Source organism: Misgurnus anguillicaudatus, chromosome 23 (genome assembly GCF_027580225.2).
Source record: "Misgurnus anguillicaudatus chromosome 23, ASM2758022v2, whole genome shotgun sequence".
Classification (NCBI taxonomy): Eukaryota; Metazoa; Chordata; class Actinopteri; order Cypriniformes; family Cobitidae; genus Misgurnus; species Misgurnus anguillicaudatus.
Window position 1 is genome coordinate 18039929 of NC_073359.2, and position 576716 is coordinate 18616644.

Sequence of the window (576716 nt, forward strand, 5' to 3'; positions counted from 1 at the left end):
GTTAAGATCTCTTCTGAAACTCTAAAATAGACATTTTGGGTACTTTTTCTTAGGACAAATATATATATAAGACTATGCTTTCCTTTTAACAACTCGGATTTAAGATATTTCCCACTTGTAACCAATAAAAATGACTGAATTAGGTCAAATTAAAAGTATTTGGTAACATTAACGTTTCAACCAGCTTATGCTAGGGATGATTTAGTGGCATCAAAACATTTAAAGTCTTTAGTAATATAAAAGATTTTTTCTGTCTAAAATCTGGTATTGCTTTCTATGTCTGTATTTTGTATACAGTTTAACAGGCTCAGCGTGCCTCCGATATATTAATATTGTTACTGTTGAACATATCAGTATTTAAATAATTTTTTTTCCTTAGCACGCTGACTTATAATGGCCCTAGTTGGACACTGGGTGTCGCTCAGGAGCAAAAAATGTCTCGTTTCCCTGTCTGTCTCCCCCACCCCCCTTTAACATCTACTGTCTGTGTGTGTATCGCCTAGAAAGTAAGTCTGTGTTTCCAGCTGACTGCTCGCTCGCTCTCTCTCAGTGTGTGTGTATGTGTGTGTTGTCATTATTATTATCCAGTCTGCTCCCAGCTCAGAATGGCCAGATTCACTCAGACTGAGACAAGAACGGAACAGCACCCACAGCCGCCCCATCCCGCATACTCCAGCCTGCTTTTCACTGGACCCGGGGCAGCAGCGACCCAACATCCACTCGTCCTTATCCCGCACCAGCACCAGTACGCTCAGTTCCCATTTCCTAAACCCATGAACGGGTCAGAATCCATCTCCATTCATCCGGAGAACGGCACCATGAAAGACCAAGATGCCATAAAACTCTTTATCGGGCAAATACCGCGAAACCTTGAAGAAAAAGACCTAAAGCCCCTATTTGAACAGTTTGGGAAAATCCACGAATTGACAGTACTCAAGGACCGCTACACCGGCATGCACAAAGGTAAACGCGTGAACTCATATCAGTGATTCTGATAGGAGCGCTGTGATTTTTTTTAATACTACAATAATTTCAGTGACACGTTAATATTATACGTGATGAATATAAGATTCTTTTGCACGAATTTATCCATGAATGGCGTATGCTTTATTTTGCGTAATATTTATATGCATGATGTTATATTTGTGTGGTCCACTGTCACGACACAAACACACACTGCTGAAATTTGGATGTTAGACCCACTATTACATTTAACTTACTTAACATCATAGTTTTGCACCTCAGTATTGCCTATGCATATTTATTTCATGTATTTAATTGTGGTTAATTTGTCGTGCTGTCTCAAAAACTGGGGCTCACCGGAAAAATCTTTTCTTCTTTATTTCCCCTGTCAAATGTTGCAAACGCCAACTAACGCGCGACACTGCAAAGGGTTTTAGTATGAGATCAAATTTGCACCAAACGCACGTTTGGTTGTGCGTCATTAAGTAAACTACTACGACCAGCGCGCTCTACATTGTGACGTGACGCTCCACTTTACGATTGATTGACATGGCAGACGTCATAAATCCCACGCAAACAAATAGACAATGACTAAAATTAAACCTCCATTTCGGTGTAATATGTCGACGTGGGCGACGTGTAAGTTGTTTTCCTCGAGCGATGTGTTTCTGAAACAAAATTTTCACATTTGTCTTAGTTAGTGTCAGTTGCTATTAAGCTTCATATCGGCGGCGTGTTTATAATTATGCTAATATGGCTGTATTTGCTCAAGCGCTCATCCACGATATTTACCCCCCTTGAGTAACACAGTTAGGGTTTAACTGTGGTAAACACGTCGACGTGATGATAATGTAGGCGATAGTGAGGTGAGTACATTTCACTGTATGGGAAAACTAACCTGGGCCTTAGCCAGTATTTTAGTCAATATATGACAATTGTTTACGTTTTGTGAAGTATTAGTTTTAGTGAGGATATAGAAACGTAAATTCTTACCACAAGTCGACCGTTCTGTCTATAAAAAAGGCGCCAATTCTGAGGAGAAATTGTACACCTGCACGAGCCCTTCAATCGAGCAGTCCTTGGGGATCAATGGGCGTCGTAGTGACATGGAAATTATTAAATTATTTGTGGTCTTAGCTTGTGTAACAAGTAATACAAGACAAAAACACAAGGGAGCATCCATTCTGAGTTGACAGTAAAGCTGGTATAGTATCTTGTCCAGTAGCCGAATTGGTTTAAAATATTAAGTTGGCATTTAAGGACTAGCATAACCTGGTGTTGGGCTAGGTCATATGGCTGATTTGAATCATTTTCTTCTAAATAATATAAAATAAGCAATTGTTTATGAAGCATTGTCTAATTTAAGTACTTAAAAATGTTAATGTTTGTTTAATAACGCTACAGATTTAATTTGATTTATTATGGGCTAATCAATGAAAAATTATATTTTCCCAGTCACATTCTGTATTTGATTGTGACATTATTCTGGCTATACATTGTTGTTAAATGGCAGATTTCTACATCATAGGCCCAGATTTGTTTGTACTTGAAACTACCTGATTTCACCCATGATGTAGTTGCCAGTGGGTGAAAAAACGGATATTGGTTTTTAAAGAACCATACCGAGTTATTTGTCCCCAGGATGGATGGTTTTTGTCATTTTATGGATTATTCTATAAGGGGATGTGAATATAAGTACAAGTCAGCATATCCTCATGCAATCTTGTGAGTAGGCTCAAAATGGAATGCATTGGTGATGTAGACCACCGGGGTTGTTGAAACGTTTGGCCTAAATGTGACAAAATGTGGCCTAATTGTTTAAGCAACAGATGCAAAAGTGAATGTTCGTCTCAATGCCGGTACTCATTCTGCATTGCACTTAAAGCCATGTATTTGCATATATGAAATATATAAAAGAATCCACAGAAGTAAATCCGATTTAAGTGGTTTAGCACAGCTGACACATTTGTGTTTTAAGAGGTTCTTCTTTCTTAAGAAATAATAAGTAGGCCTATAGAATGTGAGTTTGGGGAGGGAGGGGGTAAATGGGCAATAGGTGCGTACATTTTTCAGAGCTAAGTCAACCTGCTAATCCACTCAGGAAAACATAGCATTAGTTTGCTAAGCGTGGTAATAAAGCATGGCTGTAATGACTGGGGATTAGCGACTGTAGTTATTGTCTGAGGTTTCGGTCCCTCAGATCGGTTAGTTTGTCCCTTTACAGTGCCTGCTTTTTCGCAATTAAAGCACGCTGTACTTGTCTTACCCTGCGGTGTTCAATGTGAAAAAAACTATTGTGAGAGAGCTGTTCCTTGGGCCTAACAATTGCCGTCTCTTGATTTGTATTACCATGTGAACATTACGCCTTCAGGCTTCTCACCTGTATTCACTTGAGCTTGGCATTTTAATGTAGCAATTTAATGAAGTTGTGTGTGTGTGTGTGTCACTATATTCATATATAGTAAGGTGCTATTGACCGTTGTTATAGTAACGTGTTCATGTATTACACCTGCAGTTTGTCGATGCTGGAGCCGGCAAAGCTTTATGCCATATTTATAATCTTACATGCCGTGTGTAGACTAATAACAGATGAATAGACTATTGTTGCTTTGTTTTGAAAGCACCTTACTCCCATTTTACAGGTGAAGTTCAGGGATAAGCTAGTGTTCACCTTAATTTACAACGCAATGAACATTTGAACACTACAGACACACAGTTTCCCTATACGAAGCCTGATACGGAATATCCGACTGTTGTTAATGCAGACGCTTCGCCATCTGCTATTATGAGGTGTCAATAAGTAATAGCTGTCAAGGGGACAATTGTGCTAATGCATTTATGAGTGAAGGAGAAATAAGCTGAAAATCTCAGAAATAATCGTTGAAAATATAAAAAGGGTTTTAATATTTAGCAGTCCTCATGTGGACGGATTTAACTGCAGGGAGACTGCAAAGTCTAAAAGCCTGCTTGTGCAAAGCATATTTCTTAGACACAGAAATAGAAGATATTATTTTGAGATGGAAAAAGTAAGACATTTAAGATACATGTTAAAATACATCTGTTTAAACGAGAACGCTCAAGAGTGAAAATGTAAAAATATATTATCGGATGTGCCTTTTGTTTACACTGTGACTGCGTTTTTGGGGCTTAAAAACGCAAAAAAGTGAAACCACCCTCCAGAGTGGAAATCTTAAAAACGATCTACCGTTGCGTTACCGTCTAAATGGTGGCTCTCGTCACGTACGCGACGCGTTTACGTCACAGGCATACGCCAGTTCAGGAAAATAACAACAAACATGTCGGATTATTTCCATATGTCGGACTTTTAAGTTGCCAAACAAGTCTTTCCAGCAGTTGTACGAAATACTCACAGCTAGAATTTCTGATCAGAGAAGGTGCATTAATTACCTCCATTAAATTGTTGATGCGCCAATTCGTCGGAGTTAAACCAGACGGCTTTGGACGAGAACTGGGAGAACAAGAGGGTTGTACGCAGACGCGTGGACTTGGTGGTGTTGTGTGTCAGTGCTTCACATTGCCATATAACTACCTGGAGTGCATACTACATCGAATATCGCACACTTTTGCGTCACCATATGCACGCAGATTTCGCCCTCAAAATGCTTGTATAAACGCGGAATTAAAAGTAATAACACAATGCCATGCACGCGTTTTCTTTTCAGATCGTTTCTGTGTAAACGTAGCCTACGATTATTAAAGATATACCGTATTTTCCTGTCTATAAGCCAAATTTTTTTCATAACTTGGCTGGTGCTGCGTCTTATAGTCAGGTGCACCTTGTAAGTCAGTATGAATTCATTTTGACATTTATGAGGCAACATTACCGTCTACAGCCGCGAGACTCCGCCATATGCTGCTTCTGTACTTATGTAATTCAATGGATTCTGTAATGTGGAATGACTAGTATGCGAACTTCACGCTAGTTGGCTTGTTCGGTTAATTTAGCCTATTTAACCTTCCAGGTAAGTTCTGTATGCTACGGTTTATCGTTTAAAGGTGCAGTGTGTAATTTTTAGAAGGATCTCTTGACAGAAATGCAAAATAATATGCAAAACTATATTATCAGTGGTGTATAAAGACCTTTCATAATGAACCGTTATGTGTTTATTGCCTTAGAATGAGACCTTTTTATCTACATACTGAGGGTCTCCTTACATGGAAGTCGCCATTTTGTGCCGCCATGTTTCTATAAAAACTAGGGCTGTCAAAACATTAATTGCATCCAAAGTAAAAGTTTGTGTTTACATAACATATGTGTGTGTACTATTATTTATATATAAAAACACACACAATCATGTATATTTAAGATTTTTTTATATTTATATATAAAATATTTATATTTCTATATAATATAAATTATATAAATGTATATTCAGTATATAAATGCAAATATTTATTAAACATATACATGAATGTGTGTGTATTTATGTATACGTTATATTTACACACAGTACACACACACATGTTATGTAAACACAAACTTTTATTTTGCATGCGATTAATCGCGATTAATCTTTTGACAGCCCTAATAAAAACCCTAATGGACAAACTTGTTTTACTAAGTTGTCTCAGATGACATGTTTATCCAGTGGCGTCTACCGTAGCTTCTCTATGTGATTAAAAAACGAGGGGTAAGCAGTGGACTAAGCCATTGGTTGCAATTCACCAGCTCCTCACCACTTGATGCCGCTAAAATTTACACACTGCACCTTTAAATAACTGATAATATTACTTTAACGTACAGACATCTATTCAGCCTGCTGTTCTGTCTGCTATTGTTTAGTTGAATAACTCGCCTTTCCAGATTAAATGTCTGTTCTTTGGCTTGGATTTTGTGAAATAATTTTCTAAATAAACACAATGTATAGGCACTGTGACTTACATATGTTATTTCGTCTTAATGACGCATTTTTGAATAATGCGGCTTATACTCGGGTGCGGCTTATAGTCCGGAAAGTACGGTAGCTTATGAAGTGGTTAAGTGTTTTTGGCTTTGGGAATCAAGTATAGCTTCTTTATGGCTTAAAAGTAGTCTGACAGTCTAAACACCCAAATGTGTGTAAATACTCTGGTACACAACAAGGCTGCTTCATAAAAAATGCAATGCTTCAGCCTCTCTCAGGCAGGAACCGTTGATGTGAATGTCAAAATGAAACTTCCCCTTCTCCACCGGTGAGGTTTGCTTTTAACTCTCTTTTTATATGAACTGGCCACTTAGCTCCCCTTTACCTGTCTTTAGATGAACTTTCCTCCATACGGAGGATGCTATTTCTTTCTTTAAATGGAAAATATGTGTTTTTAAGGCTATTTCCATTCATCAGCAGATGGCACTTACTGTACAGTATAAAGTAGACATCCCTCTGTGGAAAGAGGTTCAATGACCCTGCGTAACCCCTCGTTTTATGTGGGCCGAGCATAAAACACAAAAAGAAAGTTATTGATGCGCTATTCTGAGATACAGCAAATCTCTCCCTAGTGACTGTCTTTATGGAAGATAATAACCCAATCTTGGTAATGTTATTTGGTAATAGAAACCCCACTAAATTCCCTGTACATAATGCTGTGTGTTTTGGTTTTAAAACATTACTCGCGTCACTGTGACATCAGAACAGCAACAGTGAGTGCGTTTACATGCACAGAAAAAGCAGATAACTCTCAAAAATATGCTTATTATAGAAAACTGTTTTCATGCGTTGACATGCAAATCAATAAACCGGCTATGCAGACAACTGCGTTTACATGGGAATGGAGATTTCTCGCAGGCAGTGACGTCACTGCCTATAGTACATAATAGTCGTTCAAAAAGCCGACGGCATATCTGTCTTAAGCTATACTGCTGTATCTCTCTCATGTCTGCAGAACCTGTAAATGTAACATGAGCTTCTATTTTCGCAGTTTCTCTGCCAACTGCTTTAGTCGAGTGACGCATTTTATGCATTACTTTGCGCTTACTTCCGCGTGAAGATAAACTTCATCTGGCATGCGCACATGGATAAAACCGCGAAAAAGAGCAGGTTAAGGTGTTTACATGCCACGCGACATCAGGGTAATGAGCAAAAAACTACCTCTGCCGGTCGGTTTTTGCTTACACCGTTTATTGGCTTTCCCTGATAAAAGAAAACCATTTTACGCGTTTACATGACCCCACACTTTATCCGTTTATTAAGCATAGTCGGTGCACACCGAGGTCGAAGTGCTGCAAACTAAGTGCTCTTCCAGCATACAATATAGTTCTCATTTTTTATCTGCTTAAAAATCGTCACGTTTTATTTTGTGCCACTACACTTACTCGTGTAACTACTCATGTAACTCTTTAAATAGGGAAAACATGGAAGTGTTTGGTGGCCTTTAAATTCATCTCAGTTTGGAGCCATAGGAATGAATGGGGCTAGGCTAAATGCTAACACATTCACAACACGCTGTATAAAGATTAAGTGCACACATTGAACAAATATTGGTATGTATTAATTTGTCTGAGGTAAGAACATAGTAAAATATTGAAAAACGGTGGTGTTTTCCTTTAATTTTTTACATTTATAACAACTCCTTACTAGTCAAGAAAGTTGAAATTAATTGTAAATGGAATTTTGCAAGCAATTTTTAACAGTGTAATTTTAACATTTTGAAGATCACTTCACTATAACGTAAAGTTTACATTTTACTTTACATTTATGTTCTGCTCTCTAAAATTTTACGGATTCATATAGTAGGAGATTTGTAAGCTTTATGCAGTAACGCAATAATAAATGAACTGTAAAGGCGAACCATGACAGAAAAATATTAATATACTGTATATGATGCACAAGAATGGACATTTTAGAAATTAGGCTGTTGAAGTATTGTGATTTTTTTCAAGACGTTCATTGGTGAAAGGGAAAATAAATGAACGTTTGGCATGGTTGACTAATAAGCAGCAAAAGGAGTTTTCCGTTGCGCTTGATGAGAACGGCTCGGAAATATGTAAATGCCTCATTGGAATTTGTGCCGAAAAGCCTTTTCCCCGGTTTCCTTTGATCTTGGGATGGAGGGCATGGCCATTATGTCAGTCAGAGAGCTGTGACAAATGCCACGCACACACACACACACACACACACACACACACACACACACACACACACACACACACACACACACACACACACACACACACACACACAGGGCTGTAGTGGGCAGGGAAAAATGACAGCAAAGCAGAGGGCTAAGCACAATAAATGAACACACTGAGAGAGATTGAGTGTTTGTCAGAACCTCTGAAAACAAATGGTGCCTTTAATCCCGAGGCATCGGTAGAAGTGATGAGCCCTTCTGACAGGATAGGAGAGGCAGATCCAACCCAGTAGACGAGAGAAAGCGGAAAACAATAGGATTTAATATAAAGGGGGAGGTATGGAGGAGCAGATGTTAGACAGTATCACATCATGTTAAAAGTGAGATGACTCCGCATATAAACAAGATCTCATTGGTATTTAAAGGTACTTGAAGTGGTAGGAACGTTCTAGCTAGTGGTGATACAATCATATGTAGATGTGTTGCTTTAGTGCTTTAGATTCTTGTATTTAAAATCTGTTTGGTTTTTACAGTTTAAATAAAGAAGAGGTCATGTACAGTATGTAGTAGTTTTGTTATTGTAGATTTAGTTGCAGTCAGATTATGAAATAATTATGCTTAGAACATTGTGTACCACAAAGAGGCTGGCAACAGAAAACGTATATGTTTAAATTGGGACAGGGCTCTTGGTGGTCCCAAGCAGCTTTAAAATTGGATAAATAAAACCGTATCTTAGTGTTCCTGTAGCTCAAATGGTGGAGCATTAAAGGAGACTTTCACAAGACTTTTTAAAGATGTAAAATAAATCTTTGGTGTCCCCAGAGTACCCCCAAATGTGTGAAGTTCTAGATCAAAATGTTACACGGATAATTTATTATCACATATACATTTGCCACTTTGTAGGTGTGAGCAAAAATGTGCTGTTTTGGGGTGTGCCCATTAAAATGCACATGAGCTGATCTCTACACTAAATGGCATTGCCGTGTTTGGAATAGTGCAGATTTAGGGGAGGTATTATCCCCTTCTGACATCACAAGGGGAGCCAAATTTTAATGAGCTATTTTTTTCACATGCTTGCAGAGAATAGTTTACCAAAACTAAGTTACTAGGTTGTTATTTTTCGTGTTTTCTATGTTAATAGAACCACTGGGGACCCAGTTATAGCATTTAAACATGGAAAAAGGCAGATTATCATGGAATGTCCTCTTTAACATCACATGCGTTCTGTGATATTACATGACTGTTGTGATTAAACAGACGCTGTGTCCAAAACTAGGGCTCTGTTGAAAAAAACGATTCACCAATTCTGAATCAATTTTCATATTAATTTCTAAAGATTGATCCGTAATTCAGAGGATCGATTTAATAATTAATAACTTAAACTTGCCACGTCATTGAATTCACGCATGCATGGAAGGACATTAAAACAACGAACATGGCTCTCAGTAACGTTAAGCAAGCGGTTGTTTTGAAAACTGTAATTCAGGTAACAGCTGAAAAAAATGCTTTTTTCAAAAACACTTATCTAAAGATCGGATTGGATCGAATCGAATCGAATAATGATAATCGATTCAAAATCTTGAGAATCGGAATAAAATCGATTCTTGAAATTTGAATCGAAACCCAGCACTATCCAAAACCGCCTACTTCGATACTATATAATGATGAAAAGCAGTAGCCAAGGCGAGTAGTTTGTCCAAATTCATAGTATTCGAAAAACAGTAGGCGGAAAGTACCCGGATGACCTACTACTGTACTTCAGGTATGATCCCAAAGTGTTTATTCGATAAACGCTTTATTATCCCGTGTTTATAAAAAAATCCCAAAAGGGTAACGCGGCTCTATTCGAATGCAAATACATAATAAACATCTGTTCCTTGTGGTTAAATAGAGGTTGTTCAATGTCATTCTAGTTAACGACTTGTTGTTATGACGACGTATGTCACGTGATGTATCAATGTGGCGGATGTAGTACGTCCATATTCATACTATCCATATTCATACTATATAGTAGATGTGCGTGGGGCAAAAACTAACGCGGGGTTAGTTAGTTGTAACACGGACTGTTTACATTGTTGCACAAGGTTGAGCGTTTTGTTTTTCCGTTATTTTTTTCACACTGCCAAAAGACTATCTTCCGCAAATAATTGGAAATGTATAATGTTTTCCCAGAGAGTTCTTGATGAACGAGTTTTTGATGTCATGTAAGTAAATTTTTTCATTATGGGTTTTTTTCGGTTTCTAAGTTGGTTGTGTAAGATAGCAAATCCAATGCTATGTCATATTAATCAGCGTCTTGTTGACTAAAACATAGTATAGTTTTGAAAATATGTCTGCAGCTCTTAGCAACTTTTTTGGTGGGCTTGAAAATATTTTGACCCAGCGGGTTAATTGTAATGCTGTGTTACAACTACCCCCACAGCAGTAACGATATGAAAACCGCTAACGTTAGCGTAATTCTTGCCGTTGTTTTAAATAGGCTACACAAATGATCGCTGGCTGCCAACAAAATAAATGTGCCTGTCTTTTTAAAAATTTTTGTTCATATATTTAACCCTGGAGAACCCACAGGTCAAATTTGGCCAATGTTAATTGATGCTTAATTGAGAAGGGTTCTTGGGTTCTCCAGGGTTAATATTGATTAAGGTCACGTCAAAGATTGAAATCATAATGAAATGAATGGCTAAAATCAGAATTTGATGCTCATTATCTCTGAATTTGATTTTGAAACTGTAGTATGGTTATTACAGACTAGGTCACATATGACAAAAATGTTTTATAATTGTGCTGCTTTTTTTCACATATTTAGACATTTGTATCCATTTATAATTGAACTATTGAAAAGGGCTGGATGAATGAATACAGTGTGGATTCCTGTCTATTATAGACAGATATATAAACAATATCTACTTCAAGTATATAGACAAAATAGTATTCAAATATTTGCCTGCAAAATTAATTTTTAGCAAGTGTTACAATTAACCCCACCTATAGGGTAAGTTATAATGTTTGCACTTCTGTCACGTTTGGTGTAACTGTCCAAGAATGATAAGTACTAGAAACAAACTGTAAATGTTCATTTGTAGCAGAGATGTGCGTTTAAAAATATAATTAATCAAACTCAAATATTTTTTTAATGATTGAGCCAAAACCAAAAAGTGTTAGGTTGTGCCCCGCTCTCACCTACCTACTGTTTTAACGGTTGTTGAGTACTTCATCGAATTCAGTACCTACCGTCACAGTATGCGATTTTAGATCCACATTCTGTGACATCAAATGTTCTGTGACATCACATGTAACAAAACAAGCATTCTGTGACATCAAATGTTCTGTGACATCAAATGTACTGTGACATCACATGTAACAAAACAAGCATTCTGTGCCATCAAACCAATTCTCTACCAAGGGTCTGGAAATCTTTGGCATTATTCTTGTACACCGAAACCCTGTACCAGACCACAGAGCGTAGCACAGGGGTTATTAAAGATAATACTCTTTGTAAGGGGTAAGGTTGCTGTTTTTATTTTAGCATTGACAAGTCATGCTGTGACACGAGCGTAGCTGAAAGGTGATCCGGGAGAAGACGTTATTAGTGAGTTTGTGGGACCCGTCGGGGATGTGCGGAGAGGCCTGCTTCTCAGCACAGCTATTAATAGAAATCTGTGGTATTTCCGAAAATAGGTTAAGCTGCCAGTGCTGGCATCACAACTCGCCTGCCAGCCCCTCTAAAGACGGGGAGAAAAAGAGACAGATGTAGCCCACTGAGAAAGCTTCTTTTTTTCAAGGGAGTCTTTGTTCCACTGTACTGGACTGCGTGCAACATAAGTCTGGTGTTGTCTGAGTAAGGACTTCCCGGCGTGCTGCAAGACATCTGTAACAATGTCACGTCTCAGTACTTTAAATTCAAAACGTAACAACTGATCTGTATAACTTGTTGTGCTGTATGATGACAAACAAGTTTTTGCATATGGATTAGGGATAGCTTTTTTGGTATGCATAGAAGGATATCTCTCAAATTCATTCTCACATTAATTAAGAATTTTACATTGTTTAAACCGTAACTGTAGTGTCAGTGAAAATTGATTTGGTGTAGTTATTTTGTTTAGTATCACACTGTACACACACACACTGTACACACACACATACACACACACACAAGCAACAAAGTCACGTACATAGTCTAATCTTTTCTAGCTGCGTCGCCACAAAAGTAACTTTTAAAGTAATTAAATCATTGTGAATGCAACCCAATAATTATACTACCATGATCATTCATCCTTACGAGCTTAAATTACACAATATTTTGTGATTCATGTTAAGGACCTACATCCATATAACTTTGCTCCAGTACATCCCGAGGTTTGGGACATTTAGAGGTGGCGGCCTTAATTAAGGTTTACAGGTTATGCTAGCGCAGCGCATACATTACAAGGCTCATTAGAAAGTCATTAGGTGAGGGCAGGGACAATGCTGTTGTCTGGACAGTAACTGAGAGAGAGCTTTAGAGAAATTCAACCCACTTTTCTTTGTTAAACAGTCAACACTGTAAGCCCTATGTGTTTACACTGACAGCGGTTTTATCACTGGAAGTTGCAAGGTCACTTTGTTGTTGGTCACTAGTAGGCGGTCCAGCCAATGGATGCCTTTAAATGATTGGTTGGAATGTAGAGCTGGGTATCGTTTCAGATGTTCCTGATCGATTCGATTCCGATTCTCGATTCAATTTTCGATTCTGGTTCTCGGGTAGGTTTTTATACTCGATTCTCGATTCAACTCAATGAATATAGATTTAATACAAATACTATATTAATAAAAAAGAACAGTGAACAGGAGTTTACAAGTGGATAATTAGATTAAAGTTAATCTTACGTTAAATGTTTGTAGAAATAAATATGAAAGAAAAAAATCAATTCTGCTCTTTGAGAATCGATTTTTATTAGACCACGTTTTAAAAAACGTTTAATCGGAAAATCGATTTTTTGCCCTGCCCTATAGGAATGTCTTATCACAAATGAGATGATGAGAAAGTTAGACAAGAAATACATTATTCACCATCAAAATGAACATAATTCGAATCGCAGTGCATAATTCATCTTATATGATGAAAAACATGTCATTATCATCACTTCTCTAGTTTGTCAAGTCGCTGGACTCGACCACCACATCTATGTGCCACTAGACTTTGTTTATCATGTTATGTGCGAATGATTCAATGAATAATCAGCCAAAGTCCGCATATTCATGCGGGGGCCGGATTTTTTCAAATACGTCACACTTTCGCCGCATAAATTCCGTGCGCAAAATATGCGGGCTTGCATGATTTCATATTCCCCACATTTTCGTAGCAAAAAGTAATATCTTAGCAGAAATTGAAAAATTTTGCATTTACTTCACACAAGCTCAGCCATGTCCCCTGTTGCCATGGGAGCATTATGAAGTGATGTAATTACGCGACCGCAGTTTTTGCAAGTTCCCGCAGTTTTTGGTTTTTGCAAGTTCCCGCAGTTTTTGCAAGTACCCGCAGTTTTTGTTTTTTGCAAGTACACGCAGTTTTTGTTTTTTGCAAGTTCCCACAGTTTTTGCAAGTACCCGCAGTTTTTGTTTTTTGCAAGTTCCCGCAGTTTTTGCAAGTTCCCGCAGTTCCCGCAGTTTTTGCATGTTCCAGCAGTTTTTGCAAGTTCCCGCAGTTTTTGCAAGTTCCCGCAGTTTTTGCATGTTCCCGGAGTTTTTGCATGTTGGCGCGGTTTTTGGATGTTGACGCTGTTTTTGCATGTTGGCGCAGTTTTTGCAAGTTGCCGCAGTTTTTGCAAGTTGCCGCAGTTTTTGCAAGTTGCCGCAGTTTTTGCAAGTTGCCGCAGTTTTTGCAAGTTGCCGCAGTTTTTGCAAGTTGCCGCAGTTTTTGCAAGTTGCCGCAGTTTTTGCAAGTTGCCGCAGTTTTGCAAGTTGCCGCAGTTTTTGCAAGTTGCCGCAATTTCATCGCATAAAATTGCATACATTTCCAGCATATTCCATCGCATTTTTTAAGAAAACCTGCCGCAAGATCAAGGATTTTTACCCGCAACAATCAAAATTTTGCATTTACTTCACACAAGCTCAGCCATGTCCCCTGTTGCCATGGGAGCATTATGAAGTGATGTAATTACGCGACCGCAGTTTTTGCAAGTTCCCGCAGTTTTTGTTTTTTGCAAGTTCCCACAGTTTTTGCAAGTACCCGCAGTTTTTGTTTTTTGCAAGTTCCCGCAGTTTTTGCAAGTTCCCGCAGTTTTTGCAAGTACCCGCAGTTTTTGCAAGTTCCCGCAGTTTTTGCAAGTTCCCGCAGTTTTTGCAAGTACCCGCAGTTTTTGCAAGTTCCCGCAGTTTTTGCAAGTTCCAGCAGCTTTTGCAAGTTCCCGCAGTTTTTGCAAGTTCCCGCAGTTTTTGCAAGTTGCCGCAATTTCATCGCATAAAATTGCATACATTTCCAGCATATTCCATCGCATTTTTTAAGAAAACCTGCCGCAAGATCAAGGATTTTTACCCGCAACAATCAAAATTTTGCATTTACTTCACACAAGCTCAGCCATGTCCCCTGTTGCCATGGGAGCATTATGAAGTGATGTAATTACGCGACCGCAGTTTTTGCAAGTTCCCGCAGTTTTTGATTTTTGCAAGTTCCCGCAGTTTTTGCAAGTACCCACAGTTTTTGTTTTTTGCAAGTTCCCACAGTTTTTGCAAGTACCCGCAGTTTTTGTTTTTTGCAAGTTCCCGCAGTTTTTGCAAGTTGCCGCAGTTTTTGCAAGTTGCCGCAGTTTTTGCAAGTTGCCGCAGTTTTTGCAAGTTGCCGCAGTTTTTGCAAGTTGCCGCAGTTTTGCAAGTTGCCGCAGTTTTTGCAAGTTCCCGCAGTTTTTGCAAGTTCCAGCAGCTTTTGCAAGTTCCCGCAGTTTTTGCAAGTTCCCGCAGTTTTTGCAAGTTCCCGCAGTTTTTGCAAGTTCCCGCAGTTTTTGCAAGTTCCCGCAGTTTTTGCAAGTTCCCGCAGTTTTTGCATGTTCCCGCAGTTTTTGCATGTTCCCGCAGTTTTTGCAAGTTCCCGCAGTTTTTGCAAGTTCCCGCAGTTTTTGCAAGTTCCCGCAGTTTTTGCAAGTTCCCGCAGTTTTTGCAAGTTCCCGCAGTTTTTGTTTTTTGCAAGTTCCCGCAGTTTTTGCAAGTTCCCGCAGTTTTTGCAAGTTCCCGCAGTTTTTGCAAGTTCCCGCAGTTTTTGCAAGTTCCCGCAGTTTTTGCAAGTTCCCGCAGTTTTAGCAATTTCCCACAGTTTTTGCAAGTTCCCAAAATTTTTTGCAAGTTCCCGCAGTTTTTGAAAGTTCCTGCACTTTTTGCAAGTTCCCGCAGTTTTTGCAAGTTCCCGCAGTTTTTGCAAGTTCCCGCAATTTTATCGCATAAAATTGCATACAATTCCAGCATATTCCATCGCATTTTTTAAGAAAACCTGCCGCAAGATCAAGGATTTTTACCCGCAACAATCACAAAAAAACGGAATTTTTCTGGAAGGACTGAAAAACGATTTATGAATAGGGCTGCACGATATCGACGAAAAATGCTGTATGTGTTAACTTGCTTTAAGATGCGATAAATTATATGCAATACAAAAATGCTTCAAGTTTGTAAAATCTATTTTAAATTATGAATATTATATAACAAACATGGATTTCACATTTTTCTGATCATCTCCCACACATCAAAACACACAAGCACTCATTTTCTTTTTGCTAAAACTTTGGCTATACATAACCTATTATTAAAATTAGTATTAAAGTATTAAAATTGTTTAATGCAAACTATTGTGGTATTTCTAGAACTTTGATATATTGTACAGCCCAACACTGTCGAGTAAAAATTGTCAAAAAATGGTCCCTAGCTGTCACTGAGGTGGTACCCTTTAAAAGGGTCCACAATTTAGGTACAGAAATGTATACATTTGGTACTAATATGTTCATTTGAGGTACTAATTTGCACTTTTTAGTACCAATACAGTATATACATCTGAGGTACTAATACGAACTTGTTAGGTACAAAAATGTACTTTCGAAAGGGTACCACACCAGTGACAGATAGGAACCATTTATTGCCCTTTTTTTTGACAGTGCACTAAAAATGGTTTCTAGTGTGAACATGGCTTTAGACAAGCACTCTCAAAATTCTTCTGTGGTTCTGGTGTATGCTATATAAATTCATGAGCTTTTGTGTTCTAGCTAACCGCACAACAGTTAAAAGTCCTTTGTTCTCAAAGCTAAACTTAAACGTGTGGGGGGAAAAGTTCAAGGTGTAAATGACAGGAAAGCTTGCAAAGTGCTCAGGCGAGAACGAGGAGAATTAGGGCACGGGAGCAGATTTAGCGGCAGGGCCTTCGCACTTAACAGGCACCTTACAGTTCATGGCTTGCACACAATTATAAGGGGGCGCTGGGGGGGCAGAAGCAATGGTGTGAAGGCTTAGCACTACTAGTTAAAAAAAACAGCAAATAGGGACTGTCAAGAGTGGAGGGGGGTTGGCACATTCAACTCAGTTTGCTTAATTACAATACTGCGCCGACTCTCTACAGTACCAGAACGTGAAGCTTTACGTCGTTCCTTAGACCCGCAGGCCTCATGGGTCTCTGTCGATATGATTGCTTATTAGCAGAGGGGTTAAATGTCATTTCTTAACTGGAATAGAGAACAGTAATTTTGCTGGCCATAGCTACATTTAGAGTTTTGAATTTTTATTCTTTTGTGATTCGCGCAAAACCTTTTCCTAGCCTGAGTTAAGAATTTTCCAAAAAGCATCTTGTGTGTTTTATTGGAAGGAAGGAATATGACCTTCTGTATAAGGGAGTTATGGCCTTGTAACAAATTAGCTAGCATTTAATTAGTCTCTCATCCTCTTTAAAAGCCAGTTGCACTGGCGTTATGTCTGATCCCTATTTAGATGACGGACTTTGTACACTGAAAAACTAAGCGGAAGAAGAAGAACCCCAGTTTAAGAATAATGTTAAAGAAATGTGTTTTCATTTTTATTAAAACCTTTAAAAGCCTTTTTCTTTCAGTCATGGAAGTTAAAATAGCAGGCTTTTAATTGCTGTAAATGTATTGATATCCTACATAATCATTGTAACCTCATAAAATAATTTGCAAATATGCAAGAAAAGGTTTGTACTCTATCTCTTTGTCATTTTTGTTTGTATTTTTAAAGAATTTACAAACGTGCAGAGAGCCGAAGCGTTTCAGCACTCGGACAGCACCATGGGATTTTTAAAAAGCATTATTTAAAATGTTTCCAATCTCACCATATCCACAGGTACAGAGTCATCATATCCAATAAATCCGTGGGGTAGCATTTAAAAAACATTTAAAAATAGATGCATTAGTTTAATGCAAAGCATTTATTTACTTACCAGGCTACAGGTGAAGCAGCTCTTTACCCCTTCTAACGCCTCATACTCGGTCCTCATTCATCTATGTGATAAGCAAACCCGCGTTTTCGTCCCGTTTATAGGCGCATATTACTAACGCACTCTTTAAATCACAAAAAACATATTGTGCCATTGACTTTAAACTTTAGACCAGGTTTTAGTTGGTCAATGGCGTAGTATATTTTAGTTGCCTCAAAATAGCAACACGCCAACTATACGCCTGAACACACCTTTTTTTCAGCCCATGGGCGCAACATTGGACGCAAATGCATTTGCTATTTAAACAGCGTGGCGTTAAATGTGAAAATGATCATTGCGCCGGGTTTAAACTAGCAAAAGACACTTGCGTCACACATTGCGCCACATTGTGCCAGTTGTATGATAGAGCCCACAGTCTGTAAGTTAACTCCTGTTAGCATTGCATTGCTAGCGAATCTTTCAAACATGGTAAGGAGTGTAACATTTCCGTCTGACGTTAGAGGTATTCAGGCCAACGTACAGATTAGCTGGCCAATCAGGGACACAGGACTTTTCAGATCAATGAGTTTTGTACAAAATCATTGCGTTTGAAGAAGGCATGGATATCTGGAGCTACAAAAATGTACGATATGTGGAAAATAATGTGTTTTTTAACCATAAATAGGGCCCTATAATTTCCGCGATCACGGAATCGCGGACGGAATCGCGGAATTGGCTAATTAACACGGAATCTAGTATTAACGCGGAATTTTGCGGAATTTTACATATTTTGAATAAAATTATGTTTTTGTGTGGGAGACGAACGTATGTCTGGGGGAAATGCAGACCGGGGGAAGTAAATCTGGGCGACACGCACCCTCCCGTTGTTTCAGACCCCCTCCCGTTGTTTCAGACCCCCTCCAAACACTGAAACCATGGCGAAGCGGCTCTCCACGACTCTGCTTTCGTCAGCGAAAAAATTAAGAAATTTGACGCTAAGCACTTTATTCCGAGCAGGTCTCACATGACTTTTATGTGACCGGAGAACTGTTATTTTGGAAGTTTTGTCAACACTGTTCACGGTGAGCGCAAATATACATGCACTCTCTCATCCACGTCTGTCTCACTGTACCTCTCTCACGTGCACGCGCTCACGCATCTGTCCGAAGTGCGAACACAAATCCTCATGTATTAGTTCAGTTTTATGCATTTTAAGCGAGCTGAGGCAAAGTAACTATCCCTCGCATTTAAAATATAATCATCTGGATCATGGCGCCGCTCTCTGTCTCTCTTTCCCTCTCACATGCAAAGAGCTGCGTGCTCATGCTGTCCTAAGTCAGATCACTATCCTGTGTATGTTTGTAAAGTTATATGCATTTCAAGCGATTGTGTATAAAATATGGATCGCGTTCCGCTGGATTGATGTGTTTAAGGCACTTCTGAAGGCACCACTGCTTTGACACCTTGTTGTAGCCTCCTGCAACAACACTAAAGACAATGCATTGAATTGAGTTGTGTGTGCGCGTGCGTGTGTATGTGCGTGTGTAAATGCATCTTTTATAGTCATTAAGTAATCCTGTTATCCAGTTTTTCCCCAAATCATTTACATTTTAATCATTAACATTAAAGGCACACTCTTTTTATGACTAAAATAAAAGTAAAGGGTAAAAAATATAATTGCCAAAAATTAAAACGGATAAAACGGAATTTGCAAAAATTAAAACGGAGAAAACGGAATTTGGGAAAAAATAAAACGGAATTTGGGAAAAAATAAAACGGATTTTATAGGGCCCTACATAAACCATGCAAACGCATTTTTTTTATACCAAATACAAATACATTGCTGTTTTTAGCAATGAAATAGGTGCACTTTAAATGAGACACATAGAAAATATAATTATGTTCCCAGACCTTTGTTTCATACTCGCATTAAAATGTTTTATCACAAACCAATGAACTACCTTAAGAAAATAAGAATGAAATTATCTTCAATTTCAAACTACAACGCATAGCTTTTTAACTGTGCAGCTACCTTTGTTAATTATTAAATCCTGTTTGATCAAACAATAGAGATTGTTATCAAACAATGCGGTAGATCATTTTCATAGTCTGTCCTCTGGGTGATGTGTCAGCAGTTTCCCTGCGTGATCTTTTAATGTCGAGTTTCAAATAATTTCATCATGCAGCCCAAAATTTCAAGGCTGGTATGCAACAGCGTGCCAGTAATACGTGTTTGGATTCCAATTATGAAGTTTGTGTTGCCCATGAGCTTCACTCGCATATTACAATATGCCTTCTAGAGTGTAGAAACCCTTTAAAATTGAAATTGTTTATTTCTCTCTATCTATTTTATTGTTCCTTTTCTCTCTTTCTCACAATTCTTTCGCTAATACTATTATCATCTGATTTATTCTTTGCAATCCTTTGCGAATGCATTCTGAATGCATCTAATTTGTTGTCTGAGTAACTGCAAGGTCAGATGGTTGGCACAGATCAATGTATTGGCGGGTGGAATTGATACATAACAAAACTGTAATGTTTGCAAATGTGGGCGTTTTTTAATGTAGCTAGCTAGCCATATGAATGGGTGTATATGTGGATGCATTTATATTCTGTTTAAGCTTATTTTTTTTGCATCATTTCTGGCAGTGTGTCATGGGTAGCCACGGCTTATTTCGGCTGGCTAGAATCTGGGTGCTCCGGATAGGAATGGACAGATTAGCTCACACATACACACAGACATGTGCACAAACAGGGAATGGCACACAAGCTCATCCAGTATAAAGTGGACCGGACAGACTTCCCCATGTTAGAAAATAAACTGTCTGCATTTACCTTGTCCACGGGGACACCTTAAGGTACCTCTGGCCCTGTCATCGTAAGAGATGCGGAGTGCTTTGTGCTGGCTTGTTTTTTCTGAGCTGGCGAGTGGCGATGGTTGTTGAGTACAGTATTGTGGTGTGTGGATGTGAAACATGAATTCAGTGAAGACTAGCAAACCTAGTACTCACGGTGTAGTACAAAGTCACTTTCTCGAACATTCATTCTTACTGTCCATTGGTGGTGAAAGACAGCTTTAGTCAAATGGTAAAATCCATTGCAAGCTTTAGAAAAGAACTCTCCTGTAAGCACTTGAATTTACCATATTATGAAAATATTTATTATCTACTAATTCTAAGTCATTTTTATGGAATAGCAGAGTGCTGTTTTCTCATTGTTTATAATGTGCTGTCATATACAATGAAAGCGGATGGGGACCATGTGCTGTCAAGGTCCAAAAACCTCTATAAAACCTTCATAGATGTAGTACAAATGATTGATTTGTTCCAGCTCCTATGTAGTTATATGGCAGCTTTGTGTGAGGAACAGATTGAAATGTGTTACTTTTCAATGAAAACCTATAGCCTTGAAAATACGGCCGTGGTCAAAATGAAAATAACAGCCTGGTATTTTCCTATAAACTAAAAAAAATGATACAAAAGAAATGTAGTGATATAGGTTTGAAAGACATGATGGTAAGCGTTTTCATTTTAAAGGAATACTCACCCCCATTTCATACAAGATGTTTATGTCTGTCTTTGTTCAGTCAAGAAGAAATTTTTTGAGGAAAATATTCCAGGATTTTTCTCAATTTAATCCAGTTGTTAAGTCTGACAACACGCGCCGCTTCCAGGTCCAACCGCTCAAAGATGTCATAGAGAAATAACAATACATATACACTGCAATACACTTGTATCATAATGAAAAACTTTCAAAAACACCCGATCCTAATTTTTATCTCCATAACAAAATCCGAGTTGACCAGACATGGATTTATGGACATGTATTTTTTATGAATTATTAATATATTGCTGTATTTGATTCTGGGAGCCTGAGATTGCAGTTTACATGTGAGTTTATAACATTTTCACTTAAATGTGTGCTATGAATAAGTAGTGCTCATAAATGGCTGTTTAAATGTGGTCACGACTCAACAAGCAAATAACGTGAGCCTGGTGACTGCAGTGTACACTGAGTTTATACAATTTTCGCTTAAAGCTCACGTAACACACGCTGTTTCTGCATTTCTGATGTTAATCTGGAAAACCTATAGAGTAGTATTACATCCTTTATATCTCCGAAGAGTCTTTAGTTTAATTAAATTTATAAAAGAAAGATTAGCTTTACCGAATCTTTCAGATAACGTACGAAAAAATAAAGGAGGAGTTACGAGCTGTGGGAGGAGCGAGTCACGAGTCATGCAACACTTTATACAACAATGTTTAACTTATGATTCACTACATGTTTCCTACATGTCACCTATTTCCAACATAAGACAGAAGTTTTATATACCGCATGCAACTCATGACCCGGTTGAGAAATCCAGTGCATCAAACACACACGCAAAACTCTGTGCTACCCTGGATAATAAACTATATCCATTGTTTCCATAAGGCTGACTTTCTTCTTCTTCATATGCAAAAACACTTTTTCTTTCGTGCCATTGTTGAGTTTTGAAATTAAACAAAGCTTGTCACGTGATGTGATGTTTGTAAGTTCTAGCATATCCCGCTGATCGAACGGTGGGCGGGGTTTTCCGGGGGAAGTGCCCATATAAATAAGTGATACGTATAGAAACCCCTGAAACGTCAGCTGGACCCGTAATCGAAATAACTTTCCGAAACTTGTACGAACCCTGGCATTCGGCACAGAAATACTCTGTAACACGCCCAACTGCTTTTTTGACACTTTGCGTACGTTTAGCATGAGGAAACACCTCTATAACTGTGTTAATAAGTCAAAATGCTTGAAATACCATTGAACCACCCCTTTAAATGTGTGATATGAATAAATAGTGCTCATAATCGGCTGTTTAAATAATATCCTCTATTGAAATGAGTGTAGGTTTGGACCCGGAAACAGTACACTGCAAAAAATGACTTTCTTACTTAGTATTTTTGTCTTGTTTTCAGTAGAAATATCTAAAAATTCTTAAATTAAGATGCTTTTTCTTGATGAGCAAAATGACCTCAGTAAATAAGTCTAGTTTTAAGACAAATAATATACAATTTAATTGAAATTGTTCTTAAAACAAGCAAAATTATCTGCCAATGGGGTAAGAAAAAAAAATTGTGAAATAAGATTTCTTTTTTCTTAAACACTTAATTCAAGTAAAAATTTCTCACCCCATTGGCAGATATTTTTGTTTGTTTTAAGCACAAATTCACTTAAATTTTATATTTTTTGTATAAAACTAGTATTATTTTCTTAGGTCATTTTGCTCATCAAGAAAATACATCTTGATTTAAGAATTTTTAGATATTTCTACTGAAAACAAGAAAAAAATATTAATTGAGAAAGTAATTTTTTACAGTGTATTCCTTATGATCATTTCTGTAGATAAGACACTTATGCCTCTGTTGGGATCGTTTAGAGCCCTTTGAGGCTGCGTTGAAACTGCAATTTTAAAATGCATTGAAACTGTAAACTGTTGAGGTCCAATAAAGTCTATTAAAATTAAATATAAAAAAACGTAATTTCTTCTCACACTGCAAAAATGACTTTCTTACTTAGTATTTTTGTCTTGTTTTCAGTAGAAATATCTAAAAATTCTTAAATTAAGATGCTTTTTCTTGATGAGCAAAATGACCTCAGTAAATAAGTCTAGTTTTAAGACAAATAATATACAATTTAAGTGAAATTGTCCTTAAAACAAGCAAAATTATCTGCCAATGGGGTGAGAAAAAAAATAGTGAAATAAGATTTATTTTTTCTTAAACACTTAATTCAAGTAAAATTTTCTCACTCCATTGGCAGATATTTTTGCTTGTTTTAAGCACAAATTCACTTAAATTGTATATTTTTTGTCTAAAAACTAGTATTATTTTCTTAGGTCATTTTGCTCATCAAGAAAATACATCTGGATTAAAGAATTTTTAGATATTTCTACTGAAAACAAGACAAAAATACTAAGTACGAAAGTCATTTTTTGCAGTGCAACTAATCAAAGAAAGACATAAACACTATTCGGACGGGATTAGTTTTCCAAAGACGTTTGAGTTTCCACACATCTCCCATGACGTCTGTGTTTTTTTTTTTGTACCGATTCGGACGGGATTAAAATTCTCAAGCTATTCCAGAGATGGGAGTGTCTGTTTCATGCGTTTGGGCGTTGCAGAAGATCACGTGCTCTGGATACGCGTGTTTGTAATGTTTGATATTTTGCTTTAAATGTAAAATTATTACAGAACATGTCATTTATTTATTTAACTTTAACAAATCAAAAGAATTTTGTCTTATCTTTATTAATTAACATTACCATTCCAAAGTTAAACAAAATAAGGTTGAGTTTACCTTATACTGATATTACAGTGGCCAGTCTTGTGTTTTGATTCAGCTCGTCTTGATTTATTTATTTTATTTTGCTGAATGTAAAAAACATCCATATCTGAACGAATGGGACTCAGGAAGTACAATATGCGCGTTAGTAAGACCTTGCGGCAGATCACGTTGGCCAAAACACAAAAAGAAACACGTTTTCAAAAATATCGCAGACATTTGCATCCGGACGGGATTAAATTTCTCAGAGGACCTTTGAGTTCGGCGAAAAACAGTAGGTAAATTCCTCTGGAATTTTTACAGATGTTGTCAGAGAAAAACACAGACATGGGCGATTCGGACAGGATTAAAAACACAGAAGCACGATTTTTTCAGAGGACCCCCTGTAAAACTAATCCCATCTGAATAGGGTTATAAACATCTTGCATGACATAGGGTTAAGTAAATTAACAAGTTTTTCTTTTATAAAAAGTGGAGTATTCCTTTAAAGGGAGCTGTCCTTTTAAGGAAAAACAACAATAACAATAGAGAGTTGTACTACTCTGGTCCTTGTGGACATTTGCTATAGTAGAACTGCTTTTATTGTGCTCTCCCTCAAATGAATTGCTTCTTGTATTACTGTGTACTCCTTAGTAAGCTCTTTGGGTAAAAGCATCTGCTAAATGTCTTGCACAGTTTTTGTCCTGATCATCTAGCCAGAAGTTGTTACAGAAAACAGTTCGGTTGCTTCAAAATGACATTGGCCACCCGCAGACCGAATTGAAAACCACTGTCTGTCCAAGTCATTAAAACTCTCCTTTCCTCTTTGTCACGCAGGCTGCGCGTTCCTCACCTACTGCGCCCGTGAGTCGGCCATCAAAGCCCAGAACGCCCTCCACGAACAGAAGACGCTGCCGGGGGTAAGTCCGCTGCTAGCCTTTCGCCTCGACTCTCGAGGAGGCCACCGCGCCAGTCAAACCTAAAGCTGTATGTTTTAGAAGCCTTTGGAGCAGAAATCAGTCGATAACCCAGCCTTTTAAGATCAGGCTTTGAGCCGTTTCATGGTACTTCTCCCCGGGGGTGTTCGCGAGCATTGATCCGATGCTTTCAGTGCAAGGCTCGGGGATGCAGCGATAGCAAATGTCAATTCATTTGTTCTCTCAATTTTTTCAAAACTGCTCCATTTACGCAAAAAGCCGGTGAGTCATTGTTGCCCAGTTGCACAAAAGTGTTCTGAACGCACAAAAATAAACATAGCGGGGTGCAGGGGAGAGTGTTTCCGTTGAGGGTTGTGTAGTCGAAAGCGGCAGTCGATATCGAGGTCGTTTCAAGTAGCAAAAAAGCCTGAATGTACACCCCGTGGCCTTACACGGCCACATTAAAATGGTGACCCTGTCTGTGAAATCCAGGCTGAAGTCTCATAATCTAATTAGGAGATTAGGAACATTAAAGTTTGATTTAATTCTTTGCCTTAATCAGTCAATATTAAAGATATTAAGGTTATATTTTCACAAAATGTTCTTTTATGTGCAAATAAGTGACAGGCAGGGTCACAAATGGCATGACAGCAAAACATCAATTGACTTGCACCCAGACCAACCTTTAAATGATGCAGACTTCAGGGACATCAAATGCACATTGTTTTGCTGTAAAGATGCAAATTTGGCTCTGGCAACGTTGCAAAATCCTTTTGTTTTTATACCATGTTTTTTTACAATTGAAATAATGAGCTGTGGCATTGTGAGGATGCCTTGAAATGTGTCTCTGTTTTTCTTTCTTTTATCCAAATCATTTGACATTTAAAATTTTTAGATTGTTGTTAGTTCGTAATTGTGCTAACAATTTAGTGTTGGGAGTAACAAATCAAAAGTGTCCTCCCTACTGACATAACTATGTTTAGTGTGATCGTAGATTATGTCTTTAAAAGTAGCTTTTCCAATAATGCGCTACTTTAAAATTATGCCTCATTATAACGTACATGCCGTTTTACTGCCAAGCGAACTGTGGTAGTAATCACACAAGGTCTTCTAAATTGTTTTTCTTAGTGAATTGGCTTTATTTAAATAGTGTTGATTGTCTAGGTAGTATTTGAATGTTAGTTGCTGGAAGCATGTAGTGACGCTAGCCACAACTGTACCTAGTTTTTGTTAAATTTCTGTCAACTTGAATTATTAAAGGGATAGTTCACCCCAAAATAAAAAATCTGCCATAATTTACTCACTCTCATGTTGTTACAAACCTGTATAAATGTATTTGTTCTGATGAACACAAAGGAAGATATTTTGAGCAATGTTTGTAACCGTTTTGGGGCACCATTCACTTACTTAGTTTTCTTTTTCTTACTATGTAAGTCAATGGTGCTCCATTGAGGTCAGATTTGTCTTAGTGAAGTGACTTTATTTAAATAGTGTTAAATGTCTACGTATAATTTGAATGTTGGCTAGCTGTTGGAAGCCTGTAGTGAAGCTAGCAACAACGGTAGCTTGACTGTAGTTTCTGTCAACTTGACTTAAAGGGATAGTTCACCCAAAAATAAAAATTCTGTCATAATTTACTTATCCCTAAGTTGTTACAAACCTATATACATTTCTTTGTTCTGATGACCACAAAGGAAAATATTTTAAGCAATGTTTGTAACTGTTTTGGAGCACCATTGACTTACATGGTTATCTTTTTCTTACTATGTAAGTCAATGGTGCTCCTTGGAGGTCAGATTCATCTTAGTGAATTTACTTTTTTTTAAAATAGTGTTTAATGTCTGAGTAATAATTTGAATGTTGGCTAGCTGTGGAAGCCTTTAGTGAAAATAGCAACAACAACAACTTAACTGTTTCTGTTCAGGTTCTGTCAATTTGACTTAAAGGGATAGTCCACCCAAAAATGAAAAATCTGTCATCATTTACTCACTCTCATGTTGTTACAAACCTGTATACGTTTATTTGTTCTGATGAACACAAAGGAAGATATTTTAAGAAATGTTTAACCGTTTTGGAGCACCATTCACTTACATGGTTATCTTTTTCTTACTATGGAATTCAATGGTGATCCATGGAGGTCAGATTTATTTTTTCATTTATTGACTTTATTTAAATAGTGTTAAATGTCTAGGTATAATTTGAATGTTGGCTAGCTGATGGAAGCCTGTAGTGAAGCTAGCAACAACGGTAGCTTGACTGTTATTTCTGTTTAGTTTCTGTCAACTTGACTTATTAAAGGGATAATTCACCCAAAAATAAAAAATCTGCCATAATTTACTTACTCTCATGTTGTTACAAACCTGTATACATTTATTTGTTCTGATGAACACAAAGGAAGATATTTTGAGCAATGTTTGTAACCGTTTTGGAGCACCATTGACTCACATCGTTTTTTTTTCTTACTATGGAAGTCAATGGTGCTCCATGGAGGTCAGATTTGTCTTAGTGAATTAACTTTATTTAAATAGTTTTAAATGTCTAGGTACTGTTTGATATGTTGGCTAGCTGTTGGATGCCTGTAGTGAAGCTAGCAACAACGGTAGCTTGACTGTTGTGTCTGTTCAGTTTCTGTCAACTTGACTTAAAGGGGTAGTTCACCCAAAAATGAAAATTCTGTCATCATTTACTCATCCCTAAGTTGTTACAAACCTGTATACATTTCTTTGTTCTGATGACCACAAAGGAAGATATTTTAAACTAAGCAATGTTTGTAACCGTTTTGGAGCACCATTGACTTCCATAGTTTTCTTTTTCTTACTATGGAAGTCAATGGTGCCCCAAAAATTCTCCTTTGTGGTCAGCAGAACAAAGACAAATTTTTTACAGGTTTGGAACAACTCGAGGGGGAGTAAATGATGACAGATTTTTATATTTGGGTGAACTATCCCTTTAACTTTATGACTTGTAAAAAAGCTCCTGACTGAAAATATTTACATAAAATTTTAAATGAAAGGCTGATGACAGACAGGATGCAGTGTTCAATTTAGCTCCACATTGAATTCAGGCCAACTGTGTTAAACACCCACCAACACACCCCATTTTACCCTCATGAGAGCATTTGCGAAAGAATAAAGGGGTTACTGTGAGTCTGACATGTGTCATCCAGCTCTGTTGAGAATACATCCCAACCACCTATTTTCACTGCCGGGTGAGAAAAAAACGCACTCGGTACATGTGCAACGTCTTTGCATCACCTTCGCTTGCCGGTGTTGTCGTCCCCTGAGACAGCTGTGAATAAGGTAGTAGGTGTTGTTGAAGAGTTTGGCAACTAGAGGCGAATGTTTATATATGGATGTGTTTTGCTCTCCTTTCTCTGTGTACTTCTGTTGAAGTTATCTAGCTTGCAGTGAGACTGGGCCACATTGTCCACCCTTAAATCTCTCTCCAACAACCTCTGCTGATGGTAAGTAGATATGCCAGTTGTCTGTTTGCTAGCTAAATCCTGCTTGATATACAGATTGCCAGAGGCTACAGAGTAATTCATGTAAACTAGGATTCCCCCAGAGAGGAACCTATAAGTTATTTATGCTTGCGTTTTGTCCTTAACTCCCGAATGACGGTCACTGTTTCCAGAATGTAAACAAAATGCGAACCTGCCGTGTGCTTCTATTCAAGCCTGTCGGACTAGGAAGTCTCTGTTATGTGGCTGTCTGCTTTGATGCCATAGAATTGTATATTGCTTAATGTCTATGAGAATTAAATTGGTGGTTTGGATCAATTAAATGGTTTGGTTATTTTTATATCAGTATTATTGAGCATAAGTCTGTCTATCACTATAGCCTACATTCCATATTGATTTTCATTTGAGTTTGTCTTCGTGAGCTAGACATAGGGCCTGTTAAGTTAACACAGTAACCATTTTAGTTTTTTATTATTTTATTTTGTATTTATTGTTTTTATAATTTATTTATAATGTATTGATTATTTTATTTATTATTATTATTATTATTATTATTATCATTATTATTATTATTGTTTTTATAATTTATTTATAATTTACTGATTATTTCATATATTTTATTTATTTATGAATTTTATTATTATTATTATTATTATTATTATTATTATTTTATTTTGTATTTATTGTTTTTATAATTTATTTATAATTTATTGATTATTTAATATATTTTGTATTTATTATTATTATTATTATTATTAGTATTTATTTATTTATTATTATTATAATTATTACTATTACTATTATTATTATTATTTTTTTTTATCTCATTTATAATTTAACAATAGTTCTAAATTAAAAATAGTCCTTCTTACCCTTTATTACTTTTTTTATGTGTAGAAATCCCAATAATACAGTGAATACAATAACCCACCCACATCTTATCAAATCTTGTTATTACTATCTAAAAATATCGTAGGGCCTTTTGCCGAGCTAGCTGGACATCGCCAATGCAAGTAAATATAGCTAATCGAAATCTAGCCGGCGTGAAAAATCAATCAATCGACCTGCAGTTGATATTCTCAATGTTATTCCAGCTGGGATTTGGCAAAACATGCTGCAAAGAATCCCTATAACACTGGGCGCATACTAGTGCTATTATAAAAGTGGCCCTGTTTGTTGATGGACACCCTTAGGCAGAGGAGGAGCGTGAGGAGAAAGCTAGGCGAGGGCGCAGAAGGCGTTCTGACAGCTGTCCGCCTCGATTGCACGCATCCCCATCAGTGACCTCTCAGGAACATCAGCTCCGCAAATGTGCGAGATGTGGCGATAACATCAGCATGTATACATGGCAACTTGTCATGATCATCTAGGGCTTACGGCGGTGAGTCGTGCGCGTTTGTGCGTAGGGTAATGTTGATTATGTTTGTGTGTGCTTTCAGAGCAGGGACATTTTGCAGTGGATTATTTTTGTTTACAGTGGTGCATTTCTGTTTACAGGGTTTCCATGGGTCCTTGAATAGTTGTATGCGAATGTTGATTTATAGCAAAATGCTTTTTTGCATAGTTGTGTTTGACACATGATGATGTCTCGGGTTACGTATGTAGCTGTTGTTCCCTGAGAAGGGAACGAGACGCTGCGTCTCCCTATCCATACTTCCTGCGTCCCTATAATGTGTCTTTGACAGTATTTCAGATAGCAATATACTTACTGGCTCACACGTCACCCTGTCCTTGCAGTTAAGCCTCACCATTGGTTGAATTTGATATACACATTCAGACGCACCTACCCCCTGGAGGCATCCCCAAAGTGTCACCGCAGTGACGCAACGCGAGTTCCCTCGAAAGGGAACTGTAACAATGTATCCTTAAAGGTAACACGATGTAACCTTGCTCTCACTTGAAAGGTCTCCCCACATTTAGTCCTTGAATTTGAGGGTATTGGACCTGGAAAGTCCTTGAAAGGTCCTTGAATTTGAAGTTAACTAAGGTTTGGGAACCCTGTGTCACCTAAAAGTATACATTTTACATATCAAAACACCTGATTCAAGATCTAAAATGTGTGTCAGATAAGGGAGAATCATCTAAATGTGATGTGAACTATTGTTATATTAAGATTATATAAAAAAAAACATAACATCACAATTCAATATGAATTAGCTTCGTTCAAAAACAACAAGATTTATCTTCCTTGATTTTGGATTGGTCCCCATTTGACAACCACCCTCTGCATTTCCAAGTAATTGAATTGTGGTCACTCAGTACATTGATGTAAAGTGGTGACAAGCATAGACCAAGTACATCACATTTATTCGAGCACTCTTTTTAATATATTTATATAAAGCTTGCACCTCGTTTTCCAAGCGGCTGGTGAAAAAGATGATTCATAACTGCAAATTGAATTTCCGCAGCGAGCTGTTTTTAGAATCGCTTTTAATTTATCGATTTAGGTTGCAAACAAGGTTACAGTGAAAATGTTAAATATATTAAAAGATCTAGATGGACAAATATGTGAATATATTCATGGTATCCCCGCAAGGCGTCAGGAGACAAGAAAGAAATTAAACACACAAGAGAGACACTAAGCTGCGTTAAGTAGTGACCAAAATACAGCCTCTTCTGCACTTGCTGTCATTCATGGTAAACAACTAAAATTGTCTGCTTTCAACGTAAATGATTGACAAGTATTACGTCAGATTTTGTGCATATGTACAGTATGTCCTGCTAACATAACATCGATCTATATTAAGACAAAGAAAGCTGGTGCTCGTGTCGACACAACAACACACCCCTCCCTTGACTTTCGGTCTAATCTAACTCAAAAGATGGCAGCCTGTGCATATTTTGCCAGCTACACCTGCGAGAAAACAGACTGTTTGTAGGCACGCTCTTTCACACTCACAGATGTGTAGATGCAGGAAGGCCTGCCGCGCCGAGAAAATGAGACGGGCTTGCCACGTTTCCGTGTGCGTGCTCTCATGCTGTCCGCAGGGCTCCACGCACCCCTGCTGGAATTGCAAATTCACCTGTTTCCTCTGAGCCGGCTCTGCCCCGCTGCAGATCCGGTGTAATTTAAGGTGTCTGTTTTACGCTCCGATCCCATGCTTGTTATCACATCCGTCTCTGGCAAACACGCGAACTGGCCAATTTTCATTTCACTCCTCCTGCTGGGGAAAAAAAACAGTATCTTTACAACAAACTTTCATTTCCTACCTGGTAAAGCACAAACACAATGTGGGTTGATTGCTAACTTCTCAAAGCTAACAACGCTCCATATTTAGCTTTTGACAGGGATGAAAATGTAGGAGGTGTCACATTCAGTGTGAACGCTGGGTGATAAAGCTGTATGTTTTTCTCAGAATAAGGGTGACGGATTAAATCAGATCAAGTTAATAAAGCCAAACAGGCACGACTACTATAAATATATTTTGGTTGAAGCAGTTTGTTAACTTAACTCCTATTGGAACAAAATGACCTGATCTGGTCGCAAAAACCTTTGATTTTGCTTCAGATTTTAGGGTAAACTTTAGCACCAAATCCCATAATGCATCGCGTTAAAATAATGAGAAGTATTGACGCAAAGGTTCTGTCTAATTAAAAATGGATTATTTTCGCCCACCAATTTGGTCACTTGTGAGGATTTGTGACTGGTCCAATGCTATAATTCACGATCACAGCTGTTAAACCAGGGGTCTCCAACCTTTTTGTGAGCAAGGGCCACCACAATGGATGAAACAATCTGGAGGGCTACTTTTTTGATATAGTCTACTCAAAACATTTTTGTTTTACTTTTTTTATTTGATTTTACTTGTGATATGTTTTATCTTTGTTTAAAATGTTAACATACATAAAAGAAGCCAAGCTAGTATAAAAGATAGGTAATAAATAAATATTTAATTGAGACTATTAATAGAATGTGCTTTGGTGGGCACCTCACAGACTCTGTGCGGGCAACCTGGCACCATGTTGGAGACCACTTTGTTAAACACTAACATAAAAACATCCGTTTAAACAATCATATTAGAAATTATCATGACTGAGATGCTTTTTGCCTTATAATAAAAAAGGTCAACACCTAAACAAAAAGGACAACAGCAATTGCAAAATTGTCATTTTCTGAATATGACTGAATATGACTTTTTTTTTCAATATTTTACTATGTTCTTACCTCAGCTTAGATGAATTAATAAATACCAATCTTTTTTCAATGCATGCCCTTTTAATCTTTGTACAGCACTTCTTGACTGTGTTAGCATTTAGCCTAGCCCCACTCATTCCCACGGCTCCAAACAAAAGTTTTATTTTGTGCCACCATACTTACTCGTGTAACTACTCATGTAACAGTCTTTAAATAGGGAAAACTTGGAAGTGGCTTCTAAATTCATCTCTGTTTGGAGCCATAGGAATGAATGGGGCTAGGCTAAATGCTAAAACATTCACAGTGCACTGTACAAAGATTAAGTGCACGCATTGTAAAAAGATACGTATGTATTAACTTGTCTAAGTTGAGGGAGGAACATAGTAAAATATTGCAAAATGGTGGTGTTTTCCTTTAATTATGAAAAAAGCATCAAAATAGGTAAAACCTTTTTTTAAGGCAAACAGTCTATTAGCATATTTTTGATAAATCTATGATAAACATTATAAAAATATAAACAAATAAAAATTCATTTTCTCTCTCTCTCACAAACACGGTGATTCATTGACTTGACAATGAAGTGAAGCAGTGGATTGTGGAGCGCTCTCTCGCAGGGTGGATATTTGTGGCCGGGCTCGTGGTAATGCAGTTACATGACCGGCACTCCGTGATGAATAGAAATTCTCCAGTGCCGTCATATGAGATATCCAAGCGAAGCTGCATATGAGCCTGTGCTTCTCACTTCATGAAGTTTTATAGCATCACTGTTATGGCTTTCCACCGGCATGCTGTGATGCAGACGTATGACTGCAGCGCTACAAAATGTGTGTGTTAATACATGCGCGCACGTGTGTGTTTGTGTGGAGGGGGTTTAATGGCACAGGATGTAATGTACATAGTAAAAATCCATTGCACTGTAGTGTCCCCGTGGGAATTCAATCCTTTTACAAACCTTGGAGCAAGTTCTAGAGGAACACCTAAAATATAAATACAACAGCTAGATAAAGTTCATTCGTTCGCTTGTTCTTTCGTTTGTTTGTTCTTTAATTCGTTCCATGTTCTTTAGTTTGTTCTTTAGTTTGTTCTTTTGTTCGTTCTTTTGTTTGTTCTTTAGTTTGTTCTTTTGTTCGCTTTAGTTCGTTCTTTAGTTTGTTCTTGAGTTTGTTCTTTCATTCGTATGTTCTTTTGTTCGTTTTTTCGCTCGTTCTTTTGTTTGTTCTTTAGTTTGTTCTTTCGTTCGTTCGTTTGTTCTTTCATTCTTTCTTTCGCTTGTTCTTTCTTTCGCTCGTTCTTTCACTCGTTCTTTCGCTTATTTCATTTGTTCTTTTGTTTGTTCATTCTTTTGTTCTTTCTTTCGCTCGTTATTTCGTTTGTTCTTTTGTTTGTTCTTTTGTTCGTTCTTTTGTTCATTCTTTAGTTTGTTATTTCGTTCATTCTTTTGTTTGTTCTTTAGTTTTTTCTTTTGCTCGTTCTTTCGCTCGTTCTTTGGTTTGTTTGTTTTTTCGTTCGTTCTTTCGTTCGTTCTTTTGTTCATTCTTTTGTTCGTTGTTTTGTTCGTTCTTTAGTTTGTTATTTCGTTCATTCTTTTGTTTGTTCTTTAGTTTGTTCTTTGGCTCGTTCTTTCGCTCGTTCTTTGGTTTGTTTGTTCTTTCGTTTGTTCTTTCGTTCGTTCGTTCTTTTGTTTGTTTGTTTTTTCGTTTATTCTTTCATTCGTTCTTTAGTTTGTTATTTCGTTCATTCTTTTGTTTGTTCTTTAGTTTGTTCTTTTGTTCGTTAGTTTGTTCTTTTGTTAGTTTTTTTTGTTCTTTTGTTTGTTCTTTAGTTCATTTGTTCGTTCTTTCGTTGCATGATGCTGCCGTAGTATTTTGGACATATTACCTTTAATTTTGCTATGTTTATTATATGCTTATAAGTAACTTGGTGTACCAAAAAAGGCATGACCTATTGATTTCGGTGTCAATATAGACATATCTGATACAATCACTATATCATGGCAGTAACATCATGTTTTGTAAGTACCATTGTACTGTACTGTACATTGTATTGTACCATTTTGCTGTACCATTGTACTTTTTGGTTTGAGATTTTGTTTTTCCACGCTTGCCTTCTCCTCTTTTGCTTTTGCTACTAGATTAGCCAGATGTTTAGCCAAACGTCACTGTCACATGAGCCATTAGCACATTTTAAAGGTGTTTAGTGAAAGGCTCGCTTTGCACTTTTTTACCTTCCTTCTAACAGCACCAACCATAACATAAAATTAACTTATTTTATTAAGGAAAATCAACTTCATATCTTGTATATGTTTCAGATTGAAACTATGTAAAGTCTCGGCCTCTATTTCACTTTTTTTTCCAAACAAATTTATGGTTTGGATTGAAATGGGGTCTGCTTCCTGTATGAGCCATAAATGCTTCTTTTGAAACCTGGGACTGTTGCCAGTCCCTGCCTTGCGTTACAAATACGGTCTTCATAGATACAGAAAGCAAAATAATCCTCCATGCCAGGATATTAGTTAGGCACTGTTCTGGCACACCGTTTTTTATGGGTTGGTAGAAAAAGAATGAAATATTAATGCTTGATATTTTGGTATTTTTGGTAAGGCTATTTTAGGTTGTGGCTGGTCGGGGAGCAGTAGTCTAAGGGAATGAGTCATGTGACAGTGTGATCTGGGTTAGCTGTGTGTGTGTATGTGTGTGTGTATACACAAACCAGAGTAATAGGTGGGTCTCATGGGTTTTGTCTAGATGGGTCTGGCTTCAGCACAACGGCAACGAGGGCTGAATGAAGACCCACATCTTTCGCCTGCCAATCTGTCTTCCTGTCCCCTTGCTGGTGTGAGTGCAGGTGTGGGCTCGGTCTCGGTGTGCAAGGGTGGGGAGGAACGGGCTGAGATGAATAAGGGCCAGACGTTTTTGGAGGGTGCAGCCAAGACACTAAAATAGAACTGTTGGATAGAAACGGGGTCATTTTTGGGGTAGTTATTGGTGTATGGCATGTGATTGTGAAAGTGTGTCAAATTGGTAGCGGTATGTAAATTTGCATGAATTTCAGTGAGTGGAACTGCTTTATATTAAATCTGAAAGTGACAAAAAAACGAAGTAATGTTTTTAAATTGAGAATCAGAACTCTCTGTTCTGGAACTATCTAGGATGATTCATATTGTGAAGCTGCCTATGCCAGACTTATGATTCATTTGTTATGAATATTGTTACCTTTTGGTTTGCATCTGTCGAGTTGCAAATAAAAAGAGATAAGAAATTAACAAAATTAAGGAATGTTACATTTTCACCTTCAGCAAAGCTTTATCATGATATAAAACCAAATGTAAATCGTGCCATTATTGTTTTGGCAATAGTGTTAGTCCATATATTAGTCCATAGATTTTCGGGTCTGGCGCTGCCACTTTTAGCACCTTGATTGCTCTTGTCTTATCTTGCTTAGGGCACCAAGTGAACCAGAATTGCCACCTGTGTGGTATCCACTAACAAAACATTGTTGCATGACACCCCTGACACTGCTCAACCCTACTTTGGGAAAAGCTACTATTTTAAAGGCCATCGAATAACACGGCAAATCATAATTGCTTCCGACACATGCCCCATTCTGAACATATTTGAAGAGCGAATGAAACACACAGGACGTTGTGGAGTTGGAAAGCTGGGTTCGAGTGAGCCTGATAAAGAATGACAAACAAAAAGAAGCAAGGTTCTCGGAGGGAATAGATACAGCAAAGACAGATAACGCAATAAGGAGCGGGAGATTAGCGCTAGCTTGGAGGGAACTAGCGAGAGGGAGTGTGTAGAATTCAGAAAGCTGGAGAAAGAGGACATAAGGTCGTGTCGACAGCTTGAAGTCATACTTTCAGTGGAGTGCGAGAGTCGTGGTTCACGCTAAGAACTCTCTCTCCCACCGCGGGCGCAGATGAACCCCTCTCTCTCTCTTTCTTATTATATATCTATCCATCCCTCCCTCCCAACCTCATTTAAAAGGCAGATCTGCCCTGGACACAGAAGGTAGGGCACCACATTTGTCAGCAGATACAAGGCCCCCACCCTGTTCGCTGTTGGTTGTGTCGTTACGTTTGATTGACAGGAGCCATAAGAGGGGATTGTCCGTGACCCACCCTCCATCGCGGTTAGAGTAGACTGGCAAGGCTTCCAGCAAGTGCAGAGAGCATGTGGGGCAGTGACCCTGAACTCGGGACCCTGAAATACGGTGAAAATGCGTCACGACCTCTCAGGTGGGAGAATGGTTTTCATCGGATACCAAGTAGACACTACAGTACACTGATCCGATGTTTCATGGGAAAAGGTTGTTGTTGAAAAGTAATGACGCATGATAAAATATCTTCATCATTAGCAGATGCCGGTTGATTAATATAATGTGAGAATTGCAGACTGCACGATGGTTGTTTGGATTGATAATACAAAGTCCCTGTTCCCTAGAGAAGGTGGTTCTTGTCGATCATGGATACACCATATGGTGTGCGAAACGCGTGACCACACATTTCAACATAGGAACATCAACATATTTTTGTAGTAATGGCGAATATAGGATGTAGTTAGATGTGGGCGCTGTCCAGTGCTGAAATTGTTATTGAATCAGTGTCGTGTTTGCCTAACTTTGTGTTATCGATCAGATGCTAGTTAGACACTGCACTACTAATTCAAAAGCTCAAAGATGAGCTAAGCTTGATTATGATCAACAAAATTCTTGAACATGCATAGTGAACAAAATGTGCAGCATTACTCAAGGATGTGGTCGCTGTCCGGTGCTGAACCTTGTTATTAAATCAAGACTACAGGTATTAATCACATAACAAAATAGGCAGCACTTGGGTGATTCTCACGAAAACTTGGTTTTAAAAATGTCAAGCATGAAAATGTAAAAATTGCTTAAATTTACTTTTTTTCCCACCAGACATTGAAAAACAAAGTCATGTTTGGGAACATTAATTTAAAAACTTTTACTTATCATTTAACACTTTTTGTAACATAATTTAAAAAGTTAGTCCTAAAAAATCTCATTACCGCAACAGTCAGAAAACATCGACACTGACATATTTTCAAAATGACATGACAAACCTGAAAGAACATAAATTGGAGATTCTGCACATGCATTTAAAATCAAAGTATTATGCTTCTATTAATTAAATTAACATTTAATAAGCATCTGTTGCGGTAATGATAATCAAAATGTAATGTAAGCATTCTGACAAGACAATATTTCAAATTAACTGTAAAAAAATGATCTTACCTGGTAGCCATCTTGAAGTAACTGGTCAATGTGCTTGGTCACTCAAAATCAAACTTTATTAAAATTCTGTATGTGTGCTTAAACTGTTCTCAAAAAGTGTTGCGGAGGGTGAGAACATCAGGCATGGACACATAATTTTCCTAATTTTTCTTCATTATTATTATACATGAATATTCAGTAAATATTTTTTCTGTCGTCTAAAGTAGTCTAGCAAAACATCCATTTTTTTTTTCTTAATATTTTTGTGTTAATTTGATTAAATTACAACATAACGCATGTTCAAACACAGCCGGACACATTGCGGTAATGAGAATTTCAGCAGAAAATTAGATAAAATTTACAATTATAAATTCTTATGTTGAAATCACACATTGTGCAAGGTAGAACACAGTATTGTGTTAATTCTGATGCTTTTTAATGTTACTATATTACACATTTTAAAGTTAAAATCATTAGTGACGTGGTGTTTCAATGGTTTCGTGAGAATCACCCACTTAGATATTTACGGACATGGTCAATGTCCAGAGCTGGAATGAATGATTAAATCAAGGAATATTTGTGTTTAACTTGGCAGCATTCATGATATGAATTGAGAAATGTAGAGACACTGAAGTTGCTAAAGTTTTAGCAAAATGTTTTTCTCTATAGAAATCAGTTATTATGAATCATTTAGCATTGATGTTGAATCGTACAACCAATCAGAGACAGGGACCATTCTAGGCCCTACGCACTATTGGGACCCCCAAATATTATTTTTATTAGTACCAACATGGATGTGGTAGAGGGCCCAGCCTATATTCTTTCATTAGGTCCCAATGCTAGTGGCGTCCCTTCCAATCATGGTCAGCGACAACAAATAATTATTTTAAAGGACCCCTATCATTTTAGTGCAACCACTTTGAGTTTTTCAAGCACATACTGTACGATGTTTTTCAAGGAACACCGATGTAATTTGTTCACCTTGATGCTGGCGGGGGAGGGAAGCCTCACTGTCCCTAGATCTCCTTTTCGGCGCCTATCTGCGGATGCCTCACAGCCAGGGCAATCCGCCCACGGCGTGTCGCCAAGGCAATTTGGAGCCAAAGCGCCCCGCGTGACGAGCCGATCAGCATCTTTGAACGCCGCTCTCCATGTTGTCCACTTTCATTAAGGCTACGCAAGAAAAAAGTCAGACCGCAAAACCCGAAACGACGGTAATGGCGTGGCGGTCGAACGCGCCCTCTTTTTCTCTTTGTCTGATAAAAACTTCACAGCTAACCGCAGCTCCCAGTCATAAACTGTGCAGAGCGGCGTGCCACGGCGACCAATCCATTACCGAGTGCTATGATGAAAACCAAAAAGCCTCCCAGGGCTAATCATTAAGATGTCAGTGTGGTACTATACAGCACACTCTGGGCACAACTGAATATTGCAGAAAAAGAAAAAGCAAGCAATCACGCTGCACGGGTGCCTCTGGATAGCACACAAAGTTGCGGTGATGCATGCTTTTCATATAATAGTCCACTGAACGGGGTCAATATATACATTTTGAGCCGTAAAAGGGACCAATAAAGCACAGACACGCCCTTCTGAAGCAGTACTTCATTGTGTATCGCCCCTGTGGGCATGCAAGTGCATGCACAAACACCGATTTGTTTTTTAGTGTGCATGCATCCCGTGCATTTCTGTGTGTTCTTCTTTTGAGTCGTGTGTGCATGTGTTTGCGAGCCGAATTGAGTTGTAGCTCGTCGTCACCTCTCGCCTCCGGGGCTGGCTGACCAGTCACCATGGCAACAGTGGAAAGCTACATACCAGGCCGATGCACAATCCATTAGGTGAGGAAAGAGGGGGGAGACGAGACAACACATTTATTTACAGGGTTTATTTACCCTATTTTTTCTTATTTATAATTTATGATTGATCCGTGTCACTGGTGGGCAGAAAGCACTCTTCCACAAGGATATGCTATCCTTTGTATACTTCGATTAGAAAGAAGAAGGTAGTTCATGCAGCAGCGACCCGCCACCAACCTGAGGGGTCTTCTGGTGGCTCCACCTTTTGCTGGTATCAGTGCTGAAGTCTCTTTTTATCTTTCTTAGTCTGTGGCATTAATAGCTGCCTTACCAGATGCATATAAAGTACCATAGTAATACATTTATGCATTTGGCAGATGCTTTTATCCATTGCATTCAATCTGTACATTTTATTTATCAGTATGTATGTTCTCTGGGTTCGAACCCATGCCTTTTACTTTGCTTATGCAATGCTCTGACCATTAAGCCACATATATGGTATACCTTGTATACTAAGCTACCAGGTTACAGGTCACAGATTGCACGAGCCCTATAGTCCACACTTCATACAGCGTTGTCTAAGACCCGCCCAGCATCTAATAATCACATTCATAGTATGTAGGCGGATACACGGTAGTGGCTCCTGAGGGTCCGCTTCCTCCAACGCTTTTATTTTTGGGTTCTCCGTAGAGAGGCATCATAGACTTTAATTTCACCTTTTGCCAGCTCCCGTGGTCATCCATCCCGGGACCAGCCATGCTTCAGTGCAACTCCATCACGCCATTAGGAAGAGCAACAGCCTAGCCCAGGGTTTGTCCAAGTCGCCTGGCGCCTTCCCAGGATTCAGTTATGGAAAAATGGCAGGGAGATAGTGGAAACTCATATGCATGCCAGAGCGTGTTTTGTAACCAAATATTCTGATATAATTCTTGTATAATGTCAAGCGAACAAGTTGAATTAACTGGCAATATACTGTAGTCGCTGATAGCTATTTTGGGAATGTCATTATACATTGCTTAAAATGTGAGATTCAAATTTGAAACGAGAAATTTGATTTTGAGAAGTTTAATAGTTATATAGGATATTTTTAAAGGTTCTGGACTGTTTTATCAAATCAAAAGATTTGTAATATTGACCATGCAACCTCCCTTGTACAAAAGGTCAGATTTCCTTGCAACCACCGAAGCGTACAAGATGCTCTCTGGAACATTATCGGATCATGCTGGGAAAACATGGATCATAAGGTTTTGCAAAAGAAATCCGAGTTCATGCTGTCATGAAAGCCATAAGGGCACATTTATAATATTGAGGAGATCTTAAATGCACATTAATGTTTCATTTTCAGTTCAATTGTTCACTCAAAATGCTATGATGATAATATAATTGCTAATGAAAATAAATGTATGTAAATGAGAAAAATGCAAACGAGAAGTAGACTCCCACTTTTGAACCCCACTTTGCATATTTCTTGTTACCTTCTGTAAGTAGATTAACTACCGCATGAATGTTTTAAAATCCCATTCCTTGCATATTCTCTCTCTCTCTTTTGATTGGTGTTTGCTTTTTATTGCCCTTATATCACGGAAAAATATTGCCGTTCAACTCGCAGTGGACTTTCAGGAAATTAGGAAAACAGAAAACAGTCTCATTTATTTCGTACTGTGTCACAGCGGTCCTGACAACACGGCTTCCGAATATAAAGCCCCAGACTGCCGTATAATTACAGATGAATGGAGTTTTGCCATGATGCGCTATCCCTCTTGTTTTCCCCTTCGAAAGAATATATGGAGAGAGGCTGCCGGGAGCGCCGAGTTTGTTAGTGCTGTCTGTATCACGCTGGAGATGTCCCTCATTATAATGTGATAGCAGCCAGATTGCATCACATCAGGGAAAACAACACAAGGTGTGCAGCATATGAAACGCTTTATGACTTTGGCGAAACAATGGTATGAAGCGGGATAATATATTTGCATGGTATTTTAACTTTGTTGAGTGCGGGGCTCATTTACTGACGGTGGTAATTGCGCTTGCGATGGTGTTTTTGATTTATTATCCATCATTATTCAACTAATGAACAAGCAAACAAACAAAAACACAATCAACATGAATAAAAATCAGTGATAAATTAAAGAGTATTTAAAGATATGGTTAAAGCGTCAGTGAAGTCTTAGGATATGAGTAACTGCTTGTGATCAGTTTTGCAATATAAAAATAATAATTCTGTCATCATGTGCTCCCTCTTCTAGCTGTATAGTAGATTTATTGCAAAATGGTTAAGGCCCTGATATACTTCAGACGAAGTAGAGGAACGAATTTCCCTTGAGGGCATAAAGAACTTTTGAATGGCTGTGTGCTGGTATACTTGATATCTAGAGGCGGGGTTTAGATTGAGTATATAAATAGTCACTGTGCATGTATATCTAAAAACAGTGAATAGTGTTACTGTTTACCGTTTCACATGACGAAACATTCCACACGGTCAATCTATGGCAAACAAAAGGTCTAAAGTTTTCAAATTTTGTTAATATCGGTATTTGTTTTACTAATGTAGTCGCTTCTGAAACTCATTCATTATTTGTATAATGTTGCATAGCTGGACATCCTACTTCCTGTCACCAATGATCACCACCAAGCTTAAAATGAATGAAAACGTGTTCATGCAGCATAATAAGTTAAAATTCTGTCTTTATGCATAGTATTATGCATTTTTATTTATTTTAGTGCTGGACAAAGATTAATCTAGATTAATCGCATACAAAATAAAAGTGATTTTTTGCATAGATTACAAGCTCTGCGTAATTATTATGGGTATATATGAAGAGTTTGGTTCCAAAACGCGATAAACGCCATTTTTGAAAAAAATGAGTTACTGCCAAAATCAGTATTATATCAGGTCAGTAGTTAAAAGTAAATAATTAATTTTACGCAAAATCCAATACGTGATATTCTGTCATCTTTTCTCCCTTTTTTCCCAAAATGCGACAAACGCCACTCCTCCTTTTTTACAGAACGCAATAAATCCATTTCTGATATTACAGCGGACCATTCACGCAATGTAAACAAACATGGTGGCGCGCTGAGTGCACGGAATCCTAATTTTCCTCATCTACTTTGTACTTCGTGATCAACAAACAAAACAAAATAATACTTTAATAGCATTGCCAAACCTGTGATGGTTTTCTGTGACGGGAAAGAAACGTACGCCATCAACATCTAATAATTTCCGCGAGAGGCACTCGGTTGCTTGTTCTCCAGACAGCATCAAGCTTCTCATGCTAAAACATTGTGTTCTTAATATAACAAAGTAAGTGTTTTGGTTAATGCCATTAATGTTTATTTTTTAATCATTGTATACCACTAGTCAACTAAATAAATATAAAATGGTAAAGATGAATGCACATTTATACATTGATTTAATAGATTTATAGCATTTTGAAATAAAAAACTGTCATGAATTTATTGCATTTTGTGGAAAAAAGAATTCGTTTTTATAATAAATCTTTGAAAATCAAGTTATGGATTAGAATTTTTTATGTTTTTATAACCTAAAGATGCTATGTGAAAGTTTGTAACAGAAAAAAGTGGTTTTCATCTAATCACTTTCTTGGTATTGAAAACACGTTTTTACCGAAATTTGTCAAAATGGATTTATTGCGTTTTGGAACCAAACTCTTCATATAAATGTGTTTATTTAAGAAACATTTATGTGTGTGTGTGTGTGTGTGTGTATATATTTATATTTATATTTATATTTATATTTATATTTATATTTATATTTATATTTATATTTATATTTATATTTATATTTATATTTATATTTATATTTATATATTTATATTTATATAATATATATATTTATATTTATATATTTATATTTATATAATATTTATATTTATATTTTTATATATATATATATATATATATATATATATATATATATATATATATATATATATATATATATATATATATATATATATATATATATATATATATATATATATATATATATATATATATATATATATATAAAAATTGAAATGTTTATATGTATGTGTGTGTTTTTAAATATACATACTAATTACACACAGCACGCACACATATATTATGCAAAAATCACTTTTGTTTTGTATGAGATTAATCTAGATTAATCTTTGCCCAGCTTGCCCAGCTCTTTTCAAAACTTTGGTTACCATTCACTTTCATTACACGAAAATGTCCTTTTATGGGCTACGGAATGAAGTTCTATTGGTTTGGAGACCAAAAAAATGATGACACTGGCTGTTTTTCAATTCGAAGAACGCAAAGAACTGACTTGCGTTATCGTGGAGATCAGTTTGCCAGGCAACCTTGGAAGAACGAACTCAGAAGGTCACAAGAACACAGAACGCACTTGTGAGAATTGAGATGTGTGCGACCATTGTTATGCCGCAATGACTTCTGGGGCGTAAAGTGATTTCAGCGCGCAAGTCTGCACTCGATACATCCTCGATATCAAGAACACATCCGAGTATTTTCATGCGTCCTCTATACTTGCGTTCTTGAAAATTGGAATTGAACTTCGACGGTTAATGATGTCAGAGCGAAAACACAAGGACGCAAGATCGCTGAAGAATCCATATTGAGAAACAGCCTAAATGTTCCTATTGGTGCGATCTGTCCCATTTAAACTTTCAACGTACAAGTGAATTCATTACTGGCTTTTGTTTAACTCTTTCACCGCCATTGACGAGTTAATTCGTCAATTAAGAGAAAACGCTTCCCTGCAACTGACAAGTTTTTCCGGCAGTCCATATTTCCGCTATTATCCACCAAGTTGCATTCTTACCCAACTTATAAAACTTATAAGTATTTCCTTACGGCAAACAGTTCAATTGTTGTGTATGTGTTGAGGATCGCTCTGAATTTGATCTCTACTAAAAGTCCTTCACAAAAATGAAATTATCTCAGCTTTTTGCTCAAAACTTATATTTGACCACATTTGAGAGGTGATAAGGGAACAAATGAAGGTAGGATGAAATGTTTATTTTTTGTTTGAAAGCCGAGGGTCTGTTCTTTCTTTTGATATACACTGTAAAAAAATCTGTAGAAATTACAGTATTACTCGGTATTAATGGCAACTAGCTGCCAGTAACTTACTGTAGATTTTACATTTATGTTATTTACTGGCAACAGTTTGTTCAAAGACTCTATCTTCTACAGTAAGTTACTGGCAACCAGCTGCATAATTACAACAATTTTTTTAAATATTTAAAGAAGAACATTTTCTGGAACGCATTAAACGTTTGTGAAAATAATAAAAATCTTGGCGCTGGTAACTTTTTAAAAAATGCTGGCAGGGAAAGAGTTAAAGGCATCACACTGCTACTCAACAGTTTGAATGTCATGCAGTAGTCATATATTAGGAGATTACATCATTAAAAACAAACAAAAACCCTTAAAAATCTGCGAGAACGCACGTAAAAACCGACTATAAATTATTCATTACGGGAAGTTACAGAAGAATAAATGAAGCAGTCTGCCGTCATTTGCACTATGAGACTAATTGGCTACATTCAAGCCCCTTTGGTCCTGGGGATGAGTTTAATTAAGTTCAGGTATCGAATTAAGATCATGGCACAGATTTAAATGGCTTAGCTTGGGCTAAAAATAGCCAAGTGCTCCATGACTCTCTCCATGCGGTACTTTAAGTAAGGGCGGAGTTGGAAAGACATTTTCTAGTGAAAGAGCTGCAAGTGTTGTGCTGTGACGACCAAAAACCATACTATTGATTATGATGATATTTAATATGACACTTTTTATTATAAAAAAATCCATTGTTTGCATTTTTTCCACTTTGGGCTAAATTTACCATTGCATGAAAGATAATTTTTTGGGCTTTTTAACCATTAATGATAGTTTTTTTCTTCCCGGCATACATCAAGTAATAAAAAACAACCATATTTTAATTTAGCAGAGTATTAAATTAAATAAATGACATGGATGGCAGACATAAGACCTAATAAAAATGCTTGCATCAGTTCCCAATGCGTCTCTGTCGATATGGATCTTGTATATTTAGTTATAGCCAGCAAAAAATATTCACAGACTACCAAAGCAAACAGAAAAACTTCTCATATGCCGGTTTTCGATAATAGCATTCAATAAAATTAAGTTGATATAATGTTCAAGAATTTGCATTAGCAGATTTTAATTAACTCGAGTGCCAAAAATCCATTTTTAAGGAAAGTTCATGCCCAGTTTCCTTCCATATTTGATTTACAGGAGTAAGCCTGACCCGGCTCAATCAATAAGCAAGAGTGTGATAAGTCTGAGAAATATCCTTACTGAAATAAAAGCAATGCGTTATAGAGTTTTATGAAGGCCACCACCCACAGGATTGGCACGTCAGTAGTGAGTAGTCAGCAGTCAATACTGCTGGGAGGGAGCGGCTGCATCAAGACCACAAATCCTGCGATGCTTTTAGCCACTTGCACCCACGCATTCCCATACGTCCAGGCTGTATATTTAGCTGGTGTAGCTTGCCTGTGTTTTATCTCACCGTGAAAAAAGTGCAGGAGGGCTTAGAGAGGTTTGCCTTTGTTTTCCTTCTGGACTTTTTTTGGATGCGTGCGTAGGCGTTTTTGTTTTTCGAGCAGCACCTTAAGGCAGAGAGGATTACGGGAGCCGATAATAAGGTCTTAACAAGTTGTTGTTTGTGATGGACCAATTTAGTACACTTTTTTACATGGCTTGTTGAAATGCTTGATTCTGATTGGCCAGTTGCGGTAGGCTTGTAATTCCCAAATAACAACCGCTCAAAACTAATAACACACTGTAACCTGGATGCCGGATGAAATCATTTTGACAGGTACGGTTTAATATTACACAAAATTAAATAGAAATATGTCTTTTTAATAACATCTACCTGTATGACATTATATTTACAAATGATTAAACCAAATACTGTGTCTTATTTCGAAAGGTTTTCCTTGCTAAGGGTCTGCATTCTTTAAAGGTGAGAAAATAAAATATTTAAAATCAAAATTTAATGTTTACTACTTATGTAGCAGTGTAATAAGCAAGATAATGTATAGGCAACCTGTTGTTATCGCTAAATAAGCCCCTTCAATGCGATACCAGACCTGATCACACTGTCTTGGCTTATTTCTGCAATAACAATCGGCTGCCTGTACATTATTTCTTACATAAAAAAGTTTGCCATTTTTACAATCTATTTCCATTAAAATCACAAATTAGAACCCCGTAAATTAAAGTTAACTGTGGTGGACGATGTATAGACATTTTACATAGGATTTATGCTTTTGGCATCCAAAGTGACTTTTACAGTACACTACAAATCTTATTTTTAGTTTGTGTGGTCCCAATCCTCAACCCTTGGGACCATGACTTTTTGCGCTGGTTGAGCCAATAGACAATAGTGTCGTGTGTCGACGATCGTCAGACATATCGTCAATAGCAGGCTTTCATGACGATAGTTACTGATGGTTATTGTTATTATCATCATAGTTTCACATTAATATGCGCATTGCGTGCTTTTCCTCACATGAGGGGGTTTGTGGGCTTCACTTTTCCCGAGAGAGCTTATTGTGATACTATTGTGTAACATCGATCTCACAAGCTGACGATAGGACGATCTCAAAATGGGGCATATCGCCCAACACTAGTGAACTCATGTATGTAGTTGTTAATGCTAATCATTTGTATATTTACATTTCAATTTATTTATTAAAGGGCACCTATTTCCTTGCTAAAAACAATGTTGTTTTGTGTATTTGGTATAATACAATGTGTTCGCGTGGTTTATGGTTTAATAAACACATTTTCTACATACCGTACATTTTTGTAGCTCCAGATTTCCCTCTCTTCCTGAAACTTGATTGGCCAGCTGATCTGTACATTGTGATTGGCTTGAAATGTGATGCTCCTTACCATCTTTGAAAGATTTGGTTGCTAACATGAGTCAACTTACAGGCAAGAGGAATTATGATAATGTCGGTCTAGTCTATATCACCAATCCCAGGAAGTAAACTGTTGCCTACAATCCGTGTTTGTTAAAGTCGACTATTACTATTGGAGACGATAACTCGCGTCATAGTTTACTTTGGGGTTTGTACAGATAATTTACTCACCACCATGTCATCCAAAATGTTGATGTCTTTTTTCAGTCGAGAAGAAATTATGTTTTTTGAGGAAAACATTCCAGGATTTTTCCTCATTTTAATGGACTTTAATGGACCCCAACACTTAACAGTTTTAATGCAGTTTAAAATTGCAGTTTCAACGATTGTAATTTTTGACAAGAAAAATAAAAATATGCACTTTTAAACCACAACTTCTCATCTATCTCCAGTCCTGTGACTCCCCAGTGCGACCTCACGCAATACGTCATCACGTCAAGAGGTCACGGATGCATGTGTGAAAATACGCCCCAGTGTTTACAAGTGTGGAGAAAGAGGACCATTCTGACGTTGTTGTATGTGGAATGATACTAATTAATGTCCTTGTGTCAGTTTATTGCTTAAAATGGTCCGCAAATGTGCATTTCATATATGTAACATGTGACCTTTCCACGGCATTACGCATTTGCGTGGGGTCGCGCTGGCGCGTCACGGGACCGGGGATAGACGGGAAGTTGTGGTTTAAAAGTGCATATTTTTTGTTTTTCTTTTCAAAAATGACTAACGTTTCGCTAGATAAGACCCTTATGCCTCGTTTGGGATTGTTTAGAGTTCTTTAAAACTGCAATTTTAAACTGCATTAAAACTGTTAAGTGTTGGGGTCCATTAAAGTCCATTAAAATGAGAAAAATTCTGGAATGTTTTCCTCAAAAAACACAATTTCTTCTCGGCTGAACAAAGAAAGACATCAACATTTTGGATGACATGGTGCTGAGTGGATATCTGTTTTTTTTTTAGAAAATGGACTAATCCTTTAAGGTATACGTTGGAATATTATTAATGGGTTTATATAGCTCAATTGGTTAGCAGCGGAAAGGTCACAGGTTCAAACCCAGATACTGATTTTAAAATGTATAGACTGAATGCACTGCAAGTCTCTTTGGATAAAAGCGTCTGCCAAATGCATGATTGTAAATGTAAAGACTATCAGTATACAGGCACTAAAATGCCATCTTGTGATGCCATAAACGTGCTTTCTGTGGTCTCAAAGCTGCCTTTGAAAACCAAATAAACCCAAAAATGTGAGTATGATTTTGTTAGATTTCAAATCAGATGTTAGTATGGAAGATTAGAGCTTGCACATATTGTCTAATTGTCACATTGTTAATTTCCACGTCTCCCGGCTGCCATTGCCGCTCTTCAAGGTGCTGAAACTGGCTCAGTCATTTGGACCTTGCCTTTTACACTTGCATAATTGCGCTCGCCAAAGAGACTGTCAAGAGCAGAGAATTGTTCTCGTGTTAAATCGTGTCGTTTTGAATTGGCCTTGCTCCGTGCGTGTTGGATTGAATTCGTTTCGCTCGAAAAATCTGTCCGTGGGCTACCGACAGTCATCCTACCTGCCATTATGGCGCCTAGTCAACCGCTTTGGCAGTTTAGACGTGTAAATGCATTTCTCTTTAACAAATTTGAGTTTCAGAAGAAATACAAATAATTGCTTTCCTATTCTGTTGCTTTTCAGTCGGCTGAATGGAAACCAAGGTTCACCCCTGCGTGTTATATCAACGCCAAAAACATTCTCCTTCCCTGATTGTTCCCCACCTCAGTGCATCACAATGCAATTAACAACCGATGCAAACGCAAGCAAATCATTCTGTCTGCTTACCTGAACACACATCCTCAAGGCTATTTAATGACTGCTATGCTAATCTGTTCATCCATATGACAAAAATACTTTCAAGATTTACTCGCTCGACTGCCCACACTTTCTTTAATGCTGTGGCTCTTTTGAACCTTTCCTCGCCCCCCTTAATCTAAATATTTTCTCAGCCCCATCAAAAGCCTTTTTGCTTTATCTCTTCAGTGGCGATGCTTTTTTTCTCAAGGGATTTGAAGCGTTGGGGTGCCTAAAGCAACCTTACAGCCAATTTACTACCCATACACAGCCTTTATGACCCAACTAGTCTAGTCTGTATTGATGTATTTTAAATATGTGACCCTGGACCAATAAGTGGCACGGGTATTTTGGTAGCAATAGCTAACAATACATTGTATGGGTCAAAATTATAACATTTTTATGACAAAAATCATTAGGATATTAAGTAAAGATCATGTTCTATAAAGAAATTGTGTAAATTTCCTACCGTAAATAAATAAAAAACGTATTTATCGCTAGTACTATGTGTTGCTAAGGACTTCATTTGGGCAACTTTAAAGGTGATTTTCTAAAAATTTGTTTTTTTTGCACCCTCAGATTCCAGATTTTTAAATAGTTGTAACTTTTATTTACTCAGCTTTTTTGTTATGTAAATCTGAAATAAAAAAAATTACCCTTAAGCTGCCTTTCCACTGCACACGACAAACGACGGCCGATAAGCCGGAAGTCATTAATTTCCTCTCGGAAAGAGGTTGCGTGAGGTGCCGACCATCTGCGGATGCGTAAATATCGGATCCGTTTTGAGCATTGGATCCGTTAAAAAATTTGAACTTGTGCGACTTCACCGCATGCGATATGCCGACCGGAAGTGATGTATTTCATTATATTGCAATCACAAACTGTGTGTGAGGTGAAAATGATTCATCCTTTTGGTTTAACTTAATTAGTAACATTTGAATCCTTAAAAACACTTTTGATTACTGATAATAAATACATTATTAATTTAATTTGTGTACGACGTTATTATTTTAATCTTGTCTTTATATGTTCTCTCAAAAAAATATTTGCAGTCTTTGTCATATATGCATAGCTGTTTATTGTTTCATTCGTTTGCGTTCATTTATTTATTCCATCTTGGTAAACATATTAGAATGAAGCCTCTTGTGCTGGAATGAGCTTCTTTCCCATATACGATTAAACTGGAACTTCATTACGACTGCCACTAGGGGGAGAACTCCGACTGTCGTTTCCGTATGTCGTGTCCATGGAAAGGCGGCTTTATTACTGTTTATGTGGTTCAGGGTCACATATAGAACATTCACATTGTAGTTTTTCCTGGTGAGCCACTGTTTTCTGTATTTGGGAATGTGCGTAACATAACAGTGAAGATTTGTTGCTTATTGGCTGTTCTTTCATAGCTTAGGCGATTCAAGTTGAGTAATCTTATTTGAGTTTCATTTAAGGATCAACTTTGTATCAAATCTTAATCCAAAAAATGAGTGTAGATACAGACGCGAGTCACCCATACAGTAAAAGTAAATAATTTATTGTAAAAAAATATTTTTGCCAAATGAACATATTTTTAAGGCTGTCACAATGATTAAATAATCGTCTCATCGCGATTGTTTGATATCATCGCATTGATTTCAGATCACCGCAATGATTGGATATCTCTCTATAAAACACAAGGGGGAGCTGCAGTGCCTGTATAAACAAGACCATATCAGATTACTTTTAAATATGTTATATGTGTTTTAATATTTACTTCCAGGTAGACCTTGCAAAAGGTTTAATTTATATAATTATTTCATGAACAAACAAAAAAATGTATGCGAATTTAATGTCAAAGAAACAAAACAGACAATTAATCGTCATAACCGTCAAAGCCCTTAAAACAGGCAATTAATCGTAATAATCACCATAAGTTTTCTTATCACAATGTGCGACATGGATTGTTTAAACTCTGGTACAATAGGCACGTATACTGTACGATGATGACACGGAAGCTTCGGCGGTTGTGTCATATGTTAGCGCAACGTCAACAGCATGCGCTCATGGTAAACAAATACCAGAATGCAGATCATAGCAGCAAACACACTGTGCGGTGATCATGCTGAATTTCTGACACTGTCAGAAAACTATCGTAAGCCATCTTTGGACGCAAGACCGGGAAAACGGCCGTCTTTGAACCTCTCTCACTGTACGAAATAGGACCACCGATGAAGAGCCACGATCACAAAAAATCGCGACGATTGTTTCACGATGGCAATCTTTCATCCGGACAGCCAATAATCGTGCAGTGTATCCCGGGCTTAATGTGTTAAAAACTTTAAAAAAATTAACACATCTTTTCTAAGAGTGTAGACACAAGTCACCCATACATATTTTAAGGGCTGTCACAATGATTAAATAATCGTCTCATCGCGATTGTTTGACCTCATCGCGATGATTTTAGATCACAGCAATGATTGCACATCTCTCTAAAAAACACAAGGGGGAGCTGCAGCGCCTGTATAAACGAGACCGTATCAGATTACTTTTAAATATGTGTTATGTGTGTATTAATATTTACTGCCAGGTAAACCTTGCAAAAGATTTAATTTATATAATCACAACAATGTGTGAAAATTATTTCATGAACAAACAAAAAAAAGGATAAGAATTAAATGTCAAAGAAACAAAACAAAACAAAAATCGTCATAACCGTCAAAGCCCTAAAACAGGCAATTATTCGTAATAATCATCATAAGTCAGTAGTGCTGGGTTTCGATTCAAATTTCAAGAATTGGTTCGATTCTTAAGATCTTGAATCGATTATCATTATTCGATTCGATCCGATCTGATCCGATCTTCGAGATTTATATAAGTGTTTTTGAAAAAAGCATGAATTACAGTTTTTTTTTAAAACAACCGCTTGCTTGCTTAACGTTACTGACCGCCATGTTCGTTGTTTTCACACATGCGTGAATTCAATGACGCGGCAAGTTTAAGTTATTAATTATTAAATCGATCCTCTGAGTTACGGATCGATCTTTAGATATTAATATGAAAATCGATTCAGAATTGGTGAATCGATTTTTTTCAACACAGCCCTATAAGTCACTAAGCAGTTAACCGTCAGCAAAATTTCATAATCGTGACAGCCCTACATATTTTTATGCTACTTTAACTTAAAAAATTAAATGAAATAAGTTGAATTGACATGCAAAACCAAATTGTTTTAACTTCATGCTGCATGTTTTTTTTTTACAGTGTGGAGAAACATGGATAGCGTAGCTTAGATAATGTGGCATTGGTGGAGATATTTGCTTTTGCATTTAGCTTCAATTTTCATTAAAAAAGTTGTCTCGCATTCCAGCAGATTCATGCGTCAAACCAGCTCAGCGATCTCAATCTAGGATGCATTGCAAGATCATGTACCCCAAACCTAAACAAGATATTTTAATTTAAAAGTCCTGTTCACTTTAGCCTTTGTTCTCAGTTTGTGCGTCATTTTAATGGGGCCTCATTATAAACTATCTGCGTAAATGGAGCAGATGAAAAAGATATGATGCGTTCTCGGGCTTAAGATAGGAAATAACTGCTTTAGTTTCCAATTAAGCGCTTGCTTCGTAATTAGCCGAAAGGCTCCTTCGACCCCTTTTGCTTCAACCTCTGCTTTACATTCACTCCCCCCATGCACACACGCTCATGTCCACCCCAGATTTCCCAACGTGCCGCACAGCAAGAGAAATTAGATCACTAGCCCATGCATTCATGCAGAAAGCTCTCGATTTCTGGTTTAATGCAGGCAGCCAGTGAAGCTCATGCCATGGCATTGTCTTTAAATGCAGTGGATGTTCTCTAGGATCAATCATACATGCCATCTCTGATAGCTAGGGTCTTCTGAGAATCCACTATCGTTAGACATTCGTATCTTGAAACCTGAAATAAGTTACAGCTGCAATCCGTAACTTTTGGTTATAAAGAAAAATGAGTTATTGAGCAAATATATAAACTCAAATTGTCATATTACAATACAGAGTTTCTTAATAGGAAGCTTATAATAATGTATATAAGTATAGCATTTTAGCTGTATTTGAATTTAACCCACATAAAGAAAATTACTCATACTATTTTGTGCTTCAAGCATAGTTGCCACTAGAGAGACAAAAGTTACAGATTGCAGCTTTAGGTTTTTCTTTCTTCCTTCAGCGTTTTTTTCCCCATAATTACCCAGGACTTTACTAACCAGGGGCCCACAACAATATGTCAAAGCATCTACTCAGGCAAGAGAGTGGTCATTTTGAATCTCCTTTCATCTGCGGCACCATCATCAGCCTTGATATTGAAGCCAAGAGTGGTTTCTGTTTCCAAGAGTCTTCTTTCATTTTGTGGAGAAGAAAGACCATTAATATTGTCTTGCCTTGCCATACATCTAATAGACCGATAATACAGGCATGGCCCCCAGATGAAAAGAGAGCACATTACTTTCTGTCAGAGAGATGAGACATGAGGGTAAGCACAGAGTCTTGATGCATTTCGTGTTTGGCTGCAAGATACACCATCTCACAGGCCGATACGTCTGCGATAGCTTGACTTTGCATATGTTCGTAAATACGATCGTCACAATACACGGTTATTCTTTGAAAAAGGATGACTTTGCCAGTGGTGATCAATTGCTTTGTGCTGTTTAGTAGCTATAGAATAGATAACAGGGTTGACGTTAACAGGGTTGACATGTTTAAAGCTTAATTTGATGTTGCAAACCTTGCACTCTTGCAAAGAAAATTAAGTTGAACCAACAAATCTTTTTTACAGTGCCGGGTTGACATTTTCAGGTCATTCACTATTGACAAACTTTCAATTCAGATTTATTACAAATGTATTATTATACTTCTCACAACTGGGTGATTCTCGCAAAATTAGACTTATGAGGTGTCATGAAACATTTTTATAATAAAAGTAAATGCTATCAAAATAAGAAGCATACAGTTACAAACATCTCCATGTACTATTTTGGACATGATTTTAAATGACATCATACAAACCAATTTTGTTGTTTTTTCCACTTTTAAAGGGAAAATTGTCATTACTGCAACGTGTCCATGACCGGATTTGGGTTCTTTGACGTGGAAATATTTATAATTAAAAAATCTAAAAAATAAAAGCTTCAGTGCATGTTATACTATAAACATTTACAGTAAAGAAACATGTGGTGTTTGGTATTTATTGGTAAATTTAGAGACAATAGTAAGGAATATAAATGTGTCCAAGACCAATTTTCTCATCCTCCACAACAATTTTCAATCATTGTTTAAGCCCTCAAGAAACTAACATTTTCAAAAAAATAAAAATAAATTGTTGGAAGGGACATAATTGACTGTAACACTCAAGATGGCTACCAGGTAAGCAGCTCTTATTTTTTCTCTCCGGATAAAAGTTGAAATTTTGTTTGTCATAGTACCTACTGTAGACAACTTTTTAGTTCTCATTACCGAAACATGAGTTTGTAAATGCATATATTTAATGTAATTTCATGTTGCGGTAAGGATAATTTTTTAAAATGATAATCAGATAAAAGTTAAAATTTGGTTTGTCATTTGTCATAGTACCTACTGTAGACAACTTTTTAGCTCTCATTACCGAAACATGAGTTTGTAAATGCATATGTTTAATGTCATTTCATGTTGCGGTAAGGATAATTTTTTGTAATGATAATCAGATAAAAGTTAAAATTTTGTTTGTCATAGTACTTAGACAACATTTTAGTTCTCATTACCGAAACATGAGTTTGTAAATGCATATGTTTAATGTAATTTCATGTTGCGGTAAGGATCATTTTTTATAATGATAATCAGATAAAAGTTAAAATTTGGTTTGTCATTTGTCATAGTACCTACTGTAGACAACTTTTTAGCTCTCATTACCGAAACATGAGTTTGTAAATGCATATGTTTAATGTCATTTCATGTTGCGGTAAGGATCATTTTTTGTAATGATAATCAGATAAAAGTTAAAATTTTGTTTGTCATAGTACTTGGACAACATTTTAGTTCTCATTACCGAAACATGAGTTTGTAAATGCATATGTTTAATGTAATTTCATGTTGCGGTAAGGATCATTTTTTATAATGATAATCAGATAAAAGTTAAAATTTGGTTTGTCATTTGTCATAGTACCTACTGTAGACAACTTTTTAGCTCTCATTACCGAAACATGAGTTTGTAAATGCATATGTTTAATGTCATTTCATGTTGCGGTAAGGATAATTTTTTATAATGATAATCAGATAAAAGTTGAAATTTTGTTTGTCATAGTACCTAGACAACTTTTTAGTTCTCATTACCGAAACATGAGTTTCTGAATGCATATATTTAATGCAATGGTAAATAGGATACAAAATACACAAAACATAAGATAAAGGGTTTAAAATACATAAAATGTGCAAAACATTTGTTTTAAAAATACGTGTAGTATATCATTAGTAAAAATTGGCATTGTTTAATTGATTTTTTACATGCATGTATATAAGGGACAGAAATGGAAGCGGTTTTGTAGAATGACTGTACAAATAAAACCGAGCTTTCCTCTGCCCGTGTCTTATAATGAAAGATGACAGCGACAGAGTTCATTGTCCTCAGAAGTCTCATGAGGAATTTCAATGGAAAAGGGAATGAGATTGAACATTATAGGCCTCAATAAAAATCCACTTTTTGCTCTTTCTTTTTCATTTCTGTCTGTTTTAGTAAGTCTTCAAGTATTAATGACAAAGGATCCCTCTGATCGCAGCGCTCAGCCTGGCCAGAATGACTGACAGCTTCGGCAGAATTAAAGAGACGGCTGCACTGTTCAGTCTGTTACTTCTCACCCCTGCTCATGGTTTATTCATTTGTGATGTCATAATGCAAAATTCATGTCGTGTAATAATGGACTGGCAGCTTGTAGGTTGGATGAGTTCAGGATTAATTGGTAGGGGGTTAGAGTGTAATTTATAGGTCAGGGTGGGGTTATTGTGTAATTTGGGAAAAAAGTTGCGGTAGGTAGGTGCGAAAGAAATTATATCTTACTCATGGCTTTAATGGAGAGGAAGGACTTTTGACAGTGTTAAACTTAATCACACAATCAGGTTGTACAGTAGTGGTCAAAAGTGATTGTCCAATTCATTTTTTCTTAAAGGTGCAGTGTGTAATTTTTAGAAGGATCTCTTGACATAAATGCAAAATATTATACAAAACTATATGATCAGGGGTGTATAAAGATCTTTCATAATGGCCAGTTATGTTTTTATTACCTTAGAATGAGATGTTTTTATATACATACACCAAGGGTCCCCTTACATGGAAGTTGCCATTTTGTGCCGGCATGTTTCTGCAGGAGCCCTTAACGGACAAACTTTTTTTACTAAGTTGTCTCCGATGATGACATGTTTGTCTGTTGGTGGCTAACGTAGCTCCTCTATGCATTTCAAAAGCGAGGGGTGACAGTGGACTTAGCCATTGGTTGCAATGCGCAACCTCACCACTAGATGCTGCAAAAATGTACATACGCATATAAAGACATAGCACAGGTAAACTAAAATTATTTGTCCATTTTAAATATCTTTAGTGTTTTGTCCATTTTGTACCATACACTACATATTTTGATGGTTTAATATGACCAGAGGGGGCATTAAGAGCAAATATTGTACAGATTGTATCCCCACAAACATTACTTTTGGCCACTACTGTATAACAGAATAACAGATACTGTATTTTGATCAATAATCTGATATTAGGTGTGAGCAATCGGACCAGTTTATATAACACAGTATAAGGGAAGCATAACGATTAATCGCGATTAATCTATAGCAGAATTAAAGTTTTTGTTTACATCATATATGTGTGTGATTACTGTGTATAATCACTTAGTGATAGATAAATGCACACACATGCATGTATATATTTAAGAAATATTTACATGTGTATATACATTTGTATATTTATGTATAATTTATATTATATATAAATACTTAAAGGCGGAGTCCATGATGTTTGAAAGCCAATGTTGATATTTGAAATCACCTAAACAAACACGCCCCTACCCCAACAGAATCTGGACCTTCTGTTGATAGACCCGCCCCACACATACGCAACCCGGCATTTGATTTGATTTGATTGGTTATAAGTGTGTTTTGGTAGTCGGCCCGTCTCCTTTTCCAACTCGTTTTTCAAACATCGTGGACTCCGCCTTTAATTTATAAATATATATATATTTTCTTAAAATGAATCATGCATGTGTGTAGATTTTTATATATATATATATATATATATATATATATATATATATATATATATATATATATATATAAACATATATATATATAAACATATATATATATATATATATATATATATATATATATATATATATATATATATATATATATATATATACATAATTATTATACACCGTTCACACACATATATGATGTAAACAAAAACTTTTATTCTGCTATAGATTAATCGCGATTAATCGTTATGCATCCCTACACAGTATGAGTATTTGTATTTTATTTTTATGGTATTTATGGCAGTATAGTTATTTTTGGCTGGAAAGCTATGGAACCTGAAAATGCATGCTGGATTCAAACCTAAACCTAAATCACCCCGATGAGCGCCATGTCTCATTGAGCATGTGTACATATATCATTAGGCCATGACATATATAACATGAATATAGATTAGTCTTTTTATAGCAATGTTTTTGCTTTAAGTAAAGTGCTGCATATATTTGACCTGTAACTTTCGTGTGGCCATCGCATGACCTTTTTTTATACAACAGCTTTTTAAACTCTGTGTGCTCTTTGACCATACGGATAAGGAGGTAGATTCTTACCCTCTTTAGTGGCTTAACATTGATAGGCTTTAAGTTGCAGACTTATCCGCTGCTTAGCTTGATGGAAAACCAGAAAGGAGACAAAAGATTCGGAAAGAGTTCGACGTGCAGAAAAAAATCTAATTTATTTGTTGAATTGACACAAAATTACTTTTACTCTTAAACAGCGACGGCACTCTCAAACGTTGAACAAAAGACCCAGTTCAGCTCGCGAGAAATAAAAACACGGCTTCAATCAGCAAGGTTAAGCCGCGATTCCATTCCGGTTCTGTGTCGGGCACAAAGGGCTTGGGCTTATTGTCGGAGACCTGCCTATCAGAACATGGTTGCGATAAAGAGTGACGGCACCGCACCACGCAATAAACAAAACAGCGGACGAAAGTGTACAAAAATGCAGAGAAGTCTCTGCACGCACATTTTTTTGCCATCTCCCCCTGCATTCGATGCGACTCAAGGTTTTATTTCCCCGGTGGAAATATTGGACTGTCAGAAGCAGATCAATTGCCAGTGTCCTGGGCACTTCATAGTTCCTCTAATTATAATCTTCTGCAGCTGGTGCAGGGCCTGTTGTAGCTGTGGGGCAGCCATTGTAATAGAGGCATCATTTGGCGATAGATTGTCCGGGAAGCTTCTTGGCACCCCCTGCATGGAGATTCATTGAAGCAGCAGACGTAGGGAGCAGGCAGGCCTTATCTACCCACTGCATGTGTCTGCGTACTCTCCAGGGAAGTCTGTTAGCGATCAAGCCCAGCATTGGCTGCCCACATTCAGACCCTTGGTAAGCTTCCACGACACTAGAGAACCAAAAGTCCACATTCATTTAAGTAGAGCTCTCGCTACATGCTTAAACATTGCTGGGTTGTTTCACACGGTTGGGTAAAATATGGACAAATTCAGCCGTTGGGTTTCAATTAATCTATGCTGGGTTGCTTCTACACAAGAGTTTGGGTTGTTTCAATGCATGGTTGGGTCAAATATGGACATTTTCTAGGTTGATTCAAACCAATAGTTTGTATTTTTTGTATTAATCGGACTATAAGTCAAAAAGACTTTTGTAGAGGAAAAACATGGTCGCACTGGACTATACGTCGCGCTTATTTAGAAAATTATTTCACAAAATCTGAAGGAAAGACATTTAATCTGAAAAGGCAAGTTATTCAACTAAACAATAGCACAGAACAGCATGCTGAATAGGTGTCCGTACATGTTAAAGTAACATATACACAATAGCATACAGAAGATACCTTGGAGGCGGAATAGGCATAAATTAACACGACAACCCAAATCAAGTTCAAAATGGTCCCGAAGTCATTACACATCACTGAATTCACTGAAATACATGAATACAGGAGCAGCATAAAGTGGACTCTCGCAGCTGTAGATGGTAATGGTTTCCTTGGTTCATATGAAATAATTTTGACGTATAAGTCGCACCTGACTAGAAGTACCAGGACCCGCCAAACTATGAAAAAAGTGTGACTTAGTCTGGAAAATACGGTAACCTAACCATGGGTTGAAACAACCCAGCGTTTTATTCTTTGAGTGCAAGCATAACGTTTTTGTCATCTTTTGGGGCTGGTTAATAAAACCATGTGGATTCAGATCGGCTTGCTTTTGTTCACCGAGTATTAAAGACCCACACTCTGATTCCCAACAAACACACAACACAGATATTCTGGTAATGCTATATGTTGTTACGTCATGGTTAAACTTTGTAATTAGGTTATCCATGAACATGATTCCCATTTGATTGATTTCCATTAGGTCCCTTAATATGACACCTCTTTCACAGCATCATCAAGCTATACTTTTGTTGAGCAGGGGTGCGCTCCGTCCCTGGGATCCTGCAGGGATCCTGGCCAAACTTGCCCATTGGCCTACTGTACTAATCATCCCCATATATAATTGGCTATATCACTCAGCTAGTGTGTGGTGGGCGTTCTGGCACAATATGGCTGCCGTCGCATCATCCAGGTGGATGCATTGGTGGTGGTTGAGGAGATTCCCCCATTCATATGTAAAGCGCTTTGAGGTCTGCAGAAAAGCGCTATATACATGTAACGAATTATAATTATTGTTATTTGCTTTGCCATTTCTAAAAAGAGAAATGACTGCAGTGACGCGTCTGACATGTTATCCTCAGACATGTCTGTGAAGTTTTTTTACACTTACAGCATGCATCTCCATCAGACTGTAAACGAAGCTCGGGTGCACAAAAAAAAAATGGGGCGCACCAGATAACACGTCAGTCGTGTCACTCCAGTCACGTGACTTTAGGCTTGTGCATGCGTTTCATAACAGAACCGGAAAAGAAGACAATTCTGAAAGTCATATTTTTTGTTATTTTTGAACCAAAATGTATTTTCGGTGCTTCAACACATTCTATCTGACCCACTGATGTCACATGGACTACTTTGATGATGTTTTTATTACCTTTCTTGACATGGACACTATACCATATGTAGGTTTTCAATGAAGGGTCAACAAGCTCTCGGACTAAATATAAAACATCTTAAACTGAGTTTCGAAGATGAACAGAGGTCTTACGAGTTTGGAATGACATGAGGGTGAGTCATTAATGACATTATTTCCATTATTGGGTGAACTATCCATTTAATACCTCAAATGTTTATGTACTGCCCCAGTAACAGCTTGGGACCATTTTGACAGTTAGGGCGCACCCACACTATCCAAACCAAACCGCGCTCGCGCGTTTGACCCCCAAAGCCTGGTTTGTTTGACTAGTGTGATCGCTCTGTTCCACGCCCGGGCACGGATTGGTTAATCGCGCCGCAGCCGGGTTGCAGAGGTGGGCCGGAGCGCGGTTCACTTGGGCTCAGGCGCGGAAGGCTGTGGTGTGAGCGCAATCGCGCCTGAGCGCGATTCAAAAGGTGAAGAGGTTAGTTGCGCGACCACTCACCTTCATCTGCCTTCGTACAAACCTTTTGATGCGCGCAGCGGGGTTATGTGAACGTATGAGCTGCGCACGTGACAGATCAACTAAACAATATGATGACATGTGAGAGGGCTGTCTGTAATCACGCACCAAACGACGAATAAAAAACACAGACTTATCATTACGGTGGGTTCCAGTGTTAAGAGAAAGCTTTACTTCCTGCTTTTTTCAAAACAATCGCAACTTAATGACGAAAGCGCGCCCGGACTCGGATCGATAAAAAGTACAGTGTGAGTGCGTGCACCTGGGGGAGTAGGGAGGGGTGACAATCGCGCTGAGGCATGGTTTGGTTTGGATAATGTGAGTGCGCCCTTACAGTACATATTGTGCCTTTACAGAAATAAAACGGCAAAAAAGAAAATGCTGTTATTAACTTGCCCTGATGTTTTTTTTTTTTAAACTTTTTTGCAGTATATAATGAGTTTATTATAGTAGAACTTCCAGGCTGTACTTTCCATACAAAATGAATGGTGACCATGGCTGTCAAGCAGTACATTGAATGTTGATGAATAGATATATTTTACACACAAGCTATCATCTGACTATCATCTAGTGGACTCTGAATATAGTGCATGCATAAAAAGGACTGCTTTTATATGCATTTTTTCCCCTTGGTATCTTGACAGCCCCAGTCCCCATCCACTTTATTCATTATGTTTAACACAACACTCAGACATTCTGCTAAACATCTCATTCATTATATTACACAACAAAAACATCACTGGGGATTGAAACAACATGGGGGAGAGTAAATAATGACCCTTATGTTATATTAGTAGTGCATAAGGTCATGGGCTCAATCCCAGTAAACATACATACTGCTAAAATGTATACCTTGTAAGTTGCTTTTTAGCAAAAGGCTCTGCCGAATGCATAAATGTACAAGTATACGTTTTCGGTCGAAATGTTCTTATGTTTATGTGCTAGCAAAGGGTCTTTCACTGCATTTCCTATGACCTTCCAGGTTAGGTAAAGGTTTTATTAATGGACCCCATCTGAACTAAACAAAAGGATAGCGGAGATGTTGATGGAGGAAGGAGAGTACAGAGAGATGCCTGACAGTTGGAGCATAGATACTTCAAATTAAACCAAGTTATATAAGCAGATGTTGGCGGAGCGCTGTGGGCTATGGCTGGAGATGAGTAAGAATTCCTGTCACTGGATTGAAGGGGGGAGGGAGAGAGAAAGAGAGAGCGCCTAAGGGGTTTGGAGATACACGGAGGGGGTGCGGCTGTCAGGCTGCCAGGGGTGGCTGAGAGAGGAGAAAAAGATGGTGAATGTCAGAAGAGAAAGTGAGTGAATTACTTAAAGAAATTCAGCGAGCAAGAAAGGGAGGATAAGAAAGATAAAGAAAAATAATGATGCTGGAGAGACTCCAGCGGTTGCCTTTCGCACGTGTGCATGTTGCATGTGTGTTGCCGCTGCGCCGCTGGGTGAAGGTGTACTCGCTTTTTCAGTTGGGGTTCTTAATCAGCTTGCGAATGAGTGTACTGGGATCCCAGTCTTGAATTTAAAGATGCTGCCCTCATTACTTATTAAGGCTTTTGTAAGCTTCTTTCTACTTTATAATTGTCGTTTTGGTTTGTTTATGTTTTAGTCTTACTGCTGAGATGTTACCTTCAGCTTGATTCGACTTCAATTAGCGTTAGCCTCATTTGAACCGAGAGCGGCGTTGATTGCTCAGTTTTTCAAGGTTCCAGCGGTATTTTTCCCTTTCATTATCTCTATGGGGATTGCCAAAATTTCTTCAGTAATGATTTGCAAGCCTAATAAACTAGGTCCAAGATGGACCAGAAATGTTTATATATTACAGAATTGTACATCTGTAATGGTATCAAAATTATGTCAGATAATTACTAATAAGCATTTGTTTTTTTGCTGAATATTCAAATTTGTGAGAAATGTAATTATGAGGGTTAGGGTTAGGTAAGGGTTAGGGTTAGGTTTGATTCAGTCATTGACTTTGGAGGAATGGAAACCAAGACAACCAACCGTACCCATGCCCTCTTCTTTACATTCTCCCAGGAAGTTGCCATTGCCCCCGACCCTTTTTCTTGCCACGCACTTCCTCTCTCTCCTGCTCGTTCGCATCCGATTTTCACTCCCCCACCCTCCGCCTCCAGTCGTAGTCTTGGTAACGCATCTTTTCATTCCATTTCCATTTCATTCCACTGAAAGGGTAATGCCTGGATTTCACGGCGGAGCTGCGATGTGACAGGTGTGTCATGCTTCTACACATCACTCTCCAGACTTGTTGACCTCTGTCTCCAAGATTAGTCCGGCTCACGGATTCCGGGTTCCCACCACGGAGCGACAAGATTGCCTGGCTCTGATAGGATATGATTCTCCGGTGTGCCACGCTGGTTCGCTAACACTTGTCTGTTCACACATTTCCCATGTGTATTCCTTATAGAGATGAGTTGTCTTTGGAGTGGGATGGGGCAGATGGTTTCTTATTGGCCCTTACAAAGAAGTACTGTGGTATCAGATGGTGATACATTGATAATGGTAGGTTGATTACCATATTTGGTGTCCATTTAAGGTTCATATTCATATACAGGGGTCAGTTGTGGCCTAATAGTTATAGAGTCGGGCTTGTAACACAAAGGTCACCGGTTCGAATCTCACCGGGTGTGTTCATGACTTGCAGTGCGTGTGTTCACTACTCACTAGAATGTGTTACGTAAGGAATAATTGACGACGGGCCATTGAAATATAAGAAAATAATCTACACCCAAGATGGTAATGCGGCACAACGCAAATAATTCAAAGGACCGGAGTCAATCATTCCGCTTATAAGACAGTTACCAAAAACATTGTTCTGGTGCCTATTTTTAAGACATTTGGCAAGTTAGGTGTGCAGTTTACAGAAAAATAATCAACACCCATTGAACATTTCTCAGCCAATCGGAATAAAGCATTTAACAGCCCCAGGGTATAAGTAAGGGATAATGTATAGGCAACCGGTTGTTATCGCAGAAATAAGCCCAGACAGTGTGATCATCTTGTATCACACTGAAGGGGGTTATTTCCTTCTTATAACACGACTATTTACCTCATAAGTTAGGTTTTTAGATAAGACGTTCAAATGTAACAAACACACTATTTGATTTGATCATTTTTAAATATAATTTCATATATGTTATTAACTCTTTCCCTGCCAGGGTTTTTTTTAAAAAAAAGTTGCCAGCAAGCACCAGCATTTTTTATGATTTTCACAAAAGTTTAATGCCTTCCAGAAAAGTTTATTCTTTAAATATATAAACATACACTATATGAAATGAAATACCTTCTGCTTTAAATAATACAATGTTCATTCTGTCTTCTCAAATATGGGTTGGTTTCTTCAAAAAATTTGAACAAAAAGCTAAGATAATTGGATTTTTAAAAAAGGACTTTTATTATAGATAATATTCAGAACGATGCTCAAAACATACACTGAGGCTGTATCCGAAACGAATGAGATGATACTTACAGTTAAAACAGTAGGTACTGTATAGTATAAATCCTGGTAGTATGAATGAGATTCGGATGTACTACATCCGCCATGTTGCTACATCACATGACGTACGTCGTCATCACGTCATGTCATTCCAGCCCCAATTCAGCTTACGCGTCGTCGTCTTCGTTGGATAACTCCTCTCCCGGGGCATCATGGGATAGTGAAGTGTCCATCGTATGCACGCTACAAAATCTAACCGGAATTCGTAGGTCATCCGGGTACTTTTTGCATACTGTTTTTTGAATACTATGTATTCGGACATACTAATCGCCTCGCCTACTGCTTTTCACGTACTATATAGTATGGAAGTAGGCGGTTTTGGACGCAGCATGAGTTTTTACTGTTTTTGGATCAGAGGTACTTTAGTGTTTCATAAGTTGGGTAAGAGCAACACCTAGTGGCTAATAGCAGAAATATGGATTGCCATAAAAACTCGTCATTGGTAGGGAAGCGTTTTTTCTTGATTGTCAATTGTGCGGAAAGAGTTTCATATAATATTAAAAAAATTATATTGAATTGTTGTGTAATATTAAAATGTGCCTGTCAAAATTATTTGCAGCATCCGGATTACCATGTGTTATTAGTTTTAAGCAGTTGTTATCTGAGTATAACAAACCTTGGAATGTCGCGACTGACCAATCATATTCAAGCATTCCAACGAGTTGTATAACAAATGCAGAGGTCAGATTTACAGCAGCTATAACACTCTGTAGCCCCAGACTGGTTGCCCACTGATGTTAAGTAGGGCTGAGTCTGGTTAGTACTTGAATGGGAGACCTCCTGATAAAAAATAGATTACTGCTAGTAAAGGTGTTTTCACCCTGTGTTCTGTGTAGGTCCTAACACCCCAGTATATTGATGGGGATGCTATATATATCTATATATCTATGAGACGTTAAACCGATGTCCTGACCCTCTGTGGTCATTAAAAAGAGAAGGGGTGTGCCCCGGCATCCTGGCCAAACTTGCCCATTGGCCTACTAATCATCCTCTCATATACAATTTGGCTATATCACTTTGTCTCCTCTCGACTAATAAGCTGGTGTGTGGTGGGTGTTCTGGCCCAATATGGCTGCCGATGCTTTCACATCCGCTTTAATTGCCACAGAAAAGCGCTATATAAAAATTTAACAAATTTAGCGTATGGGCTACCATACTTGACTTCAAAGGTTGCATTGAAAATCTTGGTAGAAAATCAAATTTAAATGAGTAAATAGAAAGAATTTTAAAAATGTACATTTAAAATGGAGAAACTATATTTCTTGATCAAAAATCAAATAAGCACATTGATGATACAGAAGGTCAGATTTCTTTGCCTCCATACAGATGACTTTATGTCTGTGTTTGTCTATGCCATCGGAATTGATGTCAATGAAGTACAAGACATACATACCAGATATTAAATTCAAGTTTTTTTATATAACTTTTTACTTTTTTTACTAAAGACCTCTTTTCATCACGCCACTGTTGAATTTCTGCATTGTACTCCTATGTATTTCAAAGCCTACCATATTACCAAGACTATAAGAACATAACCTTGCGCAGTTCATGTTTTTCAAATCAAAGTACAAATAGTACACGACATGAAACCCAATGGGAAAATTGATTTCAGGTGTCAGGATGTGTCATCTCACATTCACCACAACGCCCCCCAGCCCTTCCCCGAACCTCGAACCTTTTGCTCTGGAAGGTGTAATCGCTCAACCTTAGTGTTTGTAATGTCGCCATCTGGTCTCTAGGAAGACGGCAGCTCCAACAGAAAAATGTATTGCATATATCCGGTCTGATTACTGAATCAGCCGTATCTCCCGCTTTTCCTCCCCACCTCTCTCGCTCATCCTTTATGTCCGATTCAAGCGTAGAGAACATTGGCGGTTGATGAAAGGCATAGGAAAAGAGCCTCGGCAGAAGAAATCTTGCATGCTTCCGTTAAGCTGGAAGGATGTGATGGAAGGTTCTTGCCAGAGTCAAGCCGACAGGATTGCGTGTGTGTGCAGCTATATGACTTGAATACTGTAGATATTTTATTGAAATCGATTTTTACCTGTTTATGTAGCTCGATCGGTAGAGCATTTACTTAGGTTCGATTCCCAGAGAGCACACATACAGTACTGATAAAATGTATAGATTGAATGCATCTGGCAAATGCATAAACACTAATTTCATTTACGCCAAACAGGACAGTAGTGGAAAATTTAGGATTTTTAGGTAATTTATGGGCAAGTTTTTTAAAAGTAGGGTGGCACCAGATGTTCACACTAGGGGCTTAGTAACTACTAGTTAGTTTGTAACTTAACCCCGTGCTTAATAAGATTGAATGCTTTTCTCAAGGCAAGATGCAGAAAGTAGGTCATGGGGTTTCTGTAATGTCGCATAATTGCAACATTTATCTTCACAGATCAAATAAGCAGCCGTCGAATTTGTAAACAAATGTAGCGCCTATTCAATTCGTTACGGTTGATGTTTCAAACTTATTTTTGCCTTACGATAACATCTCAAATATTATCATAAATATTTAATAATGCGCAAGTTGTAATTTAATGCCTGTTTATGCCACGACTTCTCGCGCACAGCTGATGCAACCTGCCCTGGGTGTTTCCTTTTTTTGCATGTAAAGTGAGAGACAGTTTTCACAAACACACACACACCGCAAGAACCTCGACAAAATGCCAATCGCATCTAAATTTAACCGCATCGCACTTACGTCAGCCTGTACGCATATACTGTTTTAACAGGCGACGCCTTGAGGAGTTATAACCTCCGAACTGAAATAACAATTTCCTTTTATATCTGCCAGGCTTGATGTTCCATGTCCTCCTTTCCTTCTCATTTACTGTAACCCATCTTGTCATTTATTTTCCTAACAAATTGCCGCATGTCCCCCAGAGGCACTTTCGGTAAACACTTCGAGGCGTAGTCGGATCGGCCGCCACAGTGATGCCACTTCATATGTTGCCATGTGTGAAGGTATTCGCTTTCAAAGCCCCACTTCAACCCTACACCTATCCAGAAGTCTCTCTGTTGCCCGAGAGGTAGGAAATACTATGCGCTTCAGAAACACCTTTATATTCAAATCCAGCACATCATGCTTGTCTGGTATCTCACAGTGTCAGCTATCATTGCACCCTGCTATCTCCGCTCCATACTTTATTAAATTGGCCCTTGAAGTAAAACAAACAAAACAATTTTATTTTACATTTCTCGAAGCACACCGAGCACCATAAATATCTCCATTTCTTATTACACGAACTAACAGCCACATTGCGAATATAAATGTATGTAACAAAATGAAAAGCGATGCTTTGTAGTTTGTGGCGGTCAGATGAAGATAAGGAAAGGTCTGAAATGTTTCAATAGGGAGATTTTAGTCTGGCTGGTGTGTTTACCTGTCAAATAATGGAAACAAAACAAAACAAAAATGCTTACGGAATAAGGCATTAAAGGTGCAGTGTGTAATTTTTAGAAGGATCTCTTGACAGAAATGCAATATTATATACAAAATTACATTATCATGTGTGTATAAAGACCTTCTTATAATGAATCATTATGTTTTATTACCTTAGAATGAGATGTTTTTATCTACATGTACAAGGTTCCCCTTACGTGGAAGTCGACATTTTGTGCCACCACGTTTCTACAGAAGCCCTTAACGGATAAATTTTTTTTGTCTCTGATGATGACATGTTTTTCCGGTTGCGGCTACTCTAGCTTCTCTATGCATTTCAAAAGCGAGGGGTGAGCAGTGGGCTGAGCCGTTGGTTGCAATTCGTAACCTCACCATTAGATGCCGCTAAAATGTACACAATGCGCCTTTAATGGAAAACACCACCATTTTTCTATATTTTACTATGTTCTTACCTCAACTTAGACAAATTAATACATACATATCTTTATTCAGTGCGTACACTTAATCTTTGTACAGCGCGTCGTGAATATGTTAGCATTTAGCCTAGCCCCATTCATTCCTTAGGATCCAAACAGGACCGCCACGTTTTATTTTGTGCCACCATACTTACTACTCATGTAACAAATGTCTTTAAATGGGGTAAACATGGATGTGTTTGGTGGCTTCTAAATTAATCCCTGTTTGGATCCTAAGAAATGAATGGGGCTAGGCTAAATGCTAACACTTTAACGACCCGCTGTACAAAGATTAAGTGCACGCATTGAAAAAATAAAGGTATGTCTTAATTCACCTAAGTTAAGGTAAGAATATAGTAAAATAATGAAAAATAGTGGTGTTTTCCTTTAAGGTTGAAAGCTTATGTTGCCTTTTGAATTTAAGATGGTAAGTAATGCGATATACAGTAGTATGTACGGTAGACTGTAATCAAATCTTTTGAATGGCCTAACAGTATTTTAGATACCAGAATGTTCTTTATATTTATGTTGTATTTTTTCTACGCTTAGTTAGTTTTTTACAAAATGAAGACTTTTAAGCTCTTAAATTCACAAAGAGTGGAGCTGCAATGTTGTAACGGACACCTTTTGTTTATTTACTCTGTCTTTGCCTTTTAAACACACTCCACATCATGCGGTATTTGTATTTATATAGCTCTTTACATTTTCATGAATAATGAATGACTTATAAAAGTAAACATGCATTTAGAAGCGCCAGTGGGTGGAGGTTTTCTGTATATAATGCATTGCATGGAAACCTTTCTGTATACGCAGTCATACGGTTTAGCGTCTCGATGAATTACTGTCATTATAAAGAGTTTCTCGTAAACAGCCACGCTAACCTCGTTTCGGATCGCCGCGTCACACGGCAGCCAAAATGATCTCCAGCTGATACACCTCCACCCCTCTAATGCCAAACAGATAACAGAGCCGAGGCGAGAAATTTGCGATTTGAGCAAAAAAGAACAGCGGGCGTCAAATCAAATAAATAATTTAGCCCCCACGACTCCTGCTCTTATCTGCGCGACGTGCCCCACCTCCTCGTGACAAATTTGATCGGGCGGGATACATAAGAGTTGCAGCTGATAAGGGTGGCAGAATGGACTGATGCAGAATGTGGATGAGAAACAGGATTACGCCTGCAGGTGTCTTGTATTAAACTGTGCACGTGGACCCTGGGAATGGCCAAAGTCTAATCTTGGCGTGTACACATCTTTAACACGGTGTAATCGCCACACCCCACCCGTGCCTGGTTGAAATGCCTCGATAACAGCGCCTGGAGAGAGGAACAGCTTTGTTTTTTGGCTCCTCTTTTTAGTGCTTATAGCAAAGAGATCACAAATGTATACTTTTATACTGTTTAGCAGATTGGGAACTTGCATATTACATAAAAAAACTAAAATAAATACGTTTTGGTGGTTTTCTTCAGCTTCAGGTGCCAAATCTTTAAATAAAACACAAATTTTAAATTTAAGTGCCAACTCAATACATGAATTACTGTATATTGTAATGTGTAGAATTGTTCACATGTTGTAAATGGACAGTTTTTGTTTATTAATGTCTTGGAAACCTGTTTCATATAGACCTATAAGATATGAGATAAGAAGAGAGATTTTCTGTTGTCAATCTGTCTTAAACAAAAAGGAAATGGAGAGCAATTACACTACGAAGTGTCTAATGCCAGGCTTGCCAACCTGCTGTTAGGGCCCGTGGGTCCGACCCTGTGGAGACGGCCATTGTACGGGGCCTTCGAACGGCACCCTCGAGAAGCACGGGAGGGGCCCAAATGACTACAGCGCATTGTGCTCGCTGAGAAAAACTGACAACTATATAATTAGGCGCCGAATGCCGCCCTGCCTCCCTACCAACATTCTTCTTCTGCCGCCATTCATTTCACCTCTTTTGTCTTTCTCGCCTGCGCTCTTTTCCGGCAGAGTGTGTGCTAATTAAGCATTGCTATTAGACAGCATGTAATTGGCTTGAGAAATAATGACAAGCAAGTTTATTTACAAGGCAATTAGAATAAAGGGAGCCTTTGAACTGATAATAATCATTTATGACCAGCAATGAGAGACAGAGAAGACATGGGAGAGGGGAGAGGATGTGCAAATCTGCTGAATTAACACTGTAAAAAATTCTTTACTGCCTTTTTTGTTCAATCAACTCAGATTTACAAGTTATTTATCTTACTATTATTTATCTTGACTAGAGACGAGTTGTCATAAAGTATAAAATATAGTTGAAATAAGTCAACTTCATTTTATACGTTTTAGCAACTCGTCTCTTGTCGAGATAAATAATAGTAAGGTAAAATAATTTTTACAGTTTATGAAATATCTTAATATTTTCATTTAAAATGCTTAAGCTTATGCATATGATTGGTTTGTCTTATTTTAAATAATTTTAACTCATTCCCCACCAGCCTTTTTTTAAAAAGTTGCCTGCCAGCATTTTTTTGTGATTTTCACAAAAGTTTCACAAAATGCACTGCAAAAAATTATGTGTTAATCCTTCACACATTGTGTGTGTCATGCCATCCAAGGCATTATTTCATGTTAAAATAAATGAAAGGGACAACACAAGTTGTGTTAAAAACAGTGATGGGAGTAACGCGTTACAATTAATTCTGTTACTGTAATTCCACTACTTTTAGTGGTAATGAGCATGTAACAAAGTATTTTTTTTTAAATCAAGTAACGCAGTTACAATTAGTGAAATTTAAATGAGTTGGTTACTTGTGTTACTCGTTTATCACAAAATAGAGTAACGCGAGTAACCAACTCATTTAAATTTCACTAATTGTAACTGCGTTACTTGATTTAAAAAAAATACTTTGTTACATGCTCATTACCACTAAAAGTAGTGGAATTACAGTAACAGAATTAATTGTAACGCGTTACTCCCATCACTGTTTTTAACACAACTTGTGTTGTCCCTTTCATTTATTTAAATGGCATGACACACACAATGTGTAAAAAATTAACACATAATTTTTTGCAGTGTGCCTTCCAGGAAAATTCAATAAATATGTAAACATACAAATATATCAAATGAGAGAACAGACCCTCTGTTTTTTAAACAAACAAAATGGGGAAAAATATTTCATCCTATCTTCATTTGTTCTTTTTTTATGACCTCTTAAATATTTCCTCAAAAACACCAAATTTTGAGCAAAATAACTGCATTTTTTTTAAAGGAATTTTGTTAGAGATAAAATTCAGAACAATTATCAAAACATACACAGTTTAAAATGAATTAAATCAGTTTTTGTTTCAGTTTTTTATAAATTGGCTAAAAGCGCAAAAACTCGGCAGGAAAGCGTCATTGGCAGGGAAATGTTTTCTCTTAATTGATGAGATAACTCGTCAATGGCGTGGAAAAAGTTAAGTCGTTAGTTACCTGATTACCTTAACATTTTTAGTTAATTCAACTTAAAAATATGTTAATATTTTTAAAGCTCACATAACAGATGCTGTTACTGCATTTCTGATGTTAATCTGGAGTACCTATAGAGTAGTATATCATCCTTTATATCTCAGAGTCTTTAGTTTAATCATATTTATAAAAGAAAGATTAACTTTACCGAATCTTTCCAATAACGTTCGAAAAATGAAGAAGGAGGAGTTACTACCGCGGGAGGAGCGAGTACGAGTCATGCAACACCATACAACACTGTTTAATTATGATTCACTTCATGTTCGTGTCATTTAAATAATGTGCACGCGCCTATTTCCAACATAAGACAGAAGTCTTACTTACCGCATGCAACTTATGACCCAGTTGGGACTTTACCTCGGATAATAAACTATATCCATTGTTTCCATAAGGCTGGTTTTCTTCTCTTTACATCCAAAAACATACTTCTTCTTTCATGCCATTGTTGAGTTTTGAAATTAAACAAGGCTTGTCGCGTGATGTGATGTTTGCAAGTTCTAGTGTCTCCCGCTGATTGACGACTGGGTGGGATTTTCCGGGGGAAGTGCCCATAATAAGAAGTGATGCGTATAGAAACCCCTGAAACGTCAGCTGGACCCGAAACTTGTACGAACCCTGGTGAAGTGCATTCGGCACAGAAATACTCTGTAACACACCCAACTGCTTTTTTGACATTTTGCCTACATTTAGCATGAGGAAACAACTCTATAACTGTGTTTATAAGTCAGAATGCATGAAATATCATTTGAACCCCCCCTTTAAGTTAATTTTAATGAAATAAATTTTCATCCAAAAAGGAATATTCTGTCAGTTTTGTGTTTACAGAATAAAAAAAACATTTCTGGTGATGTGCCTTTAAAGAAAACAACATTTTTTTGGCTATAGAAATCTAAATAAACTGGTTGACCCAACTGATTGACCAGTTAGTTTTCAAATGACTAGTTGACCACCATGTCCCATCCACAGTAATGGAAAACCGAGAGAGTTGTGTAAATGTATACTTATCAAGACTAATCATATTTGTTTAATTTTTATGCAAACCTTATAGTCCCCGCTGACTTCCCCATCCTACGTGTTTTATTGCATCATATATTTGCACTCCAGGAAACAGCATTCCAGATGAGCTGTCTTTGTTTAATAGAAAGATTGAGATGCATCAGCATAGACAAGAAGGCTTTGTCATCATTTCCCTTGTTATATTAGTACTTTCAATGTCAGTTTGTCAGCTGGGACACGACGAGCCGCCACGTGGACTATAATGGGGAAACTGGAAGAGGCCGGCAGTTTATTCATGCCTCTATCCTTCAACCTGGCCAGACTCAGGGCGGGAATTTGGAGGAATGCTTGTGCTTTTGGCCACTTCTGCCCTTCCCTTCTCCAAGCGACAGATGGAACGGGCGTATTAAGGCGCCCCAGGGCGACCCCGGGTGCCTGCTGGTAGTCCAGGTTCAGCGGGAGCAGGTGGGCATCTGCTCTCTGTCCCTAATCGGGCCCAGACACATGATTCTTAAGCTGTGCGCTTGGCCTGCCCAGATTGGCTCAGGCATTTCGGCCACTTCCTTTAGACCCTCCCAATCTCCAGGGGCTTTGGTGACTTTGACCCACACCCAGATTGGTCTTGTCAACGGAGACACAGGCCGAAAGGTGGCTCCCCTTACTCGGTAAGGGAAGAGGTCAGGTTTGGGTGAAATGCTGCATGGCGAGACGTCCTCGCCCACTAACCAGACAGATAATAGATTTAGCTAGCTTTTGCCATGCAGAGACAATGTAGTCAAATGGTTTTAAATGTCAAGCTGAGCAGCTATACAGTGAAAATTAAGTTATGAGGGCACTATGGGAGCGTGTAAGCATATTTGTGCGGGTGTATGTGTACATGAATGCCGTAAATCTAATTTTCTTTTATAAACATTGGAGCATGGGCAACTCCATACCCCAGAACATATTAAAAAAGTAGAAAGAAATCAGCCTCCCATAGATGCATCCCAACTTTTATAAAGACCTTAATTCAAATTTTCTAGGTATAGAGGTAAACCACCTCGGACAGCAGCTGGCATGTTAAGGCAGTGATAGCAATTCAAAGGCTCTGCCTTTAAATATTGAGCAGTCTTGGCGCTGAAAAGCAAAGCCTCTGTAAATGTGATTGGCAGAGGTGTTTTCAAAGCCGGGCTAATTCCATTAAGCTATTGATCTCCCATTGCTTCTCACTGCTGCCCAGCCGATGTGACTCCTGCAAGAGCACCACGATGAGACCCAACCACCAGACCCTATTGGTCATCTCATGACAGATATTAAGTTTACAGTAATCTCAGGGAGTGATGCCCATGTGAAATTGGTAAACACCAGAAGCTTTGGCAGATTTAGACAGACCGAGAGATAGACAAATAGACGCACAGACAGACAGTCGGATTTGACAAATCCAATACATAAACAGATAGACAGACAGACAGACAGACAGGTATATGGATATCACAAAGACAAAAATATTTATCAAAAACAACAGACAAAAAACATTCAAACAGAGAAATCCTTTATAGACAGACAGACAGACAGACAGGTAGATACATGCATATACAACGGACAGACAGACAGGCATGCAGGGAGATACATAGGTCCTATAGATAGATACTACAGACAAACAGACCAGTAGATGCATAGATTCTAGATACTACAGACAGACAGATAGATAGTATACATAGACAGGAAGACAGACAGACAGACAGACAGGTAGATAGACAGACACTAAAGTCAGACAGGCGGACAGATATTAAAGACAGACAGACAGCCAGGTAGATACACAGACACTAAAGTCAGACAGGCGGACAGATATTAACTCTTTCCCCGCCAGCGTTTTAAAAAAAAAGTTGCCAGCCAACGCCAGCATTTTTCATGATTTTCACAAAAGTTTAATGCCTTTCAGAAAATGTTCTTCTTTAAATATATAAACAAACAATATATCAGATGAAAGAACAGACCCTCTGCTTTCAAACAAAAAAAACCCGTTTCATCCTACCTTCATTAGTTCTCTTGTAATCACCTCTCAAACATGGGTAGGTTTCTTCAAAAACACCCAATTTTGAGCAAAAAGTTGAGATAATTCCATTTTTGTGAAGGACTTTTGATAGAGATCCCATTCAGAGCGATCTTTAAAACAGACACGGAGTTCTTTCTCTTTCACGTGAGGCGCTACTTCCGGGTTGTATAAGTTGCAGAAGTGTGCCACCTGGTGGATAATAGCGGTATTGCGGAAAGACTGAAAATCTCGTCATTGGCGGGGAAGCGTTTTCTCTTAATTGACGAGATATCCCGTCAATGGCGGCGAAAGAGTTAAAGACAGACAGACAAAAAGGTAGATAGACACTATAGACAGACAGACGAATGAACAGACAGACAGGCAGAGAGATAGTATACATAGACAAACAGACAGGTTAATAGACAGACAGACAGATAGATATTAAAGCCAGACAGAAATACAGACAGACAAACGGGTAGATGGATAGAGAGACAGACAGACAGACAGACAGACAGACAGGCAGACAGACAGACACTAAAGACAGACAGACAGATGGATAGACAGACAAATACTACAGACAGATAGACAAACAGGTAGATAGACAGACAGACAGGTAAATAAACAGACGGATAGATATTAAAGCCAGACAGAAAGCCAGACAGACAGAGAAACGGGTAGGTAGGTAGACAGACAGACAGACAGACACTAAAAACAGACAGACAGACAGATACTACAGACAGAAAGTCAAACAGGTAGATAGACAAACAGATAAGCAGAGAGATATTAAAGCCAGACAGACAGACAAACGGGTAGATGGACAGACAGACAGACACTAAAGACAGACAGACAGATAGATATTGAAAACAGACAGACAAACAGTTACACACTTAAGTGACAGACAGACATACACTATAGACAGACAGACAGACAGACAGACAGACAGACAGACAGACAGACAGAAGCTAAAGACAGACATAGATATATTAAAGCCAGCCAGACAAACTGGTAGACAGACAGACAGAAAGACAGACAGATAGACAAACAGGTAAATAGACAGACAGACAGACACTAAAGACAGACAGGCAGATAGATATTAAAGACAGACAGACAAACAGACACTATAGACAGACAGATAGATAGACGGATGGACAGACAGACAGACAGACAGACAGACAGACAGACAGACAGACAGATAGATAGATAGATAGATAAGCAGAGAGATATTAAAGCCAGACAGACAGACAAACGGGTAGATGGACAGACAGACAGACAGACACTAAAGACAGACAGACAGATAGATATTGAAAACAGACAGACAAACAGTTACACACTTAAGTGACAGACAGACATACACTATAGATAGACAGACAGACAGACAGACAGACAGACAGACAGACAGACAGACGCTAAAGACAGACATAGATATATTAAAGCCAGCCAGACAAACGGGTAGACAGACAGACAGAAAGACAGACAGACAGACAAACAGGTAAATAGACAGACAGACAGACACTAAAGACAGACAGGCAGATAGATATTAAAGACAGACAGACAAACAGACACTATAGACAGACAGATAGATAGATGGATAGATAGATAGATAGATAGATAGATAGACAGACAGACAGACAGACAGACAGACAGACAGACAGACAGACAGACAGACAGACAGACAGACAGACAGACAGACACTACAGACGGACAGAAAGACAAACAGGTAGATAGACATACAGGCAGACAGACAGACAGATATTAAAGACAGACAGACAGACAAACAGGTAGATAGACAGATATATATTAATGACAGGCAGACAAACAGTTAGACACTATAGACAGACAGACAGACCGACAGATAGATAGACATTATAGACATACAGACGGATGGACAGACCGACAGATAGACACTATAGACATACAGATAGATGGACGGATGTACAGACAGACAGATAGACACTATAGACAGACAGACAGACCGACAGATAGATAGACATTATAGACATACAGACGGATGGACAGACCGACAGATAGACACTATAGACATACAGATAGATGGACGGATGTACAGACAGACAGATAGACACTATAGACAGACAGACAGACCGACAGATAGATAGACATTATAGACATACAGACGGATGGACAAACCGACAGATAGACACTATAGACATACAGATAGATGGACGGATGTACAGACAGACAGATAGACACTGGGATGCACCGATACCACTTTTTCCATCTCCGATCCGATTCCGATACCCGAATTCTGAGTATCGGCCGATTCCGATACCTGCCGATCCGATACTACTATATTTTTCTTGAGCAATTTAAATTATACACAGACACACACACAGACACACGCACACAGACACACAGACACACAGACACACACACACACACACACACACACACACACACACACACACACACACACACACACACACACACACACACACACACACAGACATACACTATATAAATGTCTAAATCTAGCATAATATAATTATATTATATATAATTATACTTTTAAATTAAAAACCAATTTAAAATGATTTACAAGTTACAAGAACATTAGTAATTATTAACCATGGCAGTGTTTAGGAGAAAATAAAATAGGCACGTTTGATCAAATAAGTATGCTAAATATATTTTCCTTAATTGCGCAAAAAGTCACACAGTAAAAAAGCTTTAGTGTGCAGATGATTATTTTGGGAATTATGCACTTAACCGGACCTTTTATGCACATTTCGGGTGCAGAATTGATGCGCCTAAATCATATTGAGTGCGCATTCTGCGCAATACTTTGCAGCATTGATGCTCTAGAAGCGTCCTCACACTCGCATGGGAATCCTCGCTCCGCAATGGAAAGCTAAGTTCATAACTATTAAAACACAAAAAGATTTGATGCATCGTGTGCTCAGCACATACTGAATTGCATCCATCCATCCATCAACTAACTGAGACTTTATAAAATCAGATCTTTAAAACAGCCTACAGTTATTGAGGGTTCGTGTGTTGAATGACGCGTTTCATCCGTCCGCTTCACCTGTGAATCCTCAGCACATAGTGAATTGCATCCATCCAACAGCTTACTGAGACTTTATGAAATCAGATCTTTAATAAAGCCTAACGTTACAGTTATTGTGTGTGTGCCTGTGTTGAATGACGCGTTTTTATCCGTCCGCTTCTCATCAGTGGATTAACTCAGTTTGCAAGTAAGTTATAGTTTTTCTGTGAACATGAATATTTTTAAATGTGCGTTTGTTCCTTCACATGAAGCTATTGAGTGTAAGATTACTTTGATTATAGTGCATAAAAACGTTTATGGTGCTTTTATAATACTTTGACGTTTTAATCGCTTGTCAGTGACAACCATGGGTAATGCGCAGTATCGGAATTGGATCGGTCCTGTTAGTCCGATATCCGATCCAGCAAAAAATGCCGGATCGGCCCCGATACCGATCCAGAATATCGGATCGGTGCATCCCTACACTATAGACAGACAGACAGACAGATAGATAGACAGACAGACACTATAGATTCATAGATTGTAAAGATAGATAATATATGATGAATAGATGGATAGATAGAATAGAAAGTGGAATGATTACAGGTTGTGTTGAAATGTAGGTTAATACTAATGTTACACATGACTGCACTGATATATTACATGCACGTGTACACACATTTTCCCCAAGCCATCATCATTTGTGGCTCTGGCATTTTATCCTGATTGCACTGTACATCAGTAGTAGTGAGTACATGACCCTCTGTTCTCACGGGGAGACTCCATTACATAAAAAACAAATTAATAATACGCAAGAAAAGACAGAAAAAGCTTGTCTCGCGCTCTCCGCCTCTGATTCGCGTCATTTCTTGGTGATTATTATTTTAGATAGGCCCGTGTTTTACTTTATTACATTCAGACCTAAAAAGAGTATTCAGTTTAGCGTGTCTTTGTTCCTTAGGCATGATTGACGTGTACAGAAATCTCAACGGTAAAGGAACAGCATCAAAAAACTGTTTTCAAACACCTTTCTCTCTTAACACGTCTCCTGTTTGCCATTAGAGGATTGATGATTTTAAGGGAAATTAATCTGCAAATGGCTTTCTCGTAGTTGTCTTTGCACATTAGGCTTAGATAGATGTTTTAACCAAAAAATGACACATTTACATTTTCGAATTTGGCAGATGCTTTTATACAAGTGCGTCCAAGCTATACATTTTTTTATTAGTACCTGTACAAGTGTCTGTAAGGCATTCATTTCTACCTCATTTCCCACAAAATTTCTTTAGATATTCTACATAGAGGGTACGTGCCCTGCCATCCATCGAGATCTTCGGATCCCTCAGACTGCCGAAGCAAGCAATGGGTCGCTACTCTTAAACGGGAGCCCGACTCGTCAGCAGTTTAATGGCTGATGGATGATACAGAAGTGTAAGGATGGTTGTGGGACGTGCCAGCTCCGAGTGACAAGCAATTACTCACTTCATGTAATGAAACCTTAACACCAATCATCGGGGCCTTTACACCGCGCTAATGCCTCATGTAAAATTATACATTCTCTCCCATCAACCACCGCATCCCGCGGGTGTAGGTTTAGACGGTTGCTAAATAACATCATTTGTAATAGGCTGCGACGGCAACGATAAAACCAAGAGTGTACGGCGACCGCACTGAAAGTTGACCGTCAGTCCTCTGCGTCAGTCATTAACGTCCGCTTATTATCAAAATATTTGCGTAAGTCTTAGGCAGAGCTAATAAGCGGCAGAATCGGGCCCGTGTCAAGCACACGCTTTCACTTGGCTTACGCGTTGCCGTGGAAACAGAGACTAATTACCGTTGGTGTACGTGCCCTCTTTTGATGTTGCTCAGCCCGGCCGGCGTCGAGGCTCTGAACTCTGCGGGGCGAGATTGCGAGCCCGGGTTCGGGCTGCTCGTGCAATACACTGCAATTACAGCACGCTCCACCCGTTTACGCAAATCACTGTAATTATTCTCGCTTTGGATGTGCTTATTTCCAACAGGTGCTATTTGAATACAAAGCTCCTCACGACCTAGAGGATATAAGGCTTGGATGTGGAGTTATTTGGTATGCTGGCTTTTTTCTACTTAAATGCGTCAGGAATGCAGCCAGATTTCGAGAAATACACATAGGTGCTGTATTAACTCCACCATAGTCGATTCTAATTTTTGCCAACGTGTTGAGTTTAAGGGGGTTGTATTGAAAATGCAACTGTATATACCAAAATGCTACCTCGGAGTTGCCTGAATAGGCTTATTGATAACAAAAATTAGGATGGGGAAGGATGAAACGTATCATTTTTATCTCTTTCTCTCTCTCTCTCTCTGATTTCTGTTCGGCTTAGGCAGCTTTTTATTGCCTCTCACGTCTTGATGTGAATGCATGGAAAACCAGGGATTTTTGCTGTTGTGTAATGGATGGAAGCTTTCAACATACGTGAAGATACCAAATCCCCTGACAGTACACTTTTCAGTAGAGAAGGAGCTTGTCAGGAAAGATTTTGTGGCGTACTGTAAGCGCACATTAAAGGTGCACACGGTGTATTGCACCATATGGAACATGCAAACTGTCAAAGCTGACGGCTTGTTAGTATCGCTGTTAGATTTGTCAGATTATAATTTTGTGTATGCACCATTTTTATTAAAAATTAAAAAGCTTTTCTACAAGAAGAAAAAACTTTTGCTTATATTAATATTAAAAATATAAATATAAAAAATATAACTCAATGGAAACTATATATTAGTTTTAGCTAAGATATAGTGATATACTGAAAAAAGTGTACAAAACTGTACCTTTTCTGTCACTGGGGTGGTACACTCAAAGGTAATTTAATTTTTATTTTTATTGATACAACATTATATTTATTGGGAACAATATTATACCCGAAGGACATAATGTGGTAATTTTAGGGGTACAAAACTAGGGATGCTCCGATCAGTCGGCCGATGATGCTTGCTACAGTATGCTTCTCAATGAATTATGGTGAAATGCCGCTACATCCAAAAGCCAGAGGGCGCTCTTGTGCAGAAACGCAATATGCACTGCAGACACACGCAGCTTAAGGAAATGTCTTAAGGATATATTTATATTGCTGTTCTTCAAACCTTTTCAGGTATTTTCATGATAATAAAGAATATCTATAATGATTATGTTTGACGAGTGTTGCTTTTTCAAATGCATGTTATACACGACCCAAACTAACAGTGATTTCAGATCGATAAGCAATTACTGATCAAAAGCCGTAGTACATGAAATAGCTGTGAATGATATTGGCGGATGCGATTCAGAATAGGTATCGGCCACGTATTATTAGTGTAAATCTGCACCCCTATACAAAACCGTTAACTGTACCTTTAAAGGGTCGTGTACTCCAAAGCATTTAAACGCAGCTGAAAACGCCACTGTAGGTGCTTGCCAAGATTTTTTCAGCTTAGCACTTTGGCTGCTATGAATCTTCTGCTTTGTTTATCATTCGTTGAACGATGCACCGGTTGGTTGTTGTGATATTTGTCCCGCCCTTCCTCCACTGTGATTGGACGGTTGAGTGAGAAGTGACACTGACGAACTGAGCGTTTCACCCAAAGTTAAACATTTTTCAACTCTAGGCATTTAATGCTTACGCGCTGAAAAATGCGGAAAACGTCTTACGGTACATTCACACGGGGTAAAAGCCTTAACCTTGACGGAAGGCTTGTCTGAAGCATGGCCAACAGCCAATCACAGTGGCCGCAACACATGCTCCGGTCTTGCATAAACGTAATTGGCTGGCTTGCATTAGGTTATTTGCATAAGGCGATCTGATTGTCTGACACACGTGTTGGCGCTTGAAAAGTTGAGAAATGTTAAACTTCTGCCGTGAGCGATGTTGACAGATACACAATTCAGTTCGGCAACGCATGACTTTACCCATTAAAAGGACACGAGATCCCCATGTGAACGTATCGTTTGTGTACACTCCCCCTTTAAGGTACACAATGGATCCTTAAAGGTCACGTTCTTCCTGATCCCATTTTTTAAACTTTAGTTAGTGTGTAATGTTGCTATAATAGCATAAATAATACCTGTAAAATGATAAAGCTCAAAGTTCACTGCCAAGCGATATAGTTTCTTTAATAGAATTCTCCTTTCAAAGCCTACAGCGAACGGCCGGTTTGTACTACAGCCCTCTACTTCCTGCATTAATGATGTCAGTAGAACAGTTTTTTGACTAAACTCCGCCCACATGAATACGTCAGTCGCTAGCTAAGCTAACGGCAAGCTAAGCTGCTATCGAATCACAACACACTAAACAAGCTACACTGAAAAAAATGATTCATTGAATTTAATCAATTTTTTTAAGGTAAGTGGTTGCAATCAATTTATTTAAGCTACATTTAAACAAAAAAGATTAGTAAAGTAAAATAAAATATAAAACTTTTGTTTAAATGTAGCTTAAATAAATTGATTGCAACCACTTACCTTAAAAAAATTGATTAAATTCAATGAATCATTTTTTTCAGTGTACACAGTCAGAACTCTTACATATTTCTGAAGGAGGGACTTCATAGAACAAGGAAGACATCAGCCCGTTTTGAGGACAGTGAAAACAGTGCTATACAGATAAGTAAATTGTGTAAAAAAAATGCTTTTTTATACTTAAAACATGAACACGTTATATTGCGCATTGTAAACACAATCAAAGCTTCAAAAACACAGAAAGAACAGGACCTTTAAGGTACAACAATGTAGGTAAATAAAGGAACCTTTTTTCCTGACCGTGTACCTGTGACGATAATTTAGTTGCGTTTGCATTAAGAGTAAATCTGATGAAGTTCGGCAGTTCAGAAAACAACAAAAGGTCATTCTGTGATTTCGTGTTCACTGGATACATCTTACATGAGGAAATCAACTTAGTTCATGTCTGAATAAATCAATCAGTAGGCTGATAAGCGTATTGACAGTCAAGATTTTCCTTGAATCACACATCTCTGAGGTCCAGGGTAAAAACTGAATGACAAACCACCGTCCCGTTTCTTCATCACTTGGCACGATCAGTCCGACATGGATGTCGCTTTCAAATTTAATGCTGTTTGTTTTAGATTCTTGACTCATTTCCCTATATAAAATGTATGATGACTTTCTCTGGCTTTCATAAAGTATTCATAAATGTCATTACTAATATCTTTCATAGATCATTTAAATTGATCCTTCTGCCCGCTGTTAACCTCTCTCTACACTCGGATCTGTCAGATGTAGGAGATAAAGAGATGTTTGGAAAAGTGTGTGCCAGGCTGTAAGCTTCACGTGCATCTGTATCTCTATTTTTAGTGTGTGCATATGTGCACGTGCAGGGGGGTTGAGCTTTGAGCGTTTGCGTGCATGGACTATGCCACATCTGTAGGCATCATGGGAGTATTCAATCCCTCTGCCTATCTGAACAGCTGCTAATCACTCTATTTTAAAAAAAATTCTTTTTATCTATTTTGGTTTATTTAAAATCCTTTTTCCTTCCTGCATATATATATATGTAACGTATGCACATTTCACTACAGTAATTCAGACAAAATTGGCCTTTGGAAATTTACCGAATTAACTGTCAGATGGATTTAATGTGACAAGTACTTTTTAAAAAAAAATGATTCGTTAATGAACCTTTCGGGCGGATTGGCTAATGAATCATTCGAGCTTGAATAACTCTGAAAAAGAATTGACTCAGAAGAACGATTCATTTGCAACATCTGCCATCATCACCAAGGCATAAAATGTATAATTGAATAAAACAGACATTTTTTACAAATCTAAGTACTGTAGGTATGGCAACAAGGCAGTCTAGCATCACTAGTATGCGCCTCAGGTAATAACATCCATTTACATTTTACTTTCCAGGTCCATTGCGAACCCTTACTACAGTAGAGCGCTAATCAAATTTTTATTGAACACGGTCCTACCATCTGATGCAATTACGTTGACATTTAAAAGAGGTGTTAAATTTAACTGCTAAAGTTCAAGATGCAAAAGCTTGATTAAGACTGATTGAAATAACACTAATTACAGGTGAACTTTATGGCCCTGATTTTTTTGCCCGCTCTTGTGGACAATGGGCCGTTTTTGAACCCTGTCTTTAAAAAGAACGAGGCCATTGTCTTTCCTGCTAGCCAGAGACAAAAGTGAGGATGCGGATGGAGAGAACGAGACCGCAGGAGGAGCTGATGCGATTGCAAGGCCAGTGATTGAAGTGGAGACCCAAATTATCTCACGAGTGATTGGGCCTTGTTGTGCACTCGGAGCTCTCCTGTCTATGATTAAAATGTCAGAGGTGTGTGTGTGTAAGTGTGAATCCCTATTTGTGCAAGAAGTGGGTCCCTGTTTTCTGAGCGAAGAGTGAATTTTAATGTACTAGAACGGATGATAGCTGCTGTGAGGTTGGGGCTGATAGGAACCCTAAAAAACAGGAAGGGTCCTTTTTATTTTCTCCTACTCACAGTCACCCAAATCATAATCCCCAACATAAGCTTTTCCGGCATTTGTCGCTTCATATCTTGAGGCGTCACATCCCCCACCTGCTCTTTTGCGTCAGCCCCCCTCAAACATCTAACGCTCTGAGCTCGTCTTCTGACGTCCGTGTGCGTGCAGCTGAAATTATCTCATGTTTCGATACCCCCCAGTCTTATTTTCTCACCCTATACCCCACCTCCCAAGGTTTACTTCCTGCACCTTTTGGAAAAAAGGAAAACGCTTGTTTATTTATCATTCCAGCACACTCTCGCTTCAGGCCCGGCACATTGCGGCTCGGTGGAGTTGTAAAGTGCTGTTGGTTAAGCTCTTTTTTTTCTTTAGAAAGCTTGTTGCTATTGACACTCCCTTGAATTTCCCAGTTTTAAGCCTTAGTGGCTTGCAGCAGGTTTGGGAGCTGTCCGGTGCTGAAATTTAAACATTATAGATGCATTGCGCCCCTACTGGCACTAAATGGAATTGCAATCATGTTTTATGTTTTTTTTTATGACATACAGCATCTCATAGTTTAAAAGTTTGGCAGGAGCATATTTACAATCAAAATTTGTCAAAAATTGCAACATAAAAAAAAAACATTTAAATATGAGTTCTCCTGAACGTTGCAGAAATGGTAGACGTTGGAATTTTTAATTTAGTTCACACAACAGTAAACCATAGATAAAGTACTTTAAATGAATCCCAACATGGCCTAATGAAAGTTTATAGAGTGTGAGAGGTTTGCTCTGATATTAACACACTGGAGTTTTCTAGCTTACTGGGTAGACACTTTATAAAGCTCAGCGTAACTGCACTGCAGCCCACTAAATATGCATTTTCAGGTACATTACTGAGGCTCAGCGAGGTGTAGGAATATGGGTCATGAAACTTCATAGAGTTTCGGAAGTCTGTGAGATGAACATATCCTAACTTCTCAGGAAAGTCAAAGCTAAGAAAGTCAACGCATATGCGCTTGTGTACTTACCTGTGTAGCTGCAGTAAGATTTAATCATAAAAAAATCTGCTTGTGTGTATTAAATAATCATCCCAAAATAATTATTTATTTTAAAATATGTTACCTTGCCTTTGAAATCCCAGCTGAAGTCAGTATTTAGTGATGAACAGTTTTCTACATAAAGTCATCCTACATAATGTAAAGAACAGTAAAAATAAAACCTTGATATCTTTAATATTAACTCACTAAGGTCATGTCAAAGATTGAAATCAGTGAGTGAAATCAAACTTTGATGCTCCCAATTTAATATTTAAATTATGAGACTTTAACCTGGATTTCACAGGCAGGGTCACATATTAGCTTATATAGAAGTTTCCCTTTTTTATGTGACTTTTAAATGCAAAATAATTTTTTAAACTTGTGAACTGTGCTGGAAACAGAGAGAGTAGAAGTGTTTCTAATTTTGCCCAATTAGATGAAAACTATTGCATTATAGTTACATAAAGGGTCAATTTAACCCTATACTGACTAGTGACTAATTATTTAGTTGCCCTGTTGGGGGGCTAATGACTCGAGACCTTGAAGTTGTGTTTAATTGAAGTTGTGTTTAAGCAAAGCGATGCAGATAGGGCATCCCTCTTACCGTGAGTTCAAACCAGCCGCGTTTGAGGCGTCACATTCGCGTCTACCGTGTCCAGTTTGGCGCTTAAACATTTTGAGTTTACTCGCTTCATTTGCGTGTGAAATTCTAGTCACCGAGATATTCGTGTGGAAATTCGCCTCATGGGAGGGGCTTCTGCGACTCTGCTCGCTTCCTGTAATCATGTAACTACTAGAGCAAGCTCCTGCTTGGATAACGCGGTGCATTTTTCCGCCTAAGATCAAATTTTTCAACTCGCGGCAACACGCAATTCGTGCCATTCACACGAACTAGACGCGCAAATGAGGCGGAATCGCGTCACCCTAAATGCCTCATTTGTGCCGCAAGACCACCAGATGCGCGTCAACGCTTGACGCCTCTACCACGGCTGGTCTGAACACAGCATTATAATGTATATGTGATGCTGAACCACAAAACCAGCATAATGGTGCGTTCACACCAGACGCAAAAGAGGCGGCAAGCGCAAGTGATTTACATGTTAATGCAAAGACGCAAATGGGCATCCTGCGGCACGGTAAGCGTGAATGCCCGAGTTGAAAAATCTAAACTTTGGCGGATTTACGCGCTATGTTAAACAATCAGGAGCTTGCTCTAGCAGTGACGTGATTACATAAAGCGAGCGGAGGCAGAAAAACAAATGACTTTTATATGTGAATGAATTGAGTAAACTCAAAATGTTCAAGCGTCCAACTATGTGCGAATAGCACGTTTTTGCCGCCTCTTCCGCGTCTTGTGTGAACGCACAGTAGGGGTCAATTTTTTACAATTCAGATATATACATTATGTGAAAGCTGAATAAATAAGATGGGACATTATTTGGCCGAGAGACAACTATTTAAAAATCTGGAAACCGAGGGTGCAAAAAATATTGAGAAAATCGCCTTTAAGTTGTACAAATGAAGTTCTAAGTAACACATATTACTAATGCAAATTTTTTACAAATGCAAATACATAAATAATGTTAGGAGATTAATGTTTTAAATTTACATTCTTGTATCTAAAAAGCCCTCTTGCTCATGTGATATTACTGTATTTGGTTATACTGTAAATTTAAAAATAAATTGTACGGGGAAAGTGTATTAAAGGGATAGTTCCCCCCAAAATAAATATTCTGTCATCATTACCTCACCCTAATTTTGTTCTAAACCTGTATGATTTATCTTATAATTCTGTTGCACACAAAATAAGATATTTTGAATATTGATAGTGACCACAGAGTTGACTGTCCCCATTGACTTCCATAGTAGGATAAACGAATACTATAGATGTCAATGGGTACCATCTGGGTGCTTACTCATACATACTACAATGCTGTTTCGCACAACAAAGGTGCATCTCAGCCTGTGAGGAGAGGACAAGTGGGCAGTGGTGTGTGTCTGGATAGGCTTGGGTTAATGAATGGAGCAGGAGCTGTTTGATTGGATCCCTCCATACTTGATTCACACCTGCAACCTTGCCATCAACAGTTTTGTTATTTCCACTTTACCTACTGCACCACATCAGCCTCGATGTAAACACATGCAAATCATTTCCTTGAAATGTTCACTTGATTACTTCACAAAACAAAAGCCCTGCGCTCAAACTCAACTACAGTAACTTTTTTACAAGCCCGAGGTGCCAAGAATATTTTAACACTTCTGACATTCTTTGAATGCGATATCATACATCAAACGCTCCTTCACACTGTCTATATTTTATAAAAGCGCCCCATTGTATTACCCGGCCCGCTACAATCTCCTCTCAGTTTCCATAACATTAAGCAGGGGCGAGGGGTATGAAAATCATCTCTGGCGCGCATTATTTTCTGCACTGGTGGTGGGAGCGAGAGAGATTGAACACCGAGACGCAAGCTGTGTGTTTTCTCCGCCTGGCGTGCCAAGTGTAGGTTGCCTTGGATGAGGACGTAGGGAACTGGCGGCGTGCTGAAAGTATAGAAGGCTTTGAGAAAGAAACACAGCTTGACTCGGTCTAATGCAGATGGCCTCGCTGGTTCAAATGCGAGGAGGTGGGCGGAGCAGTGGTGGGCGGGTGGTTCAAATGGGGAGGGGGCGTGTCAATGAATATTTATGAGTTTAAAACGCATTTAGACCAAGTGGCAGAGGTCCGGAGAATGAGGCGGAGGGTTAGCACTAAGTTAAACACTTAGTTGTTGTCTTTGAAAGTTATATACTCAAGCTGTCTAATTCTATATGATGATCCATTTGGAGTATATACATCAAACAGTTATCTGTTCCAGGGCTTACTTTGTTTCACGCTTAGATCTTTGTAATCAACAGAGGCATTATATTTGGCACCTGTTAAAGATATGCGATGTCACAGCCAGCATTAGCGATGAGAATTTATAATACTGTTTTTTCACTTTGATTTCTTGCCAAAGATATGAAAATGCTTTGAACTTATTTGGATTGTATCACTTATTTATTTTCTCTCTTTCTCTCTCTCTCTTACATGTTTTCAAAATCGTGTTCTCCAACGCAGGTAAGACATTTTTTCATAAAATTTTGATTGTAGTTTTTGCCTTAGATGCACAAATGATTTTTGCTACGCACGTCCAACATATTGTGTTCTGAATGTACCTGGGATTAGCATAGACTCATTTTCTATGGACACTTTCCCTTCCAGTATATCTTTTGCCATGGTTATTTGGTTAAAAGTTATTATTTAGGGATGTTTAGAGCTAAAGCTACTGTGGTAAATGGACACGAACATCTAAAAGTAGCTCTGTTGCCCACTTGAGGTATGTTAGCCACAAAAAATCTGGGTTATTTTCAACCCAGCATTGGGTCAAAAAGGACTGAACCCCACCTGTTGTTTCAAACCAAAATGCTGGGTTGTTTTAGCTCATTGTTGGGTCAAATATAAATTTTGGGTTGAAAATAACCCAGCATTATTTTTATTTTATTTAATTTTTGATTGCAGTAACGCATGCTTAGTTTAAACATGCGCAGTGTGTTGCTGCATTTATATCTCTACGCTTGCATGCTTGTGCAAATGTTGTTGCACAACTTTGCATAAAAAATAATTTCCAAACGTACATAAAGTCCATTTATTAATCATTTTCAGTTTTGTATTCTTAACATAACGTGAAAAAGTCAATGTAACTTGTGTACTCCAGATTGCGTAATGCGTACCCAGGATTGCTTTTATGACAAGAAAAATGCAGTCGTAAGCCATAACCTCAAGAAGTCAAGTAATAATACTAAGGGGGCGTGCACACCAAAGCTTTAAAAGCGTCTGGAAATGTCTGGAGGAGGCCGAATTCCAGCTGTTTTTTTAGCTGAGCACCAGCTTTCTTCAGCTGAGCGCTTTGGTAGATGTGATACTTCTGCTTTGTTTATCTGTCATTGTACGATGCTGTGGTAATGTCCCGCCCCTCCTTCACTGTGATTGGACGGCCCTTTGAACTGACATTGACGAGCGGAGCTTTTCACCCAAAGTAAGGGGGCGTGCACACCAAAGCTTTTACGCCTGCGGCTGGCGCATGTTTTCAATTTTTCCAATGGAAGCTCTGTGTTTTCAAAAAGTCAAGCAGCTAGCGGTTTTCTTCTACGCTGAAAACCGTCGTTCAGCGTTTTTTTCACACTCAGAACTGAGCGCTAAGAGTTAAAAAATATTCAACTTTGGGTGGAAAGCTCCGCTCGTAAATGTCAGTTCTCACACGGTCATCCAATCCCAGTGAAGGAGGGGCGGGACATTACCACATCAACCAGCTGAAGTATCAGAGCTACCAAAGCGCTCAGCTGAAGAAAGCTGGCACTCAGCTCAAAAACAGCTGGCATTTGGGGTCCTCCAGGCGTTTTCAGCCGTGTGTAAAAGTTTTGGCGTGCACAACCCCTTAAATCTTTTTCAACTGAGCGCGGATAAAACGCTGAGTGCTGGTTTTCAGCTCTGAAGAAAACCGCTAGCTGCTAGCTTTTTTTAAAACGTTGAGCTTCCATTGGAGACAATTGAAAACATATGCCAGCCACAGGCTTAAAACCTTGGTATGCATGCCCCCTAATGATGCAAGTCTTTGTGACCTTTCGAATAGACGTTTGGTGGCGCCAAAATTATACAGTTTAACTAATTTTAATGTCCTATTGATTACCAATACGTTAAGTGTTTTAAATCTGAACTCCGAAGGTGATGATGTGTGAATGAAACGTTTTGGTTCGCTAAGTTAAAGCTTGGCTTAACTCTCTTAACTTTTTCTAAATTTGGACTTGTGGCCCACAGGCAATTAGTAAAATCAGTACGAATGACAGTAAAGCTTTAGTGTACCTTAATCTATGTCACTATCGATGCTTAGGGCTGTCTCTCCAATCTTTTTTCCAACTCTTTCTCTTACACACCAATACACAAACACATTGGATCTACACACTCTGTCCCCTGCTGAACAATCAATATACTTGCACATTTGCAGTTTCCCTCTCTCTCTCTCTCTCTCTCTCTCTCTCTCTCTCTGTGTGTGTGTGTGTCTTTCTCGCCCTTCTCTCTTTATGTCCAGACACTTTAATAAAGGGCTCTCGGAGGGCTCTGGCCCAAACTACTGGCTGCATGCTTCTATTAATAAATGCCATTAAGCATCCGGCCCATAGGGGACTATTCATTGCAGAGATGAACTACCTTAAAGTACAGCACAGTGCACAGGCTCATTTCTACAGCTTCCCCATTACAGCAGCAGGCTCCCGTCTGCAGCGGCCTCCCGGCGGCCTCGCTCCCGCCCCAGATGAGCCCAACAAACTCGCGGCAGAATTTGGTGGGCCGAGCGGTCGATAGCCAAACAAGAAAAATGATTGCAGCTATGATGAGCAAAAGAGAGAGCTGTCCGTTTCATTTTACAATACTGATTCTGAATCCTCGCAAATTGTCACCATCCAAATCTGCATTTATTGTAAAACAAATAGCATAATCTGGGGAGGGGGATGCTGGGGGTGTCAAAGTCGTATTTAAGTATATTATACAGTAGTAGAGTGCTTTTTTTCTGGAAAACGAACCCATGACCTTTGTGTTGCTGTGCGTTCGACATTACATTAAAAGTGTTCATTTCCATCAGCCAATCAGCATTGTCAGGACTTCATCTATAATCACATGGCATTTATAACTAAGAGTTTGTAGAACTGGGAGCTTGTGGCAACGTCTAATGTGCCAGCCATAAAAATAAATGGGAATGTTAACAGATAGCGTTCTCTAAATATTTGCCTATACTCCATATTAATCTGCTTTATGGTAGAAATGGCGTGACAAGACTGTGTCGTGTTTTTTTTCCCAGTGACTGCGATTACAATTACAAACCTGCTGCTATTAATGGGCTCTCATTCGCAATATGTTGGTCGGCCAATTTAGCATGATGCACGATGGGAAAAGCGGAGCTATTGCTTTAGCCTTTCCATCATCTCCTCCTTCCTCTCTCTGCCATTTTTTCTTTCTCCCTTTTTAATTACCTTTCCGTCTCATCTACAGAAATATCTCATCGGCTCACTGCTGGAAAACATGAAATGAATAGTTAATCCAAAAATATTGTCTTGGGCTATTGAAGGGGTTTACAAACTGTGGGTCGGGACCCACTTACGGGTCGCACAGGGGGTTAAGGTGGGTCATGCGAAGTCACTGCTGGACAACAATGACAGTGCTTGAATATCTTCCATACACTGTCAGAAAAAAGGTACAAACTGTACCTTCTTTGTCACTGGGGTGGGACCCTAATGCTGCGTTCACACCAGCCGTGGTAGAGGCGTCAAACGCGAGCAATTTCAATGTTAAGTCAATGTGAAGACACGCGTCTGGGGGTCTCGCGCTACGAATGAGGCATTTAGCGCAGCGCAGCAGACGCGATTACACCTCATTTGCATGTGTAGTTTGCGCAAATGGCGCGAATTGAGGAATTTGAAAAAAAATTTACGCGCTGCGTTAACCAATCAGGAGCTTGCTCTAGTAGTGACGTGATTACAGGAAGCGAGCAGAGTCGCAGAAGCCCCTTCCATGACGCGGATTTCCGCGTCAATGTCTCAAATGACTAGAATTTCACGCGCGGCTTTCACGTGCGAATGAAGCGAGTAAACTCAAAATGTTCAAGCGGCAAACTAGACGCGGTACACGTGAATTTGACGCCTCAAACGCGACTGGTGTGAACTCACAGTAAGGTTTCGTTTTGTACCTTTACAGGTATGCAAAACATAAAACAACGTTGCACCTTTTTGGGTACATTACTGTACCTTAAAGGGATAGTTCACCAAAAAATGAAAATTTTACTCACTTGATACAAACCTGTATAAATGTCTTTGTTCTGATGAACGCATATTTTGAGTAATGTTTGTAACCAAACCGACCATAAGCACCATTCACTTCCATAGTATTCTCTTTTCCTATTATGGAAATGAATGGGGCTTATGAACGGTTCCTCAAAATTCCTAAAAATGCCTTCTTTTGTATTCATCAGAACAAAGAAATTCATACAGGTTTGTTTCAACATGAGAATAAGTAAATAATGACAGAAATTTCATTTTTGGGTGAGCTATCCCTTTAAGGATCTATTGTGTACTTTTAAAGGTACAGTTAACTGTTTTGTACCCTTAAATTTAACTGGTACAAAAATGTACCTTTGACGCGACAGAAAAGGAAATTGTATGGTTGCATGTACTTGTACGTTCTCTCCTCTCCATATTTTCATTGCAGTGCTTAACCTACAATGGCAATTAATAATAAGTAGGTCTGCAAAGCTCCAACTGAGATAAAAAATACATTAAAAGCATGGCATTCGTTTGGTATGTGCGCTGTATTCTGAGAATCTAAATCTGTCCTATGGTTTTAAAAGGAATATAGCTATAAAATAGCTGTAATTCAAGAAAAAATTGTAGGGTACTGGTTCGAAATTACAGTACATGTGGGTGTCTACGAATTGACTTCTGGTATGAATGGTTTTTCTTTATTGACAATCAAAAAGTAAGATATTCGTTATTTATTCTGTGCATTCTTTGTTTTTGTTGATGCATGAATTCGCAAAACAAAACAAAAAATCGGAAACACCTTCTCTTGCCTCAGTGTCTGTCAAAATATCGTGCAGAGCGACTCGAGTTTGAAGTTCCAGATGAACAACCTCATTATCATCACCCGAGCGCGCCGTTATTCCGTATGAAACAAAGATAAAGAGGAAGAGAACAACAGAGCGCTAGGAGAAATATGAAAAAAAATTGTGCGGCAGAGGTGCGAAGGGAGCCAAGAAATAAGCATGAAAGAAAAGATATGGGGAATAAGAGGGAAACATGAACAAATTAGGAGGGGGAGGAGAGCGTCATGTGCATCTCGGAGGAGATGAAGAGAAGGAATATGAAGTATACACGAGTTGGAGTCAGAGAGATGAAGGCTCAGCTGGGTCCGTCTTGCTTTTGTTGTGGGTTTCAAATGGCGGTGGAAACTTCATGGGGGTCTTCCAAAATGTTCTTGTCTTTTGCTGTTAGCAAACCGTTAGGGTCGAATTCACAAACAAGTGGTTCTCGAATGTGGAAATCATTAAACAACATTGTGTTTGCTTTGCAAAATCTTATGTAACATCTTCAGTTTAGTATTGCTTCGATACATTGCATTGTTAAAGGACTTTTAGAAGGATCTCTTGACAGAAATGCAATATAATACACATAAATTTATTATCAGTGGTGTATAAAGACCTTACATAATAAACTGTATTGTTTTTATTACTTTAACATCTCCCCTTACAGAAGTCAACGTCTTGTATTTACAGTAGTCCTTAATGGACAAACTTCTCTATAGATCACGTTTTGTTATTACTTTGTCTCAGATGATGACATGACGTGTATGTCCTGTAACTGTGGACTGAGTCATTGGTTGCAATTTACAGTCTCATCACTAGATGTGACTAAAAGTCCCATATTGCACCTTTAAAGGGACACTCCACTTTTTAAAAAAATAGGCTCATATTCCAGCTCACATAGAGTTAAACAATTGAGTTTTACCGTTTTGGAATCCATTCAGCTGATCTGGTAATGCCACTTTTAGCATAGCTTAGCATAATCCATTGAATTTGATTAGACCATTAGCATCGCGCTCAAAGAGTTTTGATATTTTTCCTATTTAAAACTTGACTCTTCTGTAGTTACATCATGTACTAAGACCGACAGAAAATTAAAAGTTGTGATTTTCTAGGCCGATTATGGGTAGGAACTATACTCTCATTCTGCCGTAATAATCAAGGACTTTGCTGCCGTAACATGGTTGCAGCGGGCGCAATGATATTCGCAGTGCCCGAAAATAGTATCCTGCTATTAAGAGTTACAAAGGGGACTACAGTATTTTCGGGCACTGCGTAATATAATTTTGTTGGTTTTAATACACGATGTTACTACAAAAGAGTCAAGTTTTAAATAGGAAAAATATCAAAACTCTGGTTATTTTTGAGCGCGATGCTAATGGTCTAATCAGATTCAATGGATTGTGCTAAGCTATGCTAAAAGTGCTAGCGCCAGACCCTGAGATCAGCTAAATGGATTCCAAAACCGTAAAAATCAAATGTTTAACTCTTGAGGAGCTGGAAAATGAGCCCTTTTTTTTTTTAAATGAAGTGTCCCTATAAGCCTGCCATAGCTACATGTACATTCATGAACGTTTTCTAGCAATCATGGCAGCGGTTATTCAGTCATGCTTAAAATAAACAGGGAGCACTGACTGAGTAAACAAAGAGGAAACAAAGCTATCAGCGATCACAGTTTATACTTTACAATTCACATCGCAGTTAAAATCTCCAGAAAAGTTACGAAAAAATATGACGGATCAGATCTGGCGTCTTTTTTTACTCGCACATCGCTTCTCCTTTTATCTTTCCATCATCGGTTCATCTTGCGGAACTTGCATTGATGATTAACAGTCGAGTGGAAAGGAGGACAAAGGGGGGAAAGCTGGCAAGACCAAAGGGATTGCTGGTTCCATTAAGACTTTCGGCACAGCATTGCTCAGTCACCGGCCCTCTGAGCAATGACTTTCATTCTGGCCGAGACAGCTGTGTCCACATAGGGTTCATTTGGTACAGATATTTTAATCCATCACTCCTACGTGACCCCCTTAAACATCCGCCCAACTGCGCAAACCTGCAGCCTCTCACAGAAAATATATTGAGAGTCATGATGTTTAAGAAATGGCGGGTATGCCCGTTTTTTTTTTTTCAAAATCGTAACCTGCGTTTTTACTTAAAGTGACGTGTAGTTTTAAATCAACTTTAGGATTGTGAAATAAAATTCAAAATAATATTTTGAGGAGAGATAGGGTCGGGAACCGAGAAACAGTTCTTATTCAGCTCTATTAAAAATAGACGGTTTCATCGGACACACGTGCGCTGACGCTAGGGCTGGGCGATTAATCGAAAAATAACCGAAACCGAAATTCAGAACCTCTAACCGACATTATTTTATCATGTCGGTTATTTCGGTTTTTAATCCTGTTAATACTTTCCCTTTAAAAACAAACTGCTGCGTGTGATGTTGCGTAACTCCGCCCCGTCCTGTCAGTGGCACAGCGAAACATGGAGGAGAACTCAAACACTGTTTAACTGAGCAGCAGGATCATCTAGTGCCCAAAAGAAGCACAGTACTTTTTTTTAAGAAGTACTCGCGAATGTGCAGGCACCTGTGACAAAAATACGGAATGCGCGATCGGGTTTTTACCGCACACGCGCTCAGTTTAAATTTACCGATGGGTCTCTAAGCAGCCCGGGTAATGTCAGCACATCTCACTCACTCAAAACCGCGAAAAGACGCGCCCGCGTGAGTTTAATTAGACACTTCAGAGATGACGGAGAGAGAGAACGGGAGAACTTCTAGTCTACATTAACACCAAAAGCATTACAGATGAGAATAAATGGCTTAGACATCAATGCCCAGTTAAGAAAAAATGGATTGAATACAAGAAACGTGTAAAGGATACAGTCCAAGTATGTATTTTGCCCTACTCATCTCATTACAATATGCTATCTGGATACAACTTATTATGTATGTATCTGATGTCTATAATTAGTCATGGGGGTTGTATGATTCTTTGGTTCATAACTTCCCATTCTGAAAGTTTCATAAATTGTACATAATGACATGCAACATCTGCATAGAGTTAAGTCTATTTAATATTTTTCAGTAATGCAGTTATTTTGGGAAAAATGTGAATAATTGCATTGCAGGCTGATTTAAGGTGTGCCCTAAACTTTCCAACCTTGTCAGGGAACTATGAGGCAAAAAAATAATCGTTTATTAATCGTAACCGATGTCAAATGTTAGATTAACCGAGGTTTTGATTTTAGGTCAAATCGCCCAGCCCTAGCTGACGCGATACGCGTCTGGATCCGAACTTTCTTCCGGTTTTGTTTTTTAATGGTCTGACTAGTTGCTAAACTGATCTCTTGAACAAATGCCTCGTTGAAAATAACAAATGTTTTGGTTTCCTAGGTCAGTGGTTCCCAAAGTTTTTCAGCATTTGGCTCCCCTTGTGTACGGTGCATTCCTTCGCAGCCCCCCAAAGAAATTTTGTGACAAAAACTGTTCTAAAACTCAACATTTTAATTAAAAAAAACCCATTACATTATACAAAAAAGTAGTGCTTTTGGTTAGTAGCTTTATTTTTTTAGGTTTAATTACATTAATGTATTTAATAAAATGGGGCCATAAAACTGGGGCCCCCCGGCACCATCTCGCGGCCCCCACTTTGAAAACCACTGTCCTAGGTAATCTATGTGTTGTTTTTTTGCTTGTTATATAAATAAACTACGTTTAAAGGACGTTGTTGTTATTTATTCTTAGCGGAGTTTACCGGAAGTTACGTGTGGACCACGACAGCCGCTTGTTTATGTTGTTACTGCTGAAACCGTCTATAAAGCAAATAAAAATTGCAATTCTGTGGCTAGTTGCAAGGATCTTTAGACATGCAGTGTAACCAGTGCATGGTCCGGACCTCTTATCCAAAATCTTTGTATTGTTAAAGGTCCATTGTGTAGATTTTTTGTTGAGACTATGAATTGCAACCTTTCGTAGCGTATAGAGAAGCTACGGTAGCCGACACATGACAAACATATCAGTTTCTTAGACAATGTAGTGACAAAACATGCTCTATAGAGCAGTTTGTCTGTTTAGGGTTGTCGCAAAATTATGACTTCATTCTAAGGCAATAAAAACAATATAGTTCATTATGTAAGGTCTTTACACGCCACTTATAATATAGCTATGCATTATATTGCATTTCTGTCAAGAGATTACACAATGCAACTTTATTTAGCAGTCGTCAACACTTAAGTCATTAAATTCCTGTACAAGTTCCTGAATTTCTAAAAAATTAAATGGTGGGTTCTCACTGCAATAAACTAATATGGTTGCAACTTCGAGATCTCAGAAACGTTGTGCGTAGATGATGGCGTTCCAGCTCATCTCTTTCTCTCTTGTTACTTGTCTCTCTTTCCTCTCGGGAGAGCAGCAGTGGGCCAGCATGTAACGCTATAAAAGCTCCTGCCAAAACATGCCTTTGAAGCCGAGTTCAGAGATGCTAGCAGAAGCAGCATGCACATGCTAGCTGACGTAAGTCGGCCCACCTCCCCCAACCCCTGCGTTCGACAAACAGACAGGCTGCCCTCACAAAGGCTGTCAGAGATGTGAGATTTCTCTCTCCGCTCAGAGGAGGCTAGCGAGGGATTTTCTGAATCTCTTTGTTTTGATGATGTTTTTGCAGCAAGACTCTCGCCTGAATACTATTGATGTTTCCCCTCGCGGAGAACGCGACGACCTATTTAAGGCGTCTGGCCTCTATGTAGTTGATTTTTTTTGTGTGTTTAATGAAGACAATAGGTACTTGTGGCACAGTTTTTGTACTGTCACATTTTATTTATGTCGACATAATGGGCAACAATAGAAATAATGCACATTGACTAGCAATTACAAAGAGAAGTGATGTCGCTTGTACAATTTGTCTAGTAATCGTAAATAAAATCTTTCAGTAATATTTCATACATCAATGCATTTGAATGTTTTATTTTTGTTTATATAGTATTACCTGTAAATACTACTAGTATACACTCACCTAAAGGATTATTAGGAACACCTGCTAATAATAATAATAATAATTTGGACAAAAAAACACCAATCGGGTCACGCCCGCTTTTCGCTCACCGAGGTTGCAAATCGGGCTTAACTCATTCCCCCCATTTTTTACAGTTGTCCGCCACCATTTTTTTTATTTTTACAAAAGTTTGGCTGTTTCTCAATTCCAAGAATTCAAAGAACCGACTTGCGTTCTCGTGAATATCGGTCTTGCCAGGCGACCTTGGAAGAACAAACTCAGATGTTCGCGCGAACACAGATTGCACTTGTGAGAATTGAGATGTGTACGATCTTCTTGTTGGTCACCTGACCCCCGGGTTGGTTTTGCAGCAATGACTTCTGGGGCCTAAAGCGATTTCAGCGCGCAAGTCTGCACTCGATGCATCTTCGTTATCAAGAACACATCCGGGTATTATGCGTCCTCTGTACTTGCGTTCTTGAGAATTCAAATTGAACTTCGACGGTTAATAATGACGTAGAGCAAGAACATGAGGACGCAAAATCGCTAAGGAACGCATATTGAGAAACAGCCTTTTACAAAATGCCTTCTAGGAAAATGTTCTTGTAAAAATATATAAACATACAAATATATCAAATAAAAGAACAGACCCTCTGCTTTTAACTCTTTCCCCGCCAGTGTTTTTTAAAAAAGTTGCCAGCCAGCGCCAGCGTTTTTCATGATTTTCACAAAAGTTTAATGCCTTCCAGAAAATGTTCTTCTTCAAATATATAAACATACAATATACAAATGAAAGAACAGACCCTCTACTTTCAAAAAAAAAAAAAAAAACGTTTCATCCTACCTTCAGTAGATCGTTTGTAATCAGCTTTTTAATATGGGTAGGTTTCTGCAAAAACAACACATTTTTAGCAAAAATCTTAGATAATTCAATTTTTGTGACGGTCTTTTCATAGAGATCCCATTCAGCGCGATCTTTAAAACAGACACGGACATGCAGCAGCTTGCCATAGGGCAATACTTCCGGGTTTAAAAAGTTGCGGAAGGGCGCCACCTAGTGGATAATAGCGGTATTGCGGAAAGACGGAAATACTCGTCATTGGCGGGGAAGCGTTTTCTCTTGATTGACGAGATATCTCGTCAATGGCAGGGAAAGAGTTAAACAAACATTATAAAACGGCTCGTTCTGGTTCTTCATGATTGGTTGAAACGCGTTCTAAGCCGTGATAAAATACCCCGGTAAACCCACGGTTCAGGCCGCATCACAAGTATCACTGCGCCACAGTTGCTGCGTACTGATTTATGAATATAAACACCACAGTCTTTAATCATTTTTTAATTTTTCTACATTTGCACATTTATGGCGATATCCAGATAAATGTCAATAAATAAAACATTTCGTCAATAAAGAGAAAACATTCTTTGAGGTTTTTTTGTCTTATTGATATTTCCGCTATTATCCACTAGAGGGCAATCTTACCCAACTTAAACACTGAGGCATTCACTCGACACAACAGCGTTGTGGTGGATTTAGCGTGACGTGTGTTTTGATCAGGCTCTGAATCTGATCTCTTACAAAGTTCTTCACAAAAATGGAATTATCTCCGCATTTAGCTGAAAATTTGAGAGGTGATAACTGATAAGACAACAAATGAAGGTAGGATGAAACGTTTTTTGATGTTGTTGGAAAGCGGATGGACTGTTCTTTCATTTGATATTTTATTTTTATTTAAAGAAGACACTTTTTCTGTAAGGCATTCAACTAAAACTGGGTGGCAACTTAAAAAAAAACGCTTACGGGGAAAGAGTTAATCATGCTTCCAAGCATATTTGATCATCACTTCAACAGTTGCACGATATAAATGTTAAAGTATAAATTAGATGAATGTTGATTTATAAAAATAAACTCCACAGTCTTTAATCATATTTTCATTGTGTCTTTGCTGCGTCTGTGTTGTTTGTGAACTGCGCTCTGTTGCAGCCACACTTGATTCTGAGGAACTACTTTGTTTGGCGGAAGAGTACTATTTGTACTTATATAATTACAACTTATTTGTGTTTTATTTTATAAAATCCCGCTAACGTTATGCATATGAAGTAACCGTTTTATAAACGCAATAAACCCCTCGAAGCGTTGGGCCACCAGTGCATTCTATAACAGCCAAGGGGGTTCAGGCACTCCGCTTCGCGTCGTGCCTAACAACGCCCCTTAGCTGTTATAAAATGCACTGGTAACCCACTGCTTCTTGGGGTTTATTGCTTTAATAAACAAACAAAGAAAACGGGAAAAAAGTATTTCATCCTATCTATATTTTTTCTTTGCTTATAAACTCTTAAATATGAGCATTTTTCTTCAAAAATATTTTTTTTAGCAAAAAGCTGAAATAATTGCATTTTTGTGAAGGGATTTTGTTATAGTTCAGATTCAGAACGATTATCAAAACATACACGAGTGTAAAATTAATAAATAATTTTTTGCTTCTCTTTTTTTATAAATTGTGCACAATTTAGAGGATAATCACGGTATTACTTAAAATTTATCAGGAACATGTTTTTTTCATGCAAATGTTTTTTCTCAATTGACGAGATAACTTGTCAATGACGGGGAAAGAGTTAAAATCTTCAAGTGTGGTCGGCCTAAAGTAACCTGCAGTATTCCCTTTCAAACTGAGATGGCAAAGTTGAAAAGTTGAATTTTTTAAGATTAAAACGTAAAGATCCCAATTTTAATATTGTTGCTTTTATAGTGAGATGATTAAAAAAAATTTTGCTCATCGTTTTATTAGAAAACTTATTGCTCAGCTCTCAAAGATATATCTTGTTTTTGCTGATGCACAGTGTGTGGAACAATTACCTTATATTTGTTGTATTAGGTTTTTTGTATCAGAGTATTAGAAGCGTGGAGTTTGTTTAGCTAATCAGACAAATTAGGGCCATAATGAAGCTGCAAGAAATCCCCGTTGAGAAGTCTGTAAGCAGGTGAACAAATCCCTATGGGAAAGCCATGATTGAGCCAGAATCTCACCATGACTGATGCCCAAACTGATCAAGGTTATTATGTGAATCTGTGTTGTGTTGATTCACTGCTTTTCAAAGGAAGTTGACATTGGCGGCTGAGCAGATTGGATGGCTTTTATTTGTCTCAAAGCAAAGCTTTAATCAGAGAACCAGGTTCTTTGAAGGCCATGCTGGCTCTGTGTGTAGTGTATAGCGTGTATAGCGGCTCTGGAGTTGTCATTTGCTGCGATGGACTGTCATGCTGTGACACTAATATTGATTACTTATCATCGTCTATAGAGAAAAAAATGAGGCCTTGAATGAAGGCAAAAAAGATTGAAGAGATTTGTATTTTCAAAGTGAACTGTTTTTAATTATTTGCATTTTAATGAATTTGTAAGCACTTGCATATTTTGTAGGAAATAATTTGATCTTTGCTCCTCTGTTTATGCACGCCTAACTGTTGGCAGGTTTATAAGTCATGCCGAAATTACATCAGAATCTTTTAACAGGGATTTGCAAGTACTGTAATAATTGAAAGACTTTGTTTCTTATGAACAGGTACAAAGTACACCTTTGTACCTAAAGAGGTCTTAATACCTCAAGGGTACATATTGGTACCGCAAAAGTACATATTGGTACCAAAAGTTTACATATCTGTACTTATGGTACATATTAGGACCTTTTTAAAGGGTACTGCCTCAGTAACAGCTGGGGTACATTATTATGAAGAGTTTGGTTCCAAAACGTGATAAACAGCTTTTTTTTTAACGAGTTACCGCCAAAATCAGTATTGTATCTGGTCAGTATTTAAAAGTAAATTCTTAACTTTACGCAAAATACAATTTCTGCCATGTTATTCTGTCATCTTTTCTCCCTTTTTCCCAAAATGCAATAGACGCCAGTCCTCCTTTTCTGCAGAATACAATAAATCCGCTCAACAAATCACAGCGCACCATTTCACGCATTGTAATGTAAACAACAATTGTGGCACGTTGAATACACGGAATCCTAGGCTGCGTCCGAAACCGCATAATGTAGAGTAGGTATTGAATAAGATGAAGTACCTACTTACTTGCCATTAAAACAGTAGGTACTGTATAGTATGAATCCTAGTAGTATGAATGAGATTCGGACGTACTACATCCGCCATGTTGCTACATCACATGAAATACGTCGTCATCATGTCATGTCATTCCAGCGCGAAAACAGCCACACGCCTCTTCTTCTTCGTTGGATAACTCATCTCCCGGGGCATCATGTGATAGTGAAGTGTCCATCGTATGCACACTGCAAAATCTAACCGGAAGTAGTAGGTCATCCTGGTACATTTCGCATACCGTTTTTCGAATACTATGTATTCGGACATACTACTCGCATTGCCTACTGCTTTTCGCGTACTATATAGTATGAAGTAGGGGGTTTCGGAAGCAGCACTAGTTTTCCTCATCTACTTTGTACTTCGTGATCAACAAACAAACAAAAACAAAATAATACTTTTATGGCATTGCTTAACTTGGTGGTTTTCTGTGACGGGAAAGAAACGTAAGCCATCAACATCTAATAATTTACGTGAGAGGCACTCGGGAGACGGAAAAATGCCAGTTGCTTGTTCTCCCAACAGCATCAGGCTGCTCTCATGCTAACACAATGACCCCAGGGGATCTTATGAAAAACTTGCACACGAAGCCAATGAAAATCGAGCAGGACCAAAAACATTTTACAGCTGATCGCTGTCAAAAAAGTTCAGCGATGACATCCCAAGAATGACAATGTTCTTAATATGACAAAGTAAGTGTTTTGATTAATGCCATTTTTATGTTTATTTTTTTAATCAGTGTATACCACTAATCAACTAAATTGATATAACTTGGATTTATTGCATTTTGTGCAATCCATTTTTATAATAAATCTTTGAAAATCAAATTATGGTTTTGAATTTGTTTAAGTTTTTATAACCTAAAGATGCTATGGGAAAGTTTTTAACAGAAAATAGTGGTTTTCATCTTGTCACTTTCTTCGTAAAGATAACACGTTTTTACCAAAGATTTATTGCATTTTTGAACGAAACTCTTCATAATTTGTAATTTTTTTTCTGACAGTGCTGTTACTTATAATATATTACTTGATTAATTTAAATTCAATCTCAATACTGATCATTCAAAATGATCAAAGTCTAAAATCATGGGTTGTTTAGCCCCCCCAAAATGAATAAAATTCAACCTTTGCTTTAAATTAACTTCAATTGTACGTATTTGACTGAACTATGATGGGTTGAAACAACTCAGTATAGGTTAAATGATTCTCAACTGTTGGGTTTGTCCATATTTTACCCAAACTACAGTGCAGAATATGGTAAAATTTCTATTTCCCAGCAGGCATATGACCAACATTCAATGTTGAAATATGGTTGAAATAATGTCAGTTTTTGTTTCAAGGTTGAAACTACATTGATACAATAGGTAATGCTAAACGGTTGCAAAGTGTCGGGGGTAACTCATTACAAGTAACGTGCATTACGTAATAATATTACTTTTCTGAAGTTATGAGTAAAGTAACGCATTACTTTATAAATGTACACATTAATATTTAAGTTACTTTTTTAAAAAGTAATGCGAGTTACTTTTCAGTTAATTACTTTCTTTTTAAATTAAATTAATGTACTGAATTAAACTGAACATATTAGCGTAGAATTACACACTCTGTGCGCCTGAGCGGGAAAAGTTTGAGTCAGAAATGGAGATGGCAGGCCAGAGCTTGACATTTTTGCGATCATAAAAAACACCCTGCAAGGCCTGAAAGAGATCAGGCCTCAGCCAAGTAAGAAAAAGTAACGCAAAAGTAACTTATCGCAACATAAGCATTACTTTTCATTAAAAGTAACGCAGTTTGGGGAGTAACATAATATTGTAATGCATTACTTTTAAAAGTAACTTTCCCCAACACTGCGGTTGCAAAAGGTTAATAAAATGCTTTAAAATCAACGTTGAATTTTGGTTGCAATCATGTCAGTTGTTTGTTCAACGTTGATTTCATTTGCAAAACTTAAAGGTAATTCAATGTTGATTCAACCTTGTCCTTGCCGTCGATTTAACGGTGAATCAACGTTGAAATGCCTGGTGGGTTATTATTTGAAAACGTGTATTTACAGATTCCAGGAATATGAAATGCGTATTTGTTGGTAACACTAAACTTTTTTTTCCCAAAAATACAAACGTTTCTGCACATCGAATCGATTTGGCATTAATGTACGTCATACTAGCTCAAGCACACACAGACTGACTGTCCATATGAACTTAAGCCCTAGTGACATCATGCATTTCATTACAATGATTTAGATCAGCCAGAGGTCCAGGGCGAGACATGATTTAGCACGACCCAATAAAAGCTGATAGACTAGCAGGCTGTGGGCCATTGTGTTGGAGGTCAAAGTGCACTTCATTAATGCAATAAGTGGGAGACCTGCTCAAGCTATAGAGCTTGTGTCACCTTCCTCGGCGTTCTCACTACATTCTGTTTCATTCATCATAAAATTTGTTTTCAAAAAAGAGGACTTATGTTGAAAAGTAGTTTTCGTTTTGTTGCACTGTAAACAAGTCAAGTGACACACATATTATCCATATATTTAAATGACTTTTCTTGCAATAAAGTCTTTATATCTTGCACAGTTTCAACTGAATTCATTTTCTTTTAAGGTTGTTTACGGTGGAAAACAAGACACGGGCAGTCGATAAGAATCTAATATTTGCAGTGCAGCGCTCAATTTTTTTAATAAGAAAAACAAAACGTTCGGCAACTTAAATCCGTCGATGACGAAAAGTGTCAACAAAATGGCACAGTTTAAAGGACAAGCCAATTACCAGTCCACTACCCCGATGCCGCCTTCAGCCACTTCTTTGAACAAACTGGCACGCCAAGTCAAAATCCATCTTATTGTACCGGGGGAGGGAAAACTTGGAGGAACAATAGACAAATGCCAGCCAGCAGCAAAACAACAATTCGGAAGCCGCATTGAAACGTCTGAGGGGAACTTATAGCATGTGGGAGTGAGGATTATCAGAAAAGGGCAGGCAAACGAAAGGGGGGGGGGGTAGATAATGCAGAGAGAGCAGCTGTTAAGACCAGAAAGAAAGAGGCATGAGGAAAGCAGAGGGGTGCAAGGGATATTAGTTTTCTGCTGGGGGCCGAGGACCTGAGGAAAGTGATTTTGTCCTTGTAGTTGCAATTGCAGGCCAACGGCTATCTCTCTCTCTCTCTCTCTCTCTCTCTCTCTCTCTTGAAAGTAATAAACAGGACGTTTTGTCATTCACATTCAGGAGTGACAGTGTCCAAGTTTGGTGCTGAGAATGAGCTTGGTGAAATGCGGTATACGGTTTGGCACTGTCGATGTAAGGCCGCAGTTGATCAATTTTTGTTGATCTGGTGACTGTATAACAAGTAGATGAAATGGATGAAATGTAGTCATTGTCATTGTTTATAATTAATATAAAAATTCCCTTAAAGATGAAGTATTTCATTTTTTTAATGTTTAAATACTTTCTCATATTGGTGTTCCTTAGCTAGGGCTGTCACAGTTATGAAATTTGGCTGACGGTTAATTGTCTTATAACTTATGGCGATCATTACGATTAATTGTCTGTTTTGTTGACATTTAATTCTCATACATTTTTGTTTGTTTGTTCATGAAATAATTTGTACACATTGTTGTGATTATTTAACCTCTCGACGCACACTAGCTAAATCTTTTGCAAATTTTACCTGGCAGTAAATATTATTACACATAACACATATTTTAAAGTAATCTGATGTGGTCTCGTTTATACAGGCACTGAGCTCCCCCTTGTGTTTTTTAGAGAGATGTGGAATCATTGCGGTGATCTGAAATGATCGCGATGAGATCAAACAATCGCGATGAGATGATTATTTAATCATTGAGACAACCCTATCCTGAGCCACCCAACACAGAAGCACTTTCTTAACCAATCGTGTGAGTTTGGGGCGGGACTATCAGCAGACATCAAAAAAATGAAATGTTGGATTTACTTAAAAATATTTTGTCAACAGGTTCCACATAATTTGTTAAGTAAACTTAACGAACAATTATTAAGTTCATTTAACAAAAGAAGATTAAGTAAACTTTACCAACAACAGTTGAGTTGATTGTACAAAAATTTGAATAATGCCATTTTATAAACTCCACCCCTTTTATCTAATAACTCCTTAACACTGAATCAATCAATCAATCATAGTGCAGCTGCTTAATACAACTAATCATATAAGCCTCTTAATTATAACTTATCAAGTACATCACAAATATATTTGAAATGAAATGTTACATTTCAAACCATTAATTTGTTTGTTTTTGTTATAATAATGTATCAGAACAAGTTAATTCACTCATAGTTGGCCACAGGTACCCATCTAATGGTGCTACACTTCTGCAAGAGGGTGCCAGAACAACAACAATTACCCATAATACACTGCAACATCATTAGCCAATGAGATGCCAGTCTGTATTGGTTTTATTAATCTGTTAATTTTACACAACAATGTTATGTTGGCTGAACAAATAATTTTTAAGTAAAGCTGACAAGACACACCTTTTTGTTGAATAAACTCAATTAAATTAAGTTCACGTTGTTAAATTAATTTTTTTAAGTAATCACAATATAAAAAGATTAAGTAAAACTGACAAAGGCGAAAGTTCAGCGCAAAAACTACTCAATTTATAGTCATTCATAAGCTATGTATTTTTTCAGGAGCACTGATATGTTGACCTTGTGAAACCGTAAAGGTTGTGCATAGTCCAGGTTGATGCAGAAATCTTTTCTGTTTAAAAGGGCACCATGAATAACCAAGCGTCGTATAAAGCACCTTCACAGCAGCCCACCATTAGGCTTTTTCATAATAAAAATCCTTTCACTAAGTCCTTTATGTGGTTCGGTACACACTTGCACATGTGGGAGGAAGGGATATCATTATGAAAGAGACAGGAAAGAAAAGGCTTTGCTGACTGGTAAGCAAAAATACATTTTTGGTGTATAAACGATAATTTGGGAATTTAACAAAACACAAAATCCCAGTTTTGTGCAATGGATTTTACAGATTGTAACTGTCTTATTTCAGGTGTAGGATATTTTTGGATACAGGTTCAAAGGATAGATCACCCAAAAATGACAAATTTTGTCATGACTTACCCTTTTTAAACAATAGAATTAAAGGGACACTCCACTTTTTTTTAAATGGGCTCGTTTTCCAGCTCCCCTGGAGTTGAGCATTTGATTTTTGCTGTTTTGGAGTCCATTCAGTTGATCTCCGGGTCTGGCGGTACCACTTTTGGCATGGCTTGGCACAATCCATTGAATCTGGTTGGACCATTGGCATCGCGCTCAAAAATAACCAAAGAGTTTTGAACATTTTCCTATTTTAAACTCGACTCTTCTGTAGTTACATTGTGTACTGAGACAGAGGTAAAATTATAAATTGCAGTTTTCTAGGCCGATATGGCTAGGAACTATACTCTCATTCTGGCGTAATAATCAAGGAATTTGCTGCCGTACCATAGGTGCAGCAGGCGCAATGATAATACGCAGCACCCGAAAACAGTCCCCTTGGTAACTTTCAATAGCAGGGAACCATTTTCGGGCAGTGCGCAACATCATTGCGCCCGCTGCAGTCATGGTATGGCAGAAAAGAACTTGGTTATTACGCCGGAATGAGAGTAAAGTTCCAAGTCATATCTGCATAGAAAATCACAACTTTTAATTTTCAGTCGGTCTTAGTACACGATGTGACTACAGAAGAGACAAGTTTTAAATAGGAAAAATATTGAAACTCTTTTGGTTATTTTTTAGCGCAATGCTAATGGTCTAATCAGATTCAATGGATTATGCTAAAGCTATGCTAAAAGTCGTACCACCAGACCAGGTGATCGGCTGAATGGACTCCAAAATGGCAAAAATCAAATGTTTAACACTATGGGAGCTGGAAAATGAGCCTATTTTAAAAAAAAGTGGAGTGTCCCTTTAAACAATAAAAAGTCAGTCTCAACTAAGCTATGGCATTTTCAGGATGCATCAGGAGAGCATCACAACCGAGGAGCCACGGGAGTGGGCAGTCCTTACCCAGTCTACCAGTTCCTCTTGGTTTTAATGAGCTCATTAATATTCACAGGAGCCATTTTCCCCTCCTCTTTAGCACCTAATTACCAGCTTTGCACAGCTGTAGTTCATGTATTATTCAGCGTTAATTGCAACTTCGATAGCCATTAATAAAGACTTGTGTTCTTGCTTTGGAGGAGATGACGCACTTAATTTTTTGCAGGAGTTTGTGCGTGTTGTGCCTCTGGTGCCGTGGATGATGACAGTGATTATTATTTTGGGTGAATGTGCAATGCAGCAGTGCTCAACAGCTGTGTCGGGAGGGCGGAGTGCGTGCGCGCAGGCGTGTGTGCGGGTCCTCTATTAAAAGCGATATTGAAATATTTGTTTGCACGCCTCAATGGCATTTAATCTCCTGTTGTTCATCAGTTTCCACTTGATTTATTTCTTCACCTTTGCTTATTTATTGAATTTAATTACACACAAAGCCTAGGACGCCGGCTGCTTGTTTGTGCGAGTTTCGCGTGTGTGCGTAAAAATGTGTGAAGAGTTTTAGTTTGTTCTCTTCTCCACCACCATGCACGAAAAAAATTAATTGCAGAAAGGAATTTAACGTTTTCGGTTCCTTAACTGTTCAAATAACAAAACAATTAATTGATTAAATATTTGGAAATAAGAATTGCAAATTTAATAATAATATGAATAGTATTATCTATTATTTAATCTAATAATAATATTGTTAGGATAACTTTAATAGTTCTTTTCACATTTGCATAAGAATGCAACCAAAAGTAATGAAATGGTTAACTGGTTTCATAATATTCTCAAACAAAAGGAACTGAATCACATTCTGGTGAATCCTGACCCACAGACTTAGTATAGTAAACTGATATACAGCTCTCGCTTGGTGGCAGTCAGGCTGCGAGCGGTGCCAAGCGACTCGGGGTCTGTGGCAGCCGGTGTCGTCTGGATAAAATATCACCCTGATAATTGTGCAGTAATCGTCCCGTGTGCTCCTCCATAAAGATGAGACCCAGATGCCGAGGGAAGATGGCCCTGTGTTTTTAGGACTGGTAGGACCGATGGGTGAACCAAAAGAGCAAGGTCATGAGTTCACAAGTGATTTATAGATTGTATGGATGTGTTCGAGATGTGTCTGTGGGTGACTAATTTTAGGGCAAGAGCTTCCCGCAGGCATTTTTTTGTGAGAATGTGTGTGCGCCTGTGTGTGAAAGTGTGAATAATGTTGTCTTAATATTAAGGTTGGGAAAAGTAGTGATATATAATTTATATTTAATAGTGTTGTATAAAAGGATGTTCTGAAATGGCTCAAATTATGATTTTTTCCTTAGTCATGAAACATTATTCTCAAAATCAGTCTTTGCTTTTATACTCATGACAAAAAAGTGTATTGATTATACAATTAAAAAACATAATAATCAATTTAGATTATAATAACTGTGATATACTTGACGTTGCTTTTGCTGCAAAATCCTCATAAATGAGCAAAAAGCTGAGATAATTAAAATTTTTGTGAAGGATTTTTGATAGAGATCAGATTCCGAGCGATCCTCAAAACATACACAGACATTCCTCAAAACATACACGGACATACAGGTGATACGGGTTTTTTAAGTTGCAACCTGGTGGATAATAGCGTTATTACGGATTGCCGGAAATACTTGTCATTGGCAGGAAGGTCTCGTCAATGGCAGGGAAAGAGTTAATATATTAAAATGTTAACTATGTTGCTTAATTTGACATTGCCAGCAAAAACATTGCAATTTTTTACTATCTTGCATAATTTGATGTTTGCAGTAAAATTATTGTAAATATATCACAATTATTACTATAATGCTGAATTTGACGTTACAGATAAAATCAATGTTAATATATCAAAATGTTAACTCTGTTGCTTAATTTGACATTGCCAGCAAAAACATTGCAAAAATGTTTACTATGTGGCATAATTTGATGTTTGGAGTAAAACTATTTTAAATACATCACAATATTTACTATAAAGCTGAATTTGACACATTATGGCGTTGCCGATAAAATCATTATTAATATATCACATAGTTAACTATGTTGCTTAATTTGCTGTTTGCAGTAAAATCGTCGCAAATATATAACAATATTTACTATGTTCCAGAATTTGACGTTACTGATATGATCATTGTTAATATATGTTGCTTAAATTGATATTGCCAGCAAAAGCATTGCTATTTTTTTACTATGTTGCATAATTTGATGTTTGCAGTAAAATCAAATATATCACAATATTTACTATAATGCTTGAATTTGACAAATTCACCAAAATCATTGCAAATATATCATAATGTTCACTATGCTGCGTAAATTCACATTTTAGATAAAATCATAATTTGATGTTTGCAGTAAAATCATCCCAAATGTATCCCAATATTTTCTATGTTGCAGAATTTGACGTTACTGATAGAATCATTGGTAATATATCAAAATGTTAACTATGTTGCTTAATTTGACATTGCCAGCAAAAACATTGCAAAAAATGTTTACTATGTTACATAATTTGATGTTTGCAGTAAAATAATCGTAAATATATCACAATATTTACTATAATGCTGAATTTGATACATTCACCAAAATCATTGCAAATATATCAAAATGTTCACTATGTTGCGTAATTTCACATTGCAGATAAAATCATCTTTAATATATCACATAGTTAACTATGTTGCATAATTTGGCATAGCCAATAAAAACATTGCAATTATCACAATGTTCACTATGTTGCTTAATTTGATGTTTGCAGTAAAATTAGCACAAATGTATCACAATATTTACTATATTCCAGAATTTGACGTTACTGATAAAATCATTGTTAATGTATTAAAAATGTTAACTATGTTACTTAATTTGACATTGCCAGCAAAAACGTGTTTACTATGTTGCATAATTTGATGTTTGCAGTAAAATCATTGCAAATATATAACAATATTTACTATGTTCCAGAATTTGATGTTACTGATATAATCATTGTTCATATATGTTGCTTAATTTGACATTGCCAGCAAAAACATTGCAATTTTTTACTATGTTGCATAATTTGATGTTTGCAGTAAAATAATCGTAAATATATCACATGGTTACTGTTAACTGAATTTGACACATTGCTGCGTGATTTAACATTGCAGATAAAATCATCTTTAATATAGCACATAGTTAACTATTGCATAATCTGGCGTTGCCAATAAAAACATCGCAATTATTGTTCACTATGTTGCATTTGATGTTTGCAGTAAAATAATCGCAAATATATCACACAGATGTGTCATCTTCGTGCTATGCCACAGAAAGCACCAATCAAAACTTCACATGGCCAGCAATGAGCAAGTGAAGTGGTTTAACAAACCAAAATAATCCATAATTTATCGGCTTTCATTTATCGGCCAAGTTTTGCTATCAGACCGATAACCAATAATATTAAAAATAAGCAGTTATCGGCGGATAACGATATGTCGGCCGATATATCGTGCATCCCTATCACAATATTTACTATAATGCTGAATTTGATACATTCACCAAAATCATTGCAAATCTATCAAAATGTTCACTATGTTGCGTAATTTCACATTGCAGATAAAATCATCTTTAATATATCACATAGTTAACTATGTTGCATAATTTGGCATAGCCAATAAAAACATTGCAATTATCACAATGTTCACTATGTTGCTTAATTTGATGTTTGCAGTAAAATTAGCACAAATGTATCACAATATTTACTATATTCCAGATTTTGACGTTACTGATAAAATCATTGTTAATGTATTAAAAATGTTAACTATGTTACTTAATTTGACATTGCCAGCAAAAACGTGTTTACTATGTTGCATAATTTGATGTTTGCAGTAAAATCATTGCAAATATATCACAATATTTACTATGTTCCAGAATTTGATGTTACTGATATAATCATTGTTCATATATGTTGCTTAATTTGACATTGCCAGCAAAAACATTGCAATTTTTTTACTATGTTGCATAATTTGATGTTTGCAGTAAAATGATCGCAAATATATCACATAGTTACTGTTAACTGAATTTGACACATTGCTGCGTGATTTAACATTGCAGATAAAATCATCTTTAATATAGCACATAGTTAACTATTGCATAATTGGGGTTGCCAATAAAAACATCGCAATTATTGTTCACTATGTTGCATTTGATGTTTGCAGTAAAATAATCGCAAATATATCACACAGATGTGTCATCTTCGTGCTATGCCACAGAAAGCACCAATCAAAACTTCACATGGCCAGCAATGAGCAAGTGAAGTGGTTTAACAAACCAAAACAATCCATAATTTATCGGCTTTCATTTATCGGCCAAGTTTTGCTATCAGACCGATAACCAATAATATTAAAAATAAGCAGTTATCGGCCGATAACGATATGTCGGCCGATATATCGTGCATCCCTATCACAATATTTACTATAATGCTGAATTTGATACATTCACCAAAATCATTGCAAATCTATCAAAATGTTCACTATGTTGCGTAATTTCACATTGTAGATAAAATTATCTTTAATATATCACATAGTTAACTATGTTGCATAATTTGGCATAGCCAATAAAAACATTGCAATTATCACAATGTTCACTATGTTGCTTAATTTGATGTTTGCAATAAAATTAGCACAAATGTATCACAATATTTACTATATTCCAGAATTTGACGTTACTGATAAAATCATTGTTAATGTAATAAAAATGTTAACTATGTTACTTAATTTGACATTGCCAGCAAAAACGTGTTAACTATGTTGCATAATTTGATGTTTGCAGTAAAATCATTGCAAATATATATTACAATATTTACTATGTTCCAGAATTTGATGTTACTGATATAATCATTGTTCATATATGCTGCTTAATTTGACATTGTCTGCAAAAACATTGCAATTTTTTTACTATGTTGCATAATTTGATGTTTGCAGTAAAATGATCGTAAATATATCACATAGTTAACTGTTAACTGAATTGGACACATTGCTGCGTGATTTTACATTGCAGATAAAATCATCTTTAATATAGCACATAGTTAACTATTGCATAATTTGACGTTGCCAATAAAAACATCGCAATTATTGTTCACTATGTTGCATTTGATGTTTGCAGTAAAATAATCGCAAATATATCACATAGTTGACTGGGTGGCATAATTTGACGTTGCTGGTAAAATCATTGTAAATATATCACAATATTTAGTCTTTTGCTTAATTTGACAGCACGACCAAAATCATTACACATATTTCTTTCTTAGACTATGTGTTGTGTATGTATATGTGTGTTTGTGTGTGTGTGTGTGTGTGTGTGTGTGTGTGTGTGTGTGTGTGTGTGTGTGTGTGTGTGTGTGTGTGTGTGTGTGTGTGTGTGTGTGTGTTGAGTCAAAGATAGAAAGACAGTGACCCTAAGCCAGAGGGAAAGTGCTCGGTGCCAGAGGCCTGCTAGTACACTTCAGCATCACCACTGACCCTCTCTGTCACTTCAACTTATGAGCTGAAGGCCGAGGATCTCCTGCAGATACACACACACGTGCCCTGCTTGCTCCAGGGTGAGTCAGTAGCAGGGCTATGAGTCACTTATAAGGGTCTATGAATCATGGGGGTTTCAACAAAGCTCTGGTCCGTAAGAAGCCTGTATTCGCTATCTAGACTTAGAATCTAGCTGAGATTCAGAGAAACTGCAACGTATAGTTGTAGTAACGTGTCGGCAAACACTTTGGGAATGGGACGAACCACTGCACTACAGATTAGTCATTGGGGGTCATTCAAAAATATACAATGTATTCGCAAAACTAGCATACTTATCATTGGCAGCTGGTGCTTTTCAAAGTTATCAGTGCAATAAAAAATGTGTGCTTTATTTGGTGTCTACTGCAGAATGATGAAATTCTAGGGTAATTCGCTCTACCCCACAGCCTTATCACGATCGCCATTGATAATTACCTGCATTGTCACCAGAGCCCAAAGCGGCCGTGAAATCTTAACACGCTTTTATGGAGAGCCAATTCTGCCATATTCATAAATAAATAAATACATAAATAAATATACAAGGAAATGTAAAAAAACAAAAATACAGAAATAAATAAAGAAATATATATACATGGAAATGTAAAAAAGCAAAAATAAATGAGTATTTATACCTGTATTTCTTTATTTATGTATAATTGTATTTTTTCACACTATTATTTATTTATTTATTCATTTATTTATACATTTATTTATTTTTACTTTTATTTATTTTCACATTTATTTATGTATAAATGTATTTATGTCTACACGTATTTATTTATACATTTATATATTTCTATATATATTTATTTCCACATTTATTTATTTATACATTTATTTATTTCTTCTTTTATTCGTCTGTATGCTAATGAGGGGGGCGTGTTTCACCTCAGACTTAGCAATCGATCTCTGAGTGCCAGTGCTGAAGCTTTGAGGCCACAGTGACACCTAGTGGTGTGACAAAGCGAATGAAGTTGCACATGGAGTGAATGACTTGGAGATGTGCAATATCCAAAACCTTATTTCAAGTTTTAAATCATTTTGTGTCACCATAAGTGTGTATATATAGGGTCACTATACATAGCATACGCACTGTACCCAGTAAATCGCCATCCGGTCATGATTTCTAAAATGTCTTGGCACACATCATTATCAAAATGCACGTTATCAACAGATCTGATGACAGACCCTTGGAAGTGGACACTTTAATATGGAAACGCGTGAAATTATGCACTATTAATAACATTTAATGCCCTGGATGGGGGCTGATCAGAGTTTGAGGCTCGCCCACCAGCAGCACAGAACGCGGAGAAACCAGCACACGCAAGAATATTGATCAATGCCTCGTTTGAAACGCGGCTGCAAACACTTTACATTGGCGTTTGCTAATTTTGCAATGCACAACATGTGACAATTTGAATGCTTAATGCGCCTCTTAATCACAAGTAATCAAGTGGAATCAGCTGAGCGGGGTTATATCTAACAAAGGGTGATCGTGCAAACACAGCGAGACACGCATAACGGCATGCAGGTGATCCAAATCATGGCGAGGTGACGCGTGACTGAGCTGCTTAGAAAAGCAGACGATAGACCGAAAAGTAATGATTATTATAAGATCCCATGGTACTGTTGCTGCGCAGAAGCATCATGTCCTTTCAAACCCTCGTCAGATTTTGAGTTTACTGATTTTTTTTAATGAAACGTCCAAAAGACAACGTTGACAGCAACAGAAACAAACCTTTCTATTGCGGTTATATTTCTCCATATAAATAGATTTTTAAACTTTATGGAGTGGTTTCCCGGACAGGGATTAGCTTAATCCAGGACTTGGCCTTAGTTTAATTAGGAAATATAACTAGTTTTAACAAGCATGCCTTACTAAAAACATTACTTGTGTGCATTTTGAGGCTAAACAAAGTGCACTGATGTATTGTAAGACATGTCAGTGCAAGTTGTTTTCAGTTTGGACAGCTCTTAGTCTAGGACTTGTCTAATCCCTGTCCGGGAAACCGCCCCTATATGCATCACCATATATAGCTTATGTCAAGACATAGCCTACAGAAAGCTGTCTCGTGGCATATAATATAATGCATAGCCTATTTTTACAAGGCTACTGCATAGGAAATTGCCCTTCAACACTGCTGAAAAAAACATTAAAACCATTACAGAAATTCCTAATGGTTTCCAATAAAAACAAAATCATGTTTAAAAGTCATTTTATTCATCTGAATCTGCAAATATGAATTTTGTTGTTGGTGTAGTTGTCTTCTTATGGCCACCACCATCCATCCATTCTGGCTCATGATGTACTTAAAATATGATGACAGCATCTAAAGAGGTAAAAAAACAAGTTATTAAATTTTTAAAAAATGCTGCATTTTAGCCCATGTACACTTTTTTTTTGTTAATGCACATCAGGGCAAGATCCGTGTTCTTTAATGGTCTGACTTGAAACATTGCATAGCCATCTGATGAAGGAAGAAAGCTGTTGTGTTTACAAAGATGACAATGAGGTTCAATCAAGATCATCTACGGTGCATTCAGAAATTATTCAGACCCCTTTCACTTTTTATTTTTATGTTGTTGCGTGATACTGTAATTGTTTAGACATTAATAATAATTCAGTAAAAACTGAATTTTAGAAACTTTTGCTAATGTATGAAAAAAGAAAAACTGAAATATCATATTTACATTATACATATTCAGACCCTTTGCAACAACATCTGCAATTTAGCTCCGTTGCCTCCATTTTTTCTTGATGGTTGCTGAGATGTTTCTACACATTAAAGGGTCATGATGAACACGAAGATTTTTTGAGGAATGTCTGTAACCAAACTGAACAGGAGCACCATTGACTTACATAGTAGGATAAAAGAATACTATGGAAGTGAATGGTGCTTCTGATCGTTTGGTTACAAATGAATCCAATACTGAATGCTTAAGTGATATCGACCTTATATTTTCAACACCCCCAAATGAGATGCATAACAAAACAAAAAATATTGACTGGTTGCTTTATGTGTAGATCTAACAGTCTCTGGTGCAGTCCCTTAACAATGAAAGCTTAGATGAATGCCAGAAGTACCGTAGCCTTCAAGGCAGCTTCTGCAGTGAAGCAGTTCGAGCTCACCGTTGGTCAGATGAGTAGCGCAGATATGGTGAGATAGAAATGAGACTGTTTTTGAAATCAGCTTGAAATGTTTCGAGCATTTAAGTGATGTGTTTCCGTGTTTTCACATGTCCGTGGCACAACTTTCTTTTTCGTGCCAGTTTCACGTATTGGGGTTAGATTTGTGGTTTTCGTCAGATTTTTAAACTGTTTTCCCGCGAGGATAAAGTTGGTTTATACGTTTATTTGTCAGAAATTTAAACTGTTCTTGCTTGGGGTTAGAGTTGGGTTAGGGTGAGGATGTCATTTTATGAAACAGAAAGTTGTTCTAACCCCAATCCCAAGCGACAAAAGAAAAGAAAAGAAAATAGAAAATAGAAAAAACAATTGAATAACCAATTCGTGAAACTGGCACGAAAAAGAAAGTCGTGCCACGGGCACATGAAAACACGTCACTTAAATGCTCGAAACATTCTCATTCCTATCTTACCATATCTGCGCTACTCATCTTACCAACGGTGAGCTCGAACTGCTTCACTGCAGAAGCTGCCTTGAAGGCTCCGCTGAGGGCTTAAACCAGTAACGAGCATTTTGATCGGTCGTTTTTGTGAACCAATCATATTCTTTCTGCCCTCAGAACATGTTTTGAGTAAAGGAAAACTACTACGTGCACTTCTCAACCTCTGGACTGTCTGTGTGGGACTTCAAACTCGCCCAAACCAGCAAGGCATCTTGTTAGCAGACATCCCTACCTGATCAAAAACTTGATTAGGAGATGTTCTAATCCTATTTTTAATATAAGTTTTACAAACTTACCACTGGTGATCTGGCAAAACAAAGACTTATGAAACATCATCTTCCCAAATCTCCTCTTCAGGCTCATCTTAGCGACCATTGCATTTGATAAAGTTCAGAAAAAGAAAAACATATTTCATTAGTACAGAAACATAAATGTAATGTTTTGGTTAGAAGAAAACTGTGGCCAAAGTACAACTTTTAAAGAAATTAAGAATGTTTCCATTTTTGTCATGACACTATTACTTCATTACCTTTTAAGGGGGAATGATTTGGGCATCTGGAAAGACACACGACTTTATCACACTGTGCATTTTATCACACTTCTTCAAATTGCATGGTGATCTGCCTACAATTTAAAACACATAATAAAATAAAAAACAAGTCATAGCTCCTTTAAAAAAGAAAAAATAAATTGTGAAATACAAGACACTGCATCTTAATTATTAGGATTTGTAGAATTTGATTCGATTACAAAACAAATATTAAATGCATTGTAAGGTTTTATGGGAGGTGCTTCACAAAAAGAAATGGTAAATTACTGATTTTTATTACTAAATGGTAGCTTGGTGGTGCATTACAAGGGTGGGTGGTAGCTCATGGACATAGCAATAATTAAAAAAATTATGATTAAAGCCATAATACATAAAGATAGGAAAAAATAAATGCTGTTATGTACACCACCACAAAGACCCATTTTTTTCTGTCAACATGAAGCCTCTTTAAAACTTGCATCAACATCCACTATGAACTATGAATTAATGGCGTTCTAAGCGAATCTGCGAGACATTATTTTTTGTTGATGTTTGAATTGTTTTCAAACAGCCGGAGCGTAGCTAACTCCTCCCCCTCCCTTTCGTGCTTTCATGAACGCGCCCAACCCCTACCCCCAAATCCTTTTTGTCGTTTATTGGCTGGAACACTTTGTTTTGTTTTGTGGTGTAGGTTTGGCCACTGTGTTTATATTGCAGTTTGTGGAGCCTGGGCTGTCTACAGAGATCGCTTTTTTTACAGTTTGATCAGCAGACAGGCAGCAAGCAGATAGTGAGGAGATGTTTGCTGTGTGGTACAAAAAAAATGTATGGTCTAAAACGCGTGAATTCGCTTAGAGCACCTTTAACTTTTGTCTCTGTATACTGAAAACAAAGGGTTTGAAATATGTAGGCCTACCAACCCAGTCTCACGGCAAGTCGTGTTATAGTAACGAAAATTTTGATTAATTTATTCGTGTTTGATGACACAAATTTCCGCTGTTTTTCGTGTCTCTGGAGACGAATGTCTTTTTTGTCCTTCCCAGCACGAATTTCTGTCAATGGCTGTTCGTGTCTGTGTCACGACTTTCTTTATCGTGTCATTTTATATTTTGTTTTCTCATCGTTGTTTTCTATTTTTTGACCATTGTCGCTTGAGGTTTGGGTTAGAATCACTTTCTGCGACTTCCTAACCCAAACCCCAGCTCTAACCCTAACTCCAGGCGAGAATAGTTTTAAAAGTGGACGAAAAACATGTAGAAAGCGACAATGATTTAAAAATAGGAAACAACGATGAGAAAACAAAATATAAAATGACACGATAAAGAAAGTCGTGCCACAGACACGAACAGCCATTGATAGAAATTTGTGCTGGGAAGGACGAAAAAGACATTCGTCTCCAGAGACACGAAAAACAGCGGAAATTCGTGTCATCAAACACAAATAAATTAATCAAAATTTTTCGTTACTATAACACGACTTCCCGTGAGACTGTGTTGGGCCTACATACTATAATAGGAATAGTGGCATACAAAAGAAATTAATTGCTGTGCTGAAGTACTGAAGTAACCATTGTATCCTAAATTATTTTCCTAATGACAATGATAAACCAGTCCTGAGAAACAAGTAGCAGGTGTTTTTATAAAGGCACTCTCACTTCTCACCTGTGAAGTTTCTTGTGTTTGTGTGTCATTCTGTTTCTGACCTGACAACCCTTGCTGTCTGTTTCTTGTTCAATCCTGACAATATATAAAATTAGTAAAATTAGTGCAATATTGGAAATGAATTCTATAAATGACCTTTATCAGAACATGAATGCATACACTTGCATACTGCATTTAAGTAATTACTGGAAAATAGCAGAGTTAACACAACATTACCTGATCCAGATGTAGTGGCTGTTGATGCATGAAAATCTCAGCATTGACAAGATCACCATCACTTTTCTAAATTGAAGGTTTCTGATAATGAAAACATTACAAAAGAGTTATAAAATATACAGAAAACAAGAGCACATTTGTCTACAAATATTTTCGATTTCTATTAAAACGTGCTAATTATTCAACAAGAGAAGTGAGCAGAATTACACCATTACAGTTCATTTCAATTCGAATAGAACATGCCAACTTACACGACTTCACCTTTTCATACAAAGGAGTTAACTCTGCTGAAGGATCCAGCTAAGACCAGCATAAGCTGGTGAACTGGTTTTAGCTGGTCTCCCAGCTTGGTTTTAGTTGGTATTGCTGGTGTCGCAAGCTGGTCTAGCTGTGTTTTGGTCCCATTTTAAGCTGGTCTAGCTGGACTTAGCTGGTCAGATGGAAGACCAGCTGACCCACCAGCTTAAACACTTTTCCAGGCTAGGAGGACCATCTTAAACCAGCTCCTGCACCTTAAACCAGCTAAAACCAGCCACCAGCCCATGCTGGTCTTTGCTGGATTCCCCAGTAGGGAAGTGTTTCATACCGCTTTAAATCATGGATACAGCGCGAGGGACCGCAGGTTCGAGCATAAACGTAATGTAACATGTGATTAACCGATTGCCATGGAAACACTAAGGTCACGTCGACTATCTAGTAGTCCCTTTAAACTTTATAACTGCATTTATACACATTACCCCGTCGTGAAAACCTCCGCATGATTAATGTCGGATTCGACCCCCATTGTATAACGTCATCAATAAGTTTAGATTAATGTCATTAACACGAATTGCTAAATGTATCCGTTATTGCGAATTCGTGAGCCATAAAACACCAACATCTCATCTAAGTTTTAACACTTAATCAGTAACATGAATTTGAGAGCAAGCAGCATTAACTGACCGCACTCATCGAGCTGCTCCTCCTTACAAAAGGCTGATAGGTGTCTGTGGCGCCTGTAAGACCCTCGGATATACAGTATACACTGACTGAACTACGATATTAACACTTTTTCCACCGAAGTAGCCCAAAAAGCACTTACATTTATAACTAGTTGCTTTTCTAAAGTAAAAACAACCAAGTGGTTAAGTTGATAACAACAGATATCATATCACTTGATTAATATTCATATTAACGAAGTCCAATTTCGGGGGCATCCCGTGGACTAGCAAATTAACCACTATAACGGATACATTCCCAACTAACAAAAAAAAACGAATTGGCATCGTGCTTTTTGTCATAACACTTTGTGAATAAAATAACATTATGCGTTTTAAACATTGACCTATTGACTTTATATTTCCTTACCTCTTCTTTCTCCGAAGCTTCCTCGTGTGATACGCAAGATCTCGCAGACAGCCATCAGAACCATAGATATCATATAGAAGACTAGATGCCCTATTGGCCGCTGGGGACTGAGAAATACGGCGGCCATCTTAAACCGGTCGTACTCCTAGTTTCGTTGCATGGCAGCAGATAAGATGCCAGCTAGCACTGTGGAGCACTGTTCTAATCGGCAGACCATTGCAAAAAGAGCCCGGAGGATTATTTTCACAAGTACTTTTTAACATTGCGGTACCATTGGTTGTATTTTGTGAATAGAATATTACCAGAAAATTGAGAAAGAGCCAGGATTATTGATTTTACTGTACTGAAATCGTAGCCATCATCTGCCAAGGGAAATTCCCTTCTCAATATTTAAAAACACATCATTAGTCATCATAGAAAAATATTAAAGGACTATAGGCTTCCTTGTCACTTACTATACCTGAAAATTTTGCCCAATCTTTACCTGAATAAATCTTCCTAACAAAATTTCAAAAATAATATTTCTATCAAAATCTAATCGGTTTCCCTTCAACTTCTGCTTTTCTCAATTAAAGCAACACCAAAGAGGTTTTTTACCTTAAAAAATAAATAAAATATTTACCAAAAAATACTGCCACTATTAGTCTTAGCTCTTTGTATTTAATGTTCCAAACATGTAGTCAGACTTTTATATGTATACATTAACTAACAATGTAAAACATTCTTTGCTGCCTTAAATTTTAGATGAAATTGCAACACACTTTTCACAGTAAAAAGTGTTCACCCGTTGTTTATCTACAGCAAAAATACAGTCATTAACTGTGCACAATTTAAAAAATATATAATGTTTGGTCATATTATGTTCATTTGAAAATTTAATATTTTGACTATTGTGGGTGTTGCATTCATGCACATTTGCACAGAATAATAAATGAAAAAAGTCAAAAAGAAGGTTATTGCTGTTGTCTAGAGATCTCAATGCTTCAAATAGTATTAAAAAATCTAGAATTGTGTTGAACATTTTATGAGAGGTTTTAATTATACACGAAATTTTCTATGTGCCATATTTGGTGAAATTGGTTGCAGTGACTTTGTTTTGGAAGAATATGTTATTTCCAGATAATATCATTTTTGACAATAACATATAACAATCGCCAATGCAGCCTCCAAGCAACACGTGGTGTTATTGAATGAATCAGAATTCAAATGAATCGGGTGAATTGATCGAACTTACTCATTGAGACAGCGACTTACCGCCACCTTGTGGCTATTTTAGTTTGATATTAAACATATAATTTCAGTGATTCCATCATTTCTATTTTTTAAATGATATTATAATTAAAGCATTAATCTCATGTTTTTATATGCTATAATTGCACTCCCTGCTAAAAAAGCAACATACACCATCACAGAAATTCTATTGGATTTATTGGTTTTAATGGAAATTTGATTGGTTGTATTGGAAACTATTAAAGTCTCTATGGGTCTCTGTTTGTCTGTACTGGTATGTGTTGGGTTCTATTGGTGGGGCCATTAAATCCTGGAATATGTCCCAAAACACACTACAAAAAGGAATTTCGTGATGGTTTTTATGGTAAAAGCTAATGGTGGGTATTTTAATGGAAACCATTAGGAATTTCTGTAATGGTTTTATTGCTTTTTTCAGCAGGGTTGAAGGGCAATTTCCTATGCAGTAGCCTTGTAAAAATAGGCTATGCATTATATTATATGCCACGAGACAGCTTTCTGTAGGCTTATGTCTTGACATAAGCTATATATTGTGATGCATATAAAGTTTAAAAATCTATTTATATGGAGAAATATAACCGCAATAGAAAGGTTTGTTTCTGTTGCTGTCAACGTTGTCTTTTGGACGTTTCATTAAAAAAAATCAGTAAACTCAAAATCTGACGAGGGTTTGAAAGGACATGATGCTTCTGCGCAGCAACAGTACCATGGGATCTTATAATAATCATTACTTCATTTTCAGTCTATCGTCTGCTTTTCTAAGCAGCTCAGTCACGCGTCACCTCGCCATGATTTGGATCACCTGCATGCCGTTATGCGTGTCTCGCTGTGTTTGCACGATCACCCTTTGTTAGATATAACCCCGCTCAGCTGATTCCACTTGATTACTTGTGATTAAGAGGCGCATTAAGCATTCAAATTGTCACATGTTGTGCGTTGCAAAATTAGCAAACGCCAATGTAAAGTGTTTGCAGCCGCGTTTCAAACGAGGCATTGATCAATATTCTTGCGTGTGCTGGTTTCTCCGCGTTCTGTGCTGCTGGTGGGCGAGCCTCAAACTCTGATCAGCCCCCATCCAGGGCATTAAATGTTATTAATAGTGCATAATTTCACGCGTTTCCATATTAAAGTGTACATTTCCAAGGGTGTGTCATCAGATCTGTTGATAACGTGCATTTTGATAATGATGTGTGCCAAGACATTTTAGAAATCATGACCGGATGGCGATTTACTGGGTACAGTGCGTATGCTATGTATAGTGACCCTATATATACACACTTATGGTGACACAAAATGATTTAAAACTTGAAATAAGGTTTTGGATATTGCACATCTCCAAGTCATTCACTCCATGTGCAACTTCATTCGCTTTGTCACACCACTAGGTGTCACTGTGGCCTCAAAGCTTCAGCACTGGCACTCAGAGATCGATTGCTAAGTCTGAGGTGAAACACGCCCACCTCATTAGCATACAGACGAATAAAAGAAGAAATAAATAAATGTATAAATAAATAAATGTGGAAATAAATATATATAGAAATATATAAATGTATAAATAAATACGTGTAGACATAAATACATTTATACATAAATAAATGTGAAAATAAATAAAAGTAAAAATAAATAAATGTATAAATAAATGAATAAATAAATAAATAATAGTGTGAAAAAATACAATTATACATAAATAAAGAAATACAGGTATAAATACTCATTTATTTTTGCTTTTTTACATTTCCATGTATATATATTTCTTTATTTATTTCTGTATTTTTGTTTTTTTACATTTCCTTGTATATTTATTTATGTATTTATTTATTTATGAATATGGCAGAATTGGCTCTCCATAGCTTTAGCCGTCAGCAAATGAGATTCTTAGTGCAATCGGGTATGGCAAGTCTGTTTTTATAGCTAAAGTCATGTAGCAATAAAAAGGCATGTCAAAAGAGACCCACATATACACACAGGCAGCAGTGGCAGGAGAAACATTGACACGCAGTCGGAACAAGTTTGACGAAGCAAATAACTCCCATTCAGGGGCTTTCAAGCCTGTCCTCCATTCCACTAAAGCCGGCAGGCTGTGTGCAGAAATCTCCCCATCTCTTTCCTTTTCTTAGAGCCTTGCGCTGTGCCGATGGCATATCTCCAGCACGCTACAACGTGACGAGCCGGTTGAATAGTGGTCTGATAGATAGAGGGCCACATGCTGGGAGCCAAACTCACGGACCCTCCCCTGCCCACCCCTTAACGTGCCGGCCCACCTGCCTGTGTTGTAGTTTCTGATTTAGTTCGCTTTTGTCTTATTAGTTGTCATTACTACTTATTACTGAAATTAATTTAGTATTGTTTTAGTTTTACTCTTTCAGTAATTATTTTGCTTTAAAGGGGCCATTTCACAAGACTTTTTTTAAGATCTCAAATAAATCTTTGGTGTCCCCAGAGTACATATGTAAAGTTTAAGCTCAAAATACCATATAGATCATTTATAATAGCATGTTTAAATTGCCACTTTATAGATGTGAGCAAAAATGTGCCATTTTAGGGTGTGTCCTTTAAAATGCAAATAAGTTGATCTTTGCACTAAATGGCAGTGCCGTGGTTGGCTAGTGCAGGTTAAGGGGCGTTATTATTCCCCTCTGACATCACAAGGGGAGCCAAATTTAAATGATCTATTTTTCACATGCTTGCAGAGAATGGTTTACCAAAATGAAGTTACTGGTTTGATCTTTTTCAAATTTTCTAGGTTGATAGAAGCACTGGGGACCCGCTTATAGCACTTAAACATGGAAAGTGTCAGATTTTAATGATTAAAGTATGATTTAAATATTTTACCGCTGTTTTTGTTCTAACTGTTATCATTTAGATTAAATGATTAATTAGTCATCTAGTGCTATCGATACCTATGGGGTTAGCTACTAGAAGGTTTCATAATGCAGTAGTGGCCAAAAGTGATGTCCAAAGGGGACAATTTGTACAGTATTGCTATAAATGTCCTCTCAGAATAAATCAAACCATGCAAATATGAGGTGTATGAGACAAAAAGGAAACTTAAAGGAAAACACCACCTTTTTTCAATATTTTACTATGTTTTTATCTCAACTGAGATGAATTAATACATACCTATTTTTTTCAATGCATGCACTTAAATCTTTGTACAGCCCCTCTGTGTTAGAATTTAGCCTAGCCCCATTCATTCCTATGGTTCCAAACAGGGATGAATTTAGAAGCCACCAAACACTTGCATGTTTTTCCTATTTAACCTCTCGACGGGCACTAGCTCGGGCGGGATGACGTCAGTCTTTTAATGCTGCTAACAATATCTATATAGCCTATTGTCTACAAACACTAATAATATTAACATTACATTGTTTAAAAGGTCTACGGGTTTAGCAACAGTGTATGGTCTCTGTTTTGAGATACAGATGCGCTAGCATCATAAATGTAGTATTTTGTTACAGAAGTCCAGATGACAACATGCAAAATATAAACGGGACTTCTTACCTTTGTGTTGATATAACGATCGCGAGTCGAATCCAGTCTGTTCCAGATGTGTGAATAACTCATGAAAACCGTCTTATACAGTAGAATACATCCAATGATCATTTTTGTCCACAAATGCGTATAATCTGTGAAATATAGATATATTGTCTGTTGTTTACATCAGATTTCACATGAACGTCTTTGTAATAGAATATAATATACAACTATTTACGTTATAACATAACAACGTGTATATGAGATTACACTCGCATTCAAACCCGCGTTCAAACTTTTTTTTAAAAAGTAGGCGGGAGTATAATACATAATATCCAAACAGCACTGTCAAATATTGTGACGTCATCTTTCTCGCTTTTTCCTCCAATGACTTCATGGAAAATAGACAGAACGTGTAGCCAATTAGGTAACGAATCCAACGATCTTTGTGTGACGTTTTATTTCCTGGTGTGGAAACGGCATTTTATACGCTAACATAAGGATAAATAATAATAAGAACGAACGTGTATGCATGTAAACAAAAGACTTTTATTTTGGTGCTGACTGGCACTTAAAAAAGGCACTAGTCTTACAAAAAAAAAAACACATTTTTGGGCCTATTGACCTCAAACGTTAAATATAACTTCTTCAGACTTGTGGCTTTGGCATTATTGCATTTCTAGGTTTCAAACACATATTTATTGTTAAGATTTTTAGTATTAAAAAAGATGTTATGCAAAACAATGTTTATTACAATGTACTTCAGCCTCTCTAACTTTTTAAATTTTTATCTTAAAGGAATAGTCTACTAATTTTCAATATTAAAATATGTTATTACCTTAACTAAGAATTGTTGATACATCCCTCTATCATCTGTGTGCGTGCACGTAAGCGCTGGAGCGCGCTGCGAAGCTTTGATAGCATTTAGCTTAGCCCCATTCATTCAATGGTACCATTCAGAGATAAAGTTGGAGGTGACCAAACACATCAACGTTTTTCCTATTTGGGACGAGTGGTTGTGCGAGCAAGTTTGGTGGTACAGGATAGAGCGTGGCGCTTTTCTGAGCGGATTTGGAGGAGGAGCTATATTTTGTGGCGTGGTAGCACTTTTGGGAGTACTTCGACTCGCCTGAAAAGTCCGCTCCCCTTCTCACTCTCATAATGGGAGAGGGAGGGTGTTACTGCGCCGAGTCGAAGTACTCCCAAAGGTGCTGTTGCGCCATAGAATATAGTTCCTCTTTTGGGTCCGCTTAGAGAAGCGCTACATTTTGTTTTGTACCACCAAACTTGCGCGTATAACTACTCGTCTTAAATAGGAAAAACGTTGATGTGTTTGGTCACTTCTAACTTTATCTCTAAATGGTACTATTGAATGAATGGGGCTAAGCTAAATGCTATCGAAGCGTCGCGGCGCGCTCCGGCGCTTGCGTGCGCGCACGCAGATGATGGAGGGATGTATCAACAATTCATAGTTAAGGTAATAACATATTTTAATATTGAAAATGAGTAGACTATTACTTTAAAATAATTTTAGTAAAAACAACCCTTTTAGTCTTTTCATGGTTTGGGCCAGAGTGGGGGTGCTTTTCAAGAGGTTAAAGACTGTTACATAATTTGTTACATGATATATGGTGGCACAAAATAAAACTTTTGTTTGGAGCCATATGAATGAATGGGGCTAGGCTAAATGCTAACACATTCAAGATGCGCTGTACAAAGATTAAAAGTGCAAAAAAAGTGAAAAAAGTTGAGGTAAAACATAAAAAAATATTTAAAAACGGTGGTGTTTTCCTTTTATATTTAAGGTGTTTGTTGAACAAATTAATCTAGGTTTTATTGTAATTTACAGTACAAAATGCATAGATAAACCAAGATTTCACAGGTAAAGTATACATTTGCTACAATTAATAGTTAATATTTATTGAACCTCTTTTGTTGTAATATTTTGTACTCACTGTATCTATAAACTTTGCACATGTGTTGTATGTAAATTTTTGCAAAGGCTCCTGAGCTTCTTCTCAAAGCTGAGCTCCAATTTATACTTCAAATACACCAATGTATTTTTTTTAAACAATTGTCAAAGTTGGACATCACTTTTGGCCACTACTGGATGTTTCTCAAAATCTTAGTGATAATCAACATTATTTTATGGTTTTTTTATTAGTTTTAAAGTCATGTAGGTGTATTTTTACTTCAGTTTAGATTATTCCGGTCCATTTCAGTTCTTTTTATTTAGTTTTTGTTAACACTTATATCACAATTTTATGTCTTCTTAGTACAGTGAGTTTGCTTGTGCACGCGATTGTTCCTTTAAAAGGACTTTAGCCAGTTCCTTGTGCGTTTGTTTGTGCACGCGTACGTAATAGCCACGCGTGACTGCTGGAGCCCTGCGGTGTATAAGGTCCATGCAGTGCTATTAGATTGCACAGCGGGTACTGATTTACACTGCCTGTCAAGGATGGGGCGTTTTTGTAGTACCGTCTTTTCTCAGAATAACCTGGTCCCCTCTTGGAAAAAGACATTAAGACAAAGGCCTTGATAGAGGGATGTGGAGAAGAAAGAGAACAGGAATGAAGGGGTGAGAACAGGGTCTTGAATCTCATTTGATTTACACTCCGAGAAAAGCCAAGGGGGAATTAGGAAATTAGCTTGTAGAGAAAGCCTCAGTGAGTGGCACGAGGAGACTTAGCAGTGTTGCGCCTGACTTAAGAGTTCGTGATTTTTTGTGGTAAGTGCGATGAAGCCTTTCTACTTTGCTGAGAAACGGGGGAGATTAACTTTCTCTGCCCTTGCTTTTTGGATAATAAAGTGCTGATACTAGCAAGCACGCTGCAGCGCGTTCCTTCCCTCATCCACAGAACCGCTATGTAGTTAGCGTCGGTTTCCCGCCAAAAATCACTGACAGAATTCTCCACCTCAGAAGTTTGTAGATGCGAGAATAAGATATTCTACTGACTAAGAGGTATTTTAAAAAGTCAATAAAAAATGTAAAAGCTTCCTTGTTCTCTCATTGGGTTTATTGCTGGGGACTCAGCTGGCCCGGTCTGCGTTTCATTGCTGCGCTAAATGTGATTAATTCATGCAGTCGTTACACCGCTCTGGTTAGCAGTCAGAAGAAAAGTACAGAAGTCTGCTTGTCACAGATTAAATGCGCTATAAACAGCAAAGTAAGTGAGAAGAGGAATTTAGTACCTTTTCATCATCCCATAGGATATAAAGAAACAAAACAAATGAAATTTCTTTAATATCACAATTGGTTCTCCTAGGTAGGGGCGAGATTAGTTGAAGAGCTAATGGAGACTTTAGCTTCAGTTACGATTGAGATGTACTTTTTGCAATTGCGTATTTTGTAAGAATACCAAAGAACGCGCCAAATTTCCTGACTCGTGTGTTTGTGTATGTGCGTGCCCATCGTTTGTATTGTTTGACGGAAGGACAAAGAAAACACTCGCGTCTGGAGATACTGACACACATACGCAAGTAAATAAGGATTTAGTCATGTTTGGTGCACTCGGATGAAACAATAAGGAATGGAGAGACTGAATCGTAGATTATGTATCGATTGATTGCAGGAGGCCTGAGTTATGCATATGGATGTCTCTGCTCATTCACTTCAATGGCGCGGGGGTGTGGCGATCTCATCTCATTACAGATAACCAGGTAACAAGAGAGAGACGGTACTTCTCCTCCTCATACAGTTTACACCGAATGACAATATCTGTTTTCAATCATCACTTACATCATTTATAAGCAGACATTCCAACCATTATGTAGACATTTATCTTTTGTTTCTATGACAAGTATTCGTTAAGTTACAGTTAATTTTTCTGGGCCTTAAAAAGAATGTGTTGCATTACTCTCAGTGAGGGCTCAGAAAGCTCTCAGATTTTATCACGGATTGAAAAAAAATCAGGAACATAAACACTGTTTTTCTAATGTACCTAATTCACTTTACTGCCATTTTTTGTTAACACACTAGCTTGAGTCTGCTTCGATAGCTCATGTATTTCATCTCGTACTCAGCCCCCTGCATTGCTGCTACCAGCCTGCCAACAAAGAGCAAACAACCCCACACCAGAGTCGAATAGGTGTGCCGGCATTATTATCCATTACCACCTGAGTTTATCGTGGGTTTGCCTTTTCTGTCCATTCCTGGCTCTTTGTTCTTTTATGCATTTGTAGATAAATAACCAGGTCTCATATTAGTCCTGACCTTTTTGTTCTCTTGCAGATGTGCACGACGCATCCAATAGCACTGTTAAGAGCCGATTGCGTTGTGAATCTTCCTTGCTAACAAATGTCAGGCCCATCGATCGACAGCAGCACGCCAAAATAACACCAAAGCAGACGCTGGGATCCCTCTGCGCTGATAAAAATGAAGAGGGACTGGGTGTAAATGGGTTTGTCAGTGCATGTGCTCGGAGCAATTGAAAACCCAACTCCGCAGTTTCGAGTTTTCATGGATTAATCAATGCTAACTTACTTTATCAAACACACTTATCTTCCGATACAGAAATCCATGCTTATCCCTGACTCGCAGGTTGATGTGAAATTTAATGAAACATTTTACGTTGTCCATGTCTCCGACAGCCCTACCACTCCTTTTCTTTTTAATGTTTGTGTTCACATACATGTTTGCACTGAAGTTAAATCCAGATTAGATGACATATTTGTTTAGTACGCCCATCTCTCTTCATCAATAGTTCATAACCAGTATAGGTGCTTAATGGAGGTTGGATAAGCACTGTTCTATTGGATCCGGGTGAACCAGACAGAAACCAGTAAAAGGGAGTTCACCAGGCATGAAGCCCCAGTCTGGCATCAGCACAGAGGGTCATTTCTAGCTTGACTGACAGACTGAATCCCCCTTTGTCAGGGTGAATTCTGCCATTTCATCTAGCTAAACTGGCAGAATCTCATCTATTTATTATATATTTATATACATATGGAAATGTCTGTATGTATATATTTTAGGGCTGTCACAGACCAATGGCCATGCAAAGCGCTTTTAAGTTTTTGCATTGTGCAAACCTGGTAAGGAGCGTCATATTTCCTGCTGATGTCAGAGGTATTCAGACCAATCACAAACGTACAGATTAGCTGGCCAATCAGGGATAGTTTTGTATAAAATCCGTGCTTTTCAGGAAGACTACAGTAAATGTACAATGTGTAGAAAAAAATGTGTTTTTTAACATAAACCACCCAAACACATTGCAGGGTTTACCATCGAAAAATAGTTAGTTAAGGTGGTAGGGTTGGGCAGACGGGCAGGGCCTGGGGCGTGATAATCAAAGGGGCGGGGCGTACGCGTCATAATGAAAATATTTTTCTTAAAGACACAGTTTTATCATCTGGCTGTCCTCCAGACATGACGGACCACGTCTTTATCTCATTTCGGCCATGTTGCGCACGTGCACGCTCGCGTTGTGAAGTGCGTTCGCGTTATTCTCCGAGATGCACTTGATGGCCTTTTGTGCAGCAATTTTTTTTTGGGACGACCTAGTTAAAGGCGATAGGGTTTCCCAGCTTAGGCGGGTCACCCGAACTGCAAAGTGCTGCGGGAAACTCTGCATTGTATTATACCAAATACACAAAATAACGTCGTTTTTAGCAATAAAATCGGTGCTCTTTAAGACATAACAGATTATATCTGCGTAAATTCTTGTCACAACAGAAATTTTTGAAAATTGTAACGTGCAGATGTTTATTTATTGGGGTTGCACACTTGCGTGAGGAAGATTGCTTTTGAGTCTTGTCGCTCTTAATAACTCTTAACGTATCAGGTCTCGAACTTCATCTCTCTTAATAACTCTTTTAACATCACGCAAGTCCTGGACTGTATTTTCTAATTCCTTCTAATTCCTGTATGTTTTAAAACCAAAACCAAAATGTCAGACGCTCAAAGGGATGGAAACGCATCCTTTTTTAGATTAGATTGGATCAGCATTTTGGACGGTACACTTCTCAGAAAACGTACAAATAAAGATAATTTTAGATGTTCAACGATCATTTAGAGCAGTGGTTTTGAGATGGTGCCATCAATTCTGTGTAGTTAAACCAAAAAAAATAAGGCTACTAACCAAAAGCACTACTTTTTTGTATAATTTAATGTTTTTTTTTTTTATTAAAATGTAAAGTTTTAGAACATTTTTTTGTCACAAATTTTCTTTGGGGGGCCGCATTGGATTGGATTTTCTAGATGAGGGCTTAATGTACTTATTTTTATGAAAACCTCCAACTCATTTAGACATCACAGGTTACAACAGAAATTGCGTTAAAATGCGCTAAAAATAAGTGGCGGTAAAATGAATTTGCATTAATTTTGACAGCCCTAATATATTTAAAGTTTTTTTTGTATTTTTAAAAAGTTTTAGTGTATGATCAAATCAAATTTGCATTGAAAGTGTTATTCAGGCAATGCAAACTAGCACTTATAAACTAGTGCGTTTAAATTTTAAAGCTCCCCTCAAACCTTTTTCCAACTTTGGAGGCAAGCAACACCTACAGTAAGCTGATACACCAAGGTGGTTTTTCATCTATCTACCTCCCTTTCTCGCCCTGCCTGAGGTGTCGTCTCAGATGTGCCGACCCATGTCTGATGAACTATTTATATATGCGTTTATTTATGTATTTATTAGATGCAGTTGCTCGTTCCTCCGGGGCAGGCTGCGCTACAGACAGACAGCCCCCTTTGACAAGTCATTTGATTTCGGTGAGGTCATAATAATGTAACCGTTTGAGATGTTAACAACCTCGCAGACGAGGCCCCACTGTGTCTTTGTTGTCTGAAACCATAACTCGCTCATTATGGGATGCGTGAAAGACCTACCAGGAGATTAAGCTCTAAATAAGAGCTGTGAAAGCGCAAAGGTGACGGCAAACAGACCCTTGTTGCATCTGTAAGCAGCCGAGGGATTTGGGACAGCATTCCCCAAAGAGAGAGGGTTCTGCGTACCTCCTCTCAGATCCATAGTGAGCCACATTGAGTGCGTAATTAATCTATTTACTATACGTACCGCTGGCCCGGTCTGATTTTTTCAGTTAGAGGGCATTTACGACCGGGAGCTAACGGGGGCACGAGGTTACAGCTGCTTCGGTTTTCCTCGCTTACTACACCATTAGGGTTGGTCGAATAATGCAAACGCATTTATTTGGTCTGAAAGCATCATGTAGCGCATACTGTAGGTAGTTCCACAGACTCGCCCTCTTACTCATTTCATCTTCACCATGCCGAAATCGTGATGGAGAATGTTAAAAGTGCTGAGTCATTTGTCTGATCGGCTAAGTGAAACACATTTGGAGCAAATGACTCAGGAGAAGAAGTGATTGAAACTGCCCTGGAAATTTCCACGAAATAAGAGCTGAAGTTTCTATAAGCGAGCCCGTGGGCCGAGGCAGATGGAGGCTAGGGTCTAATCCCCTCGCACCCGCCTCCGCTCGGGCACATACATGCAGGAACATTGAAGGGCAAATGTTTGAATCATTTAAAACTCATGGGAACCAAATCTATTCTGGTGGCCAATGGCTTGCTAGAGATGAATGCACGGCTATGACCCAAAGTGCTGCTTAATTAATAGACAAGAGATGGAGAGGATGGAAGGGTAGATGGAGCGACATATAGATGGGAGCGATAAAGATAGATGGAATTGAAGGTACCCATCTTTTATTGTGCCGGGTTTACTGGTACTGAAGGAGCAGTTAATTGGGGTTGAGGGCGATTGGCCCACCTGTCTCCAACCTTTTATGCCCGTAGTAACTTTTATGCATGAGAAGTCAAAGCGTAAAACGATTTTTTTTTTTAAAATCTAATACGATCACCATACATTGTGGGATCTCCTTTACACCCCAGTCCTTGAAGATATGACCCTGTTTCCTAAAGATAGGCTTGGTGGCCAAAGCCTGGGAGGTTTTGATGATATAGTGGTCGCTTATTTAATCAACTGGCAGCCGTTATTTGGTGTTTGTTACCCTCCTTTGACCTGTGGGGACTATTAAATGTCATTCCCCTTTAAGTGAGAAGGAGACACAACTTTACCCAACTTCGTTTCACCTTTAAAGGTCATGTGTTGTCATAGTAACAATTACCCCTCCTTCCACCCCGAACCAACCAACCAATCTGTGTCAGCTTCCTTTTGGTTTTGCACTTGTTTTCACCTCGATCCGTTTTTCGCTCTCTCTCTCATTCTTTCTTGCCCGCTTTCCTTGTCCTGACGGATTACAGGATGTTTTTCTTCAACGTTTGCCCTGACGTTTTTATTAAAAGTACCGGAGGCGGTGCAACAGGCTGTGGACGCATCCACCCTCCCTAGCGTTACCGCAGCCCGTTGATGAGAATTAATGCAGCGGCCGATATGCAGAGAGGTGCAGGAAACGGGAAGATCAGAGCTTGAGCTTTCTAGTCACGACAAGGCAATTTATTAGAATTTGTTTGCTTGGCCCTGAAGTCTTCATTCCCTAACCCCTGACGGAAAGAGAAGCTGGAGGTGAGGAAGGTGCAGGAGAGAAGGAGGGGCTGGCCGTCCACACGAAGACTCAGTCAGCACAACATGACATTTTAGATTCGCATTGTGTCTCAAACAGATAATGTGATACGTTTCCGGCATGCGGTTATTTGTCTGTTTTTTCACAAATGTCATGCAACGTGGCACAAATGCCGTCAAAATATTTGACTATACAGTTACAGTTAAGAGCTGTGTAATACCAGGGCATGAAGTAAATGAAAACAAGCCATATTTCAAGCAGTATTGGGTACAACAAGGTTATACGAAGTTCAGTGTGACTACAGATTCTAGTAAATGTCTAAGAAGCATCACCCTCGTAATACTGAAGGCCGAGGTGTCCTCTAAGGTAAATCCTGTCTCAGACAAAATTGAAAATTCTTTTCAAGTACCTGCTGTCAGGGGTTAAGCATTTGGTTTTGACAGACAGTGTTTTCGGACAAAGACTTTCATATGATGAAAAAATGTATGCATAGATAGTCGTATTAGGACGATAGATATGGTTTAGCCACACCCACATGATCCCATACGACTAAAAAGACAGGCTAACAAAAGCTTTTTTCAAATACACAAAACAAAACGTTATTTTTCACCTCACAATACTGTCTTATCTGCTGTTGAAGCTTTCATTTAAATCATTCTTTCTTTGTATATTCGATCGCCTCGTCCAGCATGCAGAGTCCATTGAAGAATTTACGATGCGTAAGGTAAGACTTCTCCAGTCAATGATCAGGCAAAACGCAACGTTAACCTTTGTTGTTCGCAAATGTGCAGCGCACACGGAGATAATTCACCCAACGCCGCATGTTTGCATTGCTAACACTGCGAATGGAAAGCATAAATGAAAGTTAAAAGTTAAAGGCGAACTGCGACATTAAGTTGGTGTGATGCTGGCAAAGGAAGCGCAATTCGATGTGACAGACATCGAGTCAGCTTCTGTTCTTCAGGGCCTGAGCTCAGCAGGAAAGCATCACTTTGGCCGCGACTTCCCAGCATGCAGTGCGGATGCAGCTTTCCACTTTATCAACTGCAGCAGGAATTTAGATGCCGAGCTACAGTACGCTGAGAGAGTCTGAAAAATTATGATGTGAAAGGAAAGCGCTCCGGAGACCTTTGAAAGGGAAAAGTGTTTTCATATTCCTAATGCATTATTTCACGCTGCAGATAAACAGGAATGGTTTAATATTGAATTAAAAGAGAAATAATGTTAGCATGAAAGCGAGAAAAATGTCTCTTATTAAAAGATATCACTCATATTCACAACAGGGACTTTTTATTGGTGGGGAAAAATGTACTTTGCTGTCCCGTTTGGCCTAATATGTAGCGCAAATTTTCATGACCCAAGAGCTGAAATATGCAGTTTTACATATTCCAGTGATAGGTTGGACATTAATTAATTGATAACAAAATAGTCTAAAGATTTGAAAATGATACGGATATATCTTCAAAGGTCCAGGATTATAAATAAACATAATACTTAATGCAAAATATACATCTGGCTGTAACTTATATAAGCATATATCATGTATTTCTACCGTCTATAAACAGACAATCTTACATTGTAAAAGTCTAAAAATTTAAGTTGAAAAAGCAAAAAAGTAATTTTAAAGTTTTTCAACTTAAATTTTCCACTTAAAGTGATTCATTTATTAAAAAAACAATTGAAGTGCTTTTTAAGTAGATCTTTCAATTTTTACAGTGTATTTTTTTGCTCATTGCGTTTATATTATGTATAAATAATTTTAAACATTTTCTTTTTGGGTTACATTTTGAAGTGTTTCAAGGGACAGCAACATGTGAAAGTGTGTGATTTTAAAGGAAATATTTTACTATGTTCTTACCTCAACTTAGACGAATTAATACATACCTATCTTTTTTCAATTCATGCACTTTTAATCTTTGTACAGCGCCTTGTGAATGTGTTAGCATTTAGCCTAGCCCCGTTCATTCCTATGGCTCCAAACAGTGATGAATTTAGAAGCCACCAAACACTTCCATGTTTTCCCTATTTAAAGACTGTTACATGAGTAGTTACACGAGTAAGTACCTGTATGGTTGCACAAAATAAAACTTTTGTTTGGAGCCATAGGAATGAATGGGGCTAGGCTAAATGCTAACACATTCACGAAGCGCTGTACAAAGATTCAAAGTGCACGCATTCAAAAAAAGTTAGATATGTATTAATAATCTAAGTTGAAGTAAGAACATAGTAAAATATTGAAAAACAGTGTATTTTTCCTTTAAGTTGATCGTACGTGAGAAGAATTACATTTTGTGAAATTTTTACAACATTTTCAGAAAACTATTAGCATTATTTGGGTTTCATGTAATCTATGTGACACAATTTAAATGTAAGATTGTCATTCCAATCCAATTGATGAGCAAATATGATCATTTTAAAATGATCAGCATTGGTCGATAACCACACACCCGTTTGCAGTTAACAGAAGTGACATTATGCTTGTGTAAAAGTTTCATAATTTATTTCGTCAATTGTGTTAAGACCATTGTTCAGTATATCATTTTAGCAATTTTTGCATACTTTTGCCATAATTAAATATTTTGTTGCATATATATCAATTCGCACTGCTCTCTAGGTATCAAGATATAAAAAATCCATAACAGTCGACAGCTAGCGCTAGTTAGCATCTGCCGCAGCTGACAATTCGTGAGCATGATAAGTTTAGCTTTTTGAATCTGCGGCCTGACAACGATTGCGACGTGCGTCAATGCGTCAACGGTAGTGTATGACATACTTGAGTCTATACGAGGTCTACGTGTGTGTTTATGCTTTACAAGTACAGCTCAAACTGGGTGGTAGCTGCCATCTCAAGCACAGAAGTGTGTATGTGTGTGTTCGTGTGGCTGCATGCCGGCTTTACTGTGACGGGGGTCATTTACATATAAATGAAAGTTGCCGATCACACGTGGCTGACCCCATTTATTCTGGCGGACGGACAGGCAGGCTCAGCTAGCGTCAACGCGCTGGCGAATTACTCCAAATTACTGCATTTCCATCTTCGTATCGGCCCTGTCAAACAAGTGCTCATCGTCACCATGTTTTCTCGGTTGTTTTATAGTTTCCTTTTTGTCTATCTATCTCTCTCTATCTACTAGTAGGAATAAGTGTCTTGGGGTCCATATCAAGCATGGTTAGATGTGTTGTGTCCCCTAAACTTGTACGCTTCAAGTCCATCCTCCAAAGTTGTCTTCTGAGAGCATTACTCACCACCAGAACTCACTGTACAGTTTAAGAGTTGAGGAGCGGTGAAACACAAAGACTGTTGAGAAGTTGTTCCCTTACCTTGAGTCAAAACTCAATCAGATTTAAAGGCCTCACATTTACTTTGCTTTTCTGTGCACATCATGTAGCTATAATCTTGGGTCTCCTATAGATCAAGAACCAATCAGGGGCACCATGAAATCAATGGAGAACACAATTATGAGCGAGCATAACCTGACTTTGAGGTTAAATGGACTTGCATGCCCGTGTTATCTCGATGCAGCCTGTCAAATGATGCTAACAGGTTTCCCTGCATGAATAGGTCAAGCGGTCACAGCACGACAGTGTCTTAAGACCTCTTGAACCTCAGGCTAACCTATCTAGTCAGTAATGTCAGTGGTGACATTGGGATTCTATTAGTGGCCTTGAAAGAGGAGCTGGCCCAAAGCCCAGTGGTACAGCCATAATTGATCTGTCATAGAAGATGCCCCAGCAACCTCCCTTGTGGCCTCAGCTGAATCCCCCAAAAGCCTGCTCTTCGTCCCTCCATCTCCACCTGGCGAATGAAGCCAGAAAGTGGCCTGAAGGTCACGCTTAATGACGGAGGTGGAAAATAAAGAGGCCTTAGATGCTGGATACCAACCATAATTGCCAGTGAACAGTGGGGTTATTTGATATTGATTCTCAATGAGGTGGATCCATGATGTCCATACGGTCTGTTTACACCATGACTGCAGGCCGGTCAATACCGGCGTGCAGCACCTGGGAACCCAAGAAGGCTCAGGGGCTCATCTGAATCGGTGAATAGTTATTGGTTTGCTTCGTCCCGTGGCCTCATTTGTATTTTTAGTGAATTATTCTGCTTGTGCAACCTGAACCCACTTAAGCGTGTCACTTAGCATTTGTTGAAGATTCACAGCGCCGCGGCTTCATCAGGTTTCAGCCTGGAAGCAGGCGGCTAAGTGGTCTCTTGTCATGTTTATTTATTTCATTCTTTTCCTTTTTTTTTGTTTTCATTTCATGATGCAAAATTGCGACGGTTGCTGTCCGAGTCGTTTAAACGCTACCAGAGGGCAAAAACAGGTAGAGGTGCCGCCATAATCGTAATCCTGCTTGGATTACTTCCCCGCTTGTCAGCTGCTGTACGTTAAACAATCTTGGCTTGATTCGCAAACATTACGACGGTGCTAAAGCTGCTATGTCTAATAATCTTAACTGGTTACACTTAGTAGCGAGATGCCTAATCCCCGTGACTTCCACTATAGGTGCGCTGTCTTGACCTAACAGCGTGGAAGTACCAACAGCGCAGAATATTAAAATTGGCCCTGGGGACGATTTCAGTTCCTTATTCAATATTTCGGTCTCTTATTCCATCTCTGTCCTGGAGAGACTTTTCCCGGTGTCACTTTAGTATGCATGGAAAATAACTCACAAATCCACGATATACATTATAAATGAGGCATCCGATTCAGCACGCTTGTCAAAGAGCAGAATTTTTATTTTTATGTGCCACCATCTTTCCTCTTAATTCGGACGTGCGCGCACACACATACAGAGTCTCGATGTCAAGGGTATAGTGATGGGGCAAGTGATCATTGTGGAAATATGTTGGACCTTATGGCCTCTGGCCACATGTGTCGTTGATTTGTCTCCCCTGGACCTTATATTGATTTATTTTAAACAAGGTGGAAAAAATACTTGAGAAATGAGATGCCTGAGGTGACCAGAAAGGGAATAAAAAAGGAAGATGGAGGGTGCTGAGGTGAAAAAGATGATGTGGAATAGGAGGGCCAGGGTAGAAGTGATTTTAAAGGTATAGTATAAAAATGTATTAGTTACTCGGGTGTCTCCAAACTCAACTTTCTTTCTTTGGTACAAACTCTGAATTTATTCTGGATTGTTATTTTCAGGGTTCCCACACCTTAGTTAACTTCAAATTCAAGGATTTTCCAGGTCCAATACCCTTAAATTCAAGGACTAAATGAGGGGACCCATTTCAAGTGAGAGCAAGGTTACATCGTGTTACCTTTTAATATACATTGTTACATTTCCCATTAGAGGGAACTCGTGCTGTGTCACTGCAGTGACACTTTGGGGACGCCTCTAGGGGTAAGTGCGTCTGAATGTCTATATCAAATTCAACCAATGGTGAGGCTTAACGGCAAAGACAGAGTGACGCGGGAGCCAGGAAGTATATCGCTATCTGAAATATTGCCAAAGACGGCATTACAGGGATGCAGGAAGTATGGCAAGGGAGACGCAGTGTCTCGTTCCCTTCTCCGGGAACAACAGTTACATACGTAACCCGAGATGTTTTCATGTGTCAAACACAACTATGCAAAAAAGCATTTTGGTATGAATCAACATTCGATACAGAAGATATAAGCATATAAAGCGAACAGTTTAGCACGTGTGCTTAAAAAGTCTATAATTTTTATGATATTATCCTACAATACCAGCCCAGTCTCACGAAATTTTGTTATATATAGTCACATATTTTTTTTATTCTTTTTTCATGCTATTATCACAGATTTTCATGTTTTTTCGTGATCGTATAACGAATTCCTGTTTTCGTGTGATTATCACGTATTGGTTACTCAACTGTTTTGTCCTATTTTCTTTCCATTGTCGCTTTGGTTTAGGGTTAGATTTACATAAAATGACATCCCTAACCAAACCCAACTCTAACCCTAACGCCAGGCGACATATAAAAAAATAAATCTGAAAAAATACTATAAACCAATATATAAAGTGACAAAATGACAACCCTAAACCGAAGCGACAATGGTTTAAAAATAGGAAAAAGCAGTTGAGTAACCAATACCTGATAATCTCACGAAAACGTCTCGGTTACATATGTAACCCTCGTTCCCTGAAGGAAGGGAACGGAGACGTCACGTCGTGACCGACGAATTGGGAACCGCTTCGCGGGTGACCTATCTGCTTCGAGAAACCTTTAAAACGCCAATGAACTTGGCATGCAGATAATTGCATCTGCCGGCGCCGCCCCGCCGCACAGCTATTTAATGAGCGGCAGGTGCAGTTATCAAATCGGCTATTTTTTGCTGAGAAAGCTGGCCAGAAAGAGAAAATTGTCCGGCCGGTATCAGCAGTGGAACAGCAAACTGTGGCGACGGGACGTGACGTCTCCGTTCCCTTCCTTCAGGGAACGAGGGTTACATATGTAACCGAGACGTTCCCTTTCAGTCGGTCACTACGACGTCACGTCGTGACCGACGAATTGGGAATCCCTACCAAAGCGCCACTGAAGCTGACCCTTCCAGTGCCTGCGTAAACCCTCCGACTCTCCTCTTTAAGGGAACGGAAATGGGGTTGAAGCAGAGGCCGGTCAATACTTGTTCCTTAACCCACGATAGTGACTAGGCGAACTGGGAAGCGAACTCGTCAGGCGGGACTAAGATCGCTGCGGAAGAAAAACCCTCTAGGGGTCTACCACTAAGGTGATGGATAAAAAGACACGAGGTCTATAAAAATACACTCTCTTAGCAACACTAGAGAGGCGCGGAACGAACTCCGCTAAGGGAAACGTGGTAAATCATAAACTTTCCACGGAAATACTCACAAAGAAACCACTAGGGGGCGCAATGTGGGCGCTAGCCTCACCCAGATAGTCAAGAATACATCTAGTGAGAGGCTGTCAGCCGATGCTCCGCAACATCGACCGCCAAGCGGTGGAAAAAGACAAAAAACATTTTTTGTAACGTTTTTGCCTTAATGGCCTTCCATACTGGTGCGGTTTTCTGCGCAGCCAAAAAGAAAGGCTCCAAGCCGACACAGGAGCCGTTCCTCGATGTTCTCACTGATCTGATGAGAGAACTCGAGAGGATACCGGCTCAACACGAACACTGTAGAATCTAGTGAACGTATTAGGTGTCGCCCAGCCAGCAGCTCTACAAATATCTGAAAGCGAGGAACCACGAGCCAAAGCCCAAGATGAAGCCACGCTTCTGGTTGAATGGGCTCTCAAACCAAAAGGGCAGGGAACGCCCTGTTTCTCATAAGCCAGGGCGATTGTGTCTACAATCCAGTGAGACATCCTCTGTTTAGTGACAGCTCTCCCTTTCTGCTGACCACCGTAACAGACAAAGAGCTGCTCTGAGGTCCGGAAGCTTTGAGTGCGATTCACATACACACGTAGTGCACGTACAGGACATAACAAAGCCATAGCTGGGTCTGCCTCTTCCAAAGGCAGAGCTTGTAAGTTCACCACTTGATCCCTAAAGGGAGTGGTGGGAACTTTAGGCACGTAGCCCGGCCGGGGTCTCAGTGTAACGCTGGATTCAGCCGGCCCGAACTGAAGGCACGAATCGTCGACCGAGAATGCATGAAGATCCCCTATCCTCTTAATAGAAGCCAGTGCGAGGAGCATCAAAGTTTTCATAGTGAGAAACTTGACACTCACTGTCTGCAGAGGCTCGAACGGGCAGTCTCTGAGAGCGTTCAGCACCATGGACAGGTCCCAAGGAGGAATAGAGGGAGGACGCGAAGGATTGAGCCTCCGTGCACCTCTTAAAAACCTAATGACCAGATCGTGCTGACCCACAGATCTACCGTCTATGGGTACGTGATGCGCGGATATTGCCGCGATATCTACTTTAATAGTAGACGGTGACAGCCTCTTCTCCAAGCGGTGCTGGAGATATGAAAGCACAATATTGATCGGGCATTCTCGGGGGTCCTCTCGTTGAGAAGTACACCAAACAACAAACAGGTTCCATTTCAGCGTATACGCCTGTCTCGTAGACGGCGCTCGCGCTGCAGCGATGGTGTTAGATACCGCCGGGGGTAAATCACCTACAACCTCCGCGCCCCGTCCAGAGACCACACATGGAGGTTCCACAGATCGGGACGGGGGTGCCATAATGTGCCCCCTTCTTGAGACAGAAGGTCCCTCCTCAGGGGAATCCTCCAGGGAGGGGCTGTCGCGAGGAGAGTGAGCTCTGGAAACCAACTCCTGGTGGCCCAATATGGAGCAACTAAAAGAATTTTCTCCTCGTCCTCCCTGACTTTGCACAATGTCTGTGCAATGAGGCGCACTGGGGGAAATGCGTATTTGCGAAGACCTCTCGGCCAGCTGTGCGCTAATGCATCCACGCCGAGTGATCCCTCGTTCAGTGAATAGAATAGGCGACAGTGGGTTGTTTCTGGAGATGCAAACAGATCTATCTGCGCTCTGCCGAAACGTCTCCAAATCAGCTGGACCGATTGAGGGTGGAGTCGCCATTCGCCGGGGCGCGCTGCTCGGGAAAGCGCGTCTGCCGCTACGTTGAGCGACCCCGGGATGTGAATGGCACGAAGAGACCTCAGATTCTTCTGACTCCAAAAGAGGAGATGGCGGGCGAGATGCGACATGTGACGAGAGCGCACTCCGCCTTGGCGATTGATATACGCAACAGTCGCAATGTTGTCTGTGCGAACTAATACATCTTTGCCTCTCAACTCGCTGCTGAAGCGGACGAGCGCAAGATATACAGCCCACAGTTCTCGGCAATTTATGTGCCAATGCAGCTGGGGTGATGTCCATACTCCTGAAGCTGCAAGCTCGCCATACGTGGCTCCCCACCCCGTGTTGGAGGCATCTGTGCATACTATTGCATGTCTGGAGACCTGTCTCAGTGGCACCCCCGCCCTGAGAAACGCTGGGTCTGACCACGGGGTGAAAGTGAGACGGCATTTCGGTGTGATCATGACACGGTGAAAGCCGGTTAACCACGCTCTCCTCGGGACTCGGTCGTGAAGCCAATGCTGAAGCGGTCTCATATGCAGCAAACCGAGCGGTGTTACAGCCGCGGCTGCAGCCATATGCCCCAGTAATTTCTGAAATTGTTTCAGAGGGACCGCAGTCTTGCCCGAAAACGTATTCAAGCAAGCCAGAATCGACTGAACGCGCGCCTCCGTGAGGCGTGCTGTAAGATTGACCGAATCCAATTCCATGCCGAGAAAAGAGATCTTCTGTGTCGGGCACAGTTTGCTCTTCTCTCGGTTGACCTGAAGACCGAGACGGGCGAGGTGTTTGAGCACCCGATCTAGATGAGTGCAAAGCATTTGACGCGACTGTGCTATAATGAGCCAATCGTCGAGATATGCCAAGATGCGAACACCGCTCTCTCTGAGAGGTTTTAAAGCACCCTCTGCCACTTTTGTGAAGACGCGGGGAGAGAGAGAGAGCCCGAACGGTAAGACTTTGTACTGATATGCTTTTCCCTCGAACGCAAAGCGGAGAAACGGCCTGTGCCGGGGAAAGATTGAGACATGAAAGTACGCGTCCTTCAGGTCGATGGCTGCAAACCAATCCTGTGGGCGAATGCATTGAAATATGGTTTTCTGCGTAAGCATTTTGAACGGCATCTTGTGAAGTGCTCGATTCAGAACGCGCAGATCCAGGATCGGTCGCAACCCGCCGCTTTTCTTGGGTACAATAAAGTAAGGGCTGTAAAACCCTGACCTCATCTCGGCTGGAGGAACCGGCTGAATCGCGTCTTTCGCCAATAAGACAGCAATTTCTGCACGTAGTACGTGCGCATCGGCGGGTTTCACTATAGTGAAACGGATGCCCGTAAATTTGGGAGGTCGCCGGGCGAATTGTATCGCATAGCCAAGACGGATCGTGCGTAAAAGCCAGCGCGACGGACTGGGAAGTTGTTGCCAAGCTTCCAGATACCGGGCGAGAGGAATTAACGGCACAATCGTAGTACCCGCGGCGAGCGGAACGGCGGTGCTCGATGACGCGCTCTCTTGGGCTGCGTCGACATGTGTATTGTGAAAATGAGCACTCACCTGACTCCGCTGATGGATGGCTGCGCGGGGAAGACTCTGATGAAGATGTCTCGGTGCGCTTAACACATCCTTTGGCGAGAGAGGAGGGGGAGAACGTAGGGTTATGAGCCCATCCGTCACACCCGACTGCCTCTGATGACCTGGAGGAAGAAGAGGAATTCGCTCTTTTTGTGGTTTTGTGGGTGCCGGCTGAAAAGCCGGCGGAACAGAAATTAAAGAAAACCAAAGATTCCCCACCCGGTCCTCCTCCGGGGGGGGGAGTGGTGCGTTCACCATCTCCCGAAGAGCGATCCCCTCCACCTCCAGGTCGCCCATCTCCGGGCCGCTTAGATTTACGCTTTCCACCAGGCTTAGCGGGCTGAGCGGGCGGGGCGGGCTGCTGACGGCCGGTTCCTCGCTTTTTTGGACGGCCCCGATGAGGAACGGAGGCGGCCGCCGCTGCAGGACGCCCTCGGCGAGGGGCAGACTGAGGTGCCGACGTCGACGGGGCAGGTGCTGGTCTCTTCCGACGCGGCATGATGTTAGCCAGAGCCTCAGTCTGTTTCTGGGTGGCGGAGACCTGTTGTGCGAAGTCTTCCACCGCCTCGCCGAACAGGCCGGCCTGGGACACCGGGGCGTTTAGAAGCCGGGTTTTATCGGCATCCCGCATGTCCGCAAGGCACAGCCAGAGGTGGCGCTCCTGGACCACCAAGGTGGACATAGCACGACCGACGGCCTGTGCGGTGGTCTTGGTCGCACGTAGCGCCAGATCCGTAGCCGCACGCAGGTCTTTAAAGACCGCCGAATCGTGACCTCCCTCGTGCAGGTCCTTCAGAGCCTTAGCCTGATGAACCTGCAACAAAGCCATGGCATGTATGGCAGAGGCCGCCTCCCCACAAGCCCGATATGCAGACTCCGTCAGAGCTGACGAATGCCTGCAGGCCTGTGAGGGAAGAGTAGGACGGTCCTTCCAGTAGGAGACGCCGGCAGGACACAACTGCATCGCTACCGAGCGCTCCACTGTCGGGATACCGGCATACCCTTTAGCGGCCCCCCCATCGAGGGAGGTGAGGGGTGATGGCTGATGCGGACGGTTCCGGGAGGAAAACGGGGTTTTCCACGTCCGAGTCAGCTCATCATGCACCTCGGGAAAGAAAGGTACCGGTGGGGAAGACTGTGAAGCCCGTGCAGCCCCAAAGTACCAATCGTCTAGGCGGGACGGTACGGGAGGGGGAGGAGCTCTCCACTCCAACCCGACCGTCTCCGCAGCCCGAGCGAGCATGGCCGTCATCTCCGGGTCGAGATCGGGAACCGCAACCCTTCCCGAAGGAGGGAGAGGCTCGGGATCCACGTCAGAAAATGACGGCCCCCCCTCCGATGTTACGACAGACACTGAATCCTCGGGAGGTCCGACAGAGGTAGAAAGCGACGCAGAACGCGCGCTCTCCGTCTCCATCGGAACCTCAGATGGTTGCGGATCCGGTAGCTGAGGGCCGCTGGACGAACCAGCTTGCCGATTCAGCACCGTGAGGCGGAGGTCGTCTCTCCGTAGCTTCACAGCCGCCTTCTTGGCGGTGATCAGCAACGGAGGGCGGCGTTCCCGGAGAAACGCCACACGACCCCGCAGATCCGCAAGAGTCAGGCTCTCGCAAGCGGAGCATGTCCCTCCCATGAAAGCTGCTTCAGCATGCTGGAGACCCAGACATGAGAGACAGCGATCATGTCCATCGCGAGGACCCATGTATTTGCCGCATCCAGAAGTCGAACACGGACGAAAAGACATCTTTAAAAAGACGCTTTAACGCCCGTGAGCAGTGAACGGCTGTCTTTAAAAAGACGCAAGTTCAACTGCAGCTCTTTTAGGGGAAATCACTCTTTTAGCTGTGTAGTTGATGAAGCACACAGGGAGGAGAACGCACACACTCAAAAGAGAGTGAAAATAAAGAGGTGGAAAACACTCGCGAGCCTCGCTGTGGTGCCTTCGCCCAACCAACTGACACGCAGAGATCTATTTCGCAGGAGAGCAGCTTCTCGTGAGCAGAGTTTGTCTGCCAGCTTTCGAAGCCAAAAAGCCGACTTGATAACTGCACCTGCCGCCCACCAAATAGCCGTGCGGCGGGGCGGCGCCGGCAGATGCAATTATCTGCATGCCAAGTTCATTGGCGTTTTAAAGGTTTCTCGAAGCAGATAGGTCACCCGCGAAGCGGTTCCCAATTCGTCGGTCACGACGTGACGTCGTAGTGACCGACTGAAAGGGAACAGGAAATTCGTTATACGATCACGAAAAAACGCGAAAATTCGTGATAATAGCACGAAAAAAGAATAAAAAAAATACGTGACTATATTACGTGATAATCACACGAAAACAGGAATTCGTTATACGATCACGAAAAAGCGCGAAAATTCGTGATAATAGCACGAAAAAAGAATAAAAAAAATATGTGACTATATCACGAAACTTTGTGAGACTGGGTAGACAATACACAGGGAATAATATGGATTTTTTCCCCCAGAAAACTTCTTGCATAAAATAGATTCAAGCACTTTCAATGACCTGTATCTATGTATGTATATTTTCAAAAACTTTCCAGGGCCTTGAAACCCCCCCCCAGATTCACAAATTAATTTGCATTTTCAATAAATGAATAAATAGATGCTGTATAGCTCAATGTTAGAGCATTGCATTATCAGCGCAAACCGTTATAGGTCAACGTAGGGAACACACATATTAAAAATATATACATTGTAATGCACTGTCAGTTAATAAAAGGGTCTGCCAAATGCGTAAATGTAAAGATAACATACATTTTAGCATTCCACAAAAGCCACCTGTTCTGAATAGGTCACCTTTATAAGTCTCGGGCCCTGCATTGATTTTTAGGAGGAGGACTTATTTCATGAACCAGGTCTTTGGGACAGGACACAGATGAAGATGAACTAGGAGGCTAAATCACTTTTCTTTGGCCTCTTTTTTGCCTTCTCCCCCCTCCCTTACCCATAATTCTCTGCTGTCATGTTTCCAATGGAGTGCGGCCAGGACGGTGTTTCAGAAAAAGACTTGATACATTATCTGTTGTGTTTGAGATGGTTTTGTGAATAACTAGCAGGTGAACACAAACCAGATAGTGAGTATGTGACTCTCTTTCTGAAATCCAAGATAAACTTATAATCTAATTATAAGAGCAGAAGCATAAAAGTTTGATTTTATATGACCTTATCAGTCGATATTAAAGATATCAAGGTTATATATTCACATTATGTTGAATGAAAACAGAAAATGACTTTCGCCTGATTTTCACCGAATAGGTCACATAGATAAAGCAATACATTATATTCAGCTATACAAATGTGCATGGCGTACGAGGAGCTCCTCATTTATCTCTCTCATTCTGTATCACTTTTCGAAATGACGGCTCAGATGTTGCACTTTCATAGCTTAACGGAGTTCTCAATCATGTTTTAACTTCATCTCGGATGTTTCTCCCGAAATAGAGAATTTATTGTGAAATGCCTAAGTACATTTTAACAATTGAGTGGCAAATCCAAGCACAGATTTTTTCCTGAAATCTGTGACGTGTTGAGATCACTTCAGGTCTTTTTCTCAGGAGAAACATCTGAGGAGCTGGAGACTTTACCGAGATATTAATAAGATATCGCTTGACATTTCAGCACTGACATATTTAAATACGAAGCTCCCTGTTGAATTAATGTCACGGTAAAATAAATGACAATACGCACAGGATGACAGGAAGTGCGCGTCTGTCGGCGAGCTGGGATGGCCGCAGGTGGCGGAAGTGATTATGGAAATGTTTATGGAAGGATCTGGTCTCTCGGTGTGATATGGCTTATACGGGAAAGGAGGTGGGAGATAAGGAGGTAAATCAGCCCCGAGAGAGACCCACAACTCTTTGGTTATGTCTTTGTATGATCCAAGCTGTAATAAATGATGTCACTCCCTGTCAAATTCATTCAAGTAGCTCCATGTTTTCTTTATTACCTGCGGCACAAACTTTTAACAGATGTGACCCTGCCTGTGAAAACCAGATAAAATCATTTTGATTTACTGTTTTCTAACTTTGATGCTCCTAATCAGCATATTAGTATTCCCTCGGATTAAACCTTTGACCTTTGTGTTGCCAACGCAGTGCTCTGCTATTTGAGATATTGGAACTGAATGATGGTTAAGTGCAATAGATTGTGCAGGGTCTGCTGATGAGCAACTTGACAAACACATGTCAACACACGCCACACTGACTCTCACCTCCTCTCTATCAAAAGCAGAAGAGATGGACAGACACTTACATTGTGTTTTCCGCCCATCTGCACCGTGTTCTCACATATTTGGAGTCCTTTGGGGTGAACGGGGGTTTGGAAAAGGCTGGAGTTCATTTGTCTGTCAGCATCAAGGTCACTGTAGGTGAAAGTCTAAGTGTGGGTTTTATCTAACTTGCTTATCCTGGATGTTTAAGGGGACATATCATGAAAATCTGACTTTTTTCATGTTTAAGTGCTATAATTGGGTCCCCAGTACTTCTATCAACCTAAAATGTGAGAAAGATCAACCCAGTAACTTAGTTTTGGTAAACCATTCTCTGCAAGCATGTGAAAAAATGTGTAATTGAAATTTGGCTCTCCTTGTGATGTCAGAAGGGGATAATACAGCCCCTTAAACTGCACAATCCAACCACAGCACTGCCATTTAGTGTAGAGTTCAGCTCATTTGCATTTAAAGGGACACACCAAAAAACTGCAAATTTTTGCTCACACCTATAAAGTGTCACTTTTTACTCTGGGGACACCAGATATTTATTTGACATCTTAAAAAAGTCTTGTGAAATAGCCCCTTTGAGAGACTGAAGGAAATGACATTCTGGGAAAATGTCTCTTTTCACCACCAACAAAAACCTTTTATGAAGCTGATTTAAATCTGTTTTGGCATAAGAAGGAGTTTAGCATCACGTTGTGAGCGTTTGCTGTTAAAAGTGATTAACTGTTCTCAAACTGTATAGTAAGGGCTGTAACGTGTTTATGGGGGCATTACTGTATGCTGTGGTACATTGTGAGATGTTATTTTAGTAATGGGATACATTTGGTGTAGTGGCCACCGTGCAGGTGAACTATTGGTACTATACGTAAATTGCCAAAACACTTTAGTTATCGCAGCCATACCCATGATTTGCTTTTAGGGAGTAGTTACTGTTATTAGTAGGTGGGACATTTACAAGTAGAAAGAATATGATTGGACAGAAATGTGTGTAGTGCATAATGAGTCATCAGCATTTATACACTCTAAAAAATGGTGGGTTATTTTCAACCCAGCGTTGGGTCAAAAAAGGGATGAACCCAGCCAGTTGGGTTGTGATTTAACCTATGCTGGGTTGTTTCAACCCATTGTTGGGTCAAATATAAACATGTTCTGGGTTAATTTACCCCAAAACTCAACCCTTTTTCACAGAAAGTAGTCTTTTGGTTTTGATCTTACTGAAGGAAATGAAAAAAATATTAAATTAATGCATAACATCTGCATATATATACAATGGGTTAAAACAACCCAGCATAAGCTAAATTTCAACCTAATGGATTGAGTTTGTCCCTTTTTGACCCAACACTGAAAATAACTCAGTAAATTTTTGTTGCATATGGTTTATGTAATTAAGTTTGCGATGTTATCATACTTTTAATAAATAACAGGCTAATATTATAATACTTGCCATTATATTAATTATTATCCATAACATATAAACAATCACCCAACTTTCTATATTGGTGCATTGCTAGTTGTTGTAACGGGAGTGTTGTTGTGTTGTTGGAGTCGATTTGGACTGCACCCACAGACAGATGGACTAAGCATGCTGGATCGTCATTGAGCCGCGGCCTCATCTCTACAAACACACACGTACACACTCGCAATGACAGACACCAAGCCACTCTGCCCCTTCTGTAAAACACTCCAGCACACAAAGATCTGTTGTTTCAGTATCGATCGTCAAGGCAACGGCGATCCAGATCACGAAAGAGATAAGCGCGCTGAAACGTGTAAGAAATGGACAGTGGGTTGAAAAAGATTAAAGCAAAGGTGGACTCCGACCACGTCTTATTGCAAGGTCCGGAATTAAATGCTAGTCAATCTGCCAGTGGACGCTAATAGTGCAAGATATATAAGTGTTACTCAATATATATATATATATATATAAAGAAAATAAAAATAAAGGCCCAGTATAACAGACAAGGCTTTAGTCTAGGCACGTTTTAAGCTGTCTTAAATAAAAACAATGGGTCTCATACACTAAGCATGCGTACGCACAAATTTGTTCGTGAAATGTGTGTTCGGACGTTTTACCGAACCAATAAAAACTTTCATACTAAAATTTCTTCGAAATGTTTGCAAAAACGTAATAACAACTTAGACCACACCTGCGCAATAATCATGAACAAGGAAAAAGAACACTATGATATATATCTGTGTTGATATATTTTATTTATACCACGGGTCTGTTGAATGCAGTATTCTGATTGAATTGAAAAATGTTCCGTGGGTATGCATTATTTTTTGATAACTGCACACCTAACTTGTCAAATGTTTTAAAAATAGGCACCAGAGCAATGTTTGTGGTAACCGTGCTATAAGAGGAATAATTGACCGGTCCTTTGAATTATTTGAAAATAATGCACACCCGCAGCATTACCACTTTGGGTTATTATTGAATTATTTTCTTATAATTCAATGGCCCGTCGTCAGTTATTCCTTACATATTTTTTCCTTGTTCATGATTATTGCGTATGTGTGGTCTAAGTTGCTCTTACATTTTTGCATACATTTAAAATAGATTTTATTATGAAAATTTTTGTTGAATCATGATTTGCAAGTTAAAACGTTCGTACACACATTTTACGAATACATTTTTGCTTAAGCATGCTTAGTGAATGACACCCAAAGTGCACTGACATATCTTAAAATATATCAGTGCCATTGTTTTGTCTCCAGATGCACACCAGTAATGTTTTTTTTCCAAGTCACATTTTTAAAAGCTACTTAAGGGGGTCGCACACCGGCCGCGCAGCTCAGCGCCATGCGGAGTCGTGTCTAGGACAACTCGGAGTTATCGTAATCCGGAAGGGCACATTAAATAGCGCGGCTTCGTCAGATAGCGTCTACTTCAAAATGCAAAATATACGTTAGCAGCCAATGTTAATAGTTAATGGTTTGGGACAAATATGATGTTATTTAATGTTAAAATATGTGAGTGGCGCTGTGTGGCGTGACAGGGATTTGAGCAACTTCCTGAGTCAAAGCTGGGCGGCGCCAGTGTGCGTATACTCATAGAAAACAATGTGTTTGATTTTTTTTAGAACGGCGCGGCGCTGAGCTGCGCGTCTGGTGTGCGATCCCCTTTAGACTGCATTTCCTGGATTCCGATTTGCTGCCTGTATCCGATTTTTTTGACGACCCGCTTACATCATCTTTTAACTCTTTCCCCACCAATGACAAGTTAACTCTTCAATTAAGAGAAAACGTTTCCCTGCCAATGACGAGTTTTTCCGGCAATCCATATTTCCGCTATTATACACAAGGTGGCACTCTTACCCAACCTATAAAACCTGGAAGCAACCCTAAAAAACAGTAAGAACTCTGTGAATGTTTCGATCATCATTCTGAATCTGATCTCTATCAAAGTCCTTCACAAAATCAATTATCTCAGCTTTTTGCTCAAATTTGGTATTTTTGAAGAAACCTTCCCATATTTGAGGTGACGTTGGGGTTAGGGGTAGGTTTTGTTATTGTTTTTTATAATAATTGTAAATTTTTGCAAGATTAACTTTGTACAAATTCATACGAATTAGCCAACTCATACGAATTCTTGAGAAATCAGGCTGAATTATATCACCAGAAATAACCGTAGTTGTTTAAAGCAACACTATGTAGTTTCCATGTAAAAATGACTTACAGCTCCCCCATGTGGTTGAAAAGCGCAACAGCTAGGAGGCTGCTCAGGTTGCAGCAACAGTACAATTTGTCCAGTTAAAAGTTGTTCTATCACTGAAATAATTTTAGAGACATTTTTTAAAGGTAAGAAAACTACATAGTGTTGCTTTAATGATCATCATTTTAAATACACCTTATACATTTTCCATCTTAATACATCCCAGATTATCAATGTGAACATAGTCCACTGTACATATCAATACAAATAATGCAAATATGTCTCTTTCTGGTTCACTCACCGCTGGCAGATGTGGCACAAAGTTATTTTGGACCCGGTAGTCTTGTGTTGACAGTTTTATGAGGACACAGGAGTTGATAAGATGCTTGCAGCTTTCTTTGTTTGTTTTCAATGCACTAGGCAGGAAGTCTAGACGCAGCCGAGCGCATTACCATTATTGCATCATCGCTCATAGCAGATAGGATGAATTGCTTTGAGCAAATGCCACTTTTGGCTTCAGGTCTCCGGCTTTACCGCGCTCTCTCTTTCCCTTTCCATCTGTCTATCCTTCCATCTTCTGCCCGTTCCCCACGGGCCTTTTCTGTCCACACCTGACACTTGGTTGACTTGCATCACTGGCTCGCTCTCTCTCTTTCTTCCCATCCCCAGCCTCTTTCTTCTCATTTTGCTGTTGTCATCCCTCGAGATCTGCTGGGTTGAGGGAGGTTATGCGTGGCGTGGGGAGGGTGGCAAAAACAAAAGGCTAAAAATTGCAAGCTGGGTTGGGTTGCTAATAGGTTATCATAGCGCTGAGAAGGCGTTGGCACACTCGAGCTCTGTAACCCATTAAAGAAACGTCAGCTCGGCATGGGTATGCCGGGAATTATGGGTCACTGGCCGGGAAACAGTGCTGGCCACTCATTGGTCAGAGGAGCACCATGTAATCTGTCACAATCGTGTAATGGTGCTGACAGCGCTGGGAGATTCCTCTTCGCTCGGCCACGGCAGGGCAGAGAGAGCGGAGCAGAACGCTGTGAAGTTTCCTAAATGCTGTATTAGCACATACTAAAGAGACCCCGTAGTCGGGAAGCTTTGGTGTGTCCTCATAATTGTTTGCGTGCATTCATCATACTTTAGTTTGTCGGCCTAACATTCATAGTTGTTAACTGGTAATGCGAGATCTAGCTGAGAGAGCAAAGCTTTTTTAATGCTTATGTACTTGCATTACACAAACATTATATAGATGTGTGTGTGTGATGCTAAGTATATTTCAAAACGAGTATACTGTATACATAAATTGTTTTTAAGTATGCATAAGCATGTTTCTACATGCACGTATCATATAGCATCTGTAACATAACATAACGCGTAACATAAACATTTTCTGCTAAAGCAATTGGAAGCCTTTTTTTAAATCCCCTGCTTTTAAGGCTCTCATCAAAAGACTTTGAAGACAGAAGAGCGATTGCCAACATTTCGACATGAAACGGCCCGTTTAATGCGCTCTTCAGATAAATAAGTCCTACAAGACAAGGTTGGGAAAAAAACGAGAATACGAAAAGATCAAAACAAACAACGTGGCGCGTCTCGGTAATTTGTTGACGGATTTTTCCCTACAACTCTTCCAAAGCCTTATGTTTTCCTCCAGAAAGCACAGCGATGGCTGCTTTGAGCTCCGAACGCCTTTGCCGGAGAGATGTCTGGGATAGATGCCCTTCCCCTGATAAAAGACCACGGCAGCTGTGAAGTCAGGGAATCTGTTTTGTGCGCAACCTTTCTTTCTTTATCTCACGTTGACACTCGGGTGACTGGCTTGCTGAGTGTTTGTAGGATTAGATACTTTTTTGTACGGCTTTTATTTGTTCTTTTTGATTTTTTTGCGAGTCGGACCTTTTATCCACCTTCAGTTAAGACGCCGTTATGGCTGGTTTCACTCCGAGAGGCGTGTAGACGTTCAAACAGACGCTGTCATCCTGAAGGTCTTTTGTAGGATCTTGAATGTGTGTGTGTGTGTGTGAAAGGTCAGAAGCTGTATCTTATGGTGAGAACTTAGGAGGTTGAGCAATGTTATAAGAAAAGATTTCATCTGGACCGCTGACCTTTGTGAGATTTTAAGGGATGTTGTTGCGTGCAGTTGGTGTGACGTACGATAAACTGACATTAGTTGGACGTGGAGGTTGCTTTGTCCTTTTTACAGACTGTAACTGTAGGTCTGTAGTAGTAGGGCTGGGTATTGCGTCCAATTTGGTGATTTGATTAGATTCTCTTTTTTATGGTTTCGATTTTGATTCAGTCCGATAGCGTTAGTTATATTTATAAGTTTTGCAGACATGCAATTTTTTTGGTGTCACTATAAGACCTACATATAATGCATAGATCCAATATACTGTTACACAGATGCTTATGTTAATAACAGACTACATTTACGTGAATAGTCGCGGCATTTTGAAATAATTTTGTGTAAATATGACGGATCACACGGTTAAATATGTTGAGATATTTTGCTGGGCACTTCAGACAGATGCAAACAAAACTTCTTAAACAGTGCATGAGTAGCGCATTAAAATCTGTTTTGTGTCTATTTGGATTAATATTAAGGGCCCTATCATACACCCGGCGCAATGCGTGACGCAAGTGTCTTTTGCTAGTTTTACCCTGGCGCAGTTATCATTTTTACGTTTAGCACCACGTTGTTTAAATAGCAATTCCATTTGTGCCCAGTTTTGCTTGTCTCGTTCTGGTCTGAAAACAAGGTGTGTTCAGACGCATTGTTGGCGCGTTGCTATTTTTAGGAAACTAAAATAGACTACCCCATGGAGCAACTAAAACCTGGTCTAAATTCTAAAGTTAGTGGCTCCATGTTGGTTTTTTAACCAGCGCGTTAGTAATATGCGGCTATAAACAGGACACAAACACGTGTTTGCTTATCACACACATGGATGCACATCAGCACACAAATTAGAATTAAAGATTATTAGTCTCTTAGACATAAATGAGGACCGATTATGATGAGACGTTAGAAGGCATAAAGAGCTGCTTCACCTGTAGCCTGGTAAAATGTTAAATTAATTGTTTTGCTTTAAACAAATGCAAATATTGCATATATGTTTAAATGTTTTTTAAATGCTACCCCATGGATTTATTGTATATGATAACTTTTAACCTGTCGATATGATGAGATGAGAACTGTTTTTATGTAATGCCTTTAAAAAAAACTCATGGCGCTGTCCGAGTGCTGAAACGGCTCTTCACATCTTTGTAAATTATTTATGTTTAACAAACAGGAAATAAAGTATTTTTAGAGTACAAACCTTTTCTTGCATATTTGTAAATTATTTTTTGAGATAACACAGATCATGTAGGCTATCCATACATTTACAGCAATTGCCTGCTATTTTTACTAAGGCTTTTAAAAAGCCTGCTATTTTTACTTACATGACTGAGTGAAAAAAACTTTTAAAGGATTTAATAAAAAAAAAACAATTTCGATACAAATGAAAGCAACGCAATTCTTTAACATTAATTTTAAACTTGTGGTCTTCTTCCTCCGTTTAGTTTTTCAGTTTACAAATTCCGCCAGCTAAATCGTTGCAACTGGCTTTTTTAAGCTGAGACTTGGTTTATTGCAAGTTACACCCAAAACACACCCATTACTCATTACGAGAATAGAAACTCTTTTAAACTGTGCACTGGACGCACAAACCATTTTTCCGTCGTTAAATTAGCAAAAGTGGATTCAGAGACGTCCGTTTAGACCGTGCAGTGTGCGCTTCAGACAATGCGTATACATTTTTAAAATATGGCCTTTGAAGGGACACTGGACTTTAAAAAAAAAATTGCCTAATTTTCCATCTCCCCTAGAGTTAAACATTTGATTCTTACCGTTTTGGAATTCATTCAGCTGATCTCTGGGTCTGGCGCTAGCACTTTTAGCATAGCTTAGCACAATCTATTGAATCTAATTAGACCATTAGCATCACGCTAAAAAATAACCTCAAAAATATTCCCCTGCTATTGAAAGTAACCAAGGGGACTATTTTCGGGCAGTGCGTAATATCACTACGCCTGCTGCAGCCATGTTACAGCAGCAAAGTCCTTGATTATTACGCCAGTTTTAGAGTATAGTTCCATATCGGCCTAGAAAATCGCAACTTTTAATTTCCATCGGTCTTTGTACACGGTGTAACTACAGAAGAGTCAAGTTTTAAATAGGAAAAATATCGAAACTCTTATTTTTAAGCGCGATGCTAATGGTCTAATCAGAATCAATGGATTGTGCTAAGCTATCCTAAAAGTGCTAGCGCCAGACCCGGAGATCAGCTGAATGTTTAACTCTAGTGGAGCTGGAAAATTAGCATATTTATAAAAAAAAAAAAAGTGGAGTGTCCCTTTAAATTGGCAAGGCCTAAAACATGTGCAAATGTTCAACTTCGTGACAATGTAGCACAGGCCCATGCATGCAAGTGACTGTTCCAAGCATCGTTCATGTTTTCCCCATGCCATCAGGCTTTTTTTAGGAGCCCTGCATGAAATAAAGCACGCACATTAAGAATTGATTCAGGGATTTCTGAATCAATATTATTTTGTTAAATTAAAGATTGATCAAAATACCCATGGCTAAAATGTAAGTTCATATATTTAAAGTTTAAACTAGGAATGCATGCTATTATCAGCATGTCAATTATACACCGCTAATGGCTTGTAAATTTATTATCAGCCAAATACAGAAAAATACGCCAATCAGCTCACATGTTTGTAAGGAGTGCTTTAGGGATATATTAGTTAGGGACGTGGACTATAGACCCCTTCAAAGTTTGTAAACATTGAATGACTATCGGGTGCGCGCGCAGCAAGGGGTCAAACTGTTCATACCATTTCGGCTTTATAATGTAATCTAACAGAGCTGAAAAATTATGACTTACCTCAAATGAAGTGAGCACTACAAACACAAGCCTCTTTGATATTTGCATTGTTCCAGTCTGCACTTTATTGCTTACAGCTGCAGATGTTGTATTTTTTTGTTTTTGAGATTCTGCATCAATCGCGAAAACTTAACGGAAGACCTGGTGCGATTTTCACAGCCCACGACGTAAGTAGGCATTTTTGACGATACCGAATAATACGCAACTCTATCTGCTGTAATGGCTTTTCTGACCCCAACATGCGCAGTGGAAACTGCCTGTGACGTGAACCGTGAAGGGGTCTATTAGATGATAAACAATTAGCATGTATCCACAATCACATTTTACATAAAGATCATGTTACAGTGTATATTATATGGTTTAACGGCGTGACACATGGTAAGATGGTAAAATACTCTCGGCAGAACATTTGGAAAGACTCTGACGTTGTAGACTGTTTATAAAATGTGGTGTCAGTGGTCGAAGCGACTGCAGGTACATTTGACCTCTGGTATTGTGTGCATTGGCGAAAAGCTAAAAGAGTTTTCGACTTCAGACGCTTGAGATTGACAGGTCGACGCAGTCGATGCTCTTATCAGAGCTTCCACAGAGGTGCTGAGAGCAAAGCACCTCACACACACACACACACACACACACACCTCTCTCCATCCATTTGCTCTCATTTTTCTTTCTTATTCTTTTCCTCTGAGAGGCTCTGGCAAACAAATGAGTCCACCACTAAATCAGAATTTAAAGGAACAGTTCGCCCAACAGTTCGTCATTGACCAATTCTTGGTTAAATTTCTAAAGTAAATGGAAACTGGGGCTTTCAAGCTCCTAAATAACAAAAAAGCACTATAGTTGTATCTTAAAGTGGACATATCATGAAAATCTGACTTTTTCCAATGTTTAAGTGCTATACTTGGGTTCCCAGTGCTTCTATCAACCTAGAAAATGTGAGAAAGATCAACCCAGTAACTTAGTTTTGGTAAACCATATTCTGCAAGCATGTAAAGAAATGGGTATATGAAATTTGGCTCCCCTTGTGATGTCAGAAGGGGATAATACCGCCCCTTCATCTGCACTATTCAACCACAGCACTGCCATTTAGTGCAGAGATCAGCTCATTTGCATTTTAAGGACACACCCAAAAACGGCACATTTTTGCTCACACCTACAACATGGCAATTTTAACATGCTATAATAAATTATCTATACGATATTTTGAGCTAAATCTTCACATACATACTCTGAGGACACCAAAGATTTATTTGACATCTTAAAAAAGTCTTGTGAAATGTCCCCTTTAAAAGCGGCCCTTATTTACCATATTTTACATACACTTTAGTCCTTCGAGTTGTTATTTACCGAAACTCTTCCCCCTCTCTCTTCTGCTCTCATCTCATGTACAGTAGATTTATTAGGCCAGCTGCGGCCGGCGGCTGTCACCGCGCAGCACACTTTCAAATCAATAATTGGAAATATTAATTATCACAGTCGGGATGCTGCAGTCAAAAGGTGTTTATTTCCCTATTAGGAATAACAGGGGACAAGGGGCTTTGATGGCCTGCTAATGCTAAATAATGATCTGGGAATAGGCTGTTATCTCACTGTTAAACTCGAGCCAGATCGACTGCATTCCTAGTTTATAATCAGACAAGCAAATTTTATTTGCATTTTTGTTGCAGTTAATATATTAAGTTTGAAAAATGGTTCCTAGTTATCCCTAAATGCATTGCAAGGCAAAACACATCGCAAACTAGGGTTTACCAGCATTCAGGCCTTAGTGAGAATCTGTTGTGAATGTGTTTACCGTTGCGAAAGAACAGAAAAGACTGATGCAAAACAGCTTTTGAACACACAGCCCAGCAGGTGGGCAAAGCTCTGTTTCCTACGACTTTACAAGCTGTGACTCCAAATACCCTGACTCCAGTCACCTGGAAAAGTTAACCGAACAATGTACTTTAAAATAAATGTATTCTAGGTTAGCTGCCACGGCAAACATGGGATTGTGAGCTGTGTTTTCCCATCCCCTGTTTTATTAATGCGTAAAAACAAAGACCCTGATTCGAAAAAGCACCGCAAAGCATTCATTCAATGCGCGCTGGCTGTTCGTCCCCGTGCAAACCGTGACGGAGCGCCGTAATGCAAATACCAGAATTATTTCGCATTCATCATAGACGAGGGCGACAAGACGCAGTCCCGATTTGCTGGAAGCAGCTTGTTCTGAATTTCTATCTACCCCAGCACAGCGGTGCCTAATCAAACATCGCTACAGGAGAACAGACTGCCTCTCAGGAGAACGCCTGTCTCATATCCCCCACTGTATTTTGTTTACCCTGTTTGATAGCTCCCCCTTTTGAAAGACAGATGCACGGCAAACAACTTGATTATGGAGTATTGTGTGTGTTTAAGGGAAAGAGACAGTGTTGCTATACAGTATCTAATTCTGTCGGAATTCCGCATGCCGGGTCGGAATTTCGGGACCCGAGGGCGTGCCGGAACGCATGCATCATCCCAAACGAGACGTGGCTGACGTGCTCCTGTTGGGACATGGGGATTTGAATTGTTCCGCTGAGTTTAAACAACAGATTGGCAAACGCAGGGACGCCGGCGCTTTCGCCTCGGGCGGGAAACGTACAAGCGCGCGTTCGTACCAGCGTGAGTCCATCAGCATATGTGGGGTGGAGTCACGGTGCTGGAAATGCCACTCAGCCGAGAAGCAATCTTATCTGGCAGTTGCAGGCAGCGGTTTTGCTCTTCTCCTGCACCACATCCCACCCTCTCCCCATTCCCGTCTTTTCTCCAAGTCCTCAGTACAGTCACCGTTGCCTGCATGGGAATCTATCACAATTAGGACACGTGTTGTTTTTGTGCCAGGATTGCAGCGAAAAGCAAACTCGCTCGTTTCATCTCACATAGGGAACGGTTTTGTATAAAGGTACAAAAAGCATTGTAAAGTCTCTGAGGAGAGACACTAAATGAACGGTTTCCCTGACGACAGCACAAGTTTATTAACTGCTGGTCTGTTTTTTGTCCCTGTATTTGTAAAATAAATGCCTAGGGATGCGCAATATACCATTGATATTAGAACATTTTCTGTACTGGATATTCAATAATTGAAATTAGATTGATTTTAGCCATTTAGTACTAATGTATGGACCGTAAAAGTTGAACCCTTCAGGATTTAACCCTTAAAGAGCACTCTTTTGAAAAGCAATGTCCTGTGTTTTGTTGTATGAATGCAATTGTATTGCATATTTTGTTATGTGCTTGTGTTGTGTGTTTAATGCTTCATGCAACATTTTCATTTTTTTTTCTAAGGGACATTCCACTTTTTTGAAAATATGCTCATTTCCCAGCTCCCCTAGAGTTAAACATTTGATTCTTACCGTTTTGGAATCCATTCAGCTGATCTCTGGGTCTGCCGCTAGCACTTTTAGCATAGCTTAGCACAATCCATTGAATTTGATTAGACCATTAGCATCGCGCTAAAACATAAGCAAAGAGTTTCAAATTTTTCCTGTTTAAAACTTGACTCTTCTGTAGTTACATCATGTACTAAGACCGACAACAAATTAAAAGTTGCCATTTTCTAGGCAGATATGGTTAAGACTTAACTCTCGTTTTGGCGTAATAATCAGTGACTTTGCTGATGTAACATGGCTGCAGTAGGCGTAGTGATATTACGCACTGCCCGAAAAATAGTCCCCTTGGTTACTTTCAATGGCAGGGGGATATTTTCGTAATATCACTACGCCTGCTGCAGCCATGTAACATCAGCAAAGTCACTGATTATTACGCCAAAATTAGAATATAGCCCTAACCCCTAGAACTTTTAATTTTCTGTCGGTCTTTGTACATGATGTAACTACAGAAGAGTCAAGTTTTAAATGGGTAAAATATTGAAACTCTTCGGTCATTTTTTAGCGCGATGCTAATGGTCTAATCAGATTCAATGGATTATGCTAAGCTATGCTAAAAGTGGTAGCGTTAGACCCAGAGATCAGCTGAATGGATTCCAAAACGGTAAAAATCAAATGTTTTACTCTAGGGGAGCTAGAAAATGAGCATATTTTCAAAAAAAGTGGAATGTCCCTTTAAGATTATAATGAACTTTATCTATATTATTGTGGTCTATTGTTTTTATAGTTTTATTATTTATTAAAATATATAATATAAAAAAATATTTTTTGTTGTGTTTTTGTGGGTACTTTATTGTTTTTAGACCAAATAAAATGTAATATGGACTATTTATTGCTAAAAGCAATAGCATGAAAGTAATTATATTACATTGGAACTGGATATATAAAATTATATCATATATAATTTGTATAGTAGTGCATATAGTTTTGTCGAAAATGTGCATGTGTGTGTCTAAAGTGTGCTGTAAGAAGTGAGGAAAAATGCAATAAACCGAGTGCCGACGATACTAAATGTACAAGGGAGAAGTACATTGCTCCAAGGAAAACAAATAGACCATTACGCCAGCATTTTATGGCCATGACAGTGACTGGTTAGGGATGAGAATCCATAAACCCTATCCGAAAGTCCAATGCGTTTGAAATACATCTCACTGATGGTGTTTACAGATGTGGGGCAGTTGTGAAAAAAAGGCAAATTGTATCCGCTGCATTTCCTTGTAAAACACACTTTTTTATTACGAGGCATTGCATTTGCTGGGTTGCATGCATATTGCGACGTGTTTAGAAATGCATCTATTCTGTCAGTGGACCACATTTTGCCAGTCTCAGTTTATGTTTTATGTCAAACGATTTGTTTGGGATGGTGTATTTCGCAAATAGCCTCAGTTTGTTTTTTTTATTACGCCCGAGAACTTCTGAGAAATGCTGTTTAGAAAATTGAAACGACTTGCGCAAAACAAAAACATCACATTGCGTTATTTTAAACAGTCAACGGTTGCACTCTGGGCCGTGCTAACTTAAGAGAGCGAGGAGTGTGTGTGCAAGACAACGCAACTGAACTCTAACCTTCAAAAGAATTACATATTTTTTCCTTATACTCAATGTACAAAGACGTAGACCCTGCTAGTTATTATTTACGAGGGATAAATTTATGGAATAATTTCTCAGAGGAAGGTTATTCGTTTCCTCAAGGTGAAAATGGATACGTTTAACACTTAATGAATCTGGCCTGGGCCTCTTCCTCATATATCAGCATGTTATTAAGGCATTTTAAAATCCCATTATGGTGTTTCTCCTTGAACAAGTCATGCTTTTATGGGATTGGCCTGTCTTTAAAACTGACCTTTTCACTTCTCCCCCCGCAATTGGACGGTTAAAGAAAATATGTTGAGGATTGAGAAAAACTGTTGATGCTGGCGCCTCTCAAACATTTTCTTGGCCCTTGAGTTGCAATCTGCATGTGACAAAAGTCACTGCAGCATTCAGAAAGGCTTAATTTCAGGTTACAGATGGCTGGGGAAGCAGCAAAGGGCGCTTTTGCAAATTTGGATAATCTTGTTGCAAATCTCACCGCAGCTCTTGGCCCTTTTTCATTCAAACCGGGCCTGCTGTGTTGCTATTAGCAGGATCGATAGAAAGCTCCCGCTTGGATTACAGTGCTGAGGAATGGATGTTATAAAGTGTAAAATAGGCCTTAAGGACAGAATTTGTCCTTATTTTAAAGAATTAAAGACACAGTTTCCCCAAAAAGTACAATTTTGTAATTTTCTCACGCTCATGTCATTTCAAAACTTGTATGACTTTATTTTGTTGAATGTGAAATGATACAGTTTGAAAGATCTTTCAAGCTGTTGTATTCTACACAGGGAATAGTGGATGGTGACCATGGGGAGTCCACATGCAAAAAAAGAAATGTACCCTACCCGAATCACTTTTTTTCCCAAACCCAAGGTGCATAAATATTTTTTTTCTAGAAAGACCCGACCCGAGACAAACCTGGAAAAATTAGACCCGAGTCGGACCCGACCCAGTAGCAATTCAGCAATCCAGTCAGACAGAAAGAAACCCTGCAAAAATGTGCATTTAACATTGATTGACAGGTCTGGCTCACAAAAAAATTTACCTACCGGCAGCCAAACAATGTCGCAAGCGGAGGAGGGGTTGGAAAAGTTCTCGATGTACACACGTGAGATAGTTTGGGTCTTTTTGGGTTTGTTTGGCAGAAACACATTCATTTTAAATTACTTGAGACCCAATCCTGCAATATTATTATTGACCCGTGTCTTGAAGCACACATAAAACTTTTAGACCCGAACCGGCTTGGGTCTCGGGTCTGACCTCAGGTTTTTGGATCTAAGTGAACCCGTAAAGACCTCTAGGGCCAGATTTACTAAACGGGCAAAATAGCGTGAGAGCGCAATTCCAAAAAGAGTTATAATATTTGCCGGTTATTAAAGGTGACATAGAATGATTGAACGGGGTATTTATCCTTGTTCTGTGATGTGACATTTAGACAAAAAAAAATTAGTTTGGGTCTATAATGCCTTAGAAGCTTCCTAAAAACCTCTCCCGATAGCTCTATTACGGTGGGGGATTTTAAACAACTGGTTTTGCATCTATTTGGCTCCCCCTACTGACTTAACTTTCAATCTCATTACTGATTGGCTGACTTTGCTGCCACTCAAAAAATGTAGCCAATAATTTTAAAGTGGAGGGGCAGTTAGATGCCTGTGATGTCATAAGCATCAGTTTTTCAGATTGGGCCGTTTTCTGGCTGACATTTCTAAAAGAAGAATTTCTATGACACTGAGATGTTTAGCACGTTTAGCACTTTTTGTATGTTTGTGAATGTGGGTAGACTACCATTATTCAACAAAGACAAAGTAAAAATGTTTTTTCATTCTCTGTCCACTTTAACTAAAAAGGCGCAAATGAAATATCACAGGCGCAACAGCTGCTTTCCATAATGACTAACGCAATCTACTTAGGGGCTGGACACAACAAAGCTTTTACGCCCATGGCCGGCGCATGTTTTCAATTGATTTCAATGGAAACTCAGCGTTTTTCAAATAAGCAAGCAGCTAGCGGGTTTTTTCCGCGCTGAAAACCGGCGCTCAGGTTTTTTAGCGCTCAGCGCTGAATGCCGACAGTTCAAAAATGCTCCGCTTGTCAATGTCAGTTCTCACACGACCGTCCAGTTACAATGGAGAAGGGGCGGGACATTACCACAGCAACCAACCAGCTCACAGCTGAAGTATCACAGCTAACAAACACACAACTGGAGAAAGCTGGCACCCAGCTGAAAAAACAGCTGGCTACGGCGTTGTCAAGGCGTTTTCAGACGCGTTTTAAAAGTTTTGGTGTGCACAACCCTTAAGATCAGTGCAAGTTAATTCAGGTTCGCAAAGAAGCAGAGCTGATGAGTTGCACCTGATCTACTAACGCCTGATGCGCTTGAGTTCAGCACCACGGACATCACAGCTAACGAAGCCATAGCACACTAAAACAATAAGTTTACAAAACGTTTTGAAACACCTGGTATTGTGTGACTCCTCTTTTATTTCCTCTAGCAAATAACAAAAAGGGCTTGTCAAACAATATTTTGGAATATGTTCCTCTGGTATTCCAAATAAACTGTTAGATGTTAAACAAATCCTCTGCCTTGTACCACGTCCCTCTCTGATGCCTCTTTTATCAGCTACAATTTCATTCATTTCAAGTTCAAAATTATTTAAGATATGTTTTTTCCGGCTTTAAATAATGGCGCAAAAAACAGTGATATCACATGTGCATTATTTATTCACGTTGCTTAAGTCATTTAAATAATCTCCTCCCATAAATTTTGCATCTGAAAGGGAAATTCCTAGAAATGAGGTCAGTTGCAAAAATAACTAGACCACACCTTTTCAGTGCTAATTATCCACCTCGCTTCTTTAGGAAATCCCGGAAATCTCGTAATTTAACTCTTTCCCCGCCATTGACGAGTTATTTCGTCAATTAAGAGTAAACATTTGCATGAAAAAAAGTGTCCCTGATGAATTTTTATATTAATCTGTATAATCTGTATTACCATGATTATTTTACCCAATTTATAAAACAAAATGAAGCAAAAAATTATTTACTAATTTTAAACTGTGTATGTTTTGATAATTGTTCTGAAAGTTCTTTCACAAAAATGCAATTATTTCAGCTTTTTGCTAAAAAATATTTTTTTAAGAAAAATATCCATATTTAAGAGTTTATAAACGGAGACAAAAATATAGATAGGATAAAAGATTTTTCCCGTTTTGTTTGTTTGTTTGTTTGTTTGTTTATTGTTTGTTTGAAAGCAGGTCTGTTCTTTCATTGACGGGTATTTAGTCAATTAAGAGTAAACGTTTGCATGAAAAAAAATGTTTCCCTGATGAATTTTTATATTAATCTGTAATACCGTGATTAGTTTACCCAAATTATTAAAAAAAAAATGAAGCAAAAAATTATTTACTAATTTTAAACTGTGTATGTTTTGATAATCGTGCTAAAAGTTCCTTCACAAAAATTTGCACAAAAATTTAGCTTTTTGCTAAAAAATATTTTTAAGAAAAATATTCATATTTAAGAGTTTATAAACGGAGACAAAAATATAGATAGGATGAAACATTTTGTTTGTTTGTTTGTTTGTTTGTTTAAAAGCAGAGGGTCTGTTCTTTCATTTGATATTATTTGTATGTTTATATATTTTCAGAAGAAAAATTTCCTGGAAGGCATTTTGTTAAACTTTTGTGAAAATCACAAATAAAAGCTGGCGGGAAATGAGTTAACGACAAAACGATGTGTGATATCCGTAGTCACCATTCACTTTCAGAAACAAGCAGCTTGGTCATTCTGTGATAAATAAATAAGTTTTTGTTCCACATAAGAAAGTTATATAGTTTTAAGGGTTAAAAGTTGATTGAATTTTTGTTACTGGGTAAAATATCTCTTTAAGTTCCTTTTATTGTTTAACCATAAAACTCTTTATTATCAAACTGAATTAATCAGTTTTATGGATATTTACGTTTTACTGACAGTACTAAACAACATAAATCAGTTTGTAGTTTTTTTCATTCTCACCAACATTGTTTTGAAACATGAGATTGCAAATAATGTTTTATATAACAATACTTAAAACACTTTCTGATGTACTTCTCCTAAAAACGAACTTTTCCCACTTACAATATTCTGCTCTGTGTTTTACATTATATATCCAGGTTGGCGTAAATGGAAACACAGACAAAGTCTTTGAACATCCTTTGATGCTGCAGCAAAATCCTTTGAATCCTTGAACGACGGACAGACGAAAAACAAACAAAACGAAATCGGTTTCGCCCGACTCTGTAGAATACAAACAGCAGCTGAGAATACTTCAGACTTTACAGGGATAATCGAAAAAAAATTGCTGCGCGAAACACACAACACAAAAGCTGTGATGACAGAGGCTTCTAATCCAACAAATGCCATTCTTATCAGGCTTTAGTAGATTACTGTGGGCTTCCAGCCACAGAATCCCTCCGTCCCAGACACTTTCCACAGCCTAAGGGCCAGAGATCAATAGAGGTTCATTGATCCTGCTTCCTCTAGTGGTTGCCTTCACTTTAATTGTTGTTGCATTTCACTTGTGCCGTGCCACCACCCATAAACGCCGTAACCAAGCGAGCCGCAAAGCAAATACAAAAACGCTCACTGATCGCACATCACCAATTAACCCCAGGATTTTATCTCGGAGTATGGACAGAAGTACTGTATCTAACCACACCCCGTATCCCTAACACCTCACCCCCAACCCAAGGAAATCACGAAGTGGCTTTGGTGTTTCAATCGGATGTACCATTTTTGTAACTATCAATGTTATATAAAAAAAGTGTGTCTTTAAGCTACAGTATAAGTGTGCTTTTTGGCTATAATGGGATCGATTATAATCTTGATCATAATCAGTATTAAATGTATAGTTAGTTTTGTAGTACTTTGTAGTAAACTTTGCAACAAAAGGCATAACTCGCACAAATCATAGCTTTTTGTATTTTCATTTAATCACATGTATTTTCTCTCTTATTTCTCTTTTCATAGATGACCCGACCCATCCAGGTGAAGCCAGCTGACAGCGAGAGCCGTGGAGGTAGTGTCTTGATCTTTTTTGCTATTATCTTCACCCACTTTTTCATGTATGTTAATGGTGCACAATTAATATTTGACCATTTACTGGATAATCTTTCCTACTTGCTGTATGTGCATGTGATTCGCCTCTCGTATCGGACGCCAATCTCTACCTGTAAGCTATTAAAAATATGAATACCTCGATACATTTCAAATTAATAGTTGCCAGTAGTACAATATAAAGTGAAGCGATGGTAATCGTACAGCACTAATGCATGTGCTCTACATTATTCCTGCTCACCTGCTTTCCTCTCTTCTCAACTCTGTCTGTCTGATGGATGTCCAGATTATTCGTTTTAATTAAGGAGGCCGTGGTGCTAGTGAACAGAAAGGAAGTCGCTTCTGCTGCCTGTCTAACCTTCCTCCCCTTGCCAAATCCATTAACCACATACTGTAAATTAAAAAGTAATTAGCTTAGATATTGGAACGGGAGACCTAGCCCTGAACTCTCCGACTTGATGTCTGGTCAAATTTAGGAGCTTATTGTAAACAAAGGGTGTAGGTGCCATAGGGCCGGAAGTTGGTGAAAGGGAAAGACCGGCGGATGCACAAAGTGCCAACAATCAATTATATTGAAGGACATTCGCCAAGATAATTTACTTAGTGTTCGGTCTGTAGCATGCGGTCTGACAATTAGTGCGAACAGATCTGCACGTATGTTGAGATGCCTACCCACGTCACAAGGGGGTGATGTGGTGGTCAAAGAGGTCTTGACGGTTTAAAGGAATAGTTAAAAAAAACTAAGCCAAACACAATCAAAGTTAAATAATATCCTGGCTTCTCGTAGCCTTGTAATGCAATTGAATGGTAAAATAAAATGATCTGTTTTTATGTAATTTACATTTGTTATGACGCGTACGGTATATAATGTAAGGGGCTGGACACACCAAAACTTTTAAACGCGGCTGAAAACGCCTTGAGGACGCCGAATGCCAGCTGTTTTTCAGCTGAGTGCCAGCTTTCTTCAGCTAAGCACTTTGGTAGCTCTGATACGTCAGCTGTGAGACGGTTGGTTGCTGTGATACTTGTCCCGCCCCACCTACACTGTGATTGGACGGCCGCGTGAGATCTGACATTGACGAGCGGAGCTTTTCTTCCAAAGTTGAACATTTCTCAACTCTCTGCGCCGGTTTTCTGCGCGAAAAAAAACCGCTAGCCGCTGGCTTATTTGAAAAACGCTGAGCTTCCATTGAAAACAATTGAAAACATGCGCCGGCCGCGGGCGTAAAAGCGTTGGTGTGCACGCCCCCTAAGTTAACCATAACAGCTCTAGATAACGATACATTTGTGAGAAAAAATTATTCGTATTTTAAGCATATTTAGCGTTTGTTATGACGTGTACAGTATGTATTGTAAGCCAACCATAACAGCTTTAGATAACGATACATATGTGAGAGAAAATATTTCATATTTTGAGTGTATTTAGCATTCGTTAGCATGCGTACAGTTTGCAGTGTAAGCTAACTATAACAGCTCTAGATAGCAATACATGTGTGAGAGAAAACAATTTGTATTTTGAGTGTATTTAGCATTCATTATTACGCCTACAGCTAACCATAAAAACAATATACAAAAACAAAATACATTTATGAGAAAAAAAATCATATTTCGAGCGTATTTTGTGTTCGTTATGACGTGTACAGTATGCAATGTAAACTACCTCTAACAGCTCTAGATTCAAATATGGCAACACGTTAACAATGTAAAATCACATTGGTTCTTGCTATCTCATTAAAAGTCATTATTTGCTTGGTGAGGAAACATGCATATGAAACATGCGAGAACCAATGCTATTTTAAATTGTTTACGTGCAGCCATATTTGAATCTAGAGCTGTCATAATGATAACCGAATACTAAATATAAATAGTTTTCTCTCACAAATGTATTGTTTTACTTCAGGAGAATTACTTTCATGATGGATGGATGCTCTTTTTAGCTTCAGCTTCTGGATGAGCTATTGAAAAAAATCGCCCACAATTCAATTGCATTACAAGGCTAAGAGAAGTCAGGATATTATTCAGTATAACTCTAAAGGAAGTCGGTGGCATGATGGTAAATGATGGGCCAATTTTCATTTTTGGGTGAACTATTCCTTCAAGCTGACGTTTTCCATGGCTGTCTATGTCAGTGGTTTGTAACTCCAAGCTATTCAGCATTTAAAATTGGTAAATTATCCAAAACATACTTCATTTCATATTGTTTAAGACTTTTTGTGCTGCTTGCCCTTGAAAGTTTAGCGCCACCTGCTTACAGCTGAGAACCACAGGGCTACATAGCTAGGTCTAAAGTGAGGGTATATACCAGACCTCCTCCAAACGTCTTCCAGAAACATCTGCAAAATAAATAAATAAAAGCTCCCAATATGGTCACAGGGCAGAGAAAAGAGTCTTTGAGAAGACCTGCTTCGAGAAGCCCAGAAAACCATCACAAGCGATTTTCAGTAGTTCATATATGTGAGTGCCACATCCAAATGGTCAAACCCGGCAGTAGTCAAGCAGGCCTTTGTAGAGAAGATTGATGCCTCATAAACCCTCATTGATTTTGCCGTTGTAAAGGTGTGTGTTCGCATTGACTATGACACTTAGCTGTCTTTGGACTTCTTTGTGAGTGGCCAGCCTTAGGGCTCCCCAGGCGCCCGTTGGACTTCCTCGGGTCCCTTATTGCCTTTCTCTTGGTGACCATGTTGGAGATGGAGAGTGTGCTTAGGTCAGGCCCAATAGTTGCACATCATTTTAAATGAACAGCTCGGAGTATCACCCCAGGAGCAATCCAGCACCATTGTGACTTTATTGGTTACTGGGGATTTCCTTCGAACCCCAGACCAATCCTAGAGTTTTCTGCTTTGATAGACATGCTATTGCTTTTGGCAGCGGTTACATGCTGCGTAGCGATACGTGTTATAGTTAGGCACGTTCTCCGATCCCTAGAGTGGTTGAAGATTCATGCGTGATAACTTAATTATGTTTCTTTCTGTAATGGCAGGGTGGTGCCCGGATGGACAACGGCTACTCTCGCGGGTACCATTGGGACCCATGGTGGCTTTGATACTAATTACTCTCGTAATCTTGTTAAGTGTATGAAAGGTCACCGTACCTGTTAAAGAAAAACAAAGAAAGAGACCTTCTAAACCTCAGTGAACCTTCTCCACAAGGGCTTCTTCTGTCAGTGGTTATTAAGTCTACGGAGCTAATGTGATTAAATTGTCCCTCTCGATGCTTTTTTTAATCATTTCAATCTGCATGCGGCCGTGGATTAGAAAGAATCTCCTGGATGGGTCACTTGATTGACACGCCGCCTAGGTAAATTAATAATGCGATGGGTTATCGCGAGAAAGACGTGCAAGGTACAGTGCCCGATTGAAAGGTTGCAACCTTGAATTTATGGGGGCGGCTTAAGTGGTTGTTACCATTGTCAACCACATGCAATTATCTGCATGGTAATGCATCTTAGCGTTATCTTTGCTGTAATACGGTGTTTCCTAACCTTTATTTGTCTTACGTTGTGTTCCTATACAGGCCTATCAATTATGCGCAAGCTCATTGACTTCAAACTAGAAATGTAAATGAAATACTGCATAGTATTAAGCAGTTTATACAGTAAGGGTTTGGGAAGAATTTGTTTAAAAACATAGTTTTTTATTGTATAGGTTTAATAAAGCTTAACACTTAACATTAGTTAATGCTATAAAATACACTGTAAAAAATTGCTGTAATTTATGCAGCTGGTTGCCAGTAACTTTATATTTTAGATTTAAATGTATGTTATTTATTGGAAACAGTTTGTTTAAAGTTAAATGAACATTAAACATTAACAAGTCTTTATCTTTACATAATAAAACTGTAAAACAACAGCCTCATGTAAAGCATTCTGGGAACCAGAAATCCTCATCAATCTTTTTCATTTTTTTCCTTCAGATTTTGTTTCCAGAATGCTTTGCATGAGGCTGCAGGGATCGCAAAATTTTTAAATCCCTGGTAGCACTTCGGGCAGGCACTCTTCAGTTTTTATTAATGCAAGTAGCCCGAATAAAAGAGACATTACTTTTAATGTAGAATATTGAGAAAAAAACATCTAGCAAAACACAAATAAGACAAAAAATAAGAAAATTTTTGATACAAATACAAATATTTGCTTCTAACTGAACTGAAATATCTGTAAACTTCATATTCTGAATCTAAAATATTAACTGAAGTCACAGATAAGAAAATGCCACTCGATGAAGGCATGGCACAGGGTTTCCTCACACTGTAAAAAATACTTTGCTGCCTTAAAATTTTTTGTTGAATCAACTCGGATTTACAAGTCATTTCAACTTACTATTATTTATCTTGACTAGAGATGAGTTGTTATAACTACTGGCGAGTTGTTATAACTTATAAAATTAAGTTGACTTTCCTCAACTATATTTTATAAGTTGTGACAACTTATCTCTGTTGACATGACTTGTAAATTTGAGTTGATTTGACAAAAAATTTTAAGGCAGCAAAGTATTTTTTACAGTGCACTTAGTTTTCATCACAGGCCAAATTTTGCCAATTCAAAGTCTACAGGGACACTGACCACAATGTTTGCTCTGCTATTTTATTTGTATTTTTTTGATGCTGTTGTTTTTTAACAAACAATTTTTTTTGAATTTGCATGCAAGCCAACTGTTCCTGCTGATCTACACTGGATATACTCACCATTTAACAGTAGTTTAATGGGTCGCAAAACTCACAGTTGGATTATATAATTTTTTTTTTTAAATTACAGATTGGATCATTTTTACTATCAAAAAATAGAGGCTACTGTCGCTTTAAGAGCGAGTTCTGCATTGAGGCACTAACAGTATACTGTAGCCTTTTTCGTAATTCTCTTCACTGCACATGCAATCTATATCTTGCTCCGGGAGATTTCATTTTTTACGTGAGGATAATAATGAGGAAATTTTGCGCAAATCAGTACTATTTTCTTCCTGTAATGTTACAGTTCGCGGCTTCGCGAAAGTGAAAGTAAAGGCGATAATAGGCGATAATTTAAATAGTCAATTCTTGAATTACATACACCAATTACCCATCCAAATATGTGAGAGAATGCATAAGCACTTAAATATATTTTGTAAGTCAAGATAATGTTCATTTAACTTTGAACAAACTGCTGCCACAACATACATTTAAATCTACAGTAAATTACTGGCAACCAGCTGCCAGTAATACTGTAATTTCTACAGAAATTTTTACAGTGTAAGAAAATAAAAATGTTGATTTCCACATGCTTTTAAATAAGATTACATTGTGACTCTGGACCATGAAACCATTGATGTATGGTTTGTTAGGATAGAATAATATTTAGCTGAGATACAACTATTTGAAGATCTAGGATCTGAGGGTGCAATATTTGAAGAAAGTTGTACAGATGAAGTCCTTGGCAACACATATTACTTATGATAAATACATTTTTATATATTTATGGTATGAAATTTACACCCTACCAATCTGGTAACACTTTACTTGAAGGGGTGTTGATAAGACATGTGTCATGAACATGAAGGAGATTTCATTCACATTTATGACAACTGTCATTTGTTCAATTATGTCATTATTAATGCAAAGAGGACATTGTTTGAATTGTCTTGTTTATGTCAAGTTGTCATAACAAATACATCATAACTTGTCATAAATCTGTCATTAACATGACATAAAAAACTAACAGAACTTGTTCTTCCTCACACAGAGGGTTCTGATATAGAAGAAAAAACTAACAAAACATTAAATGATTTAATTTCATGTAATTAACTTTGCAGCGATATGAACCCAACGCTGTATGGCTTAACCCATCTTTGTACTGTTTTTATTTAATTTTAGGTGATTCGGTCTCCAAATGCAATAAAAGATAATTTTATAAATTTTAATTTTTATTATTATTATTATTATTATTCTTATTAAATGATTGATTTTATTTGTTAAACACATGGAGGAAACTTAAAAAAAAACATTATGAACTAAAGAATATTCATGACGTTGTTATAAAACTATTTGACAGAGTATTAACACTTAATGACATTTTAATGACAAGTTGTACTACTGTAGTTGAGGTCAAGAAAAATATTCATGACGTTGTTATAAAACTATATGACAGAGTATTAACACTTAATGACATTTATAACGACAAATTCAATTTGTATCACTGATAAAAAGTGGTTAGCTATGTTTTCTTGGTAATGTCAAGCTGTCATGACAAGTTGCGATGTGTTGGTTAATGTCAAGTTGTCTCATAAAATCTCCTTCATGTTCATAGCACGTGTCATGTCATGATTATAAATGTGTCATGTCAGTCTTATGAACACCCCTTCAAGTAAAGTGTTACCAAATAGGTTCATGGAACATCATCTTTATGTATTTTGGACATAAAAAATGTATAATTTTGACCCATACAATGTATGTTGGCTCTTGAAACAAATACCTGTGTGACTGGTTTTGTTGGTCACATTTATGCAATTTGTAGACACATTTATCTAAAGTGACCTTCAGTGCTTTTAAGTTATACATTTATTTTTGTCAGTTATAGCATTCCCTGGGATTTGAACCCCTATTTGCTAATTTATAAAGTAACTTAAATTAATAAATTCAAATAAAACTCTTGTTAATTTCTATTTCATAACTAATGTTAGCGAATTGAATTTTATTGTAACATGCTACCAAACAATGCAAAACCCCTGGAACTTGCTGAGGTTCCTCTGTGGTCACATCTATGTATCCCTGGTTGGGAGTCTGGGCAAATATATGTCTATAAATTTCTATGTGGCTGCTTTCGCTTTTTTCATTTGATTGACAACTCCCTCTGTGCCGCACCGGCCATTTTTATATTAGTCCTTACCTCCAGATAACAGCATGTTTGCCTTATTGAACACTTTTATATCCTTGCTCTGTTATGCAGCGTGTGTCATTTAAAGCAGCTTTGGGGGACGGACTGTACGCTCACATACACACACTTTCTCCGGCTCTCCCCTGGTATCTCTGATATGAAACAGATTGATTTTGCTTCACGGGCCGGCCTGATGACTGGCACTGGCTGGATATGAAGGTGGCTGCTATTGCTTTTTGTAAGGCTGTTCAATGCCTCTCGGAGGCTTTCGAGCCCTAACACAGGATAAATCAGCTTTAGTCGCTTTGATCCCCCACCAACAGCAGCCACCTTGTCTTTTTTTCTTTTATTTCATTTCTGTAGCTCAATTCAGAGTGGAAATCATTTCGATGACAAGTTTCGTGTCTTAATTTCTAGAAATAACACGGAGTCAATCGGCGTAGGCTGGTTGGTCCAACTTATGGATTTTTCCAAATAAGGGCATCCGCAGGGACACTAAAATCCTTTGGCTGCCTTACCGTGTGTCTGATATTAAATCCTAAATTGTATCAAATGCAAATGCGTGTTTCAACCAAGGTGGTATATATTACGGGTCAATTTTCCCCTCAGTGCCTTGACTTCCCTCCTAAAAAACAGCTTAAACCAGCCTAGGCTGGTTGGCTGGCCCTAACTGGTTTAAGATGGAAGTAGCAAAACCTACTTCCAGTATTTAGCTGGTTTAGCAGGCTTTAGAGCAGCGTTTCTCAAACTTTTTCTGCCATTCCCCACTTTGGAGGTAGGGAGGGGTTCCGAGCCCCAGCTGTCCCCAATCACCCCCCTACAAAATGGTAATCAAGTAGGCTTTAAGTTTAACTGTTGAAATGTATTTAATCACATCATATTGTAGAACATAACAGCATTAAACACTTTCAATAGAGACAATTAACGTGCAAATATATTATCACTTTGCATGAAATAAGACTTAAAGTAAATAATAATAATAATATTGCAACTTTTTGGTTGATTAGGTCCACTGTCTATCTTGGTTTTCTCTGCTGGTGGTGCCGAATTTCCAGTTTTCTTTTCATTCTGTGTCACAAACGTATCCATTGGTAACTTTTATACCCACTACAGCCTATACCTCCTAATATTAATAGAGATCACAAAAATGACAACATTTCCTCCCGTTTGTCACGCCCCACTTGTAATGTTCTTATTCCCCACCAGTGGGGCCCGCCCCACACTTTGAGAAATGCTGCTTTAGAGTAAGGTGAACGTTTTTTAAAATGAAAAGCAGGGACATTTCCTAGTTTAATATTCAAAATATAATTTAAATCATATTTGTTACTACCTATGAATTAAAAAAACGGGAACCAAACCTTTTTAAATGTTTTTCTTTTCTTTATTGTTGTGGGTTTGGAGGACAGAACGGGACATCTGGTCACCTTATTTTAGAGTAGCTTTGGCTTTAATTGGCTGTAAGATCAGCTGAAAAAGTATTCAAAACCAGCCTGGGAGATGAGGATTTTACAGCATGGTTGCACTGGTTAGGTTTACTTCACTATAGCACTTCTTCATGCTTATGTTATTTCCAGTGGACGAATAAGAATGCATGAATTTGCCTGAATGTGACAGTCAGGGGTAAATGTGGAGTGTGGCAGCAAGTGGGGTGAACACCTATATATTTTCTGCTGAGAAAATAAGATCATCAGAATACGACGTCTTGCATGCACATGCTTACAGACACGTTAGCGCTAGCTAAAAGCAGAAGTAGACGGAATAACCCCGTAAAACGCAGAAAACGACAAGCGTGGCGGAAGTAATTGTAGCTTTTCCTTTGGAAAGGAAGGAAAACTCTAGATTATGCCTTTCAATTACACCTAGGTGGTCCAAATGTAGAAAAAATATATGCTAATCCCCTTCACAGAGGCATGGGCTAAGTCGCATGGAGAACAATACAAACCCAGTTGGATTGGTTTTTAAACGAGTCACCCATACACATGGCTAAAAAATAACGCTCTGCCATAAAATATAATTTAATACAGAGCTTGATGTAGAACTACAGTTGTTAGGGTGCTTAGAATGGGCTATGGTTGGGAAGTTAGCAATGTTTTAAGTGTTTAAAGGGCGTTTTGCAGGTTAAATATTTGATAATAAACATTTAAACTGTTATCCATTGTATTTTATGTTGTTGGGTATCACAAAAGCCGAAAAAGTATGAAAAAGTACAGCGGTTTGCAATGATTCTCTTTTCCCCCACAATGCACTGTATGACGTCACGCTGGGGGAGAATTTACCAAAGCCGCCTTGAGAGCATTGAGAATGACTATAGAAAGACGAGTAAAGTACAGTTCTGATAGCGCAGATTATATAATTACATAGATAGATAGATAGATAGATAGATAGATAGATAGATAGATAGATAGATAGATAGATAGATAGATAGATAGATAGATAGATAGATAGATAGATAGATAGATAGATAGATAGATAGACAGATGGACAGATGGACAGATGGACAGACAGATGGACAGGCTAGTATAGAGAGATAGGCAGACAGCCAGATAGCATAACGTTAGCATATCTTTGTGTAGAAAGTAAACAAACAATTAACATACTCGTGCATGCTGGCTTGAGGGGGTCCATGATCCTGCCTGAAATGGGTGTAACTTTATGCGAACTTCAGCACAAACGGTTTTGGCAGCATGTCTCTAATCCTTGAAGGTGTGTGAAGCACGTCACGTCTGTTCGCGGGGACCAGCGACCCAAACGCACTCACTTTCTTACAGCCAGTAGCGGAATGGCAATCGGGAGAGTCGGGACTTTCCCGGTGGGCCGATCTGATAATAGTTATACATTTCGAGTTAACACCGTCTGGCGGCGTGATGTGCGGCCGGTTCCCGCAGCCCGCTGGTCAAACTGTGCAGCCTCTCTGCTCAACAAAGTATATAAAAGTGCTCAACCTGTTCGGCAGGTCCAAACATGTACAGGATTTATAAAAATATGGTGATCAATGAGCGGTTCCTCCTCAAATGGCATAGCTTGTCGTGATGTAAAAAGCCGCCGAACGCCTGTTTATTACAGTATGTATGCGGTCGGATCCGAGTATGCTGCAGCTGCTGACTGCTGCTGCATATGAAATGATTGTGTGATTGATTCGTTATAATCGCATAAACAATATAACAAAGCATCCTTTTATTTCACAAAACAATATATTTGAGATATTATTTGATAGACTAGTAAGTGTGGATTAAGGATGTTTAAAAATCTCTAGCCTGGTGGTCAGGACATGAATGGATCAAATCAGCAGATTTGCGAAGTTTTATTTATCTCCACATATATCATAAATAATAATTAGCATGGTAACTTTGCAGTATAACACATTATATATTTCCTACGATGTATATATGATTTCCAAATTATATACGTAAGTATTAAACAGCAATAAATGTCTCATCTATCTCTATGGCTCTGGCTGAGTCCTTCTCCACTTCTCCCCAACGTGACGTCATCGCAGAATTGCGTTAAAAAAACCGTTAATACCAAAAACGTAAAAAAAGTGGTCTTTAAGACCATTTTTGAGACATTTTAAAAATTATAAACATATCTTGAGTGATTTATTTACCCATTAATCGACAGTGGTGGTTAACCTACAACACGCGAGCAGGGGAATTTACGGGTTTGAATTGACGCAAACTACAATAATGGAGAGAGTCGTGGCTTGTGTTGTTAGTACATATGTAAGGGCTTTCTCTAATTCAGCGCAATTGATGAAATAAGCTTGTACAACTTTTACGCACTTTCAATATAAAACAAAAATAAAAGGCAGAGAGCAGTCACATTAGTTGTATTAATGAAACTAAAGACAGTGCTAAATACTGTGGGCTAGCGCTAGAAGTCTGGATTGATGTTAAAACATTGTGCTCGGTACATCACAGTAGATCAATAGGTGGAGAGTAGGCAGTCTTTTGTGGCTGCTCGAACGCATAAGACCACATGCGCATCTACACCACACCAACCAATCAAATGCGTTTTCAACTACCTCTAAATGTGGTCGAAAGTGGACAAGCTCAAAACGTTTTACACCCTGTTACACCTGTATTTTGCGTCATCCACTTGTGATCTGATCAACCAAAATGCATTTTGAGGCTGTTTACACTTGGCATTAACATGCGTTTTCGTTGATCGGATCACAAGTGGACGACGTAAATGCCAGGTGTAAACGGTGACCGAAACGTTTTGAGCTCGTCCACTTTTGACCACTTTCACCCACATTCAGAGGTAGTCGAAAACCCTTTCGAACGGATTGCTTTTGTAGTGTAAACGCACATGTGGTTGAATGTGTTTGAACATCCACAGGAGACCACCTTCTCTTCGCCCATTTATCTAATCTGAGATACTGAACACAATGTTTTACGTCTTTTCTGACTTCTGGCGCGAACACATGGTGTACAGCGCTATTTTTAGCCTTTCATTCATAAAACTAAAGCGGCTGATCTCCGCAGTTTCATTTTGCAAGCATATGAAAGTTGCGCGATCTTATTTCATCAATTGCGCTGAAAATTCAGAGAAAGCTCTAACATATTAATGTACAAAACACTGTGCAGCATGTTTACTTACAACACAAGCAGCGGACTCCAACATAATATTAGTTTGCGTGTATATAAACTCATGATTTCTTTAGCTCGTGTTTAAATGACAGCAGAGAGACTCGCCCAGTCTCGACAGACCACCCCCTCACAGTAATCAGGACAGAAGCTGTCGAAAGTGAACCAAAGAGACGGATTTAAATGGCAGGTGTAAACGTGATGTGTCTCTCGACGAAAACACATATTAATACCAAGTGTAAACAGCCCCAACTTAATACCAGATGTAAACAGCCTCTTATAAGGACAGTTCAAACAACAACAACAACTCTGTCAATCCTTTAAAGGAACACGCTGACTTTTGGGACTTTGGCTTATTCACCATATCCCCCAGAGTTAGATAAGTCCATACATACTCTTTTCATCTCCGGGCTTTCAGTAACTCTGTCTGACGCACCCACCGCTAGCCTAGCTTAGCACAAAGACTGGAAGTAAATGGCTCCAGCTAGCATACTGCTCCCAATAAGTGACAAAATACGGCAACATTTTTCTATTTATTTGTTGTGATTTGTATAGTCACAGCGTGTACAAATAACAAGGTCATATGAGACACAGCCATCTTTTAACCTTTTACATACTGGGAAACCATTTACTTCCAGTCTTTGTGCTGGGCTGGGCTAGTGGTGGGTGCGTCAGACAAAGTTACGGGACGCACGGAGATGAAAAGGGTATATATGGACTTATCAAACTCTGGGGGATACGGTGAATAAGGTGAGGTCCCAAAAATTCAGCGTGTTCCTTTAAAGGAGTAGTCCACTTAAAACATGGGGCCCATTGACTTACCATAGTATTTTTTTACTATAAAAAGTCAATGGACCCCACCTTTAAAGTGGACTAATCCTTTAATAATATATCTTTACAAACTTGCAGTAGCGCACAAGTCATATGGACCATTTTAAGGCTCCTTTTATGCTACCTTGCATACTTGTTATAGAATGTATAGTTTCCACATTCACAGTTTTGGGTGTACTGTTCCTTTAAGGTACTGCTGTAGCAACGATTACCATTTCAACATCCACCACACTTTCCTAACAAGCTACCAGTCTCTCAGACAGGGAACGGCAATTGAAGGAACATCTTTCAACCACCGGTTCTCTCGTCATTCTCAGCTTCAACATGCATATAATGGTAAGCGCAGCGGTCGGGAATTCGTTTCAGCCCGTCTGTGCGAGCGGACCACCAAAGGTTACTGTTGAACACAAGAAGTAAAGGTCAGAAATCATGTTTAGTTTTCCTCCAGCTGCGAGGTAATTCCAGCCAGCAGATTGTGTCCCCGTCGAGGCAAAGCAGAGGAGCTTGGCGCAAAAGGGCGAACAGGCACAAGGTTATCCAGCCTGTACTGCTGCCTGATCCCCGTCGCTGTCACCCCTAATAAGAATTGCTCCCTTATCACAGCTACAATCACCTTGAGAAACAAACTCCTCTTCCATTTTGCCTTCGCAAAAGGCAAGAACAGAGGTGGCGGGGTGCTTTCTCATAATGGTTTATCTGGTTGTATCAGGCTTGAAGAGTGAAGATTGGTTGATGAAACTTGTTTTCCTCGATCTAAAGAGTTTGGAAAATAAAAGTCAGGTTGAATAGCTTTTGATGTCGCTGTTACGCTTTCGTTTCTATCTCGGGAACCTTGCCGCAAGCAATTTAAACCTATAGAAATCGTAGCAATGCTGGTGCACCAGCGTATTTAGATTTACTTCACATCAGACACATTATACTACATTCGTCGTATGCACTACGGCTGGATTTTCTGGGCAGCTGTTGTTAAGTGGGCCGGCTGATTGCATGGGTTCTGAAGCGAGCTCTCGAGGTCTTCTGATTGGTCACATGGGTCAGAAAGAGCGAAGCGAAATCACTGCAATCACCATGCGGCCGCCTCTCTCGGTGCTAATGACAGCCCTTCATATGCAGCGGTCTCATTAAAGCCATCATGCCCTCCAGTGCCACACGTACAACACACAATATGCATGTCATATTCAGGACACACGAGGACGTATGTCATCTACAATGATAGATTGTAGATTTAAAACACACAGATTTGTAGACACATTTTACACAATGACAAATTAAAGGGACTTTAGTAGTTATGACGCAAAGGATTTCATACTCTACCATGTTCTGCTAAGCACAAGTTAAGGGCCGTTTACATTATAACGATAACTATAATGATAACTATATTGGCGTCCACATCACCAATGATAACAATACATTTATGCTAATTCGCTCACGCGCACAGCACACTATTAAAGGCAAATCACTTGCCTTTAATATTGCATTTTTCTTGTAATAAAAACTTTTGCAATTGTTTACGTCACTGAATATGTACTGTAAATGTTGTTCCTGTTGCATTCACACAGCGCGTAACCAGCAGATGTCCTCTTATGCGTTTCGCATAAACCGTAAATCTAACGTTAATAGTTTGTGTAATCTCTTACCTTTTGGCGTAGTAGTAGAATAACAAGCATTACGTAGTTAATTTCACAGTTACTTCATCAGCGCTGGACACTTGAGGTAATTTTATGTTAAAGACTTCAGCAATGAGCTTCACTGTCATTTTAAGTGCACGTGCACTTGAAGTTCAAATATATTTGATTGACTGTCAATGGTTTATCGTTCATCAGGTGGAAAAAAATCGCCCAGAAAGTGATCCCAATGAAATAGTTCATTGTATCTTTATCGTTGTAGTTGTGGTGTGAACTCTGCTATTCTCTTTAATATAAAACGATTTTTAAAACTTTTATAGTTATCATTATCGTTATAATGTGAACGGCCCTTTAATCCTTATCAGTCCTTCCAGTAAAACGCGAGAGTTTTTTTGGGATTGTTGTGGGCAAAAATCCTTGATCTTGCGGCACGTTTTCTTTAAAAATGCGATGGAATATGCAGGATATTTATGCAATTTTATGCAACGAAATGGCGGGAACTTGTCAAAATTACGTGAACTTGACGAAATTACGTGAACTTGCAAAAACTGCGTAAACTGGCAAAAACTGTTCTCAGATTTTCATTGATGTTCACGTCGCGTAATTACGTCACTTTCTAACATTCCCATGACAACAAGGGACATGGCTGCGCATGTTTGAAGTAAATGCAACATTTTTCTATATACATGTTTATATATATAACATTTTGTTACGAATATTTTGCGAGTAGAAATCTGCAATTTATCCGGCGAAAGTGTGGCGTATTTAAAAAATTCTGCCCCCGCATAAATATGCAGACTTTGGCTGATTATGCATGAATCATGCAATCGCATAATCGCGTTTTTCTGGAGGGACTGTATAATAAAACATTGTTTTAGTAAATTCCAACACAAACACATTTGCTTATCTACTATAGATCTCATAGGAATTAATTTACGAGTTGGCTAATTTATATGAATTTATACGAAGTATAGTGTACAAAAACATACGATTATTAGAAAAAAACAATGAATGAACAATAATGAAACCCCGGCCCTGACTGCAACATCACAGGAGCGAACGCTAATCGTACAAAAACATTAAAATGTGGTCTTAACGAATTAGCCACCTCGTAAAATATGCATGAATTGCCATGAAGTATTGAATGAATGATATTTTCTTTGTTTCTTTATTATATTTTTTACCTTTACGCTACATTCACACAGGGCATCAGAGTAAACGCTTGTGCTTGTCTGAGGCATGGCCCTGACGCAATCGCCATAGTGACAACAGCCAATCACAGTGGACCACAACACAACCAAAAAGCCGTATTTTGTTTTAACAACTAATAGACGCCGGTTTGGTTGCAATTAGCTATTAATGGTGTAGTTGTAGTGTTAACCATTGCAATGATTAATTTTTCCTCCATTTTTATGCTCCTCTGTTCTCCAATCTTGCATAAATGTAATTGGCTACTGTCTGCGCTAGATTATTGGCATAAGGCATTTGATTGGCTGAAAAAACTTGAGAAATTTTCAACCTCTGCCAAAAGCAGCACCAGTGACGCAGATGGATCCACAATTCAGTTCGGCAATGCATGACGTCACCTATTAAAAGTAAATGAGAAGCGTTAATGCTGATGCCCTGTGTGGATGGAGCTTTACAGTTTTATTTTGATAGTAGTGTAGAGATGACAGAAGACAGGAAAGATAAACAAGCTGGGACTCGAACTTGGGTCAACCAAAGTGCCTATTGTGCAGTATGTCACCATGCAGTCCGCCAAAGCCACTGGCGCCGACTATTTACACATTTTTTACCCTTAAACTTAACCTTTCTGTACATTAACACATTACTTTGTGTATTAATTTAGCTGTGTTCCCCATAGGGATTGCTGGCTGCCCCCCACACCGTAGGTCACTATAGATTTTACTGTCCTTGTGGGGACGTTTGGTACAACGTGGACGCTGCACACACTCGAAAGTCACAAGTATGAGAAATGTTCCTTCTAAAACACAATATAATACAGTAATGCAGACACAAATATAGACACGCACAAAAGATCAAGCGGGTCAGGGTGGTGGGTTGGTGAGTTCGAAAAGCCCAGATGGGGCGGGCCGGTGTCGGTCCTCTGCGCGGGGAGAGCTGCTCCTTCGGCAGATGGGAGGAGATTACGACAGGCTATATCCAGAACTGCTCTGAGACCAGACTCATCCTAATACGCCTGTGAGTCTTACACCGCACGCACACACAGACAGGCCTTTCTTTCAGACAGGCCTGAAAATACCTCAAGGTTTATCCGTGGCAAGTGAACAAACTCGTTCTTATGAATATTACATGTAAAATCCAAGGTTGGATTACGGCAGAAGCATCCTAGGACATAATACAAGTCAGAATTCAGATTTAGTGAAGTATTTGTGTTGAAATGTGCTTTGAATAAAATGATATAATAAGGATATATATAAAAAATGGTGCAAAAATATTTCGCATTTCGTTGCATTTAAGTCTGATGAACTCTGACCTGCGAATTCGTATCACATGGAGATATGTGACCAGTAGAAAACCGGTACCTCACAGCGTAACCTTTTCTCTACTAAAAATCAAAGATGGACGAAGCCAAAGAACTTACTCAGGGTTTACATTTATTCATTTAGCTGACGCTTTTATCCAAAGCGACATACAATTGCTATATATGTCAGAGGTCGCACGCCTCTGGAGCAACTAGGGGTTAAGTGTCTTGCTCAGGGACACAACGGTGTGTCACAGTGGATTCGAACCCAAAGGCATGTGTCTTATCCACTGTGCCGCCACCACCCTGACATGTTTGTCACGGCTCTGGCGGCTACCATAACTTTTCTATCCGTTTCAAAAGGAAAGGGTAAACTGTGGACCAAGCCGTTGCTTGCAATTCACAATCTCACCTCTAGAGGCCGCTAAAAATCTACACTGTGGACCTTTAAAGAGCACCTACTTAATTGCTAAAAAACAACGCTATTTGTGTATTTGGTATAATACAATAGCCTCTTTCACACAGTAATTCTGGTAAATTACCATGAATTTACCAGAATGAATTTACCAGTAAATACAAAAATGTGCTGTTCACACACGCAGTGGCATTCCGTTATTTTACCAGTTAGACATCATTCAGACATCAGTATCAAAATACCGGTAAATTCGTTGAGAAAGGGGAAGTACCTGTAGCACGCGGCGAGCTCAGTGTTGTATTTGTAAACAATCCACGTCGTTCATATCCACGGTCCGTATTTTGCTGTTTTCACGTCTGTGGTAAACAGTCGCGAAGTTGCTCATGACCAAACAACATTGAATGAGACGACGTCAAACGGAAAATGCGTTTTTAACAACAGTTTGCACTTTAGGCTTCACAGAGGGCGTGCTAAGGACGTCGGCAATTCGGCGGTAAGCTGTTTTAACCATTTTGGTGAAGAAATGTGGACATAAACTTCAGGTGTGCTCAACTTTCAAGCAGCATGTGTGTGGAAACGTCCGTAAACATTGCGGGGGTAAATGCGTCATCTGTATTATAACGCTATGATTGGCCCGAAGCTGTCAGCACGGTCTGACGTCGTCCGTTCCAAATGCCGGTAATCCTATAATTTTCGTTCACACATAGCGCTTACCGTTAATTACTGGTAATCTTACAACCTGTCTTACTGGTAAATTGGGAGCACTGATTTACCGGAAAGGTTCTGTTCACACATGATCTGTTAACTGCAATTTACCAGTAAATTACCAGTAAAGACTGTATGTGTGAAAGGGACTAATGATTGGCCAGCTAACCTGTACATTGTGATTGGCCTGAATACCTCTGACGTCAGCAGGAAATGTGACGCTCCATACCATGTTTGAAAGATTTGCTCACAATGCAATGCTGACAGGAGTCCGTAGCGGGAGGAATTATGATAATGTCGGTCTTGTCTACATCACCAATCCCAGGAAGTAAACGGTTGCCTAAAATTCATCTGTTTGTTGTAGTCTAAGAAAAGAGATTTACATTGGAGACGATAACTCGCGTCATCATTTACGTGGGGCTATTTACCTTTTGCATATCGTTAACATGTACACACACTTACACACCAAAAGAAATGTAAAATCGTGAATCGGACCATAGGTGTTCTTTAATACACACTATAAGCTCATGAATACTAAGTACAAACAAGTACCAAATACTAAAAGCTCTAGTAGATTAGATGTTTTCTGGTATTTGTGAAAACATAGTGAGCATGTTAATGGCCTTGTTTTTTTCTGGACAGGGACAGAGATTTTAAGGACATTCCAAGAAACAAAGTTGTATTTCTCGGGTTAAACAAGGAGGAAGTGCATTTTTTCTGTATTTCTCTTTTATTCAATAATTTAGCATGCTTCAGCCAGAAACGTCTTCATAATGCTCTAAAAGTTAGCGCGGTGGAAAAGAAATATGTGTGAGACAGTTCAAAGAAAGTCAAATGACAGCATATGCTGTATGATTTTTAAGTGAGCTACTTTAAAAAGTTTGTGAAATGAGACTAATGGATACCAAGATGGATTTTAAAAGGGAAGATGAGGGGAATCATCTTTTTTTTATATTCAATGACTCCAGACGTGTAAGTTCTTAGCTTGCATCTCTTTTTTAGTATCCCTAGGTTTTATACCGCAATTAAAAGTGATCTGTCATCTATAGTATTTGTTTCATCCTACTCAATAAGTCAATAAGTACACTTAACTGTGTATTTATCATCATTTATCAAAATATTTTGTTTTTATTTAGCAGAACAACTCATACAGGTTTAGAACATCATTAGGGTGAATAAATGATTACACATTGTTCGGGTGAACTATCCTTTTAAAGAATTACCAGGAATTGTTTGTCTGTGTATCAAAGAACTGAGATGCACCATTGGTCCATTCTTTTCCCTTCTTTTTGCTCCAGACGGGTATCGTTTACAGGTACATTATTTATGATGCATACCACACCTCCAAAAATACCCCAGCAGCAGACAGACACCAGACCTGGCCAAATACTTACGAGTACGGTGAACACTGTTAAAGAGCAAAAAAAGACCCTCACTGCAAAGGCTTTCAAGGTTTCTCCCTATAACTGACAATTACGTGTGTACTGTACCTATGCCTTGTTGTCTGGCACAGGCTACTGATTCCCCAGCCAGGCAGGGCAAATGAGAACGCAGATAATTGAGAAAAAAGTGCTCGCTAGTCAGTTGTAAAAGAGTCGCAATTTGAGGATATGTAACCTTTGCTGTGAGGCGTGAAGAAACGGTAGCATTAGCGTTAATAACAGCGAGCTCTCAATATGTACCTGTGGATTTTCTAACACTGGCACATTGTGAATTCTGCCACGCTTACTGTTCGGCCCAATGTTCCAGGTTTAATAAGAGTTGAAGTCTATCAGCAGCTTCTGTGGATCTCTTTCATAGCTTAGGAGATCTAATGAGTTCCCAGTTATGTTTTAACTATTAATTTGTCTACTGTTTCTCTTAAAATTGCTTTGGAGAAACAGAAATGGACACAGGTGAGATAACTGTGGCAGATAGATTGATGGATGGATAGATCATGGATAGATGGACAGACAGACAGACATGTAAAACAAATAGACATACATATAGGATAGATAGACAGACAGACAGGCAAAGTAGATAGATAGACAGACATGTAGGATGGACAGATGGATAGATGGACAGACATGTAAGACAAATAGACAGACATATAGACAGACATGTAGGATATACAGATAGACAGGCAAAGTATCTAGGGTAGATAGATAGATAGACAGACAGACAGACAGAGAGACAGAGATGTAGGATAAATAGACAGACAGACAGACAGACAGACAGACCGACAGACAGACAGACACACACACACACACACAGACAGACAGACAGACAGATAGACAGACATGTAGGATATATAGGTAGGTAGATGGATGGATGGATGGATGGACGAGGAACGGACGGACATGTAGAATGGATAGACATACAGACAGACAGACAGACAGAGATGGATAGATGGATGGACGGACGGACGGACGGACAGACAGACATGTAGGACAGACAAGGTAGATAGAAAGACATGTAGGATAGATGGATAGATAAATAGATAGACAGACAGGTAGATGATAGACAGACATGTAGGATGGATAGATGGACAGACAGACATATAAGACAAACAGACAGACATGTAGGTTATACAGATAGACAGGCAAAGTATCTAGGATAGATAGATAGATAGATAGATAGATAGATAGATAGATAGATAGATAGATAGATAGATAGATAGATAGATAGATAGATAGATAGATAGATAGATAGACAGACAGACAGACAGACAGACAGACAGACAGACAGACAGACAGACAGACAGACAGACAAAGATGTAGGATAGATAGATAGATAGATAGATAGATAGATAGATAGATAGATAGATAGATAGATAGATAGATAGATAGATAGATAGACAGACAGACAGACAGACAGACAGACAGACAGACAGACAGAAATGTAGGAAAGACAAGGTAGATAGACGGACAGACAGACAGACCTGTGGGAAAGACAAGATAGATAGATAGATAGATAGATAGACAGACAGACAGACAGACAGACAGAAATGTAGGAAAGACAAGGTAGATAGATGGACAGACAGACAGACAGACAGACAGAAATGTAGGAAAGACAAGGTAGATAGACGGACAGACAGACAGACATGTGGGAAAGACAAGATAGATAGATAGATAGATAGATAGATAGATAGATAGATAGATAGATAGATAGATAGATAGATAGATAGATAGATAGATAGATAGATAGATAGATAGACAGACAGACAGACAGACAGACAGACAGACAGACAGACAGACAGACAGAAATGTAGGAAAGACAAGGTAGATAGATGGACAGACAGACAGACATGTGGGAAAGACAAGGTAGATCGATAGATAGATAGGCAGATAGATAGGCAGATAGGCAGATAGATAGATAGATAGACAGACAGACAGACAGACAGACAGACAGACAGACAGACAGACAGACAGACAGACAGACAGACAGACAGACAGATAGATAGACAGACAGACAGACAGATAGATAGATAGATGGACAGACAGACAGTCATATAGATGGACAGACTAACAGATAGACAGACAGACAGACAGACAGACAGACACACACACACACACACACATATATGTAGGATATATAGGTAGGTAGGTAGATGGATGGATGGATGGATGGATGAGGAACGGACTGACTTGTAGGATAGATAGATAGACAGACATGTAGAATGGATAGACAGACAGACATGTAGGATAGACAGACAGACAGACAGACAGACATGTAGGATAGACAGGCAGACAGACAGACAGACAGACAGACAGAGATGTAGGATAGACAGACAGACAGACAGACAGACAGACAGACAGAGATGTATGACAGACAGACAGATAGAAAAGGTAGATGGATAGACAGACATGTAGGATGGATGGATGGATAGATGGACAGACAGACAGGCAGTCAGGCAGACAGACAGATAGACATAAAGACAGGCAAGATGGATAAATAGACAGACAGATAGACAGACAGACAGACAGACAGACAGACATGTAGGATAGATAAATAGATGGACAGACAGACAGACAGACAGACAGATAGATAAACAGACAGGCAAGATAGATGGACAGACAGACAGATAGACAGATAGACAGACATGTAGGATGGATGGATGGATGGATGGATGGATGGATGGATGGATGGATGGATGGATGGATGGATGGATGGATGGATGGATGGATGGATGGATGGATGGATTTAGACTGTACAAAAAAAAACTTAAAAGACTGAGTTACCTGGTTGCCTTAAACGTTTGATTTAATTGATTTCATTCAACTTAAAAATATTAGTTGACACACCATTTTTACACAACATTTTTACACATCCTGCAACCGGGTAACTTGCTTTTTTAAATTGAACCAACAATTTTTTATTTACAGTGATAGATCTACAGACAGATAGATAGATACCGTTAGGACGGGATAAAAATTGCATCACATACCAGAACCAGCTTGTTCATATTGCCCCCTGATAATAAACATGATTGGATGGCTGAGAACACAAAGGTATGGAGGGCTTCAAATGGCCGCTGTTACCTTTGGCTACAGGAACTCTGACCTGACACCTGAACCAATCTTTCAGGAGAACATGAACTTCAAAGAACGCTTTGATGGCAGGGGAGGCTTATTGGGAAGATCAGAGCACCAGCGTCTTCTCACTTCAGATTAGCTTCTCTGACGCAAGCTCATGACTAATAATAGAGATGTGCTATCATAAAAAAACAAGGATTCTGGTCTCAGAAAAGATGTGGCCTTACGTGATCTATAGGAGAAATCAGCAGAAACATACAGTAGGAGATTATAAATATAATATTTAGATTTTGTTCTGGGAGTGAGTACACTCAGAGATAACCTTTATTTTATAGATTATTACGTGTGATTTATTTTAAGCTATTTAAAACCAGTCATAAGTTGCACAGGTATATTTGTACTGTAGCAATAGCCAACAATACATTGTATGAGTCAAAATTATCTATCTACCTCAGTGACAGAAAAGATACAGTTCAGTTAAATAAAATTGTCACCACCTCTCACATTAGTGTAACAAATTGTATAAAGTTATACCATATTGTTGCAGAATTATAAACTGTTACGGATTAAACAAATATCCATGTGTTCTCCCCAACAGATGGTTTAACGCAATTATGTAATAAATCGGTTTGAAACAATCAATCGTTTTCCGCCTGCGCTTTGAGAGGAACAAAATTAACTTTTCCGTCTAGTATATTGTGCACACATATTGTACTGTACATGATGCACCCTTTAATAGTGCGTTGTTTTAGCGTCTCGATGAGGGAAAAACTTGGACCCTGTTTTGGACATCTGTCTCCTATTAATGTTGTGAGGGAATAAGGGAGAAGCTAAATATGCTTAAAGGAGAATTAATTTAGGGTTTAATGTTAATACAAAACCTTGAAGTCGAACCGCAGGAGCAGGAATGGCAAGGCCGGTGCAATCTGTTGGGGCTTTTTAATCTAAGCCGCATGCCCGCTGTAACTCAGTTGTATTGACAACGAGCATCAAGCCGCGATATATCAAATTGAGCAGGTCTTGTGGACTTTAAAACTCAAAGGCGATGCTGAAAGCATAAACGGGAAAATCCTTGCTGTAAAACAAGCAATCCTTGCTGTAAAACCACATCTCTTCGCGTTTGAAATCTGTCGTCATTTATCTTTAGGTGTTGTCTGGTCATGTGACTTTCTTTTTCTTGGACTGCATGTACAGTCTGTACTGTTAAATTATTAGGTTTTATTCACTAATAACTGCATCCATATTCAAATGTAAATGCACAACAGGTGCACATACTAAGCATAATATCACACAGAATGTTCTTTACATTATGCAAGATGATTTTATTTAATTTAAAAATTACTTTAGCTGGGTTTTCACAGGCAGGGATACAGGTTTCCTTTGTTAGAGCTCCTATACGCAGGATTTCTCTAAAAAAACATGTCTGCTGCTTGGCATACGAGTCAGGTACACAACCGCACTGTGCACGGCTTCTCGGTGGTGTGTGGCGACAGATTTACAAGCACGTCTTTTGTCTCAGTATGTTGACAAATAACCTGTTTTGCGTAAACCGAGATCAAACCATGTCACCTTATTAAACCGTAAATGTTCCTACAGATTCCTTTATTTTGCCACCCTGATACTAGAAAGGACAATTTGCTGTATTTCACGAGTGAATTCTGGCATATTCGCTCTGTAAGGGGGTCTGGCTCACTTTTCCGGTTGACATTAATGAAACGTGAAGGGGAGGTAATCACAGATCACAATATTTTGCCCTTGATGCAGATGTATCCTCTGAGATCTGCCGCCTGTGTCCTGCCGTTTGCTTTGGTAAACCTGAGCTCGGTTTGTGACATTGCTGAGATCTCCTCTGAAATTCTAATGGAGACATTCTAGAAGAAATAATTCAGATATTAAAATTAAAGATCTCATATGTCACTTTTTAATATCTTGTGCACTGTAAAAAATTATATTACATCAACATATATTTTGATGTTACTTTAAAGGATTAGTCCATTTTCTTAAAAAAATGCAGATAATTTAGTCACCACCATGTCATCCAAAATTTTTTTGTCTTTATTTTGTTCAGTCGAGAAGAAATTATGTTTTCTGAGTAAAACATTCCAGGATTTTTCTCATTTAATGGACTTTAATGGACCCCAACACTTAACAGTTTTAATGCAGTTTAAAATTGCAGTTTCAAAGGACTCTAAATGATCCCAAACAAGGCATAAGGGTCTTATCTAGCTAAAACGATTTTCATTTTTGGCAAGAAAATAAAAATATGCACACTAAACCTTCTCGTCTTACTCCGGTCTTGTGACGCGCCAGCGCGGCCTCGCGTAATACGTCATCACGTCAATGATGACGAATCGAAACAACACCCCAGTGTTTACAAGTGTGGAGAAAGAGGACCGTTCCGACATTGTTCTATGTCTAATGATACTAATTAATGTCTTTGTGTCAGATTATTATTTAAAATGGTCCGCAAATGTGCGTTTTTATATGTGTAACCTGTGACCTTTCGACGTCATAACGCAATTACGTAAGGTCCCACTGGCGTGTTTTGGAAGTGCATATTTTTATTTTTCGTGTAAAAAATTACAATTTTTTGCTAGATGAGACCATGCAATTTTAAACTGCATTAAAACTGTTAAGTGTTGGGGTCCATTAAAGTCCATTAAAATGAGAAAAATCCTGGAATGTTTTACTCAAAAAAAAAAAAAAATAATAATTTCTTCTCGACTGAACAAAAAAAGACATCAACATTCTGGATGACATGGTTGAGAGTAAATTATCTGGATTTTTTTAGGAAAATTGACTAATCCTTTAACTTACAAAAACAAGTTTAAATTATTTAGCTTAATTTGTTAAGAAATTTTAAATAAAATTTTAGGTTGAATTGACTTGCATAACCAAGTTGCTTAAACTTAAAGGCGGGGTGCACGATCTCTGAAAGCAAATGTTGGCATTTAAAATCACCTAAATAAACACGCCCCTAAGCCAATAGAATCTTTTAATAGACCCGCATCACACATACGCAACCCAGGCAACGATGTTGGTCAGTAGACACGCCCCTTACTGCTGATTGGCTATAAGTGTGTTTTGGTACTCGGCCCGACTCACTTTTTCAAAGCGTTTTTAATAATCGTGCACCCCGCCTTTAATGCTGCATTTTTTACAGTGTGAGTATTAAATGAATGTGGATAGCATACCTCAGATATTTCGGTATTAAAAGAGTTTGATGAGAAAGTCTGACATTTGATTACAAATCTAAGCACAGAAGCATCAGAGCAAACTTAAGCAGTGATTTGCATTCACTTCATTTAATCTCATTGCTGTCTATAAGAAACAATCGAGATATTAAAGAGATATCATCCGTCAACTTCTTTCCTATGGGTAGCCATAGGGACGGTTTAAGCAGGTGCAGTGCTATGTCTATCTTGGGCTTTGTCCACCAATCAGAAGCATGTTTGGAAACAAGAGATGTTGGCACGTTCTGGAGAATACCAGCTGGATTAGGCACGCCAGACATGCGACAAAACAGCTTTCTGGCGCAATCCTGTGCCAACCTGAGACTGGCACCAGCACAGATACACTTTTAGGTCATGTGTTAACATGGCAAGTACACAGATAAAGTCTTTAAGACCACCTGCAGGGCGTAGACCCCGAATGGGGTTATATTGGCAGGAAAATAGCTAGGGGAAGCTATTTTAATTATGTGCTTCGAAAGTGTGCAATAAATTATTTGAGAGAACTCCTGCGATGATAAATGTATCTTAAAAAACAGCTCTTATTTTTGTAAGGCGCCCTTATTTGTTTCAATTTATCAGGCTGGCATTAATTATGATTTCCTTGATTTTTTTTTTTTTAAATAGCCATCGTGCAAAACCTGAAACTATTTCAACCCATTCCTGGCGAAGTCTAAAGTGCATTTCTAACCGGCATGAAAGCCCTGCCAGTCTGCTGCAAATTAGCACAAAGCGTGCCTGCCATTGGCGCAAACATTTCCGAAGGCACTCTGCTTATCAGGAGCTCGTACGTGACTTGCATGATTCGCTAGTCCAACAAAAGAAGTTACCGTGTGCCTACTTCTGCAGCTGCTAAGGGGTGAGAAACCGAGCCATGGGTACATCACCAAATTTATGCATAAAAACAATTATTCTTCTTATTATTTTTTGTATATTTGTTCAAATTTGTTCAAGTTATTTAAAGCCAATAGATTTTTCATCTCTTTGGCACTTGCTTTGTTGGAGCATAAGGTTCTAGAAGTATACGATTTAAAACCCACCATCACCATCCCACCAGATTTTCGGCAGCTCATTTGATGTGACTCTTGCCAGGTCTTTCTTGCAAGCGCCCGTATGCAACCGTTTGTTTATTGGTTCGTATCAAAAGAAAAACTTTCCCACACCCCATGTGCTAACCTAACAAAGCCAAGTCTCTGGTGGTTAAGGTTATGATCTTGGTGTAATGCATCGCCCCCTGTCTGCAAGGTGACCTCACTGCTCCCGGTCCCAAGTGTCCCCATTAGAGCGTGCTTGGCTTCTGTGAGGAACAAGTTGGTTAGACGGGCTTTCGGTAAGCTTAGCCACCGTGCTGGCACGGCATAGCTGATCGGCGGTTCGTTCAGCCAGTGGCTCGACAGACGCCCGGAGAGAAATGGTGTTGGGCGACAGCTGTCTCCCCATAGGGAATCTGTGGATTCAGACCTGCTGGTCATTAGTGGAGGAAACAGCGAGAGAAGCAACCTGCTGTGGAAGAATGAAACATCTGCACACCGCTGGTGAAGTTTCTTTTTGAATTGTTCGGATGTGGTCAGCAGTATCGGGAAACGACTTTGAAAGTGTAGTTTGTCATGGCACTAATAATGTGAAGTACGATAACGTAGTCACACCTGAGGTCTATATCTATAACAGTCAGGAGGTGTTATTAGGGGGAGGGACTTTTCATTCTAGCGTGCATTTGATTGGAGGAATCTGGATGAGTCATCCGAATAATGTGTCCATTTCTCGTGTAGGAGAGAGATTAAATAACTTTATATATTCAGCTATTAGAGCACAATAGCATAGGTTTTAATGCTTACAGACATGGACTAAAAGCCAAAAAAACGAACATTTCGATTTTATGGGATCTTTAAGAGGCAATATGTAGACCAGCAAAAGCCATTTGAAACGATACTTCTCGAGCTAAAAGTAGACCCAAAGCTTTTACACTGACTACATGCTAAATTATTCCCCTTAGCTGTCTTTAGCACAGTTCATATATTGCTTAAATACATTAGACAGCAGAGCCAATCACATTCGATGTGTTTACTTGGTTGGAAACTGCTTCTCCCAGTAATGGGGTCGCATTCAGAATACGTCGTGTTGCACATCCATGCACATGTTAAAGCAACAACTTTAATGAAAGATTTAGTCATTTAAATACAAATGTTCTTGTAAAGTATGAAACACTGCAAATTGTTTGCAGCCCCTAATGGGTTATATTGAGAGTACTTAATGTTTATGGTGCCGGTGATGATCTTACGACTCTGTGTGGGGCTCACATACAAAAGCGTGATCTTGTCAACCTCTTGCTGTTCTTTATTTTCTTTCCAACCCCCTCCCAAAACGCATTCAGTGCTTTTGCATGCATTGTTAAATAGGACTGATGAAAGCACTCCAGCCATTATTCACCGTGTCGCCTGGTTAATTTGTGTGCTCTTACAAGTACAAAGATGTCAGGATGGAGCGGCGTGCTTTACCTTGGCGTCCCGCGGGAACATTAATCCTTCGGCTTCTGTCATCTCCTCCGGGCCTCGACTGCCTACCGGCGCTGCCAGGAAACTGCTGTTTGGGCCGATTTCCATCTCCTCTCTCGGCTATATTTATTCGTTGCTCCCGTCAGCTGTCATCAGCCAAGTCGAATGAGCGTAATGTAATAAGCAATGCTTTTTGCGATGAAATAACGGCACGGTAACGGTTCCAGTCAAACATTTGGATCTCACGTGGGATGTAATAATAATACGGAAAGGACTTTGGAGGTTTAATGATCCACTTAGAAGGTTTGATGGAGTGTGTAATGAAAATAGGTGTTGTTTGTTATGAAATATTTATGTTGTAACGTAGTTTAATGCTTTTTAGCGGTGATATTTGTCGGTACTATAAATGGGTTGTCGAAAAGTTCAGCAGGAATAAATTTGGAAGGCCTATACATTATAATCTCAAGCTTTAATGTATTTTATGTGTATAGAGAGGAATTATTCATGTTGCCATTGCGTCTCTCCATGGTGTGAGACCTGTTGTGTTTCTGTAGCTCAGTTTTTCAGGTACAGCATTGTATTGGTAGCACAAAGTTTATTTGGTTTAATATCCAGGAAAAGCACTTAAGTGCGATTTATACTTCTACGTCGTAGCTATGCTTAGCCTGGCGCAAAATGTAAAAATGTGTTCATTCTACGCAGACCAGAAGCGTTGTGATTGGTCTGCACGAACCCCACCTGTAAGGTCAAAAAAATCTGCTTTGCATTTCCTCATATGCATTTTCTCATGCAACGGTAAAAACAAACATGGATCAAGCTGAGAAGCGCTATTTAACAACTCAAGTTGCAACAAAAGTTGTTGTCTATTTACCTCCATCACTTCTCCAACAACGTCCAACAACGTACACAAAAAGCTGCTGCTTCGTAGGCTTTTGCTGTCATTTTGTAACAGGTCCGCGGACATTGCCTACTAGCGATCAGCATGTCTAATCGCATGTCGATGCCAACAACGACACAGAAGTATAAATTAAAACTGACGCATAGCTTATGGTGTAGAGGCGACGGCGCAGTTCCTAATCAAAAGTATTAAAAGCCCTTCACTGATCAAATGTATAGAAGGTTTCAGCAGTAACAACATAAACAAACGGCTTTTGTGGAACACGCGTAACTTTCTGTAAACTCTGCGAAGAGTCATTTTACTGTGCTTTCACACCAGATGCGGAAGAGGCAGAAAGAGCGAGTAATTTACATGTTAAGTCAATGCAAAGACGCGAATAGGCATTCTGCGGCGCGGTACGCGCGAATGCCGTTGCCGCGGGAAAACGCGAGAGTTGAAAAATCTGAACTTTGTCGGATATTCGTGCCACGTTAACCAATCAGGAGCTTGCTCTAATAGTGACATGATTACAGGAACTGAGCAGAGTCGCAAAAGCCCCTCCCATGACGCGAATTTCCGTGTGAATGTCTCGAATGACTTGAATTTTACGTCTCATTTTCACGCGCAAATGAAGCAAGATAACTCAAAATGTTCAAGCGTCCAAATATGCGTGAATAACACGTTTTTGCCGCCTCTACCACGTCGGGTGTAAACGCACAGTTAGAGTAACTTATTTTTGATAAGCAAAATAAATAATACGTAGATAACCTTAGTTCAAATTATCGCTAAAGCGTTTCAAAAACTACACTTCGTTAGTCAAATAGCGGTAATCCATAATTGCTGTCTTCCCTCATCTTTGGGAAACCAAAACATTCGTTATTTTCGATAAGGTATTTGTTCAAAATTCAGGTAAGCAACTAGCATGACCATTAAACAAACAGAGACCGGAAGTTAAGTTCGGCTCAGACGCGTAATCACATCAACGCAAGTGCGTCCTATGCAACCGTCTATAATTTGAAAGCACTGTAAGTTGCTTTGGATAAAAGCGTCTGCCAAATGCATAAATGTAAATTTAAGGCAAGTATAAAAAATGTATTGGGGACGACCTAAAATATGTTGTATAATACGTCTGTAATGTGACAACAAGTGTTTTAGGTTATTCACAAAACAGTTTTTATCCATTAGGAAATTATTTAATTAGGAGAGAGCTTAATGACATCAACTGTGTAGAAAAGTTGTCTTTCGTCTAACTTTTAATAAAGGTTTACCAATGAACTATTCACAATACTAGTAATAAAAAATACACAAAGTACACAGGGTCCATTTCAATACCATGTTGACCTGAAAGTAGTTCTCCAACATTTTTTCAGAGGTACTGTTGAATCTTAAGGGTAGCAATCAAATAGAGGCAAGAGAGAAGGTTGACCTGATATTTCCACATGGCTGCCGGTTTTTGCCGTCGGGGAGGAGGGCGGTTCTACATACCGTTCCTGGGCCTTTGGCCTTGGCCTGTTGATAAGTTGTGTCGTGAGCACGAGGGAAGGAAGGTTGGGGGGGGGGTGCGAGAAGGGGGGTGAACAGGGGAGTGAGATAAATGTGATTGGATCGCTGGCCGACCGCAGTCTCTCCCATCTGTCTCAGAGTCTGCCATCCCATATCGCAGGCGGCAGGAGGTAATTGGGTTCATTGTTCTCACCGCAGGATCTCCTGGATTGAAAGCTTCATTATCTGGATAACCATGAATGTAAATGAGCCCCACGTATGCAGCCCAGATAATGGGGAAAAAATAGATCATTGCCCGCAAACGCTCGCACCCCTCCTCCCAACCCGCAATCACACTTTTTCGACAAATCCTCGAACATTTCCTCCCAACTCACAAAACGCACACATTTTTGTAGTTGGCTTCCGAAACCCCAACACACTCCTTGTGTTCCGTTTTGTCACTCGTGGAAGTGAATTTTTAAAGGGATAGTTCACGCAGAAATAAAAATTCAGTTTACTCAGAAAATTTATTTTAATTGAATTATTTACCCTCACGTTGCTCCAAATCCGTATTGCTTTCTGTGTGGGAGATTTAAGATTGAATATTTGTGATCTTTTATAGTAATAAAGTGTTCCTGTTTTATAAAACAAAGGAAATCGTACAAGTTTGTAATAACATAAGGGCGGGTGAATAATGGTAAAATTGTAGAGTGAATTAAGTGTTGTCTCCTATTTTGCAAGTTTGACTTTTCATTCTGTACTTTTTAAATTTATTTATTTATAATTTTTAGTAGGGCTGTCAAAAGATTAATCACGATTAATCATGTACAAAATGAAAGTTTGTATTTTCATAATATATTTGTGTGTTTATTGTGTTTAATTATTTTGTGTATATATAAATACACACATACATGTATACATTTAAGAAAAATGTTATGCATGTGTATATTTTTTTAATAAGTAAAATATAAATAAATAAGTAAATAAATAAATAAAAGTATATATAAATTTTATGTATGTGTATATTTTTTAAATAAATAAAATATAAATAAATAAGTAAATAAATATGTAAGTAAATAAATAAATAAATAATGTATATATATAATATTATGTAATATATATAATATAAATAATATATAAGTTTCTTAAATACATACATGCACATGTGTGTATTTTATATATACAAAATAGTAACACACAGTGAAGCACATATATTATGCAAAAACAAACTTTTATTTTGTATGCGATTAATCGGGATTAATCTTTTGTCAGCCATAATTTGTAGTATTTTGGGCGTTATTTTTTTTGCCATTTTTTGAGAGGATAGTTGAGAGAGAGGGTGGAATCTGAAAGGGACCACAAGTCGGCTCTTGAATTCGGGTCGCCCAAACACCGTTGCATTACACTAGTGTTGACCACCTGGCAACGGATCTGACGTTTTGTATTTACTTCCTCCAAAATGCTTGGTGATCACAAGTGTTGTCTCCTATTTTGCAAGTTTGACTTCTCATTCTGTACTTTTTTAATTTATTTATTTATAATTTTTAATAAGGCTGTCAAAAGATTAATTGCGATTAATCGCATACAAAATAAAAGTTTGTATTTGCATAATATATTTGTGTGTTTATTGTGTGTAATTATTTTGTGTATATATAAATACACACATACATGTATACATTTAAGAAGATTTTTTTTGTATGTGTATATTTTTTATACAAAATTCTTGGTGATCACAAGTTACTAAAAGCTTGTGTTCTGTTTTCCGAGAAATGTTGCTGTCTGCTATGCCAGGCCTGATCACTCTCCCTGAACCGTGAGCCCTTATCACCGATAATGACAGAGACAGTCCATGTAAAAATGCCGTTGTCAGCGAGTAACCGTTCTGTAATAGCAGCAGTAGATCTGACCCATTTCGCAGGCTATCGTGCCTCATTCCACATTTCACTTACCGATGCACTCTGAGGTGGCCCGGCATTTCGCTCTACAGTATATGGGCGACAACAGTATGCCCACTGTACTCTGCCGTCCATTGCATTATTCATGCACAACCAACATGTACACTGGAGAGCATGCACAAACATTGTAATTATGTACAGGCCTGGGGAAGTGTCTGGAGATCCTTTGACAAGCAGGTCACCGCTGATCAGCCCCCTTTTCTCGACGCTTTTCGCTTTTCTTTCCCTCTGTTTGGGTTAAATAAACACGAACAAACTGACTGAACTAGCCAGGTCTTGTAGCAAATCCATCAATTAGTCACAGATGTGATCTGCATAGGAGATTATAGCAATTTAAGCGTGTTGGGAGAAAAGGCCCTAATCCTGTCTCTGATGGGCACTCCACTTTTTTCAGTTTTCTCTCCGGAGGGAAAGGAGACCCGAGATGCGGGTGAAAGGGGGAGTGTGAGTGGGTGTAGACTTTAGCATTTGATAAGAGGATTTCGAGGGTACCAATCCAAATGTGCCAACCAACCAAACAGATGAATACACTGAAACAAAAGAAACACGTAATCCTGAGCTAAGGGACACCATTAAAGTGTATGAGGTAAGCAGTATGAAGAGTGCTAATGCTAATGGACAGACAGTATCTTCTTGGCGTAGCCTTGCTAAGCTCTGTTCTTTGGAAGGACATTCAGAGTAGTGAAAGGAGCATGTCAATCACTTTTGACAGTTGAAAAGCTTAACCCCCTTAAAGTCCAATCCATTTTCATTTGCTTTCAATGTTTATTGTTCTTCTGACAGTGATCACAATATTATTTATTCTTTTATATCTACTGCAATTGTTATGTTTATACACAAATATACACTATTTTCCTAAAATTAGGCAGATTTTGTAACTTTATTGTTATCGTTATTATCCTTGGATCCATTATACCACCACAGGGCTGTTCAATGCTTCATTCTGATTGGTTGACAAACTTTCTAAGGGGTGTGCATTATTTTACAGTAAATGCAGACCTATGAAGTAGTTCCAGGTCTGTCGACTGCATCACAGAACTAGTATCACTATGCCAAGTTTAACTAAAATTATGGATTTATTTAATTTCAACAAAAATAATCAATATACTGCATGTGCGGTAGCCTGACGTTGTCATACTCAATTCTAGTCAGAATTTGAGTCTGATACCGCTCCATTGAGCTATAATTATGAGGCGTGTCTCAACCGAAAAATGCCTCTGCACTAAATTGGAAAGACCTACGACCAATCAGAGCAACCGAGTGTGTGACGTACGTTACATCTTTTGCAGCCTGACCGAACTGCTAGTTATTTCGCTACAATGACACAACATTGTGATTATACTAAGTCTGAGTTAGCAACGTACATCAACACCTACTATGTTTACAACAGTTTATATCACAACATTAAGTATTTACTAAGTCATACAGTAAGACTATCTCTTACCATTAGGTGAACTTCATCCACGACGATACCCATTACGTTCGCTTGAAAATATTGGAGCCTAGCATGTCCCTCCACTTATTCAGCAACCACGATTCCGGGCTTCCGAAAAGAAGCTGGCAACGACCGCTAATTATATCCATCTCGTCATGCACACCGAGTTGCATCGCCGTGATACCAATTTCAGTTGCGACCAACTTTTGCCAAATCCCGTAGGGAGGACGGAAAAAACATCAACAAATGCCTTGCTCGCGTTTCTCTGTTCCTCTTTTTAAATCAATGCTCTGTCGACATCTTTTAGAACAGACTCAATGTCAGAATCCACACAGCTGAATTCTACAGCGGCAGCCATTTCGTTGTAAACAGATTCAACACACGCGCTCTTTGGTGACGTGGTTCATTACGTTACTGTTTATCATCTGTCCATCATCGTATAAAGCCCGCCCTGACAATTTGATTGGTTTGACCAGCTTTGGGTCTAGTATAGTAGCTCCTCAACACAGAAACCCCAGACCGATCTTCCCGTTCTCAAAATGTTGTGGGCGGGGCTAAGATCGGCTGGCATCCAGGCTACATGTGCGGTAGTGAAATAAATAAATTGAAATAAATAGTTTGAAATAAAATAGAAATGAAGAGTTTGGTTTCAAAACGGAATATATGTCATTAAAAAAAAATTGTTACCGTCAAAATCAGTATTGTATCTGGTCAGTATTAAAAAGTAAATTCTTAATTTTACGCAAAATCCGATATCCACTGTGTTATTATATCATCTTTTTTTCCAAACCACGACAAACACCAGTCCTCCTTCTCTGCAGAATGCAAAAAAACTGCTTAACCAATCACAGCGCACCATTCCACGCATTGTAAACACTAATGGCGGTGCTTTGAATACACACAGAATCCTAGTTTTCCTCATCTACTTCGTACTTCGTGATCAACAAATAAACAAAAATATAATAGTAATTTTGAAGCCATTGATAAACCTGTGGTGGTTTTCTATGGCGGGGAAAAACGTAAGCCATCGGGGGACTTGGGCAAAGGTAAAATGCAGACTGTTGTTTGTTCTCACACGACAGCATCAAGCTTCTGTCATTCTAACACATTGACCCCAGAGGATCTTATGAAAAACGTTTCATTATTTTACTCGAGCAGGACCAAAACATTTTACAGCTGATCGCTGTCAAAAAAGTTCAGCGAAGACGTCCCAAGTATAACAGCAGCAATGACAGTGTTCTTAAAATGACAAAGTAAGTGTTTTGTTTACTGCCATTAATGTTAATTTTTTTAATCAGTGTATAGCACTAGTCAACTAAATGAATATAAAATGGCAAAGATGAATGCACATTTATATATTGATTCAATAGATTTATAGCATTTGAAAAAAAAGTCTTGGATTTATTGCATTTTGCGGAAATAATAATCAGTTTTTATAATAAATCTTTGAAAATCAAATTATAATGTTATTATAACCTAAAGTTGCTATGTGAAAGTCTGTAACAGAAAATAGTGTTTTTCATCTTGTCACTATATAGAAATATAGAAAACACATTTTTACCCAAATTATTCAAAATGGATTTATTGCAAACTCTTCAAATTATTTTATTAATTGAAATAAAATAGTTTAAAAGAAAAGAAAAATAATAAAGTATATAAACACTGATTATCTACTTGTTTTCGTTTTTGCTTTATTCCTGATATTAGAAAACTAGAACAATTTAATACATAAATACTGAAGAAAAAAAATGAATAGGCTTGTTTACATTTTTCTCATTACTGCAAACACAACAGCATGCTGCTCTCTCTCTTACTCCCTATTTGTCTCTCTCTCTCTCTCTCTCTCTCTCTCAATTTCGTGTCATGGCCGCATTACTACCTCGGGTGTGCATTATTTTCGAATAATTCAACGGCCCCTTATTCATTTATTCCTTACATATATGACTAACTGATACGTGGGCTTGTCCCAAAAATATGTTTTTATCGATTTAGCTGTTATTCACCTTGCACGGTAAAACGTTTTTAAAATCATCCCCTTTGGAGCACCACCAATACATTTTGAAAACATTTAGTTTTTTACTCTGCCAAAGCTGGCACAAAGAAATTAGATTCAAGGACACAACCATCTATATTTTGTCTAACCAAAAATGTAGTGTTGAAGCTTTGTATATTCCTGTCCAAAATGCTGATGTAAAGACCCATGAAAAGAGCTCTCTGCATATGCTTGTTAAATACAAAATATACATCTTTATCTTGCACATTAGATACAAACCCTTTTAAACGTGAAAAGTCATCGTCGGGCAGAAAGAGTGGGATGGATATATACATATATAAGTGAAAGTGCAGGTCTTTTGTTTGGTATGCAGACTGCTAAGTCTGTTCCTTGGCTTTTGTTGACTTAAGAGAAAAGAGTATATAAAAATGGATGAATCCAGACTGACTGCATCTCTAATGTCATGACTTCAGCTTGGCAGATGGCAGGAACAGTTAGGGATCTCATTAGACCAACCAAGCGGAGTATGCATCGTCGCAAAAGCTTTCATTAAAGTTCCATGGCTGGAATGGTACGCCAATTTGGTATCGGTCAAAGTCAAGATAGGAGAAACATGTGTTGCTCGGGGTTTTATTTATGTTTGTGTGACGCAAACGCAAGAGAGAGAGATGATGTTGTATTTGCGCTGCTCTGGTAAATATACAGGTCCCCGCTGAGCGCGGCAAAGGGGATTGAAAAGGTCTGGGGAGCGTTTCGAACATTTTGCTTTGTAATTAACTGAAATTTGCTTGCCGCTAATGCACTGTGATATGTGCAGTATGAAAAAAAATAACATTTCCCTAAAAGGCCACACTTATCGATGGACTGGGCCTGTGCGCGCACGCCTGTGGGAGGAATTAGCTGCTGCTACATGTTGGTATTTATTTAATGTTGTATTATCTTTAATGACATGAAAAGTAAATGGACCCCATTCGAAAGGAATGAACAGAACGTTTTAATACAGCAGCCCCAAGTCAATATGAATATATTAAGGCAGTTTTTTCACGTTTTAAATGTAGTCAAAGTAATTGTATTTATGGCGCAGTAATATTGTTTTAAGTTACAATTTGTGCCCTCGGCACAAGATGTGCAGTTTAATGCTGTGCGTATTTATTTGATAGAGGAGTAGTAACACAGTGATCTTTTACATAGTATATGCTTTCCAACTTAATAAACAAACATTGGCAGTCACGTGATGTACATACAATGTTTAAACTTTACACATGCAGAGCATTTCTAATTTCATAAAGCCTGCTGTGCTTTGAAGCAGCAACACTTTGGGATTTCGACGCATTTGCAAAGTAATCGTCAGGTTTATTATGTGAGCCGATTTTTCCGTGGCACCTCTGGGTGATGGCGGCGCACGGGCGGGAGAAAAGCGGACCGGAATGAAATGCACACGGTGCCTGAGCACTAAGAGCCAAACCGTTTATAGGGATCGGCCTAGGATCCCACTTTTTGCCTGCGGGTACGAACTACTTGAAAGTAAGCAGCGAGGCTCTTTGATGTCTACTCTAAATCTAAATGCATTTCAAGTGTTGATGCCCGGGAGTCAAGGACGAGCCTAAATTGTCTCTGTGAGCTGTGGGTGGGTGTGGGGTGTAAGTAATCAGATTAGTTATTTCAAATAATTGGTAATGTGCATCTTCCACAGTAGTGGTTCCCAAACTTTTCATTTTGCAACCCACTCCAATATGTTTAAGCTATCCTGGGACCCACCAATGGAAAATTACAAAAATACACTTTTTTACCACTTTTACAATTGAGTAGTTTTTATTGTCCTTGCCATTTTATTTAAAGGGCATATATGGTCAGATTGGTCAGTTTTACATTTTCTTTGGTGTGTAACTGTGGGTTATTTGAGGCGTCAAATTCGCGTATACCGCGTCTAGTTTGCCGCTTGAACATTTTGAGTTTACTTGCATTGTTTGCGCATGAAAGCCGCACGTGAAATTCTAGTCGTCGAGACATTCTAGTTATGGGAGGGGCTTCTGCGACCCTGTAATCACGTCACTACTAGAGCAAGCTCCTGATTGGTTAATGCGGCGTGTTTTTCCGCCAAAGTTCAAATTTTTCAACTTGCGCATTTCGCATGGCAATGCTCAATTCGTGCCATTCGCGTGAACGAGGCGGAACCGCGTCTACAGCACCGCACTACACACCTAATTCGCACTGCGAGACCTCCAGACGCGCGTCAATGCGTCTTTACATTGACTTAAAGGAATATTCCATTTTCTTAAAAGAAAAATCCAGATAATTTACTCACCACCATGTCATCCAAAATGTTGATGTCTTTCTTTGTTCAGTCGAGAAGAAATTATGTTTTTTGAGGAAAACATTGCAGGATTTTTCTCATTTTAATGGACTTTAATAGAGCCCAACATTTAATACTTAAAGGAATAGTCTACTCATTTTCAATATTAAAATATGTTATTACCTTAACTAAGAATTGTTGATACATCCCTCTACAATCTGTGTGCGTGCACGTAAGCGCTGGAGCGCGCTGCGACGCTTCAATAGCATTTAGCTTAGCCCCATTCATTCAATGGTACCATTTAGAGATAAAGTTAGAAGTGACCAAACACATCAACGTTTTTCCTATTTAAGACGAGTAGTTATACGAGCAAGTTTGGTGGTACAAAATAAAACGTAGCGCTTTTCTAAGTGGATTTAAAAGAGGAACTATATTTTATGGCGTAATAGCACTTTTGGGAGTACTTCGACTCGACGTAGTAACACCCTCCCTCTCCAATTATGAGAGGGAGAAGGGGAGCGGACTTTTCAGGCGAGTCAAAGTACAATAGGGCGGAGTTTCGCATTCGTCCTCTGTGACCTCTTGACGTCATGACGTATTGCGTGGGGTCACGCTGGCGCATCACGACCGGATCTAGACGAGAAGTTGTGGTTTAAAAGTGTTTTTTTTTTCTTGTCAAAAATGACAATCATTTTGCTAGATAAGACACTTATGCCTCGTTTGGGATCGTTTATAGTCCTTTGAAACTCCGTTGAAAAAAACTGTTAAGTGTTAAGTAATTAATGTTGGGCTCTATTAAAGTCCATTAAAATTAGAAAAATCCTGCAATGTTTTCCTCAAAAAACATAATTTCTTCTCGACTGAACAAAGAAAGACATCAACATTTTGGATGACATGGTGGTGAGTGAATAATCTGGATTTTTCTTTTAAGAAAATGGAATATTCCTTTAACATTGAAATCACTCACGCTTGACGCCTCTACCGTGGCTGGTGTGAGCCCACCATAAGCGGATTCCTCCCGCTTCGCCTGTAAGTTAACTCCTGTTAGCATTGCATTGTGACCGAATCTTTCAAAAATGGTAAGGAGCGTCACATTTCTGGCTGACGTCAAAGGTATTCAGGCCAATCACAACGTACCAGTTAGCTGCCCAATCAGGGCCACTGCGCTTTTCAGACCGATGACTTTTTGTACAAAATCAGAGCATTTGAGGAAAGCAGTATATCTGGAGCTACAAAAATGTATGGTATGTGGTAAAATCATGTGTTTTTTTAACCATAAACCACGCAAATACATTGTATTACACCAAATACACAAAATAACGTTGTTTTTAGCAAAGAAGTAGGTGCCCTTTAATTGAAATATCAAAATAATTTATGGTTAGGGTTAGACCCAACTTAACCCACAGTTTAAAAAAAAACAATTCTACAGTACCTTCTCTATTTTGGGATAAAACATATTTAAATTTAGTTACATTTTTGTTTGTTGTTGTGGTTTTTTTTTTTTTTTTTTTTTTTTTATTTGATTCGATTTGATTTGTTGTGTTTTGTTTTTTGTTGTGTTTTTTGTGTTTTGTTGTGTTTTTTGTTGTGTTTTCTTTTTTTGTGTTTTGTTTTGTTTTGTAAATGAAGTAGTGTTGCCAGTGTCTCCAGACTGCACATCTGGACTGAGATCTCAGTAATTTACATGTGCGATGGCTGACACCTTGAGTGGCTGAGCGTTTGAGACCGTTCATTGATGAGCAAGTGTAGCAAGAACACCTTAAGTATGCTCAGCTTGCTTAACAGGCTTGAAGAGGGGAAGGGAAGTGTCTCAAAGTCTTACAACTGTCTCTATGGGCTGTTTGGGTTTGGTCGTATTTGGCGTAAAGTGTGTTCTCAGTGGTTGTATCCCAGCAACAGTTATTCTTTACAGTTGCTCTGGTATCCTAGACTGAGTGCCTCTCTAGACTAAGACGCTGCAGATTAGTAACAGTAGGAAGCCAACTAATGCAAGTATGCGCGCGCACATGTGCTCATTCTTAAGTCTACTTAGACACGTACTTGCTCTTTGTCATGCATACGAAATGCAAAGGGCATCTAGGGAAATAAAAAGTCTTTACAAAGTTAAGTTTTCAAGTACTGGAGCAATCGTACAGAGTGTTGGGAGATCTTCAGCACAGCTAATGAAAACAGTCAAGGCAACCTGTCGGACATCTTTTTATGTTTGATTTAGGCCCAGTTGATTTTTTTTAAAGTGATAGTTCAGAAAATTCTCTCATATTGTTCTTAACATGTATGAGTTTCTTTATTCTGTTGAATAAAATAAAACATATTTTGATAAATAATGACACAGTTGACGGTACCCATTGACTTCCAGAAATATATAACAAATCACTTAAAGGTGCAGTGTGTAACTTTTAGGAGGATCCCTTGACCGAAATGCAATATAATCTACATAACTATATTATCAGTGGTTTATAAAGACCTTACATAATGAACTGTATTGTTTTTATTATTTTAGTGTGAGCCGTTTTTATCTCCATACACAGCGGGTCCCCTTACATGGAAGTCGCCATTTTGTGCCGCCATGTTTCTACAGTAGCCCTAAACAGACAAACTGCTCTACAGACCGTGTTTCGCCACTACTGTATTTTGTCTTAGACAACAAAATTTTTTGGCTACCATGCATTTCGGTGAACGGTGGACTGAGCCGTTGGTTGAAATTCACAATCTCACTGCTAGATGCTGCTAAAATCTACACACTGCACCTTTAAGTTGCATAAGGAAAGCCATAAAAGGTGGAGAGATGCATCTCTGTATGTGTGTGCGCTTCTTAGCTGCAGTGCGAGAGACAAACAGAGAAAATTGTTCTGATTGGCTGTTGTGATTGATTGCGTTGCGCCACACCTCTTTTTCGCGTTCAGTATGGACAGACAATTTACACTAGAATCATATCGCATCGCGCCTAGTTAGGGCATGGTGTTATGCTGCGTACACACCAAACGCAAAGCATCGCATTTCTTGCTCTAGATTACTCGTGGGATTAAACAAATTTTTTTGCTTTAAGCAGAATATTTTTAACTTGAGCGTAGACGCGTTTGAAGGGAAAAGTGCTCGCTTTCCCTGCAATCGTTCCCCTGATTTGTGTACTTTTCATAGCCCCGCACAAATGTACGTCTTTGCATTGACTTTGTTTGGAATCTACTTGCGCAAATCGTTGAATTCTGGTTTGGTGTGTGTACGTCTCTCTAGAGAAGACAACTTGGAAAGTCTAAGGGGTTGTGCACACCAAAACGTTTAAATGCGGCTGAGCACCAGCTTTCTTCAGCTGCTTTGGTAGCTGTGATACTTGGGCTGTTAGCCGGCTGGTTGTTGTAATACTTGTCCCGCCTCTCCTCCACTGTGATTGGATGGTTGTGTGAACTGACATTAATGAGCGAAACTTTTCACCAAAAGTTGAATCTCTTTCAACTCTCGACGCTCAGCGCCGAGCACGGAAAAATCGCTGAGCGGCGGTTTTCAGCGCGAAAAAAAAACGCTAGCTGCTGGCTTATTTGAAAAACGCAGAGCTTCCATTGGAAACAATTGAAAACATGCGCCGGCCGCGGGTGTAAAAGCTTTGGTGTGCACGCCCCCTAAATAAGGAAAGTCTGGTTACTATAATAATACATTCAGCTTTCTGAAAACTTTAATATGAAATAGTAGTACAGATATAAAACTATAACACACACAATAAACAACAGTTCCCAAAACTAGGTTTTTTTCCCTCAGAGTTTTCTTCATAAGATGAAGTAAATCCCAAGTCTTTGATGCTTTAGAAGTTTGGACCCTTCTGCTGTTCAAACCCAATCTCACACCGCCTTCTGGATTCCCCACAATTTTCTTTACAGCCACTTTCGAGCAAGGGGCCACTTGACTCTGGCCACCTCATAGACAACAGACATCCGAAAGCCTTGTTTGAAGATAAAAGTGACACACAAACCCGAATCCATATTTAGACTGAGTCACTTCTGCACGCCCCAAGCCGTTACTTTTTTATTTTCTAACGCCCCTGAGGGTTTTAATGCTCCTGTCACCTGCCCCTATGATAAATGTATATACAATGAATGTTAGAGGATGTAGATGCGGTGACGACCTTGGATAGTAAAATGAAACCTCTACACTAAAAAATAAACTTTCCCGAACAAGCTCCCATTAAGCTAGCTTGCTCCATAAGATTTTTTCATTATTAGCAGAAGTACATCAACCATCTCCTGCATCAAATCGTAGACCTCACGGGCTTCCAGTTTCATCTCATCAACCGGGGGCTTGTAGATTTAAGGGCAACATCTCGCCCCCTTGCCTCATACTTTTAGGTTATTGCTACATCTCAAGCTAGCCTGTGCTCTTGCGGCCCATAAACCAGGCTAGTGGCGGGCAGGGGCGTTTAATGAACTGATTAAAGCGTGGATTGGAGCCTTGCTAGTCAATCTTCGTTTTCTTCCGAATGGGCGGGAAGACCTGCTCTTCTATCTTCTGTCAGGAAACACCCCATGCTTTTGTTCCCATCTGAACGGCAGCGGCACAGGATCAATCAAGCCTTTCTTGCCCTGTGCTCACACGGAGCATATATTAATCACAGGTAACTCCACGGTTCAAAGGTTTAATTTACGCTCAAAGAGGATGTGGCGCGTCGGGATCAGACAAGTAGGATTGTCACTTTGACACTGCGGGCTGATGGATGCGTCGTGGCTTAAAGAGTAGGGCCTACCTCTCGCCCCTCACGCCCGATCCCTCAACCCCCCCTCCGACTCAAAGCATTGATTTCCTCTCCTTACCTCAGGTCACTGGCTGGAAATTGAATTGGAAATAGTAGGAAACAGAAGTCTATTATTTCTTGTTCGGGTGGCATTTATTTTTTTTCCATCACCCACCCCCTTTACAAACCCACCCCACTCGCCCCAACCTAGCGCTTGCATTTCAACAGACAGCGGAGGAACTGATGGGAATAGCAGTTACCATCAGGACACGTTTAAACGACTGTGCTGACTTTGCCTCGTCTAATAACACTGTCCTCCGAAGCGAAAGGTTACGCTCACCCCTGTGGTTTTAGAGCACATCATTATGCCTTTATAGAAGTCTAGCTTCTCTCCCCTTCTCCCCCTCATGGGATCATCACTACTTCTGAGTGAAGGAGAAAAAAAATATTGGTGATATTGAGCTGAGCGGCTCGCTGAGCTATTGAGCAAATATGGAGAAAGGGCATCGGTTGCCTACAGAGGAGATGGGAGCATTGAATGTGAGGATGGATGGGCCGTGCTGCCTTTACTAATTTACGAGGGCGAGTTTTTCTGTCGTTTTCACAGTAGGTGACTCGTCCTGTATGGAAATCTTCCTAGATGCGGAGCTAAAACTATACTTGTGGTATAGTCACGTTACTGGAAAAGGATGCTGTGTTAGTAGTGCCCCTACTTTTATCGAGTTACTCTCTCTCTCTTTCCCTGTCTCCTTTCTCTATGTTTTATGACAGCCTGTTCCCTAGGGAGCTTTAATTGACAAGTGTGTACAATAACTAATCAGCAATGGAGGGACTGCCCTTTGTAATGATGAATTGACTGAACTAATTTCAGATAATCCCTCACGTTACCCAGCAACGCTGACGCCGCCAATTGATATTTGAAATACAAGACGCCCCTCGTTCTGCTCCCTGCCAGTCATCTCAGCATCGCTTCTCCAGCTAAAGTGATGCAATTCCTAATGAGAGGCTAGGACGATTAAAACTTTCTTTAAGCCGGTACTGAACAAACCTCCACATACGCATACAAAGTAATAGATCATTGTTAAAAGGGCAGATTTAAGTGTTTACTTTAGCCTATCCACATAATTATTTGTATTTTTACAGCAGTTTACCATTTTTAAATCCTACACGCCCGATAATGTGAGACCTTTCCCCCGGAGGCTAATGTGAAATGAGGTATCGGACACAGAGATTCTTCATCCCAATTTGGCCAGCTCCACGGCGCGGAATTGCGAATGTCTGAGTTTTATTGGATATTAGGACTTTAATCAGAATTTCTGCTAACATTGAAGGACAATATCAATAAGGAAAAGACCCTAGAGGCTCCGCGGTAGAAAATTCCTGGGCAAATATGTAAAATAGGATGAGAAGTGTCCAGTGGGCAAATACATAATCACTGCTGAAATATGCTACATTCGGAGAATTTCTTCGCTATTTCATCATATGCTTATTGAGAGCTATCCATAATGACCTGCAGCTAAGTATGCCATTAGAAATGGCAAATCTGAGCATGTTAAAGGTTACACGAGGCTTAAGTATTAGGCCTGGGAAAAAATTACCCAGCATGCAAACTTATTACCCAGTGGAACATTTTTAGAAGTTTGTTCTTGGCTTGTTAAAACAAGTTAGGAATTTGTTATTACTGTAGTGAAGTCATTGCGCAAACATTGATGCGATACTGCATATAGCTTGTTAAGATACAGTATCATATGTTAAAAATTAAACATATATGACAGTTTAAAGGTGCAATGTGGGACTTTTAGAAGGATCTCTTGTAATATGTAATATACATAACTATATTATCAGTGTTATTTAAAGACCTTACGAAATGAATTGTATTGTTTTTATTACCTTAGGCTACGTTTACTCGTCGACGGCTATTTTCATAAACGGACATTTCAACCTCTCCGGTATCAAAAATAACATCACTCACACATGTCAGTTTTCCGAAAAGTGTTCATAGTAGTGCTGCAATGACGCGTCGACGTCATCGATTACATCAACTACGAAAATACATCGACATGCGTAAAATGCGTCGACGCGTCACGCTGTTTACATTCATCTTGCGTAATGGCGGCTTCTGCTCCTGGCAGTGTTTTCCATACATTGATTTGTTTTTGTGCGCCACAAAATCAACAATGTCCGCAACATTTTTATTTTTATTTAAAACAGCTTCATTTATTGTTATGAGCGCTCGGTGGTGCCTCTCTTGTGCACGCGCGCTCTCTCTCTCTCTCTGTGCGTGAAGCCCCTAGACAGCGCCTCTCATACATGACACTGAGTGAAAGAATTAAAAGTTGGCTGTGTTGTCCATGCGGATTCCTCTGTGTACTTGCATTTTCACGTAAACGTCAGATGTTACTGGCAGAGAAGACGACTGATTCGAGTTTATCATGAAAGGTTAGCAGTGTTTTCCCACACACACTGGTTCTCTATGTGCTTGTGCACGAGCTCTCACTCTCTTATGCCCGCACATGCCTTCTGTAGTAACTCTGTGTAATGGCAATTTTTAAATTTGCGCCGAATTGTCTGCGATGTCGTGTTTATAAATCAAGATTTTCGTAACTTAGTAGTTAAAGTAACAGCTGGTTGGATTAAACACAAGGTTATTGGGTCATGTTTAGTCACTATTTTAATAGTCTTTGGGGTGGTTTCCTGGACAGAGATTAGCTTAAACCAGGACTAGACCTTAGTTTAATTAGGAAATATAATTAGTTTAAACAAACATGCCTTACTAAAAACATTACTTGTGTGCATTTTGAGGCCAAAATAAGGGCACTTATGAATTTTAAGATATGTCAGTGCAAGATGTTTTCAGTTTGGACAGCTCTTATATTTATTTTAGTCTAGGACTACTCTAATCCCTGTCTGGGAAACCGCCCCTATATGTCTGACAACAGAACAGATATGTGAAAATAGCATTCAGTTGTGTTAAAATACAATAAAACAAATAATGACTGTCAGATCAGACAGAGAGTAGAAAAACAAATTATCCAACAGATTAAATAGGTAATCAAAAAAAGAACACTATATTAATAATAAAAAATAGTCGTCAGAGTAGTCGACTAATCGGAAAAATAATCGCTAGAGTAGTCGACTAATCGGAAAAATAATCGCTAGATTAGTCGACAGAAGAAATAGTCGTTAGTTGCAGCTCTAGTTCATAGACACGTACCCGTGTATATATGCCGTCAAGAGCATTCCAAACCTGTAGGTGGCGGTGTAACGAGAAGCTCAAGCGCACGTAAGGCAATCAGAATTTCGAAAATAGCAACAACAGCAACGAATCACTTCCTCTTTTAAACAAGGTCGCACTTTTGACGTAGATGCGAGCTCTGGCGCATACTGTGACGTTGGCTGCCTAAACACCCGTTTATCTTAGTTTACATACACACGTGCAAACGAAGACTTTCAAAATCTCCACTCTGGTCGGAATTTTTAAAAAAAAATCAGTTTCAGAGGCGAATTCCATTTGTGTGTAAATGAAGGGCGCTACGAAGGGAAATTTCTCCATTGTCCAAAATAACCATGCACGTATATACGGGACCTTAGAATGAGATGTTTTTATCTGTGGGTCTCCTTACATAAAAAAGTCACCACCATGTTTCTACAGTAGCCCTAAAGGGACAAACTATTGTACAGAGTGTGTTTCATCCCTACGTTGTCTCAGACGATGACATGTTTGTCCTGTGGCAGCCATCGTAACTTCTCTTTGCGTTTCGAAATTGAGGTTGGTTGCAATTTGCAATCTCACAGCTAGATGTCGCTTAAAACCCTCATTACACTTTTAAATGTAACTACATTTATTATGTTGCATACTGTCAAGAATTTACGTCTAAATACTATTTTTATTGATTTTAATGTTTTATTGCAAACATTTTAATGCTGTTTGGCTATTAGAGAATATTTGCCTGAACGACAAATGACAATTAAAGAGCAAACCAGTGGTTTAAAATGGCATCCGACCAGGTATAGCTATCCTGTGATTGGTCAATATATAGATAGTAACACTTTTAATTAGGTATCGAGCAAAACATTCTAGAAATCAAAACAAATGAGCTTGTCAAAGTTTGCAGATGAATTATAGGAAGAGGAGGAGGACAGTTTGTCCCTCTCTGTCTCTTTTTCTCTTTTTCTCAAATCTATTTTTAATAAGTGTTAGGGGAAGGGCAGGCCAACTGAAGTTTTACACTAGCTAGTTAAAACCCCGCTAGACAGCAAAGAGACTCCCCATGTGGTCAACTTACTGTAGCTGCAGTACAGTCACATCTGTGTGTGTGTGTGTGTGTGTGTGTGAGCAAAGTTAGGAGTCCAGCTGGTTTTAGCAGCTTTTAGCATTAAAATATGTTTTGTTCTTCTTCTAATTAAAGCAATGGGTTTTTTTTTTTAGATTCAGATCCTTGTTATACTTAAAATTTTAAGTTTCTATATATATTCAAATATTACATCCTTCATATATCCAAATAGTCTTTAGTTTCATCACATTTAAGGACTTTCACTGTACTTCCTGCACTGAAATTGCTTATCAAAAGATTTAAAGCAAGATTGTTACGTACAGTTTAAATCTTACATGTTCGAATACAACTTTCCGAAATTTGTACGAACCCTGGCCAAGTACATTCGGCAGAGAAATACTTCGTCACACATCCAAATGACACTTTCCATATGTTTAGCAAGAGGAATCCAACTCTTAAACACTGTTAATAAGTCAGAATGCATGAAATAACATTTATTATACTTAAATTATACTTTAATTAACTTAAATTATAAAAATAAAATTGAATTAATTTACTATTTTTTATAATTTATAGCAACTCCTTGCTAGTCAAGAAAGTTTAAATGAATTGTAATTAAAAATAAAATAAATAAAAGTTAAAAGTGTAATTGCATCAAGGATTTTTTTGTACAGGGTAGCAAGTCTGTATTTAAAGGCGATTGCACAATTTTCGAGAAACTATTTGGAAAAGGGAGTCGGGCCAAGTACCAATACAAACTTGTTGCTAGTCAGCAGTAAGGGGCGTGTCTACTAACCAACATCATTCCCTGTGTTGCGTATGTGTGGGGTGGGTCTAACAAAAAAGGTCCAGATTCTATTGGGGTAGGGGCTTGTTTGTTTAGTGACTTTAAATGTCAACATTGGCTTTCAGAGATCGCACACCCCACCTCTAAGTGGTATAACCGATATGCCAAACAGGATGATAATTTCACGTATCGGTATTATCTGTATTGGCAGATTAACAGTAACACTTCCCTATTTCAGTTCCACCAATAGCTCTGCCAGTGAAAAGAGCACGGCTTTGGTTTTCATGTATTGTTATTGCTCCATATATCATCAATGCATATTAGCATTTTATTTGCTTGTGATCCACATCATTGTCGTGTCGTCAACAACTAATGTCTTCAATAACAAATCCATGCATGCATTTAAGAACGCCATCCAAAGAACGTACTGTAATTCATGTGCAGTCCATTAGGCCGATGATTGGCACGCCAATAATAAGATATTGCTTGAGTTTGTTACAGTTGATATTAGCTCAGGTTGTTTGACTGCTGTTTTGACCGCCCTGATATCTTTTCCCATTCTGGACATCATCCTAATAAGCTTTAAATGGCATAACCGTGTGTGAATGTTTCTATCAAGCTGAGCTAGCCTATTTACTGCTATATTACACATCCCACACGGAGAGCGAAGATGTACCCGCTCAAAGTCAACAGCGGGCCCTCGGCTTTCTCCGCTGCTATCCCGAGCCAATTTCCTGGAGTCTTCACCAGCCTGCATTAAACAGCAATGAAAAAAGGGTGAATAGTTCAAGGTTTATCAGTTTGCAGCACACTGTAATTTTAGGCCGTATGGAGTACGGGGGAAATCAACCTGCGTTATTATGAAATCACAGAGCTTATGTTTTTATTTATGTATTTGCCACTTTACCTTATCCAGCATTTTCCTATCTGTAAATGTTAACTCTGCAGATTTTGGAAGTCAAAGCAATGCACAAACCATCGAACGGACACACAGCGAGATTAGAGAGTCAGTACGGATAAAAAGACACATCCTTGCGTGTTATGACGAATATGCACTCCCACCCCTCATATAAATAGTCCCCTGACTGTGGCATTACAGTCATATCGCTCACCCCCAGCACTCCTACATGAGGCCTAAATGAAGGACATGACCACATCTTTTTTTTATGTTTCTGTTGTAATTTCTTACAATGGGAGGGGAGGACACGGTTGGTCAAACAGAGTCATTGTGGGGTGATTTTGATCAGCCATAATGCAAGTCAACCTAATGCTTATTAAAGCCCAAAAGGGTGATTCTCACGAAATCCAGACTTGAAAGGTGTCCAGCATCAGATTTTTTTTAAAGCCATTGATGCCAATTTTTTGCACATATAAGATTTAGGTCTGAACTTAATATATCCATTATTTTTAGAGGATTTAAAAAATATTTCCTATAGAATTATTTACATTTTTTAGATTATCATTATCAAAAATAATCATTACCGCAACATATTACATTAAATATATGCATTTACAAACTCATGTTTCGGTAATGAGAACTAAAAAAGTTGTCTAGGTACTATGACAAACAAAATTTCAACTCTTATCTGGAGAGAAAAAATAAGAACTGCTTACCGGGTAGCCATCTTGAGTGTCATAGTCAATTATGTCCCTTCACATTTTTTTTAATGTTAGTTCCTTGAGGGCTTAAACAGTGATTGAAAATTGTTGCGGAGGATGACAAAATTGGTCTTGGACAAATTTATATTCCTTATTATTGTCTCTACATTAACCAATGATCACCAAATACCACATGTTTCTTTACTGTAAATGTTTTTAATATAACATGCACTGAAGCTTTTGATTTTTTTGATTTTTTGTCAAAGAACCAAAATCCAGTCATGGACACGTTGCGGTAATGAAAATTCCCCCCTAACATGTGGTAAAAAAACAAAATTGGTTTGTATGATGTCATTTGAAATCATGTGCAAAATAGTAGAGATGTTTGTAACTGTATGCTTCTTATTTTGATACTTTGCATTTACTTTTTTTTATCAAAATGTTTCATGACGCCTCATAAGTCTAATTTCGCAAGAATCACCCAAAAGCAATGTATGCAAAACTTCTACACATGTAGGAAATGATACCATTTCCAGTTTTTGGCTTCAACGGTACTTTCATTGCTGCCTTTCCCCATCGTCTTTATGTCATAAATCATGTTCACTCACCTCTCGTCCTCCGTATCAGCTTCACTTAGTTGCTCCTTGAAGGATCCCAGAAGGCCAAACCGTTTACTCCGTCACTATTATGAGTGATGTGAGACTCGTGCCTGTTCACTTTTAACCTCTTAATGAAGTTTGTTGTTTTGTTTTGTTTTGTAGTCTATTGCGTACTCAGAAAATAAGGTTAATGATTTAAGTGCGACTCATTACGTAACCAAAAATGCAGTAGAAAATGAGAAAGAACGAACGATATAAAAGTAATGAAGGAAAAGAAATCATAGCCGACCCCAAAGAGGCCCAAGAATGGCATTATGTAGGCAGACAATATAGTATAAATAGCCCTGCAATATTGTAAATGTTTATATACTACAGCTAGCGCGGACGTCGCACGGGGGTCGGAAGATTTATGGCCGGCTCCGTAATACGTTGAAGCCGACACGAGGTAGCGGGTCATATTTCACGTGTGTTATCATATCGAGCGTAAATTTGCTGTGAAGTATACGGTGGAGATAAAATATATTTTAGGCCGTTCCTTCTACTGTTTCCTCCCCCGCGTGAGCCCGAATGTAATCCTCGAGACTCCTACACGCAAGAGGTTTTATTTGCGTGCGGTCAGTTGTGATATGTTCAAGGTTTCTGGCTGAGGGGACGGGTGGGCAACTAATGTCAAAATGTCAAATTAGTCATGTAAAATTGTGGTGTTGTTATTTTATTATGGTTATTATTGTTATTTTAAAATATGTGTTTCTCCTAATTGCTTCTTTATAAAAGCATTGATGTCAAAATACAGCCTACATGTCTGCTATCAGAGATAGGACACTCGATAACTTTTCTCTCTTTTACCTTCATCTGTGATCGAATGGTGACATGGAAAATGTGCTGGCCATTTACTTCAAGTCCGTCTATGATTTATAAACACTGTCTGAAGGCCATTTCTGTGAACGGGAGTTTTTTTATGTGTTGACCTAGCAGTTAACTCCAGGCGCAAGTGCAGTGGCGTACATCTATTTACATTACAGCGTGTGCAAAGATTTAGTCCGCTCACGTACTACATGAAGGATTTAGTCTACCCAGTATCATGTAGATCGTATAAATAGCATGAAGTGTAAAAATCGTGCAATACATATGCCAAATTCCACTTTGGCGTGCATATGATACGCCAGTCCTTCCCATTCACTTAAACGTCGCATCTTTTTTGTAATTTTATTTATTAGTTTCTCAATTTTTTCTGTTTTTAAACCATTTTCACTTGGGTTTTGGGTTAGATTTCAGATTTTCTTAAGGAGATTTAATATACAGGTTTCTCCATGTTTTTGTCTATATTTAAGCCGTGGTCGCTTGGAGTTGGGGTTAGAATTGGGGTTTGGGTTAGGATGTCATTTTTATATAACAAAACGTTGTTCTAACCCTAAGCCCAAGCGAAAATGGTAAAAAAATTGAGAAACCAATCAATAAAACAACAAAAAAAGATGCGCCGTTTAAGTGAATGGGAAGGACTGACGTATCATATGCACACCAAAGTGGAATTTGGCGTATGTATTGCACGATTTTTACACTTCGTGCTATTTATACGCAACTATGTGAGACTGGGTGGATTTAGTGATATAGTCACATAATTTTTTGATTATTTTTTTGTGATTTTATCACGAATTTCCGCGTTTTTCGTAATCGTATAACGAATTTTCTTTCCATTGTCGCTTCGGTTTAGGGTTAGATTTACATAAAGTGACACCCCTACCCAAACCCAACTCTTACCCTAACGCCAGGCGACATATTAAAAAAAATCAGAAAAAATAGTGTAAACCAATATACACTCACCTAAAGGATTATTAGGAACACCTGTTCAATATCTCATTAATGCAATGGTGTAATGGCCTGGGGGATGTTTAATTGGCACACTTTAGACCCCTTAGTGCCAATTGGGCATCGTTTAAATGCCACAGCCTACCTGAGCATTGTTTCTGACCATGTCCATCCCTTTATGACCACCATGTACCCGTCTCTGATGGCTACTTCCAGCAGGATAATGCACCATGTCACAAAACTCGAATCATTTCTTGAACATGACAATGAGTTCATTGTACTAAAATGGCCCCCACAGTCACCAGATCTCAACCCAATAGAGCATCTTTGGGATGTGGTGGAAAAGGAGCTTCGTGCCCTGGATGTGCATCCCACAAATCTCCATCCACTGCAAGATGCTATCCTATCAATATAGACCAACATTTCTAAAGAATGCTTTCAGCACCTTGTTGAATCAATGCCATCTAGAATTAAGGCAGTTCTGAAGACGAAAGGGGGTCAAATACAGTATTAGTATGGTGTTCCTAATAATCCTTTAGGTGAGTGTATAAAGTGACATTCTAATGCAAGCACCAAATCTAACCCTAAAGCGACAGTGGTTTAAAAATAGGAAAATGCAGTTGAGTAACCAATACGTGATATTCACACGAAAACAGGAATTCGTTATACGATCACGAAAAAACGCGGAAATACGTGATAATATCACAAAAAAGAATAAATTATGTGACTATATCAAGAAACCTCGTGAGACTGGGTAAAATAAGCGACATCATTTGATAATGCTTGATGTTATGAGTAATCATTAACAGTTGCAAGTTAACTAGTTTAAAGTTTAATTATTTTGAGCTCTTTGTAAATACATTTCTTTTACTTTAATCATACTATTATTTTGTAATTGATTATAATAAAGCTGTTTAACTCGTACTATGAGTGAAATCTTAAATCATTATGCAAGGCTTTTTTCATATCACGTCTCATTACACAACTTGTTTTATTATCATGCATTCGGTTTATGTAACTCTGGCACGCAGTGTTGTGGAAATGAAGTTGTTTGCGTCTTTCTTGAACAAACTTCGATGCCCGTCTGTTTGATAGAGGCTGCCAAACGTCTGTAGATTAATCTGTTTGGCCAAACCCTTGATGAACTAATCCGGCTCTGATCGTTTCAGATTAACTTGAACTCAAGTGTTCATCCTCAATGAGAAAGTTTATCTAAAGATCTGCTGTCGAATGAGGTTTTCCATTAGTGTCTACATAACAACATGTGTTGTATATAATGAATTAGGTTATACAATATAAAATCCGCCAGGTTTGTTCTATAGGTTAATTACTTTAACCTTTCGTATCTGTTTGTTTAGGTTGTGTTTTGTTACATGCGGTAATTGCTGTGTTGTTTTTAATTAGTGTTAGGGGTGGCACGCTGATTTCAAAGACTGGATTCTGGTCTGACAATACGAGATGGCAGAAAAATCTATCTTGGCCCACCCTATCTGTCCGCATCACTTATCTGCTCGGTAAACCCGAACACTTTCGTTGGTTTGCTCAGTCTCCGGCTGAATAATCGCCCGGACGGTAATTCTCGACTAATGTGTTTGTCCGTTCAACTTCCTTTTTATCAAGATGTTAATACCGTTCATCATTTTTCCTTATCTCCCCCTTTAGACAATTAAATTTACACTCCATGCCCGACAGCAGATTTAGGAATGACCCACCAAACGCTGTTTAGGCTTGACTGACAGCCGATTGTTGTCATAGTAACCAACCGACCTCAGTCTTCCACAGCGGTCTCTCATTTGGTTTTAACACATGCAGACTGCAAAAGAGCGCCAGAAGTGTGGATTCACTATCATCAGTTCTCTCGCCATCGAGGACAATGATTTACAAACTTGGCCTGGCTTTGGCTTATCTGAAGCTGCAGGATCTCCTCCTACTGTGAGCCAGGACACCGTCTGCATGTTCGAGAGCCCCTGTGGATGGCTCTTAAGAACAACCAGGCTCCAAATAGTAAATCGTGGCCAATTGCAATAAACGTTTTCACTTTTATTATTATTATTAAAGGGATAGTTCAGCAAAAAATTAGCCGAGATACATATGTCCATTATCTTTTAGACAAACACAAATTTATTATAGTTAATTTAGTAAATGTCTTGGCTTTTCCAAGCTTTATAACAAGGTCCAAAAAAGTGCATCCATCCTTTACAGGCATAATCCACATAAATAAAAGTCCATTTTTTTAGGGTAATCCATATTTAAAGCTTAATAACCAGCTTCTACGATCCATAAGATACGGTCTTTTGTGAGAACGATGTGGATGGATACATGATTTTTTTGGGGGGCTTGAAAGTCGTGGATCCTGTTTTTTATGGTTATAAAGCTTTAAGATCGATTACATTTACTAAAATAACTCAAATTGTGTTTGTCTAAAAGATGATGGCCATATGTACTGTATTGGCTTGAGGGTGAGTAAATCATGGAGTAATTTTCATTTTTCGTCCTTTAGACTGCGGTGAATGCAGTGTGTTAAAACTATTGATGTTCAGTATTGATTTTTAACAAATGATCAATATCTGTATGTATTAAAAGCTTTTAGTGCAGTATGAGAAAATATAGGAAATAGTTTTGTTTCATGTTTATGTTAAATACACAAACTAAACCAGGTGGCATCTGTTTTAATTACAGAAAAAACACTAAAAGTTGTATTATGTTTATTGCGTAATACTATTAAAGCAACACTATGTAGTTTCCATGTAAAAATGACTTACAGCTCCCCCATGTGGTTGAAAAGCGCAACAGTGCCTGGTATCAGACACTCTTCTCCAGGCAGGGGGAGGGGCGGAGCTGTGTTTCCTACCCTCCACCGCCACTTTCAGAGTGTGCTTGTAGCAGCTAGGAGGCTGCTCAGGTTGCAGCAACAGTACAATTTGTCCAGTTAAAAGTTGTTCTATCACTGAAATAATTTTAGCGACATTTTTTAAAGGTAAAAAAATTACATAGTGTTGCTTTAAGCGAAATTCACTACTATTCAAAAGTTTAGATCTACTTTATTCTTTATTTATATTTTCTCACTTTTTAGAATAATTGTAGACCCATAAATATTTTAGGGATAGTTCACCTTAAAATCAAAATTGTGTCATCATTTACTCACCCACATGTTGCTTTCCATTGATGTATGGTTTGTTAGGATAGGACAATATCTGAAATCTGAGGGTGCAAAAAATCTAAATATTAAATATCGCCTTTAAAGTTGTCCAGTTGAAGTCCTTAGCAACAATAATTAATAATGATATATACATTTTTGACGTATTTATGGTAGGAAATTTACAAAATATCTTCATGATATAAAGTAAACTTCATAATATTTTTAACTCAATACAATGTATTTGGTGGCTTATGACTGGTTTTGTGGTATATGTATATTAGGGATGCTCCGATCGATCGGCCGCCGATCGGTATCGGCCGATAATGGCATTAAATACTCGATCGGTACTCGCTAATTTGCCAATCTCATGAACCGATCTTTCTGTTTACTTTTGTCATCATAGGTATCCTGAATGCGGCTGCAATTAGAGAGCATTTGTAGACAGTGCGAGCAGGGATGCTCCGATCAGGATTTTTGCAGCCGATACCGATTACCGATGTGTTATCTTCGTGAACAGCCAATACCGATTCCAATACCATTTTTTTTTTAAAGCTGATATACAAGCTCTTTGATGATTGTGTGTAACTGTTAAATTTTTTTCTAGTTTTGGAACCAAACTCTTCATGTGTATTTGTATGTTTATGTATTTAAGTATTTATCGGTATATGTATATCTGGACCGTTTTAAACTTAGTAAAACATGTTAATATGATAATCTACACTTGTGATTACTCCGCTTGGGCACCGGTGTGAACTTCATCTGCTAAAGTTGACCTTGAGACCATTTGATTAAACATAATCACAAAAATGAATTAAGATAAGTGAAGTTCTGAGCTGAGGTGGAGCAATGACTTTCATGTTTTGTTTTAGTTTTTGAAATGCAGTCCGATACTTTTGGGGGCAACTGATACGCTCTCATCTTCAGTCCTTTTGATTTAAATCACAAAACCCAAGCTACAGTTTAGTCAATCCATAATAATAATTTTTGCTGTGTATAATAATTGCTTTAATTCTGCATTCTACAAGCAAAGCTCCTTTAATGAAGATAACAAATATCAGTCATGCTATTAAATAATTAGAATTTGCTTTCAGTCATATCACAAGGACACAAATTCCCCGAGACGTAGAGGTGCTCTCCTTCTCCCCTTGTCATTTTGCAGCTTAATTTGTCATGTATTAAACGAAAACCCTTGCTAGCCGCTGAAGTTGATGAAGCCTGATAGCGGTAATTTTTCGAGACACCGTCACCAGCTGGAGGGGCTGGACCCAGTATCAAGGACACAGGGGAGTAGTATGCAAATATCAAGAGTAGTATGCAAATATCAATTAAAAGCATCAGCACCTTCACGCCGTTGTGATAGTTAAACAGTCGAAGCTCACGTTGAATATTCGTCAACATGGGATTGGGACGATGAATACACAAGGTGTGAGCGTATTGCCACGTGTCTTCCTTTCTTGTGGTCATGCTGTCGATAAATCTACTTGCTTGCTTATTTATGGACTCAAACTGTGGTATTGACTGCAGTCGCCTCGCGTAAATGTATGGATACCATACGTTTCTCAACACAATATGAAGTTTAACACTGTATGTAGTGCAATACAGTTTGTATTGGATAAAAATGGTCAAAAATGGTCCCAAGGCAGTACCCTTTAAAAAGGTCTTAATAAGACTAGTACTAATATGCGCTCTTTCATACCAACATCAACCTCTGGGGTACTTATATGACCTCTTTAGATACACAGTTGTACTTTTTGCAAGGGTACCGCCCTAGGATTTCAAATGCTGCCACAGTATTATAAATATTGAGTCACATGTGGTATTAAATTCATTCAGGTCAACTTCAAACACGAATCCACCCTGATCACAGTCCGATCACCCGTTTTCCAGAGACGAAACCCGAAGCTCCCGGCAGCCGCATTTATGAACCCGTCCACATACATTAACACTTCACCTTCAAATAGGAACCATCCCTTCGGGCCTTGTGGAAGTCCCATCCTGCCCTTTATTTTCCAGTTCATGGCTTGGTTTTTTGCAGATAAATGCTCTCCGATGTAACGTGACAGATGTCACGTTGCATCGCCTCTATTTTGATACATACCCTCTGATCCTGCCACATACGATAAAGAGCGGGCACGAGGTCCGAGCCGTCCCCAGACAACACGCTGACATCTGTGATTATTTTAGAGAGCGTCACAGGCCGCGGGAAGACACGTAGCCAGCTCAGTTCCAGAAAGGTGGACACCCACTGAAGGAATATCAATATGCGAAGTGCCCTACTGGAGGACTATGTTAGCTAGGTTTAGACTCAATAGACACATCCGCAATATTGACACATAATTAAAATCATCACTGGAGGGGCTAAAGTTGTAGGGGAGAGTGGGGCACAACCTAACGCTTTTTGGTTTTGACTCAATCGTTCAAAAAATATTTGAGTTTGATTAATTATATTTTTACACAAGCAACACACACATCTCTGATACAAATGAACATTTAAAGTTTGTTTCTAGTACTTACCATTCTTGGACAATTACACCAAACGTGACAAAAGTGCAAACGTTACAACTTACCCCATAGGTGAGGTTAATTGTAACAGGCAGGGGGTTAGTTGTAACACTTGCTAAAAATCAAGTTTGCAGGCAAATGTTTTTTCTTTTTTTACTATTTTGTCTATATACTTGAAGTGGATATTGTTTATGTATCTGTCTATAATAGACAGCTATCCACACTGTATTCATTCATCCAGCCCTTTTCTAACAATAGTTCAATTCTAAATGAATTCAAATGTCTAAATATGTGAGAAAAAGCAGCACAATTATGACAAAACATTTTTTTATATGTGATCCAGTCACCATACTACAGTTTCAAAAATCTAATTTTGAGATAATGAGCATCAAAGTCATTCATTTCATAATGATTTCAATCTTTGACGTGACCTTATTCAATCAATATTAAAGATATGAACAAAAATAAATTTTGACACACGATTTTTGATAAGACAGGCACATTTATTTTGTTGGCAGCCAGCAATCATTTGTGTGTAGCCTATTTAAAACAACGGCAAGAATTACGCTAACGTTAGCGGTTTTCATATCGTAAGTGCTATCGTAAGTTGTAACACAGCGTTACAATTAACCCCGCTGGGTCAAAATATTTTCAAACCCACCAAAAAAAGTTGCTAAGGGCTGCAGACATATTTTAAAACGATGCTATGTTTAAGTTAACAAGACACTGATTACTATGACATAGCATTGGATTTGTTATCTTACACACCCAATTTAGAAACCAAAAAAAACATATGATGAAAAAATTTACTTACATGCCACCAAAATATTCATTCATCAATAACTCTCTGGAAAAACATTATACATTTCCAATAATTCGCGGGAGATCATCTTTTGGCAGCGTGAAATGTAAACAGTCCGTGTTACAACCAACCTTGCGTTAGTTTTTGCCCCGTGCACCCCTACTGTAGCTGTATAGTTGTTTAAGGCGGCTGAGAATTATTTAGTTAACAAAACACATGCTTACCACAATCTAACCAAGGTGTTTAGGTGAAAAGATATGGATAATCCTCATGGGTGTCATGTACCTATTTTTTAAAACACACGTGGTGGTTTTGGATCATTTGATATACACCAAAAAAAAATGCTTTTTTGCAATGGCAGCCATATTATGATCGTTTCTTTTTTTTAAATCAATTAGGCAAAAAATCCATTTGTTTTTACATCATTGTGTTCAATAGGACATAAAGGTTATGCCAATTTTTTCTTACTTTTTTGGTGATGCTTGCAAAAGTCGTCAGCCTTTGAAATTATTTGGCTAGTATTATTTGGCATAGTGCCTTTATAATTTGTCATCACGTATGCATAACATTCAGAGTTTTAGTTCCATTGTTGGATGTGAGTATTTTTTGGGGAAGACACCGAATTACCATACCCTAAACAAACACACATGACTGTAATGGACAAAGAACCGGTTCCCATTAGTTTGAAATCAAGGTCAGCCATCCCGGTAGTTTGGGTCTATCTGCACCCTCCAGAGTTTTGTGGCTCTCCATTAAACTGAGTCTCTGAGCATGTCGGCTTAGTGATATCACCTTAGGCCTACCCAACATTTCCAACATGGAGTTGAACCCAATTATCCCCCAAATTAAAACGAACAGACTTGGCACGGGGTACATTTACTGCTGTGACTTCATTCTGCAAGCTAAATGGGCCAGGCACAAACAGCCCATTCGCACGTGCTGGCCACGGACCAAATGTTTGAGTAGTATTCAGGTTGCGCTTACATTAGCAATGTATGCGGGTAATGGTAAGGTGAGAGGTTACCGCAGTCACTCAGTTCGGTGTGTTGTTTTTGTGTTGTTTGTAGAAGACAGGAAGCTGTTCGTCGGGATGCTGAACAAACAGCAGACCGAAGACGACGTTTATCGTCTTTTCGAGCCATACGGCATCATCGAGGAGTGCACCGTGTTAAGAGGTCCTGACGGAAATAGCAAAGGTGGGATTATTTTGCTTTTTCCTAAATTTGTCATGCGGTTTGTTATATCGCATGCTGTGTGCACTTAGTGTTGAAAGAATAACTGATCTGAATTTGATCTACCAAGATTTAGATAGAACTGTATCTTTAAAGGATTAGTCAATTTTCTTCCAGATAATTTACTCACCACCATGTCATCCAAAATGTATGTCTTTCTTTGTTCAGTCAAGAAATCATGTTTTTTTTTTTTTTTTTGAGGAAAACGTTCCAGGACTTTTCTCATTCCAATGGACTTTAATGGACCCCAACACTTAATAGTTTTAATGCAGTTTAAAATAGCAGTTTCAACGTAGTTTCAAAGGACTCTAAACGATCCCAAATGAGGCATAAGGGTCTTATATAGCGACACGATTGTCATTTTTGACAAGAAAAATAAAAAATATGCACTTTTAAACCACAATTTCTCGTCTATCTCTGGTCCTGTGACGAGCCAGCGCAACCTCACGTAATTGTGTAATGCCGTGGAAAGGTCACGTTACATTTATGAAACACACATTTGCGGACCATTTTAAACAATAAACTGACACAAAGACATTAATTAGTATCATTCCACATACAACAATGTTGGAACGGTCCTCTTTCTCCACACTTGTAAATACTGGGCCGTAGTTTCAATACGTCATCCGTGACCTCTTGACATGATGACGTATTGCGTGAGTTCATGCTGGCGCGTCACAGGACCGGAGATAGACGAGAAGTTGCGGTTTAAAAGTGCATATTTTTATCTTTCAGTCAAAAATGACAATCGTTTCGCGATAAGACCCCTATGCCTTGTTTGGGATCGTTTAGAGTACTTTGAAACTGCAATTTTAAACTGCATTAAAACTGTTATGTGTTGGGGTCCATTAAAGGCCATTAAAATGAGAAAAATCCTGGAATGTTTTCCTCAAAAAACATAATTTCTTCTCGACTGAACAAAGAAAAACATCAACATTTTGGATGACATGGTGGTGAGTAAATTATCTGGATTTTTTTTTAAGAAAATGGACTAACCCTTTAAGCATTTACATTTACAAGTTTCAGTAATTTGTTTAAAGTTGCTCATCCAACATGGATTCATTTTGGTTTTCATTGTATGACGCTAATACTGGCAAAGCATTGTGGGAGTCGAAGTTTTCTTCTTGATAGTGTTTTAGGGTTATTTCTGCTATTTAGGGGTGTATCTGTGAATATCCAGTCTTATGGAAGAGACATACAAAGACATTTCTCAGTACTTTAAATAATGAGACGAGAAAACCAGTTTTTCACGTTGCTCCTAATGTGTTATGACTTTTAATTCAAGGCCGATTGCAGCCAAAAATTGGCACATTTGTAGTATTTTTAAGACCTATATTTAGTACGTTGGACAGGTTTTCAATGGCATGCCACACTACAGCTTCACAGCCGCTCTCTTCATGAAGTTTAAAATTATATGAATTATGCTGCGGCACAAATTAGCTTCATCAGTACAGTCTGTATCCCGTAAAGTCTCCAGATTTCTGTCGCTCTCCTGCATTTTAATGTGGTTAAAGTGTGTGTTTGTGTGTGCTTTTTCGAGCAGGCTGTGCCTTTGTAAAGTTCTCCACACACGGCGAAGCTCAGTCTGCAATCAGCGCCCTGCATGGCAGCCAGACCATGCCAGTGAGTACACGCTTGTCCTTTCATTGCCTCAATTCTCAAGTCTTGCTCACTTTATGCTTTAGCCTCAAATGTTGAAGATGTTTTTCAAACAGTCACCTGTTAGTATTTTTGCTCAAAAACTTTTTTGCAGATATTCACGTTTTTCCAACAGAAGTGTTTTTCAATATACAGATACTAATAGTACAGTTAAGGCCTTAAAGCAACACTATGTAGTTTCCATGTAAAAATGACTTACAGCTCCCCCATGTGGTTGAAAAGCGCAACAGTGCCTAGTATCAGACACTCTTCTGCAGGCAGGGGGAGGGGCGGGGCTGTGTGCTCTACCACCGCCACTTTCAGAGTGTACTTGTAGCAGCTAGGAGGCTGCTCAGGTTGCAGCAACAGTACAATTTGTCCAGTTAAAAGTTGTTCTGTCACTGAAATAATTTTAGAGACATTATTTAAAGGTAAAAAAACTACATAGTGTTGCTTAAAAGGTGTAGTTCACTAAAAAAGTTAATACTATTTAATAGTATTAAAAACTAATACTATTGAAGTGAATGGTGCCCAAGAACTGTTTGATTATTAACATGACAAAATTTTTATATTTTGATAAACTATCCATTTAAGACCCTTCACACCAACACTCTTACAAAAAATTGTCATAATATGCACCCCAGCTGTCACTGGGGTAGTACTTTTAGGTATACATTTGTTATCAATATGTCAGTGGCGGCTGGTGACTTCTTTTTTTTTTTGAGGGCGCACGATGCGCAGTTCGTCACAACATGTATGTAGCTTGTCATTTCTTAGCTTGTGTTTCGTAATTTCAAAATATGTGTTCTGCGCTTTGAGAGATCATGTGTGCATCACGTGTCATTCAAAAATAAGTGCCTGCTGCAGACGTGTCTAAAGGGTTTATGATAAAAGAGACGCTCGTGTTTGCCAGATACTCGCAGAATCTATCCCTATCGTGTTTATATATATAAATATATATGTATCTCTCTCAAGGGTTTTTGTCCTCCTAGGAGTTTTCCCACAGGGTTTTTCTCCTAGGGGGTTTTTATCATTCCCGGGAGAGTCAGCCAACATTGGCTTAACTTAGCACTTTACTGTATACGTTACATTATTACTACGCCCGCTTGTACGGTTTATTTTTAGCCGCTGTTGTCTTCTTATATTATCTATAGATTATTCTGTGTTTTTCCCTACATCTATGCATGTAAAGCTGCTTTAAAACAATTAACAATTGTGAAAAGCGCTATATAAATAAAATTGAATTGAATAATCTCACGCGTAATCAGAGTTTACTGTTAAGGAAGTGTCTAGCGTATATTTTGGGAACGTGAGCGTCTCTTATCATAAACGGTTTTGACACGTGTGCAGCAGGCACTTATTTTGACAAAACACGTGATGCACACAGGATCTCATGACACGTAGGGCACATATTTTGAAAAAGGGAACCACACACGTGACAATCCGAACACTTATTAGCGCATCCTCGGAAGAGCAGTCACGAGCCGCCACTGCAATATATAGAGTTTATAAATTTAAGAGAATAGCGACATCCACACCACAGCTATAACAATAACTACAAATGAATGATTTTGTTTCACTTTTCAGCAATATTTTTTTCCATCTGATGAGCGATAAAACAGCCAATCAAAATTCATTCAAATTTAAATGTGAAATTTAAGTATTTGAGCTTCGAATAAGCATAAAGTTTTGATTTGTTGGTGTGGATGCTAATGTACATTTTTCAGAGGCACTATATAGAAACATTAACCATTTTAATGTATTTAGCGGCACTACATAAAAACATTTACATTTGTATATTCGGTACACTCTCAGAAATAAATGCACAAAAGTTGTCACTGAGACAGTACCTTTTCACCTTTGTACCCAAAAAGTGCATATTGGTACTTCAAAGGTACATATTGGCAGTTCAAAGATACATATTTGCACCTAAATGATGCGTATTAGGATCTTTTTTAAAGGGTACTGCCCCAGTGACAGCTTTGTACCTTTTTTTTCCACAGTGTAGACACTTTTATAAGTTTCTTTACAGTGCAATACAAAGTAAAAATTCATTGGGATCGAACCCACAGCCTTTTGCAACCCTGTCGCAATCCTCTACCAGTTGAGCTACAGAAACACTACAGTATATAGTTATTGTTTTTGGTGTAAACAGGCCTTTATAACATTCACCATTGGAGCTAATGAGATCATGCTGACCAGCCAAACCTTGACCCCCAACCTAGCGTAATAGGTTATTTGTTGTAGCTATAATATCGAATTTCGTAACCCCTAGCAACAACTAGTGAATATTTTTTTTAAACCAGACCATTAAATGGATTTCCAGACAAACAAATAATGAACAAATCAGTCACCACCTTCAACTTCCAAACTGCATACTTAGCCGTATTGTTTCCATTGAATAGCTGCATAGCCAGCGTGTCAGCGCGTGGCCTTTGTCCGGCTGTTTCAATCTTGAGTACTGGACTCTGAGCCGTAAAAAGCCGGCTATTCAGCAGAGCCTGTCTGAATCACAGCGCTATTCAACCACACAAACATTGTTCTGCTCTCAGATGGAGCTCTCACGCTGCTGTTTTATTTGTTGAAAGTCTCCTGCTGGATACGGGCGAAGCCTTGGACTGTCAAAAAGCATTAATTTACTATGTGCTTTTCATTTCTTAGAACACAATAGCACAGTTAGATTCAATAAATTGTTCAGTCAGAATTGGAAATTTTGTCAACATTTACTTTCTCTTGTGTCTTTTTAAAAATCTTTATGACTTGGTTCCCTGGAACGCAGGATTAATTTATTGCTGGATGTCTAAGTCTTTTTACAGGGATAGTTTACCAAAAAATGAAACTATATGTCATCATATACTCAAGTTGTTCCAAAACTGACATGACACATTCATAATCATGACATGACACGTTTCACGAAAACGAAGGAGATTTTATGCACACCCATGACAACTGTCACTAAGTGTCATTCGTTTAATTATGTCATGTTATGCAACGATGATATTGTTTGAGATGTCTTTGTTATGACAACTTGACATTAACCAATACATTATAACTTATGACAACTTGACATTACCAAGACAACATAACTGCCCACTTTTTACCAGTGATACAAATTGAATTTGACATTAAAATGGCATTAAGTGTTAATACTCTGTCATAGAGTTTTATAACAGCATCATCAATATTATTCTTGACCTCAGCTACAATGGTACAAATATAATTTGTCATTAAAATGTGTTAATACCCTGTCAAACAGTTTTATAACAGTTTCATGAATATTCTTCAGGTCATAATTTTTTATGTTTTCTCCAGGAGTTTAAGAAATAAAATCAATCATCCAATAATAATAGTTAAAATTAATAAAATTATATTTTATTGCATTTGGAGACCGATTCACCTCAAATTAAATGAAAACAGTACAATAATGGGTTAAGCCATGCAGATTTGGGTCCATATCCCTGTAAAACAGTTAATTACATTAATTAATTTAATTAATTTTTTTTCTTCTATGTCAGAAAATTTCAGTGTGTATTGTGCACATACATAAAGTTAAGTATAATCTTTTGGCATGTCTGTTGCATTTTGTTAAGGTATTTAAAATTATTTGACATAATATTAACACTTATTGACATTTTTTGACAAGTTCAATTTGTAGCACTTTAGTTGAGGTCAAGAAAAATATTCATGATGCTGTTATAAAACTATTTGACAGAGTATTAACACTTAATTACTTTAAATGACAGTTTATGTAATGTTAACCCATAAAGCTAGATAGTTTCTTAAGTTTGATCATTATTCTGCTATGTCATGTTTATGACAGATATGATGTATTGGTTTATGTCAAGTTCTCATAACAAAGACATCTCAAACAATGTCATCTTTGCATTAAAAATGATATAATTGAACAAATGAAACTTAATGACAGTAGTCATAAATGTGCATAAAATCTCCTTCATGTTCATGACTCGTGTCTTATGAACACCCCTTCAAGTAAAGTGTTACCAAATTTTTTTATGTTAAACACAAATTAAGATATTTTTAACAAAGTTTGTAACAAAGCAGATCTGGGGCACCATTGACTAGTAGGACAGAACAATAATATGGAAGTGAATGGTGCACCTGATCTGTTTGGAGCATATAATGAGATGAGTGCCATGGCTATATACTTTTGACACGTTTATTGTCTTCTAGCTTCCCTGACCTGCGTTTATTCCTCTTTCTCTCTCTTTCTGTCTCTCTCTCTCTCTGTCTCTTTCTCTCTCGCTCTCTCTCTATCTCTCTCTCTCTCTCTCTGCAATGTCTAATGACCTGCGCATTCTTGAGGACGTTCTGAAGTTGTGTTTGACTTGACGCGAAGCTGATAGATTATCGGAAGATAATGCGCATGTTGTTAAAAACGCGCCGTGCAAATGAGCGGTAAAAACCCAGTCGGCAATTTCGTACTCAAGAAAGTATGAATCCTACCTTTCATAGGAATGAAACACTCGCTTCGCGTCAGTGGAAAGTGGTCGCTTAAATATGACCAGGGGTTTCTTTCATAAGATTTGAACTGAGGCGGGTCTGCGGGCGCCTGTCTGTCCGTCTCCATGGTTTTTTTTGCGCGTTCCCCCGCCCATCAATCATCCGTTGCGCGTCTTTATCACCTTGCTTTTTTTAAATATTTTTTTACTCAGTAACGGATAAGATTTGAAATGTAGCGAAGTACAATACTTTAAACAAAACATACTTAAGTAAAAGTAAAAGTACAGATTTTATACTCAAATAAGTAAAATTACACAAAAAAACTACTCAATTACACTACAGTAACGTGAGTAAATGTAATTTGTTACTTTCCACCTCTGTATAATTGTGACATAAAAAATGTAAAAAAGATCAACCCAGTAACTTAGTTTTGGTAAACCATTCTCTGCAAGCATGTGAAAAAGTAGGTACTTGAAATTTGGCTCCCCTTGTGATGTCAAAAAGGGATAATACCGCCCCTTAATCTGCACTGTCCAATCACGGCACTGCCATTTAGTGCAGAGTTTAGCTCATTTGCATTTTAAAGGACAAACCCAAAAATTGTACATTTTTGCTCACACCTACAAAGTGCTAATTTCAACATGCTATAATAAATTAGCTAAAACTTCAAATACATACTCTGGGGACACCAAAGATTTATTTGGCATCTTAAAAAAGTCTTGTGAAATGTCCCCTTTAATGCAATTAAAGTGAATGGTGACCACGACTGCACAATTTTTTAGGAAAGAAATAAAAAACAATGACGTGGGTATCAGTTTGTTACTCATGGAAAATTAGCATTTGAATGTGACCCTGTCTGTGAAATTCATAATCTGTCTGTAATAAAGTTTCATAATCTCATTATGAGGAGCATCAAAGTTTGACATGATTTTACTCAGTCAATAATGTTAAAGATATCAAGGTTATTTTTCTGTACATTATGTAGGATGATTTTATATAGAAAACAGTAAATAACAAAAAATGACACATAGTTTGTGTGAGAAAATACCAAATGTTTTGTTCCGCATGAACTGTACCATTCAAACGGAGCAAAGGGCAAAAGGAGATAGATCTATGGTGTGCTTTGCTCTCATTATAACCTTTAGGGTCAACTGTGATGCGAATGATTCAGGGACATTGAAATGTAAACCACAGCCCAAAAATCTTCACCTCACACACACTCAGACATCCTTTTCTCGCTTTCTTTCTCTCCCCTGTCTCTCTCCTCCATTCATCCTCCCGGGACACAAGGCAATAGACTTGTTTACCTCACCTTTCACCACATTGACTGGTGAATTATTCATTGGCATGTACTAAAGGTGGGAGTGGAGGACAGAGAGAGAGCAAGAAAGAGAGAGAGAGAGAGAGAGGGTGCAAGATAGAAAAATGAAAAGAGAGAGGAAAGCGAGCAGGATGCTCATGGGAAAGGAATGGAAAGGTTTATCGTCATCTCGAAAAGCAAATTGATTTTGGAAAACCTCCCCGGCCTCCATTCTCTTGAGTCTGAAGTTGCGGGGGGAGGAGTCAAGACTCGTGAGGCTCCCAGGTGCCAAAGTGAGATGCTTAGCTGAGATAATGCTGTTCTTCTGGATGCAGGGCTTGATGAAGTACTGTACTCGTCCATCTGTGCACCCTTCAGATGAAGACCAGCAGAACTTAACAAACTTAATGAAAACACCCAGCAGCCACTTGCGGCCCGCCCTCCCCCTCTCTGCGGCCCACGTCTGCTTTCAACAATATAGCATAATCTGGCCCGCCGAAAGATTTTTATTCACTTTGTTTCATAATTATTTGCGTGTTAAAGATGAGTCAAGGCATTTCTTACTTTCCAAAGTGCTCGAGAGGTCATGTTGCATGACATCTTCTGTTGCTACGCAGCTATGAATGTATTTATACATTTGTCCATATAATATAATAATAATAAACTCATCCAAACTATGGCACAAATGTAACTAACACAAATGTAACTCTGGAAATTATGTTGGTGACTAAAAGCATCCAAAATAAACCAAAACTCTGTTATATTTTATTATTTGAAGTGCAGTCACCCTTTGCCTAGAAATTGCTGAACCATATGCGTGTCATTTTTTTCAAGAAGCTTCTTAAATGTTCAATTTAGGATGAATTTTAAAGAGTATAGATGGAGTTCATATTTAATCTGGGCTCTTATTGGCTGCTTTTTCTTCAATATTAAGTATAAGTCATCTATTTAAAAAATAATATTTTAAAATAAAATTTTAGTTTTCTAATAACAAAAATTAATCTGTTTGGCACGGGTATATTTTTGTCTACAAAAGTAATTTTAAGCATTTAACCATACACCTTCAGCTTAAATTATTTATAAGATCATAGTTCGCATTTTAGTCAAGTGTGTCCAAACTTTTGGCCAGTATTGTGCATATAAATAAAGTTAATTATAATCTTTTGTGTCTGTGGCATTTTATTAAGGTATTACAGGGCTGGCCCAAGGCATAAGCGAACTAAGCGACTGCTTAGGGCCCCGTGGCCACCAGGGGGCCCCCAATCGTTTTTTTTCAATTAAATAACTTGTACAAGTAATATAAATGAATGAATGTATGTGTCATACTGTAGTCCATTAACATACATTTGAGGAATGGAGGACTAAAAAAACAACATAACGTTTTATGCTGCACCGTTTGTAAGTCGTCCTCCGTCTCCGCGTGCGCGCTTAAGTGCACTCAGTAGTGGACACATGTGGAGACGCGTTTCAGCAAAGCAAAAAAAAAGCAAGCGAACATAAAATCATTCTGTTCTTGACAGGGCACTTACAAACAAAATGATCTCCACAGTACTCTTTCTCCAATAAAACATTTGTTTATGTCTTAGGTTTATGTATAGGTTAGGCAGAAACCAGGTCTGTGCTTCTCTTAAAGAGACAGTAACCTCAATTAACCTACTTAAGTCTGTGTCATTAATGTGAATCAAACAATCCCAGACAACGAGAAAATCACTTTTGTAGCTCTAAAAAATAATAATTGTATTTAATTCATACAATAAAGACAGCGTTATGATTCATTTGATTTGATTTCTGAACCTAATGCTAATTTTAGACCTTACTTAATGTGCAACTTTGTTCTTTTTATAAACGTTTGAAATTTCTTTATTTTTTTTATTAAAAAGGGTGGTGGGAGGGGCCCCCCAAACAAATTCTGCTTAGGGCCCCTAAGAGGCTCGGGCCGGCACTCAGGTATTATTTGACATAGTATTAACACTTATTGATGGTATTAACACATTTTAATGGCAAGTTCAATTTGTAGCACTTTAGTTGAGGTCAAGAAAAATATTAATGATAATGTTATAAAACTATTTGACAGGGTATTAACACTTAATTATGTTTAAATGACAGTTTATTGTAATAAAACCCATAAAGTTTCTTAAGTTTGATAATTATTCTGCTATATCAGGTTTATGACAGATTTATGACAGTTATGATGTATTGTTTTATGTCAAGTTGTCATAACAAAGAAATCTCAAACAATGTCATATTTGCATTAAAAATGACAATTGAACAAATGACACTTCATGACAGTAGTCATAAATGTGCATAAAATCTCCTTCATGTTCATGACACATGTCAGTCTTATGAACACCCCTTCAAGTAAAGTTTTACCAGGTTATGTAACTTTGACTTCCCATTCAAAAGTCTTAAGATCAATTTCACTTATTATTATGATTATTTTCTGCATATTACTATAATAGCAAATTCATTAAAACTGTGGAATTAAAGAGTTGGAAGTCAATACTGTTTAAAAAAATTCCAAAATAAACCAAACAGAACACTTGGTTGTAAAATGGTGGTATAAAATGTATAAAAAAATGTATAATAGTTCATAAATATATTCAGAAATTGTATTTGTTAGTTAGGTGCAAGGTTTTAATAGGCCTACATTTTTTAAGATACATTCAAGAAAAGATTTACTTACTTTTATAAAATAATGTATATTAAAAACCACTGCTTATATATTTTCAAGTGTTATTATACATTAAATGATAGAATTTAAATAGTACATTTAAAGAAATATTGTGCTTTTTTGAACGTTAAAAAAGCTCTGCGCCTCATCCGATGAAATTTCAGTCTCAGAAATGGCCCCAAGCCAGTTTGAGACCCCTGATGTAGTATGTAGCTCAGGAGATAGATTGCAGTTTGTCACAACGCACATGCGTCGAACATCTGTGTACATGTACGAGTCAAATAAACTATGCTTTGCAAGGCTGTGCATTCATGTGCGTACGTTCACATACACGTAAAAAAAACAAAATAAACTCCGGGATTTAGTTATGTAATGGAGCGTTTGGACCTAAAAGTTGTGGCGTGACATAACAAGCGGATGGGTTAAGGCAGACAAAGCTTTCCAGTGTAAAATAGCCTAGAAATGCCTTACTTGTATTTAAGTCTGCACATGAAACCTGCAAAGAAATTTCCTTTTTTTAAATGTACCTATTCACCTTTAACAAAAACACCCACAAGGCTCTCATGCCCTCTTTTACGCTTTCATTGAAATCACACACAGCTCGTACTGTATTTATTACAACACCAAGTCCAGTCAAGAAACGAAAGCTAATTCATTTAAAGTATTCATGCATATAGCCTCCTAATAATGAAGTGCTTGTGGGCAGCGATAAAACTGGCCTTATTGCTCGACTTCATAAGCCAGTCACATCTTATATTGCTCACAATCACATTTATGTTGCATTATTTTTATGTGCACATTTGTATGCATGCATGCACACATACAGTGCAATGTTTCTGTCATGAGCAGAGGTCAGATCCGCACAAACTGATCTAATTATCCAGCTATGGAAGCCTGGGCTGAAAGCATTTGCATGCTTTACTTGTGTATGCATGAATCTATGCATGTAGTATACACACATGGAGCATAAATTATATATTTGCATTCAAGTTCAAATAATTTTACACTTTCATTGATGAATTGCTAAAAGAGACCAGCAGAGGGGTGTCCAATCGAACCCGGGTTCAGCCTAAGCAATCAAACCAAATGCCTTTGGGTGAATGTACACTGTGTGCGTATGTGAGACAGAGATGGTTCGAGGTAGGGGTTTGATATATTCTTTATTCCGCGCACGCTTGCCCCCTGAGCCACCACACTCCCACCCTTCGCGCTCCGGACATGGCGCAATTAAAAATTTAAACCGCCGTGCGGTAAAGCAAATTGCCGAGCTTCGGGAAGGCCTTGTAGAATGGAGGACCAGGGACAAAATTACGCCCGGGAAAGGTTGGGGGGTCAAGGAACTCTAGCCCCCTGTTTCAGTCTCATTTCCACCTGAGTGTGTACACGAGGGATTGAGCGTATTTTAACAAATACAGGAAAATGAAACTGCAGCAGCTATCTGATATTACAATCTACCCGGTTTGGAAGAGTGTGTGCCTCCGACCGATTGCCAATGTTTGTGGTTGAATGGCAATGTGTTCAGCTGTATTTTCATTTCCTTATGACTAGGCTGTATTAGAAAATATACAATAGCAACTGTTGGCTACACAATCAAGTGATATGAGATGTTTTTGGCATGAGCTCCATTATGTCAAGCTGCTAATTTGCATTATTATGTTTTGGTAAAACTTACAATAAGGTTGCGTAACAATAAGGTTGTATAATGATTGTATTTTTTTTAAGTTATGCTTAATGCATTAGCTAACATGAAATAACAATGAACAACTATAGCATTTATTAAACTTATTTTATGTTAATTTCAGCATTTTCTCATATATTTCAAAAATATTTTCTAATATTTCAATACAAAAGGTGTAACTGTTAACAATAGTTAATAGTTAAAGGATTAGTCAATTTTCTTAAAAGAAAAAAAATACAGATAATTTACTCACCGCCATGTCATCCAAAATGTTGATGTCTTTGTTCAGTCGAGAAGAAATTATGCTTTTTTGAGGAAAACATTCCAGGATTTTTCTCATTTTAATGGACTTTAATGGACCCCAACACCTTTTAATGTTTTAATGCAGCTCAAAATTGCAGCTTCAAAGGACTCTAAATGATCTCAAACGAGGCATAAGGGTCTTATCTAGCGAAACAATTGTCATTTTTGGCAAGGAAAATAAAAAATATGCACCTTAAACCACAACTTCTCGTCTTCCTCCAGCTGTGTGACGCGCCAGTGCGACCTCACGTAATTGCGTAATGACGTCAAAAGGTCACGTGTTACATGTATGAAACGCACATTTGCGGACCATTTTAAACATAAACTGACACAAAGACATTAATTAGTATCATTCAACATACAACAAGGTCGGAACGGTCCTCTTTCTCAACACTGGGGCGTAGTTTCGCATACGTCCTCCGTGACATCTTGACGTGATGACGTATTGTGTGACGTCGCGCTGGCTCATCACAGGACTGGAGGAAGACAAGAAGTTGTTGTTTAAAAGTGCATATTTTTTATTTTTCTTGGCAAAAATTACAATCGTTTTGCTAGATAAGACCCTTATGCCTCGTTTGGGATCATTTAGAGTCCTTTGAAACTGCAATTTTAAACTGCATTAAAACTAAAAAGTGTTGGGGTCCATTAAAGTCCATTAAAATGAGAAAAATACTGAAATGTTTTCCTCAAAAAACATCATTTCTTCTCGACTGAACAAATAAAGACATCAACATTTTGGATGACATGGTGGTGAGTAAATTATCTGGATTTTTTTTAGAAAATGGACTATTCCTTTAAGGGGACCAATAATGCAAAATCCACTTTTACAAACCGTTTGGACATAAATGTGTGTTGGCTGTACATTAAAAAAATCCACCCTCTCCTTTTTTTATTCCCTGTTATACCAAAGCAGTCTCATTAAATATATTTTTAATGTGATGTCACACTGATAAAGCCCCACCCACGGCAACTGACTGACAGGTCTGCATTAACATAGTTTCCGCCCTCAGCATGTTGTACGCTGTCCATATCTCAATAGTGAGATATTATTGACTGTATTCACAGGAATCAGATCTATTTAAACTAAAAGCAGCCACCGTCTCTTTTGGTGAGTGAGGAATCTATGAGGAGCAGTAGCTCATTTGCATTTAAAGGTACATCCATGAAAGCATCGTGTTTTTGCTGTTTTCATTTCTGTACCAATTTTAGTATTTTTTGCTAAAACATTCAGGGCACATCTGAGACTTATCTTGTAAAAGTGGGCATAATAGGTGTCCTTAAATGTACAATGAATTACAGTTGTATTGGCATTACCTTACATTAACAAAGATTAATAAATGCTGAAAAACTATATTGCTCATTGTTAGTTCATGTTAGCGAATGCGTTTACTAATGTTAACAAATAAAACCTTATTGTAACATTTTATGACATCTAAATAAAGTCTGAACTTTTTTATATTTTATTATATATTTAGTATTCAGGTAGTTCCCATAGTACACATCTAGTGAATTACATTCACCGATTGAATTTTTGTCATTTCGTCATTGCCAGCATTTTATAAAAGGCTTTTAAAGCTATGTTTTACAATGATATGACCATGGTGAAGGCAATACAACCCTAATATTTTCAGTCTATACAAAGTTTACATGAGATGAGATGCACTGCCAAGCTTTTCCAATCTGCTGGTTCTCATATCAGAGGATAGTGCAAGATAATCCATACTTATTGCCTTATTCAAAGTTAATGCCCGGAGACAGATGTGTAGAGTTAAAGTAATATCAGATATATGGCTTAGTTAGTGTCGTTTACGACCCACGTCCACACAGAGACCTCCAGAACCGGAACGGCACCCCCTGCGTCGCGGCTTCTCGTAAAGACGGTCCATCGCTTTGATTTTTAGGCCCTGTTTTTCCTCTTTTCCTCCGCAGAGCTACACTTTTTATTCCCACACTCTCTCTCTTTCTCTCTCTCCTGAATCCATTTCGCTGGGCCCTGGGCCTGTGGGAATTCCAGCGGGTGCTCAGCGGCTTAAAATTTAATGAGAGTTTTTACTTCACAGATCAAGCACCACTCTCTCTCTCTCTCCCTCTCTCTCTCCCTCCCTCTCTCTCTCTATCACTTTTTCTTACAAACACAGAGCTTATATCTTGCCGTACCAACAAGCCCTCAACCCTGATACTCAAAGCAAAATTAAAGCAAACAGTCGAGAAAGGATAAGACAAACACCAGATTTTGGTAAATCTGAAAACGACAGATTTTGAAATTTCGTCAGGTTTAAGCTGCAGCTGTAGGAACACGCAATGGATATATGTACAAAAACGTTTGGGATTACACTTTTTTTAACAGTGTAAAGGTCACATTTAGGGGGCGTGCACACCAAAGCTTTTAAATGTGGCTAAAAAACGCCTGGAGGACGCCAAATGCCAGCTGCTTTGTCAGCTGAGCGTTTTGGTAGCTGTGATACTTCTGCTTTGTTTATCAGTCGTTGTACGATGTGCCGGTTGGTTGTTGTGATATTTGTCCAGCCTCTCCTCCACTGTGATTGGACAGCTGTGTGAGAAGTGACATTGACGAGCGGAGCTTTTCACCCAAAGTTGAATAAGTGGCGACTTTCAACGTGGAAAAAACTGCTAGCTGCTGGCTTTTTAAAAAAAATGCAGCGCTTCCATTGGAAACAATTGAAAACATGTGCCGACCGCGGGCATAATGCTTTGGTGTGCACTCCCCCTTAGTGTTTTTAGTACTCTGTAGGAACAGAGGAGAAAACATTTTATCAGTTTCGTGTTCAAGAATTTGAACGTTAAACATAGCAACATTTAAAGGAATAGTCTACCCTTTTGCCATATTAAACTATGTTATTACCTTAACCTAGACGAATTAATACATACTTATCTTTTGCGTTATGTGTTAGCATTTAGCCTAGCCCCATTCATTCCTATGGTACCAAAAAAAAGTTTTATTTTGTGGCACCATACTTACTGGTATAACTCCTCATGTAACAGTCTTTAAATAGGGAAAACTCGGAAGTGTTTGGTGGCTTCACTGTTTGGTACCATAGGAATGAATGGGTCTAGGCTAAATGCTAACACATTAACGACGCGCTGTACAGTGCACGCATTGAAAAAGATAGATATGTATTAATTTGTCTAAGTTGAGGTAATAACATAGTTTAATATGGCAAAAGGGTAGACTATTCCTTTAATATTTGAAGGGTCTTTTAGTGCACTCATGCTATGTGGCCAACAAAATGTTTCATTGCATGACAGTCGAAGTAACCAATATGTTTAGATTTTAAAACAAAAATGAAGTGGGTACAATTGTAAGATATTGGATATAATGAGATTGACCACTCCTAATATTATGAATAGGGGACGATGCAGCGTTTAACATAGCCGCTCTGACAACAGAAGACCCGCCTTTCAGAACCAATCATCAATTGATAAAGACTGGGGGAGGGGCTTGGTGCAGCATCACATGAGGCACTTGCCAACCTGTACGCTGAAAAGAAAAATAATGGACTGTAGGTTTTCAATTAATGCTAAACTGGGACATCCTTGAGTGTAAAAAACACCAACAACTTAATCTCCCAAGCAAGAAATTTATCAGTGAAAAATGATGCTGCAGGTCCCCATGCCATCCTTTGAAATATCTCACCAGTAAAAATTCCTAAAACTCCCCCGAGGTTTTACCCAGAAATCATTTAAACTGCTTTGGTGATAAAACCTGAAGGGGTACAAGATAAAACTTTTTGGGAGATTTCAGGCTCTTGCGTTTGGAAACCGCATATGATTCCTGACTCATATCCAGCAAGGGTCCATGTGGTTTCATCATCCAGCATGTCTAATGAACAGTGGCTGAATGCCTCGATAGTGTCCCTGTCAATGCTAAACTGTAAAGGAAACAATACAAAGCACAGTTTTGGAAAGGCTGGGGGCGTGAAAGTTCAAACAGAGCGAAATCGAAAATCAAATCTACATTTATCTTCCCAAGCGATTATCTTTCGCCGTGTTTCTGGCAAACCTTACGAACGCCCACAGGAGTGAAGCTGTGTGCTCGGAGCCAAAGTTGTTAAGCTTAGATGTGCAAAGTTATTGCCTTGTCGTTGGTTCGAAGTATTTTGGGAGGAAAGAAAGAGAGCACAATAGTGAGCACCCACTTTTTTGCCACCATCATTCTGGTGACTCCACTGAAGTCATTTGGATTACTTTAATGATGGATGCATGTGCTAGGGTGAATAAATTATGAGAGAAAATATCTTTTTTTGTGAACGATTCCTTTTACAATCTCAGAGCTCATGGTATGTCTGTCCATAAAGTTTTTTTTAATACTTGTCCAACATGGACTTCAGGCAAAAGTAATAGCCCCCATTCATCACACGACTCGTACCCTCACCAGATATCCCCCATATTGTGGCCACTTGTCAACGTTTTCACGTCAGCTTCAAGGAGCTTCTTATCTTGCCTGATGCACAACCTTTCTCCACAGTCATATTCCGGCCTTTTCGCCAAAATCGATTCCGCTGGTTTTTTCTTCGGACAGCGGTGTGAGAACAGGGGATGTTGTAGTCTGATAAAGGTCAAGTGTTGTTGAGTCATCGGGAGATTCATAATGAATGTGAGCGCGGCTCTCGCGGCAGGTGTTTCATTACCGCGGTACGGAGAGAATGAGAGGGCTAGACTTAGAAACCTGCACTTCCAAGGTCAAAACTTGATCGTTGGTGGCCTTGTCAATCTTTAAACACACCATGTCTTGATCCGTTTGATATTTCAGGAGTAATGTAATGTCAAATAACAAATCTGATAGAGATTTGTAAAATAGGGTGCCTGAGGGCCACGGTGATACTGAAAAGGATTGTGTCAATCTACTGATATAACAAAATTGACATACAGTTGGGCACAAGAGAGACATTATAAACATGAAATGAGCGTTTTATTTGAATTTTTGCCTTTTTGTAAAGCATACATTTAGTGAATCCCTTTGTATCTGTGTTATCCCTACTGAAAAAATCCAGCTAAGACCAGCAAAAGCAAGTAGCTGGTTTTAGCAGGTTTAAGGCGGCAGTAGCTGGTTTAAGCTGGTCTTCCCAGCCTGGCAAAGCTGGTCGAGCTGGTGGGTCAGCTGGTGTTCCAGCATTACCAGCTAAGTCCAGCTAGACCAGCTTAGTCCAGCTAGACCAGCTTAAAAGTGACCAAAACACGGCTAGACCAGCTTGCTACACCAGCAATGGGAGACCAGCTAAAACCAGCCCACCAGCTTATGCTGGTCTTAGCTGGATTTTTCAGTAAGGATATTAAAGGAATGTTCCACTCTCATAAAAAAAGTTTTAGGCCCGCCTAAGCTGGGAAACCTTACTGCCTTAACTAGGTCATCCAAAAAATGAATTTCGCTGCACAAAAGGCCGTCAAGTGCAAAGGCCGTCCATCTTGGAGCGCCCACCTTAACAAACATCCAGGGTTTCCCGCAAAAAAATTGTTAATTTCGTTCTTTGTTCAGTCAAGAAGAAATTACGTTTTTAAAGGAAAACATTCCAGGATTTTTCTTCATATAGTGGACCTCAACAGTTTACAGTTTCAATGCAGCTTCAAAGGGCTATAAACGATCCCAACTGAGGCATACAGGTCTTAATTAGTAAACCGATTGTCAAATTGCACTTTTAAACCAATCTTGTGCTAGCCGTGTGACGCACCAGCTTGACCTTACGTGTTTTGTAATCATCTCGAATATATATGACATATGCGAAACTACCGCCCCAGTGTTTACAAGTGTGGAGAAAGGACCGTTCCGACGTTGTTGTATGTGGAATGACAATAATTCAGGCATGAAAATCCCTCACCTTTCGGTGAAATTCGCCGTTTTGAAGCCAAAAAAAGTGACCCACGTGAATTGTGTAGATTCGTTGAGAAAACATTTTTTGGGGGGGTATGCGCACGTTGTTTGTAGACGCGCCCTTCGCCATCATCCAACATGTATCCCAGACATTAGGTGTGTTTGAGTCATGCTGTGTTGCAAAAATCGACAGGCAGGCAGGTGACATCAAAGAATCACGAGAGTGAATCGAGAAGTACGAAGAAAGTCTGCTTTCGACCGGCTCTCGCGCTCCTGTGATGTCATTCGTCATACACGCTTTGTTGAAGATGTGTAGAGCGACTGCCTTCGGGATGTAAAGTCAACACAAAATGCTGTAAAACCATAACTGTAGAATTCTAAGGCGTCAATCAATAAAAACAACATATATACACAGACTGACATTGCAAAGTGATCTAAAAGATTTTTTGTTGGAATGGATTGGAACGAATGATGGACATACTCCTCGCTTGTAAGTCGTATTGGTCTACTAGTCTACAGCTGTAAGTACTTAAATGTAAATATGGTGAAACTGAAAAATATTGCATGGAATGCTGTAATAGGAACATAATGTTACTAATACTGTTAATAAGAAAGTTTACAGTTTACAGTAAGATTTAAGCCATTTTAGACTATTTGAGCGACAAAGATGCTAAAGTTAACTGTTTTCTGTGCGCATACGCGCACAAACTCCAAAGCCCACGCACTGACACGCGTTTCAAAAATCAGGCAAACACATAATTTCTTTGGGCTTGACAGGAGATACGCACAAACTATATTGTAATACCAAAGTCTCTGCCAGTATTCTCATAAAAACAGTTGTTTATTATATGTGAGAAGATGATCATGTGTCAGTGTATAGATCAGCGCTTCTCCACCGGTGTTAAAGGGACAGTTCCTCTTATAAGAAATGCTTATGTTTGAGTCACCATGTTAATCAAACTAAAGAGACAAAAGGAAAATCACCTTTATAGCTTTAAAAATCAATTATATTTAATTTATAGTATGAAAACAGTGTTATATTAATTTGATACCGTTTTCGGTTACTAGTCAAATGTTTACAGAGGCCACATCACCCCTCGACACGTTTTCATGCCTGATAATTAATGTCTTTGTGTCAATTTATTGTTTAAAATTGTCCGCAAGTGTGCGTTTCACATATGTAACACGTGACCTTTCGACGCGATTAGGTAATAGGTAAGGTCACGCTGGCGCCTCACACGGCTAGTGCAGCGCGAGAAGTTGTGGTACAAAAGTAGAGCCTGACCGATTTATCGTTTTGCCGATTTTATCGGCCGATATGAGCATGTCGCAGATATATCTGTATCGGCGTATAAGCCGCAGATATGCGCCGATATGAACGTTTGTTACAGAACACATTAAATGCATTTGAAAGATGTAAGTACTTGTTTGTCCAGCAGAGTGCGCCATACTGGTTGCTAATGGCGACCCAGATCACTCACTGTAGTGACACCAGCCAATCCCCCACCCCCTTCACTTCAGTTCAGTCAGTCAGTCTCTCAGTTCAGGTGGCATGGAAGCAGTCACGCAGTGTCTTCTTCACAACATTGTTACACCTGGTATTAAGACGCGCTTTGGTCGATTGTATTATAAATGGACAAGAGAGACGCATTCCCGCTTATATTTGGTGTTTTTAATCCGTCTCTTTGTCGACTTGCGAGTTAAAACGCAAGCGGGAGAAATGACGCGAGACGGAGAAATGACACGTTTAAACTACGCGCAGCCGTGCACTTATATATCACTATATGAGATTACTGCTGCTTGTGTTGTTAGGTAACATGCTCATTTCAGAGCAATTGATTCAATAAGCTCGCGCTACTCTACACCCTTGCTAAATAAAAGAGGCGGAGCGAAGACGCTTTAGTTTTATAAAAGTCTAAAGTTTGCACGGAACCCTGGGTTTGTGTTATAAAAACGTTGTGCACAACATTAAACATAGTGTACATTAGTATGTGCTCCGTCAAGCATTGTCTTCGTAACTGTGAGTGGCTAACTAATTTGAAGTACACAACTTACTGTAAAGCTAATATTAATCAATGACTTCATAAGTTTCTCTTTATAACGTTCTCGTCAAAACTGCAAATGATGCAAGTTTTATGTATTTTGTTCTCTTTGTGTTTTAAAGTTATTTATAATAAGTCAAGTTTACTGTTTAGTGCACTGATATCCAACTAATTTTGGATAATAAAGTTTATTGTTAACTTCTTGCCTATAGTACTGTACATATCTTTGTCACATCAATATAAGTGTTGGATCACCACATTTGTGAGTGATCACCACATATGTGAGTGATCATTGCATTGCATTGCATTGTATTTATTCATATACAGTATATTATGTTAAAGTATATAGTGTATTCTATGTACAGTACTTTAGTATAATATACTGTAGTATATACTGAACTATAATATACACATAAAGAATATCGGCCGATATATCGTTATCGGTCTTTTTTTACTCCCTAATATCTGTATCGGCATCGGCCCCAAAAAACGCATATCGGTCGGGCTCTATACAAAAGTGTTTTTTTTTTGGTGAAAATTATGTTCGTTTCGCTAGATAAGACGCTTATGCCTCTGTTAGGATTGTTTATAGCCTTTTAATGCGGCATTTGGAACTGTAAACTGTTGAGGTCCAATAAAATGTATTAAATGGAGAAAAATCTTGGAATGTTTTCCTCCAAAAACATAATTTCTTCTTGACAGAATAAAAGAAAATCAAAAACAGCTTGGATGACATGGGGGTGATTACAATATCAGGATTTTTTTTTATAAAAGTGAAGTATTCCTTTAATATATTATACTGATATTAAAATATTATTAAAATGCCGCACATCCAACCCGCCTCTGCTTGTTGAAAAGGTAAAAAAGTCATAGCTAAGCTGTGAACAAACAACATATAGACTCATTAACATACAAACATTTAAAATCAAGTTTTTTACAGTACTTGAATGGCTGTTTTAAAGCAGGTTACCCAAACAATCTCCCGTCTACCATTGGTCAGACAAACAGATCGTTGGTCAGACGAACAGATCGTCTAACTCAACATTATTTAGGCTAACAGGTTGCTGGGTCTGGCTGGTCGGGGTGGTCAAAGCAACCAGAGCAATGCTTGAACCATAGTTTTTAGATGTGTTGGAGAAATAAACCTACAGTACAAATGACAACAGTTTCACATTAAGCTGAGATAGGAAAACAATTTAAAGATGGTATAAAATGCATCCATCACTTTTAATCATGTAAAGTCATTTCCACTTCCAAGTTACAATAATTGAAACAAATGATCTCTTATAACAGAAATATTATGATAACATTGAATTCTTCTGTACTGAATGTATATGCAAATTCACACTAATATAATAAGGCCTGTATGTACAGTATACATTTTAACTTATAGTTGTTTGGCATGGTGCGAAGGTCTCGTTTGCAAAGCGGGAGGTTAAACACAGCCTGCCCTCTCTCCTCAGACTGGCTCCGATTCTCTCCTCCCTCAGGGTGCCTCGTCCAGCCTGGTGGTCAAGTTTGCGGACACGGACAAGGAGCGCACCATCCGCCGCATGCAGCAGATGGTCGGCCAGTTCGGCATCTTCAATCCTGCCATCGCCCTGCCGTTCAGCACATACAGCACCTACGCACACGCGGTGAGTACCCTCCCCTCTACGAGGCGCACAGAGGCCCTCACATGCCCGACACGTTTTGATTATCTCATCCGTGCCTACGCACACTCCCGTCACATGCGTGTCTGCTGCGCACGAACAGCCTGGGATGACTCAGAATAGTCCATAGGAAAATCTTCACCTGGATATTTATAGCACGCATGCTAAGTTCCTTTAGTACGGGGGAGGTTGAAATACAGCCGACAGGTTGAGCTGACACATACCCAAAACGTATCTAATGTTCATTCATGAAGGGATGTGCAGACTTGTGAACGAAAGAATTATAGTATGTAGTATTTTTTATTCACTCCTTTAAGACAAATTACCATAGTTTTATTATAATAAAAGTGTAGTGGGGATGTTGATTACAAAAAATGTCTTGAGTTTATTGTTATTCTATTGGGAAAGAAGCAGAAAATGCAATTCATTTTGTTAAATAAAAAATTGCCTGGAGGTAAAAAAAAATTAATTTAAGATACAGTAATAATATCTTAAGCAGTTTGTCTTCTTAAGAAAATGTAATGTTTTAGATATCTTTACTTAAAGGTGCAGTGTGTAAATTTTAGCAGCATCTAGTGGTGTGGTTGCGAATTGCAACCAACGGCGTAGTTCACAGCTCACCCCTTGCTTTTGAAACACATAGAGAAGCTACGGTAGCTGTCACCGGATAACCATGTCATCGTCGGAGACAACTTAGTAAAAAAATTGTCCGTTAAGGGCTTTTGTAGAAAAATAGCGGCACAAAATGGCAACTTCCGTGTATGGGGACCCTCTTTGTATGTAGATAAAAAGGTCTCGTTCTAAGGTAATAAACACATAACGGTTCATTATGAAAGGTCTTTGTACACCCCTGATAATATAGTTTTGTATATTATTTTGCATTTCTGTCAAGAGATCCTTCTAAAAATTACACACTGCACCTTTAAAAATACAACCATGCAACTAAAATGGTACAACAAAAATAATCAACTAATATACCAACAAACCTACAGCTACTGTAAACTTAGTGATACTGTGCATTTCTATTTCATTTGAAAATACAAATGAACTAAAAATACATTTATTCATGTACTGATAAATGTATGCGTGCATTTTTTACTCTTATATACCAGGATTAATTGTTAGACTCAACACAGGCTCTCGAGGCTTATCATTCGTACTAATTTTCATATTACAGACATGCATTGACAAACAAACCCACAGGAACCGCAAGGTCTGTACAAGAATAAAAACGACTTCATTATTCATGAGATGCGGACCATCCGCAGGAAATGCAAATGGTCGGAGCGTGGCATGTGAGAGCCCGGGCAGGATGGTTACTGTAGCTTCCACATTTTGGCAGGAACTTTTATCTCTTGTGTCAGAGACACTGCAGACTGCTTCTCGGTGGTTCTGACACTAATTTATAATTCACTATTCCTGCATCGTAACCCACACACGCACCACAGCCTTGTGACATTGCGTGCAATGCTGTACAAAAGATGGGAACTTATTTATGAATTTTTTATTTTTATTTTACTTTATTTTATTATTGCATTTTTTGTGATTTTCACAAAAGTTTTACAAAATTCCTTCCAGAAAATGTTCAAATAATTTCAAAGTTCAAATAATTGCATTTTTGTGAAGGAATTTGGTTCAGAAGGAGATCAGATTTAGAACGATTATCAAAACATACACAGAGTTTAAAATGAATAAATAACGTTTTGGCTTCAGTTTTTCATACATTGGGTAAGTGCATCTAGTGGATAAACGCGGTAATGCAGATTAACATAAAAATTCATCAGGAACACTTTTTTATGCTAATTTTTCTTAATTGACGAGATAACTTGTCAATGGCAGGGAAAGAGTTAACTTTAAGGACTTTTTTAAAGCTTTAACCATAAAGGGGCGAACGATGGTGTGTGTGAGGGTCTGCGTACAGTGGACGTAACACAATTTTCGTTATCAGAAGAGTGCACATGTACTGTATGTGCACCTTCAGATTTTTGAAACCCTACGTACATTGTATGCGTAGGGCGCATATTGGCCTATATGAGAATGTAGTAGCCCAGGAGATACATTGCATGCATGTGTCTGTGTACACGTACGACTTAAAGGAATAGTCTACTCATTTTCAATATTAAAATATGTTATTACCTTAACTAAGAATTGTTGATACATCCCTCTATCATCTGTGTGCGTGCACGTAAGCGCTGGAGCGCGCTGCGACACTTCGATAGCATTTAGCTTAGCTCCATTCATTCAATTGTACCATTTAGAGATAAAGTTAGAAGTGACCAAACACATCAACGTTTTTCCTATTTAAGACGAGTTGTTATACGAGCAAGTTTGGTGGTACAAAATAAAACGTAGCGCTTTTCTAAGCGGATTTAAAAGAGTAACTATATTTTATGGCGTAATAGCACTTTTGGGAGTACTTCGACTCGCCTGAAAAGTCCGCTCCCCTTCTCACTCTCATAATGGGAGAGGAAGGGTGTTACTGCGCCGAGTCGAAGTACTAAATGGTACAATTGAATAAATAGGGCTAAGCTAAATGCTATCGAAGCGTCGCAGCGCGCTCCAGCGCTTACGTGCACGCACACAGATGATAGAGGGATGTATCAACAATTCTTAGTTAAGGTAATAACATATTTTAATATTGAAAATGAGTAGACTATTCCTTTAAATAAACAATACTTTGCAAGTCTGTGCATTCGACTGTGCGCATACGTTCCCGTACACGTAAAAAACTGATTGTACTTCGTGCTTAAGTGTTAAACCTATGCGTAGCTTATGCTGTGGTCACACTAGACACACTTAGATATTTTTACTAGCTTTCTGGCCTGTTGCATTCGTATGCATATGAATAAACGTCAATGAAATGAAAAGTTGAGTGACCATGGTATTTTTCTCATATGAATGATAGTGCACCAGCTTTTTGTTGGTCATGTTTTTTTTTGCTTGGTGGTCGAAAGACGATTTACAATTGCAACAACGTACGGTAAGAAATTGACAGGTTTCCCACGGGTCCTTAAAGTCCTTGAAAGTTGGTGAATCTTGGGAAAAAATTTAAGGGAAGTTTTTGAAAATAGTTTTGAATAGTTGACACATAAAAACATCTAGAGTTACGTATGTAACTGTTGTTCCCTGATAAGGGAACGAGACGCTGCGTCTCCCCTGCCATACTTTTTGCATCCCTGTAATGCCATCTTTGCCAATATTTCAGATAGACATATATTCCTGGCTCCCGCATCACCTTGTCTTTGTCGTTAAGCCTCACCATTGGTTGAATTTGATATACACATTGACGCACTAACACCTGGAGGCGTCCCTAATGTGTCACCACAGTGACGCAGCACGAGTTCCCTCGAAAGGGAACTGTAACAATGTATCTTAAAAGTAAATTCTAAATAATATAATGACTTTGAAACTAAATAATATAATGTAAATAACGAATAATTATGGGAGTTAGGACGTTAAAATCTCTGATTCACCACTGTATTTGGTGCCCAAACATACTGGCAAAATGCACAGAATTAAGCACAAATGGACAGCTTTAATTGAGATTTTTGGCGATTATAGAACCCATAATTGTAATTTCGATTACATTTTTGATTTATTGTGCAGCCATTGAACCAAGCCATATATACTTTACACCAACTGCATTGCATCAACCTGGCAACAAGCAAGAAAACCCTAGCATTGCAGTTGTGAGTTTAAAGGGGTAAATCTAGGGTTGATCTAGTTTATCTGTCATCTCAACAATCATCTGTTTAAAAGAGCGAATTTAAAGAGTTGTTCCTGTACCCAAGCAGAACCTCAGCAAGCAAAGCATTCACACCTCCTTCATAACCAGCCAGGCAACAAAGCCACATAAGCTAAACATTCAGCCTCAGATATGGCAATGGTACATTTAGAAATGTGGAGGATGAGCAAATTAAGAGGCTTCTCCACAAACACAGCTGTGCTGAGGATTACTGGGTTCAGCTGACAGCCAGTAAATTGGATTTTAGTCGGAGCAGAGGAGGGGTGCATGCGAGCGCAAATTGGAGGGGTAATAGCACCGACAACATCGTGCCATGAGACAGATGCATTTTTTTAAAAAGGTACATCTAACTCCTAAATGTGACAAACATCTCATCATTCAGCGGCACATGAAGATGCTCAAAAAATCAGATACGGCCCCGTACTTGACTCTGGAGTGGGGAGAGGGGTGTGACATAAGACGCGATGAAAGCGAGAAACATTAATTTTCTTTCAGACGCCTCTTGTCAATACAAGCCGAACATCTTTTATCTGTTTTTTTCCCTGTCTGTGCCGCGTTTGATCTTTTCTTTTTCCGAGTGAAGCCATCTTCATTTTCGGCTTTTTTTGGGGGGGGGGGTGAATAAAAGTCTGGCTGTTGATGGAAAGCCAGAAAGATCTCTTTTGCTTCACGCCAATCACCAGAGACGGCGTGTTAGATTAATATGACGCACAAATGGCTTGAAAGCACTTCAGAAGGTTTTGAAGGCAACATTAATGAGGAGAATGTTTGTCTGTGTATTTGGGAAGGGGGGGGGGGGTTTGGGGGGTGTACGAGCTTTACCATTGACCTATATTGCCCCCTGTTGTTGAGAAATATAACACGTCAGCCATTCAAAGTGCATTAGTCATGAAATGTTAAAGATTTTTGTTGGATTTAACTTATTGTACGGAAACACAGTTGTGTAATCAAGCTGGAGTAGATTCACGCATTGGATAGTAATGCACACACTGCAAAAAAAATGACTTTCTTACTTAGTATTTTTGTCTTGTTTTCAGTATAAATATCTAAAAATTCTTAAATTAAGATGCTTTTTCTTGATGAGCAAAATGACCTAAGAAAATAAGTCTAGTTTTTAGACAAAAAAAGCCCCAAAACAATTTAAGTGAATTGGTGCTTAAAACAAGCAAAAATATCTGCCAATGGGGTGAGAAAAAAAGCTAAAAATAAGATTAATTTTTTCATAAACGCTTAATTTAAGCTAAATTTCCTCACCACATTGGCAGATAATTTTGCTTGTTTTAAGCACAAATTCACTTAAATTGTAGTGGGCACCGGCTAAACAGCCGGTGGAACATATGTAAACCAAGAATTTTCCACCCGACCCTCTATCGGGGGAAGGAGCGAATACCGTCTCCTGAAGAGTGATCCTCTGCCAATCCAGGTCGCCCGCTTACTGGCCACTTAAACTCCCGATTCACGGGATGCGGCTAAGCGGGCGGGGCGAGCTGCTGACGACCGGTTCCCCCGCGCTGCCGAGATGGAGTCCGAGGAGGGGAACGGAGGTGGTCGCCGCAGGACGCCGACGGCGAGAGGCAGACTGAGGAACCGGCGTGGTGGTTTTTACCAAGGGCAGCTCTCCTTCGCCGGGGCGTGACCACAGAGATCGCCTCAGTCTGCGCAGCGGAGCTGTACGACTCCACGGCCTCGCCGAAGAGGCCGGTCTGTGAGACAGGAGCATTCAAGAAGTTGTTCTCGCCTGCGTCCGTCAGCCAGACACAGCCAAAGGTGGCGATCTTGAACCACTGTCGTGAACATCGCACGACTGAAGGTCGCGGCCTCCCTCGTAAATCCTTGGTGAACCCGTAGCAACGTTATTGCGTGCAGGGCTGAAGCCGCCTCTCCGCATGCCTGACGGACAGCGCCCGTAACCGGACGACTATCTACAAACACGGGAGGGAAGGGTTGGGTGGTCCCTCCAGGAACGCAGCTGCATCGCAACCCCCCGCTCCACTGAAGGGTCCCTGCCCTTAGCAGCTCCATTGGTGAGGGAGGTGAGGGGTGAAAGCTGAAGCTGAACGGCCGGATGGCCGCAAACCACGTCAGCTCTTCGTGCCGTCGGGAAGAAAGGCACAGGAGCAGAGGACCGAGAGGCCCGAGCAGCTCCGAAATACCAATCACGTGGGCGGTACGGTTCGGGCGGAGAGGGGTTAACCCCTCCAACTCTACCGTTACCGCCGCTCGAGCGGGCACGGCCGCCATCTCCGGAACGACTCCACTCCGGAGGAAATTTGGACACCCCTCTGATGCTGCAGAAGTGAACGGGACCAGAAGGAGGTCCAATGGATTCGGCAGACATCGTAGAACACGACTCTGCCGTCTCCACCGGAACCTCAACCGGCTGAGGATGAAAGGCCGGTAGGTGGAGGACGCGCCCTCCGTCCTCCTCAGCGTAGTGATGCGAAGAGCGTCATGCGAGCGCTTGACAGCCGCACCATGGCGGTGTCAGCACTGCAAAGACGCGGACAGCATTCCCGTAGAAACGTCAGTCGTCTCCGCAATCCAAGAGGGTTATGCTCTCACAGAGAGAACAAAAACTCTCCACGAGCGCAGCCTCAGAGTGCTTGATGCCCAAGCATGAAGACAGCGCTCGTGACCGTAACTGGAACCCTTATACCTCTCACATCCAAGATCGCACGGACGAAAAGCAATCCTGAAAAGGACGCTGATCTCCGAATATACGAGAGAGTGGCTGTCTTTAAAAAGACACAGAGCTCTCACGTATCACTCTTTCAGGGAAATCACTCTTTAGGTGCTCAGCTGATGATGCGCACAGGGAAAGGCAACGCACACACTAAACTCAAAACAAAAAATATGCAGAGCAGTGGAATACTGCGAGCGTCCGCTGTGTTAGTACTGCTTGTCAATCAACTTCAGCAACCGTTCCCCGAAGAGCAGATAGTAGCTTCTCAGTCAGATAAAGCCGGCTTTCGAAGCGAAAAAAGCTGATTTCCCTATTTGCACGTGCGCCTTATATGCGCACCTGGCGGGGCGGCGCCAGCATTATGCAAATATCTCAATGCCAAGTTCATTGGCGTTTTAGTAGTATTCGAAGCAGATTGGTCTCTCTAAGCGAGCTCCCAATTCGTCGGTCACGACGTGACGTCGTAGTGACCGACTGAAAGGGAACCAGAAATCATCATCAACCGTTTTCTGTTTTTTGCTCCAGATTTTGTTTCCCAGAATGTTTTGATTGATGTTGTTTTTTTTTAGTTTTACTCTGTAAAGATAAAGACTTGTAAATGTTTAATGCTCATTTAACTTTGAACAAAATGTTGCCAGTAAAAAACATAAATGTTAATCTACGGTAAATTACCGGCAACCCAGCTGCAATTTCTACGGAATTGTTTTACAGTGTAGTTTTTGGCTAAAAAAGACTAATTTTCTTACGTCATTTTGCCCAATCAAAAAAATCTTGTTTTAAGAATTTTTTAATATTTCTACTGAAAACAAGACAAAAATACTAAGTTAGAAAGTCATTTTTTTTGCAGTGAAGTCTAACTACACTGCAAAAAAAAAAAAAAAAAAAAATTCTTAGTATTTTTGTTTTCAGTAAAAATATCTAAAAATTCTTAAATTAAGATGCTTTTTCTTGATGCCCAAGAAAATAAGTCTAGTTTTAGACCTAAAATATCAAATTTAAGTGATTTTGTGCAAAAAACAAGCAATAAAAACTTGAACATTTAGTTAGTGTAGTTAGACTTCACTGCAAAAAATGACTTTCTAACTTAGTATTTTTGTCTTGTTTTCATTAAAAAATATCTAAAAAATTATAAATTAAGATGCTTTTCTTGATGAGCAAAACAACCCAAGAAAATAAGTCTAGATTATAGACCAAAAATATCAAATTTAAGTGATTTTGAGCATAAAATCTGCCAATGGGTTAAGCAAATTTTTCTTGAATTTTTCTTGAATTTAGTGTTTAAGAAAAATGTTCAAGTTTTTATTGCTTGTTTTTTGCACAAAATCACTTAAATTTGATATTTTAGGTCTAAAACTAGACTTATTTTCTTGGGCATCAAGAAAAAGCATCTTAATTTAAGAATTTTTAGATATTTTTACTGAAAACAAAAATACTAAGATTTTTTTTTTTTGCGGTGTAGTTAGACTTCACTGCAAAAAATGACTTTCTAACTTAGTATTTTTGTCTTGTTTTCAGTAGACATATTAAAAAAATTCTTAAAACAAGATTTTCTTGATTGGGCAAAATGACGTAAGAAAAGCCAAAAACTATACAATTTAAGTGAATTTGTGCTTAAAACAAGCAAAATTATCTGCCAATGTGGTGAGGAAATTTAGCTTAAATTAAGCATTTATGAAAAAATAAATCTTATTTTTAGCTTTTTTTCTCACCCCATTGGCAGATAATTTTGCTTGTTTTAAGCACAAATTCACTTAAATTGTTTTGGGTTTTTTTGGTCTAAAATCTAGACTTATTTTCCTGGGTTGTTTTGCTCATCAAGAAAAAGAATCTTTATTTATTTATTTTTTGATATTTTTACTAAAAACAAGAAAAAAATACTAAGAAAATGTTTTCTTGAAAATCATTTTTTTGCAGTGTAATCTCTACACTGTCTGAATAAATTATAAAAAAAAATCCCTAGCTGTCACTGGGGCGCTACCCTTTCAAAAAAGTTCACCTTTGGACCTAAAGAGTACATATTAGTATATCAAAGGTACATATTGTTACCAAATACATATCTGTACCTAAATGGTATACAAAATAGGCCCTTACTGCCCCAGTGACAACTTGGGACCATTTTTATAAGCTTAATCTCAAAGATGTGCCTTAAAGTATTCTCAGGCCTAAAACGGACTCCAATACAACCCAAACTACGTTGGCACCATCTTTAAGCTTCATCCAGAAGACGTGCTGTCGGCGCACAGCCGAAAAAGCCGTTCCAGGCAATCTTCAGAGCCCGAGACCTTAATAACCGAGGTCCTCGTGTTCAGCTCAGTCCATTTCTCCTCTCTCTATAAATATCTCCACAGCTCATCCTGCCATTCTCCCGGCGCTGAAGCCGGGCCAAGCTAAATGCAAGGGGTCATGTGTGATGCCGGCAGAGGTGGGCAGAGACACAGAACAGCTCTGGGTAGATAATTGCCAAGTGATAAAGAGGTGATTGCCTGGTGCCACCGAGGGAGACTAATGCCATCGGCAAGCCATAAAAAAACCCACATGCCTGACGCTAAGCGAATGCCGTCGTCCGGGCAACATCTTCCCGGAGCCTCTTCTGTTTTTTTACTTTTCCATTCCGAAGGAAGAAAAGGTGGTGACCCTTATGATGAAAACTCTACTGAAGGCAATTTGGTTTCTTTTGCCTGGGCTCGAATGCTTGCTGTCTATTCAAGATGTGTTGGTCCTGCGATGGTAAAGCTAAATGCGAAGCAATAGTTCTGTCGCTTTTGACTCGTCCTCATGTCGCTCCAAACCTACATGGTGTTATTTTTCTGCGGAGCACAAACTAGAAATGTCTGAAGAATTTTTTATATCACTTTTGACAAACTGTGACAACAGAACGGAAAGTTCAACCTAACAGAAAGTTCGGATGTGGACAACTTGGTACACTGTAAAAATTCCTTGTTGCGCCTAAATTATTACGTTTTATCAACTTGAATTTACAATACAATTTTTTGACTAGTGAGGAGTCGCTGTAAATTATAAAAATATAACTTAAGCTAATTCATCTCCTCACTACTCAAAAAAGTGAAATGAATTATACACTCACCTAAAGGATTATTAGGAACACCTGTTCAATTTTTCATTAATGCAATGGTGTGGGGGATGTTTTCTTGGCACACTTTAGGCCCCTTAGTGCCAAATGGGCATCGTTTAAATGCCACCGCCTACCTGAGCTTTGTTTCTGACCATGTCCATCCCTTTATGACCACCATGTACCCATCCTCTGGATAATGCACCATGTTACAAAGCTCAAATAATTTCAAATTGGTTTCTTGAACATGACAATGAGTTCACTGTACTAAAATGGCCCCCTCAGTCACCAGATCTCAACCCAATAGAGCATCTTTGGGATGTGGGGGAACGGGAGTTTCGTGCCCTGGATGTGCATCCCACAAATCTCCATCAACTGCAAGATGCTTTCCTATCAATATGCTTTCAGCACCTTGTTGAATCAATGCCACATAGAATTAAGGTACATAGAAGGCGAAAGGGGGTCAAACACAGTATTAGGATGATGTTCCTAATAATCCTTTAGGTGAGTGTAAATTCAAGTTGATTAAACTTTATAGTATTGCTTATTTTAAAAACAACTTTTTGTGTTCCACTGAAAATAACGTGATGAGCACATAACCGTTCCTGCACATAACAAGAACAGGCACGGCGTGAGAGATTATATTTTAATAGTCTCGTCCGGCCGCCGACAGCCAAAGGACCTTGTTTTCCCCCTTTATTTCCTCTCCTCTACCACTCTCCACCCCTCCTTCCCCCAAAGAACAAATTGATGTTGCTCACTTCTCCCCAACATAATTACATGCTTGGGCCTCCAATTATCTGTTTTAATTCCTAAAGAGCAGAACTGAATGCCACGTCGTTATCCGAGGCAATCTGGTGGCAGCCATGAAAGGCGACATTATCCGAGCTGTTCATGGAGGGAAATTACAATATGGAAGTCTTCAACTGGCCGTGCTATGCTCTGCCCAGAGCCTGTCCCTCTGGCTTTTAAAAAGGCATTCCGGCTAGAGCCAGCCGGCTTAACCGCACCGCCCCATTCAGCTCGAGAAAGGAGGTCGTGAAATGGGCACAAAAGCGTCTGATTACTGTGTCATTGCTATTACGTTGAGAAGAGGACAGACTATCTCATCTCACACAGTGAAAACCTTGCACAAATGTAGCCATTGTTCAGTTGTAGTAGCTGAAGTATGTCATTTTGTTGATGTTACCGTACCTTATCGTATCCCAGCTTGATATGCAGATGCAGCTATCCAAGTTAGCAATTTGTATGTTGACTTCTTTGAAAATTGGTGTCAAGATATCGTATGCTTGTTTGAATATTGTAATCAGCCCAACATTGGCTCAACCAGTAGGGTGAGATTGGGATGGGGCTGTCTGTTTGGGTGACCAATGGCAGAAAGGGGAGTGTTTAGGAAAAAGGAAGTTTTTAGATTTTACATGTGAGGTGAAATGACAAACTTAGGAAAACCGCACCGTTTTTCAATATGTTACCATGTTCTTACCTCAACTTAGAAGAATTAATACATACCTATCTTTTTTCAATGCGTGCACTTAATCTTTGTACAGCGCGTTGTGAATGTGTTAGCGTTTAGCCTAGCCCCATTCATTCCTTAGGATCCAAACAGGGATGAATTTAGAAGCCACCAAACACTTTCATGTTTTCTCTATTAAAAGACTGTTACATGAGTAGTTACACAAGTATGGTGGCACAAAATAAAACGTGGCAATTTTTAAGCGGATAAAAAATGCGAACTATATTGTATGGCGGAAGAGCACTTAGTTTGCAGCACTTTGACCTCAGCGCACAGTATTATCATCATTACTCCACCATCGCTCAAACTTCCGTAAATATTACTGCGCCCAAGGTTGAATTGCTCTTGAAAAATCGCCATGTTTTATTTTGTGCCACCATACGTACTCATGTAACAGTCTTTAAATAGGGAAAATATGGAAGTGTTTGGTGGCTTCTAAATTCATCCCTGTTTGGATCCTAAGGAATGAATGGGGCTAGGCTAAATGCTAACACTTTTATGATGCGCTTTACAAAGTTTAAGTGCACGCATTGAATATTAATTTGTTGAGGTAAGAACATAGTAAAATATTGAAAAATTATGTTGTTTTATGATATTTTACTCATACACTGTCAGAAAAAAAATGGTCAGAAACAGGTCCCAAGCTGTCACTGGGAAAGTAACCTTTAAAAATGTCCTAGCATTTAGGTACTAATATGTATCTCTGAGGTACTAATATGACCTCTATAGGTGTAATTTTTTGAAAGGGCGCCGTCCGAGTGAGGGCTAGGGACCATTGTTTGACAATTTTTTCTGACATTGCAGGGTAATGAATGATCCTTATGAAGAGTGGCAGCTGTTCGGTCAATGTACACAGTGGCCCGTTGGCCTGGGGAGGGGAGTACATCAGGAGTTTTGTAAGGTTTGATTGTATTTATGGGGTACACAACGTGTTTATGCTTTATTTAAAAAAAAAAAAATTCATATATTTTACATATATCGTCCCTGTCTGATGAAAACCACATATGTCCATTTTGCCGATTTTGAGATTTTTTGACGGATTGCACAGGTTAAATTCCATATACAGTATGCTTCACATATCTAAATGCCCAATGAAAAGTTGTCATCTGAAAAATGTCATCTGATTTTCACGTATATCCATTTGGTGTCAAAGCTGTCAATCACACCGCGTATCACCGAAGTTTCATCGAAGCTCAGCACTGGATAGCCGAATAAACATAGCCTGGTGAGACAATGAATTTCCTTCATCGAGGTAAACGTTTCCCCCCTGTTCCCAGACGTAGGAGTGACAAAATTACGATAGGACTGTGCAAACAAAGTATCTGTCTAGCATTACCATGTCAGTGTATTGATTCATTGTCCCTTCATAGTTTGCAAGAGACATTTAATACATTTATAATTAATATTAAATAAACTAAGCGTATTTAATAAACTAAGGCGTAGGCTATTTAATAAACTCAGCGTATATATCTGTCAATATGAAACGCGACTTGGCCATTCTAATCAATGTTCGGAAGAACGCATATCGACCACCGTTACTGTAAAATATGCACGTATGTCCATTTAAACTCAATTTTGGTCAAATGTGGATAATATCATTACACTGGCAAGAATATGGTTACATGTAAAGATGCCTTACCAAGTATGATAACGCTACATTCAACTGCTTTTGAAATACAGTGTTTTTTTCTGTTAAAGCATATATCTCTCATTGCATTGAACTTTGAGTGTTGTAACTTTGCAGATGTTGTATATGCTCAAAATTCAAACTAATATATACAGTGTAGCCTATTTAGAGGTAAACTCATTAAAAAGCTTTACATATAAAGAAAAAAAGTGTTTAAAAAAAACGTAGTCAACTCAAAATCTAGTCATTTCAGTTTTTAATAAAAGCTTCATTATGCTCAATTCATGCAGCTGTATAACGCACTGTCATTCAATACAGTCAAATTATATATTTAAACCAATTTACAATGCACAGGAGAAAACAGGGGTTGAGAAAATTGCATGCGATCTATACCAGAAAGACCAGCAACACGGCAGACCAGAATGTGATTTTGCAGAAGATTGCCATTACTGCTTTATTCATTTCAGCATTAACAAGCATTAAATCGCCGTGTAGGGTTTAAGAAAAAGTGCATTACCCACAACACAGTCTAATCCCTATCTGGCTATTGGTTTTAACATTATTGGTTGACGTTATTTCCCCAGCCCACGTAGTCAAAGACTATAAGATCTATAATAAGATGAGGAACACGTATTAAGAAAGTAAATTGGGTCAGTTTTGATTTCACGCCTATAAGACAGCATATTGACTGGACTGGATGTCTATCTCAGTCTCATTTCCACTGGTGTTAAATGAAATATGGCATCAAGTCTATGGATAAGTGGAGTGATGTTATTAGAATAGACTTGACGCACATCTCCCATGTATGAAACATGTAAACCAGCATGCAGATAATGCACAAGGAATGTGGTTCTGCATCTAATAATCATTTAGCTTACATCTAAGAGTGTCTGTTTTAATATAACTGATATATTCAATAGGTGGCTCATGCCATTATAGCGGTCACATAGCTTCTTTATGTCATTCCAGACGTGTATGACTGTATGCGCTATTTTCTTTATAATGAAAGTTAATGGTGACTGAAGGAATCAAGCACAAGAAATGTCTTTTAAAATCATACTACAGTTTTGTATTTGAAACAGACTAAAATAATTTGAGATATTAAAAGTCATTTTTGATTCATTTGACATTTCAGAGCTTAACAGTCCCCATTCACTTTCAAACCTGTATGATGTTTCACTGAACATCATACAGATTTGGGACGACATGAGGCTGGGTAAACCATGAACGTTTTCATTTTTTAGTGAACAATTCCTTAAAGGTGCAGTGTGTAAATTTTAGCGGCCTCTAGTGGTGAGGTTGCAAATTGCAACCAACGGCTCAGTCCACTGCTCACCCATCGCTTTTGAAACGCATAGAGAAGCTACGATAGCCGCCACCAGAAAAATGTCATCGTCGGAGACAACTTAGTAAAAAAAGTTTGTCCGTTAAGGGCTTCTGTAAAAACATGGCGGCACAAAATGGTGACTTCCACATAAGGGGACCCTCTGTGTATGTAGATAAAATGTCTCATTTTAAGGTAATAAAAACATAACGGTTTATTGTAAAAAGGTCTTTATACCCCCCTGAAAATATAGTTTTGTATATTATTGTGCATTTCTGTCAATAGATCCTTATTAAACACTGCACCTTTAAAAAAAATACAATTCAATTCTTTTACTCCCTTAAGGATCACAATAATACTCTCTTCAATCCCTCTATTAGAATAAGCCAGGTCGACAGCTATTGAAATGTTTCTTGGGGGCTTATGGCAACCCTCTGACTGGATAGATGGGCGCTTTCACTAAACATAGGTTGACACATTTTTCCACTTTTTCCGCTCTACTTTCTCTTCTATTCTATGAGTGCTGCCTATCCATCATGCCCCCACATACTGCATCTAGTAACTTTTCCTTCTCTTCCTTTCTGTTTTTTTCTAGCTGATGCAGCAGCAAGCCGCCCTAATGGCCGCCAGTCACGGAGGCTACCTGGCGCCCAGCGTGGCCTTTCCCACCACCCAGATACACCAGATGGGGGCGCTCAACATCAACAGCCTGCCGCCCACCCCCATGACCCCGGTGTCGGGTGAGTTTCATCATTCACTGGGTGAGCAAGACTGCTTAATTTCTCTTTCTTATGGGTTGGGTGTGTAGTTAACTCCGCATTAGCGTCTAATGCAATGTTGCTTGACTGAAAACCAAACCAGAAAAGTTATGCTTTAATAACAAAATTTTGCGGTCTTTTCATTTGGTAGAGCGCACTAGCATAAACCTACTTAAAAAAACCCTATAGCTTGAATGCGCTTTAAGTCGATTTGGATAAAAGCATCTGCCAAATGCATAAATGGAAATCGTTCGACTGCAATGTAGTTTCAAAAAACCGCTGTGCACAGGTTTCTATCTGTCAGTTGGGAAATAAGATTTTGAGTTAATTTTGAGTTACTGGGTAGATATTGTAAGCGTCTCTTGGAAAAACTAATCACTGGATTATCTAATGTTTCAAGTTTATGGATTCAAATCTTTGATCATTTATTTTTGGAGTTTTGTCACATATTATCTGTACACAGTCAAAAATAAAGGTCAGAAATTGCTCCCTAATCCTCACTGGGGTAATACCATTTGAAAAACTACTCTTATGCACCCAACGATTTCATATTAGTACCTCAAATGTGCATATTGCTACCAAAGAGTGCATAATGTATAAGTACCTCAGAGGTGCATATTGGTACCAAAGAGTGCATTTTTTTAGTACCCCAAAGGTTCATATTGGTACCCAAGAGTACATATTGGTACCTCACGGGTACATATTGGTACCAAAGAGTACATATATTAGTACGTCAAATGTACACATTGGTACTAAAGAGTTCATATTAGTACCTCAGAGGTACATATTGGTACTGAAGAGTTTATAGTAGTACCTCAGAGGTACATATATTGTTACCAAAGAGCGCATTTTAGTACCTCAAAGGTGCATATTGGTACCAAAGAGTACATATATTAGTACGTCAAAGGTGCATATTGGTACCAAAGAGTGCATATTGGTACCTCACAGGTACATATTGGTATTAAAGAGTGCATTTTTGTACCTCAAAGGTGCATATTGGTACCAAAGAGTACTTATATTAGTACGACAAAGGTGCTTATTGGTACCAAAGAGTTCATATTTGTACCTCAAAGGTACATATTGGTACTAAAAAGTTCATATTAGTACCTCAGATGTACATATTGGTACTAAAGAGTTCATATTAGTACATCAGAGGTACATATTGGTACTAAAGAGTTCATATTAGTACCTCAAAGGTACACATTGGTACTAAAGAGTTCATATTAGTACCTCAAAGATACACATTGGTACCAAAGAGTTCATATTAGTACCTCACAGGTATACATTGGTACTAAAGAGTTCATATTAGTACCTCACAGGTACACATTGGTACTAAAGAGTTCATATTAGTAACTCAAAGATACACATTGGTACTAAAGAGTTCATATTAGTACCTCAAAGGTACACATTGGTACTAAAGAGTTCATATTAGTACCTCAAAGATACACATTGGTACCAAAGAGTTCATATTAGTACCTCACAGGTATACATTGGTACTAAAGAGTTCATATTAGTACCTCACAGGCACACATTGGTACTAAAGAGTTCATATTAGTACCTCAAAGATACACATTGGTACTAAAGAGTTCATATTAGTACCTCACAGGTACACATTGGTACTAAACAATTCATATTAGTTTCTCACAGGTACACATTGGTACTAAAGAGTTCATATTAGTACCTCACAGGTACACATTGGTACTAAAAAGTTCATATTAGTACCTCAAAGGTACACATTGGTACTAAAGAGTTCATATTAGTACTTCACAGGTATACATTGGTACTAAAGAGTTCATATTAGTACCTCAAAGATACAGATTGGTACTAAAGAGTTCATATTAGTACCTCAAAGATACACATTGGTACTAAAGAGTTCATATTAGTACCTCAAAGGTACACATTGGGACCAAAGAGTTCATATTAGTACCTCACAGGTATACATTGGTACTAAAGAGTTCATATTAGTACCTCACAGGTACACATTGGTACTAAACAATTCATATTAGTTTCTCACAGGTACACATTGGTACTAAAGAGTTCATATTAGTACCTCACAGGTACACATTGGTACTAAAAAGTTCATATTAGTACCTCAAAGGTACACATTGGTACTAAAGAGTTCATATTAGTACCTCAAAGGTACATATTGGTACCAAAGACTTTATATTAGTACATACTGGTACCAAATGTGTAAATATCTGTGCCTAAATGGTACATATTAGGACATTTAAAAGAGGTTCACATTTACCTTTAAAACAATGCCGAGTTATTTCTGTGTTTCTTTTACTGTGATTTATTCATTTCAGATGAAAAATGTGTTACTCATGTAAAAAACATAATGCGGTTGGTTGCTAACATGGCAGTCGGACACAGTCAAAGTTAAATGACATGTCAGACTATCTGTTGTCAAAGGGCTTTGCATGGAATAGCGGTTTCAAATGAGAGCATTGGTTGCATTATGTTATGTGTTTAAAATAGTCAACACAAACCAATCACTTGACCTGCTTTTGGACAGTTCAGTCTCTCTTACATCGTATTATTATTCACGAAAACGCCAATGCTGACATTTCCAAATTGGCATACACGTACCTGATGAAGAATTGCGGCTTACCCGTCGCCGTTGTCCCTTTAAAAGCGTAGCGCTTTAATAATCAGGACATACGGCAGCTTTGATTGTCATTCCAAACACCCGTTATCACACAATCTAAACAAACAGAAGATCCTACTGGATAATGGCTACCTTACCCAATTTGCTTATGCAGCACTATTGCACTTTTTCAATCCCTTACGAAAACATGCCACCCAGTGATATATGCTCGGCTTTAACAAAGCTCATTCCTCTTTTGTCAACGGCACTGCTGTACCAATTTATGCCATACACAGCCACGCCGGACAATATCATTTGTCATTCCCGGTAAAGCGCGTAGTTTGGCAACTTACGGGTAGCTCGCAGCTAACCGGCCGACCAATTTCAAAACACATTATTAGTCGGGCAGCTAATTGACTGGCTGCGGAATGACTAAACGTTTACGTTTTTATGCGAAGTAAAAACAAAACAGCGGCGGACGCTTTATTACCCGAGGCGCTGGCAAAGCAAGGTAGTCCCGCTGGCATCACATACTGTAGGTTTAATACGGTTCCACCTTTTACAAGCTGCCATGGATCTTGTAAAAGCCTCGTCCAATTAAAGCGCCCGAGCTGTCAAGATCTTCTGCAAGGCTGAGGCTATCCATGTGTGGCATTACATGCAAATGTACTTACTTGCCACTTCAAATATTAAGTAAGACAGACAGGACGGTTTGTCAAATATTTTGTCAAGATGCATGCAGTGTGACACATGCACTTTTTTATTGCGGTTTATCTGATGAGATGCCGTTTGTGAGTGTCACACGTTGAATTAGCTTTCTTAAAAATGTTAGATTTTATAAGTGAAACTGTTTAAAGCAAACATGGTATAACTGTGGTCAATTGTATTAATTCAATTTTATTTTTGTCATTTTAAATATTTTGTATAAGTTGGGTTTGTTTCTTTTTAACCCAACGTTGGGTTAAAAATAACCCAGTGTAGTATAAATTACAGCTTTTACGGTAAGCAAAATGAATGTGTATATTTTAACAACTATAGGTGATTTTAGAGAGTATTATATATGTAATATTTGACAGTTTACTATGATAACACAGAGCAGAATTTGTCTGTTGGGTCATCTGTAGTCTTCATAAGAGGTTGGATCCAACTGGACCATGGTGTAGTCTTTAGTCTCAATAACAGATGGAGAATTACACACTACTGTTTACATGTCCAGCAACATAATGATAATAACATGTGCTGTAGTTCCTGTAGCTCAACTAGTAGATCATTGTGTTAAAGAGCACCTATTTCATTGTTTAAAAAAATTATTTTGTGTATTTGGTATAATACAAATGTGTTTGTGTGGTTTATGGTTAAAAAACAAAATTTCCACGTACCATACATTTTTGTAGCTCCAGATTTCACTCTTTTCCTGAAATGCACAGATTTTAAAAGCTCTGTGTCCCTGATTGGCCAGCTAATTAAATTTTTATTTCAATTCAATTTTATTTATATAGCGCTTTTCACAATTGGTAATTGTTTGAAAGCCGTTTTACATTAACAGATGCAACAGACAATATAAGTAGCAAAATACAGCGGCTATGAATAAACTTTACAAGCAAGCGTATTAATAGTGGATCGTATACAAGAGGGTGCTAAGTTAAGCCAATGTCGGCTGACTCCCCAGGGTAGAAAAACCCCCTAGGAGAAAACCTCCCGACTTTTTTAGCCTGAGAGGAACAAAAAGGTCCTAGGAGGGAAAAAACCCTTAGGAGATATATTTATGTTGACTGTATATATATATATATATATATATATATATATATATATATATATATATATATATATATATATATATACAGTCAACATAAATATGACTGTATATATATATATATATATGAAGAGTCTGGTTCCAAAACGCAATAAATCCATTTTGACAAATTTTGGTAAAAACCTGTTTTCTATACCAAGAAAGTGACAAGATGAAAACAACTATTTTCTGTTACAAACTTTCAAATAGCATCTTTAGGTTATAAAAACATAAAAAATTCAAATCCATAAGTTGATTTTCAAAGATTTATTATAAAAACGGATAATTTTTTCCACAAAATGCAATAAATCCATGACAAGTTTTTATTCAAAATGCTATAAATCTATTGAATCAATAGCCTATATAAATGTGCATTCATCTTTGCCATGTTATATTCATTTAGTTGACTAGTTGTACACACTAATTAAAAATATAAACATTAATGTCATTAATCAAAACACTTACTTTGTCATATTAAGATCACTGTCATTGCGGTTACTTGACGTACTCGCTTAACGTCTTTCACAGAGATCAGCTGTAAAATGTTTTTGGTCCTGCTCGATTTTCGTTGACTTTGAGTAAAATTATGGAAAGTTTTTCATAAGATCCTCTGGGGTCAATGTGTTAGCATGAGAAGCTTGCTGTCGGGAGAACAAGCACCCGTCTCCCGAGTGCCTCTCAGGGAAAATATTAGATGCTGATGGCTTACGTTTCTTTCCCATCACAGAAAACCATCACAGGTTTAGCGATGCAATTAAAGTATTATTTTGTTTTGTTTGTTGATCACGAAGTACAAAGTAGATGAGGAAAACTAGGACTCCATGGACTCAGCGCGTCCGCCATTGTTTGTTTACATTGCGTGACTGGTGGGCTGTAATATCAGAAATGGATTTATTGCGTTCTGTAAAAAAGAAGCAGTGGCGTTTATCGCATTTTGGGAAAAAAGGGAGAAAAGATGACAGAATAACACGGCGGATATTGGATTTTGCGTAAAATTAAGAATTTACTTTTAACTTCTGACCTGATATAATACTGATTTTGGCAGTAACTCATTTTTTCAAAAATGGCGTTTATCCCGTTTTGGAACCAAACTCTTCATATATATATATATATATATAAATGGGATGTAAAGGTATTTAAACGGATAAGGAGATTAAATGGGTTCCGTATATATATATAAATGGGATGTAAAGGTATTTAAACGGATAAGGAGATTAAATGGGTTCCGTCGGTGGTCGTTGGTCAGGCATCGGCTGGGCATCATGTTGAAGGACGGCCAGTAGATCAGTGGTGTGTTCACCTCCATGGCAGCCGGAACTGGGTCTGTTTTTCTCAATGTCCTCGGGTTCGAGGACGAGACAGGGAGAGAGAAACAAAATCCTATTAGCGTAGGGTTCGTTCGCATGTAATGCAAGTGTCACAAAGTGTTGTGTTTTTATATATGCTCCATTCCAGACAGGCTAGCTATTGCGGCATTAGTATATTACCCAGATGAGTTATGTGAATGCTTTTGTAAAGTACAGGCTAACTATTGCGAGATAAGTACATTTACTAGACAAATTATGTGAATGCTTTGGTAAAGAAAAAAATCTTAAATTTAGATTAAAAAGTGCAAAATCTATACGTTGTGATTGGCCTGAATATCTCTGCCGTCAGACGGAAAAGTGACGCTCCTTACCATGTTTGAAAGAGATTTGGATCACAATGCAATGCTAACAGGAGTTAACTTACAGGCTGTGAGTCCAAGCGGGAGGAATTATGATAATGTTGGTCTTGTCTACATCACCAATCCCAGAAAGTAAACAATCTGTGTGTTTGTTGTAGTCCAAGAAAAGAGATTTACGTTAGAGACGATAACTCGCCTCATTGTTTACTTTGGGGTTTGTACCTTTTGCATATCGTTAACATATACACACTTACTCACCAAAGGAAATGTAAAAACGTGAATCGTACAATAGGTGCTCTTTAATATTGCAAAAATCATATAAAAATATATTGTGTGAATGCACTGTGAGTCACTTGCGTAAATGCATCAAATGCCTAATGTAAATGTCCACAAAGGTATTATAGTACCATGGTAAATAAATATCCATGAAACCATTACCATGGTTAGCTAAACAAAGAAACATGGTATCATAAAAAAATGTATTTTGTTAGGTTGGTTGTTGATTATGTGCCACAGTGATGCCATGCTTTGTAACTTAAAATGTTCACATTTTGTTCCTTCACATAAATGCTCAAGCTCTGTGTAAAACAACTGCGCTCTCATGTTTGGATTTCATCCTCTTTGACTGGGATCAATGTCATATTAACATGCAATGCAGCTGCTGGGGTGAATTGGCCTCTCTTACACTGACTTAATTGAAAGAGACTGCCGGAGCTGTGCAGATCTCCTGTGTACGCGAGATGTGCTGAAATATGCCGAGCATCAGACACGCTCCTGTGTGTGTGTATGCGCGAGCGAGCTCTGCTTCACTGATTGCCTTCCATTATTGAACCTATTGGAATCTGTTGCATTATTAATCCTAAGCGAGATAGCAGAGCTGGCGTTAAAAATATTCCAAGGACTACAATAAATAAGATATTCATACGTTTCCCTTTTTCCCTCGTTCATTCATTCATTCATTTACATTTCCCTGGCAGGCCCAGAAGCTCTGGTTTATTCAATACATCTGCCGTACAGGCATAGACACACACACACACACATCGGTTGTGACTTGTGTATAAAGTATTGTGGAAGCATAAACTACACTGCCATGAATCCAGTTTGACTCTGGTACTGGAGAAATACGATGTGCTGTCTTGAGGGCATTTCATTTCTGTTTCCATAAACAGAGTAAATGTTTTGGATGGCAAAGTCATCAGGCTTGAAAATTTACTGATCCGTTGTGATGCAAATAAGACCTGCCTTACATTTTTCCCATCATGAAGTGGTTTGTTGGGAATTCTGCAATCTAAAGACATCTGGCATGACCACAATTGAAAGCCCAAACAGCTGTCATTTAATTTGAAACTGCTTTCTGATCTTCATCTTTTAGTTAATACACAAGTGCAGAATATTATTAGAGCGGAATAACGTCGTGTTAGAATTAACAGCACAAAATAACAAGCATTCGCTCGATCTTACAGAGCTTAACACAGTGAGTTACAGATAACAGATTCGCTAAATTTATTTACAAAAGAGACTACATCTAAAGCACATTATCGAGAACCACAATGGAAAATTTTAAGAACAGAGACTTCATTTAGTCACTGTATGACAGGTTGCCTAAAGTGTGCTTATGTGTTAACTCTCTTTAGTCAAGTTATTAAAAAAAATATTGTTTAGTGAAACCGACCTGAATACTTTAACTCTTTCCCCACAAGCGTTTTTTAAAAATGTCGCCAGCCATGCCAGCATTTTTTATGATTTTCATAAAAGTTTAATGCCTTCCAAAAAAGCTCTTCTTTAAATACATAAACATACAATATATCAAATGAAAGAAAAGACCCTCTGCTTTTAAACAACAACAACAAAAAACCGTTACATTGATAAGTTCTCCTCTTATCACCTCTCAAATATGGGTACACTGTAAAAAATTTCCATAGAAATTACGGTGTTACTTGCAGCTGGGTTGCCAGTAACTTACCGTAGATTTAAATGTATGTTATTTACTGGCAAGAGTTTGTTCAAAGTTAAATAAATTTAATATATTAACAACAAGTCTTTCTCTTTACAGAATAAAACTATACAATAACAGCCTCATGCAAAGCATTCTGGGAACCAGAAATCATCATCAACCTTTTTCTGTTTTTTGCTTCAGGTATTGTTTCCCAGAATGCTTTGCTTGATGCTGTTATTTTAGTTTTACTCTGTAAAGACCAAGACTTGTTTAATGTTCATTTAACTTTGAACAAGATGTTTCCAGTAAATAACATAAATTTAAATCTACGGTAAGTTACTGGCAACCAGCTGCAAGTAACCCTGTAATTTTTACGAATTTTTTTACAGTGTAGGTTTCTTCGAAATAACCAAAATTTGGCTGAGATAATTTTTTGTGAAGGACTTTTGATAAAAATCCCATTCAGAGCGATCCTCAAAACATACACAGAGTTCTTTCTCTTTCACGTGAGGCGTTACTTCCGGGTTGTTTACGTTGTGAAAGATAGCAGTATTGCTGAATGCCAGAAATACTCATAATTGGCAGGAAAGCGTTTCTCGTAATTGACGAGTTAACTCGTCAATGGCAGGGAAAGGGTAAATTGCATCTGAACAGGGTCAAATATATGGAAGACCAAGGCTATAACTTAAACAATATATTTAGCAATATTTTACTCATTAAACATTTACATTTGTTATATTTTACGAAAATATAACACTTCCCAGGAAGCAATAGACCTCATTTCACTGCCTGTAGACACGATATAGTCCAGCTATGAGTAATCTACTTCTAGCCAAAATAAATTACAATTTGGTTACATGTCATTTTTGCCAAAATAACGTGTGAGATGCAACATATTCCATCATGTTACAAAGTCAACCAAGATAATGATGTTTGGTTTCATTTATTTAATTTATTTTTGGGCTAAGCACTCTAAAAATGGCTGGGTTATTTTTGACCCATAATTGGTAAATATCGGTCAGAACACACTACTGGGTTAAAATTGACCCAATGCTGGGTTGTTTTAACCCAACTGCTGGGTTATTATTAATACAGGGATGCACAACAACAACCCAATATTGGTTTATTTTTAACCCAACATTGGGTAATTTTTAACCCAGCATGTGTACTCATTATGGGTCAAAAATAACCCAGCCATTTTTAGATTGTGGGCATAGACGTCTATGAAATTTTCCCTGACAGCCCAAATTTTGCCTTGATTCAACTTAGACGGCTATTAGACGTCTTTTAAATACAAATTGCTTGCTGTGTTATTGTTTCAAAAATTCAAAATATTGATTTGTGTCCATAATAAAAACTTTTCAATTTTTTAAATGATGCCAAAAACAGACTTTTGAAAAATATAAAAATAATTAAATAAACATAATATAAAATTAGTTCATGCAAGTGTATATTGTGAAATATTAAAAAAAATAAATGAAGAGTTTCGTTGCAAAACGAGATAACCACCATTTTTAAATTGTTCAGAAATCTCGTTTTTTGGTTGTGCATTCCAATTAATTTCAGTGCAACTGCAGTTGGTTTGTTTTGATTTAAACCTTCATAACTTAAAAAATACAGCTAAGTAGCACCATAAAACAAAATAATAACATGATAACATAATAATAAATATGTTTTGACAAAAATGTAAAAAAAATGGATTTATCTCGTTTTGCAATGAAACTCTTCAAATATTAATGTATTTTATATATAAATTCACGAGTTTGCATTAACATATAATCGATAGGGAATGAGACAAAGCATATTTGGCGTGCTGTCCGAGGAGAGGGCTCCGAGCTCTGAATTTTAGCCCAAACCCAGAGTACTCCCTCCCTCTTTAACTGAGATAAATGAAACTAGATGAGAGTGACGGCGCATTCACACGGGGCGTAAGTGTTAACGCTTAACGGAAGGCTTGTCTGAAGCGTGGCCAACAGCCAATCACAGTGGCCGCTACACATGCTCCGTTCTTCCATAAACGTAATTGGCTGGCTCTGTCTAGGTAATTTGCATAAGGCGATCTGATTGGCTGACGCACGCGTTGCCGCTTGAAAAGTTGAGAAATGTTCAACTTCTGCCGCGAGCAACGGCACTGACGCGGCAACGACAGATCCACAATTCAGTTCGGCAAGCCATGACGTCACCCATTAAAAGTGACGCCCCGTGTGAATGGGCCGTAAGGTGATGAAGTGGAGGAGGGATGCTGCAAAAAATCTATCACGAGACAGAGGTGAGGGACTGCTATTTATAGGCACCTCTTTGCACTGATTGGTTGGATCACATGACCATGCTCCTCCCGAACTTAGTTAAATAAACTTCATTAAATAAACTTCATAAAATAGATAGGGGAAAGCGAGGGCGAAAGTATCATATTTCAGAAAAACATACATTTTAAAAATAATGTTTTAGATAGACATATATATTTGCTGTCATCAGTAACTCTCAACTAGAGGTCTTCGCGGGTCCACTTAGATCTGAAAACCCAAGGTCCGACCCGAGACCCGATCAGGTTCGGGTCTAAAATGTTCACGTGTGCCTTGGACACGGGTCGGGTATAATAATAGCGGCATTGGGTCTCTGGTAAATTAAAATGAATGTATTTTTTCGAACAGACCTGAAGACCCGAACTCTCTCGCGTGTGTGCAACATTTTTTTTTCAAACCCTGTAATCTGTTTGACAAGAGCGCTTGTGAAATTGTGTGGCTGGCGGTAGGTTAATTTTCGTTGAGACAGACATGTCAGTCAATTTTAAATGTACATTTTAGATAACAAAGTAAAACAAATGGAGCAGCTCACCAAATTGGTTGCGAGACCAGCCGGGTTTCTGACTGCTGCGTGCGGGGCTGCAGACTGCACACACGTCGGTGCCGTTTACATTCGGGTCCATTCAGGTTAAAAAAAGTTGCCACTGGTTCGGGTCGGACTCGAGTCTAATTTTCTCGGGTTTGTCTTGGGTCGGGTCTTTTAAAAAATTTTTTATCTATGCACGTCGGGTTCGGGTATAAAGTGATTCGTCTCATTTTGGGTCGGGTACATTTCTTTGGCCCTGAGAAGACAACTACTCTCAACTGTGATCTATCAATACCAGGTGTTATTTCGTACAGTTCAGTACTAATTATTGAATAATTTTTTGATAATTAAATTACATTTTTGGTTAAATTAGAATCATTCTCTTAAATACTTATGACACTTTGAAGTACCATGGTACAAAATATTCACAGACACTCTTAAAACTAAAGGTGCTTAAAGGATTTTTTGCAGTGATCTAATAGAAGAACCATTTTTGGTTCCCCTCAAAACATTCTGTCAAAGTTTTTTCAGTAAAAAAATCATCTTACCTTTTTATAATCTGTTGAACCTTTCTTTGACTACAATTTTTTTTTACAACATAGACATTAAAGGTTCTTTATGGAACCATACAGCCCAACAAGAACCTTTCAGGAACCTTTATTTCCTATGGGATTTACATGGCATTCCAAAGTCCACTTCAGGAAATAAGTATTAATTTTGAGAACATTGTAAGAACATCAAAAGTAACACACCATTGTGTTTACATTTTCCAATACATTATCCATTATGAATAAACCTGGACGTCATCATCCACAGGTAAAGTCACGATGTCCCGCTCCGTGCGCAGTGTTTTTCGGGTTCAGCCGAGAGGTTAAAGTCGCTCGCCGACAACAATGGCGCGCTCACTCTATTAACAGATGTAAAGCACTTAAGCGCAATGGCGCGTACACACTCAGCCAGATGGCGCCCTCTATTAGAGGATGTATCGGTACGGTGATGCATGGGGATGTTTTTCTCCCCTTTTTGTTTCTTTTTAGCAGAGAAATGTTCAGCAGGTGCAAGCTCTCGAGCTACAAAGAGCTCAAAGTCAACAGCATAATTGTCAGCGCCCGGGATTAAATGGTTTGAAACAGTGCAGCTAGGCTGCTTGCGTTATTTGTCTCTGCCCTGAAGTTCGTAGGCCGGCACGGGCTTGATGGGTTTCGTGAAGCCCCTGTCCCGCTGTCTCCGATGTGTCGCAGACGGATGAGAGGCTGCTCTTTGGTTAAGCATATGCCGGATGTTTCTGTTGTGTTTAGAGCCCAGGACGAAGTTAATGAGGTGTCAGGTGCGGTATTTGCGAGCCATCCGAGAGACTCGGAACATGATGGGAACGGTTGAGTTCACCTTCAGGGTCATAAAACCCATTGACTTTCTGCTTTGTCTCGTGGGGCCGCGAATAGAGATCGCACTCGTACCAACACCGAAAACATTTCACGGCAAGCAGCTGCAGAAAGTTGCGTCGCCTCCAAATTTACGACCGCGTGCCAGTGGCTTATTAAACCACAGAAACCTAAGTGTTGCTATTTATGATGGATTTTTTTCTGCTGTAAACATGTTGTTGGAAAGTCACCAGTTGTGAAAGTCACGATGCGGTGCTGTCAAGGTTGAAAAGTGTCACCAATATGCGTTGACTTTGCAAAGCCTTTCCAGTAACCAATTACTGATGACCAATGACAAGATCTGCCCGTACAGTAGCATAAATTATACAGTAAAAAGCCGTAAATAAACACACACCAAAAGTCAGCCATTGTGATGCAGCGTTAACCAGTACGGTCCCACTCTTCATTGTTGAGTTCAGTGTATAATTTGCATAATAAATCCTTTCGGTACATATGGTAAGCCGTTCCTCACTCCAGTCACCATCGGGTGCAAATCAGCAAGACGTACGAGGGCAGATTGCAGTAATGTAAATTCAATTACACTTCCCTAACTTGAAATAACCGTATTCGCAGGATAGTGCACATCTCGTAGTGCTCAACATACTAACAGGGGTGGCAGATAAAATATTTGTTTAATAACAGATGGATTCATTCTGGACTTTTGAATTGGATGCCAAAATAGACTCCATCTGGAACAAATTACTGTTATATGGACCACACACAAGCACAAAAGGAAGGTTGATGAAGTGTGTATGCTTTGGATCTGCACTAAGAATTGACTATCGATTCTCTCGATCTGTGAATTGCGTGCCATATGCCAGTACAAGCGAATGGAGGAAAACATTTTACAATGTAATATCAGATGTGTATTCTTTTTGATATGTATTATTTGCCAGTTCGTCACTGATGTCTAACCATAGTTTCATTTGGCCAACATCAATTGTCCATCATGGTGGACAAGTGTAGGGAAATGTGAGTTATATTTGGACATACTATATGTCACCATGCCTGTGAAAACCCAATTAATGTCTTAACTAAAGGGATTTTACATTCTGTGAAAATGTAACCTTGATATCTTTAATATTGATTGACTGAGTAAGATCATGTCAGTAGCTGTTTCCATTACATTGATTTTATGCACATTTTAAAGAATCGCATAAAAACCCCAAAAGAAGAATAAAAATCCCTTAAAGCACACTAAAGAGTTTTTTTTACCTTAAAATAACGTTTCCAAAAAAGTTTCAGTCTTTCATCAACTCGAAACAGGGTGAACGCCACTTTCACATTCGCTTTGCAGCCCTCTATCGGCCAAAACGGCACTAAAGAAGTTTCCAACCGTCCGGTTGCGGTCCTGTAGTTCGAGTGAAAACTACAAAAACTTGCTTTACGGCAGACCTACAATCCAATCAGAGCCAGCTTTGCTGCAGTAGGCTAAATTATTTACGACAGTGGTAATGGACAATTGCGCTTCCAACCTATAGGGGGAGCAAAAGCAAAAACTCTTTAGTGTTGCTTTAATTCACAAAAAAAAGTGTTTTTTTTCTTAAATAAAAATAATGAGAGATAGAAACACATTTATCAAATAAATTCAGACGTAGCGATTAATAAATCCCCGTGATGACGTTGCCTGTGTCTGAAAGCTTACGGCGCATTCACACGGGGCGTCAGCGTTAACGCTTCCCATTCACTTTTAATGGGTGACGTCATGCGTTGCTGAACTGAATTGTGGATCCGTCAACGCCGCGTCAATGCCGTTGCTCGCGGCAGAAGTTGAACATTTCTCAACTTTTCAGGCGGCAACGCGTGCGTCAGCCAATCAGATCGCCTTATGCCAATAACCTAGGCAGAGCCAGCCAATTACGTTTATGGAAGACCAGAGCATGTGTAGCGGCCACTGTGATTGGCTTTTGGCCACGCTTCAGACAAGCCTTCCATTAAGCGTTAACGCCCCATGTGAATGCACCATTAGGCAGCTGACTTGTTGCCTCGTGAGGCAATGACTTCGGCGGCATGAAGGCAGCACTGGGAAATGCTTTCAGACAGCCTTCATAGGCAGTGTTAATTAAATTATATTAAGCCTTAAACCTCTGCATAATTAAGGGCGTGGCCACTTGAGTGATGGTTGAACTGCCACTGCTGTCACTAGAATCGAGCTAGGCGGGTGTGTTTTGAGCAACCCGCCACCTTAGCTTCACCCATGTTCCGCCTCTTTACCCATTTTTGGTTATCTGCGCGCGGCCAAGATGGCAATGACAGGCAACGCCTACTTTAAGCTTCAAAAACGATCTTCACAAACCAATGGGTGATGTCACGGACACTATGTCCATATTTTTTACAGTCTATGTTTCGGACGCAGCCGTTGTCTTTCAAATATATGGGGTTTGACGTCATCGCATTGGCCTAACTGCTAGTGCCTGCATCAAAAATTCTGCATTTCTTCTTCTGTGCACAGCATTCAGTTTGGCAATCAAAAGCTGCACTGCTAGTAAATGTATAACCTGCCAAATCGTAACTAAATGCATTTCTAAGCGTGCCTTGTTTTATTTACTGTTGAATACTAGGATACCATTACCACTGTCATTCGCTCTAACAACTTGATGGAAACGCACTTAATTCGCATTTGTTTTTTTTTTTGTTTTTTTTTTGCGAATTTTGAAAAGATTCGCTTCACGTTTCGATGGAATCCCACACTGTAAAAAAGCTTGTTTATCTGAGTCAACTTATCTTAGGTCAAATTGACTTGCAAAACCGAGTTGTTCTGCATTTCCTTTATAGTGCAGCTAATGATAACTACACTATAACTGTATATGATGCTTTCAGTTTACATGAATCTTTACTTTATTCAGTCCTTTTCTAGGCTTATATACAAAACCATAGAGCTCTATCATCTTCCCGTCATGCTTTCTTTCCATGCCTACAAAAATCTGCTTATTTCTCAACCAGAACATGATCCGAGTTTTCCAGCTCTTCTAACCTTCCGGCGCGCACTGATTCGGCTTTTTGAAACCATCGCATCACAATGATAGATTCCCAACATTATAAAGGCACGCAGCTGCGGCCCGGCCCGCACGTGTGGTCGGCTCCTGTCCGACATCCCCGAACGCGCCCGGTCTCCTGGGCGCCGGGAAGAATAGAGCGGAGGCGCCATCTAATTCATCAATGTGGCGTGTGGGTAGCAAACAATCGCGAAAAAGCTTAGGAACGGGAAATAGCGCAAACGAGACTAAACAGCTCCCTTCGGCCCACCCGAATTCCCTTAGGTTACCGCGGTGGGCGGCTTGAATAGAGTGTTGGGAACCTTTACAGTCAACGCAAACCTGGTTCTCACTTTGTCACGCTTTAAGTGAAGCCGCTCGACCGAATGCTATTAAAGCCTGTTTGAATCCGTCAGTCGCGCTGTAATATTCCTGTAAGGACTCTTCTATAGGGCCTCTTTTATACCAGATTGTAATTGAGGCATGCTGGGGGTTTCCATGACAACCATCTTCTATGTCCAGCATTGTTCACGGGTACAGATTGAGATGGGATCCTATGGGAACTGATTTCTGGCATATAAGGATGCACAGTCACAGCTTAGGAGCTCTGTCAAGAACTCGACATCAAAGATACCTGTTGACCAGTCACTTTAAATGAAATAATTAATACGTCTTTAAGAAATATTACATTATTAACAGATTAGGAGTTCATGTACATTTGGATTTAAAATATGTGTATGTGTGTGTGTTTATGGTTTAAAACACAATATTAGCCTGTGGACTATTTGGTGCTTTTTCCAAAATGTTAATTAATTTCTCAGATAATTGAGAGGATTTGAACAAATATCTCATTATTTTCATGTCAATCATGTGTAAAAGCTGTAAACTTCAAAAAGACTCTATAATGATTAAATTAACCAATGGTGTGCTTTGTCTGTCTATAGGCCTCAGCTCACCACCTGCCAACATCACCACATCAGCGGTCCCCAGCATCGTCACTCCAATCGTCAACGGTTTTACAAGCATCCCTCACCAGCCCAACGGACACCCCGCGGTAGAGGCTGTGTACACCAACGGTTTGCCCCCTTACTCCACCCAGAGCCCCACGGCTGCAGACACCCTACAGCAGGCCTTTACCGGAGTGCAGCAGTATACAGGTTTGCAAATGACTACAGAAAAATAGCCTCGCATGCATTTACATGCAATATAAAAATACACAAGTGGTATCCGCGCCGCCCAGGAATGGATAAAACTGGAACGTGCCGTTTACTAAAAACGGATGGTTGACTTTGACCAATCGCGCGTCGGTTTGTTGATTTTTTCGCCGTGAAGTGTTGTGTCGGTAATGAGTCGAGTAGCCTTGTTCAATGCTGTACCACATAAATCCAGTCTGTCTGTTCACGCACATTTCTTTTTTTGTACCCACAGCCATCTACCCAGCGACCACACTGACCCCTATTGGACAAAGTTTGCCACAACCACAGCAAGTCATTCAACAGCAGCAGAGAGAAGGTGAGGGTGAGAGGTTTTGTTTTATTCGTTTTCATCAGGATACATATTTTTTTAGGAGTGGACACAATATGTTATTGTTGCAGAATTACAAATGCATCATAAAACAACATCTAATATATTGTTTTTTTAAATAAAAGCTATAAATACCTAAAAACTTTGTATCAAACACTGCTAAAAAATTTAATTGATGTTATTTACTGGCAACCGTTTGTTCAAAGTTAAATGAACATTATACATTAACAAGTCTTTGTCTTTACAGAATAAAATGACAGTGCAAAGCATTCTGGGAACCAAAATCTGAAGGAAAAAACAGTAAATGTTGATGAGGATTTCTGGTTCACAGAATGCTTTGCATGAGGCTGTTATTTTAGTTTTATTCTGTAAAGGCAAAGACTTGTTAATGTTTAATGTTTATTTAACTTTGAACAAAAAAGTTAAATGAGAACATTTTTCCCAAAACACTGGATTATCGCCAAAAAGCTCTGTGTTTAACAAAAATGTATGACACTTAGACGTTTTTTCTTCACAGATGAATGCAACTTTGAAGTCAAAATGGCTTTTTATATTTCTAGTAAACGCTTTTACACTTCAAAATTAATAAAATTTGTATCCATATGTGAAGATTAAGTTGTTGGACAAAACGTGTAAGTCTCAAACTTATGTTAAACACAGAGCTTAATTTTGCGATAATCCAAAAGTCTATGGGAAAAATGAATGGGCTTTTTTGCGAGAGAACCAGCATCCCGCCAATTTACGTGTTGGCTTACAAAAATACGTCATCTACTGGCTGGACAAACGAAAAGTCCCATACCAAACTCACGCCATTGGTTGAGCTGTTGTTACTGTTTTTGGCTGGTCAGGTTGCTGAAAAAAAGATTTTTTATATTTTTATATGAAACAAGCATATTTAAATAGCACAAAAAGCAAGCGATTTTGCACTTTTTGTGGAATTTAATCTACAATGTTATTTAATGTTATTTAAAGGGGACATTTCACAAGACTTTTTTAAGATGTTAAATAAATCTTTGGTGTCCCCAGAGTACAGATGTGAAGTTCTAACTCAAAATACCATATAGATAATTTATTATAGCATGTTAAAAGCATGCTTTGTAGGTGTGAGCAAAAGTGTCCCATTTTGGGTGTGTCCTTTAAAATGCAAATGAGTTGATAACCGCACTAAATGGCAGTGCCGTGGGTGCATATTAAGAGGTGGTATTATCCCCTTCTGACATCACAAGGGGAGACAAATGTTAATTACCTATTTTTTCACATGCTTGCAGAGAATGGTTTACCAAAACTAAGTTACTGGGTTAATCTTTTTCACTTTTTTTAGGTTGATAGAAGCACTGGGGACCCAATTATAGGAATTAAACATTCACTATAAAAAAAATCCGTAGAAATTACAGTGTTACTTGCAGCTGGTTGCCAGTAACTTACTGTAGATTAAAATTTATGTTATTTAAATATATAAATATTAAATATTAACAAGTCTTTATCTTTACAGAATAAAACTATACAATAACAGCCTCATGCAAAGCATTCTGGGAACCAGAAATCATCATCAACCCTTTTCTGTTTTTCAACCAGCTGCCAGTAACACTGTAATATCTAAAAAAAAATTTACAGTGTGGAAAAAGACAGATTTTCATGATATGTCCTCTTTAAAAGTAATTTAGGAAAAAAAATGTAAAGCAATGTAGACCTAAAATTATATCATTAAATCGTTTCTTATATTTGGTGCCTATGTGTCACATTTTGTCTCTAAACCGCTTTAATGATGAATCCATAGTGAGCAATATTTATATTGTGTTGCAGGACCAGAGGGCTGCAACCTCTTCATTTACCATCTACCGCAGGAATTTGGCGATAATGAGCTCATGCAGATGTTTCTTCCATTTGGCTCAGTCATCTCCTCCAAGGTCTTCATGGACAGAGCCACCAACCAGAGCAAATGTTTCGGTGAGACAATTCAAAGACTTGCATAAACTTTATTGGGTGGTTTCCTGGACAGGGATTATAAATATATTTTTATACTGACCTGATACAATACTGATTTTGGCGGTAAGTATTTTTTAAAATGGCATCTATCGCCGTTTGGAACCAAACTCTTCGTATATATCCACACACAATGCAATTTAATGATATGAAAGATGAAATTGTATTGGACATTGCAATTTATGCAAATGAAGAAAGGTTTCAGCATGCATCCAATCCTAGAGCAACCAATAATCAGTTTATGTCTCTTCTCGCAAGTTTACATTCTCTGGGATGTATTCAGTGTCAAGCCACAAACCAGAGCACTGGCTCTTAAAAACCCCCTGAGTCTGAACCAAAGCTTTAAGTGAAGCAAAAAGCCCCATTATGGATCAACATCTGTTCTCGCTCCAGGGGGAGACATTTCCCAAGCCACAATTAATAGCAGCTACTGTCTCCTGAGGGGAGTTAATAAGATATAAATTTGTGAAGTAGGTCCTGTTTGCGGTATTGACTTATACACTATGCATTTACTGCATAATGTCAGGTCTGGGTAACAGACGCCCGCTGGAGTAATTAATCTGCGGTGAGGTCAGGGGAAGAGATGGACCTGTGGGACGTCACTGTGAACATTGACGTACATAGATTCCCTATTAAAGGGATCTCTCCACTTTTTTTTCTTGCGGATACGAGTTTGGAAATTGGCCTTCCTGCTCCCAGGTGGCCGATGACCAAAGAAAGCGCCTGCTGTTTTTCACGGTTTCACGGTTCCTAATGACACACGTAATGCCCGAAAAACAGGGTTGCCAGGTTTTCACAGCAAAACCTACCCTATTGCTATTCAAAACTAGCCCAATCGCGTTTCGAGGTGGCGGGGTCCACCAGTAAAAAATTTTAGTTTCTACTAAAAAATTTGCATTCCCGGGGCTAAAGATCATATTATTGGAGTTGCTTCAACCCATGGACATGGAAAAACTGCCTTCGGCAACAGTGTTCCTGGACAGAAAAGTGCATCCAGTCACCAGATCTACACTTCAGTGGGGCTTTTTTGGTCAGTGACTTTTTAAATGCAATGGGTTTAAACAGGAAGCTGCGAGGAAGGTCTCTTGCGTGCCGTGGGTGGCCCCGTTTCGTCGTCCTATGGGGCGATTTGTCCCCTTCTATACTGCTGGTGGCTTATATAAGCAAATACTGTATAAATTTCACACGTTTCCACTTTCGATAGATAAAATGTTTCTGTAGCTCAAATGGTGCTAAGGTCATATGATCGATTTCCAGGAAACTGGATTAAAAATGTCATATTTTTTGTGATTACTGTTTTTAAAATCATCCTACATAATGTAAAGAACATTCTGTGAATGCATAACCTTGATATCGTTTATATTAAATGAGTAAGGTCATGTCAAACTTTGATGCTCCTATAGCATTGATTTCACAGGCAGGGTCACATATATGTAAATAAATTAAAGGCGGAGTGCATGATTTTTGAAAAACATTTTGGAAAAGGGAGTCAGTCCGAGTACCATAACGCACTTGTAGCCAATCATCGGTAAGGGGCGTGTCTACTAACCGACATCATTGCCTGGGTTGCGTATGTGTGGGGCGGGTCTATCAAAAAAAGGTCCAGATTCTATTGGGGTAGGGACGTGTTTATTTAGGTGATTTCAAATATCAAGATTGGCTATCAGAGATCATGCACCCTGCCTTTAAATATGTGTACATCTCAAATTGTCAGTGTCAATTTGTACGTTGAAATGCTTGATAGGATGCTCAAGCATTTTACAGCAATGAGCATAGAGTAAAATAAAAAGAGCAAAGTAAAATAAAATTAAGATGATAGGACTGATTTGAGATACAGCTCGGTTACATCCGTTCTTCTGGTTCCTCACAGGTTTCGTCAGCTTCGACAACCCAGCAAGTGCGCAGGCTGCGATCCAGGCCATGAACGGATTTCAGATCGGCATGAAGAGATTGAAAGTGCAGTTAAAGCGGCCGAAGGATGCAAGCCGCCCGTACTGACAGGGCCAGACCTACACAGACTCCCAGCAACAGCACAGGTACCAGATCCTGACACCAGTAATGACTTACAAAAGGAACTGTAGACATATCTCAAACTTAAAACTTATATAAATGATCTTTTAGGAAAAATGATAGAAGTACATATGAAGGGACACTCCACTTTTTTTTAAAAAAGCTCAAACATTTGATTTTTACCGTTTTGGAATCCATTCAGCTGATCTCTGGGTCTGGCGGTAGCACGTTTAGCTTAGCTTAGCATAATCTATTGAAACTGATTAGACCATTAGCATCGCACCCAAAGAGTTTTGATATTTTTCCTATTTAAAACTTGACTCTTCTGTAGTTACATCGTGTACTAAGACCGACAGAAATATAAAAATTGTGATTTTCTCAGCCGATATGGCTAGGAACTATACTCTCATTCTCGCGTAATAATCAAGGACTTTGCGGCCGTAACATGACTGCAGGAGGCGCAATGATATTACGCAGGGCCTGAAATAGTCCCCTTGGTAACTTTCAATAGCAGGGGACTATTTTCTGGCACTGCGAAATATCATTGCGCCTCTAATCAGAGCCGTGGTCTAATCAGATTCAATGAATTATGCTAAGCTATGCTATAAGTGGTACTGCCAGACCCGGAGATCAGCTGAATGGATTCCAAAATAGTAAAAATTTATTGTTTAAATCTAGGGGAAGTGAAGTGAAGTCCCTTTAAAGGTCCAGTGTGGGTTTTTTATAGCGGCATTTAGTGGTGAGATTGTGAATTGCAACCAATAGCTTACCCCTCAATTTCAAAACGCATAGTGAAGCTACGGTAGCCGCCACAGGAAAAACACGTCATCGTCTAAGACAACGTAGTAACACAACGCAATCTATAGAGCAGATTGTCCATTTATATAGAAAAACGTGGTGGCGACTTCCGTCTAAGGGGACCCGCGGTGTATGTAGATAAAAACGTCTCTTTTTAAGGTAAAAAACAGTTCATTATGAAAGGTCTTTATACACCACTGATAATATAGTTATGGATATTATATTGCATTTCTGTAAAGAGATCATTTTAAAAGTCCCACATTGCACCTTTAAAAAGCAGAATAATGCTAAAATATTTATGTATACAGTATTGATGCTGGTATAAGTTATATTATTATTTTCTTTTATAGGATTTGAAGAGTGAAAACTGGAAAGGTATTAAACTTTTTCTTTAAAAACAAACAAGAAAAACAAGAAGGGATTTTTTTGAAGACATATCAGCATTTATTTTTCGAAGAGGTTCGGTACGGAGGAGATTTGCAGGCGGGCACCCGTGGACAAAAAAAAACACAGTCGGCACCGTGCACGAAAGACGAGAGGAAGATTTCTCGAAAACGACGGAGAACCGGACACGTCCTCTTCCGCTGAGCCTCGAAGCGTTAGTCAAGAAACAAACGAAAAGAAAAAAACGAGCAAGAACAACTTTCTTTTTTCTATATACATATTATACACGCATACGTTATTTAAAGGAAGAGGCGCGTACGGCTTTTATCACACTGGACAAATGAGGGTTAAACTTGAAGACCAAGGAAAAATGCAGTGGAAAAAAAAGCTCTTCTTTCCCACTAGTGGACTTTCTCTTTGTCTTTTTTCCTCTTTCCTTTCTTCTATCATCATGTCTTTCAGCAAACGCAGGACTTTCTGTGCTCACCGAGGTTTTCCTCAGTGAAACGCTTTCACCCCCAAGGGACCAAAGGACCAAACATTTTTATCCTCAACAGAAATATATGGTATTGTTATTAACTGCTAATACTACAAACTACTACTAACGACGTAAGTTTAAAGAAAAAAGCATAAATATTCGCTTCAGGTCGGACGAGGAAAGGGATTTTGATTTCTTTTCCTTTTACATTTATAGCTACCGGGTTTGAAAATATTTAAAGAAAATAGTAGAAAAACGAAGAAAAAAAGATTTTAAAGCTATACTATTTTAGTGGAGTAGAATATGTTGATATGGAGAGTGTTAGGAGCATGTTCAGCCATTTTTCATTCATTAAAAGGACACTAGGGAGGGTGGGTATAAGGGGTTATACAGCAACTGTCCATTACTCATTATATTTGCTTTGAGGTTACTCGGATATCAAAAATAGGCCCACATTCCAGAAAACAAATGTTGATATAGCTATATATACATATATATATATATATTTATATATGCATGTGCAAATAACGCTGGTTCAGCAAAAACTCGGGTAGGCATTCACGTACGCAAACACATTTATCTGACGAAAGCTTCATTTATTGAGTACCTGTGGCTTATATATAAACTAATATAACAGCTGTAGCCACTGCACAGGTCAATAATTACAGCAAAAAAGTACTGACATTGTTCGTTTTCGCAATGTTTACGCAACGTTTTCGCTTTCTCTTTTAGTGCCCTTAATCGGATGTAAAAAGATCCACTGTACACCCAAATTTACTGTGCAAGGGACCAGCATATCATTTTTTTAAACCATCTTTCCATCGACTTCCATCGAAACACATACCGGTTGGTGCCAAATGCTTGATATCAACTATTAAAGCACACTGTTAAATAGACCAAGCAGTTACAAAGATACCAAGCCTTAAACCTTTGAAAGGTTATTTACACTCCACGAACCGCCCTGGCGTAGTGGCTTACAAGCGACTCGGAAGGGATTGCTTACAATTTCTGAAGCACATCAGAATTTTACAGGGACCATCTTGCAGCAAAACAATTCCAATAAATAAACATCGCCTCAGAAATATGCACAACCGATTACACATTTTTCACAGCCAGAGTCGTTTCGCTAATAAACTTGTTTAAGATGGCGACCATAAACTCCCCTCGAATGCGTGCCAGAAGAGTGCGCAAACTAATGATATTTCTAAGAATACGCATCTAAGGCTGGTATGGATTAGCGAGACACTAACTGTCTTTGAAGGCCTAATGAGCAGACTGTTTAACAGCTTACCAACAGCTTGCAAATAGCAGCCATGGGGGTTTACATTTGGAGCAAACTGATCCATCAATAAAAAAGCTACTGAGTCTGACATTATGGTGTACTTAACCACAGATGTTGGTGTCACAAATATAACGCAACTAACTCTTTTGCATCGAGGCGAAGGAGAATGACAAGAATTTTATAGCTGCGATCTGTAACTTTTGCCTCTCTATCGCCATCTCTGTTTGAAACATAAAATTGCAGTTTACTTACACGCTTATTTTTACATCGAACGGCGTCAAACTGACAAAATCGTGCCTGACAGCTAAAATTATAGTCATTATTTTAACGTTACCGTTGTGAATTTTGGTGGGGGGCTTTTTATGTACTTGCTTCATTAAAAGTTACGGATCGTAGCTTTACAGTTTTTTACAGACACTAGGACACATTTCTCAATACTTGGGTCACTTTTGCTAAACTCTTCACACAGTTCTCCTAACCAACTTTCAGCTTGGCAAAGCAGTTCATTTCACATTCAAAATGCACTACAACTACCAAATCACTTTATTCAGGTCTCAAATCAACTCATTCTTCCAGAACACTAGCAAAGGTTGACACACTTTGTCACCCACAAAACAATGACATAAAAAGCAACAACATAGAGCATTATACAATGTGTTCAAGGACACATCTCTGTTTATAATTCACTGCAATAAATGTTACTGGAATAAATCAGATGTGATGCAGAATTGCCCCTGCTGATTGGCTACAAGTGTGTTTTGGTAGTCGGCCCGACTCTCTTTCCCAAAGCATTTTTCAAAAATCGTGCACTACGCCTTTAAAGGAAAATTTGAGGGATGCTTGATTTGACTCATGCAGAATTCTTCAATATTTTATGTTGTTTATTTATTTTTACTTTTTTGCATTGCATAATTCCAAAATACCATAATTTGTGTACACACCATCCACTGATACAGATAGATACAATAGTAATGCTAATCTACTCGGCTGTGGACAGCTGTGGCTGGTCCAATTGTCCGATTGTTTTTATAGCATTTCATTAAAATATTACTGTAGAAATGTAACACATTGCTGTCTTATTCAGTTTTGTATTATGTTATTCTTTTGAACATAAGTTTAACAGTTTTGAAAACAGTATGTAAGCATGTGCAAAATTGGCCTGTACGTACAAAGAGTTTTTGCAGTTGTTGTGTCTGAGTGAGAAAAGAATTCATGAAATTCGAGAGATGTAGTCATTGAATGCATTTTGATCCTCAGTTTAGCCCACATAGACTTCTGTTATGCTCACTGTGTGAAGAGTTTTGCAAAAGTGACCTAAGTATTGAGAAATGTGTCCTAGCGTCTGTAAAAAACTGTAACTACTACTGAAATCTCAATCAGGAGTGTAAAAAGTACAAAGTTGAGGGATTAAAAATCAATTTTAAGTATATCAATGTCAACATTATATGCAATTAAAAGACAACACATAATTGAAATTTAAAGTAAAAAAAGTTTTCACAATAAATTGTACTTAAGTATTTAACTCTTTCCCCGCCAGCGGTTTTTTTTTAGTTGCCAGCCAGCGTCAGCATTTTTAGTGATTTACACAAAAGTTAAATGCCTTCCAGAAAATGTTCTTCTTAAAATATATAAACATACAATATATTAAATGAAAGAACAGACCCTCTGCTTAAAAAAACAACGATTCATCCGACCTTCATTAGTTCTCTTTTTATCACCTCTCAAATATGGGTAAGTTTCTTCAAAAACACCAAATTTTGAGCAAAAAGATGAGATAATTACATTTTTGTGAAGGACTTTTGATAGAGATCAGATTCAGAGCGATCCTCAAAACTTACACAGATATACAGCTGTTTGCCCTAGGGCGATACTTCCGGGTTGGGATGGGACGGTATGAAAATTTCATATCATGATTGTAGTGACCAAAGTTTTATTTTTGAAAATCACAATTTAATATTTCATGTCCCTGTAATTATTTCTGTGCTAAAAAAATAAATAAATCTGTCTAATAAGTTTACCGTTAATGAATACAATACATTATCCCTTAAATGCCTTCTTGTGCAAAAAACTATGTTGCATGTGCGCGCCTGCATCAAACTGTTTCTGGCTGGACAGGATTTCCCGCGAGTTATCAAAATCACGGTAATCAAACACGGTTGTAATGATAATTACATTTTAAATGATAATACTAACCGTCAGGACTTTTTACCATGGTTAATCGTGAAACCGGTAATCGTCCCATCCCTACTTCTGGGTTGTATAAGTTGCGGAAGAGCCACCTGGTGGATAATAGCGTTACTGTGGAAAGCCGGAAATACTCGTCATTGGCAGGGAGGCGTTTTTACTCGTCAATGGTGGGGAAAGAGTTAAAGCAACACCAAGAGTTAACCTTAAAATAACGTCGTTCATCAACTCGAAACAAGAGTGAACGGCACTTTCACATTCGCTTTGCAGCCCTCTATCGGCCAAAACCGCACTAAAGAAGTTTCCAACCGTCGGGTCGCGGTCCTGTAGTGAAATCTACAAAAACTTGATTTACGGCAGATGTACAATCCAATCAGAGCCAGCTTTGCTGCAGTAGGCTAAATTATTAATGACAGTGGTAATGGACAATTCTGCTTTCAACCTGTAGGGGGAGCAGAGAGCAAAAACTCTTTAGTGTTGCTTTAAGAGTAAAAAGTAAGTGGTGCACAAACCACGACTTTGACAAGCTCCAGGATTCAAATATAGTTATAGTTAATAGACCACTGACCGATGTTCACTGTCAATTTTAGCTTGAAAGCAACCGAGTATGGTTAACTTTGAATTAGATTTAATTGAAATAAAAGAAAATGTGAAGGATGCTTGATTTGACTCATTAGCTCAGTTGAAAATAAACACGCAAGCCTGGTAGTTGTTCATCATAGCATACAATTTATACTTGTAATTGAGAAATGCAAATAGTTTCAACAGCCTTAAGGTAAAAATAGAGGTAATTTACACCCCTGATTGAAACAGACGAAGAAGTAAGGTAGCGTTAAAGCAACACTATGTAGTTTTTTACCTTTAAATAATGTCTCTAAAATTATTTCAGTGATAGAACAACTTTTAACTAGACAAATTGTACTGTTGCTGCAACCTGAGCAGCCTCCTAGCTGCTACAAGCACACTCTGAAAGTGGCGGTGGAGGGTAGAGCACACAGCCCCGCCCCTCCCCCTGCCTGCAGAAGAGTGTCTGATACCAGGCACTGTTGCGCTTTTCAACCACATGGGGGAGCTGTAAGTCATTTTTACATGGAAACTACATAGTGTTGCTTTAACATGCACAGTGTCCGTAATTTAGGTCTTAATGTTTTCTTTCCTATGCATTTCTTATTCGACTCGTTAATTTTGTACCCATGCTGTCGTCACGCTAGGCTTGTCGTTTGCCGACTTCTCTATAGCGCACTGCCTTCATAGATATGCCAAACTAAAGATAAAATACACAGGAAGCCGAAGTCCTCCTAGAATTCGCAAATAAACAAAAATAGACATAAAACAGAGCTCTAGAATCTAGATGGGACAGAAAAAGCACATATATTGACCTTGTTTGATTTCCACTGTGGATATCTGACCTGTTTTACCTAAAAATATATCTGTATGTTAAATGTTTAATCACGCAGACATCAGAAAGAAGTTTTGTGGAGAAACATTAACGTCGCCGTATGTCAGCCATTTTTCGCCCTCGGGTCGCGTTGAAATGGATCGCCGTTGATTCGCAGGTTATAATGGCCTTTTTTCGGTGAACCCTTTCCATTTCATTTTTTCCCTCTCCTGTCCTGTGGTGGCATATCAGAAGGCTGTGATATACAGACACGAAGCCTTCGGGCGTCCGCGGTCTAATAACCTCATGTTGCGGGGCCTTCCTTGAGAATCTCTGCATGCCAGATGTGAATTATTAAAATCAAATTAAATTTGGCCTGCATGTAAAAGCAAGTGTAATGCAAATTAAAAATGGCAACTAGTGCCTGAAGTTTAATAAGTTTGAAGGATGATATCATTAGTTTGAGAGGGAAAAACGAAAAAATAAAGTGAACAGGCAATCGCATTTGCGCAAAAAACGAACATATTGCACTACAGGTACTTCTAAAGAAACCAGACCACCAGCATTTCATACCTGTGTTTAAACCATTTCTTCATTTCTTCAGAGCGTTTCTGTTTGTTGTCATGCTGAACTTTGATCTATGAGCATGCTCGATGGGGGGGGGAGCTTTGGGGGATACTTATAAAGGTACTACTCATATTAATAATATGATTCTTAAACTATGGTTTGTATGCTAAGGAAAGTAGCTTATTATAGAAATGAAATCTGTATATTAGGGAGCAGCCGCACAGGAACATTTCTCAGATTTTATGGGGGTGAAGTCGGTTGGTGGGTGGGTCGTGGCGGGTGGGTTTTTGCTTTATAAAGATCACGTTAAAGTTCTGGTTTACTCAGCACAAAGCGTAAGGAAATATATATCAAGATTATTGATTTTTGCTGTGTGAAATGTGCAGTGGGACGGCCGGGCACTCACTGCGCCGATCTTAAAGCCTGGATGAGACAATGCTGTTTACAATTGATTTTGATTTTCTTGTTCATGTTTGTCATTTTCTTTTGATATTTTCCAAAAGTAGAAGAGAGCACCATGTGATCATTGCACTGAGATATGATTGGTGCAGTGTGAATAACTCAAATAGACAGTGGTTTGTTTGTTTTTTATTTATTTTCTTATTTTTAGAGACAGAGAAGATATATTCGAGATAATTGCCTGAAAAACCAAACATCCTGTTGACATTTATCGAATACTTGCTGCTTACATTGTTTAAATCTTATGCCTACACAGCTTACGATTTGCCAATTAATTTATGGAAACTTTAATTTATTTATTTATTTATTTATTTATGACAACAATTGGTTTATGAATTGCCTATTTATTGGTTTATGTTTCGAAAAATGTATGCATCGAAAAGAAATGCTTAATGGGCTTCTCTCTTTCTCTCTCTTTTTTTCAATTTTACAATAAAATTTGAAATTTAATACGCAGTCTATTTGTGCTATTTGTGCTTTGTTCAATTATTCATTTAACATTCATTTTGCATTGCAGCGACACAAATAAAATAATGTATTGACAGACAGACAGACAGACAGAGAGAAAGAAGGAAATAAAAAAGAAAGACAGACAGACAGACAGACAGAGACAGAGACAGACAGACAGAGACAGACAGACAGACAGACATATAGACATGTAGGATAGACAAACAGTCAGACAGTGTAGATAGATACTGCAGACAGACAGAAAGAAAGAAAGATAGACATCTGGGATAGATAGACAGACAGATAGATAAATAGATAATGTGGATAGACAGACAGACATGTAGGATAGATAGACAGACAGACAGACAGACAGACAGACATGTAAGTAGACAGATAGATAGATAGACATCTGGGATAGATAGACGGGTGATTCTCACGAAACCATTGAAACACCACGGCAGTAATGATTTTAGCTTTAAAATGTGTAATATAGTAACATTAAAAAGCATCAGAATTAACACAATACTGTGTTCTACCTTGCACAATGTGTGATTTCAACATAAGAATTTATAATTGGAAATTTTATATCATTTTCTGCTGAAATTCTCATTACCGCAATGTGTCTGGCTGTGTTTGAACATGCGTTATGTTTTAATTTAATCAAATTAACACAAAAATATTAAGAAAAAAAATCAATGGATGTTTTGCTAGACTACTTTAGATGACAGAAAAAATATTTACTGAATATTCATGTATAATAATAATGAAGAAAAATTAGGAAAATGATGTGTCCATGCCTGATGTTCTCATCCTCCGCAACACTTTTTGAGAAAAGTTTAAGCACACATACAGAATTTTAATAAAGTTTGAGTGACCAAGCACATGGACCAGTTACTTCAAGATGGCTACCAGGTAAGATCATTTTTACAGTTAATTTGAAATATTGTCTTGTCAGAATGCTTACACGACATTTTGATTATCATTACCGCAACAGATGCTTATTAAATGTTAATTTATTTAATAGAAGCATAATACTTTAATTTTAAATGCATGTGCAGAATCTCCAAATTATGTTCTTTCAGGTTTGTCATGTCATTTTGAAAATATGTCAGTGTTGATGTTTTCTGACTGTTGCGGTAATGAGATTTTTTAGGACTAATTTTTTTAATTATGTTACAAAAAGTGTTAAATGATAAGTAAAAGTTTTTAAATTAATGTTCCCATTTACTCCAGACTTTGTTTTTCAATGTCTGGTGGGAAAAAAGTAAATTTAAGCAATTTTTACATTTTCATGCTTGACATTTTTAAAACCAAGTTTTCGTGAGAATCACCCAGACATACAGATAGATACAGTGGATAGACAGATGAATAGACAGACAGACAGACATGTAGGACAGATAGACAGACACTGTAGATAGATACTGTAGACAGATAGACAGACAAAGAGAAAGATAGACATCTGGAATAGATAGACAGATAGATACTGTGGACAAACAGACAGATAGATAGATAGACATCCGGGATAGATAGACAGGTAGACATACAGACAGATACAGTGGATAGACAGACAGACAGACAGACAGACATGTAGGATAGATATACAGACAGACACTGTAGATAGATATTGTAGACAGACAGACAGACAGAAAGAAAGATAGACATCTGGGATAGATAGACAGACAGATAGATACTGTAGATAGATACTCTGGATAGACAGATAGATATACAGACAGACATGTAGGATAGATAGATAGACAGCCAAATATATAGACATGTAGGATAGACAAACAGACAGACAGACAGACAGAAAGACAGTGTAGACAGACAGACAGACATACAGAAAGAAAGAAAGATAAACATCTGGGATAGATAGATAAACAGACAGACAGACAGACAGACAGACAGACAGATAGATAGATAGATAGATAGATAGATAGATAGATAGATAGATAGATAGATAGATAGATAGATACTGTGAATAGACAGATAGACAGACAGACATGTAGGATAGGTAGATAGACCGACAGACAGACAGACAGACAGATAGATAGATAGACAGACATGTAGGATAGATATACAGACAGACACTGTACATAGATACTGTAGACAGACAGACAGACAGACAGACAGACAGACAGACAGACAGACAGACAGAAAGAAAGAAAGATAGATAGATAGACATCTGGGATAGATAGACAGACAGATAGATAGATACTGTGGATAGACAGATAGATATACAGACAGACATGTAGGATAGATAGATAGACAGACAAACAGACAGACAGACAGACAGAAAGACAGTGTAGATAGATACTGCAGACAGACAGAAAGAAGAAAGATAGACATCTGGGATAGATAGATAAACAGACAGACAGACAGATAGATAGATACTGTGAATAGACAGACAGATAGATAGACAGACAGACATGTAGGATAGATAGATAGACAGACAGACAGACAGGCTAGTCTATACTGTTTCATATACAGTTTGATCGGCAGCTGAAATATGGCGAGGGAATAAATGAGGATGTGGCAGAAACATAGTAATGAATAGAGGAAGAAAGAGAGAGAGAAAAGGAAAGGGGCGAGCCTAAAAAGTGGAGGCAGCGGCTCATGAAATAAATTGGCCCAATTACAATAAAGTGTGGCTCTTGGTCAGCGCTCGGTCCTAGCAGTTCATCTTTATTACAATCTGTTAATGAAAATCAATCCTCCTCCTGATAGACTCTTATCTCCACGGCCTCTGAGCGCCGCACACACGGGAAGATAATAAATTAGGGTAATATTGCCTTTGATGAGGGAGTGAATTGCAAATTATCATAACTTTCTAAGATTTATGATATAGATGCCTAATTTTCAAGCTTGGTTTTCCCAGGCTTGGAGGTATAGAGGGGCCATTTGTTAAAAAGTTCTGTAGCACAGATGTGTTAACAAATACACGGCACAATGTGCATGCAGGATGATGTATTTTTGTAGGCTAACCTGGAAGTTAGCGGGACACTGGTCACCCCCCAAAAAACATAATTTTTTTCATAGACTTATGAATTATCAAAAGTATAGCTCTGTGTTTAACAAAAGTTTAAGACACACATTTTGTCAAATACATTATTCTTCAAAGGTAAATACAAATTTTATAAACATTGAAGTGTAAATGTATTTACTAGAAATATAAAAAGCAGAATTTTGACTTCAAAATTTATAAAATTTGTATTAATCTGAAGATTAACTATAAGACTATAAAAAGGTAAGAAAGAAATTATTATTTTAGGAACCCTTGAATGAAAGGTAAATTTTTGAGAGGAACCAAATTGGCACTACTGTGTACCCTTTTAAAGAGTCAATATTTTGATATATATTAATCATATACTGTGTGAAAAATAGTAAAGACAAATATGACAACATAAATGGCACTCACAAAGTCACTTTGCTATATTGTGTTATATTTATCAAGAAATAATGCAGCAATTTAAATTACATTGTTCACTTTTAATGTGAGTTTAAGGTTGATTTAAGGTGCTTTTGGCCACAAAGTAAAGCCTGAAGGTGAAGCTCACACTTTTAAATCCATATCCTGTACTTTTCTACTATAGCCGTAACCTTTTATTTGCATCGGAGAGTCATTAAAAACCTGCTTTTAAAAACCAACAACAGTAGCTTTATATGCCAAAATAGCTATACTTGTTAACATTAACCAATTTAATTAAATGGTGACCCTTTACATTACGGCCAGTGCAGTTGTAAGTAATGTTACAGCGTTTGATTTTAAAAATGCTAAAAGTAAACAAAAAATGTAAAGATTAACTTAATAAATGCTGTAGAAGTATTGTTCATAATAATGCATTAACTAAAATATTGTAGCGTTACCAAAAAAACTGAAATGAAAACTTTAATAAAAATCTTCCTGCACAGGTAGTTGAGGACATTTTGAGTGGTTTCCCTAAAAATGTTTACAGTATTCAGCCAGACTGTAAACGTTAATGGTGCTGAAACACACAGATGTTTCTAATTAATTCATTAAAAAAGCATTCGTTTTAAGAGAGCCATCCATCTACCAATTTATCACTCAAGGTGCGGACATCTCCCATGCCACCTATTTATCTTGCCCGATTAATGTCAAATGAATGTATCTGGTGTGAATATTAATCACTCTTTAGTCTTTATTTTAATTCATTAGCTCAATAATTGTCCTTGTTTATTAGATCAAAGTGAATAAAGAACAAAGTGGATTGTTTGTTTATATACCCCACCATTACATACCTTAAACAGAGTAGGTCAATAAAGAGACAGCAATATAATCGTTACTAGTTCAAGTGCATTATAGTACAGAGAAGGCGAAAAAATGTTAGAGCTACAAAATGCATTAAAGGTGCCAAAGAATGCATTGAAATAATGTTAAATTTGATATCTACATAGAACGTATGTAACTTTATTAAGTGCAAAAATGATCTATTAAAACCCTTGTCCTTTGAATGAAATGGTCTATTTTGCCCTATTTGGAAGGGTCATGAATAATAATGTTAAGTTCTGCTCTGCTGCTCATGTCAGTAGCTCACATTAGTAAACAGACCTTGTATGTTTGAGCCTATATCTGACGAAAATACAGATTTTGATGAACAACTAATTGTTCGGAGATTGTTAATGGACGTTTCTGAGTGGTAAGTTTGTGTTTTTGTCAGTATGGACCTGCAAAGGGTAACTGTAAAGTCAATAGTAGATATTCAGCCTAAATGCTAGCATATAGCATTAATTAGCTTTGTTTTTAGCATTTTAACAAATTTGTAATTAATTTAATGTGTAATTTAATATTGGGGCGAACATCCCGGTGTTATGTTGAGATTGGCCTGTTATCCAGCGGTCTTTTGCATGCATGAGGTTTACATAAAAATGAGGAAACCAATGCGATTGATGCTCATGATATGTCATTATATGTAAATACAGTTTTTTATTCGGTGGCACCTTTAAATACGTTATAAAAACACAATAAAATCAGTATAAGAATCATATAGCTGTCAGTATGTCAACTACTGGGCTGCTTTACTGTCCAAAATGATTTCTGACAGATTTCCCGCCTTTTTCTTCTCACATTGGGCGGCATTAAATCAGAGAGTGATGGAGTGCCGAGAGTTGCGAAATACAAGAAAAGGGCAGCCCTGGTAAACGCTTAGTTTAGTATGATGAATGTGCTTAAATTCACAACGTTTAATGTTTCAGTCACATTTTAGCATTTTAATTTGTGAAATTGTTGATAGTATTCGCAAATGTCGATATAGACGGTTTTAGCAGGAACAACATAAACAAACAAACACAAAAATACCAAACGTAACTTCCGGGAAAGTTACGCAAAGAATCAATAACAACCTTTTAAGCATGAAGTTAAAACAACTTGGTTTTGCAAGTTAATTCAACCTAATATTTTAAATTTTGGATTGTGATAAGTTGATATAACTTATAAAATCGATTTAAAGTTGTTTAACTTAATTTTTTAAGTTAAAAATGTGTTTTTTAGAGCTGTGCATAGATTAATCTAGATTAATCTCATACAAAATAAAAGTGATTTTTTTGCATAACATATGAGTTTGTGCTGTGTGTAATTATTATGTATATATTTGAAAACACACACATTCATGTATGTATTTAAGAAACATTTACATGTGTATATATATATTTATTTATATTTGTATATATTCTAAATGATATATAAATAAAAAAACAATATTTAAATAAAACATTTCTTAAATGTATATATATGTATGTATACATATTTACACCCATTACAAACGCATATATTATGCAAAAAACTTACTTTTATTTTGTATGAAATTAATCTAGATTAATCTATGCCCAGTCATAGTTTTATAGAGCAGATTATTTCTGATAACAAACAAAATAAATAACATAGAAATTACTTTAGTTCAAACCATGACTAGGGCGTTAGTTAATTAGCATTGTAATAATATGGATCCTAATGCTAATCTGGATAATACTGTGATAATAGTTGTTACGTACTTTATATTTTGAGAAGTATCGTATAGTCTCGATTATAAAAAATATTTTTTCTTGAAAATGTCTCTCAATAAATGATGTCATCTTATATTTGAGCTCTAGAGTCGACGATTAATGTGGTAGGTGGCGCCAAATATACACAAACAAGTTCCCCACCAGTAAGGCAGACTTCTACTGCTAATGAAATATTAATAGGCTACATGTTTTTTTTTTGTTTTTTTTACAATGATATGGACAACCTAGGCTGTTATTAAATCCACCAGATGGACTGCAGGTTATATACGGTACTATATGCCATATGAAAAGCATTAAAGAATGTGAAAAGTATTTTCAAATGAAAGCATTTTCCTTACAAATAACAAGAGTTGGTCTTCAAAAAGCATTTTTCCAAAAGGTACACTGAAAGGAGTGAGGGGGCCATCTTACATTCGTGACAATACGGTACATTGCAAACTGTAACTCTCTTAAACTACAGTGCCCTCTATGGTACGACACGAGTCAAGACATAACTAAACCAGCCATATACAGTCACAACTCTTTTTAATATGGAAAACAACAGATTATACAATACAGCACAAAATAGTTATGTCTTACACAAACTATAAAAACATCTAGCTAAGTGAAACAGCTTCCAAACATCAACTTTAAAACATATCATCATCATCTATACACAGGTGAATGTACACATTATAAAACATATATACACTCTTTCAATATATTATTATATAAAGAATTTGTTTTGTTTTCTTTCAACCGTAATAGGCAGAGCAGCTCGAAGAGGTCCGACGTGATTTACGTATGGATATTAGCAACCAAGAACTAAAAATACATGCATAGGTAGCATTTCAGGCAGTTGTTGGATCCTGTGAAGACGACATATATTTTCAGGGTTTTATACCTCCTGTATGTGTGAAGTGCACCGTGTGTTACTGTAAGATGTGTAATGCATGCGTTACGATAATAAGCCACCTCTGACTGTCTCTTATTAATACTTCTTTTAATGAGGATCTCCTCTCTGGTGAGACTTTAATCTGTGATAATATGAATGATATGCAGATTAGCTGCCTTCATCTTTTCCAGATTAGAGAGCCACAGTTGATTTCACATTCAGAAAGCCTGGAGTGTTTTGCCATTATTCCGCTCTGGAGAACAAAACTGAATATGTTTATAAATGGCAGAACGAGGATTAAGGGTCTTTTTTCACTTAGCACGTAAGTGCTGGATTTAGTTTTTTCACTAGTTTGAAGTCAGTTCGTGCGTGAAACTTTAAACAAGGTTAATTTCCAATTTGAAGAACAGTCCGGCTGGTGCTTGTTGGTGCCTAGACCAAAAGCAAAAGAAGTAGCAAAGCCGCACAAACGGATGGCGTAACGACTGCTCCTCCGTTATAAAGGTGTGGAGTCCTGGGTGAGCTCTGTCTTAGAGTGCTGGGTGGAAGTGCCTTAAGATCCTCCAGGGCCCCGTACGCAGCCATGGAGAACTCCGGGTCTCCTGTGGTGAGAAGGTCAAAGACGCACGATTGAAAGTAAACGTCCTCTACTTGCAGCATCTCTCGACACTTGGTGGTGGCACGTTCCAGCATGTCCACGTGCGACGAGAGGCCCGGCTGCAGCTCGCCGCCGTCCTCCTCGCCGAACCAGCCGCCCGTGAGCCGCGGCGGACGGAGACTCTGTTGGCGGTTGAGCACGTGGGCCTTGATGACCTCGCTGAGCGGACAGCCATGGAGGCACAGCTGCAGGCCGCCGTTTTCCTCCGCTAGGTCCTCGGGCATGCGGATGGCAAATGTCAGGTAGCGGCCCACCTGGCGAACGATGATGGACGTGCCCAGGTATCGAGCGTGGATCTTCACCTGCCGGATACCTAGACCGCCGCTGCCCTCCACGATCCACAGACTGTCTCCTTTCCCGCCGCTGCGTGTGCCATCCTGGAACGCCGACGGCAGGTCCTCCGTGGTGGCTTGATAAACCTTTTGCTCGGTGCAGTCATGGTAGGACTTGAAGATGACCGTTATCTACAAGGGAGATCAAAGGGAACCGGTGAGTAATCTCTTTTACAACAACACTTAGCAATACAGTAAAACAACTGTATTTTTATGTGTGGTCTGGTTGTCGCCAACTTAACCAGCACCAGGACATTATGTCAATCGGTGACATGTACTGTATGTGTTATTAGTAGGGCTGTCACAATGATTAAATAATCGTCTGATCGCAATGATTTCAGATCACCGCAATGATTGCACATCTCTTTTAAAAACACAAGGGGGAGCTGCAGCACCTGTATTAACTGTACAGTATCAGATGTCTCCTATCAGATAATTTTTTTATTTTATTGTGTTTATTTCTTATGAAAAATTTTCAGTTTTTGAAAGATATATTTGTGTAAAAAAATTATTTCATGAACAAACAAAAAAAATGTATGAGAATTAAATGTCAAAGCAATAAAACAGACAATTAATTGTCATAATCATCGAAGTCCTAAAACAGCCAATTAAACGTCATAACCGTCACAATTTATTAGACAACTAACCGTCAGCCAAATTTCACAATCGTGACAGCTCTAGTTATTAGTATGGCAATTTCTTAGCAGTGCAAAAGTCATGGGTTTGATTCCAAGGGAACACACATGCTGATATAATGCATACCATGTACATCACTTTGAATAAAACGTCTGCAAAATGTGTAGATGTAAATATAATTGTTTTATTGGACAGCAGGGGAATAAATTGTACTTTGCATCATTCAACACCGCATCATTTTTTACATTTAAGCATTTGGCCGATGTGACTTACAGTGCATTCATAGCACAACCCATGACGTTTGTGCTGTTAACGCAATCTCCAGTCGACCGATTGAGCTACTACAAGACACAAAAATACTGTAAAATGTCTATAAAATGTTAAAAAGCATATAATACAAATGAAGCCGAACATGAAGGGCAAAGTGTTTAACTGCTAGTGCAGAAAGCCTTCAGCTGGAATTCAGAGTAAATACCAGAATTAACCACATGGTGGCAGTAGAAGAACAGTAAAACAAAGAGACAACTTGTGGTCTACTAGTATTTAACCCCTGCAGACCTGATTTTCAGGTGTTTAATCACTGTGCATTATTTTGATTGTTTGATCAGCATTTTATGGGTTTGAACCACAAAACATGTGATGTCCATTCCAGTGAACACAGGGTCTGAAGGGGTTAAACTGAACTAAGGCCATATCATTCAGTCCAACATATTCCAGATCTAAAAATTGTATCTGCTCTTTTTAATCAATTTATGGATTATCCGTTTTCAATAAGATTTAAAATATGTGGGCAAAGATGAATCGCATACAAAATAAAAGTGATTTTTGGCATAATATATGTGTGTGTGTGTATATATATATATATATATATATATATATATATATATATATATATATATATATATATATATATATATATATATATTCTATATTATATATATAAAATTAAAAAAAGATATATAAATAAAAAAATCTGAAATGTGAGTGTGTGTGTGAATATACATAATAATTACACACAGTACACACACATATATTATGCCAAAAATCACTTTTATTTTGTATGCGATTAATCATGATTAATCTTTGCCCAGCACTAAGCAAATTGTTTAAGCTACCATGTTTGAATTTATACAATTTCTAGTAAAACTCAATGCTTTTGGACTTTCTTTTTGGATTAAATTGCTGGTCGATAAAAAACATCTGTCAATTCAGTTATCAATTCAGTCACTGTCAACCTGACCTGTTTTTACATAATATGCTAATGCTTGTTATCTTCCTACTTACTGTCTATACCAGACTCTCAAAAAAAAAAGGTACAACAAGGTACAAAAGTTGTCACTGGGGTGGTACCTTTTAAAAAACTACACTTTTGTACCTAAAAAGTGCATATCGGTATCTAAAAAGTAAAAATTGGTACCTTAGAGGTAGTGCTGGGCAAAAATTAATCGCGATTAATCGCTTACAAAATAAATGTGATTTTTGGCATAATATATGAGTGTGTGCTGTGTGTAATTATTATGTATATATAAATTACACACACATTCATGTATGTATTTATTTAAGAAACATTTACATGTGTGTATATATATATCTATTTATATGTTTTATATAAAAAAATATATAATTTGAAATGAATATGTGTATGTGGTTAAATATACATAATAATTACACACAGTACACACACACATATATATTATGCAAAAAAAAATCACTTTTATTTTGTATGCGACTAATCGCGATTAATCTTTGCCCAGCACTACTTTAGAGGTACATATTGGTACCTCAAAAGTACACATCGGTACCTAAATGGTACATATTAGGACCATTTTAAAAGGTACCATCTCAGTTTGTACCTTTTTTCTGAGAGTATAATAACTTTTTTCCTTATTTGCCTTCCCTACTTTGTTAAATTCTTTTATTCTTTTTTTGGACCCGAATTGTAGCCATGGTTCAACACTCCAATTCCACTTCCTTTAATAGGAGACAAAAATGTCCCCTAATGACATCATTGTGTGGTCTAACTGTCTGTCTAGTTCAAGTTTTTGGTTTGAATAGTTTCCTATGACTGCATGACTGGACACAAGGCGTTTTCTTGTCCCTGTTTTTTTATTTTATTTATTATTATCGTTGATTAACGGTTTTTGTTTGTTTTGCTTTGCACATATTAAATCAAATATTTGCTGTTGTTTGCGCACTAAGCAGGTGTGCTATCAATTATTATCCATATATTGTCTTCTTGGTCACATTTCCACAATTTGTAATATGAAAGCTGTGGGTTTTTAGGTAAATATTGACCACTGTGCAGACACCATATTAATCACGTGCATTGATTTCCGTTTTTCACGACTTTTTCTAAATCTCATCAATAAACTTCATAAAAAATGTATTGAACAACACACATCGCCATTAAAGCCAGTAGGTCTGTACTCTTGACATTTACTGAATACAAACAACTAGGTCACCTTTACCCTAAAACAGCCCAATGCAAATGACACTCACCTTATTGGTCGCTGTAGCACTTGACCCTTCAACAACCGGTACGTTTGTGACTTGAACCGAAAGGTATCTGTTGTGGATAAGTGGCCAAGCCCCCTCCACCCTACATGTCTGAAACTCATCCCGAAACGTCCGCAAGTGAGGATCCCCGAATAATCCACAATGTCCATACTTTTTCTGCTGTGCTGCGGGGCCCAAGGCGAGCACCCGACTTTCGTAGTTACAGACGTCCACCACGGGCGGCCTTGAAGTGCTAGGTGCTTTGGCCGGAGACGTCGGGCCATCGCTGGAGCAGTTATGTTGTGCGAATAGCTCTTTTATACGAAATACGGCAGAGTGGTACACCAGGTCCCCTCTGCAGCCGCGAGCAGTCCGACGGGTACACAAGGAGTAGGCCCTTAGTGCGGTGCAGTAATCCACATCTGGATGCACCTCCTCTTGCAGGCCACCGGAGGGTGAAAATGAAGCCACATACTCTGCATTACACCGCTGAATACGACATGTTTGGCAGAACACTGTGGAGAACCAAAGAGCGTTAGATGTAACGTTATGCCAGCATGAGCGAGATGCATGGAAAACTTGGTGGGAAAGTATTTAGTGGTGGTTTGATGATCATAATAAACGATCTCTAGCTGATAATCTGTACCTCTCAACACATATTGCATTTTGACACATTATTAAGTTGCACATGACACAGCTGAGGGAAATAAAAAGAGAAAATGCAATTCAAGTGCTATTTCAAACCAAGCTATGTTCTTGTTTACATTAAAAAGTATTATGGTTAAGTTTAAACAAAGGTGTAAAAATGACTGCGTAATAATAACGTTGTACTCTGTCATAGGGGCTCTGTTAGTTTTATGCCCTAACATTTTATTCGTCAACTTTAAAATGCTTTAAATTTTGGCCCAACAATAACAAACATGATGGAATTTGGGCATAGGCGGATTAACCATATGGGCAATTGGGCGAGTGTCCAGGGGCTCCAACATCCTAGGGGCATCAACCGAAACCAGCAAAATAAAATAAAATCACAAAGATCTCGGCTTTAACCTTTAAGAAAACGCGAGGCGGACCGCACTACGTTTATCAACAGTGCCCTGCGTTTTTTATATTGCTAGGCAACCACCAAATCAGACACTGGGGGCGCATAAACAGCGCGCAAAACACTCACTCTCGCTGCCATAAACGCGTTCTGCGTGATCGATAACAATGTCATGTTTTTCTGCACTTTCCATGCTATTTGAACTGGTTGGGGACAATATATCTCATAAAGAAAGTGGATTCTTGCGTGATCAATTGTGAGTATGTGGGTGATGGGGCACCTATAAGAGGCAGTGGGTGGTGGGGCACCCCAGGGACACCACAAGCTCTTAATACGCATATTTGGGTTGTATAAGTACGTATAAAAAAATCCCACTGCAAAAACATGGTAACCAAAAACTAAATAGCTGAGCATGGATTTTAATAATTTATTATTGTGCTCAGTTTTTATTTCTATTATAATATACAACAATGTAATATGATGCAAATCAAATTGTTACAGTAAGTTCAACTTATAGCCGCAAAAGTTATAGCTATACAATAAGACAGCATAACATTTAAATACACCATCTGTAGACCCCTGTCACATCCCATATGAAAAAAATGTTTAGATTTACTAGTGTGTACTATAGTAAACAGTAGTAAAATTCATAGGAAAAACCTATTTAAAAAACTATACTTTAGTATACTACAATATCGATCTGTATTTACAGTACAGTTTATTAATTTACTATAATTTATCAAGTTACTACAGAATATTATAGTAAGTTAAATTGTATAGTAAACTACTGTTTATTACTGTTTACTACAGTAAATATTAATGTATACTACAGTATTTTGATGTGGGATTTAACTTCAATCCTAGCAACACAATATGTGATACTGATACCGTTATATTTCATAATAAAAAAGCATTTCATTCACACTAATTAAACTTAATTTATACTATAAATAAATTATTAATACGTAACTGTAACACATAACCGTAAATAGTTACTAAACAGCCCTTTCCTGAATTTATAAAACAAGATAAAAAACAATCTTAAGTTGCGTTGTTTTTAATATAATTAACTTACGTTAAAACTACGCAACGTGTGCATCACATAGGCGGTTAAAGCACGCGACTATCGAGAAACTCTGCTAACCGATATTTAATAAGTAACGTTTCGCTTATAAATGTAATTAAACGACAGTTTTACCCTCTCACAAAACAAATCGTGACTTCTTAAGTCTAAGTAACCAGCTACAAACAACGACATGTTAAAAGCTAGCCAAGTTAGCGAAGGTTTTGGCAAACTAATGAAAAAACAAAATGCGACTAAACTAGGTGAACTTGGTAAAAGAGGAGTACATTATGGACATACGACTCAAATCACGACTGAAGGTTTGTTTAAAAACTATTTCAACGATGCAGAGTTTAAAATGCACTGGTTTCAGTCTTTTCGTAAACACTGCTGTGATTTGCTAGCGAGTTAGCAGCGCAACTCTTCTGAGGCGACGTTCACTCACTCAGTAAGTTACTAACTTAGTTGTGTGGCGTTAAACCTGGCCTACTTAAATAAAATGCGTATTATTTGGGGGTTACATGTTAATAACAAGTCGATTAAAGTTTATACACCATTGTGATTTTCCTGCAAAGTGGATTTTATGGTTCTCCAAAGTGCGCTGGAAAGTTTTTCCAAGCGCCTCCGGGATGTAAGCATGCGTACAAAGAGCGATTATTAGATGAAGTTATTTACCTGGTCGGAGTAACAAGCACATAGAGAGCACCAAAAGACAAATCCAGTCCCAAAGCTGCCGCTTAGCCGGGTTGAGAGTGCCGCTTCTCCCCATGCCAATCCATTCAGTTTGATTGAAGTTCTCCAACTGCTGCTCGACGGCGTTGAGGCTGCGAGAAATCGGACAAGTTTTTCATTCCAGTCCCCAGCCACTGTCAAGGAAAACTGAAAACCATCGCATGGGAGGAGCCTGTGGTCTCTAGCCCTTTCCCATGAATGTGCTCAGTCACGTCTTTTGTGAGTAATGCAGTGCTAAAGTATGCACATGAAAGAACAGACGATCGTATAACGGTCCAGTCTGTACAATAGAGTTTGTTTAGTTTGTATACAGGTATGACGCCTGTTGTAGTAGAACAATAAAGAGTTAACATTAAATTAATTTACACAATATTGTTTGTGCTGCTGCTGCTGCTGCTGCTGCTGCTGCTATTTCTATTAATAGTAATAGTAATAATAAATTAACAACAATCGTTATTACTATTATAAATAATGTTATTATTATTTATATTCAGTGGGGGCCGATAACTTCTCCTTCAATGGGCGCAAATTCAAAATATGTGTTCAGAGTGTCGTGTGTTGCTCACCATGTCAAAATATGTGTTCATTGCGTCATGTGAACCATGTGCATCATGCGTAATGTCAAAATACATGCCTGCTGCACACGCGTCGAAAGTATTTATGATAAAAGTTCACAAAATACTGGCAAGACACTAATTTAACACTAAACTCTGATTACACATGAGATTAAGGCAGTATCTGGCAAACGTCTGCATCTCTTTTATCATAGACCCCTTCGAAGCGTCCGCGGCGGACACGTGTTTTGACATAACGTGTGATGCCCTTAAGTTCACATGATGCGCCGAACACATATTTTGACATGAGCCGCAAACATGACGGCCAAATACATGTATTGTTGAGCTTCGCATCGTGCGCCCTCAAAAAAAAAAAAGTCACCGGCCACCACTGTTTATATTATTATCAGGGTATTAGTTCCAAAGGAGGATGTGGAAGGCCCCCAGTAATCAAAATTAGTAATTTCAATCCCCATCACCCCATTCTTAATATTAATACAATGATTAATGAGAAAGTGAACAGTTACAGATAATCCAGCCTACCAAGCTCACACCATAAAAATGTATAAGGTACGAGAGGATGTGCTGTCTCTTGGAATAAGTCCATAACTTATTTACAATACAGCTTGTAGCCTACAAAAACTATATCATTTAAGTGAATTTGTGCAAGCAAAATTATCTGCCAATGGGGTGAGAAAATGTTTCTTAAATTAAGTGTTTAAGAAAAAAGAAAACTTATTTGTAGATTTTTTTCTCACCCCATTGGCAGATATTTTTGCTTTATTTAAGTTTAAATTAACTTAAATTGTATATTTTTGTCTATAAAATAGACTTATTTCATTTTGCTCATCAAGAAAAAAAAATAATTTTTAGATATTTCTACTGAAAACAATACAAAAATACTAAGTAAGAAAGTCATTTTTGCAGTGTAACCATTTTATTCAGTAGTACAGTAGTAATAGTTGTGTTTGTATTAGTTGTCGTTTATGCTAATTAGCTATTAATTTTTATTAATTTTATATTATATTGCAAAGAAAGACATCTTTGTCCTTTGCATGAAGTGATAAAAGTTTTAAAAGAAATCTATTTTGTCCATCAACTGCATTTATTTGTACAGCTGACAGTCTGCAGACCCCATTTTGTTATGCAGCAAGTATGAGAAAAATGTAATGAGAATAGCTCAGCCCACCTAGATAGTTTAGCTTTATGGTGGGCTTTAGCACTGTCCTGTTTTCTCTAGTTTAATATGTTTCGTGAACTACTTTTAGTTTGTTTACGATTCAGTCATGTTAGCATTAGCATATATGGTTATAAAAACAGTGAATGCTGTACACAGCAACAAGCATAAAAATCAAAATATAGTGATTATCAGCTCACCATTTGGACCGGTTTCGAGGATCCATTGAGTCTACAACCTATGAGTAAAAACAAAACATAATACATTTACTTTTGTATTTTAGTATTAAAATATGTAACATTTTATATATTAGTTCAAATACATTCATATTTATTCATAATAAATATTTATCTCATAAACATTCATCAATCTCAGAAATGAAACAGGAAGTTTTGGACACTTTTTAAGTCAGCAAATAAAAAAAGTCTTTATTTAAGTAATAACTTCAGTTATTTTTAAGCCACTTTTCATAAGTCTCAGAAATACTGTGGACATCGTGTATATAAACATACATCGTCTTCTTATATCATCATTGGTTGATTTATCACTAAAAAAATTTACAAAAATAAAACCTGTGTTATTGCAATCACTGGCGATGTTAATCACCCAAAATAACATATTTTAAAGGAGAACACCACTGTTTTTTAATGTTTGCTATGTTTTTGCCTCAACTTGGATTTTTGTGCATACCTTAATACACATCTTTGTTCGATGCGTGCACTTTTAATCTTTGTACAGTGCCTCGTGAATGTGTTAGCATTTAGGATAGCCCCATTCATTCCTATGGCTCCAAACAGGGATACATTTAGAAGCCACCAAACACTTCCATGTTTTCCCCTATTTAAAGTCTGTTACATGAGTAGTTACATGAGTAAGTATAGTGGCACAAAATAAAACGTTTGTTTATAGCCATAGGAATGAATGGGGCTAGGCTAAATGCTAACACGTTCACGAAGCACTGTACAAAGATTAAAAGTGCACGCATTGATAAAAGATAGGTATGTATTAATTCATCTAAGTTGAGGTAAGAACATAATAAAAATTTTTAAAACAGTGGTGTTTTCCTTTAAGGTGCTGGATGCACCCATAAAATTATTCCTCTATCAGGCCAATAGGAGTATTGATACTACAGAGGCATCATTCACAATCTGGCCTCCAAAGCAAACCTCATTCACTCAGGTGCACAGATGAGTGAACCCTTACAAGCATCTCATGCCAGCAGACGGCTTGACGAGGCAGATGGGCGGAGAAAGGGCCCTTTCTTTCCCTCACATTTGTGAGCATATTACATTGCATGACCCAGCGAATATATACATATTCGAGTCAATTACAGAGATGAATCAGGAGAAGAGGGGGGGAAGGAGATAGAGAAAAGAACGGAAAAGGGAAGGACAAGCCCTGCACATTTTTCCTGACACTGAGTCACTTGTTCTTGTACAATAGCGGAATGAGGTCAGTCCGGTAAAATTAGCCATCCGCTTCATGGCTGGACTGAATGCCAGGCCAGTGAGAGTCTCCATTTGAGAAATCAGAAAAATAAAAAGAATTTGGAAGAAAGGCAAAAACTTCTATTTAGTGTAAACTAAGGACAAGACTAGATATGGACATGATGAACCCCCATTGACCAGTACGCACTGCCTAAAAAAACATTAAAGTGTGAAGTTTTGGCACATCACCAAACGGAAATAAGAGTTGTTTTTAAACAGGTGACTCTAACACTCCCCCATCTACCATTTGTCAGCCAAACATATAGTCCCACCCCAAAGTCACACTTGTTGGTTGAGACAATATTGCTGCGTTGGCCTAGTAGTCGGATGGTCAAACAAACAATGTTTTGATAGCGCCACAGTGTTTGCACTTTCAATCCACAAATGGCTTTCTCTGAGTATGAAAGGCGAAGAATGTTTGTACGAGTGGCGAGACGGGGCCAAACATAACAACGTTGGTGTGAGTTTGGGGCGGGACTGTCTGTTTGGCCGACTGATAGTGGGAGTGTTTTAAACTTTGTTTAACTTTTCCATTTCACAATTTCGAAACTATATCAGCTTTAAGAAAACAATACCGTAAAGTTTTATTCGCGCAATAAATTCACAGTGGACGTCAGAGTGAAAGGCAGAGAACTGACAGAAGGAGAGAAAGAAAGCTAGGAGGGGGGAGAGAAAGAGGACGAGGGATTGGGTTTCTACTGACTGTATGTCTGGCCAGTTCCATATGGTCCTCATTAAGGTGCTCACTCTATGGGAGCAGCGCCACACCGTGCTGCTTGTTTTTGTTATTAGGCCCATCACATTCTGGTGTGGACTAGAACATTGAGCCGCTGATGGGTCCAGCTCACTAGTACTGAAATGATTTTGCTTCGGGACACAGATTTTACATCAGACATCGATTTGCGACCTGTTGCTTACACTGTGATTTAACAAACGCTATTAGTTTCCGGTGTCAGACTGCTTTAATTTGTCTGTCCACATGAAAAGCGATGTGGTGCTTAGACCATTTTGCAAGATGTAAACAACACTGGTCCAGCAGCTCTTCATGTTTCTGTTTTTTTAACACTACATAAACGTTGGGATTAAATACAACCAATAGAACATATAGAACTGAATCAAAAAGTTAAACAAACATCTTGATATATGTGAAATAAAGAAAATAGTTACAAACTGAAACAGGGAGTGTTTGAACAGTGTTGTTTACATCTTGCAAAATGGTCTATAGCCAGTCGGAATAAATGTCATTTTTACTATGCAACTGTTGCATGTGGAAGTGCATTTTAAAAAATACCAATCTGATATCACGAGAAAATGTACTTGGCAATTTCGTATAAATTCGTACAATGTGAATAAGACAAAATTTACAATTAATCTGAAAAAGTAAAAAAATCTAGTTGCAATTGTCGTCTTTTCCATATTGTGACGTATATCCAAGTGATACGGTATCCGAAATGATTAAAAAGTAGGACGGGACTTGATTTTGTCCATCGAGAACTGATTGGAACGTTGGAAGTCGTGTCATGTTGCAAATTGCCGCGATCTTTTACCATGCAGCTCTCATAACACAAGCTGTTTCTGCGTATCTGATGTTAATCTGGAGTACCTATAGAAGAGTATTACATCTTTAATATCTCCGAAGAGTCTTTAGTTTTATCAGATTTATAAAAGACAGATCAGCTTTACCGATTCTTTCCGCTAACGTATGAAAAAATTTGGAAGGAGGAGTTATGAGTCATGCAAGACTTTATACAACACTTGATAACTTATGATTCATTCATGTCATTTATATAATATGCACTTACACCCTGATTTCAAACATAACACATAAGTCTTACTTATCGCATGCAACTCATGACCCGGATGAGACTTTTCAATGAAATCCAGCGGTAAACAAACACACGCGCAAAACTCAGCCGCTACCCCAGATAAACAAACTGCATCGATTGTTTCCATAAGGCTGGCTTACTTCTCATTACATCCAAAAACACACTTCTTCTTTCGTGCTACTGTTGAGTTTTGATATAAAAACAAAGCTGCCGCTTGAAGTGATGCCTGTGACTAACTGTGGGTTTACACCAGATCCGAGTTCAACAATTTGCGCGAGTAGATTACATACAAAGTCAATGCAAAGACGCGACCAGACGCGTCCTTGCGTGGGGCGATGCGGATGACGCAATATGGGCGGCGCGTTTGCCGTGAAAACACGGGCTATTTTCACGTGAATGTCTCCATAACTACAATTTAATGCGCGTCTTTCACGCGTGAATGAAGCGAGTAAACTCAAAATGTTCAAGCGGCAAACTAGACAAGGTAGATGCAAATTTGGCACCTCAAACGTGGCTGGTGTGAACCCACGATTACGGTCCTTGGTTCTCGCTCTAGCGGTGAGTGACGTGTGGGAGTGGTTTTCCGGGGGAAGTGCCCATAAAAATAAATGATATGTATGGCTTAGCTGGACCCATAATCGAAAAATACTTTCCGAAACTTGTACGAACCCTGGCGAAGTTCATTCGGCACAGAAATACTCTGTAACACGTCCAACTGCTTTTTGGACACACTGCATTTGTTTAGCATGAGGAAACTCTTTCCCCACCAGTGTTTTTAAAAAAAGTTGCCAGCCAGCGCCAGCATTTTTCATGATTTTTACAAAAGTTTAATGCCTTCCAGAAAATTTTCTTCTTTAAATATATAAACAAACAATATATCAGATGAAAGAACAGATCCTCTGCTTTCAAAAAAAAAAAACTTTTCATCCTACCTTTATTAGTTCTCTTGTAATCACCTCTCAAACATGGGTTGGTTTCTTCAAAAACACAAAATTTTGATAATTCAATTTTTGCGAAGGACTTTTGATAGAGATCAGATGCAGAGCGATCTTTAAAACATACACAGAGGTCTTTCTCTTTCACGTGAGGTGCTACTTCCGGGTTGTATAAGTTGCGGACCTGGTGGATAATAGTGGTATTGCGGAAAGACGGAAAATCTCGTAATTGGCGGGAAAGCGTTTTCTCTTAATTGACGAGATATCTCGTCAATGGCGGTGAAAGAGTTAAACTGTGTTAATAAGCCAAATGCATAAAATACCGTTAACCCCCCCCCAAAGATTATAAGGGTACATTAAAAAGTCATTTATAACAAACACTACAATATTACATTAAAAAAAGTTTTAAAAGTGTAGATTTTTAGCGACATCTAGGGGTTAGAGATTGTGAATTGCAACGAACGGCTCAGTTCATAGCTCACCCCTCCCTTTCGAAACACATAGAGAAACTATGGTAGCAAACATGTTGTCATCATCTGAGACAACGTAGTGAAAAAACGTGCTCTATAGTACAGTTTGTCTGTTGAAACATGACGGTGACTTCCATGTGAGCAGACCCGCGGTGTATATAGATAAAAACGTCTCATTATAAGGTAACAAATACAGTTCATTATGCAAGGTCTTTATACACCACTGATAATTTGGTTATGTATATTATATTGCATTTCTGTTAAGAGATCTTTCAAAAGTTTTACATTTCAATGTCAACAAAAAATAAATGATCATCTAGAAATAATTATTTGGATTTTATTATTTGCATTTAACACTGTTTTTCACACGACTCTTATCAAAACAGACCTGCAACGGTAAAACCAGCGGTCCAGCTATCTTCTACAGTTTTGTGCCAAAGCAGCTGTGAAAAATGAGGACATACATGTGCTTACCCCCTCCACAGAGGTAAATATAACTTTTCTCAGTAGTTCATTTGTGAGACACAGATGTGAAATCTGCTTCGCTGGTGACAGAGACTTGGTGCTCAGAGCAATTATCATAGATAACAGAAACAGAAGTGTGTGCCTATAAGAGGCTGCCACTGATCGTATCTCTACTGAAGGATCCCACTTAGCCGCCTTGATTGATGCCCGACTGAACTTTACGGGGGTGGGAAAAGAGAGGTCTTTGTCGGCCCTGAGTGGCTTGCTTTCTTCCTAAGAGTGGTTAGGTATTAATTTATAATGACTGAGCTTAAGGCACATTTAATTAAGATGGAAAAATGGAGTTAAGTTTTCCGTTCCTGGAGAGAATTTCTGTATAGTCATATTGTTGGGCTTAACAGATTGAAAACACAGAAGCGTTTACACCTAACTTTAGGTGCGAGCATTATCTGCTTCCCCCAGGTTATTTGACTGCAAACACAAATTCCCTTTTCTTTCTTACTCCTCACTTCGGGCTGTTTCCTTCTACTCGGATGCTGTTGACATAGTGTCAAGCTCTGTCTTTTTAAAAAAAGATAAACACACAAGTAACCTTAGATTCAGGGTCATGAGGTCTTCTCAGCTTGGTGAAGGAAGATAGCGGAAGCAAACAAAAGCAGAATGAGAAGCGGCCTTAGATCACTTCTCTAAGAAAGGCTTAAAGCTTAAACAAGGATCAGGTTTGAGCCGCTTCCATCCAGATGCAAATAGATGAATTTGCTGTTGAACTTAAAGTTTCCACACAATTTTCTTTTCTTGAATTGTATAACTATTGTCAAAATGTCACATTTATATGTGCATTTATTCATTTAGCAGAAAATTAAATCCAAGGTGATTGACAAATGGGAAATCAAAAAAAAAAATATATATATATATATAAAAAACATTAAACAAATGTAATAACATGGCAATAAAGAAAAAAGCACACTAAAATAACAGCTGAAATTAGCAACATTGGTCGGTCCTAAAAACGTATGCCCCTTTTAAGTCACAATAATACAGAAGAAATGATTGTCTTATTTTCCCCGACTTGACATCCGAGTGAAACGGCTTAAAGGAAAACACCACCGTTTTTCAATATTTTACTATGTTCTTACCTCAACTTAGATGAATTAATACATACCTATCTTTTTTCAATGCGTGCACTTTTAATCTTTGTACAGCGCTTCTTGAATGTGTTAGCAGTTAGCCTATCCCCATTCATTCCTTAGGATCCAAACAGGGATGAATTTAGAATCCACCGAACACTTCCATGTTTTCCCTGTTTGAAGACTGTTACATGAGTAGTTACACGATTAAGTATGGTGGCACAAAATAAAACTTTTGTTTGGAGCCATAGGAATGAACGGGGCTAGGCTAAATGCTAACACTTTCACGAAGTTGAGGTAGAACTTAAAATATTGAAAAACTGTGGTGTTTTCCTTTAAGAAATTAAAAAGGTAGTAGGGCGGGACTTGAATTCGTCCATCGAGAATTGCTTAGATCGCTGGGTCATGTTGTTATTTGCTAATCACTGCAATCTTTTCCCGGGCCCCGCCCTCATTTGTAAAAATACCAATATTAAAAAAAATAAGTTTTTAACCCTTTAACTGGCGCAGCCCTTTTTGAGTGGGGGGTTGGTGAAAAGGTGATATACACCTTTAAATTAATACAACTCTGGCTTTTTTTTTGGTCTAGAAGCCTAATTTTGGTTTTAATTTTGGTAATTTTTGGTTTTAAAGACGACACCCCAACGTTTTTTAGGGAAGTGTCTGGAGGTGAAAATATATATTTTTTTAAAGCAGTTTACATTTATTTGTAATAAATAAAAATGCAATATAGTATAATTTTTAATACATAAAATTGTCAAAAAACTGAGGTTTGTGCTGGTTTGCTTTGAGGTTTGCTGCATACTTGTGTCACAAATGAATAAATTACAGTTACTGCATTATTATTACTGCTAAAAGGTTTTGAAATATGAAAACTACATTCTTAGACCTTTCCAACAATATATAGTTTGTCGTGATAGATTAACATTGACATATAAAATATTAAAAATAAACGTAGGTGTCCCGCTCACGGGACAGCGCCAATTAACGGGTTTTAATTTCAATTTCATTGTGACTTTAAAGGTGCAGTGTGTTAATTTTAGCGGCATCTAGTGGTGAGGTTGCGAATTGCAACCATTGGCTCAGTCCACTGCTCACCTCTCACTTTTGAAACACATAGAGAAGCTACGGTGGCCACCACCGGACAAACATGTCATCATCAGAGACAACTTAGTAAAAAAAGTTTGGGCTTCTGTAGAAACATGGCGGCACAAAATTGCAACTTCCATGTAAGAGGACCCTCGGTGTATGTAGATAAAAACATCTCATTTTAAGGTAATAAACACATTACGGTTCAATATGAAAGGTCTTTATACACCCCTGATAATATAGTTTTGTAAATTATTTTGCATTTCTGTCAAAAGATCTTTCTAAAAATTACACACTGCACCTTTAAAGGGATAGTTCACCCAAAAATGAAAATTCGGTCATCTTTTACTCACCCTCATGTTATTCTAAAAAAGTTTGAGTTTCTTTCTTCTGTTAACACGAACATATTTTGATTAAATATGCACAGTTGATGGTTCCCATTGACTTTCACAGTATTTGGTTTTTCCTATTATGGAAGTCACCGTCAATTGTGCTGCATCATTAATCAAAATATATCCGAAAACTCATACAGGTTTAGAACAACATCAGGGTGAATAAATGAGAACAGTCTTCAATTCTGGTGAACCATCCCTTTAAAATAGTATCTCAAAATTTGGCTCAAGTAGACGGTGCAATAGCTGATGTTAGAAAGAAAGAATGAAGGAGAAAATCTATAAAAACTCATAAAGTCCTTGCTCTCGCTCTCTCTCTTTCTCTCCTACAACACCTGCTCAGGGTATCATTTCAAACCTCTCAGCTGTGGGAGCTTACTATGACCAAATAAATCCGTCGAATCAAACCCAACTCCCACTTCCAGACCTCAAGGTCCAGCCCAAAACTCAATACATGAGAACACAATACATCCTATAGATTGCAATATAGCCCATATTGCTCCAAGCTCGCTATTCATCTTTTGTAAGTTTTTGGTCTCTTTACCAATATCCGCTGCATTTAATTTCAGATAAAGTTTCAGCATCCTTTCATTCCATGACTTTTGGGCTCCTCCTCCGGTTCTTAGCTGAACAAAAGTTCCCAAGCTCAAGAATGGAGAAATTGCTTTTCAGTGCACCATTCCTGTACACCTACCACTATATTACAAAAAATGTTAATTGTAATGTAAGGTAAAATCTTTATATTCAAGTTTTTAATTTCCCTAATTCGTGCACGAATAAGACATTTTTTAAAGGGGACATTTCACAAGACTTTTTTAATATGCCAAATAAAACTTTGGTGTCCCCAGAGTACGTATGTTAAGTTTTAGCTCAAAATAGCATATAATTTATTATAGCATGTTAAAATTGCCACTTTGTGTGAGCAAAATGTGCCGTTTTTGGGTGTGTCTTTTAAAATGCACATGAGTGCTGTGGATGGATAGTGCAGATTAAGGGGCAGTATTATCCCCATCTGACATCACAAGGGGAGCCAAATTTCAATTACCAATTTTTTCACATGCTTGCAGAGAATGGTTTACCAAAACTAAGTTACTGGGTTGATCTTTTTCACATTTTCTAAGTAGATACAAGCACTGGGGACCCAATCATAACACTTAAACATGAAAAAAGTCAGATTTTCATGATATGTCCCCTTTAAATGTTAGTATTTCTGTAGCTCAGTTGGTGCATTAGCAGTGCAAAGGTCACATGTTCGATTCATAGGAAAAACACATAATGATAATAAATACATGAACTAGAACTCAAATGCAAAAACCCTGCAAAATGCGTCTGACATCCACTGTTAACCAGCAAAGCAGTGTTACTGAATACCCTGAGGCCGTGATTTGAAGTGATAGTATTTGATGAATGTATAATACATGCCAAGAGTATTCGTTTAACATCATTATCATAGTTTTGGCGGAGGTGGCATTTAGCGGCTTTAAATTATTGAAGTTGTGACAATAACATCAGGGATGTTTTTATGTATCTGAATTAAATTCATTATTGGTGTAAAATCTATAAAGTGGGGAAGATGCACAGAATTTGTCCTACTGTCAATTAAATTGTCAAAATATGTATCTTAGCTGTCTCTGGGTCTGTACCCTTTTGAAAAGTACAGCTTTGCACCTAAAGAGTTCATACTAGTATCTCAAACGTACATATTGGTACCAAATGTATACATAAGGGTACTGCCCCAGTGGGATCTGGTGTACATACAGTATTTTAACTTTTTTTTTCGAACAGTGTATTTCAATATTTGACAGTGGTATGTTTTAGAGTACACTACAAAAACTGTATAGTTTTTACTTTGATGAAGTCAAATATGCACATTTAAGACACAATTTCACTCCGCAAAACAGCAACTAGGTTTACTATAGTATAACAGTTGTAGTACAAGCAAGAGTTCACATTAAGAGTCAGTATCAAGTTACTGTACATGAGTAATGGCATTGCTAGACTCACACCGAACGACAGAAAGATGAAATGGAGCTTACCTCTGATTTTTGTGACTGATATGCATGTGAAATAGACGTGCGAAAGAGCATTTCACTAGAAGTCGTCTGTTAACCCCTGTTCCCTAGCTGACTCTACCAGACAACTGTGTCCAGCTTTGCTTGACAAAGGGAGATAGCTGTGAATTAAAGCGCATGACAACAGCTGTCTTTTTAAAGAATCGGCACTTTGATTAGGGCCGGTTTGTAGTTAAGCGATGTTCTCTAATTCCTACATATCAGGGAAGGGCGGGTAGGAAAAAGAGACAAAATACATAATAACATGCACTCAAACACACACACATACATATATTAATACACATTCAGAGGCTTTGACAACATATGTTGTCTTTGGCTAGCGTCACTATATTCTATAGTGGTCAGTTACAGTGTGCACTTTACAGTAAGGCCATGATATTAGCCAGTGTAGTAAACGTCCCCTAAATGTATTTAAATATTATATGCCACAATTAAAAAAGCACGACTGTTTTAATAAATGTTACAGCATTATAATACAAAATTTTAACCAAGTAGTTTTTTTTTAAAGTTCACACAAGCATAATATTTGATAGCGGTATTTGGACATGGCAGTGGCGGCCAGTGACTTCTTTTTTTGAGGGCGCTCGATGCGGAGTTTGTCACAACATAATTTCAAAATATGTGTTTGGCGCGTCGAGTGAACCTACGGGGATCACTTGTCTTGTCAAAATAAGTGCCTGCTGCAGACGCGTCTAAAGGGTTTATGATAAAAGAGACGCTTGCGTTTGTCAGATACTCGCATAATCTCATATGTTATCAGAGTTTAGTGTTAAGGGAGTGTCTTGCGTGTATTCTGTGAACGTGAGCGTGTGCAGCACACTGCAAAAAATAATTTTCAAGAAAAAAATGTCTTTGTATTTTTGTCTTGTTTTCAGTAAAAATATCTAGAAATTCTTAAATTAAGATGCTTTTTTTGATGAGCAAAAGTTTTTAGCCCAAAAATATCAAATTTAAGTGATTTTGTAAGCAAAAAAAATCTGCCCAAGGGGTAAGCAAATTTTTCTTGAATTATTCTTGAATATAGTGTTTTAGAAAAATGTTTAAGATTTTTTTCTTACCCCATTGGCAGATTGTTTTGCTTGTTTTATACACAAAATCACTTAAATTTGATATTTTTGGGCTGAAAACTAGACGTATTTTCTTGGGTCGTTTTGCTCATCATAAAAAAGCATCTTAATTTTAAATTTTTAGATATTTTTACTGAAAACAATCATTTTTTGCAGTGCAGGTACTTATTTTGACAAAACACCTGATGCACATGGTTCACGTGACGCAACAAACACATATTTAAAAAAAAACAAGGAACACACATGACAATTCAAACACTTATTTTGAATATGCGCCCCTCACGAGCCGCCACTGCGACATGGTACACTTATACCATCCACTAAAATCTTCATGATCCATTGCTGTTTCAACGCATTGCTAGTTATTAAAGTCATTACTTACATTTAAATTGTTTGTCACACTAGTGCTTAAATTTTAAAAAGCATGTAAGTTTCCACATATTTTTGTGTGTTTCATACTATCACAAAAAAATGGTCAAGAAATGGTCCCTAGCTGTCACTGGGGCAGTGCCCTTTAAAATGATCCTAAAATTTAGGTACATATATGTATACATTTGGTACCAATATGTACCTCTGAGTTGCTAGTATGCACTCATTCGGTGCAAGGGTGCACTTTTTTGAAGGGGCACCACCCTAGTGAAAGCAAGGCACAATTTTGGGACAATTTTCTGCTTTGATAAGTGAATGTACATTAAAATCAGTTATTGACTTGCATTTTATACTTTGTCCATTTTTAAAATAATCACATCTGTCTTATAATACCCACATCTAATCTGTTGCAATAAACAAAATTACAACTGTTTAAACCATGGTAAAACTGCAAACCCCTCAAAAATTTTCAAGCCCCTTAAAGCTTTTAAAGCGTGCAAATTCTACTTTGTTACTGTCGAATATTTTTGTGCAAGCAGCTGTTCAAATGGACAGCTGCCTTAGCCATCCATTCAAATAGCGCAGTGATTACAAATGAAGCCAGTGTTGTCTTTGACTTGATCCATTGCTGTTTCAACAAGTAATCTTTGGTAATCTTCGTGATCACGTACACCCTTGCCATTAATGAGTTCAATGACCAAATATGATGCATGACATTCTGTCAAAGCATATTTTTAAAGACAAACTGCACCAGTATGGCACCTTTGTATTTATTGGACAGTGAACCCGCCAGGAGCTACATAATCTCTCTCTCATTGTTGCATTTTTTCTTTATCTATCTAACCGAGAAGAATGCCACCAAAGAGCTAAACGGCTTTCGGCGGCGACAGCCCTGGATTGTGTCGATCTCCATGTGTCCTATGCACGATAAACCTGAACACATGCATGTAGCATCAGCGCAAACATATTCGCGCATGTATTCACGTGCACACACGCCCCCCCCAGCTGTTCTTTGCCCTCTCTGCATGCAGCAGGTGTAAGGCCGGACCTTGAGTGGGAGTGGGCGAGATTTTTTGGAGAACAGATTTGCTATTGTTACAGTTATGCGCTCCATCCCACGATGTGACTGGAAAATTGTATCATGTTCTTTCTGTTTTGTGTAATGCAAGCGCACAGCTGCAGAGCAAAGCATTCTAGTTAATTCCTTATATGTCTCTTCTGGTTTGTGGAGAGCCCCTTGGGGCGCGTCCAGCGATTGCTTTCCGGGGGTTGTTGAATTTTGCACTTTAAATATTAGTAAAGCAGATACATTTAAAGTTTATCAGCATTCATTCCACAGTAGTGGATCCTAGTTTCCATAGACGTCTTTTCCATTGACACAGGAATAGCACTCATATCGTATCTGATATTGGGTTTCAAAGTCAAACGATACCTAGAACTGTTATTAGCCTCATATTTCCACACGACTATTAAAACGGCTTGGCAGGGTTTCGATGCAAACTCTATTATAGATATGACATTGAGTGATACACAGAATGGCCTTACTTGTTGGACTTCGATTCACATTATCAGCATGGGAATATAGACTTATATTACTTATATTACAGCCTTTTCATTGCATATACAAAAACCTCAATACCTAACCATCTGCAAAGATCCAAATTCTTATCTGTGTTGCATTCCGTGCAGTAATGTCTAACGTATGACTCCGACTTGGTGTAATACAAATCCATATTAACAAATCCACAATGGGATCATCCAAGCTAAAGCAGATGTGACAGGAACTAAACCGACTTGGAAAATAGACCCACAGCACCTGTTATTATTTAAAAAACAATGGACGTGCAAAAATTAGGGAAAACATAGCGGTGGTGACATCATGGTTTTGAAAGTGGGCTATCGGGTGGGAGGGATTTTTGGTGGGGTCTGTTAGGGGCTCTGCAGGAAACCGAGAAAGCAGGAATTTGAGCTCAGTGGCAATGATCGAAAGATTTAACCAAACAATCTAAAGCTGGAAGTGACCGACGTATCAGCCTCTCTGGCTCCTGGTGTTATTAGGCAAGAGCTGGGGAAGATTAAATGAAAATGTATTTGTGGAACTTCTCACTGGTGCATTGATATGATGCCTCGTTTTGCGTATTAGTGCATGTTATTTCAATGAACGATATACAGTTTCATTCATTATTATTATCATTATCAAGGTTTTTGGGGGTATCGCATGCTTTAATGCATTAGATTTGTCACTCATCATTAGGCTTGGACACATATGCTGAGGAATGGGTATGGATGAAGGATAGTGCGCCACCTTTGACAAAAGTGGCGGAGGGTTATATAGTTTTCAACACTTTTTTAGCTCCGCCCAACTGAAAGTTTACCATTTTGGATTGAATTTTGATTTGTTGATAATAGCACTCTCTTAAAGGGATACTCTTTTTTTTAAATATGCAAATTTTCCAGCTCCCCTAGAGTAAAACATTAGATTTTTACAGTTTTGGAATCCATTCAGCCGATCTCCACGTCTGGCGGTACCACATTTAGCATAGCATAGCATAATCTATTGAATCTGATTAGACCATTAGCATCATGCTCAAAAATAACCAAAGAGTTTCGATATTTTTTCTATTTATAACTTGACTCTTCTGTAGTTACAAAGTTACAAAGTGTACAATAGCAGGGACTATTTTCAGGCACTGCGTAATATCATTGCGCCTGCTGCAGCAGTCCTTGATTATTATGCCAAAATGAGAGTATAGTTCCTAACCATATCTGCTTAGAAAATCTCAACTTTTAATTTTCCGTCGTTCTTAGTACACGATGTAACAACAGAACAGTTTTAAATACGAAAAGTATCGGAACTCTTTGTCATTTTTTAGCGCTATGCTAACGGTCTAATTCGATTCAATGGATTATGCTAAGCTATGCTAAAAGTGGTACTGCCAGACCCAGAGATTGGCTGAATGAATTCCAAAATGGTAAAAATCAAATGTTTAACTCTAGGGAAGCTGGAAAATGTGGTCCTTAATCCCAATTAAACTTTTGCGTTGATTGTACACCGTAGCCACCACATAGAGGCGGATAAAAAATGAGAACTATATTGTATGGCAGAAGAGCATTTAGTTTGAAGCACTTTGACCTCGGCGAGCAGTAGCATCATCGCTCCTGACAACTCCCCCTCTCGCTCAAACTTTTGTCAATATTACTGCGCCCGAGGTCGAAGTTCACCAAACTAAGTGCTCTTCCACCATATAATATAGTTCTCATTTTTTATCCGCTTAAAAAATGCCACGTTTTATTTTGTGTCACCATACTTACTCGTGTAACTAACAGTCTTTAAATAGGTAAAACATGAAAGTGTTTGGTGGCTTCTAAATTAATCCCTGTTTGGATCCTAAGGAATGAATGGGGCTAGGCTAAATGCTAACACATTCATGACGCGCTGTACAAAGATTAAGTGCACGAATTGAAAAAAGATATGTATGTATTAATTTGTCTAAGTTGAGGTAAGAACATAGTAAAATATTGAAAAACGGTGGTGTTATTCTTTAAAAAAAGCAAGTTTCACTTTGAGTCACCAAATTTAAATTCATGTACTCTCAATTTTTTTGTAGATGCACAAGGTGGCAATGAATCCATGGTGGTTAAGCTTGGAATCGCAATATACTTTTTCATTTTAACCTCTTGGAGTCCTGCGAATGTCACAATAAGGGATGCAGTATAATGTACCACCACATAAGTTGCAGTGGTTAGGTGGTTTCTTTAATTACTCGAACGAAGAGTCTATTAAATTTAAACTTTCTCCATGGAAACTTCAGAAACCCTGCACCACAGCTATTAAGCATCTTTGTTTAATTCCAACTACACTTAAAAAGTAATTATCTATGTGTAAGGGTAGTTTATTGTTGGGAGCTTCACAGGACCACAAAAAAATAAGCAATCGAGCACATTCAGTCAATCAGCAGCAGTCAGCCTAATACCCGATGGACCATGCGGAGCCTTCTGAGCCCCCAACGTAGAGCTTTTGAAGAAGGCAACTAATCATTTGTGTATGGGCCCATGTGGTGCCAAATGCATGCGAGAAAATTTATCTTCACATCTTTTATCTTCTCTCTTTACAGCTGGCGGATTTGGAGACCCTTTGAAATGTGCTGTCATGGTGCTACATTCATCTCCCAAGTACACAATTAAATCCAACGCTTGCAGGCTGAGGAAAACGCTCATTGAGGAACGCTCAATGCGAGACATCTGCGAGCATCACGCCGACACGCCGCAATGCCCCCCACCCTGCGCCGAATGGTGTAAGCGAACATCTTTTTCTTCTTCAGGGCAGGGGGAAAGTATGGCAATGAGCTGTGGAGGAAGGTGGGGCTTTGAATTCTGCAGAGGAGCCTTTCTGCCAAGATCACAACCAGATGTTCCAAGAGCGTCCGAACAGAAACGAGTGCATGTCTGCAATTTCCAGCAATTTGTCAGATTTAAGGGTTCACCCCCAATACCACCTGATAGACAAATAAAATCCCCCTCTGCGCTCATGCAATAATTCGAAACACGCGGGCACCCCCCCTGTGGCACTGTCTCTCGTTCGGTGACAAGACAGGCCCCCAACGAATATCTAACTGCAGACCCTGCGAATCTGCGTAATCTGAAACGCATCCAAAATATTCATCAGTCCCCGGTTTTGTGTCTCTTCGAAGCCAAGATGTCGAAATCCATTCAGCATTCGCACTCTTTAAATCCACCGCGCAGCACATTCCTAAAAGAATCCTTGAACCAAAACAAACATGTGAATAAATAAACATGAGCGACAGCCAGTTAATCCCTCTGGTGGCACATCGTAAATCCAGCTTCATTTTTTTGGCCTTGAAAGGATTTTTGCCACACACACACACTATTCAATTGCTTATAAAATCATTCCACAGGAATATTTTCAAGAAATATAGTCTGTATAATGCACACTTTCAGAAAATAGGCACAAAAGCTGTCACTGGGGTGGTACCTTTTCAAAAAGTCCACCTAATGGGTGCGTATTAGTACCTCAAAAATACAAATTGGTAAGTTACCTAAATGATACATATTAAGATCTTTTTAAAACGTACCGTCCCAGTGACAGCTTTTCCACCTTTATTTCTGACAGTGTATAGTAATGCTCATATTGTAAAGTAAAAAATGTATCCCATTTACTATTAGACATGGTGTTCTGTCTAAACACTAGCCTTTGGGTTGCTTTTTCAAAAGCATTCATAAGATTGGTAATTCACTATATTAAAATAATAAATAAAGGTACAAAATCCGTCACTAGTCTTATAACCTTTCAAAAAGTACACCTTTGTAGGCTACCTTAAAGGAAAACACCACAGTTTTTTAATATTGTACTATGTTCTTACCTCAGCTTAGACAAATTAATACATAGCTATCTTTTATCAATGCGTGCACTTAATCTTTGTACAGCGCGTCTTGAATATGTTAGCATTTAGCCTAGCCCCATTCATTCCTTAGGATCCAAACAGGGAATAATTTAGAAGCCACCAAACAATTCCACGTTTTCCCTAATTAAAGACTGTTACATGAGTAGTTACACGAGTAAGTATGGTGGCACAAAATAAAACGTGGCTTTTTTTAAGTGGATAAAAAATGAGAACTACATTGTATGGCGGAAGATCACTTAGTTTGCAGCACTTTGTCCTGACTACTCCCCCTCTCACTCAAACTTCCGTTAATATTACTGCGCCCGAGGTTAAAGTGTTGCAAACTAATGGTGCTTTTCCATTGCAAAGTACCCCACGGTTTGGTTTGGGTCCGCTTACTTTTGTGAGCTTTTCCACTGGGTGCAGTACGTAGTACCGATACTTTTTATAGTACCACCTTGGTTGGGGTTCAAAGCGACCCGAGCTGATACCAAACGTGACGCGAAAACACATTAGACCACTGATTGGTCTGAGATAATCGTCACTACCAGCGTCATCGCAAAATGTAAAAGATTAGCTTTAAAAGCGCTCTAAGCAAATCTGTGTGACATTACTTTTTGTTGATGTTTGAACTGTTGTCAAACAAACAGAGCGTAGCTAACTCCTCCCCCTCCCTTCCGTGCTTTCATGAACGCTCCCAACCCCCACCCCCAAATCCTTCTTGTCTTTTATTGGCTGGAACACTTTGTTATCATTTCTGGTGTTAGGTTTGGCCACTTTGTTTTTATTGCAGTTTGTGGAGCCTAGGCTGTCTACAGAGATCGCGTTTTTTTTAAAGTTTGATCAGCGGACAGCTAGCAAGCAGATAGTGAGGAGATGTTTACTGTATGTAACTAAAAAAATGTTATGGTCTAAAATGCGCGAATTCGCTTAGAGCACCTTTAACGTTACCTTAGTGCTAGCTTGCACTGTCTCGAGCAAACATCTGTGCTCTACTATAAGTTCCCAAACTACCTTTTAGTGATGAAAACATCCACAGGTTGAGAATCAGAAGCACCATACCAATTATTTTCCAAACTTGCAGTTTGTGACAGCACATTCACAATGTGCACATTCGCATATATGCTTAAATGAAAATTAAAGGCTCAGCGGAGCGCGTCGACTGACGCCACAGGTGTTTTTACAGAAACTGTAATGTGAGACAGAGGTAGTGATAAACACCATGTGCAAACATCTATTTGTGGTGGTCAATTTTTGTGGTGGACTGAGAAATAAATGAATGTATGGGAATGTAAAACGACGCTCTCACTTGTATGATGTCACAGTAGTAGGCAGTGCAAATATTACGACACGCCTATAATCACTCCCACTGCGAAGTGTTACTAAACTCAATGGAAAAGCTAACCAAGCCAAAGTGAGGTGAGCTGACCCGACCTGGCCTAAACCAAACTGTAGGGTACTATGCAATGGAAAAGTGCCATAAGTGCTCTTGGAAGTGTTTGGTGGCTTCTGAGGTCATCCCTGTTTGGATCCTAGGGAATGAATGGGGCTAGGCTAAATGCTAACACGTCGCGCTGTACAAAGATTAAGTGTACGCATTGAATAAAGATAGGTATGTATTAATTAGTCTAAGTTGAGGTAAGAACATATTAAAATATTGAAAATGGTGGTGTTTTCCTTTAAGAGTGCATATTAGTACCTCATTGGTTCCTTAGATGATACATATTAGGACTTTTTTAATAGGGTACTACAAAAGTGCTCTCCCTTTTAAATCTCACTGCTATCTTGGAGAAACATCTGAGACTAAGGGACTTCCTTATACTTTTGTTCTCAGACGTGCATAGGCAAGCTTTGTATCCCAAAGAAAAGAGATCTTGTGTCCAGAGACGCTGGCTAACCATGACTTCATAAATGTGTGTGGTCATTTGTCAGTGTGTATGTGTGGGTGCTTGCTGGGCAAAACATGAAGAACATTCATTTGTTGGCGTTTGCATAGGCAGCATACCACCGTGTCCATGAGGATTGAGAGCAGCTGACTGGTACCATCTGCGGCGTAAGCCTCTCGCCACCCACTGTTGCTTCAAGGCCCCATCTAATTGCCCCATAGGGGCTGGTTGGGGGTTTGCCCACTGATTCCATTGCCCATTCACCACCTCACCAAACCCTGCCGAATCATTTTGCTTTCAAGGCTGTTGTCATCACCGCAACAGCAAACAAATTCTAATTTAGAGTCATATGTATCAATAGTGGTTTTCCTGAATCATACAGTGAAATGGTTGTCTCTCAGTTTGTTTTCCTGTGGGTTCCCTTCCCACGCGCTGGCTGACAGATATTTATCAGCACCGTCAATCCAAAACCATGTCATATTTTATGGTCCGGGCAGAGGTGGACATATGGACATATTGTGGGCAGGTTATGTCCATCTAGGCTGTGAATGGTCATTAGTAAGGTAACTGTAGTCATTTTTTACAGATAAACACACTGCGTGAAACCGAACCCAAAAACCCTGAAAATGTTATTGCTTTGAGGTTTCATGTGTGCATGTTTATGCCATTATGTGGATTATTTTTATGTTCTTTGAGGAAAATTTTATTGCTTAGTAGTTGCTCTTATATTGCTCGGGAAAGTATCACCTTTATGCAAACATCCAAATACAACAGCAAGACACAGTAATAAAATTAAAGAGCAAAATATAAAAACATAAACTAGAAAGAGATGTAACTAGAATTTTTATAGATTTTGTTTTATGTATGTATATAATGTAGCTCAGTTGATGTGGTCTTTGATCAATTTAATCTGATCATTTTTATACTTAAGATAAACGTGGTATTTGGTGATTTTTTTTCCTTTTGGGTTGATCTGAAATTGGACATATAAGCGTGTGTTGCTCTGTCCTGAGCAGTAACATATTGGCATGTAATTTCACGATGATTCATCTTATTAGCAACACAACCGCCACGTCTGTATTAGCTTCCCAGCCTCCGCCTTTCAGTCTGAATAGTGTAGCACACAGGCCAGCACCTATAAAGAGAGGCTATGATTACTAATAACAGTTAATTAGGCTTGTCAGAGTTTCTCTGTGAAACAGGAAGTGGGAGGAGTCAGTAACAAAAGACCCACTATGGATGAAGTCTTTACGGCTCTTTTACTAGATGTTTGCTTCTTTGGATTGCATCACTTTCTCTATTTGACTGCCCGAGAATAGAAAATGTATTTCATTAGGATTGTTTTATTATATACATACTACTATTTAAAAGTTTAGGGTCACTTTATTAAAATGTTTTAATAACAACATTTTGATCTGAAGGTGAATGCATTACTTTTAAATTGTTTTTATATACAATTTTAACATATGTGCCTATTTTATTAAAAAAACAAGACTTATAGTGTGTGCACCCGAAAAGTGAGTTGAGTTGATTACATAGAAAGTCAGTGCAAATGCGCAAACAGATGCAGATTCAAGCAGGGCGACGCAATTGCTCTGAACATGCGATATTCGGCTCAATCACGTCTTTCGTGCAAGTTAAAAAATTTCAGCTAGTGCATCAAATTCGCACGACGCGCTGTCAGTGATGAGTTTATTGACGCATCCCGTTTGACATCCCGTATCAGAAAATAGAGAAGAGCATTGTTTTTATTTACTTGAGTGACGCAAAAAGCAAGTAATCCCACGACTAATCTAAACCGAGTAATGCAATGCAATGTAATTTCCGCTTTGCTTTTGATGAGCACACACACTGTAAAAAATAATATCATATCAACATATTTTTTGTTATTTTGACTTAACAAATTAAGTTGAACAATTTCAACTTGTTTTTCTAAATTATGTCCAATGTCCATTTTTCCCCCTTAAAACTTAAAAAGTTTGTTGAATTGACTTGCATACACTCAAAAAATACTGGGTTATTTTGCGTCAAAATCGCGTCTATCGCGCCTAGTTTGCCGCTTGAACAGTTTCAATGCATTCGCGCGTCTAGAGCGAAGTAGACGTGCGGAAAAAGCAAACATTTGACATGCGTCAGAGGCAAAATCCGCTTCTTGTGGGAGGGGCAAGTGCTATGCGGTTGTCTGTTTGCAAGATCGCTGATGTTGATTTTGCATTTATCGAGAGAGTTGCCGGTTTGTCACCTTACTATAGGGGGAAAATAAACGGTGTGGGTCGATAAACGTCACGTGACTTAAAAGTGAAATTAGTATTTACAACTTATCAGGTTGCCCAATGTCCTCACTGACACTCTTCCAAGCAAGGTCCTTTTTATTCCTGTGTCTATAGAAATAAGAACTTGTGTCGTATAGCTCCGGGTGACTGCTTACAGACAATATCAAGCATTCCTTCATGCTGAATGAGTGACTCCCGGCGGGGCTGCTGCCACGGCAGCAAGCAGGCTCCTGATTGGTTAACGCGCCGCGAAAATCCGCCAAAGTTACAATTTTTCAACTCGGGCGTCAGCCACAAATTCGTGTCAAGCGCAAAATGCACAAAAAGCACCATTCACGCGTACGGCGCCAGACGCTCAATTCACGCGAACTAGACGTGCAAATGAGGCGGAATTGAGTCTACCACGAGACCTTCAGAGGCGCGTCAACGCGTCTTCACATTGACTTAACATTGAAATCACTCGCGTTTGACGCCTCTACCACGGCTGGTGTCATAAGTGCCCAGAATAGACAGAAAACCTTCAATATTGTTTAAAAAGCATCTCAATGTGAGACCAGGAATCTGCTTGATAAAATGCCAAGAATAAATTTTTGCCAAATCTTGGCATAGGGTGGCAACTTTGAAGATACTAAACTATAGCATAGCTTTATCACTGCAAAAAAGGACTTTCTTAATTAACAGAATCTCTTAAAGGTGCAGTGTGTAAATTTTAGCGGCATCTAGTGGTGAGGTTGCGAATTGCAACCAACGGCTAAGTCCGCTGCTCACAGCTTGCTTTTGAAACACATAGAGAAGCTACGGTAGCCGCCACCAGACAAACATATCGTCGGAGACAACTTAGTAAGAAAAATGTCCGTTAAGGGCTTCTGTAGAAAAATGGCGGCACAATATGGCGACTTCCATGTAAGGGGACCCTCGGTGTATGTGGATAAAAAGGTCTCGTTCTAAGGCAATAAACACATAACGGTTCATTATGAAAGGTCTTTATACACCCCTGATAATATAGTTTTGTATATTATTTTGCATTTCTGTCAAGAGATCCTTCTAAAAATTTCACACTGCACCTTTAAATGTGATATTTTTGGTCTAAAAACTAGCATCTTAATTTAAGAATTTTTAGATATTTTTACTGAAAACAAGACAAAAATTCTAAGAACATTTTTTCTTGAAAATCATTTTTGCAGCGTTTTATATATATATATATATATAAATATTTTTTTAAATAGACTTATTTTCTTAGGTCATTTTTTGCAGTGATAGAGTGTATATACAGTATGTTCCTATAAATCAGAATGAATTAGATTATACAGTACATTGTCCACCCTTCTGTATCCAGCTGGTCTCTGGGTTATTGTTTCCCAGCCTTGTTTGACTTATCACCACAGTCCCATTAATAACTTTTATAAAAACAAATTAAAACAAACAATAGATTATATTGACTAGTCATGATGTAGGCAATATAATCTATAATTTCTTCTGATAAATAATTTTAATAAAGCAACCTCCTACAACCAGCTTAGATGCTTAAGTTTTGGAATTTAAATTAGCATTTTTATATGAATATTACTACTAGTTTAGTTTTAGTATCCACAGCCAGTAATACGTTTACAGCTGATCTGAGCTCTGCTGTAAATAAGTGCTTTTAAAGCAGCTCCACACACAGAAGAGTTTGGCTGGGAAGTCATGAGGCTGTATGTGTTAGTAATTTAAAGTTGTGGGGGTCTAACTCCCACAATGCACTGGCAAATTCCTTTAACATATGGCAAGTCAGGAAAGAGGTGGTTGACCTCTGGCCTCCCGAGGGTCTCTTGAGACGGCCTGCTCAGGCTGCATAAGAGATCTAGCATGAATGTGCACTGGAATAACAATTACTTTCCATCTTCTTACCTTTCCCCTAAAATCTTACTCAATGTCTTTGTGGCTCTTACAAAGAGAAATCTTTCTCTGGCTCTTTGTAGTCCCCGTGCAGTTTTCCGCACATTTGCTTTCTGGTACGATACATCATTTCAACACATGTGATCCATTAAGGTGAAGCCAAGAGAAAGCACAGGAAACAATCTTTCTGAAAACGTGTTACCCTCGTTTCAACTGTTTGCAGAGGCTGAGAATCTTCCCTGCCCCCCTATTTCATGATTTTTGAGCTTTTAAAAAAACACAGCAGTTCGGATGTTGAAAATGGCAGTCATGGATGAATGCATTCTGATTTGATTTTGATTATAAACAAATCAGGCGTCTAATGATTTCACGTTGATTTGTGATTGATATTTTTCGAATCTTTTGTGGTCCCGGACATTCATTATTATAGACCTTCGGCCAATTATATAGCAGTTTTTTATGATCCAAATAATACTTTATAGGATTTTGAATCAGGTCAACCATTGCGCTTTTACTTGCAAACCACATGGGACAAATGGGGTGAGTAGTTTAAAGTAGAAATCTCGTACTTTTGGTCATTTGACACTACCCACCAAAGGGCGAATTAAATATGCAAGTGATTTACAGGTAGCCTAGTAGTACATTTTTCTACCAATATCCCAGATTCAGATATTGGGTAATTTACGACATATAAAGATGTTAAAACAAATGATAAGGTAGGCCTACTTTGTGTCAAAAAATACCAAATATATAATGGACTTTCAAAATGTTGTTTTACTTGAGAAAACATTATAGCCTACAGTATATTCATCTGAGACGTACTTTTTCCAATAAACTGTTGAGTTCTGGATCAAATAGATTTTTGTTGCTCTTGCAGTAGATGATAATGACAATTCATTGTTATTTAGATAAAAAAATACAATTTGTAAACTATTTACATTTTAAGAGCTGTTCGCATTAAGTCATGCTCAAGTTTTTTTTAAATCTAGACGCGCGGCAATCGCACTCAAATATAGACGCATCTGAAACAAAACTCGTGTTCAACCTCACAGGCGATCGCTTTGAAAAGAAAAAAACTGCACGTCCTGCATTTTAGATGTTAATGAACCCTAATGCAAGAATTCTAAGTGGTCGGGACTCGGGACAAAATCATCTTGGGCATAAAGCGTCTGGGACATCTCCCACCACCCGCAAATTACGCGAGTGAGTGCTGCTGGCAGCCCAGGGACAGCAACCTTCAACCCGGTGGCATGACAATACTGGCCCTTGAGGACAAAAAAACAGACCGGCCCACCGGGAATTCTCCTGGTCCTCCCAATGGCCAATCCGGGCCTGCCTGTGACGTTGGGGTTAGGTGCCAGGTCAGGGGTTCGGTGTCATTTTTGTTGTTTTTTCATGAGATTCGATGTTCGATTTTGTACGATTAACTTCATATGAATTGATACAAATTAGCCAACTCGTAAAAAAGCCTAAATTCTTTTAGGTGTTACCAATTGAAGTCATTTTTTTAAGTAGATCCAACTTTTACATTTTAAAGTGTGCTTCATGTAAATATTGAAGACCACAAGTGTTCATGTGAATTTGTACAATTTTTTAGTACAATCTGCTTTCGCCCCACTGATTTTGGGTTTAGGGACAGGATTAGGGGCGGGGCTTCATTAATGTTTTCTCTAAAAATCATGCGTTTTTGTACAATTTACTAAACACAAAGTCCCTTTAAGGGAGTCGCACCATTTGGTGGCAATGTTTGCAATGCCTCCGGGCATTTATTTAAGTCATGCAAGATATATTATTATTATGGATATACCCCTGTTCAATTTCTCATTAATGCAATTATCTAATCAACCAATCACATGGCAGTTGCTTCAATGCATTTAGGGGTGTGGTCCTGGTCAAGACAATCTCCTGAACTCCAAACTGAATGTCACAATGGAAAAGATTTAAGCAATTTTGAGCGTGGCATGGTTGTTGGTGACAGACGGGCCAGTCTGAGTATCTCACAATCTGCTCAGTTACTGAGATTTTCACGCACAACCATTTCTAAGGTTTACAAAGAATGGTGTGAAAAGGGAAAAACATCCAGTATGCGGCAGTCCTGTGGGTGAAAATGCCTTGTTTGATGCTAGAGGTCAAAGGAGAATGGGCCGACTGATTCAAGCTGATAGAAGAGCAACTTCGACTGAAATAACCACTCGTTACAACCGAGGTATGCAGCAAAGCATTTGTGAAGCCACAACATGCACAACCTTGAGGTGGAAGGGCTTCAACAGCAGAAAACCCCACCGGGTACCACTCATCTCCACAACAAATAGGAAAAAGAGGCTACAATTTGCACAAGCTCGACCAAATTGTACAGTTGAAGACTGGAAAAATGTTGCCTGGTCTGATGAGTCTCTGATGAATTGGCTGGCAGGCGCTTCATATGACTCTGTATAGAGCCCCTCCCCCAGAGAATCATTAGTCTTTATCGATTGGTTCTTTTATATTGAAGGCGGGACTTCCGTCCCCAGAGTGGCCATATTGAACATATTGCATTGTACCCTATTTAGAGTAATGCAGTGCTAGAGTAATTTTGTTTCATCCAGTATCTTTGCTTTATACAAATTAGCCACCTCATAAAATAATTCCTGAGATCATGATTGATAATACAATTATTTTTTCGCAGAAGATAAGACTAAGAAGCCTGAAACTTTATTTGCTCCCCCATTTAATCTGACTGCTGTCTTAAAGAAGCAACTGAGATGCTAAAGAGATCTGTGATGAGTTTATCTTATGGGATTCCTCCGCAACTACATAACCATGCCAACACACGACCCCTGTCACCAACAGCTATAGATCGAATTTCAACCCTACCAACAGGTGCACCTCCACCACCCGGGATCTCTAATGGATGGCTCTCACGATATCAAAGGGTGGACAAATAACAGCTCAGGGAAGTCCTCTGAAGTTGATAGATCCACAGGGTGGTATGGAGAAGGTCTGTGGGTCAGGGTCAAGAAAAGGGGATGCATCCAAAGTCTTCATTGATGGAATGAAAGAAGTTGTGTTTGGGGCCTGGTAGGCCAAGCCCCGCAGGGGTAAAGATGCATGGGGGGTCAGTTGTCGGGTGTGAATGGGACAGCTGCATCAGGGTGGATAGGAGGTCCCATTGTGTCCTGCCAATAAAAATCTGCGTCCAATTATTGCGAGTCTGTGCCACAAGTGGAATTCCTGAGGACGTTTTGAAAAGCGGTTCAACTGGGGGAGGTGTAGATCTCAGTTTGAGAATCGTACACATGGTGGGATTTCTTGGCTTGTGAGGCCCCCCTTTCTTTTAACACCTTTTCCCATTTTGTGCCTCTATAGAGAGGTTTTTGTGCTGGTAGCATTGAAGTTGAATGTAATGGTGCATAGAGATTTGATTGAGTTATCATTCAAGTATAGTCTCAAATGTTTCTCTTTAAAACTGGTTAGGAGAAATTAAAGTGGAAAAAATTACGACAAATATATATATATGTGAGCGACACGCACTCGCTTGATGGGCGTTCCTTGGCTAGTTTCTAAAAGCGGTATCAAAAGTCACTTTAGAGGTATTGTTAAGTTACAAGAACGGTGTTTTTGGATTTAAAAGTATTTATTTCTCGATAAAAGTAACAAAATATATGAGATAAAATGCCAAACTTATCAGATATATACAGAAATACGCATTTTCCGCCATCTTGAATTATTTTCTCCGACTCGACCACAGACATACGTCACGCTGCTCCTTCACTACCATTGGTCGCTTTGTCGCGTCACTCAGCATTTGCATAAAATAGCCTGCTTGTCTATTTTGGCCCCGTCTTGCTCGTCCAGCGGCAAGCTCGTCGCTTGTCGCTGGCAAACGGCCACTCCCATTGAAAATGTATGGTAGCCTGTCGCTCTGTCTCTTGTAGCTAATGTGACTGGGGGTTAATGCTGCGTTTACACCAGCTGCGGTACAGACGTGAAGCGCGAGTGATTTCAATGTTAAGTCAAAGTGAAGATGCGTTGATGCGCATCTGGAGGTCTCATGGCACAGATAAGGCGTTTGGCGCGGTACACGCAATTCCGCCTCATTCGCGCATTTTGATCACATGGCGCAGTACACGCGAATGATGCTTTTTGTGCATTTTGTGTTTGACGCAAATTGCCAGCTGACACCCGAGTTGAAAAATTTGAACTTTGGCGGAATTTTGTGCCGCGTTAACCAATCACGAGCCTGCTTGCTGCTGAGGCGGCAGCCCCGCCCGGAGTCACTCATTCAACTTAAAGGACCGCTTGATATTGTCCGAAGCAGTCACCAGGAGCTATACGACACAAGTTCTTATTTCTATAGAGACCAGAATAAAAAGGACCTCGCTTGGAAGAGTGTCAGTGAGGACATCGGTCAACCTGATAAGTTGTAATAAACATTTCACTTTTGAGTCACGTGACGTTTATAGACCTGCGCTGTTTATTTTACAAATACAATCCGGTAACTCTCTTGATAAATGCACACTCAACATCAGTCATCTTGCAAACAGACAACTGCCTAGCACTTGCCCCTCCCACAAGAAGCGGATTTTGCCTATGGCGCGCGTCAAATGCTTGCTTTTTCTGCGCGTCTACTTCACTCTAGACACGCGAATGCATTCAAACTGTTCAAGTGGCAAACTAGGCACGGTAGACGCAATTTGTGATGCCTGAAACGCGGTTGGTGTAAACGCAGCATAATGGAGACATTTGTGAGATTTCCGGGTCTTTCTCTTAGGAGAAATGGGAGGCGCAGGAGACTTAAAGAAAGGTTTCCATTTGCTCTCCATTTAATTTAATTGCTGAGAAATAATTGAGATATTAAAAAGATCTCATCTGTGATTTTTCTTATGGGCACTTGTATGTATAAAAAGTTTTCATTACATAAATATAACCAAACATACTTCGTATAATATATGTATGAATATATAATATATTAATTATATTTACGTTTAAATACATAAAACAAGCTGTGAGTTTATTCAAATCTTCTTCGCACAATCTCTCCAGGGTTTCTAAAACCCACTAATAGCACAGATTAAACATCTGTATGGTGTGTTGTCTGGTCGTGAAAGCGTGTCATTGAGGAAAGCTAAAGCTGTTGGGCAGAATGATGTGTGTTTATTCATGTGCAAGGCATTAAATGTTAATTGCTGTTAAGAGCCCGGCATTACGTACAGCCTTGTTAAATATACTTTACATTCACCAAGGAGATTCATCATCTTTGACGGACTAATTTTTGCAATTATCGAAATTCTTATTAGAAAAATACTACAATTTAATGTCTTCGTTGTTACCAAAATTGTATCTTTTATCCTCAAAAATTATTAAATTCGATTTCTATTTTGTGTTTTATAAACTCCATTATTGCACTTTTCAAAACAAAGGTGCTTCACGATGCCACACAGATGAACCATTTTTGGCTAAATGGTTCCTTAAAGGAACCTTTAACACCCAAAGAACCTTTCTGTTTCTTTTCTCCAAAAATGGTTCTTCTATGGCATCGCTGTAAAGAACCTTTCAAGCATCTTTATTTATGACGAATTCTTAAATGCATTTCAATCTGCTGCCTAATTAAGTTACGCAATCTATGTTTGGTCACTTTCGAGTAACCAACTGTGAAATAAGAGCTTTCCTCTAAGTAATAGCAGCCTTATCGTATTAAAAATCAAGAAAAGCTCCAGCATGCATTTGTTTTACCCCAAGCTCCGCTCGCATTGTGAATCTTGTTTCCATACTGTGATCCAGGGCTAATTGGAGAATTTCGGGCAAGGTATGTTGTTTGTGACCTTCGACCTGGTGGGGGTTGGTCATATTATTGAATAGGTATAGAATGACTGAGCCTCCGATGACCCCACTCCGACCTTTTTCCTTCGGTCCCACATGGTTGCCAATGGCGATGGCTCCGGTTGATCTTCACCTGTCAAAGCAAGACTTTGACTAAAGACTTGCAGCTTGGGAAGAGGAAACCAAAACAAAAAAGGAGAGAATGAAAAAACAAAGCATTCACACAGATCGAAGAAAGTGGCTTTTCAAAACAGAAATGCATGACTAGTCAGAGTTAGCCATGGGTGAAACACATTCATTACACATGTGTATTTTTACGCCTGTTAACTTTCTGTACAGTTGTTTTGTGATTTTGATTATGTTTTAAAGAGAATGGTGTCATCGTTTGAGGTATAAAGTACACGTTCGACCTCGGCAGGTGTGTATAGCGGATAAAAGCCAGAAGTTTTGAAGGGCAAAGGGCTGAGGTGGTGAGTCGAAGAATGATTTGGTGTTGTAACGCTTTGACGTGTCTTTCAATAGCTTCTGGCGTGTTTTTGAAAAGGGGTGTTCTTTGAAAACACGGGCAGATGAATGATGACTCGATCTCTTTCAACGCCAAGCCGGGCTTCCTCTCACCTCCTGGTTTTCATAACACGTTTCATTCCCAAACTGGAATGTATTTTAATGGCAACAAGAGTTAATTGACTGTAGCTATGCTAGATTTAAACGTGCAAATGTTTAAAGACAAATAATAATTAATAATATAATAATTTAATAATAAATTAATTAATAATTTAAAGTTGCAATTTTCTAGGCAGATATGGCTAGGAACAATACTCTCATTCTGCCGTAATAATCAAGGACTTTGCAGATGTAACATGACTGCAGGAGGCGTAGTGATATTATACAGCAGCCGAAAATAGGAGATGGTTCTCACTGCGGAACACAACATCCAGGGGGCGGGGTTGGATCTAGATCCAACTCCTCCCACTTTACACTTTGTTCCGCCAAATGAACCAGTATATTTGCGTTGTTGCAGCCCGCAATTAGTTGCAACCTGTGGTCGCCAACGTTTGCTCAATTTAAGTGTACGTTTGATTAATAATATAGTCGAGAAGGATTCATAATTAAAGGACAAGTTCGGTATTTTACACTTAAAGCCCTGTTTTCAGATTGTTTATGATGAAATAGAACGGCTTTGACTGAAATTTTACCATATGCGGCTGCGAGAATTTTCGGGTGTTTGTTTTTCACCTCCCACCTCTACAATGGGTTTAAAGGTGCACTGGAACAATCCTTTCCAAAATGCATTAAACTTTCGTTTACAAAGACGTGAAACTCACCGAGTGGTCAGGGGTTTTCACTGGTATGCTCACACCGAACTTGTCCTTTAAGAAAGTATTCCTGACAGTGTGATATCACTGAAGGGATTTATTTGTACATTATCCCACTTATTACACAGCTATTCCTATACGAGTAAATATAAAAACAAATTTATTTGATATCTTTCATTAGCAAATTAAAAAAAAAAGTAAACCATCTACGGGGGAAACCTGTTTCCTAATGGCTGTAAGCAAAGACGCGCTAAAACAAGTTTTAAAGTCCATACAAAATAAACATTAAATGTATTAATTGCTAAATAACATGCCATAACTTAATAATTATGCATATTTATACTGTATTCATTCATAGGTCTTAAACTGCATGTGGTAAGATTACTCGTAGTAGGCTTACCCGAAATGTTTTACTCCAAAACATTATAGCAAAAAACTTACATTTCACCCTAAAGGCACTACTTTTATTGTAGTCATAAGTAAATGTCAAAAGACTTGATTTAACTTAATTTAATAACTTAATTTAGTTACGACTTAATGCGGAAATGGTAACGCAGCAACACGTGTATGATGTGTCTTGTGGTAAAACTGCCGACCAATGGGATCTTTTGATCTGGATCCAGCTCCGCCCCTGGATCTGAATCCAACCCCACCCCCTGGATGTAGTGTTCTGCAGTGAGGCACTACTGGAAAATAGTCCCCTTAGTAACTTTCAATGGCAGGGGACTATTTCTGGCAGTGCGTAATATTACTACGCCTCCTGCAGCCATGTTACAGCAGCAAAGTCCTTGCTTATTACACCAGCATGAAAGTATCTGTCTTTCTGTCGTTCTTAGTACACGATGTAACTAAAGAAGAGTCAAGTTTTAAATAAGAAAAATATCAAAACTCTTTGGTTATTTTTTAGCGCGATGCTAATGGTCTAATACAATTCAATGGATTGTGCTATGCTAAATGTGGTACTGCCAGATCCGAAGATCAGCTGAATGGATTCCAAAACGGTAAAAATCAAATTTTTAACTCTAGGGGAGTTGGAAAATGAGTATATTTCCAAAAAAGCAGAGTGTCCCTTTAAGCAAAGTTTAACATTTTTCACTCTCTTTATTAAGACACAAACAGAAAGTACAGGAAAAATCCACACAAAATGTAAATAACCCCCCAATATAATAATTATATATTTAGTATATTAGGTAAACATTGGTTTTTTAGACATAAAAGTTGAGCAGGAAGCTAACAAGCCCTGTCTTAGGGATAACATAAGTGCCCTTGTAAAAAGCCAATAATCCTTACAGTTCTGGTTGAGTAGTTTAAGACCCCCCTTGATCTTTGGGAGGATGGGAGTCGAGCATTCCAATCCCAACTATCCCCTTCGGCGATCCCCGCCGAAGTCAAAGACAAATTTAGGCCAGATCGTTTTTCCTCGGGAGTTTTATGTGCATTGAAAAGAGGTTATGAAAATAATATTCCCTCCTGTCTTTGTTGAAGTCTGGGCTGGACTTTTGGGAGGAGATTGGGAAAAGATTTGAGCGTCTTCTGCCGCATCTGCTTTCGTGTTTGTTGCAGCAGACCTCAACAATTCGGCGTTGAGATTGAGAATGGTGGGGGCTACCTGTTAACAGTTGTGCTTTTATTCAATGCACCCCAGGGAGGCAGCGAGCACGGTTCGCTCCTGCACGAATATTTGGCTGTGGACCCAGAGACACATCTGGTCCGTTTGAACCTTGCAGATGTTGCTTGGAACCACATCTCCTCCAAACAGGCCGTCTGAAAGAATACAGGACGTGTAATAATAAGCCGTCATCGTCAGAGCGTTTAGATTGGGATGAGGCTGATTTGTGCTCATTTCATCTTTCTTCAATGGGAATATGATCTGTAACTAATTGAGCGAATTGCAACTCACTGATAAATCACAAGTTTCCACTGTCTTTTCATGTAAACTGTCTGATGTTTAGAAAGACCAGAATTCTCATCATATACATGGCGTAAATCCAATATGGTTCCAGTAACAAATTGAAGGGATTGTTTCCCACTGTTTGCCATGGCTGTAAAACCATTTTAGAGAGGCCATTTCCATAGGCTGCACTTATTTGTGTTGGTTTGCTAAATATGTCTTGCCACTAGGGGTGTAAATTGGACATCTATCTATCCTACCTGTCTGTCTGTCTGTTTGTCTGTCTGTCTGTCTGTCTGTCTGTCTGTCTGTCTGTCTGTCTATCTATCCTACCTGTCTGTCTGTCTGTCTGTCTATCTATCCTCACTTTCCGTCTGTCCTACCTGTCTGTCTGTCTATCCTCCATGTCTGTCTGTCTGTCTATCCTACATGCCTGCCTGCCTGCCTGCCAGTCTGTCTGTCTGTCTGTCTGTCTGTCTGTCTATCTATCTATCTATCTATCTATCTATCTATCTATCTATCTATCTATCTATCTGTCTATCTGTCTATCTGTCTATCTGTCTATCTTCTATCTGTCTATCTTCTATTTGTCTATCTGTCTATCCTACCTGTCTGTCTGTCTTTCTATCTGTCTATCCTACCTTTCCGTCTATCCTACCTGTCTATCTGTCTATCCTGTCTGTCTGTCTATCCTATCCTATCCTATTTGTCTGTCTATCTGTCTATCCTACATGCCTGCCTGCCTGCCTGACTGTCTATCTATCTATCTATCTATCTATCTATCTATCTATCTATCTATCTATCTATCTATCTATCTATCTATCTATCTATCTATCTATCTATCTATCTATCTATCTATCTATCTATCTATGTTTGTCTATCTGTCTATCCTACCCATCTACCTATCCTATCTATCCTATCTATCTGTCTGTCTGTCTGTCTGTCTATCCTACCTGTCTGTCTGTCTTTCTATCTGTCTATCCTACCTTTCCGTCTATCCTACCTGGCTATCCTGTCCGTCCGTTTGTTTGTCTGTCTATCCTATCCTATCCTATCCTATCCTATCCTATCCTATCCTATCCTACCTGACTGTCTGTCTATCTGTCTATCCTACATGCCTGCCTGCCTGACCGTCTGTCTGTCTGTCTGTCTATCTATCTACCTATCCATCCTACCTGTCTGCCTGTCTGTCTATCTGTTTATCCAACCTATCTGTCTGTCTGTCTGTCTGTCTGTCTGTCTGTCTGTCTACCTATCTATCCTACCTGTCTGTCTATCTGTTTATCCAACCTATCTGTCTGTCTGTCTGTCTGTCTATCCTACCTGTCTGCCTGTCTATCCTACCTGTCTGTCTGTCTGCATGCATGCATTCATGTCTGTCTATCTACCTATCTATCCTACCTGTCTGTCTATCTGTTTATCCAACCTATCTGTATGTCTGTCTGTCTGTCTGTCTGTCTGTCTATCCTACCTGTCTGTCTGTCTGCATGCATGTCTGTCTATCTATCTATCTATCTATCTATCTATCTATCTATCTATCTATCTATCTATCTATCTATCTATCTATCTATCTATCTATCTATCTGTCTATCTGACCTGCCTGTCTGTCTGTCTGCATGCATGCATGCATGCATGTCTGTTTGTCTGTCTATCTATCTATATATCCTGCCTGTCTGTATATCTGCCTGCATGTCTGTCTGTCCTATCCTATCTATCCTATCTGTCTGTCTGTCTATCTATCTATCTATCTATCTATCTATCTATCTATATATCCTGCCTGTTTGTCTATCTGCCTGCATGTCTGTCTGTCCTATCCTATCTATCCTATGTATCCTGTCTGTCTGTTTGTCTGTATGTCTGTCTGTCTGTCTACCTATCTATCCTACCTGTCTGTCTATCTGTTTATCCAACCTATCTGTCTGTCTGTCTGTCTGTCTATCCTACCTGTCTGCCTGTCTATCCTACCTGTCTGTCTGTCTGCATGCATGCATGTCTGTCTATCTACCTATCTATCCTACCTGTCTGTCTATCTGTTTATCCAACCTATCTGTATGTCTGTCTGTCTGTCTGTCTGTCTGTCTATCTGACCTGTCTGTCTGTCTGTCTGCATGCATGCATGTCTGTCTATCTATCTATCTAACTGTCTGTCTGTCTGTCTATCTATCTATATATCTATCTATCTATCTATCTATCTATCTATCTATCTATCTATCTATCTATCTATCTGACCTGTCTTTCTGTATGTCTGTCTGCATGCATGCATGCATGCATGCCTGTCTGTTTGTCTGTCTGTCTATCTATATATATATATATCCTGCCTGTCTGTATATCTGCCTGCATGTCTGTCTGTCCTATCTATCCTATCTGTCTGTCTGTCTATCTATCTATCTATCTATCTATCTATCTATCTATATATCCTGCCTGTTTGTCTATCTGCCTGCATGTCTGTCTGTCCTATCCTATCTATCCTATGTATCCTGTCTGTCTGTTTGTCTGTATGTCTGTCTGTCTGTCTATCCTATCTGTATGTCTGCCTTCTCTCTGTCAATACATTATTTTATTTGTATATCTACCTACCCATTGTCAGGTATAAGGAATAGCTACAGGCCTAGTGCTCATTTAAATCCCATTTTAACAGAAGATGAGTATTTTGATCTTTCATCTCCCAGTCTGTTATTAAAATCTCAAGTCATCCAACTAAGACTTACTCATCGAGCTCGTCTGCGAGCCTTCACCTGCATCGTTCAACAAGTACACCCTATGCCAGGAGCGGTTTTTATTTTACAATATTTTATGCCTCTGGCTATGACCATGTGCCTAAGTTTTCATCAGCCTTTATACTTAAATAACCAGACTATAAACAGCAGGTTTCTAGGCAGCACGGAGAAGTGCTACACACTCACACGTCATGATGAAGGTGCTACCTGATGTCTACCGACCTGATGGAAAAACAGCGAAGCACATATAGTCATGAAGTGATGTCACGGGTGTTGTTTGAGAGAAAGACGCTGTTCCATTTGGCCCCAGAGAGCCATGAAAACAGGATTGTGCCTTTTCCCTCCTGGTCTCGTCCAGACAGAAGGGCCCGTCTGGAATGCAATGTGTTGGCCATCTGCAGACGGATGTTCATAGCTGCTCTCCGAAGAACAAACAGGCGCCTGAGAAAAGCAACATCTGAACGTTGGATGGTGGCAGTTGCCCAAATTTGTCGACTTCTTGCCAGAGGAAACTTTCATTGCTAAATGGTCGCTGTTTTAGATCATGAGACATTATGTGCATCAAAAATGATTTCACATTGATTTCATAACCTTACTCAGTCAATATTAAAGATTTGTTAAGATTTCTCCTGAAACTCTTGAGATACATGTGAAATTAGAGGAGACTCCTCAGAAACAGGACACGGGACAATTTGCATCTCAATTTTTTTTCTTAAAAGTCATATCTTCATTCATACGAGAAAGAAACTCACTCTTATTGATTTATTGATTTGGTAAAAATCATCATTTATTATGAACACAAAAACAACTTCAAATAAACTAAACATAGCGATAGTTTTTTTTTTACGAATAAGGTGATAGATCATCTTCCAGAGTTGCTCTAAGAAATATGTCGCTTTTATCACACCGAGTTCACCGGGACACTCTTGGGTGACGGAACGAGCATGGAAGAAGATGAAAGACTCATGCTTTCCCTCTGATCCTCTGGTTTACTCTCATTGTCTCCCCCACCTCTCCTCCGAGTTCTCCTGAGATCAGGGTTATGGACTACAGAGAAACTGAAATTGGCTGCCATCCAGTCACATCTGTTCCTCTGCTGTTGCCGTTCTCTCGTCTGTATTTTTACACTTACCACACTCTTTTTTTTCAACTTGCACATACACGTTTACAGGTTTTAGCAAGAAGTTGCAAAGCTAAACGCTTGCATATCCTGATTTGCTTTGTTTGATGGTATGATGAAATGTTTTAACAAGTATGTTTATGTATGTGGCTTAGTCATCATCATCAAACTTAACATTGTGTATTAGTTTCATATTATACCACAGGGCTGTTGAATGCTTGATTCTGATTGGCTGAGAAATGTTCCATGGGTGTTGATTATTTTTCTGTAAACCGCACACCTAACTTGTCAAATGTCTAGGCACCAGAGCAATGTTTGTGGTAACCATGGTATAAGCGGAATAATGACTCCGGTCCTTTGAATTATTAGAAAATAATGCACACCCACGCGTCGTGTGCATAAGTTTTTTTTTACGGCCGTTGTCAATTATTCCTTACTTATTATTACTTAAAGTCGATTTGTAAACATTTTTGGACCACCACAGTTACCAAACAGAATTGCAAAAATTGTAGTAAAGTGGTTTTCCTCAACACAATCTTCCAAAAAGATAGTCCCATCCCCAAACTCACACCATTGGTTAAGCCAGTGTTGTAGGGTTGGGCCAGTTGGGATGCTCGAATGAACAGAGCAAAATTTTATGTTCAACCTTCAAATTCATACTATCTGAAAAAATTGTCTAAAAATGGTCCCAAGCTGGGGCAGTACCCTTTAATATAACATTTAGGTACAGATATGTATACATTTGGTACCAGTACCTCTAAGGTACTATAAGCTCTTTAGGTGCAAAGGTGTATTTTTTAAAGGGTACACTGCAAAAAATGATTTTCAAGAAAAAATTGTCTTAATATTTTTGTCTTGTTTTCAATAAAAATATCTAAAAATTCTTAAATTAAGATGCTTTTTCTTGATGAGCAAAACGACCCAAGAAAATAAGTCTAGTTTTTAAACCAAAAATATCAAATTTAAGTGATTTTGTGCATAATACAACAAAAAATCTGCCAATCGGGGTAAGCTAATTTTTCTTGAATTTTTCTTGAATTTAGTGTTTTAGAAAAATGTTCAAGATTTTTTGCTTACACCATTGGCAGATTTTTTTGCTTGTTTTATGCACAAAATCACTTAAATTTTATATTTTTGGTCTAAAAACTATAATTCTTGTGTCGTTTTGCTCATGAAGAAAAATCATTTTAATTTAAGAATTTTTACTGAAAACAAAACAAAAATACTACGAATTTTTTTCTTGAAAATAATTTTTGCAGTGTATGCAAAAAATGACTACTTACTTGTTTTCAGTAAAAATATCTAAAAAGTCCTAGGAAAATAAGTCTAGTTTTTAGACAAAAAATATAAACTTTAGGTAAATTAGTGCTTAAAACAAGCAAAAAAAACTGCCAATGGAATAACAAAAACATTCTTGAATTAAGTGTTTATGAAAGAAGTAAACTAATTTCAAGAAAAATGTTCTTATTCCATTGGCAGGTATTTTTGCTTTTTTAAGCACTAATTTACTTAAAGTTTATATTTTTGTCTAAAAACTAGACTTCTTTGATTTGCATCATCAAGAAAATACATATTAATTTAAGAATGTTTAAGATATTTTTACTGAAAACAAGACAAAAACACTAAGTAAGAAAGTCATTTTTTTTTGCTGTGGGACCATTTTTTGACCATTTTTCTGACTGTGTAGTATTGACATAATTTTGATGGACTCTGCATATTAAGTAGAGACATACAAAATTTCTTTAGCTATAATTTGTATACATTTATGCATTTGACAGACAACTACAAAATGATTTGTTGGTTCAACTTAAAAAAAGAAGTTACCTGGTTGCGTTAAAATTTTGTATTAATTCAACATAAATATATTAGTTAATTCAAAAAAGTTGTGTTAAAATACTGTGTCAACTAATTTAAGGTAATTGGGTAACTTACTTTTTTAAGTTGAACCAACTTTATTTGTTTCAATGAATGCATTCAGTCTATAGTATTATGTATATCCTGAGAATGGACCTATGACCTTTGCACTGCTTACACAATGCTCTACCAAGTGAGCATCAGGAACTCATATTTCCTAACAACTGCAAATCTTGTAGTCCTATAGTCCTATGGGGTAACATCTATAAATTAAAAAGTCAAAATAGCCTCTTCTTTGATCTTTTGAAATGGTGAAGTTGTTTTTTGAGAGCAAGTGCTTGTAACAGCTGGCATCACAGTGACCACTAACCAAAATCTACCTAAAATGAGTTACAAAGAGGAATAAAACAATTTAGATAATCCACATGAACATTCATACACAGTATGATAAATGGAGAACACATTAAGCACAGCAGACACATTGGCTAGCCAGGAAAACTTGATAAAAAACAAAGCCCTTGTCTAATCACTGGCTGTTTAATAAGACACATCTCTCTCAATTTTCCCCTCAAGCTTGTGCCACCATCGCACCGAGCTTGAACCTGCCCTGGATGCCAACAGTAAACAATTATAAAACCTTGTGGGCGCTCCTCGCTGCGCGGCGAGGGGGGGCGGACCGAGTCGTGCGCTGAACTCCTGACCCGCTTCGCACACCAAGCGTCTGTTGTGGACTGTGAGGTGCTAGATGGGTCACAGCAAGCTGTGAAGGGGAGACCAGGGCTGGAGAAGTTGGGGCATTGGAGGGAGGCATCGAAAGGGGGTTTTGGGTGGAGGGAAACAGTGGCTACTGTGTGGGGAGAATTGCATGCTTCAGTGTCTCTATATGAAAACTGCATATTTCAATGTACGCCGTGCCGTCACCTTAAAATGGATGGTTGTCATTAACTTCCATTAAAATGTCTTGAAGCATGTATTGAGATGTTTCCTATTGCATCTCTTTGTCCAATAGACTTTGTAAAAACAAGTAAGAGTCTAAATTGTTTTCGATAGAGTTTATCCTAGTACAGATACAAATTCGTTTTTTGAAATGTGATGAGTGTAGGCCCAAAACTCATAAATCAGTTCACAGCTGGCCATTGTGCAAGTCCAAAGCCATTGGCAATGGATGTAGCCTAGTCTAAACAATTCAAGGGTCATCTTTAAAAAAACAACAGGTTGCCAGTGAAATCGTTTGCTTGCGTTTAAGTTTGCATGTGTGCGCCTTCATGCATAAATGTATGAATACATAAGGTCAGAAGTCACAGAACAAGATGTGTAGATACTAAATTTGGTAGATCCTGTGCAATTGCTTGTTACGCTGTCGTTTGCATAGACTTTGAAATTCGTCTTCTGGGGGAATCGTTCCCAGATGTTGAATATTTCCTTTAATCATTTCCATTGGTCCACTTTTTTACTTGCCGTTGTTATCCAACCATCTTTATGTTACTTTCTACATGTCTGTTTTCCCAAAAAGACAAAATGTATGGAATTCATTCTGTAGGAATCTTTCATTTGTATCTCAGTTTAGCAATGATAGATGAAGAACAAATTATGACTTGAAGTCATATGTCAGATGTGATTTTTGTAAAACACATCACAGGAATCTCATACGTGTCTCATCTTTTTAAGGTTTAAAAGGTGTCTTAAATTTTCAAATTGTGCTCAGATTGCTTAAACACCTTACATCTGTAATCAAAAGTCAGATGTTTCAATGTGAACTCATTCATAACCAAATTCCTTCAAGACCAAATTATTTCATGCATTTGGCGGGCGCTTTTATTCAAAGCAATTTGCAGTGAATACGTTACACACATTTTAATTAGTATGTGTGTTCCCTTGGATCGAACCAACAACATTTTGCGCGGCTAACGCAATGCTCTACCGTTAAGCAACAGGAACTCTTATAGTTTATAGTATGTACTTTATAGTCAATTATATACTTTCAATTTTTTCTCTTAAAGGGTACCTATTTCATTGCTAAAAAACATTATTTTGTGTATTTGGTATATTCGTAAATTTTTGTAGCTCCAGATATCATGTCTTCCAGAAACGCACTGATTTTGTACAAAATGTATCGATTTGAAAAGCGCGGTGTCCCTGTTTGGCCAGCTAATCTGTACCTTGTGATTGGCCTGAGTACCTTTGACATCAGCCGGAAATGTAATGCTACTTACCGTGTTTGAAAGATTCATGCACAATGCAATGCTAACAGGAGTTAACTTACAGGCTGAGAGTCTGAAGCAGGAGGAATTATGATAAAGTCGGTCTTGTCTACATCACCAATCCCAGGAAGTAAACTGTTGCCTACAATCTGTGTGTTTGTTGTAGTCTAAGAAAAGAGATTTACGTTGGAGATGATAACTCGCGTCACCGTTTGTTTGGTGTTTGTACCTTTTGCATATCGTTAACATGTACTAATACACACTTACACACCAAAGGAAATGTACAATCATGAATCGGAGGATAGGTGCGCTTTAAGAAATTTTCAACACAATCTCATGGTAATTTTTACACTGTAAAAAACGCAGCCGGAAGTTTAAGCAACTTATGCAAGTCAATTCAACCAATTAAAACAAGTTTAAATTGTTTAACTTAATTTGTTAAGTTAAAGTAACATAAAAATACTGTATATGTTGATAGACATTGTTTTTTACAGCGTAGGTATTTTATGAGATGGCTGCTTCGTAATAATTCGAACGATCACATTCGTACGTTTTTGTATCATTTGCTTTTGCCCTATGACTTTGGGTTCAGTGGGGTTTCGATGTTGTTGTTTTAAAGAATTAGTCTACTCATTTTCAATATTAAAATATGTTATTACCTTAACTAAGAATTGTTGATACATCCCTCTATCATCTGTGTGCGTGCACGTAAGCGCTGGAGCGCGCTGCGACGCTTCGATAGCATTTAGCTTAGCCCCATTCATTCAATGCTACCATTTAGAGATAAAGTTAGAAGTGACCAAACACATCAACGTTTTTCCTATTTAAGACGAGTAGTTATACGAGCAAGTTTGGGAGTACTTCGACTCGGCGCAGTAACACCCTCCCTCTCCCATTATGAGAGGGAGAAGGGGAGCGGACTTTTCAGGCGAGTCGAAGTACTCCCAAAAGTGCTATTACGCCATAAAATATAGTTCCTCTTTTAAATCCGCTTAGAAAAGCGCTACGTTTTATTTTGTACCACCAAACTTGCTCGTATAACTACTCGTCTTAATTAGGAAAAACGTTGATGTGTTTGGTCACTTCTAACTTTATCTCTAAATGGTACCATTGAATGAATGGGGCTAAGCTAAATGCTATCGAAGCGTCGCAGCGCGCTCCAGCGCTTACGTGCACGCACACAGATGATAGAGGGATGTATCAACAATTCTTAGTTAAGGTAATAACATATTTTAATATTGAAAATGAGTAGACTATTCCTTTAATGAACTTAATGTTTTAAATATGTACAAATCAGGCTTAAAATGTACCTAAATGATTTTCATTGGTTAAAATCTCCTGGGCTATAATGAATGATTATATGCATTACAAAACTTTGCATATATCATTCATAAGCGATTTATTGAAATTATACATAGTTCATTTTGTTTTAACACCAAATTCAAAGAATTCAAAGAAAAAACAATAAATAATATTTTGTGTGAAGAAAATTAGGAAGAAACCATTTTTTCTTTGTTTAGTACATGGCTCGTTGTAATGCTTGATTCTGATTGGCTATTTGCAGGTTTGTTATTCTGAGATAACAACACCTCATAATAACAAACTGTACCCCAGATGCTGCAAATCTTTTTGACAGGTACAGTTTAATTTTACTCAAAATATATATATAAATACTGTGCAAAAGTATAGGCCACCACCACCACCTTTGTTATTTTAGCAAAGTTTTAACGTCCATCCATATTTATTTTCACTCTTTTTTTTTAAGATACATACAAGAAATATGTACACAAAATTAAAAACAAAATTTTCAGAACTAAACTTCTTCAGGCATCAGTCAGTATTTAGTGTGACCTCTTTTGGCACGAAACACATCTTGAGGTTTTTTTAGTCCTAAAGTCATTCGATTAGAATTAGAAATTAGGATTTAATTTCATTTAGGTTTAAGAGATCCTGCAGTTTCCTGCTATAGCTCAAGTGAAAGGAGAGTTTACCCTTAATACTTGAAACTTCAGTTTATACTTTTATACTGTTTTTAATACACATTTCCTGTATTTTCTGGTTGTATTCTAATAGAGACTAAGAAATAATTATATATGATCACTATAACATTGCAAAAACAACAAATCTTAGACTTTTGCACAGTACTGTGTCTTTTAATAAGATATTTGAGATTATTTTTACAAATGGTTAAACCAATAAGCATGTTTGTGACATTTAAATGTCCTGTCTTATCAAAACCGAATCTAAACGTGCTTTCTTGTGGAAGGTCTTCATTTATTAAACATGAGCAAAAATATTTCAAATCAATATTTAATGCTCCTTACCTTGCGTATGAGGTTTAAAACACTGTAATAAGTGAGATAATGTACAGGCAGCCAGTTATATAATCTCAGACCAGCTGCATATACATTATCCCTTACATAACACATCATTTCTTTCAATTTTGTTGTGAAATATGATCCAGACATATTCTTGACAGGTTATTTTTCTATGCCTGACCTTCGCATCACCTCTGCCTTATGAGTTACTGCACCGAACAGCTTTTCCGACCAATCTCCTTCTCTGTTTGTTTCTTTGTCTCTCTCTCGTTCTGTCTCTTCATATCTTTGCTTCACCCTTTTGAAGGGGTCACCGCGGCCCCAGACAGACAGACACTACGCTTCACACGACACCGACTCGGGAAATTCCACCTCAGCGCAAAAACAGATGCAAGCGGAGTCAAAAATGCACATTGGGTACTGATGATGACCCAGTCACATATCATGAAAACAGCTTAAAAGAAATCGCTACTGAGATCGAAAAAAACAAAAAGTTTATGTGTCAATGTTTAAACTTTTTATTTGATATAGTGTTATTTAATGTTGATTTTAAGGTGATATGTCTGCATGATTTGACCCTCAAAAATAACTTTGGTTATTATTATATAGGCATAATGTATATAGTAGTTGTAGAAAGTCTTTTAAAAGTTTTTTTTATGCTAATAACATCCTTTACTAAATGAATATAACTATCCATTTCTTTACAATTACAGACACATCTACTGTATAAAGACTCATCTGACTGCTATCATCCAGACGTTCAGTGCTTACACTTGGACTAGACAGGGTTAATTTGAGGTCAGATTTTCTTTTAATACACCGATGATCGACTGATCCTGTGTTGGCTGTGAAGGATGTTCAGATGTGGGCATGTTTAAGGGTTTAACCCCATTTGGCCTCTCTTTTATTTAGCCTGATGATTTATGAGCCCAGGCAAAGAAGAGAAACGACCACGTCACTGCTATACGATCCACGAAACGACCCAAACCAGCGTGGTGATACTTGATGGTGCCTGGAGTGAGAGTATATGTTTTCTTTGCAGATTTGCATTTGAAATGCAGAAACACGGGACTTTAAAAGTGGGCTTAATGTACAGTTTGTTGGTAATATGCAACTAGCATATTGTAGATGCAGGGTGCTGTTATTTATGACGTGATTAGTGTCAAGTTTTTGTAGCCTTATGCAGTTTAATGCCATACAGTACATACAGGAAATTAGACCCTTTAAAATGCTTTACCTCAAACCAACATGTTGTCAATGTGTTGCTATGCAGTTGCTAAGGTGTTCTGGATGGTTGCCTATGTGTTACTATGTGGTTGTTAAGTTGTTTGGTGAGTTTTTACTGTAGCATGTGGCTGTGTTGTGGCTAAGGTGTTTTGAATGATTGCCAGACTGTTGCTATGTGGTTGCTAATGTTTTCTGAGTGTTTTAGCACATGACTCCGGTGTTGCTAGGATGTTCTATAGGTTTATATCACGTGGCTATGTTGTTGCTAAGGTGTTTTGAGGAGTTGCCAGAGTGTTACTATGTGGTTGCTAAGGTGTTCTGAGTGTTTTATCACATGACTCCGGTTTTGCTAAGTGTTCTGATGGGTTTTAGCTTGTGGCTATGTTGTTGCTAAGGTGTTTTGAGGAGTAGCCAGAGTGTTACTATGTGGTTGCTAAGGTGTTCTGAGTGTTTTATCACATGACTCCGGTGTTGCTAGGGTGTTTTTTGGGTTTTTATCATCTGGCTATGTTGTTGCTAAGGTGTTTTGAGGAGTTGCCAGAGTGTTACTATGTGGTTGCTAAGGTATTCTGAGAGTTTTATCACATGACTCCGGTTTTGCTAAGTGTTCTGATGGGTTTTAGCTTGTGGCTATGTTGTTGCTAAGGTGTTTTGAGGAGTAGCCAGTGTGTCACTGTGTGGTTGCTAGGGTGTTCTGAGTGTTTAGCACATGACTCCGGTGTTGCTAGGGTGTTTTTTGGGTTTTTATCATCTGGCTATGTTGTTGCTAAGGTGTTTTGAGGAGTTGCCAGAGTGTTACTATGTGGTTGCTAAGGTGTTCTGAGTGTTTTATCACATGACTCCGGTTTTGCTAAGTGTTCTGATGGGTTTTAGCTTGTGGCTATGTTGTTGCTAAGGTGTTTTGAGGAGTAGCCAGAGTGTTACTATGTGGTTGCTAAGGTGTTCTGAGTGTTTTATCACATGACTCCGGTGTTGCTAGGGTGTTTTTTGGGTTTTTATCATCTGGCTATGTTGTTGCTAAGGTGTTTTGAGGAGTTGCCAGAGTGTTACTATGTGGTTGCTAAGGTATTCTGAGAGTTTTATCACATGAATCCGGTTTTGCTAAGTGTTCTGATGGGTTTTAGCTTGTGGCTATGTTGTTGCTAAGGTGTTTTGAGGAGTAGCCAGTGTGTCACTGTGTGGTTGCTAGGGTGTTCTGAGTGTTTAGCACATGACTCCGGTGTTGCTAGGGTGTTTTTTGGGTTTTTATCATCTGGCTATGTTGTTGCTAAGGTGTTTTGAGGAGTTGCCAGAGTGTTACTATGTGGTTGCTAAGGTGTTCTGAGTGTTTTATCACATGACTCCGGTTTTGCTAAGTGTTCTGATGGGTTTTAGCTTGTGGCTATGTTGTTGCTAAGGTGTTTTGAGGAGTAGCCAGAGTGTTACTATGTGGTTGCTAAGGTGTTCTGAGTGTTTTATCACATGACTCCGGTGTTGCTAGGGTGTTTTTTGGGTTTTTATCATCTGGCTATGTTGTTGCTAAGGTGTTTTGAGGAGTTGCCAGAGTGTTACTATGTGGTTGCTAAGGTATTCTGAGAGTTTTATCACATGACTCCGGTTTTGCTAAGTGTTCTGATGGGTTTTAGCTTGTGGCTATGTTGTTGCTAAGGTGTTTTGAGGAGTAGCCAGTGTGTCACTGTGTGGTTGCTAGGGTGTTCTGAGTGTTTAGCACATGACTCCGGTGTTGCTAGGGTGTTTTTTGGGTTTTTATCATCTGGCTATGTTGTTGCTAAGGTGTTTTGAGGAGTTGCCAGAGTGTTACTATGTGGTTGCTAAGGTGTTCTGAGTGTTTTATCACATGACTCCGGTTTTGCTAAGTGTTCTGATGGGTTTTAGCTTGTGGCTATGTTGTTGCTAAGGTGTTTTGAGGAGTAGCCAGAGTGTTACTATGTGGTTGCTAAGGTGTTCTGAGTGTTTTATCACATGACTCCGGTGTTGCTAGGGTGTTTTTTGGGTTTTTATCATCTGGCTATGTTGTTGCTAAGGTGTTTTGAGGAGTTGCCAGAGTGTTACTATGTGGTTGCTAAGGTGTTCTGAGTGTTTTATCACATGACTCCGGTTTTGCTAAGTGTTCTGATGGGTTTTAGCTTGTGGCTATGTTGTTGCTAAGGTGTTTTGAGGAGTAGCCAGAGTGTTACTATGTGGTTGCTAAGGTGTTCTGAGTGTTTTATCACATGACTCCAGTGTTGCTAGGGTGTTTTTTGGGTTTTTATCATCTGGCTATGTTGTTGCTAAGGTGTTTTGAGTGTTTTATCACATGACTCCGGTTTTGCTAAGTGTTCTGATGGGTTTTAGCTTGTGGCTATGTTGTTGCTAAGGTGTTTTGAGGAGTAGCCAGAGTGTTACTATGTGGTTGCTAAGGTGTTCTGAGAGTTTTATCACATGACTCCGGTTTTGCTAAGTGTTCTGATGGGTTTTAGCTTGTGGCTATGTTGTTGCTAAGGTGTTTTGAGGAGTAGCCAGTGTGTCACTATGTGGTTGCTAAGGTGTTCTGAGTGTTTTTAGCACATGACTCCGGTGTTGCTAGGGTGTTTTTGGGGTTTTTATCATCTGGCTATGTTGTTGCTAAGGTGTATTGAGGAGTTGCCAGAGTGTTACTATGTGGTTGCTAAGGTGTTCTGAGTGTTTTATCACATGACTCCGGTTTTGCTAAGTGTTCTGATGGGTTTTAGCTTGTGGCTATGTTGTTGCTAAGGTGTTTTGAGGAGTAGCCAGAGTGTTACTATGTGGTTGCTAAGGTGTTCTGAGAGTTTTATCACATGACTCCGGTTTTGCTAAGTGTTCTGATGGGTTTTAGCTTGTGGCTATGTTGTTGCTAAGGTGTTTTGAGGAGTAGCCAGTGTGTCACTGTGTGGTTGCTAGGGTGTTCTGAGTGTTTAGCACATGACTCCGGTGTTGCTAGGGTGTTTTTTGGGTTTTTATCATCTGGCTATGTTGTTGCTAAGGTGTTTTGAGGAGTAGCCAGTGTGTCACTATGTGGTTGCTAAGGTGTTCTGAGTGTTTTTAGCACATGACTCCGGTGTTGCTAGGGTGTTTTTTGGGTTTTTATCATCTGGCTATGTTGTTGCTAAGGTGTATTGAGGAGTTGCCAGAGTGTTACTATGTGGTTGCTAAGGTGTTCTGAGTGTTTTATCACATGACTCCGGTTTTGCTAAGTGTTCTGATGGGTTTTAGCTTGTGGCTATGTTGTTGCTAAGGTGTTTTGAGGAGTAGCCAGAGTGTTACTATGTGGTTGCTAAGGTGTTCTGAGAGTTTTATCACATGACTCCGGTTTTGCTAAGTGTTCTGATGGGTTTTAGCTTGTGGCTATGTTGTTGCTAAGGTGTTTTGAGGAGTAGCCAGTGTGTCACTGTGTGGTTGCTAGGGTGTTCTGAGTGTTTAGCACATGACTCCGGTGTTGCTAGGGTGTTTTTTGGGTTTTTATCATCTGGCTATGTTGTTGCTAAGGTGTTTTGAGGAGTTGCCAGAGTGTTACTATGTGGTTGCTAAGGTGTTCTGAGTGTTTTATCACATGACTCCGGTTTTGCTAAGTGTTCTGATGGGTTTTAGCTTGTGGCTATGTTGTTGCTAAGGTGTTTTGAGGAGTAGCCAGAGTGTTACTATGTGGTTGCTAAGGTGTTCTGAGTGTTTTATCACATGACTCCAGTGTTGCTAGGGTGTTTTTTGGGTTTTTATCATCTGGCTATGTTGTTGCTAAGGTGTTTTGAGGAGTTGCCAGAGTGTTACTATGTGGTTGCTAAGGTGTTCTGAGTGTTTTATCACATGACTCCGGTTTTGCTAAGTGTTCTGATGGGTTTTAGCTTGTGGCTATGTTGTTGCTAAGGTGTTTTGAGGAGTAGCCAGTGTGTCACTATGTGGTTGCTAAGGTGTTCTGAGTGTTTAGCACATGACTCCGGTGTTGCTAGGGTGTTTTTTGGATTTTTATCATCTGGCTATGTTGTTGCTAAGGTGTTTTGAGGAGTTGCCAGAGTGTTACTATGTGGTTGCTAAGGTGTTCTGAGTGTTTTATCACATGACTCCGGTTTTGCTAAGTGTTCTGATGGGTTTTAGCTTGTGGCTATGTTGTTGCTAAGGTGTTTTGAGGAGTAGCCAGTGTGTCACTATGTGGTTGCTAAGGTGTTCTGAGTGTTAAGCACATGACTCCGGTGTTGCTAGGGTGTTTTTTGGGTTTTTATCATCTGGCTATGTTGTTGCTAGGGTGTTTTGAGGAGTTGCCAGAGTGTTACTATGTGGTTGCTAAGGTGTTCTGAGTGTTTTATCACATGACTCCGGTTTTGCTAAGTGTTCTGATGGGTTTTAGCTTGTGGCTATGTTGTTGCTAAGGTGTTTTGAGGAGTAGCCAGTGTGTCACTATGTGGTTGCTAAGGTGTTCTGAGTGTTTAGCACATGACTCCGGTGTTGCTAGGGTGTTTTTTGGGTTTTTATCATTTGGCTATGTTGTTGCTAAGGTGTTTTGAGGAGTAGCCAGTGTGTTACTATGTGGTTGCTTAGGTGTTCTGAGTGTTTTTAGCACATGACTCCGGTGTTGCTAAGGTGTTCTATAGGTTTATATCATGTGGCTATGTTGTGGCTAAGGTGTTTTGAGGAGTTGCCAGAGTGTTACTATATGGTTGCTAAGGTGTTCTGAGTGTTTTTATCACATGACTCTGGTGTTGCTAGGGTGTTCTATAAGTTTATATCACGTGGCTATGTTGTGGCTAAGGTGTTTTGAGGAGTTGCCAGAGTGTTGCTATGTGGTTGCTAAGGTGTTCTGAGTGTTTTATCACATGACTCCGGTGTTGCTAGGGTGTTCTATAGGTTTATATCCAGTGGTGTAGTGGTGTCTGGAGAAGTGGGTATACTCTTAGTTTATGCCCCTAGTAGAAGTGGGTATACCCCATGCCATCAAATAAAGAGGTGGGTATACTCTGTATACCTGTGTCTACCCTGCACTACACCACTGTTTATATCACGTCGCTATGTTGTGGCTAAGGTCTTTTGAGGAGTTGCCAGTGTGTTACTATGTGGTTGCTAAGGTGTTCTGAGTGTTTTAGCCCATGGATATGCAGTTGCTAGGGGGTTTTGTGTGGTTTTAGCATGTGGCTATGTTGTTGCTAAGGTGTTTTAAGGAGTAGCCAGTGTGTTACTATGTGGTTGCTTAGGTGTTCTGAGTGTTTTTACCACATGACTCCGGTGTTGCTAGGGTGTTCTATGGGTTTATACCACGTGGCTATGTTGTGGCTAAAGTGTTTTGAGGAGTTGCCAGAGTGTTACTATGTGGTTGCTAAGGTGTTCTTGGTGTTTTTATCACATGACTCTGGTTTTGCTAGGGTGTTCTGAGTGGTTTTAGCATGTGGCTATGTTGTTGCTAAGGTGTTTTGAGGAATTGCCAGTGTGTTGCTATGTGGTTGCTAAGGTGTTTTTAGTGTTTTTATCACATGACTCCGGTTTTGCTAGGGTGTTCTGAGGGGTTTTAGCATGTGGCTATGTTGTTTCTAAGCTGTTTGAGAAGTAGCCAGTGTGTTACTATGTGGTTGCTAAGGTGTTCTGAGTGTTTACAGCACATGACTCCAGTGTTGCTAGGGTGTTCTATAGGTTTATATCACATGGCTATGTTGTGGCTAAGGTGTTTTGAGGAGTTGCCAGAGTGTTACTATGTGGTTGCTAAGGTGTTCTGAGTGTTTTAGCCCATGGATATGCAGTTGCTAGGGGGTTTTGTGTGGTTTTAGCATGTGGCTATGTTGTTGCTAAGGTGTTTTAAGGAGTAGCCAGTGTGTTACTATGTGGTTGCTTAGGTGTTCTGAGTGTTTTTACCACATGACTCCGGTGTTGCTAGGGTGTTCTATGGGTTTATACCACGTGGCTATGTTGTGGCTAAAGTGTTTTGAGGAGTTGCCAGAGTGTTACTATGTGGTTGCCAAGGTGTTCTTGGTGTTTTTATCACATGACTCTGGTTTTGCTAGGGTGTTCTGAGTGGTTTTAGCATGTGGCTATGTTGTTGCTAAGGTGTTTTGAGGAATTGCCAGTGTGTTGCTATGTGGTTGCTAAGGTGTTTTTAGTGTTTTTATCACATGACTCCGGTTTTGCTAGGGTGTTCTGAGGGGTTTTAGCATGTGGCTATGTTGTTTCTAAGCTGTTTGAGAAGTAGCCAGTGTGTTACTATGTGGTTGCTAAGGTGTTCTGAGTGTTTACAGCACATGACTCCAGTGTTGCTAGGGTGTTCTATAGGTTTATATCACATGGCTATGTTGTGGCTAAGGTGTTTTGAGGAGTTGCCAGAGTGTTACTATGTGGTTGCTAAGGTGTTCTGAGTGTTTTAGACCATGACTCCGGTTTTGCTAAGTGTTCTGATGGGTTTTAGCTTGTGGCTATGTTGTTGCTAAGGTGTTTTGAGGAGTAGCCAGTGTGTCACTATGTGGTTGCTAAGGTGTTCTGAGTGTTTTTAGCACATGACTCCAGTGTTGCTAGGGTGTTTTTTGGGTTTTTATCATCTGGCTATGTTGTTGCTAAGGTGTATTGAGGAGTTGCCAGAGTGTTACTATGTGGTTGCTAAGGTGTTCTGAGTGTTTTATCACATGACTCCGGTTTTGCTAAGTGTTCTGATGGGTTTTAGCTTGTGGCTATGTTGTTGCTAAGGTGTTTTGAGGAGTAGCCAGAGTGTTACTATGTGGTTGCTAAGGTGTTCTGAGTGTTTTATCACATGACTCCGGTGTTGCTAGGGTGTTTTTTGGGTTTTTATCATCTGGCTATGTTGTTGCTAAGGTGTTTTGAGGAGTTGCCAGAGTGTTACTATGTGGTTGCTAAGGTATTCTGAGAGTTTTATCACATGACTCCGGTTTTGCTAAGTGTTCTGATGGGTTTTAGCTTGTGGCTATGTTGTTGCTAAGGTGTTTTGAGGAGTAGCCAGAGTGTTACTATGTGGTTGCTAAGGTGTTCTGAGTGTTTTATCACATGACTCCAGTGTTGCTAGGGTGTTTTTTGGGTTTTTATCATCTGGCTATGTTGTTGCTAAGGTGTTTTGAGGAGTTGCCAGAGTGTAACTATGTGGTTGCTAAGGTGTTCTGAGTGTTTTATCACATGACTCCGGTTTTGCTAAGTGTTCTGATGGGTTTTAGCTTGTGGCTATGTTGTTGCTAAGGTGTTTTGAGGAGTAGCCAGTGTGTCACTATGTGGTTGCTAAGGTGTTCTGAGTGTTTTTAGCACATGACTCCGGTGTTGCTAGGGTGTTTTTTGGGTTTTTATCATCTGGCTATGTTGTTGCTAAGGTGTATTGAGGAGTTGCCAGAGTGTTACTATGTGGTTGCTAAGGTGTTCTGAGTGTTTTATCACATGACTCCGGTTTTGCTAAGTGTTCTGATGGGTTTTAGCTTGTGGCTATGTTGTTGCTAAGGTGTTTTGAGGAGTAGCCAGAGTGTTACTATGTGGTTGCTAAGGTGTTCTGAGTGTTTTATCACATGACTCCGGTGTTGCTAGGGTGTTTTTTGGGTTTTTATCATCTGGCTATGTTGTTGCTAAGGTGTTTTGAGGAGTTGCCAAAGTGTTACTATGTGGTTGCTAAGGTGTTCTGAGAGTTTTATCACATGACTCCGGTTTTGCTAAGTGTTCTGATGGGTTTTAGCTTGTGGCTATGTTGTTGCTAAGGTGTTTTGAGGAGTAGCCAGTGTGTCACTGTGTGGTTGCTAGGGTGTTCTGAGTGTTTAGCACATGACTCCGGTGTTGCTAGGGTGTTTTTTGGGTTTTTATCATCTGGCTATGTTGTTGCTAAGGTGTTTTGAGGAGTTGCCAGAGTGTTACTATGTGGTTGCTAAGGTGTTCTGAGTGTTTTATCACATGACTCCGGTTTTGCTAAGTGTTCTGATGGGTTTTAGCTTGTGGCTATGTTGTTGCTAAGGTGTTTTGAGGAGTAGCCAGAGTGTTACTATGTGGTTGCTAAGGTGTTCTGAGTTTTTTATCACATGACTCCAGTGTTGCTAGGGTGTTTTTTGGGTTTTTATCATCTGGCTATGTTGTTGCTAAGGTGTTTTGAGGAGTAGCCAGTGTGTCACTATGTGGTTGCTAAGGTGTTCTGAGTGTTAAGCACATGACTCCGGTGTTGCTAGGGTGTTTTTTGGGTTTTTATCATCTGGCTATGTTGTTGCTAAGGTGTTTTGAGGAGTTGCCAGAGTGTTACTATGTGGTTGCTAAGGTGTTCTGAGTGTTTTATCACATGACTCCGGTTTTGCTAAGTGTTCTGATGGGTTTTAGCTTGTGGCTATGTTGTTGCTAAGGTGTTTTGAGGAGTAGCCAGTGTGTCACTATGTGGTTGCTAAGGTGTTCTGAGTGTTTAGCACATGACTCCGGTGTTGCTAGGGTGTTTTTTGGTTTTTATCATTTGGCTATGTTGTTGCTAAGGTGTTTTGAGGAGTAGCCAGTGTGTTACTATGTGGTTGCTAAGGTGTTCTGAGTGTTTTTAGCACATGACTCCGGTGTTGCTAGGGTGTTCTATAGGTTTATATCATGTGGCTATGTTGTGGCTAAGGTGTTTTGAGGAGTTGCCAGAGTGTTACTATATGGTTGCTAAGGTGTTCTGAGTGTTTTTATCACATGACTCTGGTGTTGCTAGGGTGTTCTATAAGTTTATATCACGTGGCTATGTTGTGGCTAAGGTGTTTTGAGGAGTTGCCAGAGTGTTGCTATGTGGTTGCTAAGGTGTTCTGAGTGTTTTATCACATGACTCCGGTGTTGCTAGGGTGTTCTATAGGTTTATATCCAGTGGTGTAGTGGTGTCTGGAGAAGTGGGTATACTCTTAGTTTATGCCCCTAGTAGAAGTGGGTATACCCCATGCCATCAAATAAAGAGGTGGGTATACTCTGTATACCTGTGTCTACCCTGCACTACACCACTGTTTATATCACGTCGCTATGTTGTGGCTAAGGTCTTTTGAGGAGTTGCCAGTGTGTTACTATGTGGTTGCTAAGGTGTTCTGAGTGTTTTAGCCCATGGATATGCAGTTGCTAGGGGGTTTTGTGTGGTTTTAGCATGTGGCTATGTTGTTGCTAAGGTGTTTTAAGGAGTAGCCAGTGTGTTACTATGTGGTTGCTTAGGTGTTCTGAGTGTTTTTACCACATGACTCCGGTGTTGCTAGGGTGTTCTATGGGTTTATACCACGTGGCTATGTTGTGGCTAAAGTGTTTTGAGGAGTTGCCAGAGTGTTACTATGTGGTTGCTAAGGTGTTCTTGGTGTTTTTATCACATGACTCTGGTTTTGCTAGGGCAGGGGTCTCAAACTCAAATTGGCTTGGGGCCATTTCTGAGATTGACATTTAATCGGAGGGCCGCAGAGCTATTTTAAGGTTAAAAAAGTACAATATTTCTGTAAATTGACTGATATAATTATATTATTTAATGTATAATAAAAGCAGTGTTTTTTTTAAATATACATTATTTAATGTAAGTAAATAATTTCTTAACCTTCTCTTTATAAAAAATTACCATCAGTAAGTGTTTGTGTTTTGATTTATTTTGGATTGTTTACAGTCATAGTATTGACTTTATTATGTTCCATCTTTGTTATTCCACAGTTTTAATGAATTTGCTATTATATGTGGAAAAATATGAATAAGTGAAAGTGATCCTAAAACTTCTGAATGGGTAGTCAATGTTAAGCTAGTTAAACAGAATAAAATATATAATACTGCTAGGTGTAATTGCATAGCAAGCTACATAATAATATATTATACTTCATTAATATATAGCAGTATACACACTTTTATCCTCTGTATGTTTCTCCTCATCTTTCCTCTTTTAATCTGGGCACTTTGATGGCAATTTTTCTTATCTGTAGTTTATGTTGCGGATTTCATCTACGGCTCTGCCTCATATTATGCGGTGTCTCCATTAGAAGCTGTGACTTCTTGATGTGAGCCCCACCGCAGCTCTTCTCTGAGTAACAGCTGATTTTCACCCGGAAGTAACAAATCTTCTCTGGACAAACACTACAAAGTCCCGAACAGATTAACTGGTTGGATGGTGAAAATGATATGATTGACGCGAGGTTCAGATGAGGAATTAAAGTCCGATCACGCATTCCGTTATCCTCGCAATCACGGAGCGCCCGCGGCTCATGGCTGCGTAGCAACGGGTGACGCGACACACGCCACGGAACGCAACTTCCGCTCCCCAGCACTTTAGAAAGTAAGAAACGCCTTGACTCCTTTTAACACACGTTGTTAGACTCGACATGTGAACGAACCCTTAAACATTTAAATTAAAAATGGAAGAAATATGAAACAAATTGAATAAAAATCTTTCTGCGGGCCAGATTATGTTATATTGTTGAAAGGTGCCGCGGGCCGCAGAGAGGGGGAGGGCGGGCCGCAAATGGCCCGCGGGCCGGGAGTTTGAGACCACTGTGCTAGGGTGTTCTGAGTGGTTTTAGCATGTGGCTATGTTGTTGCTAAGGTGTTTTGAGGAATTGCCAGTGTGTTGCTATGTGGTTGCTAAGGTGTTTTTAGTGTTTTTATCACATGACTCCGGTTTTGCTAGGGTGTTCTGAGGGGTTTTAGCATGTGGCTATGTTGTTTCTAAGCTGTTTGAGAAGTAGCCAGTGTGTTACTATGTGGTTGCTAAGGTGTTCTGAGTGTTTACAGCACATGACTCCAGTGTTGCTAGGGTGTTTTATAGGTTTATATCACATGGCTATGTTGTGGCTAAGGTGTTTTGAGGAGTTGCCAGAGTGTTACTATGTGGTTGCTAAGGTGTTCTGAGTGTTTTAGACCATGGCTATGCAGTTGCTAGGGGGTTCTGTGTTTTTTAGCATGGGGCTATGTTGTTGCTAAGGTGTTTGAGGGGGTTGCGAAGTGGTTGCTATGGTGTTCTGAGTGGTTTAGCACATGACTCTGGGGTTGCTAGAGTGTTTTTGAAGGTTTTTTAAACATGTGGCTATGCTGTTGCTTAGGTGTTTTGAGGAGTAGCCAGTGTGTTACTATGTGGTTGCTAAGGTGTTCTGGGTGTTTTTAGCACATGACTCCGGTGTTGCTAGGGTGTTCTATGGGTTTATACCACGTTGCTATGTTGTGGCTAAGGTGTTTTGAGGAGTTGCCAGAGTGTTACTATGTGGTTGCTAAGGTGTTCTGAGTGTTTTAGCCCATGGCTATGCAGTTGCTAGGGGGTTCTGTGTTTTTTTAGCATGGGGCTATGTTGTTCCTAAGGTGTTTGAGGGGGTTGCGAAGTGGTTGCTATGGTGTTCTGAGTGGTTTAGCACATGACTCTGGGGTTGCTAGGGTGTTTTTGAAGGTTTTTAAACATGTGGCTATGCTGTTGCTAAGGTGTTTTGAGGAGTTTCCAGTGTGTTACTATGTGGTTGCTAAGGTGTTCTGAGTGTTTTTAGCACATGACTCCGGTGTTGCTAGGATGTTCTATAGGTTTAAATCACGTGGCTATGTTGTGGCTAAGGTGTTTTGAGGAGTTGCCAGAGTGTTACTATGTGGTTGCTAATGTGTTCTCAGTGTTTTTATCACATGCCTCCGGTGTTGCTAGGGTGTTCTATAGGTTTATATCCAGTGGTGTAGTGGTGTCTGGAGAAGTGGGTATACTCTTAGTTTATGCCCCTAGTAGAAGTGGGTATACTCTTAATGTATGCCCCCAGTAGAAGTGGGTATACCCCATGCCATCAAATAAAGAGGTGGGTATACTCCGTATACCTGTGTCTACCCTGCACTACACCACTGTTTATATCACGTTGCTATGTTGTGGCTAAGGTGTTTTGAGGAGTTGCCAGTGTGTTACTATGTTTTTATCACATGACTCCAGTTTTGCTAGGGTGTTCTGAGGGGTTTTAGCATGTGGCTATGTTGTTGCTTAGGTGTTTGGAGGAGTAGCCAGTGTGTTACTATGTGGTTGCTAAGGTGTTCTGGGTGTTTTTAGCACATGAGTCCGGTGTTGCTAGGATGTTCTATAGGTTTATATCATGTGGCTATGTTGTGGCTAAGGTGTTTTGAGGAGTTGCCAGAGTGTTACTAAGTGGTTGCTATGGTGTTCTGAGTGGTTTAGCACATGACTCTGGGGTTGCTAGGGTGTTTTTGAAGTTTTTTAAACATGTGGCTATGCTGTTGCTAAGGTGTTTTGAGGAGTTGCCAGTGTGTTACTATGTGGTTGCTAAGGTGTTCTGAGTGTTTTACCACATGACTCCGGTGTTGCTAGGGTGTTCTATGGGTTTATACCACGTGGCTATGTTGTGGCTAAGGTGTTTTGAGGAGTTGCCAGAGTGTTACTATGTGGTTGCTAAGGTGTTCTGAGTGTTTTAGCCCATGGCTATGCAGTTGCTAGGGGGTTCTGTGTTTTTTAGCATGGGGCTATGTTGTTCCTAAGGTGTTTGAGGGGGTTGCGAAGTGGTTGCTATGGTGTTCTGAGTGGTTTAGCACATGACTCTGGGGTTGCTAGGGTGTTTTTGAAGGTTTTTAAACATGTGGCTATGCTGTTGCTAAGGTGTTTTGAGGAGTTGCCAGTGTGTTACTATGTGGTTGCTAAGGTGTTCTGAGTGTTTTTAGCACATGACTCCGGTGTTGCTAGGATGTTCTATAGGTTTAAATCACGTGGCTATGTTGTGGCTAAGGTGTTTTGAGGAGTTGCCAGAGTGTTACTATGTGGTTGCTAATGTGTTCTCAGTGTTTTTATCACATGCCTCCGGTGTTGCTAGGGTGTTCTATAGGTTTATATCCAGTGGTGTAGTGGTGTCTGGAGAAGTGGGTAAACTCTTAGTTTATGCCCCTAGTAGAAGTGGGTATACTCTTAATGTATGCCCCCAGTAGAAGTGGGTATACCCCATGCCATCAAATAAAGAGGTGGGTATACTCCGTATACCTGTGTCTACCCTGCACTACACCACTGTTTATATCACGTTGCTATGTTGTGGCTAAGGTGTTTTGAGGAGTTGCCAGTGTGTTACTATGTTTTTATCACATGACTCCAGTTTTGCTAGGGTGTTCTGAGGGGTTTTAGCATGTGGCTATGTTGTTGCTTAGGTGTTTGGAGGAGTAGCCAGTGTGTTACTATGTGGTTGCTAAGGTGTTCTGGGTGTTTTTAGCACATGAGTCCGGTGTTGCTAGGATGTTCTATAGGTTTATATCATGTGGCTATGTTGTGGCTAAGGTGTTTTGAGGAGTTGCCAGAGTGTTACTAAGTGGTTGCTATGGTGTTCTGAGTGGTTTAGCACATGACTCTGGGGTTGCTAGGGTGTTTTTGAAGTTTTTTAAACATGTGGCTATGCTGTTGCTAAGGTGTTTTGAGGAGTTGCCAGTGTGTTACTATGTGGTTGCTAAGGTGTTCTGAGTGTTTTACCACATGACTCCGGTGTTGCTAGGGTGTTCTATGGGTTTATACCACGTGGCTATGTTGTGGCTAAGGTGTTTTGAGGAGTTGCCAGAGTGTTACTATGTGGTTGCTAAGGTGTTCTGAGTGTTTTAGCCCATGGCTATGCAGTTGATAGGGGGTTCTGTGTTTTTTAGCATGGGGCTATGTTGTTCCTAAGGTGTTTGAGGGGGTTGCAAAGTGGTTGCTATGGTGTTGTGAGTGGTTTAGCACATGACTCTGGGGTTGCTAGGGTGTTTTTGAAGGTTTTTTAAGCATGTGGCTATGCTGTTGCTAAGGTGTTTTGAGCAGTTGCCAGTGTGTTACTATGTGGTTGCTAAGGTGTTCTTGGTGTTTTTAGCACATGACTCCGGTGTCACTAGGGTGTTCTGAGGGGTTTTAGCATATGGCTATGTTGTTGCTACGGTGTTTTGAGGAGTTGCCAGTGTGTTACTATGTGGTTGCTAAGGTGTTTTTAGTGTTTTTATGACATGACTCCGGTGTTGCAAGGGTGTTCTGAGGGGTTTTGGCTATGTTGTTGCTAAGGTGATTTGATGAATTGCCAAAGTATTACTATGTGGTTGCTAGGGTGGTGTTAGGGTTTTTAGCATGCAGCTATGTTGTTGCTAGGGTGTTCTGAGGGTTTTTAGCATATGGCTATGTTGTTGCTAACGTGTTTTAAAGTAGATGCCAGTATTCCCTGCTGAAAAAAAACAGCATACCAGCAAGACCAGCAGCATTGTGTTTTGGTGCTGGTTTGCTAGTGAACACCAGCTAAACCAGCAACAAACCAGCATCAGCACCAGCATTAGCACCAGCTAAACCAGCACCAAACCCGCATTAGCACCAGCTAAACCAACATTAGCACCAGCATCCCATGCTGGTCATACCAGCATATGGTGTGTTTTGGTGCTGGTATGCTGGTGACCACCAGCTTAACCAGCATAGACCAGCATAATTCCCATGCTGGTCCATGCGGGGTTGATGCTGTTTTTTCAGCAGGGTTACTATGTGATAATTCTAATTGTTTTAAGCACATGGCTCTGATGTTGCTAGGGTGTTCTGTTGGTTTATATCATGCATCTATGTTGTTGCTAAGGTGTTATGAGGAATTGCCAGAGTGTTGTTATGTGGTTGCTAAGGTGTGAGTGATTTAGTCAATATCTCTGGTGTTGCTAGGGTTTTCTGAGGGTTTTTAGCATGCAGCTATGTTGTTGCTAAGGTGTTTTGAGGTATTGCTAGAGTGTTGCTATGGAGTTTCTAAGGTGTTGAGTGTTTTAGCACATGGCTCTGGTGTTGCTATGGTGTTCTGGGTTTTCATTTTATCTATGTTGTTGCTATGTTGTTTTGAGGGATTGCCAGAGTGTTGGTGTATGTGGTTGCTAAGGTGTTCTGAGTGATTTAGCCAAGGGCTCTGGTGTTGCTAGGGTGTTCTGAGGGTTTTTAGCATGCAACTATGTTGTTGCTAAGGGGTTTTAAGGGATTACCAGTGTGTTGTTATGTGTTTGATAAGGTGATTTGAGTGTTTTAGCACATGGCTATGTGGTTGCTAAGGTGTTCTAACGCTGTGCCCGAAATCACGTAGTTCCATAATATGTAGTAGGCGAAAATCAGTAGGCGAGGCGAGTAGTATGTACAAATTGTTTAACATCATCCAAGTTAACGGCTCATTTGGTGTTATGACAACGTATGTCACATGATACATCTACATGGCAGATGTAGTATGTCTGAATTTCATTCACACAACCCATATTCATACTATATGAATGTACTGTTGTAACAGTCGATGAGGTCTAATTCAGTACGTACTGTCAAAGTATGCAATTCTGGACGCAGGGTAAGTGTTTTTAGCACATGGCTATGCTGTTACTAAGGTATTTTGAGGGGTTGCCAGTATGTTAGTTTATGGTTACTAAGGCACAAGGCTGTGCTATTGCTTTGGAGTTCTGGGTTTTGACAGTGTTACTTTGTAGTTGCTAAGTTGAGTTAAATATTTTAGCATGTTGTTATGTGGTTTCTGCAGTGTTCATGGTAAAAAGAACATTCTGTTCCCTTAAAACAGTAAAAGCTCATCTCTCCGCAACAAGCTACACAATCTGAGTTTTTTCATAGATTACTATTTTTTTACCAACCACCCCCAATTGCAATCTCTACTTTGTTGAAGATCTGCTCCTCTCCAAACGAAATTCTTTGGAGAGTCACCATTTGAACGTGCATTGAACTGTAAAGCCACTCGATCCACTGCAAGCAAAATAAAGGAATTGAATTGGGGATGAGAAAAGAAAGAGAGAGGGATGGATGAGGATGGGGAGCCAAAGTAGGAGAATTGTAATTCTTCGCAGGCCTTCTGTATTAACCCGAACACCATTGCTGTCAGTAGCTCGGGGAGTGAAGCGCAAGGGCCAAACATTCGGTGGTAATTGGCACTTTGTAAGCCCTGAGCCTTCCTTTTGTGATAGGTGGAGAGGACAGAAGATGGGGTAAGAGAGAGTGAGAGAGAGAATGCAAGTTCTTGTTCTTGCTGGGCCTTGTTGAGGGTATTTACGGTTCACTTCTTATCCTTTGTTAATTGGTCTTTCTCTCCTTTATAGAGGAGAGAAAACAAGATCCCCCACCCTGCCACCCATGAGCCCCCCAAATTGGGGGGAAAGGCGGCGCCTCAGGGACGATAAAGACAAACACCATGCGTAATTGGGCATGGGACTTTGTTAAGCTCAGATACAGGTCTGAAAACATGTCACGTCAAAGGTAATACCCGCAAACATATTCGGATCCATGGCAGATGACCCCTAATTATTTAATCAATGCCATTGTGTGCACAAAGACGGCATTTTCAATTAACTATCCCTTTAACTTCCATTTTGCAGAAATTAAAAAGTACAGTCCATCCTCCCACCCCCCATACACCCTCACTCCCAGTGTGTGTTTGGGCTTGGGCGAGGTGTCCTAATTAAAAATAGGGTCGCGGCTCTGACCCGCTTCACAGCTCCTGTGGCCTCTTCCTCTCCTCTCCTCACTGTGTAAACAATAACAGTGGTCGCTCTGAAAAGACACAGGTGTCAACCATTGTGTGCTTTTTGAAAAGCATAGTGGGTAGGTCAGGAGGCTAGCTAGGGTGGGCTTACACGCCCTTTACATCCAAAGCCCCCCTTTCAACATTTCACCACTATACAGTCGCTTCGTTAGCAGTAATGCTATTATTATAGCAGATACAGATATCCTGTTTTGATTGACAGATGCGGGTTGCTTTAAGAAAGCCATTGACATCGGTTGTCTTTTGAAAAGGCTGGATTGTAGAGGTCACCGGGGTGGTACCCTTTCAAAAAACTACACCTTTGTACCTAAAAGTCCATAGTAGTACCTCAAAGGTACATATAGGTGCCAAATGTATACATATCTGTAGCTAAATTGTACATATTAGGACTTTCCGACAGTGTAAGATGGTCTGCAGATTAATACTTCTTATAAAGGTTTGCTATACAGGCAGACAGATGTGTTTGCAGTGCACGTTCGTGATTCTGGGTGAGGGTGGGGGGATTTATTGCTCAGCATTAGGAGCACTAATCTGTTGCAGGTGTTACTGGCTGCTGTCCCAGCCAGCCCGGCCCCGCTCACTTCCCCCATGAGTGAGTGTGTATATGCGGGCATGTGCGGGTGTGTGTCTGGGAAAGAAGGGGAAAGTGTGTAAAAAATGATGGCGTGTATTGCAAAGCCGTTAAGTAGGAGGAGGTACTGGCTTGGATTTCTCCTCTTACCCTGTCAAGTATTGGAAAGTGATACAGATTGATGTATTTCCAGTTCCTCTAGATCTTCAAAGATGAATTCTGAACGTAAACATCCACCCTTGGTCATTTTTAGTGAGTTCTTTTGGAGCATCCTTATAATGAAGGACTGTCAATTGCTTTATCTGAGCGGTCGGAGGATCAAACCACCTACTGGTCAAACTTTGGAGATGGTGAATGGAGAACATGTGGATTTAAAATGTTTGTCAGGAGACTGCTGCCCTCTTGTGGACATTTTGGGTTATACAAAGAAATAAAAGAGTTTATGAGGGGACTCTTGAGGACAAAATGGTTTCAGGCAATTCTTAAACCTAAGGTCAATTTAAAGGGATAGTTCCCCTAAAAAATAAAAATTCTGTCATCGTTTACTCTCTCAAGTTGTTACAAACCTGTATAGATTTCTTTGTGTTCTGATGAACCCAAAGAAAGTAGTATTTTTTCCCTACCATTTAAGTCAATGGGGCCTCTGATCGGTTTGGAGTGTTGTTATAAACCTGTAAAAAATTATTTGTTCTGATATACATAAATGAAGATATTTCGAGGAATGTTTGTATTCAAACCAATCAGAGGCCCCATTGACTTCTATAGTTTTCTTTTTTCCTACTCTGTAAGTCAATGGGCCACTGATCGGTTTAGTCTTGTTACATACAAAGCTGTATAAAATTATTTATTCTGATTAACATAAATGAAGATAATTTGAGGAATGTTTGTATCCAAACCGATCAAAGGCTCCGTTGACTTCTATAGTATTCTTTTTTCCTACTATGGAAGTCAATGAGGCCTCTGATCGGTTTGGAGAGTGTTGTTACAACCTGTATAAAATTATTTGTTCTGATATACATAAATAAAGATATTTTGAGGAATGTTTGTATTTAAACCAATCAGAGGCCCCATTGAGTAACATAATATTCTTTTTTCCTACTATGTAAGTCAATGGGGACTCTGATCGGTTTGGAGTGTTGTTACAAACCTGTTTAAAATGATATGTTTTGATGAAAAGAATTAAGATATTTTGAGGAATGTTTGTAACAAAACCGATCAAAGGCCCCATTGACTTACATAGTATTCTTTTTTCCTACTATGGAAGTCAATGAGGCCTCTGATCGGTTTGGAGAGTGTTGTTACAACCTGTATAAAATTATTTGTTCTGATATACATAAATAAAGATATTTTGAGGAATGTTTGTATTTAAACCAATCAGAGGCCCCATTGAGTAACATAATATTCTTTTTTCCTACTATGTAAGTCAATGGGGACTCTGATCGGTTTGGAGTGTTGTTACAAACCTGTTTAAAATGATATGTTTTGATGAAAAGAATTAAGATATTTTGAGGAATGTTTGTAACAAAACCGATCAAAGGCCCCATTGACTTACATAGTATTCTTTTTTCCTACTATGTAAGTCAATGGGGCCTCTGATCGGTTTGGTTTGGAGAGTGTTGTTGCAAACCTGTTTAAAATGATTTGTTTTAATGAACATAAATTACGATATTTTAAGGAATGTTTGTATCCAAACAGATCAGAGGCCCCATTGACTTCCACAGTACGAAAAATTATACTATTGATACAAGTTTTTCATACTATAGAAGTCAATGGGGCCTCTGATTGGTTTGGTTTGAAGAGTGTTGTTACAAACCTGTATAAAATAATTTGTTCTGATGAACATAAATGAAGATAATTTGAGGAATGTTTGTATCCAAAACGATCAGAGGCCCCATTGCCTTCCATGTTATTCTTTTTTCCTACTATGTAAGTCAATGGGGCCTCTGATTGGTTTGGAGAGTATTGTTACAAACCTATATAAAAGTATTCTTTTTTCATACTATTGAAGTAAATGATGACAGAATTTTCATTTTGGGGTGAACTTTCCCTTTAATGTTTTACTTATAGCCAAAATAATATTATTTAAAGACAAAAAACAAACCACTTTTTAAGTTTTTATTATATATCATATTTTATATTCCATTTTATTCAGCCTAAAAAATGCATAAAATCATTTCACAGTTTATGTATGCAGTAAAATACTGTAAAAATAACATGAATTATACTAACATACAACTTTACATAAAAAATTTTTATTCTAACAATTTTTTCAAGTTAGATTTTTTTGTCATTATAATTGATAGTAGAGTGATGCTGCCTTCACGTGCTATTCGAATTATCGTAAATACAAGTTTCCTTCTGTATGTTATATTGCACATGAATATTGCATCCTCTGATGCAGAGTTAAACAATACATATTTACAAATATGAATAATCATTTGACGCATATACTGTATGTTTCAGTGTTCCTATTGTACATTTTTTCCGCAAACTTAGCACCTGAACACAACAAGCTCGTAATTACGACTTCAGAAGTGGGAATTATTACATTTCCAATAGCACGTAAAGTCAGCATTAGAACAGGACTTGAACCTGTATCACTCGCATGAGCACCATAAGATGTGTGAGCACATGTATTAACCACAAAGTTCATGTTTATGTGTCTTACCAAACACAGATTTCTATTGAATCAGTCACTAATTCCCTGCTGCTTATGGATTATATGTGTAGGAATTTCGAATAGCCAGATCCCTCCAGTAGGGGAACCAATCCCTAAAGAGACAAGCGTAGTAGGTGTACCAGGGGTAAAAGACCTCCGTCTGCCGAGACCCTCCGGCTGCAACTATCTGCCAAGCGGCTTCGTGTGCAGGGTAGGCGGTCATATCAATGTAACCTCTGTATTAATCAGAATAGAGATACGAAGAGATAAGAAGTGTAAACCTCAGACATTTGCAACATGATCGCTTGAGTTACATAAATCAGTGAGCAATTACTATTTATGACTAAGAGTAAGACTTTACCCTTTGGAAGAAAAGTTTAACAGTTTAATGCTTGCAAGAACTGTAAATATGTGCATATTTACAAATTTAATAAACTGGGAATTTAAATCAGCTTTAGTCATGGAGATAGTTTACCTAACCTAATTGATTTACGAAGAAACCCACAATGTGTGGTTGTTTGTCAGAAAAACAGAGTCATATCTCACTTGATTTTTTCCATTGCATTGTCTGTGTCGATAAGACCGAGAGTGCAGATGGTGACAGATACGTTGCTTCTTTGCATGGCTAGTTCATGTTGCAGCCCTCCAAAAAAGCCATTTAGGGCAAACTTTGTTGCAGAGTACGGCAATGCAAAAGGACCGGGCATTTTTCCTTAAAAAAAGTTTGAGATTATATAAGCATTGTCTTAAAATAAAATGGTTGTATAAAGTTAATAGTTTAATCACCCAGTAGTGAGGAAACCACAACTATCGATCCTTTGTTACTTTCAAGTGTTGGCAAAGCTTTCTGAGCCATCTGGACATAACTAAGAAAATTGACCTATAAAGAAAGCATAAAAATATGACACTTTATAGATTCAAATGATGTACTTGGGTTGATTATGAATCCATATGTAAGTCAAGTTTACCCAACATTTATCATAAAACATATAAGCTTCCACGAACTGTAGATACACACCTGTAGCAGCCATTGAATGTGCTCTACGTCTCCATCCCACATTCCATATGGACTGGGCCCAATGTGATTCAGAACCAGGAAATCAAGCCCCCCAAGCTGATCGATCGTGTAATGCACCACCCGCTCCGAATCTGTAGGGTTGGCCATGTCTGCAGCGATAAACAAGGCTTTCTGTGCACCCATTTCCAGACACTTCTTTACAACCTGCAGTCAGATAAATACAATTTGCAGCTAAAATATCCAAAAGCAGGTGAATTGTTCATAAAAAATTACTTTAAAAAAGACCAAATATATTGATGACTCATCTTGCACTTAGGGGTGGAGCCGTAGGGGTGGAGCCAATTTTTTTTTTTTTTTGCAATAAATACTGGTTCATTACTGTGATGTAAGGCTTTAAATGGGACATTTCACAATACTTTTTTAAAGATGTCCCCAGTGTATGTATGTGAGATTTTGGCTCAAAATATCATATAGATCATATAGATCTATATTATAGCCTGTTAAAATTGACACTTTGTAGGTGTGAGCAAAAATTTGGCGTTTTTGGGTGTGTCCTTTTTAATGCAAATAAGCTGATCTCTGCACTAAATGGCAGTGTCATGGTTGGATAGTGCAGATTAAGGGGCAGCATTATCCCTTTCTGACATCACGAGGGGAGTCAAATTTCAATGAGCTATTTTTCACATGCTTGCAGAGAATGGTTTACCAAAACTTGTTATTTTTCACATTTTCTAGGTTGATAGAAGCACTGGGGACCCAATTATAGCACTTAAACTTGTAAAAAGTCAGAATTTCATGATATTGTCCTTTTAAAATAAATATGTCCAAAACTACATCCGTCAAGTCGTTTAAAAAAAAAAAATTCAATGTAGATTTTGAAATGTAAACAAGTAATAAACCTATTGACCTGCGCTAAGACATTTTCCCTTCTCGCCGTGATAACAAGCTGGGCTCCCAAACGGGCATAGTGATATGCCAACTGTTCACCAATCCCTGTGCTGGCACCGGTCACCAGCACCCGGGCTCCTTTTAAAGACTCTGAAAAACATACAGATCATAATATGACTTACAATCAACATTTTGAGTCATTACAATAAATCTCTTAACAGCGTATTAATGTGTATTTGATTGACTATGAAGGTCATGACTAATTACTAATACATTTCATGAAAGTTATGTTTGTTTTGTTTAGCCAGAGGAGCCGAATACTTTCACCATCTGGGGATGTCTAATAAAAGACTGCATGCATGGCTTTATACTGATGGTTATATTCTTTATTGGCAGAAAGTCACATTTAATGGTTTACATCTGATCTAAATAGCCTCTCTGTAGTGTTACATACTCTAAGATTATTATTTTGAAAGGCCTGTTTGCTTGTCACACATTTTTGATTGCATAATTGCCATTGCAAAATGGGATGCTAAATAAAGCATATTTTTTTGGTTTGAACAAACTAATAAACCTTTATACAGAATGTAAATATATGGTGTTTTGTGTGGAATATGTTCATACAAGCTTAGATAAGATCTAGGTCTAAAAAAAGGTCTAAAAAAAATCAAGCACCTTTTCAAGCACCTAAGCGCAATACTAAGTGATACAACTAAGAATCGGTCAAGTTCATGTCAGAGGTCACGTTCACAGCGCTGCTAATCACTTTGCCAGGTACAGTTTAATATTACACAAAAATTTATATAAATATGCCTTTAATAACATATATGACATTATATTGATAAATGACTAAACCAAATAGTGTGTTAATGACATAACGTTTTATCAAAACCGAAAGTAAACGGGTTTTCCTCGCGGAAGGTCTGCGAGGAAAATTAAATATTTCAAATCAATATTTAATGTTATTTACCTTACTTATGAGGTAAATAGCCTTGTAATACGCGGGATAATAATGTACAGTCAGCAGATTGTTTAGCGCGAAAAAAAAAGCGATAACCTGCTGCATATCATAATTGTCAGCCTACGATTTAACGGGAACAACAGCTTATTCACAGTGTTAAGTTGCAGATTTAACCCAATATATAAGAACCTCTTCCTGTATCCACCACCCGACTTTAGTGGGAATGTAAGTTAAATGCGCATAACTGTACCTGGGTTAAAAGACGGACCACTCCATTGAACCGCAATGAAAGCGACGATTATGCTGCAGAACAAAAATAACTTGACTTTAAACTTCATTGTCGGAAAAATGCGTGAAAGTAAAATAGTCGGTTGACACAAGAACCGGTAGAGCCGGATATCAACTGTAAGTTGGTGTAAACTTACTTATCTGATACGTGTGTCAAAAAGTGGGAGAAAATTCGGACAGGCGGAGCCATGGCAAAGTTCAAACTGATTTAACAACGGCTTAGATAGATAATCATGGGAGCAATAAATTCATGTTATTTAGCTATTATTATTAATGTTATTATTGTTTGTTGTTTTCATTGTTGTTGGAAATGGGTTATAAATATAAAGAACTCGGTATAGAATCCAATTTAATCCCATTAAATTAAGACTATTGAAATGAATTTAGGGAAATTAATACAATGTTTTAAAATATTAAGAAACAGACGCAAAACGACAGAGCTGCACTCTCGCGTGTATCGTTCTCGCGATACTTTGTTGTCATACTCCGATTGGTCTGCGCAGCGTCACATGAAGTCGAACACACCTTTTAGTTTGATCACATTTACTAAGATATAAAAACATTTTTTCCAGTTAAAGAAGATTTAATAACAACCAATTATCTATAGTTTTATTGTGTTTGAAGCGTACAGACAAATTAATCTTATAAACTATAATTTAATCTTCTTATATTTTATGGCGAATGTGCGGATTGTAGAATCCTCGTTCATCATTCAAAACAAACTTTATTTACACCGGCTGCTGTTCTGCTGGTGCAAATGCCCTTGTCAGCTCGCTGTCAATGTACTGTAGGAGGATAAAAAAAGTAAAAAGTAGTGCGTTCACAAATTGTGCTTTGTAGACTCTATCTTTATAAAATATTCTAGCTTTGAAGACCATGGCAGCCAAGATTTTCCCTCTAGTCAAGTAAGTGTCTTTTCATTGCTACATATCAAGCTAGTTAGCCGTTAGCTTACAAGTGTGTGTCAACAGCAGGGGTTAAATTGGGATTTGTTATGTGGGGGGGCTCTGCGGGGAGGGTACTTTAAGGGGTAACATGTTTAATACTGATGACAGCAAAGCCACTGGTGTGTTTTAATGACATTCTGGACCTCTGATAGGATTTGATAAGTTTCAACTTTAAATCTGTGCCAGAGATTGACCACAAATATTTCATAAAGAGCGTCTGAATTTTAAATTATGCAAATCTATGAGTTTGACACCCTATATCCATTTGTTGCACATGTCATTATGCACAATTGATCAAACTTTAAATGAAGTAAAAGGAATCAACCTCCTTGAATAATTCTATATGCATAAGATAGGCTACCCAAAAAGATTAAATTAACATGAAACGGTACAACACACAGTACTGTATCATCAACATGTCTAATAAATTAGCAATAGAGATTCCCTATGCTGGTCAGCAGCTAAAACAATCGTAAGGTTTGATTTGTGTAATCAAAATACATAAATGTATTAAACTATACAGTGAGTTATATGCAGTGCTATCCAGTTAACATACTGTAATTAGATGAGTGACATACATACTTTAGTCCTTAACACGTTTCTAGTCTTCTATTAAATTTCCTCGACGTGGGCACCATTATTACCTCTCTCTCTCTCTCTCTCTCTCTCTCTCTCTCTCTCTCTCTCTCGCGCGCGCTCTCTCTCTCTCTTGTCTCTACAATGTCAAATGATCCTGTGTGAAAGCGCGTTCTTGAAGTTCCTGAGTTTTTTCGCTCGAGTTTAAAGACGAAGACGCGTTTAAAAGGAAAAGCGCGTGTTTCCGCGGCAATTGCGCCGCCCAATTCGCGTCATTTGCATCGCCCCGTGCGAGGACGCGTCTGATTGCGTCTTTGCATTGACTTTGTATGTAATCTACTCGCGCAAATCGTTGAACTTGCGTTGGTGAGTATGCCCCATAATGAATGGAAACACATTATTCCCTTCGCGTCAGTGCACACGCACCAGCGCAGCGAGTACACCCGCACAAGCGCAGCGGGTACACTGCCACGAGCAGAGCGAGACCTTCAGCCTATGTGCCGGAGCTTAGCCCCGGACGGCCCCGGCCCAATTTAAACCCTGGTCAACAGTGCTTGTGAATTTATGACTGAATTCCAGAGATGGTAATTGACAGATTATGTTTGAAATAATACCTAAACTGGAGTGTCTTTAAACAGCTGTCTGTATTGGCTAAGGTAGCTAGCAAGTAAATTCAGAAAAAGCCGAAACAACATAAACATTCTGGGTGAAGTTTGTGTAGTGAATCTATAATTTGTATAGTTTTTGATTATTTAATAGCTATTATATTGTAATAACTTTAGTAGCTAGCAAGTAAGTTACTATTACTGTTTTCTCAGTGTTTAACCTGTGACTTTGACTTAAGAATTAATGTGGACATGCCAATCCCCCAAAATTAAAAAAAAAATCTATTTGAGCCAAAACTGACTGGTTATGCACATTTATTAACGTATTCCCTCTTAATTTGATTTATGAACATGTACATAAAATGTATAATGAAGTAAAACTGCTCATTGCTTTTAAATTAACTTTGTAAATTAACTTTATATATGATGTTAAACAACCCCAAAACACATTAGATCTCCTAACTATGTTCTTCAAATGACAGGAATGAAAAAATAAACACATTATGAATCATAGAGTAGCTAAAAATAAAATATTTTAAAATGTTGCCATTGTGAGGCCGATTATAACACAGCTGTTAACATTGAATCAGAGACCAACTAAATTTTTGTGAAAATAAATAAAGATTTGTTAAGAATGTTATATATATAACCGCAATATATCACTAGCTGGTTTAAGGTAGTACATCATGCAATATTTATCGCTATATATTTATGAACAAATAATAAAGACAATTTTTGACTACTTTTCTCATTTAGTGTTATTTCAAAGAAATATTACGTAACACGCAACAATAACCTAAAAAAATATATATTCTCTATAAGCCAATATTACTCCTCTCCACCTGTAAGGATTCTTCTGGAGGGTCATTTGTCCAGTTCAGATCGGAGGTATATCATTAATTCCTGCTCCTCCTCCAGCGTCAGGTCCAGATAATCTTCTACATATCTGGGAATGTCCTTTAAAATCTCATTCACCAGCTCCTCATCTGGGGAATGTGAAACTGATGGGGGGTCAGAGGGAGTGCTGGGCTTTTCTGATGAAGTTGAAGGTGGAGATTGGGACACGTTGGAGATTGGGTCACAGCTCGAAGATGAATTGGTCCCACCCACCTGATCTGATGTGTCTGAGGTCTGACCCTCAGCACGATCTAACAGAATCCTGAAGGCTTCGTCTAAATCTCCTTTAGCGTAACACAAGGCTTTAGCAGCGGTATTCCTACTGTAACCCAACTCCACCAGTGTGTTTACGTCTTGCAGATGTCGTCTGCTCCTCTCGTGCTCTCTTTCCTCTTTCTCCTTCCTCACTGTCAGGTACTTCACTGCCTCATTGATGTTTCCTCGACATGCTCTTAAACCCAGACGAGCTTCCCGATCAGAGAAACCCAATCTCGTCAGTTGGTTCAGTTTTTCTGGGTCTACACGCAGCTGGTTGTACAGATCCTGGACTTTGTTAAGTAGGTCAGATGTTTGCTTCTTATTGTTGCTGTGGAAGGCCACGCAACTCTGAAGAAGATACAACCTCAATAACAGCATGTCTTCTCCTCCTGTATGCTTCTTGATCTGCTGCAGTCTGCTGTGCTGATCTCCATAACATTTCTGGAAACATTTCTCTGCGTTCTGCAGTCTTTGTTTGGCTTCATTTAAATAGTCTCTATCATTCAGTCTCTGGTAACACCACACAATGTCAAGCTGAAGAATTGCTAAATTATCCAGCGCATTGAGAATTGTGGGGTCGCACTGTTTAAACTGATCTTCAGCCATCTCCAGATAAGATATAGCAAGCTTGTACTCTTTCTTCTTCATCAGTGCTCGACCTTTTTCATTAAAACCCATCGCCATCATGAGAGCCTTTTTATCTCTGTCAGGAATCTGAAGCGTATTTCCTTCCTGATCTGTGATCTCCAGGAACGGAGTGGTGATTGGTTCCTCATTACTACGTCTTTCTGACAAAATCTGGATACCTCTCTGGGTTCTCTGCACTTCTTCTTTTGCAGAGCGTTCTTCATTCTCGTTCTCCAGCAGCTTATTCCTGTCATTTTCAGAAGACAGAATTAGCACCATGATCTTGCTGTTGTTCTTCACGTTTTGCTCATCAAGTCTTTTCTCGAGGGACAACTTCTTTCCTTTAAAAATGAGATCGATATCCTGTAATCCATGTTCTTTTGTGATCTGTGTCTTCAGGTCATAAGCGGTGATGTCCGGTGGTGCTTTTTTAAAATAAGCCTTTTTTTGAGGCAGTTTAATCTCCAATGTGACCATAGATGCTTCCCTGTACTGAAGGTCTTTATCCATTTTTCAAAATCACTGAGAGAGAAAATACAGTACAGCTTGTGTTACAGACAGACTGTTAAACCATGCAAACACATCCCTATGTGTTACTGCTTGACTACAAATAAAAGTGAAAGTATCTTTTAATGGAAAACCCCTTAACAATCATACATGATTTAGGATCAAAGTCTTCCAGTATTTGTTTAATATTTTACATAAAACACATATGAACACTCAGCAGTTTTTCTATATTTAAGTTTAAATGCTATAAAAGTCTTGTGTTGTCGGTAAACAGATGTTTGTGTTTGTCTGACCAGCTGGATGAAAACTCTCACACCCAATCCTGAATCTATATGCGACTCAGTCTGTGAAAACCCAGCTAAACCCATTCTCTATAGTTTTATTGTATTTAAAGCATACAGACAAATACAAACTTATAAACTATAATTTAGTCTTTATAATTCAGAACGAACTTTACTTACATCAGCTGTTCAGACTTTGGCTTTACATGTGAGTGTCTTTTTGTTAGAAAGTGAAAGTGGAAGCAGCAGCTCTTAATAAAAAAAAAACCCGAAGCATGAAAGACATCATGTTCAGAGATGCGTACTGTATTGTGTTGACTGGTTCATTAATCTTTCTTTATGTTTATGTTTTATTACTGTAAAAGACTTGAGTTGTCAATAAGCAGATGTTTGTGTTTGTCTGTTATATGAAAATATAAATTTATTATATGATGAACAAGCAGTTACTCTTCAGGTGCTTTGAGGCTAGCAAGTGCAAAGGTAGAAACTAGATCACTACTCACTAAATAAGTCAAAATCAAAACATTCATTTGGCATTTGATTTAAAATAGTATAAACCAGGTGAGTTTGCAAGTTTACCTAGCATGATGGCTAATTAGCGATTAGCAAGCTAATAATATAATACACATTCATTCATGAATAAGAGTACCATTTCATTTTTTAATGTTTAATCTTCAGTGCTGTGAACTTGCTCAGCCAGCTATCCATCGAGTTGTGTGTCATCATCCTACTCAAACATTATAGTGTCCGTGCTCAACTAAAAGCAGAGACGGCATCTATCTAGGTCAGGGGTGTGATGATTTATACAGTTTTATTAAATATTAAATACATATTTTAAAAACCCTTTCAGGCGGGTTCGTTTTTAATATGAGAGACTTGCGGAAAGCAGCAAAACGCGGAACATAGACTAAACACGGTGCCCAAAAATCTTGCCGTTTTATTGTTACCGCTCCGCTAAAGATCCACTGATTCCGGCGATCCACTTCGTGTTTTCCCGACTGCTCCGCAGCATCTCTGTGACGGTGTTCACTCTCTGCCTGGAGAGCGAAGACGACAGTTTCCGAAGTTCGTTGCATTAACAGGTAGATTCATTACATTATATCAGTTGTTAAACCGCAGAATTAGTAATTTGTAAGTTTGTTTATGTATTTCTTCCGGTAATTATTTGCTGTCGGTGTTCTAAAAGTGCTAACAACTAGCAAGCAAACAACAACAAATATCCACATTCTTAGTATTATCGTTACAATGCTTTCAAATGGATTTAATATTCCCGATCAGATCTAAGTTAAACACTAAATTTGCTGTTGTTGGCACACTTTGTAGAAAAAAAATACAAAAAACACCAATGCTTTCACAAAATAACGACAGAAGAGAGGCTGCTAAAGGCAGTTCAACATTGCAAACATGGATTCAAAGCTCCATCAAGCCAACAGGTAAATCATATTTAATGTTTAGCAGACTTTAATTCTTGTTATTATATTTCCCATTATAATCACTTGTCTAAGTTGATGCTAGTAATATAACACATCATATTTATAACACTTCATTAAAACCATAATAATAGTACCACCCCCCATAGTGCCCTTTTTGCTTTTGGGCCACTGCCCCATCTAGCATTTTCATTTTCTAAATGACTGTTCTCATTACAAAGAAAAGTGAATGATTTATAAATAATTTTGGCATTAAGGAATATACAAAAGAAGTTAAATGAAGGCTTTTCAACCTAAGGCCAGTGGGTTTTGTACAGATGTAAATTTGTGTGTATAATATGTACAGTATGAGTGTGACCTTATGAAATGTAGTTTTCACAGAGCTGTGTGTTTCTCTGTTTTTCTTGCTAAACAAACTAATTAATTGGTTTGTTTAGTTAATTTTAAGACAATTATCAGCACACTAAGGTTTAAAAAAATTATCCGGCCCTCACTTTGTGGCGTTATTTACCATCCGGCCCTCAGCCCAGGGCCAGATTAACACTTTGTTATACCCTGGGCAACAATATTCAAGGGCCCCATCATCACGACTCCAGGATCACCATAATATGGTCATATACAGAATATATTACTGTATTATACAGTACATATACTCAATACTTCAAATTCTAACTGTCATCAGGTGTATTTTGATTTACAAATATTTAAATGCTCATTGAAATGCACTACTATGTCCCCTATCAAAAGACATTCACTCACATATGATGCTATGAAAACTAAACACATCAGCATCTGTATAATCTCCGGGCTGTAAAAGTAAGCTGGCGGTGTAGAAAAGTCCTGGCTAACTTAGCTGAGTTGTCCTCGTCGTTGACCGAAGCTCACTTGACAAAACTTTTTAATTAATACACATTTAAGATGACCATGGATTAACTCTAATTTGCATAGTCATTGATATAAAAAGCTTATTTTTTGCATATACAAGCATTGTCTAAAAATGAAAATAGGCTTTTATTAATTATTATTACAAGACCATCATATAGCCTAATATTAGACACCCAAACCAAAGTGAAGAAAATGCTCTTTAATTTGCAAGTCTGAACTGAACATCGACGCAGACATGATTTTCCTTACAGAAGTTTAAGATCATATAGGCTACATCTTGAACGTAGATATATAAATGAAGACAGGGAAAGTAAGTTTAACACTGTGAAGCACAAGCAAACATGCTGCAAGACAGCTAAAAACCATCAGGACATAAACACTGGCTTATTTTATTTTATTGGAGCCTTACCTCCAGATAAAGTAACAAACTGGATTGATGATTTAAATGTTGTTTACTCACATGTGCGTTGTTAACTCTCCGGATTTTATGTTGTGCACTGCTCCACTCGTTCACTACTCCTCATGGTTGGTTTGTTTACAGTGTCGCGTGAGCAGCTACACTGCAGGTTTGACTTCATTTGGCGCTAAGCAGACCTATTGGTGATGTCAAAGTACCGCGAGAGCGATTCAAAGCAGATTTCTCCATGTGATAACTGGAATCACTCTCGCGCTACTTAGCTGTCACTCGCCTGTAGGTTCTCTGCTCCCCAGTCACTTTCGCGCCGCTATAGTAATTTGATTTCATACGCCGATAGGATCGCGCAGATACCTGCGTATCACGTAGACTACACCACTGTTTATACTTTACATTTTCTGCGTTTCTGATGTCCTTTTCCTTTTTTAATTTTACTAACGCCTTGCGTCACGTAATGCTCGGCGAACCTTTGACTCACCCACATCATGCGGACTGACCAATGAGGAGAGGGTCTTAACCTGAGGCCCTCTCTTCATTGGTCAGGCCGCATGAGACTCAACCGCTCTCAACTCACGTTCAAAGTAATAGGCAGCGCACCGTCTCTCTTTGCAGCGCAAAATCCCGCGTTGACAGTTTGTTTAATATAAAGCGGCCAGCGGGAGATTACCAGATACAGTATTTTGCTCATGCCATTGTTGCCCTGGGCCCTTTGGAGGTCTTGGGCCCCTGGGCAATTGCCCAGTTGCCTGTATGGTTAATCCGGCCCTGCCTCAGCCTAAAATGAGTTTGACACCCCTGGCCTAAACGATAGCATATAGCATTAACTAGCATATAGTGCTAACTCAGCAGTCACAACTTTGTCTTTAGCATTGTAACAACGTACTTAATTCAAGTTGGGGTGTAGATCCCGACTATAACGTCACAGTTGGTGTTATGTTGAGATTGGCCTGTTTTCCAGCTGTCTTTTGCATTCACAAGGTTTATATAAGGAGGAAACAATTATGTTTGAGGCTCATGATATATAATTATCATGCACAGAACTCGTATTATTCATCTATGCCTAGGTAAATACAGTTTTACATTCTATAGCACCTTTTAATGGTGCACGATACTTATAATACAGTCAAGGACGACACACACACTTCAGGAAATGTTATGAATTTTAATAATCATAATCTTGCTTTACACCTTTAAGTATATCATTTATCCAGGTCAAAAATTTTGAAATCCTGGTGTAGACGTTTGGCCTTGTTGGTTTGTCGCAGTTGTTCTTCTCGTTGAATGAAACGACACCGACTGCAGTGCCGTCACACACCAAAGGACCTCCAGAATCTCCCTGAGAAAAGTCATAAAGTACACTAAGATTATTTTCTGTGGGATGTTAATAGCATTAACTTTTTGTACAGAATATACTTTGTACCTGGCAAAATCCTCCTTTACCAAATGTACAGATCATCCTTGAGGTTGTTTGATTATCCCATTTCTTATTACAATCCTTGTTGTCAACGATGGTGACATCAACCTCCATAAGTTGTTTACTTACAGAACCGTTGGTCTTCTGTGCACCCCACCCTGCAACACTGCATTTGGTCTTGGCCTTGTCCTTGTCTTTTTTGGGGATGGAGATCGATTCGACATTTTTTATGTTTTTGGTGGTTTTTTTGAGCTAAATTAAAAATCACAGAAACTGGTAAGGGTCTGAAAGACCATAAATTGGATGACCAACTTGTTCGGTCTCTCAGGTGATTTCTTTTTTACAAATGTTTAATATCAAATCTTAAGTAAATCGTTTTTCATCAAGTGGCCTGTTGGTGGAAAGTTACTATTGTTAAAAATAACAAGTTGGTTCAACTTAAAAAAGTAAGTTACCTGCTTGCCTTAAAGTTTTGAGTTAATTCAACTACCACACTAGTTGACACAGCTGTGTACAAATGTTTTGTCAAACAATATTTTTTAAGTTGACATAACTCAAAATAAATTACAGTATGCACACAAAACGTTAGAGGTCTGTCCCCCCATGTTAACAATCACTGATTAATAAGAAAACTTAGCAATGTTCAGTCATTTACCTGAAGTATCATGATGTCATTTAGCAGCTCTTTAGAGTCATAACCGGGATGGATGTGGTAAAACTTCACAGCTATAGGGTCAGATTTGCGGTTGAGATCATGAGCTCCAACCACAACCTTCAGTTTGTCTCCACTGTCAAGAGTGGTACAAAAAAAGTAATTAATGATTAATGTTTAAAAGAAATTAATGATCTATTAAAAACACGACATGTTTATATAAAGTATTGTGCAAAAACCTTTTAGGCCACTATACAAGCTTTATGCCCTATATACATGTATAAATGGTATATATGTATATCAGGGTTTCCGCGGGGTTGTAAAAGGTAGTAAAAGGTAGTAAATTAAATTATGCCAAATTAAGGCCAGTAAAAAGTAGTAAAAAGTAGTAAGCGTCATCTGACGAGGTAGTAAATTTTCGATTGCCTTTTGTAATGTTATGATGCCTGGAAATGAGTTAAAATCACCTGCATATCTGGGCAAATAATCAAAGATCTTTCGTCTCTGGGATGTGATCAAAGCCTGGAGTGGAGCCAAATCACGTTCCTCTATCCGCTGTAAGCGTTCTGTAATCACTACGGACCGGATCCACTCCGGGTTTTCTGACTGTATCACGTTGAGGTAAAACTTTTTCAGCTAGCATGGTCAAACTTATAATGCAGGAAGGCTCCGATGTTTTGAAGATCGATAAAGGTGTAAAAGACGATTGACTTGGCTTAGCGAAATAATGAAGATTGGCAAGCCTTTCAGTTCGTGGGATAAGAAAACCAAACAGGTAATTGCGTGTCTTTGCACAGTATGACTAACGTAAGGGGTCCTGTATTTTGGAGGTAACGTTAAATGATTTCTCACGTTACTGATGCTATGCTGATATAGCCAGTGGCTGGTACAACGGGTTTGTTTAACTCGTGGGTAAACTTCATGTGGATCCACAAGAACCAAGAGGCGGATGACATCCAAGTCCTGTGAGAGCGATTGACGAGGAATCATAAGAGGAGACTGCTTCCGAAATGCTCTCGCGGGACTTTGATGTCATCCACCTGTCGGTTCTTGCAGTTGCATTTGCGTGTGGTCACAAAAACGTAACATTTGTACATATATTTAAGCACAGCAGTTTAAAAACAGGTGATTTTAAGCCATTCAAACACAAAAAACAGTGCGTCCGCTGTTTCTGTGTCAGAGGAGCACGCAAGCCGCGCATTCGATTCTCATTTAGCATGTGTTGTACGTATTTTTGCCGCTTTATTGGCCTTAAATAACACATATGCGTCAAAAATCCCGTCTTTGCAAATATCCTCATATAAACACGACCATTTAGGTCTTAAGAGAAAGTAAACAGCAGAAACATTGCGCATAAAATAGCACATCAGCGCTGCCTCTATTGTAACATAATATTTTGTTGATAAATGTACAGTAATTCAATTAACAACTGTCACTATGGTAACAGACATCCTGTGCGAATTCTACACGAGTTTGACTCGAGTTACTCATTCAGGGTTTATATTCATACACATAACGTTACTGTATTAGAGCTGTGACTGTAAGCTGTTGTGTGAACAGAACAGACTCTGGATTATTTGTTTATGTGTACTGAATAATATGATATGAAAAAGTTGTATTTGTTCACATTAGTAAATGCATTATATAACATGAAAAAACAATGAAAAATATAGAGTATATAATCATTAATTAATTCTTGTTTATGTCATTACAGTAATTGACGGTGGTTCATGGTGCATTCACTAATGTTAACAGTTTCAACTTTGATTAAAAAATTATTAGTAAATGCTAAAATAAATACATTTACAATTAATAAATAATTAATAAAAGATTCATTAAAGGTGGTGATATTCATGTTTTCTTTTTATACAGTATAGTGAGTTATTTAGCTGGTTCGCCTTAATCTAAAATGCCCTGCAAACTACAGCTACCTATATGCCACATGAGACTTCAAAATGGAATTTATGGCAAAAAATCTCCCCTTAAAATGCTATTGGTCTCGCCTACATAAAGTGTTAGGTAAAGGAATATGACTTGGCCTGAAAAATATTTCAGTCAGAAGAATTTTTTCACTTTAATTCTTTTTTGTATGTTATATATGTCAAAATCTGTGTAAATAATAGAAAGGTCGCTGATTAACACTTGCAATTCAGTGTCGTGATGGTTTTAAAAAATATTCTGAAGGTAGTAAAAAAGGTAGTAAAAAGTAGTAAATTTAACTTAAGGATTTCTGTATAAACCCTGTATATGAAGAGTTTCGTTGCAAAACAAGATAATCACCGTTTTTTTAATTGTTCAGAAATCTCATTTTTTGGTTGTGCATTCCAATTAATTTCAATGCAACTGCAGTTGGTTTGTATTGATTTAAACCTTCATTACTTAAAAAATACAGCTAAGTAGCACCATAAAACAAAATAATAACATGATAAACATGTTTTGACAAAAATGTTAAAAAATGGATTTATCTCGTTTTGCAACTAAACTCTTCATATATTGATTTCCTATTGACTTTAGGACTCTTTTTAGTCTTGCAGACAGTAAAATTCAGATTAAACAAAAGCCCTTACTCGCCAAAGCAGTGCGCAGCCGTCATGACAAACTGTTCAGACACAAGAAAGCCACCACAGATGTGGTGTCCATTTTTCTGAACCGAAACCATGTAGGGTCTGGAATGTGGATCTGCCTCTTTTCCATTTATTATTCCTACATTTGCATATCCTGAAAGAGAAAGAAATCAATCTGGCTATTTGAAATGAGAAATACAATCAAATGGTTATTTCATGTAGGGTGGTGCTGAATGTTACTGCAGCTCTTTCAAATGCAAAAAGTGCTATCTGTATACATGCATAAAGTTTAGATGTAGTTTGCAAAAAAAAAAAAAAACACATGTATTATATATGTAGAAGTCATACAGCAAGCTAAGTCAATAATATTACATGAAAACTGTTACCTGTTAGGGTCAAATGGGGTAGCAAAGCACCCAGCAGAAGCATTAAGATGATCATGATGATGTTTCTCTGTTAAGGCTGTTGGGAAAAGTGAAGTGTAAGTGTAAATGTGTTGCTAATAATTCATTTCTAATGGGCAGGTTCAGCCCCCCACCAGCTTGTACTTCCTATTTCACACCCCCTTGATGTGCATCACACTTTGCAATAATCCTAGCTGATATATTTGTGGTCTCGGTGGATATACTGAAGATTAATGTTTGAAGCGTATCCAAAATACACATTACAAGACTGGACCTATTACCCAACAAGTATGGGTACCCCAATAAAATAAAAGATAAACAGAATATAATCCAGATATAAAGATATATAGGACTGTTTAACATACTGGCAAGACCACTGCTGAGAATTTACAGTGTAATGAGATCAACATCCAGGTATGACAGTCAGAATTAAAATGTTGTTCCCCCACACCCCACATTTATATATTTGATATATTTTCATAGAACCTTGTATATTTCTTTATTGTTATACTCGGATGATTAATGAAGCAATGATACGGTTCAATAAGGGACATGCGACATTTAAGAGTGATAGGTATTTAAAAAATTCATATAAATTATTCCCATGCATCAATTTTAATCTTAAACATCCTTAAATCCAAATTAATTCATATGGAATATATTCAGGCAGTTTATGATACGATCTTTGAATTTTAAAGTCGAAAAATCTCTTATTTTTACACCGCCGTGCGTGCAGGAGGCATGGCAAACTGAAACAAAATGTTTAAGACACAAATATTACGTTTACGTGTAAAAATATATTTAAATAGGTAACACTTTACAATAAGGTTCATTAGTTAACTACATTAGTTAACATTAATGAACTGCACTTATACAGCATTTATTAATCTTTGTTAATTTTCAATACTAATACTTTATTAAAATCTTGTTAACGTTATGCACTGTGAATGCAAGTTCTATCGTTTTAACATGGACAAAACCTTTATTTCTATTAACTAACATTAACAAAGATGAATAAATGCTGTTACAAATGTATTGCTAATGGTTGTTCATGTTAGTTAATACATTAATGTTAACTAATGAACCTTATTGTAAAGTAAAATAAAACATGTGAATTGAAAGGTCCACTAATAATCGCCTTAACTCGAGTGATGTCAATAAAGTTTTCATGTTAGAATTTAGAAATATTATAAACTTAAGCAATCAACAACAAAGATGGTTTTTTTGACCACTGCCATTGTAGCAGTCAGAGAATTTGGCATTTGATAATTTAATATTTATATGCTAATGAATTTAATTAGGGGCGTTTAGAAGGCGGAGTTCTAAGAGCATTCGGCTGCGCACAATTTTAAGATCATTTTTGATTTATAAACTGCACATCTGGAAAAGAGCACATGTATTTTAATGGTATATTTATAGCTAACTCAACCACAATTTCACTCACAGGGAGATGGTGGTGGTCCACTAATTTGTGGAAATGTCCCACAAGGCTTTATGTCTTACTACATAACTAATGAGTTTACAAGCTACCTTACAATGCATACTAAAATCTCCCACTACTGTATCTTCCATGGATTCATGAAATGCTGAATGTACACAAACTATGGAAGTCAAAGCTGGATGCATTTAACATATCTGATATTAGAGTGTGTATGATTATAAAATTACCAGTCCATAAGCCGGATCAAATTATTACTTTCTGCAGCTACAACCTACATTGTTTATTTGTATTACAAATCATCTCTACAGCAGGCCACAACTGTTATCTTGTAGTGAAAGTTTATTGATTAAAAGGATTAAAATAATTGTGTGTCACGATCATGTCCTGTGTCTCTTATGTCTTGTGTTTTGTACTCTTATTTTGAAGTTCTAGTTAAAACACACAGGGAAGGAGACAAGAGGCCATATTTGTAATGAACAGAATAAAATGTAACCTTAATTTTGACCAGAAATTGTAAAATGTAGACTGTTATAACAATGCCCACAACAGACATCACTCATCACTAAGTGAAGTAAGTGATGTGATGTATTTCCTTTCTGGTGCGAGACTTCCGTTTCAATAGCCAGCTGGTAGAAAACAGTGTAGTGGGAGCACACATAAAACAGGATTTAAACAGTTAATATTTACTACACCTGCCATGTATGAACCAGTGTGAGGATGAAATTAAGAAGTGGCTTGAAATATAAAGATATATATGAAGAGATATATTCAATCATTTCGTGTTGTTGATCGGAGGTGACAGGTCTTCAATGCGCAAATATAAAAGCCCAGAGACATACCAGTATCTCTACAATGGGAAAGTAAGTCGAGTGTTTGTACATGGAATTTACCAAGACTTTGTGTTTTTAACTTTTCAGGGGCTGGTTTAAAATGTCACAACTGTCCCTCTAGTGTGAGTTTTTTTTAAACGGCAATTTTTAATGGACTTAAAATTTTAATGGACACGTCGAGCTTCACGCGGTCCAACACAGTCAGCAGTATCATTTACACATTGTAAGTTACTTAAACAAACATAATAAACATATTAAACTACTCTGAGTATTGTTTTCGTTTTATGAAAATATTATTACATCTCTTCTTACGCAGGTGGAGACATGAGCTTATGAAATTATTTGCTTACTTTTTAAAGTATTTGCTTTTTCATTTAAAGGTGTAGTGTGTAATTTTTAGAAGAATCTCTTGACAGAAATGCAAAATAATATACAAAACTATATTATCAGTGGTGTATAAAGACCTTTCATAATGAACCGTTATGTGTTTATTACCTTAGAACGAGACTTTTTTTATCTACATACACTGAGGGTCCCCTTACATGGAAGTCGCCATTTTGTGCCGCCATTTTTCTACAGCCCTTAACAGACAATTTTTTTACTAAGTTGTCTCCAACGATGACATGTTTGTCTGGTGCCGGCTACCATAGCTTCTCTATGTGTTTCAAAAGCGAGAGGTGAGTAGTGGACTAAGCCGTTGGTTGCAATTCAATTTTTTTCCCCTATCCCTAGTGTGTGTAACAACATATGTTATGTTGACCAAGGGTGTGTTGAACACTGGGTGGGGTTCAACTTAGTTGTTCAATGTATACTGTGAGCAAGGCAGTGTTGGCCTTCTCTTTGCACTGTATGAATGTATGAATGTAGTATGTTATTGTGCAGCAGCTGTATTGTGTGTCCAAAACAAATTTCCTTCGGGACAATAAAAGTTTATCTTATCTTATCTTATTTTATCTTAATCTGCAACCTCACCACTAGATGCCGCTAAAATGTACACACTGCACCTTTAAAACATAACAAAATTACGCTCAAACACATTACGAACTATAAACATTAACTAAGCAGATTATGTCATATATATTCTGTACTGTAATAGCATTTTTGTAATAATATATAGTAGCAGAATAAATAAATCGGCTAAATCAGCATATTTTTATCAGCATAATTTTAGTTGTTTTTAAACAATTATTGTATTTATTGTTTACTGGTAGTTTCTATAAAAAAGGTTTTACTAGATGGATTTGTAAATACAGATAGACTACCATTAGCTTTAGTGGCTCACCGGAAGTCATAAACCAGAAAGCTCAAAGAGGCGGCACCCACATTTACGTCAAAAAACAGGTGGATATTCTTGTGAATAGTTTAGTCTAGTTACTGTTTGTTTTTCTAGTCTATGTTTTACTCCCTCTGTTTTATATTCCTGTTTTTGTCAAAAATATGGTTCTGTCTGCACTTGGGTTCATCCTGTAAATCCTGTAAATATTTATTTAACTTTTATATGCAGTATACATCTCAAATAAAAACTGTCCATTATGACTGCACAAAACACACACACACACACACACACACACACACACAAAACGACACATTGGCAGAACATGCATGTATTTTGGTCTTATTACCAAAGCAACGTGCTTTGTCTTTAGGTGTCGGCATGGATCATGAAATTGATGACGTAAGATGGCCATTTCACACTGCTGCCCGTGCATAGTTCATATTCAGACTAAATTTACAAACATTCAGCATGTAAATGTAGTTTTGACCTATTAGAATTTGATTGATTTAATGCTATCAGCAAATACACACCTCACCATCACGGCCATTTAACAGAGTTGTTTACATCACAAAAGTTTAGATTCCAGCTCCAAACTAGCAGCATGTTCAGCATTTCTGACTGAAAAATAAAAAGTTTTTTTATTTAGAAGATGCAAGAAAAAAGGCATTAACAATTCCTCAATAAAAAATTAAGTTAAGTAAAAAATAAGCACAAAAAGGCAAAACATTTTTATGGTTCTCCACAGACACGCACTTTAAAGTGGCACATCTCATCAGATCTTGACTTATCTTATTTCAGTATAATTTTACGCCACTGCAGTCACATAAGGACAGAAAAAAACACCTTAATTCAACCAGTTATTAAAGATCTGTGAGATTAAACATTACTGGCAGAAATGTCTGGATCAGATTAGGGTTGGTCAGTGGTCTTCCAGGAGACAGATTGGATATCGCTGACATAAGCATGCATGTTTGGTCTTACAACCAAAAGTGTGGTTACTTCATGATGAATCAGCAAAAGCTGATGATCAGCACTTTTCAGTGTTAAATTAAATAAACTGATCTGAATTCAGCAGTGTTGGGAACGTTACTTTAAAAAAGTAATTAGTTATTGTTACTAACTACTTCTCACAAATAGTAACTGAGTTAGTAACTGTACATACAGGGACATGGCACAGCACTGCAATCTTCAGGTGTACACACGTCAAACACAGACTCACCCACTGCACTTCACACACTCTAGTGAATTAGGGTCGGCACTCGATGTTTGGACCGAGGGTTCGAAGAATCGAAGAATGGGTCACTTATCTGAGAGTACGCCCTTGTATGCCTAAAAGCTAAGAACCACTTACCTGTGAATACCTTCTTGTATGTCTAGAGGGAAGATCCATGTGTCCTGCGTGAACACTTGCCTGTGAAGTTCCAGTCATCTCTGTGCATACATTCCTGCACATTCAAACTACTTACCTGGGACGCCTACCTGCATATTCTCGCCGAAGAAATACTTACCGCCCGGCATATACATCGAGAGCCGACCATTAACAAATCTCTGTGCTTTAAAGGAAGTCCAGCTGGCCGTGGAGACTCCAGTCACCCCCGAAGTACACGACGCAGTACAAGGTACTTACTCACCGTGTCTCTCTGTTTGCCTCAGGAAGACGGAAAGGCGCCACGGGCAGTTCCACCTGTAAGGCAGAAAGCAATGTTAGCTGGAAACAGTGGATGAAAGTCACGTGTGGGAAAAGTGTATCACCTGGGAAGACTTACCCGAGCGCTCCCATGATGAAGCACCAGCACCCCTGGCTTATACTCTTCGGTCTGAGAGTTTGTTTTACATTTTAGATAATTTAAATAAAGTTTGTTTTAAGTATACTTACCTTTTCTCATGTGTTTGGTCATTGGGGTGTTCTTGGGACCTCCTCGAGGTGGAAGCTAGGAAGGGGCGTGACTCACGATACCTGTGGTCCGCTCTGACCTGTGACAATAGTTTAGTCTAGTTACTGTTTGTTTTTCTAGTCTATGTTTTACTCCCTCTGTTTTATATTCCTGTTTTTTTGTCAAAAAATATGGTTCTGTCTGCACTTGGGTTCATCCTATAAATCCTGTAAATATTCGTTTAACTTTTATATGCAGTATACATATATAAAAAAACTGTCCCTTATGACTGCACAAAACACACACACACAAAACGACACATTGGCAGAACATACAAATTTATTCCCAAGCATGTATTTTGGTCTTATTACCAAAGCAACTTGCTTTGTCTTTAGGTGTCAGCATGGATCATGAAATTGATGACGTAAGATGGCCATTTCACACTGCTGCCCGTACATAGTTCATATTCAGGACGAAATTTACAAACATTCAGCATGTAAATGTAGTTTTGACCTATTAGAATTTGATTGATTTAATGCTATCAGCAAATACACACCTCACCATCACGGCCATTTAACAGAGCTGTTTACATCACAAAAGTTTAGATTCCAGCTCCAAACTAGCAGCATATTCAGCATTTCTGACTGAAAAATAAAAAGTTTTTTTTATTTAGGGCCTGTTTACACGAGAACGCTCGAGGGTGAAAACGTAAAAATATTTTATCGGATGTGCCTTTCGTTTACACGGCGACGGCGTTTTGGGGGCTTAAAAACGCAAAAAAAGTGAAATCACCCTTCAGAGTGGAAATCTTAAAAACGATCTACTGTCGCATTCTCGTCTAAAGAGTAAAAAAGCAAAAGTCTGCTCACGGTGGCTCGTGTCGCATACGCATTCACGTCACAGGCATGCGCCAGTTCAGGAAAATAACAACAAACATGTCAGATTATTTCCATACGTTGGACCTTCAAGTTGCCATAGCAGTTCTGATAAATATACAAGTCTTTCCAGCCGTTATACGAAATATTCACAGCTAGTATTACTGATCAGAGAAGGCGCCAATTCGTCGGAGGCAAACCAGACGGCTTTGGACGAGACCTGGGAGAACCAGGAAGAAGGTTGTACGCAGGCACACGGACTTGGTGGTGTTGTGTGTCAGTGCTTCACATTGCCACCTAGCCGCCTGGAGTGCATACTACATCGAATATCACACACTTTTGCGTCACCATGTGCACGCAGATTTCCCCCTCAAAACGCTCGTATAAACGCGGAATAAAAAATTATAACGCAAAGCCACTTTTGCGGTTTCTTTTCAGATCGTTTCCATGTAAACGTAGCCTTAGAAGATGCAAGCAAAAAGGCATGTATTAACAATTTATCAATAAACAATTAAGTTAAGTAAAAAATAAGCACAAAAAGGCAAAAAAAATTATGATTCTCCACAGACACGCACTTTAAAGTGGCACATCTCATCAGATCTTGACTTATCTTATTTCAGTATAATTTTACACCACTGCAGTCACATAAGGACCGAAAAAAACACCTTAATTCAACCAGTTAATAAAGATCTATGAGATTAAACATTACTGGCAGATATGTTTAGATCAGTTTAGGGTTGGTCAGTGGTCTTCCAGGAGACAGATTGGATATCGCTGACATAAGCATGCATGTTTGGTCTTACAACCGAAAGTGTGGTTACTTCATGATGAATCAGCAAAAGCTGATGATCAGCACTTTTCAGTGTTAAATTAAATAAACTGATCTGAATTCAGCAGTGTTGGGAACGTTACTTTAAAAAGTAATTAGTTATAGTTACTAATTACTTCTCACAAATAGTAACTGTGTTACATCATTATAAAAGTAACTAATTACCAGGGAAAGTAATTACTGCGTTACTTAAAAAAATCTCATATTTCAAATAACTTGGATGCCCCATAAAATTAAATATGTTAAATGAATAAAATGGATGCTAACGATAAGCTACTTTGTGGCAGCATGTGATGATGTGAGGTGCTTTATTAGATCAGAAATACTTGCCACAGACGTGGAGAGACTTCGTGTTTGCGACCGCTACCTTTGAGCTTGTTGTATTTGCCATCTCCCTGTCACCGGTGTGTTCAGAGTGATTGCTGCGCGATGACCGGGCTGCCTGTCAGTGCTTTGAGATGGGGCACAGCAGCAGCACCCGCTGCTCATTGAGAAGAGAGAACGACGTGTGTTTTCATGTCAGTCTACAAAAGTCTCCAACACCCCAGAAAAGATAGATTTGTCCCAGTCCCTTTTTTAAAATAAAGTCGCTAAGTGACCGAAAGTTGCTAAATCTAGCGACAAAGTGACCAAGTTGCTCTCCGTTCCCTTCCTTCAGGGAACGTGGGTTACATACGTAACCGAGACGTTCCCTTTCAGTCAGTCACTACGACGTCACGTTGGCTGGTAGGATTAACCCCACGGAAAAATACTCACAAAGGAACCCGGTGGGACGCAATGTGGATGCCCGAGCCAAACACATAGGTTCACGAGGATGCAGCTAGTGAGAGGTTGACAGCGAATGCTCCGCAACATCGGCTGCCAGGGCAGCAGAGGAGAGTCAATTAAACCATTTTGACTGGATGGCCTTCCATACTGACAGTTATTGTGTAGCGTCAGTCGGAGGCTGCAAGCCGACATGCGAGCCGGTGCTCAGTGAGAGGAGACCAGCTCGACACGAACACTGTAAAACCTAATGAACTTGTTAGGTGTCGCCCAAGCAGCAGCTCTGCAGATGTCCGTTAGCGAGGAACCACGAGCAAGTGCCCAAGATGAGGCAACACTTCTAGTGGAGTGAGCTCTCAATTTAAATGGACATGGGGTGCCCTGCAGATTATAAGCAAGGGCGATAGTGTCTACAATCCAATGAGACATCCTCTGCTTAGTGACAGTTTTCCCTCTCTGCTGACCACCGTAACAGAGAAAGAGCTGGTCTGAGGTCCTGAGGCTTTGTGTGTGATCCATGTAGAGGCGCAGCGCGCGTACGGGACATAATAAAGCCATGGTTGGGTCTGCCTCCTCCGAGGACAGCGATTGCAAGCTCACCACCTGATCTCTGAAAGGAGTGGTGGGAACTTTGGGCACGTAGCCTGGCCTGGGTCTGAGTGTTACGCTCGAGACAGCAGGACCAAACTGAAGGCACGAATCGTTGATGGAGAATGTGTGTAGATCCCCTACCCTCTTTACGGAGGCCAATGCGAGCAGGGTCAGAGTTTTCATTGACAAAAACTTCAGACTCACAGACTGCAGAGGCTCGAATGGAGGTTCCTGCAGGGCTTTCAGCACCATGGACAGGTCCCAAGGAGGAATAGAGGGAGGGTGCGAAGGGTTCGGCCTTCGAGCTCCTCTTAAAAACCTAATAACTATCGTGCTGGCAGACCAATTTTCTGTTTATTAGAGAGTGATGTGCAGATATGGTGGCAACATCAACTTTAATGGTGGAGGGTGACAGCCTACGCTCCAACCAGTTCTGAAGGTACGAAAGCACAACATTAATGGGGCATTCTTGGGGGTCTTCATGTTAAGAAGAGCACCAGACGACAAACAGGATCCGGCCCAGAGTCGTCTGCTGTCTGGGAAACGAATGTTTTTTAACCTGTTTTTTCCTTTTCTTTTTATAATTGAGCGTGTGTATTATGAAGAGTAGTATCAAAGGCTTCATCAAACCATTCTGTAGGATATCCTCTTTCTAGGAATTTCATTTTCATTGTCGTTGACTTCTCAATAAAATCTGTATCAGAGTGAAAAATCCTTCTTAATCTACAGAACTGACTCTTCGGCAAACCCTTCTTTAACGAGGTATGATCCAAAAACAAACAGATGAGTCCGGGCACCTGCACCGCGGAAATCAGCCGATCGGCGCAACGCTGTGAAGCCCGCCACCGCAACCGGCGGATCCGCACAACGCTTTGAAACCGAAAACACCTCGAGTCGAGGCACTATGGTTAAAAAGGATGCCGTGATTTTCGGATACACTTTTGGTAAAACGAAAATAACGTTACGTCGTCACATTTTCAATAGGTCATCATCTCATATTTTAACATCAAATGTCAAGAAATGTCAGAGAGCCATACGAGCATTAAATCTTGACTGAGAACAGGTGAGAGAATGACATGACACAGCTATCCTTAATCGCTAAAATGATAGCAAAAGACTTAAGGCTGCTTAATATTATGAAGACTGGACGTGTTTAAAAGCATGCTGATGATGCGCATCCACAACAGGAGTTAAACTTGCTCTCAGCCAAAAACAATCTTCCACTAGACCCATTCACATAATCCAGAAGACTCTTCAAATCATCCTGCAGAATGGCTAAAGGACCACTGAGTTTATGTCCGAAAACTAGGGGTGTAACGATTAACTGTACAAATGTGCGTTTTCTCAACAAATGAATTTGAATGAATTACAATAAAATCCCGGCACATCCCAAATCCAGGGGGCGCTCTTGTGCAGAAAATTTCTTTGTGCCACAGAAGAAGCAGTATTACGAACGCTATTCCAGGAAATGTCTATAGGAATATTTATATCGCTGTTCTTCAAATTGTTTCAGGTATTTTCATGATAATAAAGATTATTTTGAATAATTTTTTTTAACGAGTGTTGCTTTTTTAAATGCACGTTATAAACAACTCCGACTCATAATAATTTTAGATTGATAAGGACTTCCTACTGACCAAATGCCGTAGTGCACGCACAAGCTGTGCATGAAACAAAGAATCGCAGCCTTACGATTCAGAATCAAATTCCGACAAGCATTTTTAATGTGAGACACGATTAATCGTTACATCCCTATCGAAAACCAGGTCGTTGGACTAAAATCCAAACTAGCCTGAGTAACTTCTCGGGCTGCCAAGAAAAGCCACAGAACTCCCTCAACCCAATCACGACCCAATTCAGTACAGTAGGTACACAACAGAGCTTTCAGCATCTAGTGAAAACACTCCAGAGCGCCTTGGCTTTGCGGATGGTACACACTTGACTGTTGATGTCGCACTGGTAACTGTTTCAATATTTCAGCGAACATTTTGGAGGTAAAATTTGTTCTACAGTCACTTTGGATAATTTTCAGGATACCAAAAATGGTAATGAATTGTGAGAGAGCTTTAACTACGGCTTTGGTGGTAATTTTCCATAAAGGAAAAGCTGCAGGATACCGGGTGGTTTGACACATGACCGTTAACAAAAAATTATTTCCTAATTTTGAAGGAGGCAACGGACCCACACAGTCAATTAAAAGATGCTCAAACGGTTGCCCCACAGCAGGAATCAAACTGGTTTGGTTTACCTGTCATTTGACGTGTATGACACGTTTTAATAAACTTTGACACATCCTTTTTTAACAAGGGCCAATAAAAATGTCTCAAAATTCGGCCATAAGTTTTCTTGACACCCAAATACCCCGCAACGGGACCATGCGCTACATTAAGTACTACTTCCCGCAAATTAGTGGGAATCACAATCTGCACCACCGACTCACCCCCGCTATCCTTGCTCTGGGACCATCATTTTCGTAGTAGCATCCCATCTTGCACAAAATACCCAATAGCTGCACTATGCACCTCATCTGGGGACACAACAGCATCAAATAAAGCAGCCAATGTAGGGTCTTCCCGCTGTGCAGCTATTAACTCTGTCCGAGAAAAAGACACAGGAAGAAGAGAAAAAACAGAAATATCATAATTATAGGGCTTTTGTAAAGGAAATTCCCCTGACCACCCCCGGCAGCGAAACAAACTCATCAGTTACAAATGGAGCATAACCCGGATTTAATTTGATTCATCCTGCGAGAAATGCTGAAACGAATTCTCAGCTTGGAGTTGACACAATCAGTCAACAATACCAGTGAGGAAACATTTTGTGATCTTATTATACCCTTACCTCGAATTTGTTTATTTTTAAGAACAGGGCATTCCCTTTTCCAGTGGCCTTCCTCAAAGCAATAATGGCACACAGAAAAAGGAATAACTCTAGAAGGCACATTATGCCCTCTGTCTATATTTTATAGATCAGGTTTCCGAAATTTGGACCGCCAGTAATTTTCACCATAATTCCTACCTCTAATAGCTTGATAATCACCAACTCAACTTTTGTGCGTTATCACAAAATCGTCAGCTAACACCGCACCTTCCCCAGCAGTCCTAGGCTTGTTCTCATTAATATATGTAATGATATTGTCAGGGATAATACATTTAAGCTGCTCCGTGAGAATTAATTCTCGCAGACTCTCAAATGTCTGCACATTAGAAGTAGAACACCAACGATCAAAATGACTGCTTAGTTCACGAAGAACTTCAACATGCGTGTGTCGCTCATTTTTCTTCCAACTGCGAAAATGCAATCTATACACTTCCGGAACTAATTCAAAAGATTTAAGAACCGCAGCTTTTACTTTCAAATAGTCTTTGCGATCCTCTACAGAAAGCACAGTATAAGCTTCTTGAGCTCTTCCAACTAATACGGACTGAAGCATAATTGTCCGATCAGTACTAGGCCAATCTCGTTTATCTGCGACACTTTCGAATAATGAAAAAAACACTTGTGGATCTTTTTCATTAAATTTTGGTAGCAACTTCAAGTTACTTACTAATTCTCCGGAATGATCATAACTTTCCGAACCACCTGCTGATAGTTTCCCATCAGCCATAAGCTTTAATCTTTCTATTTGTAACTGATGATCTTGGGTTTGTCAATCCAACTCCAATCTTTGTGCATGTTTAAGTTTTTCATACTCAAATTCATGCTGCCTTATCAAATCCTCGACCCTAAGTTTTTCCAAATCAACTTCCTTTTGCCTAAGTTCTCTTTCACGCTCTGTAGCCTGTCTATACATTTCCTTTTCATGAGCCTGCTGTAATAATAACATTTCTTTCCGCTGTTCAAATGACAAGTCACTCATCACAAATGGTGATCCTACAGCAGCCGTGTCTGGCACCTCAATTATCACGCCACAATCAGTCAACTTCGTTTTGTTCACTGTTCTCAATTCGTCTTCTCGCAAACGTTTATTGATACCAATTTATAACTTCCTACAATCCCCCACAATCGTTTCTTTGAACACAAATTTAATTTCTCTTCTGACGGGGAATTAACAAACTCCTCTAACGAAGTCATTTTTAACGACGTCCAAACAAAACACAGTGACTGATGAATAAGACACAATGTCATTAACAAACATGAGACACGATAAGATACAATCCGGCTCATAACCAAATCTCCCCCTAAACAACCCATACCCCAGCTAACTCAACCCTAACTCTTCTGTGTTTTCCCAAGAGTCAAGCCTCTTTAAGCAACTAATACCGCTAGTAGTACAGCGCTGAACAATCAGTCCAGACCCGCCACCATGGCCATGCACTCAACCCGGTAATACACCAAAAAAAAAAAAAAACTATCTGGGGAGCATAACAAATCATTTATGAGCCGCATTGACTTACCTGCCCAAAGACAAACACGAACGACCTTCTTACCTGCGCACACCTGATTCTTTTTCGCTAATTAACACACCATGTACCTCTTAAAAGAAATGAACAAGGAGCCCCCATATGTTACAACCGGCTCATGGTTGCAACATTAACAAAAGGCAACACATGCGGGTAAATAGAAAAAGAAGTTATGCTAGAATAAAGAAGAATAAAGTAATGTACTTGATCAAAACACTATCAAAACGACAAAAATCTCTGAAAAGTGACAAGGATGCAGCACAGAATTGATAATATTGTGCATATTAAACAGATTAAAAGTCAAATAACAGATTAATGGACGCTTCTTTGAACTTGAGGTTGCATGCAAAATCCATTTTGCTCAAAAAACCGAGGGGGCATGACCCCCCTGGCTGTTGGAGGAAAGAGCGAGCAATTGGTTACATCCCTAAAGGACGTCACGTTTTCGACGGCGCTGTTTGGATTATTTATAATACTACCTCCCTATTTTAAATACAAACTTTGAAGGCGGGTGCATGTGTTTAACGGAACGTAAATTACCGGAGTGTAATTTCATATACCCTTACATGTTACGATGTAAATAGTACTCGATTGTATATTATATTCTATTACGGATTATACGCATTTGTGGACAAAAATGGTCATTGGATGATTCACACATATGAAACAGACTTGATTCGACTTGTGATCAACAAGAAGGTAAAAAGTTTTTGCATGTTGGCATCCGGACTTCTGTCACAAAATACTACATATGATGCTATGTTCCTATCCCCCACAACGTGATAATTACCAGGTACACACACATTTCATGAAATCTTTTCTCACTCAGACACAACAACTGCCCAAACTCTTTATACATATCGACCAATTTGCACATACTTACATACTGTTTTCAAAACTGTTAAACTTATGTTCAAAACAATAACATAATACACAACTGAATAAGACAGCGATTTGCTACATTTCTACAATAATATTGTAATGAAATATATTTTAAATCTTAAAAATAAATGCTATAAAAACAATTGGCCAAATGGAGAAGACCGAGTAGATTAGCATTACTATTGTATCTGTATCAGTGGATTGTGTGTGTATACAAATTCTTGTATTTTTGAAGAATTCTGCATCATGTCTGATTCATTCCAGTAACATATATTGCAGTGAATTATAAACAGAGAAAACATTGTATAATGCTACACGTTGTTAGTGTTTTTTAGGTCATTGTTTTGTGGGTGACAAAGGGTGTTTATCGGCTGTCAACCTTTGCTAGTGTTCTGGAAGAATGATTTGATTTGAGACCTGAATAAAGTGTTTTTTGTAGTTGTAGTGCATTTTGAATGTGAAATGAACTGCTTTCCCAAGCTGAAAGTTTGTTAGGAGAACTGTGTAAAAGGTTTTGCAAAAGTGACCTAGGTATTGAGAAATGTGTCCTAGCATCTGTAAAAAACTGTAATGCTACCAGCAAATACAGACCTCAGCATCACTGCCATGAAAGAGAGTTGTTAACATCACAAAAGTTTATCTTATGCCTCCAAACTAGCAGCATGTTCAGCATTTCAACCTGAAAAATGAAAAGGGTTTTATTATACAGAAGATGCGGGAAAAAAGTTATGTGTTAACAATTTCTCAATAAAATTAAATAAAAAAGCACAAAAAAGGCAGAATATTTTTATGGTTCTCCATGGAGACACAATTTAAAAGCAAATGACGCAAGTGGCACATCCCATCAGATCTTGACTTATCTTATTTCAGTTTTATTTCACTTTACATAAGGACAGAAAAATACTTACATTCAATCAGTTAATAAAGATCTGTGAGATTAAATATTACTGGCAGATATGTTTGGATCAGATTAGTGTTGGTCAGTGGTCTTCCAGGAGACAGATTGGATATTGCTGACATGAGAGTGTATGTTTGGTCTTATCACCAAAATTGTGGTTACTTCATGATAAATCAGCCAACGCTGATGATCAGCACTTTTTAGGGTTAAATTAAATAAACTAATCTGAATTCAGTGCCCAGTTAAATTTCTAGCTTTATCTTCCTGGTCTGAGTCGCTTGACTCTGTATTTAAAGCAGAAGACGACTACAATGAGCATCTTTTGGTTTATAACTACACTGCTACTGCTGCACTCCTGCACTCCAGGTAATGACTTCATATCAGACTACACTAATATCAGCAGACAGTTTCTCATAAACATTTAAATAGTTTCATAAAACTCACATTAATAAGTTCTTACAATAGGAGGAAAAACACAGAATCACCATGCAAACAGACTTAATATCACATTTATAGTAATGTAGCTTGTAAGCATAAATATAAATGGAAACATCAGCAAAGGTTTTGCCTGATAAACAATCTCTCTTAGATGTCGGTATTGTTAATGGTAAGGTGTCCATCCCACACAGCCACCCATACATGGTCTACATTCATGACAAAAATTCAGCATGTGGTGGATTTTTGATAAGAGAAGATTTTGTGATGACGGCTGCCCAATGCAAAAGTAGATGAGTAAAATGATTTGCTAAGTGACCTTTGACACAAAATCTGTGTGTTGATAATTCACTGTAACTATAAAAGCTTAGTAGCAAAACTTAAAACTGATGTTAATATTATGTGCACAATATAATTGAAAATGCATTTTCACATGCAATCACCATTTATTTTTTTGTTTATACTAACAGTGCAACCATTGTATTGTCAAAATAATTGTGTAAATCTTTTCTGTAGAGTTGTGGCAAGCTTTTAATATTGTTTATTTTGTTTGCTTTAGTCATCCTATAGTGTGTATTTGGGTGTTGATTATACAGATGATTTACCTGAGGGTATAGAGGTCGACACCTTTACATATAAATGTTTTGCAAAGAAGCCAGATGATGACATCATGCTACTAAAGGTTTGTCTTTCAATTTTTATGTGCATTTTATGTAAGCAATAAGGTGCGAGAGGCTGTGCTGTATCGTGAATGAGTGACGGCTGAAGGGCGTTGTTAGGCACGACGCGAAGCGGAGTGCCTGCAACCCCTTCAGCCGTTACTTATTCACGATACAGCACTTGCCTCGAGTACCTTATTGCTTTTATAAAACGGTTACCACACAATATTAAAGTAAAAAAAACAATTAGTGCAACTTTCATGAAGTTAAATCAATAAAAGCATTCCTTCCGCTAGAAAAAATAGTCCCTGACTGCGAACAACAACATGAAAGCTTAAATAAAAACAACAAACTGTTCTCAGACTTTGTCTCATTATATGTTTATGTGTTGCTAAGGGTGTTGCTAAGGGCGCAGTGATATTAAATAGAACCGTTGGGTGAAGCGGTCATAGCAGTGTTTTATTGTGAATAAAGCACACCTATTGACCAATCAGAATCAAGGATTGGAACTAACCGTTTTATAAATGCAATTTATAACATTTTTAACAATTGTATAAGGCATTAAGCAAAAACATTACGGGCCCTATTTTAACGATCTAAGCGCATTATCAAAAGCGCACAGAAGAATACAATAAGAAGACAAGAGTCCTGAAAGAAGTGAACTTGACTCTTTTAGACTCTGTAAATTGTACCACACCTCACACTTTATGCACTCAGGAAGTAGCCGGGCCAGCAGGGGTATTTATTTCATAAGATTTCACTTATTCTGTTAAATAGAATTTTTTTTATTGTTATTGTATTTAAAGGAGGAGTGCACAGTGTTTAAAAAACACTTTGGAAAAGGGAGTCGGGCCGACTACCAAAACACACTTGTAGCCAATCAGCAGTAAGGGGCGTACTGTCTACTAACCGACATCCTTACCGGGGATATGTATGTGTGGGGCGGGTCTATCAAAAGAAGGTCCAGGTTGGGGTAGGGCGTGTTTGTTTAGGTGATTTCCAATATCAACATTGGCTTTCAAACACTGTGCACTCCGCCTTTAATGATAATTTTTATAGCTAACTCAACCACAATTTCACTCACAGGGCTGGCGGTCCACTAATTTGTGGAAATGTCACACAAGACATTGTGTCTTACTACATACACAAGGAGTCTAGAAGCTACCTTACAGTGTATACTAAAATCTCTCACTACCTTCCGTGGATTTATGAAATGCTGAATGTACACAAACTATGGAAGTCAAAGCTGGATGCATTTAAAATATCTGATATTAAGAGTGTGTATGATTGTAAAAATTACCAGTAACAAAAGAGAAGGATCCGCACACCAAAAAGCTCCCTTTCACATATTTTATTTGAGTGACGTTTCGGGTCTCTACAACCCTTCCTCAGACTAACCGGAAGTCAACACAGTTGCCTTTTTTATAGTCAATGTGTCATGTGATTACACCACACTCACATAACACAATTAAATATACACAATATTCATCATTTACAAAAACATATATATATACACCATACAATTTTACATATCCATAGACATATACAATACCATTAAAAATACACATATATAACTCTACATCTAGGATATATTGCACCATGCCCGTGTAAAACATATTACATATTACTCAAACGTACTAACTGAATACACTATATACATGATAAATGGACATCTTGATTCTCACATGTATATACATATATTCACATATCACCACATACATTAACATCAATACATGTCTTTAAATTTACTACGTACACAATTCAATTAAGTTAATAAGTTACAGAGGTAAACCTTTTTTTCTCTATATAACATAATAAAGACATCTGTTATTTACGGAAGAGGATTAGGGCCATTGGTGAAAAAAATATTTGAATTCTGACTTTATTCTCAGAATTCTGACTTTAATCTCAGAATTCTGACTTTAATCTCAAAACGGAAAAGAAAGCCCAACTGGATGCAGGATCAGTTACTGCTGCTGTCCCAGTTGGTGCTGGAAAAAAGAAACATAATAAAAGGGAAATTCGCCACTGAGATATCAAGCAAAAGTAAGCGAGAGACATGGGAGACAGATGCACGGGTCAATGTACAAAACAACCGGCACCCGACCAACATTTTCCACTAACCTGCCGGCAACTCGGACCGCAAAACAATGAAAAATAAATAGTGTACTCGACCCGCTCTCTGGCCTGCATTTTTTAAAAGTAGTAATTGTTTAAAATAGTTAACTGGTATCTTTATGTCAAACAACCCGACCGATGTATGTGTTAAGGAGGATTAGACAACACCTAAGCCATTTTACGACCCTTTTTGAATAGGTCTTAGTGAGTTAGGAGTCCTCTCGACTTCTTTTAAGCTGTCCCAGACTTAGGTGCTAATTTTAGGGCTAAAATGCTTCGTGAATTACTCATATTTTTCATATTAGTGAAAAAATTAGGAGTCCTAAAGGAGTGACACACCCATTATTTTTAGGAGTTGCTCCTAAATTCGCCAGGAGCTACTTTTTGCCCCGAAATTCTTTGTGAATACGGCCCCTGTAAGAATAGGGTTTTATTAGTGCTGTTCATTGATTTTAGTAAGTTTTTTTGACATTTGAATATAAAGTTTTTCAATACTATAATATATGGTGTAAAAACGTCTGAGTGCTGCCCTCTTCAGGTTGAACGGTGGCTACTGCAGTTGAATTTTCCTATTGAATGTTGGGTCCAAAAAATACCTTGTGACGTAAGCAGGTTTAAGCTCACCGCACCCTTGTTACGATCTCACCACACACTTGGGGTGCGTTTCACTCCAGTTTTAGACACGCACTCGCGAACTTCCCTAAACTCTGGGGAATACCTGTCGCCATTTTGAAGTGCGTTCCACTTCGTCAAGTGGACGAGGGAAGTTTTTATGGACAGACCCTCGCTCCCTCGATTTTGACAGGGGGAGCGAATCTTCTTCATATGTACACTTCAGGCAGCTCCATATCCCACAATGCAACACGATTGTGACGTCACTTCGCGCTTTGCACAGTTCAAATGATGGAGGGGGCGGTCTCCACTTTCCATGTGATCAAGGGCTTAGGGCGATAATAAGTCCAAATAGGAGGAAATAAAGAGAATCTGTTTTTCACCATGCAAACAGTCTTCAGCAAAGGTTTTTGCTTTAAAATCCCTCCTAAAGTGTCGGTGTGGTAATAGTGAGGTGTCCATTCCACACAGCTGCCCATACATGGTCTACATCCGTGCCACACAAACACATTCAGCATGTGGTGGATTTTTGAAAAGAGAAGATTTTGTGATCACGGCTGCCACCTGCAGAGAAGATACAAAAATCAAAATACAAAATGTGTTGTGACTTCACCACTAACTATAAAAGCTTTGTTGCAGCCTAATTAAACCAGTGATTTTTCTATTATGTGGACGATGTAATTGAAAAGGTGGTATTGATGAAAGACATCCTGTACATTTATCCTTTACAACATTAAAAAAATTAGACCTTTCCTATCTAAGCATCTAAGTCCTTGTCCAGGCTCTTGTTCTGTCCAGACTGGGCTATTGCAATGCAATACATGGCTGGCCTCTCCACATGACCCAGAATGTACAGTAGATGCACACGTCACTCCTCTATTTGTCAGGTTACATTGGTTTACTATAGTCACCCACATCAAATGAAAAGCTCTGCTCCTGGCCTTCAGAACCACCACTGGTTCTGCACCCCCTTACCTTCACTCGCTTATACAGACTTATGTACCCTCTAGATCCCTTTGCTCTGCCAACGAGTGACATCTTGTGGTGCTATACCAAAAAATAAAAAATAAACTATCACATATCTTCTCTGGTTCTGTTCCACATCTGTTGTGACAAAATCTGCTGATTTTGTAGCCATCTTTAAGAATCTGTTAAAAACCGCAAATACCTGACTCACTAATACAGAATTCGATATCTTTCTCTCTTCTGTTCTAAAAAAAAACTTAGCTTTGTATACTGTTTTGGAGGGCTTGATGAGACAGTTCCGTGCACTTATGTTTTTATCGCTTCTTTTATTTACCTCATTTGTAAGTCTCTTTGGATAAAAGCGTCTGCTAAATGACTAAATGTAATTGTTTGTTTAAATAACCTAGAAAAAACAAATTTGACCGAACATGGAAACAATGCATTATTTTTCGAGTATAATAATGTATTTTGTATTAACAGTGCAACCAAAGTACTAATTGTGTAAATCTTTTCTGTAGGGTTGAAATGGTGTCATTTGTTTTACTTTTTTTGTTTGTTTTAATTATTTTCAATTAACTTAATGCTAAGCAGATTTTTTTTTCTTTGATTATTACAGCCTTGGATATGTCAATGATTAACAACAACATTAATTTTTATGCATTCATATTTTTTATGCAGTATCAGATTTAAAAAAAAGTTACCTCTCAGGTCCATAAAGGGCAAAAATGTCCATGTCAAAAAAGTGTCATAAAAATATTATAGATTAATATTTTTTTCCACTTTCACTGATGCCATTACCCAGCATCAGCTGTCAGAAGATACAAGTGTTCAACTATTCCAGCATCGACACATGTGATTTAGTAGACAAATCCTTTTTCTGACGCGACGTGTAAGTAAATGGATATCTACCACAAAATGTATCACATCAAATCTACAGCTTGCGTCTGTTCTAGATTCTTTTGAAGTCACCATTATTGTGATTAGTGTTCCCTTTAGTTAGGCTTTGTCCCTTGACCTTCACAGAACTGACTCTGCTCTTTCAGCAATTGCAACAGTGTTTTTTGTTTTTAGCAATTACAACTTGTTTGTTTGCTTGAAGAAGAAGAAAAATCTATATTGTCATCTAAGCTTTATTTATTTATGTCATGCTGCCTAACATTTAAATATGAAATGATGAAATAAGAATAAAGAACGTCTCGGTTACGGATGTAACCCTCGTTCCCTGAAGGCAGGGAACGGAGACGTCACGTCGATGACCGACGAATTGGGAGCTCGCTAGAGAGACCAATCTGCTTCGAGTGTAACTAGAAAGAGCCAATGAACATTGGCATGCAGTATTTGCATATGCCGGCCACGCCCCGCCGGGGGAGTATAAATACAGCCGGCAGCTGAACTGCATTTCATTTTTCGCTGAGGAGCCGAGCATAAGAACCCGGCCGTCTCAACAATGGTACAGTAGCCGTGGCGAGGGGACGTGACGTCTCCGTTCCCTGCCTTCAGGGAACGAGGGTTACATCCGTAACCGAGACGTTCCCTTTCAGTCGGTCACTACGACGTCACGTCGATGACCGACGAATTGGGAACCCCTACCAAAGCGCCACGGCGGCTGCCCCTTCCAGTGTCCTGCGTAAGCCTCTTGGACTCTTGCTATAGAGTCGCCAAGACAGGGCTTACGCAAGGAAGCCGGCCAGTGCTGTTCCTATAACCCAAACAGTGGCACTTAACACCGGGAAGCGTAACCATTCCGGCGGTAATGGAACGCTGCGGAAACCACAACCTCTTAGGGGGCTCTACTGTGGAAAAACAAAATGAAATAACCGCAAAAGGGTTTTCACTGTACGTGAAGTCTCTGGGGTGCTACAAAGAGGCTACATCGCCCGGAGACGGCAGAGAAGTTCTGCCAGGGAAACGTGGTTCCAGCTATACCACGGAAATACACACACGGGAATCCAAAGGTCGCTACGTATGGACGCCAGGCCTAACAAGGGCTTACATGAATTCACCAAAGAAAGGCCAGCGCCAGACGCTCCGCCACATCTGACGCTAAGGCGTTGGAGGAAGTGGTAGAGTTTACAAGGGAACTTCTGGCACCAAACTAGCGCCCTAATGGCGCTGCAAGCCGACACTCGGGCCGGGTCTCTCCGAGCCCTTATCCCGTTAGGGTGAGAACCCGGGAGGATACCGGCTCGACACGGAGGCTATAAAACCTAGCGAACGTGTTAGGGGTCGCCCAGCCCGCAGCTCTACAAATGTCCGATAGGGAGGCACCACGCGCTAAGGCCCAGGAGGAAGCCACACTTCTAGTTGAGTGAGCTCGCAGTCTGAGAGGGCATGGCGAACCCTGAGCTTGATAAGCCAGGGTGATGGCGTCCACTATCCAGTGCGACATCCTCTGCTTGGAGACAGCTTTCCCCTTTTGCTGTCCCCCATAGCAGACAAAGAGCTGCTCTGAGGTCCTGAGGCTATGCGTTCGGTCCACGTATATACGTAAGGCACGGACGGGACAGAGCAAGGCCAGGGCTGGATCTGCCTCCTCCAGGGGCAGCGCTTGCAAGTTCACAACCTGATCCTTAAAGGGAGTGGTAGGAACCTTGGGCACGTAGCCGGGCCGAGGTCTCAAAATCACATAAGAATCAGCCGGGCCGAACTCGAGGCACGAATCGTCAACCGAAAAGGCGTGCAGGTCCCCTACTCTCTTTATCGAGGCCAACGCTGTCAGGAGCAGAGTCTTCATAGACAGAAACTTAAGCTGTACAGACTGCAACGGCTCAAAAGGGGCCCCCTGGAGTGCTTTAAGCACCAAGGATAGGTCCCAAGAGGGTACAGATGGAGGACGAGGTGGATTTAACCTTCTCGCCCCCCTAAGGAACCTGATGACCAGGTCGTGCATGCCCACCGACTTACCTGCTATGGAGTCGTGGTGGGCAGAGATTGCAGCAACATACACCTTAAGGGTGGAGGGGGACAGGCGACGCTCCAACCCCTGTTGTAAGAACAAAAGCACGACACCGACCGAGCATTTCCGGGGGTCCTCTCGATGGAGAGAACACCATTCGCTGAACAGGTTCCACTTCAAAGCATACACCTGTCTCGTAGACGGTGCTCGTGCTGAAGTGATGGTGTGCACTACCTGCTGGGGTAGGCCACTCAGAACCTCCGCGTCCCGTCCAGGGACCACACATGGAGTTTCCAGAGGTCCGGGCGCGGGTGCCACAGGATGCCCTGTCTCTGAGAGAGAAGATCTCTCCTCAGAGGAATGCGCCAGGGAGGGCCTGTCGCAAGGAGAACTAGTTCCGGGAACCAGGTACGGTTGGGCCAGTACGGTGCAACTAGCAGCACCTGCTCCTCGTCCTCCCTGACTTTGCACAACGTTTGTGCAAGAAGCCTCACTGGGGGAAACGCATATTTGCGCATGCCCCGTGGCCAGCTGTGAGCCAGTGCGTCCGTGCCGAGTGTCCCCTCGGTCAGGGAGTAAAACAAGTGGCAGTGGGTTGTTTCTGGAGACGCGAACAGGTCCACCTGTGCAGCTCCGAACCGACCCCAAATCAGCTGGACCGTCTGGGGGTGGAGTCGCCATTCGCCTGGGAGTGATGCCCGCGAGAGCTCGTCTGCTGCGTGATTCAATGTGCCCGGGATGTGAATGGCTCGAAGCGACCTCAGATGCTTCTGACTCCACAGAAGGAGATGGCGGGCGAGTTGAGACATGCGCCGAGAGCGTACACCACCTTGGCGGTTGACATATGCTACGGTTGCAGTGCTGTCTGTGCGGACTAGTACGTCTTTGCCTCGTAACCAACACTTCAGTCGGCTCAATGCGAGACGTACTGCCAACAACTCGAGGCAATTGATGTGCCAGTGCAGCTGGGGACCCGTCCAGACCCCGGAGACTGCATGCCCGTTGCACGTGGCCCCCCAACCCGTGGTTGAAGCATCTGTGAATACAACAGTATGCCTGGACACCTGTTCTAAGGGCACACCGGCCCGAAGAAACGACGGGTCCGTCCACGGGACGAAGGTGAGGCGGCAAGCTGATGTGACCTGCACACGATGGGTGCCGCGCCGCCACGCCCATCTCGGGACTCGGTCGTGTAGCCAATGCTGGAGTGGCCTCATATGAAGCAGCCCAAGCGGCGTTACGGCCGCTGCGGCTGCCATATGCCCCAGGAGCCTCTGAAATAATTTCAGAGGAACCACCGTCCTGCGTTTGAATAAATTCAAGCAGTTCAACATTGACTGAGCACGCTCTTGTGTGAGACGTGCCGTTTGGGCAACCGAGTCCAGTTCCATACCGAGATAAGAGATCTGCTGCACAGGTGCAAGTTTGCTCTTCTCCCAGTTGACCCGAAGGCCCAAATGGGCAAGGTGCCTGAGCACCATGTCCCTGTGGACACACAACTGCTCCCGAGACTGTGCCAAGATCAGCCAGTCGTCGAGGTAATTGAGAATGCGAACGCCCTGCTCCCTCATGGGGGCAAGGGCCGCCTCCGCGACCTTCGTGAAGACGCGGGGAGATAGGGACAGCCCGAAGGGGAGAACTTTGTACTGATATGCTTGTCCCTCGAACCAAAATGCAGAAATGGTCTGTGTCGGGGAAGAATCGAAACATGAAAGTACGCGTCCTTCAGGTCGATAGCTGCAAACCAATCGTGGGGACGGACGCACTCGAAGATGCGTTTCTGCGTTAGCATCTTGAACGGCATCTTGTGAAGTGCTTTGTTCAGTGCACGCAGGTCCAGGATCGGTCGTAACCCTCCTCCCTTCTTGGGCACAATGAAGTAAGGGCTGTAAAAACCCGACCTCATATCGGCTGGAGGGACCGGCTCTATTGCGTCCTTCGCCAGTAGGACGGCAATCTCTGCCTGCAAAACGTGAGCATCCGCACATCTCACTGCAGTGAAGTGGATGCCCTTGAACTTCGGCGGGCGCCGGGCAAATTGAATCGCATAGCTGAGTCTGACAGTGCGAAGGAGCCAGCGAGACGGGTTGGGAAGGGTTAACCACGCCCCCAAACACCGGACCAGCGGGCTCATCGGCACCACAGACGTACCCGGGGAGGGGCAGCTCGATGGAGTACAGGTGCTGAGGCCGGGGCTCTCCGTAGATGCCCGAAGTGGGGTGTGAGTGCGTGTTTTGGCACTGACCTGACTCCATATTTGGACAGAAGGAACGTGAAGACCCTCTGTTGAGTCCCTCGAACGCCCAATCGTGTCCACTGGCGCGAGAGGTGGCTGAAGACGAGACAGGTACACATTGTCCGCCGTCCTCCGAGCCCTCTGAAGACCTAGAGATGGGGGAAACTGCTCTTTCTTTGAAATTTTGGGTACCGCCGGCTGAAAAGCCAGCGGCGGAACAGAAACAAAAAACATAGGATTTTCCACCCGGCCCTCTTCCGGGGGAGGGAGTGGTGCGGTCACCACATCCTGAAGAGCAGTCCTCGACACCTCTAGGTCGCCCGTCTCAGGGCCGCTTCCCTTTGTGCTTGCCGCCAGGTTTCACAGGAGGCTGGACGGGCTGGGCAGCCCTCCCACGCCCGGCTCCACGACGCCGTTTAGGTTGCTGTGCTGGAGCAGGGGCGGACGAAGGGGGACGCCCTCGGCGACGAGCTGGCTGAGGCACTGCAACCGGCGGAGGTGCAGCTGCTTGGCGCCGGGGCAGGATGTGTCGAATAGCCTCAGTCTGCTTTTGAGCGGCCGAAAACTGCTGAGCGAAGCTCTCGACCGCGTCGCCGAAGAGGCCGGCCTGGGATATGGGGGCATTCAGGAAGCGGATCTTCTCGGGGTCTCGCATATCTGCCAGGCACAGCCAAAGATGACGTTCCTGGACCACGAGAGTGGACATCGCACGGCCCAGGGACTGTGACGTAACCTTAGTCGCACCAAGCGCCAGGTCCGTCGCAGTGCGCAGCTCAGCCAGAACTGCGGGGTCATGACCACCCTCATGCAGATCCTTCAGCGCCTTGGCCTGATGGACCTGCAGTAAGGCCATAGCGTGGAGAGCGAAGGCAGCCTCCCCACAAGCCCGATAGGCACTGCCAGTTAGACTGGACGAGTGCTGACAAGCCCGCGAGGGGAGCACAGGCTTATCCCGCCATGTAGAGGCGGTGGCCGGACACAGTTGCATCGCGACCGACCGCTCCACCGAGGGAACCGCCATGTACCCTTTAACTGCCCCCCTTTGGAGGGTGGTGAGGGGGGAGGAGATGCGAGACCGGTTTCGGGCAGTAAAAGGTGCCGTCCACGATCTCGTAAGCTCCTCATGCACTTCCGGGAAGAAAGGCACCTGCGGGGAGCGCTGCGGTGCAGCGCGAGCAGCCCCAAGGAACCAATCATCCAGCCTAGAGGGACCAGGCTCTGGTGGTGGAGACCACTCAAGCCCGACCTCCGCGGCTGCCCGGCCGAGCATAGCCATCATTTCCGGGTCGGAATCGGAACGCGCCACCCGTCCCGAAGGTGGCAACGCCTCCTCATCCTCGTCCGCGGAGCCGACAAACTCACCCTCCGATGCCGCGACTGACATCCGGTCATCTACGGGAGACCCGAAGGATAGGGACGGTGCGCCCGAAGGTAGCCCGCCAGCTTCCCCCGGCAACTCTACTGGCTGCAGCCTTGAGGAGTGAGGAGCCTCGGTGGGTTGTTGCCCAGCCGCGGGATTCCTCACTGTAATCCTCAGGTCGAAACACTCCGAGCCCGACGCGGCACGCCCCGCGGGGGGCGGCTTTGACCGGGGCAACGGAATGGGAACTCCACCCTTCTTTAGGTAGCAGAGTCTCGACCGCAAGACCGCGATGGACATATTCCCGCAATGGGAACATGAACCATCCACGAACGCTGCCTCCGCGTGTGCCAACCCCATGCACGTCATGCAGCGATCGTGACCATCCGTAGGCGCCAAATATCTGCCGCATCCAGAAACACACGGGTGGAAAGCCATCTTTAAAAAGACGCGAACACACCCGTGAACACGGGGGAAATGCTGTCTTTAAAAAAACGCAAAAAACCCCCGTGCAACTCTTTTAGAGGAAATTCACTCTTTGCTGAAGCTAATAGGGGTAACCAGCCAAGTCACAAGAAGGTAAAACAGCCGGCACCACTACAGTGCTGAATCGCCAACAAAGAAACAAAAGCTCTCTCTCCAACTCTTTAGCAGGAACAGACACAACTGCTCGGCTCCGAAGCGAAGAGTGAAATGCAGTTCAGCTGCCGGCTGTATTTATACTCCCCCGGCGGGGCGTGGCCGGCATATGCAAATACTGCATGCCAATGTTCATTGGCTCTTTCTAGTTACACTCGAAGCAGATTGGTCTCTCTAGCGAGCTCCCAATTCGTCGGTCATCGACGTGACGTCGTAGTGACCGACTGAAAGGGAACTGAAATGTATAAAAATGACACTCTATGCTGATCCAAAAAGCCACTGTATGTGACCGGTGCTTGAACATCATAGTCCGGGCGGAACTTCTCTCCACCACTTTCGGTTCCGCCCTTGAAAAGTCACTCCGTGACATCAGTACTGCGGCGAGGGCTCCCTCTGGTGGCGCGGCAGTATGGACGTTACAGAATCCCTCCTCTAGGAGCGCCTCCTGGCGCTCTACGGGGTCTACCTCGATGGCGTGGTGCAGGACGGTCGGGTCTGGCTCGGTGAAACTCCTCGATGAGGTTGGGATCCAGAATGTCGTCCGAGGCTACCCAGGACCTTTCCTCAGGCCCATAACCGTCCCAATCGACCAAATACGGGAGACGACCCCCGCGTTGCCTCGAGTCCAACAACTCTCTCACGGCGTAGGTCGGTTCCCCGGCAACGTCAAGAGGAGGAGGTGGCTCTTGAGGCTCAGCGTTGGGGTCATACTCCGCATGATAAGGTTTCAGCAGGGAAACATGGAAAGAGGTAGAAATGCGATAACTCCATGCGATAATTACATGCGATAATTTCAGCGGTTTCCATGGCGGTGGGTAATCCTTATTGAGTGGTACTAGTCGGCAGGATTTGGAGAAACGATCTATGATGACCAAGATGGCTGTGTAGTTGTTAGAGCGGGGCAGATCAGTAACAAAATCAATGCTGAGATGGGACCAGGGGCATTGTGGTATGGGTAAGGGTTTCAGGAGACCGGCGGGTAATTCTTTTGGTGTTTTGGACTGGGCACAGACTCTACAGGACTTGACAAACTGAGTAACGTCATGGTTCAGAGTGGGCCACCAGAAGGATGTCTTGACCAGGGCAATAGTGCGAGAGATACCTGGGTAACCGGAACTGAGTGAGGTGTGGACCCATTGCATAATGCGGGGACGTAGAGTAAGTGGGACGTAGGTCTTATCAGGGGGGCATTGAGGTGGTACAGGATCTTGCTGGTGTTCTCGAGTGATTTCCTGCATTATATCCCAGGCTATGGGGGCAATGATGTGAGTGGGTGGTATAAGGGGAGTAGGTGAGCGGTCATGATAACGTGACAGAGCATCAGCCTTACCATTCTTGTGTCTGGGTCTGTATGTGATGGAAAAGTTGAAGCGTGTGAAAAACAGGGACCATCTTGCCTGGTGTGCGTTCAATCTTTGAGCTCCTTTCACATACTCAAGGTTTTTGTGATCAGTCAAGATAACGAAATGATGCTTTGCACCCTCCAGCCAATGCCTCCACTCTTCCAGTGCTGCCTTAATGGAGAGAAGTTCCTTGTTCCCCACGTCGTAATTACTCTCTGCCTGTGTAAGCTTTCTAGAGAAGTAGGCACAAGGATATACTTTAATAGCTGGACCATGGCGTTGGGACAGAACAGCTCCAATTCCTGTGTCAGATGCGTCGACTTCAACAATAAATTGTTTCTCTGGATCAGGATGCTTCAGAATCGGGGCTGTGGTAAAACAAGTTTTTAATTTCAGGAATGCGTGTTCGGCTTGCGGGTTCCAAGGGAGTTTCTTAGGTTTGCCTTTCAGGAGGGAGGTCAGGGGTGCTGCCACCATACTGTAGTTACGGATGAATCGACAATAAAAGTTAGCAAATCCCAGAAATCTTTGGAGGTCTTTAACAGTGCGGGGTGTGGGCCATTCTGTGACTGCCTTGACTTTCGAATTGTCCATTTCAACTCCCTGTGAGCTAATGTTGTAACCCAGAAAGTTAGTTTTGGCAACGTGGAATTCACATTTCTCAGCTTTTATGTACAATTTGTGTTGTAGGAGACGAGACAGGACTTCCTTGACATGGCTGATGTGGTCCTCCATACTGTTTGAGTAAATCAAAATATCATTGATGTAGGCTATGACATACTGGTTCAGAAGGTCGTGGAACAGTTCGTTGATGAGAGAGTTGCAGGAGAGTTGGATAGCCCATACGGCATCACAAAATATTCGTAGTGCCCTCTAGTGGTGTGGAATGCAGTCTTCCACTCGTCACCTTCACGGATACGAAAACAAGATTATAAGCACTGCGGAGGTCCAGCTTGGTGTAAATCTTGGCTTCTCGTAGTTGTTCTAGGGCAGAAAGCACAAGAGGTAAAGGATAAGGAAACTTCACAGTAATATTATTCAAACCTCAACAATCAATGCAGGGTCTCAGGCCACCATCCTTCTTTTCCACAAAGAAGAAACCAGCTGCAGCAGGGGAGGTAGACGTACAAATAAATCCATTATGAAGTGCCTCAGATATATAGTCCTCCATAGCGCGTGTTTCAGGTTGAGACTTTCAGGATAGACTTTGCACTTGGGGGGCATGGCGTTAGGGAGCAACTCAATAGCACAATCCCAAGGTCTATGGGGAGGTAACTCAGTTGCTTTTGTCTTGCTAAATACTTCAGAGAATTCATGGTAGACATTGGGCTTTCAATGTTGGTTGACAGACAGGGTTTCGGTTTCAGACTCTTGATGCAAACCTCCATACAACGTGAAGACCACTGTAGAATCTCTCCAGTCCTCCAGTAGTCGTGCGCTACAAGCCATGGATGACCTAATATGATGTTATAGCGAGGTGAAGAAATTACATACAGAGTTATGGTTTCTTGGTGAAGAGATCCGACTTGGAGTGTGAGAGGAACAGTACGATGGGTAATGCCATTACCAATGGGAACGTTATTCACAGCAGAAATGTTTAATGGTGGTTGACATGGAACAACAGGGATCAGATACTTTGAAATAATATCTTCATGAATAAGATTTAATGCTGAGCCAAAGTCAATCAGTGCAGTGAAGGATAGGGGTTCATCATTGTATGTGATCGTTACGGGTTGTGAACACATATCATGAGAAGAAGGGAGGTTTTTAAATTGGCTTACCAAGTTATTGTAGCGAGGCATCTTAACAGGACAGAATTTGATGCGATGGCCAGGTTTACCACAGTAAAAGCATAAATTCATGATGCGTCTGCGTTGTCGTTCCTCCATAGTGAGAGGTGAAAATCCTATTTGCATAGGTTCTACGATGTTAGCGGTGTCAGAGGCAGAGTCCTGCACGGGTCCATTTTTGGAGACCCGTGTCCGTCCGTACCCGCAAAGTTCAGCACCAGATCCGACCCGTCACCCATGATAATATCAAAATTAAATCCGCACCCGCCCGGACCCGTTAATATTTGGCCCGTTACCCGACCCGTACCCGCATAAATCACACACGCTAAAATCATTCCAATTAAAGTGCTTTATTTTTTATCTCGTACCTCTCTCAACATCACAACAGCGTCATGAATAGGCTAATGAAACAGGCTAAAGTGCGCTCTTGTTTTGTGCCATTTAAGTAGCCTATCGGCACAAATGGAACCTGATAACTATACAGAAATAGACATATTAATAAAAAACAAGAAAAAGAACAACCTACCTACACAACCCCTGCTGTGCTCCTAAGTCTCGTCTCGAAATGCTTTCTAAGAGAAGACGTTCAGCTTCCGGCTATCAACAGCAAAACTTTATGCCAGAGTCCTGCAACGCTCGCTCCAACTAGGCTACGAGAAGAATCAACAAACTGGTCGCGCACGGTTGTAGTGGTGGTGACATGATGGGTCAAATGTCATATGTTCCGCGTGTAATGGTAATTAAGCCGGCGGTCAGCGTTTTTTCCGCGCTCGGCGCTGAGCGTCGAGAGTTGAAAGAGATTAAAGTTTGGGTGAAATGCTCCGCTCGTCAATGTCAGTTGTCAGTTGTCACACGGCCGTCCAATCACAGTGGAGGAAGGGCGGGACAAGTATCACAACAACCAACCGGCTCACAGCTTAAGTATCACAGCTAAAAAGCGCTTGGCTGAAAAAACAGCCGTGTTTCAAAGTTTGGTGTGCACATCCTTAGACATACAAATTTTGCACATATTTTCATTTGCACTACTACCCGCCCGCGCAGAGTTAATTATCCGCCCGCGGCCCCGCCCGTGAATTTTAGGAATGTCACAATCCACCCGTTGGAGACACTTTTATGCGGGTACCCGCGGGTACCCGCGGGTACCCGACCCGTTGCAGGACTCTGGTCAGAGGCATACAATGTTTTACGGGTAGTACTCACAATATTAGTTGTATTAGCTGAAGTCTTTCCTTTAACTTAAGCAGGTACATTCCTCGTCAGGTTATCAATATGGACTGCCAGAGTAACAAAATAAGAAAACGGGAGGTCTTCACCTTTACAAGCCAGCTCCGCTTGAAGTTCAATATCAAGACTGCTCTGAAACACATCTTTGAGCGATTTATCATTCCATCCGCTTTGTGCAGCAAGCGTGCAAAATTCGATGGCGTACTCAGCTACTGGGCGATGATTTTGAGACATATGGACGATCTGCGATGGCGCACTTCTTCCCCCAGCTGGATATTCAAATACTTCCTTTAGTTGTTGAATGAAGTATGAATAAGAAGTGCGGATACGCTGATCCGTGTCCCAAACAGCGGCTGCCCACTCGACCGCTTTACCAGATAGTAGTGAAAAAACTTTAGAGCACATGGTAACTTCAGACAGATTTTCACTCACACGATCCTTGAAATAAATATCAAGTTGACGAAGGAAACCTCTTACGTGTTCAGCAGTACCGTCAAACTTATCCGGTTCGGATACACTTACCCGATTAGCAGACGTGGAGGGCAAGGCCTGAATACAGGTTTGAATATAACCGGTGAGGTGATCATTGAAAGACTGGAGACGTGTGAGTTGCTTGTTAAGTAGGCAAAACAGGAAATGAGCAGAGAAGCAAAGGGCGGCGCCATGTCAGTACTTGGGCGAGGGCTCCCTCTGGTGGTGCGACGGTATGGACTAGGGGTGGAACAATACATGTATTCGTTTCGAACCGAATCGGTACGGGGGTCGCGGTTCGGTGCATGAATTTAAACGGAGAATACACGGTATGAAAATAGAAAAACTTGCGTGCAAAATAATTAATGTAATGCGGAACTACTGTTAGATACGCGGGTTCTTTATGGACAGCTAATCTGTTTCCCCGCTTTAGCTCTGAAGCTCTGATTGGCGCCGATGCAGCCGAGCTCCGCCTATGTATGCGCTCTATCAGAGCCCGTCTACATTCTCTGGCACTCTGCATTTTTTTGTCACGTCGACGCCGGTCCAGTCAGTTAGTGAGCAGAGATAGCGAGGATGGCAAGTGGTGTTCCACAAGAGTAGACGCTCCGCCAGCCATCGCAAGTTTGGCAAAACTTCAGTTTTCCCGTCAGTTACAATAGTACAGGCGAGAGAGTGGTGGAAAAGACGAGGACTTTGCATCGGCGTTGTTCAGCAATTGTTAGATATGTGAGTGGAAATACATCTAATCAGGGCTCTCAAGTCTCACACATTCACCTTGACAAACACGCATTTCAGTCAGTTCAAATGCCACACTTTGTATTTCTCACGCTGAGATGTAGGAGATAAATTGTCCTGCTATATACAACAGGCATACGCAGGGCAGTTCTGTCGAGTTCAGCTGCTTTCAGTTTTTTAAGTGTGCTAAACTTTACGCAGCGCCATCAGCGTCAGAGTACCGCAAGAAATCTTGCAGAGGAGGCGGATTTCAAATCGCTCTCGCGTTACTCTGACGTCATCTACTTGTCGTTTCTTGCAGCGCCTTGTGAAGTCGTACACGCCTATTAATTCATCCTAAGAGCCTTTTTTTTGGTTCTTTAGTACATTAATATGGAATAAGGCCAAAATGTAATTTTAAAATGTATTTAGGTAACACTTGTAATACAATTGAACCCATATTTGTATGAAAGATGAGTACAAGATTACTTAAAGTGGTATACATTTTTGAAATACGAGATAGTATGTTAAATGCATTTCAGTTCATATTCATGACATCTCAAAATAACACTGATAAGGACACCTATGTTTTTAAGATTAGCTTAAGTACTAAAAAAAATCTTTAATTTTTGTTTTGCTTTTCCCTCCATTGTACCGAAAGTGAATCAAACCGTGGCGCCTGAACCGAGCTATGAACCGAACCGGGACTTCTGTGTACCGTTCCACCCCTAGTATGGACGTTACAGCCATTTTCTGGCAGACATTTCTAAAGAAGGATTTCTATGAAACGGAGATGTTCAGAATGTCTAACACTTTTCGTATGTTCGTGAATGTGGGTAGACTACCATTATTTAACTAAGACAAGGTATAAATGTTTTTTCATTCTCTGTCACCTTTAATTTTCTAAAAAAATCTGATTATGTGTGTTTAGACATGACATTAATCGTGTCACGCGTCACTCCTCTTTCTTTATTACATGTTATTTGCTTAGATTTTTATAGGCTAAGGAGTAAAAACCTCATATAAGCCATATATTTATGACAAAAATGTTGGATTTTGATTAAAGGAGGCGTTTTGAACATCCAAAAAAGTAACCAACATATTTATTATGTGGGCATAACTTATCAAACAAGCTAACCGCTAATTACCATATCTGTAGCTAAATTGTACATATTAGGACTTTCTGAAGTGTAAGATGGTTTTCAGGTTTTAGGGGGATTAATACTTCTTATAAAGGTTTGCTATACAGGCAGACAGATGTGTTTGCAGTGCACGTTCGTGATTCTGGGTGAGGGTGGGGGGATTTATTGCTCAGCATCAGGAGCACTAATCTGTTGCAGGTGTTACTGGCTGCTGTCCCAGCCAGCCCGGCCCCGCTCACTTCCCCCATGAATGAGTGTGTATGCGGGCATGTGCGGGCGGGTGTGTGTCTGGGAAAGAAGGGGAAAGTGTGTAAAAAATGATGGTGTGTATGCAAAGCCGTTAAGTAGGAGGAGGTTCTGGCTCGGATTTCTCCTCTTACCCTGTCAAGTACTGGAAAGTGATACAGATTGATGTATTTCCAGTTCCTCTAGATCTTCAAAGATGCATTCTGAACGTAAACATCCACCTTTGGTCATTTTTAGTGAGTTCTATTGGAGCATCCTTATAATGAAGGACTGTCAATTGCTTTATCTGAGCGGTCGGAGGATCAAACCACCTACTGGTCAAACTTTGGAGATGGTGAATGGAGAACATGTGGATTTAAAATGTTTGTCAGGAGACTGCTGCCCTCTTGTGGACATTTTGGGTTATACAAAGAAATAAAAGAGTTCATGAGGGGACTCTTGAGGACAAAATGGTTTCAGGCAATTCTTAAACCTAAGGTCCATTTAAAGGGATAGTTCCCCTAAAAAATAAAAATTCTGTGATCGTTTACTCTCTCAAGTTGTTACAAACCTGTATAGAGTTCTTTGTACTGATGAACACAAAGAAAGTAGTATTTTTTTCCTACCATGTAAGTCAATGGGGCCTCTGATCGGTTTGGAGTGTTGTTATAAACCTGTATAAAATTATTTGTTCTGATATACATAAATGAAGATATTTCGAGGAATGTTTGTATCCAAACCAATCAGAGGCCCTATTGACTTCTATAGTATTCTTTTTTCCTACTCTGTAAGTCAATGGGCCACTGATCGTTTTAGTCTTGTTACATACAAACCTGTATAAAATTATTTCTTCTGATAAACATAAATGAAGATAATTTGAGGAATGTTTGTATCCAAACCGATCAGAGGCTCCGTTGACTTCTATAGTATTCTTTTTTCCTACAATGGAAGTCAATGGGGCCTCTGATCGGTTTGGAGAGTGTTGTTACAACCTGTATAAAATTATTTGTTCTGATATACATAAATAAAGATATTTTGAGGAATCTTTGTATTTAAACCAATCAGAGGCCCCATTGAGTTCCATAATATTCTTTTTTCCTACTATGTAAGTCAATGGGGCCTCTGATTGGGAGTATTGTTACAAACCTATATAAAATTATTTGTTCTGATGAACATGAATCAAGATAATTTGTGGAATGTTTGTAACCAAACCGAACAGAGGCCCCATTGACTTCCATGGTATTTTTTTCCTACTGTGTAGGTCAATGGGGCCTCTGATAAGAGTGTTATTACAAACCTTTATAAAATTGTTCTGATATACATAAATGAAGATATTTTGAGGAATGTTTGTAAACCGATCAGAGGCCCCATTCATTTTCAGAGCACTCCATTTCTCCAACTATGGAAGTCAATGGGGCCTCTGATCAGTTTGGAGTGTGTTGTTACAAACCTGTATAAAATTATTTGTTCAAATGAACATAAATTAAAATATTTTGAGGAATGTTTGTATCCAAACCAATCAGAGGCCCCATTGACTTACATAGTATTCTTTTTCTACTATGTAAGTCAATGGGGCCTCTGATCGGTTTGGTTTGGAGAGTGTTGTTGCAAACCTGTTTAAAATTATTTGTTTTAATGAACATAAATTAAGATATTTTAAGGAATGTTTGTATCCAAACAGATCAGAGGCCCCATTGACTTCCATAGTATTTTTTCATACTATAGAAGTCAATGGGGCCTCTGATTGGTTTGGTTTGAAGAGTGTTGTTACAAACCTGTATAAAATAATTTGTTCTGATCAACATAAATGAAGATAATTTGAGGAATGTTTGTATCCAAACCGATCAGAGGCCCCATTGCCTTCCATATTATTCTTTTTTCCTACTATGTAAGTCAATGGGGCCTCTGATTGGTTTGGAGAGTATTGTTACAAACCTATATAAAAGTATTCTTTTTTCATACTATTGAAGTAAATGATGACAGAATTTTCATTTTGGGATGAACTTTCCCTTTAATGTTTTACTTATAGCCAAAATAATATTATTTAAAGACAAAAAACAAACCACTTTTTAAGTTTTTATTATATATCATATTTTATATTCCATTTTATTCAGCCTAAAAAATGCATAAAATCATTTCAGAGTTTATGTATGCAGTAAAATAATGTAAAAATGTAAACATCATTTATGCTTGTAAAACTACATAAACATGAATTATACTAACATAAAACCTTACAGATTTTTTTTTATTCTACCAATGTTTTAAAGTTAGATTTTTTGCCATTATTATTGATAGTGGAGTGATGCTGCCTTCACGTGCTATTCGAATTATCATAAATACAAGTTTCCTTCTGTATGTAATATTGCACATGAATATTGCACCCTCTGATGCGGAGGTAAACAATACATATAAACATATATGAATAATCATTTGAAGCATATACTGTATGTCTCAGTGTTCCTATTGTACATTCTTTACGCAAACTTAGCACCTGAATACAACAAGCTCGTAATTACGAAGTGGGAATTATTACATTTCCGATAGCACGTAAAGTCAGCATTAGGACAGGACTTGAACCTGCATCACTCGCATGAGCACCATAAGATGTAAGAGCACATGTATTAACCACAAAGTTCATGTTTATGTGTCTTACCAAACACAGATTTCTATTCTATCAGTCACTAATTCCTTGCTGCTTATGGATTATATGTGTAGGAATTTCGAATAGCCAGATCCCTCCAGTAGGGGAACCAATCCCTAATGAGACAGAGGTAGTAGGTGTACCAAGGGTAAAAGACCTCCGTCTGCTGAGACCCTCCGGCTACAACGATCTGATAAGCGGCTTCGTGTGCAGGGTAGGCGGGCATATCGATGTAACCTCTGTATAAATCACATTAGAGATATGAAGAGATAAGAGGTGTAAACCTCAAACATATGCAACATGATCGCTTGAGTTATATCAGTGAACAATTACTATTTATGACTAAGAGTTAGACTTTAACCTTTGGAAGGAAAGTTGAATGCTTGCAAGAACTGTAAATATGTGCATATTTACAAATTTAATAAACGGCGAAATTAAATCAGCTTTAGTCATGGAGATAGTTTACCTAACCTAATTGATTTACGATAAGAAACCCACAGTGTGTGGTTGTTAGTCAGAAAAACAGACAGAGTCATATCTCACTTGATTTTTTCCATTGCATTGTCTGTGTCGATAAGACCGAGAGTGCAGATGGTGACAGATATGTTGCTTCTTTGCATGGCTAGTTCATGTTGCAGTCCTCCAAAAAAGCCATTCAGGGCAAACTTTGTTGCAGAGTATGGCAATGCAAAAGGACCAGGTATTTTTCCTTAAAAAAAGTTTGAAATATAAGCATTGTCTTTAAAAAAAAAAATGCTAGTAAAAAAGTTTAAGATTTTACTCACCAATTAGTGAGGAAACAACAATTATCGATCCTTTGCTACTTTCAAGTGTTGGCAAAGCTTTCTGAGCCATCTGGACAAAACTAAGAAAATTGACCTATATAGAAAGCATAAAAATATGACATTTTATAGATTCAAATGATGTACTTGGGTTTTATTATACCTCTATGAATCCACGTGGGATTTAAAGTAACATTAAAGGTAAAGTTTACCCAAAATTAATCATAAAAAAATCTGTAGATATACACCTGTAGCAGCCATCGAATGTGCTCTACGTCTCCATCCCACATTCCATATGGACTGGGCCCAATATGATTCAGAACCAGGAAATCAAGCCCACCAAGCTGATTGATCGTGTAATGCACCACCCGCTCCGAATCTGTAGGGTTGGCCATGTCTGCAGCGATAAACAAGGCTTTCTGTGCACCCATTTCCAGACACTTCTTTACAACCTGCAGTCAGATAAATAAAATTTGCAGCTAAAATATGCAAAAGCAGGTGAATTGTTCATGAAAAAGTTACTTTAAAAAAAGTCAGAATATATCGATGACTCATCTTGCACTTAGGGGTGGAGCCGATTTATTAGCAATAAATACTGGTCCATTACTGTGATACAAGGCTTTAAAGGGGACATTTCACAAGACTTTTTTAAGATGTCAAATAAATCTTTGGTGTCCCCAGAGTACAGATTTAGCTCAAAATACCATATACATAATTTACATTTCAGTCCTTTAAAATCACTGTTGTGGTTGGATAGTGCAGATTAAGGGGTGGTATTATCCCCTTCTGACATCACGAGGGGAGCCAAAGTTCAATTACCTATTTTTCACATGCTTGCAGAGATTGGTTTACCAAAACTAAGTTACTGATCTTTTTCACATTTTCTAGGTTGATACAAGCACCGGGGAACCAATTATAGCACTTAAACATTAAAAAGTTTCATGATATGTCCTGTTTAAAATAAATATGTCCATAACTATATCCGTGAAGTCGTTTCAGAAAATACAATTTTAATGTAGATTTTGAAATATAAACAAGTAATAAACCTATTGACCTGCGCTAAGACATTTTCCCTTCTTGCCGTGATAACAAGCTGCGCTCCCAAACGGGCATAGTGATATGCCAACTGTTCACCAATCCCTGTGCTGGCACCGGTCACCAGCACCCGGGCTCCTTTTAAAGACTCTGAAAAACATACAAATTTATTGTAAGTCATTACAATAAATCTCTTAACAGCGTATTAATGTGTATTTGATTGACTATAAAGGTCATGACTAATGACTAATACATTACATGAAAGTTACGTTTATTTTGTTTAGCCAGAGGAGCTGAATACTTTCTACGCCATCTGGGGATGTCTAATAAAAGATTGCATGCATGACTTTATCCTGATGGTTATATTCTTTATTGGCAGAAAGTCACATTTAATGGTTCACTTCTGATCTAAATAGCCTCTCTGTAGTGTTACATACTCTAAGGTTATTATTTTGAAAGGCCTGTTTGCTTGTCACACATTTTTGATTGCATAATTGCCATTGCAAAATTGGTTGCTAAATAAAGCATAATTTTTGGTTTGAATAAAATAATAAACCTTAAAAAATGTAAATATGTGGTGTTTTGAGTGGAATGTGTTCATACAAGCTTAGATTAGATAGACACTAAAGGTTTAAAAAAAATCAAGCACCCTTTCAAGCACCTATAAGCGCAAGTGATACGAATCGGTCAAGTTCATGTCAGAGGTCACGTTCACGTTCACACCGCTGCAAATCACTTTGACAGGTACAGTTTAATATTACACAAAAAATATTAATATAAATATTCCTTTTAATAACATATATGACATTATATTGATAAATGACTAAATCAAATAGTGTGTTCGTGACATTTAACGTTTTATCAAAACCGAAAGTAAACGGGTTTTCCTCGCGGAAGGTCTGCATTCGTTGAAAATTAGCAAATAAAATATTTAAAATCAATATTTAATGTTATTTACCTTACTTATGAGGTAAATAGCCTTGTAATACGCGGGATCACGTACAGTCAGCAGATTGTTTATCGCGAAAAAAAAACCGATAACAACCTGCTGCATACTTATCATAATGCTTATGTTATAGGCTTGCACAAAACAAATTGTCAGCCTACGATTTAACGGGAACAACAGCTTATTCACAGTGTTTAGTTGCAGATTTAACCCAATATATAAGAACCTCTTCCTGTCCACCACCCGACTTTAGTGGGAATGTAAATGCGCATAACTGTACCTGGGTTAAAAGACGGACCACTCCATTGAATCGCAATGAAAGCGACGATTATGCTGCAGAGCAAAAATAACTTGACAGTAAACTTCATTGGCGGAAAAATGCGTGAAAGTCAAATGAAGTCAGTTGACAAAAAACCGGCTGGACCGGATATCAGCTGTAGTTATGTACTTATCTGAAAACATTACGTGTTTCAAAAGTGGGAGAAAAGTCGGACAGGCGGAGCCATGGCAAAGTACAGACTGTTTAACGGCTGAGATCATCCTGGGAGCAGTAAATAACGTTATACTTCATTCAGCTATTATTATTAATTGTTTGTTGTTTTTATTATTGTTGTGAATGGATTATTGATATTTAAAAAATCGGAATATGATCCCATTTAATCACATGAAATTAAGACTGTAGAAATAAGTATAAGGATATTAATACAATGATATAAAATATTAAGAAACAAACGCAAAACTGCGCTCTCGCGTATCACTCTCGCGATACTTTGATGTCATACTCCGATTGGTCTGCCCAGCGCCACATAAAGTCGAACACACCTTTAGTTTGATCACATTCACTAAGGTATAAACGCATTTTTTCCAATTAAAGAAGATTTAATAACAACCCATTATCTATATTGTTATTGTGTTTGAAGCGTATCGTTACAGACAAATGAATCTTATAAATTATAATTTAATCATTTATTTTATGGCGAATGTGCGGATTGTACTCGTCTCGTACATCATTCAAAACAAACTTTATTTACACCGGCTGCTGTGCTGTGCTGGTGCAAATGCCCTTGTCAGTAAAGCTCGCTGTCAATGTACTGTAGGAGGATAACTAGTAAAGAGTAGTGCGTTCACAAATTGTGCTTTGTAGACTCTATCTTTATAAAATATTCTAGATTTGAAGACCATGGCAGCCAAGATTTTCCCACTAGTTAAGTAAGTGTCTTTTCGTTGCTAGTACATATGAAGCTAGTTAGCCGTTAGCTTACAAGTGTGTGTCAACAGTGCTTGTGAATTTATGACTGAATTTCAGAGATAGTAATTAACAGATTATGTTTTATATAATAACACCTAAACAGCTGTCTTTTTTGGCTAAGGTAGCTAGCATGTTAGCAAGTAAATTCAGAAAAAGCCGAAACAATTTAAACATTCTGTGTGGAATTTGTGTAACGTTAGTGAATGTATAATTTGTATCGTTTTTTATTATTTAATAGCTATTATTAACTTATATTGTAATAACTTTAGTAGCCTGCAAGTACTATTTCTGTTTTCTCAGTGTTTAACATGTGACTTTGACTTGTTAATGTGGACATGCCAATCCTCCAAAATAAAATAAAAATCTATTTGAGACCCTACTTCCTTCCTTATGCACCTTTATTAACATATTCCCTTTAATTTGATTTATGAACGTGTACATATAAAGTATAAATTCAGTAAAAAGCCATATTGCTTTAAAATTAACTTTGTTGTAAATATGATGTTAAACAACCCCAAAACATTAAATCTTCTAACTCTGTTCTTCAAATAACAAGAATGAAAAATGTATCACAAAATGAATCATGTAATAGCTAAAAATAATCTTAAAAAATGTGAGGCCAATATAACACATATATTATTACACTGAATCAGAGACAACCTGAGAATTAGTGAAACTAAATAAAAAAATGTTATGAATAATATTTATAATATACCCCTTTTAACCCTTTTGAAAATAAAATCCCAAAATCAGCCCGTATATCAGCCACCGTAATATATTGCTCTATCACTCACTAGCTGGTTTAAGGTAGTATGTCTTGCAATATTTATCAATATACATTGTCTTTATTACTCAATGAGTAATAAAAAAATATTTAACTACTTTTCTCATTTAGTGTTATTTCCAAGAAATATTACGTGACACGCAACAGTAACCTTAATAAATATACATTCTCTATAAGCCAATATTACTCCTCTCCACCTGTAAGGATTCTTCTGGAAGGTCATTTGTCCAGTTCAGATCGGAGGTATATCATTAATTCCTGCTCTTCCTCCAGCGTCAGGTCCAGATAATCTTCTACATGTCTGGGAATGTCTTTTAAAATCTCATTCGCTAGCTCCTCATCTGGGGACATTGAAACTGATGGTGAGTCAGGCTCTTCTGTCATCTCATTCGTTGTGTCTGATATCTGCCCCTCCTCACGATCTAACAGAATCCTAAAGGCTTCGTCTAAATCTCCTTTAGCAAGCAAAGCTATAGCTGCATCTTCTTTACTGTAACCCATCTCCACCAGTGTGTTTATGTCCTGCAGATGTCGTCTCCTATTGTGGTCTCTCGCCTCCCTCTGTGTCAGGAACTCTATCAATCCCAGAGGTGAATCAGTTGTGTTTGATGTCTGACCCTCCTCACGATCTAACAGAATCCTAAAGGCTTCGTCTAAATCTCCTTTAGCAAGCAAAGCTATAGCTGCATCTTCTCTACTGTTGCCCAACTCCACCAGTGTGTTTATGTCCTGCAGATGTCGTTTCCTATCGTGCTCTCTCTCCTTCCTCTGTGTCAGGAACTCTATCAGTCCCAGAATTGAATCAGTTGTGTCTGATGTCTGACCATCCTTGTGATCTAACAGAATCCTAAAGGCTTCGTCTAAATCTCCTTTAGCAAGCAAAGCTATAGCTGCATCTTCTTTACTGTTACCCAACTCCACCAGTGTGTTTATGTTCTGCAGATGTCGTCTCCTATCGTGCTCTCTCGCCTCCCTCTGTGTCAGGAACTCTATCAATCCCAGAGGTGAATCAGTTGTGTTTGATGTCTGACCCTCCTCATGATCTAACCGAATCCAGAAGGTTTCTTCTAAATCTCCTTTAGCAAACAAAGCTATAGCTGCATCTTCTCTACTGTAACCCATCTCCACCAGTGTGTTTATGTCCTGCAGATGTCGTCTCCTATCGTGCTCTCTCTCCTCCCTCTGTGTCAGGAACTCTATCAGTCCCAGAATTGAATCAGTTGTGTCTGATGTCTGACCATCCTTGTGATCTAACAGAATCCTGGAGGCTTCATCGAAATCTCCTTCAGCGTAACACAAAGCTACAGCAGCGTCTTCCCTACTGTAACCCATCTCCACCAGTCTGTTTACGTCCTGCAGATGTCTTCTCTTTTCACTTTCTCTCATCTCCCTCTGTATCAGGTCCTCGATCAGTCTCAGAGATGAATCAGTCACACCCATCTCATCCACAGCACGATCTAACAGAATCCTGAAGGCTTCGTCTAAATCTCCATTAGCATAACGCAAAGCTATAGCTGCGTCTTCCCTGCTGTAACCCAACTCCACCAGTGTGTTTACATCTTGCAGATGTCGTCTCCACCACTCGCTGTCTTTCTCCTTCCTCAGTGTCAGGTACCACACCGCCTCATTGATGTTTCCTCGACACGCTCTTAAACCCAGGCGAGCTTCCCGATCAGTGAAACCCCATGTCCAAGTCAGCTGGTTCATTTTCTCTGGGTCTAAACGGAGCTGGTTGTACAGATCCTGGACTTTGTTAAGCAGGCCAGATGCTTGCTTCTTATTGTGGCTGTGAAAGGCCACGCAACTCTGAAGAAGATACAACCTCAATAACAGCACGTCTTCTCCTCCTGTATGCTTCTTGATCTGCTGCAGTCTGCTGTGCTGATCTCCATAACATTTCTGCAAACATTTCTCAGCTTTTTGCAGTCTCTGTTCGGCTTTATTTAAATAGTAGCTCTCATTCAGTCTCTGGTAACACCAAACAATATCAAGCTGAAGAACTGCAAAGTTATCCAGCGCATTGAGAATTGTGGGGTCGCACTGTTCAAACTGATCCTCAGCCATCTCCAGATAAGATATAGCAGGCTTGTACTCTTTCTTCTTCATCAGTGCTCGACCTTTTTCATTAAAACCCATCGCCATCATGAGAGCCTTTTTATCTCTGTCAGGAATCTGAAGCGTATTTCCTTCCTGATCTGTGATCTCCAGTAATGGAGTGGTGGTTGGTTCCTCAGTACTTTGTCTTTCTGACAAAATCTGGATACCTCTCTGGGTTCTCTGCACTCCTTCATCTGCAGAGCGCTTTTCTTTCTCGTACTCCAACAAGTCATTCCTATTCTTAGAAGACACGGGTAGCACCATAATCCTGCTTTTGTTCTTCACATTCTGCTCATCAAGTCTTTTCTCTAAGGACAACTTTTTTCCCTTAAAAATGAGATCAAAGTCCTGTAATCCATGTTCTTTTCTGATCTGTGTCTTCAGCTCGTAAGCGGTGATGTCCAGTTGTGTGTTTTTTATAAGATATTTGTTTTGAGGCAGTTTAATCTCCAATGTGGCCTCTGATGTTTGAAGGTCTTTATCCATTCTTCAAAATCACTGAGGAAAATACAGCACAGCTTGTGTTACTGACAGACTGTTAAACAATGAGAACACATCCCTGTGTGTTACTACTTGACTACAAATAAAAGTGAAAGTAGCTCTTAATGGAAAACCCCTAAACAAACCTACAGGATTAAGCATCAAAGCCTTCCAGTATCTGTTTAATATTTTACATAACACACATAAGAACACACGTAAGAGATGCCTTCACCAGTTTTATTGCTATAAAAGTCTTGTGTTGTTGTCAGTAAACAGATGTTCGTGTTTGTTTGACCATGCAGCTGCATGAAAACGCACCCAATCCTGAATCGATATGCGATCCAATCTGTGAAACCCAGCTAAGCCCATTCTCTATAGTTTTATTGTATTGGAAGTGTACAGACAAATGAAACTTATAAACTACAATTTCTTTATCTTTATAATTCAGAACAAACTTTACTTACATCAGCTGTTCAGACTTTGGCTTTACATGTGAGTGTCTTTTTGATAGAAAGTGAAAGTGGAAGCAGCAGCTCTCAAAGGTCTCGTTCTTTCTGTGTTTTTGAAGCTTTGATTGTGTTTACACAGTGCGCAATATAACTTGTGTTCATGTTTCACATGGAAAAAAACGCGGTATTTTTCTCAAAATTTACTTTCATTATACTGCTGTTTTCACTGTCCTCAAAACAGGCTGATGTCTTCCTTGTTGTATGAAGTCCCTCCTTCAAAAAAACGTAGAGAGTTCTGATTGTGTAGCTTGTTTGTTGTGTTGTGATTGGATAGCAGCTTAGCGTGCCGTTAGATAAGCTGGGGACTGACGTATTCCTGTGGGCGGAGTTTAGTCAAAAAACTGTTCTATTGAGGTCTTTAAAGCAGGAAGTAAAGGGTTGTAGTCCAAACCGGCCGTTCGTTGTAGGCTTTGAAAGGCAAATTCTGTTAAAATATATCGCTTTTATAATGTATTAAATATTGGGTGAAAAGATAACCTTGTTATCTTCAATATTGACTGAGTAAGGACATGTCAAATATTTAAATCAGTATGAAATCAAACTTTGATGCTCTTTATCCCATTTTGAGTTTATAAAATTGTTTTGTGTTTTGGATGTTTCAGATTTGCCACAAAAGTGACCATTGCAGGAGGGGCCGTTTATGTGGCCTATGATTCAGGGCTGCTTGGAGGTGGCAAGGAGGGATCTGTTGCCCTGGCCAGAGCTAAAGCGGCAGTCCCACCTGCTGTAGAAGAATGGACGAAGTACTTCGGTTTTCAGGTAAAATGGATCTGATTTAGTTTTTATTGCTTTTTATTATATTTTCCATGCTACCATGTTGTGTTTTGTGTCATTAATGCTTTGATTGTTATGGTGTATAGCTTCATGTTAGGCCATAATATGTAGTGGTTTTTATAAGGGCGGTACGCTTTTAAAATAAACACCTTTGTACCTAAATGGTACATATTAGTACTTATATAGGTACTATAAATATATATACATTTGTGCAGGGTACCATCCCATTGATAACTTTTTTACAATTTCTTCTGAGAGTGTAGCACCAATAGAACTTAGCTGATTGATATACAGTATTGTCCAAAATTAAAGGGAACATATCATTAAAATCTTTTTTCATGTTTAAGTGCTATAATTGGGTTCCCAGTGCTTCTATCAACCTAGAAAATGTGAAAAAGATCAACCCAGTAACTTAGTTTTGGTAAACCATTCTCTGCAAGCATGTGAAGAAATAGCTTGGTGACGTTTGGCTCCCCTTGTGATGTCAGAAGGGGATAATACCGCCCCTTAATCTGTACTATCCACCCAGGGCAGAGATCAGCTCATTTGCATTTTAAAGGACACACCCCAAAACGGCACATTTTTGCTCACAAATACAAAGTGGCAATTTTAACATGTTATAATAAATGATCTATATGGTATTTTGAGCTAAAACTTCACATATGTACATATTGGGAACACCAAAGATTTATTTGACATCTTAAAAAAGTCTTGTGACAGATCACAGTAATGAACCAGTATTTATTACTAATAAATTGGCTACACCCCTAAGTGCAAGATGAGTCATCAAAATTTTTTGCTTTTTCAAGTAATTTTGTAAAATGTCTCCTTTAAAGTGATGCCCAGGGGGAATTTTGGACAATATTTGCTTTTAATGCTCCCTAAGGTAAGAATAGACAATGAGAATATGTAGATGTACATATTTGTACATGTTTATTATTATAGACAGTTTCAGCAGTTACAACATAAACAAGCGTCTTTCATGGTAAACGCATAACTTCCCGTAATCTCCGCTAAGAATAAATAACAACAAAGTACTTTAAACATAGTTTATTTATATAACAGGCCAAATAAACAACACGTAGATTATTTAGGAAACCAAGACATTTGTTATTTTGGACGAGGCATTTGTTCAAGAGTTCAGTTTAGCAACTAGTCAAACCATTAAAAAAAAAAAAAACGGAAGTGAAGTTTGGACCAGACGTGTATCACGTCACCGCACGTGCGTCCAATGAAACCGTCTATATATTCATATCTGTAATGCACCTTCAAAGGTTTTTGGTTTCTTGTCATTTCGCCTGTTAGCTCCTCTTATATTCATAACCATTCATTCTGAGAGCAGCTTTCACATCAGATGTTAAGATAAAGCGTTATGGCATTTAAAGAATAGCAGACGCCAGCATTGTTGATGTCTTACTGCTATCATTTACTAAACCTCAGCCGACATTCAGTGACAGGTGTGAAACCACATTGAGAAAAGAAAAGGTGTAGTTTCATTATGGCTTCACAAAGATAACCAGAATACTTATCATGGTGGCATTTGTGAGTCATTTGTTTTTGTTGTATAGTATTTTTCTTTTGTTTGAGCTATTCTTCTCTTTTTTTTAACCATTTTAGCTTCCAGCCACACCCAAAATCGAGTTTTCCCTACTAGATGCATGGAACTCAGGTAAATAATGTTATGTGCTGGTTATTTTTCTTCATTATCAGTTGTAACCACATAAACTTAGTCTTAAAATCTCTTTTTTGTTTCACTCAGGAGTTCAGAAGTCTATTCACACCCTATCGGTTGCTCCTTCCACAATGAACGACTACACCAAGCAGGGCCTGCAGTACCTTAAAAACCTTTCAAAATAAGCATTTATCTCTTCATGCCAGACATAAGACGGTATGAGCATACAACATCTCAAGTTTCAGTGGATAAGACTGACTTCAACAACCTTAAGTTTTCCCCTCTTATATAAATCAGGAATTGGCTTTGTTTTTGCATGCCCTGACTTTGCTATGGGGCTAAAATAACAAAATATACCCGTTGTAAAGTTCAAAGATAAGTCCAAATTTGAAGATAGTATTCTATATGTATATTGTTATTACAGTTGTTTTATTTATCCAAAAAATGTCTTCATCCTGGACATGACAAAAGAACCCCAGTTAAATATGTATAGTTTGTATAATGTACAATAAATATTTTCACGTTTTTGGGATGTTGTTCTTCAGCATGTTTGCAAAAATGTTCAAATGTGCATTGACCTTTAGAGCAGCGTTTCTTCAAAAATTTCCATGGGGGCCTCAAGATGACTTCAAATTAAGAAAAAACAAGCATTACAATATGCTCAAACATCAAGATATTTCTTATTGCTTGGTTATTTTGTAATGAATAATATACATCTGTGTAGTTAGGACAAGCACTACCATATTTTATTCAGTAGAAATCGATTCTTAAAAGTATTGAGAACCGATGCTATAGAGAAATGCTAGCCTTGGGAAAAAATCTACTCGGCTTCTTACCGCATTAAGCATTAGTAACACTCAATTTTAGTAAATGCTACGCTGAGTAATGCTACATCTATGTCAGAAGCGACCCCCGGCCCCCCGTCTTGACTCATTGTGAAATTGTTTCTGTGGCGACCCCACACTTTGCTTTACAAGAACATGTTGCATTAACATGTTTCAGATAGGAAAACTTTTTATGGTTGTGTGTTTCGTGCATCATATGCTACATCGCTCTGTCGAGGGGTATTTTAAACAACTGATGGGGTTTATCATGCAAGTTGCAGGGGCTTCGTGTAAGGGTCTGTAGCATGGTGGTCAGTGAAATGAGTAGTTGCTGACTTTGCATGTTCATGACCCTTTATACGTACCTATATACACACGCCTATCTGGCCCCAGGAAGAAATTTTAACCTTTACAAAGATGAAGTTGTGTTCTCACGGTGTTCTCACGTTATAAGGCATAAAAATCTTTTGCGGCTGTTTATGAACTCTGTTTTACTTAAAGAGCTTGTATAACTTAGGATGTGGCGGTGGTAAACTTTAACAGTGGTTTTGTATCAATGGTTTCGCTTTCTCTGAAGTGGTACTTTAAAAAAACAACACACACAGGGAGAGAAATGCAAAGCAGACAGTTTAATTCAAATTTATTTAAATTTTTACAGTTTTGCATTGTTGCATTGCTACTTCACAAAAATAGATTTTTGAAACAAATGGTAAAAACAATAAAAAATGAGAGAAATAAAAAAAAAATCAAATATATACAAGGTATTAATGCAAATTGTTCTTAACATGTACATTAGCGATAGAAACTATAAAAAAATTGTCTGTAGGATTGTAATAATATAGCGTTATTAAGCAAGTACAATAGTCAGTGATTCATTGTTATTTTTCATCTTCATCCCCGACTTAGCCAAAGTTAGAAGCTACTTTAAATCGAGTTAATACACGAATACAATCAACAAGCCAATAACATTAAGCACCTCCATTAATCACTTTCTTGATCCAGGGTGAAAATTTGGAAATCTGGGTATAAATGTTGGGAACATTTGGGTAGTCACACCGACCCATGTTAAATGAGACAATGCCGAGGGCCACCCCACTGCAAACCAACGGTCCCCCAGAATCACCCTGCAAAAAAATGCATTTGAGATCTCGATTCAATTTTTAGATGTAGCAGGCACTCCTATTCAAAACTACTTTCTTGGAAATCAAACCCAGGACTTCAAGCATTTTCCTGAGATTTGAAAAGGAAATTATCTAATAATATGAGTATTTCTAGATTTGGTTGTTTATCAGTTATCCTTGAGGGACAAGTTCGGTGTTTTGCACTTGAAGCCCTGCTTTCGGATTGTTTGTGGTGAGGTGGAACGGTTTTGACTGAAATTTGGACATATGATGCTGTCCCAAGAATTTTCGGGTGTTTGTTGTATCACTTCCCACCTCTACAATGGGTGTATGGGTGCACTGGAACAATCCTTCCTAAAATGCATTAAACTTTCGTTTACAAATACGTGAAACTCACCGAGTGGTCAGGGATGTTCACTGATATGCTCACACAAAAATCACTGCAAAAGATACGTCCAATATGTCCAAGATATGTCCCAGATATGTACATATGTCAAAATTTCGGTCAGGATCTTTCTATTTCATCATAAACAATCTGAAAACAGGGCTTTAAGGGTAAAATACCGAACTTGTCCTTTACAAAAGTATTGGAGTCAACCTACCTGGCATGCGCCACTTTTGGTATTGAAACCTCCAGCGCAGAAGACGTTGTCAGGAAGTTTCACCTTGATTTCTTTCCACATCTTTTGGCAGACGGTGAAATTGACAGTCGACACATCAGTCACTAGAAGATCACTGACCACGATCTGCTTTTCAGTTTTACCCCATCCTGCTACAATGCACTTTGTATTCGGCTTCACCGGTTTGTCCTTGCTCAGAATTTTGATCGTTTTCATAGCTTTGCTCAACTTCAGTTTCTTGGAGAGCTTGAAATCAACAACAGAGAAATGTGTTAAGATTCTGAAATTAAAATTAAAATTTTTCAGTCCGATAATGTGGTACCTTCAAAAGCATGATGTCATTTCCGTGTTTTGCTTCTTTGAATGAAGGATGCTTATGTTTTTTTTGCACCGCATATCTTCTCAGATTTGCCCCCTTTGGATCGATGTTGTGGGTCCCCAGTATCACAGTCATGTTGCCACTTTTTTCATAAAATGAACATTTGCTGATTAGTTAAAAGATCGCTTATAGGTTTAGTCGCACATCACTGAAGGCTTACCTCTTATCGCAGTGCGCAGCTGTGAGTACGTAGCTCGGATCGATCAGGAATCCTCCGCAATTGTGTTTCCCGTCAACCTGTATCGATGCCATGTACAGCAGCGAGTTCTTCTTTGCTTTTTTCCCATTGATGATATCCGCTCCAAAAGTACCTACATCAATGGAAGTGAACTTGAGTCAACTGAAAAGTGCCCAGTAATGCGCAGTAATGCATGATTGTACTTACCAGACAGCATCAGGCCTGTTATAGCCACAGTCAGCAACAGGCTATACATGACCTTCATCCTGTTCGCAAGATGCTGTTTGTATACCACCACACGGCCATTTATATACTGTAGGTCTGTGCCACCGCAAGCCCACAATGACACATCCTTTCCAACCGCAGCTAGAGATGCAACAAAACACCAAATGTCTTCCAATTTTGTTTTATATTTATGCATTTATCCATTTACTTACAGTGCATTCAAACTATGCATTCGATTAAAATGTGTATTCTCTGGAAATCAACCCCTTGAATTTTGTGCTACTTTACCAATTGAGCTACAGCATGTTCTCAAACCTAGTTAAGTGTGACTGACAGTCCACGCTGTCAGACAACACACGTACCCTAGCTGTCACTGCGGTTGTACTTTTAAAAACGTACAGCTTTGCACCTAAGAGTTTATATAGTAGTACCTCAGAGGTACAATGGCAAGAAAAAGTATGTAAACCTTTTGGAATTTAATTGTTTTCTGAATAAATTTGTCATAAAATGTGGTCTGATCTTCATCTAAGTCAAGGGTATTGACACACATGTGTCTAAAAATTATAACACACAAAATTTTGGGCTTTCATGTTTTTATTGAGAATAACCAAAAAAGTATGTGAACCCTTGAGTTAATGACCTAAAAAAAAGCTAATTGGAGTCAGGTTTTAGTTAAGATAATGCATTTGGAGGTGTGGACTACATATACTTTGACTGATAAAACCCCTCAAACTTTTGAAGTTTGCTCTGCACAAGAAGGACACGCTTATGTGAGCCAAGCCTCGCCAAAAAGAGCTTTCAAAGAATACGATCAAGAATTGTTGCTTTACATAAAGCTGGAATGGGTTACTTTCAAAGACTTTAGAAATTCACCAGTCTACATTTAGGCAAACAATCTACAAATGGAGACGCTTTTTGGGACTGTTGCTACTCTACCAAGAAGTGGGCGCCTAGTCAAAATGAGACCAAGGGCAAAACGAAGACTCATCATTGAGGTAAAGAAACAACCCTGAATGACAGCCAAAGATTTGAAGGCATCATTGGAACTTGCTAACATCTCGCTTCATGAGTCTACAATACGTAAAACACTGAACAAGCAGGATATCCATGGCAGGACACAAGAAGGAAGCCACTGCTTACTAATGAACATCGTGCACGCTTGGGATGAAACTGAGATCATCCCAACTGTAAAGTATGGTCGGGGAAACATCTTGATTTGGGCCTGCTTTGGTGCATCAGGGCTTGGCAAGCTTGCAATCATTAAGGGAAAGATGAATTCCCAAGTTTATCAGACAATTCTTCAGGATAATACGTCAGCTAAAACTGTGTAGAAGGTGGGCGATGCAACAGGACAACGATCCAAAACACAGGAGCAAGTCCACAACAGAATGGCTTCAGAAAAACAAAATCCACCTTTTGGAGTGGCCAAGTCAGAGCCCAGACCTCAAATCAATAAAGATGCTATTTATTGACTTGAAAAGGGTCATACACATGAGACGTCTAAAGAATATGACGGAGCTAAAGCAGTTCTGCCAGAAAGAATGGGCTAAAATTTCTCCTCAGCGATGTGCAGGTCTGATCCTCAGCTACAGGAAGCACCTGGTTAAGGTTATTGTTGCCAAGGGGGGGTCGACCAGTTATTATCTCGTCAATGGCGGCGAAAGAGTTATCTCGTCAATTAAGAGAAAACGCTTTCCCCGCCAATGACAAGATTTTCCGTCTTTCCGCAATACAGCAGCCCTAATTTAACACAACGTTTTTGAGTTAACTAATATTTTTAAGTTGCATTGTCAAAATTATTTTATGTGCTATTATGATTGCTTGCATATGAACTTAAATATATTTTGAAAGTTATTTGCTTTTTATTATTAGTTATTGATTTTGTTTTTGATATAATAATTTTTGGTGCAACACTTTAGATTGAAATTTCTAGCATTGCTTGTAATAATGCTGATTATAATGCATTTATTGGCAAATGTCATGGACATAAATAAAAAGCTTACTGAGATGTCTTCTCAAATTGAAAGAACTTGAAAGTCTTTCTCACAGACAGGATGATTGACCACATGCTTTGAGCTCAGCACCCGACAGGAAACCCACTTTTCTGTGAAGGGTCGACATTGTTTTTCTACTGAAAATCATTTGTGACATTTGATGTGGTCGAAAGCTCTTGTCTGAGATCAATGTTGAGTCATGAAATGATAAGTGCAAAAATGATCTAGATGTGTTTTTACATGTCCATTTATAGCCCTAGGTTTTGCCCCTAGAATGAAATGGTATATTATTACCTTATTTAAAAGAGTCATGAAAATAACGCTGAGCTCTGCTCTGATTGGCTGTTTCACAGAGCAGCTCCTTCAGTAGCTCTGTGTGTGTGTATGAACAGACCTTATGCTTGAGCCTGAATCAGACAAATACATGGAATTTGAGGAATAATCAATTATTTACAGATTTTGAATGGACGTTTCTGAGTGGCAAGTTTGTGTTTTTTTTTCAGGATGTACCTGCAAAATGTAACTGTAACGTCAATAGTAGAACTTCAGCCTAAACGTTAGCATATAACATTAACTAGCATATAGTGCTAACTCAGCAGTCACAACTTTGTCTTTAGCATTGTAACAGCATTGTACTTAATTTAACGTTGGGGCGTAGATCCCGACTATAACGTCACAGTTGGTCTTATGTTGAGATTGGCCTGTTTTCCGGTGATCTTTTGCATTCACAAGGTACATCAGGAGGAAACAATCATGTTTGAGGCTCATGATGTATAATTACCATCTTATTATTCATCTATGCCTAGTTAAATACAGTTTTACATTCTACAGCACCTTTATTGGTGCACAAAACTGATAACACAGTCAAGGACAACACACACAACTTCAGAAAATGTTATGATTTTTAATAATCATAATCTTGCTTTACACCTTTAAGTATAGCATTTATCCAGGTCAAAAATTTAGAAATCCTGGTGTAGACGTTTGGAACGTTTGGTTTGTCGCAGTTGTTCTCCTCGTTGAATGAAACGACACCGACTGCAGTGCCGTTACACACCAAAGGACCTCCAGAATCTCCCTGAGAAGAGTCATAAAGTACACTAAGAAATTTGTCTGTGGGATGTTAATAGCATAACTTTTTGTACAGAATATACTTTGTACCTGGCAAAATCCTCCTTTACCAAATGTACATATCCATGAGGTTGTTTTTTGTCCCCATTTCTTCTGACATTTTTTGTTGTCAATGATGGTGACATTAACCTCCATAAGTTGTTCACTTGCAGAACCACTGGTCTTCTGTGCACCCCAGCCTGCAACACTGCATTTGGAATTGGCCTTGATGTTCATGTCTTTTTTTGGGATGGAGATCGATTTGATGGTTTTGGTGTATTTAATGGTTTTATTGAGCTAAGTAAAAACCAAAGAAACTTGTAAGAATCTGAAAGACCATAAATTGGATGACAAACTTGTTCAGCCTCTTAACTCTTTCCCTCACATTCACAAGTTATCTTGTCAATTTAGAGAAAACGCTTCCCTGCCAATGGCAAGTTTTTACGTTTTTTTTATGTTCACTATGAATCTGATCTCTAACAAAAGTGCAATTATCTCAGCATTTTGCTCAAAATTTTGTATTTTTGAGAAAACCTACCCATATTTGAGATGTAATAAAAAAAGCAAATTAAGATAGGACTAAACTTTTTGGTTTTCAACAGAGGGTCTGTTCTGTCATCACATATTTAAAGAAACACATTAAACTTTTGTGAAAATCATAAAAAATGCTGCCACTGGCTGGCAACCTAAAAACAAAACGCTAGCGGTGAAAGAGTTAAGTGATTATTTTACAAATGTTCAATATCAAACTAAAGTAAATGGGTTTTTATCAATTGGCCTGTTGGTGGTAAAGTTATACTGTAAAAAGGAAAAAGTTGGTTCGACTTAAAGTTACCTGGTTGTTGCCCTAAAGTTTAAAGAGTTAATTAAACTTAAAAATGTTAGTTGACTCAAACAAAGTTGTGTAAAACAATCAACTTGTTTTGTCAACTAATATTTTCAAGTTGAATGAACTCAAAATTACTTTTTTTGTTTTTACAGTATGCACGCAAAATGTTGAAGTCTCTTTCCCCCCATGGTAACAATCTGATTAATAAGAAAACTTAGTAATGTTCAGTCCTTTACCTGAAGTATCATGATGTCATTTAGCAGCTCTGCAGAGTCATAACCAGGATGTATGTGGTAAAACTTCACAGCTATGCGGGGAGAATTGCGGTTGAGCTCATGAGCTCCAACCACAACCGTCAGTTTGTCTCCTCTGTCAGAGTGGTACAAAAAACATTGTTTAAAAGTGATAATCTGCTTTTCTCGCATGCAAAAGGTGTTTAAAGATACGTATGTGACTATAAATAAACATGACATATACAGTATAATGCAAAAACCTTAGGCCCACACCAGCTTTATGCACTATACATGTATAAATGGTATATATTTATATATTGATCATCATTTCATGTTGATATTAGGACTCTTTTTAGTCTTGCAGACAGTAAAATTCAGAATAAATAAAAGCCCTTACTTTTCAAAGCAGTGCGCAGCCGTTATGACAAACTGTTCAGACACAAGAAAGCCACCACAGGTGTGCGTCCCATTTTTCTGAACCGAAACCATATAGGGTCTGGAATGTGGTTTTGCCTCTGTGCCATTTATTATTCGTACATTCGCATATCCTGAAAGAGAAAGAAATCAATCTGGTTAATTGGAATGAGAAATGCAATCAAGTGGGTATTTAATGTAGGGTGGTGCTTAATGTTACTTCAACTTTTTCAAATGCAAAAAGTGGTATCTGTATATATCATGCATAAAGCTTAGGTGTAGTTTGCAAAAAATAAACACATTTATAATATATGCAGAAGTCATATAGCAACCTAAGTCAATAATATTACATGAAAACTGTTACCTGTTAGGGTCAAATGGGGTGGAAAAGCACCCAGCAGAAGCATTAAGATGATCATGATGATGTTTCTCTGGTAAGGCTGTTGGTAAGATTGAAGTGTATGTGTAAATGTGTTGATAATAATTCATTTCTAATGGGCAGGTTCAGCCCCCCACCAACCTGTACTTCCTCTTTCACACCTCCTTGATATGCATCTCGCTTTGCAATAATCATAGCTAATATGGGGTCTGTGAACGTACTGAACAAAAAATGACACTGGTGCAGGATTTTTAAACCTAAAAACCAGTATTAGTTTAAATATTTTTGGTACTTTCGCAAATTATTTGAATGCATGTGTATGTTATCTATCTGTATGATCACACATACATCAGCACAGAACTGCTTTGTGTAATCTAGGTAACATTTGCAAATATAAATGGTCTGTGTTTAAAGATTCATGTTTGAAGCGTATCCAAAATGCACATTATAAGACTGGACCTATTACCCAACAAGTATGGGTACCCCAATAAAATAAAGATAAACAGAAAATAATCCAGATATAAAGATTATAACGGACTGTTTAAAATACTGGCAAGGCCACTGTTGAGTATTTACAGTGTGATGATGAGATCAACATCCAGGTGTGATATTCAGTTTAAAGTCCCAGTGTGATGATGACCCCGTGTGGTGACCTTAAACAATTTAAATCTCTTTTATATGCAAAGTTCATTTAGCTCATCTGGATCCATTGAAGAAATGCTCTTGTCGCTTATAAAGGATGCCACACCCATTGCAGTGTTGTCACAAAAAAACAACCAACCAAGGACCTTCTGAATCCCCCTGATAAGAATGTAGACACACATAATTGCCAATTATCCCAATTTATGGCTTGAAAAAAGCAGAACATAATCTGTAAATCAGATTTCATTGTTTTACTTTACAGGATCCTCGGTGGCCATATACACCAACATTCCCCAGCCTGCAACATGCAGACAGTATCCACTCTTTTCAACAGGTGTCATTGGTATGGGGATCGTCTTGATGTTTTTATTTAGTTTACTTTTTTACCAAGCTTGTAATCCAACAACACATTCATCTTTAGTAGACAGAAGTTGGATGAGAGAACTGCATGTGATTATATTGTAATTATATATTGTGATGCTTGGATTGCAATATTGAGTGAAGTTGTTTACCTTCAGAATCATCAGGTCGGCTATTTCAGGTGTTTGCGGAGCAGGGTTGTATTTTGTATGCCTGTTATTGGTACTCATACTAATGGTGATGTGTTTTTTTTTTCATAATTAGTATTTCTAGATTTGGTTGTTTATCAGTTATCCTTTACAAAAGTATTGGAGTCAATCTACCTGGCATGCACCACTTTTGGTATTGAAACCTCCAGCGCAGAAGACGTTGTCAGGAAGTTTCACACCCACTTTTTTTCACATCATTTGGCAGACGGTGAAATTGACTTAAAGCTGCTTAATGTTATGAAGTTTGTGCTTTGACTGGACGTGTTTTTAAAAGTGCGCTGCAAGGTAATTTTCGTAAACGAAAACTGAAACTAAGACTAAAACTATCAGCTAAAAAACATTTTCGTTAACTGAAATAAAATTAAAAATTCATAATAAATGAAAAACTAAAACTAAACGAAACTAGCAACAGTTATTACCCCACCGCCAGTTAATCGAGTAGTCGTTTTTCAGACCTATAGATTTATCGAAATGAAAAAATGACATACATGCACATCCCAAGTTTGGAGATTGTTAATGGATGCTTCTGAGTGGCAAGTTTGTGTTTTCTTTCAGTATGGACTTGCAAAATGTAATTGTAACGTTGTCAATATTAGAACTTTAGCCTAAACGTTAGCATATAGCATTAACTAGCATATAGCGTTAACTCAGCAGTCACAACTTTGTTTTTAGCATTGTAACAACATTGTACTTAATTTAATGTTGGGTTGTAGATCCCGACTATAAAGTCACAGTTGGTGTTATGTTGAGATTGGCCTGTTTTCCAGTGGTCTTTTGCATTCACAAGGTTTACATAAACAGGAAACAATCATGTTTGAGGCTCATGATATATAATTACCATCTTTTTATTCATCTATGCCTAGGTAAATACAGTTTTACATTCTACAGCACCTTTAATGGTGCACAAAACTGATAACACAGTCAAGGACGACACACACAACTTCAGAAAATGTTATGATTTTTAATAATCATAATCTTGCTTTACACCTTTAAGTATAGCATTTATCCAGGTCAAAAATTTAGAAATCCTGGTGTAGACGTTTGGCCTTGTTGGTTTGTCACAGTTGTTGTTCTCGTTGAATGAAACGACACCGACTGCAGTGCCGTTACACACCAAAGGACCTCCAGAATCTCCCTGAGAAGAGTCATAAAGTACACTAAGAAATTTGTCTGTGGGATGTTAATAGCATAACTTTTTGTACAGAATATACTTTGTACCTGGCAAAATCCTCCTTTACCAAATGTACACACCATACTTGAGGTTGTTTGGTTTTTCCATTTCTTCTGACATTCCTCGTCGTCAAAGATGGTGACATTAACCTCCATAAGTTGTTTACTTGCAGAACCACTGGTCTTCTGTGCACCCCAGCCTGCAACACTGCATTTGGTCTTGGCCTCGATGGGCTTGTCTTTTTCGGGGATGGGGATTGATTTGATGGTTTTGTTGTATTCAATGGTTTTATTGAGCTGAAGTAAAAACCAAATAAACTTTAAGAATCTGAAAGACCATAAATTGGATGACAAACTTGTTTGGCCTCTTAACTCTTTCCCTCACATTCACAAGTTATCTTGTCAATTTAGAGAAAACGCTTCCCTGCCAATGGCAAGTTTTTACGTTTTTTTATGTTCACTCTGAATCTGATCTCTAACAAACGTGCAATTATTTCAGCATTTTGCTTAAACTTTTGTATTTTTGAGAAAACCTACCCATATTTGAGATGCAATAAAAAAAGCAAATTAAGATAGGACTAAACTTTTTGGTTTTCAACAGAGGGTCTGTTCTGTCATCACATATTTAAAGAAGAACATTAAACTTTTGTGAAGATCATAAAAAATGCTGCCACTGGCTGGCAACCTAAAAACAAAATGCTAGCGGTGAAAGAGTTAAAGGCGGAGTCCCTGATGTTTGAAAGCCAATGTTGATATTTGAAATCACCTAAACAAACACGCCCCTACCCCAATAGAATCTGGACCTTCTGTTGATAGACCCGCCCCACACATACGCAACCCGGCATTTGATTAGATTTTATTGGCTATACGTGTGTTTTGGTAGTCGGCCCGTCTCCTTTTCCAACGCGTTTTTCAAACATCGTGGACTCCGCCTTTAAGTGATTATTTTACAAATCTTCAACATAAAACTCAAGTAAATGGGTTTTTATCAATTGGCCTGTTGGTGTTAAAGTTACTATACTGTAAAAAGGAAAAAGTTGGTTCGACTTAAAGTTACCTGGTTGTTGCTCTAAAGTTTAAAGAGTTAATTCAACTTGAACAGTTGTGTAAAAATTTTTTGTCAACTAATATTTTCAAGTTGAATGAACTCAAAATAACTTTTTTGTTTTTAGAGTATGCACGCAAAATGTTTAAGTCTCTTTCCCCCCATGGTAACAATCACTGATTAATAAGAAAACTTAGTAATGTTCAGTCATTTACCTGAAGTATCATGATGTCATTTAGCAGCTCTTTAGAGTTATAATCAGGATGTATGTGGTAAAACTTCACAGCTATAGGGTCAGATTTGCGGTTGAGCTCATGAGCTCCAACCACAACCTTCAGTTTGTCTCCACTGTCAGAGTGGTACAAAAAACATTGTTTAAAAGTGATAATCTGCTTTTCTCGCATGCAAAAGGTGTTTGAAGATACGTATGAGACTATAAATAAACATTACATGTATGTATACAGTATTATGCAAAAACCTTAGGCCACCACCAGCTTTATGCACTATACATGTATAAATGGTATATATTTATATATTGATCATTATTTCATGTTGACATTAGGACTCTTTTTAGTCTTGCAGACAGAAAAATTCAGAATAAACGAACGCCCTTACTATATAAAGCAGTGTGCAGCCGTTATGACAAACTGTTCAGACACAAGAAAGCCACCACAGAAGTGGTGTCCATTTTTCTGAACCGAAACCATGTAGGGTCTGGAATGTGGTTTTGCCTCTGTGCCATTTATTATTCGTACATTTGCATATTCTGAAAGAGAAAGAAATCAATAGGCTAATTGAAATGAGAAATACAATCAAGTGGGTAGTGCTGAATGTTACTGCAGCTCTTTCAAATGCAAAAAGTGCTATCTGTATACATGCATAAAGTTTAGATGTAGTTTGCAAAAAAACAAACACATTAATAATATATGTAGAAGTCATACAGCAAGCTAAGTCAATAATATTACATGAAAACTGTTACCTGTTAGGGTCAAATGGGGTAGTAAAGTACACAGCAGAAGCATTAAGATGATCATGATGATGTTTCTCTGTTAAGGCTCTTGGGAAGATTGAAGTGTATGTGTAAATGTGTTGCTAATAATTCATTTCTAAGCTTGTACTTCCTCTTTCACTTCTTCTCGATGTGCAGCATGCTTTGCAATAATCGTAGCTGATATAGACGGTTTTATCGGACGCACATGATACACATCTGGATCCAAACCTTACTTCCAGTTTCGTTTTTTAATGGTCTAACTAGTTGCTAAACTGATCTCTTTAACAAATGCCTCGTCAAAAATAACAAATGTTTTGGTTTCCTAGGTAATCTATGTGTTGTTGTTTTGCTTGTTATATAAATAAACTACGTTTAAAGTACTTTGTTGTTATTTATTATTAGCGGAGTTTACCAGAAGTTACTGCGGACGGCGACAGCCGCTTGTTTATGTTGTTACTGCTGAAACGTCTATATTTGTGGTCTCGGTGGATATACTTAAGCAATATCGCTCGAGTAGGAGTGTGATATAGCTCTATCATCACGGCTGTGATTAGGCCAGAGGCACGAGGCCGTAGGCAATCACAGCCGTGATGATATAGAGCTATATCACATGACTCCGAAAGCGATATTGCTTTTATACAACAGTTCGACGGCACACGTTTGAAAAACGAAAACTAGAAAACAACAACGGAGTTATTTTAAAAGCCTCTTTGTTTGAGAACTACTTCTTCTGCGACGGATTTGAGGGCTGCCAGAATGACATGTAACACTTTCGGCTGCTTTGAATCTCATATTAACTCAATGGACGGATTCGCCGTTTTTAAATATTACAATTTCTTGGTCACAAAGTGTAGTTTTAAGATTAGTTCAGTCGAGAATATATATATATTATATTTAAATCTACAGTCAATTAGTAAAGATAGCACCTGTTTGAACGTTTGCTTAGTGAGATTCGGCACGTATGAGAACCAAAGCATGAGCGGATGTCAGTGTTCACTCGCCCCGCTGACCACCGCCCTCTCTGGGCTACATCTTGACAGGGATTCCCTGGCTCTCATGTCGGCCTTGTTTGTTTTTTGGCACGAGGTAAAAGTGAATAAAACTATACTTATGTTACTATTGGTTTCCCATTTACTCTTAACACGATACGAGCACTCTATTATTATTAAACTTTGTTCTTGTCAGTACTATATAAAACTGTTTTTTATAAGTGTCAGAGAGATGTTTTTGCATGCTGCTTATAAATATACCAGTGGCGATATCTCATAACATGTTTTAATAGTCACGTCGCGATTAAATAAATGATCAATGTCCACATTTAAAAGCTGCGGTGCTTACCTGCAGTTCCACTGTGTTTTCGCGTTCTGATAAGAGATATAGCTCCAGAAGAAAAACCGAGTGTTTACATTCCTCTTTCCAAGTGTCCACACGATGTGACAAGACATTACTCCCATTAACTTTAATGTAACATCCAGAGCGCTGATCTTTGACGGAATAATAACTTCCGATTGGGGATTCACAGACTGATTTATGAGCTAGTGAACTAATGAGACACACGGAGAGTGTTTAAAAAGCGCATCTGTGTTTTTCCATTCAGAGATGAGCCTGTTTAGAGGACCTCCATTCACTAGGTGGCAGAATGATACGAAAGGTGAAGCGGTTACAGTGCCGTTATCAGCACAATATCGCATAGGTCTTAGCCAATCAGATTCGAGAACCAGAAAGAACTGTTGTATAATGAAGATTAATGTTTGAAGCGTATCCAAAATACACATTACAAGACTGGACCTATTACCCAACAAGTATGGGTACCCCAATAAAATAAAAGATAAACAGAAAATAATCCAGATATAAAGATATATAGGACTGTTTAAAATACTGGCGAGGCCACTACTGAGAATTTACAGTGTAATGAGATCAACATCCAGGTATGACAGTCAGAATTTAAATGTTGTTCCCCCACACCCCACATTTGTGACCAGTCACGGAAAGTAGGGACACAAGTCGGATCTGGGGCATTTTGAGTTATTGATAGATTCTGAAAGTGCAGATTCTAAGCTTTCCAACGATGTGTAACACATGGAAATCTGATAAGATTTGGAGAAGTTGTGGCCATTTGAATGTAACACATTCAAGAAAGAGAATGCTGAGAAATTTGAGAAAGAAAAAAGTTAACACTTTCCCTTTTCCCTGGCTGGAGAGACAATAGGGCTCATTTACATCTCATTTAGCTAAGCCATACCCCCTGTAAAGCCGTTTTGAGATATTCTACCATCATATGTAGTATTTTATTACAGAAGTCCGAATGACAAAACGCAAAAATAAACAGGACTTTTAACGTTACCTTTGCGGGGATCACAAGTCGAATACAGTCTGTTTCAGATGTGTGAATCATCCAATGATTTTTGTCCACAAATGCGTATAATCCGTGAAATATAGATATATAGTCTATTTCGCATGAACTTCTGGTAATACAATATAATATACAATCTGAGGACTATTTACATCGTAACATGTAAGGGTATATCAGATTACACTCCGGTATTTACGTTCCGTTAAACACATGAACCCGCCTTCAAAGTTTGTATTTAAAATAATAGATAATCCAAAAACAGCACCGTCGAAAACGTGAAGTCCTTAAGAGATGTTACCAATCGCTCGCTCGTTCCTCCATCAGCCAATGACTTCATGGAAAATATTGATAGACAAAACATGTAGCCAATTATATAAAGAATACAACAATCTCTGTGTAACTTCTGTGTGTTTGGACAAATAACAGTCTGCCGCATCACTGACTTTATGGGGCGCCGCAGTCGGATGACGTCAGAGTACCGCGAGAGCGAGTCGAAATTAAACTACTCCGTCAGATTTCTTAAAGAGCGGTACTTTAACGTCATCCGACTGCGGCGCCCCATAAAGTCAGTGACGCGGCTGACGTATATGCGGTTGACTGTTATTTGTTCCGCCCCAGCTTCTTTTATATTTCTTTTGTTTTGTGCGTCCGAGCTTCATTTACAGTCTGGGGAGATGCACGCTATAAGTTTGAAAAAAATAAATAAAACTCAGCAGCCACGTCACTACAGTCACGTGACTTCACGCTCGAGCCGGAAGAGAAGACAATGCTGAATAAAGTCGTAATTCTTGCTATTTTTGGACCAAACTGTATTTTCGATGCATCAACACAATTTTACTGACCCACTGATGTCACATGGACTACTTTGATAATGGTTTTATTACCTTTCTGGACATGGAAACCGTACATAGATTTTCAATGGAGGAGACAGAAAGCTCTCGGACTAAATCTAATGTTAAAACATCTTAAACTGTGTTCCGAAGATGAACGGAGGTCTTCCGAGTTTAGAACGACATAATGGTAAGTCATTAATGACATTTTTTTCAGTTTTGGGCAAACTATCCTTATTCAGTAGTCACGCTGTTCCCTTTGGGGGTGGAGGCGAAAACACAAGCTTATACAGTATGTAAATATACACACAAACAATGACGCCCCCCGCTGCACGCTAGAATCTCCGGAAAACAAGCCTATTTTAACCGCAAAATGTACGCTTTTAAATATACATAAACTGCTATCTCAAACATGGAGAGGCTTCTTCGTGATCTCAACTAACAGATTCTGCAATAAAACGAAAATCACAAATTTCGAAAAAAAAAAACTTTGTTTCTCATTTTCTCGAAACTTGTGCTGCCGACTTGTGTCCCTGGTTTCCATGACGGGTCACATTTATATATTTGATATATTTTCATAGAACCTTGTATTTCTTTATTGTTATACTCGGATGATTAATGAAGCAATGATACGGTTTATTTGTCTTGTATTTACTAAGTTGAGATTGAGTTGTGACATTTCCCTTGACTATGCTCAAAAGCTAGACATGGGCTGATCAGTCCACGTCATGAAGTTTGACCAGACTTCCCTGTTCTAATCTCCCCTTCCTCATTTACACAATACAACTGTCTAAGCATTATTATTTATGTATCCGTATCCAAACGTTCTTGCGAAGGGACCAATCATGTGATTGTTCTCCATACATGTTTGCTCAATAGCTGCTCACATGATTCTTCTAATGTTTATCAGGTGACTAGTGCTTCCTTTCTGTACCATATATAATCTGAAGCCTGTCTAATAAACTTTGGTCTATGTTTGAACGGCATTTGGTGTCAGTGTCTTTCAAAGCCCCTGATATATATCAGAGCTCTCTGCTGCTCACCTCAGACCTCGTCTCTTTACTACGGATTCAACAAAAATCTCATACCTCTACACCTGCATAGAATTAGATTCTAACAGACATTTGGTTTAAAGTCCCGGTGTGATGATGACCCCGTGTGGTGTATACCAGTTGCCCTGGGAACACCTACCTGTCTATAGTCTAGGTGCCTCCTGAGTTGGGCCCCGGAAGTTGTCGCCCCCCGCACATGGTACCCACTTTGGTCCACCTTGTCACTGTCACTCACAACTCATCTTTCTTTGCATTCAGGGAGAAGGGAAGGCTCCACCGAAAGTCACCCTGCAACACAGAACCCAGATCTAGTTGGAATCAGCTGGTTGAAGTCACGTGAGAGAAAAGTGCAACTCCTCTGAAGACCTACCTGAGAAATCCCTGTGACGGAGTCAGAGCAACCCAGGCTCAACACTCTCTGGCCCGAGAGTTTGTTTTTAGACCCCCCCTACTTACCTTTTTAATTAAATTAAATAAAGTTTGTTTTAAAATTTACTTACGCTCCTTGTGGGTCTGGTCATTGGGGTGTTCTTGGGATCTCCTTGAGGTGGAAACTAGGGAGGGGTGAGACTCACGACACCTGTGGTCCGCTCCGACCTGTGACAATGACATGTCTACCATAGCCTGATGGGGTCTATATTGCTTTTACTCGTACTTTTTAAACTTGGGGTTTCGGGTAGTAACCCGAGCACAAAAAGAACTACAAAATTTCACTGTTTTACGGCATACATTGTTTCCTACACTTCCTCAAATTCGGACGTGAGAGAGCAACTATTTATTTTCCTGATGTTTTTGTCATGGCCGAAGCAGCAACTAAGAAAAAGAAACCTAAGGTTTTGTTGGAGGAGACCAGAAAGAGAAAACAGGAGAGTTACAGAATAAAAGGAAGGACGAGTATCAATATTGGGCCAGCGTTCGCTCGCTGGCATGAACTAAAGGAGGAGGAGGGCGATGCTGACTTGGCCGTCATGCTTTTGGACTTGTAAGTAATGGTATATTGCTTGGATAGGTAAGTCCTGTCTGGCACCCGAACACTAATTATTTTATTTTTGAACGTAAATTTTGCTGGAGGCTACTTGGGGAGTGTAGAGAGGGGCTTCTATCATGGGACTCTGTGGCGCCGTGGTAGTGTCACAGACTTACGACATGGGTGACCCAGGTTTGATTCCTCTTTAAGGCAAACATTTTTTTATATAAACTTTAACCGTTTATATAACCGTTTATACTGGCTTGTAAACGTGGGGTACGCAATCTTTTTACGTTAAAAAAACCCATGAAATTATATTCATATGACATGCAGAAAGGTACACCGCGAAGTTTGTGACCTAAAAAGTTGTCTTATTTTCTTTTGCGACAGTGCTGTGGCACTTGTGGCCTCTAGGGGTGCTAGACGTGAAAAATACATGTCTAGCGCCACCTATTGGCCAAAAAGTTTCGCGGTGTGCCTTTAAGCTACACCATATATTATTAAACCTATGTAAGTGTCACGGAGTGACTTCTAGGGCGGAACCGAAAGTATGAGGAAAAGTTCCGCCCGGACCAAATTGTGTGAACACCCGTCACTTCCGGGTAATCCCGGGCCACCAAATCAAGCGCAAATTCGTAGCAGGTGCGTAGGATGACGTGGCGATCGCCGACTGGGCAGCTTGCACGCTGGGAGAAGTATAAAGGGAGCGTGGAAGATACAGGAAGTTGTTGGTTGTTTGGAAAGAAACACTACGGGTGAGACGGTGTGTTCTGCTACAGAGGCGAGGCAAACAGGCAGAGGCATTTTGGAGGATTCGCTAAGCGGACGAAGCACTTGGAAACTGAAACCGAAGCAGGTTTGAGGAAAGTGAAGTTTGAAGAGTTAAGTACTTACCAGCTGTGTGTATGCTGTATTAAGGGCTGTGTGGAAAGACGATCCCAGGGCGGAAACACAACAGCATTTTGGGGCGTCTGGAGAGTTGTCTGGGGAGGAAAAGCGACAAAGAGAAGAGGAGATAACTACCATGGAAGTAGTGAGAACAGCGGATTGGTTACCTTTGTTGTTATATCAGAAGACAGATATTAATACCTGTGTTGGAGTATTTACCCATTGTTTAGTGGCCCCACAGTGGAGAACGAGACGGGTGGGTGAGCCGAAGGATTATAGGGCAACGAACATCACAGTGTGGGTGCTATAACATCCGGACCACTGCCTGTGTCAGTGACCCCAAACCCCCTTCAGTGCGGACCTTGACCAAGTGCGGAGTATTGGCCTTCTAAAGTCACTGAAGTGTGTGTATTGCAGTGGGTGAGTTTGCTTTTGACGTGTGTGCACCTGAAATCTTGCAGTGCTGTGCCGTGTATCCTGTTGTCTGTACTCGCCCTCTTGGTCAAGCAAGTCCCTGTTGGATGGCACATGAGCTGCTGTGGCGGTGACCACCATTCTGTACCTACCCACCTATAACTCCGGCCCTTGTGGTTAGCCTGAAGGAAGCAGAGTGTGTACATCGACTGTGGTATTGTGGGGGAGGCCATACTGTGAAGGGGAGTAGTGAAACTTTTAGAGCACGTCTAACCGTTGGGTGTATGTCCTGTACTGTGTAGTGAGCTCAGCTGTCCGCCCTTCAAATCTAGGTTTCCGTCAGGCCCGTAGAAGGAACGACAAGCGGGCGTGTCAGTCTGACAGCACGAACCCGGTGTGGTGGCCCTATCTCAATCCCTCCCCAGGACGACATCGTCCGTGTCCGACCCAACGAGTAGCAGTTGGAGGTGGTAAAAACCTCCCTCCCTTGCCCTTGAATGAAGCCAAGGTGACGTATGGTTTTCCTTGCCTATATTCCCATGGTAAGGCCTGTAAATTCAGAGCAAAGATACAGTGATGATATAGTCCGTTACCTGTAACCAGCTAAAGAGCTAAAAGCTATACTTACCCCGTAAGCCCTGTAAGCCCAGAACAGAACGATCCAGCAACAATAGAGAGATCACCGGAAATCAGCTAAAAGCTATACTTACCTCGTAAGCCCTGTAAGCCCAGAACGGGACGATCCAGCAACGATAGAGAGTATCACCTGAAATAGGCTAAAAGCTATACTTACCTCGTATGCCTAGAACGGAATGATCCAGCAACGATAGAGAGTATCACCTGAAGCAAGCTAAAAGCTATACTTACCTCGTAAGCCCTGTAAGTCCAGAACTGAACGATCCAGCAACGATAGAGTGTATCACCTGAAACAAGCTAAAAGCTATACTTACCACGTAAGCCCAGAATGGAACGATTGAACAATGATAGAGAGTATTACCTGAAACAAGCTGAAAGCTATACTTACCTCGTAAGCCTAGAACGGAACGATTCAGCGACGATAGAGAGTATCACCGGAAACGAGCTAAAAGCTACACCTACCTCGTAAGCCCTGTAAGCCCAGAACGGAACGATCTAGTGACCATAGAGAGCATTACCTGTAAAGGGCTAAAAGCCATACTCGCCTTGCTATTTACCTGTGCCCTCAGGAGCCTCGTGTAGGGTGTTGTGTCTATCTCGAGCTTGTCAGGAGGGGAGATGTCGTCCAAGTGCCCTGTAGAGAAAAAGTGGAGGAACAAGTCATTCATAAGCCAGACGTAGTTGAATACTCACCTTGCTACTTACCTGTGTCTTCAGGAGCCTTGCGCAGTGTACTGTGATCACCCCGAGCCTACAGGAGGGGAGACGTCGTCCAAGTGCCCTGTAGAGAAAGATTGGAGGAACAAGTCATTCACAAACCAGACCTAAGGAACATATCCCTCACCAGGTTGCAGGTAGTCGCTTTTAGTCTTCCCGAATATTCATTGTGTGTTTCCATTCTGCCTTCAGGAGAAGAGAAGGGCGCCACGAGTGAACAAAACCGAAGTGAAGGACCCAGGGCCTCTCAGGATAACACCTCTGCAAAAGGGACGAAGGAGCTCCGTCTCCCGTCCCCCCTGTGGGAATACCTACCTTCGACGCTCAGTCCTCTCTGGCCCCATCTCCTCCAAGGATTGAGAAGATGCCATTTTATATTCCCCTTTCCCTTCCCCAAACCATTTTAATTAATTTAAATAAAGATTGTTTTAAGTTACTTGCTCTTCTCGTGTGTCTGGTCATTGGGGTATCCTTGGGACCTCCTTGAGGTGGAACTTGGGTAGGGGCGTAGCTCACGACACTAGTGGTCCGCCCCAACCTGTGACATAAGCGTGAGTGGCAGTCCACACTGTCAGAGCAAGGGTTGCAAAATTACGGGAATTTTTAAGGCTGGAAACTTTCCATGCAAATAAACTGGGAATTAAAAAAATGCAGAGTTGCCTCTAACCGATAACTTAAATGTAGTGAAAAAACACCATAATTTTGCTTAAAACAACAGGATTTTATGCAATTTCAGTAAAAATTCTGTCCTGCACATTCCTCAGTCACATGCACACAGCACACTGCTTACTTATGGGTAATTGAGGCCACACCCCATGCATGTACTTTCATTCTTCAATAACATGCACATATAATTTCTTAAATCCTGCACACAAAATAATGTCAAAATTTTTCAAATTTGCATATATTCACGTAAAATACATACATTCATATTAGAATGGTTTCTGAAGGATTCTTTTATGAGTAAAAAGTTAAAAAAGAACATAAACAACATTACTCCCTATTCAAAAGTTTAGTTTTAAAAGTCATTTTTTTTTTCTTTTCATTATATGTGATTTTTTTTAAACAAAATGTTAATTTATATTTGTATATGCTATTGATATAAATTTTCCTAAATTTCCAAGTAATTCAGATAAATTCCTTTTTTTTCATGGAAAGTTTCTGGAATTTAGGGAAACTTTCCTCCCCTTTACAACACTATACAAATGTTCAATATATGTACCCTGACTGTCACTAGGGCTGTACACAGCTTTGCATCCAAGAGTTCATATTAGTACCGCAGCTGTACATATTGGTACCAAATGGTGCTTTTCCATTGCATATAGTACCCCACGGGTCGGGTCAGCTCACTTTTGTGGGCTTTTCCACTAGGTACAGAACATAGTACCCAATACCTATGGCGTAATATTTGTGCCTCAATCCTGAGCGAGCAATTGTAAGTTTTGAGCACAGAGAACTATATTTTGCAAGCACATTACATTATATTTTGAACAAAAATTAACAATCGCAAAAAAAAGTTGTTTGAGCAAATAAAAACGATTCCGTGCTCAATAAATGTATTCGCTTGTTTGCTATTATACATATATTTACGTGCAGTAATAACCCGTCTCATGCAGTTTACTCAGGTGCTCGTGCTCTCTCTCTCTCTCTCTCTCTCAACCTCTTTCTGTGCGCGCTCAACTCAATGCACATGCTCGCTCAACTTACAACAGCGTAACAAGTGTGCCACAAAATCAACCAATCAGAAAATTTAAGGTCAATTTTGATTGGCTGTTGGTCTCCAACCAAATCGCTAATAGAACAAAAGCCTGTCTGGTAAAACTATCTACAGCATCCCGGAAGCTTACTGAAACAAATCTAAAAAAATAACTGACTAAAATAACTGACTACAGCGAGACTAATGGATTAAAACACATTTTGGAAAAAATAAAAAATGCCTTGATAGTTTTGTGTATTATAATGCTGTTGCGTTGTTTAACTTACAATATCATCTCTCATATTGTGACTAAAGTTAGCTTGACTTATCCTTTTCAAAGCACAGCTGCAGACAATGTCATCAGAACAGCAACCCCTAAATGTCCCACCACAGCCACATGTGAGTAGTTTGTAATATTTTGGTTATATAGATACTGTGTTTATTACCTTTGTTTTGTTTGTCTGCATTCGTGGCGTGCAGGCTGCATTTCGTTGCTTACGTTAACTAATTTATTTAAAAAAAAATGAATTACTATTTTAATTCTGCTTATAATGCAAAATGTTACTAAATGTAACTATTAACATATCTATTCCTGCTCCTGTAATGGAATACATGTACTTTGTATGTTGATTGCATAACTCTCATACATCCTCCCCAAGCCTCAAGAAGACCAATTTCAATTTAACATCTGAAATGTCTGGCAGCAACGTGCATTCTAGATAAAGTTATAAGTTTAAATAACGTTTAAATCATTACGGAGAACAAAGTTAAGCCTTTATTGTTCTCTTTGCCAAATAAAGTTATCCTGCAGTTAGTCTACTGCTTTTTTGTATAAATTAGTTAACGTAAGCAACGAAATGTAGTTTGCACGCTAAGAATGCAGACAAACAAAATAAAGGTAATAAACACAGTAACTAACCAAAATATTACAAACTACTAACATGTGGCTGTGGTGGGACATTTAGGGGTTGCTGTTCTGATGACATTGTCTGCAGATGTGCTTTGAAAAGGATAAGTCAAGCTAACTTTAGTCACAATATAGCGGAGTGGCCATCGGGAGAGTCTGGACATTTCCCAGTGGGACGGTAGTGTTTTGAGGCTGCGAGGGCCAGTCTGATAATATACATTGCGAGTTATATAGCAACCCCGTCTAGCGGCCTGATTTGCTGCCGCTTCCCTTAATAAATAAACTGTGCAGCCTCTTTGCTCAACACAGTATATAAAAGTGCTCAACCATGTCTAGGATTTAAAAAAATATAAGGGGTTTAGAGCGGCTCCTCCCCAAATGGCATAGCCTGATGTAAAAAGCCGCGCCACCGAATGCCTGTTTATTGCCGTACATATGCGGTCGGATTGATAAATCAAGCGGATAGACTATTTGATAGTAAGTGTGGGGGATGTTTAAAATCTCTAGCCTGGTGGTCAGTACTTGAATGGATCAAATCAGCACATTTGCAAAGGTTTATCTCCATATGGCTATAAAAATTAGATGTGTAACTTTGCAGCATCACATTATATATTTCTTACTATGTGATTTTCATATTATAGACGAGTATTCAACTGCAATATGGCAATAAATAACCTCACAACATTATTATTTCTCAAAATTTGACAAAAAAATTTTTCAAAGGAACTGTATTCTAACAGTTATTCAAAGATGCAAACATTATTCCGCATATGATTTGAATATTAGACGAGATTATATAACGGCAATGAATGTCCACATATAACTTATCATAACAGCATAATGAAATGAATAAAAAGACAAGGAAGCAGGATTGGCATGTAAATTGTATTATTATTACTGGAAAAACAGCAATATTACTGAAATAATCTCTTGAGGTAAATGTGCCAAGCACGTTAAAATAAATAAGCAATAACAGTGGAAAAAACATTATTATCTCTCAAAAAAAAAAAAAAAAATTATGACAAAAATTATATTTAAAGGAAAAATTCTTAGTTTTTCAAAGATGTAAAGAAAGTATTCCATATTACTCCCATTTAAGAGCACCTTCATCTCTGGTCTCGCTCTGTTATGTAATAGCTGATTGAGGTGCGCATCTCCGTCTTTCAAACAGGTATCATTTTGTATAGTTACTCATTTAGGAAAATTAGCCATGATTTAATGATTTTATTATTATTATGAAAATGTTTATTTAATTTTTTTGGCAGATTTATTACGATTTGTATTACCATAGTTTTACTACCAATACAAGACCTTTTTTTTTACCACGGAGGGCTGGTGGTATACGAAATTTCCCGGTAGATTTTTTGGTCCCACTCCGCCCCTGCACACAACAGCATTATAATACACAAAACTATTAAGACACTTTTAAGTTAATAAAAAAAAACTTACCAAAATGTGTTTTAATCCATTAATCTCGCTGTAGTCAGTTATTTTTTTTGATTTGTTTCAGTAAGCTGTAGATAGTTCTACCAGACGGGCTTTGGTTCTACTAGCGATTTGGTTGGAGACCAACAGCTAATCAAAATTGACCTTTAATTTTCTGATTGGTTGATTTTGTGGCACACTTGTTACGCTGTTGTAAGTTGAGCGAGCGTGTGCATTGAGTTGAGCGCGCACAGAAAGAGAGAGAGAGAGAGAGAGAGAGAGAGAGAGAGAGGGAGAGAGCACCTGGGTGGGCTGCGTGAGACGGGTTATTACTGCACGTGGGTATATGGATGGTGGCAAGCGGGCGGGTGCATTTGTTGAGCACGGAATCGTTTTTTTGTTTGCTCAAACAATTTTTTTTTGCGATTGTTAATTTCTGTTCAAAATATAATGTAATGTGCTTGCAAAATATAGTTCTCTGTGCTCAAAACTTACAATTGCTCGCTCAGGATTGAGGCACAAATATTACGCCATAAATACCTTTTTTAGTACGGTTGAGGTTCCAAGAGATCTGAGCTGATACCAAAATGTGAAAACACTGTAAATCACTGATTGATCTGAGAGAATCATCACTACCAGAGTCATCGCTAAATGCAAGATTAGCTTTCCCTTACGAAAAAGAATAAAATGACCTTGAAGTATACTTAAGTATACTTAAGTAATGTTGGAGTATAGTTTTAAGTATACTTTATGTAGTAAGTGTACTAACATTTATGTTCTAGTAGTAAACTTGTAAGTGTACTGCTTGAATACCGCTTGGGACTAAATTGGCCCACTTTTAGTATATAAAAGTATACTTCTAAGTGTACTATAAGTGTAAGAGTAGTCAACTTTAAGTGTACAACTAGTGCACAATTAGTTCTAAATTTGTACTGCAAGTGAACTCATGAGTATACTAGTAGTTTTCTAGACTTATACTTCAAGTGTACATGTCACCGGGTGACTATGATGGGGCGGAACCGAAAGTGGCGGAGAAATGTTCCGCCTGAAGATGGTTTCCACCAGGGCCTGATTTTTAACTACACATTTTACTTCCTGGTCTCCCTGGCAACACAGATCATGGGCAGATGAGCAACAGGTGCTACAAATTAAGCTGGCAACTCGTGATTGGAGGAGAGAAGAGAGACAAGACCCATAAAAAGGTCCAAGGAAGCACAAACAGACAGAGTTGTTTCGGGCACGAGCTCCATTACTGCCTAGGGCAGGGCCAAATCACACGCTCCGTCCTTAGAGTGCGGCAGCCAAGAAAGGCGAAAAGAGGACGAAGCTGTGATGGTTAAAGGAGCACTGCACCGAGTGCTTAGTGTGAGTTGAGGTGCTGAGTTGTGCTCGTCCGTTACACATTGGTGGCTGCCTATCTTCTCTCTCTCTTTTGTAGCCTGCAGTGGATATGCTGGAGATCTAGCGAACCCTAGGGGTGGAAGAAAGATTGGATTACGTGACACATCCAGAGAAACAAAAGGAGAAGGAAGCGTATTGTTGTTTTGCAACATGAATCAAAGCGGAAAGCTGTGAGTACTACATCCTGTATTGAAACGAATTAGAAGACTGACTTGTGATTTTATTAGATACCTCCAGGAGAGGGAGAGCGGCCCTACCCCTGAACTAGCGTGGTAGGTGAGCCAAAGGAACTTTCATTGAAGCAGCCACAGCAGCAGAGTAAATAACCAGGCCGTATTACCATCGCCCCATCTGACCAAAGCGAAGTGGAGGAAGACGGGCGTCTTTTTGTGTACACCTGAGTGTGGTGGGTGAGTCCTTGTGTTTTAAAAACTTTCACGTTGAAGTGGTGCTGTGTATTGCTGTGCAAGTGCTGTGTGTCTTGTCAGACGTCCCCCCCCGTATCACCCATTTCGTCGAGGGAAAGACGAAGAGGCAAACGGTCCTAGAGTGAACTATCTATCATACGCTGTGAGCGTGTTTCAAGTGTGGAGTGACGGCGTGGGTTCCTGGAAACGACCCCCCGTCTGAATATTGGCAGACTTTGGAGAGTGGCGGTGAAGAACTGAAAGTTGGCAGTGTATGTGAGTACAACTACGGGCCATAGCATTGATACCTTACCTGTGTGAATTCCATTGTTGCAGAGCCAAGAGGCGAAGGAGCTCCGCCGCCCCAAGGTCTCTACAAAAGGGCGCCCCTGTCCAGTGTTCGATCGCCCAACGGGCAGCGAGGAGAGGGCAGCGCTTGACCCGGTGAGACGTTTCGCCCCTCTGCCATCCAGCGAACTCGCAGAGAGGGTTTGTTCCCCGGCGCCATATGGAAATTATCGGCCATCTGATACACTGTGGATGCCAACTGTCGTAAGCCCGCCACCTCGCACATTGTAAATTCACCCTTATTTGACAGAGAAGAGAACGAGAGTGAACACCAGGAGAACGAACTGTGGGAAATTTGCACTTACCGAGAGCTGCCAACGGCGGAGAGGTGAGAACCATCCAAGTCAGAATAACCGTGTCTTTGTGTCCCAGCTGCTGCCTGTGGAGAAAAGAGAACGAGAGTGAGCACCAGGAGAACGAACTGTGGGAAAGTTGCACTTATCAAGAGCTGTAAACAGCGGAGAGGTGAGAGCCATCCAAGTCCGAATAACTATGTCCTTGTGTCCCAGCTGCTGCCTGTGGAAAGAGGAGAAAAAGGAGAGTGAGCTAACACTGAAGGATTGTATGAGCAGAGTGAAACACAGGTACGCAGGTAGAGAGAGCCAACTTTCCCAACTTCATATTATTTTACCTTTGCCTCCAGGAGAAGAAGAGGAGGGCGCCACGGATAGCGGGGACAGGCAGGAGCCTGCTTTCTACGTCTCCCCCTTGGTTTCCAGTTCCCCCAGACCCCCCATTGCCCCCCCCTTTCTCGTCAACTCCTGGACCGCAGCCTGCCTGGAGGGCAGAGCCGGAGTTTTTATAGTTTTAATTGCCCTTTCCCCATTCCCCAAGACATCTTAGATATTTAAATAAATAAAGATTGTTTTATACTTACCTATTCTCGTGTTGTCTGGTCATTGGGTTGGCTTTGGGGACCTCCTCGAGGTGGAAGTTGAGAAGGGGCGTGGCTTTAGTCAAACATAGCCAGCCCCTGGGTGTGACATACATGCAAATGTTCTGTTAGTGTACTCTTAGAAAAATAGTAGGTTACTAATTTTGTGCTTCATGTATACTTCCAAGTGTTCTTTTAATATACTTTTAGTTAACTAGTAGTGTACTAGTCATATACTGAAAGTGTACATGCAGGGTTCTGTTAGTGTACTCTTAGGGCCTTTTTACACCTGGTCACTTCATGTGTTTTCTTTGATCGGATAGCTATCTGATTTGTTAAAACTGTTCCATTTACATTTGTCCACATAAATGCGTCTTGGCAAAACGAATATGAATCCAATATTTTACCCCCGCCCAAAATGCAAATACACTATTTATTACTCCGCCTTAAAAAACTTAAGATGACGTTTATGCAACAATAATCAGCATTTACTGTATGTTATGTTGGGCAGGGGACGCGCGTCTCTCCTTGCTCGACATGAGCTGAAGCTCGCAGTACAGCACAGCAGGAGAGTGACAGCGCAATGATTTAATGCAGGTCCATGACGGGAAAAGCATTCACAAATCTCTCTCTTAATGTTATATTTCTTTTTTAAATATCATTTGAGTTTGTCATTAGACTCTTTTATTGATTCTAGGAAGCTTTTTTACCCGCTGTCATCACTCCATAAAGCAATAGGCGTGTCATCTTTGTTTGTTTGCCGCTCTTACAGCTTACTTGCGAGTGAGGCGTTTACGTTTGGGAGGAGTAAAGCGCGCAACGTATGTGGTTTTATCAACCAGATGCATTTACACTTCTCTGAAATGCGTCCCAGACCACCTCCTGAAGTGGTTTGAGCGATCGGATTTCAATCCGTCTCGAAATCGTTTCAGAGGGCATTTACACCTGGTCTTTTTATGATAAGATAGCTATCCGATCAGAGAAAACGCATGAAGTGACCAGGTGTAAAAAGCCCCTTAGTAAACTAGTAGGTTACTTATTGTGTCCTGCAGGTATACTTCCAAGTGTTTTTTTAATATACTTTTAGTTAACTTGTAGTTTACTAGTCATATACTGAAAGTGTACATGCAAGTGTTCTGTTAGTGTACTCTTAGTAAACTAGTAGATAACTTATTGTATACTGCTTGTGTAACAAAGCACTTTGACACTGAGGATACATCTGCAGGTTTTTATTAAAGGTGCCCTTCCTCTGGCGTTTTTATGGTTTTAGACTGTTGTCTGAGGTCTACTCATGACGTTTGCATGGTTTTTCCATCCAAAAACATCAAAAGCAATAAGTAATAGGCCATTTTGTACCCTGGTTTTGAGGCTGGTTAGAGAATGGGCGGGCTGCATTGACGACTTGGAAGTAAACGCCCACTGCTATGATTGGATAACAGTTTTCGTTCAAACTAACTTTCAATTTAATCTCATGTGTAATCAGTTGTTAAGTGAGTTTCTTAAGACACAGTGTCTTTTCTTACACACGCATATTTTATCATAAACCCTTTTGAGACACACACACGTGTCTTTTATCATAAACCCACGAACAAAAAACACACACACACAAACACACACACACACACGTCTTTTACATAAACCCATTGACGCGCGTGTAACGAATGCACACACATGTGTTTTTATCACATTCGATGCGTGTGCATCATGAATTCGGGTGAATCGCGTCCCTCTGAAGAGAAATCCCGGCCGCAACTCATGGTAACACATAGTACTAAAGTGTTTTACTCACACAAACACGCGTGTCTTTCATCATAAACCCTTTCAAAGCGTGTGCAGCATGAATTCGCGACCCTCAGAAGAGAAAACACCGGCCGCCACAGTGACACACAGTACTAAAGTGTTTTACTCGCACAAACACGCGTCTTTTTATCATAAACCCTTTCAGCGCGTGTGCAAAATGATTTCGCGTCCCTCGGAAGAGAAGTCACCGGCCGCCACTGTGACGCATAGTGCTAAAGTGTTTTTCTCACATAAGCTGCGCCATTCTGTCCGGATCCAATATTGATAGAGGAGCATTGCTTTTTAATCGCAGTCTCCCTTCAAATCCAGCATTCTTCTGAACATCCAAACATGTAGCAACTGTTATGATTCCCTCGTTTAATAGGAATGATGTCTCTCGACGAAAAACAATGGCCCAAATACGGTACGGTTGACGTTTAGCCATCCTTGCTGTAACTTGTTATGAAAACTAACTCAACTACATGTAATATGTGGGCGCGGGCTCAAGTTGAAGAGCTCATGAATATTAATGACCTTGATCAGTTCCACGTCACACTGATAAGCTTTTTAAACTGACCTGATTTCTCTGCTTATTTCTTTTCAGTGGCTAGAGCTGACAGAGGAGCTGGAAGTTAATTTTCACATTCACGACACAACACTAACACATATGGACCTTACACATATCAAAAAATACAAGTAAAAACGGTTTTATGTGGAAGGGCCTCTTTAAACACACTCATATTCTAACAGGCAAGGTCAAACAACAGCAGACACAGCAATGTAGGGCAGGCAAATCTCGTAGTCATGAAACAGGCAAAAGGGTCAGCAATGACAGCCGGTACAAATCAAGACTTTGCCCTGACTGAATGTTTCCAGAGAGTTTAAATAGGCTGTTCAATGAGTTTCAGGTGGCAGACTAATCAGTCCAGGCATGCGGGATTATGGGAAATGGAGTCCAGAACAAAAGTTAATATTCAGGGGATTCAGCCATATATAGATATATATACAACCTCAAATCAGAAAAAGTTGGGACACTGTAGAAATTGTGAGTAAAAAAGTAATGGAATAATTTACAAATCTCATAAACTTATATTTATTCACAATAGAATATAGATAACATATCAAATGTTGAAAGTGAGACATTTTGAAATGTCATGCCAAATATTGACTCAATTTGGATTTCATGAGAGCTACACATTACAAAAAAGTTGGGACAGGTAGCAATAAGAGTATAAAAGTTAAATGTCCATATAAGGAACTACTAAAGGACCAATTTGCAACTATATATTTATAGTATGATGTTAAGTTCAATTAAAATAAAGTTGAGTATTAAACTACTAGTTAACTAAAAGTATAGTAAAAGAATACTTGCAAGTATACATGCAGCACAAAATTAATAACCTACTAGTTTACTAACACTAAAGATTATCCATAAAGATAATATACATTTGTATACTAAATATACTTTCAAAATTTACTTAAAATATAGTGTTTCTAAAGGATGCTAAATAATGTATTTTATAAATATGCTGTCAGTGCATTATTATAATGATAACTTTAACAGATAAAGTAAACCTAAAATAAACTTTAAAATAAGTTCAAATTAGTATACTTAAAAAATTGCACAGAACTTTAACTCCAAGTATATTTTTTTAAAGTATACTTTTAGAAAATATACTAAATTATAATTATTTTGAAATATGTTAAAAGTTTAATTGTATGCAAATATGTTGTAACCATACTTTCAATATCAAAGATGGTACATTTCTTTCTAAGTATATTTGTAATGTACTATTGGAAAGTTAAATATACTTGAAATACAATAAAGTATATTTATTTTTCACCAGGGCTATTCATATGGCTTTTTGCAGCTTTCTTGATGTAGCTTTCGTTGTTGCATTTTTACTTTATACTTTTAAGTATATGTCAGTAAACAAGTAGGCCAAATATACTTAGACATTTCGGTCAGTATAGGTCAAGTATACTTTAGTACAATTTAAGTATATTTCTGAGAAGTACCTAAAGTACATTTTAGAGAAGTGCATAAAAAGTAAACTGAAAGTATACTTTCTTATTTTTAGTTTAAAAGAAGTATACTTATAGGACCCTTGAATAAACGTCTTTTTCGTAAGGGTTATCTTCATGTGTGCACTATCTTGAGCAAACCTATTGTCATCTGTGCTTTGTTGTAAGTTCCCAAACTCCCTTTTAGCAGTGAAAAACAGGCTGAGAATCAGGAAAACCATACCAGCGTTTTCTAGACCTGCAGTTTGTGGCAGCACATCCGCGACTGATGCCACGGGTGTTTGTACAGAAACTGTCATGTGATTTGACAGAGGAAGTGATAAATCCGGTGTGCAAATCTTTTTGTGATGGTCAGTCATGATTTTGTGGGGGACTGACAAATAAATGAATGTATGGGAAACATTGCATTCCAATGATGCTCCCTCTGTTGCTCCCACTTTTTGTATGATGTCACAGGCAACACAAATATATCGACACACCTATAATCCCTCCTTCTCTGAATTGATAGTAAAGCTAACCAAGCCAAAGTAAAATGCGCTGACACGACCCGACCCGTGGGGTACTATGCACTGGAAAAGCGCCTAATGAGAGCTTATTAGTACCATTTATGATACATATTGGTACCAAATGTATACATATCTGTACCTAATGGTACATATTAGGAACTTTTTAAAGGGTACTACTTCCCTAGTGACACAATTTGACAATTTCTTTTTCCAACAGTGTATGGATCTTTGCTTTTATATTCTGGATATTTGAGTTTGTCATATGTGCTCTACCTATGCAAAAAATGTGTTTTAGCTCATATTACAAGAATAACAGTACAAAACGTCAGTAAAATAAGATGAGCACTGCACTGCACATTTTATTGCAAAAACAAAGAAAAGTACAGTTTATTTGGTCAAAAAAAAAAATTCAATGAAGCAAATTGTTGACTGTGTCAAGTTTCCCTTTCATTCATCATTGCTCTGATCCAGCGTGAATATTTTGAAATATCAGTATAAACATTTGGCACATCAGGATATTTACACGTGAAACTTTTGAAGGAAACAATGCCCACAGCTTTGGATTTGCATATAAGTGGACCTCCTGAGTCACCCTGAAACAAACATAAAAAAATAGTTGAAAATGTTTTTAATACTGCAATTTGTCAAAACACATATCCAAATGTACATACAAATAAATACAAAGTGTTAGCCAGATGAATAAAAATTTAAATATATTACCTTACACACCCCTGTATTCTGTTTATATCCACCAGCACAGGTTATGTTTAGTGGAAGTGTTTTTACTTTCTTGTATCTTTTCGTCCATGCTTTCCTGCATTCGTTAATGTCAACAGTTGAAACTTTCACAAACAGAAGTTCATTGACTTCTTTAGTATCCCTATCTTTGGTTTTACCCCATCCAGCAACCAGACACTCTGTGCCACTTTTAACACGATGCCGTTCATCTACGATATCCAAAGTTTTCGCATTTTTTCCCAAAACTGCTTTCCTGTCAAGCTTTGAAGGTAAATAAACTTAAGTTACTTTGCACATTTAGGCTACGTTCACACTGCAGGGCTTAATGCTCAATTCAGATTTTTTTTTTAAATTAGATTTTTCTCCAAGGCCGTTCACATTTCCAATTAAACTGACCTTTTGTGATCTCCTGTGTGAATGTGAAATGACCCAGAAGTGACCCGCATGCACAGAAAGGTACTCAATGGTCAATGACGTCACTCGTTGTTTGCGGAAACGCCCGGTTCCGATAAGAGCCCTTGAGGTTGGCCTGCATAGAGCTGTCACCCCAAATATTAATTAAATCTGTGACCTTGCTTCCCTTCCATTGACTGGTCTCAGCAGTATCGTCCGCCATGGTTGTTGTTTATCTTCTCGTTCCCGCCTACTTCAACGCAGAATTATGACGTTTGTAGTGTATCAATGTCGTACAGTTCGGATACATGTGGCCTGACCGTTCAGACGGAGGTCGTATTTCAAAAGATCAGATACGTATCGGATTCAGGACCACATACCCAAGTGGCCTGGGTCACATTTGAAAAGATTGGATCTGTGTCGCATAGGGGCAAAAAAATCGGAATTGGGTCATTTCAGCCTGCAGTGTGAACGTAGCCTTAGTTTACTTTTGCATACATTCACCACAAACAGCAGTTGTGTCTCTTTACCTTCAGAAGCATGATGTCATCGCCCTCCTTTACACTTGTGAACGGTTTCGGTTTGAATTTGCGAACCACCTCGTATCTTTTAAGATTTCTCTGTAGTTTGATGTTGTGGTCACCAAGGACGACAGTCATATGACCACTGCAAACCATTTTATTCATTTTAGTCAAACCTGATAAAAAACTACATTTTCGATGTAATATATACAGTTTTGTACCTTTTATCGCAGTGTGCGGCTGTAAGGACATAATTAGGGGAAATCAGAAATCCTCCACACAAATGTGTTTTATTGACCTGCACTGATGCCATATATTGCAAGGTGTTTTTGGAAGCCTTTCTGCCATTGACTATAGCATCTCCAATCACAGCTGCAAAAGCATTGAAAAAAATGTAAGACATAATAAACACTAATAGTATATCGTATTACAGAATCATGTGATTTAATAACGACACTTACAGATAAGAACGTACCTGAGATTTGCAGTGTGGTCACAGCTGCAGCAAACACAATCGCTGTTAAAGATCTCATCGTGTTTGTGGTGCGTGAAAAATATGTCACTAGCTTTTAAATCTCTAGTGAGGGGCTGGCCTACCCCATTTAGCAAACCACACTGCATTTCCTTTAGATGCAAGATTTTTTTCACACACATCTATGCATCTAAATAAGATATATATACATGCATATATCTGGAGGAAATTTTTGCTTTTTATGAACTATTAACATGATAAAGGAATGTAATGGAAAGTGGGTCTATTTTTATGTGGAGACAGTACATAAAAACTCATAAGTGCACAGGAAATACAGCATACATTGGCTCTTTACATTATTTTGAAAGCTGAACATCACACTCCAAGCACGACTATGCAACATGCATACCACATTTATGAAAAATCTTCAATAATAATGTTTAAAAACATTTTTAAACCAGCAGCGGTAGAGGCGTCAAGCGCGAGTGATTTCAATGTAAAGTCAATGTAAAGACGCGTTGACGATGTTACTGTGGGTTCACACCAGATGCGAGTTCAACGTTTTGTGCGAGTAGATTACATACAAAGTCAATGCAAAGACGCGATCAGACACGTCCACGCGTAGAGCGATGTGAATGACGCGATATGGGCGACGCGTTTTTTGCGAAACCACGTGTTATTCGCCTCAAAAGCGTCTCCGCCCAAGTTGAAAATATTCAACTTTAGTGAACACCAGATGTGAGTTCAATGTTTTGCGCAATAGATTTATACAAAGTCAATGCAAAGACGCGATCAAACGGGTCCTCCCATGGGGTGATGCAAATGGCGCGATATGGGTGGCATGTTTGCCCCAAAAACACACGCTATTTGCCTCAAACACGTCTCTCCCCAAGTTAAAATATTCAACTCGAGGGAAAAATTTGCATGACACGAAGTTAAATCCCGCTAGGAATCTAGAGTGATTAACTCGATGCCCCACATTTGGTGTGTACGTAGGATTACTGTGGGTTCACACCAGATGCGAGTTCAACGTTTTGCGCAAGTAGATTACATACAAAGTCAATGCAAAGACGCGATCAGACGCATCCTCGCGTGGGGCGATGCGAATGACGTGATATGGGCGGTGTGTTTATCGCAAAAGCACGCGCTACTCTCCTCAAACGCGTCTCTGCCCAAGTTAAAATATTCAACTCGAGGGAAAAATTTGCATGACACGAAGTTAAATCCCGCTAGGAATCTAGAGCGATTAACTCGATGCCCCGCATTTGGTGTGTACATAGCACTACTGTGGGTTCACACCAGATGCGAGTTCAACGTTTTGCGCAAGTAGATTACATACAAAGACGCGATCAGACGCATCCTCGCGTGGAGCGATGCGAATGACACTATATAGGCGGCGCATTTGCAGCGAAAACGCGCTATTCGCCTCAAGCACGTCTTCGCCCAAGGTGAAAATATTGAACTTGGGCGAAAAATTCTACTGACACGAAGTTAAATTCCGCAAGTAATCTAGAGGGAGTATTGCGATGCCCCGCATTTTGTGTGTACGCAGCATAAAGGTCTTGGTAGAAGCGATTCCGCCTCATTCGCGCGTCTAGTTCGCACGAATTGAGCGTTGCCGTGGGAAAAGCGCGAGTTGAAAAATTTGATCTTTGGCGGAAAAACGCACCGTGTTAACCAATCAGGAGCTTGCTGTAGTAGTGACGTGATTACAGAAAGTTAGCGGAGTCGCAGAAGCCATGACGCAAATTTCAGCGTGAATATCTCAACTAGAATTTCACGTGCATCTTTCACGCGTGAATAAAGCGAGTAAACTCAAAATGTTCAAGGGGCAAACTAGACGCGAATTTGAAGCCTCAAACGTGGCTGGTGTAAAACCACGGTTAAGTCGGACATGAGTTTTTTGTCACTATAATCTAGTAGTATTGTTTTAGTAAATAAACACGCTGTAAAAAATTGGTTCAACTTAAAAAAGTTACATTGTTGCCTAAATATTTTGAGTTAATTCAACTTTAAAGTTTTAGTTGACACAACCATTTTTACACATCGTTATTTTTTTGTTGCATCAAGTAAAAATTTGAAGGAAACCAACGTATCTCACTTTTTTAAGTTGAACCAACAAATCTTTCTTTACAGTGCAGAAATTGAAAATCTAAATGATATTGCTTGCATATGACTTTAAATATATATTGCACGTTATTTGCTTTTTATAAAAAGTTTTTGTTTTTGATATAATAACTCTTGATGCAACCCTTCGGATTAAAATCTCTGGCATTGCTTGTAATAATGCTGATTATAATGCATTTATTTGCAAATGTCGTGGCCATAAATAAAAACATACTGAGATGTCTTCTCTTGAAAGAACTTGAAAGTCTTTCTCACAGACAGGAGGATTAACCACATGCTTTGAGCTCAGCACCCGACAGGAAACCCACTCTTCTGTGAAGGGTCGACACCGTTTTTCCACTAAAAAATATTTGTGACATCTGATGTGGTTGGAAGCTCTGAGAACAATGTTGAGTCATGAAATGACAGTGGAGATTACACATGTCCAAGAGTTTTAATGGTGCACAATATTTATTACACATTACAAGAAGGACACACACAACTTCAGGAAATGTTATGAATTTTAATAATCAAAATCTTGCTTTACACCTTCAAGTATAGCATTTATCCATGTCAAAAATTTAGAAATCCTGGTGTAGACGTTTGGCCTTGTTGGTTTGTCGCAGTTGTTCTTCTCGTTGAATGAAACGACACCGACTGCAGTGCCGTCACACACCAAAGGACCTCCAGAATCTCCCTGAAAAAAGTCATAAAGTACGATAAGAAAATTGTCTGATGTTGATATCATAACTATTTGTACAGAATATACTTTGTACCTGGCAAAATCCTCCTTCGCCAAATGCACACACCATTCTTGAGGTTGTTCCTTTCCAATACTTCTGACATTCTTTGCTGTCAATGATTTTGACGTCAACCTCCATAAGTTGTTTACTTACAGAACCGTTGGTCTTCTGTTTACCCCAGCCTGCAACACTGCATTTGGTCTTGGCCTTAATGTCCTTGTCTTTTTTTGGGATGGAGATCGATTTGATGTTTTTTTTGTATTCAATGGTTTTATTGAGCTAAGTAAAAACCAAAGAAACTTGTAAGGTTCTGAAAGACCATAAATTGGTTGACAAACTTGTTTGGGCTCTTAAGTAATTATTTAATATCAAACTCAAGTAAATCAAGTGGCCTGTTAGTGGTAAAGTTATACTGTAAAAAAATTGTTGGTTTAACTTAAAAAGTAAGTTACCTGGTTGCCTTTAAATTTTGAGTTAATTCAACTTAAAAATATTAGTTGACTCATAAAACATCAACTAATATTTAAGGTAACCATGTAACTTAAATTTTTAAGTTGAACCAACTTTTTATTTACAGTAAGTTATGCAAGCAAAAAAGTAGAGGTCTCTCCCCCCAGTTAACAACCACTTATTAATAAGAAAACTTAGTAATGTTCAGTCATTTACCTGAAGTATCATGATGTCATTAAGCAGCTCTGCAGAGTCATAACCAGGATGTATGTGGTAAAACTTCACAGCTATGCGGTCACACTTGGGTTTGAGATCATGAGCTCCAACCACAACCGTCAGTTTGTCTCCACTGTCAAGAGTGGTACAAAAAACATTGTTTAAAAGTAATTAATGATGACAATTTGCTCTTCTTGCATTGAAAAGGTGCACTATACATCTATTAATGGTATATGACAGTAAAACTCAGAATAAACGAACGCCCTTACTTTTCAAAGCAGTGCGCTGCCGTTATGACAAACTGTTTGGACACAAGAAAGCCACCACAGTGGTGTTGCCCATTTTTCTGAACCGAAACCATGTAGGGTCTGGATTTTGCCTTTGTGCCATTTATTATTCCTACGTTTGCATAACCTGAAAAAGAGAGAAATCAATCTGGCTAATTGAAATGAGAAATACAATAAACTAGTTATTTCATGTTGGGTGGTGCTGAATGTTACTGCAGCTTTTTCAAATGCAAAACATGCTATCTGAACATATCATGCATAAAGTTTAGATGTAGTTTAACAAACAAAAAATATTTATAATACATGTAGAAGTCATTCAGCAAGCTAAGTCAATAGTATTACATAAGAGCTGTTACCTGTTAGGGTCAAATGGGGTAGCAAAGTACCCAGCAGAAGCATTAAGATGATCATGATGATGTTTCTCTGGTAAGGCTGTTGGGAAGACTGAAGGACCCCTATGTGTAAATGTGTTGATAATAATTCATTTCTAATGGGCAGGTTCAGCCCACCAGCCTGTACTTCCTCTTTCACACCTACTTGATGTGCATCTCGCTTGATGTGCATCTCGCATCATCTCAAAAATCATAGGTGATATATTTGTGGTCTCTGTGGATGTACTGAACAAAACAAATGACACGTGGTGCCAATTGTTCCGACGATTTTTAAACCTAAAAACTAGCATTAGTTAAAATATTTGGCACTCAACTAAAATAATTGAATTAGTTTGTCAATTATTTGAATGCATTTAAGTGTATCTATCTGAATGATTACACATCTTGTGTTTGAACAATCTGTGTATTTGAAGCATATCCAAAGTATATGGGTACCCCTATAAAATAAAGATAAATAAAAAAACAGGCCAGCATAAAATAATCCAGATATAAAGATACTGTGTGAATTGCATAAACACAATTTTTAGAGAAATTAAAATAAGCTTTGTGTAATAATTTGTTTGCTTTAGCAAGAGATGTGTGAGGTTTTGCATGTTGTCAAGATTTGTGGTTGTTAAAGGCGGGGTGCATGATTTTTGAAAAACACTTGGAAAAAGGAACTCAGGCACACTTGTACCAAAACACACTTGTAGCCAATCAGCAGTAAGAGGCGTGTCTACTAACCGACATCATTGCCTGGGTTGCCTATGTTAGTAATAATGTTTATCTGTGTATTTTGTAGTTTAATTCCTTTAAAGATATGTTTAGTAATACAGTTATTAAACTATTTGTGAAAAAAATGCAGCATTTTTGTCAAATCCACATATATTTTTATCTTACTTTAACTTAAAAATAATAATTAAACAACTTCTACTTGATTTTATAAGTTATGTCAACTTATCTCAAGGCAAAACTTTAAATAGTTGGCTAAATTGACTTGCAAACACAAGTTTAAACTTCATGCTACATTTAAGGTATGGAGATGTGTCTGTCAATTATCTTTTGATAAGGATGTTGTCCTTTTTTTAGGGAATGATAATAAAACTGCAATCTACTTTTACGTGATTAAACTGTGAAAAAATAAAATTAAACTGTGTTTGCTGCAATTTCATGACAGTAAGACACGTTCACTTACTGATGCTTGATGCTCAATGCTTTATTTGAAATCTGTTTGTGAAAAAAATCAGAAATTCAACCATTAAACACACACACGACCACAAAAACATATTGTAATGCATAGAGCATAGCTTGTGATGAGTACAGTGCAGTATAGTTTAATGAGTTATTAAAAGAATACAGTTTAAAAAGATAAAAGAAAAAAGCAAGCATTTAAATCCCTTTTTGCAAAATTCATTTAGTTTTTAATATGCTCTGGATCCATGGAAGAAATGCAGAAATTTTCGTATAAACGTTGGGTAGATTTGGATCGTTGCAGCTCTTGAAGCTTACAAAGGCTGTAACGCCCACCGCAATGTTGTTACAAACCAAAGGACCTCCTGAATCCCCCTGTTAAGAATGTAAGCACACATAATTGCCACCTGTCACTATTTATGGCTTCAATAAAGCATAACATCTGTAAATCATTGTTTTACGTACGTCACAGGATCCTCCATGGCCATATACACACATCATCTGTGAAGCTTCATAAACCCAGTCCCATCGAGCAGCACAGTCCGTGTTCTTTATAATCTTCACGTTTGCCTCTCTGAGGGTCGGACTTTGAGGACCGCTATTCGTCACAAACCCCCAGCCTGCAACACTGCAATTAGTGTCCACTCTGATCTTCACAGGTGTGGGTGGTATGGGGATCGTGTTGATCTGGTTGTTTAGTTTGACTTTTTTATTTAGCTGTAATCCAACAACACATTCATCTTTAGTAGACAGAAGTCAGATGAGATAGAATTACATGTGATTATATTGTAATTATGTATTGTGATGCTTGGATAGCAATATTGAGTGTAGTTGTTTACCTTCAGAATCATCAGGTCGGCTATTTTAGGTTTTTTTGGATCAGGGTTGTATTGTGGATGTCTGTTATAGGTACTCACATTAATGTGGACATGGTTTTCACTGCTGCTTCTTAAGTTATGTGCACCTGCCACAACTGTTAGAATCTCAGTGCTGTTCAAAGAAATGTCAATATATTAATAAAAAATATATTCAACCTTTATTGGTTTTCTTTAGAAAGGTGTCATGATGGACTTTGTTTTATATTGTTGTTCCCTTTTATCCTTAAAAGGAGTGGTGGGAACCTTGGGCACGTAGCCAGGCCGGGGTGTTACACTGGAGTCAGCGGGCCAAAACTGTCTCTCTAAGCGAGTTGCCAATTTGTCAGTCACAATGTTACGTCTCCTTTCCCTACCTTCAGGGAATGTCTCGGTTACGGATGTAACCCTCGTTCCCTGAAGGAGGGAACGGAGACGTCACGTCCTGACCGACGAACTGGGAACTCGCTTAGAGAGACCTGCTTCGAATACTACTAAAACGCCAATGAACATGGCATTGAGATATTTGCATAATGCTGGCGCCGCCCCGCCAGGTGCATATATAAGGAGCACGTGCAAATAGGGAAATCAGCTTCTATCCACTGAGAAAGCCGGAAAGTGACCGGCCGTAACAGCAGGTGGCAGCACCTGTGGCGACGGGACGTGACGTCTCCGTTCCCTCCTTCAGGGAACGAGGGTTACATCCGTAACCGAGACGTTCCCTTTCAGTCGGTCACTACGACGTCACGTTGTGACCGACAAATTGCGAATCCCTACCAAAACGCCACTAGGGGCTGACCTCTTCCAGTGTCTGCAAAAAGCCCTCCAAATCCCCTTAAGGGAATGGAGAAATAGGATAAGGCAGAAAGGCCAGGCACTAGATGTTCCTTTAACCCCACAGTAGTGCCAGCGACTGGGAAGCGCCCTACCAGAGCGGGATAGAAACACTGCGGAAGCCACCACCCCTCTTAAGGGCTAATGGTGGACTAATAAACAGTAATAAGGACAGCCGTGGCTGTGTAAGCAAATCAGTGCTCTGCTAAGGGAAACGTGGGCTGGTAGGATTAACCCCACGGAATAATACTCACAAAGGAACCCGATGGGACACAATGTGGGGCCCTAGCCAAACACGTAGGTTCGTAAGAATACAGCTAGTGAAAGGCTGACAGCCAATGCTCCGCAACAAAGGCCGCCAAGGCAATGGAAGAAGAGCAATTCAAACCATTACGCATTTTTGCGCTGATGGCCTTCCATACTGAAACTCAATTTGGAGCCTCAGTCGAAGGCTGCAAGCCGACTTGCGAGTCTGCTCTCCGTGCCCTCCCTGGTGAGGAAAGAACACGAGAGGATAAAGGCTCGATACGAACATTGTAAAATCTATTGAACGTATTTGGTGTCGGCCAACCAGGAGCTCTACAGATGTCTGTTAGCAAGGAACCACGAGCGAGAGCCCAAGATGAGGCAACACTCCGTGTGGAGTGCGCTCTCAAATTAAAGGGGCAAGAAATACCCTGAAGATTATAAGCCAGGGCGATAGTATCAACTATCCAATGAGACATCCTCTGCTTAGTGACAGCTTTCCCTTTCTGCTGGCCACCATAACAAACAAAGAGCTGATCTGAGGTCCTGAGGCTTTGCGTGCAGTCCACGTAGAATCACAGTGCGCGTACGGGGCACAACAAAGCCATGGTTGGGTCTGCGTCCTCCGGGGGCCGCGCTTGCAAGCTCACAACCTGATCTCTGAAGGGAGTGGTGGGAACTTTGGGCACGTAGCCTGGTCTGGGTCTCAATGTTACACTCGAGACAGCAGGACCAAACTGAAGGCACGAATCGTCAACAGAGAATGCATGTAAATCCCCTACTCTTTTCACTGAGGCCAATGCTAGTAGGGTCAGAGCTTTCGTTGATAAAAGCTTCAGACTCGCAGACTGCAAAGGCTCGAATGGCGGTCCTTGGAGTGCTTTCAGCACCATGGACAAGTCCCAGGGAGGAATAGAAGAAGGGCGTGAGGGGTTTAGCCTGCGAGCGCCTCTCAGAAATCGAATAACCAAATCATGCTGGCCAACTGATCTGCCGTTGATAAGTGAGTGATGAGCAGATATAGCGGCGATATCAACTTTAATAGTGGAGGGTGACAGCCTACCGTCTAACCTATGTTGAAGATATAAAAGCACAATGATAATAGGGCATTCTCTGGGGTCCTCGCGTTGCGAAGAGCACCAAGTGACGAAAAGGTTCCATTTAAACGCGTAAGCCCGTCTCGTAGACGGAGCTTGTGCTGCGTCGATTGTGTTAGATACCGCCTGGGGTAAATCACTTAAACCTTGTGCGCGCTCAACGACCAAACGTGGAGATTCCACAGGTCGGGGCGCGGGTGCCATAATGTGCCCCCTCCTTGAGAAAGAAGGTCCTTCCTCAGGGGAATCCGCCAGTCACGAGGAGCATTAGTTCCGGAAACCAATTCCTGGTCGTCCAATATGGGGCGATCATTAAAAGGTTCTCCTCGTCCTGCCAGAGTTTGCACAGCGTCTGTGCTATTAGGCTCACTGGGGGGAACGCGTATTTGCGCATGCCCCGCGGCCAGCTGTGTGCCAACGCATCCACGCCGAGGCTGCCCTCGGTTAGTGAATAAAATAGGCGACAGTGGGTATCAACCGGCGACGCAAATAGGTCTATCAGCGCACGACCGTACTTCCTCCAAATCAGCTGGACCGTCTGGGGGTGGAGTCGCCATTTGCCGGGGCACGCAGCTCCATAAGCGCGTCTGCCGCTGTATTGAGCGAGCCCGGGATGGCACGAAGGGACCTCAGATGCTTCTGACTCCAAAGGAGGAGATGACGAGCAAGATGTGACAGGTGACGGGAGCGCAAACCGCCTTGACGGTTGATATACGCAACAGTCGCAGTGTTGTCTGAGCATATTAGTACATCCTTCCCTCGCAGCTCCGTAGCAAAGCGTACAAGTCCCAGATATACTGCCCATAACTTGCGGCAATTGATAAGCCAATGCAACTGGGGTGCTGTACACAACCATGAAGCCGTGAGCTCGTCATACGTGGCTCCCCAGCCTGTGTCGGACGCATCTGTGTGGACAACAGCATGCCGGAAGACCTGTTTCATAAACACACCGGCCCTGAGAAACGCGGGATCTGACCACGGGGGGAATGTTAGGCGACACGCAGGTGTAATGGTTACACAATGGATGCCGGCACGCCACGCTCTCCTCGGGACTCGATCGTGAAGCCAACGCTGAAGCGGTCTCATATGGAGCAGTCCGAGCGGTGTCACGGCCGCTGCTGCTGCCATACGCCCCAGGAGTCTCTGAAATTGTTTCAGCGGGACCGCATTCTTCCCTCGGAATGAACCGAGGCAAGTCATAATTGACTGGACGCACTCTTCTGTCAAACGCGCCGATAAATCGATCTAGTCCAGTTCCATATCGAGAAAAGAGATCCTCTGCGTGGGGCAGAGTTTGCTCTTTTCCCAGTTGACCCGAAGACGCAAACGGGCGAGATGCCGAAGCGTTAGATCTCTGTGCTCGCACAGCGTCCGCCGAGAATGCGCTACTATAAGCCAATCGTCGAGGTAAGCCAATATGCAAACACCGCTCTCTCTGAGGGGCTTTAACGCCGCCTCCACTACTTTCGTGAACACACGGGGAGAGAGAGACAGCCCGAACGGTAAAACTTTGTAGAGAAACGGTCTGTGACGAGGGAGAATGGACACATGAAAGTACGCGTCTTTCAGGTCTATTGCTGCAAACCAATCTTGGGGGCGTATTGAACTGAATATTTGCTTCGGTGTAATCATCCTGAAAGACCTCTTCTGAAGAGATTTGTTCAGGACACGCAAATCCAAAATTGGTCGTAACCCGCCGCCTTTCTTGGGTACTATGAAATACGGGCTGTAAAAACCCGACCTCATCTCGGTAAGAGGGACCGGCTCGATGGCGTCCTTCGCCAATAGGACTTCGACCTCTGCACGCAGCACATGTGCATCGGACGCTTTCACCGTAGTGAAACGTACGCCTGAGAATTTGGGTGTGTGCTGGTTGAATTTAATTTCGTAACCGAGGCGGATCGTGCGTAAAACCCAACGAGACAGGCTAGGAAGCCGAAGCCAAGTGTCACCAGGTGACGATCTGTAAAGGCGGAACCAAAAGTGTGGAAGACGGGTTCCGCCCGACGATGGTTCCGCCCGGATGACTAACTCCAAACACCGGAATTTCCGGGGTTTCCCCGAACACTAAATCAGGCCAAATTACACACAGGTGAGGGCGATTTACACAGCGATTTCTGATAGGTCGATCAGGAGAGAAAGCAGAGTACGAAAAGGCCTTTGAAGACATCAGAAGGGAGCTTGTTGGTGTACTTTGTGCACGCTGTGTTGCTGCTGTGTAGGGCTCCGTATTGATTCACATCGATCCCTTGGGGAAGAAAGAGGCAGAAGGTGACTAGGTGAAGAGATTGGTTGAAGGATTTACTTGTGAGTGTGCGAATCCAGAGTCAACGAGTGCAGTTAAACCCCAGGTTGTGAGAACAAACAACGAGTGAGTAACCGCTGTTGTGTGTGGATGCAGTATTGATAAACGGATGCTATTGTGTATTCTGAGTGTGTTAAAGGTACCTGGCCCCACTGTGAAGGGAAGCGTGGGTGAGGCGTGGAACCACCGGAAGCACGAACAGGAATCACTCGTTTGGGGGAGCCGTTTGCTGTAGGTCGTCTGACCCTGCGGACCCAAGAAGCGTGGGTGAGCCAAACAGGTAGCAAAATAACATACAGGGGTTGTGCTGATTTTTCCATTGTGTACTATACTGTCTCTCCTGCAACGAGAGCGACGCCCAACCAGCCTCACTGATCGGTCGAGGCTAGGTGGTCCAGTCCCGAAATTCACGTGAGAGTGTGCCGAGTGCTGTGGGTGAGTGCAATTATCATTGGTGTCTACACAAAGCTTGCTGTGTGTGCTGTGCTTGTAGTGACTAGCACTGCCCCAGCCTCGGACGACTCGTGAGGGAAGAATAACACGTTGTGGCTCGTGCCCCGTGAGAAGAAGAGACTAAATCTTTCGGCCCCCTGTGTGTCAGTAATAACCGCATCACTTTTGAAAGTAGACAGTGGTGAAGTCCAGCGTTACGTCCAAGTGAGTAGCAAACTAAGTGTACTGTACGGATTTTGGGTTGTGGCAGTATTTGAATCTATCCCCCAGAAGTCATTGGTGTGTGCGGAGCCTCATCGAGAGTTCGCCCCAGCTCGCGGCCCCCGGCTGTCCAAGCAAGGAGGGAGAGCTAGGGAAGCGTTCGGCTCCGTAGCACTCGACCCATCAGCCCCTACGACACCCCTGAGGTGTAAGCAGACGGGTGGAGGTATACGGTGCATGAACGTTGTTGCGAAAGCCCACTGTCCGAAGTAAACGAGAAGTTCAAACCTTGTGAGTAACCCATCTTTGTGATGTATTAACCTACCTATACTTACAGCAGCGCCCCGAGGAAGGAACGAATGGTGAAGAGAGAGCGAAGCACTTACCTTTGCCCTAGTACACCGCCTCGAAGTGAACCAGAAGTCCAAGCCTCGTGAGTAATTTACCTGTGTGAGGTGTTAATCTGTCTGTGCTTATAGCAAAGTCCTGAGGAAGAAACGAACTGTGAAGAGAGAGTGAAATACCTACCTTTGCCCTAGTACACCGCCTCGAAGTGAACCTGGGGCCTCATTTATAAAATGCTGCGTAAAAACTATCCTACATTTGCTCTTACGATCATTTAACAAAAATGCGTATGTGTGATTTATAAACCGAATGTACGCGCAGAAAACGCGCGTACCCCTTTCAAATCTATAAATTGCAAATGAACTTAATGTTGTGCATGCAGCCGAGCTGTTTCAGATCTCCGCCTTTAAATGATGCGTAATTAATGTCAGACATATAAAAGAGCGCTTGTCAATGTTTAAACCCAATTTCAAACAGCAAGAATGGCTTATATTTCCAAAAACCTGCAGCAATCAGACAAGCAAACGTTCGTACATCTGCTCAGACCCTGACGTGACGCTAAGCACTTTTCCACGTCAAAGACAGTTTTTATAAATATGGACTTTGCAGTGGATTTTTGCCTACGCACACTTTACGATCAAATCTGTGCTTACGCACGCTTTATAAATGAGGCCCCAGAAGTCCAAGCCTCGTGAGTAACTTACCTGTGTGAGGTGTTAATCTGTCTGTGCTTATAGCAAAGTCCTGAGGAAGAAACGAACTGTGAAGAGAGAGTGAAATACCTACCTTTGCCCTAGTGCACCGCCTCGAAGCAAACGAGAAGTCCAAGCCTCGTGAGTAACTAACCTGTGTGATGTGTTAATCTGTCTGTGCTTACAGCAATGCCCGGAGGAAGAAACGAACTGCGAAGAGAGAGTGAACTTCTTACCCTTGCCCTAGTGTACCGCCTCGAAGTGAACGAGGGGTCCAAGCCTCATGGGTAACTTACTGTGTGATGTGTTGACTCGTCTGTGCGTGGCCTTTTAGTCAACTTGGGTCTGCCCCCGGCCGTGACACAAGCCCCCAGGGACCGTACGAGAGGAATTAACGGCACTACCGGTGTACATGCGGTGGGGCAGCGAAGCGAGACAGGTGGGACTGCCGGTGCGTCTGCTGTGACAGCATAAGCATCTACAGTATGTGTGTGTGTGACACTGACCTGAGCCCGCTGAGGGAGACGGTCGTCTGGTCTCCTCAGCAGAGGACGCAGACTCCAAAGGGGTTGCTGGTGGTCCGGTCTCCGTAGTGGAGAGCTTGAACTCCTCAGAATAGCCGCTGGCGATAGAGGAGAGGGAGGAAGGGCATCTGACTGCCCGCTCACATCTCTCTCGATTCTCTGGAGACCTGGAGAAGGAATAGGAATGCACTCTTTTTGTGGTTTTGTGGGTGCCGGCTGAGAAGCCGGCGGAACAGAAACAAAACGAAACCAAAGATTTTCCACCCGGCCCTCTACCAGTGGAAGGAGCGGTGCCATCACCGTCTCCTGCTGAGTGATCCCATCCAAATCCAGGTCGCCCGTCTCAGGGCCGCTTCGATGTCCGTTTGCCACGGGAAGCGGGTGGGGCGGGCGGGATGGTCGGTTGCGGGCTGCCGACGGCTGTTCCCCCTCCGTGGCCTGGAAGATGTTCTAGCGGGGGGGGCGGAGGGCGCCCTCAGCGAGGAGCAGACGGGGCAGCTGGCGCTGGAGGGCGAGATGCAGGTCGCTTGCGCCGGGGCATGATCTGAGCGATCGCCTCCGTCTGCTTCTGGGCGGCGGAGAACTGCTGGGCAAAAGACTCCACCAACTCACCGAATAGGCCAGCCTGGGACATGGGAGCGTCTAAGAACTTGTTCTTCTCCGCGTCCGACATGTCCGCCAGGCATAGCCATAAGTGGTGTTCTTGGACCACCATCGTGGACATAGCACGACCAATCGCCTGCGCTGTGACCTTAGTAGCGTGGAGAGCCAGATCCGTAGCGACCCGGAGCTCCGATAAGACAGGCGAGTTGTGTCCTCCCTCGTGCAGATCCCTCAAGGCCTTAGCTTGATGAACCTGCAGCAACGCCATTGCGTGCAGGGCTGAAGCCGCCTCTCCACATGCCTAGTGGGCAGCACCTGTTAAACCGGAGGACTGTCTGCAAGCACGGGAGGGGAGGGTTGGGCGGTCCTTCCAGGAAGGAGCGGTGGCCGGACACAACTGCATCGCGACCGCACGCTCCACGGTGGGGATCCCCATATAACCCTTAGCGGCTCCATCGGTGAGGGAGGTGAGGGGGAGGGCTGAAACGGCCGTAATCTGGTTGAAAACTGCGACTTTCAGGTTCTAGTCAGCCCCTCGTGCACCTCGGGGGAAGAATGGTACCGGCGGAGAGGGTTGTGAAACCCGGGCAGCTCCAAAGAACCAATCATCCAGGCGGGACAGTTCGGGCTGAGGGGGGTGAACCCACTCTAACCCTACGGTCTCCGCCGCTCGAGCGAGCACGGCCACCATCTCTGGATCGAACTCCGGCGTCACGACCCAACCGGAGGTTTCCGTGGATCCAGAGGGAGGCACGACAGATTCTACAGACATCGCAGAACACGACGCTGAAGTCTCCATCGGCACATCAACCAGCTGTGGATGAGGAGGCTGAGAGCCGGAGGACGAATCCCCCGACCGGCTCAGCACAGTGATGCAAAGATCATCCTTCGAGAGCCTCACGGCCGCTCCGTGGCGGCGTTCAGAACTCGTAGGACGCGGGTTGCGTTTTTCCCGAAGGAAAGACAACCGTCTTCGCAAATCCACAAGGGACATCTTCTCGCAGTGAGAACACTTACCCCCAGCAAACGCTGCCTCCGTGTGCTCGATGCCCAAGCACGAGAGACAACGCTCGTGACCGTCCTTCGGACCCATATACTTTCCGCACCCAAGATCGCACGGACGAAAAGCCATCCTGAAAAGGACGCTGATCTCCGGATATACGAGAGAGTGGCTGCCTTTAACAAGGCACAAAGCTCTCTGTATCACTCTTTTAGGGAAATCACTCTTTAGGTGCTCAGCTGATGATGCGCACAGGGAAAGGCAACGCACACACTAAACTCAAAACAAAAAGATGCAGAGCCGTGGAATACTGCGAGGCGTCCGCTGTGGTACTGCTAGTCCAACCAACTTCAGCAATCGATCCCAACAGAGTAAAGTAGCTTCTCAGTAGCAGATACTGCCGGCTTTCGAAGCGATAAAAAGCTGATTTCCCTATTTGCACGTGCTCCTTATATATGCACCTGGCGGGGCGGCGCCAGCATTATGCAAATATCTCAATGCCAAGTTCATTGGCGTTTTAGTAGTATTCGAAGCAAATTGGTCTCTCTAAGCGAGTTCCCAATTCGTCGGTCACGACGTGACGTCGTAGTGACCGACTGAAAGGGAACGAGGGTTACATCCGTAACAGAGACATTTTGGCAGAACTTTATTTTACTGTACGTGTACTTACCTTGTACATATATGGTAAATATGTTCTACTTACAGACAAATGTGTGGCACTTACTTTTGATTATCTATCTGGTAATTAAAGGGTATCATTACTGCGTTGGTACATACCTGGTGGTTATTATGTAACCTTAGGTAAGTACTGGGTAATACCAGATACATAATTATAGTGTAGGTCTACTTTAACTAACAAGAAACACTACTGTACTTTCAAATGAATGTATAATATTAGTATTAAGTACTTACAGGCAACTGTGGGTTAATGACAGATACTTACGTATATTGTACGTATATGATAACTAATAACAAACACTACTGTATGCTACTTACAAATTGTATGTACATGGTAAGTGTATAGTACTTACAGTCCAGTGCATAGGCGGAACACGAGGGGTCCAGGGGGGCCTGGCCCCCCCAGTGCTAATAAGATTTTTATCAAATCCAACAAATTGACATATTTACATATTCATTTAGATTTTCATAAAATTTTAAACGTTAATTTGTAAGAAAATTTGTAAAACAATTGTTAATCTGTTAATTATTATATGTGTATTTATAAAAACGTGGTACTCAGTCACATCACTTTAATGTTTCCGCTGTATGCATTTTGCCCGCCTCGGTTGTGGCTAGAAGGGATACAGCAAACAAAATCTCGCTGGATGAGCACTGTTTCATCCTTATCCTTCTCAAAAACCTAAACCCCTAAACACAACATTTCATGGGAATTAGGTTATAGCTCTACCCCATCTAGCAGGACCGCTGTTTTCATGCAAATACTACCTCCAAATCTAATCCTGAACTTTCGCTATTTGCTATATGGCTTCTTAGACAAACCCCACAGCTGCAGCTGGCAAATTCAGGCTACCTTTTGTCCACCCTGCCAGACTGGCTATTTTAAATAGAGAAATAAAGTCCTTCCTTGATTCGCATTGTTCACTCATTTATAAATAAATCAACAGAACATGATGATTATGTCTCTGTTTGGAGAAAATAAAATAAATAAGCCTACACAAAATATGTTTCACTTGAATAATTATCAGATTAACCAAACAAATTAAAAAGTAGCCTGAAATGATCTGCAACCCTGTATAAAGAAATTATGTACCTATAGTCACATAATTTTGTGAGTCTTTTCCGTGACACTGACTTTTTTCCACCTTTTTTTGCGTGAATGTACCCAGTAGTTAATGCGTACGATATTCAATGCTTAGGTTTAAAGAGTACAATAAAGGACAAAGATACAAAGTACAAAAGTGCACATCAGTAATGTGTGTTATTAGTTATCATATACGCACTGTGTACAGAATATACTATTTATAAGTACAGTAGTGTTTCTCGTTAGTTACAGTACATATACTCTATGTGCTGGTCATTAACGTACACTGGCCTGTATGTACTATACACCCACCATGTACATACAATTTGTAAGTACAGTAGTGTTTGTTATTTGTTGTCATTTATATATATATATACACTAAAAGTACCTGTCATTAACCCACAGTTGCCTGTAAGTACAGTGTTTCTTGTTAGTTACACTATAAATACACTATTATGTATATGCCATTACCCAGTGCTTACCTAGAGTTACATAATAGCTACCAAGTATGTACCACTGGTAAGTAGCCTACAGTAATGATACCCTTTAACTACCATGTAGATCAGTGGTCACCAATCCTAATTAAGTTGCTTCAGCTGTGTTTGATTAGGGTTGGAGCTAAACTCTGCAGAGACATCGGCCCTCCAGGCAACACATCCTTATTCCATGGCGTCAATATGTGACGCCACTTGACCATGCGTCAACAGTTGACGCAGAGGGTATACCTTTCGCGTCATTTTTTGACGAACTGGGGACTTCAATACTATTAGGTACGCGAAATTAAACAGTTGTCACCTGGCGTTGGGGTTAGGGTTAGGTTTGGGTAGGGATGTCATTATGTAAATCTAACTCTAAACCGACGCGAAAATGGTAAGAAAATAGGAAAGAGAATGCAACGGACTTAATAGTATTGAAGTCCCCAGTTTTATAATATTGACGCCATGGGGTGAGACTGGGTTGCTCCAGGACCAGATTGGTGACCACTAATGTAGATACTCAAAAGTAAGTACCACACATTTGTCTGTAAGTACAACATATTTACTATATGTAAGTACACATACTGTAAAATAAAGTTCTACCAATATTTTTCAGCCAATCCAGGCTAAAGTTCCATAAACTAATGATCAGATTAGAAGCATCAAAGTTTGATTTCAATCATTGATTTCAGTCTTTGACATGACCTTCTTTAGTCAATATTAAATATATCAAAATATATTCACAAAATGTTCAAAATGTACATTATTTTATAGAAAACTATAAATCACTAAAAAACACTTCACAGCCATAGTCACATTTTATATTTCATAATGTTTCTGAAATAAGTGTTGTAGAGAAGTTATTCATAAGAACATTTGAACAGATATGAGATTATGATTGTTATGATTGCAGCTTAGACTAAATGAAACCTTACTCATCTCGGCAATGTGCAGCAGTCAAGACAAACTGATCAGAAATGAGGAATCCCGCACAAATATGTCTCCCATTTTTCGCTACAGAAACCATGTAAGGTCTGGAGTGTGGTTTTGCTTCAGTGCCATTCACTAAACGCACCTTGACACTGGCTAAGAGAGAAATATCGGTCAACTTAATCAGTATGAGACACATCTGAATAATGCATCACCAAAGATTAATCAGATTTTAAGTCTTGCTAATGGAATTGCGTTACACTTTATATACAAGTGCATTTTCTGAAGCTCATATGTTAGTCATGATTCATATTATAGTGAATGTTTAATAAATCTTACCAGTGAAGCTCAGGTTTGGCACCAGAGAGCCCAGCAGGAGCAGAGTGATGATGATCATGATGAAGATGAGATCTGACTGAGGAAACAATGTAATATTGTAAGGGGGGAAGGTCCAAATTGTGGTATCCCAAAATCCCAGGATCCCAGGATCATGTGTACTGTTGTTACTCTTATAAATTCCTTTATTTGTAATACTAATAAACTTATAACGCCGTCTTTAAAGCAATTTAAACAATTTAAACAAGACCAGGTTCTCATCAGTTCACTTATAATCCAACAGAAAACACTAAATACAATAACAGTTCCACAGACTGGCTCCTTTCACAGAAAAACATATAACATATAATAATGATGAAATCGAATCGTCTTTAAACTAAAATTTTTAGAGCACGGTTAAAAAGCCTCTCAATTGCTAGTCTGGGTCCAAACAGTGGTCCAGTACCACATGTTGGACAGGATCCTAGTGTTCAAAAAGACATTCTAATGTTATGCAGCTCCTAATCATTCTGAAACAGTTCATACTGGCATTCATTTTCCTTGAGATTTGTTTTAATATGACTTTTAATATTTAACTGAGAATCAAAAATCACATATTTTTCTTGTTCTACCTGATTGATGAGTTCGCCATTCTGGTCATTTATTGTATGAGTTCTTGTTATATAGAAACACATAGATTTAGTTTTCCTCAGATTAAGTGTTAAACAGGATTTTTTTTTGCCAATTAGACACTTTCTCAAGACTTTTAGTTAGTGTACCAGTAACAACAAGGTTTTTGCCTGACACATAAACCACAGTGTCATCGGCATACATTTGAAGGCCAATTTCAGGACACACTTCAGGCAGCTCGTTCGCGTACAGGCTGAATAGAACAGGCCCCAGTATGGTTCCATGCGGGACTCCGGTCTTAATTTTACATGGGGCAGATTTTACATGATCAATATCCACACATTGTTCTCGCCCCTGTAAGTAAGACTCGAACCATGATAGTGCCTGATGTGACATGTTATTAGATGACAGTTTTGAAATAAGATGACTATGATTTACTGTATCGAATGCCCTCTTTATGTCCAGTGGCCGGTTGCATAAACATAGCTGTGACGTTAAGACTGCATCTTAAAAATTTGTCTGACTAACTAGCAATTATTTGGGGCTAATCAGTCTAAATATTTGTATTAAATGAAACCAATCAACCTTTCTTGGTAACATACTCAAAACAGGTATGAACAGTCTTAAAGAAAAAAAATCATGACTAACTTTTAAGACTAGTCTTAAAGGTTTATGCAACCGGCCACAGGAATACTACACCCACGACGTTTCCTTTATCAAGCGGCTGCACACTATTTTCCAGTATGCACAGATGGCTAATTCAGTAGAATGGTTCTGCTTAAAACCATACTGTTGGGGGTGTATATACTGACGCATTTATAATGTGGGTCAATGGCTAAATAATAATTTGTGCATATTGTCATATAATAGTTTTAAAACTTTTACATTTTTAAAAAATAAAGTTTAAAATAAACTTTTAAAATGTAGGTTTTAAGGGCAAAGTCTCGTTTTTTAAGTAACTGTCGTACTGTCACACTTACCCATGGAAGCTGTATCTTGAGGCTTATTTGAGAAAGCTAAATCTATTGCTGTCTGTAATTTTTTTGTCAGAGCAGTGGGTCCATTTACAAATTGATGAAAGTCATATTTTGATGTTAGTTCTTTGATTTGTTTCCTACTGGATTCATTTAACCAGTTAACATTAATATCTCCATAAATAAGCACCTCACCGTTCAATTTAAAGATAAAAAGTTTGTGGGAAACTAGATGGTGGATTATACACCACAAGGATATTAAGCCTGGGGGATAGAGCCACGTTTACACATAAACTTTCAATTGATATGGATTCACACTGTGTGACAACTAACCCCGCTGTGTAAAAATGTTTTCAATTCCAGCTATCAGTTACTAGGAGTTGCTGACATATTTCAAAATGCTGTTATGTGTGACAGTGATTAAAACAATATAAGGTTGGATTTGATGACTTACACACCCAACTCAGAAATCGAAAAAAACGAAAGCACAGATTGCTCGGCCCTGTATAATTATGTAAAGTAATCATGTTACAATTAACACTGCATTAGTTTGTGCCCTGCTCACCCCTACAATTACATACAGTATCTTACCCAATCCAGGCCGTGTGTGTCCAAAACGCAATGCCAGGTTTTTTTCTTCTCTACGGCTACGGTCTACAGGACCAACTCTTCCTTCACTCACCGCTGCTCTTCAAGAAAGATGACCAAGATATGAGAACAACTACTTTTGTGGTTTCTTTGTACTTTTTGGTGAGCATACGGGTTGCATTGCACCTTGTGCTGCTATAGGTGATGGTGTTATTTTCATTTGCATCAATGTCATTTCCTGTTTAAGTTGCACCCCTGCCCAGTTAGCAATGTTTGTACATTTTATTTGATTCAGATATTATTCTCCTAACGCTTACTATGTTGCATTACTTTCGCTCTGCTTATTTGTAAATGGCACATGTATTCTACATGAGAGTTTATATTCAAAGCAATACAAATCTGTTAACCCAGAGCACAAAATATGCAGTTCACCAAAAGAATCATGTGTGATACGTGTTAGCACACAGGATATGTCAGCTTATATATCATCTATTAAGAACTTTCTGTAACCTTGATAACTTGATAATTATTGACTAAGATTGTGTCAAAGATTTAAATCAATGAGTGAAATAAAATTTTGATGCTCCTAATCTTATCATTAGATTATAAATTGAGCCTGGACTTCACTGATGGGTAATTTTTTTTTATCATACGCTTTCTATCACTTAGTTTCTAACACTGGATCAGATTAATCTGATGGATCCGGAGTAATACTAACAACACTATGAAATTGTCTTCATTGTTAGAGAAATGATGACAGACTTATTGTTCCTGAAAAACTATAAGGCTTTTCACACTGCGCTTAACCCTGAGTTATCTTCGTTCTAAACCCCACTTTTACCCCGGGGTTAAGGATCATTTCACTGCTTTTGTGGGGTTAACTCCGCATTGTGGTGCCAAACCAGTGTTGGGAGTAACGCATTACAAAATATAATATATTAGAGTAATATATTAGTTTTTGCTGTAACGCAGTAATATAACGCATTACTCGTAAAATTTTGGTAATATTTTACTCGTTACAGTCTTAGTAACGAGCGCGTTACAACAATGCATTTCAAAATTAGACCGTGTTATTTTAAATTTTTATTTTTGACCAATGCGCGCGACCAACATCCACACATGAAAAAGCTTTGTAAATGGCTGCGTCCCAAACCGCATACTTCCATACTATATAGTGGGCGAAAAGCACTGCTTCTCGTACTCTTTGCCTACTATATAGTATGGAAGTAGGCGGTTTGAGACGCAGCGTATGTCTATTTCCACGTGCTGTATGCAACAAGTTCTTTAACTTTGTATTTGAAATGCGATTTGGACGCGGTGCGCGTCAAATATAGAGATGTTTCTTAAAGAGCCGAATCTGGGAAGTCCGCGGCTGTATTATAAGCATTGACTAAAGTGGTCGCAATCAGGTCCGGTAGCGCCGCACACGCATAATTTTGCGAATAAGAGCACTAAGAGCAACAGAAAGTTTCTATCGGTCTCCTGTGCTGCTTGAACCTCAGAAGTAAAGAGACTTTTACATGTTGCCAGTAAAATCCATATCACACCAGCAATGACAAGGTAAGCTTCTCTATGATTACAGTGCTAGGCTATTCCTATGCTATCTACAGTTTTATTACAAACAGCAACCTAAACTACAACATAACATTAGTGAAGACTTAAACATGGTTATCTAAATAGTACATTTAAACATCACTGTTTAAAGTTTTTACCAGCCTTTGTATGGGAACCTATATTCATTGTTTGGCAAAAAGCAGTGCTCCTCTGTTGGTTTTATTAAGCAATGATATGTTAGCCTACGTGTAATCCTATTGGACTGAAATGAGCTGTATTCCTTGAGGCCTAATCCTCCAATAGGACTTTTTGATAAGTTGTGTCAACCCAGTGCATGCCAGGTTTGTGCTGTGAATCTGAATTAAAAGTGATCAAAAGAATAGAAATGAAAAGAGGGTTCGTGTCTTACCATGTTATTAGTCTATAGGTTGCATTATAGTGGGCTCTATTGTGTTTGGTATGTGTACCATAATTTACCAGACTTTTACCAGATCATTTGTCTATGTTTTTGATTCTGACAGTGACTGTTACTGTATTTTGCCATAAGTCTTCACTTTGCCTATTCAAAGCTCGAGGGCCAACACATAACTTCTAGATCTATAAGCAGCAACAAACTACATTTTAACATTTTATAATGCCTAGTCATACTTCTGTTATTTTGATGAAAGTAACTCAAAAGTAATACAAAAGTAGTGTAACTCATTACAGTTCAGAGACAGTAATATTGTAATGTAACTAATTACTTTCAAATGACAGTAATTTGTAATATATAATGTATTACACTTTGGAAGTAACTTGCCCAACACTGTGCCAAACGCGCGCAGTGTGAAAGGAAGCAGGGTTAGTATGTTATGTCCCTATTTAAACACAGCTGAAGCAGCTTATCCAGGGCTGGAGACTCCTGACCCAGGGTTTAGGAATGTACAATGTGAATACTCAGGGTAATCTCTTAACCCCTGGTTAAGTATCAACAATGTGAAATTTGAACACATAACCCATGATTTTGTTAACCCGGGGTTAAGAATAAACTGGGGTTAACTATTTCAAGTATGAAAAGCGCTTATTGTATGCATACTTAGTAATGCACTGTAAGATGGTTTGGATATAATATGCTTTTCACATAATTTGTTTTATTAATGGTACTCATCTCACAATAGCTAGTTTGTACAACCTAATAAATAAATAAACGAAATCCTCATTTTTGTCAACACTTCAAAGCATGGTAAATGTTATTAATATTCTTAAGAAATATAATATGAGTCTTAATATGGCACATATGGTCGGGTTGCGATTTTGGCTTTTTCCCATGATCTTGAGAATAGTATGTCATACAGAATTGTTTGCCACTGTACGTTAGTATTAACGATGGCAGTGAGGCTTCTGGCCTTAGTCAAACGAGTTTCTGTTTTAAAGATCAGATGGGGGGCCCCATACATATACTCGCTCTGGGTCCACAAATTTGCTAAAATCCTCAACTATAGGTAATGCACTTAAGTAACAATAGTTAGCCTGTCTGGGACCGAGCTGTCTTAAACCACATCACTGTGTGACACTTGCATTACATGTGAACAGCCTCTACGCTAATAGGATCTTGTTTCTCTCTCCCTGTCTCGTCCTCGATCCCGAGGACAATGAGACAAACAGACCCAGTTCGGGTAAAAGTGAAGGTCGGACCATCCCTGATTTACTAGCCGTCCTTCAATGTGATGCCCAGCTGATGCCTGACAAACGACCACCGGCAGAACCCGTTTAATCTCTCCTTACCCGTTTACATATGTGCAGCAAACCATGAGTTGGGCATAAACTTTCAAAAACAAATGTCATGTATAAAATAGAAAAGGTTACCTATAGGGAAAAAGAATATAACGCTACTTTGTGCACATACAATACAAGGCCAAAATTCCAAAACTAGACTAATAAAACCCCAAATCGTGCTATTAATTGGCAAGCGCAGAGGAGTTATTGAAAGGTAAGTATGGCATAATGTTATCGTTTGCTCGGCCCTCCTCCTGAGGTTTCTGAGGAGGAGGGTGTCGAGTAAGGGAGTACTATGAAGCCCAGACAGGCATCAGGGAGATTGCTGGCACAGTCTCGCCCCCGTCTCCCCCTTACTCCCTTGCTCGATCGGATTTCGATCATGCTAGGTGGGTATAGATTTGTGGTGTAAAGCCCACTGGTCGGGGGCGGGACTCTAGTCCTTGTAAAGGAGTCAGTGCGTCGATCTCCAAAAACATGCGCCGGCCCGTGCATTTTCCTCGTTCTCCCTAAACCAAACTGTGCAGAGTCTGTCACAAGGGGTGACGTTGTATCTTCAATACCTATATGCATATGTGTGTGTATATGTATGGCCCCTACACTAATAAGATTTTGTTTCTCTCTTCATGTCTCGTCCTCGACCCCTTGGACAATGAGACAAACAGACCCAGTTCCGGTAAATGTGAAAGTCGGCACACCGCTGATCTACTGGCTGTCCTTCAACGTTATGCCCAGCTGATGCCTGACCAACGACCACCGGCAGAACCCGCTTAATCTTCTTATCCGTTTCAATGTGTGTATATATATATATATATATATATATATATGTATATCCCAAGGTTTTTTTTGGAAGGTCTATCAGTCAGGCATGAATATGGCATTCCGGAAGATATTGTCCCATGAATAAATGTAAATGAACAAAATGTTGCATTACATTTACAATCTGTGAAAACAGGGGGGCACCGCTTTTTCACATAACGTAGTGAAGCAGCCCCTGCACAAGTGATTCATTGATTCTCGAGCCATCGATATTAACCAATTCAGCACCATCGCCACCACGGACAGCACCTAGTCTGCACATTAAAAAATGTTGTAAAAGTTAAAGGATAGTATGAATAGTATGTAGGATTGTGGCCAAAACTGGAATTGCAATCGCAAAACTTGTAGCTAAAACTGGTACTGCAATCACACAACTGGTGGCCAATACACAACATGACAACATACACATCAGTTGAGGGCTGCAACTCCACTTTTTAAATGACAATACTCTGGCCAGACCACTGTTGTCAGTGATATAAGTATTTGAAATGAAAATGATTTCTTAATGTCTGGTGACATATCAGGGCCATTTTATGATTAATTGATATACATTTCTTACATACTGCTCCTTTAAAGTAACAACTTTCCAGAAAAAAAAATTCTTTGAAATGAAATGCTGCAATATAATTTTACCTAATACACTAATATCTCAATTGTTTTTTTATAGTGTTTGTTACCTGTTACAACGAAACACACTGATTCATTGATGCTTGAGATGCAATGGTTTATTAAAAATGCAATTGCGAAACAATTAAGAACCATTAATCATTAAACACTCTCAACATCCTCTCCTATAGCCTTGTGGGATAGTTAAGTGTCCATCGAATGCACACTTCATAATCCAATTGAAAAACAAAGACATCTGGGCACTTTTCCACTTGACCAAATGTCTTATTGTCGACGATTCCCAGGAGGGGGGTAATTCATCTGCCTAGGTTCTCGGAGCGATCGCTCCGGTTCTCCTGGCGCAGTCCGGCCAACCGTCCTGTTGGTCTCATCCTGGCGGCTGCCGGCTTTGCCAGGGTCCTCAAGCCCTCCATCCCTCCCTTGGACTCTCGCTACCAGACTTTGTTTTAGTTGTGTTTTATGTGAGTGTCTGGTAGCCACTCGTAGAGGGGAGGGTTATGTCACGGCTAGTCCGTATCATGTTTTGTTTGTGTCTCCGATTACGTCACCTGGACAATTCACGGACTGATTCCTCATCACACCTGTTCCTTGTTAAGTGTTGTGTATTTATACTGCTGTCTGTTTCACACCTGTCGCCGGGTTATTGTCATTGATACCCTGTCTGTTTCCTGTGTTAATGTTCCTGTGTTCCTGCATTCACCATGTCTGCCCTCGTGTTTTTATTATTAAATGTTATTTATTTTGAACCTTGCGTTTGCGTCCTTTCCTTACAACCCTGTCGTGACAAAATGTTTTTTTATAAAAACATTTTGGTAACACTTTACTGTAGGGTTCATTATTAGTTGACATTAGTTTATGTATTAACTAACATGAACAAACCATGAGCAATACATTTGTTACATTATTTATTAATCTTGTTAATGTTAGTTAATAGAAATAAAGCTTTAAATTGTTTGTTCATGTTAGTTCACAGTGCATTAACAAACGTCAACAAGATTTTAATAAAGTATTAGTAATTGTTGAAATTAACATTAACAAAGATTAATAAATGCTGTATAATGCAGTTCATTATTAGTTCATGTTAACTAATGTAGTTAACTAATGTTAACTAATGAATCTTATTGTAAAGTGTCACCAACATTTTTTTTTAACTTTGTGACATATTTGGCATGAACGTTGTTATTATTCACGTGTAAAAAGGATGTAAATTATGTTAAATGTATGTTGTCGTTATTTTAGGGAATGATAATAAAACTGCAATCTAGTTTTACCTGATTATCTCAGTTGTAATAAGTAAAATTGAACTGTGTTTGCTGCAATTTCATGGCATTGAGACACGTCTATGGAGATAATTTTATCTCATTAATAATTCACGCAAAAAACATGATTCACACATGCGTAGACTATTTCACATGCATGAAATCTAATTTACATACACAAAAAATATATATATTCGCAAAAAACGATGTACATACACAAAATAAAAATACATATTCATAAAATACGTTTCACAAACGAAAATAACAATTCACAAATGTAGAACTGTGTACGAAAAGTTTTACATTTTGAGTTTATCATGACTGTGAATGTACGAATCGTCTTTTTCGTGTGTGAATTGCTTTGAATTCGTGTGTGTGTGTTTTTTGAGACTTTGTTGGCAGCGCGCTCTCCAACGTGGGTCACTCGTACTCTTTAGCCAATCAGATGCAAGCTTACCATTCAACCAATCATAACCCGCCAAGAGCGCAGCACTCAAGGAGCTCAGCATTGCACACCTTTTGCGCAATCAACTGAAATGAAGCTTCACGTCATCAACCAAGCATGGCGAATGAAGTGCGGGATATACGTGTAAGTTATTACTTTATTTCATATAGTTTCATAATTTAATATTGCTAAAATAACACACATTACACTCGCTGTTTACAAGAGATTCCCGCGATTAATGCGTGAATGACGCTAATCGTGTTGCAAGACAGACTGTCTTACCTAACAGGAGAAGTATTTTTTTTAAAGTTAACTTAAATCAACAACTTTGAGAGTACGTTAAGTATTCTCATCTCATGCTAAATCCTCGTCTCTGTTTCTGACCAGTTAATATTGATCTTTGTATTATTTATCTATTTAGTTAAATAGTTAACACTTACAGTATAGTCTTTATGTTATGCCTAAAGTGTTTGTTTTCGCAATGTACGTACAGGAATAAGATTGTTACTGACATAGGATCAGGTCACTGCATGAGAGATCAGGGTGAGGGCGACTTGTTTCAGGTCGATGAGAAAGTCAAACAACATAAACTGAGTCTATATGAAAACACAAAAGACAGCTAAAATGCATTTTAAGCAAACGTTTTTGTGGGTTCTACATCTGTGCATAGACAGGCTAAATCTGTTCATAAGTGCTTCAGTTTCATGACAGTAGCCTAGTAAATAGAGTTTACATGTGTCATATTTAGAATCAGTTTACATATAACATTGATTCTTTATTCTTGATATTGTTTAATGTCATTTATTCACAGATTGTATTAAAGGACTCTCGTCATGTAATACTGTCACAGAGCAGTTGTTCTTGTGTTGCTGGGACAGCACATTGTTGCACTACTCAGAGCTCAGTGAAGTTCACAGCTGTACTGAAACGGTTGAGAGCTGACACAGACCTAGAACAATGGTAATTTTTTATTTAATCTACATTTTACTGTAATGGAGTATTCCAAACTTTGCTGTAATTTTTATTAATGTTAACATGGCCACTGTGTGTTTTCTGTGTATTTTCAGAGGTTCTGTCTGCAAGACCCAAAGAAAGCTTGCTCATGTATTAAGGTACAACACAAAAGTTTTGCAATGTAGTATTTTACACACACACACACACACACACACACACACACACACACACACACACACACACACACACACACACACACACACACACACACACACAAACACACACACACACACACACACATATACTTCACAAAAGACATACTGTATGAGATCAGGCTCATTTCACTGAAAATGTTTATGTAACGGATAAAGTCCATACGAGTGGTTATTACAGAATAATCCATTACAATGTACAAAACAACAGTCCTGTCCAGATTGAGGCTGTGGTGTGACATTCAGGACACCAGACGATTAGAAGTATTGCAAATGCCATGTAATAAGAAGCAGTATTTGATAAAAAACTGCGAAAGATTTTAAAGACTAAAATGATAGGAATTGACCTTTTTTCATTTCAGGAGTACCTTTAAAAAGAGTGTCACCTGTAAGCTGCCTGACCTCACAGTCCTCCAAGTAGCAGAGGCGTTTAAGGACCTTGCCAGTGCTGTAGCCCCTTCGGTCACCACTATCAGGATGTCACATGTCAATTTTTTGGTGGATTTTGGCTTTGGCAGAGTTTAGTATGGAAGTGTGCTGTCATACCAGCAGCAACAACATGCAACCTTAATCGCTATCAAGATGCCCCATAACTACAACCTCTGCAACTATTTGGCTACAGCCTTGACACATCTGTTTGCTTGATAGTTATTTATATTTACATGTTTACATTTCTGAAGTTAAGGTAGTGATTTACAGTATATTACATACATACTTTACTGCAATGTAAATGTTCGAAGTAATTTAGTTTTACATTCATGCAGTGCAGGCAACACTGTATGAAAGTTATTTACAGTATATTTAAATACATTACTGCATTGTAAATGTTCAAAGCCACATGTTTACATTCCTGCAGTGCATGCAACACTGAATAAAAGTTATTTACAGTATATTTAAATACATTACTGCATTGCAAATGTGTAAAGTCATTTATATTTACATGTTTACATTCATGCAGTGCAGGCAACCCTGTATTAAAGTTATTAACAGTATATTTAAATACATTACTGCCTTGCAAATGTGTAAAGTCAATATTTACATTCCTGCAGTGCAGGCAACACTGAATAAAAGTTGATTATATACATGTCAATATTATTTATACCTGAACAAAACTAAATGCATCAATTGGTTCACTGGATAAGGCAACGTCCTTTCAAAGCCAGCGACGCACTGTAAGGCTCAATAGCACGATCAAATCATCACTTTTAAAATGACTGCAGATCCTTGTATGAGAAGCGATGTTAAATCGCTCGCGTCAAATGTTGTGAATCCATTTTCTGCGTGTTTTTTGTCCACAAAAAACATTTGGAAACTCATACAGAGTTGAACTTTGAGGAGTCCTCACATAACTGGACACAGCAATGTTCAGCTTAACTACTTTCTTTCCGCTGTTGATATTTAAACTTTCTGGAAGCCATTACTATAGTGGTTAACTATATAATGCTATAAATATACTTTAGTTATAGATCGCTCTCAAATAAATTTTATGAAAGCATTTTGCTGCTAGTACACTCAGATACGAAATGCGCTAAGTAAATACGCTCAGATTTTTCCGGAAATACGTGAGGAGAGCCAGATTGCGCAAAAGGTGTGCAATGCTAAGCTCCTTGAGTGCTGCGCTCTTGGCGGGTTATGATTGGTTGAATGGTAAGCTTGCATCTGATTGGCTAAAGAGTACGAGTGACCCACGTTGGAGAGCGCGCTGCCAACAAAGTCTCAAAAAACACACACACGAATTCAAAGCAATTCACACACGAAAAAGACGATTCGTACATTCACAGTCATGATAAACTCAAAATTTAAAACTTTTCGTACACAGTTCTACATTTGTGAATTGTTATTTTCGTTTGTGAAACGTATTTTATGAATATGTATTTTTATTTTGTGTATGTACATCGTTTTTTGCGAATATATATATTTTTTGTGTATGTAAATTAGATTTCATGCATGTGAAATAGTCTACGCATGTGTGAATCATGTTTTTTGCGTGAATTATTAATGAGATAAAATTATCTCCATACACGTCAGCTTGCTTGATGCTCAATGCTTTATTTAATATCAGTTTGTGAGAAAATCAGAAATTCAACCATTAAACACATGCACGACCACAAAAACATAATGCATAGAGCATAGTTTGTGATGAGTATAGTGCAGTTGTAAATTTTTATGAGTTGTTAAAAGAAGACAGTTTGGAAAGATAAAAGAAATTAAAGCAAGCATTTATATCACTTTCTTAAGCGGAATTCATTAAGTTTTTAATATGCCCTGGATCCATGGAAGAAATGCAGAAATTTTCATATAAACCTCATTCAGATAAAAATGATTGCAGGTCTTGTTGTGTCCGAAGGATGTAACACCCACTGCAATGTTGTTACAAACCAAAGGACCTCCTGAATCCCCCTGTTAAGAATGTAAGCACACATAATTGCCATTTGATTTCTGAAAAACACTTTGGGAAAGAGAGTGGGGTCGACTACCAAAACACACTTGTAAGTTGTAGCCAATCAGCAATAAGGTGCGTGTAACTGATATTGTTGGCTGGGTTGCGTATGTGTGGAGCGGGTCTATTAAAAGAAGGTCCAGACTCTATTGGGGTAGGGGTGTGTTTGTTTAGGTGATTTCAAATGTCAACATTGGCTTTCAGAGATCATTGACCCTGCCTTTAACCTAATCTGTAAATCAGATGTAATTCTTTTACCTTACAGGTTCCTCTGTGGCCATACACACACATCATCTGTGAAGCTTTATAGTACTGCTGCCATCGAGCAGCACAGACTGTGTTATTCATAATCTTCACGTTTGCCTCTCTGAGGGTTGGACTTTTAAGAACATTTGTCATTCTTCCCCAGCCTGCAACACTGCAAGCAGTGCCCACTCTGATCTGCTTAGCTCTCGACGGTATGGGAATCGTCTTGATGTTGTTGTTTAGTTTGACTTTTTTATTCAGCTGTAATCCAACAACACATTCATCTTAGACAGAAGTTAAATGAGATAAAACTACATGTGATTATATTACACTGAAAAAAAGGATTCATTCAATTTACTCAATTTTTTAAGGTAAGTGGTTGCAATCAATTTAATTAAGCTACATTTAAACAAAAGTTTTGTATTATATTTTACTTTACTGATCTTTTTTGTTTAAATGTAGCTTAAATAAAATGATTGCAACCACTTACCTTAAAAAATTGAGTAAATTGAATGAATCATTTTTTTCAGTGTATAATTATGTATTGTGGTGCTTGGATAGCAATATTGAGTGTTGTCTTTTACCTTCAGAATCATCAGGTCGGCTATTATAGCTGTTTCCGGAATGGGGTTGTAGTCTGGATGCCTGCTATAGTTACTCACACTAATGCGGACACGTCTTCTCCATATGCTTTTTAAGTCATTTGCACCTGCCACAACTGTCAGAATCTCAGTGCTGTAAAAAGAAATAAATCTTATTAATATTTATTTTACATTTATTGGTTTTCTTTAGAAAGGTCTTCATAAAGAGTGTTCAGTGTTTTAATTCTGGATAGAAGTCATGGTGTTGTTTTTCAGACATTTATTTTTAACTCTGTGAAATCCAGTCTAAAGTCTCAAAATCTAATGATGAGATTAGGAGCATCAAAATTTGATTTTAATCTTTGTCATGATCTTACTCTGTTTATTTTCACAATCTTCTTTACATTTATAGAAAATGGTAAATCACTCAAAATAACTTTAGAAAAATTTATATTTCAAAATGATTCCGAAAAAAGGTTGTAAAGTATTTATTTGTAAGAACATTTGAACAGATTTGAGATTATGATTGCAGCTTTGACTAAATGAAACCTTACTTTTTTCTGCAGTGTGCAGCAGTCAAGACAAACTGATCAGAAATGAGAAATCCTCCACAAACATGTTTCCTATTCTCCTGAACAGAAACCATGTAAGGTCTGGAGTGAGGTCGTGCTTTAGTGCCATTCACTATACGCACATTGACACTGGCTGAGAGAGAAATATCGGTCAACTTAATCAGTATGAGACACATCTGAATAATGCTTCACCAAACATTAATCAGATATTAAGTCTCGATAATGGAAATGTGTTACACTTTATATACAGGTGCATTTTCTAAAGCTCATATGTTAGTCATGATTCATATTAAAGTGAATGTTTATTGAATCTTACCAGTGAAGCTCAGGTTTGGCACCAGAGAGCCCAACAGGACCAGAGCGATGATGATGATCATGATGAAGATGAGATCTGACTGAGGAAACAATGTAATAAATACTGTAAGGGTGTCTGAACTCCAAATTTGTGATGTCTAAAAGTCTAGACACATGTGTACTGTTGTTACTCTTATAAATTCCTTTATTTGTAATAACTAATAAACTTATAACACCGTCTTCAAAGCAATTTAAACAAGACCAGGTTCTCAGCCGTTTACTTATAATCCAACAGGGGACACAACACACTTAGAACAATCAGTGTTTAGTTTAGGGACAACACACTAAATACTTTGTCCCAGAATACACACATACTGTATCTGTTATTATTTGAACAACACATTTTGTGTTACTTTTAACACAAGTTGTGTTTTATTTTAACACAAAATGACACACATTAATATGGATCTTTAAACACTGTTACAAATACTACTACAATCAAACAGAGTTTTACTTCACATAATGTTGAATGTGTCCCTTGCTTAAAAGATCACTCATCAAGGGGGAAATCCACTTTTCAGCTTAGTGACGGGTGCTTTAAGACATGCCTAAAAATTCATGCTAAACTGACGGTTAAACATCATCTTTTGTTTCCTTTAAAGTTGAAGATTAAGTTAATTTTTTTGTCATTCTTTGTTTATTGAACATTTTTAATTATAACTTTTTCCAACAACATTGCCCAAGATCTCCCAAAAAAACAAACAAAAAAAAAAACACAGAAAACAAAAACAAAACAAAAAACAACCAAAGAGGAGGTTACAATACAATATTACAAAACCATTTAGGATTACATGAAGTCTGATACAGCATCAATAAGGTCCAACCAAAATTGTATTGTCTTTCCATTGGCACCATGTATTTTGGCTGGTACACTCAAGCCGGGCAATGTCCAGCAGATATGACATCCACATCACTCTTGTTGGAGTAGATGGATCCAACCATAATTTTAGAATAACCTTTTTAGCAGCAGTCAGAATTGCAGATAGAATCCTTTTTTGATTAACTGACAATGTCAATGAGGAATCATCCAGCAAGAGAAAAAGCAGTGGGTCCTTTGGGACTTCAAAAGATCAGACGCAAGGTCCTGTACCCAGGACCAGAGCAAAGCATTTTGTGAACAGTCCCAAAACATATGCTTGTATGTACCTTTACTTGAACTATTACACAGATGACAGAAAGGGTCAGGCTTCCTTTTCATTTTATATAATAAACAGGGAGTGGCATATGCCTTATGCACATGAAAAGAACATGCAGAAAAGCTGAACGTATGTGGCGGAAAAAAAACTTGAAGTACATTATAGCATCTATAAGGACAGTCTTCGTGCTTTCAATGTAGAATTAGGCACAGCTAGACATACCTTCTTTTCAAACATTATAAACAAAAACATAAACAACACTCGCACTCTTTTTGCTACTGTAGAGAGACTAACAAACCCCCCAAATCAAGTTCCTAGTGAAATGCTCTCTGACAACAAATGCAATGAGTTTGCAACCTTTTTCTCTGAGAAGATCAGTAATATCAGAATGGCGATCAATACGGCCTCATATTGTACTGTGATCAGTCAGATATCATTGCAACAACCTCAGAAATTAGCCATTCTCTCAGAATTTGACATAATTGATATAAAAACCTTGGAAGAAACAGTACAACATCTTAAAGCATCAACTAGCAGCCCTGACACGCTCCCCACATCTTTTCTCAAAAAGGTACTTAACTGCTTAGAAACTGACCTCTTAAAAATAGTAAATACCTCTCTGATCACAGGCACCTTTCCAGAGGCATTAAAAACAGCAGTTGTTAAGCCTCTCCTAAAAAAGAGTAACCTAGACAAAACCATACTTAGCAACTACAGACCAATCTCAAATCTTCCGTTTATAGGCAAGATCATTGAAAAGGCTGTTTTTAATCAGCTGAACAAATTCTTAAACTGAAATGGCCATCTGGACAATTTTCAATCTGGTTTCCGTCAGCATCACAGCACAGAGACGGTGCTCATAAAGATAATAAATGATATTCGCTTAAACTCTGATTCAGGTAAAATATCAGTGCTGGTGCTACTAGATCTTAGTGCTGCCTTTGACACAGTAGATCACACCATACTCTTACATAGACTGGAAAACTGGGTAGGGCTCTCTGGGATGGTTCTCAAATGGTTTAAAACATACCTACAAGGAAGAGGTTACTATGTGAACATAGGTAACCATAAATCTGAGTGGACATCCATGACATGTGGAGTCCCACAAGGTTCAATTCTTGCACCGCTTCTGTTAAATTTGTATATGCTCCCACTTGGTCAAATAATGAAAAAGAACCAAATTGCTTACCACAGCTATGCAGATGACACCCAGATATACTTAGCCATGTCACCCAATGACTACAGCCCCATTGACTCTCTATGTAAATGCATTGATGAAATTAACTGTTGGATGCGTCAAAACTTCCTCCAGTTAAACAAAGACAAAACTGAAGTCATTGTATTTGGAAATAAAGATGAAACTCTCAAAGTTAACACATACCTTGACTCTAGGGGTCTAAAGACACAAAATAAAGTCAGAAATCTTGGTGTAATTTTAGAGTCTGACCTTAATTTCAGTAGTCATGTGAAAGCAATATGCAAATCAGCTTACTACCATCTCAGAAATATTGCCAGAATTAGCTGTTTTGTATCAAGACGGGACTTAGAGAAACTTGTTCATGTTTTCATCACCAGCAGGGTGGATTACTGCAATGGACTTCTTACGGGGATCCCCAAAAAGACCATTAGACAGCTGCAGCTCATACAAAACACTGCTGCCAGAATTCTGACCAGAACCAAAAAATCTGAGCACATCACTTCAGTCCTCAGGTCCTTACACTGGCTTCCTGTTACATTTAGAATAGATTTTAAAGTATTGTTACTCGTTTATAAATCACTTCATGGCTTAGGACCAGGGGCGTTGCTAGACATAAAGCTCTACTGGGGCACGGGCCCCCCATTTTTTTTTTTTTACTTTTTCTTGAAAGCCTGCGGTGTGCAAGATACAATTTCCTTTGCTTAACCCACTATTCCAACATTGCAACAAGTACTGGGAAAGACAAACATTTATTTAAAATATTTAAGTATCATCTTCATATATATATATACAACATTATTAACATGTTTAAAGGCATAAAATGTTTGTAATAATGGCAGGAGAGAAAATATTTTTATGCACATTTGCATTTTACATAACAATGATTAATAACTTTCTTTTTTATTTTAAAAATTTTCATTTTATGACTGCTACTAAAAAAATCTATCTTAGTTACTGCTAACTATTTATGTAATGACCTAGAGCTAGTGAACTAAATATTAATTTAATCTGAAAATACAGAACAGTATAACACCGTTTTTGTATGTGAACAATGTAATTTTATAGACTATTGACAGAGGTTTTTCTGAGATTTTCCCTCTAATGTTTGAGCCCTGACAGGGTAATTATGTGTCTTTACTCCCTTAAATTCATCATCTCTCATTTTTGCTTCCCTTTTCCTGCTTTGCACAAAACATTTCTGATGTCCATCAGATGCGTCAATGATCGGGTGAAAATAAGATTTTCATTATTATTTAGAAACTTACTTTATTCTCGTCATGTTTTCATAAACCAACTCAAGCGCGTGTACTTTGTATGCGGCTGCGCACGGCAAAACAGTCGCGTGCACGCCTCAATTTATGTCCGCGTCCGCGCACCCATTCATGTCATGTCATGTTTTCAAACGTGAATTGGGTAACTACATTGCATATAGATCCGTTTTGCCGCGATTGTCTTTGTAAATGAATAAACTAGTTAACTGCTAAAATGTAAACTTGAGATTTACACAGGGGCACAAAAGATTTACACTGGGGCACGTGCCCCAGTAAAAGGGGTCTAACGACGCCCCTGCTTAGGACCCAAATACATTACAGATAAGCTAAACCAATATAAACCTAACAGATTACTCGGATCATTAGGATCAGGTCAGTTAGAAATTCCAAGGGTTCACTCAAAACAAGGTGCATCAGCATTTAGTTATTATGCTACCTGTAGCTGGAATCAGCTTCCAGAAGAGATCAGATGTGCTTCAACAGTAAACACTTTTAAATCTAGATTAAAAACACATCTGTTTAACTCTGCATGTACTGAATGAGCACTGTGCTGCTTCACACTGACTGCACTTTTAACTCAAGTCACTTTTACTTCTGTTTTATTCTTTTTAACATTTTAAAGTGTTTTTATTAAAATCACATTTATTTTATTTAATTGTTATTCTAAATTCTCATGTATCTTTGTTTTTATTGTGATTTTATTGTGTATCTATTATTTTTACATTTTCTTTTCTCTCTGAGCTGGGTTTTTAGAAGTAGTGAAGCAATTTTCCCAGACACTGTCCCAATCAATCACAGTGTTAAGTTCTCTCTCCCAGAAGCTCTCAATTGGAATGTTTGTGTCAGGGCTTAGAGAGGGAGACTGAGACAGGATCCAATTGCAGAAAAATTCGTTTTATTCAATGAGCCAGTGTCCATAAGGCTGAGCTTGGGTGAATAATATAGGAGAAGAATCAAAGAGAGAGAGAGATCCGCTGTGCTTGACAGGGTGAGAGTTGCCGCTGTGCGTAGACAGGGAGAGAGTTCCAATGGACGAAGGCCAACTGAGAAATCCACTGCTAGGAGACTGGGTGAATGATAGAACTGCCGCAGAGAAATTTCCCGGACGAGCCGGACCGCGGCTACAGACCCTGCAATGGTACGCTGGACAGCGCCTCTGGCAGCCAAGCAGTCGAAGCTGCAGCGGAGAGTGAGACGACAACCACTCAGAGATAGCAGAGCAGTGGGTAACCTGGCAGATGGTGACAGCAGAGAGCACAGGTAAAAAGCGGAAAAAACTAAGAAATAAAACAGACTGAACTATGAAAAATGACTAGACTATGAAAAAATAACAAAATAAACGGATAGTTAGAATATCACAATACTAGGAACTAGACCGACTAGACAAGACAGGAGATATAGCAAGGCACATACAATGACGAACTCGCAGGGAACAAAAGGCTAAGGACACTAATATAGCAAACCAAACGAGGGGTAAATGATTAGCAGGTGCATGAAGCAGGTGTAAGGAATCACGCAGATGAAGAACCCAAGTGACAGACGCGCATGAGCAAAGCTGTAAAACATAAACACAGACAATGAAAACACAGAAACAAAGCAACCAATTAAACCGACGTCTTAACAGTACCCCCCCAGAACCGCCACCGGGCGGTCCCAGAAGGGGCTCACCTTGTCGCCGACGGAGATCATTAATCAACTCAGGGTCCAAAATGTCCCGGGCCGGTACCCAACACCTCTCCTCCGGGCCGTAGCCCTCCCAGTCCACAAGATACTGAAAACCTCTGCCCCGCCGACGTGAATCTAATAACCGCTTAACTGAATAAGCAGGAGAACCGTCCACTAGATGAGGGGTGGGAGCAGAGGGGACAGGATTAATACGGGAAAAAAAAACAGGTTTGATCTTGGAAACATGAAAAACCGGGTGAATCCGACCGAATGCTAAAGGCAATCTGAGCTTGACCGCAACCGGACTAATGACCTTAACTATACTGTATGGACCAAGGAAGCGAGGAGCCAGTTTACGTGAAGGCTCTCGGAGAGGCAGATCCTTGGAAGAGAGCCATACTTTCTGCCCACAAATATAGCGAGGGGCGGGTCGCCGGTGCCGGTCGGCCGCGATTTGGGTACGTCTGCAAGTCTGAATTAAAGCGTCTCTGGCCCTATTCCAGATGCGTTTGAAGCGTTGGACGAAGGCCAGAGCAGACGGAACCGCCGCATCGGATTCCTGCGAGGGAAACAAAGGAGGCTGAAAACCCATCGAGGCTTCGAAGGGGGACATGTTAGTGGATGATACAGGACGGGGAATTATGTGCATATTCTACCCACGGAAGCTGTTGGCACCAAGAGTTCGTACATTGAGACGTCAGACAGCGGAGCGTACGACCAAGATCCTGATTAGCCCGTTCACTTTGCCCATTGTTCTGAGGGTGATAACCTGAAGACAGGCTGGCAGTGGTCCGATCTGCTTACAGAACTCCTGCCAAAATCGAGAGATAAATTGGGGACCCCTGTCGGATACCATGTCTGAGGGTAAACCATGGAGGCGAAAGACGTGTTCCACTAATATCTGAGACATCGCTTTGGCAGAGGGAAGCTTAGGTAGGGGAATAAAATGAACCGCTTTGGACAAATGGTCCACCACCGTGAGGATGACGGTGTTACCCTTAGAAACTGGTAAGCCGGTGACAAAATCAATGGCTATGTGTGACCAAGGACGGGTGGGTATGGGGAGAGATTTAAGCAGACCAATGGGAGGCTGATGAGACGCTTTATTACGAGCGCATACATGACAGGCTAAAACGAATTGTCTGACGTCGGAGCCCATAGCGGGCCACCAAAAACGTTGACGGACGGTAGCCAACGTTCTCCGAACTCCCGGATGGCTGAAAAACTTGGACTTGTGACCCCACCGGATGACCTCGGAGCGAAGCGCTGCCGGAACCCAAAGCCGACCCGCCGGGCACCCCTCTGGCACTTCACTCTCTCTTCCGGCCTCCCTCACTCGCTGCTCGATGCCCCAACAGAGGGCACCCACCACCCGCCCCTTCGGGAGGATGGTTTCCTCCCTCTCGACGTCAGGAGCACCAAACAAGCGAGAGAGGGCATCAGGCTTAGTATTCTTTGAACCTGGCTGGTACGAGAGAGTAAAGTTAAAACGGTCAAAGAAGAGTGCCCAACGAGCCTGCCGCGATGTCACCCTCTTGGCTGAACGGACATATTCCAAATTCTTGTGGTCCGTCCAAACCAAGAAGGGCTCCGAGGTCTTCTCTAACCAGTGACGCCACTCACCCAAAGCCAATCGAACCGCCAGCAGCTCCCGGTTACCAATATCACAGTTTCGTTCAGCAGGGCTCAACCGGTGAGAAAAGAAAGCGCAAGGATGCACCTTTCCGTCCTTCGCAGACCGCTGAAAAAGCACGCCGCCTACCCCGACATCAGAAGCATCTACCTCCACAATAAACTGAGCCTCCGGATCTGGAATAGAAAGAACAGGAGCAGAGATAAACCGGGACTTTAAATTATCAAAGGCCTCCTGAGCGTCATTATTCCAACGGAAACATTCTTTAGTGGAAGTGAGAGCAGTGAGAGGTTTAGCAATCTGACCAGAGTTCCTAATGAATCGCAGATAAAAATTGGCAAAACCCAGAAACCGTTGCAACTCCTTACGAGTGTCGGGGACTGGCCACTCGGTTACCGCTTTAATCTTAGAAGGGTCTGGACGGATCTCACCCGCGGCAATAACGAAACCAAGGAACGAAACTAGGGCTGTCAAAAGATTAATCGCGATTAATCGCATCCAAAATAAAAGTTTGTGTTTACATAACATATGTGTGTGTACTGTGTCTAAATATTATGTATATATAAATACCGACACATTCAGGTATATATTTAAGAAATATTTGCATTTAAATACTGTATATACATTTATATAATTTATATTATATATGAATATAAATATTTTATATATAAATATAATACATTTTTCTTAAATATATACATAATTGGGTATGTTTTTATATATGAATAATAATTATACACCATACACACACATTTGTTATGTTAACACAAACTTTTATTTTGGATGCGATTAATCGCGATTAATCTTTTGACAGCCCTAAACGAAACCGAATCCCTATGAAACTCGCACTTCTCTGCCTTAACAACGAGCTAATTTTCAAGGAGACGCCGAAGAACTCTGCGAACGTGCTGAGTGTGTACCTGCATAGACGGGGAAAAGATGAGAATATCATCAATGTACACAAACACAAATTTATTGATCATGTCTCTCAGCACGTCATTAACCAGAGTCTGGAAGACAGACGGAGCGTTACATAGACCAAACGGTAAAACGGAATATTCAAAGTGTCCGGAAGGTGTATTAAAAGCTGTCTTCCACTCATCTCCCTCTCTAATGCGCACCAGATGGTAAGCATTGCGCAGATCTAATTTGGTGAAGATGCGCGCTCCCTGCAACAATTCAAAGGCCGACGACATTAAAGGCAGGGGATACCTATTCTTAATGGTAATGTCATTAAGACCTCTGTAATCAATGCATGGACGTAGGGAGCCGTCTTTCTTTTTAACAAAAAAGAAACCTGCCCCCACAGGAGAAGTGGAGGGACGGATGAGACCGGCACGAAGGGAATCGTTAATATAACGGTCCATAGCCTCTCTCTCGGGACCGGACAAAGAAAAAAGTCTACCTTTAGGCGGAGAAGTGCCTGGGAGGAGATCGATAGCGCAATCATATGGCCGGTGGGGAGGAAGGGAGGTGGCCCGGGCTTTATTGAACACCTGATGAAGATCTCCATACTCCGTCGGGACCCCCAGAAACCTGAGAGACAAAAGAAACAGAACCAGAAGAAGCAGCACCAAGACAAGACACATGACATGACGAAGACCAAGATAAAATAACACTATTACGCCAAGCCACGTGACGATTGTGCTGTGCCAACCAGGCATGACCCAAAATGATGGGCGAAAGAGAAGAGCCTAGAAGGTACAGCACAATCTCCTCACGGTGGTTGCCAGAAACAAAAAGACTAACCGGGGGTGTACAGTGAGAGACCTGCGCTGTCTGCTGCCCTTTGAGGGTCCAACCCACGAGAGGAATCTTGAGGGGAACAGCGGGAATGCCCAATGAACGAGCCAGCTCCTCATCCAAAAAATTACCCTCGGCACCAGAGTCGAGAAGAGCCGAGGTGGGATGATCCACGGGATACACGGGAGATTTCTTCAGAAGCCACGCCCACCAGGACTCCCGGTCTCACCGGCGGGCTGGATCTTTTAACGGACACCCCTTAGCGAAATGCCCTGGCTTGCCACAGTAGAGACAGAGAGAATTTAGAAGACGTCGCTCTCTCTCCTTCTGAGAGAGACGCATGCGACCGAGCTGCATGGGTTCAGCTTCAGTGAGTGAAGACAATGAGGTGGGCGTGGTAGGATTGGCAGATTCACTCTGGAGAACCCGGTGACGCACCGTGCGGCGGTGATGGCGAAGAAGCATCCGAGCCTCAACCTTGAGCGCGAGCTCGATGATCTCGTCGAGAGAACGAGGCAAATCGTGGGTAGGGATTTCATCCTGGATTTTATCATTGAGGCCGTCTACAAACTGAGCACGTAGAGCTGAGTCATTCCAACCGCACGCTGTGGCCAGAGTCTTGAATTTAATGGAATAATCCGTGACTGAGTGCTTATCCTGAACCAAACGCACCAAACGGGCGGCTGCGGCATCACCCTGAACCGACCGGTCAAACAATTTCTCCATCTCACGCCGAAAGGCATCAAAAGACTGACAGCAGGGTGCGCGGGCATCCCAGACCGCAGTGCCCCACTCACGCGCTCGCAGGGTGAGCAGGGTAATACAGAAAGCTACCCGGGTCTGTTCTGTAGCATATCGTCGAGGCTGAAGTGCAAACACTAAAGAACACTGGGAAAGGAATGCCCGGCAGGAGTTGGGATCGCCGTCATACGGCGGAGGGCTGGTGGCATGGGGTTCCGCTTCCAGAGGCTGGCGGGGTTGACTGACCTCTCGACGGACCTGATCGAGCTGAGCGCTAAGCTCAGTGAAGCGAGACGAGAGATCCTCGACTTCAAGAGAGGCTGATGTAATCTGTGCCGTGTGCTGACCCAACCAGGCTCCCTGCTGGGCGATGGCAGTACGCACTGACTCGGCATCTGCTGGATCCATTAGATGGCGAGTTCGTCTGTCAGGGCTAGAGAGGGAGACTGAGACAGGATCCAATTGCAGAAAAATTTGTTTTATTGAGTCAGTGTCCATAAGACTGAGCTTGGGTGAACAATATAGGAGAAGAATCAAAGAGAGAGAGAGATCCGCTGTGCTTGACAGGGTGAGAGTTGCCGCTGTGCGTAGACAGGGAGAGAGTTGCCGCTGTGCGTAGACAGGGAGAGAGTTCCAATGGACGAAGGCCAACTGAGAAATCCACTGCTAGGAGACTGGGTGAATGATAGAACTGCCGCGGAGAAATTACCTGGACGAGCCAGACCGCGGCTACAGACCCTGCGATGGTACGCTGGACAGCGCCTCTGGCAGCCAAGCAGCCGAAGCTGCAGTGGAGAGTGAGGGGACAACCACTCAGAGAAGGCAGAGCAGTGGGTGACCTGGCAGATGGTGACAACAGAGAGCACAGGTAAAATGCGGAAAAAACTAAGAAATAAAACAGACTGAACTATGAATAATAACTAGACTATGAAAAAATAACAAAATAAACGGATAGTTAGAATATCACAATACTAGGAACTAGACAGACTTTACAAGATAGGAGATATAGCAAGGCACATACAATGACGAACTCGCAAGGAACAAAAGGCTAAGGACACTAATATAGCAAACCAAATGAGGGGTAAATGATTAGCAGGTGCATGACGCAGGTGTAAGGAATCACGCAGATGAAGAATCCAAGTGACAGACGCGCATGAGCAAAGCTGTAAAACATAAACACAGACAATGAAAACACAGAAACAAAGCAACCAATTAAACCGACGTCCTAACAGTTTGAATACTGTCGTACCACAAGTGATTTATAAATTATAGTCACAATACCTCTGGAAGACATGCTAGAATCTATCCACTTTACCATAGGATGAGAAGGTATATTATTTGCCCAGGGCACTCCGTAAGCTTTCAGCGCAGATCTTAATCTTAAATACAGAAAGAAGGAGAATCCTGGGAGGAGAACTCATCCTTTAACATCTGAAAGGACTTGAGCCCATAATCATTGTACAGGTCTTTAAAAGTGTATACCACATTCAGCCCAGCATTTGGAAATAAATGGTTTGTTACTAGTGCAAAGATTATTATTATGCCAAATGGGGGTACGGTCATTATAAGAAGCAGAGGCTCCTATAATCTTTTCTGCTGCTTTCCCGGTTTTGATGGAATGGCATATAATTGGACCAAAATTTTGTAGAGCTTTCTTAGATATTCCAGTAAAGGGTAAATCTTGTAGACGTAATGGGGAAATAATATTAGTTTCTAAAGCCCGCCATGGAACCGGGGAGTCAATATCTAGCCATGTCCTTAGTGGTCTCATCTGGTATGCTAAATAATAGGACCAAAAATCTGGTAGAGATAAGCCACCATGAGGTTTTAATCGATGCATAGATTTGAAACGGATTCTTGGCTGTTTATTATTCCACAAACATTTCGATACTGCTGTATTGATCTCTTTAAAGTATTCACCAGGTGGAGTCAGGGGTAACACTGAAAATAAAAAACTTAACCTAGGAAGTATATTCATCTTTATTGTAGTTATCCTTCCATGAAGAGCCAAACAAAGTGGAGACCAACACAACAGGTTGCTCTTGATCTTATCCAAAAGAGACTGATAGTTCCTTGGAAATAAGAGATAACGAAGGAAAAACTCTGATTCCAAGATAAATAAACTGGTCGCTGACAGGGATCATAGTGGGTAGGGTCTGAATCTCTGATTTAGCAGCTAAATTAAAGGGCATAAGTACGGATTTGTTCCAGTTGATTTTATAACCGGAGCTTACCAAATATATCAAATCATTTTAAGCATTCCTTAACTGAATCAGTGATATTTGATATATATAATAAAACATCATCCGCGTAGGGTGAAATTTTGTGAGATGTATTCATACAACTTATTGGAACTATTGCAGGACATTAGTCCCTTTCACACATACAGTCTTTACTGGTAATTTACTGGTAAATTGTCGTTAACATGTCATGTGTGAACAGAACCTTTCCGGTAAATCAGTGCTCCCAATTTACCAGTAAGACAGGTTGTAAGATTACCAGTAATTTACCGGTAAGCGCTGTGTGTGAACAAAAATTATAGGATTACCGGCATTTAGAACGGATGACGTCAGACCGTGCTGACAGCTTCGGGACAATCATAGCATTTTAAAACAGATGACGCGCTACCCCCGCAGTGTTTACTGACGTTTCCACACACATGCTGCTTGAAAGTTGAGCACACCTGAAGTTATCGTCCACATTTCTTTCACCAAAGTTGTTAAAACAGCTTACCGCCGAATTGCCGACGTCCTTAGCACGCCCTCTGTGAAGCCTAAAGTGCAAACAGTACTGTTGTTAAAAACGCATTTTTGGTCTGACGTCGTCTCATTCAATGTTGTTTGGCCATGAGCAACTTCGCGACTGTTTACCACAGACGTGAAAACAACAAAATACGGACCGTGGTTATGTACGACGTGGATTGTTTACAAATACAACATTGAGCTTGCCGTGTGCTACAGGTACTTCCGCTTTCTCAACAAATTTACCGGTATTTTGATACTGATGTGTGAATGATGTCTTACTGGTAAAATAACGGAACGCCACGGCGTGTGTGAACAGCACATTTTTGTATTTACTGGTAAATTCATTCTGGTAAATTCATGGTAATTTACCAGAATTACTGTGTGAAAGAGGCTATTGTCTAATTGCTTGAGCCAGAGGCTCTAATTACAAATTAAAAAGCAAGGGTGACAGGGGACAGCCTTGCCGTGTGCCCCTGCCAAGATAAAAAGAAGGGGAGATAGAAGAACCAGTGATTACTCTGGCTGAGCATTCAGAATAAATAGTTTTAACTGCTTGTAGAAGATTAAGTTAATTTTTAATGCATCAATGCATAAAGATTTTTTATAGGTTGCACAATTACGACAAAAATCATAACTGTAGGTTATTTCCCTGATATTGTATTAACAGTTATAATTTGATGAGTTATCATTTCATTATCATTGTATACCTGAGGAGTAATTGTAACACTGAGTTACAACTAACCCTGCTGTGCACAAATGTTTTTAATCCCAGCTATCAGTTAGTCGCTGACATGTTTCAAAATGCTGTTATGTGTTAGGTAACAAGATAAATAACTTACACACCCAACTCAGGAATCGAGAAAAACTTAAGATGAAGAAATTGACTTCCATGCCTCCAAAACACTCTTTGTTTAATATCTTAACCAAAACATCAAAACCTTTACAGGAGATCATCTTCTGACAGTAAGAAAAAAAAAACAGAAGCACATTGCTTGGCCCTGTAGAAATATGTAAAATAATCGTGTTACAATTAACCCTGCATTAGTTGGTGCCCTGCTCACCCCTACAATTACATTCAGTATCTTACCCAATCCAGGCAGTATATGTCCAAAATGCAAGGCCAGGTGTTTTTCTTCCTCCACTCAATGCTGCTCTACAAGAAATATAATAAAGATATGTGAACAAGTATTGTGGCTTTCTTAGTCTTTTTTATAGTGAGTATAAGTGTTGCATTTATGCACCCTTTCCTGCTATAAGTAATGGTGTTGTTTTCATTTGCATCAATGTCATTTCCTGTTTACGTTGCATCACTGCACAGTTAGCAATGCACTTTTTTTATAATTGTACATTTTATATGATTGAGTTATTCTCCTAACTCTTACTATGTTGCAATTACTTTCACTCTGCTTAATTGTAAATGGCACATGTACTCTAGATGAGACAGTGTCGGCGCCACGAGCGGGCCCTAGGGGGCATGGCCCGGCCACTTGAGTCACTGTGCCCCCTTACTTCTCAAAATAACAATGAACTTAATAATTAAAAAAATGTGCTGCAAATACATTTGGTTATACAATGAATACTGAATAAAATTCGGAGTATAATTAATAAAAAATAATAATTAAAATACTAACCCACAATGTTTAAGAATGTGGGGCTTGTAGTGCAGACCGTGCTGAACTCTGGGTAATGTAGTCGAGGAGCGCTGTGTTCGCATGTGCGTTGTTAATTGTGATACACAGAAGGAAATACGAGCTGTTTTCATGTTTATCTCAAGTTTATTTGCAAGTTTTGCCCTGCCACCCGGGTGTTCAGATGATGTAAACCTGATAAGAGAAGCGATGGAGACTGTTTCGTTGGAAATAAAAAAATGTGCTTCGGAACCACATTGTCTGCTCATCACTGCGTGTAAACAAACCCGAGTGAACTGTTACAACTACCGTCACGATAGCCGAGGCGGATGATAAAAAGGTAACAAATGCTAACATAGTCAGCCAGTTACATACACGCAGCCACTACATTTGAACAACACAAATTCTTAAAGGTATCCCCAGTGTTTTGTCTGCACTGAACTGTTACTGTCACGCTCGGGGGCTCAATCGCCAACTCATTTTCTGTCTAAATAATGTATAATACTTGTAAGTCTTGGCATTTGAGCAAGACGAAGAAATTTCGCGACAAATGAAAGGACCTTCTTAAAAAGTTTTAAAAAGTCCTCTCGTCGCCTGCAGCTCTTCTGAAGGTAAACGCATAGTTCATTCTGGTGTTAGATATGTCAGTAACATTGTTTTCTTTTGCTGTTATTTGGTTATGTACTGGTCTTTATGATTTGCGTGAGTTATCCAGTCTTGCACTTTAACGTCATTATAAGTTATGGTTTTACTATAGTGAGGGATTTATTTGCGACAACAACTTGGCTGGCTGTATCAATCCTGCTAATTTCACGGCTAGTTGCTATATGTGTAAATATATAGACATATCATTTTGATTTGATGTCTTTTATTAGCTTATTTTTAAGAAATGCAAACCTTCTGGCAAAACGTTTCCAGACGCGTTAAAACAAGTTAAAAGTCAAAAGAGGAACATTCGGTTTAATCATTGTAAATACAATCTCATATACGTTATTAATTATGCATATTTATTCTGTATTAATTCGTAGGTATTATACTGTCCCTGTTAACGTGACTCGCTCGCACTCGCAGTACCCGGGTGAGGCTGTGTTTCAGGCGGTTGTTCAAGGAATAAAATACCTTTGAATGTTGCGACTGGCCAGTGGCCAATCAGTACCAAGCATTTTACAGTGCCATGTAGTAATAATAATAATAAAATAATAAGATGAACCAGGTGCCCCACCAGTAAAATAGGAGGCCCCCTCATTCTGTATTCTCTGGCGCCGACACTGAGATGAGAGTTTACATACAAAACAATTCTGTTCACCCAGAGCACAAAATATGCAGTTTACCCAAAGCATGATGTGTAATAGGTGCTATCACACAGGAAATGTCAGCTTATACAGAGGCGGTCTTACCATAGAGGCATAGGTAGGCGGCCGCCTGGGGCCCCCCACCAGCGGTCAAATTAGGTGGGCCCCAAACCAACCTAATAAATAGCCTTCATAAATAAATAAAACCCTTATCATCACGAACACTTCAAAAGCATTGTAAATTGTATTAATATTCTTAAGAAATACAATGAAACTTTGAAATAGTAGTTAAAATGTCCAGTTCATGTTCTGTCACTAAACAATTACACCCCCTTCTTTCACAATGAAATGGACTAGTCCATAACGGTGCGTGCTGCGGCGCGAAAGATAAACACAAGTAACACGGGGACTGGGACAGTACACGAACAGAGACGTAAAGACAAATATAAACGCGAAAATGGGGCTTTGGTGAGTCAACTGGCTAGTAATAGCCCTACATTGATAAAAATTATTTTGTGGCGAAGTAAATAATGTTACTACAGAAAAAAAACTAATGTAACCCTACAGGGCTCCAGACTGCGAGTAAATAGTCGCATGTCAGGGTACAGAGGGAGACTGAGACAGGATCCAATTGCAGAAAAATATTTATTAAAGTCAGTGTCCACAAGGCTGAGCTTGGGTGAATAATGTAGGGAAAAAATCAGAGAGAGAGAAAGATCCGCTGTGCGTCGACAGGGTGAGATTATCCGCTGCGCGTAGACAGGGTGAGATTATCCGCTGTGCATAGACAGGGTGAGAGTTCCAATGAGCGATGTCAGGGTGAGTAATCCACTGCGCGATGACAGGGTGAATAACTTAACTTCCACGGAGAATTTAACCGGTCAAGCCGGACCGCGGCTACAGACCCTGTGTAGGTACGCTGGACAGCGCCTCTGGCAGCACAACAGTCGAAGCTGCAGCGGAGAGTGAGATGCCAACCACTCAGAGAAGACAGAGCAGTGGGTAACCTGGCAGATGGTGACAGCAGAGAACTCAGGTAAAATGCGGAAAAATGACTGAAGAAATAAACTGGAACTATGAATAAAAACTAGACTTTGAAGTAAATTAAAATAACAAAATAAACAGATAACTAGAGTTATAAGTTCTAGGAACTAGACCGACTAGACAGGACAGGAGATTTGGCAAGGCACATACAATGACGAACTCGCAGAGAACAAAGGGCTAAGGGCACTAATATAACAACCAAACGAGGGGTAAATAATTAACAGGTGTGGTGACGCAGGTGTAGGAAATCACGCTGATGAAGAACCCAAATGACAGACGCGCATGAGCAGAGCTGTAAAACATAAACACAGACAATGAAAACACAGGAACAAAGCAACCAATCAAACTGACGTCCTAACATCGCATTTTGCGAGTATTTTCCCTGCCAATGACTATTTTTTATTAAATGTCGCACTGGCTGGACTGTGAAATTAAAATACAATTATATCAATATAATGCGCAGGCGATTACGTCTGCGACGCATTCAGTCACTCTTCCTGTTGTTGCCCGCTCCCCCGCCTTTCTATCAGCTCAGGTGCATATCACCTAAACCCGTCACTTTTGTCCACTTTCGACCGCTTCTATCCTGATTACTTTGAGGGGTGGTCTATGGAGACTGCGGGCGAGAGCATCTGCTTTCATTTTAGGGAGAAATGACGGGTTTAAAATAACGCGAACTAATATTATGTGATGTCAGAGTCCGGTGTTGTAATTAACGATGCTGCACAGTGTTTTTTTTGTGTGTATGTAAGAGCTTTCTCTGATATTTCAGCGCAGTTGATGAAATAATCTCCCCACAACCTCCACACGCTCGCAAAATGACACTAATAAAAGAGGCGGAGATCAGCTGCTTTAGTTTTATCAATAAAAGCCTAAAAATAGTGCTGTACTGCGTATTCACGCTAGAAGTCAGAAAAAACGTAAAACATTGTGCTCAGTACCTTAGATTACAAGTCCTGGCCAAATAATATCTTCAGAGTGCATGGAGACATTTTGTAGTGATTACAGCACAAGAATGTGATTTCTTTACTAAAGTCTGTGTTAACGTAACCTAAAGCTTTTACAACAAAGTAATAAAAAGTTAATTGTAAGTTTAATGGTTTACAGTAAGGCAAATATATGTTAAAATAATACGTATGGTAAAGTAAAAAAAAATTAATGTATATAAAGAATACAATTATTTGTATTTGTAATTAATTTGTTAATGCATTAAACTTGTTTGGACTTAGTTTTAGTGTTTATTTTTTGTTTTTATACCACCCAGTGACTCAACAATACACTGTGGTAAAATTCACAACCCTTTTGTTATGTTTGTGAAGAAAACATCAAAGAAAACATAGTTTTAATATAAAGTGATTGTAGACTGGATTTTTTTAAACCTTTTAACACAGTCTTGGGTGTGTGAAAGATTAGTAACAACATTGGCTTTGATGCATTGCTAGTTTTTGTGCAGCATCAGATTTAAATTATTTCTCCCTCATTTACTGTTCGTGGCTGTTTTTTCCCCATTGACTTATTCTCTATTGGTTTGTGTAGTGCTGCACTTTGTGTGACCTCTGCTTTCCATCTTCATTTTGGAGTAAAAAATACCTTCGCCTAGGGCCCCCAATTTGCTAAATCCGCCACTGAGCTTATACATCATCTTATCAAGAAATTTCTGTGTAAATATGTATATAAATATATATATATATATATATATATATATATATATATATATATATATATATATATATATATATATATATATATATATATATATATATATATATATATATATATATATATATATATATATATATATATATATATATATATATGTATAAATAAACTTGATGCTTTTTGACTGAATAAAGTCATGGCAAAGTTTAAAATCAATGAATGAAATCAAGCTTTGGATTTACATAAGATTATAACTTGAGCCTGGACTTCACTGATGGTACATTTTTTTCCTCATACGCTTCCTTTTACATTTATAACACTGAATCAAATGAACATGATGGAACCAGAGTAATACTAACAACTCTATCAAATTTACTTCATTGTTAAATGATGACAGACTTATTGTTCCTGTATAGCTCAGTGGTAGAGCATTGCATTGGCAGCGCAAAAGGTCATGGGTTCGAACTCGAAGGACACATAATGAAAAATTATGTATACTAGTAAGTCACTTTGGATAAAAGTGTCTGCCAAATGCATAACTGTAAATGTAATGTTATACATCTGAAGCTGATACCTGATTGGTTAATGTGTCCTGTAAGTCCCAAACTAAGCCATACACTGAAAAAATGCTGGGGTCAAAACGGGACGAACCCAATCCGTTGGTCAGAATTATTTTGCTAATTATGTGAATGCATGTTAATGATCTCTAACTGTATGATCCCACATTAGCACAGAACTGTTTTGTGTAATCTAGGTGACATTTGCAAATGTGAACAATCTGTGTGTTTGAAGATTCATGTTTGAAGCATACATCCAAAATATAAGACTGGGCCTACTCCCCAGCAAGTATATAGGTATCCCAATAAAATAAAGATAGATAAAAAATAAACAGGTCAGCATAAAATACTCCAGAGGTAAAGATATGGCTGTTTAGATGACTGTTTAGAATAACCACTGCTGATAGTATTTACAGTGTGATAAGATCAACATTCAGGTGTAATATTTCGTTTTACGAGTTCGCCTCACTGACAATAAAGTGGGACTGCTGATATGCATGTTTGGCATGGTGTCCCGGGGCGAGGGTTCCAAGCTCGGGAAATACCCCCCGAGTTCGGAATGTTCGTTCCTTGACCGGGGAAGGAGCCCCGGCCCTGGGGCATGCCCTGACCCGGGTTATCCCCGGTGCTAAGCTAAGTGTACATAGTGAGGTGAAGGGGTGGATTTGTCATAATTCCGGAGAATGAGGGTAAGGAGTCTTGATTATTTATAGAGCTGGTGCTGGGTTGTTATGTTGATTAGTGATTGAGAGCCAGCCGTGTTCCGAGTTTGGAACATTCGTCCCTTGACCGGGGAAGGAGCCCCAGGCCTGGGCCGTGCCCTGACCCATGTTATTCCCAAAGAGAGCAGGTGGTGCAGGACAGCTGCCTGAACAACAATTCCCCAAAGAAGGCTGGCTTGAGAAGGTGAGGTGCTGGCCCTGTCCAGGGAAAATTCTGAAGTAAGTGCGTAGACATTGAAAAAGGCATATTTGGAGAGTGTGCACTGGTTCAAAGTGCTGTGAAGAGACAGGTTGGAAAGAACAGTATGAGGTGGGACAGAGGTCTGGACCCAAAGCTGTAGTTTGAAGAATCTAGGGGGCTCTGAGGGAGCAAGTGCTGCTGCTGCCAATATGTATTGGAATAGGAGAAAATTGAGCTCTGAAGGAGAGTGGGGAATCTCTAAGGTAGTAGGTGAGGTAGTGCTGTAAGGAGCAAAGTAGGACTCCAGGGGAGCGAATGAAGCAGTTTGTGCCCTGTGACAGGACTGTGCTCTAGATGAGCAAAATATGAGGTATTTGGGAAAGAAGAAACTCCAGCGATAGATGCATGGATTCTGCTAACGAGAAATGCGAGGGAAGCACTGGCCCCAGCGGGGGCGGTCGCTGCTTCGATACTGGCCTGAGTTGGAAAGGGAAGGTTTTTTTGGCAGAGCATGTGAAAGAAGCACGAGCCCCTGCGGGGGCGGTCGCTGCTGCGATATTAGCTTCGGAAACTCGACTGCTGCGGCAGAGCGAGAAAGAAGCATGGCCCCTGTGAGCAGGGCCGCATTACCAATAGGGCTAGGCGGGGCTAAAGCCCCGGGGCCCGGCAGAGGAGGGGGCCCGTGATTGGCTGTGGAGCAGATTGACTACTACTAGCCATCTGATTGCCAAAACCTTACCACGCCCCCTACAAATTAGCCCTGTTATTTAGTGGCGCTTTGCCGTATATTCCATGCATTATCATGGAATCATTAATATTATAGTGATCGTGCGCAAAGACCCGCCTCGTTTAGTTACTGTGTGGGCTAATCACATCAAATGCGCTTTAAACGATTGGAAACGCAAGGTGCGACAGACTGCCTTTAAAAAAAAGAGCAGTGTGAGCAACTGCCTTGAACGTTTTTGTTGTGATCAGCCCCTCAAGCCAGGCCGCCCCTAAAGGGCTGGCGATAATATGTCCGGTAGAAATATATCAATTGCACAGCGCACTTAAGTTCAGACCCTCAGGTCGAAAGTGACAGAAGCTGCTAATAAAGCTGCTGTCACCATTTGTGTCAATAATCTTAATCAAACATCAGAAAGAAAGTAATTTACTGCCCTTGACTGAATCACTTTTGTAAAATAAATAAGAATAAATGTTGAATTTATAGTGAAAGATATGTATTGTATATTTGATTACTTTATACAATATAATATTATTCAGTGCTTTAATTTTTCAAGTAGGTCGATTTCTTGTGTGCCTTTGTTCTGTTGGTATTTGTGACTCTTGTCATCAGTAAGCTTGAGATTCTTTTCTTAAGCGACTATTATTTTTTTTGTGATATGGAAATTGGTCACAATAATTATGAAATTTTAGTGCCATTAAATTTCCACATGATATTTTTATATTCTTATAAAAAGTAATATAACTTGACTGTGAAGTATTTCATTATTGTTAGATCAAATGACTTGTATAATGATATAACATTTAACTTATTCGCTATTAGCAAGCCATGTTTACAGGTTAGGGTTAATCTAAAAGCTTTTTTCGTGCAGATGGTATTCTGAAGGATTCTAGAATATATTTATGTAAAACAACTTGAGCAGTGTTTTAGAAAAATGTGTTCTAGTTGGTGACCTAAAGTGGTGGGGGGGGGGCCTGCAGTAACTCATAGCCCTGGGGCCCAGTGAGCTCTTAATATCCGCTTTTGCACTATCGGGCCTGTGCGAGCCAGGGCTTCAAACGGGCCTCACAGAGCCAATAGCCGCAGACCTCCAGCTGTGTAGCCAAAATCATGACGCGGTTGCATTGTCAAGCAAATAGCGCCGCAGCGCTTCAGAAAACCCCGCCCTTAATACGCCTACCTGGATGTAACGTCACACAACTCCGCCTGTTTTACCGTGAGGAAGTCACTTTAATCTGACAGGAGACGGGAGTGAGATCGCGTCATCATACAACAAAGATAATGAAAATAACTGAGGCGGCTGTTTGCATGGTGAAAGCCAAGATGAGAAGATAGAGATGTTTGCTCCATCCGCGGTGTTACTCTTGAAGTTTATGTTGGCTGCACACGAGCGATCTCAAGACGAGACATTATTAGATCAATAATAGTAAACTTTATGAAGTAGGATAATTACAAATAAAGGGTTCATCTACCTAATGTGCCATTATACTATATACACAATATTTTAAAGAATATAACGAGTCCTAGTTTTACATTTATGTAAAATAATCTTATTTTAAATTATACAACAGTTCTTTCTGGTTCTCGAATCTGATTGGCTAAGAGGCGTGTGATATTGTACTGATAACTGCACAGTAACCGCTTCACCTTTTGTATCATTCCGCCACCTAGTGAATGGAGGTCCTTTGAACAGGCTCATCTCTGAATGGAAAAACGGCACGCACACACGGACACACACAAACGTGCTGTTTTTAATCAATCTCCGTGTGCCTCATTAGTTCACTAGCTCGTAAATCAGTCTGTGAAACCCAATCGGAAGTTATTATTCCGTCAAAGATCAGCGCTCTTGGATGTTACGTTAAACTTAATGGGAGTAATGTCTTATCACATCGTGTGGACGATAACACTTGGAAAGAGGAATGTAAACAATATTTTTTTCTGGAGCGATGTCTCTCCTCAGAACGCGAAAACACTGTGAAACTGCAGGTAAGCACCAAAACTTTTAAATGTGGACTATGATCATTTATCGTGACGTGACTATTAAAACAGGTTATGAGATATCGCCACTGATATATTTATAAGCAGCATGCAAAAACATCTCTCTGACACTGATAAAAAACAGTTTTATATAGTACTGACAAGAACAAAGTCTAATAATAATCGAGTGCTCGTATCGCGTTAAGAATAAATGGGAAAGCAAAAGTAACATTATATAAGTATAGTTTTATTAACTTTTACCTTGCGCCAAAACAAAAACAACACAAAAGACACTAAATATGAATAAGAAAACAAGTAATAGTTTCATCATGTCAACAAATACTGCTGATTTGATCTCAATTTTGACCATCAAACACAGACCGGGCCAACAGAGCCAGGGAATCCCTGTCAGAGATGTAGCCCAGACAGGGCGGTGGTCAGCGGGGCGAGTGAACACTGACGTCCGCTCATGCTCTGGTTCCTGTACCGAATCTTACTAAGCAAACAGGCGCTATCTTTACTTATCGACTGCCGATTTATACATAATACATATATATTCTCGACTGAACTAATCTTAAAACCACACTTTGTGACCAAGAAACGGTAATATATAGAAACGGCTAATTTGTCCGTTGAGTTATTATGAGGTTCAAAGCAGCCGAAAGTATTGCTTAAATACAGGTATGCATGTGTGTCTAAATATGTAGCGTTAAGTTTGTAATTATAGTTCTAAACATACATTATAAGAGGTGTGATATCTTTAATCATAAAAACGTTAATAGTTGAGCATCACATGAAACACAAGGTAACTGTCTAATAGCTATTTTAATAATGTGTCAATCAATAAATACTTTTGTCTATAAAGAACTGCCTCGAATAGCTGAATAGGACTGAAAATCACTTTACTTGCATCTCAAAAATCAAAACGTTTGAGAAATCATTAGAAAATTTACTCGTTAAGAATCAACTCTGAATATACACAAGTTTTTAAAAAGCTACGTTGGTAACACTTTATTTTTCGACCCGCAGTGTACCGCGTAATTAAACCAAATTTTTATAATAAATTTGTAACAACAGGGTACCTCTACAGTACGTACTTGTAGGTATAAGGGAATAATATTTTAAGTTTGGGGTAATAAGGGGGTAAGAATATGAAGAATTATAAGTATTTTATAACAACAGGGTACCTATTGTAATATTATGTGGTATGTATGACTTAGTCAAGTCTATGGGGAAATTATGTTTTATTTTTTTATGGTTTTATTGTGAATTTTTCATATTGACTACTGAATGTTGTATACAGTCGATGTCTACGAGCCACATCGGCAAATAAATATAACAGCACATCACTTTTATTTTAGTAGCCTATATTACTTGCTTTTAATAACAAAAGTCCAGCTGATTTAATGTTGTTATCTTTTTTTTAAGGTAAGTACAATAAAAATAGCAACTTATTTCCTATTTACCAGGAAACTCTTACATTTGCGGACATATTTGAAGTGGTGCTTTGCAATTTATTTACTTTTATTTCAAATGACACAATAATGACCACAAAGCAGCACGCTATTTGTTTATTTTGAATAGGTGAACACTTTTAACATACAATTATCATTGGTAGAATAAAACTTTGCAACATGTGTAAACACAAGTATTTTAGCCAAATATAATTTATGCAATGGCAAACCAGAATGAAACAACAGCAGATATCAGCTCCCGCTAAAGCAAAAGACGACTACATGCGTAGGCTACTGTGCAGGTGTAGAGCGTGCGACCGTCTGCAGGAGGTTTGCTGGAACGCGATCCTTGTGTGAAATTTCTTTAAGAGGTTTTAAAAACTTTCTACACTGTGGAGTACGGCTGCGAGTGATGTGATCAGGATCCGCATGCTGGATAAGGTGACTGGTTTTGTTAATACATGACTCAAGCATTTCAAACAATGTTTTTTCAAGAAAGTTGCCGGTTAGCTAGCACAAGTTATTAACTGGCTCAGAAAACTCTGTTTCTGTCAAGGCGCAGTGAAGAAACATTTACTGAAGACTTTCATTTATGTTTTTTATATGTAATGCAGAACAGCATTTGTGAGACGACATCAACTCATCATCCGAGTGGACAAGAACACCAACAGAGGAAGCCAGCCGCAAAAACAACGAAAAATTGTCATGACTTTTTATTTGAAATAAAAGTTATGTGATAATAAAAATTAAGTGTTGGCTTTATTATGTTGGCTTAATTATAGTGTTTTAAAGAGGTTTTGAAATAAGTTGTTTTAAAATAAAAATAACAATATTCTGTATGTTTATGGTATTTACCCTATAACATTTATAACAAGAGGTGAACAAAGCACCACTTTAGTTTACAGCCCGCAAATATGAGAGTTACCTGGTACATACACAGAACAAGCGGGGAATAATCACCACTTTAATTTACAGCGCGCAAATATAAGAGTTACCTGGTAACTCCTGTATACATATACAGATCAAAGAGGTACAAGTTGCTATTATTTTTATTGTGTGTTATATTTTATTTGCCGACGTGGCTTGTAGACATCAACTGTAGGCTATGAAATACACTTCATCAGGTAAGTAGCATATATGAAAAAAAAACATATTACACATAGACCATATTACCCATAGACATAAGTCATAAATACCACGTAATAGTACAATAGGTACCCTGTAGTTATGAAATACTTAGAGAATAATTTTCCATATATTCTTACCCCCTTACTACCCCAAACTCAAAATACCGCTCCCCCATAACCACAAGTACGTACTGTAGAGGTACTCTGTTGTTACAAATAGGCACGCTGCAAACTCGGCCCAACCACGCGGCACTTTGCGGGTCGCAAAACAAAGTGTTACCGCTACGTTACAGTGGTTACGTTAATGATGGTTATATTTACCTGTCACGATCGGTTATAACCGGATTGTGGAAAATAAAAGGAGAACCCAAACGCAAGAGATGTAAGAAAATATAACTATGAATTTATTTACAGAACAGAAAAGAAACACCCACGATGGGGTAAAACAAGGAATAATAAACAATGTGATGAAACACAGATAACACGGGAATATATGAACAGGTCACAGCAAACATGAACACTGAACAACGACATCGCACGCACACCACACAGAGAACACAAGGGCATTATAAAGACACCACATCAATGGGGAACAGGTGAACATAATTAATCACTTAAGACACGAGTACATAAGGGAGTAGGGTAAAAGTGACAAGACACTGGGAACACGTGTTACACATACATGATGTGAAACAACACGTATTCCCACATAAACACCATGCTGCCATAGTCTTGCCCTCTAACATACCACCTGGATAATAACCAGGGTCAGGCAAGACTATGACAGCCACAAAACACTGGGAACACGTGTCACCCATACATGATGTGAAACACACGTGTTCCCACGTACACACAATGCTGCCATGGTCTTGCCCTCTAACATAGACCTGAACCTATACTAAGGTCTGGCAAGATCACGACAGCAACAAGACACCGGGAACATGTGGAAGTCACACACAGAATGTGATTCCACATGTCCCCACACAGAACATGATACTGCCACGGTCCTGTCAGATGCACTCAGACCAACATCTAGCACAGATGTCTGACAAGACCGTGACAGTACCCCCCTCTTTAAAGACGGATACAAGACGTCACAAACAAAAACCAACAAAAACATTAAACACGAGGAACGAAAGACTGCACAACAGAAGACAACCACGACAACATTACCACAAACAACAAAGGTAAACAGACATACGTAACAAACGGATTGGGGTGATTTAACAAAAACAATATATGATGAAGGGGAGGTGGGGCAAAAACAGGGGGAACAAAATGTCCAAACTTATGAGTCTTAAAGTCCCGCGGCTGAAATGCCGGCGGGTGACGTGTCTCCGGCTGCGCCGGCGGGTGACGTGTCTCCGGCTGCGCCGGCGGGTGACGTGTCTCCGGCTGCGCCGGCGGGTGACGTGTCTCCGGCTGCGCCGGCGGGTGACGTGTCTCCGGCTGCGCCGGCGGGTGACGTGTCTCCGGCTGCGCCGGCGGGTGACGTGTCTCCGGCTGCGCCGGCGGGTGACGTGTCCCCGGCAGATGACGAGTCTCCGACTGCACCGGCGTGTGACGAATCTCCGGCTGCACCGGCGTGTGACGAATCTCCGGCTGCACCGGCGGGTGACGAATCTCCGGCTGCACCGGCGGGTGACGAATCTCCGGCTGCACCGGCGGGTGACGTCTCTCCAGTTGCACCGGCGGGTGACGTCTCTCCGGCTGCGCCGGCGGGTGACGAGTCTCCGGCTGCGCCGGTTGGTGACATGTCTCCGGCTGCGCCGGCGGGTAACGAGTCTCCGGCTGCACCGGTTCTGAGGCCCTCTTCGTCCTCCTCCTCCTCCGATTCAACGTAGGGAGTACCGGTCCAAGACTGGTCCCGGGAGTAGTCTCCAGTACCGGGGAGACGGAATTCGATCTCCCCATCCTGATGGCCCCGGTCATAATTCCCCTCACGCTGGACTGAGTCTGGCAGGGTCCAGCAAGCCCAGTTGGTCGCCGCCTGGCATTCACCTCGGGTCCGCATACGAGTGGGTCATAAAACTCTTAACCCGACTCGTATGCGGGACGGGATCCTCCTCCCCGTATCGCCAGGCGGCTGCCAGCAAACATCCTCGCTGGGTTCAGTTTTGGTGCGTGCGTTCTGTCACGATCGGTTATAACCGGATTGTGGAAAATAAAAGGAGAACCCAAACGCAAGAGATATAAGAAAATATAACTATGAATTTATTTACAGAACAGAAAAGAAACACCCACGATGGGGTAAAACAAGGAATAATAAACAATGTGATGAAACACAGATAACACGGGAATATATGAACAGGTCACAGCAAACATGAACACTGAACAACGACATCGCACGCACACCACACAGAGAACACAAGGGCATTATAAAGACACCACATCAATGGGGAACAGGTGAACATAATTAATCACTTAAGACACGAGTACATAAGGGAGTAGGGTAAAAGTGACAAGAGACTGGGAACACGTGTTACACATACATGATGTGAAACAACACGTATTCCCACATAAACACCATGCTGCCATAGTCTTGCCCTCTAACATACCACCTGGATAATAACCAGGGTCAGGCAAGACTATGACAGCCACAAAACACTGGGAACACGTGTCACCCATACATGATGTGAAACACACGTGTTCCCACGTACACACAATGCTGCCATGGTCTTGCCCTCTAACATAGACCTGAACCTATACTAAGGTCTGGCAAGATCACGACAGCAACAAGACACCGGGAACATGTGGAAGTCACACACAGAATGTGATTCCACATGTCCCCACACAGAACATGATACTGCCACAGTCCTGTCAGATGCACTCAGACCAACATCTAGCACAGATGTCTGACAAGACCGTGACATTTACCATTTTGTTGCATCTTACCATTTCTATGTTTCAGAAGTGATCCATATTAAGCAATCATTTTCAATAAACTGACAAGCAGCCGTAGTAATAATAGCGCGGTACTTTATTTACACATGAAGTTTATATCAGTGCACAAACAGGTGTATTTAAAGACATCTCTTCCAGACGGATTTCAACATCCATGGCTCCTGTCGTCTCATCATCATCATCTTCGTTTCATCTCCTGCTCTTGCATCTGTTGCTGTGTCATCTCTCATATACAACATAAAAACTCCTGGCTGGATGATAAACTGAAAGCTTTACGTTGGCATTTTTCTGTAAAACGGACACAAAAGAAAAAAGCAGCACATGTGACGTTTTGTATAAAGGGTTTGTAAATACACATACAGTATACCCACATATAAAGTTTGCTACATTCATATAAGAGTTAAATTAATCTCCAAAATACCAGAAAGCATGGCTATGACTAATATTGTTATGATGGTGTGTAGGATGAACCCAAAGGCAGACAGCGATAGATGAACAAAAGACTTTTATTATATAATAAACAGAAAACAAAACCCACGAGGGGGCAAAGCAACAAAAAACAGGATAATATAAGGAACACTAAACTGTACTAGACATAAGACTACACTAAGACATTAAACAGGAATACATTAAACAATGAACTAGACTGGATACATTAACACTACTAAACTTCAAGACAGCGTACTCACAGGATCACAGAAACAATGCACAAGCACAGGACAATGAATACAAGAGGATTAAATAGGGTAACAAATCAAGAGGGGAGCAGGTGATATAAATCAAACAATAATGAGGAGGATGACAAGGGAGCGGGGTAAAAGAGACAAGACACAGGGAACACGTGGTCCTGTAAACCAATACTAAGACCACGTGAACCCACACAAAACATGGGTCTGTCATGATTCTGCCACAAGACTAGATTAAACAAAGGACAAGATGGCAGAACCATGACAAATATAATAAATCCATGGTTACTTTTTCTAAGGGCTGACTAAAAAATTCAACAGAGATGGCAATATAACACAAAAAACACAATAAACACCCATGTAAGACACTTATGCAATCGTTATTTGTATTGTATTTAAGTGTTTTGTATGCAAATGTTATGTAGCATGTTAACTCACCGACTGTAGATACCATCGTGACTCGAGTGATCGCTTCTTTAATACATGGACGATGAAATGATGATCCAACACACATCTTTAATTTCTCAGCACTGTTGCACGTTAAACACTTTGTTTTGTGCCCAAAACTTTATAAACTTCTCCCGAACCGGTAGCGGTTGTAACGCGTCTTTGTTTTTTACATATGCAGATCATTTTCTACAGTCCGAAGTACAAACATAGCAGGCATCTTCCGTTAAACAGTAAATTACTGGAGATCCCGATTATTTTTAAAGTTTTAAATCTGCAGACAGATGGATGCGCATCTTGCCAGAGACTTAGATAAACTCCGCCTTTGACCTTTACCACTCCCCTAGCCCCGAGAAGCCCGCTCTGGCCCAATGTATTCGGCGGGCCAGAAAAGCCGGGCCTTAAGCCCCAATGAAGCACCAGTGAAGCACGATCATGCCCCGGAAGTGACAATGCAAACGCGACAGGCCTCGGCAGGCACTGGCACGCCCGCTTGAAGCCCAATAGTGCAAACACGGCTAATGTGGCCCTGCCTGTGAGGGCAGTCGCTGCTGCGATACTGGCTTTGATTAGTGATTGTGAAGGATTCTGTTACGGTAGGGCTCGATGAGATTTGGGGGTGTCGGCTTTGAAAAGTTGCTGGTGCTGGCTTCTGCGGAGGCAGGGAAAGTGGATCTTGGGTGATGAAAGCAAGGTCCGCCCTGATGTAATTTTTGAAAGCTTCCAAAGACCAGCGGCCCTAGGGTTTGAATCTGGGAATCTGAGAGTCCATTTTGGGCGGCTGTCGTGGCTGCTCCAATTCGGAAGGAATGACTTGAAAAATTTGTTTTAGGTGATCCTGAAACCAAATACAGGTTACTGGACGGTTGAATTCACAACAGTTGAGCGCTGATGAGGTGGCGCTCCTCATCTACACTGAGCGTAGCTGTATCTGGTCGTAGTTTCAGATGGTGCAACAGGCGTAAATATTTTTCACAATGTCAGACGTATCTAAGCCCGGCGTAGCACTTACACTTAACTTTTTTACATTCGAGTGGTGTAACTGGCCCATGGTTATTTGCGCATGATTAACATGAGTCTTTATGGCGAGACAAACAAAGCTTTGTTGCATTTTTTTTTTTTTGCTGATTGGGGGTGCGCCAACCCAGTTAGAACATAGAAGGGGGTGCGCAGGAAAATAAGTTTGGGAACCGCTGAGAGTTTACATACAAAGCATTTCTGTTCAACCAGAGCACAAACGATGCAGTTTACCCAAAGCATGATGTGCAATACGTGCTATCACACAGGATATGTCAGCTTATACATCATCTTATCAAGAACTTTATATATATATATATATATATATATATATATATATATATATGTATAAATAAACTTGATACTTTTTGACTGAATAAGCTCATCATTAGATTATAATTTGAGCCTGGACTTCACTGACGGGTATTTTTTTCTCATACGCTTCCTATCACTTAGTTTCTAACATTGAATAAGATGAACATGATGAAATCAGAGTAATACTAACAACTAGGGATGTCCCGATCAGGTTTTTTTGCCCTCGAGTCCGAGTCCGAGTGATTTGATTTTGAGTATCTGCCGATACCGAGTCCCGATCCGATACTTCTACAACCCCTGGCAAAAAGTATGGAATCATCCCTCTCAGATGATGTTCATTCAAATGTTTAATTGTGTAGAAAAAAAACAAGTACATATATGCCACAAAACAATTTTTATTCAACAATCCAAACTTCTGGCTGTATAAAACACTTTAAAAAAACAAAGAAAGATAACTATAGTCAATTACAACTGTTTTTACAGATCAAACAGAGAAAAAAAATATGGAATCACACAAATCTGAGGAAAATTATATGGAATCACCAAATAAAAACACTTCTAGTACTTTGTTGCACCACCTCTGGCTTTTATAACAGCTTGAATTCTCTGAGACATGGATTTAACTAATGACAAACAGTATACTTCATCAATCTTTCCCCAGCTTTGTCTTATTGCAGTTGCCAGATCAGCTTTGCAGGTTGGAGCCTTTTCGTGGACCATTTTCTTTAATTTCCACCACAGATTTTCAATTGGATTGAGGTCTGGACTATTTGCAGGCCATGCCATTGATATTATATGTTTTTCCTGTAGGAATGTTTTCACAGATTTTGCCCTATGGCACGATGCATTATCATCCTGAAAAATGATGCTACCATCACCAAACATCTTTCAATTGATGGAATAAGAAAAGTGTCCAAAATCTCAACATAAACTTGTGCATTTATAGGAGATGTAATGACTGTCATCTCTCCAATACCTTTACCTGACATACAACCCCATATCATTAATGATTGTGGAAATTTGCATGTTTTCTTCAGGCAGTTGACTTTATAAATTTCATTGGACCGGCACCAAACAAAAGTTCCAGCATCATCACCCTGCCCAATGCAGATTCTTGATTCATCACTGAATATAACTCTCATCCAGTCATCCACAGTCCAAGATTGTCTTTCTTTAGCCCACTGAAACCTTGTTTTTTTCTGTTTAGATGTTAATGATGGTTTTGGTTTGGCTTTTCTGTATGTAAATCCCATTTCTTTTAGGCGATTTCTTACAGTCCGGTCACAGACATTGACTCCACTTTCTGCCCATTTGTTTCTCATTTGTTTTGTTGTGCATTTTCTGTTTTCAAGGCATATTGCTTTAAGTTTTCTATCTTGGCGCTTTGATGTCTTTCTTGGTCTACCAGTACGCTTCCCTTTTACAACCTTTCCATTTGATTTGTACTTGGTCCAGATTTTAGACACAGCTGACTGGGAACAACCAACATCTTTTGCAACATTTCGTGAAGATTTACCTTCTTTGAGAAGTTTGATAATCCTCTCCTTTGTTTCAACTGACATCTCTCGTGTTGGAGCCATAGGTTATGTCAATCAGCTTGGTTCAACACATCACTAATGTGTGCAAGCACTCTTTTTTAACTGCAGACTAATTAGCAGTTGTAATCAGATACAGGTGTTTGCTTTAGAAATGCAACGTGCATGGTGATTCCATATAATTTTCCTCAGATTTGTGTGATTCCATATTTTTTTCCTCTGTTTGATCTGTAAAAACAGTTGTAATGGACTATAGCTTTCGTCCATTATGTTTTTTTTAAGTGTTTTGTACAGTTAGAAGTTTGGATTTTTGAGTGGAATTTGTTTTGTGTCATATATGTGCTTGTTTTTTTTCTAAACAATTTAACATTTTAATGAACATCATCTGAGAGGGATGATTCCATACTTTTTGCCAGGGGTTGTATAATCAGTGGCGGTTCTAGACAAATTTCACTAGGGGGGCCAAGGAGGGGCCAGTGTTTTACCAGAGGGGCACATAAAAAAACGGCAAGAAATTATATTTAAAGATTATAGGGGCGGTTACAGGAATTAGTTTAAGACAGGACTAGGCCTTAGTTTAATTAGGAAATATAACTAGTTTTAACAAACATGCCTTACTAAATACATTACTTGTGTGCATTTTGAAGCAAAACAAAGGGCATTGATGTATTTTAAAATATGGCATTGTAAGTTGTTTTCAGTTTGGACAGCTCTTACATTTATTTTAGACTAGGACTAGTCTAATCCCTTTCCGGGAAACTGCCCCATAAACTTTATCTTACTTTACAATCATATGAATCTTTATTTAATACAAGAGTGAGTGCAGGTGCAAAAGGGGAGCTTGGCTCTTTTCTAAAGCCCCCCAACCGAAAATCATGCGAAAATCATGCGAGCAAACTTTTATAAAGACAAACGTTTGTTTTAGTTTACATATAAACACACATTGCTAGACAGTTAGGGACCACAATCTAATCAGTATTTAAAATAATATTTATTTTAAATGGTAAACATTTTTATATGACACATTTAATTATATTCCTTCAATTTTATGCACGTATATGTAAGAGCATAATTACAGCGCTTTTTACAATGTGTAAACTTTAAAAAGTTAGCGAGATGTTGGTTTTGCCGGTTGTTGATGAGTAACAGCTGTGAATGATCACCGCGTTTAAGCAGCCACATCACAGGAGAACAAGTGAACAGTGTCAAGTGAGCTAGAGTCCTTACCAGTGCCCAAACCTGGATACACATTCTCAAAATCGGAAAATTGGGAACGAATTGAGACACTCGCTGAGCAGCACCCAGCACCCGCAGCCAGCTACAGTGGTTGGGTGCGCCGCTCTAATTTGCCCGTTTAGAACGTTGTGCGTCGGATTAGTTCCGCTTTTGGCGCTCGCGTGTAAAATCAAAATAAATGTATACTTTTTTATTTGGTCAGCACGGGGTGGCCACAGGGGTGGCCAGGCACTTGTCTACAGAGGCACGGGCCACCCTTGGCCTCCGTGTAGAACCGCCACTGTGTATAATACATAAAAAAAGAATAAATAAGAGGGAAAAAACAGAACCAGGATGTTCCTTATGTCATGCCGCATGCATTGCTGTTTCTGTGTGGAGTCAAAAGAGTCTAACTCTGTGCCAGCGCATAACTACAGATGTGTTAAAAAATAATGAGAATATATATAGTATATGTACAGGGGTTAAATTGGGATTTGTTTTGTGGTGATGCTCTGTTGGTAGGGAGGGTTCGAGGGGTAACATGTTTAATCCTGATGACAGCAAAGCCACTGGTGTGTTTCAATGACATTCTGGACCTCTGATAGGATTTTATAAGTTTCAGTTTTAAAGCTGTGCCACATGTTGACCCAAACTTTAAAACCTGAACTTTAAATTATGCATATCTATGAGTCTGACACCCTATATGCATTTGTTGCACATATCATTATGCACAATTGATCAAACTTTGAAGGAAGTTATAAGAATCAACCTCCTTGACTAATTCTAGGCATAAGATAGACTACCCAGACTCAATTAACAAGAAAAACAACATACTGATTCAGCAATATATCTTATAAATTAGCCATAGAGATTCCCTAAGCTGGTCAGCAGTTAGTTATAAAATACCTAGTTAGGTCGTAATTAATCTGTATAATCAAAATACATTTTATTACACTGTACAATCAGTTGTATCCAGTTATCTAGTTAACATATTGTAATGAGATGAGTGACATGGCTATACATACTTTAATACTTTGTTTCTAGACTTCTATTAAGTTTTCTCAACGTGGGCACCATTCTTACCTCTCTATCTATCTCTCATGTCATCTCTACAGTATCCTGCGCGAATGCGCGTTCTTGAGGTTCTGAGTGAGACGCGGAGCTGCGTCTGAGCACATGGTGACAAAAACGATCAACGCGTAGTTTAAATGAGCGGTAAAAGCCCGGTTTTGTCGTGGGTTCCTTGCACGCACGAGTGTGAAGCCTATGAATGAAAGCACGTCAATAGGCTTGTTCGACTCCATGCGGCGCCGCAACAATCGACAGCCGGGCGACGCCAAACCACCGCGAGAGCGATCCGAGAAATCATACGGAGGAGTTTTCTTTTAAATCGCTCTCGCGGAACTTTGACGTCATCCGGCTGCCGGTTCTTATGGCACTGCATGAAGTCGAACAAGCCTATATTCTCTTCTCATCAGTTCACACGCACCAGCGCAGCGCGTACACTGGCGCGGAGCAGAGCGAGACCTTAATGGATTTTAAACCCTGCATATGTATCCGAGTCCTGATCGGGAGGTAACGTCCGATTCCGATCGAGTCTAAAACCACGTGATCGGGGCCGATTTCCGATCACGTGATCGGATCGGGACATCCCTACTAACAACTCTATCAAATTGTCTTTATCGTTAGAGAAATGATGACAGACTTATTCCTCTTGTATAGCTCAGTGGTAGAGCATTGCATTGGCAGCGCAAAAGGTCATGGTTTCGAATTCAGGGGATACACAATTTAAAAAATATGTATACTTGTAAGTCACTTTGGATAAAAGTGTCTGCCAAATGCATAAGTGTAAATTTAATGTTATACATCTGAAGCTGGTACCTGATTGGTCAATGTGTCCTGTAAGTCCCAAACTAAGCCATACACTGAAAAAAATGCTGGGGTCAAAACGGAACAACCCAATCTGTTGGTTAGAATTAATTTGCCAATTATTTTAATGCATGTTAATGATCTCTAACTGTATGATCACACATGTAATCTAGGTGACATTTGCAAATGTGAACAATCTCTGTGTTTGAAGATTCATGTTTGAAGCGTACATCCAAAATATAAGACTGGGCCTACTCGCCAGCAAGTATATAGGTATCCCAATAAAATAAAGATAGATAAAAAATAAACAGGCCAGCATAAAATACTCCAGAGGTAAAGATAGGACTATTTAGAATAACCACTGTTGATAGTATTTACAGTGTGATGAGTGTCACGTATCTAACGCTTACTAATACAAAACACAACAATGCTGACGAGGAAACAGGATTCCTAACATATATATACTCTGGAACTTTATTCAAAACACACACCGAAGACGAGGAACAGCATAACATTGACGTTTAACGTTTGACAAGGAACAAACACATGAGGGCAGAATATATAGGGTAGTGATAATCAAACATAACAATGATCAGGTGTAAGAACTTAACTATAATCAAACACAGGTGTGACTAATAATGATGAAATGAGATAACAAGAAGAACTAAACAAGATGATTAACAATGAACTGAAACAAATGCAATAACAAACACAAAACCCTGACAGTACGCCCCTCCCTCCCAAGCCGCGTCCCGCGCCGCAACTAAAACAACACCGTAGTGGAGGGAGGGAGGGAGTCCAAAACAACAGAAATGTCCAAAAAATGAAGGAGGGATTAGGAAAGGGTCTGGACCAGGCCCCAGAGACCAAACAGGATGAAGACCCAGGGTGGTGTCGCTGGTGGGAGGAGCCAGGGTGGAGTGAGGTTCTTACTACCCAATCTGAGGATGGACAACGGCGATGACAACTGGTGAAGGATCCAGGGTGTAGCTGAGCGAGCAGAGAACCTGGGGGCAGCCGAGGAACTGAAGGCGCAGAGCTGGTGGGTCTCCAGATCGAGACGTATAAAGTGATCGGTAACTACGAGGCGGAACCAGAGCAGAGGAACCCCAAGGCGAACACCGTAGGAGGGAGGAGCCCAACGAGTCGGAAGGGTGGAGTGAGAGACACTTGGGGAGCGAGGAAAAGCCGAAGGCGAGGAAGGGACGAATACAGACTAGGGCGGAGCCGGAGTGGTGACGTACCTGTAGAGACGGGAGCCGACGAAGGGGAGGGAGGAGAGACCTGAAGTGAGGCCACTGGTCTGACGGGCCGAGGCGACCTCTTGGTCTCAGGGAGTGGAAGCGGAGAACTGGAGATCTCCCCAAAGGCAGCTGGCAGAGAGGCATGCCACGGCTCAGTTGAACCAGCGGCATTGACGCGCTGAGGATGAGCAGGGGCGTGTCATTGTGATGGCTGCTGTGGCTTCAGACTGGCTGAGATATGCAGAGGAGGTGGGAGTGGCTGGGCGAGACCAACTGTGATGATGGGGAGCTGGATGGAATCAGAAACCCGGGTGGTGCCACAGGCAGAGCCAGAGAGCAGGGCAGAACTGGGACCTATGGTGGCGCTGGCGGTAAAAGGAACCTGGGTAGAGGGAGAGTGTATAGAGACCCTCTGGGCCAGGCTAGTGAATGGCAGGTTAAACATGGAAAGACTGGTAAACTCAGGGACAGGTAGGGACGGGCAGAGAGTTCAGGAGCTAGGGGGCGGCCATCTTGGGCCGGGCAGAGAGTTCAGGGAGCTAGGGTGCGGCCATCTTGGGCCGGACAGAGAGTTTCATGGAGCTCGGGGGCAGCCATCTTGGGCCGGGCAGAGAGTTCATGGAGCTCAGGGATGGCCATCTTATGAACTGGCTTGGGCGGGGCCAACTGTGATGATGAAGAGGGGGAACTGGAAGGAACCAGGGGAGGCAACAAAGGAGGGAAAATGCCCACAGCACAGTCCGAAAATGTAAAAATTGCCCCAAGAGACGAAATGTGCTCACCTTCAGTGCGTGGAGGTGGACGTCTTCCTTGACGTCATCAGCAGCTCTTGCGGCGAATCCTGGATAACTCGGCTCTCGCACCTGGTCGGGGGAGGGATCTGGGATATTTCCTACGCTTGGCTCAGGGGTCCGCTCTGGCTCACTGTTGCCCTGCCAGGTTCTCCGCCCGTGATGGGCTCGAGGTCTGTGATGGGTGTTTGCATGTTGGTCTCTGTGAAGTGGGGCTGGCGGCAAACTACCCATCGGTGGGGCCAAGTTATGGGGAGTCTGGAGGCTGTGAAGGAGGGAGTGGAGAAGGCACGCCACTACATCCTCTGTCCCCCTTTTTGGCCGGTATGGAAATTGATACAGGTCAAGTTGTGTACTGACAGTAGGTAGGATGAGGTGTAGTATGATTCTCTCCATGCATTTCATGACTATTGGGGTGAGTGCCACTGGATGGTAGTGATTGGGTTCTGAAGGGCGTGGTTTCTTGGGTACAGGTATGATAGTTGATGTTTTCCAGAGGGTGGGTATTGTTGCTGTCCTGTAAGATTCCCTGTAAGATGGCGGAGAGCTCTATTGCGCAGCACTTCAGCACCTTTGCCGGGATGCCGTCTGGCCCTGGTGCCTTGCCAACTTTGCACCTGGCCAGCTGCTGCTGCACATCCTCCTCTGTGAAGGGCACATGTTGAGGTTCAGGGGGGGGTTCTGAGAAGTTCCTCACAGACACGGGTGTGGTCATGGGTATCGAACTGGTTGAAGAAACTGTTCAGGGTATTTGCAGGATGAAAAGGGTCCGGACATGAATGGTGCTGATAATTATGTTCTTGACCTGTAAGTTTTTTGATTCTCTGGAATGCTTGTTTTGTGTTCATGTTGCTAAACTCCTGCTCCAGTTTATTTTTATATTGCATTTTGGCTTTGATAATGTCATTCATTATTTGTCTGATGAGTATTTTGAGAGTAGCCCAGTTCTTTTTTTTGAATGCTGTCCGTTTTTCTTTAAGTGCATATTTTATGTTGGGGGTAATCCAGGGTTTGGAGTTGGGAGGATTCTAGTAGTTCAAAAACTATATAAATCTCAAACTAGTTGTTTTTAGTTGTAGGAACATCTTTACAATTAAAGTGCAATAACAAAAAGGTAATAAAATAAAAAGCTTTTTTAAACTAAGAAACATTTATGGAATTGTTTAATGATTTTTACATGTGAGTTATGCACTTTTGAAAATGGTCAGCAGCTAGTAAATACAATCACTATAGTAAGGTTGTAATTGATGTATTGCTGGTAACATACATTATTTTATTAAACTATATATAGTTTAAATAAGCATATAATGAGATGAGTGCCATGGCTATATACTTTTGACACGCTTATTGTCTTTTAACTTCCCTGACCTGGGTACCTGATGTCAGACCTTTATTCTTCTTTCTCTCTCTCTCTCTCTCTCTGCAATGTCTAATGACCTGTGCATTCTCGTGGGCGTTCTGAAGTTGTGTTTGACTTGACGCGAAGCTGCTAGACCTCGGAAGATAATGCGCATGGTATTAAAAACGCGTGGTGCAAATGAGCGGTAAAAATCGGTCGGCAATTTCGTACCCAAAGCATGAATCCTACCTTTCATAGGAATGAAACACTCGTTTCGCGTCACTGGAAAGTGGTCGCTTAAATATGACCAGGGGTTTCTATCATAAGATTTGAACTGAGCCGGGTCTGCATTAGCGCGTGCCTGTCTCGTCCGTCTCCATGGTTCTTTTTGCGCGTTCCCCCTGCCCCCGCCCATTTACATTCGTTGCGCGTCTTTATCACCTTGCTTTTTAAAAAAAAAAATTACTCAGTAACGTATATGATTTAAAATGTAGCGAAGTACAATACTTTAAATAAAACATACTTAAGTAAAAGTACAGATTTTAAAAACTACAAGTAAAAGTACACAAAAAACTACTCAATTACAGTAACGTGAGTAAATGTAATTCGTTACTTTCCACCTCTGACAATGACTGAGTGTTTGTCGTCGCAGCAGAGCATGCGCCGAAAGCAGTGTCGAAGACACCCTAACCATGATTCTTATAGCACATTTTCTAAAACTATTAATACCTATAGCAAACTACTTACTGAATTTGCAAAAGTAAAAGCACAAACACTGCTTTGCACTCAGTTTGCACCTTTTTAAAACACACTTTTGCAAAACTGTAGGTACAATCCACTGCACAACACTCTTTTTGTGGAACTGTAAACACAACTCACTGCTTTAAACTCAATTTCCAAATGATCAACACACTCCTAGCAAAACTATTCACATGTATGACTACTATTTACACTATTTTGCCAACTGTCTGGCTCACTGTCACATGAGAAAACTGTTTTAGATAATTAGTCACTTTGCAATCAGCCTAAGCACTATAAATAAGCCACATGTGAGCTGTCTGTGTGGACCAGGAAGAGTGAGAATCAGATGAGGCCAAGCAAGAGGACATGGAGGTGAAGTAGGAAGAAGAGGAGGAGGACATGGAGGTGACGATGTGAGAGGGAGAGGACGTCAAGAGCAAGGAGGTGAAGTAAGAGAATGAAGACAAGGTGGAGCTAGAGGCAGATGCCATGGCTCATGAAATGAGGATGAGGCAGGTTCTACACTCTTAAAAAAAATGGTTCTATATCGAACCAGAAATGGTTCTATCACCCGCTTCATATATGGAACCCCTAAATGGTTCAATATAGAACCACTTTAATGGGTTCATTAAAAAGAACCCCAAATGGTTCTTTGAATCAAAGTTAGATGGTTCTATTTAGAAGCATTAAAGGTTCTTTATTATTATGAGTAATTTATTATTGATAAGAAATTATAACCGATCTAGAAAATTATAAAAGTTTACTATTTATTAATTGTATTATACAGAAATATAAATCTATAAAAATTACTTAAAATCACATCTCTTTATTCTGTTTTAGACAGCAAAACTTTAGTTTACATTTAAAATGTCTCATTACATTCAACCATTTAGTTATTTAATTATTTCCATTAAGCATTTTCACTTTTAAATAAACATACATACGTTTATATATAAATAATATATATAAATAAATTGCATCTCTGTATTAAACAGCTAAACTCTTAATTACACTATACATTAAAAATTTTGTTTAAGTTATTTCCCTTACGCATAGATACTGTACAGTATATGCAGTATTAATTTTTAGTAACTTTTACATGTGTCTGAAATGATGAAAAGAAATCACGGTAACACTTTACGATAAGGTTCATTAGTTAACATTAGTTAGCTACATTAGTTAACATGAACTAATAATAAACTGCACTTATACAGCCTTTATTAATCTTTGTTAATGTTAATTTCAACAATTACTTTATTAAAATCTTGTTAACATTAGTTAATGCACTCTGAACTAACATGAACAAGCAATTAAAGCTTACATTTTTATTAACTAACATTAACAAAGATGAATAAATACTGTAACAAATGTATTGCTTATGGTTTGTTCAAGTTGGTTAATACATTAACTAATGTTAACTAATGAACTTTATTGTAAAGTGTTACCGAAATCACAATGCATTTAAAGACAATTCATGAACAATCTATTAAACAGAATGACAATTTACACAAGTTGATTGTACATTTGTTTTGTACAGGTATTAAAACTTAAGCATATATTTTATAAATTAAAGTCACTGTGTGCTTAATGGCAAAAGGGTATTGAACATTGAGGAGAAAAAAAAACGCAAACAGTTGTCACGGAGTGACTATGCGGGGCAGAACCAAAAGGAGAGTGAAGAGGTTCCGCCCGGACCGGTTTGTACAGACACCGGCACTTCAGGGTTCCCCGGGAATCCCCGCACTCGCTGAAACAAGGCACAGCTGTGTGAGTGACGTGGCGAGCGATGGTTGGGCGAGCCACGCCTGGGAGGAGGATATAAAGAGAGAAGGTAGAAGTTACTGGAAGGGTCGATTTTCGGGATTTTAGAGTCAACTTCCGCCTTGGGCAGCACAACGAAGACCAGCCTCCGAAGAGTCCGCAGGCTCTGCTGATCCGGCGACCGCTAGGTAGCGGGCGGAAAGAGTGCGGGGCTGGTCCGGGCGAAAGGACGGCGTGGTTGTGTATAGGAAGTTACTTGTCAGAGTGAAGTTTGATCACGTTGGATATACGCTGCAGATGCCGGCTGGGTTGTTAGTCCTTCGGGTGCTGAAATACGTAGTTCTGCTACGGCTAGGAGCTGTGGAGAGAGAAGAAACACTGTTCAACAGTCAAGTAAGAACCTCTTGAAACAGAAATACACAAAGCTTTCTTGAAGTGTTGTGCTGTGTCCTTGTCGTCCGTACTCACCTTAGGAGGGTCTTGGACCTTTGTGGATGCCATCAGGGGCCGCCGCGACGGTGTGTGCCCAACCCACCCAGATACGCTCTGTAGCGGTGTTCCAGCTGGAGTCACGTGGAAACCCCTCCAACGTCCCTGGCCCCCGTAATACTCCCCCTGAGGGCGAGAAGCGAGATTTTTAGATTCCCTTTCCCATTCCCCACTTTAGTTTTAAATAATTTAAATAAAGTTTCTATTTCTATATTTTACTTACCTCTGGTTTGTCTGGTCATTGGGGTGCTTTGGGACCTCCTCGAGGTGGAACTAGGAGGAGCGTGATCCGCGACAGGGGCGGTCCGCTTCTCCGACCTGTGACACAGTCATTCCACAGCCTGTGATGTCAATGTCTTCCACATATTAAGTTCACATTGTCCATTATAAAGTTGATACATTCAGATTTGAAAAGATCAGGAGAGCCGTTGAACACTATGGTTGGTGTGGGACCTTTGGGTTCCTGTAAAACAAACATTTCACCTTTTAAGTGCTTTTTACCAATTAACAGAAGCCATCAAATAGACTTAAAATTATCCCATAATAACACAAATAAAGTATGACAACTAGGCAAGCGACACTCACGAACCAACAAGACTCATAATAATTGATGTAGAGCTGTATGCTATTTTAGGGTAAACAGAGTAATAGTTTTATATTTGCATTGAATGTTACTTTAAATAAAGTGCCTCAAATGCTAACTAAATTACAGAAGACTATACTTACACTATTTACACAGTCAAGGAAGCTGGGATTTTCTTGAAATAATGCTTGCAATAACATAAGTGCAGCATTCCTCACCAGACCTACAAAGATACAAATTATTGTACATTAGGTACAGATATCAATTACAGGGACATTTTACTCAAAAAAGAAAACTCATTCACTCACTCGTTATTTCAAACATTCACAGCTTTCTTTCTTCAGCAGAACACTAACACAAAAAAGATTTTGAAGAATGTCTGTAACCGAACAACTCTGCTAGCAATTTAATGGACACAAAACCAATGCAGGTCAATGGGCACCATTGTTGTTCGATTACCATACTTTTTCAAAATTTCTTCTGTTGTGTTCTGCTGAAGAAAGTGACGACAATTTTAATTTGTGGGTAAACTTTAACTCTTTCTCAGCCAGCGTCTCTTAATTAACAAGTTTACTCTTCAATGGCAAGGAAAAAGTTAATACTAACATTATTTTCATATTTTCACTTATACAATTTATAGGTGCTAGAACCTTTTCATTGACTATGCAAATAAGGCTACTTTACACTGGACAAAGAACAAGCACCTTCTGTGGTTTCCTCTCCAATGAGATTGGCGTAGAGATGTTTTTACTTCCTTCTTTTGCACTCCTGATGATGTTTGGGGCCATTTTATTAAGAGATGTTTCCATGTTCTTCACCAAGTCCAAACCACATTGTCATTCCATGCAGCATCTTAAAACAAAAAATCTTTATATATCCACTTTCAGACAAACAAGTTCCTTAAAGTCTACATTAACTTAAGGTTGCAATTGACTAGTGATGTATTTTTCAAAACACAATGTTCAATAAAAAAATAGTGTGAAATATACAGAATTTAAATTAAATCCTCAAACACTTCACAGTCTTTAATGCTAAATTCTAAATGAAATACATACAGTAAGAATTATCATTAAAGCTACAAAACACAGATTTCTTTTTATTTTCTCTTTGATGAACATTAGTGACAGAAGTCAGGTTTACATGGTTCTTTTAAGCACCTTACCTTTTTGCATCAATGGGGTTTATATTTTAAAGCCAGTGACGTGTCTGACCATTTATTAACCATGGTTATCTGTGAGGGAGAGGGAAAAAATTACACTTCACAAACCAAATACACATAAAAACCTGAACATGTTTGGTTTTTAAAACATTTGAATGTTAAATGTAAGTGTCTTAACAGCTACCATCACATTAATTAATTGTGTGCATCACAGAAAACATTCATATCTAGACTTGCGGATACAAACGCTGCACTGCAATCGTGCATTTATAATACAGACCAGCAGAAAGTTCTTAACTGTGGCCAGCAGTTTCCACTTTCCTTCAAGGTTTAGCTCCAACCCTGATAAAACACTCGTGAACAAGCGAAAAATACTCACGGAATATGTGTAAAACTGCGACAAACATTTACATATAATTTCCCTTCCACCGTCTTCCACCCGGTTCCTTTGACCACGCGCTTTATTGAAATAACACCCCTGTCTCGAATTTCGTCTCCTTACAACACAGCTGTCTTATTGTGCTTGGCAATTTAATTTAAAATGACAAAGAAATAAAGCAGGACTGTAACGTAATTCATTAAACCCGGAACAAAATGTATTTAACAGAGCTTTTATAACTGACGGTTGACGAAGCACGTCAGTGCTCTAACGTTACCAGCAGTATTTTTTAACTGAGGTAAATATTATTAATGTAGCTAGTATCACTATTTAGCACAAGACCTACTCTAACAAAAAATAAATATCAACTAATTATACTAAATATTTCAGAATATGGTTTCAAAAATGTAGAAAGTTTACTTACCTCAGGGTACAAACAAGCAGAAATGCCGGTCCGGAGTCCGAACTCCTCAGTTTGAAAAAATAACTGTCACGCCTCGAGGCTCATCTTCGCGTATGGTGGTGGTCTGGTTTGCCTCTCCACATCATAACCGCTCTGGTTTAATAAACAGAGGAATATCAACACACACACACATACATAAATAACATGTTTAATATAATAAAGCTTGACGGTGAAAGATTTTATACCCTAAAATTGCCAAATTTCCCTCAGACATCACACATACTTGAATTAAACACTATTGGGCGGTTTTCTCGGACAGGACTTATCACTGACTAAAATACTGACATCTGTTAACATATGAGTGCTATTGTTTTGTCTCAAAATGCACGCCAGTATTGTATTTTATAAGGTTTGTTTGTAAAAATGTCCCAATTATAATTAAGACGGAGTCCTAAACCCTGTCCGGTATTATCTTAACTAAAATAGCTCCACTTTAACTCGGACACATAACATAACACACACTTTAAGTCGGTCACATAACATAACACACCTTTATATAACTTATATGTTTACAAAAACGTCGGGTATTTGCGTCTTTGCCAATTAATATAGTCTAAAATTAACATTTATTTACAAACACTTACCTGACGTGACCTTGAGGAAACGGCTGATGACTCGTGTCGTTGTGGGAAACAGTGAGTGATTCCGGCTGTTACATGCGGAATGATCTCAGATGAAATGACCTGTCATTCAGATCCTTCCGAGTTAAGTTAAGACATTTTAAATTAAAAACTCACGCACATACTGTACATACACACGCGCGCGTGAGCGGGTCGCGCGCACGCGCGCGCGCACACGGGTACACACACGGGCATATTTAGAAGTTTTATTTAAGATTGTTATGATGTTGGGACTATTTCTCCACCCGCTTCCTCAGCTATGAAGTTCAAATTCGCATGCAGTCCGGTTATAACAAATGTAAAAGATATGAAACATCACTCAACAGCAATATCAATTAAGTGCAATCCTAAAATATGATTTAAAACATAACCCTTTCATTGTTAAGTATGAGAAATCAAAATGAATTAAATCACATGTTTAAAAGCCACAGAGATATCAGAGCCAGCAGTCTGATGGGCTTGCCGAGGAGAGGCTGCGCTGGGCGGGGTGTGAGCGCTTAAGTGTCTGTGATTTTCTGGAGCTCATATGGAGCTCATCTACGTCCGAAAGTGTCCGAGCACATTTTTAAATAGACGCTATCTTTATTAACCGACCGCATATTTAAACTTTAAGCACATACATTCACGCCTGAACAACTCTTACAATTACATTTTGTGACCAAATAACAGTAATATTATGAGCATTTTGTTGTCAGGAAACATAGCTGTCAGAAGTCCACATACTTACCTGATTTGTCTTAATTAGTTCAGTCAACACTAGCCATTCTGAATTTTGACTGGATTTGAAAATAACCATTCATTTAATATTTTAAACACAGATCTTCTCAACTAGCTCAAACAAAAAATTGGTTTAACTTATATATTTTTGCCCGTCCAACATTTCATTAGTTGGATTTTTTACAGTGTACACTAAATATTAGTAGCCTATTTGTTGACTCTCTCTTTATTTGACCACAACCTATTGACACAAAAAGGTTTGTGAATGAGTTGTGTAGGTTTGTAAATGAGTTGTGTAGGTCTGCAATTATTGTGTAATCTTTAGTTTACACTTCAGTCACAAAACGTGAATTATAGAACCATTTTAATAAAAATGGTTCTTTGCCTTCCAAGGGTTCTATATGGAACCCGTTTTTTGGTAAAAGGTTCTATTGGTCAAGTATAGAACCCCACGGTTCTATATAGAACCTCAAGGAACCTTTTTTTTTTAGAGTGTACGTCACTAAAACAAAGAGATGATGTAGACTGTTTTTTTTCTCAGTGAAATTATTTTGTTTTTTGACTTTTGACATTTGTGTTTGTTTTGATGTGTGTAAATAAACACCAGTACATGAAGTTTGGATCCCTGTATGTTTACAGAACTATGACAAAAGTGTGACCTCCAACTGACACAGATTACCTTGTGCACAGAGAAAGATAAAGCCAAATTTGTTTTTTATTCATACCATCATTGTGAAGTTGACGCATTGTGTGCTTATTAATGTGATGTGATGGCTTGTGTTAATAGTTTGATACGAAAATACCATTATTACAAAGGTTTCAAGAGTTACAGTAAGCAAGGTTTATTACAGTTTTTGCCTATTGCTTACACACTTTTTGCAAAATTTGGCTCATTATGTCAAAACTCTACACACAAGCCACACAGACATAGCACTTGGAGATTAACAAGTCACATCCATGCCAAAATGAAACACTGCAATCAAAACTTAGCACTCCTTTCTAAAAATGAAATTCTTGTAACAAAACCATACACACAAGCACCATTTGAATTACTCTTTCATATCACCAGCAACACACTGATCCGCTTTATATATAACACTGCAGTCTTTGTGATTTTATTTTTATCGTAATTTTCTTAGACTCAGTGTTTAGTCAAACTCAAAATTAGATTTATTTAAAGATATATTTATTTGTTTAAATTTATTTAGTAATCAAACAAGAGTTTTTCCCCCAAAAAAACATTCTTAAAGGAATAAAGAAAAATAGAACCACAAGTCATCACATTTAGCCACAAAACAAAAGTAAAAAACAAAACAAATACTGGATAAACTGCTATTGTGGGGAAAAACACACTTGTTTTGTGTTTGTGTGCGCATGTATGTGTGTGGTGGGGGCCTGGGGGGTCTTATGGATCCCTGCTTCTGTTCGGATCTGGCCACAAGACCTCGTCGACATCACAGGCGATGTCCTCGCGGGCTAGGCATCGGGGAAAATATCGTCTTGTGTGCCTAATCCACCCTTGGATGGATCCCACCTCAATGTCATGCGGGCGTGTGGTTTCAAATCATAGACTTTCCACCGCCATGCTGAAAAGAATTCCTCGATTGCATTTAGAAAGGGGCTGTAAGGCGGCAGGTATAAAATTGTGAAATTGTTATGGTTGGTGAACCAATCTTGGACCAGAGTAGCCCTGATGTCATCCGATACACGTCTCCGCACTGGTCCTCGTCTTTGTCCTCTTCCATGTCCACGTCCAACTCCTCTCTCTCTTTGTCCTCCTCTTACTCTTACTCGCATTGCCTCCATGTTTGCAAAGTTCTCAGAATGTCTTACCTGAGGCCTATTTGTAGTGCTAAGACTCAGACCGATTGGTGTTCTGTTTTCTGTACAAGTGTATTCAGGTGTGTATGTAAGTGTCTATAATTGCCAGATGACTTTTGCATTTTGAACAGAGTGTTTTCCCAATGATAATAGGTGATTTCGTTTTTGAAAAATGTGTCTAATGTAACGTGTGTAGTGTTTCGCAATAAGTGTGCTACAGAATTGCAAACAAAGTGCAAAGTTGACAATGTGTTTAGGCTATGGTTACACTGTGTTTAAGCATATGCTACAAGAAGTTTAGGTATTGAGGCTTTGGTCTAAGCATTCGGATTTAGTGTGTAAGCAATAGGCAAAAAATGTAACTTTTGGAAGAGAAATACAATGTTATGCTGATTCGGTGAAGGGTTTTCTTACTTGTGTGTAGAGTTTTGCAAAAATAGTCAATAGTTACAAAATGTGCTTAAGCCATCAGAAAAAAACTGTAAATGTGTTGTCCTTAACTAGACCCAAAATGTGTTATTATTGAAACAACACATTTTGTGTTGTTTTTAACATATCTTCTGTGTCCCTTTTATTTATCGGAACACAAAATAACACATAATTTGCTTCGTGTAATCTAGGTGACATTTGCAAATGTGAATAAAATCTCTTTGTTTGAAGATTCATGTTTGAAGCGTACACCAAAATATAAGACTGGGCCTACTCCCCAGCAAGTATTTAGGTATCCCAATATAATAAAGATAGATAAAAAATGAAATGATTTAAAGATATGACTGTTTAGAATACTGGCAAGAGCACTGCTGATAGTATTTACAGTGTGATAAGATCAACATCCAGGTGTAATATTCAGTTTAAAGTCCTGGGGTAATGACGACCCCGTGTGGTGATCTTAAATTATACAGCCTTGTTTCGAATAATAATATTTTATATGCAAAGATAGTGAAATTGCTTTTATTCAAATATAATAAAAAATATATATATTTATTTTCAAATTAATTCAAATTTGTGACATGTTTGGCATGAAAGTTGTTATTGTTATTGTATAGTTGTACTTGTGAGAAGGATGCAAATGGTGTTAAATTAGGATGTTGTCCTTATTATAGAAACTGATAATAAAATCTGCAATCTAGTTTGAACTGATTATCTCAATTTTACTATGTAAATTTGAACTGTGTTTGCTGCAGTTTCATGGCAGTAAGATCAGTGGCGGATGCAGAACAAGAACGTGACAGATGGGTGGGCATGGATTAAGTTGAGGTGGGCCTGAATCTATATGGGTGTCCCGAAATCAATCACGAATTCAGGGGTGGGCTCACCGAAACCTTCTTAACGCTACGTCGTTCTTATGTTACACTGTAGGCTACCGTATATGTGCATGTGTACATCACTTTTGAACAAGAAACGACAACAAGTCTACAAAATGTGTCAAATCTTCACGAATCACAAGCTTATTGGTGAGAACACTCATTTAAACAGCATACACACACACAACTGAACTTGACTGTATGTCACATTTTTGACACTATTGATACTGATTTAATGCAAAAAGTTATTGGGCTGTTTAAACTGCCACATACAAAAAACAGCCTGGACACCTGGTAAAGTTGCACATAAGAATGTAGACAAAATGACATATAGATGCAACGCTTTGATTGAAACATTTATGTTGCTTCAGGGGTGGTATCCATTTTAGTGAATATGAAAAAAAATAAAATACTGATTGTCACAAATCTTTTTTTAAGACTTTCTATATTGGATGAGAGTTAAAATTAACTGGAAATCGGCTTTCAACTTTGCATGGAATTGTAGTGGAGTAAAAAGTAATGTATTTGTCTTTCAAATGTTGTTGTCACGGAGTGACTTTAGGTAGCGGAACCTGGAATGGCAGAAGTGGCCCGGACCATTTTCAGTGAAACACACGGCCAGTTCCGGTAACTCCGGGCAAACAAATCTCGGGATTATTAGGCACAGGTGTGCGAAGTGAATGTGGCGATTTGCGATTGAACATTACAGAGTGAAGGAGGAGTATAAATAGAGCATCAGGAAAACAGGAAGAGGAAGTTTATTTTGGCAAACGTTGCAGTGAGACGGAAGTGATCGGTGTGTTGGACAGGCGTGTTGATGTGGACATTGCAGACTGGGCGAAGTCGAAGCAGAGGAGTTGGGCGAAGAAAGGGAGAGTTAAGTTGACAAATTATTCTTTCTGAAGTCTTTGTGTTGATGCGTTCGTTTACCTTGAAAGGATCGTGTTGTTGAAAGGACATGGGAAAATAGATCGACAGGGAAGGAACAGAGGAACTGTGTATAACCTGTCTCAGATGCACCAGACATCTGGAAGAAGAGGGAAGTGTTAAGTGTTGAAGGAAACTGTGAGTTAGATTGAAATTCGTCTTGTATTGTTCTACATCCTTGCTAATACTGCACCCCAGTGCATCCTCTGTGTACCCAAGCAGTGTGTGAGCAGTCCCACCAGTGTTGAGGATCGGTGGGTGAGCCGGAACCGGTCGAGAAGAGGAAGGAGTGTGTTTAAGGGTCGTGGTCTTGACGTTCTTCTATGGTCATCCTCCGCACCAACCCCTTCAACTATCCAGGACTATTCCCCGGCCCAACGTTGTGATCCTGACCCTAATTCACCGTGAGTGTGTGGAGTGCAGTGGGTGAGTCTTCTTTTGACGTGTGTACACCTGAGGAATTGTTGTGTTGTGCCAGGGTTATCAGCGATCACTCCCCAGGCCGAAGAGAAAGCCCTGCATTAGAAGAAGTGAACTGGTGTCGTTGGGCGGCTACTGTATATATCTACACCCGACTGCGATCCATAAATCCCTTTCCCCCGCCTGGTGGCGGTGTGGTGACTTAATGAAGTAAGGCATTGCTGTGAATACTGTGTGAAGTATTGAAGGAGAGAGAGAACTTGTCATTGCCCGCTGTGTGGAAAAAGTGTAATTGCTGTCTTGTGTATATTATCCATCCGTGGAGTGTTATGTACATGGACAGACAGGTAGATGTCTGTCCATGTCTAGATCTCCCGTCCCGCTGTCGGAAAGGAGGAAGTGTTGAAGCGGTTGGTTTTCTTCAGCAGTACACTACATGGTGTGGCGCCTTACCTCGATCTACCCATCTTTGTGACCCCATCTGCGGGCAGTTAAGCCAACTATATCAGCAGCATCAACCGGTGCCTCTATCAGCCTCTCGGTCTGAAGTGAAGAGGTGTTGTATCTCACCCTGCATGTCTATTGAAGTTTCATACTGTTGAAGGAAATCTGTGTTATCTGCTGCCAGTCTGCAGGTTTGAGCCAAGGGCTCTGTGTCAGTGTGGGACTGTTCCATCACGTGTCGGGAAGTCAACGCCAAATTGTTTTCTCGAAGTCTGTCCAAGTGAGGAAGGCTAAAAGTTGCTGTGAGTCTACACGCCCTCTCCAATCACCTGAGTCCTGAAGAGCCGAAGCCGGACGCACGCTTATCCAAGAGCCTGTGAGTTAAATCCATTCTAGCTAAAAGCCAGGGATACTCACCTGTATACCTACCTGTACGTCCACAGTACCAAGCCCAGTATACTCCCCCTGTATACTTACCTGTATGCCCAAGCTCCAAGCCCAGTGTATCCCCAGTATACGTACCTGTACGCTCAAGGTCTAAGCCCAGTGTACTCTTTTGTATACCTGCCCGCACGTTCTAGGCACCAAGCCCAGTATACTCCCCCTGTATACTTACCTGTATGCCCAAGCACCAAGCCCAGGGTGTTCCCAGTATACGTACCTGTACGCCCAAAGTACCAAGCCCAGTGTACCCCCGTATACTTGCCTGTATGTCCAAGCACCAAGCCCAGTGTATCTCCTGTATACGCACCTGCACGCTCAAGCTTCAGCCCAGTGTATCATCTGCATATTCCCCCGTACGCTCAAGGTTTAAGCCAGTGGACACATTTGGATATTAACCTGAACGCCTGAAATTCCAAACCCAGCGTGTTCCCCTGTACACTCCCTTGTGCGCTTAAAGTCCCAAACCTAGTGTACTTACCGTGTACCTTCTAGGCACCTCCAATGTTTGCTTTAGCAGGAGATGTGTGAGGTTTTGCATGTTGTTAAGGTTTGTGATTGTTAAAGGCAGGGGGCACGATTTTTAAAAAACACTTTGGAAAAGAAAGTCGGGCATGTAACTGATATTGTTGCCTGGGTTGCGTATGTGTGGGGCGGGTCTACCAAAAGAAGGTCCAGATTCTGTTGGGGTAAGAGCGTGTTTGTTTAGGTGATTTTAAATGTCAACATTGGCTTTCAGAGATCATGCACCTCACCTTTATGTGTTTGTTTGGTTTAGACAACATGAGCTTTTGTTTCAGAAAATAAAACTAATTATCAAATAGTCTTACATTTTTATAATCTACTAAGACAACCTTAAGAGTTATTACTGTTGTTTATTATTAAATTGTGTTTTTCTTATCCAGCTCATATAGAGATGCTTTTCATAATTCATTTTAGGGAGACAAGAGAAGCTGATCAAATCTGTTTAATTTGATGTCATCAGTGCTTTAAGTGGCCCAAAAGAGGTGCCGGTACTCTTTTATTTTTTTTTTATTTTTTTTGCTGACTCGACTCGACTCCTATATTGAAGGGGTTTTATATTCAGCAGTCAACAGACGACCTTGTAAAAAATAATAAATCATTTTATAAGTTTGTGGATTTGCTTGAGCTAGAAATAGCTACTTAACATAAATAAAATGTGCAAAAGGATTTGATTTTGAAAAAATACCATTAGAAAGAGCTACTGTAGAAAGAGCTTTTGAACATAAATAAAATGTGCAAAAGGTAGATATGTGAGTAAAATTTTCAGCATGGTTAAATGCTACAACTAGTTGTTCAGATAGAAAAAGCTTGAAAAAAAACTTTAAAATGACACCAATACCATGTCTATGGGTTCAAGAATAACAAAATACTGGCCATTTGAAACTCGAAAGTAATTTATTTTGTCCCATTGTTTTCCATTTTGCGGATGGTTAAACTACTGTGCACGTCGTTCAAATTCATTGAAATTTCGTTCACTTGTAGTTTAGCAATTAAACTTAATGTATATTACAATTTCAAGAATGTTTTCTCCACATCGCCTGAGGAAATCCGAAGTTGCGTCAAGGGGAACCAAACTGACGGCCGCGACAGCGGAGATTATCACGTAAGGCTTGCGTCTGACCTGCAGCTATCATTCTGGCTTGGTGGGATGTCAGGCAGCGAGTCCTCTGATTCTGACCTTGTTCTTTTACTACTCAGAGTCTAAAACAAAGAGGGCATATTAAGTGTTCATTGTATTTTCATTTTAACCGAGCAGCTATGGTTGCGCGTTTCGCACATAAACACACATCTCTCCAGTCCAGAGCACGTTGACAATGACTGACCGACGCATGCGCTTTTAACTTGTAAACGCAAGGGTGTATGGGTAATGTAGTCTCTGCTCTCGGTGGGACGAATTAGGAAGCGTACATTAAGGGCGCTCTGAAAAGCCGCAGCGCAGCCAACGGATTAAATTAAACCTCTGATTTTTAAACAGATGTGCAAATGAGCGTTCCGGTACGCTAAAAGCACGTTCTGGGGGCACGGAGAGGTGGTGGTACGCTCAAGAGCTATTTTTGGAAGTGGCGGTACTGAGTACCAGAATCCTCCTTTACCAAAAACAAACGCCATCCTTGAGGTTATCTCCAGTACTTTTGGCATGTGTCAATGATGGTGACATCAGTCTCCATAAATTTATAACTCGGAGAAGCATTGGTCTTCTGTTTACCCCAGTCTGCAACACTGCATTTGGTCTCGGCCTTGAAGTTCTTGTCTTTTTCGGGGATGGAGATGGATTTTCTGTCATATTATTCAGATAAATTTAACCAGTACACAGAAATTTATAAGGTAAATGGCTTTTTATCAAGTGGCCTGTTGGTGGTAAAGTCACTACTGTAAAAAATAAAAAACTTATTTTTCAAAAGCCATTGTGACAAACTGTTAAGAAACAAGAAAGCAAACAAACATGGGTTGCCCATTTTTCTTAACCGAAACCATAGGGTCCGGAATCAAGTGGTTATTTCATGTAGGGTGATGCTGAATGTTACTGCAGCTCATATAGCACAAAATGTTTAAAAACAGGATCTTTTAAATGCAAAACATGATATCTGTATTTATCATGTATAAAGTTTAGGTGTTTGATTTAAAATATATTTATAATACATGTAGGAGTCATACAGCAAGGTAGTCAATAATATTGCATATGGGTCACATGAGGTAGCAAAGCACCCAGCAGAAGCATTCTGAAGGACCCCTAAGTGTAAATGTGTTGATAATAATTCATTTCTAATGAGCAGGTTCAGCCCCCAGTAGCCTGTACTTCCTCTTGATGTGCATATCACTTTGCAATAATTATAGCTGATATATTTGTGGTCTCGGTGGATGTACTAAACAAAACGATTGGTGCAGGATTTTTAAACCTAAAACCAGCATTAGTTTAAATATTTTTGGCAATCCGCTGAAATGATACAATTAGTTTGATAATTATTTTAATGCATGTTAATGATCTCTAACTGTAACACATGCATTAGAACAAAACTGTTCCCTTTCAGTCGGTCACTACGACGTCACGTCGTGACCGACGAATTGGGAACCGCTTCGCGGGTGACCTATCTACTTCGAGAACTATCAAAAACGCCAATGAACTTGGCATGCAGGTATTTGCATAATGCCGGCGCTGCCCCGCCAGGTGCGTATATAAGGCGCAGGTGCATAATACCAAATCAGCTTTATTGCTTCAAAGCCGGCAGACATCTGCTCTCGAGAAGCTTTCTACTGATCTTCGTAGATCCTGTTCTGGGAAGGGAAGAAAAAGATCTCAGCTTGCTGAAGTTGGTTGGGCAAGGAGGCTCAGCGGAGGCTCGCAGTGTTTTCTCCACCCTTTCTCTTTCTCTCTCTGCCTCTTTTTTTAGGACTTGAGTTCGAGTGAGTGCGTTTGCCTCTCCCTGTGTGTTTCACCAGCTCGCACAAAAGAGTGATTTCCCTAAAAGAGCAGCACGTTTGAGCTTTGTGTCTTTTTAAAGACAGCCACTCATTCGTGTCACGGTCGGGGTCGTCTTTTTAAAGATGGATTTCCGTCCGTGCTTCGTTTCTGGATGCGGTGTTTTCATCGCCCCCCAGGATGGCCACAAGCGTTGTCTTTCGTGTCTGGGGCTCCAGCACGCAGAGGCAGCGTTGCGTGATAGCTCATGCCCCGTCTGCGAGGGCATGACTATGGCGGATTTGCGGAGACGGGTGTCGTTCCTCCGGCAACGGCCCCCGCCTTCCCAGTCTGGTGCTGCTAAGGGCGCAGCTACCAGACTTGCGAAGGATGACCTCCGTATAACGGTGCTGGGTCGGTCTGCTGGTTCGTTCAGTAGCTCCCAGCGCCCTGATCCGTTGCCAGCGGAGGTCCCGATGGAGACGAGCGGCCCATGTTCTACGGTGTCCTCGCGCTCTGTCGAGCCTCCACCCAACGCGATGTCCACCGTAACGTCGGAGGGGGGGTTGTCAGCCTCGGACGTTGATCCGGATCCGCTCCCGCCTTCGGGCCAGGTTGCGGGTTCCGCGTTCGACCCCGAGATGGCAGCCATGCTCGCTCGGGCGGCGGAGGCGGTCAGCTTGGAGTGGACTGAACCTCCCCCACCCGAACCGTCCCGCCTCGATGATTGGTTCTTCGGGGGTGCCAGGGCTTCTCAGTCCTCGCCCCCGGGGCCCTTCTTCCCCGAGGTGCATAAAGAGCTGACGCGGTCGTGGAAAACCCCGTTTTCCGCCCGGAACCGGCCGTATCAGCCTTCACCTCTCACCTCTCTCGAGGGTGGAGATGCCAATGGGTACACTGGTATCCCGTCAGTGGAGCGCCCGGTCGCGATGCAGTTGTGTCCGGCCGGTGTCGCTTCCTCCTGGCGGGACCAACCTACTCTCCCCTCACGGGCCTGTAAGCATTCATCGGCGCTGACCGGTGCTGCTTACAAGGCTTGTGGGGAGGCAGCCTCTGCCCTGCATGCCATGGCATTGCTGCAGGTTCACCAGGCTAAGGCTCTGAGGGACCTGCACGTGGGAGGTCACGACTCGGCGGAGTTCTCTGAACTGCGTGCGGCTACGGATCTGGCGCTTCGTGCGACCAAGGTCACCGCACGCGCCATCGGGCGTGTGATGTCTACCCTGGTAGTCCAGGAACGCCATCTCTGGCTGTGTCTGGCGGACATGAAGGACGCCGATAAAACCCGGCTCCTGAATGCTCCGGTTTCCCAGACCGGCCTGTTAGGCGAGACGGTCGAGGAGTTTGCCCAGCAATTCTCCGCGGCCAAGAAGCAGACTGAGGCCATCGCTCAGATCATGCCACGTCGGAAGCGTCCTGCGCCTGCCCCGTCCACGTCGGCTCCTCAGCCTGCTCCTCGCCGAGGGCGTCCTGCGGCGGCCGCCTCCGTTCCTCCCCGGGGCTCTTCTAAGAAGCGAGGAACCGGTCGTCAGCAGCCCGCCCCGCCCGCCCCGCCCGCTCAGCCCGCTTCGAAGGGTGGAAAGAGGAGATCGAAGCGGCCCTGAGACGGGCGACCTAGAGATGGAGGGGATCGCTCTTCGGGAGATGGTGAAGGCACCACTCCCCCCACCGGAGGAGGGCCAATTGGGGAATCTTTTGTTTCATTTTACTGTTCCGCCGACTTTTCAGTCGGCACCCACAATTTCACAAAAAGAGCGAATTCCACTTCCATCTTTAGGTCTTCAGATGAGCGCCGGAGACACGAGCGGGCTCATAACCCCCCCTCGTTCTCCGACTCATCAGAGGAGAATGAGAGCGACGCACGGGCTCATAACCCCACCGCGCTCTCCAACTTCTCAGGCGGTAGGAGACAGTTACGGGCTCATAACCCATTGTCTTCCTCCTCCCTCGCCAGAGGGTGCATCGAGTGGTGTGAGGTGTCTTCAGCAGAGCCTCCCTTACTCACCCACCCAGCTACGGACTCAGGTGAGTGTTATCACATACAACACTGCTGTCGGTGCGGCCGTTACGCACGCACCGGCGATCACCTCCGTTGCGCCCGCCGCGGGTACACAGATCGTGCCTTTAGTCCCCCTCGCACGGTATCTGGGGGCGTGGGAACAGCTTCCCAGCCCGTCGCGTTGGCTTTTACGCACGATTCGTCTCGGCTATGTGATCCAATTTGCCCGGCGTCCCCCAAATTCTCTGGTGTTCGCTTCACTGCGGTGAGAGCTGCCGATGCGCACGTCCTCCGTGCGGAGATCGCGGTCTTATTAGCGAAAGCCGCGATCGAGCCGGTCCCTCCAGCCGAGATGAGGTCGGGGTTTTACAGCCCTTACTTTATTGTACCCAAGAAAAGCGGCGGCTTGCGACCGATCCTGGACCTGCGTTCGCTGAACCGTGCACTTCACAGAATGCCGTTCAAAATGCTGACGCCCAAACGCATATTTCCATGCATTCGTCCAAACGATTGGTTTGCATCTATCGACCTGAAGGACGCGTACTTTCACGTATCGATTCTCCCCCGGCCGTTTCTCCGCTTTGCGTTCGAGGGGCGAGCATACCAGTACAAAGTCCTCCCATTCGGGCTCTCTCTGTCGCCCCGTGTATTCACCAAAGTAGTGGAGGGGGCTTTAAAACCCCTGAGAAAGAAAGGTGTGCACATTTTCGCGTATCTGGACGATTGGCTAATAATAGCTCAAACACGTCAGACGCTGTGCGATCACAGAGATTTAACTTTAAAACACCTCGCTCGTTTGGGTCTTCGGGTCAACTGGGAAAAGAGCAAGCTTTGCCCCGTGCAGAGAATCTCTTTTCTCGGTATGGAACTGGACTCGATCGATTTGACAGCTCGTCTAACAGAAGCGCGTGTACGGTCGATTCTGACTTGCCTGAATACATTCAAGAGCAAGAGCGCGGTCCCGCTGAAACAATTTCAGAAGCTCCTGGGGCATATGGCAGCAGCCGCAGCTGTAACTCCGCTCGGACTGCTTAATATGCGACCGCTTCAGCATTGGCTTCAGGATCGAGTCCCGAGGAGAGCGTAGCTGCGCGGCATTAACCGTGTTATCATTACACCTGCGTGTCGTCGCACTTTCACTCCGTGGTTAGACCGTGCGTTTCTTCGAGCCGGTGTGCCTCTGAGACAGGTCTCCAGGCATGCGATAGTATGCACAGATGCTTCAGACACGGGGTGGGGGGCCACTTACGAAGGGCTTGCGGCTTCGGGGGTCTGGACGACACCCCAGCTGCATTGGCACATAAACTGCCGGGAAATGTGGGCTGTATATCTTGCGCTCGTCCGTTTCAGCAACGAGTTATGGGGCAAAGACGTATTAGTTCGCACAGACAACACTGCGACCGTGGCGTAAATCAATCGTCAAGGCGGTTTACGCTCGCGTCACCTGTCGCATCTCGCCCGTCACCTCCTCACTTGGAGTCAGAAGAATTTGAGGTCTCTTCGTGCCATTTACATTCCAGGCACGCTCAATGTAGAGGCAGATGCGCTCTCTCGGGCTGCGCGTCCCGGCGAATGGCGACTCCACCCCATTGCGGTTCAGCAGATTTGGAGACGTTTCGGCAAAGCGCAGATAGATCTGTTTGCTTCCCCAGAGACGACCCACTGTCGCCTGTTCTATTCACTAGCCGACGACTCGCTCGGCGTGGATGCATTGGCACACAGCTGGCCGCGAAACATGCGCAAATACGCGTTCCCTCCGGTGAGCCTCATTGCGCAAACCTTATGCAAAATCCGGGAGGACGAGGAGAGCGTGCTGTTGGTGGCACCGTATTGGACAACCAGGAGTTGGTTTCCAGAACTCTCTCTCCTCGCGACAGCCCCTCCGTGGAAGATTCCCCTGAGGAAGGACCTTCTTTCTCAACAAGAGGGCACATTATGGCACCCGCGCCCCGACCTGTGGAACCTCCATGTGTGGTCTCTGGACGGGGCACGGAGGATATGAGTGATTTACCGCAAGAGGTATCTAACACTATTGCTGCTGCGCGAGCGCCGTCTACGAGACAGGCTTACGCGCTTAAATGGAACCTGTTTGTCGACTGGTGTTCTTCCCAAAGTGAAAACCCCCGAGAATGCCCGATTAGTGTTGTGCTTTTACATCTCCAGCGTCGTTTGGAGAATAGGCTGTCACCATCCACTATTAAGGTCGATATCGCTGCGATATCAGCTCATCATTCACCCGTAAACGGTAGAACAGTGGGTCAGCACGACCTGGTCATTAGATTTCTCAGAGGCGCTCGAAGACTGAATCCTTCGCGTCCTCCCTCTATTCCTCCTTGGGACCTGTCCTTGGTGCTGAAATCACTCCAGGAAGCCCCATTTGAGCCTCTGCATAGTGTGAGTGTTACATTTCTTACTATGAAAACATTAACTCTCCTTGCTTTGGCTTCTGTTAAGAGGATAGGGGATATTCATGCATTTTTCGGTCGATGATTCGTGCCTTCAGTTCGGGCCGGCAGCGTAACACTGAGACCCCGTCCCGGCTTTGTGCCCAAAGTTCCCACCACTCCTTTCAGAAATCAAGTGGTGAACCTCCAAGCGCTGCCTTTGGAGGAGGCAGACCCAGCCATGGCTTTATTATGCCCTGTTCGTGCACTACAGACAGGACGCAAAGTTTTAGGACCTCAGATCAGCTCTTTGTTTGTTACGGTGGTCAGCAGAAAGGAAAAGCTGTCACCAAGCAGAGGATGTCCCATTGGATTGTGGATACTATAGCCCTTGCATATCAAAAGCAGAATGTGCCTTGTCCATTTAATTTACCTGCTCACTCTACACGCAGTGTGGCATCATCTTGGGCACTGGCTCGCGGTTCCTCGCTAACAGATATTTGTAGAGCTGCAGGCTGGGCGACACCTAATACGTTCACAAGATTCTATAGTGTTCGTGTCGAACCGGTTTCCACTCGGGTTCTTTCTACTAACTAGTTAAGAATGCCGAGGGTCGGCTCGTGTGTCGGCTTGGAGCCTCTATTTTGGTGCTGTACATTTGCACCAATATGGAAGGCCATCGGGGCAAAAACGTCTAAAAAACTGTTTTTGCCTCTCCTCCACCGCCCTGATAGCTGGTGTTGCGGAGCATCCGCTGTCAACCTATCACTGATGTATTTTCTTTAAACCTGTGTAGGCTAGGCGTCCACATTTGTCCCCTACGTGGGGTTCATTTGTGTGTATAGTCCGTGGGGTTCTAATCCTCCACGTTTTTCCTTAGCAGAGCCTGCTCTGCATCTCTCGGCATACCGTGTATTGTTCAGAGACTTTTTTGAGCAACCTGTCGGTTGTTTCATATATTTTTTGTCATCCATTAACCTTCTTAGGGGATGGCTTCCGCAGTGTTCTAGCTCCGCTCAGTTTAGACGCTTCCCCAGTTCGCTGCTTCACTATCGTGGGTTAAGGAACAGGTAGTCACCGGCCTTCTGCATTTTGCCTTAGGTTCCGCCCCTTATGTGGAGGGCGGAGGGCTTTGCAGGCACTGGAAGGGTTCAGCTGCAGTGGCGTTTTGGTAGGGATTCCCAATTCGTCGGTCACAACGTGACGTCGTAGTGACCGACTGAAAGGGAACGTCTCGGTTACGTATGTAACCCTCGTTCCCTGAAGGAAGGGAACGGAGACGTCACGTCCCGTCGCCACAGTTTGCTGTTCCATTGCTGTTTTCAGGCCGGGCACTGTTGCTCGGCTTCTCAGCAATAATATAGCTGATTTGGTATTATGCACCTGCGCCTTATATACGCACCTGGCGGGGCGGCGCCGGCATTATGCAAATACCTGCATGCCAAGTTCATTGGCGTTTTTGATAGTTCTCGAAGTAGATAGGTCACCCGCGAAGCGGTTCCCAACTCGTCGGTCACGACGTGACGTCTCCGTTCCCTTCCTTCAGGGAACGAGGGTTACATACGTAACCGAGACGTTTTGTGTAATCTAGGACACATTAACAAATGTGAACAATCTGTTAGTTTGAAGATTCACGTTTGAAGCGTATCCAAAATTTACATTACAGTACGAGAATGGAGCTACTTCCAAAAGGTATGGGTACCCCAATAAATTAAACATAGATAAAATAAAATAATCAGTCCAGCATAAAGATATAATATATATCTTTCAAATATCATTTTTTATATACATTTTTTTTAACTTTTTGACATGTTTGTCATGAAAGTTGTTATTATTACCTTTTGATAAGGATGTTGTTCTTATTTTAGGAAATGATAATAAAACTGCAATCTAGTTTCATGACAGTGAGACACGTCAACTTATTGATGCTTGATGCTCAATGCTTTATTTAATATCAGTTTGTGAGAAAATCAGAAATTCAACCATTAAACACATGCACGACCACAAAAACATAATGCATAGAGCATAGTTTGTGATGAGTATAGTGCAGTTGTAAATTTTTATGAGTTGTTAAAAGAAGACAGTTTGGAAAGATAAAAGAAATTAAAGCAAGCATTTATATCACTTTCTTAAGTGGAATTCATTTAGGTGGTACTATGCCCTGGATCCATGGAAGAAATGCAGAAATTTTCATATAAACATTATTCAGATAAGGATCGTTGCAGCTGTTGTTAAGTCCGAAGGATGTTACGCCCACTGCAATGTTGTTACAAACCAAAGGACCTCCTGAATCCCCCTTTTAAGAATGTAAGCACACATAATTGCCTATTATCACTATTTATGGCTTGAATAAAACATAACATAATCTGTAAATCAGATGTCATTGTTTACCTTACAGGTTCCTCCATGGCCATATACACACATCATCTCTTGAGCTATATATTTCCGTCCCCATCGAGCACAGATTGCGTCATCCATAATCTTCACGTTTGCCTCTCTGAGGTTTCGACGTGAAGGACCGCCAAGTTCCAAAGCTCCCCAGCCTGCAACACTGCAATCAGTGCCCACACTGATCTTCACAGGTGTTGTTGGTATGGGGATCGTGTTGATCTTGTTGTTTAGTTTGACTTTTTTATCCAGCTGTAATTCAACAACACATTCATCTTTAGTAGACAGAAGTTAGATGAGATAGAACTACATGTGATTATATTGTAATTATGTATTGTGATGCTTGGATAGCAATATTGAGTGAGGTTTGTTACCTTCAGAATCATCAGGTCGGCCATGTCAGGTGTCCGTGGATTGGTATTGTATTGTGGATGCTTGCTATAGTTACTCACACTAATGCGGACACTTCTTTTCAATATGCTCAATTTATTTGCACCTGCCACAACTGTCAGAATCTCGTTGCTGTGGAAAGAAATACATCTTATTAAAAAATATATTCAACCTTTATTGGTTTTCTTTGCGAGTGTTTAGGGAGCGTTTTAATTCGGGATAGAAGTCATGGTGTTGTTTTTCAGACATTCATTTTTTATTTTTAACCCTGTCTGTGAAATTCAGACTAAAGTCTCAAAATGTGATGATGAGATTAGGAGCATCAAAATGTGATTTTAATTTTCACAATCTTCTTTACATTTATAGAAAACGTCTCGGTTACATATGTAACCCTCGTTCCCTGAAGGAAGGGAACGGAGACGTCACGTCATGACCGACGAATTGGGAACCGCTTCGCGGGGACCTATCTACTTCGAGAAACCTTTAAAAGGCCAATGAGCTTGGCATGCAGATGGTTGCGTCTGCTGGCGCCGCCCCGCCGCACGGGTGTTTGATGGGAGGCAGGTGCAGTTATCAAGTCAGCTATTTTTTGCTAAGAAAGCTGGACAAAAGGAAAAGGTCCGGCCGATATCAGCAGTGGAACAGCAAACTGTGGCGACGGGACGTGACGTCTCCATTCCCTTCCTTCAGGGAACGAGGGTTACATATGTAATCGAGACGTTCCCTTTCAGTCGGTCACTACGACGTCACGTCCTGACCAACGAATTGGGAATCCCTACCAAAGCGTCACTGAAGCTGATCCTTCCAGTGCCTGCGTAAACCCTCTGACTCTCCTCTTTAGGGAGACAGAAATGGGGTTGGAGCAGAGGCCGGTCACTACTTGTTCCTTAACCCTTGATAGTGAACTAGGCAAACTGGGAAGCGAACTCGTCAGGTGGAACTAAGATCGCTCCGGAAAGAGTGCCCTCTAGGGTTCTACCACTAAGGTGATTGTTTAAAGACTCGAGGTCTATCATATAAACTCTCTTAGTAATACTAGAGAGGCGTGGAGCGAGCTCCGCTAAGGGAAACGTAGTAGACAAGAAACTTTCCACGGAAATAGTCACAAAGGAACCCCTAGGGGGTGCAATGTGGGCGCTAGCCTCACCCAGGTTCTTAAGGATACATCTAGTGAGAGGCTGAAAGCTGATGCTCCGCAACATCAGCTACCAAGCGGTGGAGGAGACAAAAAACAGTTTTTGTAATGTTTTTGCCTTAACGGCCTTCCATAATGGTGCGGTTGTGCAGCACCAAAAAGAAAGGCTCCAAGCCGACACAGGAGCCGTTCCTAGATGCTCTCAGTGATCTGAAGAGAGCACTCGAGAGGATACCGGCTCAATACGAACACTGTAAAATCTAGTGAATGTATTAGGTGTCGCCCAGCCAGCAACTCTACAAATGTCTGAAAGCGAGGAACCACGAGCCAAAGCCCAAGATGAAGCCATGCTTCTGGTTGAATGGGCTCTCAAACCAAAAGGGCAAGCAATCCCTTGTTTCTCATAAGCCAGGGCGATTGTGTCTACAATCCAATGAGACATTCTCTGCTTAGTGACAGCTTTCCCTTTCTGCTGACCACCGTAACAGACAAAGAGCTGTTCTGAGATTCGAAAGCTTTGAGTCCGATCTACAAACACACGTAGTGCACGTACAGGGCATAACAAAGCCATGGCTGGGTCTGCCTCCTCCAAAGGCAGCGCTTTCACCACCTGATCTCTGAAAGGAGTGGTGGGAACTTTAGGCACGTAGCCCGGCCGGGGTCTCAGTAAAACACTGTATTTAGCAGGCCCAAACTGAACGCACGAATCGTTGACCGAAAATGCATGAAGATCCTCTATCCTCTTAATAGAAGCCAATGCGAGGAGCGTCAAAGTTTTCATAGTGAGAAACTTAACACTCACCGTCCACAGAGGCTCGAAAGGGGCGTCCTGCCCCATGGACAGATCCCAAGGAGGAATAGAGGGAGGGCGCCAAGGATTCAGCCTTCGTGCACCTCTTAAAAACCTAATGACCAGATTGTGCTGACCCACGGATCTACCGTCTAAAGGTGCGTGATGTGCGGATATCGCCGCGATATCTACTTTAATAGTAGATGGTCACAGCCTCTTCTCCAAGCGGCACTGGAGATATAAAAGCACAATCCTGATCGAGCATACCCGGGGGTCTTCTCGTTGAGAAGTACACCATTCAACAAACAGGTTCCATTTCAGCGTATATGCCTGTCTCGTAGAAGGTGCTCGCACTGCAGCAATGGTGTTAGATACCGCCTGGGGTAAATCACCTATAACCTCCGCGCCCCGTCCAGAGACCACACATGGAGGTTACACATATCGGGACACGGGTGCCATAATGTGCCCCCTTCTTGAGAAAGAAGGTCCCTCTTCAGGGGAATCCGCCAGGGAGGGGCTGTCGCGAGGAGAGTGAGCTCTGGAAACCAACTCCTGGTGCCCCAATACGGAGCAAGTAAAAGAATACTCTTCTCGTCCTCTCTGACTTTGCACAATGCCGAGAGGTCTGCGCAAACACGCATTTCCCCCAGTTAGCCTCATTGCGCAGACCTCTCGGCCAGCTGTATGCCAATGCAGCCACGCCGAGTGTTCCCTCATTCAGTGAATAAAATAGGCGACAGTGGGTTGTCTCTGGAGATGCAAACAGATCTATCTGTGCTCTGCCGAAATGTTTCCAAATCAGCTTAACTGTCTGGGGGTGGATTTGCCATTCGCCGGGGTGCCCTGGTTGCGAAAGCGCATCTGCCGCTGTGTTGAGTGACCCCGGGATGTGAATGGCCCGAAGAGACCTCAGATTCTTCTGACTCCTAGCTGAGGTGACTCCAGCTGAGGTGATGTCCAAACCCCTGAAGCTGCAAGCTCGCCGTACGTGGCTCCCTACCCCGTGATAGAGGCATCTGTGCATACGATGGCATGCCTGGATACCTGTCTCAGTGGCACCCCCGCTCTGAGAAATGCTGGGTCTGACCACGGGGTGAAAGTGAGACGGCATTTCGGTGTAATTATAATACGGTGAAAGCCGGTGAGCCACGCTCTCCTCAGGGCTCGGTCGTGAAGCCAATGCTGAAGCGGTCTCATATGGAGCAGACCGAGCGATGTCACAGCTGCAGCTGCTGCCATATGCCCCAGGAGCTTCTGAAATTGTTTCAGAGGGACCGCTGCCTTGCCCGTAAACGTATTCAAGCAAGCCAGAATCGTCTGAGTGCGCGCCTCCATGAGACGTGCTGTGAGATTGACCAAATCCAATTCCATACCCAGAAAAGAGATCCTCTGTGTAGGGCAAAGTTTGCTCTTTTCCCGATTGACCTGAAGACCGAGATGGGCAAGGTGTTTGAGCACACGATCTATGTGAGTGCAAAGCATTTGACGTGACTGTGCTATAATGAGCCAATCGTCAAGATACGCCAAGATGCGAACACCGCTCTCTCTGAGGGGTTTTAAAGCCCACTCCGCGACTTTCGTGAAGACACGGGGAGAGAGAGAGAGAGCCCCAACGGTAAGACTTTGTACTGATAAGCCTGTCCCTCGAACGCAAAGCGGAGAAACGTCCTGTGTCGGGGAAGTATCGAGGCATGAAAGTACGCGTCCTTCAGGTCGATGGCTGCAAACCAATCTTGTGGGCGAATGCATTGAAATATGCTCTTCTGCGTCAGCATTTTGAATGGCATTCTGTAAAGTGCTCGATTCAAAACGCCCAGATCCAGGATCGGTCGCAACCTGCCGCTTTTCTTGGGTACGATAAAGTAAGGGCTGTAAAACCCTGACCTCATTTCGGCTGGAGGAACCGGCTCGATCGTGTCCTTCGCCAGCAGGACGGCAATCTCTGCACAGAGTACTTGCGCATCGGCGGGTTTCACTGTAGTGAAACGAATGCTAGTATATTTGGGAGGTCGCCAGGCGAATTTTATCGCATAGCCGAGACGGATTGTGCGTAAAAGCCAACGCGACCGACTGGGAAGTTGTTGCCAAGCTTCCAGATACCGGGCGAAGGGAATTAACGGCACAATAAAAGTACCCGCGGCAAGCGGAGTGGCGGTGCTCGACGACGCGCTCTCTTGGGCTGCATTGACAGGAATATTGTATAAAGGAGCACTCACCCGACTCCGCTGATGGATGGCTCTGATGAAGATGTTCCGGGGCGCTCGGCACATCCGCTGGCGAGAGAGGAGAGGGAGGACGTAGGGTTATGAGCCCATCCCTCACACCTGACTGCCTCTGAAGACCTGGAGGATGAAGAGGAATTCACTCTTTTTGTGGTTTTGTGGGTGCCGGCTTAAAAGATTCCCTGCCGGGTCCTCCTCTGGGGGGGGTTGTGCATTCACCATCTCCTGAAGAGCGATCCCCTCCACCTCCTGGTCGCCCGTCTCAGGGCCGCTTGGATCTGCGCTTTCCACCAGGCTTAGCGGGCTTCTGGCGGTTCCTCGCTTCCTAGAAGAGATGAGGAACGGAGGCAGCTGCAGGACACCCTTGGCGAGGGGCAGACCGAGGTGTCGATGGGGGAAGGTGTTGGCTTTTTCCGGCGCGGCATGATGTTAGCAAGAGCCTCAGTCTGCTTCTGGGTGGCCGAGACCTGTTGTGCAAAGTTTTCGACCGCCTCGCCGAACAGGCCGGCCTGGGAGACTGGAGCATTTAGGAGCGGGGTTTTTTCAGCATCCCGTATGTCCGCCAGGCACAGCCAGAGGTGGCGCTCCTGGACCACCAGGGTGGACATAGCACGACCGACGGCCTGTGCGGTTGTCTTGGCCGCACGAAGCGCCAGATCTGTAGCCGCTCGAAGGTCTTTGAAGACCGCCAAATTGTGACCTCCCTCGTGCAGAACCTTCAGAGCCTTAGCCTGATGGACCTGCAACAAAGCCATGGCATGTAAGGCTGAGGCCCCCTACCCACAAGCCCGGTACGCAGACTCCGTCAGAGCTGACGAGTGTGTGCAGGCTTGTGAGGGAAGGGTCAGACGGTCCTTCTAGTTGGAAACGCCAGCAGGACACAGCTGCATTACACTGAACGTTCCACTGTCAGGATACCGGCATACCCTTAAGCAGCCCCGTCATCGAGGGTGGTGAGGGGTGATGGCTGATGCGGACGGTTCTGGGAGGAAAACGGGGTTTTCCACGGCCGAGTCAGCTCATCATGCACCTCGAGAAAGAATGGTACTGGTGGAGAGGACTGTGAAGTCCGTGCAGCCCCAAAGTACCAATCATCTAGGCGGGACGGTACGGGAGGGGGAGGAGCTCTCCACTCCAACCCGACCAACTCCGCAGCCCGAGCGAGCATGGCCATCATCTCAGGGTCGAGGTCGGGAACCGCAGCCCTTCCCGAAGGAGGGAGAGGATCCGGATCAACGTCCGAGAGTGACGGCCCCCCTCCGATGTTACGGCAGATACTGAATCCTCTGGAGGCCCGACAGATGTAGAGAGTGACACAGAACACGCACCCTCCGTCTCCATCGGGAAAAGACATCTTTAAAAAGACGCTTAACGCCCGTGAGCAGAGAACGGCTGTCTTTAAAAGATGCAAGTTCAACTGCAGCTCTTTTAGGGAAATCACTCTTTTAGGTGTGCAAGTTGATGAAGCACACAGGGAGGAGACCGCACACACTCAACTTAAGAGAGTGAAAGCGAACACGTAGATCAAAAGTTAGGAAACACTCGTGAGCCCCATTGTGGTGCCTTTGCCCAACCAACTGCACGCAGAGATCTATTCCACCAGATAAAGGAGAGCAGCTTCTCGTGAGCAGTATAGACCTGCCAGCTTTCGAAGCTAAGGGGCTGGTTTGATAACTGCACCTGCCTCTCGTTGAGTGCCTGTGTGGCGGGGCGGTGCCGGCAGATGCAATTATCTGCATGCCAAGTTCATTGACGATTTATAGGTTTCTCGAAGTAGATAGGTCCTGGCGAAGTGGTTCCCAATTCGTCGTAGTGACCGACTGAAAGGGAACAGTAAATCACTCAAAATAACTTCAGAAAATTTTATATTTCATAATTCTCTTGAAATAAGTGTTGTAGAGTAGTTATTTATGAGAACATTTAAATATATATGAGATTATGATTGTTATGATTGCAGTACAGACTAAATAAAACCTTACTCATCTCTGCAGTGTGCAGCAGTCATAACAAACTGATCAGAAATGAGGAATCCTCCACAAACGTGTTTCCTATTCCTCTGAACAGAAACCATGTAAGGTCTGGAGTGAGGTGGTGCTTCATTGCCATTCACTATACGCACATTGACACTGGCTGAGAAAGAAATATCAGTCAACTTAGAAACATCTGAATAATGCATCGCCAAAGATGATGAATCAGATATTAAGTCTTGCAAATGGAAATGTGTTACACTCATACACTCTTAAAATGAATGTGTTAAAATAACACATTTTGTGTCTATTTTTTGGAATAACACAATTTGTGTTGTTTTAACACATCTTGTGTTGTCCATTTCATTTATTTGAACTCAACACAAAATGACACATAATGTGTTAAATAAAAAATTAAAATTAACACATCCTTTCTTAGAGTGTATAGAGGTGCATTTTCTGAAGCTCATATGATTCATATTAAAGTGAATAAATTTAATGAATCTTACCAGTGAAGCTCAGGTTTGGCACCAGAGAGCCCAACAGGAGCAGAGTGATGATGACGATCATGATGAAGATGAGATCTTACTGAGAAAACAATGTAATAAATACTGTAAGAGTGTCTGAGCTCCAAATTTGTGGTGTCCAAAAGTCCAGACAAAGGATCATGTGTACTATTGTTACTCTTATAAATTAATTTATTTGTAATAAATAATAAACTTATAACACCGTCTTTAAATTTAAACAAGACCAGGTTCTCAGCAGTTCACTTATAATCCAGCACGAGTCACAACACTCTTAAAAACAACACAATCAGTGCTAGTTTAGAATAAAATGATCTTATTGGAATAGCATTTTGTGTTACTTTTAAAACAACTTGTGTTTTATTTTAACACAAAACCAACACAAAATGACACATAATGTGTTAAAAGCATAACACAATATTTTGTAAAAAATTAACGCATCCTGTTTTAAAGTACGGAGCCCCTAAGGGGACATGAAGGAAAAAATAAATAAAGTTTAGTTTCACGTGCGCACGCTGTATTGTACACTCTTAAAACGGGTGTTTTAAAACACGACACTCTTAGAACGGATGTGTTAAAAAAAACAAAATCAGTGCTAGTTTTGGGAAAACAACACATTTTGTGTTGTTTTTAACATATCTTGTGTTATCCCTTTTATTTATTTGAACAAAAAAATCTAAAAAAAAATGACATATGGGGTGGTTTCCCAGACAGGCTTTTTCCTAGTCCCAGACTAAAATGCATGTTTGAGCTGCCATAATTTAAAACCTTGTCCTGATGAATTTTACCCTATTTCGTTGACATTGTTTTGTCTTAAGATGCACACCTGTAGTGTCTTTGTAAGATATGTTTGTAAAAACTAAATGACCTAATATTAATAAGGCAGATTAACCTAAACCCTGTACGGGTATCTGCCCCATAATGTGTTAAATAGTTTAACACAAAACAATGTGTTAAAATTAACACATCCAGAAAACTATTTAACACATTCCGTGTTGTTTTTAACACATTCTGTGTTGTTTTTAACACATTCCGTGTTGTTTTTAACACATTGCAGTATGTAATGTTTTTAACACATTATGTGTCATATGTATTTTATGTTAAATAAAAGGGACAACACAAGATGTGTTAAAACAACACAAATTGTGTTGTTCCAAAAACAACAGAGATGTGTTAAATTAAGGACAACACACGAGGCACAAGATGTATTATTTTAACACATTCGTTTTAAGAGTGTAGTTACTTCAAATTCTTCAAAGAGTTATCTTAATAAATATCTATATTCTGTAGTTGATAAATTAATGCCAAAATAATAAAATCTCAATAATTTATTACCCATGAGTAGCAAACAGGCTGGGACAAAATCATAGAAGTTCAAGAAAAGTCCTCTTCTCCATTTTATTCATTTCTTTTAATGGTACTGAACAAAATATAAGGGAGAGCAGGGCACAACTTAACGCTTTTTGGCTTTGGCTCTAGCATTCAAAAAATATTTACATTAGATTTTTCTTTTTTTTTTACACAATCAACACAAATCTCTGCTACAAATGAACAGTTAAGGTTTGTTTGTGGGAACTACCATTATCATACAATTACACCAAAAATGACAGGAGTGCAAACGATACAACTTACCCCACAGGTGGGGTTAATTGTAACAAACAGAAGGTTTGTTGTAACACCTGCTAGAAAATTTTGAATAAACACAAAAAATAAATAAAATTCTGTCTATATACTATAGGTGGATGTTTTTATTAGGTGGATTATAGATATCCACACATGTATCCATCCACGATCCTTCATCTAACCATCCTTGTATTATGCATTAATGCATATAAATAGATTTTTTTTTATCATAATTGTCAGCTATTTCCCCTGATATTGCATTAACAGTTATCATTTTGATGAATAGTATTTACATTGTTTTCATTATCATTGTATACCTGAGGCTTCATTGTAACACTGTGTGTGACAACAAACCCGCTGTGTAAAAATGTTTTCAATCCCAGCTATCAGTTACTACACTCTTAGAAAGGATTTACACATCTTTGTGCGTTAAGCTTTTAACACATTATGTGTAATTTTTAACACATTATGTGTTATTTTGTGTGGATTTTGTGTAAAAATATCACACAAGTTGTGTTAAAAGTAACAAAACATGTGTTGTTTTAATAATAACACAGAGATGGGAGGATTCTGGGAAAACGCATTTAGTGTTTAGTGTTGTTTTTAACACATTCGTTCTAAGAGTGGAGAGTCTCACAGAGTTGCGAATAAATAGCACAAAGTGTAAAAATCGTGCAATACATACGCCAAATTCCACTTTGGCGTGCATATGATACGCCAGTCTTTCCCATTCACTTAAACGGTGCATCTTTTTTTGTCGTTTTATTGATTGGTTTCTCAATGTTTTTGCCTTTTTACCATTTTCGCTTGGGTTTAGGGTTAGAACAACTTTTTGTTGTATAAAAATTACATCCTAACCCAAACCCCAATTCTAACCCCAACTCCAAGCGACCATGGCATAAATATAGAAAAAAACATGGAGAAACCTGTATATTAAATAACCTCCTTAAGCAAATCTGAAATCTAACCCTAACCCCAAGCGGAAATGGTTTAAAAAACAGAAAAAAATGAGAAACCAACAAATAAAACGACAAAAAAGATGCACCGTTTAAGTGAATGGGAAGATCACATGCATGCCAAATTAGAATTTGGCGTATTGCACGTTTTTTACACTTCGTGCTATTTAAACGCATCTACATGATGAGACTGGGTAGAAGTTGCTGACATGTTTCAAAATGGTGTTATGTTTTTGGTAAAAAGATTAATGTAATATAAGCTTGGATTTGATGATTTACACACCCAACTCAGAAACAGAAAAAAAATATAAGAGGAAGAAATTTACTTCCATGGCTCCAAAACACTCTTTGTTCAATATCTTAACCAAAACACCAAAACTTTTCGCAAATTCACAGGAGATCATCTTCTGACGCTAAGAGGAAAAAACAAAAGCACATATTGCTCAGCCCTGTATGAATATGTAAAGTAATCATGTTATAATTAACCCTGCATTAGTTTGTGCCCCACTCACCCCTACAATTACATACAGTATCTTACCCAATCCAGGCAGTGTGTGTCCAAAATGCAATGCCAGGTGTTCCTTCCTCTCTACGGCTACGGTCTACAGGACCAACTCTTCCTTCACTCACCGCTGCTCTTCAAGAAAGATGACCAAGATATGAGAACAACTACTTTTGTGGCTTTCTTAGTCTTTTTTTTATAGTGAGTATAAAGGTTGCATTGCACCTTGTACTGCTATAGGTGATGGTGTTTTTTCATTTGCATCAATGTCATTTCCCATACCTTGCACCCCTACCCAGTTAGCAATGCACATTTTTATAGGCCTACTGTTTGGTACATTTTATATGATTGAGTTATCTCCTAACTCTTACTATGTTGCATTACATTCGCTTTTTTTTTGTAAATTACTTACTTACGCTTACTTTTGCTTATTTGTAAATGGCACATGTACTCTAGATGAGAGTTTACATACAAAGCAATACAAGTCTGTTCACCCAGAGCACAGAATATGCAGTTCACCAAAAGCATCATGTGTGATACGTGTTATCACACAGGATATGTCAGCTTATAGTTTATCAACTATCAAGAACTTTGTAAAATATAACCTTTCAATCTTGAAGATTAAAATCAATGAGGGAAATCAAACGTTGATGCTTTTAATCCCTGTTACAACCCTTCTTATAGCTCCTAATAAATCTAGGGGATTATTGAAGGGGAAAACTTGAACCAGTTCAGAACGTGTCACTAATAAATCACTACAGAGGTGGAGAGTAACGAGAGACAACAGAAACGAGAATTCAAACGTAATTAAATAAATGTAAGGGAATAATAATTAATGGTGGTAATTACATAGACTGTAAAAAAAGATGGACGACGCGACGTCACCTCCCACCATTGTAATGAATTGAAGCCAAAAATGTCCGACCATGGTCGCCGCCATGTTACGTAAAAACGTCAGTTTGGAGCCAAGGCATGCGCAGAAAGAATCGTCCGTGGAGCCAGAGGCGGAGCCGCGGTATCAAACTTCCGCCCAAACGCTCGCACGACCAATTCAACCACGCCAATCATAACGACACGCCCTGTTTCTATAGCATTAAATTACTAGCTAAAATGAAACTTACCACAATAATAAACACTTGAATATATATCAGCGTGATAACAACTACTTGAAAGGACCAAAACCATCTTTCGGAAACGTTTATTGGAAGTGTGAATAATTTTTTTATTTAGAGCAGAGTCCCATTCGTTTCAATGGAGAGGGCGGGGTTGTACTGCAGCCAGCCACTGGGGGGCGATCAAAGAGCCAGAGGCTTCACTTTTCAAGGCTTATGAGGCACACCCGGGTAATTACCACCCGCAACGTATCGAGTAATTACACCGAATTTACAGTGTACCTATTTGTAACAACAGTACCTGTCACAGTCATCATGGCTCCCTCTGCTCATAGCTGCCTCTGGACTGCAATACCCATGATCCCTTGCACTTACCGGTTCATCACACCTGCATCCTGTTTGTAATCACCTGGACCATAGATATGTATAAATGCTAGATGTGTCACCCGCGCTGCTGGCCAGTTGAGTGGAATGTCTGCATTTGGCGGCCATCTTCCCACAGGCAGCTCGCGCACTCGTAGTATTGAGTTTTAATGGTGCAGGTGCTTTTACACTGCATACTTATACAAAAAAAATCAGGAAACATGTTAAATCATGCAGACATATGGTCATTTAAAACTACCTGCACCATTAAAACTCAATGCTACGAGTGAGCGAGCTGTCTGTGGTAAGATGGCCGCCAGGGGATGACGTTAGAGACCCTGCCGTAACACATCTAGCCTTTATACACATATGACCCACTCAGAACTCATCCATAGTAATGGGAGAAACAAAGCTTTTCAAAGCTTTAAATAAATTGAACCAATTGCTTTGCAAATTGATTCAGTTTTTTTAAACGTTCAAAACACCATACACGCTGCTGACACCTGCTGGTTAAAATAGTGTAAAAGCAGCAACATCTGTCCAAACTTTTGACACTTTTTACAAAATAATAGCAAGATTGTTCTAAAAATATGTTTTTAAGAAAAATTAATTATTTAATTTAATTAAGACATAATTAAAGGCGGAGTGCACAAACACGCCCCTACCCCAATAGAATCAGGACCTTTTTTTGATAGACCCGCCCCACACATACGCAACCCAGGCAAGGATGACGGTTAGTAGACACGCCCCTTACTGCTGATTGGCTATAAGTGTGTTTTGGTAATCGGCCCGACTCCCTTTTCCAAAGCGCTTTTCAAACATTGTGCACTCTGCCTTTAAAAGTGTATTCTGTGTTTTTAGTTTTATTTATGGCAAACAATTAATTAAAACATACTCTTGTGATTATATCTGTCTATAAAGAAAAAAGTAGACAAAATGGTAGTGTTATTAGTCATAGAAGGATTAATGTTTTATGAACTTTTATAAAAAAACAACTGACCCGAGTTCACCTACACTGGTTATTTGTTATTAACTCCCCCTAGTGGTGAATCGTCGGATTTTCGAAACAGTTATGACGTAATGAGTCCTCGTTTGCTAAAATCACGTGACTTTGGCCAGTTTGAAACAAGCTCCGAACCAATGATTCGATACAAAAGATTTGTAGATGTTTCGAAGCCTCAAGAAGCCTGCTTCGAAATCGCTCATCACTATTGATACTAACCGGAAGTGCGCATGTAAACAAAGGTGGATTGTTCGGGATTTCCCCCCCCCCAATGTTTGTTGTTTTGGATTCAAATGTGGGATGCATTTTTAAGAGTGGACCCTTACTGGGATTTCTTGGCTTCGTCTGAAATGATCAGAACCATATGAGATGATATGTAAGTAAAGTTACTGCCATTCATATTAATATGCGGTCCATCTGCATTATTTAACCCACTCCAGTGTATTGATTGCAAAAACAAGATCAGAACATGAACATAAAGTACAGAAACCCATAGATAAGCCCATATGAGCCCGCCCACGGGCCGGTGCGGGTTACGTTTAAATGATTGTGTTCTGTTTCAGTTTTACTTTTTGTGCTGTAAGATTATATTTTAAGATTTTTAAAGTGTATTCTTTACAATACAGTACATTTCCTTATCAATTCTGTCGATTCATAAACAAACTCATCACTCTCTTTAGATAATATGAGATGAATCTCAATTTATTTAAATGCGTGTGTAAATACATTGTCATTATTGAGCCAGAAATGTTAATACTTGAGTGATAATGCCCACATGATACAGTAAATGGGTATAACAGATATACATTAACAGATGATGCTAAATAAAAATTGATTATTTAATAAGGGACAGAACAGAAGTTATCCCTGCCTGCAGTCTTTGATAGGCATGTGCATTTAAAGGGATAGTGCACTAAAATGAAAATTCTGTCATTTACTTAAGTTGTTACAAACCCTCATAAATTTCTTTGTTCTGATGAACGCAAAGGAAGATATTTTGAGAAAAGGTTGTAACCAAACCTTATGTGAACCCAAATTACTTCCATAGTAGGAAAAAGAATACTATGGAAGTAAATGGGGCCCACAAATGGTTTGCAAACTTTACTCGAAATATCTTCATTTGCGTTCATCAAAGACATTTATGCAGGTTTGTAACAACATGAGGGTGAGTAAATTATAACAGGATTTTTATCTTTGGGTAAACTATCCCTTTAACCTGACCCACACAATGACACAGGTTAAGCATGATTTAACACTGACCCACAAAATGACACAGGTCTTTCTTTTAACAGTTCTGATCCTTAGCATCATCTGAAAATTTGACCTATAGTTGGGCATTAATGTAACATTTCCATCCACCACTTCTGTCACAGCAGATTGTTCAATGCAAATTAATTATTGTTATTAATATTATTAGTTTAGTGTACTGAAAAGCATTGCACAAAATTATTGAACATCTGTAAGGATCTGTAAGTTTGCAGTTGCTCTAAAAAACAGGTTTCGCTTGTTTTATGCACAAAATCACTTAAATTTGATATTTTGAAATTGTTGCTCACAATAAAGTATGTAAGGTGAAATGCTTGCTGTGCCATAAGGAGCTGACATACAGCAGTTATACCTCTTCCATGCTCAGGCATTATCGAGCACTGCATGAGCATCCACATACACATACTACTAACAGTCCACAGACTAAGTAATATATAATCTTATTTCTTACATTTATCTGAAGTTAATGAATGAAATGATTTTTTTCCAAGACTGGAGAGGTTTTATCCAAAAAGAGGAATTGTCTTAATCCCAACACACTTCAATATGTTTCTGTTTCTCAATACAAATCAATAATAAATCCCAAAATTATGTGTTGCATTTTTCTTTATTGTACCCTCAGTCCCATATGCACTACACAGCACTAAAACTACCATTGGTTCCACTTTACACATATACACAGACACACACAAATGTTATTTTTACATTTTTCCCACCGCAGACTACTGTACTAAATAAAGTCGTACTTGTATAGGTCATAATGTCATTGTTCAAACAATTAAATGAATACTTAACTGTGTGTATGACATCTCAAGAAAATTCACACAGAAAAAAAATATTTTTTTTATATAACCAAACAATGAACAAATTTCTGCTTAGGTCACTGCATAAAATGCATTTTGTTTATCTCCTATTTGTTTTAGCAGTCGCTATGTCACTAGGGAGCAATGTTGAATGAAGCTTTGGGTGAAGCAATGGGCTGTGAAGTATCAGTGGTTCAGGAAGCCTTATTTTGCCATCACTACCTCTTGATATAAAAAATGGGACACACATGTTTAAGACTAAATCACACAAAGAAAAACTAAACGCATCATAAGTCCACCACAAAGCAAAAAGTCTCTCTCGCACAGGGGCAGTAGCCTCTTTCTTAAAGGGACACTACACTTTTTTTTAATTATTCTCATTTTCCAGTTCCCCTAGAGTTAAACATTCGATTTTTACCGTTTTGGAATTCATTCAGCCAATCTCCGGGTCTGGTGCTAACACTTTTAGCATATCTTAGCATAATCCATTGAATCTGATTAGACCAATTAGTATCACACTCAAAAATAACCAAAGAATAAACCAAAGTTTAGTGTCATATACAGTGAGGAAAATAAGTATTTGAACACCCTGCTATTTTGCAGGTTCTCCCACTTGGAGGTCATGCAGGGGTCTGGGGTTGTCATCGTGGGTGCATGTCCACTGTGAGAGACATAACCAAAAAAAAAATCCAGAAATCACAATGTATGATTTTTTTTACTATTTATTTGTATGATACAGCTGCAAATAAGTATATGAACAGAGGTCAAACGTTTCCTGTAGTTTTTCACCAAGTTTGCACACACTGCAGGAGGGATTTTGGCCCACTCCTCCACACAGATCTTCTCTGGATTAGTCAGGTTTCTGGCCTGTCGCTGAGAAACAAGGAGTTTGAGCTCCCTCCAAAGATTCTCTATTGGGTTTAGGTCTGGAGACTGGCAAGGCCACGCCAGAACCTTGATCTGCTTCTTACAGAGCCACTTCTTGGTTATCCTGGCTGTGTGCTTCGGGTCATTGTCATGTTGGAAGACCCAGCCTCGACCCATCTTCAATGCTCTAACTGAGGGAGGGAGGTTGATCCCCAAAATCTTGCAATACATGGCCCCGGTCATCCTCTCCTTAATGCAATGCAGTCGCACTGTCCCATGTGCAGAAAAACACCCCTAAAGCATGATGCTACCACCCCCATGCTTCACTGTAGGGATGGTGTTCTTGGGATGGTACTCATCATTCTTCTTCCTCCAAACACGTTTAGTGAAATCATGACCAAAAAGTTATATTTTGGTGTCATCTGACCACATGACTTTTTCCCATGACTTCTCTGGTTCATCCAAATGGTCATTGGCGAACTTAAGACTGGCCTGGACATGTGCTGGTTTAAGCAGGGGAACCTTCCGTGCCATGCATGATTTCAAACCATGACGTCTTAGTGTATTACCAACAGTAACCTTGGAAACGATGGTCTCAGCTCTTTTCATGTCATTGACCAGCTCTTCCCGTGTAGTTGTGGGCTGATTTCTCACATTTCTTAGGATCATTGAGACCCCACAAGGTGAGATCTTGCATGGTGCTCCAGTCCGAGGGAGATTGACAGTCATGTTTAGCTTCTTCCATTTTCTAATGATTGCTCCAACAGTGGACCTTTTTTCACCAAGCTGCTTGGCAATTTCCCCGTAGCCCTTTCCAGCCTTGTGGAGGTGTACAATTTTGTCTCTAGTGTCTTTGGACAGCTCTTTGCTCTTGGTCATATTAGTAGTCGGATTCTTACTGACTGTATGGTGTGGACAGGTGTCTTTATGCAGCTAACAACCTTAAACAGGTGCAACAGTGGAGGTGGACATTTTAAAGGCAGACTAACAGGTCTTTGAGGGTCAGAATTCTAGCTGATAGACATGTGTTCAAATACTTATTTGCAGCTGTATCATACAAGTAAATAGTTAAAAAAACATATATTGTGATTTCCGGATTTTTTTAGGTTATGTCTCTCACAGTGGACATGCACTTACGATGACAATTTCAGACCCCTCCATGATTTCTAAGTGGGAGAACTTGCAAAATAGCAGGGTGTTCAAATACCGTCTATAAGTTACCTCTCCTTCTGAAACAGCCTTGACCCCACTGGGTCAAATTTGGCCAATGTTAATTGTCACAGGGTGACTATGATGAGGCGGAACCAAAGGCAGAGGAGATTGGTTCCGCCTGAAGATGGTTTCCTGCCAGACCTCTTTTTACAAACACCATTTTACTTCCTGGTCTCCCTGACAACGCAGATTATGAGTGAATGAGCAACAGGTGTGGCGAATCAATGTAACAACCCATGATTGGAGGAGGAGTAGAGACAAGACACATAAAAAGGTTTCGGGCGTGAGTCCCTTTCTGCCTTGGGCAAACCTAACCACACGCTCCGTCCCTGGAGGAGCCGAAGGGCGCCGCTGATCCATGAATCACTTATAGTGTAAGGAAAGAGTGCGGCTGCCAAAAGAGGTGAAAAGGACGGGGCTGTGAAAATTAAAGGGGCACCACACCGAAGTGCTTTGTGTGTACTTTGTGTGCGCTTTGTTGCTGCTGTGCAGACCCATTGTGTTGGCCTACACCGATCCCTTGGGAAAGATAAGAGGTTGAAGGCGACTGGGCGAAGAGGCTATTGGGCGATTCTACTTGTGAGTGGGCTGAATACAAAGTCATCGGGTGCATTGGTGCAGGGATATGCTGGCAACGAAGTGTGAGTAATAATCAATGTGTGATTAAGAAGTATTCAGGAGAAGAGTAACCTGGTGTGTATTGTAAGTGTGTTGAAGGTTACCGGCCCCACTGCGGAGGGAAAACGTGGGTGAGCCGTGGATTAACCGTGAAACACGGGCAGGGAAATCAGCTGGGAAACCATCCACCATTCGTAGTTCTGGCCCTGCGGATAAAAGAAACATGGGTGAGCCAAAGAGGTAACCAGGAACATACAGGGGCTTTGCTGATTATATTTACGTACCAACACTTTCTCTCTGTGGCAATAACAACGCTTAAGCAGCCTCACGAGGGGTCTGAGTCCAGCCGGCTTAGTCCGTAATTCACGTGAAGTGTGTGCAGAGTGCTGTGGGTGAGTTGTGATTTTCATTGTGTGTTTACACTAAAGCTTGCTGTGTATGCTGTGCTTATAGTGACTGAAGCCGCCCTGGCCCAGAGCAGATCGTGAGAAGTTAACAGCACGTTGAGGCCTGAACCATACGAGAGGAGGCAACTAAACTTTTGATCCCCTGTGTGTTAGCGAGAGCCCGCGCCAATCCAGAAAGCAGGCAGTGGTGAAGCTCAGCTGTATATCAGAGTGAGTAGCGATTAATGTGCACCGTACGGACCGAGGGTCATTGTTGTGGATAGATCTGCTTAGAAGAACCATCTGTGTGCGCGGAGCCTCGTCGAGAGTTCGCCCCAGCTCAAGACCCCTGTCATCCAAGAAGGAGGGGGAGCCAGGGAAGCGTTCGGCTATGCGTCGCTTGACCCATCAGTCCCCACGACACCTAAGAAGCTTAAGCGTACGGGTGAAGGTATATTGTGTACAGACGTTGCTGTGAAAGCCCACTGCCTGGATGAGCGTTGGGTGAACCCCAGTCCTGTGAGTAATTTACCTTTGTGGTGTGTAACCTACCTTTGCTTACAGCAATACCTCAAAGAAGGACGAACAGTCTCAGTAGTGTGAATCGCTTACCTTTGCTCCAGTGAATGCCCTGAAGTGGGTGAAAAGCCCAAGTCTTGTGAGTACCTTACCTTTGTGGTGTGTAACCTACCTTTGCTTACAGCAATACCTCAAAGAAGGACGAACAGTCTCAGTAGTGTGAATCGCTTACTTTTGCTCCAGTGAATGCCCTGAAGTGGATGAAAAGCCCAAGCCTTGTGAGTAACTTACCTTTGTGGTGTGTAACCTCCCCTTTGCTTACAGCAATACCTCAAAGAAGGACAAACAGTCTCAGTAGTGTGAATCGCTTACTTTTGCCCCAGTGAATGCCCTGAAGT

The 576716-nt window shown here is 39.5% G+C and overlaps 13 protein-coding genes, 5 long non-coding RNA genes and 1 pseudogene across 27 annotated transcripts; 5 read left to right on the forward strand and 14 right to left on the reverse strand.

The window, feature by feature from the left end:
* Positions 1–517: 517 nt before the first annotated feature.
* On the forward strand, positions 518–291209 carry celf5a (cugbp, Elav-like family member 5a). 4 transcript variants are annotated; one of them, XM_055216725.2, is made up of 12 exons: positions 518–963; positions 24548–24630; positions 166909–166957; positions 226050–226178; positions 227758–227837; positions 247625–247771; positions 262344–262488; positions 278657–278869; positions 279141–279224; positions 281040–281183; positions 283090–283255; positions 284378–291209. In XM_055216725.2, exons 1-11 carry the CDS (start codon positions 606–608, stop codon positions 283215–283217), a joined length of 1560 nt encoding a protein of 519 aa, XP_055072700.2. In that variant the 5' UTR covers positions 518–605; the 3' UTR covers positions 283218–283255; positions 284378–291209. The 4 variants fall into 4 exon arrangements, with proteins under 4 accessions (XP_055072700.2, XP_055072698.2, XP_055072699.2 ...); XM_055216723.2 differs by having other exon boundaries at positions 519–963; positions 247598–247771; XM_055216724.2 differs by having other exon boundaries at positions 520–963; positions 262344–262509.
* Positions 115448–121448, reverse strand: LOC141359446 (uncharacterized). Of its 2 annotated transcripts, none has more exons than XR_012365887.1 (6): positions 120856–121448; positions 119509–119589; positions 119293–119367; positions 117632–117726; positions 117399–117465; positions 115448–115803 (listed from the first exon to the last, which is right to left on the reverse strand). It is a non-coding gene; the product is annotated as an uncharacterized lncRNA (long non-coding RNA). The 2 variants fall into 2 exon arrangements; XR_012365888.1 differs by lacking the exon at positions 120856–121448 and adding an exon at positions 120451–120517.
* A 6523-nt stretch (positions 291210–297732) lies between the features above and the next one.
* rgmd (RGM domain family, member D) lies at positions 297733–316723 on the reverse strand. The gene is made up of 5 exons (XM_055217952.2): positions 316616–316723; positions 306989–307026; positions 305001–305149; positions 302224–302735; positions 297733–299220 (listed from the first exon to the last, which is right to left on the reverse strand). Exons 1-5 carry the CDS (start codon positions 316664–316666, stop codon positions 298531–298533), a joined length of 1440 nt encoding a protein of 479 aa, XP_055073927.2. The 5' UTR covers positions 316667–316723; the 3' UTR covers positions 297733–298530.
* LOC141359261 (uncharacterized) lies at positions 304373–349965 on the forward strand. 2 transcript variants are annotated; one of them, XR_012365681.1, is made up of 5 exons: positions 304373–304773; positions 311893–311993; positions 322203–322382; positions 349453–349537; positions 349652–349965. It is a non-coding gene; the product is annotated as an uncharacterized lncRNA (long non-coding RNA). The 2 variants fall into 2 exon arrangements; XR_012365680.1 differs by lacking the exon at positions 304373–304773 and adding an exon at positions 305139–305276.
* Positions 349966–369133: 19168 nt separating this feature from the next.
* Positions 369134–373107, reverse strand: hsd11b1la (hydroxysteroid (11-beta) dehydrogenase 1-like a). 2 transcript variants are annotated; one of them, XM_073862199.1, is made up of 7 exons: positions 372868–373107; positions 372693–372745; positions 371501–371631; positions 370594–370797; positions 370362–370455; positions 370122–370287; positions 369134–369811 (listed from the first exon to the last, which is right to left on the reverse strand). In XM_073862199.1, exons 1-7 carry the CDS (start codon positions 372918–372920, stop codon positions 369628–369630), a joined length of 885 nt encoding a protein of 294 aa, XP_073718300.1. In that variant the 5' UTR covers positions 372921–373107; the 3' UTR covers positions 369134–369627. The 2 variants fall into 2 exon arrangements, with proteins under 2 accessions (XP_073718300.1, XP_073718301.1); XM_073862200.1 differs by lacking the exon at positions 372868–373107 and having other exon boundaries at positions 369135–369811; positions 372693–372859.
* Positions 373108–373460: 353 nt separating this feature from the next.
* micos13 (mitochondrial contact site and cristae organizing system subunit 13) lies at positions 373461–432183 on the forward strand. Of its 2 annotated transcripts, none has more exons than XM_073862202.1 (4): positions 373461–373635; positions 429815–429971; positions 431604–431655; positions 431746–432183. In XM_073862202.1, exons 1-4 carry the CDS (start codon positions 373607–373609, stop codon positions 431841–431843), a joined length of 336 nt encoding a protein of 111 aa, XP_073718303.1. In that variant the 5' UTR covers positions 373461–373606; the 3' UTR covers positions 431844–432183. The 2 variants fall into 2 exon arrangements, with proteins under 2 accessions (XP_073718303.1, XP_055072774.2); XM_055216799.2 differs by lacking the exon at positions 373461–373635 and adding an exon at positions 425118–425302.
* Positions 374803–377659, reverse strand: LOC129452763 (NEDD8 ultimate buster 1 pseudogene; annotated as a pseudogene).
* LOC141359554 (mast cell protease 1A-like) lies at positions 381307–385582 on the reverse strand. Its single transcript, XM_073862203.1, has 5 exons — positions 385175–385582; positions 384792–384942; positions 382228–382360; positions 381579–381824; positions 381307–381494 (listed from the first exon to the last, which is right to left on the reverse strand). The coding sequence occupies exons 1-5, from the start codon at positions 385227–385229 to the stop codon at positions 381321–381323; spliced, it is 759 nt and encodes a 252-aa protein (XP_073718304.1). The 5' UTR covers positions 385230–385582; the 3' UTR covers positions 381307–381320.
* Positions 420756–424595, reverse strand: LOC129452765 (hydroxysteroid 11-beta-dehydrogenase 1-like protein). The gene is made up of 6 exons (XM_055216795.2): positions 424374–424595; positions 423167–423297; positions 422361–422564; positions 422116–422209; positions 421874–422039; positions 420756–421569 (listed from the first exon to the last, which is right to left on the reverse strand). The coding sequence occupies exons 1-6, from the start codon at positions 424459–424461 to the stop codon at positions 421386–421388; spliced, it is 867 nt and encodes a 288-aa protein (XP_055072770.2). The 5' UTR covers positions 424462–424595; the 3' UTR covers positions 420756–421385.
* LOC141359551 (uncharacterized) lies at positions 425997–429789 on the reverse strand. The gene has a single exon (XM_073862197.1). The coding sequence runs from the start codon at positions 428707–428709 to the stop codon at positions 426346–426348; it is 2364 nt and encodes a 787-aa protein (XP_073718298.1). The 5' UTR covers positions 428710–429789; the 3' UTR covers positions 425997–426345.
* Positions 432184–433107: 924 nt separating the features above from the next.
* On the reverse strand, positions 433108–435281 carry LOC129454109 (kallikrein-7). The gene is made up of 5 exons (XM_073862198.1): positions 434988–435281; positions 434763–434913; positions 434546–434684; positions 434206–434469; positions 433108–433606 (listed from the first exon to the last, which is right to left on the reverse strand). Exons 1-5 carry the CDS (start codon positions 435199–435201, stop codon positions 433451–433453), a joined length of 924 nt encoding a protein of 307 aa, XP_073718299.1. The 5' UTR covers positions 435202–435281; the 3' UTR covers positions 433108–433450.
* A 2602-nt stretch (positions 435282–437883) lies between these two features.
* On the reverse strand, positions 437884–439902 carry LOC141359553 (mast cell protease 4-like). The gene is made up of 4 exons (XM_073862201.1): positions 439569–439902; positions 439175–439307; positions 438161–438406; positions 437884–438077 (listed from the first exon to the last, which is right to left on the reverse strand). The coding sequence occupies exons 1-4, from the start codon at positions 439658–439660 to the stop codon at positions 437904–437906; spliced, it is 645 nt and encodes a 214-aa protein (XP_073718302.1). The 5' UTR covers positions 439661–439902; the 3' UTR covers positions 437884–437903.
* A 2214-nt stretch (positions 439903–442116) lies between these two features.
* Positions 442117–470174, reverse strand: LOC129452764 (mast cell protease 1A). 3 transcript variants are annotated; one of them, XM_055216792.2, is made up of 5 exons: positions 469889–470111; positions 444006–444156; positions 443606–443738; positions 442394–442642; positions 442117–442310 (listed from the first exon to the last, which is right to left on the reverse strand). In XM_055216792.2, the coding sequence occupies exons 1-5, from the start codon at positions 470094–470096 to the stop codon at positions 442137–442139; spliced, it is 915 nt and encodes a 304-aa protein (XP_055072767.2). In that variant the 5' UTR covers positions 470097–470111; the 3' UTR covers positions 442117–442136. The 3 variants fall into 3 exon arrangements, with proteins under 3 accessions (XP_055072767.2, XP_055072769.2, XP_055072768.2); XM_055216794.2 differs by lacking the exon at positions 469889–470111 and adding an exon at positions 444370–444557; XM_055216793.2 differs by lacking the exons at positions 442117–442310; positions 442394–442642; positions 443606–443738; positions 444006–444156 and adding exons at positions 468346–468533; positions 468613–468858; positions 469246–469378; positions 469515–469659 and having other exon boundaries at positions 469889–470174.
* On the reverse strand, positions 464032–465937 carry LOC129452767 (granzyme K-like). The gene is made up of 5 exons (XM_055216796.2): positions 465734–465937; positions 465480–465630; positions 465268–465403; positions 464327–464605; positions 464032–464199 (listed from the first exon to the last, which is right to left on the reverse strand). The coding sequence occupies exons 1-5, from the start codon at positions 465789–465791 to the stop codon at positions 464041–464043; spliced, it is 783 nt and encodes a 260-aa protein (XP_055072771.2). The 5' UTR covers positions 465792–465937; the 3' UTR covers positions 464032–464040.
* Positions 470175–470524: 350 nt separating the features above from the next.
* On the reverse strand, positions 470525–483813 carry LOC129452771 (duodenase-1-like). The gene is made up of 5 exons (XM_073861742.1): positions 483756–483813; positions 483422–483572; positions 476574–476676; positions 471560–471811; positions 470525–471469 (listed from the first exon to the last, which is right to left on the reverse strand). Exons 1-5 carry the CDS (start codon positions 483811–483813, stop codon positions 471314–471316), a joined length of 720 nt encoding a protein of 239 aa, XP_073717843.1. The 3' UTR covers positions 470525–471313.
* Positions 483814–492076: 8263 nt separating this feature from the next.
* Positions 492077–493529, forward strand: LOC129452809 (uncharacterized). Its single transcript, XR_012365696.1, has 3 exons — positions 492077–492526; positions 493194–493342; positions 493450–493529. It is a non-coding gene; the product is annotated as an uncharacterized lncRNA (long non-coding RNA).
* Positions 493530–521433: 27904 nt separating this feature from the next.
* Positions 521434–521856, forward strand: LOC141359289 (uncharacterized). The gene is made up of 2 exons (XR_012365700.1): positions 521434–521551; positions 521725–521856. It is a non-coding gene; the product is annotated as an uncharacterized lncRNA (long non-coding RNA).
* A 15979-nt stretch (positions 521857–537835) lies between these two features.
* On the reverse strand, positions 537836–542027 carry LOC141359381 (uncharacterized). Its single transcript, XR_012365842.1, has 8 exons — positions 541759–542027; positions 541136–541267; positions 540336–540404; positions 539878–540025; positions 539317–539396; positions 538814–539053; positions 538570–538716; positions 537836–538459 (listed from the first exon to the last, which is right to left on the reverse strand). It is a non-coding gene; the product is annotated as an uncharacterized lncRNA (long non-coding RNA).
* A 15558-nt stretch (positions 542028–557585) lies between these two features.
* On the reverse strand, positions 557586–568360 carry LOC129452768 (mast cell protease 1A). Its single transcript, XM_073861454.1, has 6 exons — positions 568206–568360; positions 565074–565152; positions 564577–564727; positions 558435–558582; positions 558064–558312; positions 557586–557968 (listed from the first exon to the last, which is right to left on the reverse strand). The coding sequence occupies exons 2-6, from the start codon at positions 565132–565134 to the stop codon at positions 557813–557815; spliced, it is 765 nt and encodes a 254-aa protein (XP_073717555.1). The 5' UTR covers positions 565135–565152; positions 568206–568360; the 3' UTR covers positions 557586–557812.
* Between the last annotated feature and the right edge of the window lie 8356 nt (positions 568361–576716).

Bases quoted from the DNA above. Each gene is read 5' to 3' on its own strand.
- celf5a (XM_055216722.2), top strand. From the start codon at position 606: ATGGCCAGATTCACTCAGACTGAGACAAGAACGGAACAGCACCCACAG. The intron at 227,838-247,597 runs GTGAGTACACGC...CTCTCTCCTCAG, and splicing joins ATGGCAGCCAGACCATGCCA to ACTGGCTCCGATTCTCTCCT. The intron at 279,225-281,039 runs GTGAGGGTGAGA...ATTGTGTTGCAG, and splicing joins TCAACAGCAGCAGAGAGAAG to GACCAGAGGGCTGCAACCTC.
- rgmd (XM_055217952.2), bottom strand. From the start codon at position 316,666: ATGCTCTTTCGCACGTCTATTTCACATGCATATCAGTCACAAAAATCA. The intron at 302,736-305,000 runs GTAAATAACTTC...GGTTCTCCACAG, and splicing joins GTGCTTGTTACTCCGACCAG to TGTTCTGCCAAACATGTCGT. The intron at 299,221-302,223 runs GTGAGTGTCATT...TCTCCCTTGTAG, and splicing joins GTGCTACAGCGACCAATAAG to ATAACGGTCATCTTCAAGTC.
- hsd11b1la (XM_073862199.1), bottom strand. From the start codon at position 372,920: ATGGCTCCGCCTGTCCGAATTTTCTCCCACTTTTTGACACACGTATCA. The intron at 372,746-372,867 runs GTAAGTTTACAC...TTTGTTCTGCAG, and splicing joins TTGACACACGTATCAGATAA to CATAATCGTCGCTTTCATTG. The intron at 369,812-370,121 runs GTGAGATATGAC...TGATTAATACAG, and splicing joins AATGCAATGGAAAAAATCAA to AGGTTACATTGATATGACCG.
- micos13 (XM_073862202.1), top strand. From the start codon at position 373,607: ATGGCAGCCAAGATTTTCCCTCTAGTCAA. The intron at 373,636-429,814 runs GTAAGTGTCTTT...TGGATGTTTCAG, and splicing joins AAGATTTTCCCTCTAGTCAA to ATTTGCCACAAAAGTGACCA. The intron at 431,656-431,745 runs GTAAATAATGTT...TGTTTCACTCAG, and splicing joins ACTAGATGCATGGAACTCAG to GAGTTCAGAAGTCTATTCAC.
- LOC141359554 (XM_073862203.1), bottom strand. From the start codon at position 385,229: ATGATCATCTTAATGCTTCTGCTGGGTGCTTTGCTACCCCATTTGACC. The intron at 381,825-382,227 runs GTAAATGACTGA...TTTTTAATTTAG, and splicing joins ATGACATCATGATACTTCAG to CTCAAAAAAACCACCAAAAA. The intron at 381,495-381,578 runs GTACAAAGTATA...GACTTTTCTCAG, and splicing joins GTAAAGGAGGATTTTGCCAG to GGAGATTCTGGAGGTCCTTT.
- LOC129452765 (XM_055216795.2), bottom strand. From the start codon at position 424,461: ATGAAGTTTACTGTCAAGTTATTTTTGCTCTGCAGCATAATCGTCGCT. The intron at 422,565-423,166 runs GTCAATAGGTTT...ATCTGACTGCAG, and splicing joins GGGAAAATGTCTTAGCGCAG to GTTGTAAAGAAGTGTCTGGA. The intron at 422,210-422,360 runs GTGTATATCTAC...CTTTCTATATAG, and splicing joins ACATTCGATGGCTGCTACAG to GTCAATTTTCTTAGTTTTGT.
- LOC141359551 (XM_073862197.1), bottom strand. From the start codon at position 428,709: ATGGATAAAGACCTTCAAACATCAGAGGCCACATTGGAGATTAAACTG.
- LOC129454109 (XM_073862198.1), bottom strand. From the start codon at position 435,201: ATGCATAAATATAAAACAAAATTGGAAGACATTTGGTGTTTTGTTGCA. The intron at 434,914-434,987 runs GTAAGTACAATC...CCATTGATGTAG, and splicing joins AACAGGCCTGATGCTGTCTG to GTACTTTTGGAGCGGATATC. The intron at 434,470-434,545 runs GTACCACATTAT...GTTGATTTCAAG, and splicing joins ATGACATCATGCTTTTGAAG to CTCTCCAAGAAACTGAAGTT.
- LOC141359553 (XM_073862201.1), bottom strand. From the start codon at position 439,660: ATGGTTTCGGTTCAGAAAAATGGGACGCACACCTGTGGTGGCTTTCTT. The intron at 439,308-439,568 runs GTAAGGGCTTTT...CCACTCTGACAG, and splicing joins GCTGCGCACTGCTTTGAAAA to AGGAGACAAACTGACGGTTG. The intron at 438,078-438,160 runs GTACAAAGTATA...GACTCTTCTCAG, and splicing joins GTAAAGGAGGATTTTGCCAG to GGAGATTCTGGAGGTCCTTT.
- LOC129452767 (XM_055216796.2), bottom strand. From the start codon at position 465,791: ATGAGATCTTTAACAGCGATTGTGTTTGCTGCAGCTGTGACCACACTG. The intron at 465,404-465,479 runs GTACAAAACTGT...AATGGTTTGCAG, and splicing joins GCCGCACACTGCGATAAAAG to TGGTCATATGACTGTCGTCC. The intron at 464,200-464,326 runs GTAATATATTTA...TGTTTGTTTCAG, and splicing joins AGAATACAGGGGTGTGTAAG to GGTGACTCAGGAGGTCCACT.
- LOC129452764 (XM_055216792.2), bottom strand. From the start codon at position 470,096: ATGCACATCAAGCGAGATGCACATCAAGTAGGTGTGAAAGAGGAAGTA. The intron at 442,643-443,605 runs GTAAATGACTGA...TTTTTACTTCAG, and splicing joins ATGACATCATGATACTTCAG to CTCAATAAAACCATTGAATA. The intron at 442,311-442,393 runs GTACAAAGTATA...GACTCTTCTCAG, and splicing joins GTAAAGGAGGATTTTGCCAG to GGAGATTCTGGAGGTCCTTT.
- LOC129452771 (XM_073861742.1), bottom strand. From the start codon at position 483,813: ATGATCATCATCACTCTGCTCCTGCTGGGCTCTCTGGTGCCAAACCTG. The intron at 476,677-483,421 runs GTAAGGTTTCAT...TTGGGTCCGCAG, and splicing joins GCTGCACATTGCCGAGATGA to GGTCAGACGACCTACAGCAA. The intron at 471,470-471,559 runs GTACGTAAAACA...CATTCTTAACAG, and splicing joins GCCATGGAGGATCCTGTGAC to GGGGATTCAGGAGGTCCTTT.
- LOC129452768 (XM_073861454.1), bottom strand. From the start codon at position 565,134: ATGATCGTCATCATCACTCTGCTCCTGTTGGGCTCTCTGGTGCCAAAC. The intron at 564,728-565,073 runs GTAAGATTCATT...TTTCTTTCTCAG, and splicing joins GCCAAACCTGAGCTTCACTG to CCAGTGTCAATGTGCGTATA. The intron at 558,313-558,434 runs GTAACAAACCTC...GTTGAATTACAG, and splicing joins CCGACCTGATGATTCTGAAG to CTGGATAAAAAAGTCAAACT.